This window comes from Plecotus auritus (assembly GCF_963455305.1).
Source record: "Plecotus auritus genome assembly, chromosome: 1".
In the NCBI taxonomy this organism is placed as follows: Eukaryota; Metazoa; Chordata; class Mammalia; order Chiroptera; family Vespertilionidae; genus Plecotus; species Plecotus auritus.
This window is the reverse complement of record NC_137770.1, coordinates 20,835,629-21,412,344: the sequence shown is the minus strand read 5'-3', so window position 1 is coordinate 21,412,344 and position 576,716 is coordinate 20,835,629. Positions and strand designations below refer to the sequence as shown.

At 38.9% G+C, this 576,716-nt stretch overlaps 1 protein-coding gene across 1 annotated transcript; it reads right to left on the bottom strand.

The window, feature by feature from the left end:
* Positions 1-187,308: 187,308 nt before the first annotated feature.
* Positions 187,309-571,865, bottom strand: CEP128 (centrosomal protein 128). Its single transcript, XM_080673796.1, has 27 exons — positions 571,658-571,865; positions 569,703-569,858; positions 567,528-567,599; positions 542,899-543,060; positions 540,350-540,436; positions 529,466-529,592; positions 528,283-528,401; positions 525,432-525,523; positions 521,478-521,550; positions 500,016-500,132; positions 466,430-466,513; positions 465,095-465,169; positions 463,386-463,518; positions 449,324-449,475; positions 430,376-430,726; positions 421,007-421,657; positions 414,279-414,443; positions 398,130-398,306; positions 394,203-394,262; positions 388,250-388,442; positions 261,704-261,753; positions 249,463-249,552; positions 241,572-241,595; positions 208,673-208,750; positions 206,848-206,961; positions 194,876-194,984; positions 187,309-187,550 (listed from the first exon to the last, which is right to left on the bottom strand). Exons 4-27 carry the CDS (start codon positions 543,043-543,045, stop codon positions 187,423-187,425), a joined length of 3,396 nt encoding a protein of 1,131 aa, XP_080529922.1. The 5' UTR covers positions 543,046-543,060; positions 567,528-567,599; positions 569,703-569,858; positions 571,658-571,865; the 3' UTR covers positions 187,309-187,422.
* Positions 571,866-576,716: the final 4,851 nt, after the last annotated feature.

Below are 576,716 nucleotides of genomic sequence, written 5' to 3'. Positions count from 1 at the left end.
ATTTAGCAGTTTACCCTAGTTATTGTGGTAAATATACATGACACAAAATTTAAGATTTTAACCTTTTTTATATGTACAGTTTGGTGGTAGAAAGTACATTCACATTGTTATGCAACCATCACTATTACCCATCTTCAGAAATTTTTCATTATCTAAACTGAAACTCTGACCATTAAACAATATCTCCCACCTCCATCCCTCTGGTCCCTGGAAACTACTATTCTGCTCTCTTTCTCTATGAATTTGACTAGCTTAAGCATCTTATGTAAGTGGAACCATGATACTAGTATATTTGTCCTTTTTGTGTCTGACTTATTTCACTTAGCATAATGTTTCAAGGTTCATCTGTGTAATACCATGCATCAAAATCTAATTTCTTTTGAAGGCTGAATAATATTTCATTGAATGTCATCATTTTAAAATGTCATATAAATGATCATTACATCAAAGCTACCAGGTCAAAATCCTTGGCCAACCAGCTGATAACTTATATAATACCATGAGCAAGTCGGCCAAACTCCTGTCGAGAGGTTGTACATGATCACCTTCATGATATTATTTGAGGCAACTTAAGAGTATTTCCTGTGCCTGCAAATGTCTCCCTTCCTCACCTCTGACATGTAATTTAAAATGCTACATCGGCTATTTCTAAACTCAAAAATTCCTGGAAAAGAATAACTTAATTAAGATGATAACATCTTAGGATGATTTAAATGTATTGCTTTCTTTCCTGGCAGGAGAGACCATAAGAGGAAAGAAAAGGAAACATTTTTCTGTTTCTAGTACATAGTGACATTGTGCCATTTAATGCTCATATCAGCTCCATAAAGTAGGACTGATAATCCTCCTCCTGAACGTGAGGAAACAGACTCAGACAGGTTTGGCAACTGGGACCAGACAAACAATTTCAATGTGAGAAACTGGATTTCATTTTCAAGTTTATGCTTTTCTAGTAAATCATGCTGCCTATCAGGAAGAGAGATAATTCATGAAAGAAGAAAAACAAAGAAAGAAAGAGGATATCAAAGAACATACCTATCAACTTTCTAATTTTGTCCAAAGCTAGCCTGGGTTGTCAATTCAATGGATCTATTTCACTAGAAGTTATTCATAGTCATGAAATGACTGATGTGAAACATATCAAAATTAATTCAATTATTTAGTTCATACTGTGGTTCATTTAGGAAAGTCCTCTGTCTCTAGCTATTATGCCCACAGTGACACCAGTTGTTTTTTTATTTATTTTCTCACTAAAGATGAGAGAGAAAAAAACACCAGGTTATCTTTGGTAGATCATTTCAGTGTTCAAAATCCTTGTTCTTCCCTAGCTGGTTTTGCTCAGTGGATAGAGCATCGGCCTGCAGACTGAAGGGTCCCCAGTTTGATTTCAGTCAAGGGCACATGCCTGAATTGCAGACTCAATCCCCAGTAGGGGGCGTGCAGAAGGAAACCAATCAATGATTCTCTCTCATCATTGATGTTTCTATCTCTCTCTCCCTCTCTGAAATCAATAAAAATATTTTTTAAAAGAAAATCCTTGCTCTCAGGGATTCTCAGACTTTCACAAAATTCTTCCTGCTGGTCTTTAAATGTATTTCTCAGAGTAGATGGAGACTAACTGGCCACTATCCTTCAAATACTAGATGATTCTCAATAAGCATTATTTTCTCAGTTGAAATAATTCTAATGTCTTCCATTCTATCTCCTAAATTAATCTAAATTTTCTAGTACTATAATAAGAAATGTCAAGACTGAGAAAGCAATAATTAATCTGACGCCATTCAGTATCAAATATGATCCATAATTGCCAAATGTGCCTGCTAATGTTAAGCATAAACATGAAAGTGGTTTTATTAGTTTAGTGTACATTAAACTGAAATAACCTAAACCAATATTTATTAAAACAGGGGGAGAGCTAACTGTGTTACCCAAATTTTAGGATATATCTTACTATAGTGTTTTAATTTTATAGACTGAATTATAGAGAGAGAGTTACTACTAGAGATTGAGTTAAGAAGAGGTAGAGGTAAAAATAGATATAATAACAGAGAAGGAAATCATGAAATGAGGTATATTCAGACTATTTCTGAAGAAACTATGAAGCAAGATGCTAAAAATTATTATAAATACTATCATGAGAAATACTCATATGCCACTTAATTCATTGCATTTTGGAGATTACCTCATTTTTTTTGCAATTTTATTGATATATAATTTACAAACCATAAAGTTCACTTGTTTAAAATATATAATTCAAAGGATTTTAGTATATTATAGAATTGTATAATCATCACCATTATCTTATTTTAGAACATTGTCATTACTCCATAAAGAAACTCAACACCCATTAACAGTCACTCCCCATTCCTTACTCCTTACCTCTTCTCCTATCCCTAGGTACCTACAAATGCCTTTTCTGTCTGTGTAGATTATTCTGAACACTTCATATAAATGGAACTATACAATGTGACCTTTTATCACTAGCTTCTTTTTAAAATATGTTTTTATTGATTTCAGAGAGTAAGGGAGAGGGAGAGAGCAATAGAAACATCAATGATGAGCAAGAATTATTGATCGGCTGCCTCCTGCACGTCTCCTACTGGGGATGGAGCCCACAACCTGGGCATGTGCCCTGACCTGGAATCAAACTGAGACCTTCTGGTTCATGGATCAATACTCAACCACTGAGCCACATGGGCCTGGCTATCACTAGCTTCTTTAACTTAGCGTACTGTTTTTGAGGTTCATCGATGTTGTAGCATGTAGCGGTACTTCATTTATTTTTAGGAATTATATTACAATAATATTCCATTGTATGACTGTGCCACACTTAGTTTTCCATTCTCAATTGGTGGATATTTGGGTTGTTTCCACTTTTATGGTGATTATGAATATGCTCCTATGAACATTTGTATATACATTTCTGTGTGAAGATATGTTTTCACCTCTCAGATAGATACCTAGGAATAGAATTGCTGTGTCATGCATTATACCTCTATGCTAAACTTTTTGAGGAACTGCTAAACTAGTTATCAGAGTAGATGTAACTTTTATAATCCCACCAGCAATGTATGAGAGTTACAATTTCTCACAACTTCACTAAAAATTATTATTGTCTCTCTTTTTTATTATAGCCATTCAATGTGTATAAAGTGGTATTTCATTGTAGTTTTTATTTGGATTTCCCTAATGACTAATAATGTTGAGCACTTTTTTCATGTGTTTATTAGGCACTCTTATATCATTTTTGGAGAACTTTCTGTTCAAATCCTTTGCCCATTTTTTAATTAGGTTACTTGTGTCATTGAGCTGTGAGTATTTTATGTATTCTAGATTCAAATTTTTTATTAGATATATGATTTGCAAGTGTTGTCTCCTATGCTGTGAGATGTCTTTTCACTTTCTTAAAGGTATCCTTTGAAGCACAAAGTCTCTAATTTTCATTAAGTATAACTTACCAACCTTCTCTTTCATTACTTATGCTTTTGTTATCAGTCCTAAGAAATCATTGCCTACCCCAAAGTAACAGAGATTTATTCCTGTTTTCTTCTTCTAAGAGGTTTAGTTTTAAACTTTACATTAAGTCTAGATTGCCTTGATTACTGTAGCTTTGTAGTATGTTTTGAAATTGGAAAGTGTGGGTCTTCCAACTTTATTATTTTCCAAGAGTGTTTAGCTGGTCTGGTCTCCTTGCATTTCCATATGAATTTTAAGACCAGCTGTCAATTTTTCCAAAAAAGACAGCTGGGATTTTAACAGGGATTGCATTGAAGGTTAACTCTTTAATACCTTTCATTAGGTACAACTGTCATGATTAAATTATGCAATAAATGGCTAATTATTATAAACTTGATGAAAGGTTGAAATATGGTTTCTCATTTTAAGCAGTTGTCAGCAATAACAAAGACATATTAAAAAGAAAGCAATCAATTGTGAAACATAGGAAGGATAGAAGGAAATAACCTCAGATTTTAAAAAATGTATTTATCTATGGGTGTAAGACTCAGGAATTACAAAAACATTAAAGATATAAAAAAATCTATAGACCCGAATATATTAAAACAGAAAAAATTAATTTATAAATATTCCATTAAATATCCAAAAAATGTAATTTTACATTGAGAGGGTTCACAACAAGCCTCCCCAAAATGTGCCACTTTGGCATATAGGTTATTTTGAGCTGAAGACCAAGCAGAATAAAGAAAAACTTTTACTTCTTTAATTATGTAAATTTAGATAGGGGGCCTGGCCGATAAAAAGAGAGAACTTTTATCTAAATGACCTATCAGTATAGCAGGACAAATATTTAATTACTATATATCTTCTCTTCTTACCATGCTGTAAGTTACCCTCCTGCTATTTGAAGGCCGAGGCCCCTACCCCATTCCTGCACTCAGAATGGCATATAAGCCTCAACTGCCCAACTTGTCCTTGGCTTTCATTGTTTTTGTGAGGCCCCCATACATATGAAATTAAACTTGTTTTCTCCTGTTAATCTGTCTTAGGTCAATTTGATTATTAGACCAACCAACAAACCTATAAGGGTAGAGGCAAAAATTTTCCTTCCCTACAATGACAATTGCAGCTTAACTTTTGAAATGGTTATTATATATGAATATAACAGCATTAAGTCATAATAATGTAAGTTTAAAAATGATAAACCAAAATTAATAAAAAAATTATTACACAGATTTTGCTTATTTAATTTAAAAATTTGATAGTGTTTGTGATAATTCTAATTTTAATACATCAGAAATTACTTGAGGTATGACCTAAAAAAATCAGAACACTTATTATCATTAAAGGTCCTAAAAAAGCCCTGGAAGCAACTGTCAAATCAAATAATTTCTCAACTCTGCAGAATGAAATAAAGTATTTTATATGTTTTTTTGAAATGTAAACAAATCACATATCTTTGTTGTGGTCTGTTACCCTACAATATAGAAGTCTAACAATATTAGATCATACAATATTCTAAGAAAAAACTATTTTTCCCTTTGACCTAGTTTCAACAGCATTTTCCTTTAGTTTTGAAAGATGAATAAACATGCTTGTAAAAGTATTGGATCAGGTCATCTACTCTTAGTAATGGATTTTATTAATTACTATCTCACCCCTGTTAAAGTAATTTTAAAATTCTACTTGGAAAAAAATGCCTTGTTATATAAGCCTCCTTATTGCTCTTTTACTTACTAAATGATTGTGTATTGGCTATTCAGGGAGGTCTCTAGTTATGTTCAGCTTTTGATTTCCCCCTTTAATAGGGCCCTAGCTGGTTTGGCTCAGTGGAGAGAGCATAGTCTGCTGACTGAAGGGTCCCGAGTTCAATTCCAGTCAAGGGCACATGCCCCAGTTGCAGGCTCGATCCCCAGTAGGTGATGTGCATGAGGCAGCCAATCAATGATTCTCTCTCATCATTGATGTTTTATCTCTCTTTCCCTCTGCCTTCCTCTCTGAAATCAATATATATATATATATATATATATATATATATATATATATATATATATTTAAAAAATAGGAACAGAAACTTTAAAGATATTCCCACAGCTGAATAAATATCATGAATTGAGAAACTTGTAAGATAATTTTCCTTGTGATACCCTTAGTTGTTCCAACATGTTTAAATACTAGAATAACCATTTTCTTTAATAAAGACTATGTTCGTTATGTAAGCAAGATTTATAGATGGTAAATCTTTGCCCAGCAACAGCTAAATTAAAAATGTTAGCCATAATCTTTAGTTCTATTAAGACAGAAAATATTGGCAGAGAGATGGTGATTACTTCCTTTTTAAATTGGTTGGCATTTCCTAGCTCCAGATGCACTAGAAATATGAAGCAGGCTGGGGAGAATGAATAATATCATGTTCTTTGTCTAATAAATGGTTCAGTAGTCCTCCCCTTAGTACATGAACTATATCTTAATTTAATAGGCTAATTGAATAATAAAAATCTTAAGAATACATTTGAAAATATAGTATATTGCTATTGCTATTTTGTGTTGTATATATTTGGTGTTGGAAATGTTAAATTTACCAACATCTAAATGATTATGCTGAAAAAAAAATAACTGGCCAGTTGTTTATCCTCTTGGTAGTTTAATAATAATTTTTTAAAATTGGGTTTCATACTTAGGCAGTCAATAGGAACTTGATGAATATCTGAATCTTATGTAAACTTATTAGATTATTCACAATAAAAATAAAAATTAGAGTACCTAAATACTTCATTGATTATTACAAGTACTTCTCATGAAAGAGAATAAATAAACATTTATCAAAGAATCTTTCTTTTGGTATATTGTAGAACTAAACATGTTCTGTAAAATATTAAGCCAAGAGAAATATTACTTCATTAAAATAAAGAAAGAATCAGCTTTACTGGGCAGTGCTGATTTCTACTGGACTCTTCACCCTGTTGCTCTCCCACTTTTATCTTTCTTTGTGGGCCTTTCACAATTCCACAAGGAAAGTGTTTTTGGAAGAGAATACCTAAGTTTTAGAGAAGTAATAAAAGTCACAATACAAACAATGACAGAATCTTGATTCAAGTTCAAGTGGATCTAACTCAAATACTAGTAGTACATGGATCTTTCCATTATACCATGATTTTCTCTACAGCCGGTAGCAATTATTGGTAATACCATCACCACCAGCATCCCTGTGATTTTGCCTCCTTATTCTTTAAAGTATAGTTCTAACACCTCACATCAAAGTACTATGCATGTTAAAGTAGAATTGGGGGTTCCAGAGGTCAGAGCCTAACTTGAAGGTGACTTCAAAGTTATGAATGAGGAAGCCTGCTCTGTATAATGAAAGCCTCTGAGAACAATGGATGTCAGAGTAAAAGGCAACCAGGAAAGGCAAAGTGTGATCTTGATGTTCTCAAATGTACCAGCTGTGTGCTAGCCCTGTGTCAGTGGTACCTCTCTATCTCATAGTTCTTCTAAAGAATTCATCTACACCAAAGCATTCATGAGCAGTGCAGATTTTACCGAGGAGTTTGTAGCAAAGATGGAGGATGAGATTTAAATTGCACATCCTTCCAAAAACCTTTGAAGCTTCCATTAGATATTTGTTTTCTGTTCCAAATCACTACCAGGATTTCTCTTCCTCTTCTCCTTCACTACATGTTGCCCAAACTTGTTGACACTTTCCTATTCCTTCCCTAATTTTCTCAGGATCCTCAAATACCTCTTCCTTTTGGAATGCTGAAAATGTCAGCTCTTTTTCAGGTACTGCCCCCAAATTGCACCCCAAGCCCCATGATGCTCAGAAAAATAAAGGCCTTCTAATTTATATCGCCCACCTTCCATAGGAGCCAATGAGAAATTATAGTATTTTTAAAAATAAGCTTGGCTATCTAAAATCACTGTCTATAAAAATTAGGTAGACTGATGCCACTGTCTATATATACTGTGCCTGTTTCCATGTTAATTTTGACTGTCCTCACCTCAATCTGACTCTCACCTTCACTTTCTGTAAATCTTGTACCACAGGTCTGACTATGACCAAAAACTGGAATGGATCCTTCTTCCAAAGACATTATCAATAACAATCTAGCACAGTCCCATTTACTTAGCATTCTCTATGCACTTGGCAGTGTGGTGAGTATTTTACAAATAATTGCATCTAAACCTCCCAATAAGTCTATGAAGTGGATGTAACTCTTTACACCTGCCCCTTGGCCTTTTCCTTGTAATAAAAGAAAGCTTTACAGTGGCAACAAAACTTTGGTGGGAAAGAGTCTATGCTCACTAAGCATCCAGGAATGCGTTGCTGAACAGCTGGGGATAGGTAGGAAAGAATTATTCAGTATTGACCTTGATCTCACATCTAAATGATTTAATGAGACAAAGAAAGCATATCATACTTAAATTTAATGCACTGAAGTTATGTAGTGCTTAATAACTTCTCAAGTGTTGTCACCTGCATAATCTTCCTTAATTTTCATAACAACCCTGAGAAGCAAATATTGTTATGACCCTATTTTCACAGATGAGGAAAGGAGACTCATACATTTTGAAAAAACCTACACAAAAATCTGCTAGCAAATGGCAGATGAAACAGCTGTCTTTATGTCCTTATCATTTCCCTCCAGACTTTATGTACTGTAAACAGTATCATGACTATATGTTAATACACATGTGTATATGTATGTATACATATACATATAGTAGTATGTATGTATATATGTGTGTGATTGTGTGTTTCTTAAAGAAATAGCAACTGCCTTTCATGGTTAAATTATTTATACAGGCACTAATATCAGCTTCATAGTTACCCCTCTAAATAAGTAAAAAGTTCAGGGACAGTGAATTGATTTAGAAATTTATAATCATAAAATACAAAAGTCTAATTTAATCTTATCACTTAAAGCTCGTATTTCTTATCTATAAATGAGAGGTAATCATTATAGATTTTGTGTCATTTCAAAATATACTATTTTATTTTGATTTGAATAGGGGTGGGTATTGGGGGGTGGGGGTCCCACAGTCTTTTCAGAGATGAGGGCTTCTAAAATTCCGAACCCAGACCCGATAATACAGAATATTCCTTCAAGCTATACAGCAATAAAAGGAGAAAAATGAAGTGGTAGCTAGAAGACAATGATGTCAGTGAAGAAGAATCAGAATGGGTGGGAACACTGAAATCAGGACAACATAACATTTATGATATATGTTACCAAGCAAATATGAACTCCAAAGCACAGATTGTGTTTCAAACACAAAAGAACTGGGAAGTGAAATTATAACAGTCATACACAAGTTAACATGTCTTTAACACATACAATATGCCAAGAACTTCATACACATCATCTTATATAATCCTCACACTGACTCCATGAAGCATTATTATTATTATTATCATCTGCAGTCTGTAGATAAGAAGTGAAGATATAGAGAAGTTATGCAAGAGCCCAAAGTCACCCAGCTTGTGTGTGGTTTTAGCCAAGGTTTCCAATGCGTGGCCACCAGCAGCATTTTCTCAGGCACAAAGAGAAGGTGGAGAGTGGGAAGAATAAAATATGGAGCTGCCCATCCATGGGATTTTACAAAACAAAGAAATTAGGGTTAATTCCAAAGTAAAATGTTGGAAAAAATAATTTATGGCAGCTCAGACATTAAAAATTGAGAAAGTTCTATAGCAACATGGGCTTAATAAAAAGAATAAAATTGAATTTATAAAGTAGACAAAATGTATAATTTAACAAATGTGTTTAAACTCGCTCTTCCTGTGGAGCAGCTATGTGATGGGAGAGGGAGCGGGAGGCAGAGGAAGAGAGGAGGAGACTGAATTGGAGAAGGGAAGAGATAATGGCTGAGAAGAAAGGAAAGTGACTCATCCTGAGAGTAATGCAAGGGATTCTTACTGAAAGCAATGAAAAAATCACAAAAAAAGTTTAAATGTCATGAAAATCTAAAACATTTGGGCACATATTTGACTTCATTGCTTAAGGTAAGGTTTGGAGAATGATTCCTTAGCTAATCTCTTCTTAGGAAAAACAGAGGCACATCAAGTCATTTGATCACAATCATTACAAGAAAGGTTTATATAAAAGTCCCTGTTTCTCAGAGCCTCCCCGTAACTCTTGCCGTTTACATCACCATTTTTGAGTCCAGAGTATCAAAGCCAAGAACTGTGCAATCATGAATAAATAGCAAACATGCCGTGGTGGGTTTATTTTCCTTACTCAGGGTTTTCTGTGGGGTGTATATGATAGGAGTTACATCATGCATAGTCAATTGTATTGTTCATCGTCTGACTATGCACATCCCTCCCAGGAAAGCTTCCATCTCTGAGATGCTCAACTCTATTACCCAACTCTGAGGCACGATGAAAGATTCATGAGGACAATGCCAGTGTAGAGGTGTGAAATGTGAAATCCCCAGGAGAAGATGAAATTATTTTCATTCATTGCTCAATCACAATGTATTTCATATAATACAGTGTGGCAAGCTGCATACATGATCAAAAACTATATCTTTATAAACCATGGCACCTCATACTGTACTTATCATCGCTACAGATGTGCGGAGTAATGCCTCACCTGGGCAGAATGCCGATGAGAGGCAGAAGGCAGTCAAGCCTCTGAGTAGCTCCTACACATTTACTCCCAAGGCTCAGACCTCAAACTTCCATATTTTATTCAGTGGAGAGTTTATTAGACACTCACTCAGGCCTTTTTTACTTTTATTTTACATACAATTCTAAGAAATTTGATATAGTAAGATTAATCTAAATCAAAATCACAGGCTCTTCCATTTATTAGCTCCCATGCATCAGCTGGTAAGGAATTTAATTTTTCAAAGCCTATATTTTCTCACTTGTAAAATGGGTATATTTCATGGGGTAGGTATGAAGATGTAATCACATTCATGTAAAGTATAAACACAGAGTACCCCAGAGTTTAGTTGAAGATTTGAATATATATATATATATATATATATATATATATGCACATATTGATTTCAGAGAGGAAAGGAGAGAGAGAGAGAGAAAAAAAAAAACATCAATGATGAGAGCGAATCATTGATCGGCTGCTTCCTGCACGCTCCCTACTGAGTATCAAACCTGCAACCCGAGCATATGCTCTTGACTGGGATCAAAATCAGACCCTTCAGTCTGCAGGCCGACACTCTATCCACTGAGCCAAACCAGCTAGGGCTGCAGATTTTTTTTATAGAACCCGGTACCACATTGGAAACCAACTACTTTATCTGAGTCTCAATCAAAGAAAGAACAATTCTTTCCAGTGAAAAAGAAAAATGGGCTACTCAGGAATTACTAGGGAGTGATTATATATTCATCTCCATGGTGGAAACTTCCCAGGGGATTTTAAAGAGTAACTATAATTTATCTGGTTGTCTTTTGTTGCTAGCATTAACATCTCCCTAAGAATTCAAAATGCATAGCACTCTGACCCTCACTAGCATAGGGATTAACAACCCCTTCCTAACCTCATTGCACTGCATTCTAGCATAGTAATCAATGTCTTCAATGATGAACTGAGTCATCAAGAAATTATTAGATGTGTGTTCTTGAATGCTCTGACAAATAAGACAAAGTAAATGAAAATATTTAGAAAGATCACCATTTTAAAAACTAGAATTTTTAAACAAAATTTTTTTCAGGAAACTTACAGGCATAACCACTCAGCCAATCAAGAGAACTCATTCATTCAAAATAGAGCTAATCATGATTCTCCAATATAGGACCATTGTCTTCCCATTTGCATATAAAGGTAGTTTAATCCTTTCAGCACTTGGACTCAAGACTACCAAAGTAAGCTTTACAGGTGGAAAGAGTGCGTTGCCCAAATAATTGCCATTTTATGACTTTTGCTTATTTTACTAAATTGGTTATCTTGCCTATTGATTTGTTGAAGCTCTTTACAAAGCTCCATAATGATATTAAGTCTATTAGCCTTTGCTTCTGATTTGTAAATGAATTTCCACAGTTTACCCTTTGTTTTATGTTATGTTTTTGTTTTTGTTTATTTGTTTTGTTGTTGTTGTTGTTGTTTTGCCAAACAGAGGTATTACATTTTAGTACAATCAAATGTGTCATATTTTTCTTTTAAGACTCCCCCTGAGTTGTTATCATGGAAAGAAAGCCTTTTTCTAATCCAAGACCATTAAAATACCCCTCCATACTTTCTCCTATCCCTTCTATGGTTCTCATTTCACATTTAAGTCATTAATGCAATTGTAGCTTATGTCTGTGAATTATTCAAGGCAAGCAAATTTCCTATAAAACATATTTTTGACAATATAATTTCTGGCCTCTTAATGCATGTAAATAAAAGCATGGATTTTTACACTATTCCTAGGTAAAATAAATCCAATAGATATTTCATGTTACTCTAAATTGTCAAACATTCTTATCTGTTAAAATGAGGAAACATTTTGGTGCAATGAGAAGGAAAGAAAACTAATACAGAATGCTTACAATGGGCTAAACCCGGTCCTGGGTGCACTAGATGTGCCATTTCACTTAATCCTCATGAGGCTGAGACTTAGAGAGGATAATGACTTAGCCTGCAGTCACATAGCTGAAGTGGAGCAATAATTCAACCCAGTTTGTTCTAACTTCAAAATGTATATTCTTTCTGTTGAGAGACACAGAAATCTTACCACATGTCTAAGGGATACATGATTACAATATTTAAGGGTTAATGTTCTTTTTCCCCAAATGCTAATGCTTTGAACAACCATTATCATTATGTTGTATCTAAGGATAGAAACTAAGGGAAAGTGGTAATATAAACGGACTTTTAGACCTAGATAAGGTGAGGGCTAGCAAATGTATTATCTTTCCCAACCCCAATTCTGCTTTCTGAATTTCTAGATTAGAATTTAGTAAAGAGATGACATGATAATCCACAAAATGTCTAGGCAATTGTAGAATTTGGTATTTTATAGGTATAACTCCCAACCTGCTACACTCAACTAGAATGATTAAGAACCTAGATATAAATGACTTAGTGAAATAAAAACAAAGAATAAAGTCAATCCCATTCATTGCTTTCATGTAGAGCCCAACAGAAATATTTATGTTAATGTTATGCACACTAAGTTTCCTATTATTACCATATCCGTACTAAAAGCTTATAGCATTATAGTGCATGAAAAACATCGCCACATACATCATCACAACTGATTTCCATAATCACTACATGGGAGGAAAGCCGCACAGGCATTATTTCCCCTGTTACTACAAGGTGACACAGTTGCACTACTTACCTAGATCCCAAGGCAGGGAAATGAACAAATGAATGAATGAATGAATGAATGAGCAGAGGCTATAACTCCATTCTTGGCATTCCTAATTCAGTTTTTCCCACCATGCTGTTCTCCTTTAAAAAAAGAAAGGAAAAATCTGCCTTTAATTTTAAAATGCAATGAAAGCCTAATAAAATGGAGTTTTAAAATGATTTAGTTTATTAACATCTGCTCTGAGACCTACCCGGTTGTAAAAAGAGATGTTGTAATCTCTGCCCCTAGAGCTATTTGAGAAGTTAATAGGACAAGTATCTGTCCTTGAGGATTTAAAAAATAACAGGTAGACCAGAAAGTCTGCTGGATTTCAATTCTAAGCCTGTAATTAATGTTTCTAAAGGATTTACAACCACTGTCTTATCTTCTTGGAAAGGTTCAATTTCCTAAGCATTGAGTACACCTTTCTCTGTGCAGGGCATTTTGAGGAGTACTAAATACAGTGGTAAGTAAGCTACTTATAAAAACCAATATTTACTATGGCTATCTTCAAGACTGTGAGATTAAGCGAGATTTTTTTCATATTTCCATTTCCAAATTCTATGTAATTAGCATGCATTTGTTTTGGAATAGTAAGTAAATAATAGAATCCATGGAAAAGTCTATAGTACAGTGTTGTTTTCTTTTCTACTACAATCGACCTCCCATGTTAAATTTGTTTGAAAATGCTATGCTGCCATGCTGAAAGATAGGGGAAGCCAACATTGATTAATTACTATATTCAGGCCTTTTATTTATGGTTAGAAATATTAATCTTATTTATTTCTCAGCACAACTTCTCAAAGAAAATAGTATTATTCTCATTTTATAGAATGGAAAACTGAATCTTAAAGCGGGGCTATACAACTTTCCTATGGCCACATAAAGTGTCAGACCCCAAGTACAATATTCTTTTCACATTGACATGATACCTTTTTTTGTTAAACCTGTAGACAATAGGCTTGTCCCTTGCTGAGAATACCAGTCTGATTTATCACTAAAATAGAAAAAAAATATGTGAAGTCCCCAATAGTTTCATATTTATTTTTATTTATAGCTCCCTAAAATACCAAATCTCAATTTCTATTGGATTATCCCTAGTCCCAAAAACTACTGCATCAAATCCATTATATCCAGTCAACTTTTTGCTTGTTGACCAAGTTTTTCCATTGTATAAAATGGAAAAGTTGTCAACTAGTTGTTTTAAGCTAATGTAATTCAAGCAATTTCCTCGACTGCTTCATAATTGATATTGACTATTTAATACCATGCTGACATTTTAATTTGTACATTTCAGATTAGAAACAAAACAGAGTAAACATAAATGATTCAAGTTGAACTTAGAGAACTTCCCTCAATAAAGGAAAAATTCTAGAATTACAAATTAGCAAAAGGAAAGTGTCTTTTAAAGATCAGCATTTAGTCAGGAAAGGTCAAATTGAATAAATATTAATCATCAAGATGCTAAGGATTCTAATATATACAGAAAGACTAATGTTTACAGAAAAAAAATAAGTAAAGTGAGTAGATATTTATTAGAAATAAGATGAATTCTACACATCAGGAAATTGTATTTTTCTTGGAAAGGCTTAGTGACTGGAATTAGGAAAAAGAGGGACTTCTCAGGTACCAGTGATCTCAGTATTGGTTACATGATGACACTTAGTTTGTGTATTTACTGTTTGTCTGTTATAAATATTCCTCAGAAATGATGTCTAACAGTGAGAACTGAAAGGTTTTCAAATGATGATTTTGCATCTTTTGTACTATAATTTTTTTTATTAAATAACAATGGTCCTGAGAAGAGTTTAGGTGGAGTAGATATACTTTTGCAAAAGAAAAAGACAAAAGAAAATTTCTTAAAATCATTTCACTAAAGGGAAAAGAAAGACAAAGTCCTCCTAGTCCTTGTAGTACATAAGTATATGACCTGGGATAAGAAAGAACGATCTGAAGTCCTCATTCACAACAGGCTCCCAGTTAATTTTCCTTTCTTCTACACACATACACAAACACACACATGCACTCCAAACCATGTAAACCATCTCTGAAAGTAAGTCTATGTTGTATAGAGTCACTATTGAGGACTCATATACTTAAATTTCTAATGGTAGGATAATTTCAGTAGTATCATAGCTGAGAAAACAAAAATGGGTTGTAAGATTATTGTTGATTCACAAAATCCTTATTGACTATATTAATCCCCTATCCTATCTAATGTCTATTAGAAATAATTTTAAAATTGCACATTTAACTTTGACCGATGCTAATAGTTCTCAAACTTTTAGGATTAATCAGGATAATCTATAACATTTGTTAGAAACATATAATTTTAAACCTTATTTCAGAAACTCTAATTCAGTAGATTTGTAGGGACAGCCCCAGGAATCTATGCATTCCACCAGCATGCCAGGTAAGTCTGAAACAGATAGTCAGCACACCACCCCTTAAGAAATAGAGCCACTAATGAGAACCTCAAATATTCACGAGTTCCAGCCAAACTCGGCATGAGATTCTAAGAGATCATAATCCACAGACCTGAATAACCAGATGGTTTTCATCCTGGAAATCTAACAATCAATGAATTAATGCCATGCTAGAGGAAAGCAAGGGGAAAAGGCATAGCAGAACAGGTGACTTCACCACATTCTCTTAGTGAGTTCTCACAGATGGACTCTGGCTAAACTTTTATACGTTTATAAACCTTGTTCCAGGACTTTTTCAGACTTTCATCATGTGAGACACAAAGCCTGATGTGAAGACAAAGGGTACAATTCAGTAAACTTTTATGACACCCTGACCCATGGTTGGCTAAGACCTAGCAAAGACTTTGACTAACTAGAGGCAAACCTTCTATTCTGAGACAAGTGCCATCCATGGAAATTGTGACTCAACCTGTCACAATAAGTGTACAAACATTACATCTGGTCTGTCATTGGCTATCAGTCACAGGATGGCTTACTAATTTTTCTGAAACCCAGAGCCTCCTCATGCCAGAAGCAGCAACCACCTTGTTTACCCTCTTTCTTGGGTAATCTTTCTCTGCATTATCATTTTGATAATTAATGTGCTTGGGTTAACAGGAGCCAAAGAAAATTCAAATGCAACCCAGAAACAACAGAAATGTGTCATCCTGGAACATTCATGTGATCTGTTCAACCTAGGCACCTGCTTCTCATGATGACTAATGCCAGATGTTTCAAGGAAAGATACAGCCTCGATTACACATCTGCTTCATGCAATTGTGCAATGATACATCACAAGGGAATTTTCTTTTTCTGACCATGAGTTAGCTATCAGTTGTAGCCTAATATTTCAAGACATCAGCCCTTGAACTCATTACCCCTTCATCCTCTCCTCAACTTTGTCTTTAAAAAAACCATAAAGAAATTAATATTTGTCCCATCAACTCTTGACCAAAGCAATTATATTTGTAGAAAGCCATTAAGAAGATGGCTGGATATTTGATATAAGGGCAATATATGTTGGTTACAGTAGATAAATGAGAACTAGCTAACATCCACAAATAGCTTGGAAACAAAAATCACTACACTGGTAATGCTGAAAGTTGGTATTAGGAGGCTTTCAGAATCTGTATAGCTAACTGAACATAAAACTACAAAAAACTAGTAATAATTATAAGGATTATAAATACTAACAAGTTCTCTTTAATGATATACTCCTTAAAAATTCCATAAGCGAGAAGCATAACTATGTTTACTCAATTGTTCAACAGAAATTTATAGAGTATCTTCTCTGTGCCATTCACTGAATTAAGTATTAGGGAAATAGTCATGGGTTTTACCCTTATCTAGTCCAAGAGGGGAAATGGACAATGGTTAGGATATTTATAATAATAAAAGGGTAATATGCTAATTAAACTGGACATCCTTCCGGGTGTCATTCTGGATGTCCTTCCAGATGAAGCCGGGGCCAGAGTGAAGCCCGGGTCCTGGGTGCCTGCCGGTGGCCAGAGGGAAGCAGCCTGGGTCCTGGGTGCCTGCCTGCAGCTGGAGGAGAGAAGCCCAGGTCCCAGGTGCTGGAGGGAAGCCAGTGCCGGCAGCCGGGGGAAGGAAGGCCTAGTCTTGCATGAATTTTTGTGCACCAGGCCTCTACTAAATAGATAATATAACAACTACTAGTGATCTATATATATAAAAGGCTGTCTATCCATCCAACCAGTAGCTATGATGTGCACTGACCATGCAGGAGCTTCCATGATGCGCACTGGCCATTTAAAAATAAATGGCACCACGGACCTGGTACTGACAAACCAAAACTTGGCTTCCCCCAAGTGGGACACGGGCCCCGCCACCACCCCGGAGCAACACCCCACCAAATGGCAGCCAACACTGCCAAGACCCATGGCGCAAAACGCGGCCCACAGCCCAGCCCAGCCCAGAAACAGTCGCTGTCGACGCCCGGGTAATGACACCATGTAGCAATGTCTGGCTTCCTCTCCCTAGCAACTAGCCTCCTTGCAGTTTCTTCAGCCCAGGAACCCAACTTGCTTTATAGCCAGGTGCAAACATTTTACAGTTTCACTAAATGTCTGTAAAGTGTTTTCATGTGCCTCATCTCATTTGATCCTCACAGAAGTCCTGGAATAGGTAGATAGAAGACTTGGTAAAATACTATTTTCTTTTCATTAGCTGGAAAAAGGAGATTTAGAAAGTTTAGAAATTTGACCTGATTGAAAAGAAGTAAGAGATGGTGGAACTTGAAAATGACTTCAGGTTTTCTCACTGCACTGAATATAGTCAAACACTGCTACAGTTAAATATTTTACCCTTTGTTCTCCCTGCTTGATCTACAATAATAATCTGCTTTATGTTGATATTTACTGCTGTTGCTGAAAATTTCCTGAAAGATAAGTTGGGGTGCTTCACTGGGCTGGAAAAAACTTAGCTAAATCAAAAAACAGGTCTAATTAAGCAAGTTTATTCTATATATATAAAAGGCTAAGTTGACTCGCACATGCGTCATACCTATAAAGCTCTTGCTGGTGCCAATCACATGCATGTATTTCGATCTGAATTTGGTTGACACTTCTATTATAGAGAAAGGGCGAATAGTGATATTAAAACATTACTTCTAATTAATTTCCTTTCAATGTGCATGAATCCGTGCACCAGGACACTAGTTGAAATATAAGTTCTGAAGGAAATCATCATGGTTATGATAGAGAACAACTAGAGGAACCTAAGTGAATTTTATCCAAGAAGTGACATTTAAAAAGACAAAGATTAAGAAAACTAAGATCATGCCCAGAGCAAGAGGGGAGTGTTCTGAGTAGAGGAAATAATGAAGTAGAGGAAATAATGAGGCAAGTCTTGTTGGTGCGTTTTAGGAACTGAAAGGAAGTCAGGTGCCTAGGAATAGGTAGGAATCAGATCTTGGAGGACTTTGTATATTATTGTAGAGAGTTTGGGTTTTATTTTGAGATAGGAAGCCATTAAAGCATTTACAGTGGAGAAATGATATGAACATACATTTAAAAAAATCACACTGAATGTAAAGGGAAGAATGTAATGAAGGAGGCAAAGGAGGTCTGTCATCACAGAGATTCTCTAACTTTAAAGTGCACACAAATATCTGGAGATCCTGTTAAAATACAGATTCCAATTCTCCAAGTCCAGGGTGGGGAAGAGATTTTACATTTCTAACAAGCTCCCTGATGATGCCAACACTATTGATCCATGCTCTGGATAGAAAAATATGGAATAATCTCACAGTCCAGACTTTTGTCTATTTCAAATTGGTGGCTTGAGCTAGAATTAAAAAATGTGGTAATAAAGAAAAATTCACATTTGAAATCTATCTGGGAGTTACAATGAACAGGTTCTCTATAGTGTGCCTCTTATCATTACAGCAGAGGGTATACGAAGACCTCTGAAACCAACATTTCTGAAAGTCAAGGGAATTCTGAAGTTCATGTCTCAATACTGGGTATGGATGAAAATAACTGTTGAGCAATTAAATGTAGAGGTGGACATTTTCAATGAGTTCTCAGACTTTAGCCTGGGAGATGGGGAGAGGGTTGAAGGTGGTAGTGGTGGAACAGAAATGTTGCCTGTTTGTCTGACAGCCAGGGTATTATCAGCAGTGTGTCGGTAAGAATAGACTATACAGATGCACAGGGAAGTACCTTGAACCACAAAGTCAAAAGCTTCAAGTCATAGTTCTGCCACATTCTGTGTCTCTGGAAAAAAAACAACACTCACTAGTCTCTTTTACCTGTTTCCCTCATTTAATAAAATACGATGTAATGAGATCATGCACATGAAAACATTTAGCATGGTGCCTATTATAAGAAGGTATTAATAAAGATCAATCGAATTACACTTATGCATCTTAACAGGGGACCATTTTCTGCTTCTTCTGAAGATATAAAAAGACAAAACATTTATATAGCCACAGGAGGGAGTAATTTCATATCATGGAGTATGTTCCTATGCAACCCATATTATTTCTGCATTGCTAAAGATGTTTACTGACAATAAAGTTGGAAATCCTTTTCTTACTTAGAGACAATAAAATCACCTTTAAATTCAATATTGTCCAAGCTTCTACAAATGCCACAAAGGTTACTTCCAATTAAATATAATAGTAGGTTAATACAGAACTTAAAGAGATTATTCAGTCCCTTAGCCATACCTGAAAGGATCCCTAAAAGGGAGAAGACTCTTATTAAAACTCTTAGGAAAACATAGAGTTTGGCAAAACCAAGGAAGGCTTTCTCACCACAATGCCATCATAATTTTCTCCTGATGATTTGATATAAGTCTTCTATTGTTCCCTTGTTTGTTATATTATTTGTACCAAGAAAGAGGCTTCCATTTAAAGTCATTCCTCATTCCCACACTCACAGAAGAAATGGAAAACAGCTGGTGATACTTTATAACTCAGGTCTGATGTGAAGTTAGGCTAACTTCAGTTATGTGTCATTTGTAATTAACATAAAATATTTGCATACACGCAAAGTTCCAGAAGTCCCCCAAAGCTGTTTGATCTCTAAGTGGGTAAAACATGACTCCTGTAAGTGTATTCTGCATCATTAATTCATAGTGATTACAGACTTCCCAGTGACACAAAGGCATTCTCAACCTTTCAGATTATAAATTCAAAACAATGAGCTTCTTTACTCTATAACCTTAAAAGACATGAGCTTTATAGCTTTCTCACAAAAGGAAAGTATTTATAGAGTACATCTCGTATAGCCCTGTGAGTTTGTTTACTCACTCATTCCTATGCCTGAAGTGAATTTTCTCCCAAGCCTACTCTATCTACTCAAGGCTTATGTAGTCTCTCTCTCTCTCTCTCTCTCTCTCTCTCTCTCTCTCTCTCTCTCTCTCCCCCACCCTCCCTCTATCTGCTACAACAATACTCAAATCCCAGAAGAAGGTCTCTAACATTTCCCTTGACATCTAATCTGGTAGAAAAGAAACAATAATTTTGGTCATTATCATTGTGCACACACTGTTAGGCAACATTTAGGATCATGCCCAAAATGTCACATGCAACTCTAGACCTCTATAAGGATGTCTCACAAAACATTTCTAAATCAATTTCTCAACTACACAGAATCCCTCAAACTCAAAGGAAACATCCAGGTATTCCCCACCCCTGAAAAACAATCACTGTCCTCTTCCATTCATACCCAGGATACACCATTAGGGAACTGAATATTCCAGTCACACAGATTATTCGAACCCTGAAACTAGTCATTCCCTCTACTTGGTGTCATGATAAATAATGCCAAGTGTTTGGGTATCAAAGATGAAAAATCAAATCCTTCCAAGGACTTAACAGTTAGGTACTTATCTCTTACCTGTACTTCTGCAATGGCCTTACTCAGACTCTTCCTGCTTCTAGTCCAAATCACTTAAATCCATACTACACACTGACCCCAGAAGAAGATATCCAAGGTGTACATTTGATCATGGCACTAGGGCAATGGGAGAGTTTGAATTTAATACATCAGACCTATTGATATTCTTTTCTGACTCCCTCACTAAACTCTAAAACCTTTAAGGCAGGGAACAAATCATATTCATCCCATTAATCCTGTAAACTAACACCAGGCATAGCATTTAATAGATACTCCATAAATGCTTATTGAATTACTAGTAGTAAGTATTCATTTTTCAAAATCACAGATTCCCAAATATGGAGATCAAGGAAGAAAGTGGCAAGAACATAGGACATGATAAAGATGCCAAACCACAGACCTCCTGTCACATCCTCTTGCTCCCCAGAGTAGTTAGAGTAATATGTGAAATAAATACTTTATGTCTCAACCACCTGCTACATCCAGAGCCTCTGAGATCACATCACATCGCAAGTGATATGCAGGGAAATCATATTTCACACCAACACATTATTACTGAAACAAAGCAAAGCTGTGCTCTAGATTTTAAGTAAATGGGACAGAATGATGTTTTCTAAACACAGTGTCACTAAAATGGATTTGAGTATATATCTTCCAGTAATAACATCTTAATACCCACATCTTCCTCCCTATGCCCACTACACATGCACAGATGCATGGAAAAACACACAAGGTTTTTGATACTGTAAACCTTACTGATATATGGGGGGGGGGGTAGTAAAACTTACCCTTAATTGCCATTCCTCCTTGGGTCCCCCAAACTGCATTATAATAATAGTCATTACTGCCATAATAATAGTAATAGTGTTTTGTGCTGCTATAGCACTTCTTAGATGATCTCAAAGCATGACTGAATCATGACTGTAAAAATTAAGAATGTTCACCTCCTGTAGAGATGGTGTTTATAATAAGGGAGGTAGCTCAGACTTGCCTGAGACTCACAAGTCAGAATTCTGAGTAGGCTTGCACAGATATGTTTCCTTTATTTAGCTAGAAGAGGGTGATTTTATGGACACAGGTCAAGACAAGTCTCCCAGAGGGGGCCTTAGAAGAAGAAAAACCTATTCTTATCCAACATTCACTGACCTTATCAAATACATTTTATACTGATAAGGAGGAAGAAAACTGTTAATGATTCCATGGTTTAAGTATGCAAAGTGCCTTTCAAGTCATGACAAAAAGATAACCAGCTGCCCCATCTAGTCTTGGTCTCCAGCCTCAAGCCAAATTTTCAAAGTTTTCCTTCTCTCCATTCCATGTGGTTTTTCATAGCTTCTCCCAAAATATCCCTGCATGTACTACATGGCAATTATTGCAATGATCTTCCCGTGATCCCAGGGAATCACACAAGAGACTCTAGAAAACAGAAGAAACCCATTTTACTTTTCATGAAACAGATCCTTCGGTAAAAAGTGTCCTAAGTCATGTGAGGCTGAGGTATTTTTGCCCCATTCTAAATTAGAAATTTCCCTTCCCCACCCTTCCAGGATATATTCAATATCTACCAAATACTTATGAAGTACCAGGATAAGGCAGAACACTTGGAACTGTGATATGTAGAGATGGCTTCTCTACCCTTGAGGCTAAAGATCACGAGAGGGAGTAGATTAGTCTTGCTTGTACACTGTGGCTGACCCAAGAAATTTAGTCTCTACATAGTAGCAGAAACATTAATTGAAAATACAAAGCATCATATTGCTCACCTTCTCAAAATTCATTGATAGCTTCTCATCACACTTACAATGATACCTAAATTCTAACCATGATCTACAGGGGGGTCACTGGTTCTCTTGCTACCTCATTCTCTTCCATGTGAACTTTCCACATAAGGTTCACTCACTTCCTTTATACTTCCGTAAGAACTTAAGTGTGATCCCACCTCAGGCTTTCTGCACTTACTGCTCTATCTTCTAACAATCTCCCCCTTACCTTCATCTGACTTGATCTGACTTGCTTTCTCATTTCATTCAGCTTTCTCCTCTAATGTCATCTTCTCAGAGAAGCCATTGTTCATCACTTCTAAAATGGCCATCCCAATCTGTGATTGTTTATGTCTATCTTTGTAGCCTACTATACATTTTTTTACCATACTTATCCTGACATCATAATATATATTTATCTGGTTGGTTGATCACCACTGGTCTTCTCCACCAGAATGTAGGTTTCATACAGACAGTGATTTTGTTGTGTTCATCACTGTAACACAAGCACCTAGAATAATATTTGGTACATAGTGCCTGACCAATAAATATGTTTTATAAATGAATAAATAGGAGAGAGGTTCTCTATATCTTCGCTTCACCTAATAATACCATAGGATCACATATTTGCTCTCAAATACCCTATGGATTCTTTAAGTTCTTCAAGATGGGAAAAAAGAAAGGAATAGGTTTTTACCTGTTAAGCTCAAACACACCAATGTGGGTTGCAAGTATTACCCATGTGCCTGAAAAGATTCTCTATGGCCATAATCCCACATTTCTCTCTCCTTTACATGGTAGGCACTATAATAATGATTTTATGACTGGAGATTGGCTGTCCAGTAATCAGAAAGCATCTTTCGTTGATGTGTGTTGACCCAAGAACATAGATAAACCTAATAACTGTGCCTCTTTTTCTACAACTGCTCCTTCTATTTCTCTTGAAGAGACTTAGACTTGATGCATTTGTTATTCCTAAGAAAGTTTCCCCATGGGAGCAATAACAGGAACTGGATTGTTTTCATAGAGCTTCAGGTCTATCTTGTTAGCCTCTAGAAGTCATTTTTTTTGTATCTCGCTTCCCTATTGGGTATTTCAAACTATCAAAACAAGTTTGTGCAACCAAAGAGCTACTCAGTTGAATTCACCAATAGTTTGGATGCCTATTTCCAACATACACAATTCTCTGTGCAAAATGTTAATGAGCAAAATAAGGGTACAAAAGCTCAAGCCTACCAAAATGAACACAACAAATTATGAGATGTGCCAAATAGGTGCTTTTGAAATTCTGACAGGTTCAAATAAGTCTTGGAACTTAGTGTAAATGTCTCATTCATAATTGCCCCTAATTCTGTATGAAGTTGGCTCACCAAAAAAGATCATTCCTTTCTCCAAACCCCCTACCCCCATGCCTAAAAAAAATATTGGTTCCCATTGCCCACAGGCACCACAAGTGTTTACCGCATGTGAGAAAACAGGCTGATGGTACAGTCTTTAGACCTCTTTTCTGCTTTAACAATAATTTAACACTTGGCTCAGTCTCATCGGCTGACTATAATGTAATTCAGAAAATGTGGTTTCTAATCACACAGAACAAGCTTCGTTGTCTCAGCAGTATTTCATGCCATCATCTGTCTTTCTAGAAACTGAGGTAAAACACTGCATGTTTCACCAAAAGGTTTATTAAAAGTCATTATGCTGTTTTGTTGCAAAACCGCTGTATTGGGCTGAGCTAAAAAGAATATCAAAATCTGTTTTTCCAGCCCTGGCTTGTGGGCCTTAGTTGGTTGAGAGTCATCCTGTGCACCAAAAGTTCACAGGTTCAATTTCCAGTCAGGCATATGCCCAGGTTACAGGTTTGGTCCCTGGTCAGGGTGCAAAAGGGAGGCAATCGTCCGATGTTTCTCTCTCACATTGATGTTTCCTCTTCCTTCCTCTCTCTACAATCAATTAAAAAATATTTTAAAACTGCTTTTCCATTTCTGAACTTAAAACTGCACCCAGAGCTATGTAGCCGCACATCCATATGTTCATTCATCCATCTATCCTCTCGAATATACATTGGACAGAAATCTACTCTAGGGCAGACCCGCCCCCTAGAACTGGAACTATAAGTATTAACAAGACATGATCCTTGCCCTGACTCAACTATCTACATTAAACCAAAGTTTTTATTTATCTTCTACAACACTAGCTTTTAGGTATAAATATATGTAATCTAATGTTTCCCCAATTAATTTTTCTTTTATGACTCTCTACCAAACATTTCATTAAATCCTATTTCCTTGATTGATTATTCTTAGCCTGTAACTTACAAAGTACTTTCACATATAGCATTTTACTTAATTCTCATAACAATCTGTGAGGTAGATGTCATAAACCTCAGTTTATTGAAGCAGCAGCTGAACCACAGGGATACTATGTCACTTGCCCAAGATCACACATGGTCTTACGAACAGAAATGACATTTCTGACTCCACTTAACTGCTCTGTGACTTCCAGTTGTAAACTCTAACATCTCCTTCTAGTCTTTGGTCGCACACTCAGCAAATATTTATTGAGCATCAACTCTGTGCAATTATTTTGTTAGGCAGGTATAATCCATCCTTAACAATTTGGTCAATTTCTTCACTTCTGAAATTGATCAAAGGAAGTTGTTCAGCTCTGTGTTCCTTGAATTTTTTACTGTTTTCATTCATTTCAGAGAGAAAGAGGGAGAAGGAGAGAGATAGAAACATAAATTATAAGAATGAATCATTAATTGGCTGCCTTCTGCATGCCCCCTACTGGGGATTACGTCCACAACCCCGGCATGTGCCTTGACTTGGTATAGAACCATAACCTCATGGTTCACAGCTTGATGCTCAACCACTGAACCACATCAGCCAGGATGTGTTCCCTGAATTTAAAACTATTATCCTCCACAATTTATAAACAAATTTGTAAACTGTCACATGGAGTCTCACTTCTCAAGTACATGCTCACCTTAGCTCCACAGAAAAATCAAATATTTCTCCAAAAACTAGTATCAATGTCTAAATTCTCCTTTTATTTTGAGTAGTAGTTCTTAGCCTTAGCCATTTTCCACATGCCCCACCTAGAGAGAAAAGTGAGTAGAAGAGAGGAGAAAGAGATAAGTAGTATGGTATTTCTTGGGTGGAATTTGAGATGCACAGGTGGCTGATCAGCTAGAATGCACCAGGCCCACAGTAATGGAAGTGGAAGTCCATCAATATAAATGACTCAACCAAAACCCAGGTTACACAGACTGTTCGGTGTTTTCTGGCACTTTTTAACCAAAGCCACTGCCCTCATTAGCTTCATTTTGCATTTGCTTTTCACAGAGCTACTTTAAACCCTAGTTCAGAGAGATGGCCTTTGGAAAAGAAAAAGTGAAATTAAAAGCATATGCTTCAATGTACTGGGGTCATGTCTGGGTCTGGAAATGGAAAGAGGGACAGCAGGTTTTTATATTCTATTGTGCAAGTCTAGGACATTCTTTAAAATGAAGCAGTCAAAAAATATAAATATTTCCATTAGTCAAAGAACACCAAACCAAGGTTCATCAAATCAGTGACTGTGAGAACTTCTCCAAATGGAAATATTTACAAGAAGACTGAGGCAATCATTGTCACCAAGAACTTCTGTGAGACATATTCACCCTTCTCTCTCATATTCCAAGCAGACATCTCATGGCATGGAGAGATAAAGAAAACAAAAAGAATTCAAGGGCACAGGAGCTGAATGGAGAAAGGTAAAAAAAAAAATAAGTGAACAGAAATGAGGATAGAGAATAGCTGGTATAAAAGAGAACAGGTATTGGAATCAGATGGACACTGATTTAAATTCTGACTTTTACCATGTGTCTTTGCCCAAGTTGTCTTATCTCTATGGTGGACTTGATATTTACTTTATAGAATAAATGTGAGGAGTAAATGAGATATTGAGTGAAAAGATCCAACATGGTGTTTGAGAGACCAGTCTCTCAATAAAGAGAGGTAGTAGTGATTATTGTTTATTTTAGAGTAAAAGATTAAAGATAATAAAAGTGATGTTCTCACTGAATAATGTCATTCTCAAACCAGATTTTTAAAGAAATTTCTATTTTTAAAAGTCTATCTGGATATACCAGAAATTTTAAAACTGACTACTAATTGCACTATTCTGATAATTCTATAATGCATGGATAAAAATTACACCAAATAAAAAATTAAAAAAATTATTTTGAGTGCATGGTGATTTTCAATCTTCTATGCTTATCAGAATCACATATGCAGATTTTTTAAATTACCTCCTCAGGCCTCAACTTCATAAATCGCTGTATAAAAACTACATAAGTTTGAACATTCTGTAAGGTTCTGTCCCACCATTACCCTGAATCAGTGTAAAACATCAGTAGGGGAATAAATACACATTCAACACAGTAGCCTTCTTTATCAAATTAAAACCTTTGGTTACAACATGTTTTTTTCTGCAACTATTTACTAAACTTCCTCTACATTATTACCCATCTGTAAATCCAAAATATGCCTTATAAGAAAGACTGTGAAAACATAATAAACCCTTCCTCTAAAATGTGCTCCAGGTTTTAACCAACCCTGAATGGATCTATATCATGACATTTATAATCCAATGACTTCTACTTCAAATGTGTGGAGAAGCACACCTCTGAAATTGGGTTGGTAAATCTATGCATCATGTCATGTTCTCTAGAGTGACAGGGTAATTGTTATGTAATTTGACCTTTTGCTTCAATTTGCTCGGCCACATCTATCTGTGCAAGCATTGATCAGTATATGGAGAATGAGTTTGTTCACTTCAGCTTGGGTCTCCAGGGAATTAAAACAATCAAATGAGGGTTTCTTTGTGAATCAAGACTAAATGGTTAACAATGTACCAAGTTCCAAGAGAAGACCCATCATTGCCCACCAGTGCTTCTGAGGTGCTCTTTTCATTCACGATTACTGCTCTGATAGTGTAAGATACCATCATCCCCATTGTTCTAAAGGAAAATAGTTATAAAAAACACACACAAAGCTTTTGTTCTTCTATCATAAAGTTAACCATTTTGTAAAGCTTTGTTCACAAAACCCAGAAGAGCTCACAATGCCTTTGTTTTTAAATATGCAACAACAACAAAAAAATTGTTCCAAATAAAATTTTAAATGAAATGCCAGAAACTTGGGAAAATGTACTCAGTGGGCCAAGAAAACAAAAACAGTGGATGGTGATGAGAGTCTCCCTTCTCTTTCATCAGGTTTCACTTAGCTAAGGTCAGTCGTGCAATTGCAGATAAACAAACAAAGGAACTTACATTTAAACATGGTACATTCCTAACAGGGCTTCTCAGCATGGGGGACACAGGCCATCTCAGGGCCTCCCTACCTCATGGAAGGACCAGCTGCTCCTCATTGCTTGAGAAGCGAGTGTGAAGAACATCAGTGACTTATAATTAAAGAGAAGAAATTCCATTCAGATGTCATCATAAAGGGAAATGACAGAGACACCAAAGAAAAGAAGACATTAAAAAAAAATTAAACCCACTGAACCCTTGAAGGCCTGACGTGACCTCCGATTATAAGCAAAACAGATTGCCCTTAAAAGAATTATCTTTTTGATAGGAAAGCCACATAAACTGAAATAAAATCCGGGGGCAGGGGAAAGCTATGTAGGTAAGAAAATAACAGTCATTTTAAAAGCTTAACAATATAAATAAGCTGGTGAGAAAGGAAGGGGAGCTCTCAAATCCTCTTACTACTTACCTTATTTAGAACACTGGGGCTTTTATAGGAGTTTCCAACACTGACTTTACCAGACAGTCTTAGTTTAATCAAATAAGTTTAAGATTAAATCACTTTGAGGTACCCTGGGTATTTTTTGTTTCTTATAAACATTTAGATAGAATGACATTTTCTATTGGTTCACTTATTTTATTCTCTCTCTCTCTCTCTCTCTCTCTCTCTCTCTCTCTCTCTCTCTCTCTCTCCCCTCCTCCCCTCCCTCTTCCTTTCCTTCTCTCTTGCTGTCTCTCTTTCCTTCTCTTTGCATAACTATAAAAGGTCCAATGTATTTTTCACTATGTTCCCAGGACATCCAAATAGAAACATGCCTCCTGAAAAGATTAATCTTTCATTGAAATAGTCCTTTATAGATTTTTTGAACCTGAAAGGAAATTACAGAAAACAGTCCAGCTCCCATGGGCATTGTGATTCAAACAGAGTGCCATCCCAAATATTTGCCTGGGCTCTGAGTTGAATTTGAGTTGAATTGGTACAGTGTGGGTATATGGCAAACAAGTGGCCTGAAGTAAAAAAGCAGAGAAAAAAAATCATGTATCAAAGATATGTGCACCATTTGCTTGCCAAGTTACCAAAGTATTGGCCTCTTTTAGGCAGCAGAGACATCCGGGACTCTTCGGGTTCAATTTTTATATTCCCAGACCCAAGTCACTGCCCCTAAATGGACTTGTATCACAGGGAGGGTAACTATATAATGAATAGCTAGTTCTATTGTTTGAATACTTGGAATATAAAATAATGCATCAATGTTTGTATGTTACTGAAAGACTATTAAGACTTTTTTTCTGTTTACCAGATTCCATCAGTTAAGTCTTGAAACAGCATATTCATTAACCTCACTCTTCAGAAGCAGCATAACATGAATTAAAGGGCTATAGAGACTCTATTTTAGACCCTTCTCCACCACAGGTCATGAGACTTTGGAAATAACAATTACTAACATTTATTGAGAATTTAGTATCTACCAGACACCTGACATGTAGTCTACAAATTATCTATGTGAATTAAATATTATTATAATAAATTATTATTATTATTATTATTATTATTATTATTAATGTGGAAACAAATAAAGAGTGGTCAGATTGATAATTTGTGAAGAGGCCAATATTTGAACCCATGTTGCTAGCTTTTTAGCCATGCTCTTAACTTCTATGCTATACCATTCTTCAGCATTATTTAATAACTGAGCCTTAGTTTTCTAATTTGTGAGAATGAAAGAATTGTGAAGAAGATTAAATAATACATAAAATGACCTTAACTTATAAATAGTACTACTGTCCTTAAGGAGATTTCTAATACCAGTCATGATGAAGTAATGCAGACCAAATTTCTCTTCCACCTTAAACAACAATAAAACTGGGGGGATGGGGGCAGAGTGTGAAACAATGATATTCAAATATTTGGCAACTGGCAGCACAGGCCAGTGATTCCTGAGAGAAGAGAAACAAAGTGAGCTCTATAATTGCCCTAGATTACTTCCTGGAGAGTTTCCAGGCTGCAGTGCAGAAAAAGAAAACCCAAATAGAACCAGAAGCCTTTATGAATGAAGGAGACAGAACTTGGAATTTTAGGCTGAATTAAGGAGACAGAGTTTGGAATCTGAGAAGGCAAAAGCAGCTAGAGTTAGTGGGGCAGAGTACAGTAGAGGAAGGAGTTCCACAAAGAAATATCCCCCAGAGGGCTGAAGAGAAAGAGTCTTTGAGTTTGGGGCTGAGGACTAATGCACATGCGTGTGAGAAGAAACTATCAAAGGCCAGGAAAGAAGTGAACAATTCCGGAAGTTCTCACAGGGCTGAAAATAGTTCTGTTTAAACCAGACTGACAGAAAAGACCTCCAAATACATAAGATTTAGGTAGAGTCTTCAGTATGGCATTGCCTAAGAAGTGGGGCTAAATTATTCTTCAGCTAAAGCAGGGGTGGGGAAACTTTTTTCTGCCCAGGGCCATTTGGATAGTTCTAAAATCATTTGAAGGCATACAAAATTATCAACTTAAAATTTAGCCTGCTATATTTGGTCAAACATTTAACTAACTCATCCCTAATGCCTTGGCAAGGCCAGACTAAATGATTTCGAGGGCCTTATATTCCCTGTGGGTCTGATGTTCCCCACCCCTGAGCTAAAGGGAGAGTTTGGGTCTGCCCTAATGAAACTTAAAAGCAAGCCTCAAAAGGATCAAATTGATTCCAACTAATTTAACTGCAATCCAGAACAAAGCCAAATAATATTTAAAGGATGAAATAAAATTTAACATCCAAGTACATAAAATTTACAATGTTGACATCCAGTAAAAAATTATGAGGCAAAATTAATCAGTGGAAATAGATCCAGAAATAAAAAGATGACAGAACTAGTAGACAAGGAGATTAAAACAGCTACCTTCAATATGCATAGTATGTCCAAGAAGATAGAGGAAAAATACATGAGCATAATAAAGAGAAAAATAGAATATGCAAAAAAGAAGCAGTCACCAACATGAAAAATTCACTGAATGGGACTGAAAACATGTTAGATAATGCCAAAAGAAAAAACTAAATCAGGGAACTCAAATACATAGCAAGGAAAAATATTTAAAATGAAACAGTAAAAAAGACTACAATGTGAACAAAACATAAGTGACTGTGGGACAATACCAAGTGATAAAACATGCACAAAAGGGAGAAAAAATGCTTGAAAAATAATGGCAAAAATTTTCCAAATTTAGTAAAAACTATAAACACACACATCCCAGAAGCTCAGCACATCCCAAGAAAAATAGACATGAAAAAAATCAGTCTACGTCACATCATATTAAAATGGCTAAAAACTAGTAATAAAGAGAATCTATTAAAAACATTCAATGAAAAAATACATTAGATATAAAAGCCTGAGGTAATGATTATAGCAGACTTCCTTTGAGAAACAGTGAAAACAAGACAATAATGAAGTGACCTCTTTAACATATTGAAACAAAAACACTTTCAACCAATTATTCTACACCCAGCAAAAATATATATCAAAAAATGTTAATTAAAGACAATTTTAGACAAAAAAAGCTTTAGGAATTATCACTACAGTTTCTTCAGGAAGAAAAAATATGATACAGATAGAAATTTGAATCTACACACAAAGACATAAAGAACATCAGAAGTGATAACATGTGAGTAAACATAAATGACATTTTGCTTTTAAAAAATATCTTTGAAAGATAACTCACTGTTTAAAATAAAATAAATAATAATATAGTTTGGACTTTATAACATATGTAGAAGTGAAATACATGACAATAACATAAAGGACAGATGGAAGTATACTAGAGTGAGGTTCTTAAATATATGTGTATTGACATATTATTTAAAGAAAGACCATAATAAATTAAAGATGTATACTATAAGCCCTAGGAACAATCACTTTGACAAAAGAGTAAACCTACTGAGTCTATGGTGAAAATAAAATGGAATAATATTAATTAATAAATCCAGAAGAAAGTAGATAAAGGAACAAAATAAATAGAAAAAAAATAGAAACTGTTTTCTATAGTTCCTATAGAAAACAATTCAAAGATGGTAGATTTAAATACAATAATATAAATAATTATGTTAATTATAAATGGTCATAGTATTACCCTTGTAAACTTAAAAAAACACACACTTGACAGGCCAAAAATTGATGTTTTATAAGAAAGTATACATGAATGACATAACTGTAAATTAAAAGTTCACTGAGCTATGGTATTAAAACTTATTTTCCTTGGAATCAAAGTAAGCATAAGGATTATATTTATAGACCTTCTCCCCTGAAGTAAGAACATACAAATTAAAAACTATCTGTACATAAATAAAGCTTGAGAGGATATACAAAATCTTAACAGTGATTAAGTCCAGGGAGACCTGTGGGGAGAGAAGGTGAACTAGAGTGAAGGGAAGAGGGAGCTGGTTAAATGCAGATACCCAAGCCCCATCATGAGTGATGGATTCAGTAGATCTGGGATTGTGTCTAGAAGTATGCAGCTCTAGCAGGTGCCTACAAGTAACAGTGTGAGTAGTCCCTGAATCACACTGCAAGGACACTGGTGCAGTAGTTTAGATGATGCGACCATAAGTCTATGGTCAGATTGCCTGGGTCTGAATCTCAATGCCACCAATCGCTAGCTTGGCACAAGTCACTTCTTTTCAGTTTAAAGATGGCTAAAATAGGAGCATTTGTATTAACTGAGTCTTTTCATTTAAAACATTTAGCATGGTGCTTCCTTATAGTCATCCACTGATGTTAACCAATGTTGTTACACATATTTCTGAAGAATCTGGATTTTTATATAGATAGTATTAGTGCATTATTCAATGCCATAAAAAGCTATATTGGAGAATAAGGCAAAAGGGAAAATCAATAATATTGATCCTATATTCATTTAAAATTTTGATATTGTTTATCAGTAAATTTTTCCATTCATCTTGATTTTTTAAAATATTGTTTTTTATTTGGTGTCTACCCAGTGCCTCACCTAGTCCCAGGGATCATAAGTAACAGAGCTCTGGAAGAGGTATATTTCTTTGATTACATAGCCCACTGATCAAATATTGTGGAGATACAGATGAGGCCTCACCCTCTGAAAGAATGAGCAATATCAGTACCTGAGAGTGAAGTGCTTTTTCACTACCCAAGACATTTCCCAGACCTTCTTTCAAATACCCAGCTCTCCTAAAAGCATTTCTAGAAAGAATTCAGCTTACTAAAATGTTATTTACACAACTCTTTACAAAAATGTTTCACCTACAAAAAGATCTCAAACAAGAATAATAATATAACACTCACTACTCCTCATTTTGTGTCAGGTATTGTTCTAAGCACTTCATATATATAAAATGATTTTATTTTCTCGATAGTCCTATGTGATAGGTACCATTTTTATCTTTATTTCTATGGATGAGGAAACTGAGGCCTTTTTAACTTACATGTCTTTCCCAACATCACACAACTGGGAAGTGGCAGAGTCAAGATTTAAAACTAGACCTTGTGATCTGGGGCCTCACTTTTAACCACCACACTACGTGGCCTTTCACCCCCAAACTTAGGAAGCAGAGCTTCAGGAAACCACAGGATGTCAGCAGGCAGAAAACACATCTGGGACCTTTCAGCTCCTGCTTTTCGTGTTCCCAGAGTTAAATTGCTGCGTCTATACTAACTAGTATCACAGGCGAGTAACCACATCAATAGCTGGTCCCACTGCCTAAATATTCAGGAATACAAAAGAAAACTCAGTGACTTATACCTAAATTGGCTGTTCATTGGCAGAAAGAGACACACAACACACACACACACACACACACACACACACACACACACACACACACACACAGATCCTCAGAGTGCTCCTGAAAGTTCATTCCGCTTGTCAAGAGAGATTTGTGTCGAAAGTGAGAACACTTGGATAGCTCAGGCTGGTGACCCCTTCTTCTTGTTCTGCTGTCTTTGCAGTCAAGGGGCCCCTGACAACATGTCACTTTGGAAAGCTTGATGAGTACATCTTATTTTTAATGTTAACTAATTCCTGCTTGCAGATAATCCTCTCTGAGTGATGTTTACATAAGATACAGAGCAATGACAGGGTAAAAATAGTTACTATAAAATTCTCCCCAGGCTATACACAGTTTTAACTTTTGGCAAAAGGACTTTATTATTTACATACTCGGACAAATATGGGTCACATTCTCCTCAGATTATTAAGATTGCTCTGCAAATAACTGACATACAGGGTGTGCAAATATACCAACTGAACCTCTTCCTGGGTCTTAATTAAATTCTAGCCATCTTGCTCAGAGTCTCGTGTTTTGGGTTTATCTTAGGATCATCATTAATATATGTCGATAATACTACAGTCTGGGATCTTTCCTTGCTGCCTTAAAAAAAAAATACAGTCTGAGTGACTTATTGCCAATGACTAATAATGTCTAACTCCAAAATCTCAAGATTCTAATCCCCCACTATCCAAATATCCATAAACTTCAAATATATAACATCAACTTGAACACCATAATCCTAGTGGAGAACGTGGTGGCAAATTCTGTAACTGAGGTAAGGAACACGCTGGTTTACATTAAAACAGTTATTTCTCTGTCAAATCCTCACAGCAAGAATGGAATCTCAGTTCAACTTTCTTAGGCCAAATGAAGCATCATGTTTATAAATAAAGCCTTCAGTCCTTTTCCTCGCTAAGCAGTAAATTCTTTGCAACCTCTGGCATTTGCAGTACGAACATTTGTCTGATTTAGTCGCAGGACAAAGGTACTCTGTTGTGGAAAAAGGAGCATTTTGGCACTCACTCATATTCCAAAGCATTTCTAGGTGCTCTATGGGGTCTGTGGTCAGTGAAATAATGACTCCCAAATGTGCCCCACGTCCTCATCATTGGAACCTGTGAAAATGCAACCTTACATGGCAAAGGGGACTTTGCAAATATGATTAAGATTAAGGACCTTCAGATGGTGAAATTAACCCAGATTATGAGGTGGGTCCAATCTAAGCACATGGATGTTTAGAGTAGGAGAAACTTTCTTGCCTGGGTTCAGAGTCAGAAAGAGAAATGTGAGTAAACAAGAATGTTCAGAGAGATGCAATGTTGCTGGCTTTGAAGATGAGCAAGGGGCCACAAGCTAAGGGATGCCAACCTTCTCTAGAAGCTGGAAAAGGCAAGAAAACTGATGTTCCCTAGAGCCTCCAGAATGCAATCCTGCCAACACTTTGACTTTGTCCTGATGATACCTGTGTCCCACTTCAACCTACAGAACTGTAAGATAATAGACGTGTGTGTTTTCAACCACTGAGTTTGTAGTGCCTTGTTACAACAGCAACAGGAAAATATTTTCAAGTCAATAAACTTCACAAGAAATATTATTTCGCCTTTATAACATATATGTTTAGCATTTGTTTGTACCATAAGATATGCACTGTCATGGTTATTTTTTGTGTCAAATTGACCAGCCAGAGGTGCCCAGATTAAACCTTATTTCTGGGGGGAAGGGGTGTGTGTGGGAGAGTATTTCGGGATGAGATTCACATTTGAATCAGTGGACTCAGTAAAGCATACTGGTATTGCCCTCTCCAATGTGGGTGGGCCTCACCCAATCCAGTGAAGGCCTGAATATAACAAAAGGTGAAGGAAGAAAGAATTGGCCTGTTTTTGTTTGTTTGTTTGTTTTGTTCTGTTGTGTTTTGCTTTCTGCCTGATTGAGTTAGGACATCTCATCTCATTTCTGGTCCTCAGACTGAGATCTACACTATTAGCTTCCCTGGTTCTCAGGCCTTTAGACTCAGACTAAATCACATCATGGACTTTCCTGTATCTCCAGCTCATAGATGGCACATCATAGGATGTCTCTACATCCATAATTATGTGAGCTAAGCCAATTCCTCATAATAAATATCTCTAATAATAAAAGGGTAATATGCTAATTAGACTGGACATCCTTCCAGATGTCATTCCGGACATCCTTCCTGATGAAGCCAGGGCCGGAGAGAAGCCAGTCTGAGTCCCAGGTGTCTGCAGGCAGCTGGAGGAGGGAAGCCCGGGTCCCGGGTGCTGGAGGGAAGCCGGTACCGGCAGCCAGGAAAAGAAGGCCTATTCTTACACTAATTTTTATGCATCAGGCCTCTAGTCTTATATAATAAAGAGGTAATATGCAAGTTGACCATCACACCCTCGCACAAGATGGTCACCCCCAAGTGGTCACAAGATGGCCACCATAAGATGGCTGGCAGGGGAGGGCAGTTGGGGGCAATCAGGCCAGCAGGGGAGCAGTTAGGCATTGATCAGGCTGGCAGGGGAGTGGTTAGGGGGTGATCAGGCTGGCAGGCAGAAGCGGTTAGGGGCAATCAGGCAGGCAAGGCAGGCAGGCGAGTGGTTGGGAGCCAGCAGTCCCGGATTATGAGAGGGATGTCTGACTGCCAGTTTAAACGGGCAGTCGAATATCCCCTGAGGAGTCTCAGATTGGAGATGGTACAGGCTGGGCTGGGGGACACTCCCCCGCCCCCCCAGTGCACTAATTTTGTGCACCGGGCCTCTAGTGTATATATAAAATCCTACTGGTTCCATTTCTCTGGAGATCCCTAATACATGGACTTTCTTCTCATTATGTGGAACCATGTATCCTATCTACAATAATAAAAGCATAATATGCTAATTAGACAGGACATCCAGACGAAGCCAGGGCTGTGAGGGAAGCCCGGGTCCCAGGTGCCTGCCGGCGGCTGGAGGGAAGCCAGTGCCAGCAGCCAGGGGAAGGAAGGCCTACTCTTGCATGACTTTCATGCATCGGGCCTCTAGTTAGGACATAATGAGTTCATTAATCTGTTTTCCAGAAACAAACTAAAAGAGTGTTCTTAGGTACTGAAACCAAAACTACTGGACTGCAGACCTCAAGCTTCATCAATTTCTTATGTGCCTGAGATACAAGATCCCCAGAATTTCTAACAATCAGCAATCTCTGATTTCTCTGAAATTTTGGGTTCTCCATCAGGTTATGAGGAAAAGAGGTAAGTGACCCAGGCCTGGCTCCTAGGTGGTTTTCTTAGAGCACTGGAGTTTCACACATATCCATTTGTCACTTATTCATTTCTTAAACAAATATTGATTGTGCACCTATAATGTTTCAGGTACTGTGCTAGGTGCTGGGGATACAATGGTGAACATGGCAGGCAGTGCTCCCATCACAGCAGGTGGAATTTACAAAGATCTTGCAGAACAATGACAGCTTATAGGACAATGAGACTATCTCTCTAGCTCATGGCACCTGGTAGGGCCATTTGCTCTACAAGTATAAAAAGTGACTTAGTAACTGTTGAGACTCACCTGGCCTGCCAGGTGACTTCCAGCTTTGCCCCTGAACTCTCATTCCTGACTAACAAAAGTAAGACCCCAGAGGTCCTAAAACTTTATTCTACTTTCTGCCCTACAGAATGCCTTTCTTGTACACATTCTGAGCAAACCCTTTAACTGGGTTGTTCTAAACTTTTAGTATGCACAAGAATCATCTGGAGTGCTTGTTTAAAATATGAGTTCCAGGGCTCCCTCAAGATAGTCTTATTCAATAGGTGTGACATGATATCAAAGAGTCAGAATTTATAAAGAAATACCCCAGGTAAATTCTGCTGAAATGACTGCAGACTGGACTTTGAAAAACACTCACTTAGCTGATCTGTTACTATCTTTTTGAAAAAATAATTTTTTATTTATTCTGAATTTTTGAAACTTTTATTCAAATTCAGGGAAAAGAATCACATAAACAATAAATCACCCAGCATTCTATTGTATAGAAATAACCACTGTTAACATTTGGTAGGTTTTCTCCAATCTTTTTCAGAAATGAATTAATAAATATTTGAAGTCATATTATATATAAAGCTCCAAGTCTGCCAACTTTAAGTAAATATTATAAATAATTAAATCCTTCAAAAATGAAATAGCTTTTCATTAGTTTTCCTTTAGATTGCTTAGTAAAGTTAATGAATTTTCTTTATGTAGGTTATATGCACTTCATGAAAACCTTATTCTTAGATATTTCAAATTTTGTGAATATTAAGGAAAAAATTACTTCTATTAAGACTTCACATTTCAAAAGATGAACATGTAGAAAATCCACAAATTATTAGGTATTTAAATTTTTAAAGAATATCTCATTTCATTCTTTTCTTAGTTCTAATAGCTTTTTTTGTTGTTGTTGATGTTGTTAATCTTGACCCAAGGATATTTTTTCCATTGATTTCTAGAGAGAGTGGAATGGAGGGGGAGAGACACAGAGAGAGAAACATCCATGCAAGAGAGACATATCAACTGGCCGCCTCCCATACACCCCTGACCAGGGCCTGGATTAAACCCAAAACCCAGGTATGTGCTCTTGACTGGGAATCAAACCCAAGACCCTTCAGTTCATGAGTCAACACTCTAACCACCAAGCCAAATGGGCCATGGTTCTAATCACTTTTAAGTTGATTCTTTTTAGCTTTCTATATGATCTTCAAATAATATAACCGTCTCCCCTTTTCTAATATTTATAACTATTATGTTACTGTATTTGTTACACCTTCACACTAATACAAAATAACTGTAATTACTGATATAAGTGATTTATTCCTGACTGACATTATCATCGTCTTTCACTACTAAATATCACATTTTTATTTATTTCTAACTGATAATGTTAGTATTTTAAGCAAATTTTCTCCTATTATAGGTTACTTATTTTTAAGATCAAGATGAGGTTTTGCATTTTAGCAAATAATTTTTTTGCATCTACTAAGAAAACAATCATTTTTTCCTCTTATCAGGTTAGCTTAATAAAGCAAATTCGGAAGATGTCTCTCTTGTTCTAAGCTCTGTTTCTGAGTACAGATTTATCTTTTCTATGAAGATTTAAAAGAACTTTAATATACTTTTAGTATTACATTTATGATAATTTATCTTTGTTGCCATGCATGTGAAAAATACATTCACTGAGTATAAAATTCTTAAATCATATTCTCCCCTCAAAATCTAAAGATTGTCTCCTAGCATTTAATATTGTGAAAGAGAAGCAATTCATAAAATATGTGTTTCTTGTGCCTGATTCTTTGCAGGAAGTTTTCCAATATGTTTTAGGTTAAGTCTAGATGCCATTTCTTTTTATTTTGCCTGGATTTGATTTGATACGAGTTTGCAAGGTAAAGACTCAATCATTCATCTGAGAAAATTTTTCTCCTCTTTATAGTTTATTGTTATTTATCTGTCCTTTTTTTCTGATATGTCTACTATTCTTCATATTTCTTATTTTTTAAAATAATGATTACTTAGATTTTTTTACCACAAGTTTTGTGATAATTTTTCAAATACAGTTGAAGATAGTCCTAATAGTGAGCTTACATATTAAGGTGCTCCTGTGTTGGGTGCATAAATGTTTACAAGGGTTATATCAGCTTGTTGGATTGCATCCTTTATCATTGTGTAGTGTTTTTCTTTGTCTGTTACTGTATCCTTTGTTCTAAAGTCTGTTTTGTCAGATATAAGTATTGCTACCCCACCTTTTTTTCCCCATTTCCATTTGCATGAAATATCTTTTTCCCTCTTGTAGTCTGTGTATATTTTTCATTCTGAGGTGGGTTTCTTGTAGACAGCATATATATGCTCTTGTATTCTTATCCATGCAGCTACCCTATGTCTTTCGATTTGAGCATTTAAGCCACTTACATTTAAAGTGATTATTGATAGGTACATATTTATTGCCATTTTATTCTTTTAACTATGTTCCTCTGTTCTTTTTCTCATCCTCCTCCTGCCCCTCCTCTTCCTCCTTCTTCGTCTTAATTGCTATTGGCCCATTCATGCATGGGGTCCACCCTTTAACTGGCTGAGTTGTGAGGATCAATGCCGACCATACTGTAGGACTGCCATGTAGGTTCTGACCAAACAAGTAAGAATTCACCTCAGCAGGGTCTGGTGCCTGCCAAGATCTCCCTTTGGATATGCCACTTGTAAAGCTAATTGGATCCTGCTCTGATGTTGTCTGAAGCTGGCCACTGGGAGTATTGGTTCTGGGTCTCTTTGGAGGGACTTAGATGCAAGCTAATGTCAGATGCTGCCTGTGATTTGTCCTGGGCAAACTGTTTGGAGCTATAAGCAACCCACAGTTTGTGGCTGCCTCTGATGGACTTGGGTGTATGGGGGAAGGATCAAGCTGTACACCAAGGCTGGCTTTTACCAACACCAGGCCCAAGGGCAAGTCAGCAAAAGTACCAAGGCAAGCCACCATCTGCCTCTTACTACCTCCGCCTGCTAGCTGCCTGTTAAGATCACTTTACAATGCATACTAGCATATCAAGTTATTTGAATTATTGCAATAAAAATATACCTATTCAACTTTGCTTAATCTAGCACACCCCAAATTGGTTTAAAAATTAAGCTGTCGTTTTTTCAAATGATACTTACCAAATACTCTAAGAATAAGTGTTTAAAGAATGTTCTTTAGTAAATACTCTCCTAAATCACAATGTAACTTTACTTTCCCTCTCCTTCAAAAATTGATGGTTCAGAATTGTTTATGAAATGACACCCAAGCTCTTTGACTTTTCATACTCTGGCTTCAATCTTCCTTTTGAGCTTGTATTCCTTACACTTCTCCCACCCAATCCACCAAACCCTCACGACTCAGTCACTCTGGACTAGTGTCCATGACTCAAAAATGCCTCGGACTTTTCTACTTTCCTCCTTGCTCTTTCCCTCATGCTCACTGTTTAATTCCTCCTATCCTATCCAGCCCAATACAGCATCATCTATGATGAGGTACCATTCATATATTTAATTTATTTAATTAAATATCTGCTAAGTGCTAGACACTGGCATCTATTCCAAGAAAGCTCCAATTAGAAATAACCTCTCCTTCCATAATAATCCAATAGCAAGATTTGCTTGTTACATTTTTTGCTGACAGTATATTTTACATGTATTAAAGCACTTATATTAAAAGCTAATCCACAGTCCTTGTTGGTGTTGCTCTGTGGTTAGAGCATCCACCCACATACCAAAGGGTCCTAGGTTCACTTCTCAGTCAAGGGTATGTGCCTGGGTTACAGGTTTGTACACCAGCCCTGGTCAGAGCATGTTCAGGAGGCAACCAATTAATGGATCTTTCTCACATCCATGTTTTCTCTCTTTCTCTCTCTCTCTCTATCTTTCTCTCTCTCTCTCTCTCTCTCTCTCTCTCCCCCCCCCCCTTCCACTCTCTAAAATCAATGAAAAAATATCCTTGGATGAGGATTAACAACAAAAAAAGCTAATCCACAGATATAAGAGGCACCCTCCTGTCTATTACATTTGCTACTCCCTTTTCTGGACTATCTGTATGGCCACACCCTTACTTTTGTAAGGTCTTGACCCAAACAGGAACTTCTCAATGAGGTCTTCTCTCACCGTTCTTTAATATTGTAGCTCCCCTTCTCCCTTTTTTATCTTATTTTCTTCATGATATTTATCATACGTTATAATGTAAATTTTACATATTCGTGTGTTGCAAACTCCAAAATCAGGGATTTTCATTGATCTCGTTCACTGTGATATGCTTAGTGCCCAGAACAAGGCCCACCACTTAGTAAGTGTGGTGGATAATTTCATGTGCCAACTTGCCTAGGCTGTGATAACCAGAAACTTGGTCAAACACCCAACTCGATGTCACTGTGAAGGTATTTTTTAGAGGAGATTAACATTTAAATCAGTAGACTTTGAGTAAAGCAGCTGACCTTCTATAGTGTAGGTGGGTCTCATTCAATCAGTTTAAGATGTTAAGAGAAAACGATTGAGATCCCCCGAGGAAGAGGAAATTCTGCTTTCAGAGGCATTTAAGCTGCCCCACCAACTCTTCTCTGAGCATCCAGCCTGCTGGCCTGCCCTGCCAGTTTCAGATTTGCCAGGCCCCACAATCTTGTGAGCAAATTCTGTAAATTAAATCTCTCTATATCTAGCTATCTAAATAGACAGATTTTGTGTGTGTGTGATATATGGATATAGATATATACTAGAGGCCCGTTGGGGTCCCTCAGCCTGGCCTGTGCTCTCTCAAAATCTGGGACCCCTCAGGGGATGTAGTAGTGCACGAAGCAGCCGATGGCCAGAGAGGAGCCAGAGCCTGGCCCAGCGTGCTGCTCCTGCTCATCCTGGCCCCGCTGCACCTGCCACTGCTGCAGCTCCAGTAGCTGCCATCACTCAGTAGCGCTGCTGTGGAGGCAGGAGAGGCTCGCACCTCCACAGCTTGCCAGCTGTGAGCCTGGTGTCTGGTGCCCGTTGGTCAGCTGAGCTGAGCTCCCGCTGTGGGAGAGCACTGACCACCAGGGGATAGCTCCTGCATCAAGTGTCTGCCCCCTGGTGGTCAGTGCACATCATAGTGACCAGTTGACGGGTTGTTCAGTCATTCAGTCGCTTAGGCATTTATATATATAGGTAAGTATAAATATTTATATCTATCTATGTCTATGTCTATCTATTTATCTTCCTATCTAGCTAGAAAAAGAAATGCATCCAACTGGTTCTCTTTTTCTGGAGAACCACTACTGATATAATAGGCACTCAGTAAATACTTGTTGGATGAATAAATGATTTACTATTAATTACTTAAAAATCCAATTCCCTTACCAGACTTTAAGCTCACTGAAGGGGCTATAACTTTAATACTTATCTTTCTTTACACTTGTCTTTCTATTTGTTTGGTACCTAACCCCATTATTCATTCATTCATCAACATATATTAGTTGATTACCTAACCAGTATCAGGCGTTGGGCCCAGCCACAAACATGCCTATACTTCCTACCCCTCTGGCTTTCCTCCCCTACCCCTCTTCATTCACTTTTTAAATTCCACCTACACTTCAAAATCCATCTCAGATATAACATCTTCCATAAATAAGAAGCCATTCATCTATCCAGTGAACATTAATTAAATATCTAGTATGTATAAGTACTGGGTTATATTTGTTGAATAAACATATGAGCTCAAAGGAAAGAGTTATATGAAGAGAAGTCTGGCAAAATTAAGAGGAACATACTTATTAAAGTTGAACTTGTTAGAGAGTCTATACATTAATAGCATCACAAATCCCAAATATAAATAGATTAATTAAATGTAATCACTTTGGTCATCTCTGAAATATAGTCTCCAACCAGCCAAAAGATCATAACCCTGGGAACATTTAGTACAGAGAAGTAGCACAGCCATATGAAATCAAAAGGTAAAGAAAATGCAGGCAGTGGGAAGTGGACAAGTTCAAACAGAGTACAGCATGTTGGGGGTAATAAAGAAGGAAAATGGCAAAGGGTTTTCAAAGGGACATCATTTTCGCACCTCATCCATATTTTCATCATCCATCCAAGGTGATTAGTTCAGGTTAAGTGTCAGCACTAGCAAGTAACAGCTTTATGTATGAGGTGAAAAGTAGTCTTCTTGGCTCCTGCCTTGCACTGAAATGATTTATGAGGATAACAGAGATTGACACATTAAAAAGGTCACTTGTCCAGTCAGCTCACCACACCTCATCTTGTTTCCATGTCATAATAAACTTTCCTTGCAGACCCTGCCTGAGAGCACATCCATATGCTTCAGATGCTCCGGAGCTGAAAGGTCATTTTGGAACTGAGTGCCTCTCGGTCATGTGTGGGTGCTCCTGGTCTCTCCTCACTTGCATATTTTTTGTGTGTGTTTAAAGCCACAAGCAGGTAAGTTTCCATCTCTCATTCAGCCTGTCAGCCTGGGTCTGCATCATAAATTATATTTTTCCATTTTACAGTCAGAAAAACCTCCTCTTCGATGATAATAAAATCAGTGGACCAGATTCTGCCCTTCGTTACTAATGTACAAATCCTGCTGAAGTCAGCAGAATTTAAGGGTGTGTAACTTTGAGCCGAATGTATTCTAAATTTTTTTTTCCTAGCTGGATTTTTATTACCTGACATCTTTCTGATTCCTCTGGATTGCACAATAAGGGAAGGGTAGCCCAGTTTGGGTAAAATAAAAAATGACCCAAACCACTGACCTAAATCCTGACTTTGAAATTTAAAATTACATTTACTAGGAAGGAAAATAGTTTTTTTTTTTAGTGTGTGTGGTTTTCTTTTTCAAAACCCATTTTCAAATGTTGACCTCCTGAATATTATCATACCAGTTTGGACTGGAAAACAGAAGGGTAGGTAAACATTTTTTTTTTTTTAAACCTTGGTGTGGGAGGTCATACTTTCTGAATTCATTATCTGCAAAGAAGCAGGAAATGCCAAGGACTTGCCCCCCCCCCCGCCCACCCCGCCCCCCCCCCCAAAAAAAAGATTTCCTGGTCACATTACCAGATTTGACTCCAAAAGAAAATTGCCCAATTTTGTGAAATAGTGAGACTTTTTGTCCTCTCTTCCTTCAAAGGTGAACTCAGGTGGTGAAGAAACAAAGGTAGGAAAGCTTTGCTTGGGGCAAGGATGACAGATGGAGGTTAGAAAGATTCCTCCTGTGTGAAAATAAAGGGGCCATATGCATAGTTGCCACTTAGATGACAGCCTGGGTGCTTTGATGTAGTAACTCAGAGACTATCCCACCATTAACCTCATAGCTCTTTCCCTTGTATCTGAGATGCCTACAGAAGTCAGTCTTCTCAGATAAGATGCCACCTTTAGAAGCACTCTGTAGAATTACCTGGGATAGAGGACTCCAACACATTGTAACCATACACCTAATTATTTATCCACTCCCTACTTGAGATTAGAGCCCTGACCACATGGAACATGGCACAGGCCAATCTTAGTAAGAGAGAGGAAAGACAGGTGATAATGGAGGAAGGAACGATTTGGATCAAAGCTCTCTGCATTAACACTGTTCCACTGTGATATCATTCTTTGTGTCATAACTGGTCTCTGACCTAAATTCATCTTCTTGAAACTGGGATCTTTTGCCTCATTTATTTTCATTTCCCCACCACCAGACACAAAGCCTGTTAAAATGGAACCAGTTTAAAATAGAGCTTTAATTTGACAGTCCTTGGCTTCAGTTCAAATTCTGCCAATTACAAGCTAAGTGACTTGGAGTAAGATATTGCATCTCATTAAGCCTAATCTCTAAAATGGGCATAACTTTTTCCTCCAAATATTATTCTGAGGATTAAGATATATTTTAAGTGCTTTTCACAGTACTTGGGACAGAGTTTGCTCTTAATAAAAACTGTAATTATTTTTAATACATTTTTATTGATTTGAGAGAGAAAGGAACAGAGAGGGAGAGAGAGAAACATCCATCAGCTGCCTCCTGCACACCCCCTACCTGGGGACTGAGCCTGCAACCTGGGCATGTGGTCTGACCAGGATTGAACGGGTGACCTCCTGGTGCATGGGATGATGCTCAACTGAGCGTCGGGCCGGACAAAACTTTTAAGTATTATTATAATACATTGAAATAGTTTGTTGAATGAATCTATCTATCTATCAACTAATGAAGAATTAACAATGGAGCTGCAGGTCACATGAGTGCTTGGTCACATGAAGATACTTAAAGGTGAGGGTGGGGAGTGCCTGAAGAAGGCATGAAGCAATTAACCTCAATCTTTCTTTGTTCTCAGCACATTTTCAAAAGCTCATCACCTTTGGTGGGACACATGAATGGAATAAAAGTCTCAAAACAGCATTAAAGTAGCAGTGATTTATAATAACAGTATTTCACAATGTCAACAGCACACACTGGTAATCTCTGTAGATGTTTAAGTCTGACTGTGTACTTGCTCTCTTAAATCCTCATAGAGCAAAGGCGCCACATGGTTCAGTAAACATACACTCTTCTCTTCATTCTGGCATAAGGTTAATTGGGCCTCTGACCTCATTTTGATCACATTATAGTTCATACTACATCATAAAAAAAGTAACAATTATTGAGAGCTTACTAGGTACTCAGCACATTTCTAATTAGATGAATCAATTTATTTAATCTTCACAATGCCATGATGCAAGTGCTACCCTATGTGGAAATTAATATCACCTCTTCATTTTACAGATGAGGAAACTGAGGCACATGGACTCAAATGACTTGGCAAAGGCCATAGAGGTAGTAAGAGCTACAGTGAATATTTGAACCCAGATGAGCAGACTCCAGAGTTCTCATATGCCCCATAAGACACACTAGCTCCAGCTGCCTATTCCAGGCACCATCATAGCAGTGTTAGTATATTACATGCTATCTAAATAAATTTTCACATTTCAGATATATAGTTGTATATCTGGGGATGCTCTGCACACATAGTGTGGGATCTGCTGGCAGAGGCACAGCATCCTATAGGCAAACTCTGCTTAACTCACAAATATGCCAAGGGCCAACATGCCAAGCTGAGGAAGTGGGCAACATGGACTACGTTATCCAGCATGAAATTCCCAAAGGAAACATGGCCTCTCCTGAGCTCTCCGCAATAACTCCTGTTTCCAACGGGATGCTGTTGAAGTCCTCTTTAACCCACTTTCCAAGTTTTGTCAATGGGGCAGACCTGCAAATGGCTGCTGATTAACAGCCCATGCTCTCTAAAGCCTCCTACCTAAACCTACAATTCACTAGCAATTCCTTTCTCATGATAATCATGCTTAATAATAAACTTGAGCATGACAGTCACTGCAAGAAAGGGTAACAATTTTTGAAGCTGGTCACCAACTTGGGCAACACAGAATCTTCCTTTCAGTTTGTGTTCTGGGCACCTGTGTTACTGCCCTCAGGACTTTTGCTCACAGGTATTTTTATATTTGTGCATGAATTGGTTAATCAAGCTCCCCAGTTTGATTTGTTGCCCTTGGATTGATTGTATCTAGATGTTAAGATTCAGCAGGAGCATCCATTTCCCATTTTCTGGACAATAGCAAGATTCAGTAACTCCTGTCTAACCGAAATTTTTAAAACCATTGCAATTGTGCACTTTATTGCATCCAAATAAAATTTTAGTTCTGTCCTAGAACAGGGAGATTGGATTACATATTCATTAAAATTTGGAAAACAGGCCAAGGACTTTGGGGAATTCAATTTTGTTACCCCTAAAATCGTTACCATTGCAAGCTACCTCTCTCCTCAGCTAGAACAGTGGCGACCAGTAATGGAGAACTGGAGACTCCTCTGAGAGCTTCACTTGAAAACTTCTTACATACCTTTCATTCTGCCTATCACCTTTCATCTCTAGAGCTGTTCCTGCTGACTCACTCATCCTGTCCTCCGTCTCCAACTTAGAAGAGACTGTGGCCTTTGAAACAAGGAGCGTCCCCCCTTGGCAGATGAAGAAAATGGGCATCTGATTGGCTCTTCGCTACTCGCATTATCAGTATTCCAGAAATTTATGCAGTGCAGACAGACCCCATGTTAATGACGGGAGAGTGCCAATTCAAAAATAATTCTCATCCTCAGGTCCCATTAAGGTTACCAACTCTACCGGGAACAGTATTTCCAGTAAAATAAATACTTCCGAACTCAACGTTGTCACTAAGCTTCAAATATCCTCATACTGCCACCAAGGGGTGGTGACTGGTGGAGAGAAATGTCCATAGACTGCCACCACCCCACCCCCACCCCCGAAGCTATATTCCCTTAACGTAATCTGCTAGATAGTTAGCAGTCGATAAATAAAGTCAGGAGAGGACAACATCAGTGAAAGTTACCATCATCTCTTACCTGGACAATTATAATACCTTCTCCACCACCGTTCTTGCCTACCCTAATTCCTTTTCTTCCTATAGACCAGGGTTATTTTCAGAAATACTTTATCAGATCACACCCTTGCACTACTAAAGACCTTTGATGGATTCCCATTGTCCAAAGGGGGAAGGGGGAGGGAAGCAAATTCCTTAGCATGGTATACAAGATACACTACCTACCTCTGCAGCCTCCTCTTCAGCCCTTTCCTCTTCTCTCATATGTTCCAACAGCACTCACCTCCTTTAACTTCCTGAACCACATCAAACTCTTTCCCAAATCAGAACAGATACTGTCCTCTCTTCCTCGACCACATTCCTCTCTTTCTTCTCCCTCCTCACAGATGACTGCCTTTCCTCTGATCCTTCCCATAAATAGTGTCCCATTTTTATGGTTTAAATTTTATTACCCATCCTGAGACAGGCCTTTTTTAATTAACCTAGGCCAGCAATTTTCAACCTTTTTCATCTCATGGCACATAAAGTAACTACTAAAATTCCGTGACACACCAAAAGATATATATTTTTTGCTGATCTGACAAAAAAAGAAAAGAGGTACAATTTTGATTCATTCACACCAGAACAGCTATTGTTGTGTTGACTGTTGTTATTTTTTAATTTGACAATCTAAGGGAAAAGAGGTCAGTACCCCTGACTAAATAGTCAGGTATTGCATGTTTTAAAAATTCTTGTAGTACATCAGTTAAAAATCACCAATCTAGGCAAATCTCACCCAATCTCTCCTATCACATCTTATTTTGTTATTCATTTAACAAATTTATTTGTGTACTAAGTATATGCCAAGAACTGTTTTAAACACTATGGCTACAATAGTGAACAAAACATATTTTAAAAGGTGTGCCTTTGTCAAGCTAAGATTTTAAGCAGAGAAGCAGACAATCCAGAAAATAAAAAATAAAAAAGTGAGTATTAAAAAACATTTAGATGCTATCAAAAGGGCTAGGTAGAGTTTAACTGTGAGATCACATGTGAGAAAAGACAGCAACCATTGGACTATGCAAAGAGACAGTGTTCCGGGCAGAAGGTATGTCAATCAAGTGAAAGGATGTGAGCAAGAAGGTACCTGGGATGTTTGAGGGGTAAGGAACTGAGTGGCTGAGGTACACTGAAGGAGGGGACAGTTGTAAGAGATGAGGCAGGAGAAGCAATGGGAAGGTCAGATGGAGTAGGACCTTGGATGACATAGTAGGGTCATGGGCTTTTTTTCTGATTGAAATGGAAGCTCTTGGAAGCTTTTGAGGGGAGAGCCATAGAATCTGCCTTGCATTATGAAAGAGTCACTCCGTTGTTCCTTGGAGGAATAATCTGAAGGAGAAATTTATGGAATGAATGTGTGTCCCCCTTCAAAATTCATATGTTGAGGTCCTAACCCAATGTATCTATATTTGAAGGTAGGACCTGTGATAAAGGTTAAATGCAATCAGAAGAGTGATCCCTAACCTGGTGAGGTGGGTGCCCTTATAATAAGAGGAAGAAACACCAGCACTCTCTTTGCATGCAGGCACCAAGGAAGGGCCATGTGAACACACACTGAAAAGGAGGCCAGAACCTGACGCGCTGGCACCCTGATCTCAGACATCCAGTATCCAGAACTGTGAGCAAAGAAATTTCTGTTTTCAAGCCACCCAACCCTATGGTATTTTATTATTGCAGCTGCAACTGCAATATATTTTGTTCCATTCCTTCTCTGGCTTCTGGTGATTTGCTGGCAATTTTTGTCATTCCTTGATTTATAGAAGTATCACCCCACTCACTGCCTTCATCTTTATATGACATTCTCCATGTGTGTGCCTGTGTCCTAATTTCCCCTTATTTTAAGGAATCCAGTCATGTTGGATGAGGAGCCCATTCTACTTCTGTATGATCTCATTTTAACTAATTGTATCTACAATGACCCTCTTGCCAAAGAAAGTCACATTCTGAAGTCCTAGGGTTAGGACTTTGCTAGGGGAGCACACAATTCAACTCATAACAAATTTTAATAAAGGAATAAATCAGAAGCTCTCCTCAAAAGTTTCCCCACCTTTTAGCCCTTAATAACTAGTTGTCTTTGATAAGTGTTGGTGTTGAAAGTTGGAAAAACAAAGTGGAATTCTCCGTTCTCCAGCCTTCATAAGAAAAGCACAATTGTATAGTCAAGAAAACACTTCGGCAGGAGCCACAAAGTTCTGTCCCTGTCTCACAGGTCTGATAACATCAGATTCAGCTAAAATTATTAAAGATATCACTGAGTTTCCTCATATATAAAAGTCAGGGTCAATGTTCATGATTATTAATGTCTGAATCTGTCCCAGGAAGAGAAAAATGTGATATTTGCAGTAGGCAGAATTCTAAAATGACCCCCGTGACCTGCACCTCCTGGTGTTAACAATGAGACTGTTACCTTGCATAGCAAAAGGGATTTTGCAGTTGTAATTAGAATTACCAAGCAGTTGATTTTATCACAGGGAGATTATCCAGGTGGGCCTAACCTAAATATATGAGACCTCTTAAAGAGTTTTATCCAACTGGTAGCTGAAGAGAAACTCAGTAAGATTCAAAGCATGAGAGGGATTTCCATGAGGGAGATTCTCCATTGCAAAGATGGAGGGTGCTATGAGGGCAAGAACCTGAGATTGGCCTCCAAGAGCTGACAGAGGTATCTGTCCTGCAGCCAGCGAGAAAGCAGGGGCCTCAGCCCCCAGCTGAAAGGCACTAAATTCTGCCAACAACCTGAATGAGCTTAGAAGCAGAATCTTCTCCAGAGACTCCAGATAACCCACCCTTTTGAGACCCTATGCAGAGAACCCAATCAAGCCCACCTGGACACTGACCTACAAAACTATGAGATTCAAATGGGTTTGTTTCAAGCCACTAATTTTATAGTAAAACTAGAGGCCCAGTGCATGGCATTCGTGCACTGGGGAGGGGGTGGTCCCTCAGCCCAGCCTGTGCCCTTTAGCAGTCCAGGAACCACAGGGGGAGCAGGCCTAAGCTGCAGTCAGACATCCTTAGCACTGCCGCAGAGGCAGGAGAGGCTCCTGCCACCACCGCTGCACTTGCCAGCCATCAGCCCAGCTTGTGGCTGAGCGGTACTCCCCCTGTGGGAGCACACTGACCACCAGGGGCAGCTCCTGTGTTGAGCATCTGCTGCTTGGTGGTCAGTGTGCATCATAGAAACTGGTAGTTCCACCACTCAGTCAGTTTGTATATTACACTTTTATTATATAGGATGTTACACAGCAACAGGAAACTAGCATATTATTTCATTACTAGAGGCCTGGTGCATGAAATTCATGCATGGGGGGGGGGGGGTGTCTCCTCAGCCCAGCCTGCACCCTCTCCAATCTGGAATCCCTCAGAGGATGTCTGACTGCTGGTCTAGGCCCAACCCCTGGGATCAGGCCTAAACCAGCAGTCGGACATCCCTCTCACAATCCAGGATTGCTGGCTCCTAACTGCTCACCTGCCTGCCTGCCTGATCATCCCTAACTGCCCCTCCCCCAGCCTGATCACTCCTAACAGCCTCTGCCTGCCGGCCTGATTGCCCCTAATTGCCCCCCCCCAGCCTGGTCACCCCAACTGGCCCCTGCTGGCCTGGTCACCCCAACTGCCCCCCCGCTTGCCAGCCTAGCCCCCCCCGCATGGCCCCCCCTGCCGGCCTGGTCATCCCATGCAGCCTACTGTTCATTCGTTTGGTCATCCCTCACTAACCTCCCTGCCAGTCTGGTCGCCCCACACAGCCTGCTGTTCAGTCATTTGGTCGTCCCTCACTAACCCCCCTGCTGGCCTGGTTGCCCCACTCATCCTGCTGGTCGTTACTATTACTGTGATGGCATCCTGGACAATTTGCATATTCCTCTATTATTAGTATAGATGGTGAGAAAAAAGGAAGAGAAACCAGGAAGAAAGATAAATGAGAATGGAATGGGGAAAGAAACCAGGTGAAAACTAAGTAGGACAGAGAGCTATCCAAGGAAAGAAGTGAGGAAAGACAGAAGGAGATAAGATATATAAAGTTTTTCTTAATTATTTCTACTTGGACAGAGCTAAAACATGCTTACATCTGTTTCTTCAACTGCCCCCTGTTTACATGGAATGATGACAATGGATTTGACTATAAAGTGCACAACACTTCATGCAATTAAGTTGAAATCATGATCCATGTTACCTAAGGAAAGATGACCTAATTAAAAGTAGAAGAGAAACAGTGTGTGGTTTTTTTGTGTGTGTGTGTGTTTTTGTTTTTTTTTTTTTTGCATACATGACCAAAAGAGTAGAGGACAAAAGGAGAGGAGGAAAGAAAATAAGGGAAGTTTAAAAAAAGAGGTGGGGGAGGAACGGAAAGGAGAGAAGGGAAGGAAACTGTAAAGGAAAAATGGTTTTTAGAGGAATATAAAATTCTTTGGAAACTGAACTCAAGTGTGTGAGAGACAACACGGTGGTATCAAACTTCTCTTGAAATTCTACAGAAGCAAGAGAGAAATTGCTGTTTCCATCCTGCCTTTTCAGCCTTTTTGAGCTTCACGAGCTGCCTGGCTGCTTAAACAGCCTCCAATGCCATCAAAGGAAGCAAAAGCTCCACAGCCGTGACATTAAAAAAATGCCTTTACCTCATGTAGGTATTTCTGAGTCCAGCAACTATGAAAACACAAAATCACATCTGTTTGAAAGAGACGGGTAAGCCAATAGCAATGTTAGACATTTCCAATAAAATTCAGTAATTGAAAATAAGTTTTATTAGAAAAACATCATTTTCTGGACGTTCCTTAAGCAAGGCAGAGGAATTACTCTGACATGGTCAAATCCCCAAGAATTTTTTTTTTTCCTGAGTCCTTCATGACTCTATGGCTCCTTTATAGTATGTGGGGGCAGTTCACCCCATTTTCAGTGCCCAGTGACACAGACCAACATCAGCATGTGGAAATAAAACATGATGACCAACTTGGTGTAGAGTTTATAGGAAAAAGCATTAGTGAGACAGCCAAAGTGGCCAGGCAATTCAGCGCACACACAATGAGAAAACTCCATGCACAGACTTCTATGGCTAGTTTCAGGTAGACTTTTTTTTTTTTTTTTTTTTTTTTTTTTTTTTTTTTTTTAGTTGAGATATTAAACACTAAAGAACAAGGGTTGAATACACAGGACAAAGTTCAGCTATACAAGCTGGCATCTGAATAATGAATTAGAAGAAAACAGGTGTTCATTCAGCAACTTATGTTCTGGGTCTAAAGAAACATTAACTCTATTTTCTTTGTCTATGACTCCCAATAGTATTTGTAAAGCGTTCTCAACACGTTGGCTAAGTTAGATCTCTTTCCTGTGGGAGCCAACAGACCTCTAATGGAAGTGTGCTTTCAGTAACTCCTCCAGTTGCACTCAGGAAATTCTATGTGATTATTGCCATTATTTCCTACATAGATGACTGTTATATAATTGTCTATTCTCTGTTTTGTGGCCTGGGGAGGACTTCTGATGTGATGGTTGATGACCAGCCAAACCCAGAGACTGTCAAGTGACCCACGAAGTTGTTTATGCCAATCGGAGGGAGGAAAAGTACTACATAATTACAAAGTAGCATATTTAGACAAGGGATCAGCAAGCATTTTCTGTAAAGGGCCACAGAGTAAATATTTTAGGATTTGTGGACCACATGGTCTTTGTCACAACTATACAACTCTGGTGAAGTGTGAAAGCAGCCGCAGAGGATATGTAAATGAATGAGTGTGGCTAGGTTCCAATAAAACTTTATTTGTGGACAAAAATTTGAACTTCTTACAATTTTCTTGTCATAAAATATTATTCTTATTTAAATCTCTTTTAACCACTTAAGAATGTAAAGATCATTCTCAGCTCACATCCACACAAAAAGAAGTGGTAGGCTGAACTTGCCAGGGGAGTCATAATTGCCCACCCCGTATTTACACTACTTGTATGTCTTTCCAGAATATGTCACATGATTATACTCTTAGATTAAATATCTGATAAGAACATAATAAAAGTTAATTAAAGTTATGTATAATCAGTACCAGATGCACATTACTGAGTTTTGTAAAATATTAATAGAAACTAACCTTTTCTAATATACTATAGTTCTATATACTTGATGCTTTGGAGTTTCTAATCTATGAATAAAATACAATGCAGAAAATCAGAAAGTCCCCAATAATTGAACTAGCTAGCTATCAATTACAATTATTCTGACACTTAAATACTCTGTAATACCATAAAACCACAAGATTTGTTTTCCAGAAGACAGAAATTATCTCAGAATTATTTGGCTGAGAATTTGATGATTTATCACGTGCAATAACACAATTACTAATGACCTATAGTCATCATCTGCCCTAGCCTTCATCCTCTGATATTAGTGAGCATATTAAATGAATAAATGCAAAGATTCAAGCTCAGGTTAACTCTAATTGCAGGCCCTGGGAATAGCGCCAGTGGGAGTTTCAATGTAGTTATTACTACTATCCACACAGTGTGATACTAGCCAATGTTGCTACAGCACTATTTACATGTGTATTCAATGTGTATGGCTGCATATTTTTCATACTGATGCTAAAGAACTCTCTCACTCACTCAACTCAATCGTATCAATTAATTAATCTGCAAGTATTCATTAATCACAGCCAACTCTGTGATTTATCCAAAGCTTCACAAAATTCCCTTCATGTCTGCTTTCCTTTAATATACCACTAAGGTTATCTAGACTTCTGTTCAGTGGATCTGGCAATTGCTTTTTCCAAATTATCATTTTCTCTTACAACATAATTGAATTTAAGTTTCTGGAATTTGGTTAGGCTCCAATACCAAAAGAACATGAGTTAAGTGTTTCAAAAAGAAGACAAATCCATTTCAACAGAAGTATGCACCTTCGTCTTGGCTATGGAGAAGTGCCATCGTCTTTTGTCTTTCATTTATCTCTGATTTCTTTTCTTTTTTATTTCTTCTTCACTGTCATTTACTGCCTTCCTCTAACTCTTTTCTTCCTTCTTGTGTAGTCCTCAATTTTTTTATTTCCTTTTATATTTCCCAATATTTCTTCCTTCCCAGAAACATTAATTGGCTATCAGGTCCTGTGTTCAACAACCAGAAATATGATGATGAACAAGACACAGCCACATAAGATAGACAGTGGCTTAAGATGCACAAAGAGCAAGGTGTGGCACAGAACTCAAAGTCTACATCCCTCTCCAAGCCTGAGACCCTATATGCCTTATTTTCAAGAGGCCCATGCTTTATCCCTAGTCTCCTGAGAGTCTTTAAATTCTCCCTCTTTTTAAGCACCCCCTAACTTTGAATAAAATTATGCCTCCTCAAATTAAAATATAGTCTTTACTTTCACTTTCATGTTTTAATAAAATACTTAAACATGCATAACAATTTTCTATCTAACATCTTTTCCAACCCTCTCCTCCCTAAGTAATCATCATCCTAATTCCCATTCTGTTTTATTTATTGATGAGAGAGAGAGAGAGAGAGAGAGAGAGAGAGAGAGAGAGAGAGAGAAACATTGATTTGCTGTTCCACTTATTTATGCATTCATTGGTTATTGGTTGCTTCTTGTATGTGCCCTGGCTGGGGATCGAACCCACAACCTTGGTGTATCAGGAATATTCTCTTCCCAACTGAACTACCGGGCCAGGGCCCCCATTCCGTTTGATACACTTTTGCTACATATGTGTGGATCTATGTAAGTTTAACTACATGTACATATGGTTTTTAAAATAGTGTTCTCTTGGCTGGTTGTTGTTTTTTTAAGTACATTATATCACATTATCTCATTCTGAAATTTGGGCATTAAATATATTTTATATATTATTTATATTCTTAAGATGTATCCATATTGATGCATATGTATTCATTTATTTTAACCAATGAGTACTATGCATCATATAAATAAGACACAAATTATTTATCTTTCCCTTACTGATGGACATTTACATTACTGCTAATTGTTCACTACCAAGTATAATGTCAAAATGGACATTTTATTAATACACATCAGTTTGTGGATATGGGAAAAGTTTCCCTAAGGTACTTAGCTAGATGTGAAATCTCTTAGGTCAGGTACATTCTCACTCCACTAGTAACTGTATATAGTACCAATTGCCTCTCCAAAATAGTTGTTTCAATGTGCTCTCTTACCATTGACGTATGAAGCTTCCTCACATCCCTGTAGCAATTGATGGTGTCGGATTTTTACATTTCATACTGTCTGATGGGTTTAAATGTGTTTTATCATTGCTTTCCAATCTGGTTTCAATCCTCATTTATATATAAAACTGTTCATGCCATGGACATCTAATAATCACCTTCTTGCCAAATCACAAAGACTTCACTTGTACTCATCATTCTGTTCTACCGCAATTGCATTTGGCATTCTGATAATGACCAAATCTGAACTTTCCTCTCCCTTTACTTACATTGAACAGTATTCTGAGAAAGAAGAGGCAGAGAACAAGAGGGCCCCTTAGAAGTTCAGAAGTGAGTCTAATAGCTAACTCAGGGAAGGTCCTCTTCAAAGAAATATATTTAGTAATAGAACTTTAAACTTGGAAAATTAAGAAAGAAATGCAGGTAGCTTTCATAATATGAAATACATAAAATTAATATCAAAACAAATACTCCTGGTTTGGGGGTTGTGCAAGAAATAGCATCAGAATACATTCATAACAAGCATTACATTTAATGTAATATATAATAATCATTTCTTAATTATGTTCAATGTAGTTTGTGTGTAATGTACTTTATACTGACACACTTATTGCCTATTAAAAGATAATAAATGTTTTATGTTTTAAAAGTAAACATATTTGAATCCACTATAATGTTAAAAATGGGACTATGGGTCTAATGAAAGCTGTTAATCATACATTTTCCATTTCCTTTCCCATAGTTCATTTGACCATGCAAGCTATAGCGCAGATTAAAAAGAAGACCATTTGGTTCTGACCCCAGGAAGCTATTAGTGGGTCTAAATAGATAGCTACATACAGAAAATTATCTAAAACATTGCTGATTGCAGCTCAAGCATAACTGAAGTAGTCAACCCTACCATTCATTGCCCACCATTGATGTCACTGATGATGTTAAACAAATATTCATTGGAGAAATTCACTTAACAAATATTTTCTGAGAATTGACTCGTTTATTATTCTAGGTGAAAGGACTGAACAATGAATAAGAAAGATGAACAAGAATAGATCCAGAGACAAATGGCAGGGGAGGGGGAGGTTTAGAGAGCAACCAAAGGACTTGTACAGATACACATTAGCATAACCAATGGACACAGACACTGGGGCAGTGGGGGCTTGCCTGGGGTGGGAATGGCTGGCGGGGGATCAATTGGGGAAAAAGGAGGCTTATGTAAAACTTTAGACAATAAAAAAGTGGGTTTACAGTTATAATACAAATAAATAATACAATACATAATAAATAATCCTAATATATAAAAACCCTGGGTCTGTCACATCCATAACAACCAGAGGCTTGACCAACCAGAAGTCATTCCTGCAGTCAGTGCTGAGTTGCGGGGACACAGTGACCCAGCACTGACTACTGAGGGGGCTGCAAATCAGGCCTGGAGAGAGGCCTGAAGAGAGAAGCAAGGTCTGATTCATAGCCTCTGTGGCAGCTGTTGATCAGCACTTGCCTCTCTCTTTTTCTCTAGGACTGGCCAGCAGCCACACCTCCATTTCTCTCCAGGCCTCCACCAGGACTGCTGATCATCCCTGCCTTTCTGATCAGGCCCCATTGATAGGCCCAGAGATGCTGACTGGCATAGAAACCAACCAATCAGAACCAAATCTGGGTCAACTGTGAGGAGCCAATGGTTGCCTAGGAGGTGGAGCTTTTGACGCTGACTGGCATAGAAACCAACCAATCAGAACCAAATTAGCTGGCAGAGAAGGGCAGTTGGGGGCGAAATCAGGCCTGCATGGGAGGGCAGTTGGGGGTGATCAGGCAGGCAGAGGCAGTTAGGGGAGATCTGGCTGGCAGGGAAGGGCAGTTGGGGGCCATCAGGCTAGCAGGGGAGGGCAGTTGGGGGCGACCAGGCTGGCAGGGGAGAGCAGTTGGGGGCCATCAGGCCAGCAGGGGAGGGCAGTTGGGGGCAAGATCAGGCCTGCAGGGGAGGACAGTTGGGGTGAGATCAGGCCAGTGGGGAGGGCAGTTAGGGGTGATCAGGCAGGCAGAGGCAGTTAGGGGAGATCACGCCAGCAGGGAAGGGCAGTTGGGGGTGATATCAGGCCGGTAGGGGAGGGCAATTGGGGGTGACTAGGCCAGCAGGGGAGGGCAGTTGGGGGCGATTGGGCCGGCAAGGAAGCAATTAGGTGTTAATCAGGCTGGCAAGGGAGTAGTTAGGGGGTTATCAGGCTGGCAGGCAGAAGCTGTTAGGGGCAATCAAGTAGGCAGGCAAGTGAGCATTTAGGAGCCAGCAGTCCTGGATTGTGAGAGGGATGTCCAACTGCAGGTTTAGGCCTGATCCCACAGGACTAAACTGGCAGTCGGACATCCCCTGAGGGGTTCCAGATTGGAGAGGGTGCAGGCTGGGCTGAAGGACACCCCCCGCCCCCAGTGCACAAATTTCTAATATAAAATTAAAAAAAAAATAAAAAGTCTCATCCCTCGCACAACTTAGATTCTAGAGCTCTATGAAGGTAATGCTAGCCTCTGATCAGCAGCTTCTGTTTCTGTAAGTTTTTTGAGGGATGAGGAATGAGGTGTTTTAGTTGGGGGGAGAGGGGAGTAGGGTAGCTGTCAATGTTGGCAAAAATGAAATTCTGAAATATGACAAGGCTGATATCAAGTAAAGGGTCACAAACATAAAAAGACGATGCCCAGATTTGTCAGCATGGTCTACATCTAAAAATACAAAGTAATGGTACCCTCTTGCATTAGTTTTAGGCAAAACATTTTAAACAAAAATCCTACAAATATTGTTTTGAAGTCTGTTCTCTGCCCCACAATTTAGTTGGCAATGACTAAAACCTATAACCAAGAATCTTCAAAGACTGTAAAAGTTTTATGTGAAATAGCCCCTTTAATTGCAAAAAGTAAAACCTTATTTTTTTAGTGACTCTCATTAAACCTTGTATTCTGAATGTTTCCAAACTTTAATTAAAGAAATCCTATGTTTCTTTATGGAAGAAGTAGTGTTCTTTGTTAAATAACATTATGGTATTTCTTTGTGTAATTTCTGTAGTTAATCCTTAAACACATAACTCAGCAGAGGATAACATATTTAAAGTTTGGCAAAAAGTAAATCATTATCTTTGATTTTCTTTGGTTGACTTGTGGTAGTTCTACCAATGGAAGAGTCTACTAGTCAACCATTAGTTTATTCTGAATTTTTAGGTAAATATTTTATGAAATAAAAATGTTCATTTTTTCAAGCTTGGAAATTACCAAAAAAGATAAATTATGGTACTGTCAAAGCTTTTCTAAACAAAAGAGTGGAATTAAGGAGAAGAGGGATTGTATAAGCTTTTGCTATTCTAGAAATATGGGACTGGTCATCTAGATTGCTAGCAAAGTAATTGGAGAAAAAGAAAAATCATCAGATGCTCTGTGCCATTTGTTCCCAAGCAATGATTTTTCTAATGCTTCCAAGTACAGAAGAATTCACCCCACTTATGACATAATCAATTATGAGAATAGAAGTATATAAAATACCATATTTTTTCCTTTGCTTTATGAAGATATGTATGTGGATCAAAAAAATGCTTGTGTTCCATGCTGAGGTTCTTTGCTTCTCAAAAGGAAATACACTGGGCTAAATTTATGAGCTGAAGGACCAAGTGACCTATTTTTGAAATACCAGAGAAAAGACCAACTGTGTCAAACTTGAAAAAATTATAACTGTCAGTGGGTCTTGGCTGTTTGGCAGATATACTTTGAGCATTGAGTATACTAAATCTGAAATTTCAAGAGAAAATTTCCAACCTCATTTCTCATTATATTAAATTCTAAGTATTTATAGCCACAATCCAGATATGGATACAGCATAATAATGCTAAAAAAATGAATTGTCTCCACTTGGTGAAGATTTCAAGGACAATATCTTAAAAATGATTTTAAAATGGAAAATACTGAGTTTCCTCCACTCCTACTGTAAGAAAAATATGGATGGTATTTTTTTGACATTGTGGCAAAAATCCCTTTTGGAAACTCACAAGAAATATTTTCTAGGCTTGGACTGTACACAACTGCTCAGAATAGAGATTTTTACAATTATGCTTCATTCAGTTTCTAAAATTAATTTTTAAATAATCGTGAATGGAGTAAAATATCACCCCAGAGGAAGTAAATGGGCTTTGCTTGTCACTATTTGATGTTCATCAACTTACATGTGACACACATTTTCTTCACTTTTGGCAAACAACAAAAATAACTGTGCAACAGAGTTGATATTTAGGCACTATAATGCATTTCATTTTCCTCATAGTCTACCATATAAACATTTATAGCAACCAAGTGTACTTAATTCTCAGATAATCACATTTTTCAAAAATGCTTAAAGATTCAAGAAACCTTTTTTCTTCTAAGACTACCACTGAAATGTTGTTTTTACCTATCATTTTAAACTGGTAGAAAATTTGTGCATCAAAGCTGCATTTTTCTTACTGATGCTATTGCTTTTTATTACTGTACTTTCTCACTAGACTTTCCCAAGACTTCTTTTTTTTCCACAATTTGAACTATGATCTCTATGCAGATAACTTCTAAATCTGTGTTCTCAACATTTAAATCAAATCTCCATTATTATATACTTATTTATTTCCATTTATTCACCTGATATGTATAGGGCACTTACTGTCTACTGGTCTTGCCACAGGTATTCTGTAAATACAACAGAACACAACACCGTTAATGTGGTGCCTTTAAATTAGCCTGTCAATGACCTCCTTAGGTATATGCTCAACACATAGCTTTCAACATTCGTTACTTAAAATTCGTTATTTCCCACTTATATTAGCTCTCTCTCTTGATTAATACTTTTGGCCAATGATCTACAATAACTCTCCTATTCATCCAGATGTGTAACTGTGGGTTAACTTGTATATTTGGAAGAAGGAAAAGAGATGTTTTAATTTTTACTCCACACCTCTCCATTTTTCAATTTCAATCTGTTCTTTCCTGTCACTTTCTAACCAAAATCCCCTTAGCATTCAGGGTTTTCCCCTTCCAATCTATTCTGTATACAGTTGGCATATTGTTTTTAGAATATCATCTGCACTAATGCCACATCCCTATTCAAAAACCTTCATTGGTTCACCATCCTATCTAATAAAAGAGTAATATGCAAATTACCATCACTCCAACACACAAGATGGCTACCCCCATGTGGTCAAAGATCCTACCTCCATGTGGACACAAGATGGCCACCACAAGATGGCCAGCAGGGGAGGACAGTTGGGAGGGACCAGGCCTGCAAGGGAGGGCAGTTTGGGGTGTTCAAGCCTGCAGGGGAGGGTAGTTAGGAGTGACCAGGCTGGCAGAGGAGGGAAGTTGGGGGTGACCAGGCCTGCATGGAAGGGTAGTTGAGGGCAACCAGGTCTGCAGGGGAGAGCAGTTGGGGGGACAAGGTCTGCAGGGGAGGGCAGTTGTGGGGGGGGGACCAGGCCAGCAGGGGAGGGCAGTTAGGGGTGACCAGGCCAGCAGGGGAGGGCAGTTGGGAGGGACCAGGCCTATAAGGGAGGGCAGTTTGGGGTGATCAAGCCTGCAGGGGAGGGCAGTTAGGAGTGACCAGGCTGGCAGAGGAGGGAAGTTGGGGGTGACCAGACCTGCATGCAAGGGCAATTGGAGGTGACCAGGCCTGCAGGGGAGGGTAGTTAGGGGCAATCAGGCTGGCAGGGAGTGATTAGGGGATGATCAGACTGGCAGGCAGTAGCGGTTAGGGGCAATCTGGAAGGCAGGCAGGCGAGCAGTTGGGAGTCAGCAGTCCTGGATCTTGAGAGGGATGTCCGATTGCCCAGGCAGGCGGACATCCCTCAAGGGGTCCCAGATTGGAGAAGGTGCAGGCTGGGCTGAGGGACACACTTCCCCATGCATGAATTTCGTGCACCAGGCCTCTAATCTATGGAATAAATCTAAACCTGTCATTCTAGCATTCAAGTTAATCCACAAAGCTTAAGATACTTCCCAACTTTATCTCCCGACTCTCCAATATATATTTTCTGCTACAGCCAGACCACTCTCCTCACTGTTCACAAAACATACTTAAGCCTTTCCTCCTCCATATTCAATACCTCCCAGGATCCTTCTCCTCCACCAACCACCAATTGCCCCCATTTTCTTCTCTAATTGGCCCGCTTCACCCATTTAAGGTAAACCTGTAGTACTACCTCCTCCCAATTTTTTTCTTTGACGCTTCCAACCAACATTCAAACCTCTCAGAAAGTATCTTGGCACTCATCATGATTTAATTTGATAAAATGAGTATATTTTATCCCATTTTGCTTTTAAAAGTAAGTGTATTTTATTTCTGAAAACAAATTAAATTTCCTTAAGTTTGGAGACCTCATCCCCCCCCGCCACCCCCCCCCCCCCCACTTTTCTTTTACAGCTCCTAATGTGATTGTGCTTGTCTGAAGGTTGACATTATAGAATGACTTGGTCTTGGTCAGGTTTAGATGTGCCACCATCTAATCACATCTTCTGAAGGCTGTGCATAGCAAAGTATCATGGCAGATGGTGAACTTTTTATGAAAAGCACAGTCGCATCCCTTTAAAGCAATGTTTAACAGGATAACCTGCACGATCATATTTCTTCTGTTTGTATTATTTCTCAAATCAAAGAATAACTCAGGGCCTCCATACATACCATTTACAATGATCCAATCAGTAGGGCTTCCATGTCAGTAGTAAACAATTAAAAATTATTTCCCATCTTTTACATCTTTTAGTGACTGCAAAACAAATGCCAAAAATTGCATTTTGATTTGATGTTCTCTTTGTAAACTACACATAGGCATTTGGTTCTACTAACTGAATTTATATGTAAAAACCCTTTTGAAAGATTGGCTAGCCAGACAAGTTTATAAACATCATTTGCTTTCTGCACAAAGGAGTAATGGTGAGAGTTATAGATTAGGGGAAAATATCTGATGCATTTGCCGTGACTAACAGCACTAACACAGCCTGGTTCTTGCTCCATTACTGTTTATTATCTGCTTTTCAACAGTGCTCTGCATTTTTTCCAGAGATTCTGATTTAGAGAATGCTAAATCAGAGTGCTCCTCAAGCAAGGACATGCTCAATGTGCAGTACGTCGATAGCAAAGTGCTGATGGGCATTATTCAAGAATTTCAATACATCAGGTACTGTACCCCTGTGGCTCATAACGGGAATCAAGTGCAACTATTAGATTGATTTGCACAGGCCACACTTCACTTTTGTCTGGGTGTCAGTGCCAGAAAAGACTGAGGTCCTCAGCCAGTGCCTGCCAATTAATTGTTTACATTCCCCATCCTTCTGCTAAACAACTTGTGCCTGAAAGTCACAGATAACTCTGTGGTCAGGGTAACCCCATCTTCCCCTGTATCATCATTCCAAGGAAAATAGGTGTCCAGTTAGCCAGTAATGCTTCTGAATAGACTCCAGAGGATTTGTGTAAAGATCATGGAGTTAAGATCAGCAGTATCTAAAAACAGGGAAATCTGGGCAGGTCCAGAGCAAAGACAATACCTAAGATATGGGCTTTTAAGAATTTTACATTAAGGAGAAACAGGAAGCTTTATTAGAAGTTTATTTTTTCCCCAACAGCTTTACTGAAGTATAATTTATATAAATTCACCCATTGCAAGTGTAAAATTCCATGCTTTCTAGACAATTTATAGACTTCTGCATTCATCACCACAATACAGTTTTAGAACACTTCCATCACCTCTAAATGAGGAGCACCATCCCTTTGTGCCCCTAATTTTCAGTTACTCCTTATTACCATGTAGCAACCACTGATCTGCTTTGTGTCTCCATACATTTGTCTTTTCTCAATGTTTTATATACAGGAAATGATAGTCTTATGGATTAGAATTATTTCACTATACAAAATGTTTTGAAGTTCAATTATTTTGTAGCATTTATCAATAGTACACTACTTTTATTGCTGAGTAGTATTCCAGTGTATGTTTATTCATTCACCAATTGATGGTCATTTGGATTATTTCCAGTTCGGGGCTATGTTATTATGAATACTCATATACATGGTTTTGTGAGGATATAAGTTTTCACTAAAAATTAAAATAACTTCCCCCCTCAAAATAAGTTCTTTTTCCTAAATGTCATCATTCTAACGTTATTGAAATGGTCAATAATCACATAAAATAGCAACCCCAGAAAGAACTGAGAAGAATGAAAAATTGGACCCTATTCATTTCACTCAGCTAAATTCTTTACCTGACTACTCCTCAACCTCAATCTGTGCCCCGCTATGTGTATTCAGAGAATTGACACACGGTCAACTCAAAATGCTAAAAAAGGTAGCCTTTATCAAGGGTTATGAACTTTTTTCTTCCATGTGTACAATAGTCTAAGAACACAATAAAAACTTCTCTGACATCAACTTATTCAATGCCATAGATCTTGAGATGAACAGAACAGCAAATCTATTAAGACTTGATTCCCAGTTTACATAATGTACTCAGCCAAATACTCTTTAACTCAAAGCAAAAATTTGCTACCAACTTATAGATATGCAGAATTTTTCTGGCAGGTAGACTATCCCACTTATACATTGAATGCTGTCTCCCCACAAAACTCCTGTGTTGATATCCTAACTCCTAACGTAATGATATTAGGAGATGAAGCTTTGAAAAGTAATCAGGCTTAGATGAGGTATGAGGGGGATTAGTGCTATTATAAGAAGAGACCAGAAAGTGTGTTCTCTCTCTCTCTCTCCCTTTCTCTCTCTCTCTCTCTCTCTCTCTCTCTCTCTCTCTCTCTCTCTCTCTCTCTGCCATCTGAGGACACAGCAAGAGGGAGCTATCTGCAAGTTTGGAAGAGGGTCCTCGCTAGAATCTGACCATGAAGGCATCCTGCTCTCAGACTTTGAGCTTCCAGAACTATGAGAAATAAATAAATGTCTGTTGTTTGAGCCACCCAATCGATGATATTTTGCTTTTGCAGCCAAAGACTAAGATGATCCCTTTCGATGAGCTTCACTCCATCCTAAATAAACTCTTCCTTTCCCAAAATTAAAAAATACAAACAAAACTTCAGAAATTAAGATTAATAGTATCTTGTTGTTTGTTTCTAGTGTAACTTATCTTTAAATTTGATGAAACTACAAAGAAGACTCAATGAGGTATTTTACTTATTCCTGGTGTCTTGTGGATAATTTTTCAAAGGCCCTTCTTTCATAATAAATATGTTATTACGGAGTTTTTTACATTAAAGAATGATTTTAATTTGCTTTAGTGCCAACATTTTTAATGAGAGCACACATCTCTGAAATGATCATGTAAATCACTAGGAACATGTGATTTTCTTTTTTTCTTTTTTTTACAAAATGTGTTTAGAATGATCCTTGAGAAGCATAACCTTTGGTAAATTGAAGTTCACTCACAATGCACAAAATTACTCTAGTGTATGTAGCTTGAACTGAGGTCTCTGATAAATATTCCTTGTTTAGTTGCCAGAAGGTGCATGAGAAGAAAATATACCATCACCATATGACTCTTGGGACATTCTGCTTCATGAGCTCAAATTATGACAAGCATTGATAACACAGTGATGATAGCAATGACTTTGCATGTGGTAAAATAGAGAAGTATGTCAAAAATTCTGTACAACTGAAAAAGCATATAGGATATTGTCAACAGCATACGTCTCTCAGACAATCAGGAAGCAACTCAAGATGTTGGGAATATCTCTTATGAAGACATATGGTCAGACAAAATGGTACTGGACAACTTCAGCCATAATTAGCATATTCACCTTTCAAAAACTAATCATTATAAGTACAAAAGGTTACTGTTTGTCTGCATCCAGAGAACATTTATTTGAGGAATAGGAATTGAACAACAAGTTACATTCTTGCTACAACCCTTGGTTGTTAGAAAAAACAAATGGCATTCTTTGTATGTTTTGTTGGCAGAACAGGGGTTTAGGTCTTATTGAATCCGAGGTGGCCATAGGGTATCAGCTTTTGGTATCAAGATAGTTAGAGATGCCAGTATGCAGCTCAAAAGAAAAATCTGGTTGAAGAGTTGGAATTTTAATTCATCCATAAAGAGAATGCCAATTGAAGCATGGCAACACATAAGCCAGTGAAGGGACAATACGGTGACTGAGTAGAAAGTGAGCAGGAACCCCTCCTAAGTGCTCACATGCCATATAAAGAACATTCAGAGGTGTGAAGGTATGTAGGCTATCTCAGAAGCCAAAGGAAATGAGTGTGTAGACTACATAGATGAAGAGGGGTATCCTAGCAGTGCCAAATGCTACAAAAAAGTTATGAATGAAAAACTCTGATATGTGTCCATTTGATTTAGTTGTTAAGAGGTTGTTAGTAATCTTAACAGACCACAGTGGGTGGAGAAGTGGAGAGGACAAAGAGACACAACCAGTGGGGATTATTTTATCAAGATATTTGGCTCTGAGAAGAAGGAAAGAGATGTATCAGTGGTGGAAGAACAAAGGACATAAGGTTAAAGACACTTAATTTAGTTAATTATTTAGGTAACTCAATAAGCTAAATGAGGCTTGGGTATTAATGAGAAAGAAGCAGAGAGGAAAAAAGTGGAAGACACAAGAGGAAGAGGGATTCTGATGAATTTTAGATACTCAGCCAGTAACATGTTTAAGAATGAGTGATTCAGATCAGCACCATTTCACTTTAGATACAAGCATCCTAGAATTCATAGAGATTGGTTCATTTGACTAGTTATGCTCCTAATAAGTGGCAGAAGCAAGCTTGATCACAGATCTATCATTTCACAGGCCAGGGCATTTCCCACTGCAATCTGTTTAATCCTAAGGATCTGCCCAGTGTTTCTTCCTGTGGTGATATGGAGGATCTTTTTTTTTTTAATCCTCACCTGAGGATATTTTTTCCTTTGCTTTTCAGAGAGAGTGGAATGGATGGAGGGAGAAAGAGAGGACAAAATAGAGGAGAGAGAGAAATCTCGATGTAAGAGTGACACATTGACTGGTTGCCTCCTGCAAGTGCCCCAACCAGGGGCAGGGAGTGTACTGCAATCCAGGTACGTACACTTGAGCAGGGATCAAACCTGAGACCATTCTGTGCAGGGGCCAACATTCTAACCACTGAGATACACTGGCCTGAGAGGGCACACCCTAAAGAACCAACATTCCTGGTTCTTGGTATAACCAGGAGATCGAATACCTTCCCTGTTATGAAACAGGAGTCTCCTAAATTTCAAGGTCTTCTTATCCCAGTTCATTGTGTCAGTTTCTGCTTGCTCCTCAATGTGTCTGCCTTGAACCCAGGGCTCTGCCTTCACAGCTGCCTTTGTCATATTCCCAGGGTAGTGTTGCTAGATAAAATGCAGGATGCCCAGTTAAACTCCAAGTTCTGACAAACTGTGTGTTTTTATTTAGCAGAATATGTCCCATTCAGTATTTAGAAGGTACTTATGCTAAAAAGTCATTCATGTTTATCTGATATTCTATTCCTGGGCATCCTGCTTTTATTGTTTGTTTGTTGTCATTGTTTTTTGCTAAATCTGATAACCCTATCCTAGGGGACAGATAGCCTAGTGGACTTGCTCCTTCCCATCCCTCCTCCTCTCCATTGTGCAGCAGTCAGCTCCTAACTCTGTTCACAGAAACCTGTACCTGAGGCCCCAACTGAACAGTAGTCACATGCTCTGCTGGGATAGGAGTGCCCAAATGTCTGATAAATCCTAAATTATATATTTGTCTCAAAATGCAGTCTAAGGCTGTTTTCTTGATTTGCTTGCTTAACTATGCATAGTCCCAATAAATATCAAAATTGCTTAGTATTCTATGAGCAAACACTAATTAATGACAGATAAAGTAAACAGAAATTGGAGGGAGGAGAGGATACTGTCTAATATTTTTATTTTTCCTTAGATAATCTACAAAGCAAATAAGGAATGAGGATCACATTTGATTTCTCCCAAATGGGTGATACATAAGGTGCAGTTTAGGCAAGAAAATCTGGGTTGTATCTGCCTCATCTTGTCTCAGAGGACTACCTCAGTCACCCTGGTAGTAGTATATTACTAATTCATTTAATAGAGAAAGATACATATTAACTCAGAGTTGCTTAAAATGATGGCTTAAATAATAGATACAGTGAAATTTGTGCACCTCTGCCCTGATCTGTTAACCCAAGTATATATTAAATGCATATGGGAAAGAGTAGGAGTTCATGGCATTTACTCTTCAAAAAAAAACACACAAAACCACAAAACACATTTTCCCCCAAGCATTTTCCTGCTTCATTTAAAAGTTAAATTGTGTCTTTCAAAGATAAATCTAAGCCATGTGCCTCACTTTTTTCCTTTAACAGCTAACTGTTCTGAAAAGGCTTCCTGTCATATCAAGGACTTCCACAAGGTCATTTTTATTCCAAATGAGAAAACCACATTTTCCCTAAACACACAATATTTAATGTCAAAAACACATACATATGGTTCCAGCTCACATCTCATGAAATACAGTAATAATCTATTATCAGCTGATCAATTTTATACCCTTTCTAAAGATAACTGTCATCTGATCAATGCAGTATAATATTTATTAAGAGCCTATTATGTGCCAGACATTAGGTTATGTACTTTACAGTCTAACCTCAATCACCCTGGTAGTGGTATATTACTAATTCATTTACTAGATAAAGATACATATTAAAGTGTCAAGAGATCATGGAATGTGTGAAGCAAATAAAAAGGCTAACACAAATTCTGCCTAACACAGAAGCCCATGAAACCCATTTTCCCAGATGGTAGTGTGTTCCCTTATAGGTAAGAAAAGCTAAATCATCCCTATTTTCTACAAGTCAATAGTCTTAATAAAAGACATAGGAAAAGCATATTGACGCAAAGTTGACTGACTCATATTTAACCCCATGGAGAACAATGCACTAAAATGGTACATGCATGGATCTTTTAAAAAAATCCATCTTTTACAAAAAAAAAAAAAAATAGATCGTAAAATTCACAAAAACAAAATACCCAGATTCTCTTCGTGAAGATGAGGTATATAATAAATCCTATCTCCAGTGCTCACAGCTTTTTTGGAGGGTGGGGAGGTAAATATAGATTGTATGTTTTGCTACTATGAGGGCATAAGGAAAGAGAAGGAGCATTTCCCAAGCATATGCACTACAGAGATCCAACAAGGAGGAGGGACTGAAAATACAGGTTCTGGATTCTGACACTCTTGGGTTCCAAACCAAGTTCCACTGTTGATTATTCAATGATGGGGCCTTTGCTGGACTACTCTGTACCTCAGTGTCTTCACTTACCCAATTAACAGAATAATACCTATTTATAGGAATGTTATAAAAATTAAGTGAGATTATATTTGGAAAATAGTTGGCCTAGTGCCTGGGTCATAATAAGCGTGCTGTAAATGGTGGTTGTGGAATCAAGCAGAAAACTTTGGCAGCCATAGCAGAGCCTTGGAGGCCAAATGAGGGGACGTTTTCAAACAATGATAGGCCGTGACTAGGAAAAGGAGAAGCCTAACTAAGGGTCTGGCAGCATGGGAAGGGAGGAAGTGATTGTCAGAACAGGCACAGGAGAAGACACCAAAGGTCCTGACAATAAACTTGCTATGATTAACAGAGAAAGACAGGCTGTTTCACACAGGGAAAACAAAATAAAACACTAAAGAGATTATTTTTATTCGATTAGGAGAAATGAAAAATTAGGAGATTCAGAATGTATGTGGTTTAGCCATAGAAATAAGCATTAGCCCATGTAGCTATTTTATTACTAATGGGAATCTTTTAAAAAGTCACTATAATGTGTTTGTTTAGTGATAATGGGAATCTGCCTTTGAGAAAAAATTGAAATTTATCCAACTTTAAGTTATTTTTGTGTCTTGTTAGAGTAAGGGCCAGCAAACTGTGGGCTGTGACAAATATGGCCTGAGGTCTGGTTGTGTTTTTAAAAAATAAAGTTTTATTGGAACACAACCTCATTCACTTTTTTCCAGACTGCTATGGGTGCTTTTGTGCAAAAGATTATAGGAACTACAAATCCTAAAATATTTACTACATAGCCCTATATGGCAGGAGTGTAGCAACACCTATCTTACAGTGATGAGGTAAGTATTTTGTCTTAGTCAGATTGGGTATTTTGTCTTAGCCATAACAAATATCACCCTCTGAGTGGCTTGAATAATAGACATTTATTTTCTCACAGTCTGGAGGCTGGAAGTCTGGGTGCCAGCATGGCTGGTTTCTGGTGAGGGCTTTCTTCCTGACATATAAGAGGCTGCCATCTCACAGTGTGCTTACATGTGGGGTATTTTGGGAGATGGGGATTAGGTTGGGAGAGGAATAGAGTGAGCACACCTCTCTAGGAATCTTCTTTCAGGACACTAATCCTATTTTATTAGGGCCTCACCTTGTTACAGGCATACCTTATTTTATTGTTCTTTGCTTTATTGAGCTTCATAGACATTGCCTATTTTACAAATTGAAGGCAAGAATCTCCTCCAGCAAAACAATTACCACTCACTTCACTGCGATATTTGCTTTATTCTGAGGGTCTTAAACTATGGCCAAAATATGCCTGTACCTCATTGAACCTCAATTACCGTCTTATAGGCCCTATCTCCAAATATACTCATACTGGGGGTGAGGGCTTCAACATATGGATTTTGGGAAGACACATTCAGTGTATAGGATACTTTAAACCTACAAAATATGATTTAGTCTAATATGTGCATGGCATTTTGTCCCCAGTGCACCTTCCAATACCCCTTTCTAAAAACCTCTGGAAAATAGGTTGAAAACCAAGTACAGTGGAAACCTTCCCCTCTGACCATGAATAAAGAGACTATCTAGAAACCTTACTTCAATGTTACCCTTAGGAAAGCATTTGAGCCTGGAGAAAAATAGAGATGAAATGACTTCTGGAGAGCAGAACAAATTGTTGCATTGAGAAACTGAACGGTACCTATTAATCCATTCCCCAAATGGTAGTTTTCATCATGTGGATGACTTTATCTTACTGAGGAAAACAGCAGTGAAAGTACTTGGGGAGAATCAGTGACCAAGTGGGTTTACAAGATTCAAATAAGCATTGATGGGTCAAAGTCAAGTTGTACTATTTGCAAAGAGGATATAACTCTATTTCTCCAACAACCACAGAGTATTTTAAGAGACACTACCTCATTCATCTTCTGAATGCCCTTTGAAGTAAGTGTCCCATATTTTATTTCTATTTTATAAATGGAAAAACTAGGGCAGAGAGCAGTTATATGCCTCTCCCCAGAGTGAATCAATCACTAGGGGAACTAAAATAGAACCATTTTAAGTCCCTTGTTCTCTATGCATTCAACCACGAGTTGGTGTAATAAAGACCTTTCCATAAATAAAAAGTGTCCTCTGCTCATTGGGTAAGGCATTACTCACACTGTGAACAAGGTGTGTCTTTTCTGCTATGCCAATATGGTGGATGACGCTCTAACTTTGGCACTTTTAAGAACTCCCTTTCCCAATTATAAAAAACATGAGCATCAATAGGAAAGAAATTTTAAACCAAAATAGGTTATAGTCAAAGCACCAAAAGTAATACTGGATTGAGATCCTGGCACCATACTGTGTCAGGGCATAGAAACAGGCTCTAGCACCATCTAGTGGAGACCAAAGGAACCCCTGGATTATCCGGAGGGTTGTTTGTCATCTTGGGGGTTCCTTTCATGGAAAGGTTTGGATTAACTCCTGATTAAAGCTTCCTAAGGCTTAATCCTGTACCACAAGTGTATCTTTTGTCCAAGTCAACATGGAAGTACATCAAGGGTTGGACTTGGGTTATCTCTGTTCCCAGTGACACAGAGTAGAAAGGATGAGGACTAGTAGTGAAAGAGAAGAGTTTCAATCTACCCCACCAGCAGCTCTTGGGTTTTACACAAATTATCGGACTCTCCAAATTCCTATTTAACTCATCAATATGATGACGTTAAGGATGGTTGTAATGATTAAGTGAGATATTTAGTTTATTTATATCATTATACAGTGACTGTCAACAAATATTAGTCTTCTCTTTCCCGTAAAAGATTTCTGTAGTATTTCCATATTGCACTGCATTTGCTTATGAGGGCTATTCTAACAAAGTATCACAGACTGGCTTAAACAATAGGAATTTATTTTCTCTCTTGGCTTATAGATGAAGATCTCCCCATATCTCTTCATACTGTCTCACCTCTGTATGTGCCTATGTCCAAATTTTCTCTTCTTATCAGGGGTTAGAGCCCATCCTAATGACCTCATTTTAATTTAATACCTCTTTAAATATCATATCTCCAAAGACAGTCACATTCTGAGGCACAAGGGGTGAGAATTTCAATATCTGAATTTGTGAAGGAAGCAGAGGTTAGCCCATAGTCAGCACAGCAGGCAGATGGCCATGCAGCAAGCAATTAGTGGAGGCAGGATAAATCCCCAGCCCTCGCCTAGTGCTGCACAGCCATGCTGCCACAGACAGAGGTGAGTAGGAAAATACACTTTGATAGATCAAATGAAAGATCCCATTTATTGTTGTTTAAGGCAAATGGTGAGGTCTTTTTCCTCCGGGTTCATAGGTTCCTGAGATAAAAGGTCCTCTACAGGTACAACAATGTATAGTTAATTACAGCAGTCCCCACAGGTACCCTCCACAAATAAGGAGGTGGAATCCAAACATTGATTCTACCCCCTAAATGGATTGAATCAATGATTCCTGAGTTATTATGTTACCACTAGTGCTATTCAGCTGACTCAGGAAGGGCTCTCTGTAACTTCCAGCTAAGCTATAGTACAGTTCAAAATCTTTAGCAGCTAAAAAACTGCTCTCTCCAGTTTTTATCCTTAAAAAAAATGTGTCTGCCAGCATTTTCAAAAAGGTATTCTGTAAGGTGCACATATGTTAATATAAGTACAGCAAAGACTGTCCACCTCGCTCTCTTCTCGGGCAGATTTCCCTTTACAATCTTCCAAACAGCCAGCCTCTGCACTTTAGGGTGAGTGGGAACTGAATTGCAATGCCTCCCTGCCTGCTCTACCGTGACTTTCACACTGTCTTGCCCTCCAATTTCTCCACCGCAGCTATTTGCATGCCTGGGATCCCATGCCTCTCTGCCTGGGACAAAATATAAAGTCATAATAATAAAATGCAAGCAGGAGCTTCAGAATCCCAAACAATTGCCCTCTCTAGATATCATCATCCTTATTACCTCCATTGTCAGTCACCATCTGAGCTTACTTCATAAAAAGAAAACTCAGTGCAAAGATAGCAGCATCAAGCAGTACTTGCTTTGGAAAATGCAAATGAAGCTGGGTCTGAAGGTCGCTGTGGATTTTCCTAGTGAAATTGCATATCATACTCAATTGCAAAGGTGGCTCGTTATATGCTTACCTCAGGGCTTCATTCTCCATTTAAAATGCCGGTGTGGAGTCGCCATGCAAATTCACATACAGAGCTTCACATGGGTAACCCCATAGACACCATGGTTAACTCCATCTTCAACACATCATTTAACCTGAGACTATCGTCTATTCCAGTCTCTTGGTTCTTTTATCCTCTTTTCCCATTTGTCAGATCACCCCTTCCTTTCCCTCAAACTAACATATTCCCACTATACAAACATTACTGCTCTTACACCCAGCACCTAGATCTTGGTTTCTAACACCAGTTTCAAAACAAACAAACAATAACTGGGGCTGACTCTGGTCTGGCATAGGGGATGTAAAAGAGGGGCCTGAAGCAACTTATAGTGCCAGCAAATAAGAAAGTGCTCAGCAAAAAAGTGTTCAGTAGTTAAAAAGGATGGGGCATGTCAAAGGAACAAAAAGACCAACCTTCTAAATGCTCCAGTAGCCAAAGCTGGGACCATTTGAGTGGCAAAATAAATGACATCAAATTTGGATTATAACACAAATCCTATATAATAAAAGGCTAATATGCAAATTGACTGAACTGCAGAATGACCAGTCGCTATGATGTGCACTGATCACCAGGGGGCAAACACTCAATGTAGGAGCTGCCCCCTAGTGGTCAGTGCACATCCACAGGGTGAGTGCTGCTCATCCAGAAGCCAGGCTCATGGCTGGTGAGCACAGCAGCAGTGGTGGGAGCCTCTCCCGCCTCCACAGCAGCGCTAAGGATGTCCGACTGATGGCTTAGGGCCTAAGACGGATATCCTACTGATGGGGAGTGTGGCTAAGCCAGCAGTCGGACACCCCCCAAGGGCTCCCAGACTGTGAGAGGGTACAGGCCAGGCTGAGAGACCTCCCTGAGTGCACGAATTTTGTGCACTGGGCCTCTAGTATAAAATAAAATAAATATCCATGAGTCCATATGGATATAAATAAATGATTGAATAAGTATGTGGAAGAGAAGAGACAAATGAAGAAAAATTACAAATAATATATAGAGATGCTCTCCCCTTTTGGGGACTGAATGTGTCCCCTGAAAAGTCATAGGTTAAAATCTTAGCCACCGATGTGATGGTATTCAGAGGTAGGGCCTCTGGGAGGAAATTAGATGGTACCCTGATGGATGGGATGATGCCCTTATAAAAGAGATTCCAGAGAAATCTCTTTGCTTCACAATTTTCAAAGGTGGCTTGTTATATACTTACCTCAACTTACATACTTGTCTCTGAGGACATAAAAAGAAAACAGCTGTCTATGAACCAGGAAGTGAGCTCTCACTAGACACTTAATCATCCATTTTTTTGATCTTGGACTTCCCATTCTCCAGACTGTGACAACTAAATTTCTGTTGTTTATAAGCCACTCATAATATTAGATTTTGTTACAGAAACTTGAATGGACTAAGACATTCTTCAGGAAAGTAGAGTTTAGTCTCCCCACACCATGCTCTGAATACCAGTTGGATTGACGACTCATTTCTGAAGACTAGAGTACAGAAAGAGAAAAACAGTCAGCTTATAGTGGGGAAACCTGGCAAACGCTAATTTAAGCAAATGATCAAGGTTAATATCCCCAGTGATAAGTCGTGTTGGTAGCATGTACTCTCCCACATGTTGTCATGAGAAAGGTACGTTACCCCTGTGATATTCATCCTAATCATGAGAAAAACAACAGACAAACCTAAACTGAGTATAAAATATTCGAACAATTCTCTTTAAAACTGTCAAGGTCATAAAATACTGGAAAAGAGTGAGACAGTCACAGGTCAGCAGAGACAAAAGGTATGGGACAAGGGAAAGCAGACTGGTACCCTATTATAGGAAAAGGACATTAGTGTAAAAACTGGTAAAGTCTGAATAAAGTCCAAAGTTTGTTTAATGTCAATGTTAATTAGTTTTTAGTATTGGTCCCGTGGCTTTGCAAGATACTGACATTAGGAGAAACTGGGTGAAGGATATATAGGCTTTTTCGGTATTATCTGAAACTTTTCTATAAATTTAAAAATGCTCTGAACTATAAAGGTTATATTAAAAATTATAAAGCCAAAATAATTGTTGCTTTTTAACATTTTGTTTATCTACAACTTCAGTTTACCACTATGGAATCTTACTTTATGAAAAGGTAGGCAAAGGAAAAAAATAACTAAAATGAATAGTTATTAGAAGATGAAATCAAGCTCACTTCAATAATATTAAGACATAACTCACATACCATAAAATTTACATTTTAAAATATACAACTCATAGATATTTATTATGGTTACTAAAGTTATGCAACTATCACCACTGTCCAATTCCAGAACATTGTTATCACCACAAAAGAAACCCCATACCCATTAGCAGTCACTCTTATTACCTTCCCCCCAAACCCTGGAAACCAGCAATCTACTTTCTATATTTATGGATTTGCATAATGTTTTCAAGATTGATTCATAATGTAACATGAATCAGTACTTCATTCCTTTTTACAGCTTAATAATATTTCATAGATATGTCACTTTTTTTATCCATTTATCAGTTGGGCACTTGGCTTGTTTCCATTTTTTTTATTACTGCAAATAGTCCTGCTATGAATATCCTTGTACAAGTATTTTTGCAAACATATGTTTTCCATTCTCGAGTATATACCTAAGATGGAAATCGCTGGATCATGTAACAACTCTATGTTTAACCTTATGAGGAACTGCCAAACTGTTTCTCAAAGTGTCTGTACCATTTACATTATCACTAGCAATGCATGAGAATTCCAATTGTTCTACATCCTCGCCAATACTTTCTTTTTTTAAAAAAAAAATGATTTTAGAGAGATGAAGAGAGAGAGAGAAACACTGATGTAAGAGAGAAACATTTATTGGTTGCCTCCTGCATGCGCCCCAACTGGTGTTCCAACCTGCAGCCTGGGTATGTGCCCTGAACAGAAATTGAACCAGTCACCTTCTAGTGCATGGGACAATACTCCAACTAACTGAGCAACACTGGCCAGTGCCCCACCAATATTTCTTATTATTTCTTTTTTATAATAAATATCCTAATGGGTATAAAGTAGTATCTCATTGTGGTTTTGATTTGCATTTCCCTTATGGTGAATGATGTTGAGTATCTTTTCATGTGCATATTAGCCATTTCCATATCTTCTTTGGAGAAATGTCTATTCAAATCCTTTCCCCATATTTTATCAAGTTATTTGTCAATTTATTATTGGGTTATAATAGTTATTTTATATATATTCTGGATATTAGACCCTTATCAGATATATGATTTGTAAATATTGTCTCCCATTCCATAGGTCACCTCTTCACTTTCTTGACAGTGTCATTTGATGCAACAAAGCTTTTAATTTTAAAGGGGTATGATTCATTTATTCATTTTTTGATTGTCCATACTTGTGGTGTTATATCTAAAACAACTATTGCCTTATGAAGATAATTACTCCAAAGCAATTACCTTGTTCTCAGGTGGAATCCTATTGAGGCCAAGCTCTCAATAATTAGTGGGACACTAAGTAAAGTTCTAGTTTTATGCACAATATAGTCAATTTTTCATGAAGCACCCATGACTACCAAATAAATAAAATGACTGTGTGGCAGGGAAAGAGTGAGAAGGGAAACTGTCATATTCTTGTCTGAGGTTTTGTTTGTTTTATTAACAAAATGCACTGTGATAAGTTTTAATTTCATGTCTTTTACTGAAATTAATAAAAATTCTAGTAATGTACAGAAAACAAAACTCATCAGTGAAGATCATTCATTTCTAAGATCCAATGCAAGCACCTATTTGCATTAGAAACCTTCATGATGTAATAGTGTTGACTTCATAAAAGTTGTGAGGAAAACAAACAGAATATAATTTCCAAATCAAAGCATAACAAAAGAAATTGAATGCTTGTAGTCCAAGTACAGAAAATGCTAAACCTCATTTTTGCACAATTTATGAATCTTACCAAAAACCTTGTTTGGGAAAAGGGTCTTAAATTTATTGAGTCAGCGAAGACTCTAACTTGCTGTTGGTCTAGAGCTCATAAGGAGGCCAAAGCAAAGGATAAGGACACTCATATCCCCCAGACAGTACTTTAAAATACTGTATTCTTCCTTCCTTAATTTTTTCAGTCCATTCAAGGCTGGAATAGTGCTGACTAAGTTCCCACCAGCCCTTTGACGACTGCCAAGATCCTGCCTTGCTGGACCACTGTGACACCGACTGGCAGCCGAATTGTCAAGTTCTACAAAAAAGCACGTTTCCCTGCTTGGCTGGATGTCTTCCCCATCTATTTAGAACAGTTCTAAAATACAACTCCCTGCCCATCCGTCCATACACCTGGGTGGGCAGATCAAGAGGGAGGGACTTTGGAGCTAAGTCTGTTTTTCTGATGCCTAACCTTCCTGGCTATTGGGCTGCCTCCTAAGCTCAAAATTTCCTTTTCACATGTAACCCACACTTACAGGCACAGGCAGAAACCCAAATGGGATTACCATTCCAAACTCAAAAATCCCCTGCATAAGCTCAGTTACTGATTCTTTAGCAGAGTTTATAACATTCTACCCTGTAAATTTAGCATTATCTAAGTAAATGGTTATTCCACTATAGAAGTAATGGCTATGTTTTAATTGTTTTATTGAATTAAATTTGAACATATGAACATGCAAAAAATATTTCATTCAATAAATTGAGTAGTACTCAGAAGAGAGGTGATTCCTAAATTCTGGGTGTTAAAAACAAATAGCACAGTAATAATTCAATAGCAGTGGCCTCAGCAATTGAAGACAGGTTCTTTGAAGTCAGGGTCAAGGTATTTTGGCAGCAAATGGCATGCACATGGGCCCACAGATCACAACTTCCCTGGCCATGCTTGAATCACTTTGGATAAAATATTCAAAGGGTGGAGGAGCCCAGCTGGTATGGCTCAGTTGGTTGAGTGCCCTCCCATGCACCAAGAGGTTACCGGGTTTGATTCCTAGTCAGAGCACAGGCCCAGGGTTGTGGGCTCAATCCAAAGCAGGAGGAAGCCAATCCATGATTCTCTCTCATTGATGTTTCTATCTCTTCCTCTCCTTTCCTCTCTCCATAAAATCAGCAAGACGTATTTTTTTTTTTAAAAAAGGGGGTGGAGGATGGGAACAGATATCTAAACATGAGTCTAGAATAAGCTAGTTGGTGATTGTGTCTTTTCAGTAAAAAAAAGAAAAATTTGTTCATCTTCTGAAAATGGTAAGATGGGAAACTTTCAGAATCCAAATGTTTTTCAAAAAATAAAAACATTTGTCTTTCATATCCACTCTCCCCTCCCCATTCACAGTTTTGCAGGCACAGCCTCAAGAAGTGTCCCTTAATTCATACTTGGGTAACAAATATAACATTGCCCCAGAAAGAATAGAGAGAAACCAGAAGGCTAACTGGACCAGAGTTTGTCAATGTAACCACTTCAGAATCGCGTTTGTGAAATGGTTCCCCAACTCCATATGAGACCAACTGAGTCAATCAGAATTTCTGGGGATGGGTTCAGGAAGGCTATATTTGGGCAGGGCGGGAGGAGCTTCAGGAAGTTAACTTTGCTGAATCTAATAATGCCGTTATTAGAGTGATAATAATTAGATAGTGATAAATAGGTACTTTAGCAAAGACAGAAGGGGTCCCCAGAAGTGGAGCTGGAGTTGGTAGATGGTAACTGACCTTGGCAGAGAGAAAGGATTCAAGAAGAATTTTATGTTTGAACTAGGAGGAAATAATAACATATCATCTTCTTCAGTCATGAAAATGGGTCTTTTCCTCACATGTGCTTCAGAGCCTGAGGAAGTAATGTACACATACTATAGACATCGCCCTTGTTTTAGAGCAAGGTTCTTTAAGGTCAAAGTCAGAGGAGGCATGCGCTAGGAGAGGATATGAGGGGGACACAAGGAAATAAGTAAGAAAAAAAGGGATAATCTGATAGAAAATAAGATGTATTTCCCTTGTGGCCATAAAGTGAATATCTAAGGAGTAGACATATTTTGGGTTTATGTGACATCAATGTAAAAGTCACACAGGAAGAACTCTGCAATAAGAACATCCAGCATAAAAAAGATTCCGTGCTCTGGGTAAGGCAAAAACCAGGCAGAATGGCTTTGTTCAGAGTAGCCATACAGACCAAAATTAAGGATCTCCTCTTGGTTTTGAAAGCAGGAACCAAAGCAAAGAAGCGCATGCATCTACAATGATATGACAACATTGCTGTCTATCATGCAGACAAGGTGACATGTATATCGGAGTTAAAGTTTTCAGTGTGTTAATAATTAACCTGCTCATTAGGAGTATTAGACAGGATTAGTCCTTAATTGGGACAGAGCAACCGAGAGGCAAATTATTAAAATAATGGATGGAACTTTCTTTCTTGACTTTAAAAGTTTGGCAGCCCCAGATATTTCTATATCTAGTATGAGAAAAGAATGGAGAGTTTTTGGTCTGGAAGAACTTAGAAAGTGCAACTGCTTTGATGCATTCAAGCAAAGACTGAATTCTTTGAGTGCTGAAGTGGGTTCTAATACAGACACTGTGAAGAGAGAATATTTTTTAAATAGATATGTTTCTCAGGTGGGAGATGTTAATAATAAAGGAGGCTGTGACGTGGGAGGCAAGGATATATGGGAAGTCTCTACTTTCCTCTCATTTTTGCTGTGAACCTAAAACTGCTCTAAAAAACACAAAGTCTTAAAAAAACAGGTATGTTTCTGCATTTTGACATAATAAGTCCTCTACCCAGACACTATGTGGCTCATTGCTACACATTTGTTAAGAAGACCACAGCTGTGTATATAGATAAGAACACATTTATGCAAATGAACTTTTAAAAACTATATTTGACATGGCTCTAGTATCTTGAAGTTATACAGATTTAATAACTAAATAAAGCTATCTTTCAAAAATCCATACTTGAAATTTTAAACTAGGAAATGGAGGAAGAATCAAGTTTGCCAAATATAAAAAGAAGTGATATTAAAGATGATTGCATCTAATATTTTACCTTACCTTGTCACGCCCATCCCTAATATTAACCAATACTTTTAAAGCAGTATGAACTATAGTCCAGCACTTTTTAGATTCCGGGATAGCTTTGCTGATTTATGTCCTAGAATATTACAGAGAAAAAAAAAATCCAAATAACTCTTTGAAAAATGCCTAGCTCCATTGATTTTGTGGAGTGGCTCTTGCTTGGCTGAATTTAATTTAAATGTAGTTCTTTGTTATTGCTTCGAGAGGACGACAGTCATTTCTAACAAGCACAGATTATTCAGAGCATGACCCTAAATGCTTTATTTCAAATAGCAAAAGAAAACAAGCTATCCTCTAACCTACTTCGCTTTGCAGGAAGAGGAGCTGTGTGAAAAGAGAGCTGAGAAAGGACAACCCGACCCAGAGAGATTAGCCCTCACTAGGGCCCTCCTCCCACTTCCAGCGAGTCCCTGGATGGGCCAGTTGCACAAATACAAGAAGATCAGACCAGCATCCTGGAAGGGGGTAGGGGGTTTGTATCACCCTCCTTGGATAGCTGTTTGCCAAATTCTAGTTAACCCAGTTACAGTAAAGCCATTGTGGACTCTTTAGTAGAGTAAGCCTCCAATCTACATGGCATTCACGATTTTTTGATGGCCATGGTCTTAGTCAGTAACTGCAATTTAGTGGCTTACGCATTCTCATGAAAGGGGGCGGGCAAAGGCTCAAGAGCAGTGCATTTCATGGCAATAGGAAATGGGACACATTTTGTGCAGTGGCCAACTCCTTTGCATTTCTGAGGATGAAATGCCCCCTAGATCAAAGTGACAAAGTAGTTAGGATATTCACGGGACAGAAGACAAAAGGAGTTCATTCACTGCCAAAAAAGCTTTCTGTTAAGTACTTAGAAGTTTAATAACAGTACTTACATGAGAAGCAGAATGCAGGAGAGTAACTTGAGAGTGTGCACAGCTTAACAGAAACTGGTCATTCTTCTGTACAAAGGGAGGCAATCAGTGATGAGCTTACCCTCATTCACTCATCCGTTCATCACACAAGTATTGAGTACCTACTGTACTAGTGAGTATCTACTACCCAGCACTGCACTAGGTATTATAAGAAATATAAATATGCTGAACAAAAGCCTTTACCTTTAAGGAGTTCGCAGGCCTGTAATGTAATGTAATGTAATGTAATGTAATGTAATGTAATGTAATCTATACTAATAAAAGCCTAGGTGGCCCTCGCGCCCTCACACAATGCCCTCACGTCATCACAAGATGGCCACCCCATGTCATCACAATATGGCCGCCTCCACATTGTCACAAGATGGCCACCCCCACATTGTCACAAGATAGCTGCCACAAGATGGCCACCACAAATGGCCACCATAAGATGGCCATCACAAGATGGCCACCACAAGATGGCCAGCAGGGGAGGGCAGTTGGGGGTGATCAGGCTGGCTGGCAGGCAAGTGGTTAGGAACCAGCAGTCCCGGATTGTGAGAGGGATCCCAGATTGGAGAGGGTTCAGGCTGGGCTAAGGAACACACGCCCCTCCAGTGCACAAATTTCATTCATCGGGTCTCTAGTATAATATAATATAATCTATTCTATATATATATAAAAGGCTAAGTGTCCATCCATCTAACCAGTAGCTATGATGTGCACTAACCACCAGGGGCAGATGCTCAATGCAGGAGCTGCCAGGACGCACACTGGCCATTTAAAAATAAATGGCATCACGGACCTGGTGCCAACAAACCAACACTCAGCTTCCCACAAGTGGGACATAGGCCCTGCCACCACTCTGGAGCAACATCCCACCAAATCACAGCCAATGCTGCTAAGACCCTATGACACAAAATTCAACCCACAGACCAGTCCAGCCCAGCCCAGAAACAGTCACTGTGGGCACCAGGTGATGATATCACCTAGCAACCCCCTGCTTCCTCTCCCTAGTGACTAGCCTCCTCGGGGTTTTTTCAGCCCAGGAACATGACTTGCTTTATAGCCAGGTACAAACATTTTACACTTTAACCAAATGTCTGTGAAGCATTTTCACATGCCTCATCTCACTTGATCCTCACAGAAGTCCTGGAGTAAGTAGATAGGAAACTCGGTAGAATCCTATTTTCTTTCCATTAGCCAGAAAACTGAGATTTAGAAAGTTTAGAAATTTGACCCGACTGAAAAGAAGAAATGGTGAAACTTGAAAATGACTTCAGGTTTTCTCACTGCATAGAATATAGTCAAACACTGCTACAGTTAAATATTTTACCCTTTGTTCTCTCTGCGTGATCTATAATAATAGTCTGCTTCATGTTTATATTTACTGCTGTGTTGCTGAGAATTACCTGGAAGAGAAGTTGGGATGCTTCACTGGGTTGGAAAAAGTTTAGCTAAATCAGGAAGCAGGTCTAATTAAGCAAGTTTATTCTATACAGTAGGTCCTTGGGTTACTTTGGAGATCCATTCCTATGGCGTGATGTAACGCGGTTTTCACTGTAAGTCAGAACCCACTTACATAAGCACCGCATGGAGCACATACATAGCAGTAATAAAGTGAAACAGTAAAAAAAAATTTAAAAGAAAAATAACAATTCCTGACCTTTACTTGTGGGAAATAAATAATAAAAAAACATAAAGCACATATGTACATAAGTCGAAATGATGGAACTTTTTTTTTTTATAAATAAATGGGAGATGGCGACATAACCACAAAATGACATATGTTGAGTCTGACGTAACCCTAGGACTGCCTGTATATGTAAAAGGCTAAGTTGACTCGCACATGCATGATACATATAAAGCTCTCGCTGGCACCAATCGCACACATGTGTTTCAATCTGTCATTGTCAATCGTGAATTTGGTTGACACTTATAATATAGAGAAAGGGCGAATAGAGATGTTAAAATATTTCTTCTAATTAATTTTCTTTCATTGTGCACGAATGCATGCACTGGGACACTAGTATAATATAATATAATATAATATAATATAATATAATATAATATAATATAATATAAATATAAAAGGCTAAGCGACCATCTGACCAGCCAGTAGGTATGACGCGCACTGACCACCAAGGGGCAGATGCTCAATGCAGGAGCTGCCGAGCTACAGTGACTTGGCAATGGCGATCTTAGGTGACACACCCTGGAACCAGAGAGGAGGGAGGCTGATTCCTCCCAGGGCCATGGGATTCCACCTTCAGTTGTGGGTTATGTTGTTGCTGGGGCACTGTCGGCTCCAAATCAGGTTTATTGCACACTTGTGCTTGTGTTCCACACCCTGTATGACAGCAACTTTGCAGAGTTCCCTCTTGCACTCCAGGACCCCTCGGGGGATGTCAGGCTGCCAGTTTGGCCCAATCCCCACAGGCCAGGCTGAGGGACCCTAACTGCTGGAAGGACCCCGCTCAGTCCACAGATGTCCTTCCAGCTATGGTGCCACCCCAGGTGTGGCCAGCCAGGGAGAGACTGCGAGAGGTTGGCTCCAAGGTATGTCCAGCCCATCTTGCCCAGTCCTGCCCTGCCAGCCACCTTCTAATTAATTTCCTTTCATTGTACATGAATCCATACACTGGGTCACTAGTCTTATCTAATAAAGATGGAATATGCTAATTGACCCTCACACCATCACAAAGATGGTGGCACCCATAGCCAATAAGGAGGGAATATGCTAATTGACTGTCCCACCCTCAAAGATGGCAGTGCCCACAGCCAATAAGGAGGGAATATGCTAATTGACTGCCCCGCCCTCAAAGATGGCCCACAGCCAATAAGGAGGTAATATGCTAATTGACTGCCACACCCTCAAAGATGGCAACACCCACAGCCACAAGATGACGGGGCCCAGTCCTTTCAGCCCCGCCGCACACCTGCCTCTGGAGTCTCCCAGTCCTCTCAGCCCCCCAGCCACCCAGGGCTGGCCCGAGGCACAGGCAAGGCTTGGATGGTGGCTGCCCAGCTGCCCAGGGCCACCCGAGGTGCAGGTAACCAGGGCAGGCCGAGGCTTGCGCTGCCAGCAGTGGCAGAAGCAGAGGTGTGATGGGGGCATCACCTTCCCCTAATTGCCGGGTCACCTCCTGCCCCTGAGGGCTCCCAGACTGTGAGAGGGGGCAGGCCAGGCTGAGGGACCCCCCTTTCAGTGCAATAATTTTCATGCACCGGGCATCTAGTATAATTTTACCTAATAATAGACAAACATGTAAATTGACCATACCTCTGCTACGCCACCAGCCAATCAGGAGTGATATGCAAATTAACCCAACAAAGATGGCAGTTAATTTGCATACACAGGCGTCGAGTGACGGGGGTGGGACACAGGCGTTCTGCCCTACCCCTGGTCTCTCAGGGCCTCTGGGCAGCATGGGGAGGTGGGGCCGGAGTGGAAAGAGGCTGGGCCAGAGTGGAAAGGCGATGCTGGCAGCCAGGGAAAGGAAAGCCCATTCTAGCACAAATCTTTGTGCATCAGGCATATAATTAATATAATATAATATAATATAATATAATATAATATAATATAATATAATATAATACAATACAATACAATATATAAATATGCACAAGTAGAGGTATCAGACTACTTATACTGTTTGCAAAGGAGACAGATAAAAACTAGTTTTGCAACCCACTCCTCAAGAGGATAAAAGGATTGTGGTTAAAGTGGCAAGGAGAGAGACAATTTTGGGGAGGGATTTCTTGGGATTCTGCACATTTCCCTCTCTCTGTGCCTCTACTCTGCCAGTGGAGAAGTTTGGAGGGATACTCCCTCCTTGCTTCATGCCAAATGAAAGACATTTCAAGAGAATAACTTGGGGAACTGGCCCCATATGTCTTTAAAGTTTGGTGGGGAGGGGAACAGGTGAATGCAAGACCTATACTTGAAAAATATCTCGAGGCAAAAAGCTGGCTGAAGCTGCCCTTGTGTGTGATTCATGGGATGTGTGAAAAGCAACCTGTGCTCACACTGACAGCAGAGACAAGAACATGTCAATGTTTCCCAAGTACCACACAGGGTCCATAGCAGGGTCTATAGTGGTGCTACAGCTGGTTAAGGTTTTTCACCTGAGAAGGCTACTCAGAAAGATAATGTGTATAAAGGAAATATAGAAAGATAGGGGAGTGGAAAATAAAGGTGCCTTCTGCCTACATCTGATGGAGATCAGCACACTTCTTTTAGTAGTTATAGTAGATTAAGGTAGAAAGTCTAAATCTCATTATGATACTTGAAGATAAAGTGTTATGGGGAAACAAAACATTTTTTAAATATTTTTTTTATTGATTTCAGAGAGGAAGGGAGGAGAGAGAGATAGAAACATCAATGATGAGAGAGAATCATTGATCAGCTGCCTCCTGCACACCCCCTACTGGGGATTAAGCCCACAACCAGGGCATGTGCCCTGACCAGCAATTGAACTGTGACCTCCTGGTTCACAGGTTGATGCTTAACCACTGAGCTACACCAGCTGGCTGGGAAACAAAATTTCTAAGTCACCTAAGAGTTGTTATACACCATTAATGTGCCACTGAATAAAGTCTGGATCTAAAACATTCATATCTATAAAGACAAGTGGTGAAATTTTAAGTATAATTCAGATACTTAGTTTTTAGGACTTTACGTTTTTGGAAACTTAGAACTTGGAAGTTTGAGAAACTCATTTTTATTTCTGTGTCTAATGTATTAAGACAGGACATGAATAAAAATTGCAGACTCAGACTCAGTCCAAAAGCATCTGGGCCTCTGGCATAAAGAACCCTCAGAGTGATGACCTTGAAAAGTGAACCATACAGAGATTATAGAGGGTTTGTATCCTCTTTCCTGCAGGAGCTGAGATGGGGTAAAGGTATAAGAAACAAAGCCAGCTTCTCAAGTATTAGCCATACTCTTCAGAATGGGGAGGTAAGGACATTCATAGAACAAAGGACAAACCCTGACTCCACACCCCAGCTTCCCTCCTTCTTTATCCCATTAGAAAGTCCCCCACTGTCTTGCTTTTCTACCCCCTTGACTGTTTAGCTAAATGGGCCATGGCCTTATGAGTCCCCTCAAGACTGAGGCCATGGTTTGCTGAAGGCCACAGAGAGCTAAAGTATAATCCAGAGGCTATCTGGTCTACACCCTCTCTTCTGAGGCCCAGAGAATTTAAGAGGCCCACCCACCTCTTGGTGGCAGTGGCAGAAGGAGAATCATGGTTTTTTGCTTCCCTGGTGGGTCTCTTTCAGCTGTGATACCTTAAATGGAAGGTGTGTGGGAAGGAGTAGATGGTCACATATGCACAGGTAAACATTGTTCTGCCTCATCCCACATAGTAGGAAGGGGCCAAGGTTTCAAGCAATTTTATTTAGTACCTAGAGGCCCAGTGCACAGATTCGTGCACCGGTGGGGTCCCTCAGCCTGGCCTATGGGTATCAGGCCAAAACTGGCTCTCCAACATCTTCTAAGGGATCCCAGATTGCAAGAGGACATAGGCCAGGCTGAGGGACCCCACCAGTGCATGATCGGGGCTAGGGAGGGACCACAGGAGGGCTCCAGGGCTTGTCTGGACCATCTTGCCAGACCCCAGCTGCAGGCTAACCTACTGGTCAGAGCGTCTTCCCCCTGGTGGTCAGTGCGCGTCATAGCGACTGGTCGAACGGAATGGTCAGATACTTAGCATATTAGGCTTTTATTATATAGGAAGGATTAGGCAGCAGCTCCACAAAAAGTTATTTGGAAACTTTAAAGAAAATTACAGAACCACTTCATATTCTATAAAGCCACACCATATGTTATGAATCAAACAACTGATTAAATAAACTGGGAATGTCATGAAAATTTCATTAATGCTCATGTCATCTCTGCCTAGAAAAAAAAAATGCTCAATTAAGCAACTTCAGAAATAAAACAGTTTTATAATCTCCAATCACCTATAATTCTTTGTATACAAACATGTTATCTTACATGCTTGCTTGGTACCCAGTCCAGACAGATGTATTAGGTAAAGAGTCATAAGGTGGTATACAGAGCCTGTTCAGAGTTGATTTTGTTCTCTGCATTGTTCCCATCCCATGAGGGTGTATGGGGCCATGTCTTTCTAGGAACCACTTCTAAATGAGAGTCAAGATCAGCCTAATCCTCACTCTTCAATGTTACAACCTTATATCAGTTCCTATAGGCCTCAGCAGAGGGGCCTTGCTCTAAAAGCAGAAGGTTGAATGGAAGTGCTGCTAAGAGAATTTCCTATACTTGGAGAAAGCTTCCTTTATTTGATCATGGAGATAAAACCAAGTAGCTCAAATGAAACACCTGGTCTCCCACTGCCCACTGTTCTTTCAATGGCAAAAAAGCAATTTTTTTCCATAATATGAATAATAATAATAAATACATACTAATGAGATTTACACAATATTGGAAAGAAGATTTATGAATAGGTAATTAGCCTTTTAGGAGATTTACAGATTTCAACCAGTTAAGCCCCAGGGTATGATTATCTCATTAGTCCTGGGCACTCAGAATAAAGATAGAATAGATTGGGTGTGACCAGTGAATACCATGTTTTGCCAAAAACTAATGTAGAACAGAATGTGGATGCAGAAGGGTATGTACCAAGTGTTAACCCAAGTGGAATTCACACTTATGAAAGGCAAGCAGCACCTGACAGGGCAAGCTCCCTATGTCCAAAGCCATGTTGCCAGGCTCCCAAACAAATGTTGTCTTATCCCCATCCTGATCCTCCACTTCTCAGAGTACTTCGTGTTCTGGTGTTCTTTCTAATCCACACTGAAACTGCTGACCTCCTCACCCTTGGGCCTTCTCTGGGGCTTTTTTCTCTAGCTGTACCTGGAAATGGATTTACTCCCATCCACTCTTACTCATGGGAGGCACATGTGCAATGTGGAACTTAAACCTGCTGCTTCAATTCTATCTTACTCTTAAAGAATGCTCATGAAGAATGAGAGCTAGGAAAGACACAGGAGTCCTGCTTGAGAGAAACACTCATGGAGCAAAAAGAGTAAAACAAGAAGTGGTAACTGGTCAGACAGCACCTTCATCAATAATGGCTAACATCAAATGATGTCAAATAGTGCCAGGCACTGTTTAAGAGCTTTACCTGTACCATCAACTCATCTAACTCTGACAACATTCTCATGACATAGATGTACCTCGAATCCCGTACAGAGAAATAAAGTCAACTATTCAAATGTAGAACGTTGGAGCCAGACAGGTGCTCAATAATCATAATTAAATTAATTGAACACTCAGTTGGGTCCATTAGTGTTAGTTTTGTGCCAGGCATTGGGCTATATGAGTTATATGTATTGTCTTATTGAATCCCTACAACGACCTCTTGAAGAAGGTACTATTATGATGTCCATTTATACATCTTCCTATTTTCCATCCAAAGTTGAGAAATGTTAAACAATGGAGCCAAGAGCTAAACCACAGTTAAAAAGAAGAAAGATTTATTTTTCCTCCTCGTTACTGCCTCTACAAAGTTATCTACATCTGGTCCCTACAGGCAGTGGGTGGGATGCTTCATTAAGACATGAAGTGCCCATCTTTGGACGTACTCAAAGAGGGGCCAGACATTTACTCGGGGCAGCCTGTCAAAGTCATTTCTGTATTTCCATATACCTGGAGATATATGTTTATATTCATTCACATTTTATCTTGTCTTTCTTGTCTTCTTTTCCACCAGGTTTCTATTTACTCACCTTGAGTTTGCAAACTACTTTTTCTTTTTCTTTTTTCATAATAACTGGATGCTATATTTGATAATTCTTGCTGCTGCACTGCTGCAGCTGAGGAGTTCAAGATTATGAAAGGTCCTGAAAAACAAGTCTGAATTGTCTTCTTACAAAACAGATATTTTCTTGCTCTGTGTCTTCTGCCCAGAGCGAGGATTACATTGTTCAGACTTGTAATGGACTGGGTGCTCCGAAGACAGCAGCACCACCACGCCCAGACCTTACCTCAAGGATGTTTTCTTTCTCTTCATATCTGGATCTGTAGGGTTCTGGTATACTTAGAACTTCATGATCAGTCATAGATTAAGAAGAACAGTGATTCATGTTGATGGAAAGTCATTATTGTAGTGGATTCAGTTTCTCCGAAAGGGAGCATACCACAAAAAGTATACTAATAACTACCTAGTACTTATTAAGCATTAGCTCAGTACCACTTTACTGAGCATTTCACATTTATTATTCTGTGTAAGCCTCATACACGAAAGAAAATTGTAATGTGAGATCCATCAACAAGTTACAGATAGGAAATTGAGACTTTGGGGTCGCACAGGTGTGAGAACTGCAAATAGTTTTTAAAACAACCTCTGGACTCCGGGAAGCCTGTCCCCTTGACCACGATCCAGCATGGCCTCCCACATTCCAATATGATCAATTAACACAGCATCTCAACAGTGGATTTAAATGCACAGTATATGTCTTGAAGTCCATCTTCCATAAGAACTTCCTCTCTCTTTATAACCTTATTTATTTATATTTAGTGACCCTCTGAATTATAGTTTGAAGAACTGGAAGCAGGATCATAAATATATAACCAGCGCCTTGCTTTAGAACACCCTGATTTTTTGTTGTTATTGTTGGGGGGAGGGTGCCCAATTTTGTTTTATGCCATTGAGGTTTATAATCTTAAGGTATTTAGCTTCAGAAACATAACAAAATAGGCTTTTAAAAAATGTTGGTGACTTGCTTTTTATAAAATAATTTTAGGCTATATCTTGTGATACCCTAAAACCATGGAAGTAAGGAAATTTTTAACTATATATAAAAGCACAAGAACTAATTAGATAGAAGTTTAAATATATAAAACATTATGACTATCGAGGCAGATCCAGGCTAACTAAAGTCATAGGGAATTGAGGCTCTACATTGGCTTGAAATGACAATATTATGGAAGTTTTATACTAAAACTTCCCTAGATAAGAGTGATCCTATTACCTGCACTTCCAGGTGAGAAACACTGTATGGAGATAAGTCGTTTGGGATCATGTGGGTAGTTGGGCAAGGCCACATTTTGTAATCCTTTCTCAGGCTCATCACTTATTCTCATCACTTGCATCTTTTGTTTCCTATTTAGTTTTACCCCTGACCTTCTTTCTTTCCTCATTTACCTAATGCTATTTTTTTATGCATGTGCACTCTGGACCATTTGGCAAGAGATCCACATTCAAGGTCCAACTCTCCTGCTAACTCACCTTGGGACAAACCATCTGCCCTGGTGTGGGACCCCTATTGTAACTTCACTCACCTGCTTCTCTGTCTCTCCCACTAAACCCAGAACAACAGAAATGACTGCACCCCTGGTGCATGTACCCTAGAGCACAGGCTACATCAGCACAGACAACTGACTTGCTCTTTGGGAAGCTTGCATATCTCAGCCAGTTACTTTCCTAAGCACCTGGAAGCTTCAAACAAGTGATGTAACATGTCCTATTGATAACATGCCAGAGATTAGATTAAATATTGGTCTTTGTCATGGACATTCAGCCAGAAGTCAAACATTACCTTCCTCCTTTACTATGGTGAAGTAAAATATTTGTGTTGTATGGTTCCAGTGTATTTAATCACCCTGTTTTTGTGTTATGTGTTTTCCACCCCATAGGAACTCTTCTATCAGAACAGATCAATGGTGTTCATCAACTGATGTCAGGGTTCTAAGTAGCCAATTCCAGATACTACCCTTAAAGCTTCTCTTGCCTCTATCACATACTGTGGGGGCAGAGAGGACTGCTTTGCACATGCTGGTGAGGAAGAGAATTCTTGTACCCTCTGCAGACATCAGAAATCTCATACTATCTCATGCAATGTCCCTGTCACTAGAGATGGCACAGAGAAGGCTGCCAGCTGGCAACCTGCTTGCTGGCTGGCTCTCTGAAACAGGTTTAACTGGTTAAATCAAAATTAATTGCTAAGCCAAGATCATCCCAACCCCACATTAGAGAAAAAAGTGAAACCCTGCCACTGAAAGGAGCTGTCAAGAAACACAAAGTGATTCTGGACACAAAGACCCTCGTTGAGCCAATGAATCTTTTTTTCAATAGTTATGTCCATTCAAAGCTAATATGTTGAAGTCCTAACTCCAGCACCTCAGAAAGTGACCTTATTTGGAAATAGGGTTGCTGTAGATGTATTTAGCTCAGATGAGCTCATACTGGAGTAGAGTGGGCCCCAATCCAATATGACTGATGTCCTTTAAGAGGATGCAGATATAAGGGAGACACCATGCGAACATGAAGGCGGAGAGCAGGGTAATGTTTCTACAAGCCAAGCGATGCCAAAGATTGTGAGGAACCACCAGATAGAGGCATGGAAGAGATTTCTTCCTCCTAGTCCTCTGAAGGAACCAACACTGTGGACACCTTGATCTTATATTTCTAGGCTCTAGAACTGAGAGACAATAAATTGCTGTTGTTTAAGTCACCCAGTTTGTTGTACTTTGTTATGGCAACTCTAGCAAAACTAGACAGGCCATGTTTCCAAAGTTTTAAAAAACATAATATAAAGTGCTCGAATAGAAGGTTTGTTAATTCATCATAGTTAATATTTCTCCTTACTGGGTGATACATTGTCTATTTCCACCCAACAAATACCAACCCTTGAGTGTCTCAAAATAAACTAAGACAAACAAAAAAAAACACACCAACTCATTAATAAAACTTAAGTCTTTCAGCAAAGTCCTTCCCAAAGCAGAGTACAATTTCCTATGTGTAGTTAAAACCAGCTAAGGACTTTCCATCACTCAACTGGTGCACATGAGATATATATATTCTTTCATTCCATACAACAAACATTATTGTGTAGCTTATGGGTATTAGACACTCTGATGGGCATTTAGAGACCTCCAACAGTGGGAAAAACAGGTAGCCACTATCTTCACAATAGCCTATGTTCAGTGAGGAAAATAGATAACGACCAATTACTCAAATGTACACAGCTCTTACATGACAAGGGCAATGAAGAGAAATCACCATACTTTGTAGGCAGCTACTTTCACTGTGGATCCATGGGTGGACAGAGCTGGGCTTACTGTGTATTTCATATAAAGGCTGCAACACTGTGTGTTTCTCCCATCAAAAGAAAACACAAAACACTACATTCAGGTAACCAAACCATTGTCAAAAATAATTATCTTAATAAACCATAGGCACTCTTCTGTCAGAACAGATCAATGGTGTTCATCAAAGTTGGGGATCAGAGCTGAAAGTGGTAAAGAGGAGCAAAGAGGCAAATGGGACATGGAGAGAGTTAAGAAACAGGAATCTTAGGACATGCTGCTGACATCAAGTATCCCTAGCCTCTTTCAGAATTCAGAAAAAGAGAGTGAAGACATTCCCAGTGCCATGAGTGTGACAGTGGTGAATGGCATGTGGTCGGGCATGAGATTTTGTGCAGTTGAAAGGATCTCACCCAAAATAAAGGCCTACCTTTGTTTGCAGCTCTGTCCTTTTAAACTGGAACATCACTGTTCAGAATGTTCCTTGCTGTGTGCAGTTGTGAGCACTTGAGCCCACTGCCAGGCAATGCAGCTGGTCACCAAAGAAGCTGCCGAATGCTGCAGAAGATGGGAAGAAAATCCATTGAATTAGTCCTGAGCATTGCAAACGTGGCTGCCTCTCTCAATGACTTTCTCAAGTCCATTATAATTGTAGCTCTGATCACGTGCAAGGACTTCCCACCTGTGGGGATACAGATAAGATCGTCAAAGTGCTGGCAAGTATCCCCCAGGCCACTATGGACAGATCTGCAGCTGCTGTGTCACTTGCCCTTGATGGAATTTAACAAGATAAACTGCTTCCTTGGCATTTATACCACACTTAACATGGGTTATATTTACACCTCCTGCATGTTAGTGATGACCAACTTGATGATCTACTTTAAGATCTCCCCAACAACTGAGGCATAACTGATTTGAAAATACGTTGGAGACTATACATGTCTCACTGTATGAAAATATGAACTCTACTGTTTTCCCAAAACAAATATTTAGGTAACACCTCTACTGATAGCCAGAGGCCAGGTTGATGGGCGAATGACACCACTGGGGACAAGCACTCCATAGTGGAACAGAAATAAGCTTGCATTCCAGCACAAAATTCTACTACGACCCTGTTTGAGCTTACATAACTCACAAGAGTGGCTGTGATCTTTGGAAATGTCAATCCATCCTGAGCTAACTAGTTGCATTACTATAATGCCCAGGGGAATAAATAAGAGGAATGCTATCTATTTTGAAAGTTATTAAGTTACATGGTTGGCTTACGCATGTTTGCCACATTTAGCGTCATATTTAGAAATGAGCAGGGAAAGAGGGAAAGAAACTAGAAAAAAATGATCTGCACGCAAAAGAAAAGTGGAATGTGCTGGAATGGGTGGGAGTTGGTGGCTGGTTAGAGCAATGTGGTCCTGAGACCTGCCATATCAGCCACACCTGGGAACTATTTAGAAACACAAATCTCAGGCCCTACCCCTGAGCTACTGAATCAGAGTCTGTTGGAGGGGTGCGGAACTCAGCAATGCATAGTTTAACACACATTTCAGTGATTCTGAGCCATGCTCACATTTGAGAATGACTGAATCAGGGCATGGAGACCAAAGTACAGGCAAGATAATTTTGCTTTCCCTAATTCTACCCCTGAATCTGTAAATTATTAGAAGATCTAACAATGTAACCAATGATGATAAAGAGATAAAAAATTAAAGTAGACTGATTGTAAAAAGGCTCTTCAACTGAATAAATGACAATGATTCCTGTCCTTGTGATGTTTGCAGAATTTCTACAAATTCACTACAAACAGTGTTTTCATCCCCAAATTCTTAAGCAACTGAAATCACCCTTAAAGCCCAAGCAGCTGAAGATTTTGTGGTCTGGCAAGTATTTGCTATGACTCCTTTCACCTGAATCTGAGCATGTTCCTTCTGAATCATTCACTGAGTAAGGAGCATTTGAAAAGGAATTAACAAAACACATTCTTTTGAGGTTGGAAAATTATAATCTCCCATGACCATAGAAGAAGCAAATGATACACAGATAAGAAATAGGGAATACTTCTACATTGTGTAGTCTTCCTAATTGCTATATATACGTAGGAAAATTCCTACAAGGTCACTGGTCAAAGGAAATGTTGAAAGACTTGAAAATCCAGGAAAGGAAAAATGCACTATCATAAAAGCATAGAGATTTAGTGTGACTTGTACAACCTAAAGCTAAATGCCAGATTTTTCTCCATTCTCCTTACCTCCCCAGCACTTAACTCTGGGATATTAACAAAAAGGAGTTTTATGTGAAAGGAAGTGTTTTTTTCTTTTAAACTCTTTCATGTAGCATACACCAACAAGACAATTGTGTGCTTATTTTAAAAGTGACATCCATTTGCTAGTTCAGTTCCCCCAGGCTAAGAAAGTAAATTGATGTTTTGGCAAAAAGTCCTAACCAGTACACAAGTTGAGTATACCAGTCATGGCTAAAGAACATGTTGTTTATTCAGTGTTCCCCCTAATGAAAAATGATGCAAGATTAATTTTAAAAAGACTAGGAATATTCTAATAAAATTTCTCTTTTGATATGCCTAACATTTTTCAAATATTATTTTGAACCTCATATCTCTTCTACAAACAGACATTTCAAAAGATCCTTTCTAAAGGATACCCAAAGGTATTAGCCTCAGAGCCATCAAATCAATTTAATTCCAACTTATAGAAATTATTTCACTGAAAACCTAACATTTGCTCTGCCAGGTCTGACTCGATAAGTCCAGATATTGAATTCAATTTTCTCCTTTAAATTCTCTCTCTCTCTCTCTCTCTCTCTCTCTCTCTCTCTCTCTCTCTCTCTCTCTCCTCATTTTTATACAGCAAGGGAAACAGCTTCTATTGATATCTCTGCCAAAACTTTTTAGGGCATTGGGAAGAAAAATACAAAAATAGTATTTTTTCCACCTGTAGCTATAACTTCCTTTTAGTACTCATTGGTCTCATGCTGGCAAGACTCAATGTTTTGCTGTGCCTGAATTTTGGAACTTTCCCAGTCTTCTTTTACTCACCACCAAGAATAGTCAAAATTGTATATCTCTTGTTTTAAGACAATGCAACTTTAGTCTGGGATTCCATGTCAATTCTATAGATCATCCACTCAAGGTCTAGTCAAGCTTATCCATCAGTGGTTTTTCAAGACTAAGATATAAAGGGAACTAGTCTGCATACTCCAGACCTCATGACTGCTACCAATACCTCTAAAAAGCACCAACTCAGAGAGTGTTCCAAAGAATTCAAAAGTTTGGCAGAGCCTAAATTTCCTTGGGAACTGAAAATCTGATCAGTTATTTGAGCTGATACAGCCAGGTATACTGCAACCTGTTTCTTAGGCAAGTAGCTTTGCTTGAAGTTAAGGAAGCTAAACACCTCAAGCAAAGAAGGACTCAGGTATCCAATGAATCAAGGTCACACACATGGTCTAGGAACCCAGATTCCTATGGTAGGGTATTTCAAAAATGCAAAGGCACAGAGCCCTCTGTTTTATATCCCCTTATTTCTATGATCAACTAAATGGGGTTTGACAGTAATTGGAGTCACGTGGATTTTTTGTGCTTCAGGTTTTGTCAACTGTATAAAACAGCCGTGGGCAAACTACGGCCCGTGGGCCAGATCCAGCCCATTCGGCTGTTCTATCCGGCCCGCGGAGCCGAAAGAACAGAGGGTTCTCTTGCTCTCCCCTCCGCTCCTTTACTTTGAATTTATATTAGTTCACACAAACACTCCATCCATGCTTTTGTTCCAGCCCTCCGGTCCAGTTTAAGAACCCATTGTGGCCCTCGAGTCAAAAAGTTTGCCCACCCCTGGTATAAAACCTACTTCCCTTTCTTCACTTCCATCTAATTTTCTACTTATACCATGTACAAGATAGATGCCAAGCCTTATCATAGCCCTGGCCAGTGTGGCTTAGTTGGTTGAGCATCATTCCATGCACCAAAAGGTCACCAGTTGATTCTCAGTAAGGGTACATGCCCGGGTTGTAAGCTTGATCCCCAATAGGGGACGGGCAGGAGGCAATGATTGGTCATTCTCTCACATAGATATTTCTCTCTCTCTCTCTTCCTCTCCCTTCCTCTCTCTGTAAAATCAATAAAAACATATTTAAAAACTCATAATAATAGAAACCTTTGAAAGACAGACATTTCCAAAGCTCTCAACCATGATTAACTTACTTTTTTCTCACATAGTACACAATGCAATTGGTTTTTCTTTTAACAAAATTATCTGGACAGTCCTTGGGAGTTAGTCTGAATGAAATTGATGACTATAAGTAAGCACAAATAATTTCAGAAGATACCAAGTCTTGTCATTGCACTCATTTTCTTAATATCCTATCTAATAAAAGGGTGATATGCAAATTGACCATCACTCCAACACACAAGATGGCCACCTCCATGTGGTCAACAATGGCCACCCCCATGTGGACACAAGATGGCCGCCACACGATGGCCATCAGGGGAGGGCAGTTGGGAGGGACCAGGCCTGCAAGGGAGGGCAGTTGGGGGCAACCAGGCCTGCAGGGAGGACAGATGGGGGGGATCCAGGCTTTCAGGGGAAGGCAGTTAGGGGTGATGGGCCAGCAGGGGAGGGCAGTTGGGGGGTAACAGACCTGCAGGGGAGGGCAGTTGGGGGGAACCAGGACAGCAGGGGAGAGCAGTTAGGGGTGACCAGGCCTGCAGGGGAGGGCAGTTGGGGGTAACCAGGCTGGCAAGGGAGGGCAGTTAGGGTGACCAGGCCAGCAGGGGAGGGCAGTTAGGGGCAATCGGGCCAGCAGGGGAGCAGTTAGGCATCAATCAGGCTGGCAGGGGGGTGGTTAGGGGTGATAAGACTGGCAGGCAGAAGCAGTTAGGGGCAATCAGGCAGGTAGGCAGGCAGGCGAGCCGTTGGGAGCCAACAGTCCTGGATCGTGAGAGGAATGTCCGACTGGGTGGGATCGGGCCTAAATGGGCATTCAGACATCCCTGAAGGGGTCCCATATTGGAGAGGGTGCAGGCTGGGCTGAGGGACACACACCCCCCATGCACGAATTTTGTGCACAGTGCCTCTAGTCATTCTATAAATTCTCATTATTATTTATGGATTTACTTGGAAATATAATATATTTATGTGCACTTCATTTTTGCCCTCCATACAATCTCCTGGTTCCATCACTAGTTTATATAAGTTAATTAGTCTGCCTGGTGTAAATGAAGTGGTTTGGCCTATGTAGTCCTTCCTAAAGGACTAAATTCTTTTCTAAGCTTTAAAAGTCTCTGATTATCCTTTAAAAAACTCAAAGATTCAGATTATTCAGGATATTTCATGGACATTCCCTACCAAGTACAAATTATTCTGCTTAATTCGGTTTAAGTCAGTTCATTCATTTACTCATTTTACAAATATATACTGAGCATCTACTATATTCCAGGCAGTCTGCTAGACACTGTCCTTAAGAAGCTCATAGTCTAGAATTTTATATATTTCATATTTAGTACATATTTATTTTTTCAAAGGCAATATATACTATTATGTAGCACATAATCCATTTGTTTCATGTGAGTCTGTGCAGATATGCCTGGCTTGGTCTAGCATCCTTGAAACCCTAGTCATCTTCAGTTTGAGAGATCTTATCAATTTTGACCACTTTAAACAAAGTGGTTAAGAGACAATCTATATAATTAGTGTAGAAACAAACAATAACAAATAGTTTATTCAAGTTAATTAAGGGAATACTATAGATATTATTCTTAAAATTTCCAGATAATATAGAAATCAATAATTCAAATCTCTAATGGTGAAAGCAAGTGGAATGAGTTTCAAATGAGATTTGAGGAATATTTTTACCAGCAAGCTATTTCTCACTAATCCTTAACCATTACTAATTATTACATAAATCTGTATGGTAATCTAGTACAAGGTTAGATTGATTAAGCAAATAAATTTAGACTTCATTTAGATTACATTTTAATTAAATTCTAGTAGGCCTCAAAATGCATTACTTAGATTTAGAATTCTATTTTGAGTGCTATAAAACCCTATACAGTGAGCCTATGAGTTAACTTATCAGCATTCCTAATAATGACAGAATTTTATCATTTCTTTTCATTGTTCTCTATCCTTTTTCTTAGGAAACATAGAGCTGTTCGTAGGTATAGAAATTTTAATTGCAGCAGATTTAGGAAACACTAGGCAAATTACCATGCCTTGGAATATCTCCCCAACTGACATAAAATAATCTGACTTTCTCCACTAATGATGCCTTTTTTGGGGTTCAGGCACTGCATCACTGAGATTGGCTGATTACAATAATGATGCCCATTCATTGAGTCCCTAGTCTATTCTAGACACTGTAATAAGTGCTTCACATACTTATTCCCCAAACTTCCCTATAAAATAGAAATTATCTCTTTTTTCCCCCCAGATGAAGTGAAGCTAAGGTGGTCACACAGCTGGTAAATAATGGAGCAGCTCCCTCTGCTCCTCCACTGTCTCTTTGGGGCATTGTACTAAGCCATCATCACTTTTGGTGGTCCGTCATAAAAAATTTTATTATATTACTCTCCCAGACGGCTGAAAATTGTGAAACAAATACTTGTAATAGCAGAAAAAATTAAAATGATACAACTGAGGAATGGTGCATTTCTCAGTGTGGTAATAAAAATACAAAGGTTGCAAGATTTGGAGGAAATTAATATAACAATAATAATTATGGATAGCATCCACTGAGGACTTAGCAATGCATATGTACTATCTTGAGTGCTTTACTTACCTTAACTGATTTAAACCCCCAAGATCTGAGCAATGTCTCAGATTTGGAGAAATCTCAGGGAAACATGGTGACAGGAATAAGATAAAAAACAACAAACAAACAAAACTTTGCCACAAGGATATTTCTTTGCATAAATGGCTACCTTGAAAAGCTACCTAGTAAGATCTGGACACATCACACTCTTTTAATCTAGGACCTACAATCTTAAAAAAGGTACTTATAGGGTCAGATCCAGGTTTGTTTGACCTAAAGGCTGGACAATTTGGAGGTCGTTCTTTAAGAAAAAGATGACAAAATTGATTGTAAAAGTACATAGTGATGATAACTAATTGTTGTTAGATTATCTTATTTTCAAATATTGCAAAAAAAAAACAAAACAAAACAGATGATCGTGTGAACACACTGCAAGAGTTCTTGCCAGAGACTTGGAAGACACCTGTGCAAGCGAGGGGTCTGAATTTCATTTGATTTACGGTACACCTGCCTCTGACAATGAACAAGAGTGAAGTGGATACATTTACCAGGATGTTGAAAAAGAAATCTTCAATGAAGTTACAAATTGAGGATATCTTTCAAATTAACCACCAACAGCCCAGCTATTAAACTAAGAAACGTTATTAAATGGAAACAACCAAAGTGTCCCTGGATAGATGAGTGGCTAAAGAAGATGTGGTATAGCCCTAACCGGTTTGGCTCAGTGGATAGAGTGTTGGCCTGCAGACTGAAGGGTCCCAGGTTTGATTCCAGTCAAGGGCATGTACCTTGGTTGCAGGCACATCCCCAGTAGGGGGTATGCAGGAGGCAGCTGATCAATGGTTCTCTCTCATTGATGTTTCTAACTCTCTATCCCTCTCCCTTCCTCTCTGTAAAAAAAAAAATCAATAAAATATATATTTTTTAAAAAAAGGTGTGGTACATATATGGAATGGAATACTAGTCAACCATAAGAAAAGATGAAATGCAGCAAAATAAATCAGACAGAAAAAGTCAAGAGCCATATGATTTCATTCACATGTGGAACATAAAAATGAAAGCAACAAGTGAACAAAAACATACAAACAAGAACTTATAGACCCATCAGCAGTTTGGTAGTTACCAGAGGGAAATGGGGGTGCAAAGGGTGGTGGTAAAGGATAAAGGGGGTCAAATATATGGTGATGGAGGGAGATTTGACTTGGGGTGATAAGCACACAATACAATATACAGATGATGTATTATAGATGTGTACTTGAAACCTATATAACTGTATTAACCAATAACACCCCAATAAATTTAATTTAAAAAAGAAACTGTATAACTGCTAGATCCCGGGAACTGAGCTAGATCTTCCAACTGATTGTCCAACTGGAGACTGAGGTTCATGTCGTCAGGTTCAAAAGTGAGACTGAAGGTACTTGCCTGGCATATTGTTGCACTCCTTAAGCCCCTTCTGGGAAGCAGCAGCCACCTCTCCCTCCTGAATGTGTCAAAACACATCAGAGGATTAGCCAAACAACTCACACATTCACCACATTTCCATTCTTGTCTATTGACCCCAGGGATTGGGAGGGGCAAGGCTTGGGAGGCAGGAGCATCCTGTTACACGTAATCCTCCCAACAGTACAGAATTCATTGCTTGAATTGCTATCACACCCTGGGCCCCTTTGTTGCTCATTAATAGATGGATTCATTTTCCCTTCTACCTTGTAAAATCCACTTAGAAGGAATTTAATACAGAGAGCATTAAAAAATTCCTTAGTGGGACCACCAATTAATAATGTTACCTTAGAAGAAATAAAGAAAAATAAAGTGTAGATAAAGAATCAAAGGGATCAGGTGAACAGGATCCTAATGGTTTTCATAGAGAGTGATCTAATGACATGAACTGGCGTGGTGTTCACTTCAAAAGCAATCTTGAAATGAAAGAAAAATATGGTATGCAGGATAAAACATACATTTTTAGATGATAGACACAGACTGACTTCCTTATTTGCACCCTCAGATTTTTTAGAAGGCCGAAAAGATTGAACCCTTCCCTGATGTTTGTTTGATTTGGTCTGAGTTGAAGCCAAGAGATGTGGTGAGGGAAGTTTGGAAAAACAATTTAAAAGAAATGTATGCAGTGTGGGGTTTTTTTCTGGGACCCTAATTAACTGACCCATTTCAGGGTAACATTGGGGAAGTTGTGGGCAGTGATTATTATCTCTTTAAAGTCCTAATTAAAATGTCAAACTGTAAGGTAGAATGTCTTCAAAGCTGCATGTAATTTGATTGTGTTGGCTTATTGGAAAAATGACCTTGGAAATACAAATAAACCAGCCACTAAAAAGATTCCAGAAGTCCAGGCTTTATTCCAAAAGTATAATCTGTTGAACCAGTAGTATTTCATAACTAACCACTCACCAAATGGTAGACATCCAAATGTCAAAGCTAGTTTCATAACATGGTAACACATAGCACACTGCACAGGAATGCCTCACCAGAGGATAGTTGGGTTTGAAAGGGCTGTTTAGGGTTAGTTTCCCTACACATGCTTATCACCCGACTTTAAATGTTCTTAACTGATGAGCTTCAGAAATGGCCCGCATCCTACCTACTCTCTAAATTAGTCTGCTAGAACTTTGGAACTCTAAAAGCATTCCTGCATATGATGGCAGGCTTCTGTGGCCTCAGGCATCAAGATCTCAGGCAGAATGAAATGCCTATCACATCTGTACATGGGCATTGGTAAAGCTGTCCTTTCCTGAAGAAAGTGATACAGTTATGACACTTTGAGATGCAAGTAAAAAAAAAAAAGCCAATTAAACATAACTTCATACAGACATCTGTTGTATAACAAATACACTAGTTGATTAATACAAGATCTCTATGACATCAGCAAAGACCCATTTTCTTTCCATTTTTCGATACTGCCACTCACAGTGTGCCAGCTGCTCCCCTTATTATCACATTTTAGTTGCATGAGCTCTAAGCATCATCTCTTTGTCTAACCACAACCAAGAGAGAGAAACAGGATTGTTGCTTCCCATGCATCATCTCCTTTTATCCTTTCCTAGACACCCCTTAGCAGACTTGCCATCTCACTTCATTGCCCATAATTGCATCAGATACCCATGCCTAAACCATTATCAAAGGTAATTACTAAGTCTGGATTCACTTATTCAAGACTCACTTCCCACTCCCCCACAGCTAAGGGGAGACCAAGTCTCCTCTGATGTACATATCACACTGTAAAGGAAACCATAATTCTACTTGCAAGGGAAAAAAAATGAAAGGATGGTTGCTAAGTAGGCAACCAACTATGGCCACCCAAGTAGGGTCTTGCGCTGAGTTGCTTTTCCAATGGTGAGCAGATTTGTAATGAAACATTCATACATATTCTCTCTTCTATCTCCACACATGGCAGCATTTATATAAAATACCTGCCAAGATCTTTGGCTATGAATAAGAGAAAAGACGATTTCCACCTTGGAAGTCATTCATTTATTTGAGACGCTACGGCATGCCATGGATTACTAGTAACTAATTTCAGCATGTGTTCAAGTAAAAGAACATGACTAAACCAGTCCTCAGATTCACATTGGGAGCATCTGTTTCCTGGGATCACTTGTGGAACCAAGTTTTGTATCAGTTGGTGTCTAAGCAGGAGACAGAAACCATATCAATTATTTGCACAGAGAATTTAACATAAAACTTTTTAGTTCCATGCAACCTTGTTAGCTAAAAAGGCAAGAACAGAACACTGTGGCAGGGTTCAATAAACTGTACATGCAAATGGCCAGATACTAAATATTTTCAGCTTTGCAGTCATATGTTCTCCATCACAGTACTCAACTCTTCTCTTATAGAATAAAAGTAGCCATAGACAATAGGGATGCGAATTTGCCTACCACTGCATGAAGGTGTTATGGAAGTATTGATTGCAGAAGGCAGCCACACTCCTTGGCCTGGAAGAGCAAAGGGAAGGAGGTGATATGTTTAAAACTTAGAGATCTAGAGGAAAGACCCAGCAGAGCTGAAATACGAACTTCTCAGAAGGGCGTGCTAGCTGGTGCTGATGTCTCTGAAGTAGTGCCATAACCTAACTCCACAAGTGTTGGAAAAGCTGCAAAATAAATTCAGCTGTTGTTATAGGAAAATACTGCTGATGCTAAGGTGAAAAGGTATTGCATAGTCAGAAGAAATAGGCAAGAAACAAACAGGAAGGAGAGAATCCATTCTCCCTCCTTCAGCCTTGTAATCTCCGTCTAGTGTCCTCCGTTGGCATAGCTCAGTGGGGAGCCAGGTGGCCATGCTAAAATGAGATTTGCAAGGTCTTAGCCTCGGCATCAGAAATTGGATTTTAGAAGAGTGGGCTTGGAGCTAAGAAACAATAGCTTTCTACCTGGCATAGAAGTTAGTACATTAGTTTCACCAGACTACTAAAGGATATGCCATATATAAAAACAAGTTTAGAATGAACCGGCTCCATTTTATTTTTTATTTTTTAGGAACCCTTTATACCAGCAATTTAATTTCTGGGGATTTATCTGAAGAAACACAAAGCACTAATTTTAAAAAATATATGCACTCCTATGTTCACTGCAGCATCCTATCTAATAAAAGAGTGATATGCAAATTGACTGTCACTCCAAGACACAAGATGGCCTCCCCCATGTGGTCAAAGATGGCTGCCCCCAAGTGGACACAAGATGGCTGCCACAAGATAGCTGGCAGGGGAGGGCAGTTGTGGGCAGTTGGGGGTGACCAGGCTGGCAGAGGAGGGCAGTTGGGGGGAGACGAGGCCAGCAAGGGAGGGCAGTGGGGGGGACCCAGGCCTGCAGGGAGGGCAGTTAGGGGTGATGGGCCACCAGGAAAGGGGAGTTGGGGGTGACCAGACCTGCAGGGGAGGGCAGTTGGGGGGAAACAGGCCTATAGGAGAGGGCAGTTGTGGGCGATCAGGCAAGCATGGAGGATAGTTAGGGGTGATGGGGCTTGCAGAGGAGGGCAGTTGGGGAGACCAGGTCAGCAGGGGAGGACAGTTGGGGGGGAAACAGGCCTGCAGGGGAAGGCATTTGAGGGAAACCAGGCCTGCAGGGGAGGGCAGTTAGGGTTGACCAGGCCAGCAGGGGAGGGCAGTTAGGGGTGATGGGCCAGCAGGGGAGGGTAGTTGGGGGTGACCATGCCTGCAGGGGAGGGCAGTTTGGGGGGACCAGACCTGTGGGGGAAGACAGTTGGGTGGGACCCAGGCCTGCAGGGGAGCGTAATTGCGGGGGACCCAGGTCTGCAGGGGAGGGCTGTTGGGGCAAACCAGGCCAGGAGGGGAGGGCAGTTGGGGGGAACCAGGCCTGCAGGAAAGGGTAGTTGTGGGCAATCAGGCCAGCAGAGGAGGGCAGTTGGGGGAGACCAGGCCTGCAGGGGAGGGCAGTTGGGGGCAACCAGGCCAGCAGGGGGGGCAGTTAGGTGCAATCAGGCAAGCATGCAGATGAGCAGTTAGGAGCCAGTGGTCCCGGATTGTGAGAGGGATGTCCAACTGCCGGTTTAGGTCTGATCTGCAGGACCAGGCCTAAACCAGTAGTTGGACATCCCCCAAGGGGTCCCAGATTGGAGAGAGTGCAGGCTGGGCTGAGGGGACCCCCCCATGCATGAATTTCGTGCACCGGGCCTTAGTATCCTATCTAATAAAGAGGGAATATGCTAATTGACCATCACTCCATCACAAAGATGGCTGCACCCACAGCTGAAGCCAAGTTCCGTTAAGGAGCCTTAATGAGCAATCAGCAGGGACCTGAGGCTACGCCCTCCCCCACCCCTGGAAGGGCTTGACAGGGGACCTCATGCCTCGCCCCCGCCCTGGTGTCAGGCTGGGGGACCTCAGGCCACACACCCCCACCCCAGCACCAGGCCAGGGGACCTGAGGCCATGCCCCCCACCCAACGGGGCTTGATGGGGGACCTCAAGGTGCACTTCCTGTCCTGGTGCTGGGCTAGGGGACCTCAGACTGCTCCCCCCACCCCAGCACCAGGCCGGGGGACTTCAGGCAATGCCCCCTACTAGGTGGGGCTTGACAGGGAAGTTCAGGCCACTCCCCCCACCCCAGCACCAGGCTGGGGGACTTCAGGCAATGCCCCCCACTAGGTGGGGCTTGACAGGGAAGTTCAGGCCGCTCCCCCCACCCCGGCACCAGGCTGGGGGACCTCAGGCCGCACCCCTCACCCCAGCACTGGCACCAGGCTGGGGGACCTTAGGCTGCACCCCCCTGTCTGGCGGGGCTTGACAGGGGACCTCAGGCTGTGCTCCCCTCCAAGCGGGGCTTGACAGGGAACCTCAAGGTGCACCCCCAGTGCTGGGTCGGGGGAACTCAGGCTGCATCCCCGCCCAGCAGGGCTTGACAGGGGACCTGAGGCTGCAACCCCCTGCCAGTGGGGCTTGATGGGGGACCTCAGGCCATGCCCCCCACCCAGCAGGGCTTGACAGGGGAATCTCAGGCCATGTCCCACACCTGGCGGGGCTTGACAGGGGACCTCAAGGCACACCTCCCACCTTGGTCTGGGCTGGGGGACCTCAGGCCAAGCCCCCCATCATGGCGCTGGCCAGAGGACCTGAGGCTACGTCCCCTGCCTGATGGGGCTTGACAAGGGTGGGACTGGCCAGGTCTAGATCTAGCCCAATGGGTGTGGGGGCCAGCCGGGTCTGGGTCTCATGTGATTTTGAGGCACATGTGGGTGGGCGGGGACTTGACTCTGGGTCCCATGGTGTACCCCAGACTCTAACAGGAGGAAGGTTTTCATATACATTTTACTAATTTTCTTTCATCTCTGACACTTCTATTATAGAGAAAGGGCAAATAGCAATATTAAATTATTTCCTCTAATTAATCCCCTTTTAATGTGCATGAATTTTGTGCACCAGGCCACTAGTATATATATATAAAAGGTTAAGTGACTAACCATACATCTGTCTGACCATCTGACCAACTGGCAGACCAGTACATATGACGTGCACTATATAATAAAAACCTAATATGCTAAGTGTCCAGTTGTCTGGTCAGCCATTCAACCAATCAAAGCATAATATGCTAATGATATGCTAAGGCTGCTCAACCACTTGCTATGACATGCACTGACCACCAGGGGGCAGACGCTCCAACTAGTAGGTTAGCTTGCTGCTGGGGTCCGGCTGATCGGGACTGAGCAAGATGGGCTGGACATGCCCAGGAGCCCTTCCGTGATCCCTCCCAGCTGGCCAATCTCTCATGTCCCTCTCCGGCCCCAATCATGCACCTAGGTCTGGCCTGCACCCTCTCTCAATCCAGGACCCCTCAGGCGATGTCAGAGAGCCAGTTTCAGCTTGATCCCGCAGGCCAGGCCAAGGGACCCCACTGGTGCACAAATTTTGTGCACTAGGCCTCTAGTTTAAAAATAAATGTTGACGCGCACATGCACGATACATATAAAGCTCTCACTGAAGCCAATCGCACATAACGCCAGAATGTACCTGAAGACCAACTATTGGCACAACATACCTCTGAAGCTGAAAGAAAGTGACATTGTCGACAGAATATGTTTGAAGACCAACTATTGGCATAACTTACCTCTGAAGCTGATTCCAAGTATTGATTTGTCCCTGTCTGATACTGGCCTCCCATTTAAATTAATTCAAAGACAGTTTCCCATAATGCCAGCATTTGGATGACTAGTAATAATCACAAGGACAAACTCTAGACAGAGTAGGAATATTCCTACCTGAACCCGTGTTTGGACATGTTCAGTCATACGTTGCTTTCTCTCAAGTTCAAAGAGCATGTAACGTTAAAGTTAAAGTTGTAAATACTTCATCACAAGGGAAATTAGTCAAGCACTTGAAAGTGTTTTTACTCTTAATGTGGTGCACAGGGAGACATTAGAATAAGTTAAATCAATTTATCAGTCTGTTTTATCAATGTTTTTATATCATGTTTACATTGTTTTTATATCATGTTTATGCTGCTTTTATATCATGTTTTTGTTGTTTCTATATGTCTTCATTGTTATATCATGTTGTTTATTTATTAATCAATTTATCAATCATTGTTTTTATCAATGTTTTATATCATGTTTTTGTTATTTTTATATCATGTCATTATTTTTATAACATGTTGTTATTATTAATCAATTTATATATTATTTTCATATACATTTTACTAATTTTCTTTCATCTCTGACACTTCTATTATAGAGAAAGGGCAAATAGTGATATTAAAATATTTTGTATTTTAATTTTATAATACTATATTATATATACTATTTTGACATGTAATTTTTTGCAGTAATGTAATTACTGTACAATCTTTCTTCTAATTAATTTCCTCTTAATGTGCATGAATCTGTGTACTGGGCCACTATTACAAAATAATACTGAAAGTAAACTGTAATTTAAAAAGTGATAAATAATTTTTTTAAAGTAAAGAATGAAACTGCTCAGCTTTTTCATGAACTCTGACTACAGTACAAGCCCATTAAGTAATCTATATAAGCTCTTTACTTCAGTAAAAGTTTCTTTTTCACCATGTACTAAAAGAGGCTTGAGAAGTATTATCTCCCTTGTTTTCCATTTGAAAGAAGACAAAGAACTATAACTAATCAGGAAAGTCAATGACCCCACTCAGTTCACTTCTGAAACAGAAAGGGCCACCCAAGCTGAGGCAGGTTCTCCTGCTCTTGTTATTACTGCTTCTGGGCATACACAGATGGTTCCATAATCTCTTCAAAGCCTACTGGGAAATTAAAAAGAATACTAAATCAATTTAGCGTTTTTAATAAAATAGTAATGTTTTTTAATGGAGTTCTTCATTGCTATGGGTGGCAGAAATGGACAGGAGACAGAAGAGATGATAATTAGGGAGCTATTTTAATTTTGGAAACTAGTCCCTGTTCCAAAGGACCACACATTCTTTGCCCTTGGATAATCTCCACTATTAATAAGAACAGGGATATGAGGCATAAAAGAAAATAAAGCACCTCCAGGTTGAGATGCCATAATTGGAGGGCCCATCAAATATTCCAGGTTCCATTTTCCCTAGAGTGTTTGTACCAAACAACACAGTAGACCAGATAATATTTTGAAATTTTCTTTTCTATGACTCCCTCTCATTCTAAGTCTTTAAAGAAAGAAGACACAAAAACCTTTGCTAAATTATATTAGCTTCTTTGGAAATGATCTCTGATGAGTGCGAAGTTTAATCACTTCCCTATACTTTGCATCCTTGTGACATTTATCTTATTCAACACGACTTCTCAGTCAACAGGTATGTGTGCTGTGTGGTAACTACACATTGCCCACTACTGCCTGAGGTACTATAAGATTCTTAGAGTTTCTTCCATTGTCAAAATATTTACTCTATGGTTAGAAAAGCAGAATGGAAATATGAGACTATAGGATTCAACAAAATGTTAAATGACGTCATTTCTTTCTCAGCATCCTAGTTAATAGACTTAAACGTTGGCAAAGAGAAAAGAATGTAAAGCAATATTCGTGAGCTGAAGTAAGTAGCCTAAGTTTTCAAGTTAAAAATAGGATTTAGACAGGGCTTTGAAGGATGAGTAGAAGAGGGAAGTTGGGCTGAGAAAACAGCTGAGCAAATGCACAGAAGCAAATATAAAAATTCTGAGCTAGGTGAGGCAAGGGCTAAAGATTTGAGAAAACAACTGCATGAAATGAGGTTCCTAAGTATTTATGAAAGTGCTTGAATATAATTAGTAAAGCAGGAACTTGAAGCAGGAATTTCAAGTAGGCAGAATCAGATCAGCTAAAATTGGGGGGTTGAAAAGATTGATCATCAGAATAAAAAATGTTTAAGCAAAAGGAGGGAAGTTCTTGTAAGGGATGTCAAGCAGGGGTCTAGTGTAGTGGCCCAAGTGTAGGTAGGAAATAATTCTACTAGAGTGGTAGCCATAAGGATAGAGAGGAAGGCTTTCAGAAACCAGAAATTGAGGTCAAAGTGGAAGATACCAGTAGTTGATTATTTTGATAGTGTCTTTCTCAGCAATCTGGATCCCCCAGTCTTTAGCATGTCCCTTCCTAGCCTGCTTCAGCATCCAAAGGTAGCACCATGCCCCCGATAATAATGAAATCTTTTGAGGGTCATGCTAATCATGCTAATCCACAGCTTTCAGTCCTTTTTTCATTGCATTCCTCCCCCCACCCCTCAGCCCCCATACACAGTGTTTATACTGACCCATCATCTCTTAAAATCTTCCTTTCTTTTCCCTAAATGGAAGGATCAAATATGCTTCCTACTTTATAATTTGATGGGATACTGGAAATCCTATCTGAGAACTTTATACTTTTTTCTCAAACCCCCATCTCATAAAGAACATTTGGTTCTTTGTATAACATGATACATTCTCATTTCACATGACTTTTTAGCCACTACCCCCATAGCTCTTCTAAAACATCTCCACCTATTATACAGGTACTCAATGTTTTGATTTGGTCCAGTTCAGATGTATGAAGCTGCACAGTAGATTTTTTAAATAAATGACTACCACTATTACTGTTATTTTTAGACCTTTCAGATTTTTCACATCTAATAATATGTTCAACATTTTTTAAAATTTATCTTTATTGTTGAAAGTATTACAGATGGCCCTTTTCTCCCCCATTGGCCCCCTCCACCCTCTACCCCATCCCCCAGGACTTTACCACACTATTGTCTGTGTCCATGGGTTATTCATATATTCATATAAGTTTTTTTGTTAATCTCTTCCCACACAATAGATTTTTAAACTGCATCATTATGAGCTTCTGTTATTTTATTTTTGTCTCACTACCTAAAATCTAACATCTCCAGGCACAAGAACTTTTTGCTGCGTAAGTCCGCACAGCATTGCCATTTCAAATCTCAAGAAATATTAGTTAAATGAGCTCATTGTGTCCATGTTTGCATTCCTTGCTAAAAAGCTGGGGACCCAGATAGAGATGTTTTGATAAGAAACTCCAGAATTTATCAACTTTAAAATGCATGCACTTTGCTAACAGGTGAGTGAAATTTCATGAAAGCATCTTTTCTTTTTAATGTATGAGATGAACTATATATAGACATGAAACCCCAGGTTTGAAATGCCATATTTCCAAGTGGCTCTTATATTATTCCTTGGAAAATGGCTGAAGTAAAACAGAGCCAGTATGAGGACTAGTTCTTTCTTTTTTAAATAAAATGTCATTTGTTCTTTAGCACAGTGACCCCAACACAGTAATTTATAGTAAACTTTAATAGCATGAAAGCTCATACTATTCACAGTTAATAGCCATTATTTTTTCCTGTTTGATTCAGGCATGGATTTTCATAAATTTTCTTTGGCCTCTTTCCCATTCTTGCAAATGGCTCTTCCCTTCTCATTGTTTAACTTAGCTTGTTCCTCATTTTCTTCTACCTGTACACACTGTCTACTAAACACACTCAATTTCCCAATCAATTGATGTGTATCTAGCTGCAACATTTCATTGTTACTATCTATGATGGTTGTTTAAACAAGCTAAAGATATTCATTTAATCCAGCTATAAACTTAAAAGAAATTAAACTTTTTACTAACATAAAAACTTTTTATTTAACATAAAACTTTTTAGTTCCATGCAAACTTGTTAGCTAAAAAGGCAAGAACTTACTCACCAAATCCAGGATTCGGGCTGGAGAAAGGAAATGCCCCTTATATTCAGAGCCTAATGAGTTTAGGCTCTCATTTATGCAATAAAAGTTTTTGTTCAGACTCTCAGAAAGAAATTTCAATTGAAAAGCCATATTTAAAAACCAGCCACCCATTTCTCCTCCTGTCTTGTCTGTGCCTGCGTTTTATCAACACTTAGCTAAGGCAAAAATTGACCTTTGTTAGGAAAAAATACATAAATTTGATATTCCAAAGGTATGTTGTCAGATATGTTATCTTAGATGCAAAATAAGACAACAAACAAGCTCAGTTAAGGCAAAGATTGACCTTTGTTAGGGAAAAAAATTACTTTGATATTCCAAAGGTATGTTATCATAGATGAAAAAAAAAAAATAACAGACAGACTCAGAAGAGGCAAAAATTGACCTTTCTTAGGGAAAAATACTGGCCTAGCACATACCTGCCTGGCATGAACTGCTTTTCGTTAGTAAGTTTCAATTTCAGTCCATCCCATGTGGTCTCTAAGTTTGCAAGGTCTCCATGTAGGCCTTCCCAGAGCTTGTTAGAATGTGGCTCCCTTTTTGTCCACACTGTAAGTATACCAACAAAATTCTTTGCAGAAATAAACAAGCTGTTCCTGAAATTCAGATGGAAATGCAAGAAATGCAGAGTAGCCAAAACAATCTTGAAAAAGTAAAGCAAATTTGGAGGACTCACATTTCCCAACTTCAAAACTTACTATAAAGCTACAGTGATCAAGACAGTGTGGTACTAGTATAAGCATAAACATATAAATAAATGGAATAAATTATGAATTTTGAAATAAACACATTTATAGTCAATTTATTTTCAATAAGAGTGCCAAGGGTTAGACTCTTACCTCATGCCAAACACAAAAATTAAATCAAAATTGATCAAAGATCTAAATGTAAAAGCCTAAACTAGAAAACTCTTAGAAGAAAACATAAGTGTAACTGGATGGAGAGAGGCAAAGGGGGAAATGGAGGACATCTGAACACTGTCAACAAAAAAAATCACACACACACACACAAAAGAAAACATAAGAATAAATATTTACAAACTTAGATTAGGTTATAATTTCATAGTTATTATACCAACTAGAGGCCCAGTGCATGAAATTCATGCACGAGGGTTGTGTGTCCCTCAGCCCAGCCTGCACCCTCTCCAATCTGGGACCCCTCGAGGGATGGCCAACTGCCCGTTTAGGCCCGATCCCGGTGGGATCAGTGGGATCGGGCCTAAACGGACAGTCAGACATCCCTCTCACTGTCCAGAACTACTGGTTCCCAATGGCTCGCCTGCCTGCCTGCCTGTCTTCCAGATTGGCCCTAACCTCTTCTGCTTGCCAGCATGATCACCCCCTAACCACTCCCCTGCCAGCCTGATCACCCCCTAACTACTCCCCTGCCAGCCTGATCAATGCCTAACTGCTCCCCTGCTGGCCCAATTGCCCCTAACTGCCCTCCCCTGCAGCCTGGTTGCCCCTAACTGCCCTCTTCCCTGCTGGCCTGGTAACCCCCAACTGCCCTCCCCTACTGGCCTAATGGCCCACAACTGCCCTCCCTGCTGGCCATCTTGTGGAGGCCATATTGTGTCCACATGGGGGCGGCCATCTTGTGTGTTGGAGTGATAATCAATTTGCATAATACATACCTCTTTATTATATAGGATAAGATAAGCAATGACAACAAAATAGATAAATGAAACATCTGTCATTTTTTTGTTTTTTGTTTATTCTATTTTTTTGTTTTTGTTTTTTTTTTGTTTTTGTTTTCTTTTTCTTGTCTTCTTGCTATTTTTTGTAACCATTTTTAGAATTCCATTTTAATTTATCTATAGCATTTTTTAATTTATCTTATTGCTCTGCTTTTTCAGTAGTTGCTCTAGGTATTACATTATCCTATATAATAAAAGCCTAATATGCTAAGTGTCCGGTTGTCCAGTCATCCATTCAACCAACCAAAGTGTAATATGCTAATGATATGCTAAGGCCACTCAACCGCTTACTATGATGTGCACTGACCACCAGGAGTCGACCAGTCACTATGATATGCACTGACCACAAGGGGGCAGATGCTCTGACCAGTAGGTTAGCTTGCTGCTGGGGTTTGGACAATTGGGACTGAATGAGACAGGCCAGACATGCCCTGTAGCCCTCCCTTGGTCCCTCCCTGGCTGGCCAACCTCCCACGTCCCTTCCCAGCCCTGATCATGCATCAGTGGGGTCCCTCAGCCTGGCCTGCATGCTCTCGCAATCCAAGACCCTTCGTGGGATGTCAGAGAGCCAGTTTCGGCCCAATCCCACTCAATGCAGGAGCTGCCCCCTGGTGGTTAGTGAACTCCCACAGGGGGACTGCTGCTCAGCCAGAAGCTGGGCTCACAGTTGGCGAGCATGGCGGTGGTGGTGGGAGCCTCTCTTGCCTCTGCGGCAGTGCTAAGGACGTCCCCCAGGGCTCCCGGACTGCAAGAGGGCGCAGGCCAGGCTGAGGGACTGCCCCCCAAGTGCACAAATTTCGTGCACCAGGCCTCAAGTATATACATAACTTATCACGGTCTACTTGCCATTGTTGTTCTACCAGTTTAAGTGAGATATAGAAATCTTTCTTGCTTTTATGTCCTTTTACACCCCCCACTTATGAATATAATAAATATTTTCTCTGCATATATTTAGAGCCATGCTGGATAGTGTTATAATTTTGTTTCAACCATTTTCTGTTAATTAAAAAACTTCCTTTATTCATTCATTTAAAATGGATTTGTTAGCAAAAAATTTTCTTAGTTTTCCTTCATTTAAAAAATCTTTTGATTTCTTCTTTGTTCTTGAAATATATTTTCTGCAGGTCTGCAATTTGTGGCTGACTATTCAGATTCCTAGGCCCTGAGAGTTGCTCAGGAAAGAACAACAGCACCCATGACTTTAAAGCAGTGATTTTCAACTGGTATGCCACAGAATTCTTAAGACACACAATACCTGACTATGTAGTCAGGGGCACTGACCTCTTTCCCTTAAACTGTAAAAAAATAAAATAAAATAAAAAAATAGCCAACACAACAATAGCTGTTCCGTGTGAATGAATCAAAATTATACCTATTTTTTCCCTGGCCAGGTGGCTCAGTATATTGAAGTGTCATCCCATACACCAACAGGGATGTGAGTTTGATTTCCAGTCAGGGTATATACCTAGATTGAGGGCTCGATCCCCAGTCAGGGCCCATACAGGAGCAGGAGGCAATCGATTGATGTTTCACTTCCACATCAATGTTTCTCTCTCCCCCTCTCTCTCTCTCAAAAAAAAAAAAAATAAAAAAATCCTCAGATGAGGATTTAAAATTTATATCTATTTTTTTGTCAGGTAGGCAAAAAAATATATTTTTTTTTGGTGTGCCGCAAAATTTTAGTAATTAATTTATGGTGCCATGAGTTGAAAATCACTGCTTTAAAGGATCATGGACTTTTAAGTGGTCACCAAAACAAAGCCCTGAAGAACATACTTACCCAAAGATTTTTTTAAACCCTCACCTAAGGATATGTTTTGTTTATTTATTTTTAGAGAGAGAGAAACATTGATGTGAGAGAGAAACATCAATCAGTTGCCTCCTATACAACTGGCAACCTAGGTATGTGCCCTGACTCGGAATTGAACCCGCAACCTTTTGGTGTCCTGGACAATGCTCCAACCAACTGAGCCACCAGGCCAGAGCAGCCTAAGATGTTTTTTGCATGACACTTTTAAATTGGGCGGGAGTCCTAATAATAACCCAGAGTAAATGTATTACTATCTCTCTGGTATTGAAGCTTAGGGTCAAATTTAATTTGATTTAAAATAAATAAAGTAATAGTACATGCCTCACACACTTAGCTTTGTAAAATAAAATTTAAGCCTCTTATATACTGTATAGTTTTTATTTTTACCTCATTCTTACAGAAGAACAAGAACTCTTTTTTTAAAAAAATATTTTTTTATTTCAGAGAGGGAGAGAAAGATAGAAACATCAATTATGAGAGCCAATCATTGATAGGCTGCCTCCTATATGCCTCCCACTGGGGATCGAGCCCACAACCTGGGCATGTGCCCTGACCTGGATTCAAACCGTGACCTCCTGGTTCATAGGTTGATGCTCAACCACTGAACCACTCCAGGTGGGCAAGAACAGAAACTCTTGATCCCAGAACAATTATACTTACTTCTTCCTTTTCCATTTTTTTAAATTTGTCCATTTCATTTCTAGATTACTGTAGCCTTCTATGATAACGGTATGCTCCTTGATTTTGTTTTTGTTTTAAACACCTAAAATAAGTCAGCTCTTCTTACAAAGCTAGCATTACACATGGTAGAACTACTTCAGCCCCAGTTCTCAGAAGAAATATATCAAAGGAACATGGGTTCCAAGTGGGATGTTTCCCTCACCTTGTACAAGAATGTCAGCTGCAACATTAGAGGTAAAAATTCCTCTTTTTGTACTTTCTATTTCTCCTGTGGTCTTGGAAATGCAGACATTTTTTAAACAATTTGAATCTATTTTTGCGGTTTCACAGACACAGTGGACATTACTGGTTTGACCTGAGGTTTCTGGTGTATCATGTCATCATATGGCTGCATTTCTATTGCTTTTTCCAGGGCTTCCTGAGACCTGCATTCTCCTCTTCTGCTTCAAATACTTTTAGCTATTTTTTGGCTCTCATTTTCTCAATTATTTTCTCAATTATTAATTTTTAAAATGTCACACACCCAAAAGATGTTACAGCTGTTAATATACTCTTGACTATTAGATATTTATCTCAAGGCTCAATCTGTCTCTGTCTACCCAATGTCAGACCATATAACCTCTCCTACTACATGTAGAAATCTCCCCAGAAATTTAGCAAAAATATCTCTAACTCAGTCAGTCTATACAAACTGAACTCCTACTTCCCCCATTAAAATCAGCATCTCTTCCTGTGGTCCCATCTCAGGAAATGGCACCATTACTCAACTACCCAGGTACCCAAAGTATCTTCTCACTCCCTCCTAAATCAAACTGTTACCAAAACCTAAAACCTAAATATCATGCAAAATTCTTCCTCCTCTCCTTCCCCACTGCTACTTCTTTAGTTTAGCTTCCAATCATTTCTCATCTAAACATAATACAACTGGTATTACTGCTAATAATAAAACAATACTAATAACCAATATTAGAGGAGGAATTTGAAGATCTCTCTGTAGCTCCTGCTGGGTTGCCCTAGGCAGTGGCTGACTTTGCACCCCCCTGGAGACCCAAGAGCCAGTGTACCCAGTGGTCATTGTCAGACCATACCAGATTAAAACTCTACATATCCATAAGCAAAACATTCAAGGGGCTGACTCAATGAGCACCAAAGCCCCACTAAAGGAAGTCCTGCTCCATAGGGGTGTCTCCTGTGCAGCAGCTCTCCCACTGTAGTCACAGCTGGTCCTCACAGCCAATTGGCCTGGAGGTCAATTCCTCCCAGTGACACCAACAGCAGTCAAGTCTCAACTACAACTAGACTGTGCACACAGCCCACAAAGGGGTGCATCTAGAGCTTCCAGGTCAGGTGACTGGAGAGACTGAGCCACTGGGCCCTATAGAACACCTACTACACAAGGTCACTCTATCAACTCAAGAATACATAGCAGCTCTACCAAATACATAGAAACAAACACAGGGAAGCAGCCAAAATGCAGAGAAAAAGAAACACATAACAAATTAAAGAAATGAAAAAAGCAAACTGCTGGATATAGAGTTCAAAACCACAGTTATAAGGTTACTCAAGAATCTTCTAGAAACCTCCAAAAAATGGAAAAGGACAAGTCAGAAATTAAGCATACACTAAAATAAAGACTAATATAAAGGGATTCAACAGTAAAGTAAGGGATTCTGAGAATCAAATCAACCATTTGAAATATGAGGAAGCAAATAACACCCAACCAAAAGAGCAAAAAGAAAAAAAAGAATAAAAATATATGAAGAGAGTGTAAGGAGCCTCTGGGACAACTTCAAGAATACCAACATCCACATTATGGGGGTTCCAGAAGAAGAGAGAGAGCAAGATATAGAAAACCTATTTGAAGAAATAATGACATAAAACTTTCCCTACATGGGGAGAGAAATAGACTTACAAATCTAGGAAACACAGAGACTCCTAAACATGACGAATCCAAAGAGGACCACACCAAGACACATCAAAATTAAAATACCAAGGGCTAAAGACAAAGAGAGAATCTTAAAAGCAGCAAGAGAAAAGCAGTTAGTTACTTATAAGGGAATGCCCCTATGACTATCAGCTGATTTCTCAACAGAAACTATGCAGGCCAGAAGGAGATGGCAAGAAATATTCAAAGTGATGAATAGCAAGGACCTACAATCAAGATTATTCTATCCAACAAAGCTATCATTTAGAATTGAAGGTCAGATAAAGAGCATCACAGACAAAAACTACTAGATCTAATAAATTAATTTGGCAATGTAGCAGGATACAAAATTAACACCCAGAAATCTATGGCCTTTTTCTACACCAATAATGAACTCACAGAAAGCGAAACTAAAGAAACAATCCCATTTATCATTGCACCAAAAAAATAAGATACCTAGGAATAAACTTAACTAAGGACATAAAAGACCTGTACTTGGAGAACTACAGGACATTGAAAAAAGAGATAGAGGAAGACATAAACAAATGGAAGAACATACCATGTTCATGGATTGGTAGAATCAACATCATTAAAACGTCCATACTACCCAAAGCAATCTACAGATTCAATGCAATCCCAATTAAAATACCAATGGCATATTTCAAAGATCTAGAACAAACTCACCAAAAATCATCCTATCTAATAAAAGGGTAATATGCAAATCAACCATCACTCCATGACAAAGATGGTGGCGCCCATAGGGGCTGGGGCACTGGACGTTGGCTGCATTGCCCCGGCAATGGGCCCCAGCGTTCCACACGCCCCAGCCCGCAGAGGGAGGGAGAGAGGGTGGGTGGGTGGGCCTCTGGCCATAGGCTGGCCAGGGCACGTGGGACACTGGCATCATTGCAGGCTGGGCTGAGGGACCTCCCCATGCACTAATTTCATGCACTGGGCCTCTAGTCTAGAATAAAAAAAGACCCCGAATAGCCAACACAATCCTGAGAAAGAAGAACAAATTTGGAGGGATCAAAATACTAGATATCAAGCTATATTACCAAGCCACTGTTCTCAAAACTGCCTGGTATGGGCATAAGAACAGACATATAGACCAATGGAATAGAACAGAGAACCCATAAATCGACCCAAGCCATTATGCTCAATTAATATTTGACAAAGGAGGCAAGGGCATACAAGGGAGTCAAGACAGTCTCTTCAATAAATGGTGTTAGGAAAATTGGACAGATACATACCAAAAAATGAAGCTAGATCACCAACTTACACTATACACAAAAACAAACTCAAAATGGCTAAAGGACTTGAATGTAAGATGGGAAACCATAAAAATCCTACAAGACTCCATAGACAGCAAAATAGCAGACATATGTCACAGCAATATCTTTACCAACACAGCTCCTAGGGCAATGGAGACTGAGGAGAAAATAAACAAATGGGACTACATCAAAATAAAAAGCTTCTGCACAGCAAAAGAAACCATCAACAAAACAACAAGAAAGCCCACTGCATGGGAGAACATATTTGTCAATGCTACCTTAGATAATGATTTAAGCTCCAAAATTTACAGAGACTCATACAACTTAACAAAGGGAATATAAATGATCCAATAAAAAATGGGCAAAGAACATAAATAGACACTTTTTGAAAGAAGACATACAGAAGGCCCAGAGAAATATGAAAACATGCTCAAAGTCACTAATCATCTGAAAGATGCAAATCAAAACAACAATGAGGTATCATCTCACACCTGAAAGAATGGCTACCATCAACAAAGGACAAGTGCTGGTGAGGATGTGGAGAAAAAGGAAGCCTTGTGCACTGCTGGTAGGAATGCAGACTGGTGCAGCCACTGTGGAGAACAGTATGGAATTTCCTCAGAAAGTTAAAAATAGAACTCCCATTTGACCCAATAATACCATTTCTAGGCATATATACCAAGAAACCAGAAACACCAATCAGAAAGGATATATGCACCCCTATGTTCATAGCAGCATAATTTATAATAGCTAAGATTTGGAAGTAGCCTAAGTGCCCATCAGCAGATGAGTGGATTAGAAAATTGTGGTACATCTACACAATGGAATACTATGCTGCTATAAAAAAGAAGGACCTTTTACCATTTGCAATAGCATGGATGGAACTGGAGAGCATTATTCTAAGCGAAATAAGCTAGTCGGAGAAAGATAAATATCACATGCTCTCACTTATATGTGGGATATAATGATCAACATAATTTGATGAACAAAAATAGATCCAGAGACAAATGGCAGGGGAGGTGGGTGGTTAGAGAACAACCAAAGGACTTGTATGCATGCATATTAGCATAACCAATGGACACAGACACTGGGGCAGTGGGGGCTTGCCTTGGGTGGGAATGGCTCGGGGTGGGGGTGTCAATCGGGGAAAAGGAGACATATGTAAAACTTTAGACAATAAGTTAAAAAAAAAAAAAGAGCTTCATAGACAAGAAAAAGCTAAAGGAGTTCATCACCACCAAACCAGTATTATATGAAATGTTGAAGGGTGTTCTTGAAGAAGAGTAAGAAGAAAAAAAAGAAAAAATATCAAAAATATGAACAATAAAATGGCAACAAATGCGTAACTATCAAAAATTAAATCTAAAAATCAAAATAAATGAATAAGAAATCTAACAAACATTATAAACTGGTGAATAAAATAGAATAAGAGGCATGGAAATGGAACAGACTGACTATTCTCAGAGGGAAGGGGGCTGGGGAGCTGGTAGAGACTAAACAAAGATCTTATATGCATATATGCATTACCTATGATGAAAGCCTGGGGTGGAGTGGGGACTGGGTGGAGGGGGACAATGGGGGGAAAAAAGAGGGACATCTGTAATAATCTCAACAATATAGATTTTAAAAAATAATAAATAAAATCCCTGGAGCCTAAAAATAGCATTAAATGGCTTCCTGTGTCATTGAAAAATGTTCATCACCTGCATCATCCAGGCCCATATCCCAGAGTAAACATCCTCCCAATGTGCTCCAGTCACATTAGTCACTTAAGGGATCCTTTGCAGATTCCTCTGACTTCACTGCCCACGCCTTCGCCCCCATTTTCTTCTGCTGGCAGAAGTCTATTCTTAACTCCAAGAAGTAAATGGGTAGGTGGTAACCTCTCAGCAATCTCCAGGGCAGGTGGTTTCCATTAGCCAAAGGTCAGTCTCCAAAAGGAGTGACAGGTATAAAGCATTAGCTTGGCATTGGCAGCAGCAGAGGGAAGTGTGTACTAGCCAGGGAGTGAAGATGAGGCAATAACTGTCATCTACAGCCTCTCTCACACTTACTGCTCTACCTTCTAATTGTCTATTCATTGTCTTCCCTGCTACACAGGGAATTTTCTGAGGACAAGGATTACAGCTTTTACTCTGTATTTCATTTGCAAGCACACTGTCTGGTAAACTGATGAATGAATGAATGAATGAATGAATGAATGAATGAATGACATACAATTCCACAAGGAAATTCCACCATAAGTCGGGAGATAGACAAATGTGTACAAAACAATGTGAGTAGTGCAATAGAAACATAAAGGAGTGACTGGAGCAAGGTTTCTGTCAGTCTTATTCTAGTGTCTCCCCTAGTCTAACAGAGGGCCTAGCCCTTACTTGGCACTCAATAAGTATGTGTGATGAGATGAAGGAGTTTATGTGGCCTGAATTTCTAAAATCAAGAGTGATTAAAATTGGTTACAATTAATTTCTACTAGCTTGTATAAATTAGAAGGCAGCAACCTGGAAAATGTTCTCAAAGTGAGGTCCCAGCATAAGCATTTGTTTAAAATGCAAATTCTGGAGTCCCATGCCAGACCTAGAGAGTTAGAAACACTGGCGGTGGTACCCATCAGCAAGTTTTGCAAGTAATTTTGACGTGCACTAAAGGTTGTAATGGTTGAGAGCAACTGTCCTAAAGCAATGGTTATCAAACTTGGCTGCACATTAGAATTACCTGGGTGTGTGTGTGTGTGTGTGTGTGTGTGTGTGTGTGTGTGTGTGTGTGAGAGAGAGAGAGAAACATCCCAGTGACCATTTTTATAACTGGTAATTTGTACTTCTTAATCTCTTTCACTCATTTTCCCAAATCACATAGGGTCTATGGTCAATAATATTGTAATAACTACTTATGGTGTCAGATGGGGACTAGGCTTATCAGGGTGATCACTTTGTAAGTATATAAATGTCTAATTATGTTGTGCACTTGAAACTAGTATGGTATTGTATGTCAACTGCAACTGAAAAAAAATACATTTTTAAAAAAGAAGAGGGCTGCTCGGCCTGTGTGGCTCAGTTGGTTGAGCATTGTCCCATGCACCAGGAGGTCGTCAGGTTTGAATCTCAGTCAGGGAACATGCCTGGGTTGTGGGCTCAATCCCCAGTAGAGGGTGTGCAGGAGGCAGCTGATGGATGTTTCTCTTTCATGGATGTCTCTATCTCTTCATCTCCTTCCCTCTCTCTGAAATCAATCAAAAATATTTTTTAAAAAGAAGATGGAGAAATACCCTGCCTTGTGAGGACAAAGTGGGAAGGCGGTCTTTCTGAAAGCCAGGTTGAGGGTTCCCACCAGAACTCAGCCATGCTGGTACACTTATCTTTGACTTCCAACCTCCAAAACTGTGAAAACGAAATGTGTATTATTTAAGCCACCCAGTCCATGGAATTTTGTTACAGCAGCCTAGGCAGACTAACACAGTGTGTGTGTGTGTACCTACATACACAGATACACACATCTATACACAGGTATCCTCAGGGAGCTGATTCAATTTGTGCTGCACAAACACCTGTGTCTCCTGGTACTCAGAAGGCTTGGGGGTAAGTCTCAGAACTTCTAGGTTTGCTCCACCCAAGGAGCAGGTCTGTCTTCTGAAGCTCACAGATTTTTTTCTTTTAGAGAATGCTTTCCTCAATGACACAATGCACAGAATATCTGAATATTTACCAATACATAGTATTAATCTTGACCTTTCAAGTATTAAAATATCAAGTGAAAACAAAACCTAAAATAATATTTAATAAGGGATTTGAATAAAGAGTCTGAGACATGGTCCAAAAACACACACAAAAGTATGCTTTAAGATAGTCTCACTTCCTTGGTGAATGAACACAGAAAATTACATTTTATGGTTACATTCCCCTGAGCTAAGGGAACTTCTGAGAGCTGATTTTCATTTCTTTTGTCTTCTCACTTTGCTTCTTCAGAAAGTGACCAGAGGTATTAGGTACATTCCCAATGACAGGGTAAATTACTCTCACTTACATGAAAGACAATTTAGTTTTCTTTTGAAAAAGTTTTTAAATCAGCTTTTTAAGGTATAATTTACCTAAAATAACATTCACCGGTCTTAAATGAGCAATTTGGTGACATTATCTCATCAGGTGCACAGTTGTATAAATACCACACAATCATGATACAGAATATCGCCATCCCATCAAAATGTTCTTTCTCCTTCTGCAGTTAATCCCCACCCCAACTCCAGACCCAGTCTGCTTTCTATCACTATAGTTTTGATTTTTCTAGAATTTCATATAGATGAAATGCTACAGTCTTTTGTATTTGGCTTCTTTTATTTAGCATAATACTTTCGATGGCATTTGATTTGTTCCTGGTTCCTGGCTCTTATGGGCAAAGTTTCTATGAACAGTTCTGTACAATTTATTGTATGGACATGAATATGTTTTCATTTATTTAGAAACTTAGGTGGGAGGCTGGGTCATATTGTGGGTGTATGTTTAACTTTATAAGGCACTGCAAAACTGTAACAAGTGGCTGTACCATTTTGTATTCCCACAGCAAACTGCGAGCGTTTGGGTTATTCTGCATCCTCACTAACACTTGGTATTGTCAGTATTGTTTTAGTCACTATATTGCACCTGTATAGTATCTATTTATGGTTTTCTTTTACATTCCTCTGATAACTAATATTTTTTCAGAAGACATGCTATTTCATATTAAAGAATGTAATTATTTAATATTGTAATGTTAATATTTGTATTATATTAATTTATTTAATGAATACGTTCAATTAACTTGATGATGAAATTAATGTAGTGTAAATATTATATTCAATCTTTTTCAGCGAATATTAGTTTACATTGTCTTACAGTTTGAAAAGTATATGTTTTACATATATTTTACAAATTAATTCCTGTAGAATTTCATACATGTATTGCTATTGTAAATGCTACTTTTTACATATCAATTTCTAATTGGCTATTGCTCATATATAGAAATACAGGTGAAGACTTACCTCCTATAATAAGCACTCATTTAGAACTCTTCACCATTACAGCTCTTGAAAAGTTAACCACATTTGAACTCCTTTGTTTCCAGAATAATATCTTTTCACCCAAAAATATACCAAATAAATACACAATCACAGGTAATATTATATAGACTCACTAATTTTCTTGATGCAACAGTTTATAGTCAAGGAATATCATATGAAAACAAATACAAATTGTGTGCCCATATGGATGAACCCAAAATGTCTTGCTTGCATACAGATGCACACAAAGTGAGAGAAATGGAAAGGTAACATCTACCACTCTTTTATCTGCATTGGATTGTTGTATTTCCACTAATTTTTAATAATTTGTTCTTTATTTTGTCTTAATAGTGATGTTCTACCCTATAACACTTTTTATTGGTTTGAGAGAGAGAGAGACAGAGACAGAGACCGATTTGTTGTTCCACTTATACATTCATTGGTTGATTCTTGTATGTGCCCTGACCAGAAATTGAACCCACAATGTTGTCGTATTGGGACGATGCTCTACCCAACTGAGCTACCTGGCCAGGGCAATCATTTTTAAGTATCGCCTGATTGCTAGATAATAGCGAGCCTTAAAATGTTGCCAAGTGCTTGCTGTAGGATTTCTGTTTGCTTCCTACCTGTTTTTACTCCCCTGAGCATCTCCCTAGCACCTTGCTATTCACCTTGGTAGCTACAGTCCCTTTCAGTAACAGCAAGCTGAATCCAGTTTTTCATTTCTCCAATACTGGTAGAATCATCCTCATCACCAACCACACCCACACTCAAGCTAGGCAGAACCACTTCATCAGAAGTCTGACTTCCAGCACTAAAGCCCCTTTTCCCAGCTTCTAGGGTTTAAAATGTTCAACTTCTCCCTGACCCAAGCCCTATGGGTGGTAGCTGTTTCTTGCAGTTGCTATCTCTGTGACACCTTCATGTTCTTGTTCTCTCTCTCTCTTCCCTATCTCGCTTTCTCTTTGCTTTGTCTGTTACATAAGTAATAACTTTAGACATAGTTAATGATTCATCAAATCAAATAATTTCTGTTTAAAAAATTGACATGCTTTGCTTTTGATGAACCCTGGCTGATAGAGATATTGGCACTAGGAATAGTCCCATGAAACAGACCATTAAGACAGTACATTATTGTTCATTTGGTCATTTAGTGGGCTGGCATGAGCGCAGAGTTACTTATAGATGGGAAATGGATTGTTAGTGATCCATGACATTCATTGGCATGTGATTAATAAAGCATCTCTCTGATTGGTTGTGGTGAAATGCCCACTGAATCAGATCGTTGGAATGCCAAATGGCTATTGTCCTTCAGCCCAGTGGCAAGGATTGTAGTGTGGGCTGGATTATCTCAGTGCATTAGAACATGTACACAGAGAAAATGGGGAGTCCTGTGAATGGGTTCTATGGGTGTTAACCAAGGAGGACAGAATAGAATTCTGGAAAGAACCAAAACTATTGCTGTTGATGCATTTGTGAGTATTTCTGGATCAAATGTGTTAATTGGATGTGGTTCTGATCTATTTTGGTTGAGTGATACTTGACTCTGAGATTTTGCATGAGCTTGAGATGCTAGAACTGTCCTGGCAAAATGTAGAAGAGCAGATATGAAAGGTGTGGGGAGATAAAGAATGATGGAGTAGATTGATTATCAGTGACCTGCACTCCCAACCCACCACCCTTAACCCACACTACATTCACTGAGGGAGCTCAAAGGATGGACTCCCTTCACATGGGTGAGGGGAGAACCACATCCTGGGAGAGCTCTCTGGTCGATATCCTTTGTAGGAAGGAAAGTGGGAGATGCTGCCATTATGATGTGCTCCCTGATTTTTTAAATATATTTTTACTGATTTCAGAGAGGAAGGGAGAGAAAGAGAGATAGAAATATCAATGATGACAGGAAATCATTGATCAGCTGCTTCCTGCATGCCCCCTACTGGGGATAGGCCTCACAACCCATGCATGTGCCCTTGACCAGAATCAAACCCGGGACCCTTCCATCTGCAGGCTAACACTCTGTCCACTGAGCCAAACCAGCCAGGGCTGTGCTCTCTGATTTTAAGGTGAACCTGCAGTTGCAGAGGCCAAATGTTGGTGTTTAACTCAAAGACATTAGGAATGTATTTACCATAAAGGACAGAAGGAATAAACTGATATTCAGTGGGTTTTGACTTACAGATCTCTTTAGCTGTGGCAAATTGATTAGTGTCCCTAGGAATGAAGTACATAGATCAGTTACTAAAATGTTACTTGATCTATAAAATAAGAACAATCCCAAGTCTGATAGAAACCAGCCATGAGTTGACACAATGCCTTGTTATATAGCCCTGACCCAGTTTCTATAAATAAGCCTAAAACGCCTGATTAAAGGGGAGAGGCCAGGATCATTTGAAATTTCAGCCCACATGTATATACTATAAATCTTCCTTCAAGCTTTTTCCAAAGGGAATTGTGGGCATTTATTAGTATGACTGTGCTATAGGGAAAAGAAATACTCATATTCTTGGGGAATTATGAGGCACTGGCTTTGAACTGACTCTGACTTCTAGAAACCCTAAATGCCTCTTGATTCACCAGTCATATTGGGGAGTTTATGGGGTCATGTAGCATAGCGATGTGCTGAGAAAGGGATAAGATGGAGATGTAATGGTAGAGTTTTTAGATGAGTAGTTAGAGCAATGATACAAGATGACATCACCAAAAAGTGGTGTAGATAGAGAAAATACGTCTAAGGATTAAGACATGGGATTCTTCAAATTTTAGATATTAATGACATGAGAAGGAACTAGCAAAAAGGATCTAGAGGAAGTAGCCAGAAATGAGTAGGGATAGCAGGTGAGTGTGGTATACTGAAGTCAAGGGAAGAAAACAGAATGAATAATTATCTCAAATGCTACCAATCAGGAAAAGGACCAATAGGTGGCAACTGGACTGTAGTGATGCTGATGACTTAGAGAAATGTAGTTTCAGAGCAGGGGTGGTGCAGAAGCCTGGTTAGAGAGGGTGCAAGGTAAAATCCAAAAAGATACATTGGAAACAGGAAGTGTAGACAACTTTTTAAAGAAGTTTACTCTGGAGGAAAAGAGAAATTGGGCAGCAGTTGGAAGATGTAGTGAGGTCAAGAGAACATTGCTAGTTGCTATTTTTGTAAGATGAAGACATAAAAGCATATTTGATGTTAATGGAAATGTTCAAATAACAAGGCAGGAATATGATGATGCAGGGGGAGGAAGGAGAATTGTCAGGCCAAAGACTTTGAGTAGAATAAAGAAATGAAATTTAATGCACAAATGAAGGGGTTAGACTTAGCTTTGAGCATAGAGAGTAGGTCCACAATAATAGGAGAGAAGGTAAAAAAAGTATTAGTACATATTAGGGACATATATAAAATAAAAAAATCTGCAAATAAATAGTGTAATTTTATAAAATTCTTATAAACTTGATTTTATAAATTCTTTTAAACCTATAAGCCTTTAACACAAGTTATTGGTTCTTAAAAACATAAAATTAATAAAATGCTGGCAGGATTTATCAAGAAGAGAATGCTTTCATAAGCAAAAGTAGGAATAAAATATAAGACATAATTAAAAATGCTGTAGATATTTCAAAAATAATTCAAGAATATCATGACCAACTTTATGGCCATGCATTGAAAAACAAATTCTAGGAAAATGTAACTTAGTAAAATTGACCAGTGAAGAAACAGAAAATTAATAGTCCTATAACTATTTTTTAAAAATTGAATCTGTGGTTTAAAATCTTCCTACGAAGTAAACTCATACTTAGTGATGAAGTATTAAAATCATTTCCTTTCCTATTAAACATAAGAGCAAGGAGAAAATAAGCTATTAGCATTTATATTTATTAATGTTCTCTTTTTGTCTGGCCTCTTTCACTTGTAGATGATCTCACATCCTAGAAACCATCATTCCCAGGCACCTTCACAGATATCCTTATGCTGGTCCTGACTTTGCTGCCCCACTTTAGAAAGCTGTGGTTTCAGTGAACCACATTCTACCCCAAGAGCCTGTTGCTGAATGCTCGCTCTCTCTTCACAGGCATTCTTTATAGCATATTGTTGCAAAATTGTAGCTCTGAATGTGGTTTCCCTGAGGGCCATACTTTATTCTGTATCTGTAAACTAAAACCCCCTGCACCAGCAAGCTGATGTTCACTTTTGATCCAAAGAGTTTGTGGATAGGTCAGCACTGGTCAAGCTACTGCAAGGAAAGCAGTTCAAAGAGCAAGTTGACTCTTTATCAGCAAAGACAACACAAGTAGAAGAGCTTCTAATAAATACATCCTTTACTCTAGAGCAATTATGCAACTAACATTTACTTGAATGTTTTTTATGGACTTGTCACTGTTATTAGCACTTTACATGTATTGTGTCATTTAATCCTTAAACTCCAATGAGATGGATGCTATTAATTATTTTTATTTTATACAGAGGAAACTGAGGCATGGAGATAGTATGGTCACAGAGGAAATGTCAGAACACAACAGAACATATTCTCTAAAGACAGATGTACCCTAGTGTGAGCTCTAGCCCAGTATTTTTACTGGTGAAATAGACTTTTGTAAACTAAATACTCATAAAATAACAGACCCATAAGGTTGTTGTGTGGCATAAATGATATAATGTGTGCCAAGTGTTCAGCAGAGTACCTGGTACAAAGTAAGTAATTAATCGTGGCTATAATGTTTATTATCATTATCATTATTAATACCAGGATCAAGCAGTGATACTTTCAACCATTAATACCCTGAGTCAATTACTTGAAAGTAAATTGTTTCCAAACTGCCAAATCAAAATGATCTTGTGTCACTTGTCAATATTGGGCATTTAAGAAGCATGGGAGATTAATATTAATTAAAATGCATTCTGATTTTCCAGCAAAAGTGTTGATTTTTACCCTGTCATTAAGGGTGTTTTCTTACAACTAATTTTCTTTAAAAACACCCAGAGAGAAACACACCTAATATTTTAGTCCAGTGGCAAATGTGTTCACCACATGGGTATTATCTGAGAGTTAATTCGACCCCTTGATTAACAATCCCTGCTTTACTGGTTCAGTTCAGCCAACTCCCATTTCTTTTAGGGTTTTTTTCAGCACATAATGTGATAAATGTTTCCACTGCCATGTGCCTCCCAGGGTAACTGTGAGGTTGCCAAGGCACACACATATAAAAGTCTCACCAGGAGGGGAAGAGGAGGAGGGTCATATAGCAAGGCTGTCGTGGCATTCTGGAACTCTTTGCAGCTAGAGAAACTTGAAGGCTTGCTGTTGAATACAGTTAACCTCATGGTAACTTTTGTGTAACTGCTTTCTTCCCCTACATCTGATCACAATCAATGATATGGGCTCTGAGCTTAGATAAGTTGGGGACCACCAGCTTGGCACGTGCCCTCGCATTTCACATGACAAGATTAGCCTAAGAGTTGCATCTTCCCCATTCCAGCTCAGAATTTAGTGCAATGACCTTTTCTAATAGGATGGCACAAATTCCCATCTAAAATCTTATTCTGAATTGCAGTTACCAGTCATATGACTGTAAGGAAATATTTGGGGCTGCTAGCACCAGGCAGCTGGAGGAGGAAACTAAGGTAGGAATCCTTGTCTGCAAAGCTGTCCTTGGCTCTGTCTTAGAACAGAACAGAACTGGGAACAGTGTGGAGCCTTGTGGGGAAACAAAGATGAGCCCTTGGCTACTGTCACTCATAACCATCAAGTCCTTCTCAAATACCTACATGGAATATGATTTTACTCATTTTAGCCTCTTCTTGGAAATAAGAGTTAGAAGGGATCTTAGTCTAGATCCACCTCATCTTTGTTTTCGGTTTATTGCCCCAGTCATCTGCACTTAGGATCCATCACATCACTGTGTCTCTCCCACAATAATACCTGTTCTTGCACACACAGAGAACCCTCAATATCGTCCAGCAATACTGTGATGTCTCTTTTGTTGACTCACACTTCCATTCATCATAAGTTGTATGCCCACCTCTCTATTCCCCTGAAATCAATAGCTTCCCCCAATTCTTTTTTTAAAATGTATTTTATTGATTTTTTACAGAGAGGAAGGGAGAGGGATAGAGAGTTAGAAATATTGATGAGAAAGAAACATCGATCAGCTGCCTCCTGCACACCTCCTACTGGGGATGTGCCCACAACCAAGGTACATGCCCTTGACCAGAATCGAACCTGGGACCTTTCAGTCCACAGGCTGATGCTCTATCCACTGAGCCAAACCAGTTAGGGCCCCCCAATTCTTTTCAGTCAGTGACTCATCCTCCAACTTCACAGAGAAAACCAAAACTTTCACAAACAGCAAACCTAAAAGGTACATACATCCACACATGTTGTATCCTTTCCGCAGTAATAAGTGGATGATCTCTTTAAGAGGATAATCCATCCATCTGAACTATGAATCCTCTGAAAGCCCTGCCTTTTTAAGAAGCTCCTCCTATGGATTGCACCACCTCATTAATTCATCTTCATCCTTTTCCTCTCTGTGGCATCTTTACATCAACATTTAACCATTCTAGTTTCTCATCTCTTAGCCCTGGCCCAGTAGAACTCAGATGGTTAGCGTGTCATCCTGATATATCAAGTTTGCAGGTTCAATCCCCTGTCAGAGCACATATAAGAATCAACCAATGAACAGATAAATAAGTGGAACAACAAATCCATGTTTCTCTCTCTCTCAAATTAATTTTAAAAAAACTTAAATAAAAAAGTTTCTCTTCTCTTAGAAAAAAAAAAATCTTCTTCAACTGTATTTCCCCCAGAAGCTACCTTTCTCTCTCTGATTTCATTAACATTCACTACTTCTATTTTAGTCTCTTTATATGTTTTATTAGGTTCTCAGAATTTTGTGTTCCACCTTACCACAAATCCCCTAAAACAGTTCTTGCCAAGGTCAACAATGACCTCAATGTCACCAAATTTGGTCTAGCTCTATTTACTTCTCTATGGTATTCGACACACTCCTTCCTGCTTAAAAGTTTCTCTACTCTTGATTTCAGGACATTCTCATCACCTATTTTCTTCTACCGCAGACATCTCCACTTCTTCTGAGCTTCCCCAACCCCTCCTGCTCTGCGTCACCAGTAATTGATGGAGTTTTCTAAAACTTAGTTCTAGGCTCTCTTCTCATGTAAAACTATAACTTCTCCCAACTGCTCTGCACATTTTGTTTACCATTAATATGCTAATAAAGACAAATTAACTTTGTTGCTAATGTTCTATAATGTCCATATCTATAGATTTAACTACATATTCATTCTTGTTCATAGATTTCAAAGGCACCTTAAATGTAACTTATCCAAAACTAATCTCAATCTATTCTCCCAAAAGTGGTTCTTTCTGAATGTTCCCCATCAAATAGTAATATCATTTTCACACTTTCTTCTTAACTGTCACATCCAATCAGTTATCAGGTTCTCTTTAACTTTTCCCTTTGTCATGTTGCCTAAAGGAACTTCTGGTTCTGGAAGAGAATTGTATTGAAATAACACTTCTAGTTATCTTTCTGTCCCTCTCCCAACCCTCCTCAGAGGAGAAGAAATGAGTTGTCTTCTTAGTGAGTTTAGGAGAAGGAGCTGGCCATTCTGTATTTCCCTCTTTGGCTGTTTATGCTGTAACAGTAAATGTATTCTAAAACACATAGAAACAAACTTAACCAAAAAAAACAAACAAACAAAAGAAAAAACAGCAAGATGTGCACATTATAAAGTTTAAAACATTGTTGAGAGAAATTAAAGATCCAATTAAGCAGAAAAATATCCCATGTTCATGGATTCAAATATTTATTATTGTTAAGATTTTCCTGAAAGTGACCTACAGATCCCTGCAAACCTTATCAAAATCCAAGCTGATTTCTTCATAGAAATTGACAGGCTGATTCTAAAATTCATATGAAAATGCAAAAGAGACAGAGTAGTTCAAACATCCCTGAGAAAGAAGAATAAAGGTAGAAGATTCAGAGTTCCCAATTCAAAATTAAGTAAAAAAAAAAACTATAGTGGCACAAGAATAAAAAATAAAGCAATGGAATTACTAATTCTAAATAAGAACCTAGAAATAAGACCTTACATTTACAGTCAATTGATTTTCATCAAAGAGGCCAAAACAAGTCAAGAGAGGAAAGAATATTGTTTTCTGATAAATGATTCTGGGACAACTGTATATTTTCATACAAAATAATGAAATTGAACACTGTTTCATATCATGTATAAAAATTAACTCAAAATGAATCAGAGACCTAACTATAATTGATAATTTTAAAGTGGATTTAATAAACTATAAAACTCTTAGAAAAAAATAAATGTGTAAACCTCTATGACCTTGGGTTAGCAATTATTATTATTATTATTATTATTATTATTATTATTCCAAAAGCACAAGCAGATAAAGGAAAATTGGATAAGTTGGACTTCTTCTTCAGAATCAAAAACTTTCATACTTCAGAGGACACCACCAAGAAGATGAAAAAGACAACTCCTTTTTCATCAAGGAGATGAAAAAGGCAACTCAAACGGAGAAAATACTTGCAAATTACATCTATATATATAAAGAGCCAGGGTCTGTAATGTGCAAAACGACTGAATGGATGACCAAAAACCAGAAGTCAGTCCTGCAGTCAGTGCTGGGTCGCTGTGGCAACCCAGCACTGACTGCCACTGCTGCAGGTGCTGCGACCCAGCACTGACTGCCAAGGTGGCTACGGATCAGGCCCAGAGAGAGGCCCGAGAGAGAAGCAGGGTCTGATCTGCAGCCTCCATGGCAGCTGTTGATCAGCCCTGGCCTCTCTTTCTCTCCAGGCCTTGCCAGCAGCCGTGGGGGCTGCTGATCAGCCCTGCCTCTCTGATCAGGCCCGGAGATAGGCCCAGGGACGCTGATTGGCATAGAAACTAACCAGTCAGAACCAAATCTGGGTGAATTGTGAGGAGCCAATGGCTGCCTAGGAGGCAGAGCTTTTGACACTGACTGCCATAGAAACTGACCAATCAGAACCTAATCTGGGTGAACTGCAAAGGCAGAACTTAAGGTGGGGGCTGAGGAGAAGTTTTAAGGGCAACAGCTGTTTGGTGTAAGTTGTAAGAAAGCGGTTCAATTTTTTAATGACCGGTTTGGAAGTATAGTGCATATGGCTGGCTATCAGTCCAGATGTAGGGATTATGTATTTTTGTCTGCCAAGAGCATCTCCTCCTGCTGAAAAAGGCTCCCCCCACTGCCATTTGAGCAATCCTATCCTATATAATCTATCTATTAGTATAGATTCTATACTAATAAAAGGGTAATATGCTAATTAGACCAGGTCGCCCGACCATCTTCCAGAAGTCCGACTTCCTTCTGGACAAAGCCATGGTGGGGGGGCCAAGGCAGAGGCAATTAGGGGCGATCAGGCCAGCAGGGGAGGGCAGTTAGGGGCAATCAGGCAGGCAGAGGCAGTTAGGAGCGATCAGGCAGGCAGGCAGGTGAGCAGTTAGGAGCCAGCAGTCCCAGATTGTGAGAGGGATGTCCAACTGCTGGTTTAGGCCCGATCCCTGTGGGACATCACCCAAGGGGTCCCCAATTGGAGGGGTGCAGGCTGGGCTGAGAAAACCCCCCTCTTGTTATGTGAAAGCTTATGTCCACACAAAAACTTGTACACATATCTTATAGAAGCATCTATACTAATAAAAGGGTAATATGCTAATTAGACCGGGAGACCTTCCGGACAAAGCCATGATGGTGGTGCCGAGGCAGAGGTGGTTAGGGGCGATCAGGCCAGGAGGGGAGGGCAGTTGGGGGTGATCAGGCCAGCAGTGGGGGGCAGTCGGGGGCAAGCAGGCTGGCAGGGGGGGGCAGTTGGGGTGAGCAGGCAGGCAGTGGGGGACAGTTGGGGCTAAGCAGGCCTGCAGTGGGGGGCAGTTGGGGGTGATCAGGCTGGCAGGGGGGGCAGTTGGGGACAAGCAGGCCCAGAGGGGGGGAGTTGGGGGCAAGTAGGCCAGCGGGGGTGGGGGGGGCAGTTGGGGCAATCAGGCCAGCAAGGGGGTGCAGTTGTGGGTGAGAAGGCTGGGGAGGGTGGCAGTTGGGGGTGAGCAGGCAAGCAGGCAGAGTGGTTAGGGGAGATCAGGCAGGCAGGCAGGTGAGCAGTTAGGAGCCAGTGGTCCCGGATTGCGAGAGGGATGTCTGACTGCCGGTTTAGGGATCGGGCCTAAACCAGCAGTAGGACATCCCGAGGGGTCCCAGATTGGAAAGCATGCAGACCAGGCTGAGGGACACCCCCCCTCCCCGTGCACGAATTTCATGCACCAGGCCACTAGTTATTCATAATAGCTCACCAGTGAAAACAAATGGTCAACAACTGATGAATAGATAAACAAAACGTGGTACACTTATTCAGTGCAATACTATTCAGCAATAAGGGAATTAAGTACTACTACGTGCTACAACACAGATGACTCTCAAAAACATTGGATTCTGTGAAAGAAGCCAGTCACAAAAGACCACATATTTTATGACTTCATTCATACTGAATGCCCAGAACAGGCAAATCTAAGGAGACACAGTTACAGCATGTAAAATTAGGCTAAAAACCACTGAATTTATCACTTTAAACAGGTCGATTTTATGGTATGTGTATTATTTTCCCAGTAAAGTCATATCTCTCTGACCCTTAGCACCCTTGTCAAATCTTTCTTCATAACCCAACCAGAAAAGATTTTCCACTTTTAAGAAGTCAAATCATGAGATTGACCCCACCTACCTAACCCAGGGTACTATCCCCATCTCTAAGCCCCTAACCTTAATCACATCAGCAAAGTTTCTTTTTTTTAATTTTAATTTAAATTCTTTATTTTTAAAGTATTTCATAAGTCTCCTTTTCCCCCCACTGACCTCTCTACAGCTGCCCCCTACCCCAGCACATGCCCTCACTACCACCACCCCCTCTCCCCCCACCTCCACTGTGTCTATTGGTTATGTTCATATGCATGCATTTAAGTCCTTTGGTTGATCTCTTACAGCAAAGTTTCTTTTATCAGGAAGGGTAACATATTCATAGTTTCCAGGGTTAAATTATGGACATCTTTGGGAGGCCATTATTTTGCCCACCACGTTATGCAAATTATATCTCAATAAATATGTTTTTATTTAAAAAGAGTGGATGGTCCTGGCTGGTGTGTCTCTGTTGGTTGGAGCATTGTCTTCCCATGCACCAAAGGGTTGAAGGTTCGATTCTGGTCAGGGTACAGGCCTGGGTTGCAGGTTTGGTCCTGGTTGGGGCGCATGTGGGAGGCGGCCTGTCGGTGTTTCTGTCTCACATGAATGTTTCCCTCTCTCTCCCTTCCTCTCTCTAAAATCAATGAACATGTCCTTGAGTAAGGATTAAAAAATAAATATGTTAATTAAATTAAATTTTAAAAGTGGATGCATTCTGCTCTTCTGCCTCCAGAAGGATGTCCAGCAGGGTCAGAGCCCAGGCTTCGCTTCAGAGGCAGTTTGAAAGCCCATGTCATTGTCTCCATGACCAGGCCTGCACAGATATGAGTGGCAATCCTGAAGAAGCAGATCTATGGGCTAAAACACTCCTTTAGTGGGTCATTTCATATTCTAGACTTGGACAGAATGCATTAGGAAAAAATTGGTCACACACCTAAGCCTCCCTTGAATGATGTAATTGCCTCATGGGTCAACTTTCTTCAATTTATTCCAGACTCAGAGGACAGAAAAAGAGGATAAATTACTGTCCCCAGAAGCTCAAGCATTAATTTTGTCTTCTGGATAATGCTCATAAACATCAATTTTACTCCATCTTTACTGTCACCGCCCTACTTTAAGCCTCCATCATGGCTCAACAAGATTATTAAAATGACTGCTTTGCATATTTTTTTTTCTTCTAATCTATTCTCCTAGATGCAGCCAAAGTGACCTCATTAAAATGCAAATCTTGCCATGTGACTGCTGATTAAGCCTTCACTTTGCTTCTCATTACCGTGCGGATAAAAATGGTGAATGTCCCACATACTCTGGCTTCCAGCCACAGTGCCCGTCTCCTCTTGAGCCAGTCTTCCCTCGATCACAGACCTCAGAGCCCTCATGTGCTTTTAGTTCTAGGAGATCCATCCCCTGGCCTCTCAGTCTTTACCTGGATGATGCCAGCATAGCCCACAATCTCAGATTAAACCTCCTTTCCCAAACCTGCACTCAGAAACCTTAACATTATGCACTTTTCTTTAGCACCCTGTCCTTTTCCTTGGAGGCACTTATCACAAGTTTAAAATTAACTAAGAGTATCCATCATGTCCAATCCCAACTGGTACATTAACACACCATTACCAGTGTAAAGAGAGCATTTCCACTGCCCCAGGCAGCCCTATTTCCACCAGAATGACATGAAAGAGGAATTCACCCTAAGAAACACCGCATAACCCAAATGACTTCTTGTTCTAACAATTTTATATCCTTTGTCAGGTGGTAGAATTAATAAGTAGACTCATGAAAAAAATCCATATCATAATAGTTCATATTTCAATGGCATTTCATATTTGTGTTTTCTGCTATTTTCATAATATAATGATAAACAATCTTTTTTTTTTCTAATGAGTGGAATCACAGAGTTGGAAGAGATTATGACTAATCATTAATAATACACATCCTATATAATAAAAGTCTAATATGCTAAGTGTCCGGTTGTCTGGTTGGCTGTTCAACCAATCAAAGCATAATATGCTAATGATATGCTAAGACCACTCAACTGCTCACTATGACAACTGCTCACTGACCACCAGGGGCAGACACTCCGACCAGTAGATTAGCTTGCTGCTGGGGTCCGGCTGATAGGGACTAAGCGAGACAGGCTGGAAATGCCCTGGAGCCCTCCCACGTCCGTCCCCAGCCCCAACCATGCACCGGTGGGGTCCTTTGGCCTGGCCTATGCCGTCTCGCAATCTGGGACCCCTCGGGGGATGCTGCAGAGCCAGTTTTGGCCCGATCCCGCAGGCCAGGCCAAGGGACCTCACTGGTGCACAAATTCGTGCACCCGGCCTCTAGTTTCTAATAATTTTAAGTAATTTATGTGCTAGTTTATAAAAAAGCAGGGTAGACAGTGAAAAAGTCTTTAAATTTTAAGTCTTGATTATGCCACCTGCTAGGTCTGTGATTTCAGGTAAATTATTTAACATCTCTTAGCCTGCATTTCTTTATCTGTAAATAAAAAGAGATGACAATACCTAATTCAAATGGCTGGGAAAAGTAAATTATGATATTTTTGAAGCAACCAGCACAGATTGTTAATATTAAACACAGTAATCCTAGACTTGCAGACTTCATGGGAATTTTATATATATATATAAAATATAAGCACATTATATACAAAAATATTTTTATAAATATTATATATAAAATATAAAAGTAATATATTGAAACATACATATTTTAGTTAGGTAAGACTCACAGGATATGATGTTGCTTATTTTGTCAAACATCACTGTGGGGGAAATTATAGAACACCATTATTTTCTCAAAAGAAAATACATTTTAACAATAAAAAAAGTAACTGTTTACATTTAAATTGAATACCTCTATGGAAGGATGGAAACTTGATCTCAGACTATCACTGTTTCGTGGACTAGATTTGGAGACCCATGTTGTAGGACATATTTCATAAATATGACTTGAATCTAAACTTGTTCTAGGCTTTGATTTCAGACAATTGTCTACATCATTCAGTTCTGTACTGTGACTCCTTGCATATCCAAGTCTATACATGCCACATAAAATTAGTTTTTCATATATTTTTAAGTAAACTCATGCCTATGATTTTAATAGCAGAAAAGTATTATTCCTAATAGGAGTTTTTGAATTCAATAAATATTTACCTATTTTTCCACTGTTTGGGAAAATTCCAGCTAGGATATTTCAGTCTACTTGTCTTTAAAGTAGGTTTGAAGTACTTTTTAAAATATGGCATTAAGTCCTTTTTGAAAAAATGGCATTAAGAATCTAGGTAATAAAGCTTTAGAGCTATCTGTAGAAAATTTGAAAAAGAAGACAGAGCTATTATGGAACACAGTTTGTAAAACATTTTGGAAAGCAAGTTGGTAAACACCATTAGGAAAATCTTTCAATATTTATACATTCCAACCTGCATAATAATCCATATAAAAGTTTTTTGTTTTTCTTTTTATACTCATCTGAGAACATGTTTATTGATTTTAAAGTGAGAGGGAGTAAGGTAGGGAGAGAGAGAGAAACATCAATCGGTTGCCTTCTGTACATGCCTTCATAACCTAGGGGTATGTGCCCTGACTGCGAATTGAACCCACAACCTTTTGGTGTACAGGATAACACTCTAACCAACTGAGCCACTCAGCCAAGGCCATAATAAAAGTTTTTATGAACAAAGATGTTCATCTTAATTTTAATTATTAAAACTTGGAAAAATCTTAATCTGAAAATAAAGAAAACCAGCATACACACTACACACACACACACACACACACACACACACACACACACACACAATAGAATATTATGAATTACTAAAGTGTTCATAATGAGTTTTTAGTTACATTATAGTATAGACATTTTCTCATTTACAGTAGCTCCCCTTATCTGTGAGGCATACATTCCAGGACCCCCAATGGATGCCTGCAACCATAGATGGTACTGAACCATATAAGTAATATTGTTTCTATACATAAATACCTTTGATAAAGTTATAAATTAGAAGCAGTAAGAGATTAAAAATAACTATAATAATTAAAATAATATGCTGCAATATTATTACATAAATTTAATGTGCTGCAATAATATTTATATGAATATGGCCTCTCTCTCTCTCTCTCTCTCTCTCTCCAGTAATTTTTTTTATTTTTTAGTCCAAGCCTATTTCTGGGTCTGGGAAGCCACCCTTTCTTGCAGTAAATGGCTCAGTGTCACTCATTTCAGGGGATCTCTTTGCTGAACTCTGCCTACAGGCTCAATGCTTTCTGGTGCAACACACTGTCATCAGTTGGAACACGTTTCCTGTTCATGTCTTCCACCCATAAAATTAATGCTTTTTAAAAATCTTATCATGCACTATGGATGTAACTTTTAAACTTTGAAGTGTGACTGCAAAACTAACATGAATTTATTTTTCCTTCTTTTTTATTGATTGAGAGAGGAAAGGGGTGGGGAGAGAGGAGCACTGATTTGTTATTTACACATTCATTAGTTGATTCTTGTATGTATCCTTATAGGGGATCAAACCTGAAACTTTGATGTGTTGGAATGACACTCTAACCAACTGACCTACCCGACCAGGACTGTTTCTTATTCACAATTTCATGAGTAGAAAATCTGTGCTTACCATGGGTTTTAGCAATCTCAGCATACAATTTTTTTCTTTCCTCATTAAGTCAAGAACTTTCACCTTGTCATGTAAAGAAGCATATCCCAGCTTCTCTTGGGCATGTCTAAATTACCAGCAGCACTATTATTTTGCTTTGGGGCCATTAGTAAAATAAGGGTTCCTTAACACAAGCACTGCTATGCCACCACAGTCAATCTGGTAACCATGATGGCTACTCAGTGGCTAATGAACAGGTACTATATAGAGCTTAGATCCAGTAGACCAAAGCATGATTCATGTCCAGGGCAGGATGGAACAGGATGGGTGAAATTTCATCACACTACTCAGAATGGCATACCATTTAACACATAGGAATTGTTTCTTTGTGGAACTTTCCATTTGATATTTTCAGACCAAAGTTGACCACGGGTAACTGAAATTGCAGAAAGCAAAATGATGTTTAAGTGAGGACTACTCTATTATGTTTAGGTTAGAAGTTAGCAAACTATGATAGCTCATGGGTCAAACATATTCTACCATCTGTTATTGTATGGCACATGAGCTAAGAAATAATTTTACCCTTTTTAATGATTGAAAAAAAATCAAAAGAAAATATTTTGTGAACAAAAAATATATACAAAATTCAAATTCCAGTGCCTATAAATAAAGTTTTATTGGAACACAGCCAAGCTCATATAGTTATGTATTATCTATGGTTTATTTGGCACTACAACTGTGGAGTTGAATAGTTGTCACAGAAGTTATACGGCTCACAGAGCCCAAAAGATTTATGATGTGACCCTTTACAATAAAAAATTTGCTAAGCCCTGTTCTGGGAAACAGTGCTATTTGAGGTTGGTCTGATTCCAAAGGTCCTTCCTCTATGCCATGCTATCCCCATGTGCATATGGGGTGGAGGTGAGAGGCAGCCCAGCAAAATGTTAACAGTGGAAAATCGTCTCAGAGAGAACAGCATCTGGCCCATGATAGACACTCAATATTTTCTGAGTGAGCAAATGCGTAGATGAATATGAATGCATACGCATGGAATCTGTTCTTAAAATGTCCTATATCAGTCTGTCCCTTGCCATTATCAACAAAGAAAAAGCCAATAATTGCTTGAAGGAGTCTTTGTTGTAGAAGGATGCTCTGGCTTAAGGATTTCTGGAGTCATGGACTAATGGGGAAAGAATCTTCTCCCCTTGAAGTCTGTTTTCTGAGAGGGTTTTCTGACCCTTTGAGTTCCACAAGCCAGCATGACCATTGGAATTAACCATGCTCAAAGCAGGGACCATGAAACAGGAACTTCTGCTATATTAACTTGTCTCTAGAATGTACCACTAGCCACAGTGGCTATTTAAATTTATATTAAAATTATTTAAAAGTAAATAAGGTTAGTATTTTAGTTCCTCACACTAGCCACATTTCAATGTTCAATAATAGCAAACAGCTAGTGACTTGTGTTTTGGAGGCTCAAAATAGATCATTCCTATCATCATAGAAAGTGCTATTAGGACACCTCTTTTACACAATTGATGGTATGACAGGGGATTGGGCATTTTTGTCCTATATCATCTGTGTGATTTCTCAAGCTAAGCTTCTGGTCCCATAGTATTTTCTATGACAACACATCTCTAAATATAGAAATCACTGGGAGAGTTTTGCCTTCCAAAATTCTGGTTTCTAAATTTCAAGACTCTATGGGTAGTTCTCTTACTTTATGCTTAAGATCCAAAAATTAGATGTGGCTCCTCATATCACATGAGAAACCCAAAGGCTGGTTTTTCATAGAGTTTAATTCTTAATATGCAATTACGATACAGTAAGGTTTGTGGATACACATTGGCAATCATTCATTTCCCTTCTCTCCTTCTCAGTATGTGTTTAAAGCTGTGTGGGCTATCAATCAAGTAATTGTTGAATGTGTCCTGGCTTGCTGCTTTCTTATAACGCTGTTGTCTACATCCAGGGCCTTTTGTCCAAGCCTCTGAAAGTACTCATGAGAACATCTCCTACTCCTGGATGGGGGACAGGGATTAATTCTGCTCACAGATGGAGAGATCAAGGGAAAGGGAATTGTAAGGTCGCTGTGTGACATTGACCATTCTCCTGACTGAATCCACTAAAGTGGTAATAACTGGCCCCGGGCTCATAGGGATGATCTGAACCTTTAAGAACATTCCAGATCCAAAATTTCTTTACAGGCATTTTTATTTTATTTTATTTCTGGAACCATTTTCTGCATCTGTAGAAAAGAGCAACTCTTTTTCCTTTCTATTTTTTCTTCTTTTAGTAATTGTAAAGGTAACGAATGTTCTTTTTTTTTTTTTAATTAGCAAATATAAAGTATGAAGGAGGGGAAAATACCCACAAATGAGTTGCTAGCTAATTCTAGCTAACTCTTTTTATTTTTCCATTCAAGAAATAATGTAGTAAATGCTTACTACATGCCACACACCATTTTACTTGAAGACAGCTTTCCACTCTACCTTTTGGTGCTTACAGTTTTTCCTTTATAGAAATCTGGGAGATGGCATAATATATGGAAAAAGCATGATCTTCAGCATCAGACCAACCTGTGTGTCCCAATCCTGGCTCTAGCCCTTCCTGTGTGAAGTTGGGTAAGTCACTTAAATTCTCTGAGTGCCCTTTCCTTCTATGTAAAATCAGTATGTTAACAGCAGCTCAGCAGGATTCAAATAATTTCTGCTCTGTTGGGCAACATCTAAACTCTTTGAGACAGAAGCCCAGGTCTTTGCTCTTCACCAACCTGGAGCAACACAAATGAGCAGAATTTTTTTTTTTTAATCATAAAAAGAAGGTTGGAACAGGGAATTGGGGAATATGGGCCACTGGGATAGTGACCAAGTTTTTCCAAGATTCGGGGAGGGAAGGCAGATTTTTCCCCCCTGGCCAAGCTTGCAAAAATTTCCAAGTATGTCACCAATTGCAAAGCACTCCATGTTAACACACCATTCAGAGCGCTGGTTGTTAAGTGCTCAAATGAAGTTGTAGACTCCACACAGAAGAGGATGTATGCAGGGCAAGTAGGGCTATGTAATCTTAAATTAGAGGGGGTAAATGGGAGCCTTTGAGAGATGATTAGGTTTATCCATAGTATTTAGAGGGCTCTCCTGCCAGCTCACATACTGCTGCCACAATGGGAATGAAGGAATCCTGGAACCTTCCACACAGCCTTGCCAATTCTATCTCTTTTTTTAGTAGGAAGCTGATTATTCAGTTTGGAAATTAACCCAGATTCCTTGCTTCCCTTTCTGCTCACTTCCCTCCACTGTGTTCTGATCAGTTCACTTATTAGAAGCTCTGCCAGAGGGTAGAAAGGAACATGTTCAGGAAGCACTGAGTCAATGTTTCATTGTTTTCTGGTAACACAGATAAAAGTTATTTGGAAGACTCTACTCGAAGACTGTCCTTTACTCCTGATTATGCAAATGGAAGATCAACCAAAGCTCTGGTCAAATTATCTTTTCTACATTCAAACTACATTTTTTTTCTTTTTTAAATATATTTTTATTGATTTTAGAGAAGGGAGAGGGAGAGAGAAATAGAAACATCAATGATGAGAGAGAATCACTGATCGGCTGCCTTCTGCAGTTCCCCCACTGGGGCTTGAGCCTGCACCCCGGGCATGTGCCTTGACCAGGAATTGAATCATGACCTCCTGGTTCATAGATCAATGCTCAACCTCTGAGCCACACCAAGGGGGCTAATACTACATTCTTTAGAACTGGACATTCACAGGCTACAATCTCCTTTCCCCCTGATTACCATGGACAAATTACTGTATTCAATTCTCTCCTTTTTATTTTTGAAGATAATATTATTTTTATTATAAAATATAAAATGTGGTTTTATAGAAATTTGTAAAATATAAAGCATAAAATTAAAAGCAAAAGATAATGTAAGAGCAAGCAGCACTACTCTGTGACACATAGTTTCAAACATTTTTTGTGTTAATAGATATATTAAAATGTTATTTACAAACTTAGAATTCTACAAAATCAACATGTATTTTGTAATCAATATTTCACCTGAAAAATTTTATCTTGAAGAATGTCTGTATTTTATAATAATCTTGTAGATCATAATTTTAATGGATACATGGAATTCCATTGACTATGTACTATATTTATTAAACAGTCTTCTATTTGGTATAAAAAATATTTTTTAAAAAGTCTGGGTATACCAAGACTCTCCTAGAGAGTTTTTGTTTTTTTAAATTCTCACCTGAGGATATGTTTTAGAGAGAGGATGGTGAGGAGATAGAGAGAGAAAGAAGCATCAACCTGTCACATCCTGAACACACCCAGATGGGAGGATCAAACTCAAAACCTTCTGGTGTATGGGATGATGCTCCAACCAAAGGAGCCACTCAGCCAGGGCTCCCAGGGTTTTTATATTTATTTTTAATTTCACATGCTGATCCAAAACAAGTTTGGAAAAAAATAAAGTGAATTTTACCTTTGAACTGGTAAGAACAATTTATAACATATTGAATAACTTAGAGAGTTTCTATTATATAATAAAGTCAACAACTGATGTAGTTTAGTTTCCTGCCTTATAACCTGATTTTATGAAAAGTATAGTTGTTCAGAAAATGTTTAAGAACATTATTTTCTAACCACCTTGCCACCATGCAATATTTGTTGTTACTGCAGAGATATTTTTCCCCCTGAGCCCCAGCTTGAGATAATTTTATGCCCTGAAGCCCATCACAGCATTCCCTGGAGCATATCTTGGGAATAACTTGCCTTCAGGTAGAAAGTCTGTATTTATGTCCAGTTTGTCTTTCATAAGACTTCTTTCAAAAAAGATTAGCATCCTCAACATCCACAAACCAACATCCTCCTCCCACCAAAGTATTTTTAAAATAATTAGTCACTGTGTTTATTCCATGTGAGTTGTCAAATAGAAGAGATATGCCTGTGGAGTCTGCTTCTAGCTCACATATCACTTCTGATATTAACTTGTTCAGTTTTGAAGATTATTGCTTTTCATATTGCCTGTTGAGCCCCTGGAAGCTGAAAGTGAGATCCAGGTATCAAGATCTAGGCAAGTTATCTATTCAGAATTTTTTTTAAAGACTCAAGTATGCAGATCCAACTATGACCATTAAAATTATTTTATTATAGTCTTAAAATTATAAAAGAATGTACATGGATCTGGAGAATGGCAAAAATTGGTGTGTGACATTCATCAAATTAATTAGGTCCAGTTTTTTTGTTTTGCTAAATGGATTTAGAAACATACTTCATAGGATGATTGTAGCCTAACACAGGTCTCAAGGTAAACCTTCCAGAGTATTACCTGGAGAATGAGAGACATTCAAATACTCACTTCATAAACAAACTTGAAAAGTTGATTGAATATCCTCCTGTTATGTTAGAGGAGAAACAATCTTATTTGGAAACAGAAATGCCTCCAGCGGATATCGGTTTTTCTGAAGTGTCCAATGAAGGAGAGTTGTTCTGTTTGTTAGGCTTTGGTTTTTGGTTTAGTTGTGTTTGTACACCACACATTATGCAAGGCATTGTGTATTTCTTTCCCACTGGACTATAGCCGTTGGTCTGACTCCATTCATTGGCCCAAGGAACTACTGATAATTCCATATCTTCTATCAGTGATGCGTTCAAAAGTAACCAATTCTTGTCAAAGAGGTATGGGGAACATTAGAAGAGAAGACACTTGCTAATGGACTTCCATGTGAGGTAATAATTTCTCTCGCACCTCTGGACTGCTCATAGCTATGGCCGTTACCTTGCAACTAGCAAGAAAATGAGACAAAATCCAGGGATGGCAGAGGTCACTCATTGACATCATTAAGGGTTTGATGAAACAACAAACCCTGGAGTAAGGGCACAGGCCTGGGCTCAATCCCCATTAGGGGGTGTGCTGGAGGCAGCTGATCAGTGAATCTCTCATCATTGATATTTCTATCTCTTTCTCTCCCTCTCCCTTCCTCTCTGAAATTAATAAAAATATATATTTTTTAAAAAGATAGAGAGGGAAGAAAGGAAGAGGGAGGGAGAAGAAGGGAGAGATGATTCTGGAATAATTGGTAATGACAAAGATCAAACAAAATTTGCTACCAAAAGACCACAAACAGAAGAGGGAGAGGAAGGTCTGCGGATCTCAAGAGGACCTTTCAGAAAAACAACAAAATGACAACAGGAATAATTGCATAAAATGCACCAGAAATCTCAAGTGGCTGTAACAATGTCTAACATGCCAGACAGGATGTAAAAACACACAAGTATAAGCATAGCTGAGACAAACAAGAGAAGTAATTCAGTCTACCAGAGGAGATGGAATTCTTTCTTTCAAGGTGAATAAAATACAAAAGAAAAAAAGAGAGAAGGGGAAAGAAATGGAGGGAGGGATCGAGAAAGGGAAGAAGGAAGGAAGGAAAAAAGGAAGAAAGGAAGGAAAGAATAAAAGTTAACATCATTACATTTACATGGACTACTGTACTCTGAAGGAAGTGCCAAAAATAAAGGTGAAATAACTAAACACACTGAAGCATGCTTTTCTCTACTATAAAGATTTGTATGGGCGTTAACAAGAAATACAGCCTATTTTATGAATGTTTGTTTTGGAAGAAAGGACTACCATTCTTAGGATTTTTAGGAAAGTGGTGTGCAGAATGATAGTAAAGGGCAACATAAGCTCCCAAACTGCTAAAAGGGTACAGAGGGGTAGCCAGGGAGAGACTGGAAGTTCACACCTCTGAGAACTTGGTAATGTGTTGAAAAGACCAGTTTCTAAGACTATGATGAAAGAAAATATTTAGAATAGCACAAAGACTATGAAATACCCCAAAAGGTTGTCAGAATGATACAAGTGATGACCACCTCTCCATGCCCAGGCTTGATCCACCTAAAATTAGAACGGGACTGTCTGACATGGGGTAGTGAAAAAGATCATCTCACATTAAAGATGTCTGTTGTATCGTACCATTTCTGTGAACAACTGGTTGCGTGACCCTGTGCAACTTATATCACCTGTCTATGATTCAGTTTTCTTATCTGCACGAGGCAGGAATTATATTGACTGACCAGAGAGATTGCTTCCAATTCGAAGAGCAATTCTATAGGGGCCTCTGGTGAGAACTGGAACAGTAACTTCTGCAAGAAAGAACATGAAGCAGCCAACAGGGCAAGTTCCAGTGAAAAAGTCAACTGCTGTAAAGATGGACAACTTTGATATAAAAATCTCCTTGATGCATGGTAGTCCCTTTGCAAAAGTGACCAGTGATGAATTTCAGAAATATATAAATTATTATGAGATAAACACTATGGCCATTATTTTGCGTGCCCATAAATTTTAGGTTTTTGCCCATTTTAATTATCCTCTAACCTTCGGAACATTTTTCCTTCAATGTTAGGTTACAACAGTGACATAGTGACTTAAGATAAAATTTCTTTTTAGAGCAATAATACCGTCAACCCTAGTTTTAGCTGTTTCCACACAAACTGTGATATTGGCCTTGAGTATGGGAAGAGACTTGGGATGGAGCCCATCAGCGTCAATCAACTACATGGTTGGAAAGCAGCACTATTAAGAAGAACACTTTCCTGAACAGACACTGTTTTTGTTTTCCCGGTACCCCTTCATTGGAGAACCACATATCCCTCATTATATGAGATTCTAGAGTGGCTGCAATGGCAGGACCTTGCTCCCTATACTGCAGATAGATATTTTTTCTTCTGGGTATTTGAACCTTGATCAGAAACACAGTCACATAAGCAAGCTGAAAGGAGTAATCCCATTGATGTACTCTGGAAGGAATATCTACTCATTGATTCTTTGTTTTTCGCCAGCTCTTCCTTGACTGTGAGCTACTCTGTACCTAAGCTAACCAGGGTCAGTTTCAGTTGCTTACAACCAAGGAATCCTTATGTCAGAATGTAACAGGGAAATGTCAGGATGATTTTGTATTCCATAATCATTTGATCGAGGAAAGAAAAGAGTGGCTCGGAACTAGAAGAAGAGAACTATCTGGCTTAAGTAATTTTACTAATGAGAAAACTGTATTCCAAAGAGCAGAAACTGATCTGAGATCATATGATTAGTAATTGATGGACCTGGATTCAAAACACCTGGTGTTTATGTCTAACACTGTTCTCCAAACACCAAAAATTTTAATCAGTAATCCACAAACAAATTAGTAATTATCTAATAATTGAATGAAAAAAATGAAGGTACATCAAAGTGATTACTTCATTTTTAAGTATTTTAATAGGAAATATATTCACACAGCTTTAAAACGTATTTTTAAAAATATGCAGCCTGGCCTGCAGTGTATTACCAAAGAATTGCTGTGCACTTCAGCTATGTGAGACAAAATAAATCAGAGTAGGGTTTTTTTTTAAAGTCCTGAAAAATTGTTTTATAGCAGTTTTACTTGTAATAGACAAAGAATGTAATAGACAGTTCTAACTATGGTTTTAAAGACTCACACACTCCAAGTTTTCCCCTGGAATAATTTTTGTTTCATGAGAATCCTTTCTTTCCATCAGCCATTGCTGTAATTCTTTAAACCAGTGAATCTCCAAGGAGCCAGACTCCAACCGATTTTCACCCACCTGGTAACCAGACTGCTGCTGACCCGGCCACCCAACCTGAACGTGGCACATGCTCCCAGTGAACAGCTGTTCTCAAACCAGGCTACTTTGATCTCTGGAGGCACATCCTTAGGGCAAAGTGGGGGCCTGCAATTCTAGATAAAACTGACTTGATTCACTCTATTAGCTCAGTTATCTGACTTCCCAACTGGGGGAAATCCAGAGCTCCTCCTACTTCTCTGAATGTTCACCTGTAACACCAGCAACCAGGGGAAACTGGTTAAGGCTAGAGATCAGCTGTGTGACCTTAAGCAAATCTACAGCCTCTTTTTCCTTCTTTCTGATATAGAAAATGAGGTGGGTTTTTTTGTGGGTTTTTTGTTTGTTTGTTTTGTTTTGCCCAGCCAGCATGGCTCAGTGGTTGAGTATCAACCTATAAACCAGGAGGTCACAGTTCTACTCCCGGTCAGGGCACATGCTCAGGTTGTGGGCTCGATCCCCAGTAAGGGGTATCCAGGAGGCAGCCATTCAATGATTCTCTCTTATCATTGATGTTTCTATCTCTCTCTCCTTCTCCCTTTCTCTCTGAAATCAATAAAACTATAATTAAGGAAAAAAATGAGGTTTTTGGTATAAAATCCTTTCTCAGACCCTTTCTCTGCCTCCACCCATCTGTCCATTCTTCAAATGTGTTAGTCTCTGGCACTCGATCCTTCTCCCTACACTTTTTCTCTCTGAGAGCACACCCATCCTTACAGCTTCAGCTATCAGCTCCAAGCAGATCCATGTCACAGACCTTACCTCTCTCTCTGCTGGCACAATATGTAGGGAGTCTAGAGTGCTGGCTCTTAGTGCTGGCCTGAGGGAAACTGTAGCCACCCTACCACAACTTAACCATACCACAGCCAAGTGAGAAAAGACCTACTCTTGGTGATTGGAGGGGGCCTGTAGAAAGAGGAGGCCTGTTTGGATGGCTGCCTAGGCAGCTGACTTATTGGTCTATATTATGCTTTCTTAAATACAAGAATTGGTGAGAGCAGTTATATTGGAGAAAGTAGGTGGCAGAGGAGCTCCTGGAACCCTGCTTTATGGTGTGGCAAGGATGCTGAGTTTCCTCTGGGGCGTCTAGCTGGGCTGGAGCTATTCTTGGAGGTATTAACTTGAGCTAAAGCTTTTCTTGCTGGTACTCCAGCCAAGGGGGCCCAGGATCAAGAAGCTATAATGTATAATGTATAGGGTGGGGGCTAGCTGGGTAAGGTAGAGCCAGAGCTGGAACTTCTAACTCAGGTATAAGGTGGGACAGAGAGCCCTACTCCCAGGTTATTTACAAAGAACTTAATATACATGTGACATTCTATAGAATCAGCATTTGGACACTTGTTACACAGACAGCATATCAGGCCAGTTTGTGTTGGCCAGAGAAGCAAAGACAATCTACAGAAAGAGAACCACACCTGGGCAATTGAATCAAGAGACATCTGCCATTCCTCTCTTATTTCCCCCAACCACCCTTCAACAGCAGAGGTCAAGACCTTGAAAAGAGAGTAAAAGAACAAATCATGGCCCCAATCCCCACTCCAAATACACCTACATTGCCAGTTACAAGTGTGGGAGAGGAGTGAGAGAAAACTACCACTCTTCTCCTTCAGTTCCCTTAAACCCTAAATCAAGCTGTTGATCAAAAGGGAAATATTTGAGGTAGAGTTGAGATTGAAGTTTTAAAATGGATCATCTTTTAATACCTAAAAGTGACTGGGAAGTTATAAATCTGGCTAGGATGTGGCAAATTGGATTTGCTACCAGGAAAGGAAGGAGGAGTCGAGATAAAACAGCTGGGGAAAATGTTTACACAAAAATAATCCCTGTCTCCTATTTGAGCTGACCTAGTGGAAACTGTTCAATAAACTGCAGTTGTCAAATCATGGCTCTTCCACTTGCAGCTGTTGACCTTTGGCAAGTTACTCAACTTAACTTTGCCTTATCTACAAAACGGTGATTCATAAGATAAGACAAATCAGACACTTAGAATAATCTCTGAACCTATAATAAATGTTCAATTCATACCAGCTACCATCATTATAATTCACACATTTCATATTCATCTTACAATCAATGTACCTGGGAATAAGTAGTAATGGCATTATTAAGAGACAGGAACTCAATTCACTCAAAGGTATGGAGTGTGAAAAAGGAGAGGTCAGGAAGATAAAGAACTTGAGAGTATATGACTTACCTAATTCATTCAAATTCAAATTTTTAAAAATCTATCCTGGCCAATACAAAACTATTCTGCAGACCAAATATGCCTTGGAGATTGCAATCTCCAAAATAATTTCAAAATCTCATTCACCTTTGACATTTTATGGCTACTGAACTAGTCGATCTTGACTTCTCTATTTTAGTCCATGGTGCCAGCATCCAACCTGGACTTGACCACTCAGTCAGCTTTGACCCCTTCTCCCTTATTGCTTCTTTATCCTATCCTACCTCCATTCAACAGCTCCTCAGTCTCTTCTCCAGCATAACTTCTGAATACACCTTGTCTTTGACTACCTTCACACATGTATTTATCAACTATTACCACACACCTAGGGTCTTACAACAATAGGGTCTATTTTTCTTGCTCACTGATTTAAGGGTTTTGGATCAGGAATAAGTGACATCCCTTATCTCTCATCCTTTTGGACCAGCGGCTATTTGGGGGAAAGTTCTTTTAATTTTTTTTTTAATTTTTAATTTTGTTTTTTGGACTAATGTTGTTTAATAACATTATATATGTATAGATATTCCTCTCTCTATATATTTCTCTATTATAAATTTCTTTACATACATATAAATTTCAGGTATACAGCCTTATGCTATGTATTCTGTGTCATGTGCCCAACACCCAAGGCCTAGTCTCCTTCCATCACCATGTATTTGGGGGCAAGTTCTTTTATGGCAAAGGGCGGAAATACAAAAGGGTAAACAGAAACTCACAATGTCTCATGAGGTCTTGGCCTAAAACTGGCTCTCTGTGACTTCTGCCCACATTCCATTAGCCCAAGCAAACCACACGGCCAATCCCAACATCAATGAGGTTGAGAAATATACTTCATTTACTCCCATGGAAGGTATTGTAAAATCATGGTATGCGTGTATAATTCTAACATGGATAATTGTGAACAATGATTAAATCAACAAACAAAAGCCCATCACAATTATTCATATCCTTTCACACCCAAGTTACACTTATCCCCTCTCTAAGACAACACAGGCATGGAGACAGTGGAACCCAACCACAGCCTGGAGCCAATCCAAACGCAAGTGACCTGCAGCCTGACACAGAGCTCCCTGGCTAAGTCAGCCTAAACCAGCACACCTACGTGTGTAGAAATAAATGTTTGTAGTCATAAGACATTGAGTTTTAAGGTGGTTTATTAGGTAGCATTTACCTAATAAATTAGCTGATTCATACAATGCATTTTCTTATATCTTTTTCCTATATCTTTGACATGACTTCTACATTTTCTCCATCTTTTTGTACTTTTTATTTTATTTTTAAACTTTTAAATTAAGTGTATTGGGGTGACATTGGTTAATAAAATTATATAGGTTTCAATTCTATGGTAAATTTTCTGTATATTGCATTGTGTATTTATCACCCAAACTTAGATCCTAAGAAGATATTTCAGTTTGTCCCAAATCTTCTTTCAGTACATGTATCTTTATCTCATCTCCAGAAATATCTGTAGAGGTTATACCAGTAACTTTAAATATAGTTACTCTGTACATTTTTGAAAACTTTTTATGCATTCTTTTTCAACATAGATTTTTGAACACCTATTATGTGAACAATGACAGGAGCTGTAGAGATGATGAAAACAGACTTTGTAGTCTTAATGCTCTAATACCCAAAATATCAATCTTAGATGTTTACTTAAATTTTAAGCTAGGGCAAAGGGCTAAGGGCAAGGATTGTTTTACTGTTTCTTGATCCCCTTATAGTACCAAGCAACAGAAATTTTTTAGAGTAAGTGTTCAATAAACAGTTGACTGCTTTGTTGTTAAATGTCCACTGCACCTCAACTGCTTTTGTGCGACATCTGGCAAATGAGTTTTACTTCATTGTTCCCAACCAAACATTTGCTGAGTGGCTATTATGTGCCAGGCATTGTGCAAGCCCCAGGTGGTCTTGGCTGTCAAGGAGAGCATAGTCTGGGTGAGATAGGCATGTAAACACATAACAATGATAGCAGTTAATATACCTGAGAGGACTATGGGAACAAAGAAGGGTGACCAACTTTATAATTATAAGTGGATCTTCAAAGTATAGAAGTTCTTCAAGCAGAAAGAAATGGTAAAGGCTACTCTAGGTCACAATAACATCATGTACAAAAGTACAGAGGCATGAAAAAGCAGTTGGGTTTGGAGATTAGCAAAGCATGAAGTATGGATAGAATTTAGGTTGGGTGGGAGCTGAGTGATGAGAGATGAAGCCACAGCTGAACTGAGAAGAGCTTTGTATGCCAAAGCAGTGAACTGAGATATTATTCTATAGAGATCAAAGAATAAGTGGAATGTTTTAAGGATGGAAGAATTATGATTAGATGCTTTTATTTATTTGGGGGCGACCACCTGTTGACAATGTGGAGATTTGAATAAGTAAGGATAACCTGATTATGAAAATACCTGTTAGGAAACAGTTCCAGGCCTAAAATGATAAAGACCCAGCTAGGCTAGAGAGTGTATTGGAGAGATGTTTCTGCAATAGAGTTGACAATGCAAAGTCAGTAGAGTCAGTAGATGAGAAATTTAGAGACAATGGAGGTAAACCAAGTCTGCACTGTGTTTAAGTTAGGAGACTAAAGGGCATACCTATCTAATCTGCCCATCCTATCTAATAAAAGAGTAATATGCAAATTAACCACCACTCTGCTACACCCACAAGCCACGCCCACTAGCCAAACAGGAGCAAGTATGCAAATTAACCCAACCAAGATGGCTGCAGCCACCGAGGGAACAGGAGGCTTGGGTTTCCTTGGCGATGGAGGAAGCCAAGCTTTCCACACACTCTGGCTGGCCCAGGCATCCACTCAAGGCTACCAAGTTTCAATTATAGAAGATAAATAAATCCCAACAAAAATGGCTGCAGCCACGGAGCGAGCAGGAGTCTTGGCTCTACTCAAGGCTACAAAGTTTCAATTATAGAAGATAAATAAATCCCAGATACCAGGGCCTCCGCTTGGGTCGCCGGGGGCGTGGCTGGCCTGCAAACCACCACAGGCCCCTCGCCCAGGCCGCCCCACACCCCAAGGGAACCCTCACCCTGATCTGGGACACCCTTCAGGGCAAACCAGCTGGCCCCCACCTGTACACCAGACCTCTATCCTATCTAATAAAAGAGTAATATGCAAATTGACCATCACTCCAACACACAAGATGGCTGCCCCCATGTGGTCAAAGATGGCTGCCCCCATGTGGACACAAGATGGCCACCACAAGATGGCCAGCAGGGGAGGGCAGTTGGGAGGGACCAGGCCTGTAAGGGAGGGCAGTTGGCGGTGATCAAGCCTGCAAGGAAGGGCAGTTAGGGGTGACCAGGCCGGCAGAGGAGGGAAATTGGGACGACCAGGCCTGCAGGGGAGAGCAATTGGGGGGGACCAGGCCTGCAGGGGAGGGCAGTTAGGGAGTGATCAGGCTGGCAGGCAGAAGCAGTTAGGAGCAATCAGGAAGGCAGGTAGGCGAGCAGTTGGGAGCCAGTAGTCCTGGATTGTGAGAGGGATGTCCGACTGCCCGTTTAGGCCCGATCGCATCGGGCCTAAACGGGCAGTTGGACATCCCTTGAGAGGTCCCAGATTGGAAAGGGTACAGGCTGGGCTGAGGGACACACACCCCCCGTGCACGAATTTCGTGCACCGGGCCTCTAGTCTATAATAATAAAAGCATAATATGCTAATTAGACCAGACAGCTGAACGACCTTCCAGACGATCTTCTGGATGAAGCCAGGACTGCGAGGGCTGAGGCAGCTACCATGGCTGTGAGGGCCAAGTGCCTTGCATGAATTTCATGCATCGGGCCTCTAGTCCTATACAATAAAAGGGTAATACGCAAATTGACCCTAATGGCAGAATGACCAGGGACAACCAGTCACTATGATGTGCACTGACCACCATAGGGTAGATGCTCAATGCAGGAGCTGTCCCCTGGTGGTCAGTGTGCTTTCACAAGGGGAGCACCCCTCAGCCAGAAGCTGGCTCATGGCTGGCCAGTGCAGCGGTGGTGGTGGGAGCCTTTCCTGCCTCTATAGCAGCACTAAAGATGTCCAACTAATGGCTTAGGCAAGGAGTGGGCCTAAGCTGGTAGGTGGACATCTCCCAAGAACTCTCAGGCTGCCAGAGGGATGTCTGACTGCCAACTTAGGCCTTATCCCCCAGGGAGCAGGCCTAAGCTGTCAGGTGGACATCCCCCGAGGGGTCCCAGACTGCGAGAAGGTGCAGGCCGGGTTTAGGGAACCCCCCTCTGAGTGCACAAATTTTCGTGCACTGGGCCTCTAGTGTTATATAAAAACTAGAACGTACTTTCATATCTTCTCATTAGAAACAGCTCAATCTTTGTGCAGAGTATAGATGACCTTCACAACTTTTACTCCAAAGACATGGTACATAGACTGAGAAAACTTGAGAACAACTATTTTCAAACAACTCAAGTACTACCAGCATTAAGTCATCTTTAATTGTTTGAATGCCTTTGATGATGCATTATTCCTGCTTGAATAAATGAATTTTACTTTGTATTCTGTGGCTGTGGCAGACACTGCTAGATATTCTCCAGTATCCCTTCTTCTCCACTTTCTGTTAATCATTGAACCCACCCCTTCACCCTCCAACATTCCTCCTCATTTTTTTATCTTTCAGTTATAGTTGACATACACTATTATATTATTTTCAGGAGTACATCCCAGAGAAAAGCAGTCAGTTACCTATAAGAAAGCTCCCAAAAGATTGTCAGCTGATTTTTCAACAGAAACTTTGCAGGCCAGAAGTGATTGGCAAGAAATATTGAAAAGGATGGAAAGCAAGGACCTACAACCAAGATTACTCTACCCAGCAAAGCTATCATTTAGAATCAAAGGACTTATAAAGAGCTTCACAGACAAAATAGCTGTCATTTCTGAGTCATCTCCTTAAAGATACTTGAACTCTTTTCTATCTCTTCTTCCATGGGTGAAGCACAAGTGTGATAGAGATCCAGCTTTGGAAACACTGAGCACAGCACCAGGGAATGGTAATGCAGCAGAAAGGAAGAAACCTCATCCTTTAATGACCTAAAGGAGTCAATCTACGGTGCCAACTGGACCAACGAAAATGGAAAGTGAGAAATACATTTCTATATAAGCTGTTACATTTGTTTCTGTTTTGTTGTTGTTCTTGTTATAATAGCTTAATCTCTATTCCAGGGTTTTTACTTTGTTTTTCATGAAAAAAAATATTGTTTCAATTGTGAAAATTGCCTTTAGGACCGTATGCGTCAAACAGATTTCTAATGACAAAAGTCTAATGTGTCAGGCTGAACCTTCTGAATATTCGTTGTCACACCAAGAGTATTACCACGGGCTTTTCCATTAATCCTGATTTGGTAATGGTATTTTGAATTCAAATGGAGAATACTTGTCAACATGGTTGGTTTTGATTACGATTATACTGCTGTTTGTAGTGAAGTAGCAGTTTTTCATTCCTTTTACTAACCCGGCCAGTGAGTGCTGGTTGAATAAACTAAAGACCTTTCAATTTGCCTTATCTCTATTAGACTTAACCATAAATTAGATAAATGGGGATCTCAAAAGGGAATATCTAAAAGAAATGGTTCATCATATTTTAACATTGAAATAACAGTGTAAATTTGTATACCAACTTCCATTAAATTTTTTTGACTAAACTGAAGTTTTGGAAATAGAGCTTTATTATATTGCCACTCTTTTGGCAATTGGGGTAAAATATGATTTAAGATTCCAGTTTTGCAAAGTTTCAGTAATAGGATATCTGGCATCAGTATTTTTATTAGTAGTATAATGAATATCTATTAGATAGTTTAGTTGTCCCAAAAAAGGCAATTGAAAAGACAGGTAACAAAAGAATAGAGAACAAGGTGATGGGGGAGTATAGCATAATATAGACAGAACATATCAAAGTTATCATCCATACAACTTATACAACTTAACTCAATCACACATGACTGTCTTTGATCAACTGACTTGGAAAATAACAGCACTGCTGATCTTTCCGTCACTATCAATAATTCTCAACTTAGAGAAGCTAAATCAGCTTCTTCCCCTCGCCTTCCCAGTGACCAGTGACAGCTGTTGTAGTGGAAAAAACTCTTGGCTAGGAATCAGGAAACTTCATTGCCAGTGCTGGCTTTCCCACTTACTAAGTGTGAATCTGGGCAGGTCATTTAACCTTCCTACAGGGTGATTATAAAGCTCAGAATAAGATCATCTATGAGAAATATTTTAGAAAATAGAAAGCTTTATACAAATATACAACAGTATGTGTGTGTGTGTGTGTGTGTGTGTGTGTGTGTGTGTGTGTGTTATGCAGGAAAAACTAATATTATCCTATATAATAAAAGGCTAATATGCAAATCGACCAAACAGCAGAATGACTGGTCACTATGATGCACACTGACCACCAGGGGGAAGATGCTCAACACAGGAGCTGCCCCCTGGTGGTCAGTGTGCTCCCACAGGGGGAGCACTGCTTAGCCAGAAGCCAGGCTGACAGCTGGTGAGCGCAGCAGCCATGGCGGGAGCCTCTCCCACCTCCGTAGCAGCACAAAGGATGTCTGACTGATGGCTTTAGCTCCCATAGGGAGCGAGCCTAAGCCATCAGTCAGACATCCCAGGGTCTCCCGGACTACGAGAGGGAACAGGTCGGGCTGAGGGACCCACCCGCCCCCGCCCTCCCGCAAGTGCACGATTCTCGTGCACTGGGCCTCTAATTCATAATATAAAGCCAGCTATTCATGCATGTGTTCACATATACATATGAACACACACACACACACACACACACACACACACACACACAATCTGCTAAATTAAAAACTTCTACTATTTACAGTTTATGTCCTTGCTGCTTCTAAAGTGAGTCAAGGCACTTATAGATTAACACACAATAGGATGGTGCAATGAGAAGCTTTGAAACCAATAAAAGTCCATGTAGTTGACATATAAGAAATATTTTTGGTGGAGCCCTCCTGCTCTTCATTGATGGCTGAATGCGAAACAGACAAGAAGCTGTTTGTAGTAAAAATAACGAGTTACTAATAATTTATTGAACATGTGTGAACTAACCCCCTCTAAATCAGAGTTAGAATCTTGACAATGACGTACATACAACTATAGGGTTTCACCCCTACCCCATCCCCAGTCTTCCCAGCCCTGGGTGTGAAGTTAACAGGCCTCAGCTCTGCCAGAGTTTTCAGGAAGTAACATCTGGGCAGTGTCAAGTTCCCACAATGGAATACAAGGCACACATAGGCTTGCACCCTAACATCAGGACTATTATTGTACCATTCTTTTGAATTCTTTTTCTTAGTAATCACCTTTAATCATAAGATGAAGGAACAAGATGACAATTATGAGAATAACAAATCTTTCCTTTACCTAGTCCCATACTATCTAATAGTTTCTGAGGACCCAATAATCTTCTCTACCAAAATAATTTTAAGTGAGCTAGGTTCAATCTACTTGTAAATAAATTAGGTGTTCATTTTATCATGAAGTGAAGGGTAATATAAACACCTTTGATCATCAGCTCAGACAATACCATTGTATTTTGAAACCATCCATCATAGCACTTTGATCTTTATTTTAAAACAACCCAAAGCAAAGCATTACATTAAATGGTCTCAGTCCTCAACATGAACAATAATTATATTAGATTGTATTTTTATTGCAAAGATTCATGTTGAGGGTCATCTATCTCAAAATGAAACTTGCAGAGTAATCACTAGATTAACATTGAAACTAGCAAAGAATGGCATTTGAGATTCTCCCTCTGCACCCATCTTTAAAAAAATTATAACATGTAAACTAGGTTAGAAACCTCTACACAGATGACATGGAAACAAAGAGTTAGAGCTAACCACTGGATACCATTGCTGTACTTTGTTCTGCTGCTGTAGCTGGCCTCATCACTTAACCAAAGCATTACTCTAGGAGCATCTCCAGGTATTAAAAAAAAAAATGCTCACAACTGAGACATAGTCTTCCAGAAGTTGGAATTTCTTCTCTAGACTAATATTTCTATTTTCTGATATTCATAAAAAAACAGTTCCTAGAGAAAAATTCTGCAGCAATGTATTCAAAGTTTGATTCCTCTCTTCCAAAGGAGATCTTCCAAAAGCAGAGACTCATTTAGTATCACAGTGTACTTGCCAAGTAGGCTGCAGAGAGCACAGCCCCATTTTACAAATGGAGGCCTGAGTGTCATCCCAGCCTCTCCCGAGCAGAGAGAATGAGAGGAAGCAATGACAGTCATATATTCCACTCATTTCTTGAATGTGCATTTGTGAGCTCACATGTCAATGGCAAACTCCTTAAGCAGGTGCAGAGTACACAAGTAAGAATACATTGGTCCCTTTGACTAGAATTTAGCCAGTCTCACAGAGCAACTGTAAAATGTATACAAATAAACGTGGTCTAGTTCACCCTACACTCACCTGATCTCTCTTGTCCTCTTGGAGTGGTAAATACCTGCCCCCAGAAGATGGCTAGAACGGAGACAGGAGAGAGTGATAGAGACAGAGAGAAGCCCCAAACCCGTTGTCTTAAATGCCAACCCCTCTCTCTCTGTTCAAACATCCTCTTCACTCTGATTGGCTTTTGGTTCTCTCAGTGACCTTGCCTTTGAAATGTTTTCCACTCAGCAACACTCAGAGTAATGTCTCCAACTTCACCAAAGCATTTACGCACGTCCTGGGCATGTATGTGTATTCCAGTGACCTAAAGTGACAGGCAGTGGGAGGTAGCTTCTTGTAACTTTTCCTGGAGGCTTGTCTCTCACCTGATTGGCTTGTCTTGGCTTTTCCAAAAGGCTAAGGGAGGTTACCTATTCTCTTCACCTGAAAGTTATAAGCCACAATATGGTTCTGTTTTCTAAGAATGGTCTCCATGACTGGCATATCACTGCCAGAAGGCAAACTCAGCTTCCATATTTGACCCCCTACCTTACCTTCTAAATCAAGTGCCTCCAAAAAATAATGAGCCCATTATTGCCTTTCTTTTTGTCATTTTCCTACCCAGATTAGCAATTTTTTTTCATTCTTAATCTTATTGTTTTCCTGTTTTCTTTTTTATAAAGCTTTCTTTATAAAGTTTCTTCTGACACAGTTGAAGCTATGGGTTGTTTATCTGGAAAAAGAAAAAATTCTTTATCCCTAGTTTCTCACACATTATTATAGAATGAACATATGTGACTTCCAAGGAGGAACAACGAGAAGAATTTTATTTGTCATTGCATCTTCATTTCTTGACTGGCACAAATTAGTAATCAGCTCAAACTTTCATAATAGGACATGGACATTGTTTTCAAGTTCCTTTTGGGGGATCACATTTTATTGTACCCATTGTTGAGGGAAAACAAAAGAGAAGCTAAGGAATCATTCAGTTATGTGTAGACGTTGCCATTATAATGGTTTTTGCTGAGATGGCAGATAGCTAATACACCACTGCTGAATTTCACCATGACCATTTCTGACAACCAGAATGTGACAGCATGATTGTCTAAATGCAATTGCATTGCATAGCCTTGGTCTACACAGAGACATATTTTAAAAATCATGCTTAATTACATTTAACTTTTTTTTTTACCAAATAGATGAGTATCAGGTGTTCCCTGTAGTCTTTATTTCTGTGAAATCTAATTAATAATGAAATTTAAATTTTCAACAAATAATTGATAAAATACTAAACATAACCTCTTGAAATCTTGAAACAAACTAACAAAACCCCCTTCCCAATTTCTCTGGATGAAGATGTACTGAATGTCCTCTCAGAATTCTCAAAGTTATTGAGTTATTTTTGATTCAGAACATTTCCACTGGTTGCCCTTGAGTAGACACGGCATATTATCACATTACCTTTGGGATTTGTTTAAACTGTGACCTACATTCTCAGCAAGGCAACTAGATATGAACACCTTCTCCACTGACTTTTTTTTTTTAAATGGCATCTTCCTTGAGTAACTGGTCACCTTGCAAGGTCCCAATCCATTGAGTTGAGTACACATGCTACATATTCCTATGAATTGTAGCCTTTTTTTTTCTCAATTTAGAAGTACCAAGAACTTTATTAATATCTTCTCACATATTTGAGTTGTGAAGTTTATTATATTGTCTTAGAGAATTACATTTCTCAATATTTCTTGTACTTTCTTTCTATCCTATACTTTAATTATACATGTGTGTGTTTGTGCAAGTGCATGCTCATACAGCTATAGTTTTTAAAAGTTTTAGGTTAAGTCCCACCTATTTAAATCACAATTCAGATTTGGATAAAAGAAAAAAAATGTAAGAGGGTCAAAAGATGCAAACTTCCAGTTATAAAATAAATAAGTCATGGGAATGTAACATACAGTGTGGTGACTAGAGTTAATAATACTACATTGTGTATTTGAAAGTTGCTAAGAGAATAGATCTTAAAAGACCTCATTACAAGGAAAAAGTTTGCAACTGCATATGGGAACAAATGTTAAACTAGACTTATTGTGGTGATCATTTCACAATATATACAAATATTGAATCATTATATTGTACACCTGAAACCAATAATAATGTTATATGTCAATTATGCCTCAATAAAAAATTGTTTCCCAATCCAAAAAAGAAAAAAAAATTATTAAGCTCTTAATATTTATTATTGGAGATCCAAGATGGCTGCCAACAGGATGGCAGGCTGCAAGACAGAGTGTGAGTGAGAGAACAAAAGGAGAGTGCATGGGGGGAGTGTCTGTATTTGTGAGTGAGGGAAAGCTATATTCCAAGGGACTGTTGGAGACTGGCGGACCGGGCTTCCCTGGCCAGGCAGCATCTAATTCTGCTGAAATCTCTCCCAGAGCAGCCGGCTCTGCCACAGAGACTGTGCCATCTTGAAGGGGAGAGTGGCTGTGATTTGAACCCCAGCCTTATCTTCAACAGGAGAGACCTCAGATACCTCCCGGGACCCTACAACCATAATCCCAGCAAACCCAGGAACACCAGGACTCCAGCTTCCCAGACCACAGGCACCTAAAAAGTCTGTCCAGGGGAAAACAAAGCGGCACGAACCTGGCACCTTCTCACAGAGCAGATAGAAGGAAAAGCTGAATTGAATAACATCCTCCTGGAAATGGCAAATTAAACACAGCTGGTGAGGCAGCCCATGGATAGAAAGGTCAGATATCACCTAGAGAAAGTCAACACAGGAAAGAGAGAGCTACATAACCAGACACCCAGAGAGGAGCGATCATGGGGAGACAAAGAAACAGCTTGCATATGAAAGAAACGGAGGAATCACCAGAAAAGGAATTAAATGAAATGGAGGCAAGCAATATGTCAGAGAAAGAATTCAGAGCAATGGTCATAAGGTCTCTGAAAAGAATGGAAGACAAATTCAACAATATGTGGAAGAACCAAGAGGAAATGAAGAACCAAGAAGAAATGAAAAATGACATCGCTGCAAAAAAGAACTCAATAGAAAGCATCAACAGTAGACTAGAAGAAGCAGGGGACCACATCAGTGAGCTAGAAGACAAGGTAGGGAAAAATACCCAAGCAGAGCAGCATCTAGAAAAAAAAAAAAAAAAAAAAAAAAAAACTTAAAAAACAGGAGGAGAGCCTAAGGGAATTTTGGGGCAACACAAAATGAAACAACATCTGCATAATACGGGTGCCAGAAGGAGAGGAAACTGAGCAAGGAATAGAAAACCTGTTTGAAGAAATAATGACAGTAAACTTCCCTGATATAGGGAAGAAAAAATTCACACAAGACCAAGAAGCTCACAGAGTCCCAAACAAGATGAACCCCAAAAGACCAACACCAAGACACATTATAATTAAACTAGAGGCCCAATGCATGAAAATTCGTGCAAGAGTAGGCTTTCCTTCCCCTGGCTGCCAGCACCAGCTTCCTTCTGGCACCCAGGACCCGGGCTTCCCTCCTCTGGCAGCCAGCAGGCACCTGGGACCCGGGCTGCTTCCCTCCTCCAGCCACCAGCAGGCACCCAGGACCCAGGCTGCTTCCCTCCTGTGGCCACCCGCATGCACCCAGGACTGGGCTGGCTTCCCTCAGGCCACCTGCAGGCACCCAGGACCTGGCTGGCTTCCTTCGGGCTGCTCACAGGCACCTGGAACCTGGGCTGGCTTCCCTCCAGCCCCGACTTTGTCAGGAAGGACGTCCAGAACACATCCGGTCTAATTAGCATATTACCCTTTTTAATTAAATTGGCAAACACCAATGACAAACTAAGAATCTTAAAGGCTGCCAGAGAGAGACAGAAAGTTACCTACAAAGGATCCTACATCAGACTAGTGACTGATTTCTCAACAGAAACACATCAGGCCAGAAGGGAATGGAATGAAATATACAAAGTCATGCAAAGGAAGGGTCTGAATCCAAGAATACTGTACCCAGCATGGCTATCAACCAAAATTGAGGGTGAAATCAGGACTAAGGGAGTTTATCACCACCAAACCAGCAATGCAAGAAATGCTAAAGGGTCTGCTATAAAAAGAAGAAATAGGAAGGGAAGAAGGAACACAGGTGTAAAGAATAAAAATGGTGATAATCAAGTACCTATCAATAATAACTTTAAGTGTAAATAGATTAAATGCCCCAATCAAAAGACATATGGTAGCTGAGTGGATAAGAAAACATGATCCATATATCTGCTGTCTACAGGAAACCCAACTCAGAATAAAGGACTCACACAGACTGATGGTGAAGGGATGGAAAAAGGTTTTTCAAGAGAATGGAAATGAAAAAAAAAAAGCTGGGGTAGCAATACTTATATCTGACAAATAAGACCTCAAAGTGAAGGCCATAACAGGAGATAAGGAAGGCCACTTCATAATACTAAAGGGAGCAATTCAACAAGAAGATATAAGTCTGGTAAACATATATGCTCCCAATACAGGAGCACCCAAATACATAAAAAATCTTCTGGAGGATATCAAGGGAGAGACTGACCAAATACAGTCATAGTAGGGGACTTTAATACCCCACTAACACCACTGGACAAATCCTCTAAACAAACAAAAAAAAAAATCAGCAAAGAAACATCAATGCTAAATGACTCACAAGATCAGATAGAATTAATTGACATCTTCAGAACATTTCACTCCAAAGCCAAAGAATGCATATTCTTCTCAAGTGCACATGGGTCATTTTCAAAGGTAGACCACATATTATTGGGACACAGGCAAAGTCTCTTCAAATTCAAGAAGATAGAAATCATATCAAGCATCTCAGATAACAATGGCATAAAACTAGAAATCAACTACAATAAAAAAAAAAACAACCAAACACCTGGAGGCTAAATAGCATGCTATTAAACAATGATTGGTGATCAAAGAGATCAAAGAAGAAATAAAAAGCATCATGGCAACAAATGACAATGAAAACACAACAATCCAAAATCTATGGGACACAGTGAAAGCAGTCTTGAGAGGGAAGTTCATAGTTCTACAGGCCTATCTCAAAAAAAAAAAAAAAAAAAAAAAAAAAAAAAAAAAAAAAAAAGAAACAAGAAAAAATGGTAATTTTTTCTAACTCAAAGATTTAGAAAGGGAGCAACAAGAAAAGCCCAGAAAAAGCAGAAGGAAGGAAATTATAAAGATCAGAGCAGAGGTAAATGACATAGAGACCAAAAAAAAAAAAAAAAAAAAAAAAAAAAAAAACAAAGATCAACAAAACCAAGAGCTGGTTCTTTGAAAGGATAAACAAGATTGATGAACCTCTAACCAGGCTCACCAAGCAGTAAAGAGAGAGGACCAAATAAACAAAATCAGAAATGAAAGAGGTGAAATAACAACCGATCCCACAGAAATAGAAATGATTATGAAAAAATACTATGAACAACTCTATTCCAACAAAATGGACAACCTAGATGAAATGGACATATTCTTAAAAAAATACATGCTCCCAAAACTCAATCAAGAAGAATCAAAAAACCTGAATAGGCCAATAACTACTGAAGAAATTGAAGCAGCGATCAAAAATCTCCCAGCAAACAAAAGCCCTGGTCTGGACAGCTTTACAGAGGAGTACTAACAAGCATCCAAAGGAGAACTAAAACCTATCCTCCTCAGGTTATCCCAAAAATTTCAAGAGGAAGGCACACTTCAGAGCTCTTTCTATGAAGCCAGGATTAACCTAATCCCAAAACCAGATAAAGACACCACAAAAAAAAGAGAACTACAGGCCAATATCCTTGATGAACATAGATGCTAAAATCCTCAACTAAATTCTAGCAAATCAGATTCAGCATTACATTAGAAAGATCATATACCTTGACCAAGTTGGATTTATTCCAGGGATGCAAGGATGGCACAATATCCACAAATTAATAAATGTGATACATCACATAAACAAACTGAGAGACAAAAATCACATAATCATATCAATCAATGCAGAAAAAGCATTTGACAAAATCCAACAGTCTTTCTTGATAAAAACTCTCAGCAAAGTGGGAATAGAGGGATCATTCCTCAACGTAATAAAAGCCTTATATGACAAACCTACAGCCAACATCATACTCAATGGGCAAAAATTAAACTCATTTCCCCTAAGAACAGGAACAAGACAGGGATTCCCACTTTCACCACTCCTGTTTGATATAGTACTGGAAGTGCTAGCCATAGCGATAAGACAAGAAGAAGAAATGTAAGGCATCTAAATTGGAAAAGAAGAAGTAAAACTGTCCTTATTCGCAGATGACATGATATTATACATAGAAAATCCCAAAGACTCCATCAAAAAACTACTAGACCTAATAAATGAATTTGGCAATGTAGCAGGATACAAAGTTAACACCCAGAAAGCTATGGCCTTTTTATATACCAACTAGTGGCCTGGTGCACAAAATTCATGCAGTGGGGGGCGGGGGGGGCTCCCTCAGCCCAGCCTGCACCTCTTCATTTGGTGACCCCTTGGGGGATGTCCAACTGCCAGTTTAGGCCTGATCCCAGAGCCCAGGCCTGGTGGGCAGGGTCTCCCTGTGAGTGGGGATAAATGGCGGAGCAGAGTGAGGCCCATTCCACCCATCCTGGGCTCTGCCATTCATCCCCACCCACAGGGAAGCCCTGCCCACCCTTCTGGGGCTCTGTGATCAATGGCAGAGCAGAGGCAGGCTCTTCCCACCCAGCCTGGGCTCCACCATTAATCACCGCCCACAGGGAGGCCCTTCCCACCTGGCCTGGGCTCTGCCATTAATCCCCTTCTAGGGCTCTGGGAACAATGGCAGAGCAGAGAGAGGCCGGGCCTCTGGATGGGTCCCATTGCCACCCACAGGGAGGCCCTGTCCACCCTGCCCCCCCTGCCAGGGCTTTGTGATCAATGCTGCACAGAGGAAGGCCCTACCAACCCGGCTGGGGCTCTGCGATGGGCCTGCCCAGCCTTGGCGGCTTGCCTCGGCTCTCGCAGCCATGGCTTTGTTCGGTCTAATTAGCATATGACCCTTTTATTAGTATTCAGGGGTCCTCAAACTTTTTAAACAGGGGGCCAGTTCACTGTCCCTCAGACCGTTGGAGGGCCGGACTATAGTTTAAAAAAAAAAAACTATGAACAAATTCCTATGTGCACTGTGGGCCCGGCACGAGTCGGCTGCTAAGCAGGACAGGCAGCGGCACCCGGCAGGCCGGATAAATGTCCTCGGCGGGCTGCATGTGGCCCGGGGGCCGTAGTTTGAGGACGCCTGGATAGATAATGAACTCACAGAAAGAGAAATGAAAAAAACAATCCCATTTACCATTGCACCAAAAAAATTAAGATATCTAGGAATAAACTTAACTAAGAATATAAAAAACCTGTACTCAGAAAACTACAGGACATTGAGAAAAGAGATAGAGGAAGACATAAATAAACTGAAGAACATACCATGTTCATGGATTGGTAGAATCAACATCATTAAAATGTCCATACTACCCAAAGCAATCTACAGATTCAATGTAATCCCCATTAAAATACCAATGGCATATTTCAAAGATCTAGAACAAACTCTTCAAAATTTTATCTGGAATGAAAAAAGACCCTGAATAGCCACAGCAATCCTGAGAAAGAAGAACAAAATTGGAGGGATCTCATTACCAGATATCAAGCTATATTACCAAGCCACGGTTCTCAAAACTGCCTGGTACTGGCACAAAAACAGACATATAGACCAAATGGAACAAAACAGAGAATCCAGAAATTGACCCAAGACATTATGCTCAATTAATATTTGACAAAGGAGGCAAGAGCATACAATGGAGTCAAAACAGTCTCTTCAATAAATGGTGCTGGGAAATTTGGACAGATACATGCAAAAAAATTAAACTAGACCACCAACGTACACCATACACAAAAACAAACTCAAAATGGCTAAAGGACTTGAATGTAAGATGGGAAATCATAAAAATCCTACAAGACTCCATAGACAGCAAAATAGCAGACATATGTCGTAGGAATAACTTTACCGACACAGCTCCTAGGGCAATGGAGAATAAGGAGAAAATAAACAAATTGGACTACATCAAAATAAAAAACTTCTGCAGAGCAAAAGAAACCATCAACAGAACAACAAGAAAGTCCACTACATGGGGAAACATATTTGCCAATGATATTTCCGATAAGGGTTTAATCTCCAAAGTGTACAGAGAACTCATACAACTTAACAAAAGGAAGATAACTGATCCAATAAAAAAAATGTGCAAAGGACCTAAATAGACACTTTTAGGAAGAGGACATACAGAAGACCCAGAGACATATGAAAACATGCTCAAAGTCATAATCATCTGAGAGATGCAAATCAAAATAATGAGATACCATCTCATACCTGAAAGAATGGCTATCATCAACAAATTAACAAACAACAAATGCTGAGGAGGATGTGGAAAAAAAGAACCCTCGTGCACTGCTGGTGGGAATGCAGACTGGTGCAGCCACTGTGGAAGACAGTATGGAGTTTCCTCAAAAAGTTAAAAATGGAACTCCCATTTGACCCATTAATCCCACTTCTAGGAATATATACCAAGAAACCAGAAACACCAATCAGAAAGGTATATTTACCCCTATGTTCATAGCAGCACAATTTACAATAGCTAAGATTTGGAAACAGCCTAAGTGCCCATCAGCAGGTAAGATGATTAGAAAACTGTGGTACATCTACACAATGGAATACTATGCCGCTATAAAAAAGAAGGAACCTTTACCATTTGCAACAGTATGGATGGAACTGGAGAGCATTATGCTAAGCAAAATAAGCCAGTCATAGAAAGATAAATATCACATGATCTCATTCATATGTGGGATATAATGATCAACATAATTTGATGAACAAGAATAGATCCAGAGACAAATGGTAGGGGAGGGGAGTAGAGACCAACCAAAGGACTTGTATGCATGCATATTAGCACAACCAATGGACACAGACACTGGGGCGGTGGAGGTTTACCCGGGGTGGGAATGGCTGGGGTCGGGGGCCAGGGGGTCTATTGGGGGAAAAGGAGACATATGTAAAATTTTAGACAATAAAAAAAGAAAAGAAAAATTATATATATATATTCATTATTGCTCTCTGTAAATACAAATCAGGGATGTTGTCTTTCACAATAATATTTTTCACATGGTCTGTCTAAAAAAATCTTCTGAAGTCTTTATTTCCTTGTCTTCACCTCCTCTCTCCAGGTGCCCACATGAGTTTTTCAGAAGTGTGTTTAGCTAACAAAGTCTTCAAATGTTCTGTCTACTCCCAAAATATCTTCATTATAATCAATAATGAACCTGAATGAGTTTATAAATGGCAGATTTCCAGATATCCTTGATGGGGATATGAAGAATTGGAGTGGAAACATTGTCAGCAATTTCAAAGAAAACAAGCAAAAAGGAAAATGACAAAATACATAGCTTTTGTACCAACTAATGAGCAAACTTATACAACAAATAACAGTATTTTGATACATTCTTTTTAATCTTTACTCTACAGAGTGGGCATTATTATTAGCCCCATGCTTATAAATGAGGAAGCTGAAGCTCCCAGTTGTTATGTGATTTGCCCAGGATCAGAGAGCAGCAAAGTGGCAGAGCCAGGATCCAAAACAGGTCTATGGACCCTTATGCCCACCCACCTGTGCATGCACATTTTACTAAACTCTGTCAGAAGACTCCAGGGAAGGATACATGAGAGCTCCAAACCTCTAAGTATCAGTTCCAAGTAACTTGGAATTTATAGAGGAAAGGAGGTTGGACCAGAAGGTATACTAGTTTATGAAGAACCTAAAATTGCCCTTCCCTCCATCATTTTAAAATACAAAGAAGGTATAGGAGTAAGATAAAGAGAATATGGAATTAGGAGTTATAAAGCATTGGGTCAAATTCTGTTTCTGCCAGTTATTATACTGGCTCTTACATTGGATAAAATTTTGGAGCCAAGTACTCCCATACAAGAATTGAATGTAGCAATATCTCCTTAATAGGGCTACTGTGAGGATTAAAGGAAATGACTTACATGTAAGTCTCAAGATGAGTACCCCACTCATGGTATGATTTCAATCAATGGCTCTTCCTAATCCTTTCACCCATTGTTATAGTTTGTTTTCAACCTTTAAATAGCTGCAAATGAAGACACTTTTCAAGTCTAACAACATATTCTTAAATGGGCACTGGACAACAGCTACACCATCATGGCTAAAAGCATGAATTCTAAATCCTAACTGCTGGTTCAAATCCTGGCTCTATTATTTAAAAGTTGTATAATCTTAGCACATTGGTTCAACACTTCTGTGCCTCCATTTTCTTACCTGTAAAGTAGGGATAATAATGGCACTTACCTTGTGAGATTTTGTAAAATTCAAATTTGAATACAAGTGAATTGCTTAGTTTTTGCCCACTTAATGACTGATATTTAGTAAGTGTTCCGTAAATGCTAGATACTATTATTAACTAAGCAAATAATAGAGCTAGACAGTAATTCTCAATCAGGGATGATCTTGCCCTCGCAGGGGACATTTTGCAAAGTCTGGAGACATTTTTGGTTATTAAAATTTGGCAAAGGGATGGCATCTAGAGGAAGGAGAACAGAAATGCTGCTAAACATTCTAATATACATAAGACAATGCGAAACACAGAATTATCTACTCAAAACGTCAATAGTGCCAAGATTAAGAAATACTGAACTGAGAAAAGCCACTCCTGGTCAACAGAGATTCTAAGATTATTTCTCCATGGGGTATAAGAGGCTACTAACACAATATTGCTGGAAAACCAAATATCCTATTTAATATCAAGTAAAATAATGTGGAAAAAGCCAAAGTGGTTATTGGGTGTATGGGGTCATAATAACTGAGTAAATCTTAGAATAATTTTAGTTTAAAAAATTCTTTTAAACCAATTTTTTTAGTTAAAAAAAAATCTCGTTTAAAAGAGTAATATTTATTTATCATTAGAATCACTATTCTAAAATTCACTGGATAAGAATTCTGAGAGTAGATGATGCAAGTATGCAAAAGGGCTTCAGAGAATGCAGGTCCCATAAAAATTATGCTTGCAAATTTATCTGGATTCCTTTCCCCAAAGAACCTAGCAAGATAAAGTTGTCTGCCTATAATCAAAACTGGGTAGGAAAAAAAGTGGCATGAATGTTCATGTTCCTCTGTATTTTCACTCTTCTGATCCTTGCCTGGATACTTTGTGGGTGATAGGATTGTTTAAAGAAAGCTACATGGGAAGGGCTCAAAGCATCTCTTTCCTCGAAGTCTCAATGTCTTGGGTGAATTTAGCAAGATCTCTAGCTGGGAGGATTTCTTATCAATCCTCTCTTCGAGCTTCTCTACATCTCCTCTATCTTGAGTAGAAGAGGGTATGTTTACAACTTAAACTAGAACTTAAAAGCCCAGGGAATAGCTTTTTCTAACTTAAAAATAAGCTTCAAAGTCTGAGGATGAAAATAGGGAGCTCTCCATGAGGAACACACTCTTGGTCCTGACCTTCATTATTTGGGACTAGATGGTTGGTACTCAGGGAACTGGGAAATTAAAATGAGGTCCCCTTTCCTTCTGCAACAATTGATAGAGAAGTATTGCTCAAACACAGAACATTGTTCCAATGAACTTAAGACCCATGAAATTTTCATGCTTGCCAGGGAGATCCACCAGAGAGGCTCATTTGTGTTTAGGATGGACTCAGTGTTGCCTGCTATGTGTCAAGGAAATACTCTGTATTTTTCAGACAGCAGTGAGCTGAATAATGGTGCCCAGCTATATCTAGTCCTAATCCCTAGAAGTTGTAAATGCTACTATATTTGGAAAAAGAATCTTTGCAGATTTGATTAAATTAAGGATCTTGAGATGGAAAAGTTATCTTGGATTATCTGAATGGCCTTAAATGTATTCATGAGTGTTCTTAAAAGAGGGAGGCAGAAGAGGATCTGACACACAAAAAAGAACATGTGACCTTGCTGGCAGAGATCGGAGAAAAGGAATGCAGCCACAAGCTAAGGAATGCTGGCAGCTACCAGAACTTGGAAGGTCAAGGAATGGATTTTACCCTAAAACCTCCAAAATAAGCACAGACCTTGATTTTTGTCCAGTAAAAATGATTTTGGACTTCTGGCCTCCAGAACTGTGAGAAAATACATTTGTATTGTTTAAACCACCAGTTTGTGATCATTTGTTTCAGCAGCCACAGGAATCTAATACACTGGCCATGACTGCGGACTCTTCTCATAGGCCCTCACTAGTCTAATCTAAGAGGGAAAGAGAAAGTGAAGGAAAAGGAAGAAGATGCAGAAGGCAAGCAAGGGATAAAAGAAGACTGAAGAAGAGGAGGAAGAGAAAGAAGGAGAATAAGGGAAAAGTAGAGAAAAATAATTCAGTGAATTCACTGAATTACTGTCCGTATAGGTCACACGCTAACCATATTGGGGAGAAGTACACATAGCCTTTAAATTTTACTTCTATCTACAGCTGGGTGCTTTTTTCTGCCAAGCACCATTTGAATATTTATAACATCATTCGAGGGCCATACAAAATTATCAACTTAAAAATTACCCTGTTATATTTAGTCAAACATTTAATTAACTACCCCTAATGCCTTGGCAGGGCCAGACCAAATGATTTCAAAGGCCTTTTATAGCCCCCAGGCCAGATATTCCCTATATATATCTTCATGATTCATCCAGTGATTATAATATAGTTTCCTGATTTTTTCTTATCAAGGTTACCAATGATCCTCTGGTAAAAAAAACAACAACACAGAAATCACTTAGTCATAAATCTCTTTGACCTGATGTGCCAACACTAAATATCCTCCAAGACACTGCTGGCCTCCTTCCTCAACAAAATCTCCTTTAACCTTTTCTGAATTTCCTGTGTCACTCACAGGAACCATGTCTGTTATTTCTATCCCTTCACAAAAAAAGCCAGAAATGCTGCTAAACATCCTCAAATACGTAAGACAAACTCCTACAACAAAGAATTATGTTTTTAATACCCCTTCCAGCAATTTTCACAGGACTGGTCTATAATAGAGTCCTGTGGTGACTGACTACCTACTTTTCTAAATGCAATAATACAGATGGTCCCATCGCCTTCATTTTCTACCTACTTATCATATTGTACAATGATTGATATTGAGAATTATGTTCCTGAGGCTTGGTAGGTCTAAATCATTTTAAAGATAGATTGATGTAATTCATTGTCTTGCTGCTTAAGAAAATCTACTCATATAATTTTAAAAACTTCCAACTAGGAGAGTTGAGGCCAGAAAGCATTTCTCATTCATGTTAATTTAACCCCAAAATGCAATAAGGTACAATCCCTCAAGTCCCAAATATTCATAGTATCTAAGGATTTACTTTATTACCAGAAGAGTTACAGGGTTTTCCTAAAATACACTGAAGGTACCTGCTTTCTGGTGTTTATTTCCCAATATATGGCAAGTCTTAGTATACAACTAAACTGATTTTTAATTGATTATATGCTCCTGGCTTAAAATTTCCCAAAGGAAGGTCTACATTTTTGGACATGTTTATATTTTTCATATTGCTAATTGGCATCTAGTGTAACTGAAATTCAAGTTCAGTTTAGCAAATTATCCTCCAGTGAGTAATCAGATAACTGCCCACGTGCAAACCATTATGAACACACCTGGCTAAAAACTCTAGTCAACAACAAACGACTGTGGTTGTATCCCTCATGGCTTCACATTTTAATGTTTAGTTTTTATTTTTAAGCATGAGAAGTCCAAAGACACATTGTGGAATTTCTATCATGTAAAAGCAGTGAATATAAACCACAGCATACGGTTAAGAAACACAAACACACAGAGAATGCAAATAAATTAAATGAAACAAATAAGCTAATTAACACTTCCAAAAACAGAAAACCAAGACTTAAAATATTGTACACCTTCATGAAATAACAGCTGCTCTTATTAAAAACCATATGTTCCATTAGTATGGTATTTTGTAATTTATTGCTTTTCCCACCTTGGAAAAAATGTTATGGCTTTGTGGCCCATATTAACATTTTATTGGCCTTTTATAAGTAACAGCTTTTAAAACTGGACATTTAGCTATCCATTAAGTCAGTTGCCTGAGGAAAGCTTTAATTTTTTTTTCTGGCTTCTTAAGATTGCTCCAAAAGAATGATTCAACAAAAAAGTCATAAAAGAATCTATATAATAAAAGCCTAAGCAACCGTTATGACAAAATTATCAGAACGACCGGTCGCTATGATGTGCACTGACCACCAGGGGGCAGACACTCAATGCAGGAGCTACACCCTGGTGGTCAGTGCGCTCCCACAGGGGAAGCACTGCTCATCCAGAAGCCACCACAGCAGCACTAAGGAGCAGCGAGCCAAGCAGTAAGGAGCAGCGAACAGGCGGGCAATAAGGAGTGAGGGGTCCCGGACTATGAGAGGGTGCAGGCCAGGCTGAGGGACTCCCACCTCCCCCAGTGCAAATTTCCTGCACCGGGCCTCTAGTTAATTCATAATGATGAAATTGATAAAATGTAGATGCACTCCCCAAAATAGTGTGTTATCTATGTGGCTAAGGCATGATGCAGCCACATCACTCAAATACACAGATTTCTATTTTGATGACCTTAATTAGTCCAGAATAATGACTAGGATCAAAAGGCCCCCACACCATGAAGAGTTTAGAAGGTCTGAAGTGGAGAAAAAGATCCTTGACGAGGCTGATGTTCCCAGGTTCCTTTTTTCCTCTTTCCAAAGAGAATGCTATAGCTTGTAGCCATTTTGGGTTTGATAATGATAAAATGTTTAATATTCTTCTAGCACTTTCTAAAACCCTGCAACTTCACTAGTGTCCTGAGAGAACTCTGCCCCTGAAGGGGAAAATAGTTTTTTTCACCCAAGGCCTTTTTCCTTGTATTAATATTAATATCCCATGAGAATATTAGCTCTGGAGGAAAGAATTTGGTGGCAAAATTCCATATTTACTCATGAAATCCGTCCCCAACTTCCACTCACACATTTTAATAGGATGGTCAAAAAAAAGCTTCCCAATCCAACTGTTCTTTCTTCACGTTTTCCCTCAGCTTCTCCTGACACCCACTCCAATTTCTTTTCTTTTCTTTTTTTTCTGCTGAACCATAAGTCACTTTTACTAGCAGAGGCTCTTCTTCAAGGAGAGTATACTTTATATTTATTAGGGTAGAAAAGTTCAAAAAGAAAAAACTTACTTGGCACTGGCTAGAGTGTAAAGTCCTCTAGGTTCTAACTCCCCCTGGCTTCTCCCCTCCTGGCCAAGGGGTTAAAGGACAGGTCTATCAAAACCTGGGGCATCATCCAGCCTCAGGAAAAGTTTAGCAGCATAGTGGGGTTGACAGCAGTTGCCTCTCTTTCCTTTCCTGTTTAAAGGACTTGCTGAAAGGAAAGTCCTTCATGCCAATGATTCTTGAAAATGGTTTTTAAAGGGCTCTTTGCACATGTGGCCAAATGACAAAGCACGTGAACGCTGAATTCATTCTCTGCAGGCAACTGTGGGCTCCATACTCACTAATGTCATCTTAACTTAGTCTCTCTGTGCCTCAATTTCCTCATTTGAAATATATTCTTGAATGAAAATGATCAATAATACCAACCTCAGAGGTTTGTTGTGAGGATGAAGTGAGTTAAAATACTCAAAGTACTTCAGAATAGTGTTGGCACATAGTACACAGTCTGTCTTAGGTCTGAAGTATCTACATCTCTTTCCCAGACACATATGATGACTTGAAGATAACATTTGAAGATATAAAATATTTGTAGCAACATAGTGTCTATCTGTCTATCTATCTATCTATCTATCTATCTATCTATCTATCTATCTATCTATCTAACTATCTATCTATCCACTTATCCATCTATGTATCCATCTAATGAACTTGGACTCGGTGAATATTTGGTGAGTTAATACAATCTAACAGAATAAATAGGTTAATTCTAGAGTATACTTAGCTCTGTCACTGATTGTTGCATATTTTGTTGCTGTTTAGTAAATGAAGACAAGAATCTCAGAGTTCATGAAGATTTTTATGAAGTGGATCAGGCCGAGATGGTAGAGAAAAGTAAGAAGCATTTATGGAGAACCACCAGGTGCCATGTTTTGAGTTTAGCACTTTTCACATGCCATCATAAGCAAGTCTCCTGACAGCTCTTTTAAAGCAGACACAATAACTTCCATTGTGCAGATGTGATATTGAGCTCAGTAATGTTAAGTAAATTCCAGACAGCTAGAAACCAGTGGTGGAGGTAGAATTCTAAGCCTACACCATTTTTTTTTTAAAGCAAAACATAACATAGAAAGAGGACAAAGGTGGGCTATTCAACTTAAGTGGTTTTACAAAAGGGTCATTATTGAATAGAATATTGACAAATGAGGTTTATAATTCAAAGATGGTTTGGTATTTTTTAGAATTAGCTTTGAGGTAGAAATTTAGACTACATACTATCCACTTTTAATCCATGGAAGTATGCCATTGTACATTTCAATAGTAGACTCACAGATGATCAGAAATGGAAAGCCACCCAGAAGACCATATAGTCCAACTGCCTCAGTTAACAGCTAGGCATCAGAGGTGAAGTAGCAGGCTCAGGGTCATACAGGCAGTTAACAACAGAAGCAGCCAAGATTCCTTTGGACCCAACACCTTCCCTTTCAGCATGCAGGAGAGCCAACTGGGATACCACGGTTTTAAATGAATTTAGATGCAAGTGAACTTGAGTTCATTTTAAATACCCTAATGCATCCTATCTTAGCATCTAAACCTAAAAATAATTTTAAGGTGATTTTTAAGATTTCTTAAAATTCTTTGGGAAAAATATAATAAATAATAAGAATATTCTTTAGGGGAAAGCAGGTAGAGCCTCTATTTTCAAAACCTGACCAAAATTCTGATACATACCCTGCCAAGTGAGAACAGAAATTAAGTATTATCTGTGTGGGAGAACAGCCTTTTTAAAGAGAAAGTGCTGCTTTTCTTCATGCAGAGAGGAATTCAAGGAACTTTAACTGTTTTTGCTAGATTACACTCATTCAACAAATATTTACAGAGGACCAAACAGCAATAACAGCAGGAACCCTACTTTGCATCTTTCATAGCCCTCATGAGTGCTAGGTTTTGAAGAGTCATTGATTGATTGGTGGTGCCTCTTCCTAGTTCAGTATATTAGATGACTTCAGGACAGGAGTCCCTGAGGTTATGTCCGCTACTACTGATGTCCTCCTGGGAAGGCTGAAGATGGCTCTTGACTATTCCAATGTTTGTTTTGTACTGAATGATGGAGCTTCGTGTGCACTTGCTTAGTTATAATATCACTAGAGGCCCAGTGCATGAAATTTGTGCATGGGGGGGGGGTCCCTCACAGCCCAGCCTGCACCCTCTCCAATCTGGGACCCCTCGGGGGATGTCCGACTACCGGTTTAGGCTTGATCCCTTTGGGGGCCTAAACCAGCAGTCAGACATCCCTCTCACAATTCGGGACTGCTGGCTCCTAACCACTCACCTGCCTGTCTGCCTGATTGGCCCTAACCACTCTACATGCCAGCCTGATAGCCCCCTAACTGCTCCCCTGCCAGCATGATTGATGCCTCACTGTTCTCCTGCCAGCATGATAGCCCCCAACTGCTCTCCCCTTCCAGCCCGATCACCCCTAACTGCCTTCCCCTGTGGGGCTGAGGGGACTGGGGGACTGAGGCTGGATGAGGCAGGGCTGAAGGGACTGGGGGACTCTGGCTGGATGAGGCAGGGCTAAGGGGAATGGGCACCACCATCTTGTGGCTGTGGGCGCTGCCATTTTGTGAGGGTGTGGCAGTCAATTAGCATATTCCCTCTTTATTGGCTTTGGGCGCCGCCATCTTTGTGAGGGCATGATGGTCAATTAGCATATTCCCTCTTTATCAGATAGGATGAGTAAGGTTAAGTGTAAAGGCTTACAGTTTCTTTCATTGTGCATGCACCAGAAGTTTAGCATCAATAGCACCAAGCATGATGATACCCACACTAAAAATACTGGACCATCTAGCTACATCATAGTTCACAACTATATCACAGGGCCCAGGAAGGTTGGCTAATGTGAGTTATAAAAGGCAGTTATAATGGATAGCACATTACCCACTGCTTCAGCACATTGCATTATTACTAATAGCAAAATAGCCCAAAGTGCCACACCTTGGGAAGTTCAAACTTTTCGACTTTAAACTTCAAAATATGCCAAACATCACTTTGGTAGGAACGGTTTGGGGTTGCAAATAACAACATGGAAAGGACATACTAAAGGTGAAGACAAAGAAGGATGGAAGTACACAGTTCTAAGTGATTTTTATAGCAGTCACTTAGCCCAATAAATTGCTACTGACAGGATATTGGCATATGAGCTAAGCAAGTTTCTCAAGCCAAACATCCTGAAATAAAGGGATGCTAGTGGAATGAATAGGCAAGGAAACCACAATCCACCACAAATTAGCAGGGTATTGGCAGTCCCATAAGGCTCAGCAAAGATTTACCTGCCATATTATAAAGGGGGCAAAGCACAACTTTCTGAAGGTGATAATGAAAAGTCAACAATGATGAAGCAATTGTTACTTCATCATATGGGTCTCTCCATTTTCCTTAAAATACCATACTGCAAAACCAGCTTGGGATTTGAGAGACCATCATTACAATTTCAGGTGTTTTGGTCCACATTAACCATCTAGTGCAAACTCCTGGAGAACTATGTGGGTATGACAGGAATCTATAAAAATCAACAAATCTGATGGCCCACACACACACTCGGGCCTCAACTGCACACTTACACAAACACAGGGAGATAGTGCATGCACTGATGCCACAGGTACTTTACTGATATCCATTGTGGGAAAATCAGCACATGTCATGCTCAACAAATTAGCCATTAATATTGGTGACATAGGGGTTATGTGATCTGTGTGATTTTCTTGTCATTCATGGCACTGAAGGCATGGTTTAAACACTAAGGCAGGAATTCCAAGAACAACACTGTTATTTGAATTTTCATGAATACAATCAGGCAACTGTTCTGTCTAGTGATAAAAGACATTGCAAATTTGGCTATCAAGATCAGTTAATAAACACCTTTTGCTCACTATAGTAGGACAAATGTCTGAGTGTAGGTGTGGTTAGTTCAGTTAGCAAATGCTTTTTGAACACTTAAAATTTTCCAGCTACTGTGCTGGGCAAAACTCAGTGCCTTTCTTCAAAGAGCTTACTGTCTAGTAAAGTATCTTGCAATTTGGGAATATGGTATTTACATTTAGCGAATCTCTACATAATGCATCAAATAAAGATGCTTTCTAAATACAACTGGCTGCAATTGCCAATTTTCTAAATAGTGTTCAAAGTTTCTGATTCTGGATCCAATATGATTTTAAAAATTAAGGTTTTCAATCTATGATGACATCAAAATAATTTTAAAAATTAAATCTTGATTCCTATTACACACATTTTTCTATCTTTTGGAATTTTGGCTAATAATTAGAAAAATGCACTGTGAATATTAAAGTGGCGATGATTTATTTTGGTCTGATTTTTCCAAGTCCTTCCTGGATTCTACACATTACCAAATGGCTCTTCACACAAGGTATGGATAACTTGGAAATTAGCTCCCATGATGTTACCAGCAAAAGGTAAGTAATTAATCTGTTGGTAAAGGACAGTGTTGGTTTTATAAAAGTAACCGAACATTTGTATAAAGTTGAAATCAGTAAGCCTGGGTCTCACGCAGTGCTTGCCCCTTTGATGAGCATCAGTTGCTGCATAAGGAAGGTTGGTAGGTTTCAAATGTGTTGTCTGCTCTTGTGGACGGACAGGATTCCTTTCACGTTCATGCTTTCCACATGTCTCAAACACCTGGGTTACAGACCCCAGAAAATGCTAACTTAATCTCTTTCCCATGCCTATTTTGTTTCCAGTTCACTTGTTATCACTTCGAGAGAAGCCATAAATACTAAGTGTTAAAGGGAAATGAAATGTAGCCTGAACATCTACTTGCATGAACATTGCATGGGAAAGTTTTCTTCAGCTGCTCGCTGGTACCAGTGTCTGCAACTGCACATCCCACTGAGAGATGCAAAGAGTCCCAAAGGGCAACATTTAGGGTAGAGAACATCTGACCTCAATCATGGGCGTCAGGATAAGAAATGCATAACACATGGTCACAACTCAGAAGCAGTGATCTTGGGGTTACTGTGGAAAATGGCAGCTGTTCAGTGAGACATCTGGATTTCTGTGGCTCCAGAACTGGATTGTTCTCACATGAGATCTGTCTATGAGAAGCTTAGCCCATCTTCGGTAATGGTTCTGAGCATTTGAATGCAATCTTCACGTAGTGCCCAACAAGTGATACCTTTTCACATATTCACGAGACCCTTATTTCTGGAAAGTAAAGAGTTCCCCAAAGCAAAATATTAAAACAAGAGAAGAATCATTCTGGGCTCATACGACTATGTTCAAACTGATCCTTCACCTTTAGTGCTTATACTTAAAAGAGATTAAGATTATGTAAGGGTCTTAGCTGTCTTCTCATATCCTATATAATAAAGAGCTAATATGCTAATTAGACCGAACAGCCGAACAACCTTCCGGACGAAGCCAGGGCTGCAAGGGCCGAATTTCGTGCATCGGGACTCTAGTTATTTGATATTATCGAAATGTATATAACTTTCATCTACTTTTTAAAAGCTCAATCTCAATGCCTTTTCTCAGAAGAGCAATAAGTAGCAAGCTGTTGATGGCTAATGAAAGTTTAGCATATGCAATTCTAGTTGTATCAATTTCTAATGGTGTATTATATAGTTATTATTTATAACTAGGAATTTTGAAGTATATACATATTTAAAAATACATATGTCCAGCTAATCAACTTCATCATGCACCAAGTGAAGAAATTATATTTAGTTCTTAAAAATTACAAGGCTGAGGTTGGTACTATATACAGAGACTTTTTAGTCAATTAAGCAAGACTTAATAGGCTTACATTAATTGATTGATGAGCAAATGGATAGACAACTGAATTTTTTAAAAAATATATTTACAGAGAGGAAGGGAGAGATAGAAACATCAATGATGAGAGAGAACCATTGATTGGCTGCCTCCTGCACGCCCCCTACTGGGGATTGAGCCTGCAATCTGGGCATGTGCCCTTGACTGGAATTGAATTTGAGACCCTTCAGTCCGAAGGCCTATGCTCTATCCACTGGGCAATACCGGCTAGGACTGAATTAATGGAGACAATGCTTTCTTGGGTGGATGGCCACTACTGTTAAGTAACATATGAATGTAAGTATATTGTTGACAGAGTCCCTGTTCAGCGGTGGGAAATTTTTCCAAACCAGATAACAGCATGTGTAATAAAACCCATTTGTATATTCATGTAGGCTATGTGTTTTTTTTTTAATTATCTATATAACCACTTGGTATAGATTCCAAACCATAAAATAACTGAAGACATTTTAAACACAGTTTGAGAGGTTATGCTGTTTGCTAGATTCCTTTGATATTGTAACTTATGTAAGACCTGTACTTTTATTGCTGGAATTGGCTGGGGGAAAGAGGTGTCCTTAGCAAAGCCTTTGAATGGGACCTATCACATGATAGTTGCTCAATAAGTAAGCACTCTTTCAGAAAAAAACACACTTTCTTTAATGTATAAAACATTGTGTAATATTTAAATCAAGTGTTCAGAAATAGAGAGTTCTTGAAAAGATTTAGGTAAGATACTTTAGGATTGGAGAATTCTGTATAGATTTTGATTTAGTCCATTCCTAAGCAAATAAGAGTAAAAGGAAGCAATTTGATTTGAAACAAATATTTCAAATTATTAATTATATAAAATTGGGGCTGTGGGTACAAAAAGTAAGATAAAAGGCCAGGACAATGAACACTCAGTCTTTCAAGGACAAAGAGATGGGATGATACAATAAATCCCCAATCTCAGATGTAGACAGTGAGGAAAAGCTGGGAGATATTTAAATGTTCAGCAGTCATCAAATCAAAATCTTTCTTTAGATGACAGAGTCGGAGTCTGGAAAGGTTACTCTGGTGGATGATTGTGAGTGACTAGTTCAGACTGGAAAAAACAAGATTGCATGTGAAATGGTAACACAGAACTTAGGCCCTAAGTCAGGTGACCCTCAATTACCTGTGAGGGAGGAAAAGCAGGATAAGAACTCAGCCCTAAAGAAGTTCACTTGAAACCAGAGAGAAGGTATACCTACAGGTCCTGATTTAATTGGATGCCTCGATGATAATCCTGGTGGAGAGTTCTGGCTAATAGTCAGCTAGGCAGAGCAGGTGGGAAGTGACCTCTGGAAGTACATCAACCATCTTCTGAAGCTGCTTTAAGTTCTTTACCTGAGTCACCCTTGAGACTAGAGTAATGACATTGGGAACCAAGTTTTAAAAGGGTATTATTTGTATGTCACCTGGAAAAGTAACCATGTTCTTGGTTTTGTTTTGTGATAGACCAAAACTCAGAGAAGACTATAATCAAATCAAGGCATCACCCTTGAACTTGAGCATTGGTCAAAACCACCCAGAGAGCCCAGCTGGTGTGGCTCAGTGCATCGACCTGAGAACCAGGTGGTCACGGTTCAATTCCCCATCAGGGCATATGCCCAGGTTGTGGGCTCAATCCCCAGTGTGGGGTGTGCAGGAGGCAGCCCATGGATGATTCTCCCTCATCATTACAACATATATTGCTGGCCCCACCCCAGGGTTTCTGAATCGCCAGGTCTGAAGATGGCCAGAGAATGTGTAAGTTAACCAGCTCCTGGGTGCTGCTGCTGCTGCTGCTGCTGGTTTGGGGGCACACTTATGAGAACCAGTGCTTTAAAGAATACCAGGACAAAAAGCTATGTGTCTTCCTCACAGAAAACAAGGATTTGTTCTCGGTGGAATCTAATCAGTAGGGTTACATGCAGTTAAAATTAAAAATTGAGCATTTGGAACAGTCAAACTAACCTCACAAAATACTTCTTCAATGGAAAAAATGGGAAAGTCTTTCCCCAGGACACGTTGCCTTTATTGGCTGTGGTCTTGGTCAAAGCACAGAGCGAACCTTGGCCAGCAGGCGGGGTCTCTCCAGCTTGCAGCTGTTGGGAGGAGGCTGCTCTGCCAGCGACTCCGGGCAGGAAGTGCCTTGTTAGAACGGATGCATCTATTTTATTCAGCTCAGAGAAGGGGAGGGGAGGGAGGAGGCACACATCCCTAGGTTCCTCCAGACTTCTTTTAACTGCCGGACCTCCCCAAAGCCACCATGGTAGACGGCTCTGCTGCCTTGGTTGCTTGGCTTCTAGAAACAGACAGTTTGAAGTTCAATGTGATAGGAAGTTTGCAACATGCTAAGCCATCAATCAAGCCCGTATCTGCACTCGCAGCGGGCTTAATGGTCACATACGTGAAATGAAAATCCAAAACGACAAACAAGTAGAGAGAGGGCTCTCAGACTGATAACTGCCTGAAAGGGGGCCACGTTGCACCCGAATCCTTGCTGTCAGCAGCAGCCCATAAAGAACACGCGGTTTAGTGCAGCAAGTCAATGAGAAGGTTCCCAGCGCTGCTTTCAAGGCCCCTGTGCCCCATAGAGGAGGGAGCGCTACCGCAGGTTTCTCTTTCAAGTAAACAGTTTAAAATGTGTGCTGTTGAAGGCAGCCCAGCTTCCTCTGTGCCTGTATCATTTTACAGAACTCCAGCTAAGTGCTCAGCAACAATGAACAAACAAAATCTAAACTAGCATTACCACTACCCTAGGGGGAACCCAGAATGAGAGTTATGGTGTATGATCTGATAATAGCTACCTTCCAGACCTGAAAAGAAAAGGAAAAAAAAAAGCTTGTAAAGAGGATATGTTAGAAACTTAGATTTTAAATCCTATGTGCATGACACACATTTTCAGAATAAGGTAGAGAGGTGATTAAATAGGTCCCGCTGGTATATGAAGTACATATCAATACTGCTCTAAGAAACAGCTTTGACTCAGCATGCAGGGATGAAGAGAAACAATCTTGCTTTACCAAGAGAAGCCTTTCTCACCTGGGTAACAGACCAGCCCACACCACGAGAAAAATGTGTTTCGTGTACTCATCTCACTAACCCTCTGTGGTTGCCATTACCCAGATGTCTCAAATGCACGCACAGGACAAGCAAGCATGACTCGTCCACAGGGTGGCCCACACAAGGGGACACCAAGTTGCTTCCAAAGATCCTTGAGCCAATGACTGTGGATCCCAGGGAAAGAAATGAAAGAGAGATACTTGGAGGGAAGAAATATTTCCAGTTGAAATACAGTATTTCAAGGACAAACAGAGTTGTACCATATCAAAGTGCAAGCTTTCACATTGTTGGCCGAGTGTTTTATGCTTTTAAAAGCCATTTGGCCCTAGCTGGTTTGGCTCAGTAGGTAGAGCGCCAGCCTGCGGACCAAAGGGTTCCAGGTTCTATTCCAGTCAAGGGCACATACCTTGGTTCAGACTCCTCCCCGGCCTGGGCCCTGGTCGGGGCTCATGCAGGAGGCAACCAATCGATGTGGTTCTCTCACACAGATGTTTCTCTCTGTCTTTCCCTCTCTCTTTCACTTTCCCTAAAAATCAATGGAAAAATATCCTCAGGTGAGGATCCCAAAAAATAAAGAAGTAAGTAAATAAATAAATAAATAAAAGCCATTTGAACTGTTGGTGGCTTCAATGACTCAAAAATACACCTGACTCCAAATTGAAAAAAAATTTTAAGGAAAAGGTAACTTAATGGGAAAAAATTAGACTTGTCCTTTTATAAAAAAAAAATTATTATTTTAAGAAAATACCAAATGAGAATTAAAAAGACACTGTCAATTAGTGACTAACTGATGAGAATATATTATCCTCCTTTCCCTCAGAATAAGGTACTTTCTGACTTTTAAATTATAACATCTAATCTGTTGGTAGTTTAACATCCACTAATTTCGTTTTTAAAATATTGCTTCCAGACAGTTTTCTGATCTTTTATTTCCAGTGAAGTATATAGCTGAGATGACACAGAGCATCAATATTTAAGACTAAATTGTAACTTTAGTTTTTATAGAAATACTGTCAGTCAAAATGCTTTACTAAAGAATGGCAAATGAGAGGGTGTCGAGTTGTGGGAATCTACTGAGAGACGACAGAAGACAGTCTGGGCATGGAAGCCCTGCATCTGCCAGCTTGAAAAATACAGGGAACAGCAACCATGCAATGTCAACTTTTTAAAACACAGAAGTATTGCTATTCTATTGTGATCAATGTTGTGTGGCTTTATTTTAACTATAGAGGCTTTTTTCCCATGTCCTCACTTACATGCTCAAGGGCATAAGATTCCACATTTTGAAAGGTAGAGGTCATCGGATTATATAGTTTAAACTATCCTCCTGAAAGGGAACGAACAAGACACTATGTTTAGAAATGCAGTGTATTCACAGAGAGAGCAAGGCAGCAAGCTCACAGTCACAGGTGTCACATGGCTTTGTGCCATATCGGAGTCAAGTTCTGTTATGGAAGAAGAGATACCCAGCTACAGAGGCATTCTTAGAGTTTCAATCATGACAGCAAAGACATGTGACATTCAAACCCTTTCCTAATTGGCTGGTCCTGAAAGATATGCAGATGCTACAAACCCTAGCCTAACCCTTTCTTGTGGGTGGTAGAGTAACTAGACTTCAGAGGTCAAGAGTGGGGCTAACCTGGTAGAACAGTGACTGAACTGGGTTGGGTTTTGATCTAGGAGGTGAGCATAGGCATGGACAGAGCTGGAGAGGCTAAGATGGGGCAGATGAGGTTAGAATTTGAAGGGCGGCTGGTTTCACCTGAGCAGCACAGATTCGTTGGCTCTGTTACTAATCAGAGTCAAGGGAGACTTCTCTGAAATTTGTTTGGGGGCTTGGGATCTAATGTTCTGCTTCTAGACGTAGGCATTTTTCCTGGCCTTTAAATTTGATGTGTCGTGCTTTGTACAGAAGTGAAACTAAATGGAATCTTTCATGGCTTAAATTTCTTTTCTCAAATAAGGATAAGCTGGTATGTTTTTCTTGCTAAATATTTGAGAACGTAAAAGTTGAAAGATGTAACTATTTTTATATTGAACTTTAGTGCGTGAAATGTCTTTATATACAAACTTTCCCAAATTTACTTTCCAGCTTAAGGTTCATGGTTTAGTTTTGATCCAAGAAAACCAGATGCTTTCCTGAGGACAGCTTCCTCATTTTAAGCCCATGAAAATCACAAATTTTGTTTTGTTTTGAATGGAGGGAAAATACTGGGACAGTTTGTTTGAGGAGGAGTGTCAGAATCTTGGAAGAGGAGTCACCTACTCAATGACCATTCATGTTCTTGGCTACCATATCATGTGCAACTGAGATTATAGTACAAATCCCGACTAAAACAATTTGAGATATTTGCCCCTTCCTAAAAAACAGGTTTGCTTGCTAATTAAATATATCATCTAATTATATATGTAAGAATTTGGTCCCACATACAATGGTATTTGTTAAATATAAGATTCAATACATTTTAGAGAAAATATAACAACCACTGTGACTCTACACTTTACATATCACTGAACAGAGCTTCAAAATGGAAAATGCATTTATCATAGTTCAAAGTAGAAAAATGAGGAAAAATAGCCTTAATTGTTTTCTTAGCTAAGTAGCTAGGCATTTTTTATCCATGTTACCTTTAAATCTGTGACTTATGCACACTATTTTGTGAAGCTATAGATTTTATCTCTTTATTAGTAAAAAATGTAAACTCTAACAATAAGAAAAATTATTGGTTCTGGGAACCTGGATGCATAAGATGTTGTATAACCAACTGGTTTCCAATCTTTAAATCAGACATGACTAATCAAGGAAATAATAATGACCTTAGCCAATGGGAAACACATCAAGCCAGGTTTCTCCCAGCTGTTTCTTGCCTCTGTGGCTTCAGTAAGTTCAATGGAAGCTTAGTGTGTTTAGGGAGAAAGATGGCCAGAAGACTCAAAACTATTAAATCAAAAAAGAAGTCAATCTTCAAGTGAAGTCTTGGACCAGGCTCATTCCAAGAATAAGGTTTGTCCCTCTCAATGTCCCAGTGCTACAAGCAACATAGCCGAGCAGCCACAACTCTATGGGGGCTGATATCACACACTCTCCTTGCCAAAGGGGTGAGTAAAGGAGCTACAGTTGCTGGCTTTGAAATCTACAAATGAAGCTATTAGTGTTTTCTTAACATTTCTTTTGATTCCCAACTCCAGCTTATGGTGACTGACTGCAAGAGATAGGAAAAATCTTCAGAGAAGACAGGTCCTTGGATTTAATTCCATATGAACAGAGGGTCAAGGAATTTTGACAAAACTGTTGCTCACAAAAAGTTGACTTTGTCTTTGAAGTTCTTGTGTGTTCAATATTTAAAGTCAGATACCTCCATTCATTCAACAGTAGCCTAGGGCCTTCAATAATATAACATAGTGGCTTTATATACTTATTTCAGATTTAAAAAAGGTCTTTCATAAGATCTCTCTCCACCCCATTTTAAAACCATCAGCTAATGTTTTCAAGGATTTGCCAAGTAAATATTCCAAGTTACCTTAAACTTCCAGGTCTAACTGTCCTGATGTAATTATTTTTAATGACCACAGATGTGACAATAATGGTTTAGATCAGTTCCTATTAAACATATTAGACTGCACAAAGTTCTTACTAATATATTCAGGGTAAAGCTACTTAACCTTAATCTATAGGATTTAAATAAAACCTGTTAATTTTCTCTCCAGATCCAAGGAGATAAACTTCAGATCCAAGGAGTTAAGATATTATGGTATTGGTCAAAACAGCAATGAAAATATTGACATAATTTCTTAATACCCCCAATATTACTATAGAGTTGCTATGGGTTATGCGAAGCACCAGGACTGCCAGCCCCTCCTTCATAAAGGGCTGTTCCCACTAAAACATCACAGTGCTCATTAGCACATTAACGGTTTGATGTCCTGAGGTTAGACAAAACCAAACCAAACCTGTTTAATGTCCAATCCAGAATCTCTCCAGCTAGCCTGAACACATCACCCCCTTTTCTTGTAATTCCTAATGCCATACAAACTTGGGGACAGGAACACCTGCTGTTATGTTTCTGTTTTCCTTCCTAGCACAACAACTGGCCTATAGGAGGAACTCAGCAAAAAGTTTAGAAAATGACTAAATGATAAAATGTGTGCCTGTACTCTTGGAGGCTATGGAGATTATATTATGTAATTTAGGGATATGAAACATCTTCATCTTCTGTAGTAACCATAGCATTTACGTTCATATCTTCTGCACATTCCAATATGGTCCATTAGGAAAACATATCTTGAGTGGAAACAGAGCATCTTTATGAAATACTAGAGGCCTGACACCTGAAATTTGTGCGTGAGTATGGTCCCTAGGCCTGGCCTGCGATCAGGGCCATCTTCCTCAGTTGCCTGCAGCTGGCCCCGCCCCCCGCCACCACCCATCCCTGGTTCCCCTTTTGCTATCCGGTGATCGGTGCCTGACAGCAGGGGAAGGGACCGAGAGGTCAGCTCTTCCTGTCCGCTCACCAGCCCCGCCCCCGCCACGGGTGGCCATCAGGCAATCAGAGCCTGCTGGTCGGGAAAAGGGATCAAGAAGTGGTCAGTGTGCCTCATAGTGACTGGTCCAGCGGTCGTTCTGCCATTAGAGTCAATTTGCATATTACCCTTTTATTATATAGGATAGAGGCCTGGTGCATGGGTGGGGGCTGGCTGGCCTGCCCTGAAGGGGGCCCCAGATTGGGGTGGGGGTCCCCACTGAGGGTGGGGCTGGCCTTGGCGAGGGGCCACAGGCAGTTTGCAGGCTGGCCACGCCCCCGATCAGGGTGGGGGTCCCCACTAGGGGGCTGGGCCAGCCTGGGCGAGGGGCCGCAGGTGGTTTGCAGGCCAGCCATGCCCCTGGCTTTGTCAGGATGGATGTCAGGAATGACATCCAGAAGACATCCGGTTATCCGGTCTAATTAGCATATTACCCTTTTATTAGTATAGATGGAAAATCTAACAAACACAGACGTGACGCACATTAGGAAGGTATTGCTTTATTGTTCTTGTCTCTGTGCAGGATTCTCCCACCATGACCCAATGTTCACCATTATTTAGCATTTAATAGAAATCTTTCTCCACTGGTAGATCAGCATGTAAAGAAGACAAGTTCTTAAAAACACTTTGATGTGGGAAAAGCTGAGAGGCTGAAAGTAGATAGATAGTATCAAGTTATATGAGAACTGCAGAGAAAATCTCATGGACATAGGAGTTTGGTACTATGATCTTGGTCAGAGTAAACCAAAGATGGTCCAGGATATAACTGAAGTGGTCACAGTGGGATATTTGGCCACAGAAAGACAAATAAATAAATTGTGCATTGAATTCTTTACAGGGCTCTGCAATTCAGATAGCATTGTAAATTCTTTATTGCTATTTAATAGGGATAACTGGAAATAATGTTAATGTACTGCATGTAGCAACAGACTGCTGAGTTGATGAATTTAAAAATCCTGAGCTTTTATAAAGTGAACTACTATTATATTTGCATATCTCCATGACATGTTATAACACATGATAATTTATTAGGGAGAAAGCATTTTTTTAAAAATCAGTTGTATATAAATGCTCCCTGAATCTGGAGTGCTGGCAAGTTCTGCCTCCAGGGGAACTCATTTTCCTCCTTTTTAGCTAGTCATTGTTGAAAGACCTCAATTATAAATTCAAATTTTAGTTGGAAAAATGAGACTGGCGGCACCTGAAAAAGAAAATGCAAAGTGAAAAATATCACTTTTTCTGCTGGTATAAGTTTCTAATAAGTTAGTTGTAAATATTCACGAGCTGATAGTGTTTGGAGTGGTTTAACATATATCATTCACGAGGACCAACTGTATTGTCATAGTAGTTGGTGTTTGGCAATGCTGAAGAGTACAGACTTTAGCTGTGTCTGCTAGAGAATGTGGGCCAAATTGCAGCAAGGGTAGATATGCTATTGTTTGTAAAACACTCATGGAAAGCAACTAATTACATTTTGCTGTTTTTGCTTTCATATTCCTGCTTTTTGGATTGTGGACTTGTTCCATCCATTGGTAAACCTGTGGCATCTTCCTTGGTTGAAGTTGAATCGGGAGCAAAAGTTCTTTTGGTAAACGCTGGCAAGGTAAAAGAAAAGAGAAAAATCAATCTAAGTGAATATAATTCCTGGACCAAAAAATGCTAAATAATCGTATTTCATCTAGTTTTCTGTCAATTTTACATGGCCTAACAGACCCTCAATGTAGGAATAAATTTAGTCAGTTTACTACATTTTTAAAAAACATCCATGTGATTTAATTTGGGGGAGGGGGATATGAAGTATCTGAGAGTGGAAGATGTGTGTGTGGCCAGTATATAATGATGTAAAGTACACAGATTTTTGGAGAGAGAAATTTTAAGGGCCTCCTTTATGCAGAATATTCTTTGTTTCATGAAAGAAAATTGAGACTAGATTTAGAATGTAAGGTATTCTGTTGTTGTTTTTTTACTACCTCTTAACCTCTCCTGTGAGCTCCAGCCACCTATATCCAACTGTGTGAAATCTCCCTGCCTGATTTCTAATCTCAGATGCCTGCCCATCCTCTTCTCTTCTCCATCTTCAAAAATGAAACACTCAATCACCAGGTTTCTCAGACCTTTGTTCCTTACTTCCTTTGTCCTGCCTCCTGCACCATCCAATTTAAGACTGAGTTCTGATGGTTATGCCTCCAAGTTCTTCTACTTTACACTATTTCTATTATCATCACACTAGCCCAAGCTACCATTTCCTCTTTTCCTGTTTTCATCTTGCCCGTTTCTCCACACCACAACCAGAGCTACCTTTTTCAAAAAAATCCTTACCTGAGGGTATGTTTTTATTGATTTGGGGGAGACAGAGGGAGGGAGAGAGAGAGAGAGAGAGAGAGAGAGAGAGAGAGAGAGAGAGAGAGAGAGAATATCAATAGGTTACCTCCCATACAAGCTCCAACCAGGGATTGAATCCATGGCATTTTAGTGTATGGGATGATGCTCCACCCAACTGGGCCATCAACCAGAGTTATTATTTAAAAGGTAAATCAGAGTAGGTCATTCTCCTGCATAACGCCCCCCCCCCCCCCACCACCACCACAAGCACACACCACCACAAACAATGGCCTCCCAGTGAACTTGGAATAAAATCCAAACATCTGACTTTAGCTCCCTAGAGACCTCATTTCTCTCTCTCTCTCTCTCTCTCTCTCTCTCTCTCTCTCTCTCTCTCTCTCTCTCTCTCTCTCTCTCTCCATCCCTCACTCTCTCACTGACTCTCACTTGCTCATTCAGTGTTCCATCTCTCTAGAAAACCATGTCCCTTTCTTCTCTGCACTTTTATTACTCCCTCTCGAAGGAAAACTTTCCACTCAAATTTTTTTTTCTTTTTCCACTCAATTTTAACTCAGTGGCTTCTTCTTACCATGGAGGTTTCAGCTCAGTTGTAACCTCCTCAGAAAACCATCTCCTGATCACTCATTTAAGGGAGCAGCCCTATTCCAGTGCATTCCATCATTTCACCTTTAAACCACAATCACCATTTCAAATTGTTTACTTGTTTACTACCTATTCCTCCATGAGATGAGGTGACCTCTCCTGTCTTGTTCACTACTGTATCCCCCAGAGCCAGAGAGCCTTCTGCACAGCCTCTTAGCAAATGTTGCTTGAACAACTGAATGTACTTAAGGAATTTTTAAGAGATAGCCAGTTAGGGATTTTCCAGTTGCTTTCTAGAAAGCATCTAGAGTGTACCTTGTCAAATTACAATAATCAGAAAATACTTGGCACCTAAATGGTCAGTGAAAAGATAGACACACACACACACATACACACACACAATCCTTATCATGTAAAATGAACCTATAAAAATGGAGAAACAGAAAGGCTAGTGCTTTCATGAAATAAAAAAAATCCTTTCAAAAACAAAAAACATTTTTCTACCTCATCAGTAATGCAATATTTTTACGGCCATAAATCCTTGGCATTTTATGTGCAAAGTGGAGGACCTTTAGGAAGTGTCTATTCAGAGTTAGGCGGGTGCATCCTGACACTCAGCGTAGAAGTGAAAAGTGTGTGCTATTCTGGTTGAGGAGAAATTGTTTCACCAGAGGGACTTAAACTCCCACTACAGGCATGTTCTAAGGTAAATTGAGAATACTTAACTTTTCTTTCCCCTTTATAGCAACGTAAGGAAGTAAAATAGGGTCCTTTTTAGCAACTTTCACTGATTTGCTTTTCTAAGACTATCAAGTTAAATTAATATGCATGATTCATTTCCATCACCTATAATAATCCTCAGATAACATTTTTTCCTATGGAAAAATCAGTCCTTTCCTTTTGGGATCATGCATTTATTTAAATAAATATTATTTAAAACTGTTTTAGAATTACAAGGAAGTTTGCAATCCCCATATATTTTTAAAACTTAGTTTAGAGATACCAACTCCACAAATATCAAACATTTAGTCTCAAAGGACTGGAGACTCCAGAAGTCATCACTATGACACCAACCTCACTCACATCTGGTCTGGTCCAGGCCTCAGTACTGCAGGCCAGTCCTGGAGTGTGTCCCTTTAGCCTAAAAGGAGCTATACATGGAGACTAGTGGTCAGTCACTACTTATAAAAAGTAAAAATGACAGTTTCAAAAGCTGGCATTATGAGTCTCTCTTACTTACTAAGCCCCCACTGTCTACAGCTGAAGGTAATGGAATCCAAGTCTTCTAAAAGAGTGTCCTGAATCTCGGCCATAACTTCCAGCCAGCCAGGATAAATTTGGTCGTAATCATGGCTCTAAAGAATGGATTTCTGTGTTCCCATTTCCAATGGTAATATAAACTTACAATTTATACATTTCTCCCCTTCTTCCTGGCAGAAGGAATCTACCTTTTCTTGAATTGACCTGAACTATACAAAGCTGACATAAATTACTACTGAAAACAAACTTTCATTAGTGCTGGATCATTTCAGAGACCACAAATTATGCAGTATTTTCCCATTTCCTTTGTTTTTTCCACGGTCAGTGATTATTTGCTGTAGTTTGGTCACAGTTTGACAGGGCACCTAAGTCAGCAGAATGAATGCCTTAGCATCTACAGCATAGACAGAAGGGCCTGATCCAGTACAAATCCCAAGTCGAGGAGGAAGAAGCCTGTTCTGTGGGCTCATAAACTCATGTCCATCTCAGCCCCTACTGTTATTTACTCCTAATGTCCCCACACTGGTCTCAACATCTCTACACTCCAAGCTCTAGCCTTCATGGTTCATTCAGAAGGTAATCAAATACTTGCTAGTATAAGATTCCTTTTTAGTCTAAGTGCACATACACATATCAAAGAGCACCAAAGGGCTACATACAAAGACTGCAGTCTCTTGCCCCATCCCTCCCAATCCCACAATCCTGCTCCCCAGGGTCAACCACAATCAACTCTTTTAGCTTTATTTTCTGTATTTACTTCAATTCTTGTAAATAAAAGAAGCTTATATTGCTATTTTTTATTTATCATTTTTAGACTTATCCACACCCATCCACTTCTCTTCATCCCATCCTCCCTATATAGTTACATCTGAACTTCGAGTTATGTCAATAGTGAGTATTTATATTATACTATGACTATGTAAATATGGCTCACACAACCTAATAGGTATGCTATGTAAATGTTTCTTTTCTTGCTCATTCTTTTCCCTCTGGAATTATTAATTGACCCATGTTTTTATTTTTTGTTTTTTATTTGCTCTTTCTCTATGAACACCCGTAATTGTTTCTAATAACTCAATTAGATTTGCCATATTTCTATGAGTAGTTTTTTCTAAGGTGCTCAAGTGAAGCAAATAATGTATCAATTCTTTTATTTCCTAAAGATTTTACTGATGGACTTTTTCTTTTCTTCCTTTGATATGAGAGAACTGAAGAACATGAGTGTCCAGATTAAAAGGGCTCACCCAGCAAGTAGCTTGTAAAGGGAGTAAGACAAGACCCATAGGGAGGCTTATCATCATGAAACCTGGTGAGGTTAAAGGTCCTAAAAGTTCCAGGGGCCACAAGGGGAATTAGTGGTGATGGAGAAGATCACTTCCAAGGAGTAGGGGTCAAAACAGTAAAGACATAAAGTTTTCAACAGCAACACTGGATTTTGGAAGATAATTGTGCCATGACTTCAGAAGGAGTGGTTTTCAACATAAAATTTTATAGCCAGCCAAAGTTTTGCCAGAATGAGGGGGAAGAAATCCATTTTCAGAAACACAAAAGCAAAACATTCACCTCCCTTTTTGAAATGAGCAGAGAAAGGCCAGGATCTGAGGCCCATGGGCAACATAGAAAGAGGGTGAGGGGAGTCTCAGGATGACAGCAGTGCACCAGGTACTTGTGGGCAAGCCTTTTAACCCACCCACTTCTGGCCTTTCTTCTGTTTTCCTTGTTCTCTCATCCCAACATTCTCGCTAATCAGTATCCTCCCTCTTAAACTGTATTTCTAAATATCTTATCTTTTCCTTCATATTGTGCCATATTTTGTTCCTTCTACTCTTGTGATTTTCTCAACTTCATTTTTCACCTTTCTAATTTAACATATTTTAAATTTCTGAGACCTTTTATCCTGTGGTCCTTTTTCTTTGCATCTTGCTCTTGTTTTTAATGGATATAATATTTCCTCTCATATCTCAGGGCATTAATACTTTTAAAGACACCTTCATTCCCTGGATTATGGATTTACAGTAGGTGCTATATTTCTCTTTGTTGGTGTTGACATCTCTCCTTTGTAATTTTAGAAATTTAAATGGAGGTTAAGAAAAATTACAGAACAATTTCTATGAATAAGATGAAATGGTTTGTGCTACAAAAATGAAGTATTCAGGGTGATCCAAATCTACTTCTAAGATACCACATTATGAAAAAACATAGAAACCTTAAGGTTCATTAGAAAATCAAATAAGAATAAATGTGATTTCTAGGAATAAGTTTAATTCAATAACATAAAATGCCTATGAATAAATTTTTTAAAGTATCCTTCAAAATATTTAGGTAGATATGTGAGAAAAATCATAAAATAAATTTGTCAAAAATAAGAGTAAAACATAAGGCTATCTATAATAATAAAAGGGTAACATGCTAATTAGACCAGATGTCTTCCGGATGTCATTCAGACGTCCTTCCCGACACAGCCAGGGTGGAGGGAAGCCAGCCCGGGTCCCGGGTGCTGGCAGCTGGGGGAAGGAAGGCCTACTCTTGCATGAATTTTTGTGCATCGGGCCTCTAGTGTTTTAATAAAATACATCATTTATCAATTAATCAAATTAATAAAGAAGTTTACATTTTTCAAAAGATTTTTAATGCCTTTTAGAGAGAGAGGAAGGGAGAGGTAGAGAGAGAGAGAGAGAGAGAGAGAGAGAGAGAGAGATGAGAGAGAAACATCTATTGGCTGCCTCCTACACGCCCCCAACTGGGGATCATGCTGGAAACCCAGGCATATTCCCTGAATGAGAACTGAACTGGCAACCTTTTGGTGCACAGGATGATGCCCAACAAACTGAACCACAATGACCAGGACAACAGGTTTACTTTTGAAGGTAAATTTTCAGTCAGATTTTATAGCATAGGCAATAATACAAATTTTTAACACTGATTATGTTCTCAGTGATATTTTCTTCCTACTTTATTTAACTGTATTTCCATGTAAGTGAGATAATTTATATGGAAACGAATGGCTGCCTAGGAAGAGTATAATATATCTTAGAGAAATGACCACAGCTGGTCATGAAATGCTACTGAGTAGAAAGCTAAAAATAGTTTCTCTCACTGCCTGTCATAATATTAAACAAAATGCTAAAAGTCGTGATGCTTTCCTCCCCCTAATTTCTTCTAACCACTTCCTTCTTGGTGCCTTTCTGGGGCGCCTTATGAAGGTCACAATGGCAGAATTAAACAGCCGTGGAGCAATGACTTGGACTCTGGTCATGGTGCTGTTTATCTCCAGGCCAGGCATGTGAATGCCTTGATGGATGGGATAAAATGTTTGATGGTGCTTTGCCCACCCTCCTCTTCCATGTTCATATACATCACACAGCCCTGAGGAAATTTTTCCATTTCTTAATATGAAAAATAAGAAATCTGGCCTATGTATATCAGATCCTGAGGTATTATAATCAACTTGAGATAACAATCCATATTAAAGAGTGGCTTCCAGATTAGAATAGCAGAGGGTTTATGCAGGTATATAAAGTCACTTGGTAAATGGTTAAGTCAGGGAAGAGAAAATGTTTAGCTCTTGGAATAAAATAATCATGATATAATGAAAACCAAAACATTATCAGAAACTAATAAATATTTATTCAATGAATCCATAAATATAAATCAGCAAAAATGAGAATTATCACTTTTGGATTTGACCTACTTCCTTGTGGTTTATTTTGGTATTTTATTTTATAGTAACCTAGATTTTTTAAAATGAGAGAGTTTTCAAGATTTTATGTACAAACTCTATGCCCATGGTAAACTGAAGAGCTAAATGATTATTTAAATAAGAATCCATTAAATAACATTTGAGTCCTAGTGGTTTGGATAAAAGTAGATTTAAAAAAACAATCCCTATACTCATTTATTTAATATTAATTGAGTATTCACTATGTGCCCAGTACTATGCAGGATGCTGAAGAAACAGTGGTGAACAGAACACACATCGTACCTATATCATGCGTTCAATCTTCAGTGAGCAGAGGAATAAATTAAAAAAAAAAGTCACTCAAACAACAAATAACTTCATAATTATTCTGAAAAGGGTTTTAAAGAAAAATTGGCATGCGTTGTGGGCACTCATAACAGAAACCATACTTAAAACTGTAACTTCCGAAGGCTTCTTTACAGATATTACATATAAGCTGAAACTTGAAGAAGGGGAGAGGTGGGTGGTGGGAGATGGTATCCTGAGTCAAGAGACCCTACACCTTGTTGGTGTGGATGATGTACTATCAATATTTACAGTGTATTCACAGAATGAAATCTAGCCTGTAATCAGATTAATAACCTTATTCTTTGCAAAAGATTACATATTTCTGAATAGTTCTATGCAAAGATTTTCCACTCTTTGATAATTTGAATTGTATTGTAATACCCTCTAATTTTCTTTATCCATTCATCCACAGTTACCAATGATCTCCATACATACAAAATTTGCTTAATTAAGATTATTACCTTGGATGATTTATTTTAAGTTTTTCTGATAAGAGTAAGGTCTACAAAAGAGGGATCCCATATATATTTGTAGTAAATTGGGTAATAAGTGTACTCAAGGGGCATTATTTGTATGATTCGTAATGAAAGTTTTTTCAAACACATAACATGAATATTACTATCATGTATTGGCCTTACATTTTAATCTTCCCATGAGTTGCATTTTCTTAAATCTAATTTAAAAGCAGTACAGGACTTAATTACTTACAGGCCGAGTGTGAAAACCGTGGAGCAGACAGGAAGCGACTGTGGTCTTGCCAAGACGATGAGTGATCTAGCCCATGAGCATGGGCACTTTCGGCAAAGGTTCGGTCATCCTAGAAAAGACAGCACAGCATTTCAGTTCACTGGTTACAAAACACAAGAATAGAAATTCATTCAAATGTTCTAAATGTAAAACTGAACCTCAATATACAAGCTACATTACACATCCTATCTAATAAAAGAGTAATATGCAAATTGACCGTCACTCCAAGACACAAGATGGCTGCCCCCATGTGGTCAAAGATGGCTGCCCCCATGTGGACACAAGATGGCTGCCACAATATGGCCTGCAGGGGAGGGCGGTTGTGGGCAGTTAGGGGTGACCAGGCCAGCAGAGGAGGGCAGTTGGGGGAGACCAGGCAAGCAAGGGAGGGCAGTTGGGGGGGACCCAGGCCTGCAGAGGAGGGCAGTTGTGGGCAATCAGGCCAGCAGGGAGGGCAGTTAGGAATGACTGGGCCAGCAGAGGAGGGCAGTTGTGGGAGACCAGGTCTGCAGGGAAGGGCAGTTGTGGGCGATCAGGCCAGCAGGGAGGGCAGTTGCGGGGAACCAGGCCTGCAGGGGAGGGCAGTTAGGGGTGACATGACCAGCAGGGGAGGGCAGTTAGGGGTGACCGGGCCAGCAGGGGAGGGCAGTTGGGGCGACCAAGCCTGCAGGGGAGGACAGTTAGAGGCAACCAGACTGGCAGGGGAGGGCAGTTAGGGGTGACCAGGCCAGCAGGGGAGGGCAGTTAGGGGCAATTGGGCCGGCCAGGGAGCAGTTAGGCGTCGATCAGGCTGGTAGGGGAGTGGTTAGGGGTGATCAGGCTGGCAGGCAGAAGCAGTTAGGGGCAATCAGGCAGAGACAGGCGAGCAGTTGGAAACCAGCAGTCCTGGATTGTGAGAGGGACATCCAACTGCCCGTTTAGGCCCGATCCCACTGGGATCAGGCCTAAATGGGCGGTCAGACATCCCTCAAGGGGTCCCAGATTGGAGAGGGTGCAGGCTGGGCTGAGGGACCCCCCCCCCCCCCATGCACGAATTTTGTGCACTGGCCTCTAGTATAATTATAACCATTGTAAAAAGTAAAACCTGTGCATGTACAAAAAAAAAAAAAAGAGAAGGAAATGACCCGAGCCATTCACAGCATGACATATTTCTTTCCAGTCTTTTTTCCCTGTGGGTAGGATTTGTAAACATTGTTATAAAACTGTGATCATTTATTTACCTTCATACTGTAAACATTTCTGAAGTCATTCTATTATCCTAACCTTTAGCATGTAGGTTACTCGGATACTATCTAGTGGATACACTATACTTAGCTAGCACAGCATGTTTTACTGGGCATTTAGGTGGCTTCCAAATTTTTCTTCCTATAAATAACATAGCGAGAAACATCTTTTAATATATGACCTTTTCTATATTTGTGATATTCCTTATGACAAATTCTTAGGTGGAAATCTGGGTCAATAAAAACAATTTGATGCTTTAAATACATTGAGCTAGACTCCTTTCCATAATGACTATATTAAACCTCTTACTCATTCAATAAATATTTAATACCTAAACAAAAATGAACACAGAAGAAGTCCCTCTTTCATAGAATATATAAATGTATCCTTTCCCCCAAACCTTCACTAAAAATGGGAATGATAACTCAAATAATTTTACTAATTAGATTTAAAATAGATGCTTTCATACTTTTCTCTGATAGTAAAGTTGCAACTTTTTTCTCTTGAATGTTTTTTAATTATTTACACAATTCATTTTTTTCTTTTTTTCACTCATTCATTCATTCATTCAACAATAATGAACACCTACTATGTGCTGGTCAAATAATGAACAAAATGAGGTATGTGGTCATGCAATTTTCCAGCTTGCAGAAGAAAAAGGCATTAAACAAATAAACTAAATAAATAACAATAAAATGAAAAACTATAAGTGTTATAAGAACAATAGGAAATAATAATAACTAAATTTAGATTTGAAAGCTCCTCTGGGCAGTGATACTTAAAGCAATATTTGAATGCTGAGTATAAATCAATAAATCAGCCAGGTGAAAACTTATGGGTGGGTGGTGGGAGAGTTGGAGGTAAGGGGAGCAGAAGAGAGAGGTCAGGGAATGATGTTCCAGACACGTGTGAAGATGCTAAGGTGAGAGTTTGTTGTGTCTGAAGAACTAAAGGAAGGCCCCATGGCTCAGGAACACTGAAGCTGAAGAAAGTGTTACAATGAGATCAAGAGGTGGGGTTTAGATTTGGGAGGTTTTTCTTACATGATTCAGAAAATCAGTCCAGGGTTTTCAGGAGAGGAATGGCATGCCTTAATTTATATTTCACAAAGATTACTCTGGTCTCTTTATGAAGAACTAATTGGAGTAGCACACGTTTTGGTCTGAGAAAACCAGCTAAAAGACTATAACTGAGGATAACTGTGGGGTCAAGGGAGAGGAAGGGATCAAGGATGTTGCCAAAAATTCTAGATGAGACAACTGTGGGTTAGGGGCCCTAAACAGATTCCTCAAAACATAGCCACCACAAACAGCAGTGCCTCATGGAGCATGACAACCCGATGAATTAGTTATTATTCTCTATACCAAGTACCAAGTTTATATTTTATGTCTTTGTCACATATGTATTACGCAAATGAAAACGAAAGGCCACAAAGAACATGTTCATATACATTTGTAAAAGGCCCATTTACTCAGAGCTAAAACAATGGGCATAATCCTCAGATGATTCAAGTACATTAGCCTTCATGTACCAAAAGGGAGTTCAGGTCTATTTAAGATGCAGGCCCTTAGGTTTTCAACCAAATGATTTATAGTTTTGACTAGTTAAAGGGATTTCATAAGAAACTGGAAGTCATTCACTACAGGATTTTTGGAAAGGAAAGGACATACATTGTGTCCCAAATGTATTTCAACAGCTACTGTAGAATGAGCTGACAGTGGGCGGCTAGAGACTGGGCAATGGACCTGGCTCTTACAGTCGGATGTGAAGTACTAAAGGCCTGGGAGGATCTGGAAGATGCATAAACAGAAAGGAGAGTTAGTTCTCAACCAATGCTAGAAATCTCCAGTCAGTCATGGTGTTTATATGAGGCATGAAAGAGAAAAGCGTGAGAAATGGTTTCCTGGTAAAAGATGCTTTAATGACTGTGAGCCAATAAGAGAAAGGAAAACTTAAGGAAACACAGACACCTGGACTGGAAAAGACAGTGAGAGGAATGAAGTGAAGATGCAGGTTGGGGCTGAATGAAACAGACGATGCAAAGACAGCCTCGCAGTGTGCCTACCAGAGGAAGGATGAGGCACACAAAGATATTCAATCCCTGCTCACTCTTCCCAAAAGGCATGGACTTAAATTTCTAAAGCAAAATCAACTGGATTCAAAGCACAGGTTATATCTTGTCTGTTCCCAGAAATAGAATGCTTTCTATTTTAAATTATAAAACCAGTTTTGTGGCATATGACAGTTAAAATAGGACACTGATGTTTCATATTTAGAACACTTGGAAAATACAGAAAAAATGAAGCAAATAAATAATCCAGCAAGTTAAAAATAAACCTAGTAGCCTAATGTAAGGGTAAATTTTTCCAGTTCTCATTTATAAATATCTGTATAATTGAGATCACCATTTGTTGACAATTTTTTTCTCTACTTTTTCATGTAATATTATATATGGGAATTTTCTCTGTCATCATTATCATTATGGTTAATCATTGTTTATTTTACTGATCTATTGTTGGAAATTTAAGGTTGATTTCAGCTTCCTTCTATTATAAATAACCATTTGATAAACATATTGGTACATAAAGCTTTGTCCACATTTTAAATGTATTAACTTAGCATAGAGTTCTGGGAGTAGAATTACTGGGTGACATATTTTTAGGCTGTTTATTTGAATCTATTTAGTGTAAATTATCAAATTTATTGGCAGAGTTGTTCCTATGTATTTCCTACATATTCTTTTAATGTCTATAGAAATTCTAGTAATATCCTTTCATCTCTAACATTGAAAACTTTATCTTCTCTCTTTTTATCCTAATCAATCTGGATAGAGGTTTTTAAATTTTATTGCTTTTGTCAAAAATCCTGGGTTTTATTTCATTTCTTTCCCTGTTTTTATAATTTCATTGATCTATGCTCTTTATTATTTTCTTCCTTTTATTTAATTTATGTTTGATTTGTCTTCCTTTTCTAACTCCTTAAGGTGGAAATTTGGATTACCTATTTGAGACTTTTCTTCTATTAAACACATTTAATGTGACAAATTTCCCTCTGAGTACTGTTTATCAGACTCTCACAAATTTTAATAAACTATACTTTTATTTTCATATAGATAAATTTTTTCTAATTTTTCTTTTGAGTTCTGACATGGGTTATTTAGAAATATGTTATTTAGTTTCTAAATATTTTAAGATTTTCCAGATATCTTTCTGTTATTGATTTCTAGTTTCATTCCATTGTGGTTAGACAACAGACTGTATAATTTCAATCATCTTCCATTTATTGAGACTTGTTTTATCGCCCAGAACATAGTCTGTTTTGGAGAATGACTGATGTGCACTTGAGTATGTGTAGTCAGCTGTTGCTGGGTGGAGTATTCTATAAATGTCAGTTAGGTCTGTTGGCTGATAGTGTTGTTCAAGTCTTCTATAATCTTTACTGATTTTCTGCCTACTGTTTTATCAATGAGTGAAAGAAGAATATTGAAATCTCCAGCTATAATTATGAATTTGTTTATTTTTCCTTAGGTTTCTATCAGTTTTTGCTTCATATATTTTGGTACTCTGTTAATAAGCACTCAAAATTTAGGACTGTTGTATCTTCCCTTTAAAATTGTTGACTTATTCAACCACCTACATTTTTTTTCACATGTAGAAAATGAGGAAGTTTACCTTTGACATACTAGTATCTTTAAGTTCCAACATTTTATAAGTCTTTAAAAGACTGTCAGAATCCCCCATATTACCATGAAATACAACTAAAGAAATGAAACCTAAAAGAACACCCTAGAAGAAAAATATTTCATAATCCTTTCAATAATCAACATAACAGAAGATTAAAAAAAATACCTTCATGTCCTCCAATTATATACTGATGTTGGAATTTCTATATAAGTAAATTTTACAAGGTGACCATAAGATGATTTTTTTTGTAATTCCTACCTACTCTTTAATTACATACTTAAATATTAAAAAGAAAGTATTTGTTAAAAAGGAAGATGTTTTTGCAATTTTAGTAATCTTAGCTTTTGCTTTTTACCAATTCTTATATCCTTAGCACAAGGACTTATTTTTATTGCTGTCTTAAGCCTCAACAAGTTAGTTAGCCAGAATTCCCTGTAAAAATTCCACTGGGTGCAGGGACTTGCATTTTCTAATATTTTCCCTGGGTTTCTTCCACTTCTATTTCATAACCCACATTGTAATTGGTTTCTTAAAAGCTGTTCCAACCTGACTAAAATGTCTTTGCTAAACTGATCTGTAATGATTAATATTTAATGACGCCCACCAAGTATTTTTCTCTCAGGAATATTATAAGTTCAAAGTTTATAAGACAAATGATACATCTAATTTTTTTTAAATTTTAATTTATCCAACCCTTCCCCTGGAGAGAAGGAAATAACACTTATGTGTTTCTGAGCCTGTGGCAGGAATGTTTTCCAGAACTCGTCTCCACACTAACAATGCACTATCCCTCCACCTCGCCCCCATTCTTTATTCCCAATACTCCATGGGTGCTTAAAAATGCTTAACCTCTTCCTCAGTAGGTTTTATTCCTGTTTGAAAGGTAAACCGGGGCTGACAGATTATGTAAAGCCTGTCCTCCACATCTCAGTCTGCATGGCTCCTATTTTAGCTGTTAAACTCCATGAGGGTGAGGCTGTTATTGTCTCTGTCTATTCATTCACCCATCCCAATAGTCCATACTTTAGCACAGTGCTATTTGCATTAAGGAACTAAAAAAATGGACACATAGGGTCATTTCTTGTCCAAAGTCTAGAAATGAAAGTTTGCCATGGTGGCAGTTGGGACATAGGAGACTGCTACTCTCATATTCTGCATGTAAAAAAATGAGAGTGCTGGGCCAGATCATCTCTAAGTCCTCTCGGCACTAACACTTTATGATTCCAGCCTGTCTGAACAGAGCCACTAACCAGCACTTCTAACCATGCACACGATCTTTACCATAAGAAATCCCACTGCACAGCACAGTACTATCAACCCAAAGCCACACTCATCCACAGGTCAACAGACTTATGACTACACTGTGCTAGATGAGACCATCTGATAAATTTACCATTGTCCAGTTGATAATTTATTGCATAAAAGTTAATATTCCCAACCATTCACTAATGAAAAGGATCTATTCAGTGTTGTTGTTGTTGTTTTTTAACCTACTTCAGATTTGGCTCTGCGTTACTTTAGTCCATTTTCAGAGGCCAAATGTAATCTACTCACAGTGGATACAAATTTGCCAAAAACAATGACACTCAAAAGAATGTGCCACTGACTTAACTAACAAAGGTAAAGATGCAAAGATGTTTTAACGATGGTGCCTCATTGGACTTAGTACTCATTCTCTTAAAGTGACTATTTTAAAGAAAATAATGATTGCATGAACGTTATTCAAGCATGTTTAATAAAAACTACCAAGACATTTACTTGGTATTCTTTATGGTTTTAGTATCTAGAATTCTGAATTTGAGATTATTTAAAATGGTATCTTTATAGATGAATTTCTTCACATTCTTTCCTTTATATTGTTCTAGAGTAAATCACTAGGATGGCTGAAAGCTTGTTAAGGGAACTAGGTTTGGTAGAGTGGGGCTCAAGCAGGTTAAAAAATTAATGTGCTCATCTAAGTACCCATATTGATTCCTAAATAAACGCTTTTGATCCATCGCTATTTTCAGATTTTACAATAAAGAAAAATCCCAATCCTTTTAGCAACCTTTTGTTTAACTTCTAAAAGAGCAAAATGAAATCAACTAGTTAAACATTATAGCTGGCAAGTTAGCCTTGATCACTTCAAAGGAATAAAATCTCTTCGGACTTCAGCATGATTTGATTGCCTGCCGGGTTTCATATGTGTGAAATTAAATTTCTGTTAGAATTCTAGAAAGGCTGAAGCTAGAAAAAAATGTTTACTCACAATTTAACATGTATGTGTTTGCTGTGTATTCTGTAGTCAAAGATGAGGCAGACAGTATCTGCCCTCAAAAGTCCTACAATCTAGTAGAATAGCATTTCCAAAATTTCAGTATTCAACTATAGTTATACTTACTATTTTCTTTTATATTAACTTACAGATTAATTAGGCTTGTACCTTAAATCTCTATATAAGAGGGGCTTAAAGAATGGCAAACTGGTTAAGATTGGCGGAAGCATAGAGCTATATTTGCACAGCAGTTTATATATGATTTCTTGTTGAAGCATGGAGAGAGATGGTTATAAATGAGATCATCGGGGCATGATGTGGTTAACTCTCCCTTCCCCCATAATTGGCACTATTATTACCAAGCAATTTTTATAAAATTACCTGAAAAATACACTAGTGATATATTTTAATAGTCATTAAATAAAAATCACCTACAATCTTGATTTGCATCAGGAGTTAATGCATAGCATGCTTTAGAAGCTTCTATTGTAAAAGATTTAAAGTATGTACAGAAATAGCTGACCTAAGAGCAATTAATTGCTATAGGCAAAGTATAAACAAATCAAGAAGAGATTCAAGGAAGGAGAACCAGTTCCCAGGAGCAAAACCGTACTGAATACCATACGCACACTTATACCGAACAAATATGACAAAGGGCTTCAGCCAGCTCTGCTTTCATAAACTGTGCTGAAAGACATCATCAACACTTCCTCACCCACCTCATCTTATCCTATAAAACATCTGCTTCCTTAAAAAGAAGTTACATACTGACCCTTCCACTAAAAATTGAAAAACGTGAATTTCCTTTTAGGAGGAGGAAGGATGGGAACAATACATGCCTTCTGCGATTTTACTAAAAAACCCACTGCTAATTAAAACCATATATTTAGTATGTGTAGAGAGCAAAAAATGAAGGTAGCAAATGGGGATTTCTTGAATAAAACCATGCTCCTCTGTGAATTCAGATTAGCAATGCTATACTATTGGCTGACTTTTGAACATTCTGTTCTATCTGAAACAGCTGGGACAGCAAGGAAGAAAACTGTCTGACAGAAACCCAATTAGGCCTGATGAAAGAGAGGCTATGAAATGCCTCTTCTGTCTCTACAAAGACAAAGAAAAAATGTCAGATTCAGCTTTGAATTAAATTCTAAATATAAACTTTTAGAACAGACTTGGTCCAGTTACTTGGTCAACTTAGTACAATATTACATTATGCTCTCAGCAACTGTGCACGTCGCTCCTGCTGAAAATCTCGATGGGTTTCTAGAAATCTGATAGTTTTTGTTCTGGTGATTGCCAATGAGAGCAAATTGCAGGAGATGGCTCTAGCCTGGATTGTAAAAGAACCTGAGTTACTTCCTGCTAACCCTTCCCTCCACTAGCAGTGTGGTCATAGTGGACGTCTCACTGCCTTCCTACATTAACAATACGAGAAGCCAGTTGCCAACATGGTTCTCCTATTGCAACAGTTATTTGACTGTCAATAGTAATACAGTCAGAGTTGTACAACTGTAATGCTAATAGCCACTCTCTTCCAAAGAGAAGGGGATCAAATACTTTCCTGTACTTTGTCATCACAAACCATTTTTTCAAAAGACTATGGGTATCTTTCTTTTTTCTCTGAACTCCCATTTCAGTCTATTGAGGTCTCCAGAACAGCATTTATCCCTTTCTCTTTTGCACAACAGTTGTGTGTGTGGAGGCTTTGGATTCCTAAGGATTGGCAATGATTTTTCTTATTATACCATTCTCTTTAGCCCTTGCAGAGTGCCTGTATACAGTAGAAACGCAATAAATGTTTGTTGAATGTTGTATTTTAAAAAACAACAATAACAACAAACATGAATATTCTTCATTTAGAATGGAAGCTTCAAGAAGGCAGGGATCTTTGTCTATTTTTTTAATGATGTGAGGCCCATGCATCTAGTAAGTTCCTGGCACACAGCTAACAATGAATATTTGTTGAATGAATGGATAAGTATTGTGATTTTTCCAAAGAACATGAGCAGTATTTATTTGATTGGTAAATAAAGGAAAGGAAATGTTTTATGTATGTGCAAAGGAAGAAAGACCAGATTGGCAATTTCCCCTTTCTCTAGACAAAGAGTTGGCAGGCGTTTTCTATAGAGGGCCAGAGACTAAATATATTGGACTTTTTGAGCCATATAGTTTCTGTTGCAACTACTCAACTCTACTGTTGAGTGTGAAAGACAATACATGAATAAATAAGTGTGGCTGTATTTCAATAAAACTTGATTTACAAAAGCAGTCAGCAGGCAAGATTTGGCCCCTAGGTGGTAGTTTGCTGGCTCCTGCCCAAATCTGTTAGGATTGAGACAAATTGATAACTATTCTCTCCAAGAAGACCATGCCTTCTGCATCTTTATACATCCTGCATCACCACCTATAACAAGTAGCACAGTGCTTTGTAATATGGTAGCTGCACAGTATATGTTTTTTGAATTACACTATATCTTTCAGTAAATGACTTCCTAGATCCAGTTTTCAGTAAAACCAACAAATTCAGTCCCTGCAATGTGCCTTTTCTCTGAACCCTGTCCTAGCAGAACATGTAGGAAGTTAATAGCTGCTGAAATAATAACTTATGGGCACGTTCTTTCTTCATAGAAAGAATCCCAATGCCTCTTATAAATGAAGTTATTTGGTCAGGATGCCTGTGACTAACCTGAGGTAGCTCTTCTGATTAGCCATGAAGCCCAGAAATGAGTAACAACTTTCTCACTGCTCATAGGAGTTCATGCTTCTTTTGAAACTGCCTCCCCTCCCAGTCTTTTTAAATAAATTGTTTTCATAAAAAGCATGTAAAAAAATGATCACTGGTATCTGCAACTGGCAAAATTGTTCTCCCACATTTCCATCTCTAATGACTACAAAAAAATGTGATATTTACATTCGTTTTATTAGATTGCTACACTATTTCAGGCACGTGTTACATATGGTGACAGTCTACATATTCATCACTGAAATGAAACAATGTTTTACAATGTTTAGATAGTACTAATGTGGAACACCGTCATCATATAATACACTTTCTGGCCCTTTCCTATACTTGCACTACCTATCTGCAAAACTTATTTCTGATTTTGCTAAGTTTTGGCCTCACTTACAAATCAGGCTTGATTTCCACTCCAGCTACAAATGTAAGTAAGGCATATTGAGGTTTTAATTCTGATTCAACCATTTAATTGTTCTAAAACCCTGCTTTCTTCAATGGTAAAAGGGGGGGTGGGAGATGGTACCAATCCAATAGGGTTGCTGTGAAGATTATATGAGATAATGCATATAAAGTGTGCAACACCTACAAAAAGAGCAATTTCATGTGATTGGCTCAATAATGAGTAGTTATTATCATTCGCTATTGTCCAAACCCCGTATTTCTGTTTTTAAGTTGGCAGCACCCCTGTAAGTGGTGGAGAGATGCTGGAGTGTGTGGGAGACTACTGGGAATGCTGGGAGATGATTCAGCAAATTTAAATTTTGTTATATGAAACAACAAGGTCCCTACTAGAGTCCCTAACAACAATCTATAAAAAACAAAGGTAAGATGCTATAAAGCCATAGGATTGCCTCTTCACAGTAAGGGTATGAATAATATGGCATAACAGTGTTCAATTTTCTGGGGAATCAGAAAATGGGGTGCTCATTTTAAGCATGCTAGGGAGGACTATAGAAATGAACAGTCATTATATCCACTGAGTGTTCTATCCAATTTCATTCAGGAGGCAGCAGCTTCTTAGAAATATTTTATTTGGCTGTAATGAGTAAATAGATACAGTGTAATGAATATTCATTCGTACATACTGAAGTTTGTAAGAATATAAAAGAGCCCAAAGAGCCTTTAGCTTTTTTTTTTCTAAATTGACTTGGCATGTACATTTGAATATTGATGGATTCCCTTTCGGTCAGTGTTCTCAATGGGAGTCAATTTTGCTCTCGAAGGGGCATCTGGCCGTGTCCGGAGACATTTATGGATGTTACAACTTGGGATGGAGGAGTCTACTGGCATCTGCTTAGTAGGGATGCTGCTAAATATCCTACAATGCATGGGACCATCTCTACAACAGTTATCGCACCCAAATGCAAATAATGCCAAGGCTGAGAAAGCTTGCTCTACCTGTTAAGAATCCAATGGGTTTGAAATCATCCACAGCCCAGGTGGATCTTGAGGAGAATCAAGGGAATGGTGGGCTTTTTTTGTCAATATGGTCAAATCTTCCTAGTGTCCTATATTGGTCTCACCCCAAATTTTAAGTTACCTAATTCATCTATAAGCATCCCCATTAGTTACTAGTATGAAGTTCATATCCTCATGGAAAGAATGATGAATGACAGATGACTGTATGTGCCAAGATTATAGTTTACAAAGTTCTCTATATGTTACTTTACCTACTGGGGACTTCAGCACTGAGAGTCGCTGGGCTTACGCACAAAGGAGTGCAACCAACCATCCACACTTAGCCTTTAACCAACCAAGACACCAGGGTTTCCTGGCTCAGGATTTCTTAAGCAACATCAATTCCCATGGACAAACAACATATTACTCCACAGTAGCATAAACGTACAAATTAGTTCCCAGGTAAAAGTTATAGGCACTATCTTTTTATTCTCTCCTCACACAAAACTGAAAATCTATTTCATGCATCAAAGAATATCTTCTCTTACAGGAACCCTGCAGGAGCTGCTGTGAGGGCAGTAGCCAGGAACATGGAAAATACTCTAAGATTGAACATGTATATAAAGGACATTACTTTGAAGCTTCTGATTCTGTACTTGGGCTCGTCTCGGCGCTGCTGAAGGGACTCTCGGGGAACTCTGTATTTGGAGTACCTCCCATCGTTTCTCTCGGATAAACTGTGGGAATCCTGGAAAAACAACAACACATCTAAACTGGTGGATGAAAGAAAAATCAGCACTTGAAATTAGAATAAAAGTATTGGTATGGTGTGCATGCATATGAGCATAACCGATGGACACAGACAGTAGGGGGGTGAGGGTATGTGCTGGGGGGTGGGGGCAGCCGGGGATAGGTTAATGGGGGGAAAAGGAGACTTATGTAATACTTTAAACAATAAATAATTTAAATTTTTAAAAAAGTACTGGAATGTAGAAAATAAACAATTAAAGTTTAGAGAGATACTTAGGGGAACCATATGTTGATGAAGAAGAAAATGGTCACTTTGGATGACACGATAAAAATAAACCAGGGTCCCACATTGGTTATTTGCATTTTATTTACAACTAGTCCTGGTGCCAATCTGAAATGACTGACACTGTTTAGTTGAAAGGAATAAGTTTCAAGTAACATGAAGTTTTTTGAAGATGATCATTAATGACATCATGCCACTTCCCTAGTAGTACCTGGCATCAAAAAGAATGTTACCTTTAAAACTAGCACCCTATTTTTCACTAATTCTTAAATAACATTTTACTTTTTAACTAGTTTAACTATTATGGCACATGGATTTTTAAACTTAAGGATATCTCATCTAACCTCAAAAGCAAAAGGGTAAAAGATTCAGGTAATAAAGAAATTAAAAAAAAAAAAAAAACACAAAATTTCCTCAGCTGGTGTCTCTCTCTCTCTCTCTCTCTCTCCCTTCCTTCCTTCTTTTCCTTCATTTTGAGGAAAGAGGATAAAATACAGTAAGTAGTCACTATAGCCATTTATTTAGACAATAACGTAATGAATTAGAGAGAAATTAGAAAACTATAATGAGGGCAACTGATTTTTGTATGTAAGAAAAATCATCCATGGGACTTAGTTCCCCAAATAGTACCAAATTAAAAGGAGTATTAAAATTCCAAATTTCTCATTTTTTATGTAAAAAAAGCTATAGCCCCTGTAAAGCTAAGAATGAGTTGCCCAAGGCTAGGCAATTTGTGGTGGATGGGGGCTTGGAACTCAATGCTACTCCCTTTCACCATTACAAATATGTAATACTTAAATGTGGGATTATAGAGCTGAACCACTTCTTTCAAAATGTTCCAACCAACTGAACCGGCCAGGGCTCTGCAAGGAACTTTAAAAAACTATAGTAGGTAAATCCACACATTGGATTTTTAATGAAAAGCTTTGTGGTTAGAGTTCTATCAATAAATGGCATGGGATATAAAATCTAAAACTCTATGCAGATTTCAATTCACATGTCACAGTACAGGGATAATCTGTGCACCATCATCTCTCTCAAATAAACAGTATTCCGAAAAATTGAAACTCAAAGATAATTTGTAAATTAAAATTGTTTCTCACAAAAGTTATCTATTGTCAATGTAATGTGTAACCTTTTTTAATTCATAGGTATTTCTAAATCATAGTTAAAGCTTCCGAGGGCCAAATGAGCTTCTAGGAGTAGAATAAGAGTCTCTATTTTCCTATATTGTGCTAATATATGCCCCATTATTTTCAATCCGGACGTCACAAATGTCAATAATCTCTGATAAGATGGAGTGTGAAACGTCCCAATGTTTTTTGGTCTTTCCTCCCTCCCTACAATTTTCTTTGCACATCAGAAAGATGTCAAGTGTTCTCACTCAAATAAAAATACTGAAAGAGACAAGCCAACTCTTTCTTACTCTGAAGTCCTTGAAACCTTCTAGTAGGCTCAGTTTCTCAGGCACAGACTCCAGATGGTCTAAGGCCACGCGGGTACTCTGGAAAAGAAAACATATGGAAACCAAACATTATAAAAAATGTATTAATACTCTCAGAACCCAACAACTAAAATTCAGTTGTACCACTGGTGTAAGTAGTTCAAGTTGTAGGCTTAGAAAATAAAATAAGAACAGATTGAATAGTATTTCTGGGATAAATATATCTTTTTAAATCAGAAGAGTGACTTCCTTTTACAAAGTATATGAGATTCATTTGCAAGACTGAGTCAGAAATGAAAACTCTTCCTGGACAATTGCTTTCAACTGATATTATATGAGACTTTCTATGGAACATTTCATATTAATATTAATTTGAAAACCCGCTTCAGTGAATATCAGAAATAAACCACAAGGTAATACCAAGAAATAGATGAATTTGCAGTTACTTATCTATGAAGCACATTAGAGATCCTCACATGTTGCCATTATAAAAAAGAAAAGAGTTCTCAATGATTATTTTAGTTAAAAGGAAAAAGAGGTGGTTTTCAAGACATGGGAGAAATATCTGAAATTAATATTTGTGACAGGAACAAAAGATACTGTTATTAATCAATTACTTACACAGTCTTTTGATTAGCTAGTCACTAATTTACACCTACCAATATAAACACGTAGAGGAAATTATCTAAAAGTTATTTTGAAGCCAATGTAAACTAATAGCTTAAATCATAGAATAATCCTGAGACTAGAGGCTGTATCATATGCATTTCTCTATTTTTATTTTGTTAATCCTCAACTGGGGATATTTTTTCCATTGATATTTTTTTTAGAGAGAATGGAAGCGAGGGGAGAAACATCTATGTGAGAGAGACACATTGATTGGTTGCCTCCTGCATGTGCCCAGACTGGGGCTTAGAATGAACCTGCAACCCACATACATGTCCTTGACTAGGAATCAAATCCGTGACTCTTGATTGTGCAGACTGACACTCTACCACTGAGCCATACCAGTCAGGGCGCATATCTATATTTGTAGCCCTGTCACAGGGCCAGCACATAATAGGTAAGCAATAGATACTAGCTTTTAAATTTAAAATTAAATCAAATACAAGTCCCTGGTGCACGAGAAGTGGAAGATATTACGAGGACCTAGACATGAGTTTGCATAGTGTTGTTGAGAAGTTAGTGGCCACCTTTATTCCATGTGCCCTCCCACATTTCCCATGTGAATGCTTCTGAACACTGCACAATGACATGTGTCACCTCTGGTATGAGACAATTAAGAGCCTGTGTGCTGGGCTCTTCCATCCTAGTCTTTGCCATGAGATCCTCGGAGGCCTCATGCTCCAGATGGCATCGCTGCAAGATAGAGGAGAGCTCTCAGCCATTCTGGACTTCATAGGAGTGAGACGTCAAACTTTATTAAGCCATGAGATGTCAGGGACTGTTAGACACCAATGCATAGCACAGCATCAATTATTGCAAATCACACCTATAATATCATAATTCAATTGTAGACTAATCAGGTAGTCACTGGCTTTGGGAGGTGGGGGGGGAGAGTGGAGGTTCCAAATTATGAGTATATGAAGGTTTTCTCCCTCAGGGGAAGTTCAGTTTTTCTGAAACTAGAGAAGATTAGGAACTGGTGTTCTCATTGCTTCGCATACCCACGTTCACTTAATATTCCTATTTTAAATCTCCTATTACTCTCCAATGCTATTCTCTGGCTTCATCTTCAACCCAAAGTTTCTCCAGGGAATACTCCTATGTCTCTGCAGGGTTTGTGGTGGGGCCAGGAGGGAGACAGAGAGTTAAAGATCAAACTCTTCCTTGCAGATACTTCCAATGTACTCCTTTTCCTCCTGTACCTCCAATTCAAAAGCCTTTGTGGAATTCTGCATGGTGATGATATTGGCTTTCCAATGCTGTCCCCTTGACAGGCATTTGCGTTTCAACTTCTGTGTTCTGAGTCACTTGACCATTTTGCTTTCCATGTTCTTCGACTCAAGTTACCAATGTCTTCTAGTTATCCGTGTGTTAATCAGGGTTTCTATTTCTTCATATTCTTATTTTTTTCTAATGTTATTCTTTGAGAGAAAGGCACAAACACTGGTACTTCACCACTTTGAAATTGGAAGTCATATGCTGTTTCTTTAAGTTCCGAATATTTTCTTTTTCAAGTTCCACATAAAGTATTCAGGATTTTGCTCCTCCTGCTCAACATTATATTCACTTCTTCATGTGTAGGAAAGATTCATCAAATAGCATGTTTCTTAACACAGGCCCCAACACAGAGTTTTAGGAGAGCAAGGAGTCTTAGCCACCATCGATACTATATGCATATAAATAGTAAAACTATAAATTTCCTCAAGAAGTATCGTGGCCCTTGCACAATATAATATAAATCAATGCCATGTAATTTAAAGCAAAATTTTAGGCCTTGAATAAAATTTTCATAAACAATTATTCCAACAGACTTGTGGTTTTAAAATTTTATTTCCCTTTATTTATCCCATAATTTTTCACATTCAGAAATGAGCCTCTGAATCTGGATTAAATGCTAAATTCATTTTGTTATTAAAATAAGGAAATGATCTTTTTCCTTACTGTAAAATCAAACATGTTATGCATATAGTTTTGCTTAAAAATTTCAGTCAACCAAGTTACTGCATCCACACAAAAATGATGATACTAACACCCTCTTTTCTTTTTTGTAACATTTAGCACTAGTACAGCACACTACCTGCCCACAGAGTGGCTTCAATACATTTTGGCTGAATATAGACAAAGGCAGAGTTACTATGTTCTATACAAACCACTGAACCTTGGCCTCTTTATTAAAAATCCAAAAGCAAAAGTTTGCTATTGCATTTCTTTTCTCTAGTACAAGGACAAGATCAGGTGATAGAAACAACAGTGAAGTTCAGAAATCCTGTCTATTAGGCCCTGTGGCTCTTGCACCAAACTCTGTGGAGTTGAGCAGTTTAGACTGGTCCATAGCACATTTTTCTGTAGTCCTCCATTTGTTTCAGATTACTGGGAAATTAAATAATATAGCATAACAACACAAATAGCAGCAATTAGGAATAAGAATGGGTTTTCACTGCTATTCTTAGATTCTTGTTTCTTGTAGACAAAGCTCAAGAAACAGATTTAACCATAGGAACATTTTAGTAAATACACTTCTTTTTGTAAAATTGCACATGTGTATTTTCTTATGAATGTATAACAACTGCCATTTTCTTATAGTGCTGTTGGAATAAAGTGTTTTGAGGTTTAGATGACAAAGAAAGAAGATGCTGTCTATATTTTTATTTTAAAGTAAGCGTGTGCATTTTTTGGCACTACACAGATATTAAATAAACAAGGCTATGGAGCAGTTTATTTGGGTTCAAAAATGCAATTCTATTTCATTTGGAAAGAGATCCACTGCAAAATTTTCTTGACAAATGGCTGAAAGATGGTAAGAGGACCTGAGTAAACAAGTTTCAAGGAGAGGAAGGGTGAGATCATAAAAAGGAGAGACTGTCTGACTTTTTGCTGCGGCGACTGTGTCCAGCACAGCTGCACTGGCTTCATAGGGCCTTCTTCTCATCCAAGCTGCGTAAGACACTCACTGGGACCAAGCTCAACGGTAGCAGAGAACAGGGTGGCAAAGCCATTTTGTTGATGTATATTCTTCAAAGAGGCCCAATGCTCAAAGGTGTGTGGATTTCTTGGACTACTAGAAAAACCTTCTATTTCTAGAGGGAACTCTATAAGAGAGGGCTAAAGATCAGACACCCACTTAGAAGTGTTTATGTGCATCTTGGGGTAAGAGGTGATAAGGCTTATTAAATTAAAATACCACCTAATGTGGCAATATAACATCACTGCCTATATGTGAGCTAAAATACAGAAGAAGTTTTGTCAACAAATTATATTTTGTTGTTCTGCAACACGATTCTAGACATTCTTTAAAAAGCAAAAATTTGTAAAATTTGAGGATAGCATATCTTCATTGGAAAATTTGGTAAAGAAGGCTTTTGGGGTATTTTCACTCATTCAAAATAATCTTTTTTTTCTGTAATCCTCACTTGAGGATATTTTTCTCTTGATCTTTTAGAGAGACTGGAAGAGAGAGGGAAAGACAGAGAGAAACATCAATGTGAGAGAAACACATCGATTGGACATGCCCTGACCAGGGTCTGGGCTGGGAAGGATCCTGCAACCAAGGTATGTGCCCTTGACCAGAATCGAACCCAGGACCATTTGGTATGGAGGCTGACGCTCTATCCACTGAGCCAAACTGGCTAGGGCCAAAATAATTTTTTAAGTTATTAACTACATGAAATCTACAGAATCTGCCATTCCAGATTATTGCTTTCTTATTTTTTAGATATAACCAAATTATGTTATAGCCAACCCATGACCTTATTGCTAGCTTAATTTGGGGATTTTTTTTAAAGGAATAAGTTGAAGGAGAAAGGAGCACAGAGGGAATAAAGAATCATATCTCTTCTCCATGAAATACTTGAGATTCCCTCTTTAAATATTTTTCTTGCCACCCCCTGACATAAGAGAAAAATAACATACCAAGAAAAATGAGGACCAGCTTAGTGTTCTCTGCATGCTGAACAATGAATTAGACCCTTACAACTGGTCTACCCAGAGGAGTGTCTTGAGATCCACAATCTAATTTCTGTTAAAGCCATCACATAAATGTCTTAAAACTGAAAATAAAATATACTGACAAAGCAAAGAAATTTAAGAACATTTGCCCTCAAAATGTGATTATCTATACTAATAAAAGGGTAATATGCTAATTAGACTGGGTCGACCAGACATCTTCTGGACATCTGACTTCCTTCTGGACAAAGCCATGGTGGCGGGGCCGAGGCAGAGGCATTTAGGGGCAATCAGGCTGGCAGGGGAGGAAGCAGTTAGGGGCGATCAGGCCGGCAGGGGAGCAAGCAGTTAGGGGCAAGATTAGGTCAGCTCGGGGGAGCAAGCAGTTAGGGGGCAATCAGGCAGACAGGGGAGAGCAGTTAGGGGGTGATCAGGCCAGCAGGGGAGGGCAGTTAGGGGGCAATCAGGCCGGCAGGGGAGGGCAGTTGGGGGGGTGATCAGGCTGGCAGGGCAGGGCAATTGGGAGTGATCAGGCCAGCAGGCAGAGGCAGTTAGGGGCGATCAGGCAGGCAGGCAGGCAGGCGAGCAGTTAGAAGCCAGTGGTCCTGGATTGTGAGGGGGATGTCCCAAATTGGAGAGGGTGCAGGTTGGGCTGAGGGATACCCCCTGCCCATGCACGAATTTCATGCACCAGGCCTCTAGTCTGTTAATAATAGGCAAACAGTATAAGCGGGATTTCCTGGAAGAGAGTGAGTTTAGCAATGCCTACTAAGGTGGCAAGTTAAAGAAACTAAGCTTCTGGATTTACTGGTCCCAGACATGTGTTCCAAGCTGGCCAAGGAACAGTGGTGAGTGGAAAGTATGCTGAGCTGGAAATGAGCATACCTGCTCGTGGATATGCACAATCTCTTAATTACACAAATTAAAAGTAATGTTATGAACTTGCAGTTCCAGTAACGTCCCTTACTTGCATTTTGTTGTTTGGGAAATATCACTTTTCCCTTCCTTTCTAAGCTTCAGCCTTATTCACTCAGTCACAAAATGGGGATAAGTCACGATTCCACACCCACAGGATAGCTGTTATATCAAATAAGCACGTGAATGTGAAAGTGCTCTTAAAACTGGCAAGTAATTTCCAAATAACAGGTATTAAAAGTGCACTGAGTCTGTAAGGTACCATCAACTCTAGTAACTCAAATACAGAAGCCAGGTCAGTGACAATCTAAAATTATAGCTAATAAAGATTAGTTAACAGAGTATAAAGCAGAAACAGGGCAAACTTAATTAATACTATATCCAATATTTAGAAACATTCACTGTTTTACAGACATCATCCAAAACATAAAAGTCACAAGTGTAATGGCACATAAATTACTTTTGTAGATTCTGTGCCCTCAGTGGAGACTCTTCCCTCTCTGAGTCTCCTTATCTGGTGAAAACTACTCCCCACCTCCACAATATTATGAGCATTTTCAAGCATATAGGAAATCTGAAAGAAATTTACAGAGATGACCTGTATATCTACCACCTAGATCCTACTATTAACATTTTGTTATATTTGTTTTATCACACATTAATCCATCTATCTATCCCCATACCAATACATTAACACAACCTATTTTTTATACATTAGTACACTTTCCCCTAAATACTTCAGCATGCATATAATTAACCCCACTTGAATATTTATTTTTAAATGTAAATATTACATCTACTGAAACATGTCAAATCTTAAGTGACTGGTTAACTTTACTATCTTTCAGTGAAGGCAAAAGTCAAACGCACTTGCCCATTGCATCATGAGCCTTGTGTGACCTTGAACAGAGTGCTAATGTACACTTCTTTGTGTGACTATTTGACTACTGTTTGCTTTGACACCGGGTGGTGAGTATCATGGGGTTGGGGCATATCTGTCTCACTCACCAGTGTATCCCCAGCACTTCACACAGTTCCTCCATAAAGAGGTATTGCTTCTTGACGAATGCATGTGTCTTACTCAATAAAGGGAAGAGTTTCATTCCTTTGTCCAATCTGCAAACATTTACTAATGCCTACTCTATACATGGCACTGTTCTAGAAGTGAGCTGAGGACAAAGATGCATGGGAAAGATCCTAGAGAGTCTTTTAGGCCACACGAAAGATTTTGTATTTAGTTCCAGACAGGCTGGGGAGCTGTTGAGCAGCAGAAACTGAGACCCACCTCAGAGTGCCATTTGGGTGGAGGTCCAGGAGAAATTTATTGGGAGAATGTACTGAACCTCCAGAAGGCCAATGGTGCTTTACCAAAACTTCTTGATTTATCCCAAATCCTCTTACATCTCAAGAACATGCATAACATTAGATTATTTAAATTAATCAAATAATATTTTTATTTGTAATAGAAAGTCTTCTTTTTGCGGACAGGCAGCAAGATATAGTGAAAAAGATCAGTGGTTAGAAATCAGGAGTTACCATGTTATATCGCTCAGCTTTTCCATAACCAGTATGAACCTGGGGATATCATTTAACCCATGGGCTTTCCAAATCAGGAGAAGGGAAAAGCAGGATCTAAAGATCTCTAAGACTCCTTCTAGTTTAGCTTTAGTCCACTATAGCTTTACCTTCTTTCCAAATCAGATTGGATCTGGTTTTTAAGCTTAAAAATTTGGAAAGAGGGCAAAAAAATTATTTTATAGAGAGGAAATAAAATAACGAGGAAACCATATGTGGGGTTCTAGAGATTAATATTTACCGAAGAACATCAGTGGGGTAGGAAACCTTCACCCTTCAGTGGCAGAAAGCAAAACAAATGATTGCATAAGGAAACCAGGAAGGAAGACATTCTTGTTTTCTTGGGTATTTGCCCATCAAATTACCAACTCCAAATAATATTTGTCATTTTGTATTTTGAGAACACTCACTTCCAAAAGCAGACAGAGAATGTGCTTTTTCTCCCCCTCTCCACACTTTATAACTGTCCTAAAATAATTAAGATTTTACAGTTTTTCCCTAAATACTGCTTGCTAATTAGCTTCAGTTCTATTACCATAAATGTTATTCCATACTTTTGCTGTTCTTCTCAAAGCTTCTGTGCCATTGTTACCTGGCACATGAAGATCCATATATCTAGAATGTTCTCTATACACTTTGTAGTTCAGTTCACCGATGTTCCCTGTGCAAGACCTGGCTTGGTAACCACCTCCTCTAACAGGACAGTTAAGTGCATGGGCTCCTGAGCCAGCAGGCATGAGTTGAATCACCTACTGGCTGTGTCCCTAAAGAAATTCCTGGACACCTCTGCAGTGGGACTCAGTTTCCTCATCTGTAAGTAAAAATTATAATAATACCCATAGTGCAGAATTATTGCAAGGATCACATATACTAATACATGTAAAGTACTTAGAGCAGAGCGGGGCACCAGTAAAAAATGAACACTAGCTATGACTACAATGACAACAATAGTTATTGTTTTGTAAACTTCTCACCCATGTCCGGGTTAGGTGCCCATCCCCAATGCTTGCTATGTACATGCATATCTCCCATCACATGTGTAATCAATTCCCAACTGTGTGTTTACTTGTCCCTTTCAGTAGATAGTGAATTCCTTAGAAGTAGGACTATATTTTCCCCTATATTTCCAGCGCTGAGTACTTTGTATTATACGTAGTAGATTTTAATTTTATGAATGGAACCTTCTTAACATAAAGGTCAATAAAGACAGAGACGTTAGAAATATGAGAAGAAAAATACAGTAAAACCTCTATATAATGGACTAATTTGAGTGATGGAGTGTCTGGTATTTAATAAAGTGGGTTTTCTGAATACATATGTTTAAAAAATGACAAATTAGTTTGTTCACACTTTTGTAGACACATTTGTGTAAATAAAATTATGTATGAAAAGTTTAATTTCATAGAAAAGTTTTTTATATGTATTATAGTAATTTTTCATTTATATTGAAGGTCTAGTAAATGTGTGCATTTACCAGCCACCACGAGTAAGACAAATGCACACGGTGCGGGCGTGGCTTAGTGCACTTGGGAACATTGCTGACACAAGTTAAAACTGCTGGAGAAAATCACGCCAGGCAACAACAGAACCAATTACTGGGAGCAACGCGTTGTGATCACGTGCTAATCATTTGAGGAGCATTAATTACCAGCGGTGACCCTTGAATTTAAATATGTAGAGTAGACTATGGTTGTAGTTATGTAATATTTATGTCGGCGAAATTATGACAGCATTTTTTCCAACATATGGCCTATTCGCTAACATTTGTTAAAAATAACAGTGAGTTAATAATGAAAAAAATAACCTGTTAATTTAATTATAAGCAAATCTTGGTTAAAAGCATTTTAAAATTAACAGGATATTAATTTTCAATATGACATATAGACCGGGAATTTTGTCTGTTAAATCAAAAGTCTGTTAAAATGAGGTCTGCAAAATCAAGGGTTTACTGTATAGCACAGATTATTTTTAAAAGACAGAATTTAAAAACTGACTGATTTTGAGGACAGAGAATGCTTCTAAATAGACTCAAAATTTAAAGAAATAATAAAAAAAACTGGAAGAAAAATGAGGGACAGTAAAGTTGCATCAAATGGTCTAGACTAGTGGTCGGCAAACTGCGGCTCGTGAGCCACATGTGGCTTGTGAGCCGTGGTTTGCCACTCTGTTGACTAATGAGTTTGCCGACCACTGGTCGACAGTTAAAGAGACAAAGACGCGAAGAAAACCTTTTTGTGGACCTAATTTTTTTAAATTTCTTTATTGATTAAGTATTACATATGTGTCCTTATTCCCCCATTACCCCCCACCTCCCATTCATGCCCCCCCCACCTGTTGTCTGTGTCCATTGATTAGGCTTATATGCATGCATATAAGTCCTTTGGTTGATCTCTCCCCCTTACCCCCACTGTCCCCTACCTTCCCGGAGGTTTGACTTTCTGATTGATGTTTCTCTGTCTCTGGATCTATTTTTGTTCATCAGTTTATGTTGTTCATTATATTCCACAAAAGAGTGAGATCATATGATATTTATCTTTCTCTGCCTGGCTTATTTCACTTAGCATAATGCTCTCCATCTCCATCCATGTTGTTGCAAATGGTAAGAACTCCTTTTTACCACAGCGTAGTATTCCATTGTGTAGATGTACCACAGTTTTTTAATCCACTCATCTGCTGATGGGCACTTAGGCTGTTTCCAAATCTTAGCTATGGTGAATTGTGCTGCTATGAACATAGGGGTGCATATATCCTTTCTGATTCGTGTTTCTAGTTTCTTGGGATATATTCCTAGAAGTGGGATCACTGTGTCAAATGGGAGCTCCATTTTTAGTTTTTTGAGGAAACTCCATACTGTTTCTCCACAGTGGCTACACCAGTCTGCATTCCCACCAGCAGTGCACGAGGGTTCCTTTTCTCCACATCCTCGCCAGCACTTGTCATTTGTTGACTTGTTGATAATAGCCATTCTGACAGGTGTGAGATGTTACCGCATTATTGTTTTGATTTGCATCTCTCTGATGATTAGTGACTTTGAGCAGGTTTTCATATGTCTCTTGGCCTTCCTTCTGTCTGCTTTTGAAAAGTGTCTATTTAGATCAGTTCCCCATTTTTTGATTGGGTTGTTTATCTTATTTTTGTTAAGTTGCATGAGTTCCCTGTAAATGTTGGAGATTAAACCTTATCATTTATATCATTGGCAAATATGTTCTCCCATGCAGTGGGCTTTCTTGTTGTTTTATTGATGTTTTCCTTTGCTGTGCAAAAGCTTTTTATTTTGATGTAGTCCCATTTGTTTATTTTCTCTTTAGTTTCCAATGCCCTAGGAGTGGTATCAGTGAAGAAATTGCTTTGGCATGTGTCAGAGATTTTACTGCCTATGGGTTCCTCTAGTATTTTTATGGTTTCCCATTATATGTTTAAGTCCTTGGTCCATTTTGAGTTTATTTTTGTGTATGGTGTAAGTTGGTGGTTTAGTTTCATTTTTTTGCATGTATCTGTCCAATTTTCTCAACACCATTTATTGAAGAGACTGTCTTGACTCTATTGTATGTTCATGCCTTTGTCAAATATTAATTGAGCACAGTGATTTGGGTCAATTTCTGGGTTCTCTATTCTATTCCATTGATCTATATGTCTGTTCTTGTGCCAATACCAGGCAGTTTTGAGAAAAGTGGCTTTGTAATACAGCTTGATATCCGGTATTGAGATCCCACCTACTTTGTTCTTCTTTCTCAGGATTGCTGTGGCTATCCGGGGTCTTTTTTTATTCCAGATGAATTTTTGGGAAGTTCTTTCTAGGTCTGTGAAATATGCTGTTTTAATGGGAAGTGCACTGAATTTATAGATTGCTTTGGGTAGTATGGACATTTTGGTGATATTGATTCTACCAATCCATGAACATGGTATGTTCTTCCATCTGTTTACATCTTCCTCTATCTCTTTTTTCAGTGTCCTGTAGTTTTCCACGTATAGGTCTTTTACCTCCTTACTTAAGTTTATTCTTAGGTATCTTAATTTTTTTGGTGCAGTGGTAAATGGGATTGCTTTTTTAGTCTCTCTTTCTGTAGGTTAATTATTGGTGTATAGAAATGCCATAAATTTCTTGGCATTAATTTTGTATCCTGCTACATTGCCAAATTCACTTATTAAGTCTAATAATCTTTTGATGGAGTCTTTAGGGTTTTCTATGTACAGTATCATGTCATCTGCAAATAAGGACAGTTATACTTCTTCTTTTCCAATTTGGATGCTTTTTATTTCTTCTTCTTGTCTGATTGCAATGGCTAGTACTTCCAGCACTATGTTGAACAGGAGTGGTGAGAGTGGGCATCCCTTTTTTGTTCCTGTTCTTAGGGGAAATGGTTTTAGTTTTTGCCCATTGAGTATGATGTTGGCTGAGGGTTTTTCATATATGGCTTTTATTATATTGAGGTATGATCCTTCTATTCCCATCTTGCTGAGAGCTTTTATCAAGAAAGGGTGTTGGATTTTGTCAAAAGCTTTTTCTGCATCAATTGATATGATTATGTGATTTTTATCTCTCAATTTGTTTATGTGATGTATCACGTTTATTGATTTGCGAATATTGTACCATCCTTGCATCCCTAGGATAAATCCTACTTGGTCATGGTGTATGAGCTTTCTGATGTACTGCTGGATCCAATATCCTAGAATTTTGTTTAGGATTTTGGGATCTACGTTCATGAAGGATATTGGCCTATAATTCTCTTTCATTGTGTTGTCTTTATCTGGTTTTGGTATTAGGGTGATGCTGGCTTCATAGAAGGAGCTTGGAAGTGTTCCTTCCTCTTGAATTTTTTGGAATAGTCTGAGGAGGATAGGTTTTAGTTCTTCCTTGAATGTTTGGTAAAACTCCCCGGTGAAGCCATCTGGCCCCGGGCTTTTGTTTGCTGGAAGCTTTTTGATGACTGCTTCAATTTCTTCCATAGTTATCAGCCTATTGAGATTTTTAGTATCTTCCTGAGTAAGTTTTGGAAGGCTGTATTTTTCTAGGAAGGTGTCCATTTCCTCCAGGTTGTCTAGTTTGTTAGAATACAGTTTTTCATAGTATTTTTTTAATAATCCATTGTATTTCTGTGGGGTCTGTTATTTCTCCTCTTTCATTTCTGATTTTGTTTATTTGGGTCCTCTCTCTTTGCTTCTTGGTGAGCCTGGCAAGAGCTTCATCAATCTTGTTTATCCTTTCAAAGAACCAGCTCTTGGTTTCATTGATCTTTTGTATTGTTTTTTTGGTCTCTATGTCATTCATTTCTGCTCTAATCTTTATTATTTCCTTCCTTCTGCTCACTGTGGCCTTTTCTTGTTGCTCTCTCTCTAATTCTTTGAGTTGTTGAGTTATATGATTTATTACCATTTTTTCTTGTTTTTTTAGGTAGGCCTGTAGAGCTATAAACTTCCCTCTCAGGAGTGCTTTCATTGTGTCCCATAGAATTTGCATTGTTGTGGTTTTATTGTCATTAGTCTCCAGGATGTTTCTAATTTCTTCTTTGATCTCATTGGTAACCTAATCATTGTTTAATAGCATGCTATTCAGCTTCCAAGTGTTTGAATTTTGGGGAATGTTTTAATTGTAGTTTCTTTCTAATATTATGCCATTGTGGTTTTAGAAAATGCTTGATATGATTTCAATCTTTTTGAATTTGGGGAGACTTTGTTTGTGACCCAATATGTGGTCTATTTTTGAAAATGTCCCATGTGCACTTGAGAAGAACATATATTCCGTGGCTTTGGGGTGAAATGCTCTGAAGATGTCAATTAGGTCCATCTGATCTAGTGAGTCATTTAGAATTGCTGTTTCTTTGCTGATTTTTTTGTCTAGAGGATTTATCCAGTGATGTCAGTGGTGTATTAAAGTCCCCTACTATGATTGTATTGTTGTCGATCTCTCCCTTGATATCTTCCAGGAATTTTTTTTATGTATTTGGGTGCTCCTGCATTGGGTGCATATATGTTTATCAGGGTTATATCCTCTTGTTGTATCGATCCCTCTAGTATTATGAAGTGGCCTTCCTTATCTCTTGTTATGGCCTTTACTTTGAGGTCTATTTTGTCAGAAATAAGTATTGCTACCCCAGCTTTTTTTTCATTTCCATTTGCCTGAAAGATGTTTTTCCATCCCTTTACTTTCAGTCTGTATGAGTCCCTTTTTCTGAGGTGGGTCTCTTCTAGACAGCATATATATGGGTTGTGTTTTTTTATCCATTCAGCCACTCAATGTCTTTTGATTGGAGCATTTAGTCCGTTTATGTTTAAAGTTATTATTGAAAGGAACTTATTTGTAGCCATTTTTATTTTTTGGGTCTGTGTTCCTTCTTACCTTTTTATTTCTTCTTTTTACACCAGTCCCTTTAGCATTTCTTGCATTGCTGGCTTGGTAGTGATAAACTCACTCAGCATTTTTATGTCTGTGAAGCTCCTTATTTCCCCTTCAATTTTTAATGATAACCTTGCTGGATAGAGTATTCTTGTATTCAGTCCCTTGGTTTGTATCACTTTGTAAATTTCCTTCCATTCTTTTCTGGCCTGATGTGTTTCTGTTGAGAAATCATTTGATAATCTAATGGAAGCTCCCTTGTATGTAACTTTCTGTCTCTCTCTTGCAGCCTGTAAGATTCTCTCTTTGTCCTGAATATTTGCCATTGTAATTATGATGTGTCTTGGTGTGGGTCTTTTCGGGTTCATCCTGTTTGGGACTCTCTGTGCTTTTGTGACTTTTTTCTTTGCCACATCAGGAAAGTTTTCTGACATTATTTCTTCAAATAGTTCTTCTAACCCTTGTTCCTCTTCTTGTTGTTCTGGCACCCCTATTATTCATATGTTGCTTCGTTTCATGTTGTCCCATAGCTCCCTTAGGATCTCTTCCTGTATTTTAATTTTTTTCTCCAGTTGCAATTCAGTTTGGCTGTATTTTGCTTCCCTGTCTTCTAGTTCACTAATTCGGTCCTCTGCTTCACCTAGTCTACTGTTGAAACTTTCCATGGTGGTTTTTTTTTTTTTTGTTTGTTTGTTTGTTTGTTTTTTTACAGCAAAGGTAGAAATTTATTGAAAAACAAGTACAGACTCCCACATGGGAGAGGGAAAGAGTCCCACAGAACTGACTCCCATGTAGGGAGGGGGAAACGGGTCCCCTCCATGGTGTTTTTTATTGCAGCTGTATCACTCTTCATTTCTTCTTAATTCTTACATAAGTTCTTGATTTTTTTCATCCATTTCTTCTTGATTCTTATATAAAGTGTTGATTTTTTCTTCCATCCGGTTTATGAACTCTATGACCCTTATTCTGAATTCTTTTTCTGACATATTGCATGCCTGTTTCACTTAGCTGCTTTTCTGGCGTTTCCTCCTTTTCTTTCCTTTGGGGGTATCATTGTCTACCCATTTTTGGTCTCACCGACTGATCTAGATGTCAAGCTGTGCAGGGGCTGCTCCTTGTGTGGCAGTGGCTTCTCTGGCTGTGGTTACTCTTCAGGCGGTTACAGTAGCAGCTGCTTCTCAGTTGGCAGCGGCTCCTCTGGTGGGTGCTGTTCGCAGCAGTGGTGCCTCCTCTGGCTGGTGGGAGAGGCTGCTCGTGTAGCTGCTGTTCTTTGGATGGGGGTGGGCTGATTATGAGGTTGCTGCTCCTCAGATGGGGACGGGTTGCTCATGTCCATTGCTCCTTGGATGGGAGCCAGCTGCTCACGTGGCTGCTGCTCCTCGGGGGGCGGACTGCTTGCGTGGCTGTTCTTTAGATGGGGGCTGGCTGTGTGCTGCTGCTGTTCCTCAGATGGGACAGGCTACTCGTGATGCCGCTGCTCCTTGAACAGGGGCAGGTTGCTTGCAGGGCTGCTGCTCCTTGTACGGGTGAGGGTTGCTCGTGCAGCTGCTTATCCTTGGACGGGGGCAGTCTGCTGATGCAGCCGCTGCTCTTTGCATGGGAGTGAGCTGCTCGTGCTGTTGATGCTCCTCAGACAGGGACGGGCCGCTCACCTGACTCCTTCTCGTCGAACAGGTGCAGGCTGTGTGTGGGTGCTGCTCCTTGGACCAGTGCAGACTGCACAGGGCTGCTTCTCCTTGGACATGGACGGTCTGCTTATGTGGCTGCTACTCCTCAGATGGGGGGAGGCTGCTCGTGTGGCTGCTGCTCCTCAGAAGCAGGTGGGCTGCTCACACAGCTGCTGCTCCTCGGATGTGGGCAGGTGGCTCACACAACTGCTGTTCCTCGGATGGGGGCAGCCAGTTCATGCGACTTCTGCTCCTCGGAAAGGGACGTCTACTCACACAGCTGCTGCTCCTTGGAAGGGGGCGGGCTGCTTTCACAGCTGCTGCTCCTTGGAAGGTGGCTGGCTGCTCATACGGCACAGCTGCTGCTCTTCAGACAGGTGCTGGGTGTGGGCTGCGCACAGCTGCTGCTCCTCAGAGGGGGGCCGGCTGCGTGGGGCTGCCGCTCCTCAGTAGTGGGTGGGCTGCTCAAGCGGCTGCTGCTCCTCAGATGGGGCGAGCTGCTCGCATGGTTGCTGCTCCTCAGACGGGGGAACTGGCCACTCACACAGCTGCTGCTCCTTGGACAGGGGAAGGCCACGTGATGCTGCTGCTCTTAGGCCTGTGGCGGGTTGTTTGCGGAGCTGCTGCTCCTTGGACAGGAGCGGGCTGCTCACATGTCTGCTGTTCACATGGTTGCAGTGCCCTGGGCTAAAGAATTGGGCTGGTCAGAGGGGAGCCTGCTTCCGAACTCACAGGAGCCTGTGCCCAGGGTGGCTGGAGCTTCATTGACCATGGGATCACTGCCTAGATAGCATGTCCCTGGCAGGGGTGGCTGTAGAGTCCCAGGTGTTATCTGAGGGCACTCTGGGTGGAGTTGAGGCTGGGAACCCGGTTACAGCAGCTCTCCCCTTCAAAAAGGCTAGGCCTCTAAGGACAAGCTGGCCTCCCTGTACTGTTTGCAAAGGTAGCAGAAGCTGCTTAGTTAGGCAAGCCTGATTAGCCTGCCCCTGAAGGTCCTGTGGGATCTAACTGTGCCTCACTCTCTCTCTCTCTCTCTCTCTCTCTCACACACACACACACACCCCACCTGACCACATGCTCCTCTTTTACTCCCTCACTCACTCATGCTCTTTCCCTCACTGCCGCATTCCTCCTGCCTCTATAGTTGCGTCTGGGGTATTATTGACCCGTTCGTAGATGGAGTTTCCTCACCAGGTGTCTGGTTATGTGGCTTGCTCTCAAGCCCCTTGGCCAGACAGGATAAAATTCACCTCAACAAGACATAACACAGAGGGAACTAAGCACAAATGTACACACGACGTACACACGACACAATAACCCCAATATAAGTGACCACCTGAACCAAGAGAGTTAGGGCAGAGAAAAGAGCACAAATGCTATCGAAGAGAGAGAAAAAAATAAGGGATAAAAGAAAAAGGAATAAAAATGAGCATATGCTCATTTTTATTCCTTTTGTTTATCTATTGGTTCTGTGGTGATATATATATATATATATATATATATATATATATATATATATATGCTCATCTTTATTCCTTTTGTTTATCTATTGGTTCTGTGGTGCCATATATATATATATATATATATATGCTCATTTTTATTCCTTTTGTTTATCTATTGGTTCTGTGGTGCCATATATATATATATATATATATATATATATATATATGCTCATATATATATATATGGCACCACAGAACCAATAGATAAACAAAAGGAATAAAAATGAGCATATATATATATATATATATATATATATATATATATCTATATATATGGCACCACAGAACTAATAGATAAACAAACAAAAAAAAAAAATACAAACACCACACACCCAGCAAAGAGGATTGGGGCAGAATCTGTAGAGGCTGAACTTATATAGTGAAAATAAGATTAAGAATTGGATGAATATGGGGAGGACCCCAATTTAGTATTGAGGAAATAGAAAGGGAATAAGTGGATGAGAAGAAAGAGAATGAGAAAAAAATAATAAATTTCCCCCAAAAATTGATTTCAAAAATGGTATAAAAAATTAAAAATAGCAAATAAAAAATAGTGATGGAAAAATAATGCGAAAAGAAATAGAAAGAAAAGCCACAAACAAAAACAGTAAAACAAAGAAGAAAAGAAGAAAAAAAGAAAAAGAAAGAAAAAAGGGATAATAAAAAAAAAATAAAAATAAAAGTGAAAAAGTGGAGTGTCATTCCTTTGGCTGGCTTATGATTCCAGTCATCTGTACTGTACTGTTTCTCAGTTTCCAGTTGCTGGGGCTAAAGATTTCTCTTTAGGCCAGTTCCTATGACCTCAGGGATTATTCAGATTCCTTTGTATTATTCAGGGTGGGATCTGGGTGTGGCTATATTGGTTGCTTGGAGTCTGGAGGGAGGTGCTATCTCTCAGGAGAAAATGGCGACCGGGGCTTAGATATGACTCAGCACCAGACTCACTACCACCTCTCCTGGACAGCCGCCTACTCTCCCCAGATTCCACAAGTCCACACCTTCTCCGCACCTCAGCCACGGGTAAGCGTCTGTATCCGAAGGGTCCTACGAACTAGCTTCAGTGGAGAAAGGCACAGGCCCCAGTGTGAGGAGGGACTGCGTCTCTGCAAGCTTCTCTCTTGCCGGCTCTGCGCGGTCCGGCCAGCCCTTCAGGGCTGCCTCTGAGCTCAGAACCAAAATCCAGACTCCAAGGTCCAAAATCCCCTACCTCCTGCAGTCCCGTGGTCCCTTTTTTTTCCACAGTCAGATGCTTTGCTTGTCCTCAGGGACACGGCTTGGTGCCCTGTAGTTTCTCCCTGACCCTCTGGGCACAGAGGTCTGGCAGACTCTCTTGCCTAGATCCTTGATTTCACCTTTATCCAGGGGACCTCTGCCCTTCCCAGCTTCAAACTGTCTCACCAGCTGCGTCTCCTTCGCCAATTTGGGCTGAATTCCACTTGTTTCAGCCGCTCACTCTATTTGCTCCGGAACAAGGCTCAGGACACGTCCGTCTATTCTGCTGCCATTTTGTCTCCTCTGTGGACCTAATTTGATAAAGCGGCAGAGTGTGATGTGAAGAGCAACCTGGTTCCTTCGGATGAGATGACAGGGGCTTAGCCAGGCTAGGCCATGATGGGGACAGGACAGAGGGCAGACATTGGAAATGTAATCATTTGCCAGATACTGCAAAGCCCTGGCCCCAAGGTGTCAAGACACATTCAAGTAAAGAATTCTATTTGCATCTTCCGTATTTAACATGGAACCGAGGGGCCCCGATACGGAACTCTGAAAAGGAATAATTGTTCTGGTGAGGTGGTGTCCAGGCTAATTTACTTAAAAGCACTTTGGTGAGGTGACCATAATTAATCTTCCCTGTTCTCAAAATAAAGGGTTGTTTTCTTTTTCAGAGTTGCTCTGTGTTCTCGAGGAGAATGACAGAACAAAGTGATCATTTTCCATTGCTCCACACACAGCATTTGGATGCTGAAAGCGCATGTGAACAGTTAATCCCCCCACATGGAAGAGTTTCTGGTGACAGACAGATCAGATCTAAATAGAAGTCAGGTGAGGGATTTTATTTTTATCATTGTGGCTTTGAGACTTAATTCAAAAATAACTGAGATCAACTCTGCCTATACTTTTAAAGTTTGCTTTCATAATTAATCCTTTTTTGAACACTTAGAAACACTATTTTGGATTCTGTACAAAGAATTTTCCTGCCCGACTGCTGCCAAAGTAGTGACTGTCCCGAATAGTTTAAAGCCATCAAAAATTCAACTCTACTATCTCTTAAGGAATCCCAAGAACCAATAATTTGAAGTTACAGCAATGCATTTTGGTAGACAGCTCACTAAAGGTGAACTCTAAGTAGGTGGAGATGTTCTGCTAAGGGATGTCCTGATGGCTGAACAGAAGGGCAAGAGGGGACATGTGCAAATGTATAGATAGATAGATAGATAGATAGATAGATAGATAGATAGATAGATAATTTAAATATATATTTAAATAAGAGCAAATGCATATATACGTGTATGTGTGAGCCAGTTTCTGACTGCTTAGCCATTGGCTGTGAAAGATGGAGTAGGAAAGCAATGGGCAAAATCCAGCTGACAGTATTATTTAGTGAGCAAATTCACCTGACATTTGCCACAACTGACTGTTTTCCTGAAACTTTGATTGCTAGAAAGTTTCCATCTTCTTTTTTTCTAAATGAAAGCTATGCATTCATTCAGTTGGATAACAATGGCGCTTTGTGCCTTGGTGGTTAATATAAAAAGGAGTTGGTCTTGCCAAAACAATTTGAAATTTTGCACTGAGGCTCCCCTGCTCCCTGACTCACTTCATTTTAACATACTCAACTAAAACAAACAGTTCTGTAGCCTTTACTAGACACATTTTAAAAAATACGTAGCCAAAAACATATGACTTTGGACATTTAAAATACGTTATGAGAACTAGAAAATATGCACTACTCTGGAAATTAGTCAGAACTACACGGCACTTATTATACAGAAACTGGATAGATATTCAGTCTTTCCTTTATCCAACAAGCACTTAGTAAGCACCTGCTATGTATAAATCAAACTATAATATCACTATATCAGACTTCATTCTGCTCAAGCTAACCAGATTGAAATCAAACATATTCTTTTGGTTCCTGAATGGAAATAAATTATTAGGGCAACAGCAAGAGATGTGTATATTATATTCCATTTTTTCATTAACTGTTTTCTCACCCCAGTTAATTGGAAAATTTTAAATATGGGGATTATGCCTTGCTGTTCTTTGTATCTATGGTATTAACACATAATAAATAAATAAATATTTATTGTATTTGGTGCTACAATTGCTTCACGGTCATCTAGTAGTTCTATACATGACATGCTATTTTAAAAATTTGCTAATGTGAAAGATCAGATAATTTGCATTTGATTTAAGAATAATCCCATATGCTGTTAAGTGAATCTGCGTGTGTAAATTCTGGGATACACTGTAAATGAGATAATGACATTACAATAATAAGATTAAATTATGTAAGGACTTCTGCTCCCCACATTTTCATAGGATATTCTAGGATAAAACACCCATGAGAAGTATCAATGAGAAAGACTAAATTTGAAGTATTTTATATTGCTTTCCCTGCCATCTCCTTCCCCACCCCCCCTCCCCCACCAAACTTCAGTTGGAGACCAGAGGGGAGAGCTTTGCTCTATATTATTTCTAAGAAGGTACAGATATAGGTATATATCTCAAAGTCATTCAGAGCCCTACTTGAAGCATATATGCTCTCTCCCTCTCAAACTTAGAGGAAATCCAGTGCTTTAAAGAACTTCCTGGAGATGCAAACAAGATGGCTATAGATAGTGAAAACTGGGTCTATCAAATGTACCATAATATCACTTGAAGTTCATTGTAACTTGCACACTGTGAGGACCACAGGAGATTCATTTGTAACAAAAACAAATAAACAACTTAAAACAAAAAGGTGGGAATACAGAAGGGCAGTTTGCTCCCAGATCCTGGACCACAACAATGTACTTTTGCTTAATTTTTAGTATATCGGGAAAATTAGTAGTCACCATTTACTAGTATTATTCTGTTCCAAGTTTTTAAACAAATAATTTAGCTGCTGATAAATAATTTGGAGAAAATAGAGTAAAAAATAACTTTATTGGACATTTTAATGAGAATTGAAGCATATTACACATTCTCCTGGTTTGAAAGTATGACTGCTATGGACCACTGAATAACCATCATTCACAATCCTGGAAAACACCATTTTCCAAATCCTGATTCCAGATTTCAAACGTGTTTCTAATGAGTTCCAGTTTATTATCACTTCACTTCTGGTTCATTCTTCTTGCACATGCATCTTCAAAACACAGTGTTTCTAAAACTGTGACAGCTCCTAATATTTTTAAATTGATAAGGCCATCTTCTTTATTGAATAATTATTTTTCATTTTCAGATTTCTAAGCATGAGTGATCCAATGAAAATTTTCATCGCTATATCATCTTTTCTTTCCAATCACATTTTTATAAATTTGATTTTAATATTTGCCCACTTAGAAACCATATGAAGTTAATCTTGGTGCACAAACATAACAAAAGATGAACGAGTACTGTCACACATTCTTTTAGTAAAATGGGCTGGTTCAGGCTCTTGTTGCAAAATACTGCATGATGAAGTCCTTCTTGTTGAATAGCCAGCTGGATGAGAGTTTCCAATTTCCTTTTTGTCTTTAGAAATATAGTGTTCATCATTGTTTCTTGAGTTTGCAAAAATTCATCTAGGATATTATTTGAAGACTCATAAGCTGACTTTTTACTTATATAATCACTTTCACCATCATCATTTGTATCTAGGGTACCACTGTCTGTCTCTTTATATTCATCTTTTGATTCATCTAATAACTGTGAAATGTCTTTCTCTGTCAGTTTTCTTTTCTTCATCATTATGTGAGAAAATGAGAAATTCTGAATTTCAATATGAGTTCAATAAAAGTAATAATAATAATGGAAAAGATTTAAAGACTTCTTGAAAAAGAATATAATATTTTGTTGGAAGGTACTTCTCCATGGCATTGCTAGATGTCTTGTGATAGCTTTTGTCCCAGAATATTTGCTCAAGGATGTTTGTACAGCAAACAGACTTGGAAACTGGAGACAGTGTCTCCGTCTAGGGCAAGAGTTCGATAGGGTTTTCTATAGCAGCCTTTATAAAATCGGGGGTTGCATAAACCCAGGGCTCATCACATATAACACAAATTCACTGAGTGTGCACCACCACCTGGACCCACTTCCACATTGCGCCTACAGGACTTGGGGAGCAAAAGGAACCAATGCAAACATGTAGCTCATGGGGCCTGTTGTACTTTGAACAATAAAGTCTTTGTCTGGTGTCTTCTCCAGCATCCATGAAAGTGTGGTCAGCTAACTTGGTAACTTGCAAACAACGTAAAACCTCAGATTCTTGGTTTCTGATATACACTGGACAGCACACTAAGTAAACTGAAATATTATACCATAGTTCACTTATTGTAACATCCTTCTTTGTGGTTCTATTATTCCTTCATTTTCATATTATTTTAGTCTTTCTAGCAAAATTCAAAACAATTTATGGATAAAATAAAATAATTTCTAGAATTATAAAATAAGAAAATGTTTCAACATTAAGATCCATTATGCATCTTAGGTTTATAACAGGGTTCAACAGACCAATATGGATTTTGCAAGGCAGATGAGTGTTTTCCTATTTTAAAAAAGGAAAATTTCTCTTTGTTCTTTGAGAAATTAAAAAAAAAGAAATAAAAGTAAAAAATCAATTCTTACCAAAAGAAATAAAAGTCAAGGCTGGGTACAATTGAATCTAGTGGTATACCAAAGGTTAAACCACCCTGAAAAGCTCTTTCTTTGACTCTTCTCTTCGCTTCTCAGAACCCTCTTCATCTTTGTTGTGACGAATTTCTCCTCTCTCTGAGCCTTCCTAAACCACCTTTGTGGGTGTGATATGAAGTCTGAGAGTTCATGAAGTACTTTCCCTACACAGCCTTGCAAGAGGAACTATGCTCCACACTTTGTCCTTTGCATGGAGTAGTTGGTTGTCGCATGTTGAATGGAGAAATGAATAAAAGGTGTACATGTGAGGGGATTAACAAAAAGGTAATAAGAGCAGAAATGAGAAAGGAGAGATGAGGGAGTTGGGTAGTTTACATAATTTTAGTCGACATGCCAAAAGCAAATTGACAAAATTGCCAATTTATCCAATAAAGAACTTATTTACAAAACAACTTATTTGCTTTTGTCACTGTTCATGTAGTTTCCAAAGAAAGTTTTTACAAATTGGTAACTTCGTTAAAATAAGAGAATTAGTGAAGTGGCGAATTCATGACTGGGCAAATTTGCCTTCAAAGTAAGGTATACAAAATCTTAAGTTTTAATAAGATGCTAAAATTAAGTACCCTAGATTCTTGGAATTTAAGGAAAATGTTTGAGAAAGAATCTTACTACTGTTGTTTTGGTAGATTAGAAAAAAAAAATACCGGGGATAGAATACACAGTGGTATCAGCTGAAAAGACAAGAAATTCAGTGGAAATAAACAGCACCAAATTCAATAGACATGAAGGCAGAGTAATACCAGGCTCTACAGGGTGGACATTCTTAAAGGGCGCATAGAAGATGGCCGGATGCAGTGATTCTCAACCTTGCCTTCTCATTAGCATTATCTGAGAAGCTTTAAAAAATACTGGGATTTACCCCAGGTCATCTGAATCTGGGGGTGGGAATGTGTTGAATGAAAATTATTAGGATTATTAAATAAGGACTGTAAATCTAAATTTCTGAGAGCTGAACTTTGAAAAAAACGGAATTGAATTTTGGAGGTAAAATCTGTATAACATTGAGTGCCAAGATACATAACCAGCATCGCACAACTAGGATGAAAATTCAAATGTCCTGAGTAATGAGCCAAAACTTTCCAGTCTATATCGTGCTCTTGAGACTGGTGAAGGTGATGCATACATAAAGGAAGAATATTTTTAAAAATTAGGAAAGGACTTTTTGAACCACTATCTCATTTGGTCTTCTCAGCAACCTGTGAGTTAAACAAGACAAGCGTTGGACCCATTTTAGAGATAGCAGAAATTGGGCTCAGAGAGATTCGGTGAGTTTCCCATGTCAAAGTGCCAGGACTCACAACCAGGTCTGCTAACTCCCGGCCCACCACATCCAGATTATTCTCTAAGAAATCTGGAGTTCACCTGGCTTTTTCCTTACCCTCTCACTCAACTCCAACATGTCTTGGAACAAAAATACATTCTTCTTCAAGGAAAAACTAGTGTCTAAGAGGAGCTCTGAGGTATTACCAAGCAAAACAAGTTCTGAGAAATAAAGAATAAAGATGAAAACAGGAAGTACTCTGAAAAGACGTAAAGGGAGTACTTTATAGAATCCAAATGTTTTAAGTCAGTGAGTTATCTTTAATATGCTTCTATGGTTAACATCTGAGGACAATAAAACAAGCAAGTCAAAGATGTCCCACTGGCCTTTGCTGTGGATACAGGGAGAGAGTGAGATGCTAATAGAGAGACACATTGAAGAAGCTCTAGAAAATCATTTATGGAACACCGGCTATGCAAAATAATTAAGAACAGAGCCTAAAGAGAATAATGGGAAGGAAAGGGCTATTTTGATGGTTTAGCCTTTTACTCTTTGATGTTGAAATACAATGCAATTGGGGCAATGATAGGTTGAAATCATTTACTAATGTTAAATAATTAACATAAGACAACTTTGGATATTTATATTAACAGTGCTAATAGTGAAAATTTATATGCTCCCTAGCCTTTCATCTGAGATCAAAGTTTATTAAAAGCCCTTAAACTTTATAAACACTGTGTGAATGGAATTAGAGCTGGTATACAGATGCATGTTAAAAAACATAGACTGAAGTTTTTATTATCACTGAGCAAGCTCAAGACAGAACTGGTAAGGCAACCTAGGGACATGCCAACTCTCCAACATTCAAAATGAAGAAAACCAGATCAAAGTGGCTTTATGAAACTCCATTTACCATTGAGTTGAGGGCATGTTCTGACAATTCTGAATAGGGTCCAAGAATGTCAGTGTCCTATTTATGAGTCTACTTCTTGTCCTGCTAGAGGTAAATACAGAATCTGGTTGTTAATTATCTTCCTCTTCACTTTCTGTAATTCATTAGACACTTGTAAAGCGTTCCTGGCTTATGTCTTTATTACTCTCACCAGTCACAAGTGGAATATGTGGAATGAAAAGAACACTGTGCCACTAATAAAAAGAACACTATGTCTAATTGCACATCACACTTGACAACTAAAAAACTACTCCATTATTCTCACCTATCAGGTGATGGGTTTTCACATGAATCTCTAAGAATCCTTCAAATTGTAACATTACCTAAAACATGAGATCCATGGCAGCATGGACCTAATCTGCCATATGGCCTAGGACACTATTGACACAGGGTAGGGATTCAACAAGTATCTGTAATATACTAATATTATATGGTTAAAATAGTTGATAGCAACTATTGGCAGAGTGGAAATGTTGTGAAGTTTGGATGTTTAAGTAATCCTAGACTAGAAAATAGCTTATTAGGGAGAGGACCTTTTAAATATTACCTAGTCAAGTCCAATCATTAAAAAAAAAAAAAAAAAGGAAATTAAAGGGTAGAGAGTTTAAGCAACTTGCCTAGGGTCCTGGGCCTGACTTTGGCAGAGATAGGACCGAACCTAGCTTTTCTGACTCTCAATCAGATACTATTTAAACTAGGCATATAATTTCAACTGAAATTTATATGTAATTGATTAAAATTAGATGCACAAAATGAAAATTCCCGAAATCAGCTTCTCATTTGAAGGCTACTTCAAAAATGTGTGCAACATACACTATTCCCACCAATTATATGTATATTGAGGGTGTAATACTGATACTTTGTTTTATTGTTAAGTTAGGATCTTAAAAAACAACTTAATACACAATTACTCTGGGATTTCACCCAGATATTCTCTCTTGAATAGAACAGAAAGCAGTTCTTATATAGACTATTTTTCAGAAAGATACCCATTGTGTTTTACAAAATACACTCATATTATCTTCACAATATAAAGCATGAGCTTTTTACCCAGAGAATGTGTTATGTCACTGATAGTGTTTAGAACAGAACTATTAAAATGCATTACCAAGCAAGGCAGTTAGACGGGCAGTGTGACTACTTATCAGCATCAAATATGAAACTGCCAGTCTGACCTCCAAACACTGAGCAATTCAATAATACTAAATTCATCTGCTGGGGAAGCCACATTCATTATGTAACTTCTCAACGATATCTTCCCTGAGTCACAGTGTTTATGAAAAATAGACAAGGCTGTAAGAAACCAGTTTTGCAGGCTGAATTCTTGCATTTTTTCATTGGTCATCACCCTTTGCCACAAGGTTGCAACTCTGAATAAAGAGCCTACTTGTTTTAAGTAGCGTTTTCTTCATAGGACCATAAGCACCATCATGCTGTAGAACTTTAACCCTTTGAAGATGACCCCATTATTGGAAAACATACATATTTTAATACTGACTAACACAGAATACAAGCTCTGTGTTTTGGGGCCAGGTGGTGAGAGGAGAATGTCTAGATTGTGGCAAGCAAGATCCCTCATGAGAGATTCATGAGGATATTCCGTTTGCCCTCGATGTGAATATACAGAAGGTAGGCTAACATTGGAGCAGTGGGAAACTTGGCAGAACGGGCAGGACAGGGTTTGTGCAAAACCCTTTTCCGGTTTCAGTTTGAATGGGTTCCCAGGAAGTGTCAAGTTCGAACAAATCCAAAATTTTACAATGTAGCTCAGCCAAGACTGCTGAGATTCACCTGATTCTGGGTCAAAACTGTACAGAGCACATTGCGTTTTATTTGGTGGGAAGCCAATCTGACTGAACTTTTCAGGCAACCTCAATGAGAGGCAAGTAGCCTTGGCAAACCCAAAATGAACCTAACTTGATCTTTGGTTTTGAAACAGTAGATTCTGGCTTTATAAAGAGATAAAGGCAAGTTTTACTTAGCTTCAAGATTCTTACAAATACTTAGAAGAGGTATTGCAAATAATTTATGGTTACTTGGCCAGATTTACATACTCAAGTCAGTTATTTCCTGAGCTTAATGGGGACACCATAGTAAGTACATTAACTCTATTGGGCCCATGCACTCCTAAGTGCCCCAGAGCAGTATTTAGTCCTAACAAACAATAACAGCCCTTCTTCAGTAACTCTCCCTGTAGAGTAAACTGCACATGTAGCAGGATAAGCACAATTAGTAGCCAGATTCAGGGCAGGCAAAATAAAAACTCCAGCCCAGCCTGCATGGTTCAGTGGCTGAGCACCAACCTATGAACCAGGAGGTCGAGGTTCAATTCTGGGTCAGGGCACATGCCCTGTTGCAGGCTAGATACTCAGTGGGGGTCCTATAGGAGGAAGCCAATCAATGATTCGATCTCATCACTGATGTTTCTCTTTCTCCCTCCCTCTCCCTTTCTCTCTGAAATCAATAAAAATATATTTAAAAATAAATAAATAAAAACTCCAACAACCATTGTCTATTCTATTGGCAAACATGTGAAATAAGAGTATATAGTGTGCCGAAACCGGTTTGGCTCAGTGGATAGAGCGTCGGCCTGCGGACTGAAGGGTCCCGGGTTCGATTCCGGTCAAGGGCATGTACCTTGGTTGCGGGCACATCCCCAGTGGGAGGTGTGCAGGAGGCAGCTGATCGATGTTTCTCTCTCATCGATGTTTCTAGCTCTCTATCCCTCTCCCTTCCTCTCTGTGAAATATCAATAAAATATAAAAAAATAAAAAAGAGTATATAGTGTTACTTAGTAATTTCCATAGAGACATATTGGCATACTCCTGTCCTTGGGGCACTGAGATCTTGAATATAACTGGCATGCACAGTTCAAACCTGTCACCACTAATATTAGCTAAAGGAATCCTATAGAGATGTATGAAAGACTCTAACAGGCTTTTAAAAATAAAAATCATATTTCTAAAAGTTTTCCAGTGTTTTGTAATTTTTCTTAACACAGGCATATTTATGTATGCTTTTCTCCCTATACCTACAGGTTAGCATTTATCTCTGTAAGTATACACTGAAAATAAGGAAGATTAGATTGTTTTAAGTAACTTTATTTTGAGAAGCTGATGAAGCACTGACAAATTGCAAATATATAATTACACATTTGCTCTAAGTCAGTGGTTGGCAAACCGCGGCTCGCGAGCCACATGCGGCTCTTTGGCCCCTTGAGTGTGGCTCTTCCACAAAATACCACGGCCTGGGTGAGTCTATTTTGAAGAAGTGGCATTAGAAGTTTAAGTTTAAAAAATTTGGCTCTCAAAAGAAATTTCAATCATTGTACTGTTGATATTTGGCTCTGTTGACTAATGAGTTTGCTGACCACTGCTCTAAGTCAATGGTTTTCAAATATTCCAGTAGATATTCCCTAAATAATTTTTTAAACTTTGTATCTACCTTGTCTCCCCTGCCCCCATTTTTAAGTTGTCTAAATGTTTTCATCCTAAGTTTAGGTAGTTGCAAAGAATAGAAGTTCTGTAATACTATAAATATTTTCAAATAAAACTCATATTACTCCTATTATCTTACTCAGTGAATTTAAAATAGTTCAATAATTTGTTACCACCATTTATCCATTTAGAAAATAACTAAGATCCTCTTTAAAAGATGGACATTCTATATTGTTCCTTTTCCCTTTGAATTTATTTCCAGTCTTTTTTTCTTACAGACTGTATTCTAATATAAATACATTTATGCTTGCAAGACTTTTTAATGGCTATCTTATCATACCACATACATCCTTTTCTGTAAAAGAAAAAAGTATATATACAGAGAAAAACTGATTTTTTTAAGCATTCTGTGGCAATAATGCTCTAAGGGTTATACGATTTTTGTAGATTAATTTATTATTAACATTAAGTATTAAATTTTGAGAAAAAAATATTAAATTAAAAAAACAAACACAAATCTTCCAAAAGTATGTCTTAATGGGATGGGTATAGTTTCACATTTGTTCTCTTGCACTGAATTAGCTCATGTATCCAGGTGTAAATGCTAATTTTTATTTAAAGATGACAGGATTCCCTTTGAGACAGTATGGAGGGACCTAGAGAGTATTATGCTAAGTGAAATAAGGCAGTCAGAGAAAGACAAGTATCACATGATCTCACTCATATGTGGAATCTAATGAACAAAATAAACTGGTGAACAAAATAGATCCAGAGGCGAAGAAGCATGGAACAAATTGTCAAATCTCAAAGGGAAGGTTGGGGTGGGAAGAGATCAACCAAAGAACATGTATGCATATATGCATAACCCATGGACACAGATTGGTGAAGGCCTGGGGCGGAAGTGTTTGGGGTGGGGGGAAGGGGAACATATGTAAAATACTTTCAACAATAAATATTAAAAATATAAAATAAAGAAGACAGGGTTCAATATCACATATATTTTTTGTTTCCACAGATTTAATCACTGAAAAATCTTATTCACATAAAAAAAGTACGAGAATGAAAATAGTTTTGCTGTAACAATGACACTCAATTTCTTGAATGCCTTCCTAGTTTTATGCAAAGATTACATAGTGATCTGTCATCAAAAATTAGTTTTAATGCTCTATTAGCTCAATTAAGTCCTCCCTTAAATATTGTTGAAAGCAAAGAATTAGAACCCACTTGACCTGCCAAAGGATTGTAACATAGTTATTAAAGTCATTCACTTTCTGTTTCTGGAAAGTATATCAAAAAGACTTTATTTACCAAGACCTGTCAAATAACTAAAACTGTTCTTTCACCTAGATATATTTCATAAGAATATGTATGCATAGCCCATGGGGGGCTGGCTTGAGATGGGCAAAATCTTAAATTGCCCCTTGCTTGGCACCTGGAAGTGTCTTGGCTATTCTAGAGTATCCTATATGATAAAAGCCTAGGTGGCGTCGCACGACATCATCACAAGATGGCCACCAGATGTCATCACAAGATGGCCACCACAAGATGGCCAGCAGGGGAGGGCAGTTGGGAGCAAACAGGCCATCAGGGGAGGGCAGTTGTGGGTGATCGGGCCAGCAGGGGAAGGCAGTTGAGGGCAACCAGGCCTGCAAGGGAGGGCAGTTGGGGGCGATTGGGCCAGCAGGGGAGGGCAGTTGGGGGTGATCGAGCCAGCAGCGGAGTGGTTAAGGGATGATCAGGCTGGCAGGCAGAAGCAGTTAGGGGTAATCAGGCAGGCAAGCAGTTAGGAGCCAGCAGTCCCGGATTGTGAGAAGAATATCCAACTGCCAGCAGTCAGACATCCCCCAAGGGGTCCCAGATTGGAGAGGGTGCAGGCCGGGCTGAGGGATACCCCCCGCCTGTGCATGAATTTCATGCACCGGGCCTCTAGTTTTCTCTATAAAGGACTTGCATATTTGTCTTGTTGTGAGACTTTTTCCCTCTGAGCTTTGCATTTTTTGTCACTTTGTATTCCTATACTTTTAATTACATTTTCTCAGTGCTAATGCGGGAGTGAGAAGTAAAATGGGCTTTCACATACTGGTTTTTATCAAACATTCAGTTAAATATTTATTATTTCATTCTACAAATGTTTATTGGTTGTCCACTACATATCAGGAATTTTTGTCAGGCCCTGAGGATGCATTTGCAAGTAAAATGTCATTTCTAACCCAAGAAGCTGACCTGCTAGTGAAAGAGGAAAGGGACAAGTTGAGGAAGAGGAGGCAAAATGCACATATGGTTGTGACCTAAGCACAGAGATAACTGGTGACAAGACAAATCAAGTTGCTCATTATGATAAAAAGACCATCTTATCCTTTATAAGGTATTTTAATTACTGAACTTGTAAAATCAATCTTCTATGCATATTTCTAATGGGATGATGGAAATCCAGATTTTTACATTCAATGGATTATATACCCTTAAGACCAGCCCAGACCAATGTAGACCACCAGCACTGTTCTATGGTTTAAGTGCTGAGTAGCGAGAGAATAATAAATGATCCTGAGATAGTTTTCAGCAGCTGATTTTATGAACTATAAAATACTTTCCCAGTTGAGCAGTCTACCAAGTGCATTAAATATGCTCCAACACCATGTGAAGTCAAAGGGCCTCATAATATTTGAGCATTAACATTAATACTGAGCATTTTCATTTTTATGGTTTTACTTAATTACTTAAAATTAAATCCACCTTGAGAAAACTGCCATTGTAAAAAAAACCTACTCCATTTAATTAATTTTATTTTTCTCATGATGACTTTTTATTTTTACCTTGATTCCTAAAGGAATCCTTAAAATAAGGCATTTATAATTTTACTCCATAGTATTTTTAGCAAAGAGATTATATAAATAAAAAAGACTAACAAATTCTTTTTTTATTGTCTAAAGTTTTAAGACTAACAAATTCTAATAAAAGTTATAGGACAAGTGTTATTATTGATATAATTTTCAGTTTTGTGTGGTATACTCGTATAATAAAAATGTTTAAATAAGAAACAACAGCAATCCCATAATGACAGCGATAACCTGACATATGTTCGGTCCTAAATATTTTCACATGTACCTTCTGTCTTAATTCTCACAAACTGATATAACAAGTTTACTTACAACCATATTTACAGATGAAGGAATCAAGGAACAAGTGACTTGCTGAATGTTGTATGAGTGGCATTTTGTATGCTGACCTCAAGTCCTCAAACTCAAAATTTCTGTTTTTGTTCATACTTTTAAACAGAGCATTTAGTTCATAAGCCAAATCCTGTTGGCAAGACACCCCCCTAAGGTTAAGTAAAATATATGTGGAGGAACACTAAACATTTTATTCACCTACAATGTCATCATACTGAAACTGAGAAGGTCAGTGTACTTTCCAAATGGCCCAGTTAAATCTAAGGAATAGATTATTTACCCACTAGGGTCTGGACACTGTCAATCAAAATCTCTTGTTTACACAGGACTAAAGTGTGCTCCATTAGCATCTTTCCATTCCTCATACTCACAAAATAACTATTTTATTCTTCATTAGCCTTATTGTTTAAAGTTTTCTTCGTTAAAAACACAAAAAGATAAAATAAAAATCACAACTAGTCCCAAGCCACTTTTAATATTTTGTGTGTTTCCTTAAAGTCTTTTTCTTAAAACAAAATATGTATATTTGACACTTGCATTATACTCCCCATTATATCTTCAGATACCACTATTTCCCCCCCACATAATGGCGTGGCAATATTTACGTTTTAAAATATGACTTTCTATGGCTGAATAATATTTCATCATAAAGTGGTACCATTAATTTATTTTACTATACTTCTAATTCACATGGTTATTATAAAAATGTTAAAAAGTAATATAACCATATTTTATAACACTTTAAAAACAGAAGAAATGAAATCAAAGCCCTAATTCTTGTCTAATAAGTCACTTTTCTGAGTTTTGCTCACTCTCTTATATTACTTTTTCATCTACCTATCATTATATGTTATCATTAAAGTGCATATGATTTTGTATCTTGAACTTGTTTCCATTTAACATTGTATTATAATCTTTTTCCATAACCACTATGGCACATAGTGGGTGGAAATTCCACATTAAATCTAACCATTATATTGTCAAAAAATAAGTTGGTCCCCTTTTTATCCTAAAATCATTTAAAATAAATCATTTTGCAATAAATATTGCAAGCATGTGGTCTTTACATTCAGGCACTTAAAAATATTTCTTAATACTAGGTTCCTGCCAGCAAAATTATTGAGAAAAAGACTGACCAGCTTTTATCACTATTTGGATATTAGTGAAAATTATGTAAAAAATATTAAAGCTGATTATCTTATCTGAACTTCAAAGCATAAATGGCATCCTGATGTCAATTTTTTATCCACCAGTCCTTTTAGTGATTGAAAAATACAGAAACATATAGGGCACTGATTATATAGACTAATTATGTTTTCCTTAGCAAATCTTAGCATCATCAGACTAAACAGAGCAGTGGCCACTTAAATATGCACGTTTTTTGTTTTTCCTAATTTTTAAAAATTTTAAAAGTCTGCATCCACATACCTTTCACGTATAGTTTAGCTTATTTTCCCCTTTGAGTCTTAGATGTAGTGTTAAAAATGTTTTCCGGAGCTGCTTCCTTTGGGGAGTGCTCTGACATCCACATCAGGACCCTGCAGGAATTCTGATAGAAGGAAAAAGAAAATGCCCCAACTTACCGTTTCTAACACATTTACACGGTCCTGCAAATAAAGCATAATATATCATTATAAAAGCAAAGCTACTAAGATCATTTCAAGTTTACTTAATTTTCAGATTTTCTTTTTATTCTCTATTACTAATAATTTGTTTTTAAAATATAAAAACTGAAAACTCAGGGTGACCTCTGCAATAGAATCAATCACAAGAGGATCACTGTGCTTTTCCTCATCTCTGCAGGAGTTAGGACTCCAGGATTTAATTTAGCAGTAAATACCATATACTTACATATAATTGCTAAGTGGAATAGATTTTACCTCTTTCGCATTGGTAAAATTATTTATCTACTTAAGGATATATAATATTAGATACATTTGAATATATGAACCATGACTAGACAATAGTAGTGATATAAAAAAGGAATTTAGTAATATATCAGCTCTCAATTAGGTGTATAGCACAAAGTTTGATCTCGCAGGAAGGTAAAGTTCAGATATAAGAATGCTTCATCAAATGAAATTAATAAGCAAATTGTTCACTAAAACAAGGCAGGAAAAATAAATGAGAAATATATGTCACATAAAAACAATCCTGAACCTAGATGGGTCTTCATCACTTATGGTATCTTAGAAGGTTTCACAGAAATAGCAGTTTTAAAAAGGGTTATTGACAATAATACTTAAAATGTTAAAGTATCAGGGAAATGACTGCATTTTCAATCCAATGGTTGTATTCTCAACCTTCTCAGAGCTGACGGCTATAGACAGGGAGCTTTTTCTAAATACAGAAGCTGAATTTGACAAGGAGGAGAGTCTGAAGATTTAAGAAAGTGGAAAGCCATCCTTTCTAGGAGGGTCAAGACCATTTTCCTTTCCTTTTTTTCATTTTAAGCAGTTGGAAGAGACAGGTGAAATCTGGATTTGTTTGTTTGTTTGTGTAATCAGATTAATCCTTTAGTCCTAAGAGGGAAAGGGGCAGGAGGTATGGTACAGAGAGCCACTCGGCTCAGGTCCCCTGTGACTCTGCTGGGACCACCATGGACTCACGACACCAAGGAGCAAAAAGAACCTGGCCCTCACCTCCTTTCTCCCAGCCTTCCCTAACACAGCCTTGCTCTAAGGCCTTCTACAACCCAACCTCCAAGCCTCAAACTGGGAGACTGAGCTGTACATTTCTACCCTTTTAACATTTGGCTACATGGGCAGGGGTTAAATGAATCAATTATGCAAAATCAGCCCAAAGCAGATGATTTTTAACAATATAACCTGTTCAATCACATTTTGCTGGCACACTTGAGAGAACTTCACCCTTGAACCCAAAGAGTCTTATGCAGACTTATGCACTGTCACATTTGAGTGCTTCATAATAAATGCATACAATGCCTCAAGTGGGCTTTGATCTGTTGTTGCCAGGCATCTATTCACAGTGTATTTGGACAAAACCATTAAGCAATGCTTTATCATCCTTGCAAAAAGAACAGAACCTCATTAGATGCCTTATAGAGACAGAAACAGACTTTGTACCACAGCATATCTATGTGAACCATCTCAGAAGGCTCAAAATATTCACAGCCATTGTTTGAGTCTTAAGTTTTCCCCAGTTCATATATTTATGGGCACACATTATTTAGGATTATAATATTTTAAAAGCATACATACAGCTAGTTTGAAATCAGTAATTTCATATGATGCCAAAGCAGTAGAATTGAATTAAATATGCCTATCTTAATTCATATCTCAGTGTGTGACAAAGATTAACTGATAAAATATATGTGATAATCTTTATTTCACTTAAATATTTGTTACAGGATTTTAGAAGAAATATGTACTCTCATGGACCACATGTTCTTATCCTAGCAAAATTCATGTGCTGAAAACCCCAGTGTGATGACATAGGGACAGGTGGAACTTTGGGAGGTAATTATGTTAAGAGGAAGGAGCCCTCATGATGGGATTAGTGCCCTTATAAGAAGAGACAAGAATGCTTGCTTCTCTTTCTGCTCTTTGCTGTGTAAGGACATAATGAAAAGATGACCTTCTCCAAGAACCAAGTCTGCTAACACCTTCCCAGCCTCCAGAACTATAAGAAGTAAATGTTTGTTGTTTAAGCCTCCCAGGCTACAGTAATCTGTTACAGAAATCCCAGCTGACTGGGAAGACATGTATCTAGTCTATAAGACTGTAATCACAAATGGTCAAGAAAACTCCATTTTGTTAAAGTATAAGGATCAATAAATGATCTATTTTGATGCAATTTACTTATGTCCATTTGTCTACTAAAATCAACTTCATTCTAAATCAATAAATAATTATTTTGATGCAATTTACTTATAACATACTTCATCCCAACATGGTACTAAGACAGCTTTCCATGAAAAAAATGTACATGTTCAGAAAAAGAAAATTCAAGAAATAGAAAAATTCAGTTTATGAACGTAAGTTTAAATAATTCAATTTGCCAATCAACGACAACTAATAGGATAACAGCCATTGCAGCCAATTAGTGAGCTTTATCTAAATTCTAGGTTTTTTGGTCTTAATGTTTTTAAGACTATAAGTAAAAAGAAACCACTCTTAGTCTTTATAAAAGTATTAACTTGCTTTTACATTTTAAGAAATGTTTTTTGAAATTTTAAGTAGCTGTGGTTGACTTCTTTTTTTGGCAGATAAGACTAATATATATATACGTATATATATGTAAAAGAATTAGGCTACTGCACATCCTTATTCTAAAACAAAAATACCTGCATACTTCCTCTCATGTTCTTCTTATTAAAATAGAGATAACTTAAGGCAATATTGTATCATTAATACAATCTATACAAAAATTCTAATATATGTCCTAGAATGAACATTTAATTATACCAAAATAAATTATATTCTTCTTAACCTCTCCCACTCTTACTAGAACCACTCTCACTTAAACTACTAGATTGTAGTTTAAATCTCCATTTCAATAGATTTTACCTTCAAGCTCAATTCAACCTTCAGGTTCAACACTCTCCCAACAACCTGACAACAAACACCCACCAGCCCACACTTGGATCCAGAAAAGTACTGTCAGGGCATTGAAAGGGGGTTAGGAGGTGGGAGGAGTAGACAGCCTCTGAAAGTAATGAAACACTCTCACTATAATCATGCCATTTCAGGTGGTTTCAGTAAGTCAATGGTTCTTACTTTTGAAGCTATGGACTTTGAGTGAGAGTCTGATGAAAGTTGATCTCCTCCCCAGGACTGTATTACCCACAACACACACATAATTCTACATATACTTTTAGGAGACTTGCAGACCCTCTGAAGCCAAGCCATGGTCCTCAAGTCCTTTTACTCTAAATAAAAACATGTAAATAAATTATTTTATTAAGCCAAATCTATTTATTTCTCCTGTATAAAATATTTCTAGATAAGTAACACCAAAAACAAGGTGAGGGGTGGCAATTGGGAGTGAAAGGTCAAACAACAATCAAAGAAAAAATGTTCTTCAAATACTTTGGGGGAAAAAAGAGTTCTTAGGGAAAATAAACTGTTTTGTTGCTGTTGTTTCTTTTTTGTGTGTTAATGGATAGTCTCTTTTCCACTGTTCTTTAGTTCTAAGGAGGGAAAGTCTAAGAGACACCTAAAGTGGCAACCATTATTTTAATGTTTACTTTTAAAGATTATACATGTAGTCACTGCAGTTTTTGAGTTACAATGGACAGTGCTAGCTATTCTTATCTTATTACATATACTTGAATTTCTAAGGAAAAATAATACTGCTAGACATAACATTTTATGTCTAGTTGACAGATCAAGTAGACAGAGTTCTAGTCTGGGAGAGGTATATAGCATGTGTACTATAAAATATGTATTTTATTAAAAAATAGTCAGGAATATAAAGGACAGTACAGGGAATATAATCAATTACATTGTAATATGTATACATGGTATCAGATGGGGACTAGATTTATGGCAGTTCACCTTGTAAGGTATATAAATGTCTAAACACTATGCTGTACACTTAATATAATATTGTATATAAATTGCAACATAAAAATTTTTTAAGTTTTAATAAATATGTATTTTAACTTTTCATGATAAAGTTAGTAACTTGCCTTGAATTGTATATATTCCTTTGCTACTTTATTAATGAACCAAGACAAATTCATTAGCATCATTGGAGATGGGCAAAAATTTGGAAGCTAAGTTAGGAAATGAGCACTAAACAGTTTATTTGATTCCGCTGAGCCAATCAATTAGACACATTGATTTATAAATGCCATTTAAGCGATGAACTAGAGGCCTCATAGGCCTAAATAATCAGAGCTCTTCTGCCTTTGGTAAGTAGAGTTGAACAGGTCTAGTGACTTCATTTTATCACAATAATGCAGCATTTACAAGAATGCTTTACATATATCCATTAGCATATTTAAAAAGCACAATACTGGCATAAAAATATAACAAGAGTTTCTATCCCTTCCAAGTCTAAGAAACGTTATGAGTATAGAATAATTTTGGAAACTTCTCTGGGACTGCAGGTCGATGACAGACACATAATTTTAAAAAAGAAAAACCCACAAAGGGGACTCCCTGCCATCACTGCTGTAAAAGCACAAAGCCTCTCTTCTGGAAGAAAAACCCACCTGGCTTCATCCAGAACAATCGCTGCTCGGCATTCTTCCTGTCAATACTAACTGTCTCATTCACACTCACACTTCACCGCTACTTCCTCCATGTCTGCTATAAAATGAAAAGCAAATATGTCCCTTTCTCCTCCATGCATTTCCACATGGCAATCCATTACATTTGACAAACTGGAAATCATTTCAAATGTATTCCTTTCCAAGCTTCATGATATTAAATGAAAGCAAAGGTTTTTATTAACCACCACCACAAAAAAAAAAAAAAAAAGATCAGTGTTTGGTGATTAAAAATAAATGAAAACCAAATAAAGAGATAAAGATCACAAATTACCTCAAGACTGCAAACCAAAAAAGCTATAGAATATAGCAAAAGTTGGCTTTGAATATACCAAATGAATTGGCACTCTACACATAAAATTATATTTTATCTGGTAAAAGTCAAAGTTACTCTAGACTTGTGAAAAGCTTTAGGATGGATGGCATTAAACAGCTTGCAGTGGTTTCCCCCTCACCCAGGGTTTGATTTAGCCATCTATATATATAAAAGTCTAAGTGACCGGAATGACCGGAACAACTGGTTGCTATGATGCGCACTGAACACAAGGGGGCAGATGCTCAACACAGGAGCTGTTCCCTGGTGGTCAGTACACTCCCACAGCCAACCTCCCCGAGCTGGCCAACCTCCCGCAGTCCTTCCACCTGGCCAGCAGGCCCTGATTGCCCAATCAGGGCCGGGCCCTGGGCTGGGATGGGAACCAGGGTGGGTGGCGGCAGATGCGGCCCCATTCCCAGGGGGGCTGAGAGCCGGCTCCCTCCTTGGGGGCCAGCGGCCAACCTCCTGTGCCCCGTCCCTCCCCCTGGCTGGCAGGCCCTTATTGGCCTGCCACCTGCCTGCCCAGGGGCGGTGCTGCAGCTAGAGAAGAAGGATAGGGGAGGCAGGGAACCTTGCAGTGGCAGAGCACTGATGATGGTAGCGTCAGCATCTGGCGTCCGTTCCTTCTGCACCCGGCCTGGCGACCGTCACCTCCTCTCTGTCCTGGCCCTGACTGACCTGGCTCTGATAGCCCTGATTGCAGGCCAGGCCTAGGGACGCCACCCATACATGAATTTCATGCACTGGGCCTCTAGTCATTAAATAATTGTGGTTAATTCTTGTAAACTCATTTAACTAGCTGCTTATGAGGCCTTTAAATAAACTACTTCAAGGTCCAAAATGACAAAACAAATATAAAAAGAAATCCACAGTAAGGCATCAAGATTTTGTCGAAATAATTGTCAATATGAACCCTTCAACATTTTGATTTATCAAAAAAAGCCAGTTTAAAAAGATGCATCATTTCCTTGCATGGAAGGAGTAACCCAGTAATGTTCTTTATTATCTGCTTTTCACCCAGGAAGTAGAAAATCAAAAGCAGAAACTATCACCAGATTTAAGAACAGAGTCAAAGTGTGTATTCCACATCTCTGATCTGTTCTCTCATCCACTGCTATTGCCATGACAGAGACCAGAGGCACCCAGCTACTGTCTAGCTCCCTTCTGCCCTATTCCCAGGTCCACTTGTTTGTTATGAGGCCATTACTGACCATTTTACCTCAGTTTGACACCATTCCAGAAAGGCTGAGTTTGCACTTACACTGAAGTGGGATGTGTGTATGACTTCCTGGTTGGAGGAGAAAGATGAAAAGAAAGACAAGCAAATGTGGCTCTGTGGGTTTGTTTCAACAGATTTCCTGCTGGGAAATGCAACCAGAAGTTAGGTATGGGTTTTGCTTAAAGTCCCTGTAAACACTTCCAGACAACTGTATGAAACTAATAAAAATCTCAGATTTACCCTTTGTATTTCAGACCACAAAGCAATGCAATGAGGTTTGTTTTTTTCCGTAGAAAATGAAGAATCACTTTAAGATTGTTTTTTAAAGCACTAGTGTAATGTGATGCATAGGCGTGGATCTATGGGATAAGACTACAAACCAAATGAGGGGCAAAAGACAGGATTACCTTACTCTTGAAACTGCTCAATTCCACAATGAAACTGCAGGTACCAGGTATCAGGAGTTCAGTGAGCGACATTTGGACTGGGGAACAACTAAACATTATTTGCAGGTAATATAAAGGCTATGATGGTGGTTAGGGGCAATGCAAATGACAACCAACGTAATTTCAAAGATTAACTGTCCCCCAGGAGAGATGGAGAGACTGGAGTAGAGTAGTAGGGGGAGAATGCCAATAGCCCAGAAGCCAACACATCACATTATTTTTTCAAGGCTTTACGTTTTAAGAAATAAAGTCCATGTCTCCAGTTGTGAGGTGAGTCATATATTAGCTGAACATGCTCTGAACTCTTATGCAAATCACAGTGCAGCAGTGATTATGGCATAATTTATGGGTAGCTTTGTGTCAGGCACAACTTAGGGAAACAATAGGGTGTGCCATTTTTTCAGGGTGTGTATTTGACTGCCACCAAATATAGCTCAATACAGCTCGCCTAATAAGACTCCCTGAGGCTGACATCTCCTTTGTTTCCCTCAAGGGCAAATGCCTCCTGGGGTTCTAAGTGAAGAATGTTCACAAGGAAAGCCACATAACCATAGAACCCTTTGTCCCAAGCTCCTTCCTCTTGAATATTTGGATCACAGCACCTGATGGCTGACTATCATGCATGTCACACAGCTAAGTCATTAAATGGTGTAGGCAGTCAGTCCACCTGGAGAATTAAATGGCTTACCTTTGAGCAATTCCAATAATTCACATCTTAATTTACATGCAGAGTCATTTACTCAATTCTTTTCAGGTTAAAGCACAAGGAAGATTATATTAGAGACTCTCTCTCACTCCCATTCCCATATTCCTTCTGTGGGATGCTGGGTACAGGTCCCTCTCACCGTTTTATTCCAGAGAGGCTACTGATAAGTATAATCACAACACAAGCAAATGGTTTTAAATAATATATTTGGCTGACATGAGTTAGGCTTTTCTTGCTTCCTAATTCAGTTTCACCATGATTAAAACCTATTATCAATTTCCATTTCCTAATATACAAGCCCAGGTAGGAAGGAAAGGTGGTTAAGGGATTTAAAACTAACCTTAAATTATCTATAATCCAAAAATCAATGGTGCATTATCTTAGTCTCAAATAAAATTAAGAAAAATAACAACAAACTTAGTTTTTAGTGGCACTTCCGGAAAGCATTCCTGAAGGCTGACTTATCCTGTATATCCTAAAATACAGTAAATGTATTTGGACTATTTAGTTTTAAATATCCTAAACATTTCTACCTATGAAATACTTAACTGCTTTTTCTTCCAATTGAGCTTCCTTGTGATTTCTCATTGCAGTCTGACTAGCATCTTCCCAAGGTAGAATTTTAAACTGTAGCTTTGGCTGTTTGAGAGAGATGTGAGCAAAGAAAAAGAGTTGGAAAGCTCTGCTGTCTTAAAATCATTGAAAGTACTATACATAGTAACAGCTATAAAAATAATGCTAATAGGACCATAATAATTTCAAATAAGTTTTTAGTATCTGTATTTGGATAAAATATCATGTACTTTTCAAATGTTCCCCAAAATAATTCCTTATCCACCTTAAAGTCACACATTTTAGGAAAATCATTACTTGAAATTTAAAACATTTTACTCCTTAGGATTATAAATAAAGAGTAGTGACTGAGTTCAATTGTCTTGCTTTCAAAATCATTTCTTGAAGGAATTGATCCTTAATTCCAAAGTCTATATCATGAAAGAGTAAATGAGATGAGAGCTTGTTAGACACACCCAGGCAGTTTTAGTGGATAATGAGAACCACTTTCAACACTTACAACCTTACCTGTGGATAAGGAAGCACTGATGCCTGGGATTTTAGGAGCTCAGAAAGGTCTGATTACTCAAAATCATCCTTTCCTTCCATTTGCAAAATTATTTAAAATTCTGACAATGGAACTTTATTCCTTCTTTTTTGTTTTTGTTTTTTTCTGTTTGTTTTTAATACTCACTGGAGGATATTTTTTCCATTGAGAAAGAGTGGAAGGGAGGGAGGGAGGGAGAGAGAGAGAGAAAGAGAGAGAGAGAGAGAGAAACACCAATTTTAAACCAATGTGAGAGAGATACATCAATTGGTTGCCTCCTGCATGCACCCCGAACTGGGGCGGGGAGTGAACCTGCAACCTAGGTACCCGCCCTTGACTAGAAATGAAGTCTAAGACTCTTTGGTTCGAAGGCTGACACTCTACCACTGAGCAACACTGGCCAGGCTGGAAATTTATTCTTTGAGGAAGAACTCAAAAATTTATTCTTTGCCCCCCATTCCCATTAACCTTTTAAAAAGCAAACATCCTTGAGACAGATAACCATTAAACTAGCTCATTCCAAGGATGGGTCACAGTGAGTCAAATCTAGCCCACTGAATGTTTTCATAGGTCCAGAAGAGAAGAAGCATTTTTTACATTTTTATTTGGCTGAAAAAAAAATCAAAGAATGCTATTTCATGACATGTGAAAATTACATATAATTCAAATTTCATTTTCCATAATTAAAGTTTATTGGAACGTAGCCTTATTCATCTCCCTCTAAATGGTCTATGGTTGCTTTCACTCTATAGTGGCAGAGTTGCGTGGTTGTGAGATGGCACATAACCTGTAAAATGGAAAATATTTTGCCCTTTACAGGAAGTACGATGACCCTCTGTTCTAAGGTGTTGGTATCCCCTAGGAAATATGACCTACCTCACAGAGGTCACCCTGTGGCAATCCTATACAACTCCGAAAGGAGAGAATAAGGCGAAACACACTGATTAGGGGTAAGAAAAGAGAAAGGAAGAAACATATCCCCAGAATATAAACCATCCCTCGGGCCATATAAGTTTCTTCCTTTTCTCCATCATTTTTTCTTTCATTCCAATGTCTTTCCTTCCTTCCTTTCTCCCTCCCTCTCTTCTACTCATTTATTCATTTAAATAATCCATCCATTCATCCATGCACACACTACTCTGGAGATTGGGTACATAGTTGTCGACAAGGGACAAGGAAGATACGGTCTCTGCCATCACAGAGCTTACACTGCAAAAGAGAAGATGAAGACATAAATAAAGAAGATACTCAGCAACTGTGATGGGAATGGGGGCAGAAGTTCACCTTAGACAGATGGGTCAGGTTAGGCTCCCACAGAAAGATGGCATTTGAGCTGAAACAAAGGATGAGCCATATTTGAAAGACTTAAGGGAAGAGGATGAGAGAGAGGGAGTGGCAGATGCAAAGTTTCTGGGACACAAAAGGGACTGTTTAATTTCAGGAACAAAAGGGACATTGGTATGTGTATTGTGGCTGTAAATTACCAGCATCATAAAAGCAACATTATTTATTAAAAGCTTATTATTTGCCAAATTTGTATCGGGTGCTTTCCCATATGTTCTCATTTAATCTTCACAAAAACGTTCAGTAGGTAACATTATTAAATTTTATTCATTTAAAGTCAAAGAAACAGACTCAAAAATATTAAATATACTGCATTCCACACTGTAATTTAAGGTTGGAGCTTAGACCATAATCCAGGTCCACCTGACTCAAAGGAGTCTATACTAACTCTCAAAAACAAATGAAAGGTCACATTTAAATATATATTTTTAAAAGCTCTACGAAATGAAGCTAATGGAAATACCACATACTAACAGTGCAGTTTTATGAACAAACAGACAATAAATGCATTTTTATGACCATTGGGACTATGGTGTGTGTGTGGAGGAGGTTAGCGGAAACCTTGGGAAACTGTTCTGGAGCCTCCTTCTCAAAATCGCACATGCCAGCACAGCATTCCAGAACCTTACTCTAAACAGATGTCGGGGGTCAGTGTAACAACACACCATAAAATTTAATGTTCAAATAAAAACCATTATTGGTGCACATTTTTATATTCATTTACTATACCGTAAAAGGGATTATATGTTTGCCATATGCCTTCCTTAAGGGAGCTGCAACTCCTTCTGCCTCTGGGTCTGCTGTTGGGCCAGCTGAGGCACACGGCCAACACTGCTGGGGAGCTATGAGAACGACAAAGGCAGCAAAGGCCTCCCCCTAATTAGCTGTGCTGTTGTACAGGTGGATGGCAGCCCTATTGTTCTGCTCTCCCAGCTCTTTCAGGTCTGGGCTACAGGAACTTAAATTCATCGCTGGGCTCAGAAATGGCCTCTCCCCCCACCTGTTTCATTCGTGACAAATGTGTTAGTTCTTTTCGAACAGTGAAATGAGAACTTGGGATTTCAATTACAACCAGAACGTGGTAAAGACACAGAGTGTCTTGTAGGTAATATTTTTCTATTTCATGAGAAAATTCAGAAATATTGTTAGCAGACATAAAATGTTATTTATTAGTGTGCTAATAAGCCTTCTCACTTCCAACAGCAAACATTAAAATTTGAACAAATTAAATTTCGAGTAGTGAGCAGAACGCGGATGCTCAGGGAAAGGAATGCACTTCAGAATCAATTTTTCAAAACCAAAATAATCACTGATAAAGACAAAGACACAACAGGAGATGCTTATTAGTCATTCTTTCAGTTCATTTTAGTTTTATCACTTTTTTGCACAATTTAAAATTTATGCAAACACTTTCAGTCTTGCCTTTAATTTTTGCCAGAATATTTTGAACCTGGTTTGAAACTGAAATTGAAGAAGCCCGAGGAGGGCTTTAATAACAACTTTCTTCAGTCTGTTTATTTAAAACATGATGAATAAGCAAAAAGAAAAGGTGCAGAATGGAAAAAGAAAAATGATCCCTTCTCCTTCCTAGAAGTGCCCGAGATTACTGGATGGTTCCTAATCTTACACCAGGAATTAAAATCTTCCTCACATGCCAAGGGCCAAAAATATGTATTTATATGACACTGTTCCAGTTGCCATGTGTATGTAAGCTTGGAGCTGAAGGGATTATAAGTAGTTTTAGAGTTTCAGAAAGGCAGTGAGAAGTTTCACTAATTTTAAGTCCCCCATATTGCCTTATTTAAGGCACTTTCTAAAAATTATTTAGTTTCTTATATCTCTTTTTTGAAAAGGTAGGGGGTCAATTAGTATTTTGCCACACTAAATGCGTAATATGTTTGCTAACAAATTATTCCTGGGGGGTGGGGGTGGGGGTAGAGAAAGAAATTAAAAGAAAGGCCAGGAACCTAAACAAATTAAGTGCAGAAATTCAGTTCTCCATAAGCTCGTGAGGCATTAAGCACAGTGGTATGGAAGCCAGGCAGATTCTAATACAAATCCTAGCCGGGGGCACTTACTGGCTGTGCAAGCTATGAGGCTCAGTAGCTTCTCCATCTGCACAATGAGAATAACAGTATCTACCTGATAGAATTGTCGTAAGGAATACATGACCTATATTTAGAATTTTGAGCACAGTGCAAGACACAAAAGAATTTCTCATTAGCTACTAATATTATGCATTAACAAGTCAAAGGGTGTTTATTTTCTTATGCTTTGACACACAGACATCACCCTTTGAGGCAGATTTAGCTTAACCTTGACAGGAATTAAGGAGTGCTAAGTAAGTATTTGTTAATAGAGTGAAACATAATCATAGTGAATTTTGAGGACTTCATCTTGGGGAAATCCTCTGAGCATTTCTTTATGTTCTGGAAAATCAGCCACAGATGGGGCTGGGTGATAGCCCTGGAATGAGAACTATACTTTCTTTCAACAATGTCCTATTAATGCTTCAAATGTCAAGATTTGTCTTAGGAGTCTATGGAAAATGTTTCAACCAGAAGTATACTGTTGATGAGCATTTGTTTCCAAATACGTTGAACACTACTGTTTCATCACTTGGAAAATTGCTTTTCACAACTGTCAATGTTATCAGGAGATGGAAGAGGAAAGGGAGAACATGGTGTTATGGTCAAATGTTTGTATACCCCCAAAATTCATAGGTTGAAATCCTAATGTGATGATATCAGGAGGTAGGAACTTTGGGGTGATTAGGTCATGAGGATGGACCCCTCATAAAGAGACTCAGAGTCTTCTCTGCTCTCTGCCCGGTAAGGACAGGGCAAGGTGATGGCTATCTATGAATGAGGAGAGTGGCCCTCACCACCTACTAAATCTACCTCTGTGAACACTATGAATACAGACACTGCATCTGCCTTGACCTGGGACTTCTCAACCCCTGGAACTGTGATAAATAACTGTTTCTAGTTTAAGCTACCAGTCTAACGTATTTTTTGTTATAACAGCCTGAAGGATTTCAGACTCACAGTTATCTGTACAAAGTTTAAGGCCAGTCTGGGAAGGTGACATGAGAAGAACAAGAAGAAACATATTATGAACAGTTAGAAGTAATCAGTTAATCTGCAACCCAACTGAAATTGCCCACAGTGGACTGTGGAGACATGGCCCAACTCTCAGACAAACTCAACACTACAAAACATCATAATGAGCTTAGAGTATTGTCATTTGTCACAAGAACGTGCAAGCTGTTCTTTCTGTCAGCCCCCAGAGCCCAGGGTGCCCAGAACTCGGACTCCACAAAGGCACCGAGAGATCCTTTATGGAAATGTTGCTTTTCATGGAGCCAACTGCAAAGGGGATGTGTATGGAGACAGATAAAATAATTTCCCACCTTATGAGAACAATTTACAAAATCTGTAACACAAAATTTGATTCATTTTTCACTACCAAGTTTTTTAAACTTTCTGCATGGAGTAAAATTTGGGCTTTTGTGCTCAAAGACTACACGTTGTATTTTTAAATGTTTCCAAATGGCATTTTTTTAGAGGCTTTTTAATAACCTTGACTCAAGGAGACTGCTGAATCCTGAAGACTTATGTTTTCCATCCCTTTGAGTAAACAGAACCAGCCACGTTTTTATATTTTTTATCCTGGAAAGAAAATTATCTAGTCAATCAATTTCAGTACATTCAGACAGAAGAGTTCTTCCCTCCCAGGGCTTTCTACTTTCCACTTTAATTCTGTCATAAATTTGGAATTAAAATTAAGTTGCAAATTTCAGGTAAAATAGGGTGATAAAATTTAATGACCACTAACATTTCAAATGCAATCTATTTTACTGAGCTTGGTTCCCCACTCTCGTGAGGACTCTTGACGTAGTAAATTAAAGTGTACAGATCTAATCAGCTGGGACCCTGCTTGACCCTGATACAAACATCTAAAGTTTCATCTCTGTTGAGACCTCACACTGAATTTAAGTCTGGGTAAGCCTCCTCGCCTTTTGAGAAAATAGATTTTAATGAGCCATTAAGTCACCTCTCCCTGAAAGTGGCAAAGTGTTGCCCAACCCTGCCATAGCCCATAATCACCCATTTTGTTTAATTTGTGACATTGTTTAGAATAGCTTTTATTGGAAAAAGAAATAGATACGTAGTGATTTGCCTATGCTCCCAGGAATGCATTTTGAGGAGAATAAGTAAGTCTGCATTATATTTTGGTTTCTAGGATTATGTAAATTCTACTATAACTCCCGTGAGTCATCTTAGGAATGAACAGGATACTGAATTTACCTTTTAGTTTAACAAAGCCTTAAACAGAAAATTTCAAATGATCAATTTATTTAAATTGGGACTTCTGTACAAGTACTTTAGGATCTCCAAAGCAAATCAGAATTTTGGTAGAAATTTAAGAACTGCTTTAACCAATTCTTCCATTCTTCTGGAGGCCCAGTGTCAGAACACAGCACCCCTTTCACCCTCACTTTCCCTTCACTCTCACTCAGGGACTCTTAGCTGCCCCGTCTTTGCATTTCTCCCCACAATCTCTATAATCTCCAAACCACTGTGCGGTTTGAAAGTACAGGTTATGGTCATTCCAGTCAGGCAGATATGATTGACAGCAAAACCACAGAAATTACCCATTTGGTCTGTCACTGGTCCAATTTATCACATGGTTGGTTACCAGGAGGATGTGCCATCCGCTGGGACTATTGAGATGTTAATGCCCTATGCTGTCAGGCTCTGCCAGGACAATTTCTTTGCCCATGTCAGTTTTTTGTCTTTGGTGGTTTTTCTTGCCCAGTTAATCTCCACAGATGTGTCTGCCAACTCTCCGCTAGAATTATTTTCCATATTATAATGCCCCTATATTAATATTTATTAGACTTGTTCCAAGAGAACTGAGAAATTCGAGTTCTATTTTTTTCTTAAAAACACCATGCTGCCATATGCTAGCAACTCCATAAGTAGCTGGTGCCACGCGATGGCTGAGAAAAGGTTATCTTCTCCCTCCTGCTCTCCCAAATGCTTTTGCCTTAGCACTGCTTGGGCGACAGAAACAAAATCAAATTCCTGCCCCTCCACTCCGAAAACATTTGCCCAAAATAGTGAAATCCTTCTGATGGAAGGTTCCAGACTATTTCTAAAGCTATCTGGGAGAGAAATTAAACAGAATTATGGGTCGTCTGAAAAACAACATGTCTATAATGCCATTTAATATTCTTCATGGGCATAGCTTCTGGAATGTCTTAGGGAAACATATATTATTTTTTTTAAGCATAAAACTATTTTTTAATTAAACAAGAATTTAATTCATTTCTAGTGAAAATACTGATACTGAATAAATATTTGTGACATTTAGATGATAGATCCTACAGGTAAAATGTTTCCTTGTTCCTCTTAAAATAAGTGATACTCATATGTAGCCCATATAATCTTTTATTATTGCCACATTGTGACTTTTTCAATACATTTGAAAAAGATATAACAATTCCTTTAGCATAATCTGATTCAAATCTGAATTTAAAATCATAGCTGCCCATGAAAGGGGGGTGAGGATAAGACAGAAGAAGAGGGTGAAAGATAGAAAGGGGCAGGGAAGGAGGGCAGACAGGGCTCCAAGAGGGCAGGAGCATTTACTGCGCTCTCCCCAGTAGGTGGCACCATGTCTGGCACACAGTAGGTTCGAATAAATAGTCAGTGTGGGAAATCAGAATCTATAGAGACCCTGCCAGGCACCAAGGTTTACTACATCTTATCCAAGCTAATCCTCTGCTATGGAGTCAGTATCTTTACTGTCCCCAATTTATAGGTATGGACATTGCTTGTAGTAAAAGAGGAAAATGGATAACAAAAAGCACACCCATAATCATCTAGTTTTCTTTCATTTGAAATAAAATGAAGAGTGAGATGACTGTAAGTGTACATGAGAGAAGGACCATATGCATTTCCAGGTATTTACTCTGTTCAGTAACTATCTTAAGTAGCACTTTAAAGCTTTTCCTCACTAACCATGATATGCTTTTCATGTGATTTTCATGTGATTCTGAGAATCACAAGACAACACTGGGGAAAGCAGGAAATCAATGAGAGGTAGTTTGGTAATTTAAAAATGAAAACAAAAGCAACAGCAGCACCTACCACTCCCAGCCATCTCTGGTAAAATGTCAGTCACTGAATACTTTTCAACTAAATTGAGGAAAAATGGGTTGCCTTTTATGTCTATTTAAAATGTGTCAGCTGATCTCCGGGGAATTAAAGAAGGGCTTTGCTTGTTCAATGTACCTCAAACCCATATGCAAATGATATTCATACAGCACCACACATTTACAGTCAAATACTTTGTTTTTAAGAAGAGCAGCGCCCACAGTGTAACCAACTGCAAATGTCACACAGCACACACACAAAAACCATCGCCAGACAATGCTAAGCTCCAACAAAGAATTTTGGGAATTACCAGCTGTATTGTAAAAATCATTGTCAAATATGTTTGATTCCATTGTTTGTCATTCTCTGAAGATTGAAAACACTTTCTCTGCTATCCCATCCCCTCTCACCATTCTACCCTCTTCCTTTTCTACTGACCTCTAGCACTCACTCCTTGACCTTTCTTTTCAATGCTACATTCAGAGAGGGAGAGAGAGGAGAGCAGGACAGAGAAAAGGAGGGGAGTGAAATGTGTGTGTGTGTGTGTGTGTGTGTGTGTGTGTGTGTGTGTCTGTGTGTGTGCTCGCACAGGCGCGGGTGGGGGGGGAATAGAATTTTTTAAACTACAAATGAACTCTGGGACAGAGATGGCTGTTTTCTAATAGATTGTTCTCTCTTCGTCAAGAGAACCAGGAATAGGTGCCATATACATAAGACCCTGGCATGGTGGCATGTATTTATTTATTTATTTATTTACTCAACAGAAATTTACCGAGTACCTACAAAGTTGAGGCACTGAGCTACTAAGTAGTGCACATTTGGGAAAATAAAAGACATGAGAGTTGCTTCATAGGCATGAGAGGAAATTACAATTCATCATACGGTAAATTTTTATTTTAAAACCTAGACCCCTTAGCCAAATGCTCTCTGCTACTACCCAGTACAGGCAGCCATTGTTCTTTGCCAACATTCTCACAAATATATGCTTAATTGGTCTCACTGATTTTGATCTTGCCTGCTCCCAATGCTTTTATAGCCAGTTTATAGTAAAGATGCAAATTTGATAATCTTGTTCTCTTTACTGTTTTTCCATACACTCGAGATAAAATCCTAACTCCTTTAGGAGATCCCTTAAACCTCTATTTACCTTACAGATTCCCGTCTTGCCTCTGCTCTCCCAGTCACTACATTCCACCATACACAACTTCTTTCAGTTCCTTAAATATGACACCGATGCTCTCTTTACCTCAGTCCTTCCCATATCCTTCACATTACCTAAAACTTTTCTTATCTTCACTCCAAACTTGCCAATGCTAACTCCTGGTTATCATTTAAATACTGACTTCCTTTGGGAAGCCAACTTGGATTGCCACTCCATCCCAGCTCATCCTTTTCACCTTCGACCCTCTGCACTTACACCCAACCTACCATTATCTCCACCAAACAAAGACAGATGTTCTTGTTATATGCTCCCACAGTGAGTTATCTCACCTAGTAGCATTTTGAAATATTTTATTATAATTGCCTATTTAACATTATTTTTCACTAATTATTGTGTAAAGGGCAAGAAGCTATCCAGTATAAGCAGCTTGCCTTTGTATCCCTAGAAACTAGTATAGGGCCTTGCACAATAAAGATTTGCACAATGAGTAGATTGAGTGCCTTTTAGTTATAGGGAACTTGGAAGGGCTTAGAGATAAACACCCACTACCCTTAAGGAGGATAACATGAAATGCAGAATATCTGTTATACACAATTATATGATGATAATGAGTAAATAAAATTGACTCCAATTTGGATATGTGGGGATTTGCTAACACTGTAAATTGGAATTAAATATTTAGCTCTCCCTTCTGGGATAATATAATCCACACTAAAGACTTCTGGAAGACAGTTTGATTATTTTACATTACAGATCAGAAAATAGGCACAGCAAAGTTAATTGAGTTACTCAAGGTTACCCAGAGAATCAGACGCAGAGACAGGACTTACAACTCAAAAATTGTCAAGCCTCCAGTCCTTGGTACTATCATTTATTTAAAAATTCCTTTTGTCTTTTTCTCCCCAAATTCTATTGTGTGATTATAGGACTTCAACCTGCATACTTTAATAGATAGTCTTCTCAAACTATCACCCGTGATACTGATATTTGAAGACTCGTAGATGTAGGTACCTTTGATAGGTCTTCCTCTAGTCTGGAACATGAAAGGCTTTCTGGGACGTGTCTCTGCACTCTTGTGCTCTCTGCAAGTGCCAGTTCCTTCTTAGATCTTAATAGAGTATTAGTTAGACACTAGTTGCCTCTACAAAGTGCCGACAGTGAACTTTTCTGCTGTCGGACATCATACTGGATGATGCCCTACATTTAAAAATCCCATAATTAGTTGGCCGGGACATTCTATTGCACTGGATAGACATTTTGGTAGAAAATGCTGCCAGCACTTAATAAATATTTGAGAAGTAGCACTGGCTATTAACTTTAACAGGATTACAGGTTCCAACATTCATATTGTGAGAGAAATAAACTCAAAAAGGTTTGTGCTGCCATTTCAAAAGGCCAGACATTTATTATGTACTCAATACATATGTTTATATGTGGTATTCTGGGGCCAATGGCAAATACGGTGCATAACCAAAATGCCTCAAAATGCCTTCATTACCTTCCCGATATATATAAATATTTCTCTCTCTCTCTCTCTCTCTCTCTCTCTCTCTCTCTCTCTCTCTCTCTATATATATATATATATATATATATATATATATATATATATATATAGTGCACAAGGATGCTTTGCTGTTCATAACAACAGCATTGCTGATAGTAATTTCTCAACAATATAGAGGGTGAGTATGCAGTTGAGATTTTTCCCAGCCCAGACTAGATAAACCAGGGCTCTTTCTTTTTATAACCTGAATGTAGCTCAAGATGTTAAAAAATTTAATCTGTACAAAACTGTGGTTAACACAAGCCACTTTTATTACATTTACAGAGCTGTACTCCTCTTCATCATTTTCAGATCAATTATACTAGCAGATAGAGCATTAGATAGAAGAGTCCCCAATTATAGAACATTCCTCTTGCTCTTTGGGCTTTGCTTAATCCATCCTTCATTGGCCAAAAGCAAACATCTTTACCCCTACAGCATTCAAGCCAGCTTATTGCATCACTCTCCAGTCCTACTTGCATCTCCAGGCCCAAGGAGAACTTTAAATGTCCAAAGTATTTACTGTTCTTAATCCACAATGTTGACATTAAATGAATTGGTTCTGTCATGCGAATTTAAGTGATTATATTTCCCCTAATAAAGATAGACACTTGAGTTACCCATTTGTAAGTTAGCCCAATGCAAAAGAAAGAGAACTTCTGTCAGATGCCGAGTTAACATCAATTGCCCGTTCCATGGAAATGTCAATTAAAATTCTAGTGCAACCTTTCAAACACAATTTTCTAATTCAAGAAATGTGCATAAATCCATAGCTAACTGAGAGGCATACAAGGTATGTCTTAAGGGCCATATATGTGTTTATATTCATTGGTAGATGACATTCATGGAGTCAGAATACTGTTGACTTTCATTTGAATATGTAGATTCCATGAATTCATCCTTATTCATCATTCCTATCTGGAGGGAAATGATTTTGCAAAGATGTTGCTTTCATTTCCTAATGCTGCTAGTAAGCTAAACCAAGGAATAAAAGTTCCTTTCAAGAGCAGCATGAAGGCTGAGTTGGCTTCTTATTTTTAATAGATTTTAGAGAGAGGAAGGGAAGAGGAGAGAGAGAGAGAAAGAGAGAGAGAGAGAGAGAGAGAGAGAGAGAGAGAGAGAGAGAGAGAGAGAGAGACATCTATGTGAGAGAGAAACATTCATCCGTTGCCTCCCACACCACCCCGACCAGCAATGGAAGCCGCTACCTTTTGGTATACCGGATGGCGCTCTAGCCAGCTGCGCCACCAAGGCAGGGCCTGCGTGGGATTCTTGCTTTAGGAGATTGTAAATGCTCTCAAACACTTCTAAAGGAAGCAAATTCCAACTTGGGCTTTAAAGTTCTGACTTTTTTTCTTTTTACTCTACTTGTCATTGTGGTGTGAATGGGACAACATTAAAGGCTAACTGGGCAAGAAACAACAACAAAAAATGCTTTTATCACCAGGATACCTGCCCAATTGGACAATTTACTTTACCTGTAGAGATTCCATTTCTTCATCTTTTCTGTGGGACTCCTCCAGCAGATCTACAATGAGAAAGTAAAATACCCATCAAAATGTACTGCAAAAATTGGTAGCCTCTTATTATCAAACACAACTCAGTCAGGGGCTTGTATAAACTGTTGTCTGGAATAGAATTTGATGTTCTCATGCCCACAGTTGAGATGAGCAGAGCTCTGGATCCTGCCAAACCTAAGCTGGATGAGAACCCTGGGAGGTCCTAGTGCTAGTGGAGATACTGGAGAATGAGACCAACTCAATTAAAATCCAAAATCACACCAGCATTTTAGAAATTTGGTCCAGTTTATATAACTCAAAAGTAATACAAAATTTTCCTTAAAAAAAAAAACCACCACAACACATACACACACACACATTTTTTCTTTTGAAAGAAAAATGAGAAGCAAACCATTTGCTCTTAAACTCCCAAGCCAACACCTCCATAGAAAATTTTATAACCAAATTAAAATACCCTGAATAATGGGTGTTATTAATGGAAGTAGAACACCAGCTTAACTGTACAGTCACATTAATTATCATTTCACACCAAAAGGGTGGGAAGCATTGAAGCTACATCTGACCAAGAGGTTGGCACCATCTCAGAGAAACCAGTGGCTGGAAGGTGAGGTAGTTGCTGAGGAGAGTTCTGTCTAAATGCCTGCGCACAGCCACGGTGCCTCAGTGCCTGACATTAATTTATGAACCCACTGTAAAAATATATATGCATATATTTGGCAAGTATAATTTTCTGCCTGCAGCTATACCACCCTGTGCTGTGATCTTATTAGATCTTACAAACCTAGAGAGGGCTGGGCTGAGTCAGAACTTGGATGGAAACTGGCAATAAACACCTACAGCAGCGCACATTAATATTAGCATTTGCCTTACGCTGTGATTGATATTGCTTACCAAGAGGCTGTGCTGCATAAAAGGAATATATAACCTCCACAAATTCAATATATATCCCAGAAAGGCAAATGTTTTTAGCAAGTACAATGCCAGATGCAGCAGGAAACAACAGTATTGTGGAAAGCCAAGTCACAATGGTATATGTCAAAGCTGGGTGGGCAATACACTGAAACTCCAGAAAACCTGGTAGATGATATGATTGATAGTGATGGCCCTTTGAGACTGGATGGTTAAGAGAGAGATATAGGAACAGCAAGCAACCCTCTCAAGACACAATGCACTTGGATTAAGGATAAGAGGTAGTTTTTGCTCTGTGTCCGTAGTGGAGCTGACTTTAGCTCCCAGACATCTCATAATCAGAGTTACATCAATAAGTTAAAGGAGCATGGGAATGTATTACAGTGGATTTTTAAAGAGATTTTTGGTTGGCATATCAGGTTCTTTAGCAGAAATCAACTTGAGGTGTGGTAGATTAAGTAGCCTCGGTCATTCCTCTTCTTGTGTCCTTACTCATTTGCATTGTGACACTGTCTCTACTTCCATCAAGTGGTCACAAGCATCGCTCACCTCTTCTTGCATAGAGGCTGCCTCCTGAATTGATTTAGTGAATAGAATATAGCAAATCCAACTTTGTGCCAATCTGCTTTGGAGGTGCAAGAGGCCTCACACATTTTCACTTTTCCACTTGAAACTCTGTCATTATCATCTGAACAAGCACAGTCCATCTTGCGGAGATGACAAGAGACACATGGTCCAGGATTCTTCCCACCCCTAACACCCTGCAGGTTGCCTCCACTGGCAGTCAGGGAATGTCCAGAGCAGAGTGCCCAGCTGAACTGAAGATGACCACAGATGACGTAGGTAGGAGCCCACATGAACCCAGTGCAACATGAACTCACAGAATTTTGACCTAAGTAAATGGAATTTCAAGATGGTTTGGTGCCTAGTGCTTGCTAAGTGATAGCAATCAGTTGCTAACTGGACAACAATCATCTAGAATTTATTAGAAGGCTGTAGGAATAACTAATAGAGATGTAGGGAGAAAGGATCTCTGGAGAAAATAAGCACTGGTTTGGGTGGGTAGGGATGCAGGGAGCATGAACCAATGGGCATTTTATACTGGGTGCCTCTATCATTAGATAGATAGATGATAGATAGATAGATAGATAGATAGATAGATAGATAGATAGATAGACAGATAGATAGATTTCAGAGAGGAAGGGAGGGGAGAAAGAAGTTGAAACATCAAGGATGAGAAAGAATCATTGATCGGCTGCTTCCTGCATGCCCCCCAGTGGGAGTTGAGCCTGCAACCTGGGCATATGCCCTGTCCCAGAATTGAAACGTGACCTCCTGGTTCATAGGTTCATAGGTTGACACTCAACCACTGAGCCACGCCAGCCAGGTTGGATGCCTCTAATCTTTGTGTCACTCCATCAAGATGAAGTTCCATAAAGAGAAGAGCTAACTAGCCTAGCTTAGATCTCTTGCCTTCTTCTTGACTAGGGGAAAGCATGGAGTGAGTTCACTGATAACCCCAAAAGGATTGGACAAAGAAAATAAAGAGCAGTTTCCTAATGCAAAGTCAGAGTACTGTTAACAGAAGAAGGAGGGTGGAGAGGCCAAAACAACAGATGCTTACTCCAACTGGTTTTAGTAAATTATGTCTTCAGTGCAACTCTTCAATACCTGTGAGATGTGAGATCACTATTCTGTTCCCATGTGATGTAGCCATTTTGTTACACTATTTATGGATATTAGGTGGTTTACAGAGGTGGGCCCCTTGTAATGAATTGTGTTGTTTAATAGTAGAGTGAAACTGTAGTGATGGATAGTGGCGTCCATCAACCATTAAAGGAAAATGATCTTGTTCCCCATAGCAAACATCACACACCTTATCTAAAACTTACTGGGCAAATAAGGATATTGAATCACTTATATAGCCAAACTCAACTCACGCAGTTGATAAAATATAGACATAAGTTCAGTTTACCCTCAGAACTTCATAGTAGGATAACTGCAATAAAAAATTATGTTCCTTTACCCGGCCAGCGTGACTCAGTGGTTAACCTATAAACCAGGAGGTCACGGTTCAATTCCTGGTCAGGGCATATGCCCGGGTTGTGGGCTTGATCCCTAGTAGGAGGCATGCAGGAGGCAGCTAATCAATGATTCTCTCTCATCATTGATGTTTCTATCTCTCTCCTTCTCCCTTCCTCTCTGAAGTCAATAAAAATACATTTAAAAAATTATGTTCTCAATTTTCTCCAAATACATAAAAGTTCATGTTGCACTTCCAACAAAGCTGACACCAAAAGCAGTGCTTGGTTTTGATGGCTGAACAAAAATGATTACAAAAGAATTTTTACAATTGGTATTTAAAATATAGAGCCCTGTCTGTTCACCCGCACCAACCATCATCCTAACTTATATCAAGAGTAGAAGTAGACATCTGTTTTTATTTTTTCTCTATGCCACATCCCTTCCCTGTGAGAACCTCCTGACCCACCCCATAGCATATAAACTAAGCCACGCCAACAGTAATCTTTTTTCAGACACTAATATGGATACTGAGAGAGAATCCCTCTCCCTTGGAAGCTGCAAGCTTATATTAGCTTGTATTTCCTACTATTGTAAAAGAAACCTGTACAATAATGAAGCTGGCAAAGAAGAAAGCAGAGCCCAGAGACAGAGAGAGCTGGTTGAGGACAAGATCACTCCTGCCTGAAGCACACCTAATTCCTGGACTTCATTTTCTTTTACTTAAATTAGCGCTAGTTGGATTGCTGGCATTTTTTTTTTAACATATTTTGTTTATTTTTTTACAGAGAGGAAGGAAGAGGGCAGAGAGCTAGAAACATCGATGAGAGAGAAACATCGATCAGCTGCCTCCTTCACACGTCCCACCGGGGATGTGCCTGCAACCAAGGTACATGCCCCCGACCGGAATCGAACCCGGGACCCCCCAGTCCGCAGTCCGACGCTCTATCCACTGAGCCAAACCGGTCAGGGCGGATTGCTGTCATTTTTAAAAGTGTCTGGGAATGAAGTATTATTGTACCTTTTTATCTCTATTCAGAAACTTGGAGAACTTAGAGTGGGCAAGAACATTCTATTCTACAGTGAAACATTTCATTCTACAATAAATCGATAAAGACGAGGCTCAAAGAAAGCCATTAGTTTGCCTGAGATTACCTAGTTAATGCCGGGCCACAGCTAGAACACTGCTCCTCTACCTTCCTGCCCATCTAGCATACCATGCTCTCATTTGCACCACTCAGTTCTTCATTGCACCCTTTTCCATACTGTTGTTCTACAAAGAATGCACACATGTGTATTCTTCTCCCTTTCTTTTGGAGTTCTCTGATGTCAACAATCAGAGCTTTTAGGTCTTTATATCCACACCCTCCTTAACTACGATTTCTCCTTAACTTTGCTACTTAACTTACATTCCCCAAATTGCCCCCGCTGTCTATATCACTGCTCAGTGCAATTGCTCACTTGTCAGGTGCAGTGCTTAAGCACATGCATTTGAAATGATGAACCGTGTTGTTAACCTGTGCTGATTAAATAGGCTGCTGGGCATTGCTGAAAAGTGGCTGCCTTTATACCAGATGAGAGAACACAGATGACACCTATGGACAACTGAAATGACAGAACACCTTGACACCTGAATGTGATCAGCACACCTCACTATAATGAACAGTCTTGTTGCTTGTTCTTGACCAACTTTAGAACAAATGATTAGCAAGGAAAAGCTAAAGGGCTGCTCTGCTCCCTTGGTCACCACTGGCATGTTCGTGTTTTGCTTTATTATTCTCTGGTTTCCTGTTCAACACAAACAGCAAGTCAACTGCCATGCAGCTTGCTGTGGCTAAATGTGCTTCCATCAACATCAGTTAATGAAAGATTTTTTCGGTGAAAAGGGCTGCGGTCCTGTGTATTTTCCTTGGACTGGTTCCAACTCTTTAAAGAGCTGATACTAACTATATGGTCTTTAAGATATGGGAGTAAGTCCATTTGAAAAAGACACAAGGCCAGTTTTGCTCAGTGGTTAGGAGGTTGGCTCAGACTGAAAGGTTACATGTCTGAATCTGGTCAAGTACTTGGGTTGCAGGCTCAATCCCCGGCAGGCCCTGATCATGGCGCTGTGCAGGAGGCAGCCAATCCATGTGTCTCCCTCACATCAATGTTTCTCTCTGTCTCTCCCTCTCCTGTGCACTCTCTCTAAAAATCAATGGAAATATATCTTTGGGTGAGGATTTAAAAAAAACAAAAACACAAAAAAGGACACCATGAATGGGAACTAAAGAATCAATTTGTTTTAACATCAATTTGTTTTGTTTTTTTTCCACTTTGTATTTCTCTGAAACACTTGGGGTGATAGATCATGACCTTGTTTTTTGCTCAGTCTGTACCACTTGTTTGCATTCTTTCCAATCTTTACAACCGGTGGTATGGCTGTTCAAAGGAGGTTTGACACTTTTTTATGTTGATTCTGGTTCCTGGTAGCCAAAGAAGCAGATAGGTTGTTGGTTAGTTTATTTGCTTTTGAAATGAGAAGCATGCCCAGGTGTACATGAGCAACATGCCCATCTAGTAATCTGACCCTTTACAGAAAGGTCGGAGATCTCTGACCTTTATTATAAAGCATCTCATCCATACTACAAGTCAGCCCATCTGGTAACAGAGAAAAATTCATTGAAACAGGGCTTCAAACACAGCAACGCTCACCACAATGGCACTGGACAGAGTAGCGCTAGCAGCGGAATATGGCGAATTAATGATTACAATTTAGAAAAAAGCATTTTAGTCTCTGGCTCCTGTACCTCACTTAAGAATTCAGTACTGTTCAGTGTTACTTTGTGTGTCCTGACATTTACATAAAACAATAGATAATGTAAATTCTGAGGAGAATTCAATACTTTAAAAAAAGTAAATGTGAGCCATTCTTCTGTGGATAGCAGCCACAGTATAATGAGATTGACTAAATTAAATAGTGTTCCACAACGCTTAAGATATCATGAATGACAGACTCAGCCTCCCACAATTGTAGACTAGATACTCAAGACACTAGCCACATGGGGAATACAATGGGCAAGTTCTCCTTTTCCTCCTTGGCTCCCCAGTTATTAGAAACTTTGACATTTTAGGAACCCTGTTGAGACCAGGGTTTTTATTTTTTTTAAAAGCAGAATTTTGCCTTATGAATAAAATCATACACACTTTCAAGTGTATATTATAAACACATAATTTAGAAAGTGGAAAAGAAGCTGCTTTGGTGGAAACAAAATTGGAGGACATGGGGCCCCACCCGATGGACTTCCCTTCTATCCTGGGGTCAACCCTGTGGTGCCATGGTGGAACTGCAGGTTCCCAATTATGCTGATTGAACACCAATAATCTAATCCAACCTCCTCACAGTTCATAGATGAGGACTGAGTTCTGACAGATCCAAAGCCACTGTCAATGTCACACAGCCAGTTAACAGAAGCTCATGACCCTGAGCCCAGGGCTTATGAACCCGACAGGTGCCAGTACTTTCTTACAAAGCAGCGACCACCTTCCTTTGCCTTTCAAGGTTTGTATTTAAATGCCATAGTATTCCAACCTCTACCATAAATGTCTATACATTTCTGATGCCTCCCCAAACCTAAAGGAAACCTTGCTGAAGCACTTGTGTAACTTCAACAACCTGTGAGACCTCATAATAAAATTCCTCAACTCTGGGAGACAACATTAAAAAAAAATGTGGCTTTGACCTGGCCGGGTGGCTCAGTTGGTTGGAGTGCTATCCCACACACCCAAAGATTGCAAATTCAATTCCTGGTCAGGGCACATACCTATGTTGTGGGTTTGATCCCTAGTCAGGCCATGTAATGGAGGCAACTGATTGATGTTTCTTTCTCACATCAATGTTTCTTTCTCTCTCTCCCCTGCTTCCTCACCCTCTAAAATCAATAAACATATCATAGGGTGAGGATAAAAATAAAAAATAAAAAGAAAATGTGACTTTGATGAAAAGCAAATATCTAGACACTTGAAAAGGCAGTAATTTTTGGCAAGGTGTGTAAACATACAACATACAGAATATCTCACAAAATAAAACAACGTAAATTTTGTTTACATTGAATGAGTGACAGTTGAATAGTTCCTCTCCTTAATATAACATTTGTCAGTAAATGTTCTTCCCATTCTATTACATTAAAAGTAAATAGAATAAATGAATAACAATATGATTCTACATTGGCCAAAATACCTCAAGAGAAATAAAATATACTTGATTTAAGTTAATATATGTAAAACACTTAAAACAGTGTCTAGTATATAATAAGAATTATATATATTGGCTTATTATTATTTTTCAAAAATTACCCTTCAGTATGATTACTAAAATCAGGAACATGTGTGAAAAATAATCAGGTGTATTTTAAAACAACAAAAAAAAGCCCTTAAGTATACTTCTTTTAGGCTCCATGTGTGATTGTAGCTACGATTTTAGAACTCTGCTATATCTACTGCCACCCACTGGTACATATATGGACATACCACAGTGAGTTAAGAGTTTTCCCATCAGGCCTGACCACAGAAAACACACAGGTTAAAATGAAGATCAACATTAAAAAAGTACGGCTATCCTCTGTGGTTTGTCTCAGACGCTGAAACAACATACTGGTCTGCAGATGGAGCCCAAATGGCCCAATAAATGAGAGGTTTGTAATCCACTGTCTGTCTCCTGGGTATGTGGTAAAATATCCAAATACAGGTACTCATATTTGATTTGATGTCCATTCATTTCTGATGAAACTTTCCATCTTGACAACTAAAGAGATTTAAAACCTCATCTCCACAAAACTGCCATACTACAGAAAACAACACAACAATTTACCCCACTCCACCTCATTCTTGGCTCGGTTAACTATGAAGAGTTTTGTCATTTCTATTGGCAACAACAGCAGAGAAAGTCAGAAGACATTCATTAGGAAACAGGTCACTGTCCTAAACTGGTCTAAGGGCTGTCTTGGTCAAACTACTACATGTAACAATTAGCGAAATGAACAAGAGAAGTTTATAATCTATTATAAACACCACATCAAGAATAAGTTTCAAATGCTCAAATGCAGGACTAAAATCATGTTCCTTCCCATGTACACTATCTCTAAATTGCGCTCATCTAATAGAAAGTTTAGCTTTTATTTAAATTCCTTAGGTTGGAAGGCAGCTTATCATGAACTTTGTTTTGGGTCTAGACTCATTAGGTACAATTTTTATTAAATCCAAAATGGATATTATGAGGGAATGTTTACTAAAACTTTCATAAAAACAATGACAGCTTTGAGTTCTATACATTTGATTATAAAAAGGTGTCCTGAATTTTTCACCTGTTACTACAGTAGCATTCTGCCTGTATTCCTTCCCATCCATCTGATCACTCAACCATCCCCCTGCACAGCCCAGAGTTATGAATCTAAAACAGATATGCTCATGCCATTCTTTGCTTTAAACTGCTTGCAGACTTGATTTCTTCCATGCTGCCAAAGTGACTGTCTGATGACAGCTTCCTGGAGTGTGAGTGGTCAGTATTCCAGGGATATGCCTGACTTACATGGAAAGAAGTTATTAAATTCATTTTTGATGTCCTCCATGAACATAGAGCCAGGAGGGAATAGTGATGTGTGTCTAGAACTTCCCATGGTGAGATAGATAACATTTAAACTCCTTGGTATGTCATTTATACCAAATCAGTCCATAGATTTACTTCTCACACCATTACTTCTATCGTCACAGCAATATCTCCTCACACTCTGTAACATCCTTCCTGGACTTCTTCACTAACTAGAAAATATCCAACCATTCTTCAAATCCCAGCTTAAAACAAATATCCTCTGTTGATATTCACTAATCATGCCATGTCCAGTACCACTCATTCCTGGAGATATTGCGTCTGCTTCTGATACTCACAGTTCTTTGTTTGTACTTTTATTCCAGTTCTCATTCAATTACAGTTAATTATTACATATTTGGATCTGTTACTAGATTCAAACTCTTCAAAACGTACCAATTTCAGGAGCTTTAGCTCAGAATATTGTACATGTTAAAGGAACATTTACTGAGTAAATACAGTTTTGATAAAACAATAAAAACTACATATGTTACTAATGTTCATATAGCATATGGAGAAGTGAGAAGGGGAAGTGCTTACTCCCTCTGCTCTACTCTGGTGTCTACATCTGTCTCAGGAAAGGTCTGAGCTGATGTAGATACATCACAGACTTCAAGATAACAACAGTAGATGACAAAACATATGATAAAAAATAGGTAAACACTATAAGCATTTCAAAATGATTATTCTGAGTTATAACTACAGTTTATTTTATTATACTTCATATCACTCCTTCTATATTTTATCCTTTCTAATTTTCCTGAAATGATTGGGACTTCCTATTCCAAAAGCAGTTGTCCTCTGGCCAAAGTCAGAAGAATCTGGTTAGATTTGAAAACTGATAATTAGGACAATAATGGCAAAACCTATAATACTACAGGCCAATCAGTAATGCTCAGGTCAATGCCCAATTTCCTACTAAAGCACATGTATTCAGAATGGTGGGAAAATATAAGAATGGGAATCAGAAGACCTAGGTTCTAGTTCTTCCTCTGCTATTAGTTATCAAATTACATTTGAAAAAACAGTCACTTAATCATTTTTTCTTATTTTTATTGATTCTTAGAGAGAGAGAAAGGGAGAGAGAGGGAGAGAAACAACATTGTGAGAGAGAAGCATCGATTGGTTGCCATCCGTACGCACTCAGACCAGGGATTGAACCTGCAACCTAGGTATATGCCCTCACCAGGCATACAACCTTTTGGTGTATGGATGATGCTTTAACCAACTGAGTCACCTGTCCAGGACACTTAATCATTCTTGACTATAGTGATCCAATCAGTAAAATAATGGGAGTGAATAGATTACTGTGAAGATCCTTCCAGTACTAATATTTTAAGCACTGTTCTATGGTAGGTTGCATGCTGCATGGCTTCTAAATGTTAGTTATAGTGTTTTAATTGTCTGGCTCAACCTGTACTAGTAACATTATTCAGAATTAATATGGTTGACAATTATCCCCCCAAAACACTTCAGAAACCCAAACAGATTCTCACTTAGTTTAAGTAATTATTCTTATTGTTAGGATTGTTTATAGATAATAAAGACATGTGAGAAATTCATTCTCATTCACCTCTAATGTCTATCTGTTTTCTTTTATACCCAGAGTAAATACACTTCAGATAATTATAGATCTTCCCTTTTTGTCTTTCAAATCCTCACAATTACAATAATTCTTCTATTTCTTCTTACCCAGAGTCCTTTTTAAAATCCAATAAACAAATCAACTGTTTCATCTGGATGTAGAAAAACAGCACAAATAGATTTTCACACAAATATTCTCATTTGTCAGATCAGTTTCTTTTCTTGTCAGTGTAAAGGCAACACACACACACACACACACACACACACACACACACACACACAAGATTGGCTTCAAAAGACAGCTTTCCCCCAAACCAGGCATCAGACAGAAAGGGCTGCTCATGAATAGGTAAGATTGGGATTTTTTTTTAGTGGTTGTAGTCTCTTACTATTAATGAGAATTAAAAATGTGTCTCATTTAAACAGAAGGTATTCAAAAATTATCCAATTAACTGGTAATAGAAAAATAACCATAAACCAAACCCTATGTAAGATTATAGCATGAAAAGAAAAAAATTTAAATGAGTGTTTTCTTTGGCGTTATATTCAGATGGCAAATGGTTTTCATGGATAATCTCACAGGTCATTGCTTCCTTTAATTAGTAACTTTTGCTAAACATAAAAAAGCCTCAAATAATTTTTAATAGTGATTACAACTGCCTAGTCCATTAACAAATTGTCATGTTAACACTGGCCACATTGCACTGCCTATCTTTAAAGGTTACTCATTTCATTTTCATAGATTTTAATTAACTTTTTCTTTCCCACTAGACTGATCGTTAAATAGCAACAGAGCCCTCTTGCCTTTTTTTGTGTCTAGATCTACAGAATTTCTCAACTGAAAAAGGCGTCTAGAAAATGCAACAACAACAAAAAATGTGGATCACAAATTAGATAGTGGTGGTGACTTGTAGATATATTCTTTTTAAAAAGCCAGGCCTGACTCCACTGGCACACTGATTGAATCAATTTCATGTTGTCACAGTAGTTCTGGAAGTCTCTAAAATTCCTCTTTCCATCAGCAGCTTCTCTTATTCACATTAGCTAGAAACAGTTTATCTCTATATATAAAAAATCAGCGACCAGAATGCCTAACAACCCGAACTATAATGCCCACTGCGGCCAGCCAACTGGCCTGATCAGGGGATGGGGCCAGTGGCCAACCTCCCACAGACCCTCCTCCCGGCCAGCCCCGCCCATGATCACGGGCCCCACTGCTGATCACCCACCACCCCAATAGGGGGCAGGGGCAGCCGGCCAACCTCCTGCAGTCCCTCCCCCAGGCAGGCCCCACCCCCGATGGGCCCCCACCATCCCCAATGAACCTCCACCACCCCGATGGGCCCACGGCCCCTCCTCCCCAGCCAGTTCTGCCCCCGATTGGCCCCCCACACCCCATTTGGGGGTGGGCTGGCCAGCCCAACACCCACAGCCCCTCCCCATTGCCGGCCCTGCCCCAAATTGCCCCCCCACCCTAATTGGGGGCGAGGCCTGCAGGCCCATCACTTGAGGCCTCTCCCACAGTCGGCCCAGCCCTGATAGGGCCCCAATAAGGTGGGCTGGCCGGCCAACCTCCCGCCATCTCCTCCTCCCAATAGGCCCAGCTCCAATCTGCTGATTGGGGCCAGGCCCGCTGGACCCCACCCGTGCACAAATTCGTGCACTGGGCCTCTAATCATAATTGACAGGCTCGTGGGAATTTAGGCTTAGAAAACAAAGGAAGAAAGAAAAATGCTCATAGTTTAGATTCCCTAAGCAGAAAGTGCAGTCTTTGCTTGGGAAACAGAATGCACTCTATTTGCAGTCTAATCTCTAAGGTTTCGGCAGGTCTGTACATTTGTAATGGACCTCAAGGGTTATAATCTAAAAAAATGACCTCTATCCCAGCACTTTCCTATATAGTTGACCCTGCAATAACACCGGGGTTAGGAACACTGACACCCAGCAGGGATTGGGCCTAAACAGGCAGTCAGACATCCCCCGAGGGGTCCCGGATTGCGAGAGGGTGCAGGTCGGGCTGAGGGACCCCTCTCCCCCCACCCCCCATGCACAAATTTTGTGCACCAGGCCTCTAGTCTATATATATATAAGCCTAAGTAACTGGCTGACCGGCCAACTGGCCAACCAGCCGGTAACTATGATGTGCAATGACCACCAGGGGGTAGATGCTCCAACCAGTAGTTATGATGCACACTAACCACCACCAGGGGGCAGATGCTCAACACAGAAGCTGCTGAGCTGTGGTGACTTGGCAGCTGTAGTTCTTGGGTGATGCACCCAGGACCAGAGAGGAGGGAGCCCAATTCTGGGGTGCATCACCCAAGAACTGCTCTCTCGCAATCCTGGATCCCTCGGGGGATGTCAGAGATCCTGTTTCAGCCCAATCCCCACAGGCCAGGCTGAGGAACCCCACCAGTGCACGAATCTGTGCACTGGGCCTCTAGTATATATAGATTTATCAATAATATCAAAGACTATATCTGAAGGTGAACACATGTAGTTCATTTTCAAAACAAATAAGTATTCTAAAGAAAATAAGTATATAGTAACAAAAGATTAAAGATGCATAATAAATATGACCAATTACAGGGTAACCAAAATAACACATAATTAGAGAAAGAGGAACCTGAGGTAGAGTGCAAAACCCACAAGGGGTAGACTACTATTCCAATAACTTTCCCTCTTCTCCTGTTTATAAGTTCTATGCTCTTATCCTTTCAACACCCCCATTGGCTCTCTCTGCTCTTATCTGTAACAACTTGTCTCCTAGTGGGCCTCCTACAGGCTCCCCTGCTCCTGCAGGAACCTGCCATTAGCATGGCCTCAGGGGCTCTACCATGACTGAGTCTACTGCCTAGAACAAACATTCCATTCATCCCTTCACTTCATTTAGATTTCTGCTCAAATGTTACCATAGCAGAAAGAACCACTCTGACCCAAGATTTAAAACAGTATATACCTCCATCCATTGGAACTTACGCTGCTATGATATTTTTCATAAAACTTTTTGACATATGAAACGTTACCCGTACATTTATTTTACTGTTTATTGTTTTCTCCACTCCACCAGAATGCAAGGAGCATGAAAACGCTGATTCTGTTTGTTCAGGTCTCTCAGTATCTCAGGCACCTAGAGCAGTGGCCAGGCATGTAGCAGGTGCTCAATAAATACTTGTTGAATAAATTAATCTAATTCTAGCCTTCCTATTAATGTAGCATTGAACATTATATAACATAAATTAAATCTCATTTCACATCTTCATTTTCTTGAATACCAACCTCGCTTAAAATACCTTAATCACTTCCCACTGCTTTTAGAATATAATTCACATTCCCTTTACAGATTGGACTCTGCTTAACTTCCCAGCCTTATCTTTTATCATCCCTTTCCATATTCTAAATTCTGTGTATTCTAATCTATTTGCAGTTCTTAAATGTAGCACACTCCCTCACCTCTAAAGTCCATTTCTTTCACCTGGGGTGCCCCATCAACCTAGGTTAACTCTTACCTGTCCTTCAGGAACCAGCAAAGCTTTCACTTGGGGTTAAATATTTTAATAATTGCTCTTACAGTCACTACCCCTTATTTTGCTTTAACACAGCACTTTCACACTATTTTTAAAAAAATAATAAATGTTTAGAAATGTATCCTTATTTATCTGTGCCACCTTCCTCATTATATGACAGTTCCTTGGAGACTACAGAGTCTCTTTACGTTTATTCAACACAGTACCTGGAATCCAGTAAACACTCGACTAAATTACTGTATATTATAAAGTTACATTAAAAACAGATGTATTCTGGTTTTTGAGATTTGAGAGATTTCTGAACCATGATGGAGAATACTGCAGACATAACTATGATACTGCAAAGACTAAGATCACACATTTCTACATGAAAGTCTTCATTTTCAATAAATTACATAATCAAATATTTGTTATATGTAATTTCAAATATAAGACTGAGATATTTTAAAATTGGTAAAGAATTTGGATAAATATTATGTAATTGAAAAGGGCTAGGCATGACTCATTTTTTTAAAGTAACCTTGGTTAATATTTTAAGACTTGCCTATAAAATGAACCTCCTTGCCTGTAACGAACTTTGAACCATTTAAAGCCAAAACATTAAGTCACATATATTGAATTTTGCAGCATAAATAATATAAAATTCGTTCAAGATATGAATTTAGAGATTGCATTATGATAGTTCCCTTGCCCCCTGTCAGCTGGGTGGGCTTTTGGGTGTCCATTTTTCCACAAGCTGATGGATTTGCACTTTGCTTCATCAGGTCTCCCTTGGGCCAAAAACATATTTGAGACATAATTATGGGAGCAGCCTGTGGCAGTGGAAAACCAAGTTAACTGAACCACATGGAAATAAAACCCATGTCCTTTGGTGTCATTACCAGCACACTCTAACCAACAGAGCTAACCTCAATGTCAATAGCAGGCAAAAATAGCACAACACTCCGTCTTTTGGAGAAATCAGTCCCTTTGGAAAGAATGCAATAAGAAGAAAACACCTGGGCTCATATTTTTATGGACCAAAAGAGAACACAAGTATTAATTTTTAAAAATTATACATGTAGGTGGGTTAAAAAAAGTAAAAGATGTTTGTTGAAAAGAAGTTTACAGTGAAAAGTAAGCTACATGAATCTACACAAAAAAAAGGAAAAGTGTCAAGAAAGAAATAAGTGAAGGTAAAATAAACACTTTTATTTTTCTTATTCTTAAATGACCTAACATTTGTTCAAAGTAATAAAAGCAATGATTATTTTGATTGTATATGTTTTTATGTACATATCTTCTGTGTGAGTGTGTGTGTGTGTGTGTGTTTGTGTGTGAGTGTATGCTTATGTATGCTTATATGTAAGTGAATAGAATTATAATAATGATATAAGGGACAAGAGGGAGAAAAAAATAGGTTATTTTGTTATTATGAGGTACTCACACTAATACTGAAGTGGTACATTGTTATTTAAATGTGAACTTGTATTAGTTGTAAATGTATATTGCAACCTCTAGGGTAACCACTAAAAATAAAGTTTATAAAAAGTATAACTTATATTCTAAGAAAAAGAGAAAATAGAATCATATAAAATACTAAATTATAATCACAAAAGGCAGAAAAAGAGTGAAAGACAAAGCAGGAACAAAGAACAGGAGGAACAAAAATGGTAGATATTAATCCAACTATATCAATAGTCATTTTGAATGTCAATGATCTAAATACATGTAGAAATAGTCAAAGTGGATAAAAAACACTAAGACCCAGCTATATGTCTATAAAAAATCCTCTTTAAATATAAAGACATATATAGATTATAAGTAAATGAACAGAGAAAAATAAAACATGGTAACACTAATCAGGAGAAACTTGGAATAGGTATTATTTCAGACAGGGCAGATTCAAAGCAAGAAAAGTTATGGGGATAAAGAAGGCATTACATAAAGATGAAGGGTCAATTCTCCAGGAAGGTATTACAATGTATGCACCAAATAAGAGAGCATCAAACTACATGATGCAAAAATGAAGAGAACTACAAAGGTAAATAGACGCACCCACTATCACAGTTGCAGACTTCAACAACCCTCTATTACAAATGGGTGGATCAGCAGGCAGAAAATCGGTAAGAACTGAGTTGAATGCAACACCACCAATCAACTGGATATAATTAACATCTACAGACTCCTTCATCCCAAACAGCATAATACATAATCTTCTCGAGCCCACATAGAACAGAACATTCACCAACATAGACCACATTCTGTGCCATAATACATACCTTAACAAATATAAAAGCACACACAATGTCTGTTTTCAGACAACAATGGGATTAAACTAAAAGTCAAAAACAAAAAGAACTCTTAAAAATCCCTAATGTGAGATACACATCTAAATAACACATGGGTCAAAGAACAAATATCAAGAGAAATTAAGAAATATTTTCAGCCCTGGTCGAGTAGCTCAGTTGGTTAGAGCATTGAACCTATATGCCAAGGTTGCAGGTTTGATCCCCAGTCAGGGTACATACAAGAATCAACCAATGAATACATGGATAAGTGGAACAACAAACCTCTCTCTCTCTTCCTCTCTCTCTCTCTCTCTCTCACCTTCCCCCCTCTCTGAAAAAAGAAAGGAATATTTTTGAACTAAATGAAAATAAAAACAGAACTTATCAAAATTGTGGGATGCTATAGAAAGCATTTTTACAGGGAAATTTCTAGCATTAGGTGCATATATTAGAAAAAAAAACTTTAATCAATAATCTAAGTTTCTACCTTAGGAATCTAGAAAAGAAACACAAATTAAATCCAAAGTAAGAAGAAAATAGATCACAAGAATTAGAGAAGAAACCAATGAAATTGAAAATAGGTAATAAATAAAGAAAATCAACAAAACCAAAATCTGGTTCTTAGTAAGATCAACAAAATCCATAAGCCTCTAGACAGGCTAACTAAGAAAAAGAGATTAACAATAAAAGAGATAAAAATAAAAGAATGCTATAATAATTCTATGCCCCCAAATTTAATAAACTATATGAAACAGACCAATTGTTTGAATGACACAATCTGCTAAAACTCACACAACTCAATATGAGTAGATCTAAATCTATTAAAGATGTAAGTCAATAATAACGTTTCAAAACAGAAAGCTCCAGGCCTAGATGGGTTTACTACAAACATTTAAGGAAGAAATTATATCCATTCTCTACAATCTCTTTCAGAGAATAATAGCAGTGAGAGTTCTTAATTCATTCTATGAGACCATAATTATCCCAATACCAAGATAAGCAAAAATGTTATAACAAAAGAAAACTGCAGACCAATATCTCTCATGAACATACTAAGTAATATTCACAAATCGAATCTAACAATGTATAAAAAATTACTATATTCCACAACCAAGTAGAATTCATACCAGGTGTGCAAAGTAGGTTCAACATTTGAAAATAAAGTCATGTACGCCATCACATCAACAGATTAAGGCAGAAGAGAAACAGTCCAGCGATGGAAGACGCTGACGATGCCTTGCCATACTAGCAGTCAGCAGCTGAGCGTCGCTGCAGGTTGCCCAGGACCAAACCAGAGAGGGTCGGACCTGCATTACCACCATTTGTCCACCATCCAGAACTGAAATATCATTGCTGTCATGTACACATAAGGAACTGTTTGACATTGAAATTGGGACTCAAAAGAACTGTTGGCCCAGAAAGAAACTCACTACAGACTGATTCATTTGCCTCTCAGCATAACCATTATTGCTTGTCTCATTTTCAGTTCTTGTAAGTGTATTTCTAGTATCACACGATCTCACTCATCTAGGGGAAATAATGAACAACATAAACTGATGAACAAAAACAGACCCAGAGACAGGGAAGCATCGATCAGACCGTCAAACCTCAGAGGGAAGGTAGGGAAGGGTGGAGGTAAGGGGGAGATATCAACCAAAGGACTTATATGCATGCATATAAGCCTAACAGGGGGGTGGGGGCATGCATGGGGAGGGGTTTGGGATGGGAATGGGGGGATGAGGTCAAATATGTGATACCTTAATCAATAAAGAAATTTTTTAAAAAAGAAAGAAATCAGAGGAGAGCATGAATATTTCTTGCGATAGCAATGGTACAGACATTTTTTGTACTCACATGTCCTCAGAGCTTGGGATGCCTGCTAATCAGAAATTGAATATAACGTGTGTATTCTGTTCTTAGCTTTGATAGTATAGGGATGTCTGCGATGTCTGTGATTTCTCCCTTGAATTTATGTATGGACAACTCCCTACATTTAAGGCATGGATAATCAGTTAGTTTATTTACATCAGTTTATTTACATTCTGCTTCTTTCAGCCTTTTTATTGTTGTTTAGCACCACCATTAGAATAGCACACTATATACATTGCCCAAGTTTTGTAGGGTTCGAAGGATAATCTTGATTAAAATTAAATTTTGATATTAGTATAAAAAAAACACAGATTTTTAAAAATCACATAATCACATAAAGAATGCAGAAAAAAGGACCTAAAAAAGTCCAATACCCACTCATGATAAACACTTTTCAGTAAACTAGGGATAGAGAAAAACGTTTTCAACATGATGCAATTGTACAAAAAATCTGCAGTTAATGTCATACTTACTTGTAATGAGAAACGTGACATTTTTCCTCTGAGAATGTCTCCTCTCTCCACTCCTTTTCAACACTGTAGCTAGTGGAAGCCCTTGCTAATAAGTCTTGCAATAAAGCAAGAAAAGTAAATAGGTATACAGATTGGAAAGAAAGTAATAAAACTGCCTTTATTCAAGAATGAAATGATTTTTTATGTAGAAAATCTGACTTGATAGCAACAAAACAAAACCTCCTGAAACTATTAAGTGAGATTGCAGGTTACAAAGTTAATATATAAGTCAATTGCTTTCGTGTATATCAGCAATGAATAAGTACCATTTACAGTAGAATTTCCAAAATGGAAATTATTAGGTATAAATCTAACAAAATGTGTATATGATTTATTTGAGGAAAAGCACAAATAGGTATAAATCTAACAAAATGTGTATATGATTTATTTGAGGAAAAGTACAAATTCTGATGAATAAAATCAAAGAAAAACTAAATAAAAGGAGAGACAGTCCATGTTCAAGGGTAGGAAGACTGAATACCGTAAAGACATCAGTTTTTCCCAACTTGATCTATTGTGTCATTGCAATCCCAATCAAAATCCCAGCAAATTATTTTGGTAGACTGACAAACTGATTCTAAAGTTTATGTACAGAGGCAAGAGACCCAGGATATCCAACACAGTATTGAAGGAGAAGAACAAAGTGGGAGGACTGACACTACCTGACTTCAGAACTTATAAAGCAACAGTATTCAAGACAGTGTGGTACTGGTACAAGAATAGATCAATGGAACACAACATTGAGCCCAGAAATAGACCCACAGAAATACAGTCAACTGATCTTTGACAAAGGAGAAAAGGCAATACAATGAAGCACATATAGACTCTACAACAAATGATGCTGGAACAATTGAACATCCTCATACAAAAAAAAAAAAAAAAAAGGAGAAAGAAAGAAAGAGCGAGAGAGAGAGAATCTAGACAGACATTATACCCTTAACAAAAATTAACTCAAACCTGATCACAGATCTATATGTAAAATGCAAAACTATAAGACTCCTAGAAAATAATATAGAAGAAAACCTAGATAAACTTGGGTATGATTTTATCATTTTAGATACAACACCAAAGATACATTCATGAAAGAAATATTTGATAAGATGGACTTTATTAAAAGTAAAAACTTCTGTTTTGTGATAGACAATATCAAGAAAATTAGATGACCAACTGCAGACTGGGAGAAAATATTTGTAAGACACATTTGAAAAAGAACTGTTATCCAAAATATACAAAGAACGCTTAAAGCTCAACAATAAGAAAACAGGACTGTGCAAATGTATTGTAAAGGAATAGGACTGTGATCAATATCTATACTAATAAAAGCCTAGGTGGTCCTCTGTGCCCTTGCGTGATGCCCTCACATCATCATAAGATGGCCACCACAAGATGGCCATCCTCACATTATCACAAGATGGCTGCCACAAGATGGTTGCCACAAGATGGCCACCACAAGATGACTGCCACAAGATGGCCAGCAGGGGAGGGCAGTTGGGGGAAACCAGGCCTGCAGAGGAGGGCAGTTGGGGGCGACCGGGCCTGCTGGGGAGGGCAGTTAGGGGTGACCAGGCTAGCAGGGGAAGGAAGTTGGGGGCAATCAGGCCGGCAGGGGAGGGCAGTTGGGGGCGATCGGGCCAGCAGGGGAGCAGTTAGGGGACGATCAGGCTGGCAGGCAGAAGCGGTTAGGGACAATCAGGCAGGCAGCCTGGTCACCCCTAACTGCTCTCCCCAGCAGGCCCACCCCCCCAACTGTCCTCCCCTGTAGGCCCGGTCACCCCCAACTGCCCTCCCCTGCAGGCCTGGTTGCCCCCAACTGCCCCCCGCTGCCGGCCATCTTGTGGCAGTCATCTTGTGGTGGCCCGAGTGGGATTGGGCCTAAAGTGGCAGTCGGACATCCCCTGAGGGGTCCCAGATAGGAGAGGGTGCAGGCCAGGCTGAGGGACACCCCCCACCCCATGCACTAATTTCGTGCACCGGGCTTCTAGTTTTTCAATAAAACCTCTAATGTATCATTTTAGTTTTAAAACTTGGAATCAGTGACAAAGATAAAGTATTTATTGAGAACCTATTATGTTCTAAGAACCATAAGATAAGAAGTTTTCACTTTTGTTATTAAATTATTCAATTCAGCTTTATTAAGCATTAAAAGACTGAGAGAAAATATTAAGAACCTCACATTGTCATAAATTATTGGGGGGAGGAGGGCAGGAGGAAGATGCGAGCTAGATACTAACATCAAGTAACCAAAAAAAAGAAGTGTTTAACTTTTATATAAAGTAAATTTTAGTTTAGAATGAGAAAGAATCAATTATATATTATAAATTAGGCCAAGAAGATTGGCAGTGAAATCTAGTGAAAAGTACCCCAGTGAAATACATACATTATTCAATTCAGCACTAACGTCAAAGCATTACCTTATGGTTTTTTGGAAGTATAAACATCTTGATAAAACTAGAGCTTAATTTCAAGTATTCCTCAAAGTTAAATGATAAAAGAATGTTAATTATTTTAAGTATAAGAGAAATCAGTGCATATTGTTCTTAAAAACTTAGATGTAAAAGCAACTATAACATGATAATGGCTGTGATCTTGATGTTTTATCTGGTACAAGCCACAAAAGCATAGTCTGCCCTGTTACTATTTTAAAACAATGGTAAACATTTTTTGACCAATATTCTTCCTAGATTTCAGAGTTCTTTTATTTTCTCTGATGAAATTATGTTAAAATCATCTTGGAAATCTCAAAATGACTTGGTGAAATATGTGAAAGCGTAAAAGAAAAAATATAGAGAGTTATGTATACATATAAAATGAAAGAAGATTAGGAATAGCATGAACAAAGAATAAGCATATAATTTGATCAGTGTACTTGTTATGTATTGTGCCCTTGGTGATTACCACATTAAATCTCACTAGATCACAAATTATAATTCTTATTCACCTAAAAAAGTGCCATAAATTTTCATTTGAAAATTACCCAGAATTTCAATTTCAAAAATAACAAAGGGTAATCTTATTATTTGAGAGTGTATCAATTACATAATGATACTACATCTTGGAAACTGAAAACAAACTGGTATATCAAAACACTAGCAATCTAAACTAATCTGAAGAGAAAAGTGGACCCAGTATAATTTAGATATCTTTATAATATTAGTGAAAATTAAAATAGCATATCCAGAATTACTGTTAAAACTTGAATTTTACTGAATCCAGGAATGCTCCAACAGACCTCGTTACATTTTGAAAGCAAATTCTAAGATCCTTAAAGATCAGAGAAACAGAAATATTGTGCTCAAAAGCTTAGGAATAAAAATATCTGGTAGGTAGTGATGGCTGAGATCTCACAGTTTTGTGTAGCACAAATTATACACAATTGCAGTCTGCCTAAAAACTACTCTGCAACAATAAAAAGCATTAAAAAAAAAAAAAAGCATTTTCCAAAATCATTACCCAAAAGATCTTTATGAGAGACTAAAGGCCCAGTGCACGAAATTTGTGCCCTCGGCAGGGGGTGGGGGAGTCCCTCAGCTCAGCCTGTGTCCTCTCCCAGTCCAAGACGGGGAGCGGGCCTAAGCCATCAATGGGACATTCTTAGCGCTGCTGCGAAGGCAGGAGAGGCTCCCGCCACTGTGGCTGCACTTGCCAGCCGTGAGCCCAGCTTCTAGCTCAACAGTGCTCCCCCTGTGGGAGCGCACTGACCACTAGGGGGCAGCTCCTGCATTGAGCATCTGCCCCCTGGTGGTCAGTGCATGTCATAGCAACTGGTCGTTCCGCCGTTCAGTCAATTTGCATATTAGCCTTTTATGCCTACGGGATTGGCGAGAAACCGGCTCTCCAATATCCCCCAAGGGGTCCTAGATTGCCAGAAGGTGCAGGCCAGACCAAGGGACCCCATCGGTGCACAATCGGGGCCAGGGAGGGCTCCAGGGTGTGTCTCGCTCAGTCCTGATCAGCCAGACCCCAGCAGCAAGTTAAATCAACCCGTCAGAGCGTCTGCCCCTGGTGGTCAGTGCATGTCTAAGTGACTGGTTGACCAGTCGACTGCCCCCTGGTGGTCAGTGTACAACATAGCAAGCGGTTGAGCGGCCTTAGCATATCATTAGCATATTACGCTTTGATTAGTTGAACGGACAACCGGACACTTAGCATATTAGGCTTTTATTATATAGGATGGTCTCTGGGTTCACACACCTCTCTCTCTCTCTCTCTTTCTCTCTCTCTCTCTTTCTTCCCCCAGGGTGATATAGGTTTACCGTTGTTCATATGGAAAATAATACAATAATTAATAAATAATAATACAAGAATAAACTGTCTTGTATACTCATAACTGTAAACCTACTTTACCACACCATGTATGTGTGTGTGTGTGTGTATATATATATATATATATATATATATATATATATATATATTTACATATGTAATACATAACATAAACATGTAACATATAACATATTTCTAAATGTAAATTCTACTGGCTTCATTATATCTGATTAAACATCATTATGAACTGAGATAGCAAGCTACCCAAGGAGAGAACTGGAGTGGAACACTGGGCAGGAGACAGCAGTAAGACCATTCAGGAAACAGAGTTCCTTATAATGGGGAGGTGGAGAGGTGTGCAAATACAAATATGTCTCTTTACCATCATAAGGAAAGTACAAAGGAAACCACATAATTGTTTACATAACAAACCAATCTCATTTAATCAAGAAAGGGTGACTACAGAAAACATTTTACACATTGTTTTCTAAAATAAAATCATGTCTTTCATATTTGACAAGGTTTTAAAATAATCTCCTGGCTAGAGTGGCTCAGTGGTTAAAAGTCAATCTATGAACCAGGAGGCCAAGGTTTGATTCCTGGTCACATAGCCAGGTTGTGGGCTTGATCACCAGGGCATGCAAGGCAGCTGATCAATGATTGTCTCTTATCATTGGTGTTTCTAGCTCTTTCTCCCTCTCCCTTCCTCTCTGAAATCAATAAAAATATTTTTTAAAAAACTAAAGACAAGCTCTGGCTGGTGTGCTCAATGGTTAGAGCACTGGCCCCAAGCACCAAAAGGTTGAGGGTTTGATTCCCAGTCAATGGCAAGCAATTGGGTTGCAGTGGGAGGCAACCAATCAATGTGTCTCTCTCACATCTCCCTCTCTCTCCCCTTCTCTCCCTCTTTTCCACTCTCTAAAAATAAATGGAAAAAATATTCTTGAGTGAGGATTAACATAATAATAATAGTAAATAATAATAACAAACAGAAAAGAGTCAGAGATAAAGGGAAAGAGAGATCCTATCTAATAAAGAGGGAATATTCTAATTGACCCTCAGGCCGTAGCAAAGATGGGGGTGCCCATAGTCAATAAGGAGGGAATATGCTAATTGACTGCCCCACCCTCAAAGATGGCAGTGCCCCCAGCCAATAAGGATGGAATATGCTAATTGACTGCCATGCCCTCAAAGATGGCGGCACTCACAGCCACAAGATGGCAACGCCCAGTCCCCTCAGCCCCACCGGGGCAGCAGGCATGTGGCAAGGCCGGGCCTGCCACTCTGCACACCTGCCTCCAGAGTCCTCCAGTCTCCTTAGCCCCCCAGCTGCCCAGGGCCAGCCCAAGGTGCAGGCAAGCCTCAGATGGCAGCTGACCAGCCACCCAGGGCCGGCCTAAGGTGCAGGCAAGTCTCGGATGATGGCTACCCAGCTACCTAGGGCTGCCCGAGACTCAGGTAACCATGGCCAGCCAAGGCTTGCGCTTCCCCTCACTGCCAGGTCACCTTCTGCCCCTGAGGGCTCCTGAACTGTGAGAGGGGGCAGACCAGGCTGAGGGACACCCCCTCCAGTGCATGAATTTTCATGCACCAGGCCTCTAGTAAGAAATAATGAGCAAGGTACACAAAATATAAATAAGATGGGAAGAAAAAATGAAGGTGGTTAAAAATGAAAAAAATAAAGCAGACAATGATTTCCAAATGACAAAATTATTTACTCAGAATAATACAGTTTTATTTTACAGAATTATATTATTACTAGTGGCCCGGTGCATGAAATTCGTGCACATGGAAAGGGAATTAATTAGAGGAAATAATTTAATATTGCTATTTGCCCTTTCTCTATAATAGAAGTGTCAGAGATGAAAGAAAATTAGTAAAATGTATATGAAAATCTTCCTCCTGTCAGAGTCTTGGGCACGCCACGGGACCTAGAGTCAAGTCCCCACCCACCCACGTACGCCTCAAAATCACACGAGATTCAGACCTGGCCAGCCCCACCACCATTGGGCGAGATCCAGACCTGGCCTGCCCCACCCCCATCAAGCCCTATTCCCGTCAAACCCCCATCAAACCCCATCCCCGTCAAGCCCTGCCGGGTGGGAGGGCGCAGCCTCAGGTCCCCTGGCCTCGCACCAGGTGGGGGGCACAGCCTCAGGTCCCCGTCAAGCCCTGCTGGGCAGTGGGCACAGCCTCAGGTCCCCCGGCGCACCCTCAGGTTCCCCGGCCCAGCGCTGGGGCCGTGGCCTGAGGTCCCCCAGCCCAGGGCAAAGGGCACGACCTGAGGTCCCCTGGGCCAGCACCGGGATGGGAGGTGCGCCTTGAGTTCCCCCCTCAAGCCCTGCCTGGCAGGGGGGTGTGGCCTGAGGTCAACCATCAAGTCCAGCCAGGCAGGGGGTGTAACCTGAGATCCCCCGGCCCAGTGCCGGGCAGGGGGGCACAGCCTGTGGTCTCCAGTCAAGCCCTGCTGGGCGGGGGGCGCAGCCTCAGGTCCCCCGCCTTGGCGCCACGCAGCCACAGGTCCCTGCTGATCACTCGTTACCGGAACCGCCTCGCTGTGGGCACAGTCATCTTGTGTTATGGGAACCCCACCTCCACTGTGGGCGCAGCCATCTTGTGTTATGGGAACCCCACCTCCACTGTGGGCGCAGCCATCTTGTGACGGTGTGAGGGTTAATTTGAATATTACATCTTGATTGTTACATAACCTCCATATCGCTGAAACCAGTAGACATGTTTTTATTCATCTCTTATTTAGGACTTTTGCAGCCTGTGGCACTACTGATCACATTCTTCTACCAAAGACTCCTCTCTCCTTGGCTCAGGTCCCACTGCTCTCCAGAGGCCCCTCCTATCCTTTGGTCACTCCTCAGTATCTCTTGAGAATCCCCCTTTCCGTGGATAAATATTACCATCTAATGAGTGATCAGCAGGGACCTGTGGCTGCGTGGCGCCAGGGCGGGGGACCCCCTTTCCATGGATAAATATTACCATCTAATGAGTTCTGTTCACAAACAATTCCAAGTAACACCAGGGTCTCTGCAGATCATAGTCCAGAACATAACTGGCCTAATTTCAGCCTCCAGGACCCACCTCTGACCACACAGGACCCTGTCGCATCTGGGGAGGCTGCTTCATGAGGTCTTGTTCTCACAATGTTGTTCTTTCTTTTCTGAATGCCTTTCTTTGCCTCTATAGCTTCACCTTAACCTTTAAAACTTAGGTACTGTCTTCTCCTCTAAGAATTTTCTCATAAATTCCTAGTATAACATGACTTTTATTTATGCTTCTGCAGAAATCCGCTCCTGTAATAGGTGTTAATCACCGCTTTAAAATAATGATTCACCTGTCTGCTTTCCTACTATACAATACCACATCTTTTTAAAACTTTTGCACTAAGAAGTATCAAATGCACATAAAAAAAGGCTATCAAATATACAGTTCTGTGAATTATCACCAACCATATACCTGTGTAACTACTCTTATAAGGAATCATATCTTTTTTTTATTTTGCATCCTCAGTGATTAGCCTATACTAAATAGTAACAATAACATTAGTCAGGTTTGGAGTATATTAATCACTGCAAGAAATCATCCCAGTGCTATGATCCAACAATGAGATTTTAGATATAAAGATCAATTATCATTTATAATGGAGAACCTCTATAGTCATATAAACTAGTGACAGCAGAGAAGTGAAATTCAACAATTATGATGTTAAACAACTTTGCCAGGAAACCAAAAATATAGAGTTTGGCATCAAAACCCAGGGAAAAAATCGGGGTCCATCAAATATTACTTTTGTCAGCACATGATCTTCTGGGCTAGCCAGTCCCATGGGATAGCCATAGAAGATCTCTAAGAGTAAAATCCAGAGATGGGCAATTTACCAGCAGTCAAGCAACTTGGCTTCAGACGTCAAAAGGATTGATGAGAAGGGAACAGCTATCCACCTGCCCTGTGGCGAATGGATATTTGATACTGCAAGCAAGGTGGCCAGGAGAAATGCTACAGGGACAGGGAGGGCACAACTCCGAGAGTCAACTGCTTAGAAGTGACAGCAACAGACAGGCCCACTGGGGTACAGAATTGAGACATAGATTGTCGCAAGTTATGTAAAAACAGTTTGCAGTTTGGGAGGCTAACCAGCAGAAGCTTAATCACAGAAAGACTAGAGAAGCAATAGCGGCAGCTGCTAACCAACAGGACTAACTAGAGATGCCCTTCACTTAGAAAGGGCTGAAGGTCTCCTGGGGCCTGTTCAGTTTCATTCCTGAGGATGGGAACAGAATCCCTACCAGACTCAAATAATTATTTAACAAATTTGCATTCAATTTCAGTATTACATTTTTACTTCCCTGATGTTCATTCAAGTAAGAGATATAATATTAAGTAGAGATGCTTAATAGGAATCATCATGGTGACAATAACAACAATAATAGCTAAAGTTTATGAGTGCTCACTGTGCGGCAGCACTATGCTAAAAGTGTTCATGCGTTTTCTCATTTACTCCTGTAGAGTCTATCATTTCCCCTAATTTACAGAGGAGGAAACAGGCTGAGAGAAAAACTTACCTCGGTGACTAGGAATTAGCAAAGCTGGGCAACTAATCCAGGATGGATTTGAAACCTGCGTTTTTCTCTGTTATGCTATATTACCCAAATTCAAATGATTTCTTTCTGTGATATAAGTATTTTAAAAATCAAGTGTTAGCATTGCTCGTCATCATGACAGATGCTAATGGGATCCTTAAGAAGCAAATAGCTGGAGGGTCATGTAAGTAAGATGTCCAAATTTACTTTAGTTCACTCAACATCATTTATGAATGCTTCAAATTCATATTGCTATACATCACAAAGTACTATATGGAGTCCGACTGAGGAAAAAATGGTTGAATTATGAAGACCTGTCTGTAGTTTTTAAAACTAAATTATTGTCCTAGCCCAGTGGTCGGCAAACTCATTAGTCAACAGAGCCAAATACCAACAGTACAACGATTGAAATTTCTTTTGAGAGCCAAATTTTTTAAACTTAAACTTCTTCTAACGCCACTTCTTCAAAATAGAATCGCCCAGGCCGTGGTATTTTGTGGAAGAGCCACACTCAAGGGGCCAAAGAGCTGCATGTAGCTCGCGAGCCGCAGTTTGCCGACCACGGTCCTAGCCGGTTTTGCTCAGTAGATAGAGCATCAGCCCTCGGACTGACGGGTCCCAGGTTCGATTATGGTCAAGGGCACGTGCCTTGATTACAGGCTAGATCCCTGGCCCTGATCAGGGCGCTTGCACTTTCCCTTACACTCTCTCTAAAAATCAATGGAAAAATATCCTCGGGTGATGATTAACAAGACAAAAAAAAGAGGAGGAAACTAAATTATTATGACTACTGATGTTGAGTTAGATTATCAGAGCTATAAGAACATTCAGTGATGACGTAATTTAAAAACAAAAAAGAGAAAATGGAAACCTAAGCAGAATCAGTAACATAAGGAATGACTCTACTCACTCTCTGGTCAGTTACAGAACAAAGACTATAGACATCTTAGATCACAGTCCAATGATTCTTTCTATTAGTCACAGAGCCTCAGAGGAAATTAGTCCCCTAAACCTCCAATAGTTGGGCTGGCAATTTGCAAATAATTAACTACATTATAATCACAGAGGAACAGATTTCAAACTAAGTAAGCCAGCCTAGTTATCATATGAAAGATGGTTTGGCAGCAAACAGATGGGTTTAAATTCTGATTCACTGGGGCAAAATACTTAATCCATGTGAGCATCATCTCTTACAAAATATAAAAGTGAGAAGATTGGTAGTAGCTACTCAGAGGATTGTTGTAAACATTAAGCAGGAAATGGGTGAAAGCACCTAGCATGACACACAAAACATGTTTGTTCAAAAGGTGGTTTTCCTTCCCTAAAAGGAAGTGTGTTATATTGGTTAAAACATTAGCTTTGTAGTTGGGGTGCATGGATTCAAATCCCTCTTCACTTAATAGCCCTGTGATTTGAGCAAGATACTCATCCTCTCTGTGCCTTAGCTTTCTCATCTAAAATAGAAATGGACCATTTTTATGGATTTCATTAGATAATGCTTATAAAGCATTTAGTTTACCTCCCAAGACGTAGTAGCATTCCAGAGAGGAATTCTGTTGATTTCATTCTGTAACATGCAACAGCTATAATATTCAATACTTCCATTTATTTTTTATTCTGTAAAAGACACTATGTCAATATACCTTTGCATTTTTTAGTCCCATATAAATTTTTTATAAAGATTTAAAGAAACTGTGCTCATCAGGTCACTAAAGTAGATATTATGAAACTATATCTATATATATAAAAGCCAAGCGACCGGAACGACAGAATGTCCAGGATAACTGGTCACTATGACACACACTGTGGCAGCCAACCGGCCTCCCCCAGCTGGCCCCGCCCCCAATCGGTCCCCCACCCCGATCAGGGGCAGGGCCAGCTGGCCAACCTCCCGTGTCCCCTCCCTGCTGCCAGCCCAGCCCCGATGGCCCCCATCGGGGTGGGCCAAGTGTACTCCACCCATACACAAATTCATGCACCAGGCGTCTGGTTATAATAGAAGGAAAATTGAGAGCCTCACATACATTTTCAGTTTCTTACTTCCAAATGTTAAAAAATCATATCAAGATATTACAGTTTAGCTAAGGCCTTCTGACAAGAAGATGGCTTTAGCTATGCTAGACATCTTACTATACACATCTTGAAACTCAGAACAAACATATAGTTTAAATTCACAAGAAATGAAGGAAAGTTTCTAGATGTACAGAGTTAAATGAAAACCTGAGAGGTACAAACAAGTTATCGCTGAAGCAGGTTTTGAGGTGAGGATAGGTTTTGGGGAGGTCTATCAAGACAGGCCCTAAGAGCTAGAGTTTTAGATTTTAATACCCATTAAGTGACAGGATCACTCTGAATCAGATAGGACATTAGAACTGAGATTACTGCATGAAGCTGGAATCCTCTCTAAGACCATACTTCTCAAAATTTAGCCTCCAGAAGAACTCCCCACCAGAGAGTCTGACCCAGCAGGTCTGGGAGTCTGAACCACTAACAAGTTCCCAGGTAATGCTGATGCTGGTGTTCCAAGGACCAAACATTGCATAACACTGCTCTAGCAGGGGTCCTCAAACTTTTTAAACAGGGGGGCCAGTTCACTGTCCCTCAGACCGTTGGAGGGCCGGACTATAGTGTAAAAAAAAAACTATGAACAAATTCCTATGCGCACTGTGGGCCCGGGACGAGTCGGCTGCTAAGCAGGACAGGCAGCGGCACACGGCGGGCTGGATAAATGTCCTCGGCAGGCTGCATGTGGCCCGTGGGCCGTAGTTTGAGGACGCCTGCATAAGGGATGTGTCATTAGTGAAAAGGATGCTAAAATTCATCTTCCCTAACCCAGGGAGATGACAATAAAGCTTGCCTCTGACCAGGGCTTCTAAGCTAGGTACGGGTTTGGAGTAAAAAGGTAAACTGCCTGCCTGGTATATGAGTGATATATCATAGGAACTCACATTTAAAAATTGGTCCTGAGTTGGAAATTCCTCAGAGGAATATGAAAAAATTGTTCTCTGTAGGGAAATTTTCACAAGCCAGATTATGTAAAATTCCCAGTCAGTTGACTCACAACCGATAATTATAAAATACACACGTGCATATTTATCATGAGCATGAGTCTACAAAAATAATAAACGAGAATATTGGCATCCCTAAAACTTAAGAGAACAATTGAAAGGACCTATAAAATAAGTTTTCATTTATTTAAAGACAAACATAGACAGGAATAAAAAACAAAAAAAAAAAGAATTTCTAGGAATAAAAAACAATAGTCATTGTTAATGCAATTTCAATAGATACATTTTAAATCGACACTGGTGAAGAAAGAACTGGTAAACTAGAAGTGCTGTCTACAGATCAGGCAATGAAAGATACTAAATAGCAGTGAAGTTATATTAAGGATAGAATGAGAAATTCCAACATGTGACTAATGGGAGTTATAGTAGCTAAAAATAGAATAGGTTAAGAATCTAATAGAACTAAAGAGAATTAAAAAATCATAGAGAGAACCAAGCAGAATATATAAATAAACCTAAGTCCACACAAAATACATAAAATAATAAAACTGAAAAATAACCTGGGCAAAAGAGATCTTACGTAGATTAAAAAAAAATAGGACACTTTATCTGTAAAGAAATTACACCTGGGCTGACAGATAGTAACAGCAGCAAAGCAAAGACTGGAAGATAAAATTCTTTCAAGTGTTGAGAGAACGTAAGTGTCAGCCTAGAATTCTCTACTCAGGTAAATAAGAATTTAACAATGAAGGCTTATAAAAGATATTTCTAAGACAAAGAATTTACCACTCATTAAAAGAACTACTAAATTGTGTGTTTTCAAGTAAGAAGGAAACTGAGACCATAAAAAAGGATTGGGATCATAGGGAAAATGATGAGCAATCTAAACGGTAAATATGTGGGTAAATCTAAATAGCATTGTGATTAACAGCAACAACTAATTTGAGGAAGTTTAAAAACAATATAGAACTAAAATTACATAATTCTAATACAGAAAAGGAAGTGAAATTATGTTTTCTAAAGTTTGAGGATAGAGACACTGAGTCACTGAACTTTAAGTCAAGTAGAAATATTACAGTTTCAAATGTACATATTAAAATAATAAAATAGGATATAATATTTCCAAACATGTATGGATGAAAAATATAAAAAAATAAAGCAAGCTATGAATATATACATAAATAATAAAAGTATAAACACATACACAAGAATGATATATGCCAAGTTCAGGATAGTAGTCATAACCAGAGACTGAGAGAAGGGAAAGGGACATGCTTCAGATGCTAATATTCAACAACAATGCTTTCATGCCAATATGGCAAAATGTTACCATCTGCCAAACCTAGGTCCTGGGAACAAAAACTCCCATCATTTTGACTTGTGAATACTGTTTGAAATATTTCACGATAAACTTTTTTAAGTTAACAAGGCAAAGAATTTACAGCTAAGCCAACATAATAAGAAAGCCTTAGTTAGTTGAAAAATAAATAACTTATCAATCAATGTATTTATTAGCTAAGAGAATTCAGAAAGAGTTAATCAGGCAGCAGACCTAATAAAATTCAGGTTAAAAATATTTAATATATTTTCTTTCTCCTTGCTTGAATCCCTATTTGGTTTGTCTAAGATTCTTTGATTGTGGAAGAACTTTATAATGAAACACACACACACACAAACACACACACACATCTATAATAATAAAAACATAATATGCTAATTAGACCGGACAGCCAAACAACCTTCCGGACATACTTCCGGATGACCTTCCAGACGAAGCCGCGGCTGCAAGGGCCAAGGCAAGCCGCCATGGCAGCAAGGGACAAGCTCCTTGCAGGAATTTCATGCATCGGGCCTCTGGTGTGTGTGTGTGTGTGCGTGTGCGTGTGCGTGCGTGTGTGTGTGTGTGTGTGTGTGTGTGTATCAAAAAGTTGAGTTCTTATTCTAATGATGGTTGCATCAATGGTCAGAGTGGAGATGAATGAATAACGTTTAATGTTATATGGGATTTAAAATGCAAGTTCTACAGACCAAGCAAAAATCTCATGAAACTATTTGAAGGGTGATAGTAATATACTAACCAGCTTCAAACATAAACATAAGAAAATCAGAAAAGACTAAAACTGGGATGCATTCTAGATGAGTTTTTAAAATTCACTAGTTTCATAGTTCTTAAATGTCAAACTCCAAATCTACTGATACACACACACACACACACACACACTCACTTTCTATTTCTTTTTCTACTTTGGCTTCAGAGGATCTCTAACCTCGTATTTTTCACTGATAACTCAATCTCTCTGGTATATGTAAGGGGTTTCTTTTTTCATTCAACATCATATGGAAATCATGCTTCATTTTTGTAAATGACTCATACCTGACAGTATGCTATTTACTATTCCTGTTAGTGACTGTGATGATATCCCCAGCAGAATGAAGGCTAAAATTAGACCTTTTGGCTTCCATTTCGTTCATGGGCAGTTATGTGCATGCCTTGACCTTTCTGCCCTCCAGCTGCTCATTTCTTTTTTTTAAAATATATTTTATTGATTTTTTACAGAGAGGAAGGGAGAGTTGGAAACATTGATGAGAGAGAAACATAGATCAGCTGCCTCCTGCACACCTCCCACTGGGGATGTGCCCACAACCAAGGTACATGCCCTTGACCGGAATCGAACCTGGGACCCTTCAGTCCACAGGCCAACGCTCTATCCCATGAGCCAAACATGTTAGGGCTGCTCATTTCTTATAAGGCAGTACCATAAGGGCAGAAGCCAGAGAAATGAAATTGCCTTCCTAGCTTTGTAAAATTAAAGCTGATAGGTACAATGGGGTAAAAGAAAAACATGTGCACACAGATGTTGTGATGGCCTTTGAGGAGCTGTTTATGGCATTATCTATGCAACTAAAAATAGGTATAGGTATTGGAGTGTGTTTGTTTATAAAAGTCATGTGAATGACTTAAAAGTGGGTCACTTTTACACAGTACTACGATACTATGACAGTGCATCTTATATAGAGACTATGGGCCCAGAGACTAATTCGCCCCCCGATGGTACCCCCCACTCACCTACTCCACCATCCCACTGCAGCCAACACCCACCATGTTCCACACTCGCCCCGTGGTGGTCAGTGCATGTCATAGCGACTGGTTGTTTGGTTGTTCGGTTGTTCCGCCGTTCAGTCTATTTGCATATTAGGGTTTTATATATAGAGATGGCTAGTGAGCAACTGACATGCAGGGAGTGTATACAGCATGGATACGTTGGACAAAGGGATGATTCAAGTCCCGGGCAGGGCAGAGCAGAGCATGATAGTGCAAGCTTTCATTACACTATTCAGAACAGTACAATTTAAAACTTATGAATTGTTACTTCTGGAATTTTCCACATAATATTTTCAGACCTCATTTGACCATGGGTACCTAAAATGTAGGAAGTAATACTGCAGATAAGAGAGGGACTACTGTATCAGATTAGCTCTCTCATTTATAATAAAACTAGGGGCCCAGTGCATGAATTCATGCACCTTGAAAGGAACTGTGGGCCGCCAAGCTATGGTGGGCCCAGGGACGGGTCTTGACTCATCCTCCATGCTCCTGCCCAGCCCCTCCCTCCATGGACCTCAGTCCACTGTCTGCCAGCAGCCCCGTTCCCACCGCAACTACTTCCATGTGCTAATGGTGCTGGCCCCGCTCACACCCGCTGACGCACAGAGCGATGGGGGCTGGTGCCAGCAGTGGGGGTGAGTGGGGCTGGTGCCGTCAGTGGGTGTGAGTGGTGACTGCTGCCCCGATCGCTCCTCAGGAGCAGGGAGAGGTGGAGAAGCCCTCAGGGGTGATCAGGGCCGGCAGCCCCCACTCCCACCTGCTGACAGCACCAAGCAATTGGGGCCAGGGCTGGGTGCCGGCAGCAGGTGCAAGCGGCAGCTCCGGTGCTGGCAGCAGGTGCGAGAGAAGACGATGTCAGCAGCAGGTGCGAGTGCCAGGCGGGACCATGGCCCACAGGAGCAAAGAATTTTCAGTAACCACCAGAGGCTGCCCTCGATGACAGCGACCGGTGGCCCACCTTGGTCTGGTGCCCCGCTCACTTGCTCCAGCATCCCACTGCAGCCAACTCCCACCATGTTCCACACTCTGCCACCTCCTGCTAATGCCCACCATGTTCCGCGCGCGCCCCCAGGTAGTCAGCGCATGTTATCACTATTGTTTGTTTGGTTGTTCAGTTGTTCCGCCGTTCGGTCTATGTGCATATTAGCCTTTTATTATATAAGATCAAGTGGAGCTGTATTACTCTTAAAAGCCACAAAATACTGTACTAAATAGGAACTATGGTAGGCTTAATAATGATCCTCCAAAATACCCAGGTCCTACTTTCTAGTATCTGTGACTATGTTACTTTATATGGTAAAAAAGACTTTAAGGATTTTGAGATGAAGATATTATCTGGATTATCCAGGTAGGCCAGAAACATAATCATAATGGTCCTTGTTAAGAAGGAAACAAAGGAAGACTTGACTACAGGAGAGGAAAAGGCTAAGTGATGATGGCAGCAGAGATTATAATGATGCACTTTGAAAATGGAGGAAGGACTACAAGCCAAGAAAGAAGGACAACCACTAGAAGCTGAAAAAAGGATGGATTCTCCCTCAGAGCTTCCAGAAGGAACCAGCCCCATGGATATCTTAACATTAACCCAGCAAAACTGATTTTGGACTTTAACATCTAAAACCATAACTGAATAAATTTGCAGTGTTTTAAGCTACCAAACTTGTGGTAACTTGTTATAGCAGCAATAAGAAACTAATACAGGAACTATTTATTTATTCCTGCTTCTTCAGTAGGTATGGGTCTTGCATCTTTTGCTTTAAATTTTATTGAGTTTGATCTCTAGCTTCTGGGAAATAAAGATCTGGACAATATGCATTTATGGTTATGTGTTTCACAACTTGAGAAATACACGAACAAAAATAAATAACAGGTTGTAAGAGTATAAATCCAGCCAATTATTCTCTCCGTAAAGCCAGTCCTATAGATGTATTTGCTGAATCACTATTGAGAACTTTCATATAAGTTATGTCTCCGATTTTTATACTGAAAATATTCATCTAAAAAATGAAATAATTTTAGAAATTATCACAACACCATGTGCCTTGTCTAAGTATCTAGTGGTCTCAACTTCTAGAGTGCAATCATGAAAAGACAGCACTACCCTCTCTCCAAAGACGTCCCATTTTACTTTTTCCCCACCATACATATGTGCATGTGTTTGAGGGACTGGGGGAATGATATGTGTAGTCAAAATAGATGCCCCAAAATCTATGCATAAAAAAATCATACATTTTAATCACAGGTAAATTCATGATTGAATAGGAAGTACCTAAATGAATATTGTTTGTTATAGATACCTGATATAAGTGCAATAAATGATATGTTTATTTCAATTATATTTGAAAGAAATATTTAGGAAGTATCTAGTTCCAGAGCAGTTTTGAAAAAGAAGAAAATTAGAGGAATAAAACTACTTAGAAAAATAATTTGAAGTCTATTTCAAAAAGGCTTTAATAAAGTCAACAATAGTGTCCGCTCACTCAGGTTTTTGGTGTTGGATATAATAGAACTAGAGCAATACTGCACGAGGCTATAAAATGAAAGTCCCATATCAGAGATTGCCTTCTATTTCCCTTAAGAGTTTTTCAAGTAACCTAACACATTTACCTCACTCAGGCTGTGTGTGTGGTTAAGCCATGTTCAAAATCTCCTCAGCAAAGTGCGAATAAGGGCAATTTGGTTCTCAGGAGTAAGCAGACTAGTGAAAAAGCTTAGATTGCAATGGCAGAAAAATCAGAGAACGCTATACTGTTTTAGACCCAGATGGTGGCTTGACAGATCAAACTAACCTCCACAGGGAACTTTCCATTTGAATAGTAAGTAGACAATATGGACATATGCTTCAGGTTTTATTTAGAAACATAGATTAATGCATCTGTTAGTCTAAACACTGAGTGCTCACAATAAAGGTTTTTCAACACAATGTACATTTTCTTAGCTTGATTGCATGTCTTTAGATATAACATCAAATATCAAATTAGGAAAAGTACTAGGCAGAAATTATTACATGCAGTAGAAGCTAAAGAGAAGAGAAGGTCTTTTAACATATTTAAACCAATTTCAAAATATGAACTGGCATAGCATTATGTAACAGACTCATTAACCAACATAAAATATGGAAGTCTATTATTTTTGCCTGTCCAGCATCTATTTCCTCTTCCCCTAAAGAAAATGCCCAAATTTTGTTTGGCAACCACTCCACCCCAAACTCATCCTATAAAGTGCTAGTAGGGTTCACGCCCTATGTGGTTTTAGCTTTGGACAAGTGACTGAAACCTGGTCCGTGACAGTACCACAAGTGGGCATGGTTTAAGAAAAGTGCAACTGATCAGATAAATGAAGGTCAAGGATCATCAGGGCTTTTACTAAAGTTACTGTGAAGAAAGCCTCATGAGCCTGATGCTACTGAGGACATGTTGTCTCTACTTAGGGACTGGATGAGAATGAAGTTAACATAAAGAGAAACTTTAAATATAAAAGGGCTGATAGGTCAATGAAGTAAGATTTTTTTGAATGGCACAAATAAATTTTCTTGTGTTAAACGACATTTGACATTTTAGTTCCTAAATTAACATATAACACTCCAGTCCTCCACTTTTTTTTTTTTTTAACCAGGTTTAATGTCACTTCAACCAAGATTCCTAGCTAATACAATTCACTAGTTCCTTTCCAAACTACTTTGACTTTTCTTTTTTAATTTAGCAACACCAGAAAGAATTGGGCTTTGACTTCTCAGTAAAGCCTAAGTCCTAAACCACATTGTCTAAAGAACCTAATTTCCACCAATAAATTCATTATCACTTCCTTTGAGAATCTGAAGAACACTAAGGATTCTTCACTCTAAAAGAATACGTTTGCTTTACTACTCTAACACACACACATACACACACTGAACATGATAAAAAACTGCATTGCCATATAGCTTTGAAAACTATTAAATTTTATAATGTATAGAATAACATTTAGAATTATGGAAAGAAGATAATTCAAAGTTTGGTACACTTACTACCAAAATTAAGATGGTCCAAAAACTTAGATAGCAGATCAAATTAAAAAATAAAGACTAAAATGCTTATATACTATTAACAAGGTTTATCCATATCTATTCTTCATATTCAAACTCAACACTATTAACATCAGTTTCTATATCCAATTCAGTGACTGCTAATATCAATGAATGAAGCATTAGAAGACTGGTCTTTGATCTGAGGTTGTAATTGTGATTGAAAGAGCCTGGAGCAATTTGTATTTATCTTGTTTCAAAGAAGTACAAAGTACAATGCTCATTTATTCATGCAATTCAATGCAATTACATAAACCTTCTCATCAATTCTATTTCATACACATACCTACTATGTGCCAGACTTAGTGCCATCCTATCTAATAAAAGAGTAATATGCAAATTGACCATCACTTCAACACACAAGATGGCTGCCTCCATGTGGTCAAAGATGGCTGCCCCCATGTGGACACAAGATGGCTGCCACAAGATGGCCAGCAGGGGAGGGCAGTTGGGAGGGACCAGGCCTGCAAAAGAGGGCAGTTGGGGGCAATCAAGTCTGCAAGGGAGGGCAGTTAGGGGTGACCAGGCCAGCAGAGGAGGGAAGTTGGGGGCGACCGGGCCTGCAGGGAAGGGCAGTTGGGGGGGACCCAGGCCTGCAGGGGAGAGCAATTGAGCGGGGACCAGGCCTACAGGGGAGGGCAGTTAGGGGTGACCAGGCCTGCAGGGGAGGGCAGTTAGGGGTGACCAGGCCTGCAGGGGAGGGCAGTTATGGATAAACAGGCTGGCAGGGGAGCAGTTAGGCATCAATCAGGCTGGCAGGGGAGTGGTTAGGGGTGATCAGGCTGGCAGGCAGAAGCAGTTAGGAGCAATCAGGAAGACAGGCAGGCGAGCAGTTGGGAGCCAGCAGTCCTGGATTGTGAGAGGGATATCTGACTGCCTGTTTAGGCCCGATCCTACCGGGATCGGGCCTAAATGGGTAGTCAGACATCCCTCAAGGGGTCCCAGATTAAAGAGGGTGCAGCCTGGGGCGGGGGGGGGGGGGTAGTCCCTCAGCCCAGCCTGCCCCTTCTCACATACTAGGAGCCCTCAGGGGATGTCCTACTGAGGCGACTGGGTTGATCAGGGGAAGGCACCAGCCCCTTAACCTTGCTGCTGCAGCCACTGCCAGTCACCGCAGCCACCAAGGTGTTTTCATCAACACGGACTCCAGTCCCTTCACCATGAAAAAATGACAACTTTCTTTAGGCATTTTCAAGATGTGTCTTTCATAGGATATGACATTTCTTTCTTTTTTTTTTTTTTTTTTTTTTTTTTTTTTATCCTTACCTGAAGATATGTTTCCATTGATTTTTAGAGACCCCAGCCAGGGAGGAGCCTGCAACCTAGGTACATGCCTTTGATCAGAATCGAACCGGACCCTGCAGTTGGCAAGCCTAGGCATTATCCACTAAGCCAAAATGGCTAGGGCAGGATATGACATTTCTTAGCCCTCCAGCAGTGGACCTTCCTTTTTTTCTCCAGGAGTGTGGTGGAAAAACCCTAGATCACCTTTTTGGATTCTTATACCCAAGTTACTAAGAATATTACCAGTGGCAAACAGGGAGCTTAGCCAATGAGCGGTCAGAAAAGGTATTTCCTCTGTAGTTCACACCCATCGCCTCAGATCTCTGGCTCCACCCTTACCAAGGCCTAAAGCCTCCAGGCCTGGGCAGGGGCCCCCCAATCTCCCTCCCATAGCCAGATCACCCAGCTCCGCCCCTGCCCAGGTCCCAAGCCTTTGGCCGGGGCTTGGGGCCTGGACAGGGACTCCCAGCTCCCTCCAATCGCCCTGATCCGCCCCTGCCCAGGTCCCAAGCCTCTGGCCCGGGCTTGGGGCCTGGGCAGGGGACCCCCAGCTCCCTCCGATTGCCTGATCGCCTGGCTCCACCCCTGCCCAGGAGCCCCCTGGCTCAGGCCCTTCCCAGGTTGCTCAGGACCCATGGGGGGCCTACCTCGGAGTGACCTGGGTGCTGAGTAAGTTCCTGGGACCCAGGCTGCTGGGCGCCTACATATGCAAATTAACCTCCATCTCTGTTGGAGATGGAGGTTAATTTGCATACTCACTCTGATTGGCTGTGGGCGTAGCAGAGGTACGGTCAATTTACATGTTTGTCTATTATTAGGTATGATATATATATATATATATATATATATATACTTACTGAGTGGCCAAATTATTATGATCTCTGAACGCATAATAATCTGGCCACTCAGTATATATCCTATATAGTAAAAGGCTAATATGCAAATTGTCCCCTTGACCAGGAGTTCGACCAGCAGGCAGGCCGGCCAACCACCCATGTCCCCTCCCCCTGGCCAGGCTGGCCGGACCCCACCCATGCACCGGGCCTCATATATATATATATATATATATATATATATATATACACACTAAGTGGCCAGAATACTATGCATTCAGAGATCATAATAATATGGCCACTCAGTGTGTATCTATATATATACATATACACACACACACACACACACACACACATATATATATGTATATATATGTATATATATGTATATGTGTGTGTATATATATATATATATATATATATATATATATATACTAAAACACAGAACCTGTGTTCCAGAGAGTTTACCATATTAAGAGGAATGTAAAAATTTACTTCCATCAGATAGAATGTAATCTGAATGAGAACAAGAATTTTGTCTATTTTACTTAGTGATATATCCCCAGTACCCACAACAATTTCACAATTATTAAAAGAGGCAAAATTTGAACTAAGATTTCTGATTCCACAGTCCACATTCTTAGCCAATATGTTATTCACCTCTCCTCACCAATAATCTTCAGGTTAAAAATTGACTTCTTCTATAATGTATAGTTATACATCTTAAGCACAACAGCACACACACTGCATAATAACGATCCCAGAAAAGTCAGAGAAATAACCAGAATAGACACTATGATCACTATTATTCAGAATTGTCCTTTATAGTTTTCCATGTAGTACAGAACTCTAAATAATATAGTTTCATTCTTGTCTTTAACATTACACACATATAATTACACTGTATGTGTTCTTATGTGACTTGCTATTCTTACTCAACTTTGTACTTTTGAGACTACTATGTTGGTGAGTTAATATGTATAATGCATTCATTTTAACTGTTTCTTAGTATCAGGTTATAGGAATCTAGCAGTTTTTCTATTCTTTTATGGGTAAGCATGCCAGTTGTTTCCAATTTTCTGTGATTACAAATGGTGAATATTTATGTGTATAATCTCATGGTTAGGTGCACTAGAGTTTCTCTTGGGTGTATGCCTAGGAATGGAACTGCTGAGTCATGTGACAAGCATACATTCAACTTTATAAAATAATGCTGAATTGTTTTCCAATGTCCTTATACCAGTTTATAAATATGTGCTAAGAATGAATAAAAGTTCCATTGTGCTAGTCCTCACCACATTTGTTAATACCCATTAAAAACTTTGTAAAAAATGTTTCCTAATCAAAACAAACAAACAAAAAATTTGGCTTCCTTTATGAATTCCCTCCAGAGAGATAATCTATATTGGCATGAGAGGTTTGCTTTGTTAACAGTAATACTTTTCATTGTAAAACTTTTATTGTAAAGTCCTATGTCAGTATTAGATACAAATCTACTCCTATCACTTGAAGTATAAAAGGTGTCCCAAAGGGGCTATGGTCAGGTCTAGACTCCTGGCTCAGTTCACAAGCTCTCCAGGCTCTGTTACTAGAACTCTGCCTGCATCTCTAGCCTCTTCTGTCACCACATTCTCTCTCTCCCTCTCACAAATGCTGGTGACAGACTGAACTTCTTCCAGTTCCTCCAATGAAACTCCCAAAGTTAACAATCAGCCAAGCCTCTCTGCCTCCTGCACCCCAATCCCTCACCTGGGAACAAGCAGGACTTCCCACTATATGCGCCCATCCACCAGCTCAACTGTAGGTTTTACGAAGTTGGGGATCAGCTCTACCTCATTCACACCTGCATTTTCTTTGCCCAGCTCACTGTCTGATTCAAATTAAGTCCTCAATAAATATTTAAATGGATTATTATGTGTTCCTAGTAAAAATAAATCTACTTCTTATGAGAGGCATCCATTCTTGGTGTGAAAAAAATAAGCTTGTTCCGTAAGTCTGAGTATCAGACCCTAGATGAAGGAGATTTATTAAGGTCAAAGGCTACCTATGAAGCCCTCTTCGGTCAAGGAGTCTTTTCTGGGCATACATGTCTAGAGTAGGATGTGTTTGCAACACATGTCTTCTTTTATATTTAAAATATTAATAATTTCCTGTGGCTGGAGAGCTACATATGAAGGGGGCAGGAGTAAGGCTAAAAATGTGGGTCAGTAAGGGTCCTATATGATGCATTACCAAGTTCAGATTCTGTCCTACAGGAAATGGCAACCACTGCAAAATGTAAGCAAGGTTACTTATAACTTAGTGTTTCAGACAAACTTCTTAGGATGTTTTATGGGGAAAAAACTGTTGAGAAACAAGGTTTCTTGCTGGAAACCCATGATGCCAACTTTTACTTCACATTGATTACATTCTTATAGATGAGGGACTCTTTAATGTTTTCCTCCTGGAAATACCTTTTGGACTTTAATGCCAGAGATTCCTGAAAGACATTTCTGGGTAGGAATTTCTAAAGCAATGAAAATGTTCTCCAAGGACATTTATGACTATTTTATTTTAAAAGATTGCATTAACATCAATTGGCATTAACATCAATACAGAAGTTCCATGGAGACACAAATAGAAAAGGAAAGCAAACAAGATTTTCTCAGTTGGTGAGCTGAGCTTGGTAGGTACTTTTTCCCAGATTGTATAGATTAAAAAATAGAGTTTAACTTGTTATTCTCCCTTTATCCTGGCCATCATTTCTTCCTAATGTCTAGTTCAGAGAAACCAGCCTCATAATCTTAGTTACTTTTATTCCTCTCTCTTTTATCCTTACCTTTCCATTTTCTCCTACAAAGTCACTCACTTTTTTTTTTCTTCCATTTCACAACTTCAACCTTGGTCCATCTCCCAATTCTTGGTTTTTAACAAAAGCTTTCAAACAGCTTCTTTATCTCCATTTTCTCTCTACTCCAGTATATCTCCAACACAGTCAACATGATAATATCCCTTATACACTTACATAATGTTTCCCTCTTAGATAAGACCCACCAGTGGTTTCCCACTGCTTGGTTTATCAGTCTGGGCACACTTTAATATTCTTGGTGTGCCATTAATGTATGGCTCTGTTCCCAAGCCCCTAGCCCTTCAAATTTATAACTTCATATTTTCTAAATCGCCTCTTTTTCTAGAAGCTGCCCTCTGATCAATCCCTTTATTGGGCTGCTCATCCCAGCTGTCTATAATACCTACCCCTCAAGAACCTTAGAGAATCTCAGAGGGAAGGCGGGGGTGGGTGGGGAGAGATTAACTGGGGAATTTATATGCATATATGCATGGCCCACGGACACAGACAATAGTGTGGTGAGGACTTGGGAGGGGTGGGTGTGGGGTGGAAGGGGTCAATGGGAAAAAAGGGAAGAGATCTGTAATACTTTCAAAAATAAGGATAAATTTTTTTAAAAACGAAAGATATGTTCCTAGCCTTACTTCATATAACTCTGATCACTCAGTCTGTCAGTGAAAACTCATTACAATGTTCTCCTTGGAGCCCATACTCTACTGTAAATGAGACACGTACTAATTGAATTTCCCCTTGATTCGGATCTAGAATAGATATGACATGTGGAATCCAATGCCTAGTACATTATAGGAAGATTTGACATCAAATCTTTTGTGCATTCCCTCTTCACACTCACCTCCCCCCTACCAGATTTCAACTCTATCAGGAAAAGAAAATTTAGGCCCTTCCACTATCACCCACAACATCGAAACACGACTGTTGTTATACACACTAGAGGCCCGGTGCACGGGCCTGCAGTGGAGGACAGTTGGGGGGGACCCAGGCCTGCAGGGGAGGACAGTTGTGGGGGAACCAGGCCTGCAGAAGAGGACAGTTGGGGGGGACCCAGGCCTGCAGGGGAGGGCAGTTGTGGGCGATCAGGCCAGCAGGGAGGGCAGAGGGGGGAGGTGTCCCTCAGCCCAGCCTGCACCCTCTCCAATCTGGGACCCCTCGAGGGATGTCTGACCACCCATTTAGGCCCGATCCCACCAGGCATTCGGGCATCCCTCTCACAATCCAGGACTGCTGGCTCCCAACCGCTTGCCTGCCTCTGCCTAATTGCCCCTAACCGCTTCTGCCTGCCAGCCTGATCACCCCCTAACCACTCCACTGCCAGCCTGATCGACACCTAACTGCTCCCCGGCCAGCCTGATTGCCCCTAACTGTCCTCCCTTGCAGGCCTGGTCACCCCCAACTGCTCTCCTCTGCCAGCCCGGTCACCCCTAACTGCCCTCCCTGTTTGCCTGATTGCCCACAACTGCCCTCCCCTGCAGGCCTGGGTCCCCCTCAACTGCCCTCCCTTGCTGGCCTTGTCTCCCCCATCTGCCCTCTTCTGCCGGCCTGGTCACCCCCAACTGCCCACAACTGCCCTCCCCTGCTGGCCATCTTGTGGCAGCCATCTTGTGTCCACATGGGGACAGCCATCTTTGACCACATGGGGGTGGCCATCTTGTGAATTGGGGTGACAGTCAATTTGCATATTACTCTTTTATTAGATAGGATTTTTTTAAATTGTTAGTCCCTGAGTTTGAAGCAAGACCAATGTCTTATCATTGTATTCAGATAATACAATGTATATAACAATGATGCCTGATACTAGTATTTTCAATAAATTAATCAACCTACCCATTTATTGAGTTCTCGTTATGTGTCAGGCAGTTTTAGGTAATGCAGATTTATCAGTGAGCAAAGGAACTTAATTCTAGGATCTCCAGAATAAATAAAAATGCACCTTCGTGTTCCTGCTACTTATGGCTACTTCCCTCTTATTTCCTGAAATATTCTATGGCTGTGACTATGTCTTCCACCTTTATCATGTTACTCCCACAGAATAGGGCTGTGTGCATGTGTGGTAGTCACTGACTGCTTGCGAGATGAGTGTATGGAACATTAGGTTACTGACTTACTATTACTCAAATAATTATTCATGCTACCTCCCAGCTTAACACCCATTCCTCCCTTCTCCCCAACATCATGCTCTCCAGGAACAGGGTTCTCCAGGTTATGTTTTATAGCATAACTAGAGGCCCAATGCACGAAGATTCATGCAAGAATGGGCCTTCCTTCCCCTGGCTGCCAGCACCGCCTTTGCTCCGGCCCAGAGCCGCCTTTCTGCCTTCGCTCTCGCCTGGAGCCGCCTTTCTGCCTTCCCATGCTGCCCAGAGGCCCAGAGTGCCTGGGGCAGTGTAGATCACCCCCGGCCAGTAGGCACCTGTGTATGCAAATTAACCCACCATCTTTGTTGGTTTAATTTGCATACCCACTCCTGATTGGCTGGTGGGTGTCGCGAAGGTATGGTCAATTTGCATCCTTCTCTTTTATTAGTGTAGAAGATACAGTCCCTCCCTCCTATTTCTCAGATGCAGTTGTCAACCTGTACCAATTCTTACTCTGAAACATCTCTTATTTTCAAGCTTTTTTTCCCTTCTACTATTGTTGCCTCCAGGCATTACAGAAACACAAGTTATTCTTTCCCCCAAATCTGTTCTTCTACTGTTTCCTCTGCCAGTAAACAGCACTACACACAGTTTTTTGGTTCTGCATGCCAAACATGCACCCCTTATCTCTAATCTATCATAAGGTGCCTCTGATTTAAACTCTCTCTCAATTCCAGCTGTATCTCACCATTTCCATTACCGTCACTCCAAGCTAACATTATATTTTCTTTGGGACTGGAATAGCCTCTTAAGTGGCCTCCCTACTTCCTTTTTTGTCCCAAGCTCTCCTCCAAATTTAGACAGAATTATCCCTTCAAAACACAAATCTCACCATATAGCTCCAGCTTTATTAAAACCCAGCAATAGTGTATCAGCGCTGTTATAATAAAACTAAAACACTTAATATGGTCTATCCTACCTGTGTTAGGCAGAACAGGTAGCTCCCTGAGGATGCCCACATCCTAATCTGAGGAACCTATGAGAATGTTATGTTATATCATATGACAAAGGGGAATTAAGGTTACAGATGTAGATTGTCAATCAGCTGACCTTAAAATAAGGAGATTATCCTAGATTACCCATATGGACCCATTATAATCAGAAAAGTCCTTAAGATAGAAGAGGGAGGCAGAAGAGTGAGAGAAGGAGATGTGAGGATGGAAACCAGGTTGTCACTGTGATGTAATGTGAGGAAGACACAATCCTCTCCTGTGGCCAGGAACAGAGGAATGTGAGAAGCAACCAGAAACAGAAAAAGCAAACACATTCTCCCCTAGAGCCACCAGAAAATAATGAATCCCAGTCAACATTCTTGATTTTAGCCCACTTTGAATTTCTGGCCTATAGTATTGATATTTACAGAAATACATTAGCACTGTTTAAGCAACTAAGTTTATGGTAATTTGGGATAGCGTCAATAGCAAACTAATACCCCACCTAACACTATTCTTCTACCCCCTCTCCTTTCTTAGAGGTGCCATACTTTCTGCCACCAAAGCCTGAGAGTATTAGCTATACCTATTTGTGTATCTTTGGATTAATAATACCATGTCCCTAAATAGATGGTATTCCATGTAGCTAGAGACAGTGTCTCCTTTTTGTTCATCATTCTATCACAAGTTCCCAACCCAGAGCCTGGCAGAGAATATGCCAAATAAATATTTGTTGAATGAATATAGCCAAGCATTTATATTCCCACCAAACCCTGGACTGTGCCCTCTAGTGGACTACTTGGTCCAGTGTTTCTCTCCTCTAACACATCCTGTACACCGATCTTAGGCAATCTCCTCATCTACCAAACACACAATTCTCAATTTAGGAGTACACCATGCCCTCTGATCATGGATCAAGGTCAATTACAGAGATGTACATTAGTGAAGTACACTGAGATGCCCCTTTATGCCACTAAATGGCTATAGACAATTTAGTTAACACCTATGGGCTTCAGGTCCTTCACTCTTAAATCATAATAATCTCATGGAGATAAGGGATTTGGACAAGGTATATATGATTCAACAATCTCCAATCATTATATTACAAGCTCTTTGCTTTTTTGTCTCTACTTTATCCTTACTTTCGCCTCATGTATAAATTCTATAAAGTCAAGGCTTGTGTTTGCCTTTGTGTCTACCATTGTGTGCTACAGTGTCCACTTCAGAAATTCAGTAAAATTTTCTAAATGCATGAAAAAAATCAATAAATATTTGCTAAACAAAAAATAAAATAATCCTGATGGGAACTTTCATATTTTTATCAAATTAGTTTCTATGTTGTTTAATATGCTTATCTTCTCTATAGTGAGCTGGATGTTGTCCCCCCAAAAGATATCAAAATCTGATTTCTGGAACCTGTGAATATTATCTTATATGGTAACATTTCTGCAGATATGATAAAGGTAAGAATTTTGAGATGAGGAAGTTATCCTGTATTATCCAGGTGGGCCCTAAATGTCATTACAGTGTCTTTATAAAAGAAAGGCAGAGGGAGATGAGATATATAGGCATACCTCAAGAGATTTTTATGGGTTCAGTTTTGGATAACCTCAATAAAGTGGATATCGTAATAAAGCAAGTCACATGAATTTTTTGGTTTACCAATCCTTATAAAAGTTATGTTTATACTACACTGTAGTCTATTAAGTGTGCAATAGCATTATGTTGAAAATGTATATACCTTAATTTAAAAAACACTTTATTGCTGAAAGCTAACCATCATCTGAGCCTTCTGTGAGTCCTAAACCTTTTGCTGATGGAGAGTCTTGCCTTGATGTTGACGGCTGCTGACTAATTAGGGTGGTTGCTGAAAGTTGGGGTGGCTGTGAAAATTTCTTCAAATAAGACAACAATGAAGTTTGCTATATTAACTGACTCTTCCTTTCATAATTGATTTTTCCATAGCATCTGATGCTGTTCGATTGCATTTTTCCATAGAACTTCTTTCAAAATTGGAGTCAGTCTTCTCAAACCCTGCTCTGTTTTATGAACTGTATTTGTGATATTTTAAATCCTTTGTTGTCTTCATAGCATTTTCACCAGAAATAGATTCCATCTCAAGAAACCACTTTCCTTACTCATCCATAACAAGCAACTCTTCATTCAAGTTTTACATTGAGATTGCAGCAATTCAATTACATCTTCAGGCTTCACGAACCAACCTCTGCTTCAAACATTTCCTCTGCAGCTTCTGCCCCTCTCTCAGCCTTCACAGAAATGAAGAAAGTTAAGCCCTTGCTCTGGATAAGGCTTTGGCTTAAAGCAATGATTTTTAACCTTATTCATCTCATGGCACACATAAATTAACTACTAAAATTCTGTGCACACCCAAAAATATGTTATATTTTTTGCCAATCTGACAAAAAAAAATTAGGTATCATTTTGGTTGACTTACAAAACAATAATAATATTAGTAATTACCTATCCTTTTTGCTCCAAAGTGACTTTTTAAAATAAATCAATTACCGATACTTACATATAAGGATTTCTGGTACCAAGAATTAATCAATCAGATGCAACCTTATTATGTGACATGAACAATATGACATGACCAACTCTATTATATGACCTATGTACTTATGGTTCAAGACAGGGCATTCACACCTGAAGGCTATTATGTTGGCTGTTGTCATTTTTTTATTTGACAATCTTAGGGAAAAGAGGTCAGTGTTCCTGACAAAATAGTCGTACTACATGTTTTATAAATTCTTATGGCACACCGATGGAAAATCACTACCATAAAGGAATATGGTAGCTAGGTTGATCATCTATCCAGAACACTAAAATTTTCTCTATATCAGTCATAGGGCTGTTTCTCTTTCCTATTATTCATGTGTTTACTGGAGTAGCACTTTCAATTTCCTTCAAGGACTTTTCTTTTGCATTGACAACTTAGCTCACTAGCACAAGAGGCCTAGTTTCCCCCCTATTTTGGCTTTCAACATGCCTTCCTCACTAAACTTAATCATTTCTAGCATTTGATATAAAGTTAGAGATGTGTGACTCTTCCTTTCACTTGAACACTTTTAGGCCATTGGAGGGTTATTAATTGGCCTAGTTTTAATATTGTTGTATCTGGAAATAGGGAAGCCCGAGGAGTGGGAAGACAAGGGAGAATGGCTGGTCAGTTGAGAATCAGAACACACACACTTATTCATTAAGTGCACCATCTGAGATGGGTGTAGTTCGTGGAGCCCCAAAACTATATAAAAATAATTTAAACAATCTTCATTCTAGACAGCCGTGGGCAAACTACAGCCCGCGGGCCGGATCCGGCCCGTTCGGCTATTCTATCCGGCCCGTGGAGCCGAAAGAGTGGAGGGTTCTCTTGCTCTCCCCTCTGCTCCTTTACTTTGAATTTATATTAGTTCACACAAACACTCCATCCATGCTTTTGTTCTGGCCCTCCGATCCAGTTTAAGAACCCATTGTGGCCCTCGAGTCAAAAAGTTTGCCCACCCCTGTATCTAGAAGATACATACAAGATATGGTTCAGAAGCTGAGTTGAGACAAAACAATTTTATGAAAAAGCTAACAAACATATGGGATATGTTATCAAAAAAGAATTGCTGAAGCAAAATACACCAATATGTTTCACTGAGACAAGAAAGGTATTTACATAAAATTCAAATGAAAAATGAGAGGAAGAGCAAAACACAAGTTTAAGACAACTGTAATACTCTCCAGCAATGTGTGCCTGAAATAGACTCATTGTTTTCATTGTAACTGAAATACAATTAAGTATTCTACGCCTTTCTTAAATATGTTTATTGTTGATAATATGTTAGATTCTTTATATGAAAACCTATGGACCACCCAAATCTATGATTCTAATACAATTTGTCTGAAATTAACACATTACTAGAAATAATATTCTTAGTTTATATATCTTAGATTACCATTTTTTCAATAGTAATTAGTCTTTATCTTGTGGGATAAAAGAAGAGAATTTGAGGGGATAATGCAAATTTCCCATCCCTTTGAGTAGAACTGTAATGTTATATGGAGCCACATACTGTTTTGAAGGAGGTTTGTGTCCTCAGACTCTAAAACAGGTAAGAAGCTGACAGTAATTATCACATGCTGTCAGAACCAAAGAACGACAAAATTTAATTCAGTCTATCCGACTACAAAAGGAAATAACACATAATGAAATGCTTTCTTCTAGAAAGTCACTTTCCATGGACAGAGACCAATGAAAGCATTCGCTTACTGAAATTTATAGTAACCTCAATAGTAAAGCATTGTTTCTAACTATTGTCCTTTGGAATACAGAAACATCTTTGTTATTTTACTCTGGAAGGGTATTTACAGTAATAGATTTTTATTTCAAATGTGATAGATCTCTCAGGGGTTAGCCAGTTCAACTAGCTAGATCACAGTTCAAATAAGTCCAAGTATAATTCAGGTGTATAGGAGGCATCTCATCTTTCTGTTCTAGATGATAAAGTATGTCGTCAGTGGTAGGCAAGATCAAACCAGAGATGGAAGATACTTTATTTTATTCCACCAAATTATTGGTAAAAATTGAATTTCATGACCTATTAGTAATAAGTGAAGACCACTATATTCACATATGGAGAACAGGACATTCGTATTATTTTTACTATCTCATCTCCTCAAGCTACTATAATAGGGCTTTCAACCCTTCTTAAAACCACTACCAATTCTTTGCCAATGTTGAGTTCAGTGGACATGTTAAATGTCTTAACTATCTTGACCAATCTGTTGCACTGGATGCTATGAACAATTTCCTTTTTTTTTTCCCCTAAATCCCCCTCCCCCCAATATTCGCTCTCTCTTTTTCTTTCTATGAATCCTCACTTCTCTGTATGCTTCCCTGGTTCTGCTTCTTTTACCATCCTATCAAATGTTGATACTCTCTAGGGTTCCATTCAAAACTTTTTTCTTTTCTCACTCTACACTGGGCTTCTAGATGATAACAAATATGAACATGGCTTTGACAAGTGCCCATGTGGAAACAACTCCCAAGTTAGAGAGTGCTTTCTGGGTGGTCTAATGTGAATAATTGTTAAAAGGTCAAAAAAAATATTTTCTCTCTACTCAACAGTAAAAAAAAATAATAATAATAAAATAATAATAAAAGCTCTCTGTAAATAATGAGAATAGCCATGTCAAAACAACTTAGCAATATAATTCAATTCAATTTAGTGCTACATGTATGGGATTGGGAAATACAGAGAAATAAGTAGCTAGCCCTACTTTGAACTCTAACTGCAAACTACTGGTATTCATAACAACCCAGAGATATCTGCCAGGAGCCAGTTTGCTTGAAAAAATGAGTCTCCTGGAAAGACCCAAACTAAGAAAAGAGGGGTCAAGCTTTGTCCTGTAATAAAGTTATAGCACTAATGAAAACAAGTTAATTCTTACATAACATGGGATGTGTAACTAAGGTTTATTGCTTTATGAACCTATTTTCACTGTATAAATTCAAAAGAATGCTGTTGGGTTCCACCAGTTTCCCATGCATCAGTGGTGTGCCATGAGGGAGTACAGCTCCCAGTGGGAGAGAGCAGTCATGCCCATCAGTAATGGAGGCTGGCATGCTCCAGAGCAACTAGCAGAGAGATATCACCAATGTGGTGCACACCGTAGCTTTGGCAATGAAACTTAATGATAGCAGTATATGAAATATACAGCAATATGCAGTCAAAGGACCAATAGAATCTAATAGAGGCAGCAAAGTCTGGTTGAAGCAGAAGCATGTGGCAGCAATAAACATACTCCTAGCAAACGGGGCAGGAAGAAAGCTTGGCACACATCAAGGATGGAGGCTTAAATAGTGATGCCCTTCCCCCAAAAAATTTCATATCCACCTTGAACTCCAGAATGTGATCTTATTTCAAAATAAGGTTAATTAAGAATCTCAAGAAAAATTATCCTGGATTAAGAGTGGGTCCTAAATCGAATGACTAGATTATTATAAGAACAATGAAAAGGAGGTTTGGACACAAAAAAAAGGGAAGAAAGTCTTGAGATGATGGAGGAAGAAATGGGAGTGATGGAGCTGTAAGCCAAGACATGTCAAAGACTGCCAGTCACCACCCAAAGCTGCAAAAGGCAAGGAATGATTCTGCCCTAGAGTCTTCAGAGGGAGCATGGCCCAGAAAACACCTTGATTTTTTTTCTAGCCTCCAGAACTATAAGATACTAGAGGCCCGGTGCATGGATTTGTGCACCGGTGGGGTCCCTCAGCCGGGCCTGTGCCCTCTCACAATGTGGGACCCCTCGTGGGCCTGGCCTGTGGGGATCAGGCTGAAACTGGCAGTCCGACATCCCCTGAGGGAGGTAGTAGTGTGCAAAGCAGCAGGTGGCCAGGGAGGAGCCTGAGCCCAAGCAGGGCACCACACCACTCCAGCTCATCCCGGCTCCGCTGCGCCTGCTGCCACTGACATGACTCAGTAGCGCTGCTGCAGAGGCGGGAGAGACTCACGCCGCCGCAGCAGCGTTTACCAGCTGTGAGCCCGGTGTCTGGCACCCATCGGTCAGCTGAGCTGCACTCCCACTGTGGGAGCACACTGATCACCAGAGGGCAGCTCCTGCATTGAGCGTCAGCCCCCTGGTGGTCAGTGCACATCATAGCGACCAGTAGTTCAGTCGTTTGGTTGTTTGGTCGCTTAGGCTTTTATATATATACTAGAGGACCAGTGCATGGATTCATTCACCAGTGGGGTCCTTTGGCATGGCCAGCAGGGATCAGGCCGAAACTGGTAGTCCAATGCCGCCTGCCACTCCTGACTGCTGCTCCCACTCATCCCAGCCTGGCTGCGCCTGCCCAGTGAGTCCAAATCATGAGAGGCTCGCACCACCACAGTGGCACTCGCCAGCCATGAGCCCTGTGTCTGGCGCCCATCAGTCAGCTGAGTGGTGCTCCTACTGTGGGAGCACACTGACCACCAGGGGGGAGCGCCTGCGTTGAGCGTTTGCCCCCTGGGGAAATGAACAGAGCACGTGTTACTAATGAGACAGTGGTATGTGCACATCATAGACCAACACTTAGGACTCCTCAAATTACTTGCAGCAGGAAGAAGACTTTACTGATGTGGGGGGGGGGAAGGAGGGAAGGGAGCCTGCAAAAGTGAGTAAGGACAAGAGCTATTAAAACAGGGGTGTTGTGCTGTCAAGAGAAATTCAGCCCACTTAAGTTTTGTCTGCATTTCTCAACCACCACTAGTTTCTATTGGCTCAAACAAAATAATGAGAAATCAAAGCTCAAATATCAAAGAAGTGATTAATAATGACCATTATTAATAATAGTCTCTTCTGTTAATATTCAAAGAAACAACACAATAGAGTATTCATATGAAACCTTCCTTTTAAGATAATTTAACCAATCTGTGTTTCTGCAAAATTAAGCTCATTGGAAAGTAAAAGGATGTGAGTCATGACAAATGGCCTTTAGTTAATGTCTCATGTGAATTAATCAATTAGATAATAAAGATACAGAAAAGGCACAGTAGTGTGCATAGCTCACATTGTTATTTTAATGAAACAGAACATTTTCAACATGTTCTTACATGATCAATTTGCACTTTCTAGGAAAAAAATCCATTTTCATGGAACAAAACTAATCCTATTTCATTCAGTAAAAATGGGAAAGCAATAGCACAGTTTTGAGGAAAAACTATAAAAGGTGACAACTCTACCTACATGACATGAGCCAGATTATCGAACACTCTGCATCCCAGATTCCTCATCCATCAGTTAATGTTACTTTTCATTCTCACAAACTATGACTCCAGGAACCACATATAAACAAAACACTATTTTACCCATTTCTCAACAAAAATGAAGCAGTTGATATATATATGATATATATGTATATATAGCATCTAACATATATGTGATATATGATGATATTCAGATATATAAATGTCAACATTGAAAATGGATGTATAATATTTCATTAAATACATTCATGAATGTATTCAACAAATATTATGAGTATCTACAGTGTCTAGGCACTATTTAGATGTATCAGAATGTATTGCCCAAACCAGTTTGGCTCAGTGGATAGAGCGTCGGCCTGCGGACTCAAGAGTCCCAGGTTCAATTCCAGTCAAGGGTATGTACCTTGGTTGCGGGCACATACCCAGTAGGGAGTGTGCAGGAGGCAGCTGATCGATGTTTCTCTCTCATCGATGTTTCTAACTCTCTATCCCTTTCCCTTCCTCTCTGTAAAAAAATCAATAAAATATATATTTTTTAAGAAAAGAATTTATTCAACACTCTATTTTGGCCAATTATATTGATTCACTTGTTTATTATCATAAAATTGAGATGAACACTCATGTATATAAATCTTTCAGATATATGTATTTTTATTTTTCTAAGAGCAATATCTTAGAAGTAGAATGCTCAATCAAAAAGTACTTTATTAGTACATATATATATTATATACACTACAGGCCCGGTGCATGAATTTGTGCACCAGTGGGGTCCCTCAGCCTGGCCTGCAGGATCGGGCCAAAACCAGCTCTTCGACATCCCCTGAGAGGTCCCAGATTGTGAGATGACACAGGCCAGGTGAGGGACCCACCGGTGCACAATCGGGGCCAGGGAGGGATGCAGAAGGTTGGCCAGCCGGGGAGAAACCGTGGGAGGGCTCCAGGGCATGTCCGGTCCATCACGCTCAGTCCCGATCGGCCAGACCCCAGCAGCAAGCTAATCTACCAGTCAGAGTGTCAGTGCACATCATAGCAAGCAGTTAAGAGGTCTTAGCATATCATTAGCATATTACACTTTGATTGGTTGAATGGACGACTGGACGACCGGACACTTAGCATATTAGGCTTTTATTATATAGGATGGTGGGGAAAAAGTGAGTTTACAGTTGTTCATATGGAAAATAATACAATAATTAATAGATAATATAAGAATAAACTGTTTCATGTACTCTCAACTGTAAACCTACTTTTGCCCCACTGTGTAAGTATATATGTGTATATACATACACAGCATTCTGGAAAGACTGTATGAAATGTTTAAAGATGCTATATCACTATCTCTTAACAACACTATGTATGGTTACCTTTAAAAAAAAATCTGCCAAACTTTCCATGCAATTTGTTTATCTTCTTCTGATATCATTTCACTCCATTTTGCTGGTTTTTTCTCTCAGCATGTCTTACTTTTCCCACTTTCCAACCCCCTTCATTTGAGGGCCTTGAATTCTGTTAAGTATATCAAATAGTCTAAGATGTTTTTTTTTTCCTGAACTTGAAGTACATCTCTTTCGAAACTGTGCTTTTCCTCTGAGCCTTCAGATAATATTTTCTTTCCCTTGAACTATAGTATTTTTAAAATAGACTCTATATTGATTTCTTCTCCTTTACTGATCCTTAAATGAGGCAGTAGCTATCAGGATTCAATCATCCACCCCCCTTCTTAGATCTACTATTGTAACTTTGCCCACAGGGGACACTTGAAATGTCTGAAGACATTTTTGATTGTTGCAATGGGGAGAGGAGCTGCACTACTGGCTTCTAGTGAAGGTCAGAGACATGGCCAAATGCACAGCCAAAAATGTGCAGCACAGCCCCAAACAATGTTTACATAGTCCAAAGCATCAATGATTGCCGAGATTGAGAAACCTGGTGTTAAAAGCCCAGCTGATAGTTACTTCCACATGTCTAACTCACAGTATGTTACAGTCATTCATTAACATAATGCAGTTGTGCTGAGGTGCATATTGCTCCTAATCCTACTGTTTGGTTCTCAGACTCTCTAAACTAGCAGAGCATATGATAAATTATATTTCCCTATTTCCTTACTTTAGCGCCACTATTATTCCAGGCTATACTATAGAGAATATAAATCAAAATATGCCTGTTGTCACAGCCAGTCCACCCCTTATGTCTTGATGAAATGTGTTCTGGAAGTTTTGCTTCTAAATATTTAGAGAAATATGTCTACCTCAAAAATCAGCAGCAACTTTTTGGAGTGAGTTGGCTGGTTTAATGGTTGCTATAGAATCTGGGTCTCTGAGTCAAGGAAACGCAGGGAAAAAGCAAAAGTGTCTTCCTGCCTCTGCCTGGCTCAGTTTTCCTCAATTCAGTTTACCTGCCTTGTTTATGGGGTTCAATTCTAGGTTTTGGCATTAGGTTACACGTTATTCTTGGTTCTTAGCATTACTGCTGTTTTTGGCCTTGGTAAGCTGCATGATAGATATTTTGGTGGGATTTTGGAAGAGTCTTTAATAGAGGCTACAACAAATACATGATTATGAATCAAAGCCTAAACTATGCTTTTCAGTTATCAACAATAATTTATTAACTGAAGTAAGAGAATATTACTAATCTTTCTTTGCTATTCTTCACTTACTTTATTAAACTAACTTCTACTTCAACTTTTCCCTAAAAGAGATCACAAGATGGATATAGAAGTATGTTAATGAAAATACTCATTAATAAAGTTTATAAAAGAATATCTACATATTTGTAAACTTTTATAAAAGTGAATTACATCAGAGTTGTAGGAGTTCATCTGCTTACTCATTCTTTCAGCCAGCAATATATTTATTATTAGTTTAACTATAAAACTGTATTAAACACTAATTAATCTAAGGAAAATAGACAACATATTACTTGTCTCTAGGACCTTATTATATTTTTAATATATTCTATTGATTTTTTACAGAGAGGATCAGAGAGGGATAGAGAGTTAGAAACATCAATGAGAGAGAAACATCGATCAGCTGCCTCCAGCACACCTCCTACCGGGGATATGCCCGCAGCCAAGGTACATGCCCTTGACCAGAATCAAACCTGGGACCTTTCAGTCTGCAGGCTGACGCTCTATCCACTGAGCCAAACCGGTTAGGGCAACCCTATGATTTTTGCAAGGAGAAATGTAAGCTCTAATTCAGCTACTAGGGAACAACAATGATAAAGTAAAATAAACTGGTCACAGTAAAGTACAGATTGTTTCACGTGGGTTTCCATCAGGGCGTAGAATTTCTATGAAAGAATTTCAAAGTGTGTTTGGATCAACTGAACCTAGATGAATCTAGCTGATGTAAGAAAGTATAAAATACTGACATAAAGCACATCAGCAGCAGCAAATAAGAAGTAGGAAAGCTTAATTATGAGGTTAATATGAACTTGTGGAAGAATAGGCCTGGAAAGCAGGTAAGAGGCTGCAGTTGTTTCCAGAAAATACACAGGGGTGGGGAGATGGATATGGGCTAGGTGGGTGAGGAGGGTGGGTTCCAAAGGCAAACCATAAAAGACTGGGGTTCAGATTGCAATTCCCAATTTCTCCTCCTCCTCCCCAGCCTTCTCCCCTGCAACCAATACTCAAGAAAGTGGCAGGTGTTACTTCTGAAGTTACCGCATAATCTTACTTGTTCTACTTGGTACTAATCTCCCTGGTAGAGGTAAAAAGTAAAAGGAAGAAAAAGGCTAAAAGAGCATGTTTCTAATTTCTTGCTCAAGACAAAGGATGTCATATCTAAAGAGCACACAAAATTTAAACAATGAAACTCAAAAGAAATAAAGATGCTAATGCAGAGGAGAAAATAGCCCAGTTAAAAGAATGAAGCACAGGTGAATGACAGGAAGAGATGAAGGCTTTATACAGGACCTGTGTCTCTGCAATGTCAGAGGGGAGAAGGATGGGTGCTGAGTGAATAAAAGGTGACAGGATTAAGGGAAACATATATTTTAATACATATATCTAAATATATATCTCTATATATTCATATATATATATTCATATATATATACACACATACATACACACACACACATACACACACACACACACACACACACACACACACTGAGTGGCCAGATTATTATGATCTCTGAACGCATAATAATCTGGCCACTCAGTGTATATCCTATATAATAAAAGGCTAATATGCAAATTGTCCCCTCAACCAGGAGTTTGACCAGCAGGCAGGCTGGCCAACTGCCCATGTCCCCTCCTGGCCTGACTGGCCGGACCCCACCCATGCACAAATTCATGCACTAGGCCTCTAGTGTGTGTGTGTGTGTGTGTGAGGTCTGGCTGGCTACCACAATGAGGGCCGATTGAGCCGGGATGGCGGGGGGAGGGGACATGGGAGGTTGGCTCTCCCCATCCCCAATAGGGGTTGGGGGGTCAATTGGGGGCGGGGCTGGTGTGAGGAGCCACGGGAAATTGATCGGCTAGCCTCACCCTGATCAGAGTGGGGGGCAGTGATCAGGGACCAGGTTGGCCAGGGGAAGGGGCCACAGGAGGTTGGAGGGCCAATTGGGGCCCCAATCGGGCTGGTTGGCTGCCGCAGTGCGCGTCATAGAGACTGGTCATTCCAGTCACTTGGCTTTTATATAGAGAGAGATATATATACACTGAGTGGCCATATTATTATGTGTTCAGAGATCATAATAATCTGGCCACTCAGTGTATACACACACATACACACACACACACACACACAGACAACAATATGGTGGAAGCCAGAGGGAAAGGGGGTCAGGGGAGGTGGAGGGGTAAAGAGGGGTAAATGGGGACAGAAAAGAGACTTTACTGTGGGCCATGGCACATGATGCAGTGTCCAGATGATGTTTTGTTTAGTCGTACACTTGAAACCCATATGGTTTTGTTAACTAATGTCACCTCAATAAAGTTAATAAAAGAAAAAAGATGCAGATCTTTCCAAATTGTGGTCTCCAGACCACTTATATAGGGTTTACTTGGCGAATTATTAAACAGACTATTCTAGGGCCCCACCTTCCCATTACAAAATCAAAATCTTTGGGGGACAGGGGTCAACAATCTACATTGTAAAAATACCCTCCAAATATTTATGTATATTAATTTTTAGAAACCACTGGAATAGAGGGTGAATCTGGTCCTTTTGACTTAAAATGAATCTTCCAAATCTCATCTAATGCTTTTCAAATTGTGAGATTGCCCCATTAGTCAATCAGTGGGTTTGGTTAGTTTCTTCACTTTGTAATGACACAGAAGACACAGAACAGTATAAACAATGTCACGTCCTGGCATTAAGGGAAGTATTATTTCATGAAACTTTTGTTTCAGTCATAAATATGCATGTCATAAACAGCTGTGGACATCCACATATCATTATGAAGACTATGGGAGATAGTCATGTGAAGGTAAGAGCTGAATAGATGGAGATAATACAATGTTGTATGTTTCATCAATAAGTTCACTTGCTCAACAGATATCACTAAGTCTCTTCTCTTATTTAGAGAAGAAATGGGCTTCACCCTGAAGGAAGTTCTACTGTAGGAAAAGAGTTACCTAACATAAAATTATGTTAATAGAACATAATTGATATAAAAAAAGCTGAAGTTAAATTGCAGAAGGAGTTTAGAGGCAAGAGAAAATACTTGGTAGAGAAATTGAGGAAAGCTTTCTGTAAGAGTCAGCTTCTTTTGAAATAAGTGTTACAAGAGGAGTTGGGCTCAAAAAGCTTACCTGGCATGGGATATGGAATGGTGATATAAACTGTGTTAGAAACTCAATCCAATGAAGAGATCAGGGACTAGCAATATCTTCAAATACATTTATATACTTATTTGTATATTTCATATATGTATATTTATCTATCATAAATGTGTGTATAAATATATGAATAAAAATTAGGGAGTGTAGTGAACAGATTTTTCATGAATAAAGGAAAGAGGAACAAATTGATGTCTGATGAGAATACTATTATTCTGCCTTGTTAGATAACATTAAGATGCCTTCTCAAAACTATTGTCAACCCAGAACACAGAGCAAGATCTAGTAGTGCAGGAAGAATACAAGTATTTTTATGTTATTTTTTTTAAATATGTTTTTATTGTTTTTTTAGAGAGAAAGGAAGGGAGAGGGATAGAGAGATTGAAACATCAATCATGAGAGAGAAACATGTATTGGCTGCCTACTGCACTCCCCCTACCAGGGATCATCCCGCAACCCAGGCAGATACCCTGACCAGGAATCCAACCAGTGACCTCTTGGTTCATGGGTTGGTGCTCAACCACTGAGCCACACAGGCCGGACAAGAATACAAGTATTAAAACAAGGTCTCACCTTCTCAGCAACTGTCATGTTTATCTTTTCATTTCATTTATATACCACCCATCCATTTATTCCTTTCTCCTTACCCTGAATCGTGTACAGTAAAAATTTAAGTATTTGCTGAGTAAGTAACTAAAAGAATTAAAAGATAAATGAGTGAAAGTTTCTAAAATGAGAGCATTGATATATTGTCTTCTAGATGAACTGGGACAACAGAGGATATGACCAGGAAACAGCATGAATTATAATTTGGCTGGAATGCTGGGAGCCTGTAGAAGAACACAGTGTTCACCCAGGGGACTGGTGAGAAATTAACATTTGACAGTTAGGTTGGCTCTGGTTAATGACTTAAATCCAGGCTTCACCACTTAGCCTTTGTATATTTACTAATGGGAGCCACTGAGGATTCCCCAGAAAGGGATGTGATATAAAAGAACTGTAAGAAAATTAATGTGGTGATAGGGAATAGGTTGGATTTGGAGAAATCTAGGCTAGTGTGAAGGATTTGAAAAATCACCATGGTGGTTGAAATCCCAGGGTCCCCTGGGAGAAGTAAATGGCATAGCTTTGGAGGTTTCCTCTCATCAGAAAACTTCCAAGAGTAGACAGCACTAGAAGTCTCCACTTTCTTAGCACCTATTCAATTGTACTTTGGCTTGAAATGCACTCTTGAATATCAATAGTTACCTACCAGCCAAATGCAATCTCCTTTCCTTTGCTTCGTTCTTCATCCTCTCCTTCTTAAAACACTTCCTTTGGATTTTGTTTCTCTCCTGGTTCACCTACCTCTCAGATCAATCTTTTCCTCTCTTTTGGCTCTTCTTTCCACTTCCCACCCCTGCATGTTGGTACTTTTCTAGATCTCATTCTTAATTCTTTACTCTTTGTAAGCCTTTTTTTCCCCCTTTCATCCATTCTTACACTGTGAACTAAATCTCTACATGCATGATCTAAATCTCCAACGGCTTTAATAGATCCACTCTAAGCTGCAACTGCTCTTCTGAACTTTACATTACTTGTAATTGTTCTGAGAATGCACTCTTGTGTAAATATAATCATTTTCTTCTCTAAATGTCAACACATTTCTCAGTCACAAGAACTAAATAAATGTTCCTTTCCTCATTCACCCTCTTAAATGAGTTGGCAATTCCTGTTGATTCTTTGTTCACATTCACTCACATCCAATCCCTTATCCAATCTGTATTGTTTCTACCCCTGATTAAGCCCTTGTTGTTTCATATTTCACATCTAGACCCTGATTGTCAAATCCAGGCAAAGGGGCATGGGGAGGATACACAAAATTATATTTTGGAATTCAGAAATAAAATACTATAACTTCCATCTATCTATCTATCCAGCCTCTTCATATTGCTACAAGAGTGACCTTAAAGTGACTAATATCATACCCCTTGTACATCTTTCAATTAAAGCTTTTAAAATAATGTGCAAAATCCACAGCTAATATGAAAGACTGTTCATGATGTGTTTACTGTTCCACTTTTAGACTACTTACTCACCACATGCTCTTCACTACAATCATGGGTAGCCTTTGTAATTCTCATATTCTCTCTTTCCTCATCCCCCTTATTTATCTGCCTGATATACGCCTAATGGCTCCAGAGGTAAATACATGACCCAGGCCTGGCCATTCAAAGAACAACTTCCTCCTGACCACAGTGATTGGCTTATAGGAAAACATTGATGAAAGCTGAGATAAAGAGGATCTCCAGATAACTTTTGTTATAATGTTCAGGAATGTACCACTGAGGTTGTTTGATTGGTAGACAGACAGATGGGGGATATTGAGGTTCTATCTACCACCACTTGGAAGAAATCTGGCTGAGAAACACTGAAGAAAGTGGAAAAGAGACAAAGGGAGATGCCTGAAAACAGACCAATAATGGACTTTTGGGCAACATGAATCAATGGACACCCTTCTTTTGTTTAAGCCCGTATGAGTTTATCTCCTTCTGTCTCAACTGAAAGTTGGTAGGACCTACTTTAAGGAGTCTCTGCCGCCCTCTGGTTGGTTTTCTTCATCCTTCTGTGTTTCACATTACTGTTTCTCTGCTCCAAGTATCACCCATCTGGTAGTAGAGTTAGATAAACATCGGAGCCTTTCAAAAAAACTAAGGAGAAATTTTATAGCTTTGGCAAAATCCAAAATTAATTTTCTATAATAAAGGTTTCCATTGAGATTTAAGTGGGGGGGGGGAAGATCAATATAAATGTGAAGGATCCTCAAGTATTTATTAAAAAATCCAAGTTTATAAAAGAAAACTCAGCACAACTGCTCCCCTGCCTTCAACATTCTTCTTCCTATAGCTGACTTTCAGGGGGCACTTAGTCAACTTCACGGAAAGCGAGGGCATGCCACCAGGATAGAATGTTAGAGCACTGGGTGAAAACAAATAGGACTGAAAAGATGAGACTCCGTTTTTCCCCTCCCACGCTAAAAAGTGCTGACCCTTCTTAGTCATGGAATTAATCAGAAAATAAATGTGCCTCTAGAAAATATTTAGTTCTATTCTAGCTAAATTTTATGGGAAGCTTGTAATAAGCAATTTTAAAACAAAAATCAAAAGAAAGCCAAATCCAAATTGGACTTTTGGTAACTAAAAAAAAGACCCGACTTAACATTTATAGTGGGTCACTAAATTCCTCTCCTCTGGTCCTAACCTAATACCCTGGTTCCCATTTCTTTTTACTGGTCCTGGGTCCTCCTCAATTCGCTCAGACAGCTCTCTCCTATTCTGAGCTGTCCTGACCTAACCCTAATGTGGTACAAATAGAACTGAACCATATATATGAATAGAACACCCAGCCAGGTTTGACTAGTTAGAAATCCATTCTCTAAAAATAAATTGAATTTTATTTTTTAATGGTGGCATCTCGTTTTACTCAAAAGGTAAAAATCTACTTTGGCTTTATATCTGGTGACCATTAAATGGAGATTAAGACTCTTTCAGGGAAATGACATAAAGACGTAGCTACACTTAATATGTGAAATATACACATAATTCCCATAAACATTATAAAACAAACATATAAAAGCTTTATGGAAGGAAGGGAGGGAAACAGGGAAGTCTGAAACTATTTTCAGTAAGGCAGCCAAGGGTCATTTTTGAGCAAGAACAAGAAATCTTTTGTAACCAAAAAGACTAACAGGTGACATGTACTGATGTTAGGCGGGACGATAGAATGTACCTTTAAAAACCCTTTTTGAAGACTAGGACTCTTGAGTAAACCAAGTTTAAATTGAAAATCCTGTCTCTTGTTATTGTATACTTTCAGTTTTCAAAAGCTATCATCAAAGTGGAGTACTTCAGATTGATAATTTAGATCTTCCAAGAACATAGAGAAAAAATTAAAAGTTAATTGGTTTTTAATTCACCTAGTACAAGTTTAAGAAAGGTAATTTGTCATTTTTGATCTGTTGTTGCTTATGGGCATGGCAACTATAGAAGAATTATGGCAAGAAATATAGAAAGTGATAGAGAGAGGAAATTGGTTTTCAGTCTTCTTAGTTTTTTGCATCAACATTTTTTTGTTATTGTTGTTTGCAAGCTTTATTGCCCTATTCACATTTATGCTTGTCAGCAAATTTCTCTTGGCTACATTCAAAAGGCAGCTGTTCATCCACAGTCCCCAATGAATAACGAATATATCAAAGCCAATTCTTGGCCCGGAGACATGATCTGATTTCTAGAAGAGGTGCCAGCTTCCTCCTTTTAAGAGACTCACATTGTGTCACTTGGATCCAGTCAGCTTACATATTTATTTATTTTTTCAATTAACTATTACTGTATTCCAAAGGCAATACTGGAAAAGTAGGATAATCATTGTAGAGAACTGAAGGCTCAAAGCAACTAGTCATGTAATTGTTTACACATCTCTATAGATATAGATTGTCTATAACACCTTAAAATCAGCATGATGCAGATTCTTCCCTGGAAGCATATACTGTGTACAACAGATGTGGTACCCTTGTGAAAAAAAAGAGGCAGAGTGATCAATAATTTAAAACAGGCACAAGCAACTAACAGAACCTGGCTCATACAGTATATCAAGAGCTATTTCAATACGGGAACACCATGGGTAAAATCATATTAGCTATAAAAATGTTCTACCAACAAAGATGAGGATTCAGCTCCCAGAGTAATGCTTGAAGTTACATACTGAGACAGCTGACAGAGGGCAGGGAGCAACCAGACTGCACAAGACTTACGTTTCCATGTTAACTGACCCATGTGAACATGAAGTGTTAACATGGCCTGTGAATATCCCAGGAAATGAATGTAGAGACATTTTTTAAAAGACAGTAAACAAAGTTTTGCAACAAGTGTTAAAATGATTTCAAAGGACAAAGTTATTGAAGAATGTTGCTCCCTTCAAGGAAAAAGCAGATTTTTAAACTGAAAATAAGCTTTGCTAATTAAAACAAAAGTCATAAAGTATAAATAGGTCATGTTTTGTTGGAGAAGACTCTCTAGAGAGAAAAGTGTCAAGATCTAGTAATAATTTAGCCCCACATCAGAAGAATTAAGAAAAATATACTGATTCTAAAATGCACCTCTCTGCATCAAAGTAATTTCTTAACATGCATTACAATTTATTATTATTACCTGCTTAAGGGTCTGTCTTCTCTTTTGCATTGTATACTTCCTGAGGACATGAGACTTGACACATAACAAGTGCACCCTAAATATTTGTTAAATAGATATGCATTCATGGGTATGCAAGTGGAAAATCACGGCTCTCCTTCATTCAACAAGCTTAGTGGAGTCAAGAATTCCCCAGTTTACCCAGTTGAGAGTTCTACCACTTTAAATTTTTGAAAAGCACTTGCTGTTCTAAATAATTATGGTATTACTACTGGGACAATATGGTGACATTTGTATTTTTGCTAACAGAACAGGCCAATACCCATCGGTTACACGGAAATACTGAATCAGGTATGTATTTCATTAGCAACATTTGCTTTTTTAAAAGTTCCTATAAAACTATTCTGAATAATGATGACTCCCATTTTCCAAGGCAGATTATATGACAGTTATATGACAAATCAGCAGTGTGTATGATTCCTCAATTATTCTGATGGATTCTGACTACCCAGGTCCCTTATGAGAGGCCTTCATTGAAGTACACTCCTAAACTTTCCTGGAATCCGGGCTCTTTTAACTTCAATGTTCCCAGAGCCAGACAGTGTACACTAAAGACTATGTTTATCAGAAGTCACAGATTTGAGATATGTGGCAAATACTTACAAATGGATGGGTCTTTTATGCACACTAAAGATACCATGAATTAGCAAGATTATAACATCTTTACTCTCTCAGTAGTTTATTTTCCCCTCTTCCCATCTTTACCCATATACTCTAAATCCCTCAGTGATAGAACAGAATCTGGCTTTGAGATACGAAGAAGGTTAAATAACAGCACTTCAAATACTTCATCTATAGTTTGTCTTTGTAAAATTAAAAGTCTTCAGTTTGTACATATTTCCTGAATGAATGTGTCAACTTATCATCTGTTAAACAGTCTCTGCTTATTGTATCACATCAATTGGTTGTGAGATACAAATGCAATAACAGACACCCATATAATAATGGTTAATCCCCAGTGAGTTATGTGCCATTTTCTACATTAGATATACTTGGCAATTACACAGAACATAAAATTAGTTTCTATAAGATCCTATGATTGCAGTGATAAATCTGGACCAGTCCATCACTAACATAAATGTGGCCTACATCAGATGGAGTTACAGATAGACACGCTAAATAGCAGTTAAAGAGCATTAATAGAGCATTGCCAAGTTAAACTAGAGCCCTTCAATAATAGCATTTGCTATTTTGAGGTATCATATTAAATACAGTTAATTTTCCTTAAAACAATCTTATGAAGTACACAGTATTATTTTTATCATGTTTTATGTATAAGAGGAAACTGGGGGGTCAGAAATGGTATATAGCATTCCTGAAGTCACACTGGAAATAGTAAAGCTGGGCCCATTCTTAATTAGTCATTTGGCTATTCTGTGTCCCTAGTACATGTTCCTTATTCATATACCCTAAACATATAGAGAAGTTTTATCTAAATTATCCATTCTACCTGGGAAAAAAAATTCTACCCAACATACGTAGCTGAGTTTTTGTTTTGTTTTGTTTTGTTTTGTTTTGTTTTTGTTTTTGTTTTGTGGCTTGGAAAAAATAAAATGCATATTCTTATCCACTATACCCATGTCTCTCTAAAGAAAACATAAGCACCAGGAATCTCATCAATCCCTCCACCCCCTCCCCACATTAAAAAGAGTAGCAGGGCTTCCTAAGCCACTAGCCTTCCCAGTGGTCTCTGGAATCCCTTTGTGTAAGGATCTTGATTTGAGAGGATTCATTTCTTTGGGCTGCCCTTTAGGAAACATGAGCCCAGGAATGTCTCTTGGATAGCTTCATAGTGTCAAGTGGCACTTGGCTGACACAATATGGTTATCTCATCATTAATCATTTTGTATCCTGCCATGGGCTGTCTAATAAACCTCTTGGACCCATCTTGTAAAAAAAAAAAAAAAAAGTGCTGTTGAAAATAGAGCAGAAGAGAAGGAAAGACTAATACTATTGCTTTGTCTGATGGGAGAACACTTAATATACAGTATATATATATGTATATACACACACACACACACACACATATATACACACACACATATGTGTATGTGTATGCGCGCATGTGTGTGTTTGATTTCAGAGAGAGGGAGAGAGGGATAGAAGCATCAATGTTGAGGGAGAATCACTGATCAGCTGCCTCCTGCATGCGCCTCACTGGAGTGAGCCACACCAGCTAGGCTAGAACACTTTTTATTTAACACTTACTAGTTCCATTTGGGGACTATGGGAAACGACTGTTATCATTATTCAGTTTCTTTAAGAAACAATTTAAAAATGGACTCTGGTAAAAATGATTTAGTCCAGGGTCAAACTGATGACAAATTCAGAATTAGGTAGTAGAGAAACTATTTACTAAGTTTTGAATTTTGCATATCACATCTGAGAGATAAGGTATTCATTTGAAATATGAAGCTATGGAGGGAGAGCCACATATTTAAACCATTTTTATATGGAAATGGCCAGGAATTCCATAAGAGCCAGGACAGTGCTAAACACTAAACAAGGTTCAATGGAGGCTTAATTGCTGAATGAACACCCATTTGCCTGAACTCAGGCTCAGTCACCCAGTGAAATAAAAATATGGGTTGGGCCTAGGATGTTTGGCTCAGTGGATAGAGAGTCAACCTGTGGACTGAAGGGTCCTGGGTTCAACTCCAGTTAAGGGCACATGCCCCGGTTTAGGGCTGGGTCCCCAGTGGGAGGCGTGCAGGAGGCAGCCAAATCAATGATTCTCTCATTGATGTTTCTACTGTATGTCTCTCTCCCTCTCCCTTCCTTTCGGAAATCAATAATATATATATGTTTAGAACTAGTACTATTTTTTTAAAAAAATATTGAGTAAAAAGTGCTTCCATGTCAGACAAATATTGCAATAGCATCCATATTTCCTCTTCTGCTCCATTTTCAACAGTGTTAATGCATTATTTCCATCTGTTTAAAAATCAGGAGTCTCCTGGTTTGTGGTGCTAATATGTGTTATTGGCAGGACCGCTCTGAGTTCTCAGAGCCATCTTAAATTACTTCAAAGATATGAGAGGTTTGGACAACCACGGAGAGAGTAGGAAGCTGGTCTGCCTAAATGCCCAGGGTCTTCAATCTTTTTTTAATTGGAGATATATTTCTGCTTGTGATAAGAGCTAAACAAAAATCTAGCTCTTAAGAATAACAACAACAAAATAGTGCAAATGCTTCCCAGGGGAATATTTACATAATTGAAAGACCAAACTGTTTGCAAGAATTTCAAATGTACTTGTTACCTAGAGACACATAAATAAACTGTAAATACAGGCCAATATTGTTCCTTAAAAAGCTACTGTGAAGTTATAATTCTTATCTTTTTGTTAAAGAATTTTTTGCCTGGGCTGTTTGACTTCAAATAACTACATGTATTAAGCAATATAAGTACATTTCTCCAGAATGCTTACTGCTTTATTCAAATTTTTCACTAATGTTGCCTTTCAATTGCAATTAATGAGATTTTTTTAAATGATCAGAATAACCAACAAAACATGAATTCGGAGTAGGGTTTGGGAGGGTGAATGAAATTGCTTAATGGACTGAAGAACATCAATTGCTTAATTATACAGAATACATTGAGCTGAAACAATATCACTCAGTTCCTATCAAATCTCCCATCAGCAGAAATAGAGGCTTTCTGGCTGCTTAGAAAAAGGCTTTTTCCAGATTTGGGAGAACTACAAGATGTTTGGATATGAGCAATTTGTCTGAGCTGAATGCATGTGAAATAGCAGTGACGACATTTCGAATGACCCCAATATCAAAGGATAACATTTGTTGAAACATTCAATAACTAATTAATGAAAAATGAGTATGCACATGATTCATGGGCACTAAAATATTTAGGAAAGTTAGTCGGAATAGTTTATGTCATGGAAGGTGGCTGATTTATATGTTTTACAGTGATAACTGATTGTTTATATTTAAATTAAAATATATTAAGCATACTTTCAAACATTCAATTTTAAAGTCTAAAAGTAAATTTATATCTAAACAGTAACATTGCAGTCTATAGTGATGGTTCTTTTACTACCTTTTAACTAATGACCTATTATAACAACAATAAAAAACTATCATTAAAGAATTATTATTCATTGTGACCTTAGTCTTTGCAAGATCAAGACAGACTATCAAGGTCACCCTCTACCTTGACACTCAAAAATATATATCCATATGTCTAGTCTCTAATTTGACAGCACACAGTTAAGTAGAAGATTTGCAACATTGCAAAGAAGAAGAAAATGGGGGAAAAAAAGGTAGCCTATGTAATATATTCTATTTTTTTCCCAACCTATATAATAAAGAGATAATATGCAAATGGTTGTCACGCCCTCACATGGTAACGGCTCAGACACTCAACACTGGGGAGAGAATAATGGGGACCAGCCAGGCACAAATGAGCCGCTCGCAAGAGAGGAATGGGGACCAGCCAGGCACAAATGAGCTCACGAGAAAGGAATGGGGACCAGCCAGGCTGTGGCTCAGGAGAGGGACAAGCCGCCTGCCCTATGGTCCCAGGCGTCAGCAGCTGCGCCTTCACCTGTGGCCTGAGAGAGGGACAAGCTGCCTGCCCCGCAGTCCCAGGTGCCAGAGTCTGTACCTGCGGCTGGGGAGAAGGACAAGCTGCCTGCCCCACAGTCCTGGGCACCAGCGGCTGCGCCTGCGCCTGCGGCCTGGGAAAGGGACAAACCACATGCCCTGCAGTCCCGAATGCCAGCAGCTGCAGCTGCAGCCTGGGAGAAGGACAAACCTCCTGCCCCGCAGTCCCAGGCGCCTGCGGCTGCAGCCCAAACAAAGCCATCCACCCACGGTCCCCTGTGGCTGCAGTCGGCCCGGGTGAAGCCAGCCGGGGTCCTGGATGCCTGTGGCCGGCCCAAGAGAGGCAAGCCTCGGTCCTGGGTGCCTGTGACCGGCCTGAGGAGGGAATCCTGGGTCCCAGGTGTGGGGCAAGGCAGAGGTGGTTAGGGGTGATCAGGCCAACAGGGGAGCAGTTAGGGGTGATCAGGCCAGTAGGGGAGCAGTTAGGGGTGATTAGGCAGGCAGGCAGAGGTGGTTAGGGGCAATCAGGCAGGCAGAGGTGGTTAGGGGCAATCAGGCAGGCAGGCAGAGGGGCTAGGGGCGATCAGGCAGGCAAGCAGGCGAGCAGTTAGGAGCCAGTGGTCCTGGATTGTGAGAGGCAGTTGGACATCCCCCGAGGGGTCCCAGTTTGGAGAGGGTGCAGGCCAGGCTGAGGGACCCCCACCCCCGCCACTGTGCATGCATTTCATACACCGGGCCTCTAGTATATAATAATTAGATGACAGATAATGAGATTTTTTTTAAAAAACATTGAGAGAGGAAAAATAAAACATTAGACATATCCCTCTAGCTAATCTCAGATGGGTAGTAGGGACTGCACCAATATTTATACCACCACTGTCCAATAGAACTTTCTGTGGTGATAGAAATGTTTTAGAACTACAGAAATCTGAAAATTTGGCCAGTATCACTGAAGAACTGAACATTTAATTTTATTTAATTTCATATAGCCACATGTGTCTAGTTGCTTTTAATTGAACATTAGAGTTCTATACTTTTTTGCCATACTTTATTGAATATCTGAAATACACAGTATGGGAATCCTGTCACTATGTTAGGTTTTGTTGCATAAATAATCCCAACACCACAAGTGACTATGGATGACTTTTTTATCATGTGCATGCTGTCTTCATCATATGCTCCAGGCTGAGGGGCAGCCTCTCCCTAGGACACTGGCAGCCTCATGACAGAAAGGAAGAAAAGAGAAACTTAACTGTAATCTGGCTTTTAAAATTTCTATTTCAAAATAATTCATGTTCCTTCACCCACATTTTATTGGACAAAACTAGTGTGGCCTCCCTTGATTTCAAAAGAATGTCACATGGGCAAGCTGATGTATATGGATGAGGCAATATTCCTCCGCAATAGAAAACATTTTCAACAATGCTGTATTAATATCTAGCACAAGAATAACATTTTGCGTTATAGAGTCAGTGAACTATACAGTTGTAGGACATTTTGCTTTACACCAGTGGTTCTCAACCTTTCTAATGCCGCGACCCTTTAATACAGTTCCTCATGTTGTGGTGACCCCCAACCATAAAATTATTTTCGTTGCTACTTCATAACTGTAAATTTGCTACTGTTATGAATCGTAATGTAAATATCTGTGTTTTCCGATGGTCTTAGGCAACCCTGCTAGTGTTTTTCAACCTGTGGGTCGCGACCCACAGGTTGAGAACCGCTGCTATAGAGCCTACGACCATCAGAAAACACAGATATTTACATTACGATTCATAACAGTAGCAAAATTACAGCTATGAAGTAGCAACGAAAATAATTTTACGGTTGGGGGTCACCACAACATGAGGAACTGTATTAAAGGGTCGAGGCATTAGAAAGGTTGAGAACCACTGCTTTACACTATTCACCAGATAGTCAGGATATAAAATGTCTTAAACCTTGTAAAGATCTCTTTCCCAGCCACCTTTCTATAATAATATTGTAATAACAAAAATCATTTTAAAAAATAATAAAACCCAGCAGCAGCAGAAATAAGAGCAGCACTAACACCAGCACCAACTAAGCCCCTCCTCTGGGCCAGGCACTGCCCTAGGTACTTTGCGCACATGGCTTCCCTCAACTCTCCCACCAGTTCCAGGAGGCTGGTGTCATTTCCCTGAGCCTCAAGACAAGAGAGAACTCGGAGGCGCAGGCCTGCAGCCAGAGGGCTAGGAAACTGCATCACTCAGTCACATCGCAGATGGCTTGGACAGGATTGACCTCAAACCTCATTCTGGTTCTACATTCCCTGTTACCCCTGTGCCTGGCATCAAGGCTGCTCTTTATTAACTGCAACGTCAGCATTTAGAGGTACCTCCAGCGCAAATTTTCCCCAGTCACCCCTACCCTGCACTCCTCGACCCCTATCTCTCTACACTCCAACATTCTAAACAGCCCCAATGTAACCATTACGTACCATATCGGTCCCTGGGAGGAAGACACTAAATCAATCTTCTCATCACCTTAGAAAATGTGCACTTCTAGGGCCTATTAACTACCTTGCATTAGCTGTTCAGCCTGACTTCAAAAATGGACTGCAATCTACTAGAATATTTGTAGTACCTACAACTGGAAATTGGAGATGCCCTCCATCTAGATGCCGTCCAGTCTAGATGTCCTGGAAGGATGGCAAGGGGATGGCTCCAAGGAATTAACAGTATCAGAGAGCTTAGCAAGGTATGTTATTAAACAATGAGCAAGCTAGAAACAGCTTTCAGAGGGTGTAGCCAGCTAGATGATGCTCTGGCTAAATGAAGAGTTATACACAGAAAGAAAATGAGGGCAATGAAAATAATACTGCATTAATTACTGACCACCCTGAACAATGTGCTAAACTACTGCTTACATCAGCTTTAGGATGGAGGCATTATTTATCTTCATTTTATAGACGAGGAAACTGAGGCCAGGAGAGGATAAATTCATTACCCTAGGTCGGATTTAATTGACTCTCTTGGCCTCAGCTCTTTATTATCAGGTACTATGGCTTATGATAGGGGTAAAATCAAACTTAGTCTACCATATACATTTTAAACATTATGTAGCAAGTGGCAAAAGCAAAAATTTCAAACTCCATAAAAAGAAAAAGGAGGTAACTCACAAGTTAAGCATGAAAAAAATGTGATAGGATATAAGCAATATCCATCTTCCAAATGACCAGAATTACTTTCTAAATGACTGCTCTTTGTTCCCTAATTTCTCTTCAGAGAAAAGTAACAGACACAGGCACCTAATATTATGTAGATATAGAAAGATTCTCTTCTTAAACAAAAGGTGTGTGGTGGGCGGGGGGAGGCGAGTAGGAGATTTAAATAAAGCTGGTGACTGAGAAAGTACATTTCTCCAGTCCAGGCCTCAAATCATGAAATGACAGATATGAAACAAAATAAATTTTAAAAGCATCAGCTATACCAGCGCTAGAAACTGAGAAAGCATGGCATAGACTGACTACGATATATATAAAAAAAAAAAGATTGCAGCATTTAAAGTAGATGGAACTGGAATAATGAAGATTAGAGGAGCAAATATCATCTAAAAGAAGAACAGGAAAAAATCACCTTTCAGGTCCTGAGCAATTCCAGGACCTCCAAAAGCAGAGTAAAACAATTATTAAAAGGTCAGAAGGGGACAGTCACGAGGGTGATTAATTTTATAGCTCCATTAAGCTGGCGCAACCACATTGGCTTATAATGAGCAGCAGAGGAGAATGATATGTGCCTCCAGGATAAAGCCCCAAGTAGTTCTTTTAAATAAAACAATAGTATGACAAGGAAGAAGAAGGGCAAGCACAGATTAAATTTCCAAGTTCTGCTGATACTGAAGAAGAAACAAAAGAAGCGTGCATGACTGGGACCTGAGGGCCAAGCACAAGGCACTGAGTTGCCTTGTTGGAAGTGGAGTGCTGACACCCGAGGCTCACGTTTGATTCTGGGGCAGGATAAGTAAGGCAGGTCTAGGCAATTTACCTCCGCCATGAAATCAGTAACACTCACAGGCCTCTGATCACATGGCCTGTCTCTCCTCCAATCAGAACTATTGTCCAAGAATTCAAAAGAGAGTCACAAATACACATTAAACAGAAATCCAATAATGATGAAACATTTTAGGACAAAAACACGCCATCATTCATTGATTTTACAAATTTTTATCTAGTACCTATTGCATAAGTAGTGGAAACGTCTTAGAATGTTAGAAATATAGTAGGAACAAAACAAAGTACTTCCCTCAGAGAATATATTCTAGTGGGAAGGGGAGAGACAAAAAAATATCTGAATAAACATATAAATACTATATGCCATGAGTCCCGGGAGGAAACTAATAGAGTCAAGTGGTAGGGAAGTGGTAGTAAAGTAGAGTCATTAAGAACAAAGTTAACTTCCCAAAAAGTAGAAGAAATACTATATATTAAAAGTAGGCACTAACACATTTCCAACCAGGATGGCACAGTAACCTCAGTCTCAGTCTGACATCCCTTGTTCCAAAAACACACCAGTGATAACTAATATATAAAAACAAGAAACCAGAAAGCCATTTCTGGGACTCAAAACAAGGCAACCATCTCCATGAAAATGAAGGCTCACAACCCTCAATGATAAGCATGGCTGAAGCCACACACCTGCTTAGCTCCAGATCATGAACTGGATGGAAGACAGAGAGTTCAGCTTCCACAGGCTTTAGAAAGGAGGCTCCCCGGGCAAGAACCCAGAATCAGTTATCAGGCAGGATATGAGATAGAGGTAACTAAAAACTGTTAGGCAGGGAATGGGGAATCTAGAGGGAGAAAGTGAGAAAATAAAAGCAATAACCAACCAATCAAACTGAGTTTTCAATTCCAAACTCTAAAACATTTGAAAAAATTCTAATGCTATAAAACTAGCCAACAAAATCGAAACTCAGAATAATTTCCTTCAATACATGATTTTATAGAGCACTGTGACACACTGTAATAATATTTACCATGCACAAAAAAATGACACTGATTGTGATAAAGAGGATAATGGCAGTGGTGAGGATGCTGTCACTACTGATAACGACAGTTAACAGTAATTGAAAACTTACCCTATGCTAGATATTGTTCTAAACATGTTACATAAAGTAACTTCCATATTCCATGCACAACCCTGAAAACAATCTGCAAGGTAAATATTTTAATTATTCTGATTCTATGCATGAGTAAACTGAGGCATGGTCAAGTTAAGTAACCTGCCTAAAGGAACACAGCTTTTATGTGAAGAGCTGGAATTCAAACCCAAGCAGTCTACATGCACAGCCTATAAATTTAATTATACCAGACTGTCTTTCCAAAGGAAGGAATAAAAAGCAGTGGAAAACCTTTCAGGAAGAACAAGAAATCGTGAAACACAATGAGGCAGAATGCAAAAATGCTCTCTTGGGAAGGGAACAATAATAATAAACAAATTGATAAAAATTAATAAAGGTAAAAAGTATATAAAGAAAAGAATTGTAAAAAAGTGAGGGTTCCAGTTAGAAATTCAATTGAGGTTCTTAAACTATCAAGACAATACTATAAGCAAGGTTATGATAATTGATTTTTAAAAAGTATAAAACCTCAATAAACACATAATCATTGAAAGAAATAAGTCAGTAATCACAGTTTTCTTCCCCACTCCCCAAAATATACCAGGTCCAAACAAATATCAGCCGTGGGCAAACTACGGCCCGCGGGCCGGATCCGGCTGTTCTATCCGGTTCTCTTGCTCTCCCCTCCGCTCCTTTACTTTGAATTTATATTAGTTCACACAAACACTCCATCCATGCTTTTGTTCCGGCCCTCCGGTCCAGTTTAAGAACCCATTGTGGCCCTCGAGTCAAAAAGTTTGCCCAACCCTGATCCAAATATTCGAGATATAGGTAATCCCTAATTTATAGAAAGTATTTCAAAGAATGAAAACTACTAAACTACAAAAGTAGATAAATAACATTATAAACCAATTTTACTTATGAATCATAAATGAAATATGAGCAAATAAATTTAGTAGCAGCATATGAAAGATAATTTATGAATGCCAGATGGTACAATAATCTAAAAGAGCCGTATCACATTAATAAATTCATAAAACATATATGTATGTATGTTTGTATATATATCATAAATATCAAATAAAAAGAAAACTAAAGTACATGTGTGTATACATAAATATAAAATAAAAAGCAAACTAGAGCAAATACCTTCAATGGTGAAATTTTAGAAATAATGAACTTCTCTTAGTCCAAAACAAAAGCAGTTATATACCACATTGTGCTACAGAACTGAGTGAATGTAATGAGAATGACTATTGTCAAAGGATAGAAAAAAGAGCAACAGAATGGAACACCTAAGAAATAGACTCATTAATGCAGACATTACAAATAAGTAGAGCAAAGATGAGCTATTCAATAAATGGTAATCCATTATATATAGTTTGCTCATAAGTATGTAGCAAAAATACTAAAACATGCAAAAACTAAGAAATACCAAAGTCATAATGGTTACCTCCAGAGAGAAAGAAAAAAAAATGGAATTAAGGTGAGATAATAACAGAGGTTTCTTTGACTTTTGTAAAACTACTGCTATAGTAATCAATAAAACTCAGTTGTTGACTTTTAAAGCTAATTAAAATGGAAAGTTATTTGGCAAACGTTTACTTCCAAACATGCATACATAAAATCCAGGAGAAATAAACATAATGTAAGAAGCAAAAAAAAAAAAATAATAACTTTTATTAGAAAAGATACAAGACTATCATGGTCCCAGAGCAAAATAAATTACAAAAAAAATTACTGTTAAATAATTGAAGCAAAATTAAAAAACAAGTTATGGAATAAGAGAAGAGATTTGCAATGCAAATAACAAAAATAAAAATAAACTAAATATATGTCTCTGTTTTCCAATATGTCAAATAATAAGTTGATTTTTAAAAATGGGCAAAGACATAATCAGTTAAGTCACAAATTCAGAGAAAAGAAAAATGACCAATACACATGAAAATGGTATTTCACTAGTGATCAATAAAATGCAAGGTAAAGCAACAGTTAGACACCATTGCCCCTATCTGATTTCCTAAAAGTAAAAGGTTTGTAAATGCCAAGTATTGTATTAAAACGTAAACCAAGCCCTAACTGGTTTGGCTCAGTGGATAGAGCATCAGCCTGCGAACTGAAGGGTCCCAGGTTCGATTCCGGTCAAGGGCATGTACCTTGGTTGCGGGCACATCCCCGGTAGGGGGTGTGCAGGAGGCAGCTGATCGATGTTCCTCTCTCCTTGATGTTTCTAACTCTCTATCCCTCTCCCTTCCTCTCTGTAAAAATCAATAAAATATATATTTTTAAACGTAAACCAAGAGAATGATGGAAATATATACCAAACAACTTCATTGCACAGCAATTTGACAATAAGTTGAATTATCTATGACTTGGATATGATCCAAGAATTTCACTGCTTTAAAGAAAAAACCTGGAAGCAACCTCAATGTTCATCAACAGACAATGGAAAAATGAGTTGGGGTATAATTGCAGTTAAAATTAATGAAATAAAACTACACTATACAGTTAACAAAGTAAAAATTTTAAATTAGTTTACTATCTGAAAAATGTCACCTGTGTAAAGTTTAAAAACCTATAGTCAATAGTGTATATATATACATATATATATATATATATATATATAGTTGATGCATTACATGTAGTAATAAAAACATATACTATGTTTAGGAATGACATACACCAAATTCAAAATAGTGATTACTTCTGGGTCTCTTCTCAGAAATAATGGAATTTCAAAGGAGTAATATTTGGTTAAAGATGAATTAACTGCCTTCTTTAAAAGCAATATTATATTAAATCAGTAAAACACAAAGCTGTTTTTATTTTAAGCGCCAACAAAGTAAAAAATTATTTGTCCAATCTGATTAAGAAAAAAGTAAAAAAGACAAATTTAACAGCATTAAAAGGTAGGCAACCTAAATATTATCCTAAGTCCCATATCTTATGTTAAGGGCTGTATTGTTTTCTCCAAATTCATATGATGAAGTCCTAATACCCAGGCCTCAGAATATGACTGGATATATTTGGAGATAGGGTCCTTAAAGAGGTAATTATGGTGAAACTAGAGGCCCAGTACATGAAAATTTGTGCACTTGTGGGGGGAAAATCCCTCAGCCCGGCCTGCGCACTCTCACAGTCTGGGAGCCCTCAGGGGATGTCCAACTGATGGCTTAGGCCTGCTTCCTGGGGGAACAGGCCTAAACTGGCAGTCAGGCATCCCTCTGGCAGCTCAGGAGCCCTCGGGGGATTTCCACCTGCCAGCTTAGGCCTGCTCCCCAGGGGATTGGGCCTAAGCTGGCAGTCAGACATCCCTCTGGCAACCCGGGAGCCCTTGGGGGATGTCCAACTAAGCCATTAGGTGGTGGAGGGTCCCACCACCGCCGCTGCACTGGCCAGCCTGAGCCAGTTTCTGGCTGAGCGGTACTCCCCCTGTGGAAGTGCACTGACCATCAGGGGACAGCTCCTGCATTGAGCATCTGCCACCTCGTGATCAGTGCACATCATAGCAACCGGTCATTCCTGTCATTCTGCCGTTAGGATCAATTTGCATATTACCCTTTTATTATATAGGATGAGGTCACAAGGTTGGCCCTAATCTAATATGACTGTGTCTTTAAAAGAAGAAGAGACCAAAACACAGAGGTGAAAAGCATATGAGGGCAAATGAGAACATGGCCTGTACTAGTCAAAAATAGAGCTCTCAGAATGTAACCAACCCTGTGGACATCTTGACCTTAGACTTCTAGCCTCCAGAATGCTGATAAAATAAATGTCTGTTGTTTAAGCCTCCAGCCTATGGTACTTTGCTATGGTAGCCCCAGCAAATGAATACAGATGGGCAAAGGAAGTCCCCTTATTAATTAAAACACATGATTTAGCTTTTCTGTCCCTTTACAACGCTCATGAGTCCTAGTACATTCATTCATTTTATTTTGGCACATCTTTTTTTTTTTTTTTTAAATTCTTGAAAGGGTATTGAATTTACTGCAAGAGCACTTTAAATTATTTGCAAAATTTGTAGTACTTGAGAAAAGTACTAGAAAAACTTTCTCAGAGGCTCAAGTATTCTATATATATAAAAGCCTAAGCGACTGAATGTCTGGTTGACCGGTTGCCCTGACAAGCACTGACCACCAGGAGGCAGACGCTCAACACAGGAGCAACCACCCTGGTGGTCAGTGTACTCTCACAGCGGAAGCACTGCTCAGCTGACCGACCCATCGTGGCAGTCCACCAGCCCAGTGGCAGCCACTCACTCCCTCGGTAGTCCTGCAGGTCCAATCTCCAAAGAATGGGCCAGCATGATCCCCACAGCACCACTCGTCTCCTGGAAGTCGCCCTCGGGCACTGCAGCCTCTTCCCCTCCCTAGATGCTCTGTAGGGAAGAAATGATATAAAAGCGGCCACCAGATGGCTCCCAACAACCAACACAAACATCAGTGGGATGGATCTGGATCTCAGGGAAGCAAGGGTGTCCTACCGCCCACCCAGAGGGCCAATCGCATCCTGGCTCCCCCCCACACCCACCTTAGTTAGGCGCCAGAGGCAGGGCTCATGGCTAGTGAGCGCTGCTATAGCGGTGCGAACCTCTCCCGACTGGGAATGACTGGGAGCAAACCCACAGCAGGCACAGCGGAGCTGGGATGAGCGGGAGCAGCAGGCAGGAGCAGCAGGCAGCATTGGACTGCCAGTTTCAGCCCAATCCCCACAGGCCATCCCAAGGGACCCTGCCAGTGCAAGAATTCGTGTACCAGGCCTCTAGTTTATTCATAATTGAAGAAAATATAGAAAGTACGTGTAAGTTTAATTTAAACCTCTGCTTCCCTAAAAAATTGCAATCTTGGATTGACCAACAACTTTGGTGAGATAACATTGATAATGTAAAGCCTGGTGCTTGTTTAGGACTTCTTTTAGGAAGACTGAGATGATCAATTCAATTCAATTATTTATTTTTGTTCCAACCTTATTATAATATTAATCTAGAAATTAAAGTTTTATTAGCTTCAAAACAAAAACATACAAATCTAGAAAAAGAAACTGGTTGTACATCATATCTTAAATATAATGAAAACAAATTATTATTATCTCTAAGTACCCAAGTTATACAGTTTGGGGGAGGGGGGATGGTGACAACATATCGTCAGAGTGGCAAATGGCAGTTTAAGAGTACATAAATATGCATTTTCTAGACATCTGTTCAAAGTCTGTGCGACTCAGGAACATTTTAAAGGCAGGAATTTGGAAATAATCAACTGAAAATGAATGTAAATCTAATTAATGAGTCAATGTTATTATATTTATGTAAAGTTTCACTCCAGCAAAATTGGAAATTATATCCTGCTATGCTGTGCTACAGTATTTTTATTGTATTGTATTGTATTGTACTGTACTGTACTGTTAAAGGCATTGCTTTTTAAGAAAAAAAATCATCTTGATGCTGGTCTTAAATAAAGGAATATAACTTAAATGGTTTAAGTCCTTTTGAATTAAAAATAAGGAATGAGAACTACTGACCACTGACTGCTCTATAGTTAAATGAATTGGAATTGTAGGGAAGGTACTACTGGTGTCTACTCTCTTCAAGGTTCTCCATGCTTTGATTGCTCCTGGGTACTCTGATTTCTACCAATAAAAAGTACTTTAAAGTAGACAAAGAAATTTTGGAAGAACAGGGTTACAGCAGATAATTATCCATGAGGTTAATGAAAGGGTACAGGGCTAAATGTTTCAGTGTGTCTAACCTACAAATGTGATACGAAACTAAAATCCCAGCTACGCAATGGTATTAACACAGACCAATATGTCTAAAACCTGAAGCAGTCACTCCTCATTTATCAGCCACTGGTGCATACACTCACCTCCAACTTCCAGGGCATTTCTTTTTTATATATTTTTATTGACGCTTTCCACTGGCCTAACACCTGCTGTCAGTTCTCACCGCCAACAGAACTGCCATTTTTTAAATATATTTTATTGATTTTTTACAGAGAGGAAGAGAGAGGGATAGAGAGTTAGAAACATCGATCAGCTGCCTCCTGCATACCTCCCTTTGGGGATCTGCCCACAACCAAGGTACATGTCCTTGACGGGAATCGAACCTGGAACCTTTCAGTCCGCAGGCCGACGCTCTATCCACTGAGCCAAACCGGTTGGGGCTCAGTGCATTTTTATAAAGCTCTATTGCCATTTAAAAAAAAATAACACAAACCTTAGAATTATTATTTTAAAATATTTTTATCAATAAAAATTCTACACTTTTTATATAAATTTGATTCACTGATAGTTATCTGGAGCAGCAAGACAACTATCACACTCAATTGCTTTTTACCTTCTTACTTTTAACTTCTACTTAATTAAAGAATTCTTACTTAACCCAGTGGGTCATCAGAGGAATGACTAAAAACATTTGGTAGCTCTTTAGAATGTTAGAGGTAATCAGATCAAACACAGACCCAGAAAGAATACAGGAGTTTGTCACAGACAACCATTTCCACCATTTTTTTAGAAAGTAAACTATCAAATATGATGAGTATATATATATGTGTGTGTGTGTGTGTGTGTGTGTGTGTGTGTGTGTGTGTATATATATATATATATATATATATATATATATATATATATATTTCCACTAGGGAAAGGAAAGCAACAAAATTTATAAAAGGTAGTCTATTAAACAGATTAAGTCCTTCTGAATTAAAAATAAGGAATGGGAACTACCAACCACTGACTGCTCTATAGTTAAATGAACTGGGATTGCAGGGAAGACGCTGCTGGTGTTGAAGGATCCTTAACAAACATCGAGTTCTTTGACAGACCTCCCCATCAGTTAGTTACATATGTCTCAACCGTCATAAAAATATCACAAGACAGACTCCGCAGATCAGGTCAGTCATTTTCAAACCTTGTATCATGCCAACCAGCAGACAACATTCACAGCCTCTGCAATGAAAATAAGGCCCACAGATCTTTTCTGTATGTTATAAATAATTAAAAGATAAAATCTATTTTCTGTGCCAAGCTATGGGGAATGGATATAACTAAGCAGGCAACTGACTGATAACAGACCAAAATAAGTTTATATGTGAAAATTCGAGCTGAAGTTCACCATTCTTTTTGCAAGCTGGGCAAATTGGATGCTTTACTTTAATGAGCAATGAAGGACTGATTGATTATAGGGGACACTGCTTTATGGTTTACTGTTCACAAATCACTGATCTCCTGATTGTATTGTCTACATATAGTAATGTTTTCTCCTTGCTTGTAGGGGAAAAGCAGAGGGGACAGGTTGGGGAGAATTTTACATCTTCAAAATTATCCTCACATATCAAAACTGATAGACCCTTGAAGTTTAAAAGCACCTCTCACAATTCCAATTTAGTAAAAGCAAAAATATAGATTTACACCAAAGAGATGGCACATATTAACTGACCTTGAAGTCCAGTGACCTGCCAATTATAAATTACAGTTTTCTAGGACTGTTTTTCTGTCACTAGTAATAGGAGATATAAGCTATTTACTGGTTGTAAAATAATAAAGCCTATACAATTTATTACAAATAAAGAAATACAAACCAAGAAGAAATATTGTTTTAAATAATCTTCATCAGAAGCACAGAATTCTGTTGTTCTTCTCTGACATTAACTTGATATTATCATTAAATAAATTTTGAAATATGTATTAAGCAACAAAATACAATGGAAATGAACAGGGAAATTTGATCTTAAACAAATAAGATCACAATTACTAACACTATAGTTGTATATTAAAATACTTGTTCAAATTAGTTTCTATAAAAAGGAACTACAAAAATAACCAACAATCAAATAAGTCCAACATAGTTTTTCCGGGTAAAATATTCAGCTACAGTGTGTAGGGGGTTCAGGTGGGAGAGTCATAAGAATTTTTAACCATATTCCAATGTTTTTAACACTTTTCTTGATCTCTTGTTTTTCACTACCAATTACTGATAGGTATTTGTGCCCATCAAAGGCATATATATATATAGTATGGATTAATTTCCCATTTCCTCTGCAATTTCTTTGACCTCTAAACCAAGTGATTAGTTTCATTTCCCAAGAAATGAAATGTTTATTTTTTTAATTCAGAAGTACTATAACATCTGGGTAAAATACTATATCACATGAAAACTAATTAAATTTGAAAGATAATACATCTGTGTAATCATGTCATTGAAGTTTGTGAAATGAAGTGAAAATTATTAGTGGAAATTTAATTCCTGTATTTATCCTCTCAAAATAATTTGTTTTGAGGGGTTGTAAACTTTGTCTCTACGATATTTCAGGTTTAAAAAATGTACTGGTTAGAAATCTTCTAGGAAAAGAGAGGTAGCCCAGCCAGTGTGGCTCAGTGGTTGAGCATCGACCTATGAACCAGGAGGTCCCAGTTCAATTCCCAGTCAGGACACATGCCCGGGTTGCAAGCTTGGTCTGCAGTAGGGTGTGTGCGGGAGGCAGCTGATCAATGATTCTCTCTCTTCATTGATATTTCTCTCTCTCTCTCCCTCTCCTTTCCTCCCTTTGAAATCAATAAAAAAAAAATATTTTTAAAAAAGAGAAGAAAACATTTATGTATACTAAGACCTATATAATGGCCTTGTATTCAGGGTATTTTTCTCCCCCTGAAACCTATTTTAGGACCATAATTAACAATAACAGAAATTTATAGTTGTAGCAAAAATTAAAAATTACCATTTTACTAGAAGATTTAGATAATTATAAACCATTTTAAAACAACTCCATGTGGCCCTGGTCAGACTCATTTGGTTGGAGCATCATCTCATCCACCAAAAGGTTGCAGATTGATTCCTGATCAGAGCACATTCCTAGGTTGTGGGTTTGATTCCCAGTCAGAGAGCATACAAGAGGCAAGGATGTCTCTCTGTCTCTCCCTGTCTCTCTCTCTCTCTCTCTTCTCTAGTCTCTAAAAATAAATCAATGAAACATACTCTCGGGTGAAGATTAAAAAAAATCCATTCTGAAATCATAAAGGAAACTTTTGTGGTATTAATTTGCACAATTAAAGTCAGAATTGTCATTAGAAGAAAAATATTATAATTTCTTGCTTCATTCAAACTTATTTCATTTATTTCATTAATTAGCTGATAAGCATTTTTAAAATAAATTAAAGCAAATGAATATCACACTCAGAAATGTAAAACTGCCTACAACCTGTAATCCTGGCCTACCTTTGGTTTTCCTCAAGGAGATATGTATGCCTTTTCTTTCTTTTTAAGTTTTTAAGCATCAGAACTCTAGAAAAGCTTTAACTCCCAGAAATTAATTAATAAATTCAATTACATGCTATCTTCACAACAAAAACAAAAAAGGGAGGATTTTGAATCATGGGTCTTTTATAGGAAATAAATGATTAGCAAATTTTTTAAGTTATTCAGCCAAAAAAATAATTCTATAAATAGGATTATGAAAAAGAGGTTGATTTCCCTTTTATTTTCCCTTAGAGAAAATATTTTTTTCAGTTTTGAATATATTTGTTATTGTTGATAGTATTACAGATATTTTCCATTCCCCCCCCCCCTTTTACTCCCCTCAGTTGGTTGGAGCATCACCCTATACACCAAAAGGTTGCAGGTTTGATTCCTGATCAGGGCACATACCTAGGTTGTGTGTTTGATTATGTTAAATGTTAAATTAAAACATTTAGTTTTTAAATGTTTCTTGAATACTCATTCTTTCCTTTTTCTACTTTGAAAATTATACACATTTTAGCTAGAGAAATGATAAGGAGCTATAAGATTTTAATCAGAATACCTGGATTCCAACCTTAGCTTTGACACATCAATTTTGTCACCTCTGACAATAAGAGAATAAAAATATCTAAATCAAAGGACAACTGAAAAAACTATTTTAAAAAACACTATGCTTTGTGTGCAGTAAGCAGTCCATGAGTATAATTTTTCCTGCAATTATTCACCATCATTGCTATCATCCTTATAGATATTTTGGAGATCACATCCTTATGAAGATTTTCCTCCCCAACAAGTGATCCTACAGTACTTAACATCTGTGACATATCTCATCCTATCTAATAAAATAGTAATATGCAAATTGACCATCACTCCAACACACAAGATGGCAGCCCCCATGTGGACACAGGATGGCCGGCAGGGGAGGGCAGTTGGCAGAGACCAGGCCTGCAAGGGAGGACAGTTGGGGGCAACCAGGCCTGCAGGGGAGGGCAGTTAGGGGTGACCAGGCCAGCAGAGGAGGGGAGTTGGGAGGGACCCAGGCCTGCAAGAGAAGGCAGTTGGGGGGACCCAGGCCAGGAGGGGAGGGCAGTTGGGGGCAACCAGGCCTGCAGGGGAGGGCAGTTGGGGGGACCAGGACTGCAGGGAGGGCAGTTGGGGGGAACCAGGCCACCAGGGGAGGGCAATTGGGGGGGACAAGGCCTGCAGGGGAGAGCAGTTAAGGGTGACCAGGCCAGCGGAGGAGGGCAGTTAGGGGGGACCAGGCCTGCAGGTGAGGACAGCTGTGGACAACCAGGATGACAGGGGAGGGCAGTTAGGAGCAACCAGGCTGGCAAGGGACGGCAGTTAGGGGTTACTGGGCCAGCAAGGGAGGGCAGTTGGGGGCAACCAGGGCTGCAGAGAAGGGCAGTTGGGGGGGACCAGGCCTGCAGGGGAGGGCAGTTAGGGGTGACCAGGCTGGCAGGGAGGGCAGTTAGGGGCAAACAGGCTGTCAGGGGAGCAGTTAGGCATCAATCAGGCTGGCAGGACAGTGATTAGGGGGTGATCAGGCTGGCAGGCAGAAGCAGTTAGGGGTAATCGGGCAGGCAGGCAGGTGAGCAGTTGGGAACCAGCAGTCCTGGATTGTGAGAGGGATGTCCGACTTCCCATTTAGGCCCAATCCAGGTGGGATTGGGCCTAAATGGGCAGTCAGACATTCCTCGAGGGTCCCAGATTGGAGAGGGTGAAGGCTGAGCTGAGGGACACACACACACACACACACATACACACACACCCCTGCACGAATTTCTGCACCAGGCCTCTAGTGGTATCTATAAAATGCACTGCAAGGTTCTCAAAATATTGATAGTCAAATGCAAAACATATTTTTAAATAGGCTAAAGAAAATGTTTAAGTACTTAATTTTCTCCTTACAAGAAAATTTCTTCATTGAGCTTTAGAAAAACTCGTTTTTGTGTTGTTGTTTTTTCTTTTGTTTTTGTTTATGTGTGTGTGTTTGTGTGTATGCATGTGTGTTTTAATCCTTGCCTGAGGACATGTTTATTGATTTTAGAAAGAGAGGGAGAGGGAGAGAAAAAGAAAGAGAAACATTGATTTGTTGCCTCTTGTATGAGCCCCAAACTGAACCTGCAACTTGGTTATGTGACTGACTGGGAATTGAAGCCATGACCTTTCAGAGTAACGAACCACACTCCAACCAACTGAACCACACAGTCCAGGGCTCTACAATTTAACTGAAGAAAAATATGTCGCAAATATACATGTGTGTATATAAATGTATATATGTTTGTAAATCAGTATATGTGTGAATGAGATAGAATAAAGGCTATATTTTATACTAACATGATTTATTTTACTTCCACACATACTAGTATACTGCCAATGAACTACCTCTTTTACAGAGGAGAGAAGACACTAAGGTAAAAGTGTCCCAACTCTGGCTTAACCACCAGAGAATTAATTTCACATTCTGCCCTAAAAAGTTATCACCTTACTCCACTGCATGAAATATACTGACACGGTTGTTACCCATAACAGTACTACTGGTGTAGCACATTAATTGCATTTGTTTAAAGTATAGAGCTCTTACAATGTAAGGCTCAAATGAAAATCCTTAATGAAATCATTAATTATAGCCACTTCACTTTATTCTTATACTCATTCCACTCCTTTTTACTCTATCCCACTCCCTTAGGTGAATTTTTGTATTTCAATCATTCATTCAGTCTTTCTTATATATGGAAAGTATCAAAATACACAAAACTAGAGAGTATAATATAATGCCTTATTTAGTACCTTGCTATTTAAAGCAAGTTGATGAACATTTGAGTTCTTTCCTAATATTTGCTATGCTGAACAGTGATTCTATGAATATTCTTGAACATACCACTTATTAAACATATGAAAGAGGTTCACTTGGTTAAATACTTAGGAGTAATATAACTGAAACATGTGAGTATACAACTTTATAAGGCAATGCAACTTTTTTCAGGAGAGATTATACCAATTTACACTACATCACAAAGAAAACCCTGGTTATCCATTTCCCTTCCACCACTTCATGTTGTTAGATTTTAATGTACACTACATGAGTGAAAATTGGATTTTATTGAATTAGTAACCTGCAATTACCTCATTATTTCTTTATGTTTATTGGACCTATATGTCTTTCTTTTATTAAATATTTATTCATGTCTTCTGCCTACTTTTGATTGAGTTGTTGCTTTTTCTTATTGATTTCTAGTTTATTTATTCTTAATATTAATCCTTGGTAGGTTAAGTTTTAGAACTAATATCTATGTCTTAACCTATTTGTTTCTCTATCTTTTTTAAAAAATATCTTTTGATGAACAGAAGTATTTGTCTATAGATTATTATTATTTTAACTAGAGGCCCGGTGCATGAAATTCGTGCATGGGAGGGTGTGTCCCTCAACCCAGCCTGCACCCTCTCCAATCAGGGACCCCTCGAGGGATCCCTCTCACAATCCAGGACTGCTGGCTCCCAACTGCTCGCCTGCCTGCCTTCCTGATTGCCCCTAACCACTTTGCCTGCCAGCCTGATCACGCCTTAAACACTCCCCTGCCAGCCTGATTGCCCCTAACTGCCCTCCCCTGCAGGCCTGGTCCCCCCAACTTCCCTCTCCTGCAGGCCTGGGTCCCCCCCAACTGCCATTTCCTGCAGGCTCGGACACCCCCAACTTCCCTCCTCTGCCTGCCTGGTCACCTCTAACTGCCCTTCTGCAGGCTTGATCACCCCCAACTGCCCTCCCTTGCAGGCCTGGTCCCTCCCAACTGCCCTGCCCTGATCACCCAAAACTGCCCTCCCTTTAAGGCCTGGTCCCTCCCAACTGCCTTCCCCTGCTGGCCATCTTGTGGTGGCCATCTTGTGTCCACATGGGGGCATCCATCTTTGACCACATGGGGGCATTCATCTTGTGTGTTGGAGTGACGGTCAATTTCCATATTACTCTTTTATTAGATAGGCTAGAGGCCTGGTGCAAGGGTGGGGCCAGCTGGTTTGCCCTGAAGGGTGTCCCAGATCAGGGTGGGGGCATGGGGTGGCCTAGGTGAGGGGCCTAAGGTGGTCTGCAGGCCGGCCACGCCCCCCGGCGACCAAAGCGGAAGACCTGCTATCTGGGATTTATTTATCTTCTATAATTGAAATTTTGTAGCCTTGAGCGGAGGCCAGGGCCAGCCAGGGTGGACAGGAAGCTTGGCTTCCTCCATTGCCAGGGACCGCAAGCCTCCTGCTCACTCTGTGGCCGCAGCCATCTTGGTTGTGTTAATTTGCATACTCGCTCCTGATTGGCTGGTGGGCGTGGCTTGTGGACGTAGTAGAGGTACGGTCAATTTGCATGTTTCTCTTTTATTAGTGTAGATAATCAGATTACCTTCAAATCATGGCAGTTTTATCTATCTTCCTATCCTTATATCATAAATTTTTTTTATAATTTTATTGCATTTGCTAACATTTCACACTAGTATAAGGTTGAATAAAAGTGGTGATAACAAATATCAATCCTCGTACTTGGGGGTTTTTTTTATTGGTATGTTCATATTTCAAATGATATCTTTAAGATAATTTTTGGTAGATAACCGTTAATTTACTAAGAAATTTCTGTAATATGAATTTGTGGAGGAATTAATCAAATACTTTTTTCCTGTGATTATCTATATGACCCTTGGTTTTTCTTATTTAATCCTAATTTTAATATGGTAAATGACATTTATAGTTTTCCAAATATTAAATTAAATCTTCACAGTTCTGGAACAAAGACAATTGACCACTATCTATACATATAAAAACCTAATATGCAAATAGACCAAACAGCGGAACAACCGAACAACCAAACAATCAAACAACCAGTGCTATGACATGCACTGAACACCAGGGTGCGCACGCAGAACATGGCAGGTGTCAGCAGCAGATGGCAGAGCACAGAACATGGTGGGCATCGGCTACAGCGGGATGGTGGAGCAGGTGAGGGGGAGCATCAGACCAAGGCGGGGCACCGGTCATGGTCATCGGGGTGAGCCTATGGTGGTTACTGAAAATTCTTTGCTCCCACGTGCTGCGGTCCCACTTGACGCTCACACCTACTGCTGGCACCGGCCCTGCTCACACCCACTGCCAGTGCCAGAGCCACCGCTTGCACTTACTGCTGGCACCTGGCACCAGCCCCAATACCCCCTCAGGGATTCTCCATATCCCCCTGCTCCTGAGGGGTGATTAGGGCAGCAGCCCTACTCGCACCTGCTGCTGGCTCCGGCCCCAGTTGCTCCACACCGTCAGCAGGTGCAAGCGGGGCCGGCACCGTCAGCACATGGGAGCGGTGGCAGTGGGACCGGGGCTGCCAGCAGACAGGGGATCAGGGCCGGGCGGGGGGCCGCAGTGGGAGGGGCTGAATGGGGGTGCAGAGGATGCGCCAAGACACATCCCTGTGCCCACTGCAGCTTTGCAGCCCTCAGTTCCTTTCAAGGTGCATGAATTCATACACTGGGCCCCTATTATAATATAAAATACACTATTAACACATTGCGGACCAGTAGTTTTATTGCTAGCTTTACCCAGTGGCCAGATATTTCTATTGAACGAGTACAAAAAAAAACATTTTACATAAATGTTAAAGGCACGCTTTAAAATTAAATACCCACTGTAGCCCTAGCCGGCTTGGCTCAGTGGATAAAGCATCAGCCTGCGGGCTGAAGCGTCCCAGGTTCGATTCTGCCCAAGGGCACATGCCTGGGTTGTGGGCTCGATCCCCAGTAGGGGGCATGCAGGAGGCAGCTGATTCTCTCTCATCATTGATGTTTCTATCTCTCTCCTTCTCTCTTCCTCTCTGAAATCAATAAAGAAATATAGATATATTGTAAAAATAAATAAATACCCATTGTATTTTGAAGTTATTACATGTTCTTACAAGCTAATATCTTTTTAAAGTATGATACTTTGTAAAACACTGTGTAGTATGAAACGAGAATTCTCATGATCTCTCCGCAATGTGTTAAGTATTTGCATTTATGTTTGTAAGTAAAATGAGTCTAAAATGCTCTCTTCTTATACTCTTCTTCAGGCTTTAGTTTCAAAACTAGAGGCGCGGTGCATAAATTCATGCATGGCAGGGGTCTGGTGGGCCTGCTCCAATGGGGGCCCATCGGACCAGACCAGTGGGGGGGGGAGGGGCCACGGGAGGTTGGCCGGCTGGCCCTGCCTCCAATCAGTGTGTTGGGGGCTGATCGGGGGCCAGGCTGGCCAGTGGGGGGGCGGGGTGCCAATTGGGGCCTGGATCAGGCTGGTTGGCTGCAGCAGTGTGCATCATAGCCACTGGTTGTTCTGGTCATTCTGGTCGTTCCAGTCACTAGGCTTTTATATATATAGATGATAGTAGCCTCATTTTTGAAATTTGGGAGTTAAATAGGAAAAGCACCACCTCTAAAATAAGGCTTTTATATATAAAGTAGTTCTACCATTAACTTACCTAAAAAATTTTACTTCAACATATCTTCAAACTTGGAGTGTGTGTGGTGTACTCATGAGGGTATATTTCTTTCTGCTTCTTGAGTATAAGATAATCAGTTCCTTATTTGTGGATGTATTAGCCTTAAAAAGAGCTAGAAAGCAATTTTTCTACCCAGGTAGTTTTAGTCCAAAGAAAGTAAATTTAACCAAAATTATACAAAAAAAAGAGTAAGAGAAAGTAGTCTTATATAGTTTAAGGAAAACTAAAATAATAATGTAAGAAAGCAACTTTAGTTTTAAAGAACTAGAACCCTTTGTATATTTAACAACAACAACAATAAAAGTATTCTTCCTCAAGTAACAATCTAAAGTTGATGAAATGCATAACTTGCCCCAGTGTGTTTGAGCCCAATAAAAAAATAAAATGAAAGATGTAGGTACATATCAAAAGAAAAATAGAGGAATATTATTTATCTTGTGTTATATTAAAATCACAAAACCATTGTAATTGAGTATTAGATTGACAATAAAACAACAAATAATTTAGAAGCTTTAGCAAGAAAAATAGATGATCAAAAACATGTTTAAGAGACATCTTTCATATGTTTTAGAATTATAAAGTCCCTAATACAGAAGACTAGAATGAACTAATCTATATTTTTCAGATTTTCTTGGCTAAAGATAAGGCTATTTGTCAATTGCTATCCACCCTCTATTTTCAACATGGACAGTTACTCTTTAAGAGATATATACGCTCAAGGGAAAATTACACAGCAGCTGAAGTCATGAAGAACGGCCCATCAGTTGAGCACGGATTCCCGCAGGTGACCTGAGAGCCCCAATTCAATTAAAATGAAATGGAACAGCATGTATACAGTAGATCCAGACTTTCCATCACTTTTTTCTTGGGTACAATCATTGGGGATAATCTGTAATCCTGCTGTGAAAGAAAATAAACTCAAATGCTACTTTCACATAAAAGATCATCCATCAAAAATATAAAGAACACTCTTATATTGCATAATCCAAAATGTTCTAAATCCTTCCCTAAATTTAAAAAATGAAATAAAAAAGAGGACTCTAAGTGTGTATGAGGTTAACTAGTTAGAAGCTGAAGAGGTAAGAGTAAAATCTCCTCAGATATGAGATCCTACCCATGCTTGAAAATAAACAACTGAGCCCCAGCCAGGTGGCTCAGTTGGTTAGAGTGTCATCCTGTACACCAATATTGAAACCAATATTAACACAGACATTTTGTATTAAAATACACAGACCAATAAATTTAGATACAATCCTTCTTAAATTCCTGTCCTTCCTAATACATTAAGAATAGATTTATTTTTCTTCTTTAATGGGGCAAATTTTACTTTAAAACTTACACTCTAACCAAGAGAAATGTTATTAATCAGACTAAAGGCCCGGTGCATGAAAACTTGTGCACTTGGGGAGGTCCCTCAGCCTGGCCTGCAACTGCTGGCAGTCCAGGAGCCCTTGGGGAATATCCACCTGCTGACTTAGGATCGGGCCTGAGCCAGCAGTCAGACATCCCTCTGGCAGCCCAGGAGCCCTTGGGGGATGTCCACATGCTGGCTTAGGCCTGCTCCCAGCGTTAGTCAGACATCCTAGTACTGCTGCCGAGGCAGGAGAGGCTCCCGCCACTGCTGCTGCACTGGCCAGCCATGAGCCGGCTTCTGGTTGAGCGGCACTCCCCTTGTGGAAGCGCACTAACCACTAGGGAGCAGCTCCTGTGTTGAGCATCTGCCCCCTGATGGTCAGTGCACGTCATAGCGACCGGTCGTTCCAGGTCATTCTGCTGTTAGGGTCAATTTGCATATTACCCTTTTATAATATAGGATAAGTCAATTCTCTGTGTAGTGAGAATAGTCATCATGCATGTATCTGGGATAAAGAGAATGTCCTCGGTAGTCCCAAATCTCAGGTAAAACAAATTCAAGAAATATTTAACTTTACCTTTGGACATAGATTTCTAATTATAAAATGACAGGATTGAACTAAATAATCTTTAAGGATCACTGCAAATTTAAAATGACATTCTGGATGGACCTCCACAGTTTCCTCCAACCCAACTCACTCACACCTTGGTTTTCCAAGAGATAAGGAAAGTCTGCTCCACGTGGGGCTATAAAACTAGCCCTGAACCTTTCTAAAAGGCAGCTTTCCATATTTCTCCAATTAGGGAACATAAGAGCCCACTGGTCTCAGTCAGGGTTTCTCATGCTTTAATGTCCATTTAAATCACGTTGAGATCTTGTTAAATGCAGATTCTCATTCAGATCTAGGATGGGGCATAGGATCCTACATTTCAAACAAGCTCTCAGGTGATGTAAATGCTGCCAGTACATGGACCGTACTTTGAGTAGTAAAGGTCTAAAATACTCTGGAGGTATCAGAAGCTTTGAAAAAGCAGCAGCTGCCTAAACTAAATTCCTTGACTCTGTAGAGCAACAGTTCAATGAAATATTCATATTTTAGATGAAATCTTGGGCCCATTTACCAGTTTCAACTTGTTTTTAAGTCCCCTGTAACAAAGATACAATTTCTTTCCCACCAGTAAATTTCACGTTAGGGCCACAATTTAATTATGTCAGAAAGAAAAGCACATCTACATGTCATTTGTGCAGTAGTTCTCAGAAAAAAGAACAGCTTTTTAAACAGCTATGATCTATTTCAGAAGCAAGAGTATTGACATCAGGGATTTATTCACAAGAATTTGACTTTATCCTTTAATGAGATACAAAGTACTCTTTTAAAGCTCAATGGAAATCCAATTTTTTCTATGTGAAATTTATTTTTGGTTATTAGAAATAAACTGGTATATTATTTGTCTGGAAGAAAAACAAAGTCATCAAATATTTTAAAGGTGTTTTACAAAACAAGATCAGAAGCCATACTTCTTTGTTTAAAAAAAATAGAAAAAGTAAATATTCAATATTTACGAAATCTAAAATCAAAAACATTACAAAAAGGCAGCTACATTCTTAATATGTTTAGCTATATCTAGGTCAGTTGTTTGAAATTTAAACCATAATTTCCAACTTAAAAATGGTTTTGTCCATAGAAGAGGTCATAATGCATAATACTCAATAATTTGGTTGAAATATTGTATTTGTATGGTCAAAATAAATATAAATCTGAAACTCTTAATAATATATTTTTAACACAATTGAATAAGAAATCATTTTCAATTTACATTGGATGCTAGTGTTCCCAAAGGGACATTTAATCTGAAAATAAGAGATACAGTGAGCTATCTATGTTTTCTCCCACAGGTGCTTTAGCTTTCTGATACATGACTTCAGTTCAAATCACTTTTCCTTATGACAGGAGATTTCTCTTAATCATTTGCATGACTTCTGCACATTAATTATATCTAAGAATCGTTTATTGCTTAAACTATTAAGCTAATCATATTAACAGTTAGTGAATGGATAGGTGAAAAAAAAGGAAAGGGAAAGAGATGTTTCTGAGGGCAAAACTTGAAATAAAAGAAGAAATAAAATTTGTTGCAGGGGTTGTATTTGTGCCTATAAGAAAGGTTGCTGCCCTGGCCCAGTGGCCCAATTGGTTACAGCATCTCCTTGTATACCACGAACGCTGAGGGTGTGATTCCTGATAGGGCACATACCTGATTGGGTTTGTTCCCTAGTCAGAGTGCATAATGGAAGCAGCCATCAGTGTTTCTCTCTCTCTCTCTCTCTCCTTTCCTCTCTCACTCAAATAAATAAACATATCTTTACAAAAGAGGAGGAGGAGGAGGAGGAGAAGGAGGAGGAGGAGGAGGAGGAGGAGGAGAAATAAAAGAGAGGTTTCCTACAGTAGGAAAACGTGGAATGCAAGACAGAAGAAACGAAGTAGAAAGCATAGAAATACATGATCTCATAAAGGAGAAGATATGGTTTAAGAAACATTCAGTCAGAAATGTCTTCATTGGTCCAGAGAGAGTTTGGAAAAGGCCAGGCAATATTTCAGAAAGCAGATGACACCTAATGTTGAGCTTTGAGAAGTAATTGTTTCACCAGCAGTTGAAGATGAAATTTAAAAGATAGGAAAGCTTTTCCAAAGGGTCAATATGTGATATGGCAGATGTACTCAAATAATATCAAGTAGTTAGTGATGCTGGAAGGCAAAGTACCTGGGAGAGTATTAAAAGACCTTCAAAGCATCCATAAAAAAATGTAATGTCCATACAATATATCCCTTGGGCAACAAAATACTATGGAAAGGTTTTAAGCAAATATAAAAATCTTCAGATTTCTTTATGAATCAAAATACTCTGGTATTATAGATTGGACAATGCAATGATTTAGCGGCAGGGAATGTGCCACGCAGAGAATATGAAAATTCTGAACCATACATCAGTAGTATCTGGGAAAAAAACCAAAAAGTAGTGGTGAGGGAGGTGAAGAGGGGGTGGTTTTCCAAGCTATGAGGAAGGTAAATGAAAACCACTTTGTGATACCTTGGTTATTGGGATGGAAAGGGTATTGGGAGAAGACTGGAAAGACCTGGAGGTTTCTAGCTTGGTTGAGTGGGTAAATAGGGAATAAAGGAAGACAAGTAGTATGTGAAAAAACATAATTCTTCAGTACTCAGGTAACACTCAGGTTAATACTCAAACACAACGCAGCTGAGCTACTTGTAGGACATCCAAACAAACATATTTGAGAGACACTAAGATACCCAAATCTGAATCCTAAGGGAGCGGTTATGACTAGAGGTCATGAGCATTTAGATATTTAAATCATGAGATTGGATTAAATCTGCCAGGGAGCACATGGGGCATGAAAAGATAAGAGGGCCTAGACTCAATATTTAGGACACACCAAAATTTACAAAATGGATAGAGTAAAAGGAGCTGGTAGAGAAACTTGGAAAACGCTTAGAAATACGCTTAGTAAGCACAGACTGGAGTTGTCAAGAGAGTTCACTGCGAAGAGAGCAGCCATCATTGTCAAGTGCTACAGAGAGAAGGAGTCCACTGAAATTGGATTTCGCAATTATCAACACCAACTGCAGTGATAGTGGTTTCATAAAAGAGGTACGATGACCAATCAGATGTTAGCAGGTTGAAAAAAGAATGGTGGAGTTGAAAAAACAATGAGCAAAACAGGGTGGTTCTTCAAAGACGTTTGAGTAAGAATGAAATAAAGTTGTGCCCAGATGGGGTCTAGGATTCCAACAGGGTTGTTTGTTTGGACAAGACAGACTGGAGCGTATTTAACATACTGAAGGTAAGGGAGCATCACGGAGCATGAATGTAAAGACCGAGGAGAAAGTGAGGATAGCTGAGATCGGAGATGATGCTTCGGGAAGCTGGAAGGTTGGTTTTAAGTGGAACTTTGTCTGCAGAACTGTGTACATTATCTGCATTAAACAGGACTCCTTGGAACTAGCAGTTTCTTTGAATTTAGGTCACATCAAATTACCAAATGCCAGCAACTAAAATTTAAAAAATGAGAAAGTTTTCTAAACATTGAAAAGAAGAAACTCTCTAAATCAATGTGACCTTCCAGAGATACAAGGCTTCCTCTTATTTAAGGTTAACAATAAAACTTATTTTATCAATGAACTAGAAGTATAATGGTCATTTTTCTTATACAATAAAAGGAATTTAGAGGCACTATGAAGTAGGTAATGGATTTTCTATTTTCATACCATAATTATATTTCCCAAAATGTATCTAACAGTCATTCAATTGAAAGTCTTTAAACATATCTTTTAAAATATCTGAGATTAGAGATTGTTAATGAAATACTTTCTAAGTTGTCTATTTTTTTCTCTCTAAATTTAATACTTTTAGAATCACATTTGACAAACCTTATTTAATTTATTCTTAAAATAAGAAGGCACAGCCATTTTCTGTTTTGTCTGTTCTTGCATTTTATTTTTAATAACTCCGGCTAACTTGGAAAATGCTGAATAGAAAACAGGCTAACATTTTAAAATAGAAATATAGAGGAAGTCACACTGTAACATCTGTTCTATCTGCTTATCTCAAAATGTGAAGATAACTTAAAATTAGATCTTGAATGTGCTTTGTTTTATTTTATTAAATAAGAGTTTACAGAAGATTATAAGAAGATTCACTGAACAAAGGGTTGTTAAGGCAAAGGTTGAAAATCAGACACACTTCAACATTTTGGGAGATAACATTATGGCATCAAACATGACCAGAACTATTTCACAGGACTTGTGTACTTGAATTTACCAAAACAAAACAAAACGAAGACCATGATATTTCAGAGATTATATGTAAATATTACAGCTATAGAATTTTAAATGTTTTTTTTCCTTTTGAAACATAAGAATTTGACTCTGCCAGAGGAGCCAGGGAGCCAAGGCTTCAGCCTAGAAGATGCATAAACTGACCTCTCCTGGAATGTCAAGGAAGTTATCTGAGAGACTAAACTTTTTTGCACCAAAACAGACTGAAAGGGACTGGTTTAAATTTTAAACTAGATCTCACATTTAGTTCACTCTTCCCCACTGATTTTCTTTCCTGTTCCACCATCAGTCTTCACACCTCAGTCATAAAGAATCTGTTGTTTCAGCTACTCAAGCTAAAAACTTTAGTACAGTCTTTGACTCCTCTCTTTTCTCAAACTCCACAACTACATCCCCTTTGCTCACTCTGTGCCAGCCACACTGGCTTCTATGTGGTGCCTCAAATATGCTGGACACAGTGCTGCCCCAGGGCCTTTGCACTGGTGCTTCTCTCTGCCTAGGATGCTCTTCTCCCAGATATGCACACAAATTATTCCCTTTCACTCCTATTCCAATGGCACTTTTTCACTGGAGAGAAAGCTACTCCCATAATCTTATTTAAAATTATACTTTGCCTTTAATGGCATTCCTCAATTCTCTGAGCCTCCTTCTTTGTTTTTTCCCCATGGCAATTATTATCTTCTACAATACTCTATAATTTACTTTTGTTTGTATTGGCTGTCTCTTGCCAATAGAATGTAAGCAACACAGCTGTGGGGATTTTTGTGTATTGTATTCACTTTTATATCTTTAGTTCCAGGAATAGAACCAGTATTATAGGAGACTCTTGACAAATATTTGCTGAATGGATATTTAAGCAAAGTTTCAAGATTCAGGAGTAAAATCAGATTAGTTATACACCAAATAAAGCAAATCACATTTCCCGATATATTTATTTGCCCTCAACATTACAGGTGCTCAAAGATGATTTATTAAATTCTTCTGTACAGTCTCCTGTCCATATTTATTTTGTCACCCTTGTTCATTCCCCAGTGCAGCACCTAGGTAAGAGATGCTGAATGAGATGAAAACCAAAACTATGAGTTGTGTTAAAATAGCAGTTAACATTTATTGAATAACTAGAGGCCCGTTGCACGAATTCATGCACAGGTGTGGTCCCTCAGCCTGGCCAGAGATCAGGGCCGATCAGGGCCCCCCTTGCCCAGTTCTGATCAAGCCAGGAGGTTGGCTGGCTCGGGGGAGACACCACGGGAGGTTGGCTGTGAGAGTGCACTGACCACCAGGGAGCAGCTCCTGCATTGAGCATCTACCCTCTGGTGGTCAGTGGGTGTCATAGCTACCGGCCAGTCATCGGGTCATAACGATCGCTTAGGCTTTTATATATATAGATAGATTTCTAGCTATTGTTTCAACCATTGTGTGTGTGTGTGTGTGTGTGTGTGTGTACACACACATATATAAAAATCAGTGCATTGATACAACAACTGTACCACTACTTAACTAGGGACAAAAAGGATGAGGAAGTTTCCCAAGGTCACAACATGATAGAAGCAGGATTTGATCATAGGCAATGGGGCTTCAGAGCCAAGCTCTTAACAACTTCACCCAACAGCTTCTGCATTTCCACAGACTGTTTGAATGCCTTGCAGAACTACCTACTTATTCTGTGTACTGCACTATATTAAGAGCTACTTATGTAAAACCAACCAAAAAAATTTTTTGAAGATGTACAGTAATACAAATAAAGCAAAAAACTAACCAAAATAGCCATAGACAGCAGGGATTTTAATCATATAAATGCCACCACCTAAAAATGTACACTCTGAAAAGATTATTGGTTTGTTTTTACTATTCTTATGGTAACTTGGAGAGAACTGAAGAAAAAGTTCTGAGAATACACTGAAAATGGACAGAGTAATAGATGATGCAGAAAAAAAGAAAGCCAGAGATAAAAAGTAGGCAAAATCAATCACTGCTGTGTTAAAACAATAAATAGAAATTTGGGAAAATCTGCCTTTTGGGATCCATCCTTTCATTTGTAAAAGAGACAGTTATAAACAAACTGGAGGCCTAGTACACGAAATTCATGCACTGAGACATGTCTCTCAGGCCAGCCTGCACCCTCTCCATTCTGAGACCCCCTCAGGGGATGTCCGACTACTGGTTTAGGCCCGATCCCATAATCCAGGACTGCTGGCTCCTAACCACTCACCTGCCTGTCTGCCAGCCTGATCACTCCCTAACCGCTCCCCTGCCGGCCTAACACTTAACTGCTCCCCTGTGGCCTGATAACCGCCAACTGCCCTCCCCTTCTGGCCTGGTCACCAACTGCCGGCCTGATCTCACCCCCAATTGCCCTCCCCTGCTGGCCTGATCTCGCCCCCAACTGCCTTCCCCTGCTGGCCTGAAGGCCCCCAACTGCCCTCCCCTGCCGACCTGGTTGACCCCAATGCCCCTCCCCTGCTGGCCTGATCGCTCCCAACTGCCCTCCCCTGCCAGCCTGATCTCGCCCCCAACTGCCCTCCCTTGCCAGCCTGATTGCTCACAACTGCCCTTCCCTGCTGACCTGATTGCCCCTAACTGCCTCTGCATGCCTGATCACCCCTAACTTCCCTTTCCTGCTGGCCTGATCTTGCCCCCTACTGCCCTCCCCTGCAGGCCTGATCTCACCCCCAACTGCCCTCCTCTGCTGGCCAATTTGGTTCTGATTGGTCAGTTTCTATTCAGTCAGCGTCAAAAGCTCTGCCTCCTAGGCAGCCATTGGCTCCTCACAATTCACTCAGATTTGGTTCTTATTGGTCAGTTTCTATGCCAGTCAGTGTCAAAAGCTCCGCCTCTGAGGCAGCCATTGGCTCCTCACACTTCACCCAGATTTGGTTCTGAATGGTCAGTTTCTATGCCAGTCAATGTCTCTGGGCCTATCAACAGGGCCTGATCAGAAAGGCGGGGCTGATCAACAGCCCCAGTGGAGGCCTGGAAAGAAATGGAGGCACGGTGCTGGCCAGGCCCAGAGCGAAAGAGAGAGGCAAGTGCAGATCAACAGCTGCCGAGGCTATGGATCAGACCCTGCTTTTCTCTTCAGGCCTCTCTCCAGGCCTGATTCACAGCCCCCTCAGCAGTCAGTGCTGAGTCACCACGCCTGCAGCTGCAGCAGTCAGTGCTGGGTCGCCATGGCAACCCAGTGCTGACTGCAGGACTTCTGGTTGGTTGAGCCTCCGGTAGTGGTAGATGTGACAGACCCAGGGTTTTTATATATTAGGATAAGGTATAAAGGAACACTCCCATTCTCAAAACAATTACTGTCTCCAAGTCCAAATGAAGTACAGAAGTTCTCTACCATCCACTATAAGACTATCTTCTCTTTAGTAGCCCAACCTGCTAACATGCCTCAAGCACTGAAGACTTGCATTTGCTGTGGTACATTTAAAAACCTCTTTGCTACACAGTATCAGTTTTTAAGACTTATTTCTGTCCTATCCTAATTTAAAATTTAAAAAATTCCAAAGCTAAAAAGTAAGAAATTAGAAAAAAGGTTTGATATCTGATTTTTAGTAATTTCCTATTCAAAAATATTAAAAAGTGTAATCTATTATTTTCCAGCTTTTTGGTGTGAGATAATTATAGACTCACATGCAGCCATAAGAAATTAGAGAGAGAGATATGGCTTACACCTTTCACTCAGTTTCCTCTGATGGGACCTCCCATAACTGCCATTCACTCTGTCACACCCAGAAAGTTGACATAGATACAATCCACAGACTTTATCCACATGTCAGCAGTGTTTACCTGCACATGGGTGGGTGTTTAGTTTCATTCCATTTTATCAATTAATCACAAGTGCTAATTCGTGTGAACACCAACAAGGAAGAGACACAGAACAGTTTGTGTGAGAGAATCCCTCACCCTACCTTTTTTATAGACACAGCTACCACCCTCTCTCCCTCCCTATGTTCTTTTAAAATAAAACTTTAAACTACTAGAATTAAGAAACTATATTACCAATCCAGATGCTGATGTAATGGGGAAAACATACTACAAATAATGCCTTTACTTGTTCCTTACCACACAATTAAATTTAGAATGGCAGTGAGTATCTCTGGGAAATAATATCAATATGTAGTCCTGGATTATGAGAAGATTTTACTAAGATTAAAGATTTAGGCAGCCTGTATTGATTTGAAGAAAATCAGAAAATTTCGTCTAGATTAATCTGTCTTTTCTTCTCTCAATATTTTCCCCCCTTTCCTTGCCTCATTTTTTCCGTCCTTTTTAACCTTTTTTACTATGAAAATTTTCAAACCTATTCAAAGGCAGAAGGACAGATCATTATAGTGAGCTGACACACACATTACCAGTTTCAGTTTTTATCAACAGATGAACACTCTTTTTCATATATACCAAACACTACTTTTATCACCCCACTCTAATCATTCTGAAGCAAATATCATACTATATCATGTCATCTGTATAAACATTTAGTTAGAGACTGTTTGGGCTATAATAAAATGATTATCTTTTAAACATAGCTGCAATACCTTTACCACACCTAAAAATGTAGTCATTCTTTAATAGCATATCACCAAATGCAACTGTGCAGTCAGTTTTCTTATGGCCATGATTTTTTTTTATGTTTATGGAATTGGGATCCTGCAATGCAAGTTCATGATTGCATTGACTGAAAAACCTCTTAAATCTCTTTTAACCCATAGATTCTCCAGCTTTTTAATTCTTGTAATTTTTTTATTGTAGAAAGCAGACCTTTTGCCCTGTAAAGTTTCCCACAGTCTGAATTCTGCTGGTTGAAATGATTCCTGGGTATTTAGTATAAATTGGTAATTAGAGCAATGGGCAGGTGGCTCAGCTGGTTGGAGCATCAGCCAATGCACTAGAAGGTAGTGGGTTCGATTCCTGGTCAGAGCACATACCTAGGTTGCAGGTTCGATCCCTGGTTGGGGTGTGTACAGGAGGCAACCTATGGCTATCTCACACATCGATGTTTCTCTCTCACTCCCTCTACTTCTCCTTCTCCCTTCCCTCCCTCTCTAAAAAAACAACAATAAAACATATCCTCTGGTGTGGTTAAAAAAATAAAAAGAAATAGGATATATCTATTCTCGTTTACTTCTGAGTTGACTGGATTCATACTTATCTCTGCAGTACCAACTAAAATAATAACAATTTTTTGAAAGTTGTAAAAATGTAACAATAGCTTCTCTACATTATAAGACCTAATTTCTTAGACTTCTCCACAAGTTATTTTGGAATATTATAAATATTAAAGGAACAGATATTTTTATTTACATACTTTCATTAAGTACTGTACAACTGAATATAAAATAAAGCAAGTCACTTGTCAAGTAAGGGTCTCCTAAAATGATCATCTAGCCTGGCCAGTGTGGCTCAGTGGTTGAGCATCAACCTATAAACGAGGAGGTCACAGGTGGATTCCTGGTCAGGGCACTGCCCGGGTTGCAGGCCTGATCCCCAGTAGGGGGTGTGCAAGAGGCAGCTGATCAATGATTCTCTCTCATCATTGATGTTTCTCTCTCTCTCTCTCCTTCTCCCTCTTTCTGAAATCAATAAAAACATATTTTTTAAAAGGTCATCTAACCCCTGCTTGATTAATCTACACATCAACGTGCCCAAACAGCCCATAACTAGTCAGGAATTTTACAAGATGTGTAGCCCATTGACTTGAAATGGATATTGCCTTGAACAGAATTTTTTAAAAATCAAAAGCGATTTAGTATAACCAGAACTGACAATGTACACACTCCAACAAAATATTTATAAAGGGTAACTTTAAGACAATAATATGATTTGTAAAATAAACCATCTGATATCCAAATTGTCCAATAGTTTTCTTTAAAGTGATACAAAAAATGATAGACTAAAATCATTAACTTGCACACTCCAGGGCATTAAAGTAAATCTTGATAATTCACCAAATAAATAAACATTCATCCTCCTGAGAAAACAAAGTATGGCAGCTAAAAATAAAATAGCTCCTTTGGCTTACATGAGAAGCTACCTAATTTTGTTTGTTTGTTTTCCTGATCTCAAGAAATGGTTTTGATTGTTTCTGTAGATTGTGTTAAATGTCAGACTGAGGCAACATAAATCCAAAGAATTCACTTAGGACACTTTGCTATAACTTCTCTAAATCAGTCCTTTATTAGTTGTTGTTCTTCTTTCTAATGGGAAAAAAAAAGTATACTCCCTTTAAAGTATGGTCTTAGGATTGAGGAATGAGACTACACCATAAATTTATCTTTTGCCAGATAAAGCCCTGACCAATCTGGACAGAATACAAAAATGTGTGTGTGTGTGTGTGTGTTGATGTGTGTGTGTGTATATGTGTGTGTGTGTGTTGATGTGTATTAGTGTTTATACCACACCAATATGATACTTACATAGCATCAAGTAACACATAAAAACAATCAATTGCCCTTCAAAACCAATATAAGCAAGAAAACATACGAAATTGCAATAGTAATGTATTTTGTTCCTAAAATGGAGTGAAAATAATTTCACAGGCCTGACAGTATTTACTTATTTAACTACTTGCATTTCAATTCACTTTGGATTACCTTATCCTACTACAAACATAAGTACATAAAATTAGTTTGTTCCTTCTAGTCTAATTCTAATAGCTATACATGGCTATCCTAGGGAATTTGTGTATAATAGCATACTTCAATAATCCTCTTTAGAAATAAACTTTTTAATTTGAAACATTCTTCAAAAAACTGAATATAAGAGAGTAGAAAAGTTTGAAAATATAAACACCAGCATTAAATCTGCCTCCTACACAAATAAGGGATTAGAGACAGAAAATCGCAAGGGCAGTTTGATCAGGGAATTCTGGGGTCTTGAGTACCCAGAACATGGCCTAGAAAAGAGAGATACTGTGGCTCTGAGTGGGTAGCCATGGATCCAGGGCCCCATATACTCCTCATAGCATAGACGGGTCACTCAAAAATATGAGGCTCAAGGCAGGCACTGGGATGTACCCCCAAAGAGTAACTGAAGATCACAATAATTATAAGGATTCCCATACTTATTCAACCAGAAGCTTTCATAAAGTTCTGCCAATCAATCTATCTCAGTCAGGAACACACCAGTGACTCCATCGTTAACACTGTGAAATGACAAATAACCAAGTCAGTCGCCTGTGTGCTCTTCCCTGGAGCCTGGAGCTCGCCCTTCGATCCAGCACAGGTTGGAGTATCATTCTCCTTCCAAACCCCACACACCTACAAACTCTCATCTGTAAAATACAAGGCTGAACTAACTCCATCTCTCACCAAGTAATGCCCTGACCTATCTGGAAACAATACAAAAGCTAAATTTAATCTTATTATAGGGCAATCAAAATAAACCCAGGCATATTACCAAGTTGAACCATATTGTAGTTCTTTGTTACTACTAACAAAAAAATAGCTATTGAGAAAAGCACTTCATGTATTTGTATTATAGGTAAAAAGCAGTTTTCCCATTGCTGCTAGCATCATCCTATAACCAGGTAAAATGAATCATCACATTCACTCTAGAAAACATTCTGGTAGTTGACATAAAACACTCCTCATAATCTGATATCAACTCACATTTCCAGGTTTATCTTATTTCATTCTTCCTCTTCTGCTTCTCACCTAAAGAAAACATTTGCTATTCTTGCCTAGCTAAATGTCTTCCTATTTCCTGAACAAGCAGAATTCTCTGACCTTGGGTAGGTTGTTTCCTTTGCCCGCTTGTTCACCTGGCAAACTCCTATTTACTTCCAGATTCCAACTGAAATATTGCTCAGTCTCCAGGCCCATCCAAGCAGAGCTGGCGCCTTGGTAATGTGTGTACATATCATTTTATTAATATCTATAACAACATATACAAAGGTTCACTGAAGTTAATATCTAGACTACAGGGTTATAACTATGGGCGGGACACGGTCTCATTATTCTTCGAATCTCCCCAGTCTTGCACATAGTAGGTTTATTTTTGTATGTATTTGAAGCACAAAATATTTATAAATACAATAACTTTTGTTTATCATTACTTACAAGTATTAAAAGAGGTTGACAATAAGTATAGTGATTTTGTTTCTAATTATATGTAGACTGTATTCATCATCCTACAACTGGCCTATTTGCAGAGAGAATCAAGAGTCAGCTGCATGGAAAATCTTGGTTATTAGAAACAATGGAAAAGTAAGTGGGGCTTAGCCATTCCTGCTACAGTTTCCTATTCTATTTTTCAGCACCTAGTGATTATCTCTCCCTCTCTGCTGAGTAGGAAGAAGTTAGAGAATTCAATTCTATGAATATTATTCATGCGCATGGGATCCAATTTTAATATTCTGAAAAATAATGTTATTTATAGGAATATACTGAATATTCTATTATTTCTCAACATAGAAGAGGCCTGCAAAATATCAAAATGTAAATCTCAGACACCTATTTATACAATATATTTCTCCCTAAACAAGCCCATGTTTTCTTTAGGAAGTGTGTATACAATTAGAATTTTAAAACTTCCACATGATGTACTTGGGTTGCACCACCCATTCAAGGAGAAACACACTCAAAGCTATTTCTCTCACAAGGATTCTGAACACTACCATTCTGAGCTGGGAAAGGCAAGAGAAAGGAAATAGAAAGCAGACTATTTCTGAAAGGCAATTATTTAAATGGTGTGTTTCTGTGTGTATGCATCTGTGTAAGCACACGTGAGCACATATATGTGTGTTTGTCCAACTACACGATGGAAGGCATAACTGGCACAACAGGGTTTCCCAATGCTACCGTAGAATCAGCTAATATCAGACAAGAACAGACCTAGAAAATTGCCCAAGCTCTCTAACAGGCAAACCTTGAACTTCCCTTATTTCCTCCACGCAGGACAAAGCCAGAACTGCTCCCCTGACATTCTCTACCCACACCTCACACTTGAGAATAATAAAACCACATCATATTAGCAGATCAACACCTTTAAAAAATGTAATATTTTAAGAAAAATACTGTCTAATAACTCATGTCATCTTATCAAAGGTCAGTTCCCACCCTAAACCAATTGGAGGCCAATGATATTTGGAAAAATATATCGACTACATAGGATTATTTTATCTTTAAAAAGTAATTACAATAACACATGAAAAATATTCTTACAATGAGTCATGAGGGCATAAAAAGAGTCTTCCCCATGACTGTGCTCACACAGAGTGGCCTGCCACCCTAATTCTGGTCTCCCGTGTCCCTTTAGCCACTCTGCTTCTGCTCTTTGACCTCAGCTGATGGAACAGAACCAGCTGATTTCCATTTCCTTCTCTTGCTGCACAAGCTGCCTATTTTATAGGCACTAAAACACGGTGGTAAAGAGCATGGCCTTTGGAGTTTGTGAGCCCTGGGTTCAAATTTGGGAAATTTTGCTTCCCCTCTTAGGCTCTTTGTTTCTTCATGTGAAGAAAAAAGTTGGATTTTTTTTCCCTATGTGCAAGGGTCATTGAAGAATTTAGGTAATAAAAGATGGCATAATCTATCTATATATATATATAAAAGCCTAAGCAACTGTCCAACCATCTGACCATCCAACCGACCAACTGGCCAGTAGCTATGATGTGCACTGACCACCAGGGGGCAGACGCTCAACGCAGGAGCGGAAACCATGGGCATGGAAACATGGAACAGCCGAAACCGGTTTGGCTCAGTGGATAGAGCGTCGGCCTGCGGACTGAAGGGTCCCAGGTTCAATTCCGGTCAAAGGCACGTACCTTGGTTGTGGGCACATCCCCAGTAGGAGGTGTGCAGGAGGCAGCTGATCGATGTTTCTCTCTCATCGATGTTTCTAACTCTCTATCCCTCTCCCTTCCTCTCTGTAAAAAAATCAATAAAATATAATTTAAAAAAAAAAAAGAAACATGGAACAGACTGATGAATCTCAGAGGGAAGGGAGGGAGGAGGGAGGGGGGAGAGATTAACCAAAGATCTTATATGCATACTAGAGGCCCAGTGCATAGATTCATGCACTGGTGAGGTCCTTCGGCCTGGCCTGTGGGGATTGGACTGAAACTGGCTCTCCGACATCCCCCAAGGGGTCCCGGATTGCAAGAGGGAGCAGGCCAGGCCTCTAATTTATGTCATAAAATAATTACTCTGGTCTGCTGAGTGGAACTGACAGGGATGGGCCACAGTTTAATGTGAATAAGATGAAGTTGTTTCTTGCAACTGGTCAGGATACAAAGGAATCTTTTCTGCATTATCCATAGATCCAAAGGTTTGTCTCTTGCCCTCCAAGAGTTTCAATTTTCTTATTAATAAATCAGGAATAATAATACCTACCTCAAACAAAAGACTATCTGAGAAATTACATAACATGGCTACCACAGAGCTTGGCATGTGGTAGGTATCCAGAAAACATTTGGTCCCTTTTCATTTATTCTGTGTAGCTAATAAAACCTCTTCCCAATTCATTAGAAGGCACTAAGTTTTGAAAAATTAAAAGCTAGATCCAAACAACTTTGTCTGGGCAGTCAAAATAGTAATTAAGACTCCATAGTATGAATGAAAGAAAACCTGGGTCTGAGCAAAATACTTTCTAAGCTCTACCCTCTAAACCAGTGGTTTTCAACTTGTTTCATTTCATGGCACAATACACTAATTACTAAAATTCTGTAGTTTAAGATCTGACCAAAAAAATAGGTATAAGTTTGATTCATTCACACCACATAACTAGAGTTTTATTGGCTGTTGTCATTTTTTATTTGACAATCTAAGGGAAAGAGGTCAGTGCCCCTGATTAAAGAGTCAAGTATTGCATATTTTAAAAATTCTTGCTGCACACCAGTGCAGGATGACATACCACTTGAAAATCACTGCTCTAAACCAAAGACAATATAATTGTGTAATCCAAAGAATGAATTCTGTATTTAATAACCATCTAAATTTTTTAATACAAGCTATACAACAAGGAGGAAAAACCCAGGTAAAGAAAGCAAATAAATCTCCTTAAAATAGCCTTCCTTCTGATTTGGTAAAGTTATTTATCCACTACCAAATTACATAAATAATTATGTAATTTTCTATCATTCTTTAAACAAATGTACTAAACTTTAAAAACTCAAAGACTCTAACCTATAAATCTTTAATTTCCCTTTTTATATTTCGGTATTGATGCTATAGTCTTTATTGTAAGATGCCTTGAATTATTTTTTAGATATAAATTACATTTTTTTTTCTAAATAGAAGTAATAGTATAGTATATAAGCTTCTATTTACATTCATCATCTTGAACCTCCTAAAGACTTCTCAACAATCCTGGTAATTCTACTGCAGATGAATTTCTCAGCAAATGATTGATGAGGTGGAACAATGGCCAATACAGGCCTTCTAGGGCTGTGCTGTCTGAAACATTAGCCATGGGCCACACATGGGCAACTGAGCATATGAAATGCAGCCGACTGGAACTGAAATATGCCTGTGCAGGTAAAATATATGTCAGATTTCAAAAGCTTGATATAAAAAAATGAATGTAAAATATCTCATAATTGTTCATATTAAATACATGTTGAAATAATCATATTTAAGATATATTGGGTTATATAAAATATATTCAAATTAACTTCACATTTTCATTTACCTTTCTTAGTGTGGCTATAAGATAATTTTAAATTACATATATAGCTCACATTTGTGTCTCATTTATTTGGACAATACTGCTCTATGATGTCGTATACTTTAATTCAATCAATTATGTATAAATCTGTCATATAAATCAGGATATAGGTAAATGAATCAAAGAATAAATAAAAGATAGATAAATAAAGTTCATAATATATCTCTGCTTAAATAGTTTCACAATATTGCTTAATAATTGTTTGAAGAATATGCTAAGTTTACATAATTAGGTAAATGGGGAAGGTCGAAGAGGGTAAAGGGGGGATAAATGGTGATGGAAAATGTCTTCACTTGGGGTGAATTGTACACCTGACACCTATATAATTTTATTTACCAATGTTGCCCCAATCCTATCTAATAAAAGAGAAACATGCAAATTGACCATACCTCCGCTATGCCCACCAGCCAATCAGAGCGAGTATGCAAATTAACCCAAATAAGATGGCGGGGGCCAAGGAGGTGGAACAAGCAGGAGGCTTGGGTTACCCCCAGCGATGGAGGAAGCCAAGCTTCCCGCCCACCCTGGCCTGCCTTGGCCTCCGCTCAAGGAGGGGCTGGGAATTTGGGTTGTCTGGGGCAACCCAGGCTACCAGCCGGCCCTGGCCTCCGCTCAAGGCTACAAAGTTTCAACTATAGAAGATAAATAAATCCCAGATACCTGCTTCCAGACAGCCCTGGCCTCGGTTTGGGTCGCCGAGGGGCGTGGCCGGCCTGCAAACCACCACAGGCCCCTTGCCCAGGACCCCCCACGCCCCAAGGGAACCCCCACCCTGATCCGGGACACCTTTCTGGGCAAACCAGCTGGCACCCACCCGTGCACCAGGCCTCTATCCTATCTAATAAAAGAGCAATATGCAAATTGACCATCACTCCAACACACAAGATGGCTGCCCCCATTTGGACACAATATGGCTGCCACAAGATGGCCAGCAGGGGAGGGCAGTTGGGAGGGACCAGGCCTGCAAGGGAGGGCAGTTTTGGGTGATCAGGCCAGTAGGGGAGGGCAGTTGGGGATGATCAAGCCTGCAGAGGAGGGCAGTTAGGGGTGACCAGGCCCGCAGAGGAGGGAAGTTGAGGGTGACCGGGTCTGCAGGGAAGGGCAGTTGAGGGGGGCCCAGGCCTGCAGGGGAGAAGCAGTTGGGGGAGGAGGGGGAACCAGGCCTGCAAGGGAGGGCAGTTGTGGGGGGACCAGGCCCTCAGGAAAAGGAAGTTGGGGATGACCAGGCCTTCAAAGGAGGGAAGTTGGGGGTGACCGGGCCTGCAGGGAAGGGCAGTTGTGGGGGGACCAGGCCTGCAAGGGAGGGCAGTTGGGGGCAATAAAGCCTGCAGGGAAGGGCAGTTAGGGGTGACCAGGCCAGCAGAGAAGGGAAGTTGAGGGCGACTGGGCCTGCAGGGAAGGACATCTGGGGGGGACCCAAGCCTGCAGGGGAGAGCAGTTGGGGGGGACCCGGCCTGCAGGGGAGGGCAGTTAGGGGTGACCAGGACTGCAAGGGTGGGCAGTTAGGGGCAAACAGGCTGGCAGGGGAGCAGTTAGGCATCAATCAGGCTGGCAGGGGAGTGGTTAGGGGGTGATCAGGCTGGCAGGCAGAAGCAGTTAGGGGCAATCAGGAAGGCAGGCAGGCGAGCAGTTGGGAGCCAGCAGTCCTGGATTGTGAGAGGGATGTCCGACTGCTCATTTATGCCCGATCCTGGTAGGATCCGACCTAAATGGGCAGTCGGACATCCCTCGAGGGGTCCCAGATTAAAGAGGGTGCAGGCTGGGCAGAGGGACACACACATCCATGCACAAATTTCGTGCACTGGGCCTCTAGTAAATTCAATGAAAAGCAAATAAATAGGTAAATGCTAAAGTAAGCATTATATTGCATCTGATGAATAAACATGTATAAGATGCTTATGGGTCACACACTGTGATAAGTCATGAAACACCAATACATATATTTAAGACAAGGTCTATGCCAGGGGTGGGCAAACTTTTTGACTCAAGGGCCACAATGGGTTCTTAAACTGGACCGGAGGGCCGGAACAAAAGCACGGATGGAGTGTTTGTGTGAACTAATATAAATTCAAAGTAAAGGAGCAGAGGGGAGAGCAAGAGAACCGGATAGAAGAGCCGGTTCCGGCCCGCAGGCCGTAGTTTGCCCACGGCTGGTCTATGCTCTCATGAAGTTTATAGTTTTATGGAATATAAAAAATAAAACAAGTACATACAATAAAATCATCATATTTAGGATATATTGGGTTACATAAAATATATTATTACAATTAACTCACATTTTTGTTTACCTTGCTGTGAGAAAAGCATCGGATAGTACTCTAAACAAAATCTGTGTGAGCATTTTTATTGTTTCAAAAAATGGATAGTGTTTATTGGTATTTAGGGTTTGCAGATCAATATGTGGGAGCATCCTAAACCACACAGAATTGCCCAGTTCAAAATATTCAGAGTGCTCCTACTGAGAAACATCTATTGTCATGTCACACTATGGTCAGGATCACCACTGCTCAACACAACTCAGACATAGCAATTATTCTCTGATGCTGATTCCTGGACACTGGGGTAATCCCAGAGCCAAATACTCAGAGACTCCAATCAACATAAGCTGGTACACAAAACCATCTCTGTTCTTTGGTGTATGAATACAATACACATATAAACATATCACATTCACTTATATATATGGTGTATGTGTCAATAATAACATCATGCCATTCTCAGTCTAAGACAGTGGTCGGCAAACTCATTAGTCAACAGAGCCAAATATCAACAGTACAACGATTGAAATTTCTTTTGAGCGCCAAATTTTTTAAACTTAAACTTCTTCTAACGCCACTTCTTCAAAATAGACTCGCCCAGGTTGTGGTATTTTGTGGAAGAGCCACACTCAAGGGGCCAAAGAGCCACATGTGGCTCGCGAGCCACAGTTTGCCGACCACTGGTCTAAGAGAAATAACTTATTTGAAGCATTTAAACGTAATTTCTATATATAAGCCAATAACTTCTTTAAAAATCGTTTCCCATTTACAAAGACTTTTGTTACTGAGCAGAAATACCAATCTTAGTATTCTTATCTGACTCTTCATTGAGAGGAAGAGAGAAAAAAAATAAACCTTCTGTCATTTGTTATAGAATTGTACACCATTCTATAACAAAGGAAACTGCCATTCTAGAATGGTATGGTGAGAAAAAGATAGTCACTACTCTACAAAATGCCAGAATCTTTAAACAAACAATGAGTCCAACTACCATAAATAGATATGAAGGAATTTATTATTTGATAATGATAATTTATAAGTATGAATGAAATGCATAAAAATGTCACATCATACTTTAATGTCAAACCTCCTCATCTCTCCCACCCAAGTCAAAGAAAGATCCTTTGAAGAACATACATTCTAGAATCTTATTCATGCTTGAGGCAACAGGACTGTTTTAATCCATGCTTACATCTCGGATAGCAAAACTACTTGCCTCAAAAATAAGGGTGTAGTACCCGTTCAAAATGCCTTACTACATAACTCAATTATCTCTATAAGTGAAAAACTTTGAATGCATAAATTATGGAGGAAAATCTAGCATAAATGAGGAATAGTGTCCAAAAACTGATACCCTTTTTGCATTAAAATATTCAGGGCTAATTGTGATTTTAGCACTGGTTTTTATCCTTGCTTTGTTCTTTGGCCAAACTTAAACACTTCTTGTCTCCTTCAATGAAAAGTGGCACTATTATGTTCCTGGAAGCCTGAGAAGGATTCCTCAAAGCTTAATTTTAAGGTCTTAATTGGCTGAGGCAATGGGAGACCATACAAAGCCCACTTCACAGAGAAGGGCAAGATTGCCAGGTCACTTGAGAACAGATGAAGAGCTAACTGGAAGCTATTGCTGAAATCGTACAGTGTTCTGGGAAGTTTTACCAAATAGTAACTTCCACAGAATGGAACAAAATCATCCATCATAACACATAATCCAGAGGGGTTGAAATTAGCTTGTAGAAACAGAACGATAATCCAGAAACAATCATCTTCACTTAACAATTGCATTTAATAACAAACCAGAAAAGCTTTATGGAGGTTGGACACTGTGATTGGTTCTGTGGCATATCATTGATATCAAATATTTGGTTATACCTTCTCACAACCTCTAAGACCAGGAACCGTATGTTTACAGTTCAAGGGGGTTACTACCTAACAACACATTTGTTCATTGGGTACTACTGGACCTGTCATCTACTTTTACCTTGCAAAGGTAAGTTACTCATTCATTTATTTATCCATTCACCCAGCCAACATTTGTTGTATGTTATGTAATAAGAGACACTTAATACATTGAATAAAATTATCTTCATCCTGAAGCAGTTCATTATTATTTAACTAATAATAATTAATAATTCATCAACATACATTATAAAAACACCCTATTTTGAATAGTTTTAAGTAAAGTAATTCCTTGATCATCAATTCTAACCACTGATGACAGGTTCCCAAAGCAAACAAAACCAGAGAAAATAATTTTTACTTGTGAAATTCAAGACTATATGGAAAAAGGAAAGTTAAAGGTCCAGAATTAATCTATAAAAAACTTTTAAATTATTTTATGTTCATACTAACAATAAAGACATAATAAAAAATATCACAAGATATTTTATACTTTTGGGGTTGATAAGAATTGAGAATGCACTAATGATTTCTATATAGTATCAGACACTCCTGCTTCTGAAATTTCAATAAGGATGCTTATAAATTTGTTTTACTTAGATGTTACAAAAAAATACGAGAGGCTTAATTTTTTTAGGAGAGTACCCCATATGATTAATATTTTCTTATTATTTACTCTAGACTATCTGCCCCAGTTGTTTTCTCCTTAGTTCGTTCATTCATTAGTTTATTCAACAACTATTTATTGAATACCTACTATATGTTGCTGTGAAGAATAAGAAAAACCAAGGTGCCTGTTGTCATTAAGTTCTACCTCCACCTGCCCTTACTACGAATGGAAGCTGTTTTGTTTATTTGCCTGATTTTATTCTCTATCAACCACTGTAATTCCATTCTTCTGTTCAGGTAAACTGCCCCATTCTTATTTGCACAAGGCCATTTATTGCAGAAAACTTACTCTTCCTTTATTTCAATCTATTCCAGAATACAAGTTTCCTCTTTTTCAAATTATTCCAAACAGGAATGACCAACAATTGATGAAAATTGAATATATATGCAAGAAAAGTTCTATAATTCCAAGAATTATTATATGCTAGAATTTGATACAAGAGAAAGTACACACTGATCAGAATATACTGTAATTCATAATCAAAGACTAAGAGAAAAACCTCCTTTTTCAAAAAAAATATACAGCATTCAAAAAAACCTAAAAATCTTATATGGTATTATTCCAATTAATTAACTTACATGGAATAAAGGCATTGATATTTTTCAGCTACATTTGCAGACCTTTAGAAATTACAAATGAGGTAAATGAGATCTAAAATATAATTACTGCCTCCCTCCGCCGCCAATAAACCTTCACTAGTAAGACTAACCATTCACTTACTCTATTCCTTCAGACTGGATAAGAAAAGAGAAGAATTAGTGTAAGGGAGCACATAAGAATAAATAAGAACCCTGGAAGACCCTTTGTGTAGGAAATCAGCACCTGTCCCCTTTTCCTCCCCAATCTCTAAATCTCTCCAACTTGCTTCCTTCATTCCCTGCAGTTTAGAAACCCACAGCTCTGATGTTTTTGATTTAGTCAACACAACAGGTGCTATTGACATCTGATTAGTATGGAAATTTTCTGGTAACAAAATTCTCAAAGAAAATGGCTCTTTATGAGTGCTACCATAATCTACAATTTCTATTCCCTCAGTGCATTTAGAGCATTTGATAGTCATAGAAGACTAAATAAATAAATAAATAAATAATAAATAAATAATAAAAAATTCCTTCAGTAGCTCCTTCTTTGGGAGTACCAAACCCACACGGGGGAAAAAAAAACAAAAAAACAAAAAAACAAACAAATTAAAAAAAAAAACCCTAGATGAAAGAAAGAAAAAAGAACTCTAGAACCAACCTGAGCCACTCCATCAACACTTTCTTCTGTACAATATACTCACAACTATTTAATCCTTGTCATAGCTTTATATGTAAACTTTTCTATAAAACCTTATCTGAATTAGATTTCCTAATTCTTTTACAAAAAGTAAAAGAATGTCTCTTTCACATATAGAACCCAATAGAACAACACAAACTCCAAAGAAGCTAATAGGCAATCACTGATGATAGCTCAATTTTAGCTTTCTTATGGCTTGCCTGAGTAAGACCAGTACTTTCATTGGCATATATTGAACTGAAGGAGGAAAGAAGAAAACCAGGCAGCCAAATGTGCATTATCCAGCCATGGATCTCATTTAATGTTTCTACCCAGGTGATAATGAAGGAATGGATATTTCAAATAGAGAGGGTAAAAAAGTGAGCATCGTTAATGACTATAGACCTATTAGAGGCCCGGTGCACAAAATTTGTGCATGGGGGGTGTGTGTCCCTCAGCCCAGCCTTCACCCTCTCCAATCTGGGACACCTCGAGGGATGTCCGACTGCCCGTTTAGGCCCGATCCCAGTGGGATCAGGCCTAAACGGGCAGTCGGACATCCCTCTCACAATCCAGGACTGCTGGCTCCCAACTGGGCACCTGCCTGCCTTCCTGATTGCCCCTAACCGCTTCTGCCTGCCAGCCTGATCACCCCCTAACCACTCCCCTGCCAGCCTGTTTGCCCCTAACTGCCCTCCCCTGTAGGCCTGGTCACCCCTAATTGCCCTCCCCTGCAGGCCTGGTCACCCCAGCTGCTCTCCCCTGCAGGCCTGGGTCCCCCCCAACTGTCCTTCCCTGCAGGCCCAGTTGCCCCCAACTTCCCTCCTCTGCTGGCCTGGTCACCCCTAACTGCCCTCCCCTGCAGGTTTGATCACCCCCAACTGCCCTCCCTTGCAGGCCTGCTCCCTCCCAACTGCCCTCCCCTGCTGGCCATCTTGTGGTGGCCATTTGTGTCCACATGGGGGCAGTCATCTTTGACCACATGGGGCAGCCATCTTGTGTGTTGGAGTAATGGTCAATTTGCATATTACTCTTTTACTAGATAGAATAGAGGCCTGTTGCATGGGTGGGGGCCAGCTGGTTTGCCCTGAAGGGTGTCCCGGATCAGGGTGGGGGTTCCTTTGGGGTGTGGGGTGGCCTGGACGAGGGGCCTGTGGTGGTTTGCAGGCAGACCATGCCCCCCAGTGACCCAAGCGGAGGCCCTGGTATCTGGGATTTATTTATCTTCTATAATTGAAACTTTGTAGCCTTGAGCGGAGCCAAGCCTCCTGGCCTCAGCCATTTTTGCTGGGATTTATTATCTTCTATAATTGAAACTTTGTAGTGGAGGCCAAGGCAGGCCAGGGCTGCAGGAGCTTGGCTTCCTCCATTGCCGGGGGCAACCCAAGCCTCCTGCTCTCTCCAGCTCTGCGGCTGCTGCCATTTTTATTGGGATTTATTTATCCTCTATAATTGAAACTTTATAGCCTTGAGTGGAGGCCTGGGCCTGCCAGGGTGTGCTTGGCTTCCTCCATCGCTGGGGGTAACTCAAGCATCCTGCTCTCTCCAGCTCCATGGCTGCCGCCATTTTTGTTGGGATTTATTTATCTTCTATAATTGAAACTTTGTAGCCTTGAGTGGAGGCCTGGGCCTGCCAGGGTGTACGGAAAGCTTGGCTTCCTCCATTGCCAGGGAAACCCAAGCCTCCTGCTCACTCTGTGGCTGCAGCCATCTTGGTTGGGTTAATTTGCATACTCACTCCTGATTGGCTGGCTTGTGGGTGTAGCGGAGTGATGGTTAATTTTTATATTACTCTTTTATAGATAGGATTTCTTACAAAATGAACTTTGGGGTTGAGATGCTGAAAGGTGAATAAAATATTTGAGAACTAGAAATTTAAAAGTGACACATTTCAAGGTACTCCTAGAGGGAAAGTGAACTGAAGAAAAACTGCAACAAAAATTGCAAATGAAAAGTAGCATAGAGCTGTGGAGAAGTAATAGGAAGCTCTGTCACCTGGACATGGTTCAGAGGTGTGGAGATGGAATGACCAATATAGTCCCACTGTGGAAGAGTTCAGATTGGTTTACATGGAGACAAGCATCCAAGACCAAACACTTATTTCTTATCTAATAGGACCTTACAGCAAGACCTGAGGTACATTAGTTTAAGATGCAATAAAGATCCATTTATACTAAAGTTTTAAAAATCAATCAATAAAAAAGATTTTCAAGCAGAAGCCTCAGGAGGAAGTACAGCTCTCGATCCAAACTCATTCCAGATGTCAGAGGCAGGTGCACAACATCAGAGAACAAATCCTAAGAAGATCCTGTGCCAGAAAGGGCATTTTAAGAGTTTGCTTCACAGATTCCAAAAGAAAAAGAGAGTACATATTTATGGGAACTATATAAAAAGTACTGAATTCTAACCCCAAAAGATGAAAAATATTCCAAATTCTTATTAACTGTTATTCTTAATGTATTTAAATCAAAGCATTTTTATTCTCTCTTAATAGTTAATTAGATTGTTTCTCTGGTTAAATAAAGAGAAGGACCAGAAAAGTGAGTTAAGTAGATTTAGGTAGAAAATTAATATGAGCATTACATGAAGATATGAATACTGTAGAACCGTATAAGTGTATTAGGCTAGAGTTGCATTCACTTTGATTTCCAACTGGAATGTAACCACATATTAACTAGTTATATTTTCCCTCCCTTAACAGTTTATGTTTTCAGAATGACTTTTACATGAAGAATGTTTGCTTGGAAACAAGGTATTTTACTGAAATTGCATTTGCCTCTCCTACTCCTCCCTTAATGAATATCATTGAGATAAACATATTTAGAGAAATATTGTGAGAATTGGTGTGTTTAGAGAGTATCTCTGAAGTCATATCACATACACAGCAGTCATTTTCTCTTCCCTGTACTGTCCTAGATAACATTTCAACCTCACCACCACAAAGATACAAATATTAAAGAGAACCCATCAGAGGTATCTGACATGGAGGAACGAGATGGTATTACTTAGAAACATATCTCTGTGGAGTGTTCACATTACATAGCCATAGCTACAAAAAATACCTGGAATCCAAGACAAGTTCCTTATTTAAGTGAGTTCACAATTTCAGCTACAGAAACTAACTTCTATATTTGGTCATAATCATTAGCATTTCACTGCAACTAAATCATACTACAAAGGAGTCTCCCCTTCAGAGGACCTTGGAAGAAAGAACTCCTTCTATCTGCCACAGGCATTTTAGTTTCTGGTAACCTCATAGCTTCAAAGTATTCTGACATCTTAGCTAAATCTTACATCTCTTTTCACAAGAGGAACGTGCTTCTTTGTTAAGGTATGCTGTCATTCTATAGTTAGAGCAGAAGAAGGCAGAGAGATGTTAACCGGAGGGCAACTGTTATAGTATTGCCAGACTCAGCTGTGGTTCTAGTGGGAGGTATGACTGAGTTAAGGGGGGAAAGAAGGAAGAAACTGTGGATCATAAATTGGATATTCACCTGTCCTCACCCCAGTGAACTTTGAAAGCTTTGTGAGAAACAAATTTCTCGTGACCTCAGAAATATGGTTCTTGGAAACAGCTGTTCCATGGGATGCATGTAGATGGATTTGAAACTAATTGGTTGTTCTGAAAACTAGTGTCCTTTAATCACTCGTAGTTTTAAAAACACAACAAAAAGGTGTGGTTGTGGGTGACTGATTAGGAGGCAGATACCACATTCATAGCGGAGGCACACAAAAGAAAACGTTTGATCTCTTATTGGAGAGTTTATATATAATATTAGAATTAGCTTCATTAATTGGGCCTGAGGCTTGAAATTCCTGTGAGCTATTCATGAAATAATAGGCTATCATGTACTAAAATAATGTGAAAGAAAATATTGGAAATATTACATCTATCACGAGTAAAGAGTTTATATCTAAACAGCTCAACTGACCATTTTTTTCTGGACAGGATTCCTAGTGGTTCAGTTATTATGGTAGCCAAAACGACTGACATTGTGGCAGAGCAGTTTTCTTTCTAACATTTTTAACAAAAAACTTGATTTCTTTACAACTTCATGGAACAGATCCTAAGAAAATGAGAAAGGACAGGTTGTTTCCAATTTGCAAGGTCTATTGAAGTTGACTGAGTAATACTGGTTTATTCTGGTATGCAACATGATAGCCAGAATATAAGCATGAGTTTCACAAGTCCTCTCCCATTTGTAATTCACTGTCTAAACCAGCAGTTGCCAACCAGTGGTCCGTAGACAAATGGTGGTCCATGCGGTCTGAAAGGTTGGCAACTGCTGGTCTAAACTTATGAGAAACTACCAACTCCATTTGCCTCCAGACTCAGCTGCCTGACTGTAAAATGGGATGAATAATCTCAAGTGGTTGTTTTAAGGATTAAATGAGATATTACACATAAAAGCCTAAATATAAGGCCAATTCTACGACAATGAGGGTGAACAGTTGAACATAAAGGTCTTACATAACCTGTGGGGGACTGCGGTGAGGAATCTTTTCAAAATGTGACATCATTAAGAAATGAAATTTAAATACTCGAGTACAAAGTCAATAGCCTCAACTGGAAATAAAGCAAATCTGCAATCTCTCATGGTTGATGTGATGATCAACTGTGACGAATGATCAAATGATTCATCTAATCTAGAAAGGAGAACGTGTGCATCAGTGTCTTTCCAAATACTACTTGGAAGAACTTGAAGGCCTTTACTCTGGAAAGATAAATAGGGGAAGGATTCTCTTATTGCCAGTGAAAACAGCTTAGCTAATAAAGGACATCATCAGATAGTTTGGTGAGGTAATTCTAAATTGTGTAATCCTTCATATTTGGTCCTGTGTCTTAAAGAAGCAGAAAAAGCTATATCAATCAACATTGATGTTCATTTTCTTTTTGATTGCTAGAACAGACCTAAGTGTCTAGTGTGGATATGGTAAGGGGATATGGCTTCTGATGAAGACACCATAATAGATGGGATTAAAGGGACAGAGGCTAATTTGTGCTATCCATGTATGTATCCATCCATCCATCTACCCACCTGTCCACCTATCTAAATACCCAATAAGCAAGTTTATTTCTTGTTTAAATATAAAACACATGGCCAGATGCAATGGAAAAATAATCCTATATAATAAAAGGCTAATATGCAAATTGTCCCCTCGACCAGGAGTTCGACCAGGGGGCAGGGCCAGCTGCCCAACCGCCTGAGGCCCTTCCCCTCGGCTGGCCTAGCTCGATAGGCCCTGATTGGGTAGGCCGGCCAGACCCGACTTGTGCACAAATTTGTGTACCGGGCTTCTAGTAACCTATAAAACAAGAGATTAAAAACTAATACAAAAAGATATATATGCAGATACCCAGAGGAAAAGGAGGAAATGGCAAATGTCATGTCATTATATCCGAAAGTGTTAGTAGCAATGGGGTGGTAAAAGGAATAATTCCGCTAGCAAGGGTGATGATAAGGGTAGAATTTTCACAGAAGGAGAGAGGGGAAAAATGGTGGGGTTCCTGTAGGAATCTTGACATTATTGTTCAGCAGTGTGAGAGCCATTGAAGGTTTCTGAGGTGAGGAGTCCAGGGATCAAAGCTGTACCTGACGAAAATTCATCTGGCGGAACTGATTAGAATAGCAGTTGTGTGTACACATGTGTGTTTTCTCTAAGAAAATGCTACTGGATGGAGGTCACCTGCAGGATGTGCTACAAGTAATCTATATATATTAAAGGCTAAGTGACCAACCATCCGGCCGTCTGACCGGCCAGTACATATGATGCGCACTGGCAATCTAAAAATAAATGTTGAGGATTTTTAAGAGAGAGTGGAGGGAGAAACCAAGATGGAGGCATAGGTAAACACCTAAACTGCTGCCTCGCACAACAATTTCAAAACTACAACTAAAAGACAGAACGGACACCATCCAAAACCACAGGAAAGCTGGCTGAGTGAAAATTCTACAACTAGAAGGAAGGAGAAAAGCTCACAGAGAATTGGAGGTACGGCAAAGGGTCTTTGTGCGCGCAGAGAGGAAGGGCGGCTGAGAGCCTGGCTGACTTTCTCTGGCGGAAGGGGGAAGGAAGCCCCCGACCGCACTGAACCCCAGTTCTGACTGCACTGAACCCCAGTTCCGGGCGAGCCCCTGGGGACCCACGCTCTTACGGGGGGAGTCTGGACTCTCGGGCGGAGACTCGGGAGCCGGGGAAGGCGGAGGACTGAAAGCGTGCGCGCATGCCAGTGCGCACAAAGGCTGCGGAGGTTGCCACAGGCTTTCCCTAGTGGAAGGGAGTCAGAGGCTCCTGACTGCACTGAGCCCCAGTTCTGACTGCAGTGAACCCCAGTTCCAGGCAAGCCCCTGGGGACCCACGCTCTTGTGGGGGGAGTCTGGACTCTCAGGCGGAGACTCGAGCTGGGAAAGGCAGAGGTCTGAAGGCGCGCACATGCACGCAAGGGCAAGGCTGACGGGAAGCCAAGACTGAGACCCCACCCCATCCAAGCTGAGCACAGAGGCTATTGCAATTTGGCAAGTCTAATCCTATAAGGCTGTCTCCAGCACCGAACTTCTCCGAGCATAGACATAGCTGATCCTTACAGCCAACTGGCCTGGAGGTCAATTCTTCCCAGTGATACCAACAACAATCAAGACTTAATTACAACAAGGCTGTACACACAGTCCACAAAGGGGTGCACCAAGAGTGTCCACCTCAGGTTAACTGGGGAGGCAGACCCACTGGGCCATATTGGAAACCTAGCACACAAATCTACCTTACCAACTCAGGGAAGCAGTGAAAATGCGGCATCAAAGAATCAGATCACAAACAAAAGAAATGGAGGAAAACAAACGACTGGATATAGAATTCAAAACCACAGTTATAAGGCTTTTTAAGAATATCCTAGAAAAGGCCGATAAATATAACGAGACCCTCGAAGATATGAAAAAGGACCAACTAGAAATTAAACATACACTGACTGAAATAAAAAATATTATACAGAGACCCAAAAACAGACAAGAGGAACACAAAAATCAAGTCAAAGAATTGAAATACAAAGAAGCAAAAAACACTCAACTGAAAAAGCAAAAAGCAAAAAAAAAAAAAAATCCAAAAAGTTGAAGATAATGTAAGAAGACTCTGGGACAACTTCAAGCGTACCAACATCAGAATTATGGGGGTGTCAGAAGAAGAGAGAGAGCAAGATACTGAAAATCTATTTGAAGAAATAATGACCGAAAACTTCCCCCACCTGGTGAAATAAATAGACTTACAAGTCCAGGAAGCCCACAGAACCCCAAACAAAAGGAATCCAAAGAGGACCACACCAAGACACATCATAATTAAAATGCCAAGAGCAAAAGACAAAGAGAGAATATTAAAAGCAGCAAGAGAAAAACAGTTAATTACCTACAAGGGAGCACCCATACGACTGTCAGCTGACTTCTCAACAGAAACTATGCAGGCCAGACGGGGGTGGCAAGAAATTTTCAATGTGATGAATAGCAAGAACCTACAACCAAGATTACTCTACCCAGCAAAGCTATCATTCAGAATTGAAGGGCAGATAAAGAGCTTCACAGATAAGAAAAAGCTGAAGGAGTTCATCACCACCAAACCAGTATTATATGAAATGCTGAAAGGTATTCTTAAAGAAGAGGAAGAAGAAAAAAGTAAAGAGAAAAATTATGAACAACAAATACATACCTATCAACAAGTGAACCTAAAAATCAAGTGAATTAAAAACCTGAGGAACAGAATAATCTGGTGAATATAATAGAATCAGGGGCATAGAAAGGGAGTGGACTGATAATTCTCAGGGGGAAAGGGGTATGGGGGGTTCATGAAGAGACTGGACAAAAATCATACACCTATGGATGAGGACAGTGGGGGGGAGGTAAGGGCAGAAGGTGGGGTGGGAAATGGGTGGAGGGGAGCAAGGGGGGGAAAAAAAGAAATAATTGTAATAATCTGAATAAAGATTTATTTAAAAAAAAATAAAATAAATAAAAATAAAAATAAATGTTGACTCACTCATGCGCGATACATAGAAAGCTCTCACTGGCACCAATCGCATGTGTGTGTTTCAATCTGTCATTGTCAATCGTGAATTTGGCTGTTTTTGTTGACATTCTGAAGTTGAAAAAAAGTGGCAATGTCGACAGAATGTCTGAAGACCAACTATTGGCACAACTATCCCCGTCTGACACTGGTCTCGCATTTAAATTAATTCGAAGACAGTTTCCTTTGATGCCAGCATTTGCGATGACTATTAATAAATCACAAGGACAAACTCTAGACAGAGTAGAAATATTCCTACCTGAACCTGTTTTCAGACATGGTCAGTTATACGTTGCTTTCTCTCGAGTTCGAAGAGTGTGTATGCTAAAGTTAAAGTTGTAAATACTTCATCACAAGGGAAATTAGTCAAGCACTCTGAAAGTGTTTTTACTCTTAATGTGGTATACAGGGAGATATTAGAATAAGTTTAATCAATTTATCAGTCATTTGTTTTTACCAATGTTTTTATATCATGTTTTTGTTTTTTTATATCATGTCTTTGTTGTTGTTTTATCATGTTATTATTGTTTATTTATTAATTTATATATTCTTTTCATATACATTTTACTAATTTTCTTTCGTCTCTGACACTTCTATTATAGAGAAAGGGTGAATAGTGATATTAAAATATTTCTCCTAATTAATTTCCTTTCAATATGCATGAATCCATGTACTGGGCCACTAGTTTATTATAAAAAATATTACAGCAAAGTTTGAGAATGATTTACTTTCTTGTATTAATCTCAGAATATTCAAGGTTATTTCTAAAAGATGTCACCATAACCAAATGTGTTATCAAATAGCAGATAAATGGATAGAGGATAGCTGGGGCACAGGAAATGGTGTGAGCTTGGGCATACCAACCAGAGTGTGCCTGTTGGGAAACCTGTCTGAAGGCCTCTGGCAGGCTCATAGGTAAAGACCAGTCAAGTGGAAAGTAGAGACTAAAGGTCAAGAAGATCTTCAAATAAGGGAGCTTCTGTAATCCAAAGGACTTACATGCATATATGCATAACCCATGGACACAGACAATAGTGCAGTGAAGGCCGGGGAGGGGGAAGGAGTGGGGTGTAAGAGGTCAATGGGGAAAAAGGAGGATATCTGTAATATTTTCAACAATAAATATTTAAAAAATAAAGAAAAAAGCTTCTGCAATCCTTTAAGATATGAGGTAATCAAGAGCTAAATAAGACAGAGATAGTGTAACTGGAGAGGGAGAAGTAGATATAGGAGAAGTGACCAAGGAAAACTGTAAAGCCACCAGTTGCAGGAGACAAAGGACCTGGGAGAAAGTAAACTTTCCTTCAAATCATAAGTGTAAGGATAGGTTTTAAGTGTTCTCAGAAGTTATAGATAAATGGGTGAGTGGCAGGAAAACTAAATCAATCAATTTTGCACAAAAAAAAAAAAAAAAAAAAAACACAATGCCACCCCATGTCTAGCCTACATGCTAGGGAAAATTCCTACAGTTTATAAGTCCCTTCCTAGTCTCTATCTTAGGAAGGTATCATCTGTTATGCCACCCACAAACTGAGGAAGTGGAACAGAGATTCAAAGAAAGCAAGGAAAAACAAAGAAATCAGCTGAATGGAGTTTCTCAGAACTCTGGAACAGTGAAACCAAAGGAAAGCCCTTGAAAGAGATCACCATTTGTAGAGACAAGTCAGCTCCATGAGAACCTTCTGAAATAAAGAATGTGTTTTAGAGTCAATGCTTTGAACCGCACACAACTTAAAAGCACAGAAAAGAAACTTTACCATATCTTTATTATTAGTAAAAGTACTCATCCTCAGAGCCCTCTGTAAGGCCAGAAAATTCATGTATGTATATCTGATTTTTCACTAAGCTGGCTCTATGCCTTGGATATCCACATATGAATGTATTATCCTTTTGAAGCACCTTGCAAAAAAATTTAGTCATGAAAAATGTTCTAAAATGTGAATTAAACTCAAAAGGTTTCTACTAAAACAGATCTCTCAATTTTACATAGCAAATCTAGGAGCTATTTCCCATTCCAACCTTTTCTCCAAAGGGTATGAATCATATATAAGGCAAATATCAATTAAACCAAATCACAGATGTTAAGGAGCTAATAGTCAAAATAAAGAACCACCATTCAAAATATTATGATGTGAAACTGCCAAAAATATTGGTGTATTCAAAGTGCTAAAAAGGTAATGGGAGAACAAATGCCTAACTCTAGCCCTTGTCCTTTCCAAAATTCACTTCTCCACCTTTACTTTTGACCTCATCCACTGTCATATCTTCTGGGATCCTGCTACCCCAGCTAACCTTTCTTTCACCTGTTTAAACTCTGGCATTCCTAGATCTTTCTGTTCAACATTTATAGTCATACTTAAGCTTGTCTACAATCCATAGCAACTAAAATATAATACTCTAAAAGTTACATTCATTCTATTAAAAACTGAAACTATCTTAGACATACACATATTTTTCTTATTATTTGCTTACATTTTTGATATTCAGGTATTTTTAAATAGTTTTTACATGTTATGCTACGGAGCTAACTCTAATAAGAGTACACAATGGAGCTAGAATTACTACTAATGATGTTATAGTGTCCCTAAATAAATCGGGAAGCTCTTAGAGAATATCGTTGTGAAGTGAATAGAAATATAATCGGTTTAAATACTTCTACTGTAAAATGTAATACATAACTGAAATATTATAAAGACAAATATTGTTATAAACCCAGAGTGTCATGAACAAAATATAAATCACTCCAATTAAATTACTCAATTACTGATTTTTCTTGTGGTCCTGCAGAGTTCATTGTGATTTCTTTTTTCACTAAAATATGATGGCTCCCCTATTAATTGTGCAGCAGTCATCCATTCACTCATTCATTCACTTATTCAAATATCTGACATATCAACTATGTGCCAGGTTCATTGATAAGGCATTGAACAAAATGAAAATGCAGCTGTCTTCTAAAACCATAATTAAAGAGATTTACAAAAGTGCAAAACAATGCCACTTTTCAATATTTTTGTCTAAGAAAATAATTAAATTTCATTAATTTTTATGTTCCCTAGAATGAATTTATAATTATTACCTTAAAAGACTATCTTTTAATTCTTAGTTTTAATTTAAATATGTTAAGTATTGATACATATAATGCACAATAAAATTTTTGAGAACTCAAAGAGCTTTTAAGAATATAAAAATGGTCCTGATACGAGAAAAGTTGAGAGTCACTATAGTAGAGTAATAAACAATTTTAAATGGTATATAGGGAATAACCATGATCACTAAAATGAAAAATGAAAAAAAAATTATTTTGAAGAGGATAACTGTATGTCATATGCTTAGTTTTCCTTAATGGGACACTATATTAAGTTTTTTTTAATGGGTTTAAAAATTTAATTTTTTTAATTCATGAAGTTCACTAGTAAAAGAAAAGGCCTATGGCCAGCACAACATAAGATACACTTAGGTTCCCCAAATATAACTGCTGTATGGTAAATTTAGATGAGCTACATGAAGTAATGTTAGAACTGATAAATATATTTGATAATAATGGTAAAGACAATATTACTTTAGATTTATTTCCCCAAATATGGAATGACCATAAACATGACTTTTAAGTATTTAAGTAACATATAAATACTATATAAAAATGATAGTATATTAGTACTCTCTTCTGAGCTTGATGAAATTTATACAACTATCTCCTTTACTATTTAACATAAAAATAATAAGTTATTTCTTATGTATTAAAATTTTGTTTCTTCTATAAATATGTAAGGAAACACTTTCCTTTAGTATTCATTTTCCTATGTATCACAAGTTTATAATATATGTAAGATTATATTTCTCATTCGTTTCAGACATATTGAAATTACTATTATTATTTTTCTTTAAATCTTTATATATTTAGAATTTACAAATTTAGAACAGTGGTGTTTTGAAATTCAATAAAACTTGCTTTATCAAATTTAGATCAGTTTTTATAAATATCCCTTATGTGTTTAATAAAAAAGGTGTACCTTGCAGTTGCTTGGTGCCTTGGTCTATAGGTACCAATAGTGTACAACTCTCTAATTGCATGGTTAAAAATCTCCTATTGTTTGCCAATTTGTATGGGGAAGTATATTGTATACAGTTTTGTTTTTTAATTCCTGTTAAAATACTTAATATGTAATTTCAACCAAAATATTTCAGTAAAAAAGTGATGAAAGCACTTACATTGAATTGAGAAAAAAAATAAGAGAAATTGAGGAAATTTTGACTAAGATTTTAGATATTTATAAAGAAAAAATGAAAACTAATGTACCAAAGAAAAAATGTAAAACTAAATGTATCCTCAGCACACATAACAGTGCCCAAGACAAAATATAAACAAAATAAGTATTTCTTGAATGAATTAATAGGTATTTTACTGAAGTCAAAGTATAAATTTTGGTATCTTACGAGGGAAGAACAAACATGTCTTACCAAATTAACACTTTCCAATGACAAGAGCTGTGTAAACAAGAGGGATATAGTAGCTAATGAAAACGCTCTCAGGGCGGGAACAGTTTTCCCTTCTGAACCCAGAAATGAAGACAGGAGAGACAAAAGAAAAGAGAAGAATCTATAATAATCTATAATAATAAAAGCATAATATGCTAATTAGACTGGATATCCTTCCGGACGACCTTCTGGACGAAGCCAGGGCTGTGAGGGAAGTCTGGGTCCCAGGTGCCTGCCAGTGGACAGAGGGAAGACCGGGTCCCGGGTGCCTGCCAGCGGACAGAGGAAAGACCGGGTCCCAGGTGCCGGCAGGCAAAGGGAAGCCCATATCCCAAGTGCCAGAGGGAAGCCGGTGCAGCATCTGGGGGAACGAAGGCCTACTCTTGCACAAATTTTGTGCATTGGGCCTCTAGTACAGCAATAATCTGAGCTAGAGGTAAGAGAAGTAGGTTTTCTCCCTCTGCTGGATTCCAGGAACACAAACAAAGAACAGCGAGAGTAAGAGCAGCTAACACACCTCTCTTCTCTTGGTGTATTTCTTCCAGAAGCAGCTCCTGCCTTTCTATCTGTTCCAGGAGACACTGGAGCTCGGATTCCTTGTTCTCAGTCATATTCCTGAGCTGCTGTCTGCACAGCATTAGCTCGTGCCGCAGACTTTTCTCCCTGTTTTCTCTCTCCTTCAGTTCCTCGCAGAGCCATTGAAGTTTAGTCTAAAAAATGACATTTACAACTAATTAAAAAAAAAGGCAAGTACAAATCTAGAAAACAGTAGTATTTCAAAACAGTAGGAAAAATATCATAACATGAGCAAATATAGACAATAACTAACAAACTTAAGCAAAATGAAAAAATACATATGGTTCATATCAGTTAAAAGTTGGTGTGAAATTAAGCCACTCTCTTAGATTTTTATGGAAATTTTGTATAGTCTATCATCTTTGCAAAGGCAGTACTACAGAAAAATATGGCCTACTAAACTTTATTTGTAAAGCATAAAGAGGATAGGCATTGGACCAAGACAATTAGCCTCCTAATTTGGTATATAAAGCAGTTTAGTAAAGCATTTAAAAATCAAAATCACCCTGGAATAGAACTAGAAATTTGATAAAGGAGGGTTTTATTTCAGAGATTTAAATTTGTTTTGTTGTTGTTTCCTAAAAATACACATCCTCATGGGCTAGCGCAGGGGTCGGCAAACTGTGGCTCGCGAGCCACATGCAGCTCGCAAGCCGCGGTTTGCCACTCTGTTGACTAATAAGTTTGCCAACCACTGGGATACGGGCTTAATCACAAGGAACAACAACAGCCTGTAATTATTGGAATCGAGAGTCTAGGTCAGTGGTCGGCAAACTCATTAGTCAACAGAGCAGCAAACCGCGGCTCGCAAGCCGCATGTGGCTCGCAAGCCGCAGTTTGCCGACCACTGGTCTAGCTAATCAGATAGGGAGATTCTCCATAGGCTTAGGGAGATAAAGTCAGCCTTCCCCCACCTTGAAAAGGTGAGAAAATGTAATCAGAGCAACTCTCTTTTTCACAGATGCTAACCTCACTATCTTAAATATTTAATCTGTCCTTCATATTTCCCTTTCCTACTTACTACATCACAATCTTTGGCCTATGTCAACTATTACTAACAATAATAATGAAGAAACAGCAAATCTGTTTTGTCAGAGCAATAATCCTATTGGTTATGGTAAAAACAAAATAATAAACTTCCAAAAAAACCTTCTGAAACAAAGCAGTATCAGGTTTGATATGTGTTATTATGAACTAAACTAGAGGCCTGGTGCACAAAATTCATGCATGGGGTCGGTGGAGTCCCTCAGCCCAGCCTGCAATGACGCCAGTGTCCTGCGCCCTGGCCGGCCTCTGGCCAGAGGCCTGCCCATCCGCCCTCCCTCCCTCCACGGGCCAGGGCTCGCAGGATGCTGGGGCCCATCGCCAGGGTGACGCCGCCAGCGTCCAGCGCCCCAGCCACTATGGGTGCCGCCATCTTTGTGATGGAGTGATGGTTAATTTGCATATTACCCTTTTATTCGATAGGCTTGCATCCCCTCAAAATTTACATGTTGAAGCTCTAAGCCTCCATGTGACTGTATTTGGAGATAGGGCTTCTTAGTGAAGTAATTAAGATTAAGTGAGGTCATAAGGGTGGGACCCTCAAGAGACACAAAGCTTATAGCAAGTTTGCACTCCCTCACTGCTCTTTCTGATTTCCAGCCCCCAACTTCCCAAACCAACCCATCCCACCCCACCCATGTTTGCATGAAAGGTGGAATTCTACAAGCCAGAATGAGGGTTTAACAGAAACCAATCCTGACCCCTTAACCTTGGATTTCTAACCTTTATAACTGTGAGAAAATAAATGTCTGTTGTTTAAGCCACCAACCAGTCTGTGGTATTTTGTTACAGTAGCCTGAGCAGACTAATACAATATGACCTATGGCTTTAATTTATTTGTATGAAGCCTTTATTCTATTGCCAGACAAAATTTTAAAAATAGATTATAGCTAGATGCTTTTTGTGAACTGAATATGTATGCAGAATATATTCTTAATTCTACAAAACAAAATACCAAGTTATGGAAATTTAATCAACCAATAATCAATTATGAGAATCAGTATCTGTTAGAGAAACACCCACCGTCTTTATTAAGTATCTTGAAGAAACAGCTTGAAACACACTATGGGAATAACTTTAACAATACCAAATAATAATTAGCTGACAAGGCTATTAATCACAATGCAAACACCATTCTATTAACCACTCACAAGAGCATTTTATAGATTACATAATAGCCTCATTTATTTAACTACATCAACAAGTATTAAATAAACCAAAAGAGAAAGAATTTCTCAGTAAATAGTTGCCTTATTTATAGTTGACAACTTGCAATAAGGGGGAAATATTTATAATTATCTAGTAAAACAATCAAAATGGTCTTTTTAATCTATGAGAATATCCTTACTGAGATTTAGTATAATAATATATTAAAATCATAAAGGAAGGAGTCAAAGCTAAAAGCCAAGGAAAAGAGAACATTTGAATAAAAAGAGTATTGTTAATAAAGTTAGCAATATTGGGAACCATAATTATGGTTGGCTAGCTTCAAAATCCATCTGAGGCATCAGCCTCCAGAGCAGCTTCTGTGTACCTCTTACATGTGTGTGGAGGAGCACGGGAGACTTAGTTGGAAAATTTGTAAGGAGGAAATTCCAAAAGAATTTTCTAGGGGAGTTGGCTGAAGGTGACAGGCCCTAATTGTTCCTTGACCTTTCCAAACAAGTCTGTGTACACACCGACCCTCCCTCAGGTGTTTACCAGAATCTTTATGCTTAATATGCTTAAGGGTACTGCTGACACCTGTGTATGCCCAAGAATGCTTATCCTACTGATTGTTCTAAAAGTCAATTTTAGCTCAAACTGCTGTTACAAAAAAGCCTGAAGAGGCAGGCAAATGAGACTGTCTAGTGTCTCTCTAGCCAGGCAGTCCCTTAGCCTCTCTTTCACATCAAATGTGTGTCAGAGTAATCATTCATCTGTCACTCAGGACCTGCTAATCAGCCCCGGTACATGTGATATTGAAATTATTTACCTAAGTGTCAGCTTCTCTAGACAAAACATGTTCCTCAAGAGGATCATTTCTTTATTCATTTTTATGTCCAGAGCAGACAGCATAGCACTAGGACACAGTAGTTTCTCAGTAAATTCTCTGCTAAATTGAATAAAATTTGGTCTCTACATCTGCTATCAAGAGTTATGACAAAACAAATACCTAATCACTGTGAATTCCTTGCCTGGCATTCCTTAACCACCACCTTGATCCTCTTCCACCCACAATGCCTTATTTTGACCATTCATTGGTTATTTTATCTGTGAGCCTGGTCCAACTCTAAGTTGGACCTCATGTGTGTGCTATGCCAACAAAGCAATAGTGACACAATCCCCACTCAGTCCTTTAGTTCTTTTAGGATTAACACTAACAGAATAAATTCATGTGGCAGATTTATGAAAACAATTACCAAAGGCCCTCAGAGGTCCTTCTAATACTGCAAGATGTCAGCATGGACTAGCTGAATAGCAATTCCACTTTCCATACAGTTTTTGTCCTTTGATTTCAGATCTTATCTCCAATACTTATAGAGCTATTCGCTCATAGTTCATGGGAATTACAGTGTTGTGGCCCATCAATAACCCAAGCCATCTCTCCACAAATAGATTCAATTCCTCCCCAGTCTGCTGGTCAGTGTGGGGAGCTTATCAGGACCCTTTTACTCAGTAGAGGAACAGTTGTCTCATGCAGTATTAAAACCCGTCTGATCAGAAGTTCAATCCCATTAAATGATAAGGGAAAACTGCTCACTAGCTCCCAAATTAAAGAGCTGTGATCAAGAGTCATCGCTGGCTCTCATAATTTAGCTGAACAACAGCAGTAAAAGTGTTCTGTTCAGAAATGATAAAGATTTTAACTTGAAATAAAATTCCAAGTACATTGCTCTTGTCAAAACTGTGGAGTTGGGAAAAAGAAAAAAGAGAAATGCTTTATTAATGCACAACAGAAGTTTCTCGTCAAAAAATTCTAGGACAGCAAAATATGCATAGTCTAGATTCCCTGTGCAGGTGGCATAAATGCAGACTTGCACTTGGTTCTATCAAAAATGGTTAGAACAGTTAGGATCACAGTTCTTAGAGCAGGATAGAAATTTTACAAGGTTGGATAAATTTCTATTTTTAATCATAATACTATTAGTTTCTTATTAAGAATTTTTTAAAACAATTTTATGTATCTTTTTTTATATTTTTTTATTGATTTCAGAGAAGGGAGAGGGAGAGTGAGATAGAAACATCAATGAAGAGAGAGAATCATTAACCAGCTGCCTCCTGCGCGCTCTACACTGGGAATTGAGCCCAGAACTCAAGCATGTGCAGCTTGACTGGAATCAAACTGGGACCTTTCAGTCCCAGTCTGGTGCTTTATCCACTGAGCCAAACCAGCTAGAGCTTAAGAATTTTTTTGAGGGGAGCTTCTCTAATGCCTACCTGGCCTTCAAAGATGAACCTTGTCTGTCCACCACCTCCCACCTGTACCTTACCCATCCATCTTGGGCATTATTCTGTGTTTACTCAAATATTCTTGCATTTTATACCTATAATTTTTTGGGTCATACAAAGTTTAAATATAACACAATTGTAGAAGCCCTCTGAGACATGCTGGCAGCTTCCTAGCCTCCTATCCTCCCAGCACAAACATCAGAGTTAGTTCTTCCTTCTCCTGTGTTCCTCTGCCAATGTTGACATATTTCTACAACAATATAACACACCTTGAGGAGACTTCAAATTTGTTTACATCACCATTCCACCCGATTAACTTCCATGGCTTACTAACACTTATATCCCCAGTGCCTGTACACAAAAAAGTACACAATCAATAAATCTTGGCTGAAAGAAGACTTTAAATGGCAATACACATAATGGCAAAAATGCTGTGAGTGGGTATGGCATGTGATCCATTTTCCCATTCTGAAAAAGTCACATTCTTCTCTGAAACTTCATTTTTCTCATATTTTTAAAAAAGGACACTGTACAAACTCAAAGATTCTTTCTTTGTAGTAAAACCCTAAGTTGGACCACAATTGGTCAGGTTTACAGTACAGCTGGTTTTCTTACAGAATTTAAATGGGATGGAAGATTTTGCACTTTATGTTAAAGCTAAAATAAAACTAGTCTAAAAAGAAATGCAAGTTCTTAAGTATTGATACTCAAATAAATATATCTACATCATATGTGGTCATAATTTTCTATATATTTTAATTTCTATATACCTAAATTTCAATAATTTAAATTTCCAAGCTGATCTATGAAGATAGATGATAATTACCCGAAGTGTAGAATATTAGCAAATTGTTCAATTGTATTTATTTTTGCTTACCTTCCATTACACTTGAATCATAATGCTAAAAAAACATGAAGCAAGAAAGTTATCTTCAGAACTTAAAGTTAATCCCTCCAATTTTGTAAATGAGGAAACAGGACACCAGAGAGGTGAAGGGATTTGATTACGCCACACAGAGATTTGACAGGCTTTGAGCGGACGCTCAGAATCCAAAATATAAGTATATATGTGTAATGAAGGGTGGTTACAGCTGCCCTGACCTTTGTACACTCCAGAGACATTGCTTTATCCAAAGGAAAAGGCAGAAGAACTTGTCTCTCTGACGATCTAGTTTTAGTATTTCAACAGTTTGACCTTCCTTTTTTGTCCCATCCCATCCCTATAAATTTAAGCTAATTTTTCAATGTTAAGCCAAAGGAACATGGAAATTTCCTAAATGCATTATGATAATCTTTCTCAGCAATAAAGTACTACAGCTTCACATGCTCATTATGTGACAAAAATATATGGCTAGCCCAAATAGACACCTTGAAGCTTATAAACATTATGATAACTTTAAGATTCAAAGATCAATTACCTTGCTTTCTGCTAACCAGCGATGGGGGTCATAATTAATGTCAGGACCAGATGAAAAAAACTAAAAAAGAGAGAGAATAGTCTATTAAAAGTAGATTTTTCTCTGAAATGAATTTACCTAAATGAAAATTTTCACCATAACATACAAAAGTTAAGTGCATAAAACTTAAGGGTTTAGAAAGGAGACATTCATACCAAGTACTCAATCAATTCCAAAACATGATTTAACATTTCTATTTATGTAAATATATATGTATATGCATATATATATAATGTTTTTATATACGTATATGTACAATGTAAATATTTAGCTAAAATACAGAGACATGAATTAACTCTCAAGTGCTATCATTGCTAGGATCTCTGGAAGCTGACTCCCAAGCAGCCTCGATTAAACCAGTTTACTCCATATTTTGCTTGTTTCTTTTCCTCAGTCTTGCTCCTAGTAACGTATTTCACAGTGGGTTTGATGTAATTACACAGAAACTTAATTCTTTGTCTCATTTATCCTTCTTTAATTTTATACTATGAGGGCCATTTTGTCTCATTAATGATTGTGTAGAAATGACAGAAACTAATCATGGAGTCATTCCTTTATATCTCATAATGATAACAAAATCCCACAATAAGTAGGTTGTCTATGCCAGCTGCCCTGATTCCCTTCACACCAACTCATTTATAAACTCGCTGCCATCTGTTTCTGTGTTATTACTGATAAAACGGTACTCAACGGTTGTCAATGATTTCACAATTGTAAATACAAATTTTTTCTCAATTCCTACTTTTGTTGAACCTATGATATTTTTGCAGGACTTCTTTCTAGAAATGTTCTCTTAAAACTACCCTTTCCCTCTGCAAAAGATATCTATTCCTATTCTCCAATACTTCCATATTTCCTTATGTGTGAGCACATCTCTCCCTTAAGAAATGTCATCAGGTAATTCATTCAGCATCTGAAAAATGGTAATGAGTGCCAACCACATGCCATATACAGGAATGCTATATTCTCATAACCAACCTTCCTCTCATCTACTATCTCACTGTCTAAACCCCACCCAACTCTCATGCCCTCTCTCCCTATATTTTCAAGGAAATTATTTCTAATTACTCTAGTTCATAGCAAAAAAAAAAATTGTCTTGGTCCAATGCCTATCCTCTTTATGCTTTACAAATAAATGAATACTCAGACCAAGTGTTATGGGAAAGCTCCTGAATTATCAAAGACTGGTCTGGGAAAATGATGTATCTTCAATTCAGACATTTTCCTAACTGTTTTATAATGGTGGTGGTTTAGTAAGTGTCTATCCTTAAGTTTTCAAACACTACAGACATTTACTAAAGTAGAATAGGTATAGTGACTGGAAAAAGAAAATTGTAATTAGAAATAATACCAATATCCCGAAGGACTTTTCCTAGACTTGTTTGTTACATATCTATTACTCAATCCATTCCATAATATAGTCGCTCTCTACATAAAATGGCTGAAAATTTCATCAGCAATACTTAAAACGTCAACAAATGACAAAAAATTGGAATTAATCCATTTTTTAAAACATTTTACAAGGATCGCCACTCTCCCATAGATCTCTGAACTATAAAGCAAAGAATTGATCTTAACAAACACCCAAGGGTGGTTTCTTTGAGGTGAGAGCAAATGTTATGTTCTTAGGTATTCTTTCTTTTTTTCAAGTTTACAGAAATGAAACAACAGAAGGTATAAACAGAAAGAGACCCACAATGAAAAAAAAAAAATGTGGTCTTAAAAAAAACTGAAAAAATGTCCATTTAAATGTCCTTTTAAATTTATCTCCACCCATCATGTGGATTGAATTAGTCTCTCTCTAAGAGAAAAGGTGCAAAGACCCATTACTACAATCATTCCATGACTGAAAGCCTATTAAAAAATAGGATGCTTTTCAGAATATGTTAGATGGAAGGAAAATTTAAGCAACCTGCTATGTGCAAACTATATTTTAGCCTATAATTAACCATAACAAGGTTTATATACCTTATAGCATGATCCAAATGTTTCCATTTTTATATCTCTACTTGACCAAAAACAAGTTGTCCTGACATAAATACTTAAATATAGAATAAATATTTTCTTGGTAATATATCACTCTTTTTGATGCAATTAGGATTTCAAGGCCACACATTCTTTAAATATATGTAAACACAACAAATATTATATAGATACAGGAGCATTAGACAATAAAATATAAGTAAACCAGCATTATAGCAGGCCCTATAACAGGACTAAAAGAGTTAGTTTTTCCTTAAAGCCAATTACTTCTCATATTTGGCTCACAGTCCTCTTAAACTGACATCTCATTTGTTTCAAAAAAGTACAAATAAATACATATCGTAGAAATTCCACCAACTCCACCAAATTCTATCAGTTGAAATATTTTTGTTAGTCAAATCCTAAAACACCTTCCACTTCACAAGTAGAATTATAGTTTTATTTTCTTTAAAACACCACTTAAGAAAACCAAGAAAAAAATGGTAAGGAAAAGCAGGAAAAAAAGGGGGGAAAGTACTATAAAATGGAATAGTTATTTTATATGAGGAAAAGGATGAATGACAAAAGAAACACCTGAAGAGGATTTTTGAAAAGCCCTAGTGCCTGATCCTATAATTTTAGTAATATCATATCATCAAATGAACTAAATACAGTGGTAAATGATAGCTTGTCAATGCTCTCTGTATGTAATATAGCAGTACTAGAACCTAGAGTTAAAAGAGGTGCTTACCTTGAAGAAATTAAGAACACCCATGATTACTTCTGTTTTTATTGATCATTTCACTAGGACTATAAATTGCATTGCAATCAATATCCCATTTTAAAGATAGAAAAGCTAAATTAAATATACTTTGTTTAAATGGGGAAGGCAAATAGCATAGTGGTTACTTGATTAAGCTCCAGAATTAGACTCCCAAGGTTTTTAGTCCTAGTTTTAGTATTTAACTAGATATATGGCCAGAGGCAAGTTACTTAACCCTTCCAAGTCTTGCTTTCTCTTGCCAAAAAAATGGATTTAATCAGAGTACCTACAGTGTACTCTGTACGTGGTTTTAGGGGTTAAGGGAGAAATTGCATACAACATAGTTACCACAGTTCCTGTAATATAACTAGTACTCAATAGATATTGGCTAGTAGTATACCAACAACAACAAAAATGGCCTGTGAAAATAAAAAATTCAAAATCCAGGCCTCTAGACTCCAAGAATGTATTTTAGCCAGAACTGCTGCCTCTGTTTTAAGACATTTTCTTTTACAGTGTGAGACAGACAATTCAATGGAATCACAGCACATGTTCTCTCACCGGGACTGCACAATAGATATAGTACCTCATTCCAAAAAATGCAAGATGTTATTTTCTTTCATAAAGCTTTCTCAAACAAAAATGTAAATACCATGTAACCATGCATTAAAATCTTATTATAGTTATACTAGAGGCCTGGTGCACAGATTTGTGCACTGGTGGGGTCCCTCAGCCTGCTCTGTGCCCTCTCACAATCCGGGATCCCTCAGGGGATGTTGGAGAGCTGGTTTTAACCCCATCTCCACAGGCCAGGCCGAGGGACCCCACCAGTGCCCAAATCCGTCACCAGGCCAGTTTCAGCCCAATCCCCGCAGGCCAGGCCAAAGGACCCCACTGGCCTCTAGTATGTATATAAGATCTTTGGTTAATCTCTTCCCACCCTCCTCCCTCCCCGCTTCCCTCTGAGATTCATCAATCTGTTCCATGTTTCCATGCCGGTGGTTTCTACTCCTGTGTTGAGCGTCTGCCCCCTTGTGGTCAGTGCATGTCATAGCTACTGGGCGGCTGGCCGGTCAGCTGGTCGGCCCATCGGCTAGTGGTTGCTTAGGCATATATATATATATGGAAACTAAGTGAAAGGCACAATGAGAACTCATAATTACTTTGAATTTCTCCATCGAGTCCCTGGAGAAGGTTTTACAAGCTGCATCAATTTCCTTTCCTATCACACCAAGAATGGATTCTTGTTCAGTCTCCAGACAAAGAAGTTGATCCTTGAGCTGCAATCTGGCCTCTTCCATCCTTCTTAAGTGCTCTTCTTCATTGCTTATATGTTTCTCCTAAAGCATTCATAAATAAAAACAATTATTAAGTGAAGGCAAGAAACACCTGTACTATCCATACAACCAACTTAAAGCAGTGCATTAGAAAACAGATCTAACTCTGTCAGTCCCTTTACTGGAATAAAACCTTCTGCCTACTCGTTAACTAAGGTCAGCTTATAAAGAATTCATGAGTAGGGCATTGAGGGAACTGGTAGTGGATAACTGACAAAGAAAAGTATAGTTAATCTGCAACCAAAAGTAAAAGTTGAAAAAAATCCCTTATCAATTAATAATTTAATATCATTAATGGATCAGAGTAAAAGCTGATACTATAAACTGACTTTGAACTACCAACAATTTAGTAAAACAGTATAAAATGCAAAATGTCAAATAAGATCATGTCAGCTTTTTCATTTAAGAAAAAAATAAGTGTTATAATCTTTATGTCATCAAAACATCATTTTTTAAAAGTCTAAGTTTTCAAATGCAGTTATACTCCATAATTGCTTCGAGTCACAAAAATTTGATAAAAGCAAGATGGAGCAACTTTTCAAGTAAGCAAATAGTATATTTAATAAAAAGGATTTCTAAGGAGCCCTTTAACAGATTACAAGGACTTGGGGGCCCTCTGTAGGCAGAACAATTTTCAATCATGATTACACAATTTCATTACCAGGGAAATTCAAGTTGTAATGCACAAGGCTTGGAAGGGAAAAAAAATAAGATTCACTAAAATTGTAAGTGTAAATGGTGGACCAATAAGTCATGATGCTGGCTAGTTTTGCCTTCAGATCTTCCACAGTAGCCTAATCATCTTTACCTACCCTAACAAATACAACACAAGCAGGAAGATTATGTGGTCAGCAAACCCAGCTTGAATTTAAAATAACAAAGAGGTATTTTCAATGAAAAATAAACAGGAAAAGTAGAATGATATTTTAGCAGAATAATCACACATATTTCCTTTAAATTCAATTTTTATTGATTTTTAATATATTTTTATTGATTTCAGAGAGGAAGGGAGAGGGAGAGAGAAATAGAAACATTAATGATGACAGAGAATAATTGATCAGCTGCCTCCTGTATGCCCCACACTGGAGATAAAGCCCACAACCCAGGTATGTGCCCTGACAGGGAATCAAACTGTGACCTCCTTGCTCATAGGTCGACGTCACCTATTGAGCCACACCGGCCACCAGGCAATTCAACTTACTTTTTAAAATAAATGAAACACCCTCTGCCCCAAAGAACAGTCCTTTCACAACCTGTCTTCTGCCCTTCTCTCCAGCCTCATCACCCTCCTTTCCATTCTCCCATGCTTTAACCTCTTGCAGCTTCTAAAATATGCATACATGTGTCTCTTCTGATCAATCTGATGTGTTCAACACTGCTTCAAGTTGCACTATTTCAAATGGAACTGCTAGCCAAGAGACAGCATTTGTCTTGATGAGTACATCATTCTGGTCTGGACTTCAGCTTTGTAAACTTAGGAACTGGGTTTTGTGGGGGTTTTTTTGTACTCTAAGTTAAGTCATCTTTTAGCAGTAGAGTAACATTAAATTCACAAGAGACTAATGTGCAAACTAGAATGCCACTCAATTAACTACATTAATTTACAATGAGAATCATAACTGCCATGTGGATCAGAATACTCGTGTCAGCATAACCAATACATTTTCTCCCTGTAGAGCAGTCTAGATGAGAAGGCATATTCTACAGAATGTTACTTAATAAACAAAAAATAACAGCAGCCTGGCATGTCCATCTACACATCAGGAACATACAAGCCACGATAACAAGTGTTCTATTCTCTTGGGCAGTGTTTAGATGGAGACTGCCCAAATACATCTCCCTAACTTTCTGCTTTGTCCACATTCAGATCTGGACACACTCTCCCTCCTGATTAATATGGCATTTCTTTATATATATGGATATCTTGATCTCACCTCGGAGCCCTTCTGAAAAATTAGCATCCTGGCTCTGAATAGTATTTGATGATTTTGTAGTTTACTTACTAGAAAGCAACCTACTGTCAAGTCTCTGGGTGAGGATCCTTGCTTTTGTATTGTTGCTACATAAGAACAAGGACACACCGAGATCAATGCTATCTCTTGGCTACCAGCTCCTTTTGAAAGAGCGCGACTTCAAAGAGGTGTATGGGAGGAGCCACATGTGGGTAAACCTGCCATCTACACTTCTTATCCTTCAAAGTTTATCCTCAAGATGCCTTTCTTTCTTAATCACGCAATATAAAATGTTTCCACAGCACATTATTCATATCATAGTTTTTAAAAAATGTATCAATCTGTCTTCTTCAATAACCTGCTTATTTCAGGAGACCACAAAACATATTTGTAATTATCTTTAAATTTCCCAACTTTGCTACATAAGTGATTTAAACATTTTTTGAAGCTCAAATTCAACACTGTAAAGATAATTTCATTAATTACCATGAAGATCTATACACTCAGAGGCTACACAGGTGTGCTAGGAGGTTGCCTCTACACATACACAGGTGTGATGTTAGTGAAGAAAATACTCTACCTGGGGTTACTGATGTATTTAGAGGATAACTGTTCATAGTCTAAACCCAGGCAATTCACAATGGTGTTCTAATTGATCTTTCTGTTCTCATTTTTCTCACAGCCATCTTTCTTTTACCAACTGTCACTTTTCTGTTATTTGACTTTTATTCATAAGAAGACAAAACTATTTCCATATTTTGATGTCCTTAAAACATTGATCATGTCAGAAAAAGCCCTAAAAACTCAATCTCTTTAGCAAAAACTGAAAATTGCATTATTCAATTCACTGTTCTCCGTGAGACCGTTAGCATGTCCTGTCTAATATCCCTTTAAAGTAAATCTCAGAACTATGAACTCATAGAGATCAGCGGGTTCAACTACCTGTTCTTTCAGAAATCCCTTCTTTTACATATCTGACAGAAGATGATCCAACCCCTACATGACCAGCTCAAATTTCAAGGAACCGAACACTTTGACAAAACTGTAAAATCTCTCATTAGTCTAATTGCTATGTACTCAAGAGTTAAAGTAAGTAAATGAATCCTCCACCCCTACTAAGTCTTCTAACACTCCAGGTAAAGATACATGTTTTTTACTTAACGAGGCTGCAGATATGGCCCCTTGCCATTTCTCCATCCTCAGCATGTGCTCCAGGACTCTACATCTGGAGCTAAGTAAGCTGTTCCATTCTGTACTAATGCAATTGTTTCATTTATTCACTCATTCAACAAATTTTTATGGAAGGCCTACTATGCTGAGACATTCTTTTGGGTCTAGGGACAGAATGAATGAGATACATAAGGCCCTTGCCCTCACTGAGCCAACAAATATCTCCATTAAATTTCATCAGTTTTGTTTTGTTTGTGACTTGAGAATATCAATTTGTATACTAATGGTGACACACAATAAATTCACTCTTTCTCTCCAGTTTCATGTTTCAGAAATAGCTCTACCAGTGGAGCAAGCACAGCTACTTCTATGGAAGGGGTGGGAGGGTGACAGGCTGACAGTAATCCAGGTATCCTGGCTGATTTGGAGGCATATCTATCTATACATATAAAAGTCTAAGTGAACATTACGACCTGATGACCGGATAACCCGACGACCGGATAACCCGACGACCAGCCGGTAGCTATGATGCGCACTGACCATCAAGGGGTAGATGCTCAATGCAGCAGCTTCCCCCTGGTACTCAATGCATTCCCACAGTCAACCTCCCGCAGCCGGCCAACCTCCTGCAGTCCCTCCCCCCAGCCAACCCCGATTGGGACTGGGGAGACAGCCCCAATAGGATGGGAGGGACCCCACCCATGCACAAATTCACGCACTGGGCCTCTAGTAGATTAATAAGGGAATATGAGAATATTTAGGCACTATCATGGCTATTCCCTGGGCTTCCAATGAATTCAAAGGAAGCAAGAATTCTACAACAAAAAGCTACCATATTTCTCGAGAACCGGAGGTAGGACAAGGCATTTTAGATACTGTTTAGAATATGAAAGATACAGTAAGTCTTTTCAGCACAAATGGACGCAGATACCTGAGTCTTGTGACTATAAGGGCCTTCTTTGTGGAGATAGATATAGAAGAAGCTGACCAAAGCAGTTTATATCATCCAAGAAGAGAGATCATCTAGATCATGGCTGAAGGTGAATTTCGCAGGCGTCCTCAAACTACGGCCTGCGGGCCACATGCGCCCGCAGAGGACATTTATCCGGCCCGCCGGGTGCCGCTGCCTGTCCTGCTTAGCAGCCGACTCGTTCCGGGCCCACAGTGCGCATAGGAATTTGTTCATGGTTTTTTTTTTAAACTATAATACGGCCCTCCAACGGTCTGAGGGACAGTGAACTGGCCCCTTGTTTAAAAAGTTTGAGGACCCCTGAATTAGAGAATAAACTCAATCCTTAATGTTACAAATGAGGAAACCAAAGTTCAGACAGACTAAGTAACTTGTACTAAATTCAAAGAGCCTACAACCCATGCCCTGAGTCCCCTGACTCCCTGACTGGTGCTCTCTGTTAAAATGCTAGAAAGGTCAAAATTGTAAAAGTGAACTTTAGAAAGCCAGTGTGAAAAACTGAGAAAAGTCATCAGCAGGTTATGTGGAGACTAATGTAGTGCTAAAGTAAAAAGAATAACTAAAAAAACGTTTCTGAATGAGCCTTATCATTAGAAAACATATGACATATTCAAAATAAACCATAAAAAGAGGAAAAAACTCATCAAGCACACACAATATCCTAAACTTTTAGGGGCTCTCCATCCACACTAGTGACATACCCTGTGTACACATGAAATCTGCTCTTGGAAAATTTTAATTAGTAAGTATACTAACCACACACTAAGCATGTGTGGTTCCACTGTCCAGACAGCAAAGGTTTTAAGAAGCTTCCATTTCAGGACAGGAAAAGCTTGTATTTATTGATATTTACTTCAAAGGGAAATGAAAAATTATACTGCTCACAGTCCCATCACACACACACACACACACACACACACACACACACTGCTAACTGGCTTGATCAAGGGACCTGTATTTCAAAGGATAAGAAATACTCCTCTAATTCTATATTTGTGGTTCAGCACACTCCTCATAACTCAGAACATTCACTTTCCCAAAGGCTGTAAGAGTATAAGGAGACATGATGTTAATGCAAATAAAGTAACTTCAATAAAACTAGAGCATGTCCAAAATGTTATCTCCTTGGTAAAAGCTTATGAGATTCCTTCAATGTCTTAAGATTTCCAGAAAAGCTGCTTAATTCCCAATATGGTTATTACTTGAAATGAAAACAATTCTTCACACACCTTAACAGAAACATAAAACACACTCACCCAGATAAATAAATCATTCCTTTATAAAGTTAATGTTTTTCCTTTACAGAAAACAAACTTGAATAAACAAGTGTGGCAATATTTGATAACCAAAGCCATCTTTAATACATCAGCAGGGGCAGAAGGGAAAAGAGGTAGAGAAAGATCAAATAATACGGGGTGAGGCAAAAGTAAGTTTACAGTGGTTCCTATGGAAAACAATACAATACTTAATAAATTATAATACAAGAATAAGCTCTGTTTTGCGTACTCACAACTGTAAACCTTCTTTTGCTCCACCCTGTATTAAAGGCTGAAATAAAAACTAGCACAATGTAATTCAAAGTTATTGGAAGCATGGCTTGTTGAAACTCTAGACCTGCACACATCACCTAAAAAGTTTTGGGAAAGAGTATTTCTGTAACACAAGATAACTGTATGCCTAAGCCTTAAATCCAGGACACTAGCATTACAAGGCAAATAATGAAACTATCCTGAACAAAAATTGAATCTGTCTGGAAACCGTTTATCTGGTTCTCTAAAGAAGGCTCACATTACTTATGCCAACAGAGTTGACTCAGCTGTAAGGAAGTTGAGATATAATATGAAACACCAACGAAAGCAGAAACAGCAGCACAACTCAACGGGAAGGATCTACCATGGATGTTACAGGAGACTTAAAAAGAGTTTAATCTGGAAAATTACCACACTGCAATTTACTCAAACTGTCTTGCAAAACGGCCAATAAATAAATAACACCTTAAGTGCTGGTCACACCATAACTACTTTTTGTAAATGTACTTCTTAAAAATAGAAGATCTTCTAAAACAGTAGGTTTCTTAAATTCTAAGTATGGCTATTTAACACTTCGATTGGTATCAAAAAGAAACAAAAACAAAAGTAACATAATTCTAAAATCCTACAGTTCTGATCAATTTGAAAGTCTCCATGGATTTGTCCTACATATACCTTTGCCCTCTGTGAACCCAACAATACTGAGGAATAAAGAGGACCAGGAAAGGTCATAAGACTGCATGTTTTTCCTTGTTATAAAAACCCAATAAGATGCACGTCCTTCCTTACCTACATGGATGTTATAACAAGACAGAACATCTCAGCTCTTAGGAAGTCTAGGTGCCCCCTTTGTGCTCTGCTGGCACTTTATACGAGCTTCTGCTATACCACTTACTACTATGTGTGTCTTTTATATCTGTCCCCTCACCAGACTGTGACTTCCTCAAGGTTAAAAAAAAAATCTTATTCTTTTTCATTTAAATATCCCAGCACCTAGTAGAGGGTCTTACACATAGCAGGCAGTCAATAAATTTTCTGGAACAGATAAATCCTTTTATTCCACAAGCATTTTTTGAGTATATTCTCTATGTGCCAAGCATAGTACATCCCAACTATGCAACAATCAAAAACAAAACAGAATCTCCGAACGCAACTTTTCATGTTTCAGTAAGCTGGTTTTTGCAATAAATTAATTATCAACTCATTAAGGGCAATCATCTTTTCAGTAGCAGATTACTGTGACTGTCAAGGCAAGCTGATGTCACAAAAGTAAGAGGTTTGCCAGGGGTAAGAAGTAATGAGAGGCAGAATAAATTCTGAGCACAAAACCAAGAGCTGCTGATGAATAAAGTACTGGTCCATGTATGAAAGAATGAGGTGGTTCTTTATATGTATTTAGTAAGCAAAATAACATTGTAATTACTACTAGAAGATTGGTTTCCTAAAATAAAAATGCTACTATTTTGTGGGTTAGATATACTCTTCGTCTTCTTTAAGTAGATGCTGAAAGTAGATGCTTTAGACTGTTTCCTTCAAAGAAGAGAAAGAAGTTACAATCAATAGTATATGAAGAGTAAGAACTGAGAGCATTGGTAAAATCATAGAGCTAACAGAAAAAATAATGACATATTAAAACACTGTATATATGAATTTGATACATGTTAAACCTTTCGTGTGAAAGACTTTCCAATCTATAACCTACTTGGTCTTGGGCAGGCTTAGGAAAGTTATCCATAAGACAAAAACCAAAAAATGGAAATTCAAATTTAAACTTCTAATCCCATGTAAGTAAGTTATTTTTGCATCAGGCTTTTCAAGATCATTTTCTAGGAGAATACTGAGCAATACAAAGATCATTGGCAGCATAATCAAAAAGGTGTTAGGATATATATTGGATACATTTCTAAAAATTAATATTCAAAGTTGGAAACAAAAATATCTCTAAAGGGTATTTATTAAGTTGTAGAACTATTCTGTAATTATGTATTTCTATCAAGTCAAATGCCTGGAAACAGAAATAACATTATTTAAAATAAGCAGTTCTGATACATATCTATTTCTGAAACAAACAACTCAAGTTTTAAATTATGCATTTGGAATGAACATTGTTTACTTTTCAAAAGAAAAAGGAATGTATCATTCATCTCCAGAGAAATGTTTATAAGCATACAGCGTCTTTAAAAACCATCAGAATTTCTTCCCCTCCTTGTTTTTTACCTAAAAGATGCTTAAGCAAGCATTTATTCTTATAAAAGAATATGCTTTTAAAAAAGTTTAAAAACAAATCTCCAAATAATATAATCCATGTATACATAAGCACTTCCGAGCTGTTTTTTTCCATAAAACTTACAGAATACTACTTGTTTACCATTAGCATTCTAACTAGTAATGAGTGAAAACCTCAATGAAAACAAACCTGGACATTCGTCTTATGTTCCCTTACAGGGTCCACCAAAGCAAAATAGAAATGCTTAACTTAAGCAAAGTGCTGAAAGATATAATATAGAACTCTTCATGTGGCCTATTCCACACCTCACCCAAGTCTATGTACCATTATTCAGTTTAATTCCTACACTAGGGGTATCACTCACAATTTCAAAATTAAATGAAATCAAATTAATAGTTCAGGCTGTTTAAGTGCCCATACAGAACTACTTTCCTCTCAAGCCCTTGTAAGTTATCAACCACTTGGTGAGTTAAGGATAAATGGCAGGCCTCTCAATCAAATTCAAATCAGGAGAAATAAAGACCCAAACTTGAACTTCACTCCTTAAATTCATTTAAAATCAAACTCTTTTATTGTCAATGGTTGGTAGAGAAGTCACTGCCAAAGTAACAGAGTTTGAAAATGGTTTTTCCACACCTGCTTCATTTTGGAAAGTAGAGACCAATTGTACTTCGATTCATTTTATTTCTTGCCCCTCCCTCTGCACAGCTGTATGTATAACTATCCCCCCGCAACCCCCACTGTACAGTCACTTGACCTTTGCATTCTAAACTTGTTTCTTAGTATCTGGCACAATGTTTCATACCTAGTAACCACTTTGATGTTTCAGTCAATTCTCTGTAGAAGTCAAGGACTACTGCGGACTTAATGACTGCAAGTGGTTCAATTAGAAATGCTTTGTAAATGACAAACACAAAATTTATAAGTTTCCCTTTAATTGGACCATTTTATTATTTTCACTGTTGTTTTTTTAAGATGACAGAAATCTGACAGGAAATTACTCATAAGATCCTAATTAGTGTTTATTTAGTGTATCTGATTTAAATTTGCCTCCTAATTAATTCCTGGTAGCTACAACTTTGTTCTACTCACACAATTTAAAATGGACGAAGCACCAAAGAGTACAGTCTGTCTAAAAATGGCCTACAGTGTAAACATTAAAGTAAATGTTAGAAGTCAACAGCTCATTTGCTTCTATTCTTTCTTGTTCTCAAGAAAAGAATTTGAAATCAGAGAATTCTGCCTTCTACTATCACAGAGCTTTTAGAAAAAAATGTGGAACTGTGATTTTGTAAAGTAATAAACATTTTACAGAAGAGACATATGACAATCATATATATTTATCCACATCATAAAAAATGGCAATCCTAAACAGATGGTCAAATTAGAACTAAAACACAGAACTAAACAACACTGATTCATTTTTTCCTGATCTCTTTTATGTGGCAATATCAGGGTTTAATTAGATTTTTCTAACAAAATCATTGATGACTCCTTCTCCAAAGTTTGTGTCAGGCTAAAAAGAATCCAAAAGTATATGGTAATCTGTTGAATATAATAACCCTAAATTTAAATTCAACATTAAGAGGGCAATGAAAAGACACAAATGTGAGTCATTCTACTGGCAGTAAATAAAGGGGGAAAATAAAAGGAATTTGTGTCCACATCCTATTTCCACCACAAGCTATGCAATGTTGTGCAAGTCACAATATACTCTCAACCTCAGTCTCCACCATCTATAAAAATGGGTGCTATCATTACACTTGCAAATGAGAATAACAATTATCATTTTTCAAAGATCCACATTTTGTACAAGAAAACTATTTCCTAAGTGTTTTTATCCAGCATAGCCATAGCCTTGAAATATGTTGCTAGGTACAACTCCTCAAATGATTCAAACAAAGGATTCCATGGGAAGGAACCAAGTTACATTTCTATGAATCCTGATGTACTCAACACTTAAGTTCCTATGAACTGCTATAGCTTTGGATATGTCACCATTTGTTGTGTTGAGGTATCTCCTAAATGTTTCATTGTAGTTACTGTCATATCCTGAAAGTACTAATAATCCTATCTAATAAAAGGGTAATATGCAAAATAACTGTCACTCCATCACAAACAAGGCAGCGCCCAGTCCCCTCAGCCTCCCCGGAGTCCCCCAGTCCTGGGGGGGACTGCAGCTGAGAGCGGGCAGCATGAGCGGCCTGGCAGAATGCTTGCTTCGTCACCGCAGCGATGGAGGGCCTCTGGGCAGTGGGCGCAGAGCGGCCGGGGTGGGACACTTGCTTCATTGCCGCGGCAACACCCTGGCTTGTTAAAAACAAAAGCTAACAGACTTTTTTTAGGGGAGGGCAAAAAACAAAGTACTGAAGAATCTTTCAACATTGCCATGGCTACCTATAAGGTATGTGTACCCAGGTACCAGCATCTCCTGTAACAGAGAAATCCCACATGTGGTAGTGACTATTGGTGGATTGAAGGAGAAAAGTAAAATGAGGAGAGTAGATATCTAGCCTCTGGCTTTCTGCAGGGTTGGGTCTCTAGTGACAAGAAACATATTCTCATATTTCTGCTTAGAATGAAAACAGTAACAAATACAAACGAGAGTTCCAAATACGGAAAGTATAGAGGATAAAACTCATAGAGGATAAATATTACTTGAGCCCAGCCAGAGTAGCTCAGTTGGTTGTCATCCTGTGCATCAAAGGGTTGCTGATTTGATTCCCATTTGGGGCACATACCTGGGTTGTGGGTTCGATCACCAGTCAGGGAGTTTAAGGGTGTACAGAGGGCAACTGACCCATGTTTCTCTATCTCTCTCTCTCTCCCTCCCTCTCCACTCTCTTTCTCTCTCTCTCTCCGTTCCTCCTTCCCTCCCTCTCGTCCTCTGGTGAGGATTAAAAAAGATTACTTGATCTATAATTTTAAAATAGAGAAAAAAGCAAATAATGTAATCAACAACAAAATAATGCTACATTTACCAGATAAAATATTGGGTGGCAAATAAACTTGATTTTGATAAAAACATTCAATGACATGTAAATTCAGAGTACACAAGAAAAAACTATTTTTAAACCTATAATTTCAGAATTTATAGAACTGAACAGCCAGTAAAATTATATTATTCTTTCACTAATAAATGAAAATAAATGTTTTATTATGTTTGCATTGGGCTTAGAAAAACAATTTAATGTCTATCATTTTCTTTATACCATTTTTCTCATTGTTTTTATACTTGCCCAAAATACTGTATGTATTGTTCATGAAACATCCATACTTATAAAAAGGATGGAGAGAATATGCAGAGTATAAACAAAATACTTTACCAAATAATGTTTTCTTAATTTTAGGCACCAGCTTTATCAAAAATATTATGTAAACATGTTCAAAATTAAAATCAATCTTTCAATACTTATATGACAGAATTACCTGGAAAGCTCTAAAAAAATGGCCAGTGTCATTAATAAACTCATACCTGTGTTAATGAAGTCTTTTTTAATTAAATCAGATATGGGTCTGTATAGATAAGACATTTAAAACCTTTACTATGTCAATTTTAATGACTTGCTAAGCAAAAATGATTTAATTATACACTAACTTTTTCAATGACTCACAGATTCCAGTAAAACCAATAAAAATATATTTCTGATAGAATAAACAACATTATGAGTTTTGAGGTAAATGCCAGAAGAATATAAAGTTTAATATTAATAAGATCATTTTAGAACAAAAGGAGAAACCAAACAATTCTCCTTTAAAATTTTAAGCAACAGGTATAATAAATTTTAATGATACTATAAATGGGATAAAATTCTATCTGTACCCTTTCATGAGAGCTTTTTCTCTGGTAAGAAGCTCATAATAAAGTCTTAACTGCATATGTAAAAATTCTGTGTGTTGCACAATACTTGTTCTCTTTGTCATGTAAAATTGAAAAATAACAATTGATTCTAAAGCAAAATCAGATGTTGGAAAAAATGTATTTTATTACCACATATCAAAAAATGTATTTTATTACCACATATCAAAAAATGTATTTTATTACCACATATCACCACTGAATATATGAGGAAAATATGCTAAAGTTAGTTATGTGGTACATATATATGGACAGCATCTTCTACTACTAATTAAGGCTGCCGGTACTAAAGCTGTATATGAATTTTGATTCAGTTTTAACACTTCTTAGTTTACCAAGTAATAACATGACAAGAAACAAAGACCTAAACCAAAGTACGCAGTCAAATTAACAGCAAGACGTTTAAAAAAAAGGGAAAGTGTGTGTCAGTGGCATAAGTAGCATCACATATTTATGTTAGGGATGGACCTGCAAGAATAAGGCTTTGTTAAGTAAACAAGAAAGGCTTCCCTTTTGATTACAGCAGGGGACCATCACAAACCCCTTCAACCCATAAGGCCCCATTTATCAAGATCATTGTATTGCTCAAATAGTAATCTCTGGGCTATAAGTCTTAGGGCCTTTTTTCACTGAAAATGTATTTTTATCTTGTGTTCTTGTTTTTATTCCCCCCCCAGTCAGTCAGGCACAGTGTGTGTGTGTGTGTGTGTGTGTGTGTGTGTGTGTGTGTGTGTGTCCTATGTAATAAAGAGGTAATATGCAAATTGACAGTCACACCCTCACACAAGATGGCTGGCAGGGGAGGGCAGTTGTGGGCGATCAGGCAAGCGGGGGAGGGCAGTTAGGGGCCACCAGGCCAGCAGGGGAGGGCAGTTGGGGGCGACCAGGCAAGCGTGGGAGGGCAGTTAGGGGCCACCAGGCCAGCAGGGGAGGGCAGTTGGGGGCGACCAGGCCTGCAGGGGAGGGCAGTTGGGGGTGACAGGGCTTGCAGGGGAGGGAGGGCAGTGGCGAGGGACCAGAACTGCAGGGGAGGGCAGTTAGGGGCCACCAGGCCTGCAGGGGAGGACAGTTGAGGGTAACCAGACTACAGGGGAGGGAGGACAGTTGGGGGAGACCGGGCCTGCAGGGGAGGGCAGTTAGGGGCGACCCAGCCTGCAGGGGAGGGCAGTTAGGGGTGACCAGGCCATCAGGGGAGGGCACTTAGGGGCAACCAGGCCTGCAGGGAGGATATTTGGGGGCAACTGGGCTGGCAGGGGAGGGCAGTTGGGGGCAACCAGGCCACCAGAGGAGGGCAGTTAGGGGTGACCAGGCCAGCAAGGGAGGGTAGTTAGGTGCAACCAGGCCATCAGGGGAGGGCAGCTGGGGGCAATGGGGCCTGCAGGGGAGCAGTTAGGCGTTGATCAGGCTGGCAAGGTAGTGGTTAGGGCAGCCTTGGGCAAACTACGGCCCACGGGCCGGATCCAGCTGTTCTATCCAGTTCTCTTGCTCTCCCCTCCGCTCCTTTACTTTGAATTTATATTAGTTCACACAAACACTCCATCCATGCTTTTGTTCCAGCTCTCCGGTCCAGTTTAAGAACCCATTGTGGCCCTTGAGTCAAAAAGTTTGCCCACCCCTGGGTTAGGGGGTGATCAGGCTGGCAGGCAGGCGAGCGGTTGGGAGCCAGCAGTCCTGGATTGTGAGAGGGATGTCTGACTGCCAGTTTAGGCCCAATTCCACAGGGATCGGGCCTAAACCAGCAGTCGGACATCCCCCAAGGGGTCCCAGATTGGAGAGGGTGCAGGATGGAATGAGGGACACCCCCTCCCCCAGCCCACAAATTTCATGCACAGATACCTTTTATCCACAATTTACTTATAAATTACCTACTGCATGTCTGGCTCTATACCTTATCTCAGGATGCATAAACAACCAAGATTTGGTTCCTGTCCCAAACAGAAAACTGCCCACTTGTTTTGTTTGTTTAACATACGTGGCTTCAATATCACTTGCTGATAGAACTCTTCAAACAGGTACCTCCTTGTAGACTACCTGTCTCAAGTGATTCAACAACGTCTGACTCTAAACTCCCAATAAGCACAGTTCTGCAGTAATTCTGATTCCAGTTCCCTGGCTCTTAACAACCTAACACACAATTAGAGGAACCATGGTCAGTCAAGCAATGCTTGCTGATTGGCTAATTGCTTGGTTAAACCATTAATTGGCATATATTTGAAAACCATAACAAAATAATGCAGCTAATAATTGATAGTTTATCCTATATAATAAAGATGTAATATGCAAATGGTCGTTATGCCATGAAGCGTAACGACTAACCGCATAACGACCAGATCACAGATCAGCAGGAGGGTGGGGCAGCAAGCTACAAGCAGGCAGTGGAGAGCTACAGGAGGGGGCAGGGCAGCAAGCTATGGGGGGTGGGCGGGGAGGCAGAGGGAGCTACAGGTGGGCAGGGCAACAGGCAGAGAGCTACAGGAGGGGGCAGGGAAGCAAGCTATGGGGAGGGAGCGTGAGGGGGGGCGGGGGAGCTACAGGAGGGCGGGGCAGCAGGCAGAGAGCTACTAGAGGGCAGCAGCGAGCTACTGGTGCACGGATTCATGCGCAGGGCTACTAGTATCAGATAATCTGCCAAGCACTTTACTAGTATACACATTTTCACGTTTGATTCCATAGCCGATGTATTATTATACCTGTTTTAAGGATGTTTTGTAAAAGTAAGACTAATTTTTAAGCAACTTTCCTACAGCCACATAGCTAGAAATTGATTTACACTCAAAGTTCCCTTCACAGCCACTAATGCTATACCACCTCTCAAAGACAAAGGCCCTGTGTCTTTTCTGTATCCTAGCCTCAGCATCCAGAAAAATGCCTGTCACATACTAGATGCTCAATACCCAGCAATAGAATACAATCATTAACTCTTGGGACTCTGAGGGGAATGCTTCATTTATACGTCATAATGCATATCTGCCTGAAACATAACAAATGGAATCAGTGAAGAAACATTTATTTTAACCAGAACAAGTAAGCTTTACATTTTCAACATATCAAAATTTTCACCATTTATTGAATGCAAATAAATAAATATAAAAGATGTTAACACATCTTCTGGCTAAAATTTCAATTATGAAAAAGTTGGAAAATTTAACTTATCTCCACAGCAACTACACCCTGCCAATGGATACATTAAATATGTATGAACATTAGACATAATCAAAATAAAGAATGACTCAGGAACTAAACTGCAGTGGTTGTCAAGATTGTAGGCCTAAACTTAGCGAGTTAGCTCATTTAATCATAAATTGCAAACAAATTTGTATTTTATTTCCTTGATTTTAACAATTACTAGAAAGTTAGTACATACATACACACATATAATATAGGAAATTTTGCAAACAACAAAAAAGGGAAAGGTGAGCAAATCATTAAGAAAGTTGCTTCCTTGAAGTTTATTAAGTTTTATGACACCCACCCAATGACAGTCCATCATAGATTCTAGTTACCCTTATAAAGTAGAGGATCCATCTGACTCGTTTATCCTGCCTTATCCTATTATCCATACTTTAATGTCTTTCTTACATTTGACTTCTATCACACTCAAATGAAAATCCTTTTAGGAAGTTGGTGTAAGAAACAGAAACCAAATTTAAATATTCTGGCTTCAATTCTTAGTTAACTTTTTGCCACAAAAGTAGTGACTCTATTCTACCCAATGTCTGATGTAGCATACACTCCAAATCAACTTAACACATCTACAGCTAGGAAAACAGTGAGCCTGCTGGGGATGTTCCAAAGTTACCAACCCCCACTGCTTCATTCAGCCTCTGCAAGTGCAAAAAGGAGCATAATAGTATTGATTTCCTAAAATTACTATGAGTATTAAAAGTGTCAAGCATATAGTGAGTAATTAGCTATTTTATTTTGAGCTGCAGTTTCTTTATAGGTTAGAGGATGGATAAAATCTAACCCAAAGAGTTGTGAGAATTAAGTACACATATTAAATCAGTTGTTTGCTTTACTATCTTGCCTCTAAACTACTCCCATTTTAAGATCCAGAAGAAATTTAAAATCAAATGTATTAGAAGATCACAGGTTTGTTCAAAGAATAAAAATGGCAGCAATCACAGCTTATTAAAACTTCTGTAATTTTTATGGCACCAATACAACTGTCCTATGCAGGACTACAATTAACATTTATTAAAACATAAAATATGTTCTAGAAGAAATTCAGATAAGTCTTTTAAGTTAGAATTCATTCACATTCTTACCTTTTCTTCTAGGTTGTCCTTCAAACTCTGATATTTTAGCTTTAGTTTTTTGTTCTCATTTTCATTCTGGTTTAATTCCTCTGTCAACCTGTCACACTGTAATTTTAACTTCTCTAGTTGACAAAGATGGACTTTGGCGATATTCTTATCTTCTAAGCTTTCTGCCTGAGAAAAAGAGGAGAAAAGAGAAAGTCCACTGGCCACAGCCAAACTGTACACCAAACAAATTACACATTACATCAGGAGGCAAACACTTCCAGTTGTGGCTATCTCTAAGAGTCCCTACATAAACAGAACAAAAGAAATGCTCTTTGCATCTATTCAGTCACTCCTTAGCACTCCCTGGGCATTTACTTAGTGAAAAGTACTGTGCTCGGTGCTGACAATAACAGATATGAAGAGTAAAAGAGACCGATGCCAAAATCAATGTATACAACAATGAATGAGAAATACTTAATGAAGGTGTAGGTGGAGTATTGTGACAACCCAAAGGACACTAACTCTGCTGGGAAGGGAAGGAGTTACTAGAGAAGTGTCCCGAGTGGGAAGTACTATGAGCTACTATTACTGACTGATCGGTTTCTCATTTATACTGGTAAACGGAGCTTGACAACATTCCTATTCAACCTAAACCTCCTGACTCCTGATTTTGGTGAAAGAATTGTGTACTTTTTGTAGTAATTATTAATACCACTCCTGTAGAACTAAAAAGATTATAAATTGCAGCAGCCAAGAAACTACATGTAACTTAATATGAAAAAAAAAAAAGTTACCAGTGATTATTTCAGTATCAACACTGTAATAAAATACCTGATTTTTCATCTTTAATTGCAATATAACAGAATCAGCTTTTAAAAATTAGGAATAATATATTCCATGTATGGAATTCAATAAAAATCTGCCATGTATGTAAACTTACAGACTTTTAAAATAACAATATAAACACTAGATATCATGCACTATTCTAAGATATTTTGTGTAGCTTCATTTCGTTCTCACAACCTGACCAGGAGGTACTATTATTTCTGTTTTGGAAATTGAAGCACAGAGATACCAATAAGCTGCCCCAGGGTAGTAGTGATTAAGTGCAGAGCCAGAATTTGAACCCAAGAATTCTCTCCAATATCCATGCTTTCAACTTCCCTGCCACACTGCTTTTCTACAGGTACATACACCACAAGGTTTCAAAACCAGCTGGATGCAACTTGCAATATTAACTGTTCACACCTTCCAGTTACTAATAGCCTGTAGGCAACTACATATAGTCTACTTATATAGACTTTAGTGCCTAACATATACTTTTTTTCTTTTCATAATTTATTATATCTTTTTGATCAGTTATATAGGAACACAATTATTGAAAGCAATTGCCTGAAATAAGTTTTGTGAGTTTTAGACAAAATCTAAATTTTATTCAGCCCACAAAATTCACCTAAAATTTGATGCCACTTGAAATTAACAAGGAGTTTTTATGAGGAATTGTGTATAACCCAAAATAAATTTACAAAATAAAGTCTCTCATCAGGAAAAGTGGTCAATTATGACTTGAAGTTGCAGTAGAAGGCTTTGGCTTTTCTTTATGTCTATTAAAAGTGGAGGTATAGAAGGTTCCCCTAAAGCCAGGGGGTGCTGGAGCTGGCTCACAGAGGCTATCTAGAACCAACTGTGCTCATCTCTTTCCAACTCTGTCCCTCTCCTGTGATGTCTTGTTTGATAGCTTGAAATCAGCCAAAGGAGGTATTTATACCACTGAACTTGGGAAACGCTACAAATCAGCTTTCTTCCCATCCTTCCAGAGAGCCTTTTGAAAACATTTACCAGCACACTAATGCCTAAGTTTGACTAAAAACTAGCTTCTTGTTATGGTTTTATTATTATAGTTTATAAAATAATGGCACACTCACAAAAATCCTGTGATAAAGACATTACTGTTCCCATTTTTTTTATTAAGTGCAAAAAGGTTAAGTATGTTGACCAAGATCATATGGCCAACAAATGGCAAAAGTATAGAACTCCAATCCTTGGTCTTTTAATTCCCAAAAAAAGGCTCTACAAAATTTTTTTTGTTGAAATCATAATGAAGTGGTAACCCAATATCCTTCAAATATTAACAGCAGCTACATTATTTCATTATAATATTTTACATTTAATTTTAAAAATAGGCATGAGAAGAGTATTTCTAGATAGAGAACTATAATTTTTGCAGTGGAAAAATAGGGGTGAAATACCAGCACTTATTAGACTCAGAAAAAGTAATAAATTAAAGCTGAAAGATAACAAAATATAACATTTATAGAGCTACTATCCAAAGCACTCTTGTACATAATAAAGTCTATTAAATATTCTGTGATATTATCAACTCCTTTTAATTAATATAAGTAAGCAAAGGTATAAGGTTATATTAATGAAATAGCATGAGGTGAGGGTTGTTCCTTATGGGTAACTCATTCAGTTGAAAAGCAAAGTACGAGGCTCACAAAAACTCTGGTTCTCCTTTTAAGCTCTTATGTTGCTTTTGTGCCACATTAAAGAGTAGCTGCAACACTCCTCCTAAATCTCAGTCTTCCAAAAAAAAAAAAAAAAGTCTAACAGTTTCAGGGGATACACAGAATACTTCAAAATTACATATTCTTTACATACAGTTAATTTTCAAAGCTTATTGTCTTCTCATTGTACATGAACAAAAAGTACTTCCTAAAGAAAAGATGAGGAAATTAGTTTTCCCCCATTACAGTGAGAAATCCAAGCCATAAAGATCACAGAGCAATTCAGGAGCAAGTCCGCTGATTTCCAGCTTTTAAGCAATTTGACCCGCCCGGCTGGCGTGGCTCAGTGGTTGAGCGTTGACTTATGAACCAGGCGTTCACAGTTTGATTCCTTGGTCAGATATATGCCCTGGTTGAGGGCTCAAACTCCAGTAGGCAGCATGTGGGATGCAGCCAATCAATGATTCTCGCTCATCATTGATGTTTCTTGTAGGCAGTAGCTATAGGGTTAAGCCTTGGACTGACCTGTGGCAGGGCCACAAACAAGTCCCAGCTTGGAGGGCAGAGCCCTCCTAGCATAATTAAGCTTGACCTTATAGTCCTCCCTAGTTCCTTCCTAGGTAGCTAATGGGCTGAGGGAGGTGCAGCAAGTGCTGCCAAAACAAGGTGAAACTCGAAAGAACATTGTAAACATGTTGACCACTTCCCTTGTTTTGCTTTGTGTGCTCTTACTATAAAATAAAGCTTCGGCTTACAGGCTGCATCACTGTGTCCTCATCCAGGCACAAGTGAACCTACCTAGCCCCAACTGATTCTCTTATCTGTCTTCTTTAATCCTTCACCGCCCCTTTTCAAGTTCACCCCTGGCCGTGCTGGATGCAGTTCAGTTTCTATCTCTCCCTTCCTCTCCCTTCCTCTCTGAAATCAATAAAAGTATATTAAAAAAAAATTTTTGACCCTGTAGGGAGCGGTTATAGGGTTAAGCCTCGGACTGACCTGCTGGCAAAGTCACAAACAAGTCCCAGCTTGGAGGGCACAGTCCTCTAAGCATAAAGCTTGATCTTGTGACTGCTCCACAGATCTTTCCTGGGTAGCTAATGGGCTGTGGGAGGGGCAGCAAGTGCTGCCAAAACAAGTGAAACTTACAAGAACATTGTAGATTACCTTGTTTGTCCCTGACTATAAATAAAGCATCAGCTTTGCAGTCTCGATCTGTTCTGTGGCCTCCAGCATGGCACAGAAGATCCACCTAGACCCAGCTTATTCTCTTGTTCTGTCTTATTCTTCATCCTTCACCGCCCTCCCTCAGGCTCGCGGATCCCTTGGCTGTGCTGGCGTGGCACATGACCCGACATCCATTAAATATCTTTGGTTTGTCTCAAACATTATTAACCAATGTAAAACTCAAAGGCTAACACGGGCCAAATAAACAAGGTTTAAGTTTATGTGGGCCGCAAAAAAACAAAAGCTTCAATTTTCATAGAAACGTATGTTTATTTTGAAAATTATAGTATATAAAAAAGAACAAGAGCAATGATAAAATTAATGTTTTCTTCCTGCCACTTGGAATCTCTTCTCTGCTACTGTCTTTCCTACTTCGGGGGAAATCTTGTTCACAGTGATTATTTTCAAAACTGATCCAAGGTGAATGTCAGTAATTCTGGATATGACCGGAGACTTATTTCCTTTCATAATTGTAAGTAACTGCTCACAACATTATATTGGCTGGGCTGCAAAAATATTCGTGGGCCAGATGCGGCCCGCGGGCCGTGAGTTTGACATGTTTGATGTAAAGAGACACAAAAAATGGCTAAGACCAAATTAACTGTATGTGCTCATAAGACTTATGAGCACACACACAAAAAAAAAAAATATATAAGACAGTCTAAATGTGCTTGCTATTCTATACAACAAAGAGCTATAAAAACACAGAGGATTAGAGATTCATCCCAACTTCAATAAATCCATAGAAGAGATGAACAATTAACTGGTCCTTGAAGGATTAGGCAGCATTACAGGAAAGGACCATCCTGGAAAGAACCACTTGTCAAGCCATGACCTAACAAGTCACTATATACCTATCCTCATTAGAAACCCTGCCTTCCTTTAAGATTCACTCTATTTCTCATCAACTCTCCCTTCCCTGCTGGCAACAGCTGATTGACCAGTCATCCTTTCTGGCATGTGATCAATTGATGCCTTCACAATAGCATCATAAATACCCAAATATCTATCCAATAAACTAACATCAAAGTTATCTGACCTGTTGTATTACAATCACCTTCATCCACATCCCACAACAGCAACCAATTGCATTATCACACCTTGGTCTTTAACTCTGAAAATCTAATCTCTAACATAAAAATCCTGACCAAATAAGCAACCTACAATCGTAGATTCCTATCCTTCCACTCTCATTCCTTTGTCCATGATACTTCTTCACCAATGTTAGCTACATCAGTGCATGACATGCTCCCAGACTAGTCTCATGCAGTTTCTATCAGTCTTCACAGCAGTTTACATCTCGCCACTCATAAATTACTTACTGCCCTGCTGCCCTGCTGCTCTGCTGTACTTCAGAGGGAGGAAAGAGACTGGTTAGCATTCACATCAATAAGCTCAGACTATGAGCTTACTCAATCTTACTGGTTTCTTTCAAAACCTTCAAAGGAAGATGTGCCCTGTCTCCTGTTATGTGCTATCTACTCTATTTTTTATCTGACCTCCTCACATCTCCTCCTGGACCTTCTCCACCAATCTCTCACAAACAGAATAAACTCTCCTTTAGTTCTTCTTTTAGCCTGTGTGCCACATTTGACACTCTTGACTATTCCTTTCTTAATATGTTCTACCTGAATTTCCACTCTCTTCTGGTTCTCCTCCTCTCTTTCATATGTTCATTTTTATTTGCCAAACATCTTTCTCAATTTTTCCCTTAAACATTGATGTTCTAGGGTTTTCATCCTCTTCCTTTTCCTTGCATGACCTCATCCAAATCCCATGATTTCAATGACCACCAATGGGTTACTGGCTGTAAATATTTTACTTTAATCTCAAGTTCCTCCTCAACATCTAACCTATTATGTACTGACTATTCTACCTAGACTTTCATGGTTAGGCTTAAGTTCCCTTCTTCCTAACTCAACATGGATTTTGTATTGTTCTCTCCAAATCTGTTCTGTCCTTATTATCTATCTTGAAAAATAGCCTCGTTATCCACCTAGTCTCCCGAGTCCATACCTAGACATCCTTAAGAATAAACCTTTTCCAGTATAGCAATGTAGTTAAGAAATAGACACTTTACCTGGGTTCAAATCCTGTCTAAACTACTTTCCACCTTGGGCAAATTACTTAACTTCCCATATCTCAATTTCCTGAACAGAGAGAAAATAATACCATAAAGTCTGCAGGAATATTAAATTAACACATGTAAAGTTCTTATAGTAATAACTGGTACAAACTAAGCAATAAAAAAGTCTTCTACTATTATTATGATTGTCACAGCTAATCAATCAATATAAAATCCATCTTTTATTTTCAAGATCAGCTCTTCTTCATCTCTGACGAGTGTTCATTCCAATAAAGACTGATTAAAAAAAATAATATAGAATCTATATGATGATAAGCATCTTGGAGAAAAAAAAAATGAAGCAGAAAGAAGGGATAGATTTATCATGCTCCTGACAATCATGTTATAAAGTTATTTAGCCGCTGCATGGTGAAATGCTAATACCATTAGACTTGGAAACATTTCCCCAAATGCAAGAACTCAACTATGCATTTGCCCAGGCACCTTTGATTTGGAAAAGAAAGGGTAAATCTCAAAAGCCTTACGTTTACACAGCCCGTAAGCTATCCACTTTAGTTACCATACTAATAAGGGCTGTGGTTATAGCTTCTATGGCCTTGGTAAGTCTTTGCCTTTTATATTTTAGGAGGTCATAAATGTTGAATGAGGGCACATTTCAGACCCACAACTTATTGCCACCTCTGCCTTTTTCTGAACTCCCCAAATAGCTAATGGTTCCTTTTAAAAGGCTTCAGTGCTCTGAAAGAGGTGCTCCCAGGTGGCTGCTGTAACTCATTTCAACCTGGCCGAACGGCCATGGATAAGCCTCTTTATTGTTCGTTTCAGCTTCCCATCAATGCTTAGGGATACAGAATCATCTCTAAAAGTTTACGCTCTATTAACTTCATGAGCCACCAGAAGAATTCCTTCATCAGATAATTCAGCACATGTACCTTAAGTGTCCTGATATGATTCTCGGCTTCACTCTTCTCTTTCTTGAAGTGCTTCATGAGCTCCTGGACGTTTTGTTCGTGTTTAGTTCTCACACTGTGCAGTGAGGACGTGAGATCTGCCAGCTCCCTCTGGTGCACATCTCGTTCCAGCTTTAACTGGGTGATGATAGTAGCCGTTTCTTCATCTCTAGATTCCGCCTGTGTCTTGAGGTCAGAAAGGTTCTTAAGCACTTCCTTCCTGGCTCTCTGTTCCTCGGCCAATTTATTAGCCAGGTCTGCCCGGATGGCACTCAAGTTCTTGATGGCCTCTTGCATCTCCAGAAGCTGAGCTTTGTCCTTGGCCTGGCTCTTCTTTAATTCTGCAATTTCTTCCTCCAAGTGAGCTTTCTCCACTTTCAGTTGGCTCTGAACCTTATTCTGCTTTTGGATTTCAGAGTCTAGCCTATGGATGGTGTCCAGGGAATCCTTGACTTCTAGTTCAAGGTCAGCTTGAACAGCCTTCACGTCACTTAGCTTCTGCTCCTTACAGTGAAGCTCCTCCTCCTGAAGGGCCCGCTTGGTTAGGACCTCGTTCAATTCCTTTCGAAGGTTCTCTATTTGTTGTAACGCCACATAAAGCTGGCTTTTCAATTCATCCTTTTCTTTTAGGATCTACCAAGTTAAAAATACAAAACAAAAACAAATTACTATAAAATTCACCATAGAAAAATAAGAAAATAGATAATAAAAGTCAGCATAGACAATGCCAGAAAACAAAATAAAGTTTAATTCACAAAGAAAAATATTTATTTGTTATTTTTTATTCTTTCTTAAAAATATTTTAGCCTAGAAAAAGAGGAAACATACAATTATTCTGAAGTAGCACCACATTGAAATATGTTTCAGATTGTCATTACCAAAACATCAATCCTTGCTCATACATATTTATTTAAATGTAAGATAAAGTTGATCAAAAGAATAAGGAAAAAGACTCCTATTATAATTTATCAGAGATTGAAATAATATAGTATAGTTTATTTAAAATAACAATGATTTGCATTTCAATGCCATACTTTTAAAAAGGGAAAACTTCAAACCGATATAGAAAATATAAGAAAGCACACAGATACAATCTAAGAAAGGTAATGGTATAAACAGCCATTATTAATAAAATAATGTCAATAGTGACGAGAAACACAATAGTACATAACTAGGAGTCTTGAGGCCCCATAAAGGTAGAAATGAGATTAGTTTAAGATTGGGAGTGGTTGGGAAGGATCTCAAGAGAAAAGGCAAGGGACCAGACAGCCATCACCTTCTGCCAGCCTCCTTAGGGGGGTTAGGGTATACACTGAGGGACAGAGATCAAGAACTGGCCTTCTAATCCTCACCAATCATCAATGCAAATAAAAGAGTCAGCAGGGAAGGAAGCAGAAATTGCCACAAACATACCTCCAACACTGGCACCAAGGACAATATCTGTACCTGCTTACTGATGCCCACCATAGCTCAAACCCAGAAAAAAATTAAGAGTCTCATTTCAGAATTTGAAATAATGAATTAAAATGCAAATACTGTTACTGGAAAGAGGTCCTGGCCCTTAGTGGGTCTGCCTAGGGGTAGTCTGCAGGTTCTTGATTTCATGCAGGAAAAATTTTCACAACAGGAGTCCAGGTGATTTTTTTTTTTAATATTTTCAGAGAGGAAGGGAGAGGGAGATAGAAACATCAATGTTAAGAATCATTGATCGGCTGCCTCCTGCGCGCCCCCTACTGGGGATTGAGCCTGCAACCCAGGCATGTGCCCTGACAGGGAATTGAGATGCTCAACCCCAGAGCCACACCAGACTGGCCAGGTGAGTTTTAGGGGACATTAAAACTGGGGACAGTGAAACAAAGAAGGGCCTAGAATAACAGGAGAGGTACTAGGTGGGGAAATGAGCCTAGGCTGGGTGGCTTTGGCTCACTAAGTCAAAAAGGGGGCCTCAGGGATGGGGGGTGGGGGGTGGGTTGCCCAGGATAAACTGCTACTGCCTATGCTGCACTGGTTGCAAGCTTCTCTGGGGTTTCTTAGAGTTTAGGAGATGCAGGCCTGTGGGGAAAGAACAGGGAGAAGAAGGGGAATAGGGAGGGTGTGCTCCTTGGAGGGAGAGCCCAAGCTGGGACCTTACTTTTGAGGGGTTTTAAAGGCTGGGCGTTTAGGGGAGGTCTTCAGGGAGGATCTCAATAGAATATTCATCAGTTTTATGCTGATGTGCCAAAATGAGATTTATTCCCTTAACTTCATTTGTCCTTGGGTGTGATTGGCAAATGGCACTAATTGGATTTCTGCTATCTATCTCCCTGAATAGGGTGATTTAAGCTATTTACCCTCTGGTTAGGGAGAAGTGCAAAGCATTTACTCTTGAGTGTCCTTGGTTTTGGGAAGATAGGATTTACTAGATGGCTGCAAACTGCTGTTTAACTATCTGTCTGGGTTTCCCAATTCCTTTTGCCAAGAAATTTTCTAGCCTCTTACTATACTGCCTCAATACTTGCAAGGCATTTTGACACTTCATATTTTAATACATCAGTGTGAAACAATCCATGATAAAATTAGTGAATCACTCAAAAGCAAAGTTTCTTCAAATCCCTCAGTTCAAACAGGGAGAAACAGAATGAAGCTGACATGAGAAACAATAAAGGAGGTGGGTGGGTGATTAAGCAGTTAAGCTCTGGCCAGAGAACTGAATTTGCTTCTCAGTCCAGTCATAAGTAGTTCTATGGCCTTAAGGAAATTATTTTTATAAAGGACATAGTAGTAACATCATAGAGCTGTGAACACAAGTGGGAAAGGGGATACAAAAAGCAGGGGCTGGAAATTAAGTTCAAGGAAAAACCTTGGTATTCATGCAAGAGAGTGATCAAAACTGTGAAGAGGGATAACTGATAAGTGTTCCTGGATTGCAAAGACTGAACACAGATAAATGAGTTCACTTGGGAAAGATTGTAAGGCAGGAAAAATGGCTAGAAATACAGATAAGCCTAAGGGTAGATGTATTGTTTGTCTACTGCAGTGTAACAAATTCCAACAAATTTAGTGGCTGGAAACAATATACATTTATTACCTCAACTGTGTCCATAGGTCATAATTCCAGGCAAGGCATTCTGCTAGGAGTCTCCTGGGGCTGAAACCAAGGTGTCAGCTGACCTGGGCTCTAGTCTGGAGCCTTTGGGGGAAAATCCACTTCCAAGTTCATTCATATTCTTGGCAAAATTTAGTTCTGTGAACTTGGGTTCCTGTTTCCTTCCTAGCTTTGGGCCAAGCGTTGTTCTAACTTCTAGAGGTCATCTGATCTCCTTGGCTCAGGGTCTCTTCTGTCTCTGACACCAGCAACACCACAATAAATCTCATAGCTCTAAATCCCTCTAACTTCCCCTTATCCCAACAGGCAAAATTCTATCTGCTTTTAATGGCTCTTGTGATTAGATTAGGCTCATACAGATAATCTCCTTATCTTAAGGTCAAAACATAATCATGGGAGTGATATCTCATCCTATTGACAGGTCCAGTCAAAGAGTGAAATGTCTTTGGGAGTCACTCTACTTACCACCTAGAGAAGACAAAAAGGGACAGAACCAAGTCATAGCTGTAAGGACACTAATACCATCTGAGAAAAAGGGGAGGAGACTTAAATACAGTGATTAATTTTTAGAACAAGTAGCAAAGCCCCCTGGCCATGAGTTGAGAGACTTCTGTGCAGCCCCGAAGATAAAAATCATATTTTCAAGATGAAGCTCAAGCACATGCAATGGCTTTGATTTAAAATACTATCATATCTTCCTAAAGTTAGTTTAAACAGCGAGGATATTTGTTTTTTCCCACATAGCAGGAACTGATTGGTTGGCTCAGAAAGAGTCCTTCAAAGCTCAGGCTCTGATACTCTACAATTCTGCAGGTTTTACACACATACACACACACACACACACACACACACACACACACACACACACACACATCAACTCATGACAAAGGTAACAGTCAAGTTTGAAATTTCTTTGGCAACACAGGTACTAAAAACTAAGTAAGTTCATCCATTTTTTTTTTGATTAATTGCTTGGCTAGTAGCCACAGCTCTAGATATTGTCTAGACATTGTCTCTGAGTCTGAAAATGTCAGTGTCTTAACCCCACCTCAATATCCTAGACATCCCCAGGAGCCCTCAGTTGAAGAGCCTTTACCTTGAGGAAGCTCAAAACAACAGACATTGGGCTCCTTTGTGTGGCCAGGAATGCTTGAGTAGAAGTGCTTGAAAAGGGCCTGAGAAATCTGCCTTGTTGTTTTTTGGTTGGTTTTTTTTGTTTTTTGGTTTTTTTTACTTCATATTTATTTCTGCTATGTGTCTGACCTCCCTCTCTTGCTTGGACTAACTTCAGGATGGACAGATAATTTGACTTTTCCAACACTAAAAGACTCCAAATTATCATACTCAGAAAATTTGGATTACAGGTTGCAGATTTTTAATTTCTCCACACCAAAAATTTAGCTCTCTGCTTTTAGACAGACCAGTTTCAACCCATACTTGTCTTTCTCTTATAGCACCTTTCTGAAGGCTGCAAGAAGTACACAACATACGCCAACATCCTAAAGTTTTCTTACTGGTCACTTACTAGTAATACCACACTCTGAGGTGTGGCATCAATGCCCCAAGGTATGCCTTCTGATGGTTAAACCAACTAACTTCCAATAGCACAGTAAAGTGTGCCAACTTTCCCTTTAGAAATGTATGATCCTCCCTGTCGTCACCCCACTTCTCCATTTAGCCAATCCTATATTTAGGATTTTTTTACTAATAAATAGCTCCTAGAATTGATGTTTCACATCAGCTACTGAGAATAAGGGAAAAACTACAATCTAAATTGGCTTAAACCACCAGGTAATTTATTATCATTTCCCCAGACAGGACTGCTGCAGACACAGTACATCAAAGCTCAAGTCCACCTCTCTGCATTTCTCTCAGCAATACCCTCTCTGTGTGACCCTTCACTCTCAGGGCCATAGCAAGACAGCTTCCGCCACTCCAGACATTCCAGCCAAATACAACATCAAGAGAAGGAAAAAAGCTCTCATCTCATGAATCATTTTTAAGAGCGAGTAAATGTTTACCCAAAGCTCCCCAACAGACTTCATAGAGAATTCTTTATTGATCAGAATAGGCTTGCATACCTAGTACTTGGGCCACATGAATTTTTGAATGGAATGGAATGGAATGGATTGGGGTGCGGAGGTAACCAAGATCACTATAGGAGCCTACTGACATTTCTATGTAAGTTTTGGGTGGGGATGGAAAAAGTAGAGAGCTGGGTTGATTATAGACTGAAGATCAGTAAAATGTGTGAGGTGGAAGGAAGAAATTAAAGATGCCAGTGAGCATGTCATCAGAGTAGCTTTTCAAGAAGTCCAGTGTGATGGGATAAAACTGATTCCAGGAAATGGCTGAACAACCAGAGGAATGCAGGAAGATGAAAATCAAATGCCAATGGTTCAAAAAGGAAAAGGGGAAAGAGGAAATGTGTAAGATCAGAGACTGAAATTTTGGAACTAGAGATCCAAACATCCAGAAATTACAAATGATAACAAATTTTAGTCACAGAACTTAGCTGCTGAGAGGTTTGAAGGTAAATTAGGAAATTAGTGAAGTATGAAGATACAGAATTAAATAGGTTAATGACTGAAACTTTGAGGTCGCCAAAGATAATGGCAAAAATAGCATGTAATGAAACAGGTTGAGGGGAAGTCAGGTGTAAAAATCCATGAGAAATGTTGACGCGTAATGGAAAAATACATCACAGTCAGGAACAATGGGGAGAATGTTCTAACCAAGAAAACCCTGCTTCCAAAGAAGATCAGCTGTAAGTAAAGATTATGAAAGAATTGTAATGGCTGGGTAAAGCCAAAAGAATGAGACTGTCTAAAACCATGATGGACATAGGAGTAGGAGTGAACTCCTCAAAGGCCTGATGACAAAGGACACATAGTTTTTTTGAATTAACTAAAAGGTGGCCAAGGAAATTAAAAATAATAATAATAAGTTATTTATTTGCCTGTGAGGAAACATGCAGACAGATTGCTAAAATTATGCTAATTCAGGGTGGGGTAAAAGTAGGCTTACAGTTGTGAGTACGCAAAACAGAGTTTATTCTTATATCATTATGTATTAATTATTGTATAATTTTCCATACAAACAACTGTAAACTACTTTTGCTGGACCATATAATCAGTGATCTAGCCTTTCCTTAATAGCATTTGATAGGACTGCTTACATATTTTAAAAGTACTTACTTAAGCATTGATCATTCTCACTTTTTAGACATGAAAAAATCAAACTTTAAAAGACAGTATTTATTACATATTGCTGTTGTTTTTCCTCAGCATGAAAGCAATACACAGAAGGAAAAATGACAATATAAGATTCTTGAAGTCAAAGACTATCAAGCAAAAAGTTCAATACACATAAGCAAGCCAAGTATTCTGCCAATTCAGAAAACACACACAAACATACATACGCACATAACCTAAGAAAATTCCCATTATCCATGTTAAAAAGATATATGAATTTGGAACATTCAGAAAAGCATATGTTATGAACAGAATCAGTTGGTTTTTCTTCTTTAGCATTTTCGAAGCATGTATAAAAGCCAATGACTTCAAACTGCACTTTAAAAGTAAAACAAAGGTTTCATGCTTATTTTTGGCCTGAAACAAATATATTTTATGTCAACTATCATTTTGAATTAATTAATTAAGAAATAAGGACAAAAAGGTCATAACTTATGAGATTATATGTATCTATAGAATTTTAGGTCTTCCATTATACATTCATCTACATATCCTTAAAGAACACCATGATTCCCTGATGTATACATCCATGCCATTGTCTTTTAAGGAAAGTATACAATCTGATTTCTGTTTGTTTCTGCAATGATATGCCATTTAATTGATATTCCATATCCTTCAGTAATTAAGTAGTTTTTTAATATGATATATATGTGGTAATCTACCAAGATTCCAAAAAGGTAAAAAGCAAAAAAAAAAAAAAAAAGCAAATAAATCAGAGCAATTTTTAGGAAAATAAAAGCTTTTAGCCTTCTAACGTAATTTTTAATTAAGGTTGTTGTTGTTTTTTTTATCTTAACCGGAGGATATGTTTAGATAGAAAGAGGAAGGGATAAAGAGAGAGAGAAAAATCCATGAGCGAGAAAAATACTGATTAGCTGCCACCAGTACATACCCCAACCAGGATCAAATCTGCAACCTAGGTATGTACCCTGACTAGGAATCTAACCCGCAACCTTTGTTGTACAGAACCACATGCCAACTAACTAAGCAATCTGGCCAGGGCTCTTCTAATGTATTTTTAACTGGAAAATCTTAAAGCAGAAAATAAATTATTCTGGAAAAAGATATGGAAGTATGCACAGAACTATTTTTAAAATCCAAAGATGATATCTTTTGACCATATAAAATGGCTCAACAAAGCTACTTATTAAACAATTAATTTATTCTTTAAACCATAATGTGTTTTACTTGTCAACCAGTATCATTTTTATTTTAATATACACTTCCAAATATACCCTGGAGGCACTTTTTGAAAATAATTAGTCCTTAAAAAAAACAAAAATGAGTAGGCTGTATTACTAATGCCTTCAGGTAGCTTTGAGATTGTATTAAGAATTAAATAATCATTAGTGGTATTATTCAGAAAGATGTAAAAAACACTTTTTCCCAAAATTATTTCCCACAATGTATTTCCACATCACAGATTTATTGGACACATGCATTTGCAGTGAAATATATGTTACCCTTTCTTCCTTGATTAACCATTGCTCTAACTGCAACATGCTGCATTAATTTTAAGGCTTTTAAAGTGGAAATTACAATGCCTGCTGTGATAATTGTGATACTACCCTAAACTATGGCAATCACTTTAAAACTACTTCTTTGCTTATCATTAGCAATGCTAGTGATAAAAAATAATTATATTAAGAGTATTCTGGGAAATGATTGTTTAATAATCTTTAATAATCTGAAAAGCTCAATCTAGAAAACTCTCAGCACCATGGATTAGGATACTGTCTGATGGCATGGACTCTTCTAAATTTCCTCTAATTAAGTAAAATCCCCAGATGGTTCTCAATCAATCAATCCCCCCAACCACTGTTCCCCCTAGCAACCTCCCTTATAAGCAGGCTCTCTGAACCAGTTGCCAGACCAGGCTGACAGCAGAATAATCAAGGGTGAGCAATTTCCTGGAATAAAATCAGTTCAGATTCAAGTCTGAAAGTTTTAGAGCTGTTTACTGGTCCACCCAGTATGAGCCCAATGGGTTAAACTGGAAAGCAAACATCCACAGTGAGGGCCAAGCAATTATTTCCTCCATCGTCTGTAGGTCTGAGAAACAGAGGTAAAACATCTTTTCCATGACAGCTCATCTGAAACAAAGACCTGTCACTCTTATGTGCTGACAATTGATTTCAAAAAGGTAACTGTCCTACATTTTGTTTTCTTTTTAAAGAAAGACAACTTATTCAAATGATTATTCTTCCAGAATGTTCATAATTCTTGACAAGTGACAAATGACAAAGAAGAAATGATAAACCAAGACTAAACATAGATAAAAATCAAATCATGACTTTCCTGCTTATTATCTTATAAACATCTGGGTTTAATTCAACCCAAAGATATACTGGAGAATCAACATACGAGCATAAAATCCATTTAAAGCAACTGATTGTGCAAGAGAAAAGATGATGTGAAATGCATACACAGATCAGTGAAATGCTTTTTGTTGCTATCAAAAGGACACAAAAGCAGAGTCTTAAAGAGGCTTGTGATCTGATAATACTGTTCATTCAGTGAGATTATCGATATCAGTCATCTCACTAACCCCATTATAGTGGCTGCCACAAAATGGTCAAGTAGTAACTACTGCATTTTTAAATGCTTCTTTTTAACAAATACTTAAGTTGAAGAATACCAATAAATGAGATTCTAAAATATATGCTTTGGGTGAAGTCATGTAATTGTTAAGAAAGACTTTGTGATTTTCTTACACATGAGTATTAAGCAATGATTTCAATGTAAGGAACTAAAAACTAAACTGGAGGAGGGGTTAGATCTATTTAAGGGCCAACTCTGAAAAGCCATGGAATAAAAAAAGGCTTTAAAAAGATTAAAAAACAAAACAAAATCACTCTTTACCTTGAAAGAGTCAAGACATAAACACTCTTCTATCAAGGACATCTTGATAGATTATATGCACAGCAAGGCACACAAGTGTTTGTTCACAGGACAGATGAATGAATGGTTGGTCACAGCAAAAATAATTCCTTAGGGATTTGGCATTTATACCTGATTATTCTTGTCTGTCAGCTGATCCAGAGTTTCAGATTGTTTCTCCATTGCTCGCTCTAACTTTTTATGCTTCAGCTTCCACTGCCTAATGGACTCCTGAGCTTTCAGTTTCAGCTCCTCTCTCCTCTTTTCTGCCTCCTGCCTCAGGGCCTCTGACTGCTGGAACTCCAGGAGGTACTGCTCAGCCTGCTTGGTTGCATCCTCAGCATGGTGCGTCAGCTCGGAGATCTGGTGGTCAGCTTGCTTGTTCTTGGCATCACACGTCTCAAAGTGATTCTGGATCTCCTTAAGTTGATTCAACATCTGTAGTTGCTGCTTTTCCTTGTTGTCCAATTCACGTGTTAAATTCTAGAAATAAAGCAGGTTAAATATTAGGTACATATTCTTGTCAAAATTGGATGCATAATATATCAAGCAAGAGTCTCTAATGTCACTGAAATGGGAATCGTCTGCATTAAATTTCATTAGCAACCAATTTAGGAAAGAGTCCTTTTCTTTTTTTTTAATATTTTTTAAATTGATTTCAGAAAGAAGAAGGGAGAGGGAGAGAGACAGAAACATCAATGAGAAAAAAACACAAACTGGTTGCCATCTACACGCCCCCTATTGGGGACTGAGCCCGAAACCTGGGCATGTGCCCTAACTGAGAATCAGACAGCTGACATCCAGGTGCATGGGATGAAGCTCAATCAACTGAGCCACACCAGCCAGATTATGAGTTCTTTTCTGTATATTTTATAATCACATTAGTTGAAAATAATTTTTTATAAAAATATTTTCTTTTTCCAACTACTTCATTATCCAAAACAGGAAAATATGTATTTTCCAAATGAACACCAATAAAATAGATAGAACCTTGTTGATGAGAACAACAATGTGCATTATTTTAATAAGACAGGATTTTGCCCAACTAAATATCAATGTTTTCAGATTATCATACAATCATGTAATATTTCACTTCCTAAAATTTTGTTAAAATAAAAATTCATACAAAAAAAATGAGCACTGATGACAAACAGTACAAATAACACTATATTTCAGAGTACAGTTAAAAGGCTCTAAATAAAAGGACTTCAAGCTAAATCAACATCTATAATAATAAAAGTGTAATATGCTAATTAGACCGGATGTTCTTGCAGACAACCTTCCAGATGAAGCCGGGCTGCGAGGGAAGCCCAGATCCCAGGTGCCAGAGGGAAGCCGGTGCCGGCAGCCGGAGGAAGGAGGCCTACTCTTGCACGAATTTCGTGCATTGGGCCTCTAGTAATGTTGTAAGTTGATGGACTTACCTCAAGCTTACATTAATCACTGTAGGATAGATTTTTAAATAAACTGAAATTTATTTGAAATATTTATCTAATCCAGAATATAACCCAAACTCTTAAAATCTAGCTTTCCTAAAGCAGAGTTGGTCAATAATACATTTAGAAATTTCACTAAATCATCATGATTCATACATAATTTTAATTTAAGTAGAATAGGTGTAGATCTAATTTTTAAACAATTTTTATTGATTTTTAGAAGACGAAGGGAGAGAGAGAAAGAGAGAGAGAGAGAAAGAGAGAGAGAGAGAAACATCAATGTGAGAGAGAAACATCTCTGGGTTGCCTCCTGGGCCCACCAACCAGGGATCCAACTCGCAACCTTGGTATGTGCCCTGACCAACTGAGCCATACTGGCCAGGGCATGTAGATCTACTTTTAACCTCAAAAATGAGAGGACACTGCGTTTATATAACATTTCATACAAATAAAATAATATTGTAATCATTAACATTAAGTCACTATTGTAAAGCTTTGGAACTGAGTGACAAATTCAGAAATAAGTGCTTACAATGTGGCCCATAAACTGCTCTTCTTATGCCTTAGTTTCCAAATACCTGGGATAACAAAGTTAACATGACAAGGTCATGTGTCCAAATAAGATTGGATTCAGGAGGCTAAGATGATGCTGCGAGCTGAACAAACAATAAATATCATCTGCATTGTACAAATGGAGACTGGAAGCATTTACCAACTCCCTCAGGCTAATGGCAGATTGTTCAGTTCCAGATTGCATTATTCCTGAACTATGGCTTAAATAAAGTTTCTCTCTTGATTAATGTTATGGTTTGACATATGGCAAAGATACAAAATAATGCCTCGAAAACAAGCTTCATTTTCTTAGCAACAGGTTCGCTTTGCTCAGTTTGCTAAATTCAATGCAGCCTGGAAGAGAGATGAGTCACTCCTTTGTCCATGCAAACACAACAGTAAATTGAGAACTGTGCACTTATTTATGTGAAAAAATTCTAAAATGAGATAAGAAAACCCTTGTGATAGTGGTTTACCCTCCTGCCCTTACTTAAAAGTTTTACCACTATGTTATAAATTAACTTTATTAACAAGCAGTAACCATGAGAGGTATCCATTTTTCCGCCAACAAACCCTCTGTGTTAAGACACATATAGAAAGGTTAATAAGACCTGGCTTCAATACCAAAGAAGCTAATAATCCAAATGGGAGCTATTCACAGCTAAATTACAACATGGATAGTCCTGGGTGCTAAAATGTAATAGACAGTTACCTGAAGAGGTCTATATTCTACAGTATGGCTGGGGAGGGCTTCTCTTAGGAGGTGACATATGAGCTGAGATTTAAATGAAAAGAAGCTAATAATAATAATAATAATAATAATAATAATAATAAATAAAAATTACAGCTACTACTGAAATATATTGGGTACTTGAGTAGTGCAATAAATTGTGTAAATTTTTATATAATTATCTCATTTGATCCCACCACAAAACTAAAGCAAGACATGATAGCATGAACGAGAGCCACAGAATGGGCCATTGGTGGCTGTTTATAAAGAGCCATAGTTCAAGAGGGCTAAAAAGGCATTGGAAAATAAGGTCAGAAATTGGGTTGGGGGATACTGAAATCCAGTGTAAGCTTTCAGAGGTTTTTTCAGTAAGAGAATAGCATGAGCAGATCTGTGTTTGAGAAAGGTAAATTATAAAAGGACATTATTCTAACACTAGGATATTAAAATATTATGACGACATTAAAAATAATTGAAAACCATCCTTTTAAAGCAGGAATGCACTTTTAGAACCAATTCTTCTCTTGTCTGAATTCAATTTCATCAATCAAATTCAATGAGGTTGGCTTATAACAGATAAGAACCAAGTATGTATGGCATTTAAGAGACTCGAAAAGAAAAAGAAGGAAAAAAACCCTTGTCAGTCTTTCTGAAGAAAATACAGGTATGTTTCCATTCAGTCCAACACACATTTACTGCACTGAGCAACATCCAAGGGACTGAGACCCGAAGATGAGTAAGACGGCATGGTTCTGCATTCTACTGCTCCAGAGAACCACACAGCCTGGTTAGGAAGACAGGCACATAAAGTTATTTTTAATAAATGTGATATATATGAGCAATTCTTTCTTCTCCATCTCAAATTTTGTCTCTCTTCCCAATTTATACAGCCTAACATATACTTACATCTATTTCCCAGTGTTTTTATCTGATTATATAATGTTTTATAACAATGGTTTTTTTCTCAAAAAAGAAAAGAGCCCTAAGCTAAGATCATTAGGTGGTGGCTAAGGGAACAAAAAAAAGATAATTCAACAGTTGCTATTGAAAGTAATAAAGAGAAAGAGAAGGAGGTACAGGGAAGAGAGACAACAGAGATCAAAATGAATGCCCATGCCAGCCAATCGCAGAACTCAAAGACACCACCGTCCACCAAGGAAAGAGTGTGGCTATCCCTCCTGCCCTCTGATGCCCTTTAATGCCTTTGTTCTTGACTAAAGAGCCCTTAATATTGGGGTTAGTATGAAAAGGGGGTAGAGAATGGGGGAGAGGGAAAAAATTAACAAGAAAATCTCTTGTTAATAATCAAGACACCTCTCACAAACATTCACAAATAAAGCCTTTTGTAAAATTTCAAAATAATCTGATTCTGCAATGTTTGAAAAAAATAATAACAAATTAGGGCTAAGCGAAATAGAAATACAATCATTTGTAAAGCCTCTATTTACTAATGAAAAATTAGTGAAGAAGTGACTTGTTCCATTTTCCCAAACAGTTTTAATAATATCTGAGAGAGAAACCAAGATGGTGGCATAGGTAAACATCAAAACTGCTGCCTCGCACAACAATATCAAAACTACAACTAAAAGACAAAACGGACACCATCCAGAACCACAGGAAAGCTGGCTGAGTGGAAATTCTACAACTAGAAGAAAAGAGGAAAACACATTGAGACTCAGAGGAGCTGCAAAAGGCTGAGGTACAGAAACGCACACATGGAGAGAACGGGCGGCTGTGTGCACGGGCGGCTGAGTGCACGGCTGGCTTTCTAAAGTGGGAGGGAGACGGAAGCTCCCGACTGCACTGAACTCCAGTCCTGGGCGAGACTCTGGGAAACCAGACTCATTCGGGGGGAATCTGGACTGTCAGGAAAAGAGAAAGCACACTGAGACTTGGGAGCTGCGGAAGGCAGAGGTCTGGGGGTGCGCGCGCGCAGAGAGAACTGACTGCTGAATGCATGGGCGGCTGAATGCGCGGCAGGCTTTCTAAAGTGGGAGGGGGACGGAAGCTCCCGACTGAGCTGAACTCCAGTTCCGGGCGAGTTTCTGGGAAACCAGAATCATTCGGGGAGAAACTGGACTGTCTGGCAGCAGGCGAAACTCAAGGGTGGCTTTCTCTCAGAGGTGCTTGCAGTGATTACCGAGGGACACTGAGACCCAGGTGCCTCATAGGGCAGGGCTGATGGGAAACCAAGGCTGTCTGCTCCGCTCTGAAACTCCACCCCATCCAAGCTGAGCACAGAGGCTTTTGCAATTTTGCAAGTCTTGTCTCATAAGGGTGTCTCCAGCACAGAAGTTCTCCCAGCATAGACATAGCTGATCCTCACAGCCAATTGGCTTGGAGGTCAATTCCTCCGAGTGATACCAACAATCAAGACTTAACTACAACAAGGCTGAGCACACAGTCCACAAAGGGGTGCACTAAGAGTGTCCACCTCAGGTAACTGGGGAGGCTGAGCCACTGTGCCTTATAGGACACCTACCACACAAAGCTACTCTACCAACTCAAGGAAGCAGCAAAAATGCGGAGACAAAGAAACATCTCACAAATGAAAGAAATGGAGAAAAGCAAACGACTGGATATAGAGTTCAAAACCATGGTTATAAGGTTTTTCAAGAATTTCCTAGAAAAGGCTGATAAATTTAACGAGACCCTCGAGGATATGAAAAAGGACCAACTAGAAATTAAACATACACTGACTGAAATAAAAAATATTATACAGAGACCTAACAGCAGACAAGAGGACCGCAAGAATCAAGTCAAAGATTTGAAATACAAAGAAGCAAAAAACACTCAGCTGGAAAAGCAAAAAGAGAAAGAATCCAAAAATTTGAAGATAGTGTAACGAGCCTCTGGGAGAACTTCAAGCGTACCAATATCCGAATTATGGGGTGCCAGAAGAAGAGAGAGAGCCTATTTGAAGAAATAATGACTGAAAACTTCCCCCACCTGGTGAAAGAAATAGACTTACAAGTCCAGGAAGCACAGAGAACCCCAAACAAAAGGAATCCAAAGAGGACCGCACCAAGACACATCATAATTAAAATGCCAAGAGCAAAAGACAAAGAGAGAATATTAAAAACAGCAAGAGAAAAACAGTTAGTTACCTACAAGGGAGCACCCATATGACTGTCAGCTGATTTCTCAACAGAAACTATGCAGGCCAGATGGGAGTGGCAAGCAATATTCAAAGTGATGAATAGCAAGAACCTACAACCAAGATTACTCTACCCAGCAAAGCTATCATTCAGAATTGAAGGGCAGGTAAAGAGCTTCACAGATAAGAAAAAGCTAAAGGAGTTCATCACCACCAAACCAGTATTATATGAAATGCTGAAAGGTATTCTTTAAGAAGAGGAAGAAGAAGAAAAAGGTAAAGATAAAAATTATGAACAACAAATACATGTCTATCAACAAGTGAATCTAAAAATCAAGTGAATATAAAATCTGATGAACAGAATAAACTGGTGAATATAATAGAATCAGGAGCATAGAAAGGGAGTGGACTGACAATTCTCGGGGGGAAAGGGGTGTGGGGGGTGCGGGAAGAGACTGGACAAAAAGCATACACCTATGGATGAGGACAGTGGCAGGGAGGTAAGGGCAGAGGGTGGGGTGGGAACCGGGTGGAGGGGAACTATGGGGGGAAAAAAGAGGAACAATTGTAATAATCTGAACAATAAGGATTAAATTTTTTAAAAATCCAAAAATAAAAATAATAAAAATAATAATATCTGAGAAAGCACCCCTTCTAAATTCTAGGGAAAAATATTACCTATTATAACACTTATAATAGCTAGCCTGTAATTTTTAGATACATTGAATATATAATGGAATGGTTGTAGATATACACACATACACACATATTTTAGTATACTAGAGTAAACATATACACTGTAAAATTACGTGAGTTTGTATTATCCTCATTTTACTGAAAATAAAAAATTTTCAATTTTATAGAGATTGAGTTTTTATATCTTGTCTTTGGTAACAAGTTCATTTTAAGCATAGTGTTTCGGTGAAAACTCCTCAGTTGGAAACCCAATTCTTAATTACAATATTTCTCCTATAAAAACATACAAACCAAAATAGAATGATCTGTTTTACAGTACAGTTTCTAGAAATGCAGTACAGTGAAAAGCAGCAACTGTCTGAGTGTATCAAAATGATACAGTGAGACAAAAATGATGCTTAAAGCATATAGGCATATAAAGCTCAGTTCTTTTCTTTTTTCCTTTCTTTATTGATTAAGGTATTACATATGTGTCCTTATTCCCCCATTGCCTGCCCCCCCCCACTCATGCCCTCACCCCCCTGGTGTCTGTATCCATTGGTTATGCTTCTATGCATGCACACAAGTCCTTTGGTTGATCTCTCCCCCTAATCCCCACCCTCCCCTACCTTCCCTCTGAGGTTTGAAAGCTCAGTTCTTTACAATAACAAAAACAGGAACATAAACAACAAAAAAGCAAAGAACTAAAATAAAGCTAGTAAATAGCAAACAAGCCTCAAGCAGAACACCATTTGAAATATGATTCAATTAATTATCCTTAATACTAACTCTGTGAACAAGGATTAGACTAATTCTAGCCCAAAATAGGATGTCCTTAAAGCAGGGACAAGATGAAAACACTGAGTGAGAGAATAGGGACATTATATTCAAAATGAGATGCAAATACTCCAATGAGGAAGGTGGCTGACTCTTGCACAGGACAAAACAGTAACATTTTGTTTACATTTTTGGTACTGAAATTAAACTATTTTCCAGCATGTTGGAACATTTTAATTCCCATGTGGCCAGTTAATTGCATTTATAGATAATTTAGTTTTACTAAATTAAAATGGACAGGAAGCTTAAAAGAAAAAATCCCAGCCAAAAAAATAAAACAGAAAAACTACCAAATGAGTATAATGTTATTAATGCATGGACATCCTATCTAATAAAGAGGGAATATGCTAATTGACCATCACACCCTCACAAAGATGGTGGTGCCCACAGCCAATAAGGAGGGAATATGCTAACTGACTGTTCACACTCTCATAGATGGCAGCACCCACAGCCACAAGATGGTGGTGCCCAGTCCCCTCAGCCCCGCCAGGGCGGCAGGCGCACAGCACAGCTGGGCCGGCCCCCAGGCAGGTCAGGCCACTCTTCACGCCTGCTTCCGGAGTCCCCCAGTCCCCTCAGGCCCCCAGCCACCCAGGGCTGGCCCGAAGCGCAGGCAAGCCTCGGATGTCGGCTGCCCAGTCGCCCAGGGCTGGCCCGAGGGACGGCCAAACAACTGAACAAGCAGGCTGTGTGGGGTGACCAGGCTGGCAGGGGGGGGCAGTTGGGGGCAACCAGGCCAGCGGGGGGGGGGGGGCAGTTGGGGGCGATTAGGCTGGCAGGGGTGGCAGTGAGGGGTGACTAGGCCAGCAGGGGAGGGGGAAGGGCAGTTGGGGGCAAACAGACCAGCGGGGGGGGGGGGGGCACAGTTAGGGGCAACTAGGCCAGCACAGGGGAGTAGTTGGGGGCGACCAAGCCGTTGGGGGAGCGGGGGGCAGTTATGAGCGACCAGGCCAGCAGGGAGGGGGCAGTTGGGGGCAGTTGGGGGCGACCTGGCTGGCAGCGGGGGGCAGTTAGGGGTGACCAGGCCCGCAGGGGGGGAAGTTAGGGGCGATCAGGCCAGCATGCAGAGGAAGTGAGGGGCGATCAGGCTGGTAGGGGGGCAGTTAGGGACAACCAGGCATACAGGCAGGTGAGCAATTAGGAGCCAGCGGCCCAGGATTGTGAGAGGGATGTCCGACTGCCGTTCTAGACCAGCAGTTGAACATGCCCCAAGGTGTCCCAGATTGGAGAGGGTGCAGGCTGGGCTGAGGGGACCGCCCTCCCCCCCCCCCCCCGCCGTGCACAAATTTTGTGCACCAGGCCTCTAGTGTATTTATAAATGTGATATTAGGGTTAACATGAATTCAACCAGCATTCACTGAGTATCAACTACAGGCACAGGCTGGGTTCGAGGGCTATGAAAAATACAAGGCAGGGTCATTTCTCAACTAAAGGAAACCTGATTACTGGCACTGTTGTGTCTGACCCAATAGCAGGCCCCTCTCCCCACTTCCTGCTAATATATTCTCCTATTTCATGGAGGCTGCAAAACCAAAAGCTTAGCATCCCCTTGAGCTAGGTTTTGAGGCCAAATTAGACACAGTATAGAGAGATACAGCATGTGGAAGTGAAGCAGGGACCATATACTTGCTAATTTAGACTATTGCTGCTGGCCAGCAAGGTCATAGAGACATAATTTATTTTGTTCTGTAGTGAACCTCTCCTTTCTTGGAAGCATAGGCAGGGTCAGCTCTGCCAATAATATAAATAACTATTGCATAAAATACCTAGAGTAGTTCTACTTCCCACACTAAAAGCTAAATATAAAGTTTTGCTTTTACTGAGTAAACAAAAGAACTAACAGATTTAATAGGATTTCACCTGAAAGTCTCAGATTCTTAATTAAGGCATGCCCCACTCACCTCTATTGGGAAATTAGCTTGACATATTCTTGCATGTTTTGATGAACTCATTCATTTTGGTATAATTTAGGTGCTTTATGAACTGATACTGAGAGGATAACTAATCAGTTTTCCACAGTCAGGAGAACTAAGGCAAGTCTCTTCAAATAAAAGAACTTAAATCAATCAAAACAAGTATGGTAGTCCCAAAATATTCCTACATGTAGCTAAATTAGGCCACAGGGATCATCCTATTTAAAACTTTTTTTTTTAAGTGACTGTTGGTAAAATCTAGAATATATACTGAAATCTGTGAGTTGATTATTTTTTAACCCATGCAAAAACTCATATTAATAATCTTTAAAAAAATGATTCAAACACTTAGTTCGGGATCAGTCACGTAGAAGATTATAGTAACCACATCACAAGTATCCTCCCTTTAAAAATATAACCTTCTTTCTTTTTGATCAAACCAATTTTGACCACATGTACTATTATCACTTGTTTGCCAAATGAAGCAGAGACACACAAAGAATATTAATTTCGAAAAATAGGTTCCTCAGACTTCTCAATGATTAAAAATAATTATTTCTCCATAAATCCTATGAGAACATATCTGCTTCATACAACTACAATTTCCTTGTACTTTTTAATGAAACATAATACTAAGCTTAAGAAAAGTACAGAAAATAATGTTCAATTAATTAAATACATTCATCTCTTGGTGAAGAAATAAAATATTAACTTCTGTTTCATTAGGCATAATGTTCACTATGAGGAACACTTTAAATACACATTTCTTCAGAGTGTTTAACTTAAAACACAAGGGAACATGTAATTAACATCTAGACCCCAGCAACACACTAGAGAAATTCTGACCCTGGCACACAAATCCCAAAGTACATTTGTGTTTTCTTAATTTTTCTCACTCTATTGGACTATTAATTTTAATTCTGCAACTCTGATGTTTAACTAAAGTAGGCACTTTAAGAGGAGAACATTTGCTTATAAATAGGACAAAACTGCTCTACTTGAAGCAGAATGGTATTTAGGACTGCTTTTCAAGGTGGTAGAACAACCTGTGGATATATCTGCTATGACATATGATAGGCCAAAGCAGGTATCAATGAAAGATATACACATGTGTCTTACCAATTTTGATGTGGCAGCTGACAGGACTAAGATAAATTACATGGTTCAACTAAATAAACATTATTTTATTTCTAATTACATAGTGAGGAGAAGAAACTAAACGTCACATAATATTATGGCTGTTCATCATTACAGAACAGCAATTTTCAGTGTGCAGGCCAACACTCTAACCACTTACCCACACTGGCCTCCAGGGTGGTATTCTTTAATTTTTCTTTTCCTTTGTATCTACAGGTAGAGCCCCTTCTTTTTTTTAATCCTCACCCAAGAATATTTTTCCATTGATTTTTTAAAATATATTTTTATTGATTTCAGAGAGGAAGGGAGAAGGAATAGAGAGATAGAAACATAGAAACATCAATGATGAGAGAGAATCATTGATTGGCTGCCTCCTGCACACACCCCACTGGGGATCAAGCCCACAAGGGCATGTGCCCTTGACCAGAATCGAACCTGGGACCCTTCAGTCCACAGGCCAATGCTCTATCCACTGAACCAAACCAGCTAGGACTCCATTGATTGTTAGAGAGAGGGAAAGGCAGAGAGAAACATCGATGTGAGAGAAACACATTGATTGGTTGCCTCCTGCACGTGCCCTGACCAGGGCCTGGACTGGGGAGAAGCCTACAACCAAGGTACATGCCCTTGACCAGAATCAAACCCGGGACCCTTTGGTCTGCAGGCCAATGCTCTATCCAATGAGCCAAACTAGCTGGCTAGGGCTAGAGCCCCTTCTTTGTTCCTAATGTTGATCATGTATATTCTCTCTCTTCTAATTTTAAAAGTAAATTGCATAAATTTTACTTGAGTACAAAAACACTTTTTGTTCTCAATAAAAATAAATACTTAGGACAATACATTTTTTAGGAGCAATGTGGCTAAATATGATTCATTGGTTACTTTGTTTTCAGTTTAGCTTTAAAGGTCCAATAAAGCACTTCTCGTGGCACACATAAAGTAACTACTATAAGTCTCAGTCAAGGGCACCTACCTGGGTTGCAGGTTTGATCTCAGCCCCAGTCAGGGTACATGCAGGAGGCAACCAACAGATGTCTCTCTCATAGCGATGTTTTTCTCTCTCCCTCTCCTGCTCCCTCCATCCCTTCTACTCTCTCTAACAATCAATGGGAAAAAAATATCCTCTGGTGAGGATTAACAAAAAATAAATAAATAAAATTATAGAGAATATCAAGCCATTATATTGATATTAATTAGTGGTTGCTCTAGATTAGCATTGTCCAGTAGCACTTTCAGCTTTCAGCAGTGATGTTTTATATCAGTGTTAGCCATATATACCTTTTGAATACCTGAAATGAGGTCAGTGTGACTGAGTTTTTCATTTTCATTTTAAATCTTACTTAATTTTAACTTTAGTATACATAGAACTCAACAGGTGGCATTGTGATTGGATGGTGTGAAATTGGGTTCATGTCTTGAATTCTCATTGGTATAGAGAGCACATGGTTTTGCTTTGTCTGAATCTTGAGTGGCTGATTAAAGAAACATCCCTCAAAGCTATCCCTCTGTATGTCTACTGAGTTAATAAATAGATTATTTTTTTCTTTTGTTATTGTGGAAAAATGCACATAACATAAAATTCACCACCTTAACCATTTTTAAGTGTATAGTTCATTGGTAGTAAAATACATTTACATTTACATTATTGTCTTCATTCCCTGCTGATCTTTGTTCTCCCTTTAACCTTCAAAAAAAAATTACTTTTAGTATTTTCCTTAGTGCAGTTCTATTGGAACTGAATTCATCAGTTTTTGTTGTCTAGAAATATCTTTACTTCACCTTCACTTTAAGGATATTTTTACTGGGTATGGATCTAGGTTGGCAATTACTTCCTTTTAGTGCTTTGAAAATACCAGAAAGTTTCCATTTTGATCTTTTAAGGTAATGTGTCTACTTCCTCTTCTAAATGCATTCAAGGTTTTTCTCTTTCTCTTGGTTTTACTAATTTTAATGTAACATATCTAGTTGTGATTTTCACTGTATTTGTCCTGCTTGGGGTTCTCAGAACTTCTTAATTATGTGGATTGCTGTCTGTTCTCTTCAAATACTGCTTCTGTTCCACTCTCTATTTGGCTTTTAGGATTCCAATTACATACACGTTAGAACTTCAGGCATTTTCACTATGTCCCATATAGCTTTTATAAAGTTTTCTGTACAGTAGGCCCTTGAATACCATCTTTTTTTTTTCCAACATGTTTTGTTATAATGCTGATGAGATTCTGTGGGAACTTAATTCCTACTTATAGCAATTAGCCTATGGTAAAACTGATTTCATTATATATTGTTTCACTTAAAGTCACAGAACCTATTGACGCCATTAAGTGTTGTGAGGTCTTACTGTATTTTCCATTGTTTGGCTCTCTGTGAGTCACAGTAGATATTTTCTTCTAACCAATACACTATTTCTCCCAGAGAGTAAGACTTCCAGAATGGCAGTGTAAGGAGCTTAAAAGACCCTATTCCCCCCCCCCCAAAAAAAATGACCATTCAACTGGTAAAAATCATTCAAATAATAAAAATCATTTAACACATCTGGAAATTATCCTAAGGGCACAGAACAAATGGAGAAACATTTATTTAAGAAAATCTATTAAATCTTGGTGAGAAGGAGAGTCTGTGGCACCTGAGCTGCAACCTGTTCCCATATCTCCTTCCCCAGCGCAGTGTGACTAAAACCACTCCAGCCAGGTATAGCCAAGAAGACAGGCTTAGTCTATGCCAACTCTCAGTCTAAGGCTACAGATTCACCCTCAGAGCAGCAGAGCCCTGGTCAGTGTTGCAGAAGCTCTATTTCAAGCAAGCACAGCCAATGGACTGAGGTTCCCTTCCTCCAACCGGCCCCACTTGTAGGCACAGTAGGTCTACAATGAAGGTTCCATAAGAGAAAGGGCAAGTTGAAAAGATCAGAGACCACCATCCGCACCCGGCACCACATTTGAAGAGCTGTGGTGTCCTCCAGTGGGAAGCAGGATCCAGTCCCTGAACTCCGCTCCACTGCAGTGATGCAGAGGCTCTGGTGAGAAAGAGAGGTCATCTTATAAACTGAGAAGAACTGACATTCTTTGTAACAGAGAATAAGGAAATTCATGCCTAAGGCTGATATCAAAAACAATGGAGATCTTGGGGGTGAACATTTAAGAGGCTGGTAATTTCCAGAGTACTAGTAGCAACCAGTGAAATGACAGATAAGCTATAATTTTAATAGAGAAAATCAAGGGAAAAGACAGCTAAGAAGAACCCTCTTGGGATCAGAGAATGCTCCTAAAGACTGGTAACACCCTACCCCAGGAAAAAACAACACCCAAGTTTATTGAATCAGACTATCAAAAATAAAAATAAAATAGAATAAGCTAGCAATTAGCAGAGAGGCTAAAAACTAGTTATCAATAGACTCAGACTAGCCAGGGGCTTAATTGGGAGATCAGGAAACTAGACAGTTAAAGAGAATCCAGCTAAAGCCACAATCATCCCTGGTAGCCTTAAAGCTGCAGCGCAGTATTCCACTGTGTAGATGTACCACAGTTTTTTAATCCAGAGACAGAGAAGCATTGATCAGACCATCAAACCTCAGAGGGAAGGTAGGGGAGGGGAGGGGTAAAGGGGAGAGATCAACCAAAGGACTTGTATGCATGCATATAAGCCTAACCAATGACAGAGGCACTAGGGGGATAAAGACATGAGTGGGGGGTTGGGGGGGGGTCAATGGGGGGAATAAGAACACATATGTAATACCTTAATCAATAAAGAAAAAGAAAAAAAAAAAAAGACTGCACATACCCAAGGCTGCATCCTCTGAGAAGTGACTGCACACTATAGGAGAAAATAGGTTTCACTGAACTACTCCAGCCAATTCACTAAACTAATAAAAAAAAAAAAAAAAAAAAAAAAAAAAAAAACAGACCCCAGAAAATGGGGCATGAATCAGTGTCCAGACCTAATACACTATATTGTATTAACAGGAAGACCTCTTTTCCACTAAATTTGACAAATTTAGCCTGTCTGTAAAGTTTTGCTGCCAATATTTGTTTTCTTTATAATCTAGTCTGATTAAAAAGTACTTAGTACTCAGATAATACCTTATTTTACAACATGCACCTAGATAAGGAAGAAATTATTAAGATAAAAAGAAGTATAATAGTGATACCATTGAAATCGGCTAGTTATTAATAATAGAAAAGAAGCAAAGAGAAGGCCAGACATTATAGGCAAGTTCCCTGCAAAACACTGGGAAAGGGGCCCGGACAAAGGGAAGAGAGATGCATACCCAGGAAAGTTGGGGTGACAGGCAATGACATCTGGGGAAGAGGTTGTTGGCCAGAATGGGCATGGCCACTGCAAGCCCTTGATGATTTGGGATACTTAACCCCTAAACAAAGAAGTTTTTGCTCTCTTGGTGCATTGCACTTGACTCCTGGCTTGTGGGATTCTTTTGTTCCTGCTTCCCTGCATTTTCCCATATGGCCCACGGCCATAGGGACCCCACACACAATGGACTAATGGACTGTAACTACCCTGATGCTGAACTGGACCCAGCTCCAACATTGAAAGGAAACTCTGGACACTGGCTTTGTTTCTAACTTTACTGAAACCCCAGCTACAATTCTTCTATGCCTGGACTAAGGAAAATGGGATTTTAGAAACCGAGGGATGCAATTCCATAGAAATAAAGCTTTCTACCATACCTCATCCTCCCATGGGGGTTTCTGGAAATGATTATCCCAGGAGCACCCCAAGAACCCCACTTCCAACAATAACAATAGGAAATTGCAGACAGGGTAACTAAGATGACTAAGACCGTAGGTCTTTAAGAAGGGTTTCAAAGTAGTATTGAAGGGGGCATTATTGCATAGTAAAGTAGCCAGCTTTATATAAGAAATGCAAGAATCAAAAGAGTTTAACCTAAAAATATGGTAAAAGGACCCTTCCTTCAGTTCCTACTGTACTAATCGTTTTAAAAAAGTTATTATCAATTACCATTTGTTTTCCACCACTCTTTCTCTTTTTAAAAGTAAATGTTGGCATTAAGTTGCAAGTTTATGCTAATGCAGAATCATGTCAGTTGTCACTCAATTATCACTTTCAACAATTAATCTAAATTATGTACAGCACTTTGTTTTTTTCTTTCTTTGAAGTTCATTGAATTTAAAAGTCAAATTTTTTTTCCAAGAAGAATAAATTGATGGAAGATGGAGGCTGAGATTAAATCAGGGGGAATCATTGATCAAGGATGCTTGAAATTCTTATGAATACAAATAGCCTATCAAGGTTAATGAGGTTCAACTCAAGTTTAGAGAAGAAAAAAATGCACTTAGTATTTTCTATGCACATACAGATTTTAAATCTTAGGTACAATTTGAAAGGTAAATTATGCAAACTCAAACATAGCTTTCATTTGAGTTTTTTACAAGCTATTTTCACTGTTTTTCCCCCAGTGTAAAATAACTGCTTAAAATATATATTCTGGATCAAAAAAAAACAAAAAACTAATGCAATTAGTGAGAAAGAGCAAAGGCCCTCTTGAATACTGACAACTCTCCCAGAAATTATGTGCTTTTAAGGAATGACTGGACAACAATGTTAGCTTTAAAATATAACCATAAAAATGCTCTATAGTGTTTTATTTCCGTCAACCATCATTAATTCAGTGCCTAATATGGGTAAGACTCTAACGGAGAGCACAAAGGGATTCAGAGGTAAGACCTGGTTCTTAACTCACACTCATCAATGATCTGAAAAGAGATGTCTGTAATTCATAAGTGGCTCCCAGAATGCCACAAGTTTGAATTGTAACATCAATGCATACTGGTAAATGGCCCAGAGCAAAATCCTTGCACAGCAACATATCAAAAGAAAATGTAAACAGAAGATTGAGCATCTGAGTGAAAGCAGAGAAGATTGTTAGAAAGAATCCCCCCAAAAAAAGCCAGTTCAACACATTCCAGAAACGAAGACAGAATCTGGTGAAGTAAACAGGATTTCCGCTTATAAGAACTCTGCTAAAAAGAGATGGAGTGTAGGGAAGCCTTACCATAGGCATGAACAAACAGTCCTTTAAACATCATTATTCTCTGATTCTGTGTGCATCAAGCAATTTTTTTTTTTATTACTAATTCAGCTTTCCAAAACCCAGATATAGAAAATTGAGAGACTAGTGCTCTGCATAGGATATCAGTATTTAAATATCTGTATAGGCCTCCAGCAGGGTACATCAATGAATTGGCATTCTTATATATTATTCTCTTGTGAGTTTCACTGTTAATATGAACCAGACTGCCAGATCACATTAATTCTAGGACACAGAAAACTCATTTTCAGATGTGAAGATGAGACCTTCACGCACAATGTCCACTAAGGTAAGGAAGGACATCAGAGTTGAATCTGTCTTAATAACAGGGAAGCTTTCTTCTGCAGCCCCATTTCTTTTTTATTTCAACCCATTTTGAAATCTTACAAAAATATCCCAGATGACTTTAAGACAGTGTGAGAAAGATGCCATAAGAACACTAGAGATGTGAGCAAAAGGATGGTTCAGGAGGAAGGATTATTATGGCTTGTAACTGATATAACCCAAGAATGCTTCAAAAAGAATAAGGTTTAGGATTTGCACAAAAGGAGAACATTCGAGAAGCAGTGGACAACTGGAACAAAGAAGAACAGATGGGATTAGGGAAGTTTAAGAAAAAATGAGTTGACAAGACTGTGTTTGAGTTTCTGTAGGAGGGGTGTTAGAAAGTCAAGTAAAGGATAAAGACAATGAACAAACAAACTAAAAGGCATGTAACTGTATAAATGTTCTTGGCCCTGACCAATAATCTCATTCTGTGCGTCTTATTTATATTTGGCCCTTAAAAAACAACTAAAGAAGATTAATTTCCATTTTTTATAGAATGTATAAGGCAACACCCCATATAACCTAAAACTTTCTAAAACTAAAGCAAAGACTAAATGCTTTTGAATTAAATTTCAATAAAATTCCCAACTGTTGGGGGTTAAATTGAGTGATCCATGATTTATCTCTCACAAAGTCTACACTAGATTTCACTTTGAGAACAGCTTGGGAATAAAGATATTCAATGGACCTCCACAAGGTATGAAATACAAACAAATCATAATCATAAGTGTCACTAAATCTGAAACAACTGCTGTAATTTAATTATTTTATTTTTGAAAGTAAGAAAAAAAATAAAACTGGTTAATAGTTATTTCTTCCAAGATGAACGATGTCTTTCTTTGACTACTTTTTCAATGGCAACTGGGGAAAAACTCTTTTATCATCCAAAAGGATTTTGAATTAGACTTGAGACAAACTGAAAGAATTTTCTGCATCAATTTTAGTATGTCACCTGCATAGGGACAAGGAAATCTGCTGGGTTTTTGTTCACTGCCATGTCACCAGCATTTAGAATAGTGCCTGGCACATAATAGACAGTCATTAAGTATTTGATTTGTGAGTAATGTTCAACCTCTCTCTCCAGTTGTTTTTCATATTCAAAGATCTTTTTTCAATTTATTCCATTAGTGGTAAATGAAACACACACACAATGGAAAGGAAGGAAAGAAGAAAGGGGAGCGAAGGAGGGATTGGAAGGAGGACAGACCAACATTGCTAATCTCACAGCTTAGCAATGAGATTTTCTACCTTTGATCTTCATTAGTATAGTTTTTTAAAAACACTTAATTTTGGCAAAATCATATTTTAGCACTTTTGTCAGCAGGATCAAGGCTAAAATAATATCCATGAAATTTTAAAAACCCTACAATTACAAATGCTCTAAGAATATTTCTGATAAGAAATTATTAAACAGGTAGAGGGCCTTGCAAAGAGTATGTCAATATTTCATTATCTTTACAATTTGAATCTTGAACCGAATCTAAAATACATTTTCTATTGACTCACTGACAAGATGAAAGAGAAACTAGAGTCACATTAAATATTTCCTTTGGATGATAGAAAGTTAGATGCTTTTAACATCAATTTTCTAACTTTTATTATAATTTAGGAACTTCTTCAAATGTGGCAACTTATTACAAGTAAAACACAGCTTCACTAATAAAAACACACAGTGGACTGATACAGATCTACTTCCAAGTGTGTCATCCATGTTTGACCTAATTTGCATAATGATAATTGAAATTTAGCCATTTTCTTTTTATGAAGTTCTTTCCTTTGATGTTTAATATTTTCTGATTAATTACCCCATCTGTGTCAGAAAAAAAGGTGAGCAGGAAATGGTAGCTGTGCACTTACACTTCACTCATGGTTACATCATTCACAATGACTATACAATCCTGAATTAATACAGGCATCACAACTCTACCTCATGCAGAACAGCTACAGATTTGAAAGCCTGTATGGTTTCAAAGATGAAATGTCAGTAATACCTTTTTGCTGTGCCTTCTGCCAGTTTCACCCCCAAAATAAATGATACTTCACTGTTCCTTCAGAGAAGAATGGTCCCTTCCATCTGTAGGAAGGGCTCCATTGATACTAGAACAAAAATATTTTCAATTTTAATAGTTTCCTGGCTTTGAGGTCCAAATGAAAGAGAAATGAATCCATAGAAATTTCTATGTAACTTTACATTATCTATACCCAAACTAGCATTTATAAAATATCACAATCTTCATATTAAAAATGCATTAAGCAATTCTGTGAAACAAAACTAAAGTCCTTTGAATATGGCTTAAAACCAGCAAAGTCACCTCCACTTGTGCTGCCAAATGTGCTTTCTCCTGGTCTTTCCGCTCCATGCACCGCTTCACTTCTTCCAGCTCAGAGGCCATGGCGCTGAAGCTCAGCTGCACTCTCAGCTCCGACATCTGCTTCTCCAGATCCACTTTTTCTCGCTCAACGCCTTCAAAGAGAAAACGTAAAGCTTGATGGCTGTTCTTTATTCTCAGAAGAATGTACTTTCAAATGGTACAAAGCCTTGACGTTTTAATATTCCTGCTAACATAATCCACTTATTAACACTGTCAACAGACTTCATGATTTGTCAGTCTATTGTTTCAAGTCTCATGCAGTTTTCTACAATATTATTCCACTTTAATATAAAACTTAAAACGTTATCTGGACAGAGGAAAAAATGGTGGTTGAATAGACAGACGTGTCCCGAGCCTTGTCCCAGAGCAGACAGAAAGAACAGCTGAGGGTCGCATGGGGAGTGTTTGTTGGTGAGTTGGGGGACAGCTATACTCCAGGAGACGGTGGGGGATTTCTGGACGGGGATCCCCTGACCGGGCAGCACCCACTGCTGCTGGGTTCCCTCCTGGAGCGAACGGCTCGGACGCGGAGACCACGCCATCTTGAAGAGGAAAGTGGATATTATCGGAAGCCTGAAAATCTACAACTACGGCACCCACCAAACAGCTGCGAACCCAGAACACCAGTCCCCAATTGGTGCAAACACGCGGATTCAGAGAAGCTCTACACTCCGACACGGAAAGGTCAGATTTCGCCTGGGATAAGGTGAGGTCTCTAGTCCCAGCAGGAGAGAGAAGCACACGCACTGTGGGAGCTGGAGACCGGGGGAAGTCTGCGCCTAGAAAAATCCGTGGCTGTTGGGGCTGGCGTGATCCATGAATGTGGAAGGGGGTCCTCAGAGCTGCTAACAAAAGGGAACACTAAAAAGCAACCCATTTTGATCTGACGCAAAAGGACAGCCTAAAAATTTTAAAAGTGTGCTGGCTGCTTAGATCCAAGGGGTAAAAAAAGACTTCACAGATTTGCGCGCAGCCCCAGAGTTCGCACACTTATGTTGGCTCTTTTTCCTCTTTAAATCCTTGTTTCTGATTACTAAGCCCAATACAAAGGATCAACCAATTGGGGACACCCTAAGAGACTGCAGGGGAAAGTTGTTTTTCTGGAACCTGGGGATCAGAGCGGGAAATAACCATCTAAGAACTAGCTCTGGGGCAACACACTCCCACAAACCTATATTGAGTGCCACAGGAAAAGCAGGATCTAAGCACTAGCTAGAGAGGAGCTATAGACCCAAAGGTCAATCCAGAAACACTGCCACCCAGTGGTTGAATCACAAATTGACTCTTGTGTAAACACAAATAAAGGAATACAAGAAATTAAGACACATGGCCTGCTTAAAAATCAGGACTGGCTTACAACACTGAGGAGCAGTGGGACGCAGGGAACTGCAATACTGTCCTGACTAGGAAACAGGCGCACCAAACAGAACAGTAGAGGAAGTGAATGACCTTCACTACTGCACATTTTTATTTTTATTTTTTACATCTTTTACTTAAGAAACTAATTTTTTTTCTTTTTTCCTCATTTGATTTTACCTTTTTAATTTTTACATTTTTATTTTCAATCAGTATTATTGCTACTACTATTTTACCTTTTTTTTAAAAAGAAGTGTCATTTTATTTTCTCTTCATTTTACTTTGGGATTAGTGTTCTACATTCTATTTTCATCTTTCCTTTAGCATCATTTTACTCTACCTCAACTTTACCTTTATGCCATCACTCTCCTCCTAACATTTCCCATTTTGTTGTCCTGTTTCTCTTATCCTTTTCCTGCTTTAGATTTTCCCTATTCTTTCTTTTTACCCCCTTTTAAAATTTCACCCTACTTATATATCTAATTTCCAATCCCCTGCTCCAAGTACATACATACCTCTCTCTTCTCTGTTTTCACTATACAAAAAATTGTTTTTCTCTCTGTCCTTTTGTTGTTGTTTACTTGATTGTTGATTATATTGTTTTATGCTTGTTTGTGAGATTGTTTTGCTTATTCTTTTATTTTGTTTTGTTTTTTTGTTTTGTTTTTGTTTTGTTTTGTGCTTCTGTTTTCCCTCGCCTCACTTGATATTAGTTGTTGTTTGTATTTTGTATTCATCTCCAGGTACTTGTTGCTGGCATTTATTGGGATTAGTGGCTGTTCTATTGGAGTTTTCTCCCCATATATATAGTTTGTTCCCCTTTTCTTTCTTATTCTCTTTCTTTTCTCTCTTACTTTGTTTTTCCTTTTCCCAATTTCATTTTGGCACTCCTTTCTTTTTTTCGCTTTCTCTTCTTCTTTCTCTCCTATACTCTAATTTGCCTTTCTCTGGTGGCCAACTTTATTTGTGGTTATTACTATCATGAATATATTTCTGTTCAGTGCCTTGTGCGTTGTACCTGGGTGTGTTGTATTTTGTGCCTTTAAATCAATGCAGGAGAGAGAGAACTACATAACCAGACACCCGGAGAAGAGAGACCAAGGGGAGAAAAAGAAACAGCCTGCATATGAAAGAAAAGCAGGCATCACCAGAAAAGGAAGTAAATGAAATGGAGGCAAGCAACCTGTCAGATAAAGAATTCAGAGAAATGGTCATAAGGTGGCTGAAAAGAATGGAAGACAAATTCGACAATATGAGCAAGAACCAAGAGGAAATGAAGAAGAACCAAGAAGAAATGAAAAATGACATCGCTGCTGTAAAGAACTCAATAGAAAGCATCAAGAGTAGACTAGAAGAAGCAGAGGACCGCATCAGTGAGCTAGAAAACAAGGTAGGAAAAAACACCCAAGTAGAGCAGCTTCTAGAAAAAAAAATTAAAAAGCAGGAGGAGAGCCTAACAGAACTTTGGGACAACACGAAACAAAGCAACATCCAAATAATAAGGGTTCCAGAAGGAGAGGAAACTAAGCAAGGAATAGAAAACCTGTTTGAAGAAATGACAGAAAATTTCCCTGATATAGAGAAGAAAAAACCCACACAAATCCAACAAGCTCACAGAGTCCCAAGCAAAATGAACCCCGAAAGACTGACACCAAGGCACATTATAATTAAATTAGCAAACACCAACGACAAAGTAAGAATCTTAAAAGCGGCCAGAGAGAGACAGAAAGTTACCTACAAAGGAACCCCCATCAGACTAGTGACTGATTTCTCAACAGAAACTCATCAGGCCAGAAGGGAATGGAATGAAATATACAAAGTCATGCAAAGGAAGGGTCTGAATCCAAGAATACTGTACCCAGCAAGGCTATCAATCAAAATTGAAGGTGAAATCAGGAGCTTAACAGACAAAAAAGGACTAAGGGAATTTATTACCACCAAACCAGCAATGCAAGAAATGCTAAAGGGTCTGCTGTAAAAAAAAAAAGAAATAGGAAGCGAAGAAGGAACACAGGGGTAAAGAATAAAAATGGCCACAAATAAATACCTATCAATAATAACTTTAAATGTAAATGGATTAAATGCCCCAATCAAAAGACACAGGGAGCCAAAACCGGTTTGGCTCGGTGGATAGAGCGTCGGCCTGTAGACTGAAAGGTCCTGGGTTCGATTCCGGTCAAGGGCATGTAACTTGGTTGCGGGCACATCCCCAGTAGGAGGTGTGCAAGAGGCAGCTGATCGATGTTTCTCTCTCATCGATGTTTCTAACTATCTATCCTTCTTCCTTCCTCTCTGTAAAAAAATCAATAAAATATATTTAAAAAAAAAAAAAAGACACAGGGAAACGGATTGGATAAGAAAACACCACATATATCTGTTGTCTACAAGAAACCCACCTCAAAAAAAAACAAAAACACACAGACTGAGGGTGAAGGGATGGAAAAAGGTTTTTCAGGCGAATAGATATAAAAAAAAAGCTGGGGTAGCAATACTTATATCTGACAAATTAGATCTCAAAGTGAAAGACATAACAAGAGATAAGGAAGGCCACTTCATAATACTAAAGGGAGCAATCCAACAAGAAGAAATAACTCTAGTAAACATATACGCACCCAATACAGGAGCACCCAAATACATAAAAAAACTCCTGGAGAATACCAAGGGAGAGATTGACAGCCATACAATTATAGTAGGAGACTTTAATACCCCACTATCACCATTGGACAAATGTTCTAAACAAAAAATCAGCAAAGAAACACCAATCCTAAATGACTCACTAGACCAGATGGAATTAATTGACATCTTCAGAACATTTCACCCCAAAGCCACAGAATGTACATTCTTCTCAAGTGCACATGGGTCATTTTCAAAGATAGACCATATGTTGGGTCATAGGCAAAGTCTCTTCAAATCATATCAAGCATCTTCTCAGATCACAGTGGCATAAAACTGGAAATCAACTACAATAAAAACAATCCAAAAAAATCAAACACCTGGAGACTAAACAGCATGCTATTAAACAATGACTGAGTTACAAGAGAGATCAAAGAAGAAATAAAAAACATCATGGCAACAAATGACAATGAAAACACAACAATACAAAATCTATGGGACACAGCGAAAGCAGTCTTGAGAGGGAAGTTCATAGCTCTACAAGCCTACTGCAAAAAACAAGAAACAATGGTAATAAATTACCTAACCCTACAACTCAAAGCGTTAGAAAGAGAGCAACAAGAAAAGCCCAGTGTAAGCAGAAGGAAGGAAATAATAAAGATCAGAGTGGAGATAAATGACATTGAGACCAAAAAAAACAATACAAAAGATCAACAAAACCAAGAGCTGGTTCTTTGAAAGGATAAACAAGATTGATGAACCTCTAGCCAGGCTCACCAAGAAGCAAAGAGAGAGGACCCAAATAAACAAAATCAGAAATGAAAGAGGTGAAATAACAACAGACCCCACCGAAATACAAAGGGTTGTCAAAAAATACTATGAACAACTAACTCTATTCCAACCAACTGGACAACCTGGAGGAAATGGACATATTCCTAAAAAAATATAAACTTCCAAAACTCAATCAGGAAGAATCTAAACATCTAAATAGGCCAATAACTATGGAAGAAATTGAAGCAGTCATCAAAAAGCTTCCAGCAAACAAAAGCCCGGGGCCAGATGGCTTCACAGGGGAGTTTTACCAAACATTCAAGGAAAAACTAACCTATCCTCCTCAGACTATTCCAAAAAATTCAGGAGGAAGGAACACTTCCAAGCTCCTTCTATGAAGCCAGCATGACCCTAATACCAAAACCAGATAAAGACAAAACAATGAAAGAGAATTACAGGCCAATATCCCTCATGAACATAGATGCCAAAATCGTCAACAAAATTCTAGGAAATTGAATCCAGCAGTACACCAGAAAGAGCATACACCATGACCAAGTAGGATTTATCCCAGGAATGCAAGTATGGCACAATATCCGCAAATCAATAAACGTGATACATCACATAAACAAATTGAGAGATAAAAATCACATAGTCATATCAATTGATGCAGAAAAAGCATTTAACAAAATCCAACACCCTTTCTTGATAAAAACTCTCAACAAGGTGGGCATAGAAAGATAATATCTCAACATAATAAAAGCCATATATGATAAACCCACAGCTAACATCATATTCAATGAGCAAAAACTAAAACCATTTCCCCTAAGAACAGGAACAAGACAGGGATGCCCACTCTCACCACTCCTGTTCGACACAGTACTGGAAGTATTAGCCATTGCAATTAGACAAGAAGAAGAAATAAAAGGCATCCAAATTGGAAAAGAAGAAGTAAAGCTGTCCTTATTTGCAGATGACATGATATTGTACATAAAAGACCCGAAAGACTCCATCAAAAAACTAATAGACTTAATAAATGAATTCAGCAATGTAGCAGGATACAAAATTAACGCCAAGAAATCTATGGCATCTCTAAACACTAACAGTGAACTTATAGAAAGAGAGACTAAAAAAGCAATTCCATTTACCATCGCACCAAAAAAATTAAGATACCTAGGAATAAACTTAACTAAGGAGATAAAAGTCCTATACGCAGAAAACTAGAGGACACTAAAAAAAGAGATAGAGGAAGACATAAATAGATGGAAGAACATACCATGTTCATGGATTGGTAGAATCAACATCATTAAAATGTCCATACTACCCAAAGCAATCTATAGATGCAATGCACTCCCCATTAAAATACCAATGGCATATTTCACAGACCTAGAAAAATCTCTCCAAAAGTTCATCTGGAATAAAAAAAGACCCCGAATAGCCACAGCAATCCTGAGAAAGAAGAACAAAGTAGGAGGGATCGCAATACCAGATTTCAAGCTGTATTACAAAGCCACTGTTCTCAAAACAGCCTGGTACTGGCACAAGAACAGACATATAGACCAATGGAATAGAATAGAGAATCCAGATATCGACCCAAACCACTATGCCCAATTAATATTTGACAAAGGAGGCATGAACATACAATGGAGTCAAGACAGTCTCTTCAATAAATGGTGTTGGAAAAATTGTACAGATACATGCAAAAAAATGAAACTAGACCATCAACTTACACCATACACAAAAATAAACTCAAAATGGATACAGGACTTAAACATAAGATGGGAAACCATAAAAATACTAGAGGAATCCACAGGCAGCAAAATCTCAGACATATGCCGAAGCAATTTCTTCACTGATACCGCTCCTAGGGCAATGGAAGCTAAAGAGAAAATAAACAAATGGGACTACATCAAAATAAAAAGCTTTTTCACAACAAAAGAAACCATCAACAAAACAACAAGAAAGCCCACTGCATGGGATAACATATTTGCAAATGTTATCACTGGTAAAGGTTTAATCTCCAACATCTACAGGCAACTTATACAACTTAATAAAAGGAAGATAAATGATCCAATAAAAAAATGGGCAACAGACCTAAACAGAATCTTTTCAAAAGAAGACAGAAGAAAGGCCAAGAGACATATGAAAACATGCTCAAAGTCACTAATTATCCGAGAGATGCAAATCAAAACGACAATGCCGTACCATCACACACCTGTCAGAATGGCAATCATCAACACATCAACAAATGACAAGTGCTGGTAAGGATGCGGAGAAAAAGGAACCCTCGTGCACTGCTGGTGGGAATGCAGACTGGTGCAGCCACTGTGGAGAACAGTATGGAGTTTCCTCAAAAACATAAAAATGGAGCTCCCATTTGACCCAGTAATCCCACTTCTAGGAATATATCTCAATAAACTAGAAACACCAATCAGAAAGGATATATGCACCCCTATGTTCATAGCAGCACAATTCACCATAGCTAAGCTTTGGAAACAGCCTAAATGCCCATCAGCAGAGGAGTGGATTAGAAAACTATGATACATCTACACAATGGAATACTACACTGCTATAAAAAAGTAGGAATTCTTACCATTTGCAGCAGCATGGATGGACCTGGAAAGCATTATGTTAAGTGAAATAAGCCAGGCAATGAAAGAAAAATACCACATGATCTCACTCATTTATGGAAAATAAAGAACATTATAACGTGATGAATAAAAAGATAGATACAGAGGCAGTAAAGCACCGAACAGACTGTCAAATTACAGCGGGAAGGCTGGGGAGTGTTGGGGAGGGAGGGAAATAGATCAACCAAAGGACTTGTATGCATGCATATAAGCACACCAATGGACACAAGACACTGGGGGGAAGGGGGGGATGAGGGCATGCGACAGCGGATAGGGGAGGCTGGGGGAAGGTCAATGGAGAAAAAAAAAAGAGATATATGTACTAATACATGTAATACTTTAAACAATAAAAAAATATTAAAAAAATAAAATAAAATAAACGTTATCTGCTTTCCAGTACAATTTATTTCAGGAAAATCCTACACCTTTCTTTTCCTTTCACTTTCCTTACATCTCCACATTAACTTCAAAGTCTAACAAAAATTCTGAAAGAATTTTCAACTTAGCTACTCCCAACTGAAGTTAATGAAGTTCACACAACAAAATGCTTTTCTTGCAACATAAACACATGATGCCGTTGACTCTCTGATTGTGCAAGACCACTAACATACTAATTCTGGGACTACTACCTAAAATTATGTCACTGAACAATAAAAGTGACTTAGTATTTAACTCAACATGAGACACTTGGTCTATGATGCAGAGTACACTTTAATACCATCATCTTCAGAGGTAAATAACACAAAGAACCTTTCTCAATGAGCTTGCAGTACAAGAACAGAATCAAGACATAAAGAACTTCCTTGAATCTAAGACGTCAAAAATTGAAACAGATACATTTAAAACTACTGTTTTTCCAATAGTTTCCTTTCTAGAAAAGGAAAGATGGAAAGAAATACTACCAAATCTAATTTATAGATAATTCATAAGACACATTCAAATTTTTATAATATCAAAGTATTTGAAACAGAAATAGCAAAGTGTTTAAAAATGTCCAATGTCCTTTGGATGGAAGGTACAGAGGCATTTTAATAGCATAAGAACACTGACAAATACTATATAGATATTCCTGTATAGCATAATTGTTATTATACAGAAATAGTCCAAAGAACAGAGTGATTAACTCTATCTTAGTGAGAAACTGAGGTAGGAAGGATTGGGAACTAAGTTAGATTTAAATAATAAATACAAAATTCCACCAGGCAAAGGAGATGCAGTTGGGGTGATATTTCAGGGAAAGAAAACAGTGTAAAGCACTGAGATACTAAATTATATTTAATATTCAGGTAACTGCACATACAGTAGCTTTACGTAGCAGACACATATGAGGAAGGAGGAGGGGGAGTCAGCAGGGAGTTTAGGCATTGCTAGAGAGCTTAGAATTTATCCTGTAGATCAGGAATTAGCAAACATTTTCTGTAAAAGGTCAGATAATAAATATTTTAGCCATGACCTCTGTCACTACTACTCAGCTGTACCTCTGTATTGCAAAAATAACCTATACAGTACATAAATGATTGGGAGCAACTGTATTCCAATGAAGTTTATTTACAAAAGTCTGGATTTGACCCATGGGCCATACTTGACCCACCCCTGCTAGGTCTACAACCTAAAAATATGCATATTTGTTTAAGTGTAAATGTATTTATTCATTTTATAACTATATGTATTCATTAATTTTATAAATGTTTTATCTCATCATTATATATGTATATGTGTACACATATAACATCTATATCTCCTAATATATATCTATTGATATATATGTTTTATAATATATAATATGTACATGAACAATAATATTAGTATGAATATATTTATATAAAATATGAAGATAATACATATGAATACATAAATACATATGTGTATATGCATATTTTATGAAGTATATATATTGGTGTGTAGACATATAATATTTTGGTATGTTTCATAACAGATACATATAAAATACTAGCATGGCTATATATATAAATACTAGTATATAGTAGATATATACACATACCTACATATATAAGGAAACAGTAACAAAATTAAAATACTTAAAACAGAAGGTATAAAACATAAATAATGTCACAAACACTCCTCCCACATCCAGAGGATTTTCTCATACACTTCATTTTAAACAGTGATGGGTTAGTAAAGGATAGCAGTTAAGAGCTCAAGTTTAGAGAGAAAAAGATTTGGGTCTGCTGCATCCCACAAATGAGACCTGAGGCAAGATACTTGGTCACTTATTCCTCGGAGGGTTTTTTTTAATCATTAAAAGAGAAACAAAAACAGTACTTTTCCCATAGAGTAGTTGTGAGAACTAAAGGAGACAATGTAAAATGAGTAGTATAATGCCTTGTATGTAGTTAGAGCTCAATAAATTACAGTGAGAGGTTTTAATCAAGAGAGTAAATTGAATGGTTTGTGTGTAAGAAGGGTGTCTGTGGCAGCAGTATAGAAGACAGATTACAGAGGAACTAGAATAAGACAAGTAAAGAGGGTAATTTAGATGAGATGAAGCATGCCTCCAAAGGGGAAGTGGAAATGAAAAAGAGGGAAGGGAACATTTAAGAGATATAAGGACCTATAAATAGACAGGATATCAGGACAAATTAGAGGGAGGGAAGAAGGAATAATTTTGAATTTTCTTTGTTTTTTAGGCTTGGATATCTGAATAAAGGATGATGCCATCAATTGAGATAGGAAACAAAATGGGTTTTGAGGAAAAAATGAATTCAGATTTAAATCTGTTGACTGAGCAACTATGGAAGAGCACATAGAGATGTCCAATGAGCAACCCCATCGGGAGGGCTGAAGGGTAGGCGAGTGAGTGGAGCTCGATGTAGCGATCATTTATAGGTGATAATAAACCATAAGACTACATAAGAGAAGTAGTAAGTGAGGAAAGCCATACGTAGGATTCTAGACATAACCAGCAGTTAAAGGACAAACTGTGAACAAAGGGGAAAGATTTGAATGGACGGAATGAAAACAAGGCAGGAAAGAGTAGGAGCTCTGAAGTCAGTGGAAGAGTTCCAAATAGGAAGAGCAAATAAACAGGGGTCCAAAAAGGTAAGTAATGGCAAGATTCCTTGAATTTGACTGCGGAGAACATTAGTAAATTAAGCAGTCAATTTTAGAAGAAAGGAGGAAATCCTTTTGTAGTGGGCAGAGGAACACACAATGAGTGTCATTTCTTACGTATAATTTTTAAAAAATAATACAAATATTTTATAAAGATGAAAACTGTAGTATTGTTAAAAGAAGGTAAAGAAGTTCATTATCACATTAATAAAAAAAAAACTGTCAAAAATTTTAAACCCTGGTAAATAGTTCAGAAAAGTGAGATTCTTCTAGTTCCTAAAGACTTGCACCAAAAATAACTAGATATTATGAGGAAATAAAATTTACAACAAATGTACCATAGAGTCTTTTTTTCTAAAAAAGAAAAAAAAAATGAGAGTCCCTATGTGCATCATTATGAAAATTTGGCGAATACTCTAATATTAAAATAAATTCAAAAACAAATTTTAAAATATTTGATATTATACATATAATAAATATATAGAAACATCACATAAAGCTTAATCGAACTTAATGGCATGAAAATATATTAAGATAGCCCTGGCCGGTGTAGTTCAGTTGGTTGGAGAGTCATCCAGTACTCCAAAAGGTCTCAGGTGCAATTCCTAGTCAGGGCACATACCCACATTGCAGGTTCAATCCCTGGTTGGGGCACACACAGGAGGCAATGGATCAGTGTTTCTCTTCTCACATCAATGTTTCTCTCTCTCTCCCTCTCCCTTCCTCTCTCTCTGAAATCAATAAAAACATATCCTCGAATGAGGATAGGAAGAAATATATATGTATTTGTATATTGATAGGTATGCTACAGTTTGCCATCCAGTGAAAATTTTCTGGCAATGTGTAAATTCTAACATAGGCAACACACTGAGTTATGTGTAGGGGAAAAAATATTTACCTTCCCGGACTTTGATAATATATAGCAAATGCTTACAAGAGTTCCTCCAGTAAGTTAGGCACTGGAGTAGGAAGCCTCATAATTAATGTAATTTACAAGCCAAACAATCAGGACTAGTGTATTAGAAATCATTATAAAATCTCAATGTCACTATTTCTGTTTAACCTGAACTTTCAAAAAGAAATATATCTAGAATCACTAGACTCCACCATCTAGATCAAGACCTCCACTAACTGAAAGGCTATTCTAACACTCCTCAAACACAAAGTATTCCTAATTCACAAATGAAAAAAAAGTCATATGATGCATGATTACTTCTGCAATGTGATTAATTTTTGTCACCAATCTCCAGATAACAAAAAAGGTAGATCTTAAATTTAATTGTAAATATAGAAAACTGAGATAAGACAAAGTAAAAAAAAAAAAAGAAGAGGTATTTTAAATTTAAATACAAGTATACACACACACACACACATACACACACACACAAAAACATACACACATATTTAGTCACAGAAGTAGGAAACTGGAAAAATTCCACCACTGGCTTTGCTGGCTCTTTCTAAGAGAAAGCTCCAGGACATAAACAGGTTTGACAACTGAAATGTGTTTAAAAATCAAACAGAGAAGACATTAAAATTGGATGTTAAATACAGCCAACAAACAAGTGAAATTTTAAATTAAAAACACAATACCATTTATATTAGCATCCAAAAGTTAAATATGTATGTATAAATCTAACAAAATTTATATGAGGAAAACTACAAAACTCATAAAAGAAATCAAGATGAACAAAATAAATGAAGAGATATTCCATGTTCATAGATGAGAAGACTCAATACTGTCAAAATGTCAGTTCTTCCCAACCTAATCTACAAACTCAATGCAAATCACAGCAAGTTATTTTGTGGATAACAACGAACTGACTAAAGTTATATGGAGACCAAAGGATCCAAAATAGCCAATACAATATGGAAAAAGAAGAGCAAAGCTGGAGAATTGACACTACCCAACTTCAAGAATTACTATAAAGCTACAGTAAATCAAACAGAGCAGTACTGGTGAAAAAACAGATCAATGGGACAGAATTAAAAGTCAACTGATCTTTGACAATGAAGCAAAAGCAACACAATGACAGTTTGAAAGATTATAAATATACTCCTATCATACGATCCAGCCATCACATTCTTTGGTATTTACTAAAAGAAGATGATAAGATGTCCACACAAAATCTGTACTCAGATGTTTAGTTTGCTCATAACTGCTAAAACTTGGAAGCAAACAAAATGGCCTTCATAGCTAAATGGTAGACTGTGGTACATCCAGACAATGTTTAAAAAAGAGACAGAGAGAGAGAGCTACCAAGTCATTAAAATACATAAAGGAAACTTAAAGGCACATTAAGTGAAAGAAGCCAATTTAAAAAATTATATGCCATATGATTCCAACTATATAAGAATCTGTAAAGGCAAAACTATGGAGAAAGTAGAAAGATCAGTGGTTGTCATGTGTTAAGGGGGAGAGCTGAATATGTGGAACATAGAGGATTTTCACGGCAATGAAACTACTCTATCCTATATAATAAAAGACTAATATGCAAATTGACCGTACAGCGGAATGACCAGCAGAACGACAGGTTGCTATGATGCACACTAACCACCAGGGGGAAGATGCTCAACACAAGAGCTGCCCCCAGCCCACAGGCCTCAGGCGACCTGCAGGAGGCAGGGCTGGCAAGCAGGCAGCACCAAGCCAGCCAAGGCGGCAGGGGGGCAGGGCTGGCGAGTGGGCGGCACAAGGCCAGCCAGGGAAGGTGCCAGCGGGGCCCCCCCCCCCCAATAGCCCCGCCAGTTGCCCCACTGAGGGAAGCAACCAGTGGCTGCGGCAGGGTTTGGGTCTGGCAAGCGGGCGGCGCCAAGCCGGACAAGGCGGGTGCAAGCAGGGGCCCTCTAATTGCTCCACCAGTCGCCCCACAGATCAGCCCTGATTGCCGGCCATGCCTAAGGGACCCTACCCATGCATGAATTTCATGTACCAGGCTGCTAGTGATACTATAAAGGTGGTGAGACACCATCATATATTTGTCTAATCTCACAGAATGCACAACACCAAGAGTGAACCCTAATGTAAACTATGGACTTTGGATGACAATGATGCATCAGTGTAGGTGCATCAGTTATAACAAACTTATCCCTCTTGGGGGATGTTGATAATGGGGGAGGCTACCCATGTGTGTGAGCAAAGGGTATATGGGAAATCTCTGTACCTTTTGCTCAATATTGCTATAAACACAAAACTAAAAAATAAAGTTTATTTTAAAAATAATTGGATACTACATTATTGTTATGTTGTTTGAAAACCTTGTGGTAGATAAAGAAGTAGATAAGATACCCTGATTGGGTAGCTCAGTTGGTTAGAGCATCATCCTAATATGCCAAGGGTGTGGTCAGGGCACATATAAGAAGCAACCAATGAATGCATATATAAGTGAAACAACAAGTCTATGTTTCTCTATCTATCTATCTTTCAAATCAATTAAAAGTAATAATAATAAAAAAAGAGGTAAGTTGACAAAAGCATAACATGTGGAATGCAATTCTGAAAATGGCAAGTATTTAAGAAAGATTTTTAAAAAACCCTACATATTTACAAATCAGAATTATACCTCTCCTAAACCTCCGGTCATCTCCTTGTTCATCCTGATGATTTAACTGTTGGTTGGAAATCTGAGATACTTGATGTTGTAAACCCTTTCGATCACCTTCTGCTTTCATAAGTTGTGTACGGAGTTCTTCCACCTAAATACATATAGTCAAAATTAAGTTTTAAAAGTAAAGAAAAAAGAATAATTGAACTCACAGATTATTTTCCTAAGGAAAAAGTTTACTTCTACTGGGCTGTGGCAAGCAAAAGTTGAAGCCAAGTTAATTTCCTTGTCATGCCAAACCATGGAATAGTCTCTTGCTCCATTTCTTTATTCCTCCCGTTCCTTCCACAAAGAATGAATGTCTTTTCCCCTTCTCCGTGTCTACTGTGACAAAGAATTTGACCGCATTTTAATAAAACCTTTATTTGAACCTACTACTATTAACCCAAACCACCACCAGTTAAATACTACATGTTTTCATATTTTTCACTTCATTTATTTCATGTGAACTTGGTCTATTGATTGGTAAATTGATGAAAAATGATCACAGTTAGCATATTTTAATATCAAAGTACTGCTCCAAATAACTAAGCAATAAACGCTACTGAATAAATTGTAAACTCCTTGAGGTCAAGGACTATTTTACTCATCTCTGTATTCCTAGAGGCTAGTTAACTGCCTAGCACATACCAGGTAAGTCCCCAATGAGCATTAAACAAGTTAGCAGTGGCCAAAAGAGTCAGCTAAAGTCACAATGACAACCCAAACACAGAAATCTTTAACTTCAAAAGATGTCATTATAAAGTACAAGTCAGAGTTCCAAAAAAAAAAACAGAGTGGAATTAAATACAAATATAAACTTCCAAAAAAGAAAGGCTGGACTCTGCCAACATTAATTCCAATGGACCACTGGCTGCAGAATAAAGCCAAGGAACATTTTTAAAGGCTTTGTAAAACAGGTGCGATGGTGTATTTTCAGCACTAATTGTCAAAATGTAATACCACTTCTGAACATCTATAGGATTTCTGACATCTTTGCCTACCTAGCATATTATGTAATGAGTTATGTAACCCACATTTCAAAACAGAGGAAGTAACAATTGCATTTTATATTAAATACAGGCAGAGAAGCAGTTAGTTGGAAAACATAAGCCCTTATCCAATGTATGTAAGATAGCTATTTCAAGTTATTGAACTTTAAATATCAGAAGAGCCAAGCTCCCACTATGGGCTAATGAGCTGCAAAATCTTATGCTTTAAAAGCAAGCCTTAAGTTTGGTTAAAAGGGGGCAGGTAGCATCTTAAAAATGTGAATACAAGACAATAATGCATTCAAAGTAACCCGTACATACAAAAGTCTGTTTTATACATTTTGCTGCTTCCTTCACTCTCCAATGCCTCCTTGAGGAAAATTAAGCCCCTGGGAAAATTTTATCTTATACATCCAGTCTCACTTTTACATTGGTTATGCTAAGAGAGATAAGACCAAAGTTGGAGACGCCATCAGCAAAATACACAGTCACAGTGGAAACTTGGGCTGGTGTTTTTACTAGCTTTCTCAGAATCTTCCTGAGGATTTCATCTTTTACTTACGTATACTGATATACAATCCTTAGGAAAAAATTATTAAAGAGCTAGGCTTTTCCTTTCAAATGACATTTAATAAATAAGGAAATTCAATCCTGATTTCATTTAAAAGCAGCTTATCATAGCTTGCATAGACTTACCTGATGCAAAAGTGTTTCTCTGCTGCCTTCTGACTGATTCAGTAACCTTCGAGACAGCTCCAATTCCTGTTCAAGCTAGAGTGTCAACAAAGGATAAAGAAAAATGTCCAATGGGACACAAGTTCACTAAATTATATGGACACAGCTTAAAAGGTAAAAAGAGGGAAAGTTTTCAGAAGATAATATGGAATAATAAATACCTTGCTATAAACACATATTAATGCTTCCATTAAAATAATGTTAACTACATAACAAAAAGTGAGCCAGACCAGACTTCAAAAGGGCTGAGTTCTAATCGGTTCCATCCCAGCTATGATCTTGTTTAAATCTTTTTTCCTTAGACCTCCTTTCTGTTGCCTCTAAAATAAGGATTGCATATTAAACAACTTCTGAAATTCCTTCCAGTTTGAAAACATTTTAATTCAAATTCTAGAGCAATTCTGTCTTTAAATTAGTACATGTATCATATGAACTGAATTAAAATAAAAATTTCAGAAACCCAATGACTCAAAGTATATTTCGTCCAACTGATGATTTTATATATTTTATATTCCTAATATATCCAACATCCATAACATTCCTAAAGTTGTTAAATATCTAAGTTCAGCCCTGGCTGGGTGGCTCAGTTGGTTGGAGCATCGTCCCATACACCAAAGGTTGCAGGTTCACTTCCCAGACAGTGCAAATACTTAGGTTGTGGGTTCAATTCCCTGTCAGAGCACATACATAGGTTTTGGGTTCAGTCCCCAGGAGGGGCACATACAAGAGGCAACTGATAGATGTTTCTCTCACATGTCAATGCTTCTCTCTTCCTCTCTCTCTCTCCCCACCCCTTCCTCTCTCTCAAAATCAATAAAAAACATATCCTTGCCCGGCCTTTGTGGCTCAGTGGTTGAGCATCGACCTCTGAAGCAGAAGGTCATGCTCCAATTCACAGTCAGGGCATCTGCCCAGGTTGTGGGTTTGATCCCCAGGAGGTACAGGAGGCAGCCAATTGATGATTCTCTCTTATCAATGATTCTTTTATTTTTTTTTCTCATCAATGTTTCTATCTTTCTATCCCTTTCCTTTCCTCTCATTCTAAAACATCAACAAAAAACATATTTTTTTAATTTAAAAAAGAAAAGAAAAGTAGAGTGGCCAGATGATAAGGTAGCAAACAATCTGTACATGTTTCTAAGAGCAAGTGGCAAAGTGGCAGAACCTTCAAGCCAAGTGACTCCACATCAATCCATAAAGGCTTCATTGAGTTCCAACAAAGGATCTCAGGCACTCAACAAATATCATTGGCCCCAAACAGTACTGCTCTTTGAAAAATAACTTTCAAAATCTTACTTGGTTCTTCTCAGTTTCAGTTTGTCTTAGCTTGTTTTGCATTACTCCCTCATCATCTGTTTTAGCTTCTTGTTTCTTTAATGCCTAGAATGAAAGAGATGGGGAAAGTGTATCAGACTAAAATACATATAAAACTGAAAGACACTACTAGGACTTACTAAGAAAAGGCTGAAAAAGATGTATATGAGTTGCACAACATATATAATGGAATTACAACCTGCTCATTCACTGAAATCCTAAGAACATTCCAGTTAGAATCAAATATAAGCAAATTCCTAATCTTCCTAATCAATTTTCACTCAGTTTCACTTTTTCCCCATCTTTAGGTATTTTGTTACGCAATCAGAAAGTGCAGACAGCTAACAGTTTTCTTGGAAACAAGCAAAGCTTACTGCCTGCTGAAATGATGGTATTTAAAAGTTATATTATCTGCTCAACTACTTAGATATAATACTAAAAACTAGCTCACTAATTTTCCAAATTATGAAAAAAATCTCAACAAAGTAGAAACATGCTTGTTGCATCATTATTACACATATGACATTTTATCACAACATATAACTGGCTTTTCAAACCATACTTCATACAGAGGGGGGAAAGCATTCTTTTCTACATTTTTCTCTCATTAATAAAATGGAAAAAAAGACTAATACAAATGTCAAAAGTTAACCACAAAAGTGTTTGTTTGGGTTTGTTTCTATGTTAAATTTAAGGGAAAATTTATACTTGGAACAATCTTTCATGACATGGAAAAAGCATTCCATTTGTTCAAAAATGTTTTGACAATCTTAGCATTTAGACTTAGAAGGTGTCTATGTACAGGCAATCCAAATTGAAAAAACCCAAACTGTCAGAAGTCTTTTCCAACAGGCTCTATAGAAAAGCAATTTTTAGGCAAACAGCAGAACATGTTAAAAACTGTCTTAATATAAGTATAATCAATCATATTCAATTTCATACACTTATCTAACAAATAACTTCTATGTGCATTTATAACATGCAATGCACTGTGCTAGGGGCTACTAATATGCACGTACATAAAACATCCATGGCCCTCTACCCATGAGATTACGGCTCTGCCATGGCTCCTACTCCCACAAATAAAAAGTAACTGAAGAAAGAAACATCATCAGAGATACAGAAGCATGGAACAGACTGATGAATCTCAGAGAAAAGGCAGGGTGGAGGGTGGGGAGACAGATTAACCAAAGAACTTATATGCATATGCATAACCCATGGACACAATAGTGTGGTGAAGGCCTGTGGCGGGGGAGGAACAGGGGTGGAATGGAGGGGGTCAATAGGGAAAAAAGGGGGACATCTGTAATAATTTCAACAATAAAGATAATTTAAAAAAAAAAAAGAGAGACATCATCAGAATGAAAAATACTTTGAGTATAGTAATATTGTAACACTTTTATAGCATTTACCATATCCAGGCATTCTGCTTCTCCTTACATATATTTAAAAAATACATTACATATATTGAATATAAAATTTACTCTTTATGATAATTCCATGTGTTATTACTAAGCCCATTTTATGAAGTGGGAAGTTGGAGTACAAGTCATTGAATAACTTGCCCATTCTAACTAGGTCATTCACCTACTTAGTGACAGAAACAGGATGTAGACTCAGGCTCTCTGAGGAAATAATAATATCAACCTTACAGGGTGGATATGAAGACTAAATAATTTGATACTTATAAAGCATTAAAAGGTACAATAAAAGACTATAATAATTACTGAATTGTTAACATTGATAAAGTATTGCAATCATAATACTTTCAGGTAGCTATCAAGCGATTTTAATGTTTGCTTTTGTTCTTTATTGTAGGGTAAAATTTGTAATAATATTTAATTCTATGTATACATAATCTATTCAATTTTGGCTTGTTGGAAAATTCTCCAGTGAAGAAATTTTTCCATTTTACTAACTGGAATTAATCCATTTCTGTCCCTTTTTTATGATTTCCAAAACTCACATTTTTAAAATCCTATAACACTTTACATAAAAAAACAAGAAAGTTATATTAACATTTCCCATATGTTTGCAGACTTCATTTTGATTAAGTGCATTAAGAATATGTTTAACTCACATTTATATGCTTAATTTTACTTAGATAGACATTCAAACTAATCCTTATTTATCCAGAGGCTTACATTTCCAAAGAGTAATACAAAAGCTTTGGTGTCGCTATGGTGTAAGCTTCAAACGGCCAGAAACCTCAACTGTCAGGATCACCTTTTACTTCTAACACAGGACTTGGCACATTTTAGGTGGCAAACATATGTGATTGAAATGGATGAATAAATATTCCTTTATAATCTCTGAATAGCAATTTCACCTTGCTGTTGTCTTGGCCAATGCTGTTCATCACATACATGTAAGTTTTCCCAATTTCTCCCACCTTTATTAATTGCCGTATTTTCTCAAGCACCAAGTTGTTTTTCTTTCTGGGAAAACAATTATCATGGTGGAGTAATATTGGAAAATAAATATTTATTTTGGGGTTTAAGTCAAAAAGTTAATAACCTTTTGCTGTTTCACAAGTCATCATTTTAGTCTTTTCTTCTTTTTTTTTAGAGAGAGAGAGAAACACACTGATTGGTTGCCTTCTGCATGTGCCCCAGGAGGTGAGGGGTTGGAGCCTGCAACTGAGGTATGTGCCCTTGACTGAAATCGAACCCCGGACCCTTCAGTTCACGGGCCAACACTCCATCCACTGAACCAAAGTGGCTAGGGCTAGTCTTTTCCTTAGTAAAGAAAGCTCATGAATGGGCTTATTTTAATTTATTTTTGAAATAATTTAACTTTACAGAACAGTTGTAAAAATAGCTCAAAGTTACCATATACCCTTCACAGTTGTTTCCTAAAATTAACATCTTATATGACCATGGTATGTTTATCAAAACTAAGACATTAACATTGTTGCAAAAACATTAAGCTACAGCCTTTATTCAACTTCCAAATGTTCTCTTTTGTACCAAAATCCAATTCAGGGTACTATGGAGCAGCTTCCAATCTGCAAAAGTTTCTCAGTCTGTGAAAGTTTCTCAGTCTTTCCTTGTTTTTTGATCTCAGCATTTGTGAAGAGATACTCCAGGTAAATTCAGGTCAGTTATTTTATAGAATTTCCCTCAGTTTGGGTTTTTCTGATGTCTTCTCATGATTAGACAGGGCTCATAAATTTGGAGGGGGTGTGGAGGATACAACAGAGGTAAGCGCCCTTCTCATTGCATCACATTGCAGGGTACATAGTATCAACATGACTCAGGACTGGGGATGTTAACCTTGAGCGCTCAATTAAGGTAAGGTGGTATCTGCCAAATTTCCTTACCATAAAGTTAGTCTCCTTTCCATACACTATTTGTTAAAAGAGTCACTAAGCTCAGCCCATACTCAAAGAAAAAAAAATTAAGCTCCACCTCCCAGAGGGAGAGTTTCAAAGAATGTGTGGAAATATGTTAAAATCACCAAAGTAACTAACAAATATTTTACTAGATTATTTTGAGGCTATGCAAGTATCATTAAAGTTTCACCCACCAATTTTAGCTCAAAGCCAGACCAACTATAACACTATGAGTTCTTTTTGGCCTACAAATTTTCCCCCATCAAACCTTACAGTCTAATGTAACCCAGATTCCTAGTAAGTTAACTCACAGGCCAGTGCCCACCAGTAAGCAGAATGTGGAACCTCTTTGTATTCATCCCAAGATAACCTGCTTACACCAAAAGCATAGAGTGATCTAGAATTTACATAAGGCTACCTGCTTACACCAAAAGCACTGAGTGATCTAAAATTTACATAAGGCTACGTAGAGGTACTCACTACTCATCAAAGCCCCATCAAACATTGAGTATCCTCTAAATCCTCTTGGGCAACTCTACCAACCAGGAATTACCCTTCTTTCCTGTTCCCCTACATCCTGCCCAGCCTCATTAGTTGTTTGTTTTGTTTTTGCTGCTTCTGGACCTTCCCCACATGCTTCTAAATCTCCCTGTCCAAGTTATGCAGAGCAATTTGCTTCTATTACAGTTCTCAATTTTGAATGCTCATAACCATGCCCAACACTCCCACGTGCCCCACCCTGTAAAGAAAGGACCTGGCAGTTACCAGGAATCATCCGCTTAAAGGGCAATATGGGAAATAATGACTCTCATTCTCACACTAACAGATACTTAATCTTCATTTCTTATAATAAGTATAAATATTAATTTTACTTGTTAAAGGAATAAAAATCAATAAGCTGAACTTTAATTAATCAAACTGTGTTTTCTATTTCTAGTACATGAAATTATACCCTATAAAAACATAATTCTTCTGGAAGTCAACTGTTCTTTGAAAAATCCAAATTTCCATATATGAGCTTGTTGAATAAGAGAACCTCTAATTCCTTGGATATCTAGGGATTTGTAATAAAATTTCCTTTTCTCCTCAGTTGCCATCTTCAACATCTGACCAGTAATTTATAATAACACTTTTCTAAAATAATATATTTTTCTATTGTAGCTCTACTTGTTGTCTAAAATGTTGTTTAATACTCTTCTTTTTTATTTCTCATTTTTCTCTAAGGATAAGTAAGTTTTGGAAAACTCAGTCAATGAGAACTTAAATCCTATTGTTTTCAGTAGAGGAGAAAAAGTGAGATATTGAGGATCAACCCACAGCAAATTACTGCATTTCCACCATATCAGCTAGAAATGACATCAAGTCTGAACATTATTTCTGCTTCTTCTACACCAAGAGTCAGTAAACAAGCAAACACACAAGCAAAATTCTAGCCCAGAATATTGACCCTGCTTCTTACATTATCTAATTTAAAATCAAAGATTAAAGAAAATCTAACTCTGAAGACCTAGTAAATATATATTAATGCACTTTAAACTTCTGTAAACCCAGACAATACTCAACGAGCAACATTTTAAAAATTAACTGAATCAAAATTAGAAGCCATTTCTTTAAACCTTAATAATAAACTTCAACACATTTACCACCTTTTTAAAATGTATAAGCCTGCAGTGGATTTCTTTTCCATTTGACTTAGATCAAGCAGCTTAGAATTATATTAAAATTGACCCAGTAAAAGCAGTTATAAAAAGAGAAAAAACATCACATGCCAATGAATTTCTATTACCGTTATTTTGCCCTTTAAAGCTTGTTGGGCTTTTTTTTTTTTTTTTTTTTTTTTTTTTTTTTTTTTTTCATAAAAGCAGTTTAGCTATAAAGCTGTCATGTGCCCTGCTCTAGAATTCAGACTGTCTTTTTACACATTTTAGATCACAGCAACAACACTGAGCTTTAATAGAGGGTCCCTAGGGCACATTTAAATCTTTAATAACAATAATTTTTCTTCTTTTCCTTAAGTGTGCCTATTTCCATTAAAAAGACTAACATTGAGTATTGTCCTACTGCAGTTTTTCAGAGGTAGATGATTCTGAATTCTTAGTTACATTTTTTTAAATGCTTCCTTTCCTTCTAGAGAGGAGGGGAAGAGAGAAAAGGAAAATGTAAACATCTTATCTGACCATAAAAACTCCCACAACTTTGACAAGATGCATGTTTATCAGGAGGTTCTAAAAAAATAACACACTCAAAAATGTAGAACAAATAGAGAATTAAAGGCCCTTTGTTTACTTTAAATGGACCAGCAAGCTTGGATAAGAATGATGGAGTTGGAATGAAATAAAGGTCACATCTTAAGTTCCACACAGGCCACTGAAATTACAAAAAGAAAAAAAAAAGTGAACATAAGCTTTCCTAATCACTCAGCATGCTACAGTTGCATGCTTTTGGTCACAAGGGTAAGAACATGTAGAAGATTCACTGGTAAACCAACAAGAATAGAAAAACAAGTCTGTGCTCGTATTCAACATTAGGTCAGTAACGTTATACTTAAAGGTATAAACTTTCAAGTCAGATATTTTTTCCAGTAACAATAAAAAATGAAGAAGCCATGTCACTGATAATTAGAAAAAGAGTTGTTCTTACTATATATATATTTGTTAAAGACTGTGATTGGGAGCAGTTTTAGGTTCCCAGCAAAACTGAGAGGAGTGTACAGAGTTCCCATATACACCCTGACCCTAGTCTCATCCATTATCAATAACCTCCTATGGAATAGTACATTTATTACAAATGATAAACCTACACTGATGCATCATCATTGTCCAGAGTCCATAGTTCACATTAGGGTTCACTTTTTTTTCATTATTTATCTTTACTGTCAAAATTATTACAGATGTCTCCCTTTTTTGCCCCCATTTATCCCCTCCACCCTGCTCCAACCCCCCTCCTCGGGTCTTTACCACTCTATTGTCTATGTCCATAGGTTATGCATATATGCATATAAATTCTTTGGTTGATCTCTTCCCACTCATCCCCCTACCCTCTGAAATTTGTCAGTCTATTGCATGCTTCAGTGTCTCTGGGTCTATTTTTTTTATCAGTTTATTTTGTTCATTAGATTCCACATATAAGTGAGATTACATGATACTTATCTTTCTCTGACTGGCTTATTTCGTTTAGCACTCTACAGGTCCCTCCATGCTGTCTCAAAGGGTAAGAGATACTTCTTTTTTACAGCTGCATAGTAACCCATTGTGTAGATGTACCACAGCTTTGTTTACCCACTCACCTATGATGGGCACTTGGGCTGTTTCCAGATCTCAGCTATTGTAAATAGCACTGCTATGATCATAGGGGTGCATATATTCTTTCTGATTGTTGTTTTGGGATTCTTAGGATATATTCCTAAAAGTGGGATCACCAAGTCAAATGGCAGTCCATTTTTAATTTTTTGAGGAGACTCCATACTATTTTCCATAGTAGCTGCAACAGTCTGCATTCTTCACTTCCTGGGTGTTGCACATTCTATGGGTTTGGACAAACATAATGACATATACCCATCATTATAGTATCACTAGGGGCCCAGTGTACGAATTCATGCACCTTGAAAGGAACTGTGGGCTACAAGGCTGTGGTGGGCACAGGGACGGGTCTCAGCCCATCCTCCTCGCCCTCGCCCAGCCCCTCCCACTGTGGCCTCCAGTCCCCTGTCTGCCGGCAGCCCCACTGCTTCCCTCCCCCGCCACTCCCATGCACTGATAGCACAGAGCAATCGGGGCCAGTGCCAGCAGCAGGTGCAAGCAGGGCTGTCGCTGACAGTGGATGTGAGAGGCAGCTGCTGCTCCGATCACCCCTCAGAAGCAGGGGGAGGTGGAGAAGCTACAGAGGCAATTGGGGCCAGCAGCCGCCACTTGCACCCGTGCAATCGGGGGCAGTGCCGGACGCTGGCAGCGGGTGTGAGCGGTGGCTCCAGCGCCGACAGTGGGTGCGAGCACCCAGCAGGACTGCAGCACGTGGGAGCAAAGAATTTTCAGTAACTACCAGAGGTTCGCCCTGATGACAGTGACCGGCACCCCACCATGATCTGGTCCTGCTCACCTGCTCCACCATCTCACCGCAGCCAATGCCCCCCATGCTCCGTGCTCTGCCGCCTGCTGAGGATGCCCACTATGTTTCACATGCGCCCCCTGGTGGTCAGCGCATGTCATAGTGACCGGTTGTTCGGTTGTTCTGTTGTTCGGTCTATTTGCATATTAGGGTTTTATATATGTAGAATATAGATATTATAATGTATCTTCACTGCTATAAAAATCCTCTGTGCTCCACCTACTCATCCCTCTCTTCCCTACCTCATCTCCTGGCAACCACTGATCTTTTTACTACCTCCATAGTTTTTTTTTTCATTTCCATAATGTCATATGATAGTCAGAATTACACAGTATGTGGTCTTTTCACATTGTCTTTTACTTAGTAATATGCCTTTAAGGTTTTCCTATGTCTTCTTATGACTTCATTGCTCATTTGACTATATTTTTATAACTAAATTCTTCATGTAGGAATAAAATAAAAGTCAGCAAAAAATATCTGAGGTGTCAAAATATAATATTTTGACCCAAATTAGACCACACACGCTATAAACAGAAGATACTAGTTGTTTGTATTTATGTATAATAAAATTTTTAGATATCTTTAAAGACATTTGTTATATTTTAAATCAAGACAAAATGTTATTAATTACTTAGTATGCATAAAACACTATAATGAGAACCTTATTTAATTGGAATTTTTATTTAAAAGATGGAAATCTGGTGTCTATTTACAAAATCCTATTTTGGAAGCTTAAATCACAGCTCTAAAACCATCAAATATCAATAGAATAGTTATTTTGAAAAGGAATATATATATACATAATACAGCAGAATTTTATTTAAACCTGCACTGCTCATTTAAATTAAAATAGATTTTATTTCTAAATTTCCAAATTTTGTTTTTCCTAAATCATGTTAGAAATTCTTCACACATGAGAACTAGCTAAAGTCATGGAAAATTTTAGCCTTTAAGTTCATTCAGTTGGGAATTATCTGTGCCAATGAAAACCAAAACAAACAAAAAAAAAGTTTCTTTTGAAAGCAGAAAACAATGTATTCATATTCTAAATCCCTTAACCAATATCTAATTCAAAAACAGCTAAATGGATTTTACTTAAATTGCTCAAAAAAAAATATTTTTCAAACATAACCAAGGAACAAAAATTTCATACAAACATCTACAATGTAAAAAAAAAAAAATCAATAAGTGACAATAGAAATGCATGATAGAGACCCAAAGAGGATCCAATAGTGATTATCACTATTATGACACCATGCAGATTTTCAGGATCATCTAAGTAAGGGAGAAATTCTAAAAACTTGCTGCCAGTTGCACTGTGCGTATTATCCAGATACAAGTGGTAAGTACAGTAAGTCAAGCCACAAGATGCAATCATTCCCGTTTTTCAAAGGCTAGAGTAATTATCAAATATCATGTAGTTAACTAAGATTTATCAGTCATTAAGGACATTGGTATTTTTGTCTTCTTACAATAAGGTGTTTATTATTTCAGTAATCCCAAGAGCTCTCACAGGAATTGTTGTGGTAGTAGGATACATGACCACTCATTACTGACCTATTTTCCCAATGAATAATAAGCAAATTTATTGGTTTCACTATGTCTGTATTTATGGAGGCTGATTTGTTAAGTCACCCTGTGCCAATGAAGCTAACCAAGGTCATAGGTTCAATCACCGTGAGAGCCAATTCCCTTTGCTCAGTTCCATAGCCATAGTCTTTACCCTAAAACTTAGCCAAAGGCCACATGGAAGACTAAGTAGGCCAGAGATCATGGATGAATCAGCAAAAACCCACTACTCATGACTATAAGAATAGCTCAAAAGCAAAACCCCTATTAATTAGTGTCAGAATTTCATTCTTCAAATATCATTAAGTTTGCTAATCTGCAAAATAAGACCTTAATTACTGCCTATAAAGTTGATATGCTAAAAAGGCATCCAAGTCTTTAACTTGTTTAATTCAAAAGCAACAATGGTAATGAGTATTATTCCCTAAAATGCCACTGCTTTTACTGGAAAGGATTTTATTTTTATGCAACCTTTTACTTAATAAAAATCTTGCAAGTGAAGTTAAATGTGAGCCCAACAAGTGCACTTTCCAGGATTTCCTTCAAAATCAAAAAGCAAATGCTCTTAGTGGAGGGTCTGTTTTTATCTGAGTAGCTTCCTCTCAAAAAAGAGACTCATAGTCTTATTAGACATCCCAAAGCAAAATGATACTTCATTTGACTTTGTAAATACAGGACCACTGAATAAGAATTATTGACAAACAGAAGATGATAGATAATTATGGAAATTGAATTTAAAATTTCTCAAGGTTTAGATGTGTTTGAGCAGAACGCCCTGTAAATATACAATATCTTTCATTGTTCAGAGTTAGAGGATGTTATTTTATGCCTTTGGATTTGAGTTGTTTTTTGTTTATTTACTGTTTTCTAATCAAAATAAAACAGTACCAAGTGAATGAATAAGTCTATCAGTAGCAGAGTGGTCTTTGTTTGCACAATATTACTATGCACTCAGTAGTTGCCCAATAAATATTAATTGATAATGATGGAAAAGGACTTTATAAACAGATGGTCTAGGATAAATTCACTGAAAATGTAGATAGAAACATTCCATTCTTTAAGAAAAGCATAAAGTAGAAATTAAACAAGTTCTGCACTCAGAAAATCTCTGCCTATTGCCAGGCAGCTGTTCAGTCAACAAGAGCACAGACACTTTTCATCATCATCATAGCATTAACAACATTAAATGTTTATTTGCATATGGTGCCACACAAGGGGACTAACACAGATTTATGCTAGCCTTGTTAGTTATAATTTACAAGGACAATATTGGCAAGAACAAATAAGTACACACAGCAAAATAAATGTGATTAAACAATAATTTGAGATCTAATCATAAGGTATGTACATAAAATATATGTCAGACTTAAATGCAACTCACAGGAGCAATAAAAGTAATTTATTTATAAAGTAAACCTTAACTATTTTCAAACAGAATGTGAGATGCTTTACACGAACACCTATATATATATATATATCCTTAAGAATAAGTGAAATAAAAGAGTCACAGTACTGATAGAGAGGACAAGTAAGGACTCTTCAAGAACCTAGAGGGCAAACAATCAGAACAAAATGTGGTGGGTGGGGGCAAAAAGATTGCATGAGGACTAATTTTAATGAGAGTTGGAACAAGAAAGCTACAAGCAAAATGATCAACCCAAGAATACATTCTGAGAAACACACAATATTTAAAAACACACAGTATTTTCTTGAGTAATAAGAAAATATAAGTTAGTATACATGAGAGAATTTTGGAGACAGATCATTGAAATGGGGAGGTGAAATGGGGTAGAAACTACATTACAAGCATTTAATAATTAATGTCCTTAATGAAGTCAAAAGCCTAAGAAGACATGACATAAGTGTTAATTATATATAAATTAGATTATAAGAATTTCAGGACAACTACACATCATCTCATAAGATCGCACGCTTCACAAGAATCCAAAGGCCTTAACTTACAAACTAACAGTTGGCATATCACTTCTACCATATAGAATACATTTCTAAACTTTCAGCTTTTAAAAAAATATTTATATTTTTATTGATTTCAGAGAGAAAAGAAAAGGGAGAGATAGAAACATCAAAGATGAGAGAGAATCATTGATCAGCTGCCTCTGGCACACTTCCTGCTGCCCCTCATACCATGGGATCGACCACAACCCAGGCACTTGCCCTGACCCAGAATCCAATAGTGACTTCCTGGTTCATAGGCCAATGTTCAACCACTGAGCCAGGCTAAATTTTCAACTTTTGTTTTATTAATATTAAATAGTAGGATCCTCAAATATATTATGAAAATGGAATATTCTTTAATCCAGCCAGCTATTAGTCTCAATGTTTCCCAATACAAGAAAGATAGCATGGCTAATGGATACTGTGTCTTTGAGATCCATGCATAAACCATACAGGGAGTTTGCTCTATTAATGGAAATACAAGTATTGAGTGAGTGCAAGGTTGAAAGAGACAAAAATCCAAGATCTCTTCCAACTTCTCTTCCATAGGCAGTTTAGTGAAAAATGTATTTTCCACATAGAGAATATTACAAGGGTTTTAGTGTCCCCTGAAATGCCCAATGCCTAATAAAGTAGACTAAGTTAAATAAGGGGTGAGAGGTAGGTACAGGTGGTAAGAAGGGAAATCAAGAAAATGACTAAGGGAGAAAACTAAAGAACATGATATGTCAGGAACTTCACAATCAAGCTGTGCCAAACAGTGCTCAACCAGCGTTGAAAGACAAATCCCATAATAGCTGATCATTCTTTCCCATCTATTTCCTTTCCATTAGCATGTTGACATTAATGGTTCTTTCACAACTTTAGAGAAAACAGTGTTTATTTTATCCTTGCAAACACACACACACACACACACACACACACACAACTTGTCCACAGGTAACAAACATAAAAGAGAGAAGGAAATAATTAGTATGGTATAAAATGATAAAACAAAAAGCAATGTTGTGAATCGAAAGTATAGTGAGTCAGAATTTAAATAAGCATTTCAGCCATAGATTGGTAAAGTGCTTATTATCATGTAAGAAAAAGCAGTGGTGTAGAAAATCACATTCATAGAAGAAATGTCTAAAATTTGAAAACCCAGTCTCACCAAAAAGGAACCCCTCCCACCCAAATTTTCCCAAAGGGCCAGAAAGGGTAACTCTCTCCCCCTTGGCCTACTCTAGACCTCTGCAAAGCTGAAATGATACCCTTACTGGATTACAGTGATTGTTAACATTTCTATTTCCTCAACTCAACTGGGAGCCTCTAAAGGGCAAGGCAGCATTTAAGTATCTTTACATCCCTAGTCACCAGCACAGTAACTAGCACATAGTAGGTACATAGTATGATATTTTACTACATATAGTGCTGCTACATAGTATGCAACATTTATTTGTTCATTCCTTCAAGAAACACCTACTGGGACCTTATTCTAGGCCAGCAACTGCTCTAGGTGCTAGCGACACAGCAATGAACACAACAGACTGAGTGCCTGCCTTCACAAAGCCTGAATCAGGAAGACAGCAAATGATAGGCAAAGAACAGCATCACAAAGAGGAAACAGAGCAGTGGAAGGGGGTCAGGCATGAAGACAGGGTACCTTAGGAGAGTTATCAAGGCCTTTCTGAAGTGGAGCTCTGAAAGACATGAGGGCATAAGCAATGCAATTGTTTTCAGAAATGAAAATCCCTGCCTCTGGAAATGGAATGTGCAAATGTCCAGGAGCAGGAGGGTTCCTGACAATGTCTATGAAAAAGCAAGAAGGCCATGCACTTGGTCTAGAGTGGGCAAGAGGAAGAACCACAGAAAATTCGGTGATGGGGCATATAGGGACTAGATCAAAGGGGCCCTATAGGCTGAGGACTTCAGATCTCATTCTGAATGTGATTTTAAAAAGCAACACATTTTTTAAGAGTTTTGAAGAAACATTATCTAATTCTGTGGGGAAATCTGTAAGGAGGGAGGAATGGAAACGAGGCTACTGTACCAGCCCAGATAGGCAACAATACTGGCAAGATGATAGAGGAGAGCAGTCAGGTAAAAGGGGAAGAGTAGCTACCAATTCAGAAAATATTTTTAAAATAGAGCTGACAGGATTTAATGATGGACTGGATTGAAATATGGGAGAAATGCAGAAGGCAAGGATATAAGGAGACATACGTTTTTAAAAACAAAATTGAAACTATTTTATCAAGATGAGTATCCATCATTTTAAGAAAAATAAATCATATGAGCCACTTATTAGGATGAACCACACACATGTGCACATGCTCATACACACACACACGAGGTTTAGCACCTTCTGTACGAGTCCACAGGTCAGAAGGGAAAAGAACAGGAATTGGAACCCCAGTGACCAAACTGTCCAGGCATTGTGGCTTTGAATCACAGCATCCCTCTAACTTATTCCCACCCAAGACTGATACTGGACAGCAATGTTTCAAGGGTCTCAACCTCAGATAATAAACAAGACTGTAACTTTTTCTCACTGCCCTATAAGCCCCATTAAATAAATCCTATCTAATAAAAGAGTAATATGCAAATTGATCATCACTCCAACACACAAGATGGCTGCCCCCATGTGGTCAAAGATGGATTCCCCCATGTGGACACAAGATGGCCACCACAAGATGGACAGCAGGGGAGGGCAGTTGGGAGGGACCAGGCCTGCAAGGGAGGGCAGTTGTGGGTGATCAGGCCAGGAGTAGAGAGCAGTTGAGGGGGAACAGGCCTGCAAGGGAGGGCAGTTGGGGGTGATCAAGCCTGTAGGGGAGGGCAGTTAGGGATGACCAGGCCAGCAGAGGAGGGAAGTTGGGGGTGACCAGGCCTGCAGGGAAGGGCAGTTGGGGGGGACCAGGCCTGCAGGGGAGGGCAGTTAGGGGTGACCATGCCTGCAGGGGAGGGCAGTTAGGGGTGACCAGGCTGGCAGGGGAGGGCAGTTAGGGGAAAACAGGCTGGCAGGGGAGCAGTTAGGCATCAATCAGGCTGGCAGAGGAGTGGTTAGGGGGTGATCAGGCTGGCAGGCAGAAGCAGTTAGGGGCAATCAGGAAGGCAGGCAGGCGAGCAGTTGGGAGCTAGCAGTCCTGGATTGTGAGAGGAATGTCTGATTGCCATTTAGGCCTGATCTTATCAGTAGGATCGGGCCTAAACGGGCAGTCGGACATCCCTCGAGGGGTCCCAGATTGGAGAGGGTGCAGGCTGGGCTGAGGGACACCCCCCCCCTCCGTGCACGAATTTCGTGTACCGGGCCTCTAGTCTATATAATAAAAGGCAAATATGCAAATCGACTGAACGGTGGAACGACTGGTCGCTATGACATGCGCTGACCACCAGGGGGCAGATGCTCAGCACAGGAGCTACCTCCTGGTGGTCAGTGTGCTCCCACAGGGGGAGCGCCACTCAGCCAGAAGCCCAGAGCAGGGCCCACAGCTGCTGAGCACAGCAGCAGTGGCGGGAGCCGCTCCAGCATCCATGGCAGCACTAAGAATGCCACTTAGGGGCCTAAGCCGTCAGTTGAACATCACCCGAGGGCTCCCAGACTGCAAGAGGGTGCAGGCTGGGCTGAGGGACTCATCCCCCAAGTGCACGAATTTCGTGCTATGGCCTCTAGATATATAATAAAGTTGTAGCTGTAACTTGACCATAACATGGGAATAGATGTAAAAACCTGAGTTTTTCATTCCTTGAGAAATAATGCCAAAGATTCAGTATTCAAATAAATTTTAAAAAGGATCCAGTGTACAGAATAGAAATGGAAATTAACTAGAAATGCAATGAGTCATAATACAGCTTTTCTATAAAGTACAGAAAACAAACAAAATTAGCCAAAGTGAGAACTCACAGCATTAGGAACATCAGTAGAAAACGATTGTAAGTGGAGTGGGTGGACAGCAGGGTACAAAGGCAGTGATTATTAAGGAGAAAAAAATTACAATTAAGAGAAAGGTTTGGATCTATATATGATAAAAATTTAGATAAAGTATCTTTGAGACACTTTCGTATGGCTTAGAGACATAAAATGTGGAAAGGGGCATGGAATATGATTCCAGGGAAATAAACTCATTTCAAATTATAGCATCTAATTATTTTATTATATGTAAAAAAGATTCTTCCGCAGAGGGCGGAAGGCAGAGAGGGAGGAAGGAACTGTAACCCTGAATAGGAAGCATGCAGGAAACTCTAACAAAAAAAGCATAGAAATGACAGTTTTACTGTTAAACATAGCAGATGTCTTATCATGTATAAGTGTGTCATAATTTATTTTTCAACAGTGGAGAGCAACACTGTATTAAACTTAAAATTTAAAATAGCTATAATTAATTAAATTTTTTCAGTTACAATATTTGTGCCAAGTATACTTTCAGGAAGCCCTAAGAGTTGAGGTGTATATATATTATAAAGAATCATTTTTCAACCAAGGTTAGCAACTTTAATAAAATCTGCCTGTTGGGTCACAACAGATGGTTCAATACTGACGACTAGTGGTCAGAAACCTGTAGTAATTCCCTATTAAGTATCCTAAGATTTTTATCATCTGAATTTGAAACAGGTAATGGAAATTATGTAAAAACCTGAGTTAAAAGACTTCTTTCCCTTACCAACATTTTGAAAATTACAATAGAAAAAAAAGTGTATCTGCAGTCTTTCAAAGTCTTTTCTGTCCATTATTTGCAGTGTCCTCAAACCAAAGTTAATCAGTGTTTGATATTGAGCCATAGTAAAGGTAAAATTCCATGAGAGTCCATTTATTAACATACACGTGGCCGAATTACCATTCTTTCCAAAATCATAATTAATATTTCGAAGAGTCTTACTTTTATAATTCATGTATCTGGGCTGCTCTCTTTTTCTAACTTGTCTATTAGACCTTAATATATAAGAAATCCAGTTTTCTTAAATTCCCGGTATAATTTGAAAAATAGTTACCTATTATCATTGCAACAAAAAATATTAAGATGCCTAGGAATAAACTTAACTAAGGAGGTAAAAGACCTGTATTCAGAAAACTAGAGGACGTTGAAAAAAGAGATAGAGGAAGACATAAACAAATGGAAGAATATACTGTGTTCATGGATTGGTAGAATCAACATCATTAAAATTCCAGACTATCCAAAGCAATCTATAGTTTAAAATACCAACAGCATATTTCACAGACCTAGAACAAACTCTCCAAAAATTAATATGGAATAAAAAAAGACCCCAAATAGGCACAGCAATCCTGAGAAAGAAGAACAAAGTAGGAAGGATCACAATACCAGATATCAAGCTGTATTACAAAGCCACTGTTCTCAAAACAGCCTGGTATTGGCACAAGAACAGACATATAGACCAGTGGAACAGAACAGAGGACCCAGAAATAGACCCAAGCCATTATGCTCAATTAATATTTGACAAAGGAGTCAAGAGCATACAATGGAGTCAAGACAGTCTCCTCAATAAATGGTGCTGGGAAAATTGATCAGATATATGCAAAAAAATGAAACTAGAGCACCAACTTACACCATACATAAAAATAAACTCAAAATGAATAAAGGACTTAAATGTAAGACGGGAAACCATAAAAATCTTAGAAGAATCCATAGGCAGCAAAATATCAGACATATGTCGAAGCAATATTTTACCAATACAGCTCCTAGGGCAATGGAAAATAAAAAGAAAATAAACAAATGGAATCAAAATAAAAAGCTTCTGCACAGCAAAATAACAAGAGAGCCACAGCATGGGAGAACATATTTGCCAATGTCATCTCCAATAAGGGTTTAATCTCCAAAATTTATAGGGAACTCATACAACTTAACAAAAGGAAGATAAATGATCCAATCAAAAAATGGGCAAAGGACCTAAATAGACACTTTTCGAAAGAGGACATACAGAAGGCCAAGAGACATATAAAAACATGCTCAAAGTCACTAATCATCCGAGAGATGCAAATCAAAACAACAATGAGGTACCATCTCACACCTGTCAGAATGGCTATCAGCAACAAATCAACAAAGGATAAATGCTGGTGAGGATGCAGAGAAAAAGGAACTCTTGTGCACCGCTAGTGGGAATGCAGACTGGTGCAGCCACTGTGGAAAACAGAATGGAGTATCCTCAAAAAATTAAAAATGGAACTCCCATTTGACCCAGTAATCCCACTTCTAGGAATATATCCCAAGAAATCAGAAACACCAATCAGAAAGGATATATGCACCCCTATGTTCATAGCAGCACAATTTACAATAGCTAAGATTTGGAAACAGCCTAAGTGCCCATCAGCAGATGAGTGGTTTAAAAAATTGTGGTACATCTACACAATGGAATACTACACTGCTGTAAAAAAGAAGAAGAAGAAGAAGAAGAAGGAGGAGGAGGAGGAGGAGGAGGAGGAGGAGGAGGAGGAGGAGGAGGAGGAGGAGGAAGAAGAAGAAGAAGAAGAAGAAGAAGAAGAAGAAGAAGAAGAAGAAGAAGAAGAAGAAGAAGAAGAAGAAGAAGAAGCTCTTACCATTTGCAACAGCATGGATGGAACTGGAGAGCATTATGCTAAGTGAAATAAGCCAGTCAGAGAAAGATAAATATCACATGATCTCACTCATTTGTGGAATATAATGAACATAAACTGATGAACAAAAATAGATTCAGAGACATAGAAGCATCAAACAGATCGTCCAACCTCAGAGGGAAGGGGTGGGGGGCTAAAGATCAACCAAAGGACTTGGATACATGCTTATAAGCACAACCAATGGACACAGACACTAGTAGGGTGAGGGCATGTGCTGGGGGGTGGGAACGGCTAGGGAGAGGTCAATGGGGGGAAAAGGAGACATATTAATACTTTAAACAATAAAGAAAATTAAAAAACAGTAACCTTCTATATCAAAATGCTCCTTTTACAAAGTTTAAATATTTAAAATATAATTGTGACAATCTGAATTCTTGAAAAATGTTTGTGGGACTTTAGTTAAATCATTTAAATTTCTACATACAAACTTCAAAGAAATTAAAATTAGTTACCGTCACTTTCTTCTCTGCAAGAATAAGAGCAAAACAATAAAATAATGTGTACAAACCTTAAAGACAGATTTTTTTTTGGCCCTTCATCTTGTTTATTTTTTTTTAAATAAATCTTTATTCAGATTATTACAATTATTTCTCCTTTTTCCCCCAATAGCTCCCCTCCACCCATTTCCCACCCCACCTTCTGCCCTTACCTCCCCCCCACTGTCCTCATCCATAGGTGTATGATTTTTGTCCAGTCTCTTCATGAACCCCCCATACCCCTTTCCCCCTGAGAATTGTCAGTCCACTCCCTTTCTATGCCCCTGATTCTATTATATTCACCAGATTATTCTGTTCCTCAGGTTTTTAATTCACTTGATTTTTAGGTTCACTTGTTGAGAGATATGTATTTGTTGTTCATAATTTTTATCTTTACTTTTTTCTTCTTCCTCTTCTTTAAGAATACCTTTCAGCATTTCATGTAATACTGGTTTGGTGGTGATGAACTCCTTTAGCTTTTTCTTGTCTGTGAAACTCTTTATCTGCCCTTCAATTCTGAATGATAGCTTTGCTGGGTAGAGTAATCTTGGTTGTAGGTTCTTGCTATTCATCACATTGAAAATTTCTTGCCACTCCAGTCAGGCCTGCATAGTTTCTGTTGAAAAGTCAGCTGACAGTCGTATGGATGCTCCCTTGTAGGTAACTAACTGTTTTTCTCTTGCTGCTTTTAATATTTTCTCTTTGTCTTTTGCTCTTGGCATTTTAATTATGATGTGTCTTGGTGTGGTCCTCTTTGGATTCCTTTTGTTTGGGGTTCTGTGGGCTTCCTGGACTTGTAAGTCTATTTCTTTCACCAGGTGGGGGAAGTTTTCGGTCATTATTTCTTCAAATAGGTTTTCAGTATCTTGCTCTCTCTCTTCTTCTGGCACCCCCATAATTCTGATGTTGGTATGCTTGAAGTTGTCCCAGAGTCTTCTTACATTATCTTCAACTTTTTGAATTTTTTTTTTTGCTTTTTGCCTTTTCGGTTGAGTGTTTTTTACTTCTTTGTAATTCAATTCTTTGACTTGATTTTTGTGTTCCTCTAGTCTGTTTTTGGGTCTCTGTATAATATTTTTTATTTCAGTCAGTGTATGTTTAATTTCTAGTTGGTCCTTTTTCATATCTTCGAGGGTCTCGTTATATTTATCGGCCTTTTCTAGGATATTCTTAAAAAGCCTTATAACCGTGGTTTTGAATTCTATATCCAGTCATTTGTTTTCCTCCATTTCTTTCGTTTGTGATCTGATTCTTTGACGCCGCATTTTCACTTCTTCCCTGAGTTGGTAAGGTAGATTTGTGTGCTAGGTTTCCAATATGGCCCAGTGGGTCTGCCTCCCCAGTTAACCTGAGGTGGACACTCTTGGTGCACCCCTTTGTGGACTGTGTGTACAGCCTTGTTGTAATTAAGTCTTGATTGTTGTTGGTATCACTGGGAAGAATTGACCTCCAGGCCAGTTGGCTGTAAGGATCAGCTGTGTCTATGCTGGGAGAAGTTCGGTGCTGGAGACAGCCTTATAGGATTAGACTTGCCAAATTGCAGTAGCCTCTGTGCTCAGCTTGGATGGGGTGGGGTCTCAGTCTTGGCTTCCCGTCAGCCTTGCCCTTGCGTGCACGTGCGTGCCTTCAGACCTCTGCCTTCCCGGCTCCCGAGTCTCCGCCCGAGATTCCAGACGCCCCCCACAAGAGCGTGGGTCCCCAGGGGCTCGCCTGGAACTGGGGTTCACTGCAGTCAGAACTGGGGCTCAGTGCATTCAGGAGCCTCTGACTCCCCTCCACTAGGGAAAGCCTGTGGCAACCTCCGCAGCCTTTGTGCGCACTGGCGCGTGCACGCTTTCAGTCCTCCGCCTTCCCCAGCTCCCGAGTCTCCGCCCGAGAGTCCAGACGCCGCCCACAAGAGCATGGGTCCCCAGAGGCTCGCCTGGAACTGGGGTTCACTGCAGTCAGAACTGGGGCTCAGTGCATTCAGGAGCCTCTGACTCCCTTCCACTAGGGAAAGCCTGTGGCAACCTCCGCAGCCTTTGTGCGCACTGGCGCGCACGCGCTTTCAGTCCTCCGCCTTCCCCGGCTCCCGAGTCTCCACCAGAGAGTCCAGACTCCCCCCACAAGAGCGTGGGTCCCCAGGGGCTCGCCCGGAACTGGGGTTCAGTGCAGTCAGAACTGGGGTTCAGTGCGGTCGGGGGCTTCCTTCCCCCTTCTGCCAGAGAAAGTCAGCCAGGCTTTCAGCCGCCCTTCCTCTCTGCGCGCACAAAGACCCTTTGCCGTACCTCCAATTCTCTGTGAGCTTTTCTCTTTCCTTCTAGTTGTAGAATTTTCACTCAGCCAGCTTTCCTGTGGTTCTGGATGGTGTCCGTTCTGTCTTTTAGTTGTAGTTTTGAAATTGTTGTGCGAGGCAGCAGTTTAGGTGTTTACCTATGCCGCCATCTTGGTTTTCAAAGACAGATTTTTTTTAACTAAAAATGTTACATGCAGCCAACTGGTCATTCATATGTGAAAAGAACACTCATTCCTTCAACAACTATTTGCAGAATGTCTGCTATGTGATAAACAATGCACTACATGCCCCAGAAACAGGCGTGTTGAACAAAGTTCCTGCCAGTGGAGTTTACATTCTAATGGGGAAGACATACAATAACATAAGTAAGCAAATAAAAAAAAATTATAGATGGTGTTAAGTGCTATAGAAAAAGTTAATATGATCTGAAAGAGAGTAGAGTGGCTGAAAGGGGCTATTTTAGAAATGAGGGGGGCAAGGAAGTTCTCTCTGAAGAGGTGGCAATTAAGGCCGAGGAGAGACGAGAAGGGAAAAGTTATGCTAAGAATCAGAAGAAAAATGTCCCAATGAGACACTGAGAAAAAAATCACTGTAGCTAGAGCACAGATTTCTTAGAATAATTTGTAGCTAAATATGTAATGGTTAGCCTGGCTGGCATGGCTCAGTGGTTGAACATCAACCTATGAACCGGAAGGTCACAGTTTTGATTCCCAGTCAAGGCACATGCCCAGGTTGTGGACTCGATCCCTAGCAGGGGGCATGCAGGAGGCAGCTGATCAATTATTGTCTCTCATCATTTATGTTTTTGTCTCTCTTCCCTTTCCCTTCCTCTCTGAAATCAATAAAAATATTTTTTTAAACCTACCTTATTAAAAAAAAATGTAATGTTTAAATTTCAGAATACCCATCTAAGAATGGAAATATAATCTATAGCTTCAAAACCAGCAGTAAGTATAAAAATAAATATATAACACATTTCAATCCAATATTAAACAAGTAATAAAGAGGAGGAAAAAAATTAAAAGAAGAGATCTTTAAAAAATAGCCCAACTGGTGTGGCTCAGTAGTTGAGTGTCTACCCGAGAACCAAGAGGTCACCAGTTCAATTCCCTGTCAGGGCACAAGCTCAGGTTGCGGCTGGATCCCCAGTGGGAATGGGTGCAGGAGGCAACTGATGGATAATGTTCGTCTCTCATTGATATTTCTATCACTCTATTCTCCCTTCCCCTCCCTCTAAAAATCAATTTTAAAATATATATATATAAAATAAAATGATAAAAACATTTCCAAATATATCAATAATCATAAATGTAAACTCACTAATGAAGCCATCCTATATAATAAAAGCCCAGCAACCAAAATGGCGGAACGACCAGAGACCAGAATGACCACGGCCCCTAACCCCAGCCGGCCGCCCCACAGCGAGCAGTTAGGGGCAATCAGGCAGGCAGGCGAGCAGTTAGGGGCGATCAGGAAAGCAAGCAGAGGCAGTTAGGGTCAATCAGGCAGGCAGGGAGAGTGCTTAGGGGCGATCAGGCAGGCAGAGGCGGTTAGGGGCAATCAGGCAGGCAGAGTGGTTAGGGGCGATCAGGCAGGCAAGCAGAGGTGGTTGGGGCAATCAGGCAGGCAGGCAAGTGGTTAGCGGCAATCAGGCAGGCAGGCAGAGGCAGTTAGGGGCGATCTGGCAGGCAGGCGAGTGGTTAGGGGCAATCAGGCAGGAAGGCAGGCAGAGTGGTTAGGGGTGATCAGGCAGGCAGGCAATTGGTTAGAGGCAAATAGGCAGGCAGGCAAGCAGTTAGGGGCCAGCAGTCCCAGATTGCAAGAGGGATGTCCAACTGCCAGTTTAGGCCCAATGCACAGGGATCCTGGCAGTCGGACATCCGGGGTCCCAGATTTTGAGAGGGTGCATGCTGGGCTGAGGGACCACTCCCCCATGCACAAATTTCATGCACCGGGCCTCTAGTTAAAGATAATTCATCATGTGAGATTTTTTGTTTAAGTCCAGCTATAAGATGTTTATAGGAAGCACATAAAATTAAAACTACAGAGGAAGGATTAAAATAGAGAGGGAAGATCATATGCCATGAAAACAACAATTCAAAGAATGCTAATGTCCAGGCAAACACTAATTAATAATTTAAAAACTGACCAAGAAGTAATTATATCCATGAAACCACAGTCACAAAATAGATAAAGCAAAACTGACAAAAATCACAGGGATAAATTGACAAACCTTATCATAATGGGAGGCTTTAGACTGACATATTTAATAAGAATGAACAACATTTACAGAAGCGACCTATGCTTGTGTATGTATGTGCATCAGACATACATAAAATTTTGCATCCAAATACCAGAAAATATATTTAAATTTTTTTTACTCAGAGAATACTTATTAAAAAATTGATGATGGTACTAGGTCAAAATGGAAGGTTCAACAAATTTCAAAGGAATTAAATTTAAAATAAATAATAAAATTTAAAAGTAAGTAACACGTATAATTGAAAGTTACAAAAGGCACCCTACATAAGTCTTGAATTATAGAGGAAATCATGAGAGAAATCTTAAAAGATTTAGAAATAAAATACCATAAAAGAACAGCACGTAAAACATATGGTAATTTGGTGATAAATTTACAGTATTAGATTTAAAAACAGAAAAAACAATGCTCTAACTTATAAGTTAAAAAGTAATTCTAAAAATTAAAAAAGGGTAAAAAATAATAAAGTTAAGAGCAGAAGTTGATGAAGAAATAAAGTAAGATAGTCAAAACAAAAACTAATAAAATAATCATGTCTAGCAAGACAACTTTAAAAAGGGGGAAAGAATCCTAATATATAAAAACCCTGGGTCCATCACATCCGCAACAACCGGGAGGCTCGACCATTCACCAGGCTGTGCACCGCAGGCCAGCAGGCTGAACTGCTGACCTCTCGGAGAAGAGAGAGAGGCGGGGCTGATCAGCAGTGGCAGCAGCTGCTGGCGAGGCCTGGATAGAGAAGCAGGGTGATCAGACCCTGCTTCTCTCTCCCTCGCCAGCAGCCAAGCCTCTCTCTCTCTCTCCCAGATGTCAGCTGTTCAGCCACTAGCAAGCAGCCTGGGGCAGCTGCTGATCAGCCCCGCCTCTATGATCAGGCCCAGAGATAGGCCTGGAGATGCTGACTGGCATAGAAACTGACCAATCAGAATCAAATCTGGGTGAATTGCAAGGAACCAATGGCTGCCTAGGAGGCGGGGCTTTTGACGCTGACTGGCATAGAAACCAACCAATCAGAACCAAATCTGGGTCAACTGTGAGGAACCAATGGCTGCCTAGGAGGTGGAGCTTTTGACGCTGACTGGCATAGAAAATGACCAATCAGAACCAAATTGGCCAGCAGAGGAGGGCAGTTGGGGGCGAGATCAGGTCTGCAGGGGAGGGCAGTTGGGGGCAAGATCAGGCCTGCAGGGGAGGGCAGTTGGGGGCGAGATCATGCCGGCACGAAAGGGCAGTTGGGGGTGACCAGACCAGCAGGGGAGCAGTTAGGTATTAATCAGGCCAGCAGGGGAGCGGTTAGGGGATGATCAGGCTGGCAGGCAGAGCAGTTAGGGGCAATCAGGCAGGCAGGCAAGCAATTAGGAGCCAGAAGTCCTGGATTGTGAGAGGGATGTCTGACTGCCGGTTTAGGCCCGATCCCTGTGAGATCGGGCCTAAACCAGCAGTCAGACATCCCCCAAGGGGTCCTAGATTGGAGAGGGTGCAGGCTGGGCTGGGGGACACCCCCCCAGTGCACGAATTTCATGCACCAGGCCTCTAGTAATTAAATAATACTGAAGGAACAGGATATAGCTTCAGAAAAAGATTGAAAAATAATAAAGCAGGGCTACGGTTGCCTCTTTAAATTCATTTCAAAACACAGAACACAGATAAAATGGTTAATTTACAGAATCATGAATAATTGTCAAGCTAAATTTCTAAATAAAAAGGCTATGTAACCAAAAAAGAGTGAACTAAAAATCTCAGCCACCTAAAAGATAACAGGTACAAATGACTGAATGGGTGAGTTTTAACATTCATGTAATAGACAATCCTCCTCATAGATCCAGAGGATAAAAAAAGAAGGAATCTACCTAATTCATTTTATGAGATTAATGTAACTTTGCTTACAAAAGCAAAAAGAACAGTGCAAAGAAAATTATCACTGACCTCAACCATAAGCACAAATATAAATATCCTGAAGAAAACACTAGCAAATTAATTTAGCAATACGTAAAAAACACATCAAAATATAGTTCTCAGGGATTCAAGGAGGAGAGCTCAATATCTATTGACAGAGTCAACTACATTTAAATATTAAGAAATAGCAGCAAGAATATTTGATATATTTCACAGCCCATTCATAATTTTAAAAACAACAACAACCCTCTCTTGGCAAACAAGAAATACAAGCCAATGTTGTTAATCTGATTTAAAAAACAGCACTCAAAACCAGGAGCAAATACCATACAACAGAGTTAACACTTTAAAACTATCCCTATATATACTGAAATAAAGCAAGGATTCATGCCATCTTTGCTTTTAGTCAACACTGCACTTGAATTTCTAGCCAGTGCAATAAAACAACAACAAAAATAATTATAAAGAGACTAAATTTCCTTTCATTTCAACTGATACGATTACCTACACAGTAGATACTATGTCAGTAAAGCTACTAACAAATCATCAGAACTAATAAGATCATCAAACAAAATTGTTGTATATGGCAACCACATATAAAACCAGTTACACCCCTATATACTACAAATAATCAATGAGAGATGAAATAAAAGAAAATATCCCATTCACAAAACAAAATAAAACCATAGGTACCAAGAATAAGTCCAACAAAAGAAGTATAAGACCTTTATATAGAAAATTATAAAACATTGGAAAACATGTTCTCTTCCAATTAATCTATATTTAGTACAATTACAATCAAAATGCCAGCAGAATATTTCATAAAATATGAAAGATTTTCATTATCATTTACCAAAATATAATAAAAGCTATAATAATTGAGACAAAATGATAACAGTTCAGAAATAGACAAACAGATCAATACAATGCACATAGAACCCAGAAGATATCACGGGAAACTAGATGCATAGTGGAAGTGGCATTAGAATCAGAGGGAAAAAACAATTTATTCAAAAATAATGCTGAGGTAACTGATTTGTCATATAAAAAAACAACTTAGAGCCCTAGCCAGTTTGACCCTCGGACTGAAGGGGCCAGGTTCGATTCCGGTTAAGAGCACATACCTTGGTGGCAGGCTCAATGCCCAGCCCTGGTCAGGGCACCTGCGGGAGGCAACCAATAGATGTGTCTCTCTCACATCGATGCTTTTCTCTCTGTCTCTCCCCATCCTTTCCACTCTCTCTAAAAATTAATGGAAAAATATCCTCAAGTGAGGATTAACAAAACAAAAAACAAAACAAAACAAAAAAACTTAGATTACTTCCTCCCACCATTAAAAAAAAAATTCTGGGGAAAGCACAAATAGTTCAGTATTTTAAAATGAGCAGATAACCAGGTGATCTGTACAGGCACAGATGAAATCTGCTACAAATATGGGAAAAGATGCTCATATCGGGAAATGAAAGTGAACATAAAAATAAGTTAACACTTTATACCTATCACTCCAGCAAAAATAAAAACTATAATGATTACTACTGGTAGAAATGTGGGGGAAAGAGCCATTCTCAACCACTTTGCCGACAGAAATGTGAAGAGTTAGAACCTTTTGGAAAAATAACCTGGTAATCTCTATGATAATAAAGCATCCATCTGTAGTAATAAAAGATTAAGTAAGAACTATATCAACTAGTTGGAGAAATTTCCAGAAAGTATTGGTCAGAGAAAAAAGCAAGATGCATAAATATACATATATATTATGTGATCATATCAAAAATAAAAGCATACAAAAAAAAAAGAAAGAAAGAAATCCTATATGGCCTTGCAGAGTAGCTCAGTTGGTTAGAGTATAGTCCGCATATGCCCATGTTGCAGGTTGAATCCCAGTCAGGGCACATATAAGAATCAACCAATGAATACATAAATAAGTAGAACAACAAACTGATGTTTCTTTCTCTCTCTCCTTCCCTCTCCCCTTTCTCCTGCTCAAACAAAAACAAACAAACAACAACAAAAAACCACACAGCCCTAGCCAGTTTTGCTCAATGGATAGAGCTTCAGCCTGTGGACCAAAGGGCCCCAGGTTCGATTCCGGTCAGGGGCATATATGGTTGCAGGCTCCTCCCCAGCCTGGGCCCTCATCGGGTCTCGTGCAGGAAGCAACCAATCAATGTGTTTCTCTCACATTGATATTTCTCTCTATCGTTCACTCTCTCTTCCACTCTCTCTTAAAATCAATAGAAAAACATTCTTGGGCAAGGATTTTAAAAAAAGAAAGAAAGAAAGAAAACACCTATGTATGCAAAGGTGTATATAGTCTATATATGTCTGTCCAGGATAATTTAGAGCACAAGGAAAAATATCAAGGGTTATATCCCAGGATATTTACACTTTTTTCTTTTTTAGGGAGTAGGGGGAATGTTGATGAGAGAGCAAAGGGGAAGGGACAAGGGGAAAATGAGCCAAGTAAATAATATACATTAAAAAAGAGAATGCTTGTCTGATCAATTGTGATATGATCACATTTACTTATGCATTTAATTAAATTATATGTGAATAAATACTTTTTACATTGGATCAAAACAATGTATTAATATGGCTACTACTTAATGCATTAAGCAAATACTTACTGAGTGCAAATTGTATTAAATGCTAGAAATGCAAAATGCTCAAAACGAGTACAATTGAAACAGACAACACATCAAGATATGGTAACAGTAACAACCTAAGACAAAAAACTTCATATAATTATCACTTTCTAAAAACTGAACAATGTGGAGGAAAAAAGCCATCTTTGCAAAAGGAAAAAAAGTAGTCGATGGCATTGGGAACTATTAAAAGAATAAAAAGTGTAGCTCAAAATAAGGCCCAGACTTATCCTACACACATAGCTTCACCCAGGAAGAATAAACACTAGAGCAGGAACTTTCAAATGTTCTCCTGATGCACACGTTTTCCTTCAGAGCAGCACCTGTGTTGCTGTCCTACTGTGACACCCAGTGCCTCAGTGCCTGTGTTCCTCTCTGCCTACTACCCACCTGGTCACCGGGGCCTGACAAAGGGTTGAGTTCTAGAGCTCGTGTCCTAAGGAGTAGGAAAATAATGAGCTTTCCTTGTGCTTTCCACAGAACTTCTGTGTTATTTTTAAACTCTCATTTACTTGTAAATTCCACCTCCCTTTTCTCAAAACCCAAGACGGCTATTGGGATGGTCAATGTGAGGGCAATTCAATGGGCATTTATATAAAAGATATCTAGCCTTAGCTGGTTTGGCTCAGTAGACACAGTGTCGGCCCAAGGACTGAAGGGGTCCAGGGTTTAATTCTGGTCAAGGGCACATACTTTGGTTGCAGGCTTGATCCCTGGCCCCAATCAATGTCTCTCTCACATCGATGTTCCTCTGTCTCTGTCTCCCCCTCCCCCGCTCCACTCTGTAATAATTGATGGAAAAGTTGATCCTCAAATAAGGATCAACAAAAAATAAAAATAAAAGATATCTAAAAATATCAGTGGGGAAAGGGAGGCTTGTGTTATGAAATAAGTATCTGAAAATGTGGAGGATATCTAAAAAAAGGAGGGCATTGACTATGGGAACAAGAAGAGGGTAAAGTGAATGGCCAAGCAAAAGTTTTCCAATTCAGCCCTGGAAAGGTAAGTGAAGTGGAGTACAAAATCTACATCTCCAAACCAAGTAGGGTAGTGATCAAGGAAGTTCAGGAGAAGGGGTTAATGAGACCACTTTAGAACATTTGTCTAACTAGGATCCCCTCTGATTAGACACAGAAGTCTCAAGGGAAATGCTAATGCTATTAAGAGGACATTAGAAAAACATTCTTGGCTTCCTTGGAAACTTCTCCCTTAATGACTCCAAACTAAATACATTAATAAATAGTACCCAAGGCTTTTCTTACATGAAGTGTCCATTTTACTCAGGGTCTCGAGCCACAGTAACATTTCTGGGAAGGAATGAATAGCCACTTCTTTATTAGGTCTTTCATAAATGGTACCAATGCCAAAAGATGAAGAAAAATATTGAAAAAAGCCAATATCAATTACTTTAACTTTTCTGCAAATGGCCTTATTTTATTGATGAAGCTCCCATAATCTGGTTTTCTAGATTGAAAAACCACTGAGTTGAGCTCCTACCCTGCACTTAATTCCTCACTTAATCTTCACCATCTTCTATTAAGACTCCATGCCTCGCCTACCTCATAGACTTTTCCGTGAAGCACCTTTAAACATTAAGGCATCTCAATCACCCTAGGTGAGTGGTCGGCAAACTGCGGCTCGCGAGCCACATGCGGCTTGCAGCTCTGTTGACTAATGCCTTTGCCAACCACTGGGGTAGGGGCTTAATCACAAAGAACAACAACAGCCTGTAATTATTGGAATCAAGAGTCTAGGTCAGTGGTCGGCAAACTCATTAGTCAACAGAGCGGCAAACCGCGGCTCGCGAGCCACAGTTTGCCAACCACTGCCAATATTCTTGATGGGGGTAGATGAGGGAATCAGCATTTCAATATGCTATGAAATGCTCTGAAAAGCATATACAAACATACACCCAGCATTTATCTCCTGTTTTTCATTTTAAGTAATTCAACTGAAGTTGAAGAAATAACATTCCATTTATAAAAAACTGCTAGTAAAAGCCAAGTCAGAAATTTCAAAAATGCCAGTGAAAAGTTAGAAGTTTTATCTAAGATTTTATGTGAATTTTGGACCTGCAAAAGAGTTTTAAAAAACCTCTTTCATGATCCTAGTACCCACCATCCCTACCCACTCCACTAAATTTAACTAATCAAGGTTACCTTACTATTAAGCATATGATCGAAAGGAGTCTGTTAATATGATAAATGCACCTTAATGTTAAACAAACACTTTATTATTTGTATAATGGTTCAACAAAGAAAGGTTGATGATGGTTATTAGCTTAACAATATTCGAATTTCATTAATAAAAGTTCAGAGTACTAGAATAGCCACTCAAAAATGAAAGATATATGAAAAGAATATTATTGCAAAAGTAATATAAAACATTCCTCTCTCTAAAGAGACCTCTATTGAGATACCAAAACAAAGTTGTTTGACCTGTGATATGAGGGGTCGAAGGCCAGTGAAAATCCCTACAGAATTAGGGAAACCTGACATTCACGTGACATCATAAGCACTGGCAGGAGTCCTCAAAGTTTTTAAACAGGGGGCCAGTTCACTGTCCCTCAGACCGTTGGAGGGCCGGACTATAGTTTAAAAAAAAAACTATGAACAAATTCCTATGCGCACTGCGGGCCCAGGACGAGTCAGCTGCTAAGCAGGACAGGCAGCGGCACCCGGCGGGCCGGATAAATGTCCTCGGCGGGCCGCATGTGGCCCGCGGGCCGTAGTTTGAGGACCCCTGTGAGGTTCAAAAGGAAGTGGACTGACTCCAGAGTATGCAGAGCCCCTTTGCTCAGACCAATAGAGAAAATAAAATAAAAAAACAGAAAAGAGTCAACAATTCCTTAAAAACTCTATACAAGAAAAGGAGAGCAGCTCTTCCTCATCTGATTTCCAAAGATTAATAAATATTGTTTTATAATTAAATGGAAACAAATAAAGCTCTGAGGACCTAAGGGTCTCATTAAGTAGGCTAAAGAAGTAGGCTTCAGCCCAAGCCATAGATGGCCTCCCTGTAATATGACCTTATACCTAGAAATCTCTGACATCCTGTAATTTTTAATAAATTGCTCCTAATCTCTTAACAACTTTTAAATGTCATAACTTTCACTAACATTGAATTATACATTTTAGGGAGGCAGAATGGCTAAACGTGCAGATTTAGTTTCTCTCCATAGCCAGCCAGAAACAAAACACACTGATTACCATTATCACACAGTACAAGTGTTTCCATAAGTATTTTTTAATATTGAAAAGAAAGCAGTGTTTCTCTCCTTAAACATGACCTTTCCAGAAAAGTGTGAGCCACTTAACCTGGGAGGAGGAAATGCATCAGCCTGAATTAATCCTCCCTGCACTATTCAATCCAAAACCACCTTTTATAAGCACATAGGTCATCATGTATATTAAAGTGACAAAGTATGAAATTAAACATTTCTTATCAATAGTGATCCTCTACTGTATTGTCAGAAATGGCATTTCAAATCACACCTCAAGCTTTTAGTCAAACTGACAATTACACTGCAAATATTCAGGCCCTGGTTTCTCAAAGGTGGTGGGAAGCAATATTCCTCCCCCTCTTTCTTTGTAATTTTGGGCATTCTGCAGAGAGAAGAAAATAAGTACGGAAAATTTTTCTAATTTTCTCTTGAAAAAAGAGCAATTGTCTCTTCAGTACTATTCTTATGCTCACCAGATGCAATTTGCTTTGAGAATAAATGTATAAAAATCAATGTTTAAAAAAAAAAAAGGCTACCCACATGCAGTATCTAATTATTCAACTAAGTATCCTTTTCAAAGTAATTACCAACTAACAAGTGTATGCATCCTTTTGTGAAATGAAGGAAAGTGGAATTTTAGAAAACAAAAGCAGATTTTTCTATCAATTTACATATAATTTCAGGGTTGCAATTTTTGTTCCTAATTTTCAAGCAGCAGTATATCTTTAAAAGTTTCTGTTAATCTGTCAATTAATAAGGGTAATGATTTCCACGCACACATGAGTCGTTTGTAGAACATCACTTTTGGAGAAAACCATTTGGCGAAAGAAAACAATTCCTCTTGATTTTAATCTTTTTGTTTCCTTGTTGTTTCTAATTTTTATACCTTTTGTATAAATCTAAAAAACATTTTAAGGGAATTTTGACAAATTTATTTTCTATAATAATAAAACATAACCAATATAATAAAATAAGAATTCACAAATCTATACCAATAAAAATGAATGAATGAAGAAAAAGACCAATCCTTTCCTTATTATAGAATTCCAAAAAAATAAATGTGGACAATGATGAAACTTTTAAAAAACTCACTATTTAGCATCACTTTTAATAATAAGTGTCTCATGCAAGAATCAATACTAGATACAAAAATTCATGGGTGTGATATTAGGCTATTTTCAAGTCTCAAAGCATCTCCTCATCCTATATAATAAAGAGGTAATATGCAAATTAACCCTCACACCCTCGCACAAGATGGCCATCCCATGTGGTCAAAGATGGCCACCACAAGATGGCTGGCAGGGGAGGGTAGTTGTGGGCGAACAGGCCTGCAAAGGAGGGCAGTTGGGGTCGACCAGGCCTGCAGGGGAGGGCAGTTGGGGTTGACCGGGCCTGCAGGGGAGGGCAGTTGGGGGCAACCGGGCTTGCAGGGGAGGGCAGTTGGGGGTGACCAGGCCGGCAGGGGAGGGCAATTGGGCTGGATCAGGCCTGCAGGGGAGGGCAGTTGGGGCAACCGGGCCTGCAGGGGAGGGCAGTTAGGGGTGACCAGGCTAGCAGGGGAGGGCAGTTGGGGGCAACCAGGTCAGCAGGGGAGGGCAGTTGGGGGAGACCGGGCGAGTAGGGGAGGGTAGTTGGGGGTGACCAGGCCAGCAGGGGAGGGCAGTTGGGGGCGATCAGGCCTGCAGGGGAGGGCAGTTGGGGTAGACCGGGCCTGCAGGGGAGGGCAGTTGGGGGCAACCGGGCATGCAGGGGAGGGCAGTTGGGGGCAACCGGGCCAGTAGGGGAGGGTAGTTGGGGGTGACCAGGCTGGCAGAGGAGGGCAGTTGGGGGCGATCAGGCCTGCAGGGGAGAGCAGTTGGGGTAGACCGGGCCTGCAGGGGAGGGCAGTTGGGGGCAACCGGGCTTGCAGGGGAGGGCAGTTGGGGTGACCAGGCCGGCAGGAGAGGGCACTTGGGGTGGATCAGGCAGGCATGCAGGGGAGGGCAGTTGGGGAAACTGGGCCTGCAGGGGAGGGCAGTTAGGGGTGACCAGGCCAGCAGGGGAGGGCAGTTGGGGGCGACCAGGCTGGCAGGGGGCAGTTAGGGGTCAACGAGACCAGCAGGGGGGCAGTTAGGACAGCCATGGGCAAACTACGGCCCGCGGGCCGGATCCGGCCCGTTTGGCTGTTCTATCCGGCCCGCGGAGCCGAAAGAGCGGAGGGTTCTCTTGCTCTCCCCTCCGCTCCTTTACTTTGAATTTATATTAGTTCACACAAACACTCCATCCATGCTTTTGTTCTGGCCCTCCAGTCCAGTTTAAGAACCCATTGTGGCCCTCGAGTCAAAAAGTTTGCCCACCTCTGGGTTAGGGGGTGATCAGGCTGGCAGGCAGAAGCGGTTAGGGGCAATCAGGAAGGCAGGCAGGCGAGCAGTTGGGAGCCAGCAGTCCTGGATTGTGAGAGGGATGTCCAACTGCCCGTTTAGGACATCCCTTGAGGGGTCCCAGATTGGAGAGGGTGCAGGCTGGGCTGAGGGACACCCCCTCCCCCCGTGCACAAATTTCGTGCACCAGGCCTCTAGTTTCAAAATAAAATGGTATCTAAAGAATAAGTGACCTCTATTTTTCATTGATTTGATGACAGTCTAATCCAGTGGTTGGCAAATGTTTCTATAAAGGGCCAGGCAGTCAATATCTTATAAAGGCTTTGTGGACCATACAGTCTCTTTCACAGCTACTCAACACATCCATTGTGTCACAAAAGCACCCCAGACAAATTGGAAATGAATGGGAATGGCTGTGTTCCAATAAAATTTTATTTACAAAAATAGCCAATGGGTCAGATTCAGTCCCTGTGGCCAGTTTGCTGACCCCTGTTATGTCAAGGAAAATTAATCAGAGTAATTATACTTTCAGTTAACATTTTTTGAGCACATGCCAGACACTATGTTAACTGCTTTACTGCTTAACTTGTTTATCCTCGCACCAATCTGATTACAGTAAAATTACGATTATTTCCACTTTCCACAGGCCTAGAGAAGGTGAGGAACTGGCCCACGTGACACAGCTAGCAATCAGTATATTCTGGGTTTGACCCTGAGAGGGCTTTCTTCTCTCACGAAACTATAACCAACATGTTATACTTCTCATGTGGACTGAACTAAACTGTCACAGGGCAACAATTAAGGGATTGTGATAATTTAGCAACAGCTAAACAGTTATCTAAGCTCAAGACGAACATTCTGAGAAGGTATTTTTCACAAACCTCTTGTAGCTGCAAAGAAATAAGTCCCAGTTGGTCATGGCGTCTTTCCACCAGTTCTCTTTCTGTGCGCATCTCCCTTTCTATTTCCTGCAGCCGTCGCTCCACCCGATCTGAAACCTTAACATGAACAAACAGAAGTACTGACATTATAGAGCTGTTAGGTGAAGAAGCCTAAAGAACCTCTATTTTTTATTTATGCCAGATACACTACTGCCCAAAGCACTTAAGACTGGCTTGTTTGTAGAGCCCTTTTTCATGACACAATTATAAAACAGATTACACAAAAACTGACTAAAAAATATTTTAAAAAACAATCATTAGTCTCCAAATAATCCAAACCTGAATCCCAAAAAAGAACTTGCATTTTTCAAAGCATAAAATAGTAATTGAATAGGTGAGCGTTAAAAGCAATAAACTAGAAAAGAGTGCCCTCTGGTGAAACAGGAGAAAAACAGCAATTTTGTAAAGCTACTTCATTTCTTACTCTGATAAACTGTTTAATCTGTTTAGTTCTTTATCATTTTAATTCTCTATAAGCATGACCTGCCTCGGGAGGTTTTGATGTTTATGTGCAGCAAATAATTGAAAGGGATTTTCATTAGCTTGTCAATCTTGTCTACTGTGATCTGCTAAAAATAAACCAGCTGAAAATATCAAACACTAAAGTCAAACTGAAAAATAATTAATTGGGACTCTCTAAAATAAACATGAAAGAATTTTCGTCTCTGATGTAGATTTCCTTGCTAAAAGTTTGGAAAATTCAAAAACACTTTGTGAGTTACCACTGAATAGTCCCCTAAATAAAATTTACACTATTCGATGATATGTTTATTTGGTGCTGGTGAACAGAATATATTTGCTTTCCTTTAAATAATAAATACAGCTCTGTTGTAAGAAATATTTTTCTGTCAATTTTATAGCCAAAAATGGTCCTGATCACTAGGGATCTTACTAGGACAATGACTATGTTCTAAACTGAATTATGGTGATGGTTTCACTACTCAGTACATTTACTAAAATTTGAACACTTAAAGCAGATTAATTTTACTGTAAATTATACCTCAGACTAAGTTTTTTTAAAAAAAACACATCAGTAAATACAAGTTTAATTAGTCAATGAAGTCTGAGCAAAAATATTCTCAAAAAAATCAGCACTATTTACTAAGACTGATAAGTATAGTGTTTCCAATTTCTAGTGCTCAGAAACCAGATATTCACTGATAGTCGCAGTTCTTTACAAAAACTCAAAATACCCCTCAGCATCAAGCTTCTAATTTATCCTGAAAATCAACCCTAATATCCCAACAAACAATTTACTACTGCATCTGAAATAAATGCAGCACCTGCTGTAAGAGAAAAAAATATTGACTAAATACTAAAAAGCACACAGAAGTCTGTTTTCCGCAGCACACACAGAAGTCTGTTTTCCGCAGCACACACAGAAGTCTGTTTTCCACAGCGCAGGCACGCCACAGTGCTACTGTGCAACCCAGTCCCCCATGGTAACCAGGACCCAGATTCTCCCAGCGGGAGGCAGCACTGAGCACACTGACTTGACTCTGTTTCTTATTGCATGCGCCTGGGATCCCTGACTCACAGCGCATTCACACTAAGAGCCAGTGACTCCAATTCTTGGTGCATGCGCACACAGGGACCCTGATTCTCAGCGAGAAGCTGCACGAGGCAACAGAGATTCTGATACTCAATTCTTGCAGAAACAGGGGAACTCTGACTCCTGGCACATGCTAGGGGACTTTGATTTGCAGCACACACCAACAGCGCAGTGTAGGTGGGGTCAGTGATTCTAGGTGCGCACACGAAACCACACTGAATGCTGGTAACACTGACCCTGGGCGAGGCTGGTTACCACCAACACACGGCAGCCACACGTGTTAGTGTCGGAACACTTCAGTGACACTCAGGTGGTGCAAAGCTCCCACCGCACAAGGCCTCGAAGTTTAAACCTTTAAATCTGGTGATAGTCAGAATGGGGAGACGACACAATCCCCAGAGGAAAGAAAATGAGTCGCCAAGAAAGGAAATTAGTGAAATTGAAGCATGCAACATGACCGAAAAAGAATTCAGAGTAATGGTTGTGGAATTCATACATCAAATGGATGAGAAAATCAACAACGTATGCAAGAATCAGGAAGAAATGAAAAGTGATAGAGCTACAATAAAAAAAAATAAAAAATAAATAAATAAATAAATAAAAAAAACATGGAAAGTTTCAACAGTAGACTAGAAGAAGCAGAAGACCAAATTAGTGAGTTAGAAGATAAGGTAGAGAAACAAGCTCAATCTGAACAGCAACTGGAGATAAAAATTAAAAAGCAGGAGGAGAGCCTAAGGGAGCTTTGGGACAACATGAAACGAAGTAACAGACGTATAGCAGGGCTGCCAGAAGGACAAGAAGAGCACCAAGGATTAGAAAATCTATTTGAAGAAATAATGACAGAAAACTTACCAGATATGGGGAAGAAAAAAGTTACACAAGTACAGAGAGTCCCAAGCAAGATCAACCCAAAAGACCCACACGAAGACACATCATAATTTCAATGGAAAATATTAACGACAAAGAGAGAATCTTAAAGGCGGCAAGAGAGAGACAGAGAGTTAACTACAAAGGATCCCCCATCAGATTATCAAATGATTTCTCAACAGAAACACATCAAGCTAGAAGGGAATTGAAGGAGGTATAAAAAGTGTTGCAAAGCAAAGGACTGAATCCAAGAATACTCTATCCAGCAAGACTATCAATCAAAATTAAAGGGGAAATGAGGAGCTTTGCAGACAAAAAAAGGCTAAGGGAGTTTATCACCACCAAACCAGCAATGCAAGAAATGCTAAAGGGAATGCAGTAAAAAGAAGAAATAAAAAGGTAAGAAGGAACACAGGCACAAAATTAGATATGACTGCAAACAAGTACCTTTCAGTAATAACTTTAAACATAAACGGACTAAATGCTCCAATCAAAAGACATCGAGTGGCTGAATGGATAAAAAAAAACACAACCCATATATATGCTGTCTACAAGAGACCCACATCCGAACAAGGGACTCACACAGACTTAAAGTGAAGGGATGGAAAAATATCTTTCAGGCAAATAGAAATGAAAAAAAAGCTGGGGTAGCAATACTTGTATCTGACAAAATAGACCTCAAAGTGAAGGCCATAACAAGAGATGAGGAAGGCCACTTCATAATACTAGAGGGATCGATACAACAACAGGATATAACCCTGATAAACATATATGCACTCAATGCAGGAGCACCCAAATACATAACAAAACTCCTGGAAGATATCCAGGGAGAGATTGACAACAATACAATCATAGTGGGGAACTTTAATACACCACTGACATCACTGGATAAATCCTCGAGACAAAAAATTCAGCAAAGACACAGCAATCCTAAATGACTCACTAGATCAGATGGACTTAACTGACATCTTCAGGACATTTCACACCAAAGCCACGGAATATACGTTCTTCTCAAGTGCACATGGGATATTTTCAAAAATAAACCACATATTGGGTCACAAGCAAAGTCTCCCCAAATTCAAAAAGATTGAAATCATACCAAGCATCTTCTCAGACCACAATGCCATAAAATTAGAAATAAAGTAAAATAAAAACAATCCAAAAATCTCAAACACTTGGAAGATGAATAGCATGCTATTAAATAATGACTGGGTTACCAATGAGATCAAAGAAGAAATTAAAAGCATCCTGGAAACCAATGACAACAAAAACACAGCAATCCAAAATCTATGGGACACAATGAAAGTAGTCCTGAGAGGGAAGTTTATAGCTGTACAGGCCTACCTCAAAAAACAAACAAAAAAAAAATGGTAGTAAATCATCTAACTCTACAACTCAAAGAATTAGAAAGAGAGCAACAAGAAAAGCCCACAGTGAGCAGAAGGAAGGAGATAATAAAGATCAGAGCAGAAATTAATGACATAGAGACCAAAAAGAAAAAAAAACATTACAAAAGATCAATGAAACCAAGAGCTGGTTCTTTGAAAGGATAAACAAGATTGATGAACCTCTAGCCAGGCTCACCAAGAAGCAAAGAGGGAGGACCCAAATAAACAAAATCAGAAATGAGGAGAAATAACATCAGAACCCACAGAAATACAAAGAATTGTTAAAAAATACTATGAACAACTCTACTCCAATGAACTAGACAACCTGGAGGAAATGGACATATTCCTAGAAAAATACAACCTTCCAAAACTCATTCAGGAAGAATCTAAACATCTAAATAGGCCAATAACTATGGAAGAAATTGAAGCAGTCATCAAAAAGCTCCCAGCAAACAACAGCCCGTGGCCAGATGGCTTCACAGGGAAATTATACCAAACATTCAAGGAAGAATTAAAACCTATCCTCCTCAGACTATTCCAAGATATTCAAGAGGAAGGAACACTTCCAAGCTCATTCTATGAAGCCAGCATCACCCTAATACCAAAACCAGATAAAGCAACACAATGAAAGATAATTACAGGCCAATATCCCTCATGAACATAGATGCCAAAATCCTCAACAAAATTCTAGGAAAACGGATAGAGCAATACATCAGAAAGATCATACAACATGACCAAGTAGGATTTATCCCAGGGATGCAAGGATGGTAAAATATCTGCAAATCAATAAACATGATACATAAACAAATTGAGAGAGGAAAATCACATAATCATATCAATTGACACAGAAAAAGCATTTGACAAAATCCAACACTCCTTCTTGATAAAAACTCTCAGCAAGGTGGGAATAGAAGGATCATACCTCAACATAATAAGGAAAAACCCACAGCCAACATCATACTCAATGGACAAAAACTAAAACCATTTCCCCTAAGAAAAGGAACATAGTACTGGAAGTACTAGCCATTGCAATCAGACAAGAAGAAGAAATAAAAGGCATCCAAATTGGAAAAGAAGAAGTAAAACTGTCCTTATTCACAGATGACATGATATTGTACACAGAAAACCCTGAAGACTCCATCAAAAAATTACTAGACTTAATAAATGAATTTGGCAATGTAGCAGGATACAAAATTAATGCCAAGAAATCTATGGCATTTCTTTACACCAATAGTGAACTTACAGAAAGAGAGACTAAAAAAGCAATGCCATTTACCATCGCACCAAAAAAATTAAGATACCTAGGAATAAACTTAACTAAGGATGTAAAAGACGTATATGAGGAAAACTACAGGACACTGAAAAAAGAGACAGAGAAAGACATAAACAGATGGAAGAACATACCATGTTCATAGATTGGTAGATCAACATCATCAAAATGACCATACTATCCAAAGCAATCAATAGATTCATTGCAATCCCCATTAAAATACCAACGGCATATTTCACAGACCTAGAATGAACTTTCCAAAAATTCATCTGGAATAAAAAAAAGACCCCGAAGAGCAGCAGCAATCCAGAGAAATAAGAACAAAGTAGGTGGGATCTACATACCAGATATCAAGCCATATTACAAAGCCACTGTTCCTTTTTTTTTTAATAAATCTTTATTGTTCAGATTATTACAATTGTTCCTCTTTTTTCCCCCCACAGCTCCCCTCCACCTGGTTCCCACCCCACCCTCTGCCCTTACCCCCTCACCACTGTCCTCATCCATAGGTGTACAATTTTTGTCCAGTCTCTTCCCGCACCCCCCACACCCCTTACCCCCCGAGAATTGTCAGTCCACTCCCTTTCTATGCCCCTGATTCTATTATATTCACCAGTTTATTCTGTTCATCAGATTTTTTATTCACTTGATTTTTAGATTCACTTGTTGACAGACATGTATTTGTTGTTCATAATTTTTATCTTTACCTTTTTCTTCTTCTTCCTCTTCTTAAATACCTTTCAGCATTTCATATAATACTGGTTTGGTGGTGATGAACTCGTTTAGCTTTTTCTTATCTGTGAAGCTCTTTACCTGCCCTTCTATTCAAATGATAGCTTTGCTGGGTAGAGTAATCTTGCTTGTAGGTTCTTGCTATTCATCACTTTGAATATTTTTTGACACTCCCGTCTGGCCTGCATAGTTTCTGTTGAGAAATCAGCTGAAAATCGTATGGGTGATCCCTTGTAGGTAACTAACTGTTTTTCTCTTGCTGCTTTTTATATTCTCTCTTTGTCTTTTGCTCTTGGCATTTTAATTATGATGTGTCTTAGTGTGGTCCTCTTTGGATTCCTTTTGTTTGGGGTTCTTTGCACTTCTTGGACTTGTAAGTCTATTTCTTTCACCAGGTGGAGGAAGTTTTCTGTCATTATTTCTTCAAATAGGTTTTTAGTATCTTGCTCTCACTCTTCTTCTGGCATCCCCATAATTTGGATGTTGGTACGCTTGAAGTTGTCCCAGGGGCTCCTTACACTATCTTCAAATTTTTGGATTCTTTTTTCTTTTTGCTTTTCCGATTGAGTGTTTTTCGATTCTTTGTATTTCAAATCTTTGACTTGATTCTTGCGATCCTCTAGTCTGCTGTTGGATCTCTGTGTATTATTTTTTATTTCAGTCAGTGTATGTTTAATTTATAGTTGGTCCTTTTTCATATCCTCGAGGATCTCGCTAAATTTATCAGCCTTTTCTAGAAAATTCTTGAAAAACCTTATAACCGTGGTTTTGAACTCTTTATCCAGTCATTTGCTTTCCTCCATTTCTTTCATTTGTGACCTATTTCTTTGTCTCCGCATTTTCGCTGCTTCCCTGAGTTGATAGAGTGACTTTGTGTGGTAGGTGTCCTATAGGGCCCAGTGGCTCAGCCTCCCCAGTTACCTGAGGTGGGCACTCCTGGCGCACCCCTTTGTGGGCTGTGTGCACAGTCTTGCTGTAGTGAAGCCTTGATTGTTGTTGGTATCACTGGGAGGAATTGACCTCCAGGCCAATTGGCTGTGAGGATCAGCTGTGTCTATGCTGGGAGAACTTCTGTGCTGGAGACACTCTTATGAGACAAGACTTGCAAAAGCCTCTGTGCTCAGCTTGGATGGAGTGAAGTCTGAGGGCAGAGCAGACAGCAATGGCTTCCCATAGCCCTGCCCTAAGAGGTCCCTGGGTCTCAGTGTCCTGCAGTAATCGCTGCAAGCACCTCTGAGAGAAAGCCACCCTCAAGTTTCGCCCACTGCCAGACAGTCCAGTTTCTCCCCGAATGAGTCTGAGTCCCCCAGTCTCACCTGGAACTGGAGTTCAGAGCCGTCGGGAGCTTTTGTCTCCCTCCTGCTTGAGAAAGCCAGCCGCGTACTCAGTTGCCAGCCCTCTCTGCGCATGCGCACGCCTGGGTACCTCTGCCTTCCGCAGATCCTCTGATTCTCAGTGTGTTTTTCTCTTTCCTGACAGTCCAGTTTCACCCCGAATGTGTCTGGGTCCCCAGAGTCTCGCCTGGAACTGGAGTTCAGAGCCGTTGTGTGCTTTTGTCTCCCTCCCGCTTGAGAAAGCCAGCCGCGTACTCAGTTGCCAGCTCTCTCCGCGTGCGTGCCTCGGTACCTCTGCCTTCTGCAGCTCCTCTGAGTCTCAATGTGCTTTTCTCTTTCCTTCTAGTTGTAGAATTTCCACTCAGACAGCCTTTCTGTGGTTCTGGATGATATCCGTTTTGTCTTTTAGTTGTAGTTTTGAAATTGTTGTGCAAGGCAGCAGTTTAGGTGTTTACCTATGCTGCCATCTTGGTTTCTCCCCAATCCAAAGTCACTGTTCTTAAAACAGCCTGGTACTGGCACAAGAACAGACATATAGATCAATGGAATAATAGAGAACCCAGAAATCCACCCAAACCACTATGCCCAATTAATATTTGACCTAGGAGGCATGAACATAAAATGGAGTCAAGACAATCTCTTCAACAAATGGTGTTGGGAAAATTGGACAGATACACGCAAAAAAATGTAACTAGACCACCAACTTACACCATACACAAAAATAAACTCAGAATGGATCAAGGACTTAAATATAAGATGGGAAACCATAAAAATACTAGAGGAATCCACAGGCAGCAAAATCTCAGACATATGCCGAAGCAATTTCTTCACTGATACTGCTCTTAGGGTAATGGAAACTAAAGAGAAAATAAACAAATGGGACTACATCAAAATAAAAAGCTTTTGCACAGACAAAGAAACCATCAACAAAACAACAAGAAAGCCCACTGCATTGAAGAACATATTTGCCAATGTCATCACTGATAAGGGTTTAATCTCCGACATTCACAGGGAACTCATACAACTTAATAAAAGGAAGATAAGCAATCCAATCAAAAAATGGGCAATGGACCTAAATAAACACTTTTTGAAGGAGGACAGAAGGAAGGCCAAGAGACATATGAAAACATGCTCAAAGTCACTAATTATCCGAGAGATGCAAATCAAAACAACAATGAGATACCATTCTGATACACCTGTCAGAATGGCTATCATCAACAAATCAAGAAACGACGAGTGTTGGCGAGGATGCGGAAGAAAAGGAACTCTTTTGCACTGCTAGTGGGAATGCAGACTGGTGCAGCCACTGTGGAGAACAGTGTGGAATTTCCTCAAAAAACTAAAAATGGAACTCCCATTTGACCCTGCAATCCCACTTCTAGGAATATACCCCAAGAAGCTAGAAATACCAATCAGAAAGGATATATGCAGCCCTATGTTCATAGCAGCACAATTCACCATAGCTAAGATTTGGAAACAGCCTAAGTGCCCATCAGCAGATGAGTGCATTTAAAAACTGTGGTATATCTACACAATGGAATACTATGCTGTGGTAAAAAAGAAGGAATTTCTTACCATTTGCAATATCATGGATGGAACTGGAGAGAATTATGCTAAGTGAAATAAGCCAGTCAGAGAAAGATAAACACCACATGATCTCACTCATTTATGGAATATAATGAACAACATAAACTGATGAACAGGGACAGATCCAGAGACAGAGAAGCATTGATCAGACTGTCAATCCTCAGAGGGAAGGTAGGGGAGGGTGGGGGTAAGGAGGAGAGATCAACCAAAGGACTTGTATGTATGAATATAAGCCTAACTAATGGACATGAACACCAGGGGTGTGAGGACATGAGTTGGCGGGGGAGGGGGGAAGTTTGGGGGGTTAATGGAGGGATGAGGACACATATGTAATACCTTAATCAATAAAGAAATTTTTTAAAAAAATACTAAAAAGCAAAAGTCAGTAATTCATTCAATTTTTACAAAATGGAAATATCTTTATTGTTCATTGTAAATATAAAAAGTAATAGCAACACACCAGAAAACAGATAATACAGAACAACTTCAGAATCATTATTATGGCTACTATAAAAAAAAAAAATGAGTGGAGAAATTGCAACTCCTGCAGTGCTGGTGGGATGCAAAATGATAAACCATTATGGAAAACAGTGTGGTGTTCCTTAAAAAATTAAAAATAGACTTATCACATGATCCAACAATTCCATATCTAGGTATATACCCAAAAGAATTGAAAGCAGATATTTGCACCCCCATATTCATAGCAGCATTCTTCATAATAGCCAAAAGATGGAGGCAACCCAAGTGTCTATTGACAGGTAAGTAGATAAACCAAATGTGGCTTATACATACAATGGAATATGGTTCAGCCTTAAAATGGAAAAAAATTCTTACACATGCTATAACATGGATGAACTTTGAAGACATTATGCCAAGAAATGAGGTGCCTAGAGAAGTCAAATACATAAAGTAGAATGGTGGTTGTCAGAGGCAACATGCCTAGGAAGGTTATGATGTTCTGAATGGAAACTTTTACTAAATGGGCATCATTTCAATTTTGCAAGATGAAAAGAGTTCTGGATTTGGTTATACAACTGTGAATGTACTAAGCTGAATACTTAAAAATGGCTAAAATGGTAAATTTTATGTTACATATATTTATTACAACTAAAAATAAACAATACAGAATAATAAAAATAATCTGCTAATACCATCCACCAAGAGAAAACACTGCTAAATATCTTGTTGTATACTTCCAGAATTTTTTTATGCATATGTACATGACAAGTCAAATACATATCCATTTCATTTCTTTTTTTTAACAAAAGTTGGCTGTTTCACATAATGTTTTGCAATTTTTTTTCTATTACATATCATAGACAACTTTCCATGACAACAAATAAAACTATATATTCTTAAAAAGTACATTATTCTTCATAATTGATTAAAATAATTCCCTATTGCCCTAACTGGTTTGGCTCAGTGGATAGAGCGTCGGCCTGCGGACTGAAAGGTCCAGGTTCGATTCTGGTCAAGGGCATGTACCTTGGTTGCGGGCACATCCCCAGTAGGAGGGGTGCAAGAGGCAGCTGATCGATGTTTCTCTCCCATCAGTGTTTCTAACTCTCTATCCCTCTCCCTTCCTCTCTGTAAAAAAATCAATAAAATATATTTTTTAAATAAATATAAAATAAAATAATTACCTATTGATAATAATAACATTTATTTTTACTAGTACATACTGTGACAAACACTCCTATATAAGATTATTTTTGTACACTAAAGATACAATCTTTAAGTGAAATTGTTGAATCGAAAGACATGAATCACTAATGAAGTTATTAATCTGGGATCATACAACTAATTAATGAGAAAAATGAGCCCAGTACCATGAGTCTCCATTTCCAGCAGTATCTTATAATCCCAGGTCCTTTCACGCATTCATCTGGCAAGCATGCACGAACACTAATTTGTTCCAGTTATTATGCTAGGGAGAGGCTAGGCATAGAGCAATACACAAGCTGCATTCCACAGACGCTGTCTTCTAATAGCTTGCTATCTACTAAGGACTGACACTAAATCAGGAGTTAGGATTTCTCTAATTAAATTCAATGAGTTGGATGAGTTCTATATTTCAAGAAAGAAGAATGTGCTTATTGGCATCCTAACCAAAATTAAAGCAGTTCAAGTAACCAACTACTGAAAAAAAAAAAAATCTAAAATTACTTAGACATTTTCTACTTCAGCACCATAGCCAGGACATATGATGATTTAGAGTTACTGCATTTGATGATTCTTTCTCAGTTTTTAAATAATGTTTGTGTTAGGCAGATTCTGACAAGGTTTCAATGGTCTCTGCTTCCGGGTATTCATGCACTTGTGTAATTTCCTCCTCTGGAGTTTAGACTGGCTCTAGTGACTTCCTTCCGATAAACAGAATACAGAACAAGTCATTTTCATACTTAGGTTACAAAAAATCATGACTTCCATCTTACTAACATGTTCTTCTTGCTGGCCCTCTCTCCTGCCTTCTTGCTTGCTTGCTCTGATGAAACAAGCTGCCATGTTGTGAGATGCTCTGTGGGAAGGCCATGTGTAAAGGAAACAAAAGAGCCCTGTGACCATCCAGTCATGACAAAATGATACTTTAGTCCAGGGAACTGAATGAGCTAGGAAGGAAGTAAATCTATCGCAGGCAAGATGTGAGATGGCTATAGCCTATGAGAGACTCAGAGCCAAAGGAGCCAGCTAAGCCAGGCCTGGACCCCTAACCTACGGAAACTGTCATGATAAATGTTTTAAGCCAGTAAGTTCAGAGAAATTTGATATGCAGCCATTGATAACTAATGCAAATGTTTTCATCCTCACCCTCGGACATGTGTATTGATTTGAGAAAGGAAAAGAGGGAAGGGGGAAAGGAAAGGAGGGAAAGAGAGAATGAGAGAGAGGGAACTCAGTGAAGTGATGGTGCCTGAAGAGAAGCATCAGACAGAAGAAGATGGAACTGAGCAAAATTTCAGAAATAAAAGGGGAACAATTTTATCATGGAATAGAAGTGTGCTATGCAGGAAAAGATCTAGAGTGACTCTTAGGAAGAGCAGGTAAACACGGCTCTAAACAGAAGAGCATGGGCTCTGTACCTAACGACACAGCATAACTTACTACTATGGAATGATAAAATAATTCCCAGTAATACGAATTATTTTAAAGACTGCATTCATCAATGCTTCCTCATTTTCATTTTTTATTTCTGAGACATAAATGAAAAAAACTATACAGCTAATACTAAAAAGTACATTTTTATCAGAGATCCATGTGAACCAATTAAATTTATTACACAGATATCAAAGAATCCAACTTCTCCATATTTACTTATAAAAATAGTATAATAAGAATAAACCTTAGAGTAGCATTTAAAGCTAGCTTTAATGAGCGGAGGTGAAATGAAAGCAAAGGCCTTCTGTTTACGGGACTGTATCCCAATTTTTCAATACGTTGATTCCTCAGATCTTTCACAATATATGCTGTTGTAAAATGCATTTCAATAAGTATTTGTTGTATAACCTGCTGTTGCAATCTGTGCAATAACCATGTTACCCTAAACATAGGGTTGAGAATTCTTACTTCAATTCATGGCCAACTCTTCCAGAAACAGCTGGATCCATGTTTACATTTTTAATTAAAATAGTGACCCTCCTATAGAAACTAAAGTAAAATTGACTTTTTCCTCCATGAATAGTCAAACTTAATATGCACTAATATCATACTAAACTGGGTAAATTCTAGATAACGAATGTCCTCTGTGGTAAAAGGTCCATGTGATAGTAAGTGTTTATTACCACAATTAAGTGTTAACATAAAATATTTTCCATAATATCATGCTATGAATAATAACTATTCCCTTCCAACAGGCAGCTTGAAAAACAAACAAAAATCTATGATTCACAAAGGATTAACAAATCAGATTTTGGCATGTATGATAAAAACCAGTACCTTTTGCCGCTCAAAGAAAAATGTGTTCTATAAACTTTCAAGATATATTTTAGTTACTGAGAAAATGCACGAGAAACAACTGTAGCCTCGGAATAATGCACAATAAATGAGATTAACAGCGGTTACCAACAGAAAATGAAATTGGTGGAAGACAGAGGCAGTCCTTCATTTTTCTTTGTATATTTGTACAATATTTAAAAGTTTTCTAACCATGAACGTACATCATTTTGGAAATTTTATTCTAAACCTAAATCTGGAGGGGAAAACAGTTGCAGTCTCTGAGAAGTTTAACGCTTAAATAACAAAACCACATCTTTTCTGACAGTATGCTATCATGAATTCACAAATGCAACACAATACATCAAATAGTTATAAAATGTAAATGTTGACTTCAGTTGGAATAAGTGACTCACAAAATCTATATTAAGCCTTGTACAAATTGGAAGTAAACATCATGTGACCTTTGGAAGACCTTCCAAATTTCAATAATATCACTTTTAAGGTTTTGCATTAGACAGCTGTTTCCTAATCAGGACGACATGCACCCACATGATTCAGATGCCCTCTGTACAGCTAAGAACAATCTTACTTGAGAGCACATTTACAGAAAGCGCCAAACAAGCTGTCACATCACAACTTGATATGAGGAACTGGCAGGTGAACAATTCAACTGGGTGTCCAGTTAGATGTGTCCAATTCTCCAGGTTCTGACAATATAAAAGAACGTGCCCTGATGAGCTGAGCACACGGGCAGCTGAGGAAATTAGCAAGGTGTACACACCAACTACACCAATGAGCTGTGAATAGGAAGGTGTGACCTGCAGTTGTGCAATCATAGCTTTGACTGATGTCGAGTGATTCCGATCATTGGTAATGATGATATGAAAGGCTATCTCTAAATTTAGCTAGCTGTTAACTTTTAGCTCAGTGGTTACACTTTAGACCCACATTCACACTCCAGACTATGTAAATAGTACTTGCTAGCTTTATTTGCTTTATGAAAGAAAAAAAAAATGAAGTGATAACTGTTCATTTTGGGTTCTCTTTAACATGGTGAAAGGTGAAACTTAACAAAGGTAATGTGCATTATGCAAATCAGTATTTTTAAAAATTCAAACTGATACTATTGTAATGTACCCAGTTATTAATAACAGGAAAGGAACAAAGGGAAGGCCAAATATTATAGCCATATAATTTGTGCAGCTTTGCAGGAAGCCATCTGGCCTGTTCCCTGCAGATCCTGGGGGAAGAAACTGGACAGAGGAAGAACAGACACATGCTCGGTCAAGTCTGTGCTTGCCTATCAGTCACACCTGGAAACAGGTCATGGGCCAGAGAAGGCATGGCCACTACAAGCACAGGACAATTTAATATATTTAATCTCCTAGTCAAAGGAGTTCTCTCTCTTGCTCTTTCTTGCTTGCTCAAGCTTGACTTCTAGCCTGTGGGACACTGGTGCTCCTGCATTCGCCCACATGGTTCAGCCATGTGGACCCAACACAATGGAGTAATGGCCTGTAACTAGCCTGATGCTGTTACTGGACTCAGCTCCACCATGGAACGAAAACTCTGGACACTGGTTTTACTTCTAGCTCTGCTGAATCCCCAGCTGTACCTCTTCCAGGATTGGATTAAGGGAAATGGAGCTTGGGAAAACCACGGATATAATTCCACACAGATAAAAATTACTCATCCTCCTGTGCGAGTCTCAGAAAATTCTTTTCCTCAAGATATCATAAGGACCCAACACCCAGCACTCAGTGGGGACAGGCATATCCAACTCACACTTGAAACAGAGAAAGACTATCCACACATTTCTCCAATAAGAAAACCATCCCAAATATCTAACAATGTCAAAAGATAGCATGGCAGTTCAGCTAGATATGTCCATGGTTTCTCAGATCTACAAGGATCTCAGCAGAACACTGAGGATATTCAAGTCTGGATCAAAGCCATTGTTACAAGCATGCTCACAGATTGTTTACCTATAAAGAAGTAAAAGAAGCCTCATGCAACATCTGAAAAACTCTAAAATCTTATGCATTAGAAATAGCAAACCTAGTAATGAAATCTGATATATACAAAAAGATTGAGGGAGTTTCACTTCCAAAAATGACAGGTTAAATAATTTAAACCACCCCTTCCAATGCAAATAACTTAAAAAGCTAAAAATAATATTTTATTTTATTTTTTATTTGAATAAATCTTTATTGTTCAGATTATTACAATTGTTCCTCTTTTTTCCCCCATAGCTCCCCTCCACCCGGTTCCCCTGCCACCCTCTGCCCTTATCCCCCACACCCCCCCTGCTGTCCTCATCCATAGGTGTACGATTTTTGTCCAGTTTCTTCCCGCACCCCCGACACCCCTTTCCCCCTGAGAATTGTCAGTCCACTCCCTTTCTATGCCCCTGATTCTATTATATTCACCAGTTTATTCTGTTCATCAGATTTTTTATTCACTTGATTTTTAGATTCACTTGTTGACAGATATGTACTTGTTGTTCATAATTTTTATCTTTACATTTTTCTTCTTCTTCCTCTTCTTAAAGAATACCTTTCAGCATTTCGTATAATACTGGTTTGGTGGTGATGAACTCCTTTAGCTTTTTCTTATCTGTGAAGCTCTTTATCTGCCCTTCAATTCTGAATGATAGCTTTGCTGGATAGAGTAATCTTGGTTGTAGGTTCTTGCTATTCATCACTTTGAATATTTCTTGCCACTCCCGTCTAGCCTGCATAGTTTCTGTTGAGAAATCAGCTGACAGTCATATGGGTGCTCCCTTGTAGGTAACTAACTGTTTTTCTCTTGCTGCTTTTAATATTCTCTCTTTGTCTTTTGCCCTTGGCATTTTAATTATGATGTGTCTTGGTGTGGTCCTCTTTGGATTCCTTTTGTTTGGGGTTCTTTGCGCTTCCTGGACTTGTAAGTCTATTTCTTTTACCAGGTGGGGGAAGTTTTCTGTCATTATTTCTTCAAATAGGTTTTCAGTATCTTGCTCTCTCTCTTCTTCTGGCACCCCCATAATTTGGATGTTGGTATGCTTGAAGTTGTCCCAGGGGCTCCTTACACTATCTTCAAGTTTTTGGATTCTTTTTTCTTTTTGCTTTTCCGGTTGAGTGTTTTTTGCTTCTTTATATTTCAAATCTTTGACCTGATTCTTGCGATCCTCTAGTCTGCTGTTAGGTCTCTGTATAATATTTTTTATTTCAGTCAGTGTATGTTTAATTTCTAGTTTGTCCTTTTTCATATCCTCGAGGGTCTCGCTAAATTTATCGGCCTTTTCTAGAAAATTCTTGAAAAACCTTATAACCATGGTTTGGAACTCTATATCCAGTCATTTGCTTTCCTCCATTTCTTTCATTTGTGATCTGTTTCTTTGTCTCTGCATTTTCGCTGCTTCCCTGAGTTGATAGAGTGGCTTTGTGTGGTAGGTGTCCTATAGGGCCCAGTGGCTCAGCCTCCCCAGTTACCTGAGGTGGACACTCTTGGTGCACTCCTTTGTGGACTGTGTGCTCAGCCTTGTTGTAGTTAAGCCTTGATAGTTGTTGGTATCACTGGGAGGAATTGACCTCCAGGCCAATTGGCTGTGAGGATCAGCTGTGTCTACACTGGGAGAACTTCTGTGCTGGACACACCCTTATGAGACAAGACTTGCAAAAAGCCTCTGTCTTGGATGGGGCGGAGTCTCAGGGCAGAGCAGACAGCATTGGTTTCCCATTAGCCCTGCCCTAATAGGCCCCTGTGTCTCAGTGTCCCATGGTAATTGCTGCAAGCACCTCTGAGAGAAAGCAGCCCTCAAGTTCCGCCCGCTGCCAGACAGTCCAGTTTCTCCCCGAATGAGTCTGAGTCCCCACAGTCTCGCCCGGAACCTGAGTTCAGTGCAGTCGGGAGCTTTTGTCTCCCTCCCGCTTGAGAAATCCAGCTGCGTACTACGTTGCCCGCCCTCTCCGCGTGCGCACCTGGGTATCTGCCTTCCACAGTTCCTCTGAGTCTGTGTGCTTTTCTCTTTCCTGACAGTCCAGTTTCACCCCGAATGAGTCTGGGTCCCCACAGTCTCGCCCAGAACTGGAGTTCAGCGCAGTCAGGAGCTTTTGTCTCCCTCCCGCTTGAGAAAGCCAGCCATGCACTGTTGCCAGTCCTCTCCACGCTCGCCTCAGTACCTCTGCCTCCTGCAGCTCCTCTGAGTCTCAGTGTGCTTTTCTCTTTCCTTCTAGTTGTAGAATTTCCACTCAGCCAGCCTTCCTGTGGTTCTGGATGATGTCCGTTTTGTCTTTTAGTTATAGTTTTGAAATTGTTATGCAAGGCAGCAGTTTAGATGTTTACCTATGCCACCATCTTGGTTTCTCCCTAAAAATAATATTTTAAATAAAAGTCTGGAAAACTAGCCTGGCCGGTGTGACCCCATGGTTAAGCGTTGACCTATGAACCAGGAGGTCACAGTTAGATTCCCAATCAGGGCACATGCCTAGGTTTTGGGCTTGATCCCCAGGGGGGAGGTGGGTGGAGCAGGGGGCAGCTGATCAATGATTCTCTCTCATCATTGATGCTTCTATCTCTCTCTCCCTCTCCCTTCCTCTCTGAAATATATATATTTAAGTTTAGAAAATTAAAAAGAAGCAAAGACATATGAGACCAAATGCAAGATAAAAAAGAACCTCAGACTGGTCAGTTGGTCCATATTTTAGGGCCACTTTCTCCCTGAAATAACAGCCCATTTTAGAAAAGGCAACTGAGACACTAAGAAGCCGAACAGTTTTTAACAGATGTGTGGGGTCAAAGGTGAAAAACTGAGGTTGAGAGCCTTTCCAAGGAAGGGGGTCCCTGGTCAAACTCTACTGGCTCCCCCCACCCCCCACCTTCCAGCCCCTAGACTTTGTGTTGGAATCCTGCCTGAAGGACAATACACTAACAGTAAGGATGAACCAGAAATGGTTAAAACCTGGCACTGAAGTTTAACATTGAGATATCTCAACAACAAACAATAAGGTAATCCATGATTGCCATGGTCTCTAATTTATAACAAAAAGTAAATATGTCCTCTCATTCATAATAATTATCAAATTATCTAAGCAACTTCTCTTTGTAGATAATGAAATAGATTTTCTGTCATCAACAGAAGATCCCATTAAGAAAGTTTTAAAAATGAGAAGAAACAGTTGTAGAATGGGAGACGATCTTAGCAATATATACAATTGACAAAGTGCTCATATATAAGATATATAAAGGCCTCACACAAATCAGTAACAAAACGGCAAGAAACTCAATAAAAGAGTGGGCAAAAAGCAAACTGGCATTTCAAAAAAGAAAACAGTCAATAGCCAACAAACATAAAAAATAATGCTCATTATCATTAGTAATCATGAAAATGCAAATTAAAACCATAATGAGATACCATAAACACTCAACATAATGGCTATTACTGAAAGACTCAGTAGTATCAGTGTTGGAAAGGATGAACAACACAAATCCTCACACATTGATGGTAAGAGTGTAAATTAGTGCAGCCACTTTGAAAGCCTGTTTTTCAGGACCTACTAAATTGGAAGGCACCTAGCAACTGCACTGCATGTTACATTCCGACAGAAATGCATGCACAGGTGCTCTAAAATAATAAAATCAGTCACTGCAGCATTATTCATAACAGCCCAAAATTCGAAATAATTCCAATATCCATCACAAAATATTACAATATATTACAGTATATTCATACAATGGACTACTAAAGAGTAATAAAAATGAACTAACTGCAAGTACATGGCACAACACCCAAAAATATCACAATCATAATGTTTAGCAAAAGAAGTCAAACACACAAAAAAGCATGTCCTGAATGACTGCATTTATATGAAGTCCAAAAGAGACAAAATTAAGCTAAAGGGTTAAAAGTCAAAATAAGAGTCATGTTTAAAAAGGAAGGAGTTAGTGATGGGGAGGGGAAATAAGGCAGCCTCTTGTGTGCTGGTGATGGTCTAGTTCTATATCTGAGTGGTGGTTACATGGGCATATTCACCTTGAAATAATTAATCCAGCTACACATTGATATATGTAAGTTTTGGTATGTGCATTATACTTCCAAATTTTAAATATTAAAAGGAAGAAAAAAGAAACATAGCCTGGCCAGTGGCTCAGTGGTTGAGCATCAACCTATGAACCAGAAAAATCACGATTTGATTCCCAGTCAGGACAACATGCCCAGCTTGCAGGCTCAATCCCCAATATGGGGCGTACAGGAAGCAGCCAATCGATGATTCTGTCACATCATTGATGTTTCTCTCTCTCTCTCCCTCTCCCTTCCTCTCTGAAATAAATAAAAATATATTTAAAAAGAAAAAAGACACAAAGCTTCAGCAGCTTCCTTTGTCAAGTGACAGTTCCCACACTAGAGTTTATGAGAGGAGAGGACCATTGAAGAAGGTATAGAGGACCTTAGAACTACCTTCTTATTAGTGTGCATTCAGCTCCTAGGGAGAGGGGATGTAAACCAGAGAATGCATAAATGTCTTTTTGTGTGAACCACTGCAATTAAGAAAGGCACCAATCTGTTAATCTCAAAACAGATTTTTTTAAGTATATGATATTTTTGCTATTTTAGACAGGTACAGTGTAAATTAAATGGTGCCCTTGGTATGCCTGGGAAAATCTAGGACTTTATGTAAAAAATTAAGTATCCCATGTCCTGACCACACATTAGTGCCACACCATCATGTAACAGCTGCAAAGATTTGTCAATTGCAACAGAAGACCGACATTGTATCTTCACCTCTCTGGGGCACTTCACAAAGAAATTAGCACCAAACACTCAGGCAGAAGGCGCTTTTATGTGGTCAGGTGCTTATTCTTGTTTTTTAAAGGGGCAGTAACTGAGTTGATCTCTGAAAATATAGCATATCCATCTCTTAGCAGATGCAACCAATAAATTCAAACTCCAAAATAAACAACATATCTATCTGAGGAACTGTAAACACAATTAACAACTGGAGAAAAATTAACTGCTTTTACTGGAAAATATCCAGATATGCTAAGGAAAAAAAAATTCTGCTAACTTTTCTTGTCTTGGAAAGACAAAAGGTATTGTGGGAAATGAATAAATACACATTATTCCTGAGGTTGACAAATTTGCAAGAGTTTAGTGACAATTTCTATTGTTATTTTTCTCCTAAATAAAAAAACAAAACAGAAATGATGCAAAGAAATGGACACTGTATGTTCTTAAAATTTAACCTTAATTCCTCCGAGAATAGTGATTTGATAAAAAGAAATCTCTGCATAGAGAGTATGTACAATCTGAGTTTGAGATAACAAAACTTGAGAGTAAGGGGTATTTTCAATCAGTACTACCTAAAACAAGAACAGACAGCAAGGAGGTCTCTGTAGCAAATGTGTACACACTTATGTAAGACTAGAGAGGCCCAGTGCATGAAATTCGTGCACAGGGGGGGTGTCCCTCAGCCCAGCCTGCACACTCTCCAATCTGGGACCCCTTGCGGGATGTCCGACCACCCGTTTAGGCCCGATCTGGGATCGGGCCTAAACGGGTGGTCAAATATCCCTCTCACAATTCAAGACTGCTGGCTCCCAACTGCTCGCCTCCTCTGTATGATTGCCCCTAACTGCTTCTGCCTGCCAGCCTGATCACCACCTAACCACTCCCCTGCCAGCCTGATCAACGCCTAACTGCTCCCCGGCCGGCCCAATTGCCCCTAACTGCCCTCCCCTACAGTCTGGTCACCCCTAACTGCCCTCCCCTAGCGGCCTGGTCACCCCCAACTGCCCCCCCTGCAGGCCTGGTCCCCCCAACTGCCCTTCCCTGCAGGCCTGGTCCCTCCCAACTGTCCTCCCCTGCAGGCCTGGGTTCCCCCCAACTGCTCACCGCTGTAGGCCTGGCCACCCCAACTGCCCTTCCCTGCAGGCCTGGTCCCTCCCAACTGCCCTCCCCTGCAGGCTTGGGTTCCCCCCAACTGCTCACCCCTGCTGGCCTGGTCTCCCTCAACTGTCCTCCCCTTCAGGCCTGGTCCCCCTAAGTGCCCTCCCCTGCAGGCCAGGTCCCCCCACCCAACTTCCCTCCCCTGCTGGCCTGGTCACCCCTAACTGCCCTCCCTGCTGGCCTAATCACCCACAACTGCACTCCCCTGCATACCTGATCCCCCCCAACTGCCCTCCTTTTCTGGCCTGGTCACCCCCAACTGCCCTCCTCTTCTGGCCTGGTCACCCCTAACTGCCCACAACTGCCCTCCCCTGCAGGCTATCTTGTGGCGGCCATCTTGTGTCCACATGGGGACAGCCATCTTTGACCACATGAGGGCAGCCATCTTGTATCTTGGAGTGACAGTCAATTTGCATATTACTCTTTTATTAGATAGGAAAGATGACCTAAAATACTTAATGGTAGTGCTACAGAGCCACTACTCAAAATTCTGTTTCTCAAATATCATTTAACAAGAGCTATAGAAGCATCACTGAGTCAATACAATTTAAAATTCATAATAAAACTCTAACAATTAAAACAAATGATAATTCTATCCCTAACATACTACCACTGTAAATATTTCAAACTTAAATACTGAAAATTCATAAACATTTTATAAGAGCTATAAAATATATTATTAAACAAAGTGGCATACACCACCAAAAAAGTTAAAATTTACTGAACTTCATTGTGAATACAATGAACCCAGCCACCCTCTCTACCATCTGCATATGAAATAAAACTTTTTATAAACAAAGAGTTCTCACCACTTCTTGTTTTTGGGTTTCGCTCAGTTTTTCAGTCAATCTTTCCAAAGCCCTTTTTGTTTCAGCATCCGACCTAAGCAACCAAGAAAAATATTTTAAGTTGGCTTAAAATATATACAATTGAGAAAATATATACAATTAATAACATTTATAAAATAATGTTATTACATAATATTCTACTGCAGTGGTTCTCAAATGTTAGCAAACATATGGGACACCTGGAGGGCTTGTTAAAAACAAAGAGTGATGAGCCCAATACCCAAAATTTCTGAATCAGTAGTTCTCAGATGGGGTCCAAGAATGTGCATTTCTACAAATTCCTAGGTGATGTCGATGCTGCTGGTCTAGGAAGTACACTTTGAGAAACACTGCTATACTGGAACATCATCTTCAATAAGCTGCAATATCTTCCATTTTAAATTAAGAAGAAAGGAAGAGAGGAAGGGAGGGAGAACAGAACTCTTAATCTCACATCCTCTCCAGCAATTTATAATCCAATTACATAAAAGTGTGCTGTACAAACTCATTAACCTATCTCCCATTATCTTTTTCCCATCGAATTAATAATGTAAATACAGGATCATTAATAAAATAGTACAGAAAGACTTACAAAGGAAAGCAAAGGCCTTCCTCTCTCACACTTCCTCACTTCTAGTCCACGCCCCTCTGGCAACCATGTTTGATCATTTCCATTCTTAATTCTTTTGCTGATTACTGCTATCATTTCCAATTCTAGACATTTTCAATTGACTCCTTGTTTTGAAATATTTAGTTCACTCACATTGCTCTCCAAATTTGGATGAATGTATTGCTATTTTTAGTTCTTCTATTGGTTATCTGTGTGACTTGCATAATGTACATATACCTCTCATTAATATTCCATCATAGAGAATTGATGTTCTTTGGTTACTTTCTTTCATGCTCACATTTAGTCAGCTTACTTGGATCATTAATTTTCTTGTGCTTTTGTTTTTTGCTGGAGTTTTTCATCTTTTGGCCTTATATAGACCTTATTTATCACATCATTGATATTTTCCCCCACTTGTTACTGAATCATTTATTAAGAATCGACTCCACTCACCTACATTATTCTCAAGGACAGTTTCTCTGCTCTTATCCAGAGTGAACAGTTCCCGAGCCTGCTATGTGGCTATCATTCTGGGGATTATTTTCACTAAATTTCTTAGTTTTACTATTTTTTATAACCTATACCTTACTCTTTCTTGGTTACCATCTATTTTACTTATATGCCCTTAGGTAATTTCGTTGGAAGGAAGTTACCGTAAAAGATAAATTTTCCAAGTCTATAGCTCTGAAAATGTCTTTCCTTATACCTCTTTCTTGGCCTTTGTGGTTCCATGTGCTCCTGGATTTCCCGTCTCATAGCTGTTGCTTCTCAGTCCAGTTCCTCTGTGTACATGACTTCCCAGGATTGCAATGCCTTCGCATTCAGCCCTGTCCTTGATGCTCTCAATACCGTTTCTCCCTAAATATCCTCCATTTCCATGGTTCCAAATGCCACTTCTATGCTGACCACTCAAAACCTCTAAAAGGGACTTCTCCTTTGAGCTCCAAAGTAAATACCTAGCTGAGTATTTTATATTTCTATTTGGATGTCTTACAGGCATATTAAACCTAACATATTCAAGGTCAAAACTTAATTTCTACACCTCACCTACTTCCACAGTCTTCCATATTTCAAAAGTGGCATTACGATCTACCCAGTTATTCAAGTCAGAAATCTGGGAGTCATCTTGGATTTATTCTCCTTTATCCCCTCCACATATAACCCACTGCTAAATCCTACCTCTTCAATATGCAAAAAAAATACCTGGAAACACACTCCTGTCCAACTGCCCCTTGCCATAATCCTGGTCAAGCCACCATCATCTCTCACATATTAATGCAAAAGTTGTCTAACTCGCCCTCCTCAAATCAGTTCTCCATATGGCATCTGAATGAAACCTTATTTAACCCTTTCAAAAAGTTTGCTTTTCAGTGTTCTTTTTACAATAAATGTCAAAACAAAACAAAAATGAATAATTAAATGAATATATCAGCCTTTCTGAATCACACAGAAAATTAAACCTAGCAACTGCCTACACAGGATATTTTTATAAAAATGAATTAAAAATCTGTGGTACAAGTAAAGCAGAATTGGATCCTAAAATCTTCCTCATCTACAAAGTTAAACCACCAAGTTTCACCAGAAACTTGACTCCTATTTTGGGTTAAAGTTTATCTTCCTCACACATACCTCTTGAAATAATTAATGGGAGTCACACAAACTATTACTAAATGGTACCAGCCCATGAGTCAGCAGATTTTCAGTCCACACTGGATATCCAAATGTCCATTTAAACTAACCAACTAAGTCATCCCTGCAACTTCCCCTGTGTCTTCTTACAGCGGTCGCCAACCCGTGGTCTGCGGACCACTAGTAGTTCGTGAGGTCTAAAAGGTTGACGACCACTGGTTTAAGGAAACCTTTGGAGCAGTGGTCGCCAAGTGGTGGTCTGCAGGCCACTGGTGACCCGTGAGGTCCGAAAGGTTGGCGACCACTGTCTTACAGGATAAACTCATGTTCCTGTGCTTAATTTATAACCTTCCTTCAAATGTGTAAAAGGAACACGATTGGGACTGGCACCGGACGCCGACAGCAGGTGTGAGCAGCGGTTCCAGCGCCGGCTGCAGGTGCAAGCAGGGCCGGCACCGGCAGCAGGTGCAAGAGCCCAGTGGGACCGTGGCACACGGGAGCAAAGAATTTTCAGTAACCACCAGAGGCTCGCCCCAATGACAGCAACCAGCCTTGGTCTGGCACTCCTGCTCACCTGCTCCACCATCCCACTACGGCCAACACCCGCCATGTTCTGCGCTCTGCAGCCTGCTGCCAATGCCTGCCATGTTCCGCGTGCACCGCCTGGTGGTCAGCGCACGTCATAGCGACCGGTTGTTTGGTTGTTCCGCCGTTTGGCCTATTTGCATATTAGGGTTTTTATATATAGACTAGAGGCCCAGTGCACAGATTCGTGCACCAGTGGAATCCCTCAGCCTGGCATACGGGGATCAGGCTGAAACCAGCTCTCCGACATCCCCCGAGTGGTCCCAGATTGCGAGAGGGCACAGGCCAGGCCGAGGGACCCCCACTGGTGCACAAATCTGTGCACCGGGCCTCTAGTAGTTGATATTCATAGATTTAACAGTTATAGTTTTGACTCTTTTTGCTATCACAACACCAAATTGGTGTGTGGAATGATTTCATTAGCTGGAGTGGGAGTTAGCAAGTGAACTTGGTAAACAAATTTCAATTCAGCTTTGCTATTCCCTAATCATTGTTACACAGATTGTAACTCTTGAGAAGGGATACAAAATCTTTGTTTCTTGTAAAAAGATGGCCTCCAAATGAAAACCAACTGTCCTGGCTGATGATGAAAATGAAAAGACAGTAATTTAAAATAAACGGTACTTCTTGGGGACTACTCAGAATTGACAAGCTGCACAGACTGGGCAGATATAAACCAGTGGCTTTTGAAGATTTCAACTGAAAACTAAAATAACAGATTCTACAATGGGTCATGTCCATTGATCGACAAATTCCACATTATGCTTTTTATTTTACAGCTCCATTATCAGTCAGGTGGTCTCTGTATCTGTCTGTCTCCATCTCTCTCTCTTCAATGTATTTGTAAATCTGAATTTTTGATAAGGTTCTACAAAGTCTCTCTCTGCAGTGTCAACATTCCATTGTAATAAGTTAAAATGTTTTTAAAAATATGAAATTAATGTGTCTAACATTGAGTCATCATGATACATTCTAAATTCAAAAGGACTTTAACTGTTTTAGTATAAAAACACAGCTCAGTTTTTTAAATTCATGTAAACATGTAAATTCTAAAACCTATTTCATTCTTCGAATAATTCATGCCTCCAGTGAAAACCCTACTCTGCCTTTACCTGCATCTTCTGGCAAGCTCCCGGTTGAAATCATCTCCAAGGCGAACTTGTTCACTGCTGAGGTCTCGGAGGGACTGATGAAAAGCATGAAGCTAGGAAAGACAGAACATAGTTACCATTTAGAATTGAAGACTCCCTGAGGGTAAAGAATAAGAACTTGTTCTTTGTAATAAGGCCCAAATTTTATAATGTTATTAAGGCTGAATAAAATTTAATGTCTACTCTGAATGAAATAAAATATTCTTTCCAAAGAAAAGCAATTGTTAAAAAGCAATATATAATATTAACCATCACATCTTTATAGCACAATAATTCCACTCCTTATAGATCCCATAGAAAAGGGATCAGCAAACTTTTTCTGTAAAGGGTACAATAGAAAATATTTCAGGTTTTTGAGCTATATGGTCTCTGCCACAATTACTCTTCTGCACAGAAGTAGCCACAAACCAATGAACAAGACTGTGCTACAACAGAACCTTATTAAAGTAGACCACACCCTGCAGCGTGCCAACCCAGGCTACAGAGAAGCGTGCCCACGTGCACCAGGAACCATGTAAAAGAATGTTTGGAGCAGCACTGCTTATAATGAGAACAGTGAAAACAAACCAAAAGTCCATTAAAAATAGAATTGGAACAAATAAATTCCAATATATTCCTCCAGCCGTGCATCCTACAGCAGTGAAAATGATCAAACCTACCTACACATTAGGAAGGCTGAATGTCAAAAACATAACATTGGATGGAAAAAGCAAGTTACAAAAGAAGGTCTACAGTATTAGTCCATTGAGATAAATATGATGTAAGTAGTAAAAATGATTTCTTTTTAAAAAAGCAAGATAATGGTTAACATAAACATCAAGGTAGTTGATAGCACATGGGGAAAGAAGGAATTAAAAAGAGGCTTTGGGGGTATAACAATAATCTGTTTCTTGGCCTGGGTGATAGTTACATGGATTTTCATTCATATTATTATACTTTTAATTGCCAATATTTATCTATATATGTATGTGTATGCTAAAATTTATAATAAAAAATTTTAAGTTATATATAGACTTGCAGAAACAACAAATTGATTTGTTTTTAACAAATGAATGTTGAGCAACTAATCAGTGCCAACAATTGTGCTGGGAAACAAGTGGCTCACAATTTAACATGGAAGACAGATAAGTAAACAAAACCACAAAAATGTCGCACAGGGGCATGAAGATGTACACAGTCATGTGGAGCTAAAGGTCATCTTAAGAGAATGGACTTAAAATAAGGAAGAACAATGAAAGAGAAAGGAATGGAGGTAATACAGTGGATGAACAACAGACAATACATAGGTTTTGCCATCATGATTTTCCCATTTTGAAAACCAGAATCCCAGGACTCATCTTTGACACCCCCATTGCACTCATCCCACCCTCCTCACATGGTCATCTGATTTTCAAGACCTTTCATTTTGTCCAGCAAATAGCTTTTAAATCTACCCCCTTCTTTCCAGCTCCATTTCTCCTACTCCAGTGACCATCATCTCCACCCAGAATATAGCAATATCTTCCTAATTGGTTTGCCCACATTGACTCCATTTTCAACACTGGAGCCAGGGCAATTTTTGCAAAATAGTTGTCACTCCCTTATACAAGGCTATGCATGTTCTCAGTGCTTCATATATCTTTAGCCACATGGCCTTCTTTAATTTACTCATAAGCACTATCCTCCTTCCTGTCAAGGATTTGTTCTACCTTAAATAACTCTTACTGAACCTTTGGATCTCAGGTCACCAGCCATTTGTTTTTCGAGAAGCCATCCCTGACTGGGGCAGGTGCTGCTAGTATAAATTCCCGTAGCCTTATGCCTCTTTCTGTTAGAACATGCATCCCTGCACATAATGTGCATGTATTTGTGCACTTATTTGATTAATATCTAGCTCCCATTCTAGATTATAAGTCCCACGAAAATGCAAGGTTTTTGCTCATCATTGTTTCCAAGCACAAGAACTTTCCCAGGACAGAGGAACATAAACAAATAGAATGAAAGAGTAAATGAGTAATGTTAGGATATTGTTCTCTGCTCTAGGTTTAAACATATCATTCATGCTAACCAGTTATAACTATCAAAAAATAACATAGTGAAAGAAAGTTTCTACAAGGTGTCTTCTAATGCACTTGGTTTTGTTATCTCTTTATCTTATGCAATAACAAGTGAAAGCTACAGATGAGTATACTAACAAAATGGGAACCCTCAGTCCTAAAACAACCAAAACAAAGATGCCAAAGTCAGCAAAATCCCCTAGCCCCGATCTAATTAATGTAGCTAACCAGGACAACAACAACAAAAATGTTTGTTCAGCTCTTGCAGAGAAATTTTAAAAAGCAGAAAAAGAAATATGTCCATAGAATGAATACTTCTGAAATTTTAGTGAATACATAGAAAAAGTATGGAATTTCTTACTTAACAGAAAGTGGTCCCCTTGATGACTCAACAATCAGAAAAACACTAATTGAAATATCAACAGGTTAACCACACAAGGACTAACTTGTTCATACTAAACCAAACTTAGCAAAACAGAAAGTAGCTGACTTAGCAAGGCTTACAGAAGAGTGATCCAGCTGAACAAGGAAACAAAACATGTTCAAGTAAACTCACTTTTAAATTGTTCTACAAAATATAATCCTCCATAACAAAATTCTAAATAAATATATAATGATGATTAGTACATTGAAAATAAAATAGTTTACTTATTTTTAAAAAATCAGTACAAAGTTACTGGTGATGAAACTCTGGTTCAAATGTAGTCATAGAATTCAAGTGTCAATCATTTATATAGAAAGGTAAGGAATATGGAGTAGAGAATGGTACAAAGTACCTGGCCCACGTTCTCAGTCTCCCGAACAAATCGGACACCAGCTCTGGATCTAATTCGTTTACTACCCTGTTGATCCCCATAGTCCTTGAGAGGTGAGGTAGGTGGGAAACGGTGGCTTTCTTTATGAATGAAAGAAAAGGAAGAGGATAAAAATGCTGCATGAGGGGAAATGATCTGAAATTTTATCAGTAAGTACATAGCAGATATGAATATACACATATGCCCTTAGCCCAGACTACTCCCCCAAGTATGTTACTGTAGCCATAAAATTCCACAAAATTGGCACTAATCTTGCTCTTAAAGCTAATAAAATGAACAAAAATAAGCTGGAAATAAAATATGTCAAAAGTTCTAATTTGCTATACTTTTCAAAGAAGTAATATATTTTCTCTTACACAAAAATAACTGCTAAATAAAAATAACTTTTATATCCCCCTAATATAATACTATAACAGAATTTTTCAAATAACAAATTAATGAATCTAACATATAAATGGCATTTAAAGATCAATAAAAACTAACTACATAAAGAATAGCTGATTGTGTCCTATTTGTAATCCTTATTATCGGGATCAATAGCAGTATTAACAATGTGAGCTGCTGATGTGCACTCTACCTGAATCACCTCCCCTCACTGCAGACTTTTTTACTCTTTTCTAGCCTAAGTCTTGTTTATTCAACCATAAATCTCAGTGCTGCAGAAAAGTACAAGTAAGATTAATTACAGACAAACTAAGTTTTTTCACCTTTTATCCAACCATTGAATTCTAGCTGCACACCAAGGATAAAGATCACCTGTTCTTAACAAGTGTCATAGGATATTTCATAATGAGAGATTTGGAAAAACTATGAAACTAGGATTCCTAACCCAGAATTCTACTAATACCACTAGATCATATTTTTGTTTTGATTGATGACAGATGCTTCAACCCTAGTGTTGTCAGTTAAAGCTCTGCATGGTCTATGGAGTCTGAGAACAACAAAAGCAGGAGACTCAAAAAAACAGAGTACTGTTAAACATACTTTTTAATATTCACTATACAATAGCTGACTGCTTCTTTAATACCTTATTTGTATGATTTTATGTATGGGTTGTAATTATCCAACGATTAAATAGATTCACTATGCACTTCAGAAATATTTTTTAAATGAAAGGGATTTTCAGAACTTCTGTAGGGTTTACCTGTCACAGTGCCACCATCAAGGTCACTTGCACTCAGACTTGTAACAGAAATACTTCTCCCTCCTGAGTTTCTCAATAAACGTTGACTCCGCAGTTGGCCTATTGAGTGTTCCAAGCTTTCTTTTAACTAAATTAAAGAATATAATGGAGATTTATTCTCTTTAAACAACTTGCAAATACAAATAGACTAGACATTTTAAAAGCTATTTTTCAAATATCTGGGTTCTGAAAGAGAATTTACATCAGAGAAAATTTCAAACTAAGTTATGTTAGGAAATATAAAAATAGTAAACATAAATATATTAAGAACCAATTCTAACATCAGGTTTTAAACAGCATCTGTCACTACCTATTCCATATTTTTATTACCAGAATGGAAAAGAAATGTCTAGTCCAGCTGGTATGGCTCAGCGGTTGAGGGTCAACCCAGGAACCAAGAGGTTACTGGTTCGATTCCTGGTCAAGGTACACTCCTAGGTTTTGGACTCGATCCCCAATAGGGGGTCTGCAGAAGGCAGCCAGTTGATGATGTTTCTCTCTCATCAATGTTTCTATCTCTCTATCCCTCTACTTTTCTCTCTCTCTAAAAAAATCAATAAAAACATATCCTATATAATAAAAGCCTAATATGCTAAGTGTCTGGTTATCCAGTTGTCCATTCAACCAATCAAAGTGTAATCTTACCTAATAATAGACAAACATGTAAATTGACGGTACCTCCGCTACGCCCACAGCCAATCAGTGAGTATGCAAATTAGAAGGCCAAAGATGGCCGCTGCCCAGCTGCTCCAGGCGGGAGTGGCCAGGCAGGGCAGGATGCCTGCTATGAGAGGGAGGGCAGGGGGCAAAGGGATCTACAGGAGCAGAGTGCCACAGCAAAGACAAGACTGCAGACTCCGGGAGTCTGCAGCAAAGACGAAGATGGCAGACTTCGGCCGGAGTCTGCAGCAAAGACGAAGACAGCAGTCTGCAGCGAAGATGGCAGACTCCAGCCAGAGTCTGCAGCAAAGACAAAGATAGCAGACTCCAGCTGGAGTCTGCAGTGAAGCAGCGAAGATGAAGATGGCAGACTCCAGCCGGAGTCTGCAGCGAAGATGAAGATGGCAGACTCCAGCCTGAGTCTGCAGCAAAGACGAAGAAGGCAGACTCTGGATGGAGCGAAGGTCTGGGTCCCGGGTGCCGGAGGAAAACCGGTGCTGGAAGCCAAGGGAAGGAAGGCCTATTGCACAAATCTCTTCATGCAACGGGCCTCTAGTATGCTAATGATATGCTAAAGCCGCTCATTCGCTCTCTATGACATGCACTGACCACCAGGGGGCAGACAGTTGACTGGTCGACCAGTCATTATTACGTGCACTGACCACCAGGGGGCAGACGCTTCAACCGGTAAGTCAGCTTGCTGCTGGAGTCCGGGTGATTGGACTGAGTGAGACGGGCTGGACATGCCCTGGAGCCCTCCAGTGGACGCTCCCTGGCTGGCCTACCTCCCTCGTCACTCCCCGGCCCCAATCATGCACCAGTGGGGTCCCTCGGCCTGGTCTGCGCTCTCTTGCAATCTGGGCTGAGGGACCCGCCCCTCCCAAGTGCATGAATTTCATGCACCGGGCCTCTAGTAAATAAATAAATGAATGAATGAGATATCCAGGCTTACAAAACCAGATCCCAATGTCTAAATGACCTGCCACCCATGCTTAGAAACATAACAAGGCCAACACACCTAAAAAGAAAGCCTTCCTCCCTTCCTTCTGAAACCCCAGATCTGTAACAAACAGGAAACTGAACAGCTATCACAGTGACGACTGCTCTGGAAACAGTGTGTACTGTCCAACTCTATACCACAACATCTTTCATTCATTCAAAGACCACAGGGGGGGTGAGGGCATGAGTGGGAGGATGGGAGGACAATGGGGCAATAAGGACACATATGTAATACCTTAATCAATAAAGAAAAAAAGTTTTTAAAAATATTTAAATTTCCAGGAAACTACACATGGCCTGATGTCAGTGTGTTAGTACACACTAGAGATTACAGTGTTCACATGCTCTCTTCAGATCATTAGGGAATCGACCAGCAGGTTATAAAAGAAGGTATCTTTTTAGACCTAAAGAGTTACATTAAATAAAAACACGCTAAATACTAAAATAATACCCACACTTGCACACAGCTATATACTCAAAAAGAGTATCAAACCAAAACCGAAGGGAACAAAGAGTAAAGCTGAGGAAAATCCACATACCCTGAATTGCCAAGAAACTTCAGGTCTAGGTATCTTATCCAAGGATGAATAAGAAATAATGCTGATAAAAATAATGCACGAACCACATAACAAGTTATCTGTAACTTGTTAAAGAGAACGTTGAAACAAAACAATTGATTGAAAAGACAGGGTCTCCTAAACTCCGACACAATTAAAAGACAGAACCACTATGGAGAGAACAAGGTGACTTCCTTGGGGAACTAAGCAGAAAGAAAGAAGCTGCAGTTGAAGAGAAAGCACAAGTGAAACAATATGAACCACAAGTGAGCAAATCCTTTTTCATTTTGGATTTAACTCTTCTAAAAAACCAAGGTTAAAACAGTCTGGATTAAAAGAAGGACAGTCAGAATTTCAGGAATCTACCTCAATTGTTGCTCTCATTTCTATTAAAAAAAAAAAAAAGGCTAAAGGGTACTATTTCTATACATTCTGTCCCCTGCTTCCCTAAATTTCCATAAGCTGCCTTCATGTTTACAACTGTAGGACCCAGTCTGTCAATCCAGTAAAACATACAGATGAGGCACGGGAGAAGCAACATTGATCTTGAGAGTAATTTACATATAAGTAAAAGAGAACTATATCTAACATATTACCTAGATCAGAAGTCTTAACACAATGAACACAAAATAGAATTATCAATCATCTATGACAAAGGTTCAGAATAAAATTAAATAATGTTAAAGTTAAAAACCTCAAATCCAATCTATAACCTCAGAAAAGGATTAGAAATGGAAAACAATTTTAGTTCACACAAGCCAATGACAGAACCAGCTCTATTAACTTTTCCTGTGTTTTTTTCTTTATTATTCACATCTTTCAAACTAAGCCTGATGTCACTATACTTTTGGAAGCAAAGTCAGCTGTCATTTCTTATTATTGCTACTTTTGAAGGTAATCTGCCTTTTTTAGCTCTGGCTATTTTTTAAGATTTTTCTCTTTGACTTTGTCAATGGTTTTACTATGATATGACCATGTACACTTTTATTTGTAATTATCCCATTTTTGACTCATAGAGATCCTTGAATCTATAGCCTGATAGCTTTCGTGTTGTACATTCTCAACCATCATCCCTTCAGACCTTGTTGATGCCACTCTTTCTCCCCTCTCCTTAAAATCCAGTTGCATTTAAGTTAGAGCTTTTTATCATGTTTCCTATGTGCTTCTATATTGTTCATCATTTCATTCCTCCATTCTTTTCAGATAATGTATGCTGGCCAATCTTTCGATTCAAAATTATCTCTTTAACTGTAAACAAACTGATGTTTAATCCACCTGTTAAGGGTTTTAGTTCATTGATTTTTTAAATTATATTTTTCAGTTTCCAAAATTATCATGTTTTTTTTTACAGTTTCCAATTCTTTGTCAAAACTCACAATCTTTTAATTTCTTGAACAGATTAAACATAATAATTTTATAGTCCCATATATACTTCTATTGTCTATTGTTTATTGTTTCCCTTGGTTTTTCAGTCACCTCTTATAATTTCATATGCCTGGATATTTTTTATCAGGTGAAAGACATTATATATTAAAAATCGTAGAGATCATTTAAAGCTCTGGATGATGACAACTTCCTTCAGGAGAGATCCGATTTTGCTTGTAGCAGGAAGTCAGGCTAGGGTCACTAGGAATCCCAAATCGCCTTATCCAATTAGGAATTAAGATGATCGAAAGCTGGGCTTCTGTCTCTATAAGGGCTAGTCTATCTTCAGTTTATCATTTTTCTTATTTTCAGTTCACCATTTCTCCTACTCATTCACTGTCTAAGTCCCAGTTGAAAGCTGGAGGGTTGCTGAACTCCAGTTTTGATCTGCCAGCCTTTTGAATCTATTGATAGTTCTGATCTTAGCCTCTCCGCTTCCAGCCTCTTCTGAAATCGGCTACTGTAGAAGAAAGGAATCCCATTTATGCCAGATTTTTACTACAAAAGGCCTCACTGCTTTGGTAGGTCTCTGATGCATTAGTAATACTATTTTTTACTTTTTTTTTTTTTTTTTGGCCTTTCTAGTTGTTCAGAGTAAGAGAGTTGATCCAAAATAATCTTATCTAACGATGCTAGAGGCAGAGTATGCCGGCATCCTTTTTATGTAGGCTTCTTTGCTAACAAATCCTGAGCTATAACTAAAAGCTGATGAATAAAATAAACATACATACATAGGCACACACACTCACACAACTCCTGTTAACAAAAATGGGGGAAAGCCACCATGGAACATAGGGAAAAATATTGCAGAACAAGAGAAAGTAACCATTTCAGAAATAAGATAAACTATTTGACAACTTCATTTTAAACTTTAAAAGGTGTATCATAAGCCATTGAACAGATGAACAGGCTGATAAAGACCAAAAAATGAAATGCAAAAGTAAATAAGCAGGATAAAGTTTTTTTTAGTATCAAGGCAAAAACACGTCCTCCACCTAAAATACAAAACTGAAAATGTAACAGAATTAAAATATACACTTAAGTAACAATAACGCAACAGACACTGCACAAAATCTAAGCATGATGCATGAAACTAACCTGATCACTCCTGAAACACAAAATCAAAGAGATGAAGAGATAACATGCAAAATAATAAAAGTTTCTTCAAATGTTTTAGGATTATAACTCCTAACTAGGTGCAAAAGCAAACCAAACTTGAAGTTAAATGAAAACAAAACAACACTAATAAAGCTCAATTTAACATTAATTCAGTATGCTATTAGGCTGAAACAAAAACAATGCTCTACATGAGACTGTGGTACTGATTCCAAAGGTGCAGATTCTTGCCCAGCCAGTGTGGCTCAGTGGGTGAATGTCAATCTATGAACCAGAAGGTCATGGTTCGATTCCTGGTTAGGGCACATGCCTGGTTTGCAGGCTCGATCCCAAGCAGGGGGCAAGCAGGAGGCAGTTGATAAATCTTTCTCTCTCATCAATATTTCTATCTCTAGCTCCCTCTCTTTTTTCTCTCTCTAAAATTAAAGAAAAACACGTATTTTTAAAAGTGCAGATTCTTAGAGTCTAGCATGACAACATCACCACAGAGCAAGTGTTGATTCCATTTCTCTCTTTCCCACATCACAAAACATGCAATGACATTTTCACAATCTGCTATAAATGCTTCATTTACATATTAAGTCTATTCTTTTAGCTCTGCTCATTTGATATTAGACTAAAAACCTGAAGCATTACTACTATGTAAAATGGAAGGTACCCTTAATAGTACATTACTGTATTTTGGGTGGGCAGACAATTTACTCATGAAAATAAAGGTGGAAAAAGCAATATTATGTATGCTATCAAATTTAGCATATGCTTTTATATCAAAATAATCAGATACACATATCACTGTGAATGGTTCAACACATTGTTATTTATAGTCACAATGATACCCTCATGAAACTAAAGTTAAACCCAATGAATTCAAGGAAAGAAAACTAACATGTACTGAATGTCTATATACTAAGTACATAGCAAATGCTTGAAGGTATAAGTATTATTGGATGGATTAAAGAAATAACAAGCACATACATGTTTAACAAGTGTCTAAAACAGTATGACCACTTCAATAAATGTTAAAAGAGAATTATATGATTAGGTTCATTTTTCATGAAGCTCAAGATCAGAAAGGTTTAGTAGCTTGCCCTAAGTAACTGAATGGTTTCTAGCAGAAAAATCAGGATTCAATTTGAAGTCTGATTCCAAAATCTACATTTTTCCTCTAGACTCACAGCAAAAGTCTGTAAAAATTATTCTCTTGTCCAGTTGTTTCATGAGAGACTTGGTAATAAAATTTTAAACATAGAATTCTAAGAACCAAATTTCCAAGATTTGAAAAATGTATTTACAAAAAGAAGCCAGCAGACTTTAATTGTTCAATTACAATTTCTTACCCTTAGACTCTTACTACTTAACATTAAAGTTATTAAAAGACTGTGACTAGTTCTCAACTTCAGGACAACTAGTAAAACTCGGCCAGAGAGAAAGGGGCACATGCCTTCAGCTTTGAGAGATTACAAGTGGCTTGTGCCTGGCTCTAAACCATTAACATTATCCTCCTAGGGTGTCGTCACTCAGTATATCTGGCAACTGAAACCCACCGAATAGAACAAAAACCTGGAGTTTATTATTTAACATTTAAATTCTTCCAAAGTTCATGTGCCAGATGGTAACATCCTATTACTCCCAAAGGAAGTTTTAAACAGGACACTTAATTAGGAGAAAAATTACCTATTAGTGCAAATCTCTAAGGCTTAATTTGATATTACTGTATTTTCACCCATCTTTCCATTAAAAATGAATAAATCAGCTGATCTGAATCAAGGGAACTGTATTTTGCTTTTATACCCAATATGAACTACTTTAGCATCATCAGCTACACTTCCACTGCAGAAGGCATTAACTTTTTATGTTGAATATTTTTTCTTGAGGGCATTCCATTTTTATAGCATTAACTCAAAAATAGTCCCTGATGTCTTATGAATAGGAACACAGAGTTCTAGATATGTTCTAAACACTAAGCTAATCAATTGCTCTATATAACAAATGTTTAAAATAAGCTTTTAACTAAAACCTTCCACAGGTCCTCTTTGACCCAAATGTTCTCAGACCTCCCAAGAAATTTACAGAATGAGAAATAATGACACTTCTTTAAGGTTATGAAAATCAAGGAGCCCAAAGACCCTATGTCATTGTATCCAACTAAATATGGCTCATTGGCTGGAAGAAAGGCCAGTGAAAAATCAATGGTTGCTACTTAGGAGGAAAGGGGAAATGGATCCTGGTGTAGGGAAGCTGCAGAATCCACCATGTTGCCTAAGTGCCCGGCAAAACTGCCAACCTTGACAATCAGTCCATGCCAGTCCTAGCTCAGCACCAGATTTCTTCCCAATTCTGTTTCTGTATTTGTTCCATCTAACTCTAATTTCTGACACAGCACCAGCTACAACAGTAATGACTCATGTGACAATGGGCTTCTGTTTTTCAATCAGTTAATGTAATCTCCAAAATCTAGTTTATCAATGTGAATTATATAACACTTTAAGCTTTGAATGCAAACCCCCAATTTTCAGAAATATAGATTCACAACATCACAAAAATGTGAGCAACCATGAGGTAAATGAATCCCGACACTAGGTTTTAGGATAAAATCGTTGACTCTGTCACTGACTAGCTGGAAGACTGTGGGCAAGTTAGCAACCATTCTGTGCCCCGGTTTCTTATCTTGTAAATGAGGAAAATAATAGTATCTACCTAACAGGATTGTTGAGAGAATTAAATGAGTTGATAGTTTGTGGCTAAGCTTTAGAGAAATTCCCAGAGAGACTGTGAGAAGGCAGGTGCTGCTTCTCTACAAAACACCACAGACGCCCTGCTACCCTCTAACACTGCTCAGCTTCACATATCATAAGCAAAGAATTAAATCTATGTTAGAACGATTCAAGGGGTCAACAGGGAAATTATGTACTTTCCAAGGAAAAGTAGTCAAAAAAATGACCCAACATGTCTCTTGACCCTAAGTCCTCACAAAACCAATAGCAATGATTCTCATAGTTCTCTTGTTGGGTGAGGTCATCTCAGGAGGAAAACATCATATCGATTATTTATATTCCCCTTCACCAACTGGCAAGTTATGTTCACAAAATTAAACCCCAATCAAATAACTATGTTAAATATATATATAACATCCATGTCCTGAGGCTTAGCAATAGAATCATTTATAAAATCTAAGTTAATAATAAAATTTCTTGTCTTCCCTAGAGCAAAAGAGTTGATCTCATTTTCTAGGAAATCCCTTATATTTTAAAGAAGAAATGCTAATTTCAATGAGGCAATAGATATTTAGTAGGGAGGAAATTTTTAACAGTTGGGCACTGGTTAAAATGGATTAAGCTGTGACAGGATTTTTTTTTTTATAACAAGTTTCACATCAAGAGGACTTGTATAAGTTGCAGACTGTCAAATTACAGCAGGAAGGCTGGGGAGTGTTGGGGAGGGGGAAAGAGATCAACCAAAGGACTTGTATGCATGCATATAAGCACAACCAATGGACACAAGACACTGGGGGGGCGGGGGATGAGGGCATGCGACAGGGGAAGGAGAGGCTGGGGGGAGGTCAATGGGGGGAAAAAAAGGAGATATATGTACTACTATATGTAATACTTTAAACAATAAAAAAAGAAAATAAATTTTAAAAAAAGAAAAATAAAATAAAAATAAATAAAAACATCAATTTCCAGGATTCCTCCCTAAACAGTGCACACATTGATTAAAAGAAAATAAAAAATGGGTAATACTACCATGTACTTCAAGGACTTCAAGAATATAAATAGAGCCTAACCGGTGTTGCTCAGCGGTTGAGCGTCGGCCAATAAACCAGGAGGTCACGTTTCGGTTCCCAGTCAGGGCACATGCCTGGATTGCAGGCTTGATCCCCAGTAGGAAGTGTGCAGGAGGCAACCGATCAATGATTCTCTCTCATCATTGATGTTTCTATCTTTCTCTTCCTCTCCCTTCCTCTCTGAAATCAATAAAAATATATTTTTAAAAAATAATATAAATAGAAAGATTCAGATAAATTACATGATCCTTGGCACATTACATATACTCATTTTTAGGTGTAAAATATTCCATAACAGTAAATATTTTAATGCTAAGAAAACATTGAGGAGCCCATCAGAATTACTTGTTGTGAGAAATACTCTTCCTGAGTTGCACATCTTCCAATAGATTATGGCAGATGCTCCCCAGGTAACTTACAGGTGGCATGATAAAGATCACTGCTCTATCAAGTGAGTATAATGTCAGGCAATGAGTGACATTACTCCTCTGGTTTGCTGGCGGGGAAAATTACTGAGAACCAACTGCTTTAACAGGACAAGAATGTGGAGAAATTCAGGAGGAGACCCTAGATCAAACTAAGAAAAAGTCTGAAGCCAAAGAAAGACTCTTACTCTCCTGCGTCTTATTTTTTATAAAGTGGCTTTGCATACTATGTACTTACAACTCAGATGGAAATGAAGTACCTGTTGAATGTATTTACTTCCCATATATAAAGCCCCCAGAGTTCAGCATTATTCAACTCAAGGCCTACCACAAAGACTTAGTGCCATAGTAGAACATACTTTGTGTTTTAAATGCTTATCTGCACAGAAGTTTCTCTAATTCATAATTTCATTTCCCAATTGCAAATTCAAAGAAAATTTGCTACTATAAGCAAGCATCTAATATTCAACATGACAAAGTAGGATTGTTCTCTGCTACTAGTGTTTTTAATTGTTCACTAAAATTAAAAGGCAGAGTATTAACTCCCATTATTAATAAAGTAGTTTAAGCTAAAGCATTTAAGGAGCTACCCACATATACAAAATCTATATATAGCTCCATCTGTCAAATACATTATAAATCATGAAAATCTTTTAGCTGCAAAAAAATCCAAGTTTATTTTCTAAATGATAGTAGTGGAAAACCTTATGACAGAAGATACATTTCGCTGTATACAAGCAATTAGTTTCCAATTACAAGCAAATAATGCTAACTATTCTTCTATTTTATAAAAAGAAAGTAACAAATCATCAATTATAACTTGGAAGTTATGTGACAATTCAGTACAGCATATATATATATATATATATGTATATATATATATATATATATATATATATATATATATAGTACAAATCATTATAGTACAAATATATTCTAGTCTTATTAAAGTGTATACTCATATTGAAAACATGGAGAAAAAAATTTAATTGGATTTCCAAGAGTTTGCAGATGAATTAACAAATTTCAAAAGAGGAAATAATATAGATTAAATTAACAAAATATTAATAAAAAATATTCCTTTTACTCCAGAATTCTTGGATTTGTTTCCTTCTTACATCCCCATGTGAAGTAAGTACAAACTGGCACATCCTTGAGAGGGCAATTTTAAAATATCTAGCAAATTGTAAGTATACATATCCTTCAACCCAGCAACTCTGCTCCCAGGAATCACATATGATTACAGAAAAACATGAGTACCATAATGCTCATTGGTGCATTATTACAACAATACAAAAAAAACTAATACACCTGTACTATGCAGTATAATGTAATTTCAAAAGAATGTGTCATATGGAAAATAATATAAACATATATTACTAAATGAAAAAGTTTGCATTACGTATGATTCCAGTTTATAAAGCAATCACATTTAAGCTTATGCATGCACAAAAAATGTTTGGAAAAATATACAAGAAATATAAAAACTGTTACCTTTTGGAGTGGGACTCAAAAGGGCTATGAGGTTGGAGTTTTATTATTTATTTAAACAATGAGCATGTATTACTTTAAAATAAACTATCCTTAAAATTCTTACCTCCCCATGAGAGTTAGCCCAAAGTTAGTAACTCTCAGTTTAATTCATGTCCTGAGTTCTTCCCCTTCTGACTTAACACTTTCAAATTAAACAGAAGCTAAATGATATAAGCTAGTTGGCAATCTATCTGATGAGCTAACCTAAATTTATACTACAAAATAGTGAAGCAGTCTAAAAGTTAAAGCTGTTAACAATTATTATCTCCTTTAGTTCACATCCCTAATCCTCAGCTCTGCATTCCCAAAAAGGTTAAGAGAAAATACAAACATGCAAACATCTTACGTGTTCTATAGCACCTGCCTGTCCGTTACTATAGTCTCGATACTGTCCAAGCATCTGGTCTACTTGTCGCAGGTTTCGACTGGTGTCCTTGGGAAAGAAAATGGACTTTATTAGTTGTTCCAAACAATGCTTTTCCCAATCAGTCATAGTAGTATGTCAAATAGCTAAGTCAACCATTTGCAAAGGTACAATTTATATCATAGTTAAGTCGGATATCAATATATTTCATAAATATCAAATAAATCTTAACACAACTGAGAGAGAAACTAAAAACCATCTGCAATTTACTTGTGTGAAGTCTAAAGTACCTAATTTAAATCCTTATCCAAGGTACCATAAGTCGGCAACAAAACCATAAACTGAAAAAAGCCCTCATAATCAACTTGTGCACCTCAACTAATTCACACCTTTTTATGAAAAAGAATGCTAAAAGAACTAATCTAGTAGATTATCTACAAGAGAAGCAAATCATTGGGATCCATGTTTTTTCAATTATTGCTTTACCTGAGAACTCAATTAGGAGTGGGGGAACTATCCCTTAACCTTTAGCTATAAACAACAAATTTAGTTCTAATCATAACAAAAATGGTTTCTACCTAAATATGCTAGGTTTCACCTGAGAGATTAATGGAGGTATTTCTTTCAAAAACATATACTTACTGCCCTGGCTAGCATGGGTCAGTGCTTAGAGCGCCGGCCTGCCCACTGGAGGGTCTTGAGTTCGATTCCAGGTCAAGGGCACGTACCTAAGTTGCAGATACAATTCCCACCCCCAATCAGGGTGAATGTGGGACAAACCAATCGATGTGTCTCTGTCACAATGATGTTTCTCTCTCTCCCCAACTCCCTTTCCTTCCACTCTCTCTAAATTCAATGGGAAAAATATCCTCACTCTTTAGGTGATAATTAAAATATATATATATATATACATACATACATATACATATATATATATATGTATGTGTGTGTGTGTGTGTGTGTGTGTGTGTGTGTGTGTGTGTATATATACACTGAGTGGCCAGATTATTACGATCTCTGAACGCATAATAATCTGGCCACTCAGTGTATATCCTATATAATAAAAGGCTAATATGCAAATTGTCCCCTTTACCAGGAGTTTGACCAGCAGGCAGGTCAGCCAACCATCCATGTCCCCTCCTCCTGGCCAAGCTGGCCGGACCCCACCCATGCACGAATTCATGCACCGGGCCTCTAATATATACACTGAGTGGCCAGATTATTATGATCTCTGAACGCATAATAATCTGCCCACTCAATGTATATATATATATATATATATATATATATATATATATATATATATGTATATATATACACACACACACTGAGTGTATATATATACATACACACACACACATATACAGTATATATATATATATATATATATATCCATATATATATCCATATACATATATATATATATATGGGTATAACATACTTACTAATGTGTGTCTGTGGTGGGAAAGTACAAGAATTTATACTCCAAAATTCATTGTTATATTAAGTTTAAAAAGAAAAATCAAATCAAATTATGGCCTCTCCATTAGAAATTAGCCTTTCTTTACCTAAGTGTATTAACCCAGAGCAATAAAAAGCCAAAATCCATGCTTATCCAGGTAAGACAAAGATAAGGGAGTAATAGGTAGGGGGGGAAAAATTCTATTTCTGAGTTTTCTTTTTCCCATTGTGACTGTGGTACCTTCCCCCACCTCATTTCCCAAGCCCCTTTTATGGAAGAATGAAAACTGCCCCCACTCAAATCTCCAAACACTGTCAAAGTTAGCCTCCAAATCAAAATGGACTCTCACTATTATTCATCCATGAATAATCATATTTTGATTATTATTAGCCAAAATATGAGCAATTTCTCCAAAGGCACATGTCCACAAGAAGCTAAAGGATGGCAATCCCTAAAGGTTTCATTCCTATAATATTTTATTTGGAAATATAACACTTTCCACAACCTATCATATATTTCAAATATCCTTACTAACTGTGGTAAGCATAATGGCTTCCAAAGATGTTCAAATCCTAATTCCTGGAACTTTACATGTCAAAAGGAATTGTGCAGATGTGATTAAACTAAGGATGTTGAGATAAGCCATATCCTGGATTCCTGGGTGCACTCAATGTGATCACAAATGTCTTAAAAGTGGAAGAGAGAAGCAGCAAAGGTAGTCAGAGTGACGCGCTATGAGAAGGACTCGACCCACCCTGCTGGCTTTGGAGATGAATAGGGCCACAAGACAGAAAATGTGGGCAGCCTAGAAGCTGGAAAAAGGCAAGAGGACAGATAATTCCCTAGGGCCTCCAGAAAGAAACGCAGCCCTACCAACACCCTAATTATTGCCCAATGAGATTAGTGCCAGATTCTGACTTACAGAATTTTAAGAAAATAAATTTCTGTTATTTAAGACATTAATTTTGTGGTAATTTGTTGTGGTAGCAAAAAAACTAATACAGTGACTGAAACTATTACTCAGCTTAACTATTTAATATTGATTTAAAGCATCCAGTGTTAAACTAACCTGTAAAGTACTTGTTATAGTGTTGACCTTCTTGGTGACATCGACTGTAGGACGATTTCCAATTTCCCTGTGTATTGACCTGGCAGCCCATCGACTCAACCGGTCATGAGAGCGGAAGTGGTCTGAATCACTGGAGGATTCTGCCATTGATGTACACAAATCCTTAAAAATAAGTTCAGGTCATGGTCAAGCAAACGGGAAAGAAAATGGGAATAAGAGATTAATTTAGCTATTTTTGATCTTTTAAAATGTTTATTATATTTGTCCTTTGGCTTATCGTAATAGTTACATACAGTTTGAAAACTAAGTCACTTCCTCACATAATTCTCCCTCCTTTGTTTTTTCTGCTTTAAAAGAGCAACTCCTGCCCAGCCAATGTGGCTCAGTGGTTGAGCATCGACCTATGAACCAGGAGGTCACAGTTCGATTCTCATCAGGGCACATGCCCCAGGTTGTGGGATCAATCCCCAATGTGGGATGTGCAAGGGCAGCTGACCAATGATTCTCTCTCATCATTGATGTTTATCTCTCTCCCTCTCCCTTCCTATCTGAAATCAATAAAAATATTTTTTTTAAAAAAGAGCAATCCTCAAATATTATTTTAGTTACATTTACCGCTCCAAATAATAAAAATCCCTTGGTTCTTTACAATGTTCCTACATTTTAAAAGCACTTTCACATACAGTATCTTATTTAATCCTACTAACAGATAAATAGGACAGATAGATTGGTTTCTCTAAACACTGATTCTCTAGGACCTGCAGGTCTCAATATTAGTCTGATGTTCATTCTACTGCACTGTAAGAACATCTGTATCTTTAAACAAAAATACAACGCACACGGAATTACCTAAAGAGAACCCCAGTGCACAGTGAATACTCTCATGCACCTAAATTTACAATATAGAATTAAACCAATGCAGCAACAAAGGTAAAAACTCTATAACAATATGTGGAAAGATGGCATCATCAACATCTCCACCAAATTAGAAAGTCAAACATCCTGAGTATAATTTCAACATTAAACAATTTTCTGAATATGCTCTTTTTCCCATCCTTACCTCAATTTTCTATATAGTGCAAAAGTAAATTAGTTCATGAAGGACAATCTCAAAACTTTCAGAAAACCTTTTATAGAAGTTGAAGAAACAAATGTATTTGGGACAAAGAAGTACCAGAGAAAACTCAATTGATCAAAGTGTAAGTTTATTGACTATTCTAATAATTCTATTTTCTGCTTAATGAAGGGTTAATGTAACTTTTAACATTAATTGCTATACTCTTCCTAAAATTTATATGGTCATTTTTTTCTGACTTATTAAATCCAGTGTGATGAAATCTTTCTTTAATGATCTAGAATATTCTGGACTTTTGGGATCATTATTCTGTTTGCATCTGGGAAGTACATGACCATACATCTAAAGCAGGATTGGGGAACGTCCGGCCCGTGGGTTGTATCATTTGGTCTGGCCTTGCCAAGGCAACCGCAGGTAGAACTCGAAATTCAATAAATCTAGGAGCTTTTTTCAAAGCAACATAATTTTTAAGTTGAAAATTTTGTATGGACCGAGAATGATATTATAAATATCCAAATGGATATATCCTCAGCAGAAAAAAGGTTCCCCACCCCTGACCTAAAGGGAAGATAAGGGGAACTTGCTAAATATCTACAGATCTTAGGGCAAGCATGTAAAACTCGCGGCCCACCAGACACAAGTTTTATATGCTTGCCCTAGGACCGTGGTTGGCAAACTGCGGCTCTTTGGCCCTTGAGTGTGGCTCTTCCACAAAATACCACGGCCTGGGCGAGTCTATTTTGAAGAAGTGGCGTTAGAAGAAGTTTAAGTTTAAAAAATTTGGCTCTCAAAAAATTTCAATTGTTGTACTGTTGATATTTGGCTCTGTTGACTAATGAGTTTGCCGACCACTGCCCTAGGACATTAAATGAAAGCATAAAAGTAATCATGTTTTTAAATTATTAGATAAAACTAAATAAACAAGCAAAGAATCTTGCTGTGAATTTAGGTTTTTCAAAGTGAAACAGAGTCTGACATTGTAGCACCAGAAAAAGTTCAATGGAAGATCTAACTTCTTCATGCTAGCTGAGACAGGGCTAGAGAACACCCTGTCTGACTCGTCCTCTCCTCCGCCCGAACCTCAACTTCCTACCACAGCTGTCTTCTCTGGTTCTTGTCTCACTTCTCCTATCTACAGGTACAAAGGTATAATGCCCATAATGTGGCTCCCTCCCACCTCAGGAAACAGGAGCAGCCAATCTGATTTTGACTTGACTATAAATAATTACAACTAATAATTGTATAGTCATTTTCAATGATTCAGGGAAATTTTTTAAATAAAATAGTAGAGACAAATATAATAAGCATGTATGTATCTACCACCTACAATAAATATAATTTTTCTTATTCTTTCCTATTTCTATTATTCTTATTCTATTCCATTATTTCTAACCTATATAATAAAACCCTAATATGTAAATCGACCAAACAGTGGAACAACCAGTCGCTATGATGTGCACTGACCACCAGGGGGCAGACGCTTAATGCAGGAGCTGCCCCCTGGTGGTCAGTGCACTCCCACAGGGGGAGTGCTGCTCAGCCAGAAGCCGGGCTCACAGCTGGAGAGCGCAGCAGCGGTGGCGGCAGCGCTAGGACCCCTCGGGGGATGTCCACAGGGAGCGGGCCTAAGCTGGCAGGGGGACATCCCCCAAGGGGTCCCAAACTGCTGAGGGACACCCCCCATGTCGAATATCATGCACTGGGCCTCTAGTTGTTTTATAAGAGCATATTCTTATTATTTTTATTATTCCCCATTCATGCTTCTAATATTTTCAATAAAATATTTAGAATACTATAAATGAAGTATTTTTTCTTTATTGTTAAAAGTATTTCAGATGTCTCCTTTGTTTGTTTGTTTGTTTGTTTGTTTGTTTGTTTTTCCCAATGACCCTCTCCACCCCACACTCGCCCCTCCCCGGCCTTCACCACTCTATTGACTGTGTCCATATATGCATATAAGTTCCCCACTTAATCACTCCCCACCCATCTCTGCCTTCTCTCTGAAATTTGTCAGTATGTTCCATCCTTCCATGTCTCTGGGTTTATTTTGTTCATTGGTTTATTTGGTTCATTAGATTTCACATAAGTGAGATCATATGATACTTATCTTTCTCTGACTGTGTTATTTTGCTTAGCCTAATACTCTCCAGGTCCATCCATACTGTTGCAAATGGTTAAGAGTTCTTTCTTTTTTACAGCTGTATAGTATCCCATTGTATATATGTACCACAGCCTTTTTATAAATGAAGTCTTAGTACCTTCCCACCCCACCCTTCACCACTACTCTTCCTGCCTCCTTCCCTAGGGATAGCTACTAGCATGACATTGTGTATGACTCTCACACCTTTACCACAAGTATATGTGCTTCACAGTCTTTCTTAAAGGGACAAACATTACAATTAATTGATAAATATTAACCAAAAAAAAAAAAAAAAAAGATATGGCATATGTGAATTTAACTTTAAAACAGAAAATCTTAGCAGCATTAAATAAAGAATACATTAACTAAATTATGTCTAATTGTCACATAATACCAAAAAAATGATCGATCACTTATACCTACTAAAGATTAAATATTTTAATCAGATAGAATCACACTTTCCAGCATGAATTTCACTAATACACACCCACAGTCTTCAGCTATTAATTTCAATTACTTTGAGCAATAAAAGATGTTCAAACTCCTGCATCTGATGGAACACCAATAGGAATATCAAGATTTAGGTGAGATAGAGCTAAGAATTTGGTATGGCTGTTTTCTAAATAGCTTTTGAAACATTAGCAACCATCTAAGGATTTTAATTACATAAGTGTCATAAATGTGGAATAAGGAAAATTAAAGAATCTGAACATAATATGAAATAGAATTTGATTATTTTCATTGTTAATAAAATTTAGCACTTCCTTCAACTATTACTGACAATTCAAAAGGTCAAACATGACTCTCATAGCTAACTGAAAGAATGCCTAACCTTAAATGTCACAACACAGAAGACAGCAATGGTGGCAAAGGTCCAACTTTTTTTTTAATATATTTTATGGATTTTTTTACAGAGAAGAAGGGAGAGGGATAGAGAGTTAGAAACATTGATGAGAGAGAAACATCAATCAGCTGCCTCCTGCATACCCACTACTGGGGATGTGCCTGCGACCAAGGTACATGCCCTTGACCGAAATCGAACCTGGAACCCTTCAGTCCGCAGGCCAACGCTCTATCCACTGAGCAAAACCAGTTAGGGCAGCAGAGGTCCAACTTTACCAAAAAGATGCCTGTATATCACCAGCCAGCACTGCCACTCCGCAGACACAGAGTTGATGTAGGGAGAAAGAAACATAAGAAAGAAGTGGCCACTGGAGTGGTCAAGAGACTCCTGCCATATAATCAGAACCCAGAATAAAATGTCTGGAAGGCCATGAAAGTAGTTCCTGAGAGCCCCTTAAAATAACTGACTAAAGAAGAAAAGCACGAAGCAGAAAACACCAATTAGACACCTGGTTCCTCATTAAGAATGTATTATGCTGAGGGGGAACCAAGATGGCGGCATAGGTAAATACCTAAACTGCTGCCTCGCACAACAATTTCAAAACTAAAAGACAAAACGGACACCATCCAGAACCACAGGAAAGCTGGCTGAGTGGAAATTCTACAACTAAAAGGAAAGAGAAAAGCACATTGAGACTCAGAGGAGCTGCAAAAGGCTGAGGTATGGAGACACACAAGTGGAGAGGACTGGCAGCTGAGTGCGTGGCTGGCTTTCTCAAGTGGGAGGGAGACGGAAGCTCCCTGCTGCAATGAACTCCAGTTCCGGGAGAGACTCTGGGAACCCAGACTCATTCGGGGGGAATCTGGACTGTCAGGAAAAGAGAAAAGCACACTGAGACTCAGGGGAGCTGCGGAAGGCAGAGGTCCGGAGGCGCGCGTGCGCAGAGAGGACTGACTGCTGAGTGTGCGGCTGGCTTTCTCAAGGAGGAGGGAGATGGAAGCTGCCTACTGTGCTGAACTCCAGTTCCAGGCGCTTACTGGGAACCCAGACTCATTCAGGGAGAAACTGGACTGTCTAGCAGCGGGCAAAACTCGAGGGGGCGGCTTTCTCTCAGAGGTGCTTGCAGCGATTACCGAGGGACACTGAGATCCAGGGGCCTCATTGGGGAGGGCTGATGGGAAGCTAAGGCTATCTGCTCCACCCTGAGACTCTGCCCCATCCAAGCTGAGCACAGAGGCTTTTGCAATTTTGCAAGTTTTGTCTCATAAGAGTGTCTCCAGCACAGAAGTTCTCCCAGCGTAGACACAGCTGATCCTCACAGCCAATTGGCCTGGAGGTCAGTTCCTCCCAGTGATACCAACAACAATCAAGACTTAACTACAACAAGGCTGTGCACACAGTCCACAAAGGGGTACACCAAGAGTGTCCACCTCAGGTAACTGGGGAGGTTGAGCCACTGGGCCCTATAGGACACCTAGCACACAAAGCTACTCTACCAACTCAGGGAAGCAGCCAAAATGAGGAGACAAAGAAACAGATCACAAATGAAAGAAATGGAGGAAAGCAAACGACTGGATAAAGAGTTCAAAACCACGGTTATAAGGTTTTAAGAATTTCCTATAAAAGGCCGATAAATTTAGCGAGACCCTCGAGGATATGAAAAAGGACAAACTAGAAATTAAACATACACTGACTGAAATAAAAAATATTATACAGAGACCTAACAGCAGACTAGAGGACCGCAAAAATCAAGTCAAAGATTTGAAATACAAAGAAGCAAAAAACACTCAACCGGAAAAGCAAAAAGAAAAAAGAATCCAAAAATTTGAAGATAGTTTAGGGAACCTCTGGGAGAACCTCAAGCGTTCCAACATCCAAATCATGGGGGTGCCAGAAGAAGAGAGAGAGCAAGATACTGAAAACTTATTTGAAGAAATAATGACCGAAAACTTCCCCCACCTGGTGAGAGAAATAGACTTACAAGTCCAGGAAGCGCAGAGAACCCCAAACAAAAGGAATCCAAAGAGGGCCACACCAAGACACATCATAATTAAAATGCCAAGAGCAAAAGACAAAGAGAGAATATTAAAAGCATCAAGAAAAAACAGTTAGTTACCTACAAGGGAGCACCAATACAATTGTCAGCTGATTTCTCAACAGAAACTATGCAGGCCAGACAGGAGTGGCAAGAAATATTCAAAGTGATGAATAGCAAGAACCTACAACCAAGATTACTCTACCCAGCAAAGCTATCATTCAGAATTGAAGGGCAGATAAAGAGCTTCACAGATAAGAAAAAGCTAAAGGAGTTCATCAACACCAAACCAGTATTATATGAAATGCTGAAAGGTATTCTTTAAGAAGAGGAAGAAGAAGAAAAAGGTAAAGATAAAAATTATGAACAAATACATATCTATCAACAAGTGAATCTAAAAATCAAGTGAATTAAAAATCTGATGAACAGAATAAACTGGTGAATATAATAGAATCAGGGGCATAGAAAGGGAGTGGACTGACAATTCTCGGGGGGAAAGGAGTGTGGGGGGTGCGGGAAGAGACTGGACAAAAATCGTACATCTATGGATGAGGACAGTGTGGGGGAGGTAAGGGCATAGGGTGGGGTGGTAACCGGGTAAAGGGGAGCTATGAGGGAAAAAAGAGGGACAACTGTAATAATCTAAACAATGAAGATTTATTAAATTTAAAAAAAAGGAATGTATTATGCTGCAGTTGAAAAATTAATTATAAAAAAGTATTGTATATCCTAATATCAATGGCATTATTGAAAACTAACCAGGCCTCTGAAAATCTCCCTAAATAAACTGTACCCATAGTATTACATTTATTCCATGTTGATAAAGGCATACTGAGAATGGTCACATAGAAAACAAAAATGGATGGCCATGAAAAAAATTGTTCTCCTAATAACCTAAGAAATATAAATTAAATACTGAGATACTTTCCTACCCTATTAAGTTCTTTTCTTTTAAATAATAATGTTTATGGTTAGCCAAACTGTAGGGGTAAGAGCACTGCTATATAGATCTAATGGAAATGTATACATTGATAAACTTGCCTAAATGTCAGCAAGCCAGACATATATCTAGAGCAGTTTGTACCTTCGACCAAGTAACTTCCAAATCTTTCCCCTGGGGTACATAAAATCATCTGGAGTACATAAAGAATTTATATATTAAGATATTGACTAAGAAGTTGTAATAGAAGGAAAATAAATACAATTTAAATTTCAAATTATAAGAGAATGAATGGTTCAAATACAGTACAGTTCTACACTGGAACAGTCCAAAGACTTTACACACCCTGGTTCTGGAGATATTTAATAGAAATGTAAGGGATAACAGTATGAATCCCAATTTTTAATAAGCATTATATGTTGTTTGTATGTGACTATAAATTACCAGTATACAAATTAGAGGAGCAGGAAAGGGCGATGATAAAAGGGGAAGAAAATAGACCCAACTATGTAGAGTTTACAGCAGATTTTTATTTTTTTAAAAATTGCTATCTCTCTTAAAATTTCTACAATGAATGTATTATCAGAAAGAAAAACTCAATGTATACTTAAAAGAAAAACAAATGTAAAGATGACCTTCAGAGATAGCAGATTAATAAAAGGCTGGCAAGAGGAAATGAAGAATGACATAGCTGCAATAAAGAGCACAATGGAAAGTATCAATAGTAGACTAGAAGAAGCTGAGGACCACATCAGCGAGCCAGAAGACAAGGTTAAAAAAAAAAATGCCCAAGCAGACCAGCAACTGGAAAAAAATAACTTTAAAAGCAGGAGGAGAGCCTAAGGGAGCTTTGGGACAACATGAAAAGAAACAGCATCCACATATTGGGGGGGGGGGTGTTAAAAGGAGAGGAAACTGAGCAAGGAATAGAAAACTTGTTTAAAGAAATAATGACAGAAAACTTCCCTGATATTGGAAAGGAAAAACTCACACAAGTCCAAGAAGCACACAGAGTCCCAAACAAGATAAACCCCCAAAAAAACACCAAGATACATCATAATTAAATTGGCAAACACCAAAAACAAAGTAAGAATTTTAAAGGCTGCCAGAGGGAGGCAGAAAGTAACCTATAAGGGATCTCCCATTAGACTATTAACTGATATCTCAACAGAAACACATCAGGCCAGAAGGGAATGGAATGAAATATACAAAGTCATGCAAAGCAAGGGACTAAATCCAAGAATACTATACCCAGCAAGGCTATCATTCAAAATTGCAGGTGAAATCAGGAGCTTCACAGACAAAGGAGGGCTAAGGAAGTTTATTACCACCAAGCCAGCAATGCAAAAAATGCTAAAGGAACTGCTGTAAAAAGAAGAAATAGGAAGAGGATGAAGGAACAAAGGCATAAAGAATAAAAATGGCGACAAACAAGTACCTATCTATATTATAAAAACCCAGTGGCCCTAACGCCGTAATGACCCAAGACTGGCACGGGTGGGTAGGGCTGTGAGCACAGCAAGGCCATGTGGGTGGGCGGGTTCGCACGATTTCACACGCTGGGCTTCTAGTCAATAATAACCTTAAGCATAAATGCATTAAATACTCCAATCAGAAGACATAGGGTAGCTGAATGGATAAAAAAATATGACCCGTATTTCTGCTGTCTACAAGAGAACCACCTCAGAACAAAGGACTCACACAAACTGATAGTGAAGGAATGGAAAAAAATTTTTCAGGCAAATGGAAATGAAAATGAAAGCTGGGGTAGCAATACTTATATCTGACAAAATAAACCTCAAAGTGAAGGCCATAACAAGAGATAAGGAGGGCCACTTCATAATACTAAAGGGAGCAATTCAACAAGAGGATATAACTCTGGTAAACATATATGCACCCCATACAGGAGCACCCAAATACATAAAAAAACTTCTGGAAGATCTCAAGGGTAAGAACGACAGCAATACAATCATAGCAGGGAACTTTAATACCCCATTGACACCACTGTATAAATCCTCTAAACAAAAAAATCAGCAAAGAAACATCAATCCTAAATGACTCACTAGATCAAATGGAATTAATTGACATCTTCAGAACATTTCACCCCAAAGCTACATAATATACTTTCTTCTCAAGTGCACACCAGACAATTTCAAAGACAGACCACAAATTGGGACACAGGCAAAGTCTCTTCAAATTCAAGAAGATAGAAATCATGCCCTAGCTTGTTTTGCTCAGTGGATAGATCATCGGCCTGTGGAATGAGGGTCCTGGGTTCAATTCCAATCAAGGGCACATGCCTGGGTTGTGGGCTCAATCCCCAGGAGGGGGGCGTGCAGGAGGCAGCCAATCAATGATTCTCTCATCATTGATGTTTCTATCTCTCTCTTCCACTCTGAAATGAAAAAAAATTTTTTTTAAAAAAAAGAAGATAGAAATCATATCAATCATCTTCTCAGATCACAATGGCAGAAAATTAGAAAACAACTACAATAAGAACAATGAAAAAAAATCAAACACTTGGAGGCTAAATAGTATGTTATTAAACAATGATTGGGTTACAAAAGAGATCAAAGAATAAATAAAAAGCATCCTGGTAACAAATGACAATGAAAACACAACAATCCAAAATCTATGGGACACAGTGAAAGCAGTCCTGATAGGGAAGCTCATAGCTCTACAGGCCTACCTCAAAAAAAAAACAAGAAAAAATGGTAATAAATTACCTAACACTACAACTTAAATAATTAGAAAGAGAGCAACAAGAAAAGCCCCAAGTAAGCAGAAGGAATGAAATAATAAAGATCAGGGCAGAAATGAATGACATAGAGACAAAAAAAAACAATACAAAAGATCAATGAAACCAAGAACTGGTTCTTTGAAAGGATAAACAAAATTGATGAACCTCTAACCAGGCTAATCATGAAACAAAGAGAGAAAACCAAATAAACAAAATCAGAAATGAAAAAGGTGAAGTAACAATAGACCCCACAGTAATACAAAGGATTGTAAAAAAAAAAAATACTACACACAACTCTCCTCAACAAACTAAACAACCTAGACGAAATGGACACATTCTTGGAAAAATACAAGCTTCCAAAACTCAATCAGAAAGAATAAAAAAACCTGAATAGGCTGATAATTACCAATAAAATTGAAGTGTAAATCAAAAATCTTCCAGCAAACAAAAGCCCTGGTCTGGACGGTTTTACAGGGGAGTTTTACCAAAGATTCAAAGAAGAACTAAAACCTATCCTCCTCAGACTATTCCAAAAATTCGAAAGGAAGGCACACTTCCAAGCTCCTTCTATGAAGCCAGGATTACCCTAATTCCAAAACCAGATAAAGACACTACAAAGAAAGAGAATTACAGACCAATATCCCCGATGAACATAGATGCTAAAATCCTCAACAAAATTCTAGCAAATCAGATCCAGCATTACATTAGAAAGATCATACACCATGACCAAGTGGGATTTATTCCAGGGATGCAAGGCTGGTACAATATGCGCAAATCAATAAACGTGATACACCACATAAACAAATTGAGAGACAAAAATCACATAATCATATCAGTTGATGCAGAAAAAGCATTTGACAAAATCCAACACCCTTTCTTGATAAAAACTCTCAGCAAAGTAGGAACAAAGGGATGACACCTCAACATAATAAAAGCCTTATATGACAAACTTACAGCCAACATCATACTCAATAGGCAAAAACTAAAACCATTTTCTCTAAGAACAGGAACAAGACAGGCATGCCCACTTTCACCACTCCTGTTCAACATAGTACTAGAAGTGCTAGCCATAGCAATCAGACAAGAAGAAGAAATAAAAGGCATCCAAATTGGATAAGAAAAAGTAAAACTGTCATTATTTGCAGATGACATGATATTGTACATAGAAAACCCTAAAGACTCCACCAAAAAACTACTAGACTTAATAAATGAATTCAGCAATGTAGCAGGATACAAAATTAACACCCAGAAATCTATGGCTTTTTTATATACCAATAATGAACTCACAGAAAGAGAAACTAAAAAAACAATCCCATTTACCATTGCACCAAAAAAAATTAAGATACCAAGGAATAAACTTAACTAAGGGGGTAAAAGACCTGCACTCAGAAAAGTACAGGACATTGAAAAAAAAGAGATAGAGGAAGACATAAACAAATGGAAGACTATACCATGTTCATGGGTTGGTAGAATCAACATCATTAAAATGTCCATTTTACCCAAAGCAATTTTCAGATTCGATACAATCCTCATTAAAATACCAAAGGCATATTTCACAGACCTAGAACAAACTCTCCAAAAAATCATCTGGAATAAAAAAAGACCCCGAAGAGCTGCAGCAATCCTGAGAAAGAAGAACAAGGTTGGATGACTCACAATACCAGATATTAAGCTATATTACAAAGCCACTGTTCTCAAAACTGCCTGGCACTGGCACAAGAACAGACAAATAGACTAATGGATCAGAACAGAGAGCCCACAAATCGACCCAAGCCATTATGCTCAATTCATATTTGACAAAGGAGGCAAGAGCATACAATGGTGTCAAGAGAGTCTCTTCAATAAATGGTGCTGGGAAAATTGGTCAGATATATGCAAAAAAATGAAACTAGACCACCAACTTACACCATACATAAAAATAAACTCAAAATGGATAAAGGACTTAAACGTAAGATGGGAAACCATAAAAATCTTAGAAGAATCCATAGGCAGCAAAATATCAGACATAGATCGTAGCAATATCTTTACCAATACAGCTCCTAGGGCAATGTAAACTAAGGAGAAAATAAACAAATGGGACTACATCAAAATAAAAAGCTTCTGCACAGCAAAAGAAACCATCAACAAAACAACAAGAAAGCCCACTACATGGGAGGACATATTTGCCAATGTTCTCGCTGATAAGGGTTTAATCTCCAAAATTTTCAGGGAACCATACACTTAACAAAAGGAAGATAATAAAAAAATGGGCAACGGACCTAAATAGATACTTTTCAAAAAAGGACCTATAGAAGGCCAAGAGACATATGAAAACATGCTCAAAGTCACTAATCATCCGAGACATGCAACTCAAAATAACAATGAGATACCATCTCACACCTGTCAAAATGGCTATCATCAAGTCAACAAATGACAAATGCTGGTGAGGATGTGGAGAAAAAGGAACCTTTGTGCACTGCTGGTGAGAATGCAGCCTGGTACAGCCACTGTGGAAAACAGTATGGAGTTTCCTCAAAAAGTTAAAAATGGAACTCCCATTTGACCCAGTAATCCCACTTCTGGGAATATATCCCAAGAAATCAGAAACACCAATCAGAAAGGATACATGCACCCCTATGTTCATACAATAGCTAAGATTTGGAAACAGCCTACGTGCCTACCACAGAGGAGTGGATTAAAAAACTGTGGTATATCTACACAATGGAATACTATACTGCTCTAAAAAAGAGGGAACTTTTACCATTTGCAACAGCATAGATGGACCTGGAGAGCATCATGCTAAGCGAAATAAGCCAGTCAGAGAAAGATAAATATCACATGATCTCACTCATTTGTGGAATATAATGAACAACATAAAGTGATAAACAAAAATAGAACCAGAGACAGAGAAACACCAAACAGGCCGTCAAACCTCACAGGGAGAGTCGGGGAGGAGGCTCTTGCGGGGAGAGGTAAGAGATCAACCAAATGACTTGTATGCATGCATATTAGCATAACCAATGGACACGAACACTGGGGTGGTGAGGGCTTGTCCTGGGGGCTGGGAGTGGCGTAGGAGAGGTCAATGGGGGAATAAGGAGACATAAGTAATACTTTAAACAATTAAAAATAAAATAAAATAAAATAATTAAAGGCTGATAACCTGGAGAATGTGTTTAAATAAAAGCTTTATATCAGAACTCCCTTTTTCTTAGCAGTTGTTTCCTTTTCCTCCCTGACAACTTCTTGACTATACTTCCTAGTCCACTGACATCTGCCTAAGTAGGGTCATGTCACTAGTTCTCACCAATTGATGAGCTAAAGAAATGGGATCACAATGCCAATCTCTGTTTCATACTGAAGAGTCCTAACTGGCCAAAGGAACTATTTATCATGAGTTTATGAACTAAAAAAACTTTTTTTAAATTATGTATAATTCTCACTTTGCAATTTTGCCAAAGGATAGGATTTACTAGATTCAAAACTGACTTTTCAAGGAAACATTCTTTTTAAAAAAATTGATTTTTTTGTTGTTGTTGTTGCTGTTTTTTTTAGAAAGAGAGAGTAAGGGAGAAGGAGAGAGAGAGAAACATCAATGAGAAACATCAATCAGCTGCCTCCTGCATGGCCCCTACTTGGGATTGAGCCCTGACTGGAATTGAACCTGTGACCTCTAGGTGCATGGGACAAAGCGCAACCAACTGAGCCACATTGGCCAGGGCTCAAAAACCATTCTTAATACTGGAATGAATTTAAAAGTTGAAGGACTATGTGAAAACACATTAATGTGTACTCACATAGCGTATGTAATCAAATTCTGCTTTTAAAACAAATTTAAATGGTTCATTGCCGGAAACGGATCATTGTCTCACTAATTAGAAAGGTGTGGACAAGGAACCTTGGAAGGCTGGTCAACCTTGAAGCTCTGAAAGGTCAGAGCCAACCACTCCCTATCTAATTGAGACAATGGTAGCTGAAGCAACTTCCCCACCAAATAATCAGATAATCTGCCTGTTACTGGAATTACCTGCCTAAAGGTTATGGGCGTATCCCATAGTCTCAATAAAAGGGATTGCAAGGCCAGAGCAAAGGGTAGTCCTCCCACTAGAGGTGGGCTCCCGCCTGGCCCCCCATTTTCCCAAATTAATACTTTTCCAAGTCTCTTTTCATTTGTGTGCGGCCTTCTCCAGAACCTGAACCCTGAACTGGAACCCTGAACCACGCGGGACGTGAAAGGGGTTCCCATAGTTCATGGATGATATTAACCACAATTACAATATGAAGTCCAAAGAATAATTATTAAGACTGGTAAAAAAAAAAATCTATGTATGCTCAAGGAAAATCTTCATCATTTTTTTAAAGATTCAAAAGGAAAAAGTTCAGTTGGATTAAAAATCCATTCTCATTATCACAAGAAGTTTCAGTATGACATCTGTTGGGGGGGAAAGAGTTGCTAAATTTGAAGAATGATTGAAGAACTCAAAGAACAATTTTAAAAAACTGAATCACCCAAATTCTGGTTAAAGGCGAGAAAAGTGTTTCCTTCAACTGGAGAAAAAGCAGAAAATATTCTCTTACTACCACCTACTGGTACAACAAAACTTCTCATTGATCAGGAAGCAACAGCATGGATCTGTCTGCTTTTCAGATGGTGAGCTTTCTCCAAGACTAGAGAGGACTAGGACAGGTGACCTTGGGTGAAAGTCTCCAGAGTCTTAGAGAAAGCTCTGGGTCTGAAACCAGATGGTACAACTCTAAAACTACTTTATTTCGCTGTTCCCAACACATCAGTATTTAAAGGCATAAATATTGTTGCTTCTACCTTACCGAGCCTTATAAAGATGACATACCGCCACCAGAGTGAGCAATGAAGCTCCTCAATTCGTTCCCACTGAGGATCTGTCCATCAAAGACAAATGCCCATGTGCAAACCTGAACACTGTGAGCAGAGAGAGTAAAAGTGCATTTGGCCCTGTAATAAGAGGACTGGCAGTGAGTCTGTACAAACTCAAGTCCACCTCTTCTGTTATTTGACCTAAAAAACCATCAGATTGTCTTCATTATAATGATGCATATTTGTATGTATGAGAGCTGTAATTTATAGATTCTCAAGTCTCTTTTCCTCAGAGCCAGTTTAAAACAATTAGAATTTGCAAGCTGTTCCATAAAGGATAAGCACCCTGCATCAAGGGTGACATTTCACAAAAGCTGACTAGTGCATGTTAAGTAGGTGATTACTTCTGTGGCCTCCAAGTGCCTCAGCCGTCCCTGTCCAAGGCAACCGTCCTCAAAGAACACATTCAAGGTAATGATGTTGATATTTAAGAGGATCACAGGAGGTGGGAGTGTATTTTAAGCTTAATCATTATCAAAGTTCAAATTTTAGAAGGCATTTCTCACTGTTTCAACAGCTGCAGGTCTTGAGAGCTTTGCCTCCTCCTTCAAGAGACAAAGTAAACTAGCCAGGAAAGGTTATCATGTAAAAACAATTTTCAGTCATGCCTAGCTTCTTGATATCAACACTCCTCTGTAACTTAATCTCCTCAAACCCTTTTGGTAAGTTCATATAAGATCAAAGTCAACAGCCAATTCTCTGTGAAGTCAATAGAAAATGTAAGACGTGGGGAAAAAATCAAAGAGATACATGAGTCCTGGCTGGGTGACTCAGTTGGTTGGAGCATCATCTCTTGCAGGTTTCGGGTTCGATTCCTGGTCAGGACACATACCTAGGTTGAGGGTTTGATCCTCGATTATCAGGGATCCATTGGGAGGCAACTAATCAATGTTTCTCTCTGACATAGATGTTTCTCTCTCTCTCTCTCTCTCTCTCTCTCTCTCTCTCTCTCTCTCTCTCTCTTCCTGTCTCTCTAAAATCAATAAAAAATATATATATATCATCAGGTGATTAAAAGGAAAGAGAGAAACTTGAACACATTCGTGCATTAATTTACTCAATTAAATCTGCATTAGAAATGAAAGATGAAAGTAAGTAAATTAAGTCACAGTCCTTGATGGGAGAGAAAGAGCTGTAAAAGTGCTCTCTACAGGGAGCAAAGTACTACAACAAAATGCCAGAGCAGTGGGGTCAGGATCCTCCCACCCATCTGGAAGGATGAGCATAAGTTTGACAAATAGATGAGACAAGGATGGGGATCCAGTTAGAAAACTTCTTTTTCAGAAGAAGTAGAGAAGGTACAAATAAGCAGAGCGCCTGCATTCTTCCATCAGGAAATGGATTTAAACCCATCTCCAGTACTGCTACTAGTAAATGTCCCTGGGGTGGGAAGGGGTGACTGGGTAAAATCATCCCAGTTTGAGACTTCTGACTTAGAGAATTAACATTTTTAAATATATATATATATATACTAGATTTGATTTTATATTGTATGTTCCACTTATTCCTGTTGCTGTCCTCCATTTCCTCCCTCTCTCTCTTACACACACACACACACACACACACACACACACACACACACACACACTCTATCAGGGGTCCTCAAACTTTTTAAACAGGGGGCCAGTTCACTGTCCCTCAGACAGCTGGAGGGCCAGACTATAGTTTAAAAAAAAAAACTATGAACAAATTCCTATGCGCACTGTGGGCCCGGGACGAGTCAGCTGCTAAGCAGGACAGGCAGCCGCACCGGGCGGACCGGATAAATGTCCTCGGCAGGCCGCATGTGGCCCACAGGCCGTAGTTTGAGGACACCTGCATCTATGGGTGGAGCGGGTCAGGCTCAGTTCCCAGCTGCATTTTGCTCCCCTTGCTGCAACTCCTCAGAGTCCAAGGGCAGAGTCACATGGACCAGTGCCCACCAAGCAGGAAGCAGGGGCATTTCTGGAAAAGGACAAGCAGCATACAAAATGACTCCTTATTCAGGCATGGAGAAAAAAATTAGCTGCTGCTCAGATAATTATATATGTGCCACTTGTTAAAAATCAGTGCAGTTTTAAAAGAAAGTTACTTAATAACCCCCTCCCTGTCTCACAAGCAGAATGACACAGATATTTTAGATTTATACACCCACACACACTTCTAAAATAAATGAGGCAGTTTACAAAATTAAGTAAGAAGTTTTTAAGAAGTCAAGATTGAAAATAACAAATAAAAACTCAAGAAAATTTACAGAAAAATGGATGCTAGCAAACTTGAGATGGATTTATTACTTGTAGTTACACCCTGGAATTGGACTTTTGCATTTGCTAACCAATTGAAAATGAAATATATACTACAATATTCCTGAAATAGCAGATATGAATAAAGTCCTCTGGGGGTACAGACAACCTCTACTAATTGTCCAAACCACCCCAGGCTGGGCAAGAGATCAGCCTGGACAAAGATGGAGCTAGAATCCCGAGTTTCTGACACCACTTTGCTTAAATCAGAGGATGAAAACTGGAGGACTATAGACCAAACCCAGCTGACTAACATGTATTTGAAAATAACACTCACTATGTTCTTCTAAAACATGAATTTTAAAACAACTAAATTTTATATAAAAATTCTAATTTTCAGCTTCTCTTGAAAAGCCCAGAGATCTGGCAACACTGGGGATGAATTTTCCCATGGCAACATGGACATAACCATGACTGCCTTGGAGTTGGGCATGTACCTTCCTGTTGGCCCAAATTCCTACCAGCCACTTCACCCAGTGTGTTAACTGATTGGCCCCACTTACTAGCAAAGTTTGCAACCCTATTTTGGATAAAGAACCAAGACAAAGGAAGTTTACCTTTTTAAAGGCGTTTCCCTAGTTAAAAATGACCAATTTGATTGAGAAGAATTAATCAGGGATAAATGCTTGAGAATTAATGTAACAGCTTTGATATTAGCCATGCCTACTAATTCCAAAACCAGAACAAAATACCACTACAAATAAAAGGGTTTGATTTTAATCCATCTACTTAGAACATTTTCCTACTATTGTATATATCAAAAACTAAATTCAGATCAAAAGTGTAGTACCTTTCATGATTTGGCTCCAATTCTTCACCCCTCCCTATGTGCACTGCTCTCCTACTAAAGGTTGAGCTACCTGCCCAGGCCCCTTCCTCTGGGTTCAGCTATGTGATCTGCTTTGGCCAATGGGATTCTAGCTAACATGACACAAGTAGAGTCATGAAAAGAAATTACACACTGGAACTTGCTTCCCTGCACCTCTCCCATCTCCAAGAGGGCATGCCCAGGATATCCTGTTGGAAGATGTGGGAATACATTGTTGCACCAGAGGCTTCTGGCTTAGGTCAGCAGACCAGGTGACCAGCCAGCTGAACCCAGATAAATATGTGAGTCCAGTCATAATGAGCAGACAGCTTAGCTGACTGTACAAGCGATAAACAGTTATTGTTGTACTAAAAGCCCAGTGCATGAATTTGTGCACAGGTGGGGTCCCTAGGCCTGGCTGTGATCAGGGCAGGGCTGACGACCAGGGAGAGGGAGAAGAGGAGGGACCAATCAGGGCCTGCCAGCCGAGGGACGGATGGGGCACGGGAGGTTGGCCTCCGGCCCCAAGGAGCGAGCCGGCCCTCAGACCCCCTGGGAAAGGGGCCACATCCACCACCACCCACCCCTGGCTTCCCGTTTCAGCCTGGGGCCAAAGGCCCCAGCAGGGTCAGGAGAGGAGGCGACCGACGGTCGCCAAGCCAGGCGCAGAAGGAATGGATGCCGAAGCTGCCAGCCGGCCGGCCACCAGGGGGCAGCTCCTGCATTGAGCATCTTCCCCCTGGTGGTCAGCGCACGTCATAGCGACTGGTCGACCAGTCATTCTGGTCATTCGGTCATCGGTCACTTAGGCTTTTATATATCTAGATGCCTTGTATGTTTTATTTGTTATGCAGCAAAAGCTAAGTGGTATATATATTGTGAACACTAAGAAAGAAGATACCTACCAAGAAGGTCTCCTGGTAGCTAACTGGGCTCAAATTTTAAAAACAGAGACTAGCAACCATTTCTACACAAACTGCACTTCACACAGAAGCCTGCACTGAACTGCCTGCCTGCACTTTTTCTGTCTGCTAAGCCAGGGCTTATAAAGGAGCTCCTGGAATCCTATTTCAACCAATGGGACTGAGGCTTCCCCCATCCAAATAGAGCTGCTAGCTATATCTCCATCAACATCTTCACTGACCAATCAGAGCAGCTCATTTCTGACCAATCAGTAAAGTACCTTTTGGACAAATCCAACTGCAAGGATTTGGGAGTCCTTGTTTGCAATGAGGACAGACCAATCAAGGATGCAGGCAAGGACGTCTATCTATATAAGCCAGCTCCCCTCTGGCTCTGAGAGTGCATCTTCCCTCTCCACCAAAGACTGATCCATGGAGGAAATAAAACACCAAAGATCTCTGTCTCGCTGGAGCAGAGCTGAATAGACCAACATGGGCCAGAGAAGACAGGCACCAAACACAGAATGGAGCAGAGCAGACCAGCACAGAGCTGAACAGACCAGCAAGGAACAGAGATCTCTAGCAGAGAGGGGCCTGGCCCCAGGTCCACCTCATAGGCTTGCTGGTTTCATGGCTATGCTATATCACAATTGAGCTGTTTTGCAATGAATAACGTTTCCTTCTTCACCACACCCCAAATTGGGGATTCCTGTTGTTGAATTGGCACCAATGATCATCTGTTGACAATATGTAGTTTACTATCATTTTATTTGGTTCAGAAAATAGTTAATTTCCTGACGTTTCCTCTCAAGACTACTCTCCTTGAGAAAACAAGTTGTTTTCAGATTGTCTTCTAGTGGTGGGGTGGGAGTGGGGAGGACAAATTCAAATTAGGATACAAAAAATAAGCATAAGCAATTGATATGACAAGTGACAGCCTAGCAATTACTGAGGGGAAAAAAACACTAAGCAATCATAAATAGCAGTTGGGGCTATTTAATCTACTCCCCATAACATTAAGATTTTCATAAGAAACAAGCTGTTTCTTAAATATATTATAAAGCATAATACTTGTTTTTTTCCTCCTATTTTTTAAAGTAGAAACAGAAACTCCTCTTGACTTTCATAGTGAACAAACACCACTAAAAATTTTAAGAAAGGGAAATATTTCTTACTGCTATTTATACCTCAAATTTGTATGTTGCTTTATAGCTTACAAAGCATTTTCTTTAGCACTTTCTCTTTTGACTTCCATCCAATCCTACAAAGTGGGTATAATTACAATTCTTTACTTTTACTGCTAAGAAAAACAAAGCTTTGAATAAAATACTGGGCCACCATTGCTTTATTAAAAAGTTACAGTAACAGAACTAGAATCTATATCTTGTGTCTCTAAGCCAGTGCTTTTCCACTACATTTCTAGGTGCGGAAGAACTGTGTAAATTCTAAATACATTGCCCAATCACTTAAATATTTTCTTTGTCCATCCCTATCATATTTCTTATCACCCCTTCTCCCCCAAGAAATGCATTTAAGGCCAGAGTATGTCATCCCTATGAGCTTATCTACTTAGAACTAGAGATTTTTATAATGAATACAAGATAATATGTAAATATGCTATAAATCCAACTTTCTACAACTATTTTAAGATGTCTTTTAAATAACCCTTTCTCTTGTTAAGAATGTTTACCTCTTTCAGGCAGAAAAGCATTTTTTTTACAGAAACATCATAAAACCTTAAATTTTATTTTTTAATGGTATTTTCTTTTTTGGTATACACGTATTTTCTATTTCTTTTTCCTCCATTCTTTCTCAATTCCCATATTTCTTCCTTTCCCCACACTTACTTTAGGTCTTTCCTTTTAACTCTTCTATAATAAAGGACTGGAAAACATTTTACTGTATTTACCTAATATTCAAAATTCAAGAATTTTGTATTTCTTTTTTATTGTTATTCAATTTATTAGGGTGGCATTGGTTAATAAGGTTATATAGATTTCAAGGATACATTTCTATGATACATGATATATATATTGCATTGTGTGCCCATCTTCTATGATCATATATTTGGTCCCCTTTATCCTTTACTAATCCTCCACCCCATCTCCTCTGGAAACCACCATACAGTTGTCTGTGTCTATGAGTTTCAGTTTTATATCCCATATATGAGTGAAATCATATGGTTCTTAGGTTTTCTGGCTGATTTTATTTTACTTAACATAATATTCTCAATTTTATTTCTTATTCTTAATTTTCAAAGTGGATAAACAGAATAATTGGCATATTCTTTCCAAAATATATAGATTTCTAAATTTTAAGAAAAAAAGTTAACTGGAGTTCTTAACTTTAACCTCTTCATGAACTGTTTCCTGGCATGTTTTTAAATGTACACATAAAAAAATTTTTAAAGATAAAGGATTAGATAGAAAGCCAATTATAATGAAATTGAATTATTGGGAGTAAATGAATGAGGACTGAAGTTAAGAACCTCAATTTCAAAAACCTTCAAAAAACTAAAGTTGAAATAATGCTGAATAACTAATGCTTCAATATCAGATTGGTGTATGACAATAACCCTACAAGGTCAGTACACTGTCATCATGATATATACCTAAGAGGCTTAAAGGCACTAAGAAAGGTACTCAAGGCTACACAGCTACTGAGTAGCAGAGCTGAGTCTTGAACTTTTCTCCAAGGTCCAGATTTCTGACCATCTAACCGTACTCATTGCCACGCGCACTACTCATAAATTTAGGACTTTTTCTCAACTCATTTCTAGCCACCAAAATGGTTTCTCTGACTTTTGAGTCTTTTCCTATATATTCCAACTCCCCGGGCCACCTGATTGAATCTAGGTTCTTGAATCAGGAATTCAAGGCCCTCGGCAAGCCACCTGTCTTAATAAAAGAACCATAGAAAACTTAAGGCCTACATTCAGCTGTTACAGCAACTATTCCTCTCCCACTGCCATCCCTCATTAATGTAATTAGTTCTGGGTGGAATGCCTTCTGCTATCTAGTATTGCCACCTACTTAAACTGAACTCATTTGTCCAGGCATAGCTCAAATAACAAAATCTCAATGAAGCTGTCCACATCTAGCCAGAAGTGATCTTTCCTTCTTCTGCATTTGTATAATTCTATAATTATAGCAATACATTTGTGAAATGTCAAAATATCTGCATGAAATACAATTATTTGTGCCACAGAATTTTTTTTTAATTTTTCTTTATGCTCACCTAAGGATATGTTTTATTGGTCTGAGAGAGTGAGGAAGGGAGAGAGAAACACCAATGTGAGAGAGAAACATCGATTGGTTGCCCCCACAAACATCCAGACCAGGGATTAAGCCCACAACCTAGGTATGTGCCCTGACAGGAAATCAAACCCAAAACTTTTTTGGTGTAAGGGATGATGCTGCAACCAACTGAGCCATCTGGCCAGGGCTGTCACAGAATATGTCATGTTCATTTTGTCGTCAAACCTATGCTGGATTTACCACTTGGAACATTCTTTTCACTCCTTTTTCCCTTTGCTAACTTCTACTTTTCTTTCAAGTCTCAGCTCATAGGAAACTTCCCCTAGAAAACCTTCTTTCACTCTCCCCACCCCTACCCTGGACCAAGTATCCACAGTGGATACCAACTCAACACAGACCAGAGATCACTAATTGGCTATTTACTTGTCTGTCTCCCCACTAGACCAGAAATCTTACCAGAGACTATTTATTTAATCCATGGTTGTATTTCAACACCTAGCATAATTCCTGGCATATAGTTGGAACTTTTAAATGAATTTACAATTAAATTTTCTTATTATCCTGTCTGATTAATCTAGACCAGCCGTGGGCAAACTACGGTCCGCGGGCCGGATCCGGCTGTTCTATCCGGTTCTCTTGCTCTCCCCTCCGCTCCTTTACTTTGAATTTATATTAGTTCACACAAACACTCCATCCGTGCTTTTGTTCCAGCCCTCCGGTCCAGTTTAAGAACCCATTGTGGCCCTCGAGTCAAAAAGTTTGCCCACCCCTGATCTAGACACAAATTTCAAAGTACAGGACTTTGCCATTAGTAAATACTAATTCAATAATTGTTGGGTAAAATTATTATTGTAGAAACTAGAGGCCCGGTGCATGAAATTCGTGCATGGAGGGTGTCCCCCTCAGCCCAGCCTGCACCCTCTCCAATCTGGGACCCCTCGTGGGATGTCCTAAACCGGCAGTCAGACATCAATCCGGCTCCGCTGGCTCCTACTGCTCACCTGCCTGCTGGCCTGGTCACCCCCAACTGCCCCCCCCCTGCCAGCCTGGTTGCCCCCAACTGCCTCCTCCGCCATCCTGGTCGCCCCTTACTGCTTCCCCCCCCCCCCCCCCAGCCAGCCTGGCTGCCCCACGCAGCCTGCTGTTCAGTCATTTGGTTGTCCCTCACTAACCCCCCTGCCAGCCTTGTTGCCCTAAGCAGCCTGCTGCTCGGTCATCCATCCAGTTGTTTTGGTTGTGACAGCCCCTGGATTTTTATATATTAGGATGGCCTAGATTAATTATCTTACAACTTCAAACAATATGGATTAAACTGCAAAATAGTATAAATATGAACACTTGATTATATGTCCTTTATAGAGAAAACAAGGATAAACTTTTCAAATCCACATGAATAAATGTGTTAAAACAACTGAATCACACTTAGGCTTATTTGAATTATTGCAAATCATTTAAACTCATTATTGTCATCTGCAGCTATCTGCACCCCTCAATTATTATTTGTCTGTACAATAAAGCATTACACTCCAAATTACTTAGATTCTTTATCATCTAGATCCATTCTCAATACTCTTTCAATGTACCAATTGCTGCTCATAAGCAAACCCATTTTTTGCCAATTTAAAGCCTTCAGTCTCTCACCAATGAGCTTTTTCCTTTTTTCTACAATCTATAAAATTACTTATCTCACCTAGAGGGTATTATGGTAAGTGAAACAGTCAGCCAGAGAAAGACAAATACCATATGATTTCACTTATACATGGAATCTAAAGAACAATACAAACAAGCAAACAAAACAGAAACAGACACAGAAAACAGACTAATGGTTGCCAGAGGAGAGGGGCCTGGGAGACTGGGTGAAAAAGGTGAAGGGATTGAAAAGTACAGATTGCTAGTTACACAAAACAGTTATGGGAATATAAAGTACAGCCTAGGAAATATAGTCAAAAATATTGTAATAACTATGTATGGTGCCAGGTGGGTACTGGAAATATCACGGGGAACTTTGTAAAGTATATGATTGTCTAGTCACTATGCTGTACACCTGAAACTCATACAAAATAATACTGAATGTAAACTGTACTTAAAAATAAACAATTTTTTTAAAACTGCTTATCTCTTCTTTCTTTAAAATAATAATCATCGTTCACTTCTTCCACAATGTCTCTCTTCTTCACTTATCCATTCGTCCATGAACTCATTTGTTCCTGAACACTCATTCATTCATTCCTGAGCACCTGTGTCATGGCAAACTCTGTGTACAGTGTAGATTCTAGATGTTCATCAGCTAAATGGATTCATATAAACACAAATACTTCCATCTCCCAAACACCCCACACACCAGCATTATACTGGTCGAGGTTAACAGTTACATGAATTTCAGGGAGGAGTGAATATCTGATAAGGACCTGGTAGTCTCTTAGGAACATTTACAATTATTGATAAAAAGATACCAGAAGCAAGGTTGGGGTGGTGGGGGAAGGACAAACAGAAAAATATTCACATTGTATTGAAACCAAAGGATTCATCATCTCTCTAAAAAAAATTATTTTAAAAGAACAGACCAGTACCAAAAGATGCAAAGGGTATAGACACAGGCAATTCACAGAATACAAATGGCCCTAACAAGTACAGAACATACTTTATATTCCTAATCAAAAAATTGCAAATTAAAATAATAATATGATATGCTTGTTTATCTGTTTTGTACAAATAAAAAAAAATAGCTCTCACCTCCAGGATTGACAAGGGCACACCTTGTTGTAAGAATATTAACTGAAATAGATAGCTTTTCTGGAGAACAATCTGGCAAGACAAGTAAAAAATAAGTAATATGCATATGTTTTGACCCAGATAGTCTACTTCTATGTACAGGGTAGGGCAAAAGTAGGTTCATGGTTGTGAGTATGCACAACAGAGTGTATTCTTATATTATTATTTATTAATTATTGTATTATTTTCCATACAAGCAACTATAAACCTACTTTTGCCCCACCCTGTATTATCCTAGGAAAACAAAAGGAGATGTTTAAGATGTATGTATACATTTCATGTGTATATATATATAGAGAGAGAGTTTAATTGCAGAATTAAAATAGTAAAAAAAAAAATAAGAATTACAAATCTACTGATAAGGGATACATTAAATATTGTCATTTGGAATATTATGTAGCAGTTAAAAGAGACACTGTAGAATTTTATGTTCTGACATGCAATACTACATTATTGCAACAAATAAATACACATTACAGAATAACATGGATATATTGAAACATTTCATATTAGAATCAGCCCAGTGATACTATATGGATACCATTGAATCTACTCTAGATTATTTTTATATTATTCCCAAATATGTAAAGATTATATTTGAGAATTTGTGATTATATGAGCTTATCAGGCTCCTCCAGCTCTAAAATTCTTTAATTCTAAGAACTTTGTGCAGCATAGATCTTGGACAGTGTTTTTACAAGGCCCCAATGGGTCTCCTATATAAGTTTAAGTGTCCCTTATCAAAATGCAACAGGAAAATGCTAAAAAGTGTCCAGAGTTTTAACGCTACATTGCAAAACTTTGAGTTTTTAATACTACGTCCTTCATTATCAATGACAAGTCATGCTGAATATGTTCATTTTATAGTAATCACAAATTACAACTCTTTTACCTCAATAATAATGTAAGAACCATTATAACTTGAAAAAAGTAGGAAAGATAATAGAACCCTTTGAACATTTAAAGAGATAAATAGCCCATCTCCCTTCCTCTCTGAAATCTATAGTAAAAAATGTATTTTAAATAAATAAATAAAAGATAAATAGCAATAAAATTTGCTTATATGGGACTCTTAATCTAAAAATGCTGACTGTCAATTAGATCCCGCTGAGGGCAATCTTAGACAGCAATGGCATCTCTTCATATTGGGCAGGACTGAGATTTGCAGAAAGAACACCTGGGAATGAAAACCACTCTTTGGGCTCCAGAATCCCAAGCAAATCACATGTACTATCTTAGCTTCAACTGTCTCATTTGTAAAACAAAGAATCTTATATAATTAAAACATAATATGCAAATCAACCAAATGGCCGAACAGCGGAACGACCATCTGGACAACCATCCAGGGACTACGCTATGACACCCACTGGCGCCAGGCCAGCCAAGGCAGGTGCGATGCGATTGGTCGGGCCGGCCATCGCCCCATGATCGCCCCACAGAGGGAGGCCCAGGCCACCCACAGGTGGGCAGGGCCTCCCTCTGCTAGGGAAGCCCTGTCCCGGGTGCCAGCAGCCAGGGAAAGGAAGACCTACTCTTGCACAAATTTAGTGTATCGGACCTCTAGTAGCATAATAATGTCAAACTAGCATGGCTCAGCAGTTGAGCCTCGACCTATGAACCAGGAGGTCATGGTTCAATTCCCGGTCAGGGCACATGCCTGGGTTGTGGGCTCAAACCCCAGTATGGGGTGTGCAGGAGGTAGCCAATCCATGATTCTCTCTCATCATTGATGTTTCTATCTCTCTCTCTCGCCCCCTTCCTCTCTGAAATCAATAAAAATATATTTTTTAAAAAGAATAGTATAATAAAAATATTATTATATATTTACATTATATATATATATATATATATATATATATATATATATATCACATAAAAGATTTCTATTACTGTGCCTGGGACAAAATAGGTTCTCAAATACTGTCTAATAGAAACAATTGCATCATTGTTGCTTTTGTTAAGGTATCTAGTCTGTTCTCTTGAATTTTTATAACACGCATAACCATTCTATTTAATTTTTACACTACATGTTAGAAACGGATTTCTTGCCTCTCAAAAGCTTATTTGTTGACATACTCTTTTCCACTATAAATATGCAAAATCGTGTTTAGAAACACAGGGAGAAAGCATACTTACAAAGCACACCCCCAAATCTCCGTGCTGCTCTCCACTGAGCTCAGTGCTCTTCTTAGGCACATATGTCTGCCTCCTATCATTTCTTCATGAGGTTCAGGGCAAAAGGCCTAGTCAAGTAGATAACCTTTGGTTGCCCCTATCCTTTCCCAAAACCACCTACAGATAAATGAAACAAGGGTTAAAACACACCTACAACCTGAAATTTTTTAAAGAAATAAAAGATGAAAATAAGCTCACCCTCACTATGTAGAGTTTATGGCATATCAGAGAACAGAGAAAATGCTCCACGGGTCATGCAAAAGCCCCACTGAACCCAAAGAAACTCTTTACATCCAAGTGCCCAACCAACATACTCCTCACTTGTTACTTCCGCGCATGCCTGGTCATCCCGAGGGCTGGCCAGATCATGCAATTGTAGCCCAAGTCTACCTAAAAGTACTCTCTCTCTCTCAGCATGTCTATCAGAGGGTAAACTAACTCAAGTAATTAATTTAACATGATATTTCTGAATTTAATGACCCAGTTGAATTTCTAAGCCAGTTAATGAACTATATATGCGAATACGCCTAAAGGACATATTTTATAAGCTTCCCAGTACCACCCACATTTACTATTGCAATTAAATAAGTAAACATAAAATGTCTTTGGTTGTAAGAAAGTCTGTGGACAGAAATATTTTCAATTCTTTGTGACTGCTTTGAAAGCAGTCTGTAAGAATCCACAGAAAGTATCCAGAGAACTGGTAGTTGTCACATCTACATCTACAAACCTATTCTTGAAAGAAAAAAAAAAAAACTATTCTGGAAAAGTTACTCAAAATAAACTGTGGAGAGCTCCAAACGACACAGGTCTTGCAATGGCAGAGAGGACATGCTGAGAGCACTCGGGTTTTAGGCATATTTCACTCTTCTAACAAAGCATAACCTTTACCCCATGAGCTGGGTTCACAGACACACCCCAATTTCTCTGTGCTAATATGAAGCTGCCAAAGTTTTCATCTTGAATCTATACTGCGCAATACAGTAGTTACTCCATATGTGGCTACTGAGCTCTTGAAATCTGGCCAGTTTGAGTTCACATGTACTGTAAATATACTACAATGCAAGATTTTGAAGACTTAGAAACATTAAATACTTTTTTTTTCAAGGCTGTAAACTACCTCAATAAGTTTCCATATTGACTACATGTTGAAATTAAAACATTTTGTATATATTGTGCTAAATAAATTATTAAAATTAACATGACCAGTTTCCTTTTTACTGGTACAATGTGAATACTGGAAATTTTAAACTTGTGTGTGTGGCTCACATAATATTTCTATTTGACGGCACTGTTCTGCATAATTAGTAAATATAAATAACAAATACTGAGCACTTCCTATGTGCCAGGCCCTGTGCTAGATACTGTGCTTCATACTTGGAACAACGTTACAGTGCGGTCCTAGGAGGAGCCTGCGGAAGCCACTGAGCCCCATCAAACCCATCAAAGTTGCAGCGGGAATTCGGTGTCAGATGTTCCTACGAAATAACTCATATCACAGGCAGCTAACGTTGGGGCAACTCCCATGGTGGCATACGAGAGACCGATACAGCATCTGTGACTAGAGAACAGATACAGAACGGCCAGCTATATCCCAGGCCAGGCAAGTCGCCTCCAAAATGAGGCCAATCACCTTGACAGCTCAGGGCATGCCTCTCCCAAAAGGAGGACCAGGAAGTTCAAATTCCCCGAATAGCTTGACACAGACCAGGCTGTGGATGCCCATGCGGAGGGGGTCGCAGGCCGAGCACCCCGTCTCTCCCCACCCTGGCGCTCACGCTACCAAGCCGCGGCCCCACCCCACATCTCCGCGCGGCCAGTGTCCCCACCCCTGGGACAAGGAGAAGTGGGACTTAAAACGTCTACACGACAGGGAAGTGGCAAAGAAAGGGCCAGAGGAGGTGGGGAGCAAGTACCTGAGATTGAGAGCCCAGGTCCTTAATGCCGGATCATCGCCGAGGCCCCACCCGGCTCCCACGGCCACCTGTGACCGAGAAGGTGCAACTGACCCTACGCGGCGGCGCAACCGACTGAGCTGTGCCCAGACTCGCAGCTATGGCAACTTGAACTAGCCGCCCAGCCGCAGCGAGAGTACAGGACCCTACTGGTGCCGCTTGGCCCTCTGGGAGTTGTAGTCCGCATCATGAGCTAAAGCAAGGAGTTACTAAGGGACTTGGCCCTAAGAGAAACTGCAAGTCCCAGGATGCCAAACGACTGTATTCGGGTGACTTTCCCGGAAAAAGCAGGATTCGTTGGCACCTGAGGCCCTAGGACGCGCCCTCTTTCCCTGTTTTTTTTTTTTTTTTTTTTTTTTTTTTTTTAAAGGGCCAGAAGCGTATATTGAAGACAAACACCAGCTAGGGAGAGAGCTGCCTTGGCTCAGACTGTAATTTAATCAGAAAAGTCTAAGATATTTATTTCCTTTACTTAAAAAAAAAAAAATCAAAGTAGTTGCATAGACTAACATAGACTATCTTTTTGTTATTCCTTGGGGAATAGGCAGGTGTAATTTCCAGCAGAGAAATGTTAAAATCTCCTTAGTGTAATAATACCAGAGCCCAGTGTCTTGTGGTTCACAAATTCATAGATCCGGAAGGGAACAGAAGATTATCTAGTCACACCTTTGAGGCCTGGAAAAAGTAAGCTCTCATAGCTCATTGATGACAAACTAAAAGTAGAATTTGAGAATGTCACTTCAAAGCTGCTGCTAGGGTGTCACCTCTCCACTTATTTTGGAACCTGAAAGAGACATAGTCCACTCAGAGAAGGCCGTTTCAATCGCGAAAAAGTAATTTTAAAAACCTCAACAAGGAACTGAGCTTTGGAAAAGCTAAGAAGAAGTGAAAATCCAAATTAGTCACGAAGATGGTCACTTCCTCCTGTCATTGATGCTTTCCTCCTCAAGGCTAAAGTCAAGTTTTACTTTATCTGTGAAGCTTTCCTGGCTACCTCAAGAAGGGCAGGATCACTTAAGTGACATAGGTTCCCTATTCTAATCATTGTGTGCTGTAATTATCCATTTCCCTGTTGGTCCCTTACATTACATACTAAGCCTTTCAAACACAGGGACCTAACCTTTTAAAATTTCCATTCTCCCTTCTCTCTCTCTCTCTCTCTCTCTCTCTCTCTCTCTCTCTCTCACACACACACACACACACACACACACACACACACACACATTAATAATTATGACCTATTATATCATACTAGAGGCCCAGTGCACGAAATTCATGCATGGGGGGGCGGTCCCCCTCAGTCCAGCCTGCACCCTCTCCAATCCGGGACCCCTTGGGGGATGTCTGATTGCCGACAGTCGAACATCCCTCTCACAATCCTGGACCTCTGTCTCCTAATCACTCACCTGCTTGCCTGCCTGGTCGCCCCTAACTACCCACCCCCCCACCGGCCTTATCACCCTTCACTGCCTCTGAGTGCCGACCTGATTGCCCCTAACTGCCTCTGCATGCAGATCTGATTGCCTCTAACTGCCCCCCGCTACCAGCCAGGTTGCCCCCAACTACCCCCTCCTTGCCGGCCTGGTCGCTCCTAACTGACCCCCCCCCACACCGCCAGCCTGGTCACCCCTAACTACCCCCCCCCGCCAGCCTAATCACCCCCAACTGCCCCCCCTGGCCAGCCTGGTCGCCCCCAACTGCTCTCCCCCAGTAGTGCCCATGCAGCCTGCTTATTCAGTTGTTTGGTCGTCCCTCACTAACCCCCCTGCTGGCCTCGTCATAGGCAGCCATCTTGTGAGGGTGTGATGGTCAATTTGCATATTACCTCTTTATTATATAGGGTTTGATATATCAGTAGCATTAAAATATTTTTTCTGGCTGGCCAATACTGTGAGGTAGATGTTATTTTATAACCACTTTGAACATAAAATTATTATTCTAAGTACATACCTATGTATTTGCATCTGTCTTCAAGTTGCTTGATCACAGCTGTATTCCAGAATATACTCATGCTCGCTTCGGCAGCACATATACTAAAATTGGAATGATACAAAGATTAGCATGGCCCCTGCTCAAAGATGACACGCAAATGAGTGAAGTGTTCCATATTTTAGAGAAAAAAGAAAAAGAATACACTCCACTGGACACAAATGTTAACATAATTAGGAACAGTCATTAAATTGCCCCATGCACATGCAGAAGCATTAGAGCAACTTTACTTATTTGTTTACATTTTAATTTTTCAAAACAATTGTACTCATTCATTTAATTTAGCAAATGTATGCTGAATCTTTCTAGGATCCAGACATTATATTAGACACTTGAAATGTAATGAAAATGTGGAGAATAACAACGTAGCTTCTGCCCTCATGTTGCTCAGAGTCAAGAAAATATGAAGAGCAGTGCCCAAGAGAAAAGGAATTCCTGAGTGGGAATGTGATAAGAAACAGAGAAAAGAGTCCCAGAATGGAGAGTTGGAGATTTCGAGGTTGGGAGTGCGGTGCAGACCTGAAGGTGTTGGAGGAAAGCCCATTCCATAGACTTCTCAGCTTCTACTCAAGCAAGTACTATTCATAGTCTGGACCTAGCTGTCCACCCATTGGTGTGAAGAGAAGACAGCCTGCATTTTGCACAGTGATTGTCCAGCACAAGTAGTAACCATCTGTTCCATTCCACATTGTTCCATCTAGCCACTAGATGGCCAAGTCTCCTTGTAATATCACCAGACAGTTGTAAGTTATAAGAAGGAAGACAGAGCACCAAAGTGGGATGCAATGGGTAAGGTTAAAGAGAAATCTCCAACATCCTAATTGGAACTACCCAAAATACTCTCTGAACCAAAGCACAAAATGATCATAAATGGATGTTAACTCTTCCCGCATCAACTTTTCAAGCAAACTACAAATCTAGGAAAGTTAAAATATAAGACAAGATGTTGTAAAGATGGTATTGCCAACTACTCAAGGAATCATCTTCAGCTATTCATGTGTGCCATTGATCCCATAATATTCTTTTCAGCCACACAATTATTAGTTATAGGTATGTGTCACTGTCAAGAGCATCACAAATGTAAAACACAGCAATTTGTTTGCATTTAGGTCAAAATGAACAACTATTAATGCACAAATCCAAAACCATAAAATATTTTTATTATAGCTAACTCAGATAGCCTGTGTTTTACTTTACTAGGTACCTTGAGGGTGGGGGGGATAAAACACAGAGTAATGCCATGCTAAATACCACTTTCTGATATATGTACTATGCTAATTCTTCTTCTACAAGAAGGAAAATGTAATGTTCTTAAGTTATTCTCATTCATCTGTTATATTTAAAAGCATTTTTGTGTTTAATGGATCAGAGTGCAAACACTTTTCTCTTAAACTGATTGATCTTCTCATCCCATGTTTTTATTTGCCCCAGTTTCAAAGTTAGGCTAAGGAAAGAAAAGTGCCTTTCTGATTATCATAGCAATTTGTTGAGCAGGTTATTAGAATACTAGAGGCCCAGTGCACGAATTCATGCACAGGTGGGGTCCAGCCAGCCCAGCCCCAATTGGGGCAGATTGGGGCCAGGCCTGCTGGGAGGAGGAGATAGTGAGAGGTTGGCCGGCCTGCCTGCCCCGATCGGCCTATCAGGGCCGGGCAGCTGCTGGGAGGTGCTGTGGGTGATTGGCCAGCGGGCCCTGCCCCCAATTGGGGTGGGGGGGCCGATTGGGGGTCAGTGATCAGGGGAGGGGCCATGGGAGGTTGGCTGGCAAGTCTCACTCCCAATTGGGGGGGGGGGCTATCGGGGACTATCGGGGGGGAGGGGCCGTGGGCTGATCGGGGTGGTGGGGGCCCATCAGGGTTGGGGCCAGCCAGGGGGAGGGGCTGTAGGCAGTTGGCCACCCTGCCCTGCCCCTGATTGGGGTGAGGGGCCATCTAGGGTGGGGCCGACCAGGGGGAGGGACTGCAGGAGGTTGGCTGGCTGGCCTCACCCCCAGATCAGGCCAGTTCGCTGGCCGCAGTGGGCGTCATAGTGACCAGTCATTCTGGTTGTTACAGTGTTCCAGTCACTGGCTTTTTGTATATATAGATGGTTATCCTGAAGACTTGGTCCAATTTCCTGAAATGAAACAGGTAAGCATGGAAGATTTTACATACATTATAACCACCATTAAGCCAATTTCATGTTGCCTAAATCTTGATTAAAATGTTACAGATTTTTGGCATACCACTTTTCAGCAAAAATGGAGTAGCATAGAAGCAGAGAGCAGACTTTCCCTGCCCCCAGTATTTTTAAAAAGTAAAATGTTCGTAGGCCAGTTGACCTATGAACCAGGAAGTCAAGGTTCAATTCTGGTCAGGGCAAATGCATGAGTTTTGGGCTTGATCCCTAATAGGGAGCATGCGGGAGACAGCCGATCAATGATTTTCTCATCATTGATGTTTCAATCTCTCTCCCTCTCCCTTCCTCTCTGAAATCAATTAAAAAAATATTTTAAAAAAAGAAAAAGGAAACAGACAAAACATATGAAACAATGCTTTTCAAGACAATAGACATTATATAAAGGCCAGTGATTTCCTAACAGACAGGAAACAAACAACATGATCCTTATGATCCCCACAACTTTCTGCCTTGAGAGAATTTCCAGGCCATGGCTCAAGGAGAAGGAACCCAGGCAGAGCTCAGTGGACGCTTTGCGTTGACAAGACAGAGATGAGAGTTTGTGAAAACCAATGTAGATGGACAAACTAACAAAGAGAAGAGAGCTACATACAGAGAAAACTCTAAAGAACTATGGAATGTCTCTTTGGAATATTCAGATGAATGAAGAATATTCAGATGAATGAATGAATATTCAGATGAATGTGAAGAAACTGAGGCTGGAGAAGGAAGCATCTAACAAGATTGGGGAGGAGAAAGTACCTGTCACTCACACAGGACCAGGAATAATGATTATTTCCACCAGCCAGATAAAGATACTTCGTAAGTCATGGAGTATTATGTAGAGTGCTCAGAAGAGTCTTGCCTCAGGAGT

Excerpts from the sequence above, each read along its gene's own strand:
- CEP128 (XM_080673796.1), bottom strand. The coding sequence starts at position 543,045 with ATGGCAGAATCCTCCAGTGATTCAGACCACTTCCGCTCTCATGACCGG. Across the intron at positions 528,402-529,465 it reads TGATGGTGGCACTGTGACAG|AAAGCCACCGTTTCCCACCT; the intron begins GTAAACCCTACA and ends TCATTCATAAAG. Across the intron at positions 421,658-430,375 it reads TGACAGACAAGAATAATCAG|ATCCTAAAAGAAAAGGATGA; the intron begins GTATAAATGCCA and ends TTAACTTGGTAG.